The sequence below is a fragment of the Neofelis nebulosa genome, chromosome X (assembly GCF_028018385.1).
Source record: "Neofelis nebulosa isolate mNeoNeb1 chromosome X, mNeoNeb1.pri, whole genome shotgun sequence".
NCBI lineage: Eukaryota > Metazoa > Chordata > Mammalia > Carnivora > Felidae > Neofelis > Neofelis nebulosa.
In genome coordinates, this window is record NC_080800.1 from 106,505,960 (window position 1) to 107,082,675 (window position 576,716).

Below are 576,716 nucleotides of genomic sequence, written 5' to 3' on the forward strand. Positions count from 1 at the left end.
CTTATTGCTTAGTTTTGGGTAGACCAGAGAGGGATATAGTAATCTAAAGTAATGGTCCTGAAAGTGTGATCTCTCAGGTACCAGCAGCATCTGAATCACCTGGGAACTTGTTAGAAATGCAAAAATATGGAGTCTACTCCAGACCTACTCAATTTGAAACTCTGGGGCTGGGGCCCAGAAGTCCATGTTTTCACTAGCCTTCCAGTGGATTCTGGTATACTCTAATGTTTGAGGTCCATCGGTTTAGTAAAACCCATCCCTAACCTGTATTATTCTCTTTGGGATCCAGGTCTTGAACTCATTCTCCACAACTGAAGAATGAGATTGTGTAGGTGCTCTGCCTTTCAATCCCTGCTTCTACTCCAGAATGCTTCCTAAAGCACAGAACAGAATGATACAGACATATTCTAAAATAAATTTCCCAGAGCCCACTACATGCTTTACCCATATCAAACCTTCAGAACTACTTGGGATAATAAACTCAAATTCAAAAGTAAATTGGATCTGTTTGAAGATAAAAGTATAGCTAGAGATCAAGCAGTGTAAATGATTCTGGCAGTAGTATAATAAATTTTGGGAATTTCTTTAGACTTTGAAATAAACTGCCAAACAAATTATTTTACAAATGAGGACCAAAGAAATAGAGTAATCTGTCATACTTCATTCAACTAGACATCACTTTTACAGAAATCTCATCTATCTGCAATAAGGTGGGGAAAAGAAAAATAAGAAAAAACGAAGTTAAGTAAAATAAAAAAACAAGCTTCAAAGAAGCAAAAGTATCTATGATTTAATGTGATTTGGTCTACACATAGGGCAATTTCTCAGACCAATATACAGATAAAGTAAAACCTTGGATTTTGAGTAACTTGTTCTGTGAGTGTTCTGCAAGATGAGCAAACATTTCTAATAAATTTTAACTTACAAATGAGCGATGTCTTGCAATACGAGTAGTATGTGATGCTGAACATCACATGATCACAACTGAGCCAAGGGTTCTCTCTCTCTCTGTCTCTCTCTCTCTCTCTCTCTCTCTCTCACTGTGGGATTGTGGGTGATTGTCTCCCATGCTCAGATGCTCCGAATCAGGCCATGGTGTTTGGGAGAAATCAGTGATTTTTCAGAACATTGGAAGGTGCCCACAAGTGGCACTAGTATAATTTTTGTCACTTCAAAGCGCCTATGGTTTATATACACAATGGAATACTACTTGGAAATGAGAAAGAATGAAATATGGCCTTTTGTAGCAACGTGGATGGAACTGGAGAGTGTTATGCTAAGTGAAATAAGTCAAGTAGCGAAAGACAAATACCATATGTTTTCACTCTTATGTGGATCCTGAGAAACTTAACAGAAAACAATGGGGGAGGGAAAGGGGGAAAAAAGTTACAGAGGGGGAAGGAGACAAACCATAAGAGACTCTTAAAAACTGAGAATAAACTGAGGGTTGATGGGGAGTAGGAGGGAGGGGAGGGTGGGTGATGGGCATTGAGGAGGGCACCTGTTGGGAGGAGCACCGGGTGTTATATGGAAACCAATTTGACAATAAATTTCATATTTAAAAAAAAACACCTATGGACAGTCCTTTGCTTTTCCATATAAGAGTAAGCTTAGGAATGCTTTGCTTCATTCTAGGTCAGGCTGCCTGCAGGTATATACCCTTTCCTCTGCTGTCTTATTGACAGTTACATTAAATACAGTACATGACAAGAGTTTATTAATACTGTACTGTAGTCAACATCCGTGTGAGCATATACAATGGACCCTATGCAGAAAAAGGTTGAAAAGAAAGGTGATAAGGAGATGATTACAGTGGAAGTTAAGAAGGAAATCATCCAGAAGTATGAATGAGGCATGCAAGTGGCCAAAATTACAAGGTTTTATAAGAAGTCTATGTTGACCATTTGTACAATATTAAAGAAGAAAGAAAAAATAAGGCAGCTAGATGCAGCAAAAGGAATCATGAAGACATCAAAGCAATGGCCACGTGTTCTGGAAGATGTACAAAACTTGCTTCTGGTTTGGATAAACAGGAAGCAACTATCTGCTGATAACTGACTGAGAACTTCATCTGCGAGAAGGCAAAGGCCTTGTACACTGACCTTGTAAGTAAACTGCCAGGTATGTCAACAGAAAATGAAGAAGGTTTCAAGGCAAGCAGGGGATGGTTTGACAACTTTAAGGAGAGAAGTGTCATCCATAGTGCTTTGGGGCATGGAGAGGCTGCGAGTTCAGACACTAAGGTAGCTGAGACATTTGCTACCGAGTTCCAGAAGCTCATGGTTTCCAGGTGTTACCTGCCAGAGCAAGTTTTTAATTTTGATGAAACAGGGGTTTTTTTTGGAAAAATATGCCAAAGAGGACCTATGTCACAGAAGAAGAGAGTGCAATCCTCGGTCACAAGTTCATGATAGACCATCTCACCATCTTGTTTTGTGCTAATGGAAGCGCGGGTTTCAAAGTCAAGCCCTTGCTCATGTATCATTCCAAGAATCCACGAGCCTTGAACAAATGCTAAGTACAGACGAGTCAGTTAAATGTTATGTGGTGGTCCAACAGCAAGGCTTGGGTCACTCATATCTTGTTTGTTGAGTGGATCAATGAGGTCTTCAGTCCTGCAGTAAGAAATACCTTTTAGAAAAGAATCTGTCATTCAAAGCCTTGCTGGTTATGGATAATGCTCCTGCTCATCCTCCAGGCTTTGAGGACAACTTACTGGAAGAATGTTGAGTTCATTAAGATCAAGTTCCTTCCTCCCAACACCACTCTAATCCTCCAGCCCATGGATCAGCATGTCATTTCAAACTTTAAAAAATTTTACACCAGGGGCGACTGGGTGGCTCAGTTGGTTGAGAGACCGACTTCGGTTCAGGTCATGATCTCATGGTTTGTGAGTTCGAGCCCCGCGTCGGGCTCTGTGCTGGCAGCTCAGAGCCTGGAGCCTGCTTCTGATTCTGTGTCTCCCTCTCTCTCTGCCCCTCCCTCACTCATGCTCTGTCTCTCTCTGTCTCAGAAATAAATAAACATTAAAAAAAAATTTTAATAAAAAAATAAAAAATTTTACACCAAAGCACTATTTCAGTGAATCTTCAAGGCGACCAAAGAAGCAAAACTTACCCTCCAAGAGTTTTGGAAAAATCATTTCTACATTGTGAACTGCCTCAAGATCATTGATAAAGCCTGGGATGCTGTCACCAAGAGAACCTTCAATTCTGCTTGGAGAAAACTGTGGCCTAATTGCATTCTTGGACATGACTTAGAGGGGCTTGCTCATGAACAGGAGCTGCCAGTTGTTGATGAAATTGTGTCCTTGGGGAAGACCATGGGACTGGAGATAAATGAAGACAACATTCAAGAGCTAGTGGAAGAGCATGGCCAGGAACTGACCACTGACAAACTGATGGATCTGCATCGTGAGCGACAGCAAGAGGTTATGGAGGAGATCTCATCTGCAGAGGAGGAGAAAAAGGTGGAGGAATCCCTCACTTCAGATGAGATTAGGGAGATGTGTAAAATGTGGGAAACAGTGCAAATTTTGTAGAAAAGCACCACCCAAATAAGGCTGTAGCACTGCAAGCAATGAATCTGTTTAACAACAATGCAGTGTCACATTTCTGTTAAATCCTCTAGAGGGGGCAAAAGCCAAGTGTCATTGGATAGGTTCCTTGTTAAAGTTACATTAAAAGAAAAACATTCCATTAAGCCAATAGATAGCAGTGATTCTGTTAGTGATAGTGAAAGTTGTCCTACACAATAACCCTCCTCTCTCTTGTCTCCCTCACACCAGTCATGAAGGTTTTCAAAGATAAATGAAGGTTACTTTATTTTTCTTTATATTTTGTATTTTCTTTATTATTTTGTACTATATTACAGTATTGTGATCTTTGTTATATGATTATTTTTTGGTTGTGGAACAAATCATCTGAGTTTCCATTATTTCTTACGGGGAAATTCTCTTTGATATACAAGTGCTTTGGATTACAAGCATGTTTCTGGGACAAATTATGCTTGCAACCCAAGGTTTTACTGTACCATCTTTAAGACATAGCTTTAATCATCAATCAGTGGGACTATTTGGGCTTTATCCATTGACAGCACTAAGAAATTCACCTGGGGGACAGAGAAGACCAGGGAGGAGGAGTTAAACTCCCCAACACCAGCAACAGAGGACATGCCATGCCTCCAGACACATATACAGTCTTCCCCTATATAAGTCTAAGTCAGATGACCAAAATTTGCCAGTTGGCCTCATGATCAACTTACCAACTGGCCAATGACTTAAATTCCTTGCTTTTTTACCTATTTGGTTTCAGTTTTCATTTTGTCTTCATATAACACCATTTTGAGAAATGTTCAATTTATTTCTGCCTTAGCTCCCTACTGCTACAGCTCTGGAGAATGACAGAGACTGAGGGTATAAGGAGAATGCATTCATAGAATACTCTATTGTATAAAAAGGAGCCTTATGAATATTTTTTCAAGAATATCTTAACATGGTTTCATACACAAGAATTCTTCATATTCAGGAGCATAGTCAAGAATGTATTCAAGGATATATTTAAGAACCCATTTTAAATATACTTAGGGAGATATTGAAGAATATATTTAAGAATTAGTCAGCAGATATAGTCAAAATGTATTAAGTGCACTTAAAATGTATTCAAGAATATATTCTTCATAAATACATTTTTCTTCAAAAATATTCTCTTCATGTGAGTTTTAAAATATATTTAATAAATTATCAAATGATTATATTTTCCTTGTTCATTTAGTCTTCCTATTTGTGATGGAGCATGTTCAAAATGAAAGTGGAACCAAATTATGCATGATATTTGTCTACTTTACTTCTTTGGCACAGTCCAACAATCTTGATTTAAGCAAAGATAGAGTATGTTCATGAGATAACACAAGGCTAAACTTTCCTTACCTCTTGTCAAGAGGAAACCACACAGAACATCACACTACATACACATCACAATATAAACATATTACCTGACAATGTACAGTAGAATTCCATGGCACTATCACTAATATAACAAATCAAACTCTTAATAATAAATGTTACTTGAGAATAATGTTTGCATAATTTTCAAACTAGAAAACATTTTGCTAAAACTATTTTATTCATGTGGCTCCTGGCTGGCTCAATTGGTTAAGTGTCCAATTTCGGCTCAGGTCATGATCTCACAGTCCGTGAGTTTGAGCCCCACATCAGGCTCTGTGCTGACAGCTCAGAGCCTGGAGCCAGCTTCAGATTCTGTGTCTCCCTCTTTCTCTTCCCCTAAACCTCTCATGCTGTGTCTCCATTTCTCAAAAATAAATAAACATAAAAAAGTTTAAAAAAAACTATTTTATGCTATACACGTTTATGACCTGGAGACCATCACTATATCACAGCCCAGTACAAGAGTGAGTTTTCATAATGATGGCAAAGTATTTCAAAAATTAAAATAAAATATAATAATATTAAATCATGTTTAGTATACTTTGTTTACAAAAGTAATAAATATACAACTCAGTGTAAAAATACTTCCAACAAAATGTTTAAAACAATAATCAAAAGCAAAAGTTTTTGCATTTAAAGGAATAAGCATCAATTATTAGGAAATTGCAATTTATGTGTAAAGGAATACTTCGTGTTTCTTCTAGATACTATTGTAAAGATTCTCAATAAAATATTAACAAATCCAACAAGTAAATTTTTAAATATTTTTCCAGCTTTATTGAGATATTATTGATACATAACATGTAAGTTTTTTTTTAATTTTTTTTAAACGTTTATTTATTTTTGAGACAAAGAGAGGCAGAGCATGAACGGGGGAGGGGGCAGAGACAGAGGGAGACACAGAATCAGAAGCAGGCTCCAGGCTCTGAGCCATCAGCCCAGAGCCCGATGCGGGGCTCGAACTCACGGAACACGAGATCGTGACCTGAGCTGAAGTCGGACGCTTAACCGACTGCGCCACTCAGGTGCCCCAACATGTAAGTTTAAGGTATACAACATGATTATATACATATACACATATGTATATATGTATATACATATACATATATACATATGTGTGTATATATATATATATATATATATATATATATATATATACATTGCCAAAATAAGGTGTCCTAACATCTCCATCTTCTCACATAATTACCATTTTTTGGTACCAATAACATTTAAGATCTATTCTCTTAACAATTTTCACATATATAGTACAGCACTATTAATTATAGTCACCATGTTGTACATTACAGAACACATTCATCATATAGCTGGAAATTTGTACCCTTTAACCAACATCTCCCCATTTTCTCCACCCCTCAGTCCCCGGCAGCCACCATTCTACTCTATTTCTATGAGTTTGGCATTTTAGGAATCCATATATAAGTGAGAACATGCATTATTCATCTTTTTCTGACTTATTTCACTTAATATAATGTCCTCAAGCTCCATCCGTTTGTCACATATGGCAGAATGTCCCTCTTTTTCATAGCTGAATAATATTCCGTGTGTATATGTGTGTGTGTGTGTGTGTGTGTGTGTGTGTGTAATATAATATATACATGCCACATTTTCTTTATCCATTCGTCCATTGCTGGACACTTAAGTTGTTTCCATGTCTTACTTATCATAAACAATGCTTCAACAAACATAGGAGTGCAGGTATCTCTCCAAGATAGGGATTTCATTTCCTTCAGATATATATATTCAAAAGTAGAATTTCTGGATCATAATGGTAGTTCTAGCTTTAATTTTTTGAGGAGCTCTCATCGTATTTTCCATAGTGGCTATACCAATTTACATTTCCATCAACAGTGCACAAGGATTTGCTTTTCTCCACAGCCTTGCCAGTATTTGTCTCTTGTCTTTCTGATGGCCATTCTAACAGATATGACATAGTATCTCATTGTGGTTATGATTTGCACTTCACTGATTAATCATTTTAAGTATCTTTTCATGTATCTGTTGGTAATTTGTATGTCTTCTTTAGGAAAAAATGTCTATTCCCATCCTTTGCCCATTTTTTAAAAAGTGTATTTATTCATTTTAAGAGAGACAAAGAGAGAAAGTGGGGGAGGGGCAGAGGGAGAGGGAGAGATTGAAAGGGAAAGAGAATCCCAAGCAGGCTCTGTGCTGCCAGTGTGGAGCCCAACACAGGGCTCAAACTCACAAACCATGAGATCATGACCTGAGACAAAACCAACAGTGAGAGGCTTAACTGACTGAGCCACCCAAGCACTCCTGTCCATTTTTAATTAGTTTTTTTTTTTGCTATTGAGTTGTATATACTTTAGATAGTAGCCATTTATCAGATAGATTGTTTGTAAATATCTCATTCTGTAGGTGGCCTTTTCATTTTGCTAATTGTTGTTTTGCTGTGTAGAAGCCTTTTAGTATTAAGTAGTTTCATTTGTTTATTTTTTAATTTTTTGTAAGATTTTACTTTTTAAGTAATCTCTACATCCAACATGTGTCTCAAACTTACAACCCCAAGATCAAGAGTAACATGCTGTACCAACTAAGCCAGCCAGGTTCCCCTGTTTTCCTTTTGTTGCGTGTACTTTTGATGTCATATCCAAAAAATCATTGCCAAGACCAATGTCAAGGAGCTTTTCCCCTAAATTTTCTTCTAATATTTTTTTAGTTTCAGATTTTATATTTAATTCTTTAATCCATTTCAAGTTAAGTTTTGTGAGTGGTGTAAGATAGAGATCCAATTTCATTCTTTTGCATGGGAATATCCAGTTTTCCCAATACCATTTATTAAAGAGACTATCCTTTCCTTGTTGAATATTCTTGGCTCTCTTGTCAAATACTAGTTGACTATATACGTGTAGGTTTATTTCTGGGGTCTCAATTCTGTTGCGTTAGTCTATGTGTTAGTTTTTATGGCAATAGCATATTTGTTTTGATTACTATAGCTTTATAACAAACTTTGAAATCAGAAACTGTGATTCCTCCAGCTCTGTTTGTCTTCTCAGCATAATTTTGATTATTTAGGGTCTTTTAAATAGATTGAATTAGTTATCATAAGAACTTCCTACAGAGAAAAGCCCAGGTCCAGATAGCTTCACTGGTGAGTTCTACAAAACGTTTTTAAAGGAATTATTAATTTTTTTCCAAAAAAAAGATGGGATGAAAACACTTCTCAACTCATTGTATGAGGTCAGTGTTTCCCAGATATCAAAACCCAGACATCACAAGAAAAGAAAATTACAAATTAATATCCCTATGAACATAGGTGCAAAAATCCTCAAAACAATAATAGCAAATCAAGGCCAGAAGCATATAAAAAGGATTATACAACATGACCAAGAGTGATTTATCTGAGGAATGTGAGGCTGATTCAACATATTATAAGCAATCAATATGATGCATAATATTAGTAGAATGAAGGACAAAAAAACCCATAATCTCAATAAAAGCATAAAAATATTTCATAAATTCCAATAGCTTTCCCCACATACACAAAAATTCTCAACAAACAAGATACAGAAGAAAACTTTCTTAAGATGATAAACAGAATCTCTGATAAACACATTGCTAACATCATACTTAATGGTAAAATACTGAAAGCATTATCTCTAAGATCAGGAACAAGATAAGGATATCAGCTCTTGCCTCTTCTATTCATCATTGTACTGGAGGTACAATGCTAAGCAAGGAAAAAAGGGCATCCATATTGAGAATGAAGAACTAAACTAATCTTTACTTACAAATGACATGCTATTGTATAGAGAAAATCATAAGGAATTCACTAAAAATCCTATTAGAACTAATAAACAATTTCATCAAGGTTTCAAGATACAAGATTAATATAGAAATCAATATATAGAAATGAATATTGTTGTTATACACTACCAATAAAAAATATAAAATAAAGTTAAGAAAATAATTTCATTTACAATGGCATCAAAAAATGCTTAGGGATATAGCTAACAAAATAAGTGAAAGTCTTATATATTGAAATATACAAAGCATTACTGAAGGAAATTACAGAACTAAATAAATGGAAAGATATTCCATCTTTATGGGATACTGTTAAGATGACAATAGTCCCCAAACTGATGATCAACAGTGGCAACATGATACCTAGCAAATCCCAGCTAATTTCTTTTCAGGAACTGACAAGATGATTATAAAATTCATATGGATATGTGATGGATTTCATGTAGCCAAAACAATCTTTAAGAAGAACAAAGTTAGATTCATACTTTCTGGTTTCAAAACATATTACAAAGCTACAGAAATCTAGATAGTGTAGTACTGATGAAAGGATAGACCTATCAATCAATGCGATAGAATAGAAAGTCTAGGAAAAAGCCATGCATTATTGTTGATTCACTTTCAACAGTAGTGCCAAGATAATTCAGTAAGGAAAGAATAGTCTTGAACAAATGGTGCCCGGACAACTGGATATCCACTTACAAAAGTATAAAATGATTTTCCTACCAAACAATGTATACAAATAGCTACTCAAAATGTAACAAATATCTAAATACAAGATCTAAAACTATAAAACTCTTATGAGAAACATAGGACCAAATCATCATGGCCTTAGATGAGGCAAATGTTTCTTAGATATGACACTATAAAAGCACATGAAAACAAATAAAATCAGATAAATTTGATTCCATCAAAATGTGAAACCTTTGTGTTTCAAAGACCATTGTCAAGAAAATGAAAAGACAACCCAAAAAATAAGAAAAAATATTTGCAAATCATATATCTGAGAAAATATTTGCAAAACCTATGTGTTAGCGTGAGCAGTTAGTTAGGTTCTAACAGGATACCTGGAAGGCAGCAAAGAGGAAGCCATGGCCAATGATGAGGAAGTCAGAGGTCTGTTCTGGCAGCACTCTAAAAAAAAACTACAAGAAACTGGATCAAGTCTGACAGGCTCAAGATGGCTGACAAAGTAGGCCAAAGTTTACATTAATCCTTCATTATACATTACCATACAAATCTTCTCCCTAAGGGTGCCATGACAGGAAACCCCTGACCAAATAAGGAAGAAAAAGTACATAACCTACATTCTTGGAAGAGACTGTCTTGCTTCCAAGAAATTTCCACCTCAAGGAATGAATATCCCACCCCTTTGTTAACAACTGTTAGTAAAAGATAGAAACCCAAACCCCAGGGGATGCAGCTCTCCCTTGAACTTGCCCACTCTCACATCTCAAGAGTGTACTCTCACTTTAATAAACTTTCCTGCTTGTACTGATCATTCACTGTGCTGTGTCTTATGGAGAGACCAAGAGCCTCCAGTGACATCTTTTGGGTGAGCTGGGTTGAGGCCTCAGCACCCAATGACTCCCCAGTCCACCCAGCAACAATATGTATCTAGAATATATAAAAGTTTCTTTAAACTTAATACAAAAAGGCAAAAAGAAATTAATGGTTCAATGATCTGAAGAAATTTCTCCAAAGATGATACACAAATGGCCATTAAACACATGAAAAGGATGCTCAGCATCATTGGCCATTAAGTAAGTACAAATCAAAACCACAATGGGTAATATAGAAAAGACAGTAATAAGAGTTGGCAAGAATGTGAAGTAATTGAGACCCATACAGATTGCTGGTTAGAATGTAAAATGGTACTGCCACTTTGGAAAACAGTTTGACATTGCCTCAAAATGTTAAATATAGATTTACCATATGACCCAGCAATTCTACTTCTAGGTATATACTCAAGATAATTGAAAACATATCCATACAGAAACCTGTATATGAATATTCATGGCATCATTGTTCATAATGGCCAAGAAATGGAAACAACCCAAATGACCATCAACTGATGATTGTAAAAACAAAATGTGGTATATCCTTACAATGCACTATTATTTGGCAGTACAAAGGAATGAAATACTGGTATGTGCTACAACATGAATGAACCTTAAAATATGCAAATTTAAAAAAAGCTACTCACAAAAAGAAACATATTGTATGATTCCATTCATAAAATTTTCCACAATAAGAAAATCTATAGAGACAGAAAGTAGATTAGTGGTTGCCTGGAACTGAAAGGAAGGTGAATGGGAGTGACTGCTGATGACATAATTTATTTTTCAGTGACTAAAGGGTTCTGGGTTTAGATAGTGGTGATGGTTGTACAACTCTGTTAATATATTAAAAATTACTGAATACACCTTAAAAGGATGAATTTTAAGGTATGTGAAGTATATGTCATAAAACTATTATTTAACAAACTCTGAGTATCTTCAATTGCCAAAAAGGTATTCAATAAAAGTCTGTGCCATTCCATGACAAAAAAAAAAACCTCTAAGCAATAGAAATAGAAGGGAACTTCCTTAATTCAAAGATTATTCATCAAAAAACGACAGTAACTATCATACTAAATATTAAAATGCCATAGGAGGGGAGGAGCCAAGATGGCAGAACAGCATGGAAGTTTTTTGTGTGTCTCACGTCCATGAAATATAGCCAGACCAACACTAAACCATCCTTCACACCTAGAAAACTGATTGGGAGATTAACACAATAATCTGCACAACCTGAACGACAGAATTCAGCAGGTATATGGCATGGAGAGGTGAACTAGGGGAGCGAGAAGCCACGGCAGGCATGGAGGTGCTTTTGCTGGTGGAGAGAGGATGGAGATGGGGGAGGGGAGAATACAGGGAAAGCACCCCTCCATAAAAGCAGCTGGAGAGAAAGTGAAAAATTGGAAACAGCCGCAGGGACTAAACTAAAGGGAGAAAGGAGAAAGGAGAGGGTTTAAATTCCATTAAGACTAAACAAGGGGAGGGCAAAGGCTGCATCTCGATACCTGGTGGTGCTGGTGGGAAGGGCAAATCCCCAGGAGCAGAGTGGGGTCCAGGAGGTTCTTGGGCCACATGGGGAAAAGTGGTTCCACTGCTGGAAGGACATTTGGTAGAGACTGTTGAAGCCACCTGGTCCCAGCAGACCCCAGAGAACGGCCATTGTTCCACAACCTGGAACAAGGTCATTAAGGATGAAGCCTGGTGCCACATGTGTGTTGTGATTTTCCATAATCCCTGAAAAGCTGCTGCTACACTATCTTGCGAACTTTTTCTGGGGCGGGCTGGCACCTGGCTGCAGTCTCAGGGAACTGGCTGCAGCAGGGTCCAGCAAGCATTCCTAGATGCAGCCGTCACTGGGCCATTGCTCAGTGAGACCCTCCCTCAGAGGGGCAGAATGGGTCAAAGCTGCAGGTAAGGGGCTGGGAAAAACAGCTGCATCTGAGACAAAACTTGGGAGAGAGGTACTGCCTGGGGCTTGGTCACGGACAGTGAAAAAGCAGGGAGTGGGTGAAAGCTGAAGACAGAGGATGGGTGCACAATTGCCAATGGGGTAGAACAGAGTTCTGATACTAGAGACTGGGTAGCTGGGTGACGCCATTTTCACCGCTCCCACACATGTGCATACGCACCTAAGAGCACCACAACACTCCACCCCAGTGGGCTAGCAGCGCCATCTAGTGGAGAACAGAGCCATTACACTGAGCCCCACACAACTGGGCCAACCTCGCTCCTCAAGAACACTAGTCTCACCACCTGCTTAGTTTCTGGACTATGAAGCACGTCATGGTCTGACTTCTAGGGGAAAACGAAATAATTTCAGTCCTATTTCAATCTGTTAGTAGATCCATCTATTCAATTTTCTTTCTTTTTTGTTCTCTTTTTCACTTCCTTTTTCTTTAATACAGAAAGAGAAAACGTTAATTTTTATTTTTAATTTTTATTAAAATGTTTTTCCTTAATTTTTATACTAGATTTTTTACTTTTGTGTAAATTTTTTCAAATTCTATTTTACTTCCATCATTTTATTTTAGTCTACTTCAGTGCATACAATTTTTCAAATTTTCAAATGATTTCCTTTTTTTCTTTTTCTTTTTTCTCTTTTTCATTTCTTTTCTTTTTCTTGAATGGAGAGAGAAAAGCTTCATTTTTATTTTCAATTTATATTAAAAATATTTTTATTAAATTTTTTTACTATATTTTTTATTTTTATGTAAATTTATTCAAATTCTATTTTACTTCCATCATTTTATTTTAGTCTACTACAGTGTATTCACTTTTAAATTTTTTAAACGATTTCCTTTTTTTCTCTTTTTCTTTTTCATTTTTCTTTTTCTTGAATACAGAAATAGAAAAACTTAGTTTTTATTTTTAATTTTAATTAAAAATATTTTTCTTTAATTTTTTTCTACTATATTCTTTACTTTTGTGTAATTTCAAATTCTATTTTACTCACATCATCTCATTTTAGTCTACTTCAGTGTATTGATTTTTTCAAATTCTCAAATCATTTCCTTTCCCCCCCTTGTTTCTCTAATGTGTCAAACGCCTTTCAACACCAAGACGAAAACACACCTAGGATCTAGCATCATTTATTCTGTTTGTGTGTGTGTGTGTGTTTAATTTTTTAATTTTAATATTTTTTATTTTAATTTTTTTAAATTTTCATTTTTCTACCTAATTAATTCCTTTTCTCCCTTCAAAATGACAAAACAAAGGAATTCACCCCAAAAGAAAGAGCACAGAGAAATGACAGCCAGGGATTTAACCAACACAGATACAAGCAAGATGTCTGAATTAGAATTTAGACTCATGATAATAAGAATACCAACTGGAGTCAAAAATAGATTCTAATCCCTTTCTGCAGAGATAAAAGAAGTAAAAACTAGTCAGAATGAAATTAAAAATGCTATAACTGAGCTGCAATCATGGATGGATGCCACGGCGACAAGGATGGATGAGGCAGAACAGAGAATCAGCAATATACAGGACAAACTAATAGAGAATAATGAAGCAGTAAAAAAGAGGGGGATTAAGGCAAAAGAGCACGATTTGAGAATTAGAGAAATCAGTGACTCAATAAAAGGAACAACATCAGAATCATAGGGGTCCCAGAAGAGGAAGAGAGAGAAGAGGGGTAGAAGCGTTATGTGAGCAAATCATAGCAGAAAACTTTCCTAACCTGGGGAAAGACACAGACATCAAAATCCAGGAAGCACAGAGGACCCCCATTAGATTCAACAAAAACCGGCCATCAACAAGGCATATCATAGTGAAATTCACAAAATACTCAGGCAAGGAGAGAATCATGAAAGCAGCAAGGGAAAAAAAGCCCCTAACCTACAAGGGAAGACAGATCATGTTTGCAGCAGACCTATCCACAGAAACTTGTCAGGCCAGAAAAGAGTGGAAGGATATATTCAATGTGCTGAATCAGAAAAATATGCAGCCAAGATTTCTTTATCCATCAAGGCTGTCATTCAAAATAGAAGGAGAGATAAAAAGTTTCCCAGAAAAACAAAAATTAAAGGAGTTTGTGACCACTAAACCAGCCCTGCAAGAAATTTTAAGAGGGACTCTCTGAGGAGAGAAAAGATGAAAAAAAATACCAAAAGCAACAAAGACTAGAAAGGACCAGAGAATACCACCAGAAACTCCAACTCTACAAGAATCATAATGACAATAAATTCGTATCTTTCAGTACTCACTATAAAGGTCAATGGTCTCAATGCTCCAATCAAAAGAGATAGGGTAACAGAATGGATAAGAAAACAGAATCCGTTTATATGCTGTTTACAAGAGACCCACTTTAGACCTAAAGACACCTTCAGGTTGAAAATAAGGGGATGGAGAACTATCTATCATGCTAATGGTCAACAAAAGAAAGCCGGAGTAGCCGTACTTATATCAGACAATCTATACTTTAAAATAAAGACTGTATCAAGAGATGTAAAAGGGAATTATATCATAATCAAGGGGTCTATCCACCAAGAAGACCTAACAATTATAAACATTTATGTGCCAAATGTGGATGCACCCAAATATATAAATCAATCAATCACAAACATAAAGAAACTCACCGATAGTAATACCATAATAGTAGGAGACTTCAACATCCCACTCACAGCAATGGACAGATTATCTAATCAAAAAATCAACAAGTAAACAATGGCTTTAAATGACACACTGGAACAGATGGGCTCAACAGATATATTCAGAACATTTCATCCTAAAGCAGCAGAATATACATTCTTTTCCAGTGCACATGGAACGTTCTCCAGAATAGAGCATATACTGTGACAAAAATCAGCCCTAAGAAGGTACAAAAAGATCAAGATCATACTATGCATATTTTCAGACCACAATGCTATGAAACTCGAAATCAACCACAAGAAAAAATTTGGAAAGGTAACAAATACTTGGAGACTGAAGAACATCCTACTGAAGAATGAATAGGCTAACCAAGAAGTTAAAGAGGAAATTAAAACATATATGGAAGCCAATGAAAATCATAACACTACAACCCAAAACATCTGGGATGCAGCAAAGGCTGTGATAAGAGGAAAGTATATAGCAATCCAGGCCTTCCTAAAGAAGGAAGAAAGATCTCAGATATACACCCTAACCTTATGCCTTAAGGAGCTGGAAAAAGAACAGCAAACAAAACCCAAAAGCAGAAGACAAGAAATAAGAAAGATTAGAGGAGAAATTAATGCTATTGAAACCAAAATAACAGTAGAACAGATCAATGAAGCCAGAAGCTGGTTCTTTGAAACAATTAACAAAATTAATAAACCACTAGCCAGTTTGATCAAAAAAGAAAAAGGAAAGGATCCAAATAAATAAAAAAAAGAATGAAAGAGATCACAACCAACACAGAAGAAATAAAAACAATAATAAGAGAATTTTATGAGCAACTATATGCCAATAAAATGGGTAATTGGGAGGAAATGGACAAATTTCTAGAAACATATACACAAATTCCTAGAAACTGAAACAGGAAGAAATAGCAAATTTGAACAGACCCATAACCAGTAAGGAAATCGAATTAGTAATCAAAAATGTGCCAAAAAAGAAGAGTCCAGGGCCAGATGGCTTTCCATGGGAATTCTACCAAACATTTAAGGAAGAGTTAATACCTATTTTCTTGAAGGTGTTCCAAAAAATAGAAATGGAAGGACAATTTCCAAACACTTTCTATGTAGCCAGCATTACCTTGATTCCAAAATCAGACAGAGACCCCACTAAAAAGGAGAACTACAGGGGCACCTGGGTGGCTCAGTCAGTTGAACATCCGACTTCAGCTCAGGTCATGATGTCATGGTTCATGGGTTCAAGCCCCGCTTCAGGCTCTGTGCTGACAGTTCAAATCACGGAGCCTGCTTCAGATTCTGTGTCTCTCTGCCCCTCCCCCACTCATTCTCTCTCTGTCTCTCTCTCTCTCTCTCTCTCTCTCAAAAATAAATAAATGTAAAAAAATTAAAAAAGTTTTTAAAAAATAAGTAAAAAGGAGAACTATAGACCAATTTCCCTGATGAACATGGATGCAAAAATCCTCAACAAGATATTAGCCAACTGGATCCAACAATACATTTAAAAAGTTATTCACCACGACCAAGTGGGATTTATACCTGGGATGCAGGGCTGGTTCAATATCCACAAAACAATTAACGTGATTCATCACATCAATAAAAGAAAGGACAAGAACCATATGATCCTCTCAATAGATGCAGAGAAAGCATTTGACAAAATACAGCATCCTTTCTTAATAAAAACCCTCCAGAAAGTAGCAATAGAAGGAGCATACCTCAAGATCATAAAAGCCATATATGAGCAACCCAATGCTAATATCATCCTCAATGGGGAAAAACTGAGAGCTTTCCCCCTAAGGTGAGGAACAAGACAGGGATGTCCACTCTCACCACTGTTATTCAACATAGTATCAGAAGTCTTACCCTCAGCAATCAGAGAACACAAAGAAATAAAAGGCATCCAAATCGGCCAGGAGGAGGTCAAACTTTCAGTTTTTGCAGATGACATGATACTCTATATGGAAAAACCAAAAGATTCCACCAAAAAACTGCTAGAACTGATTCATGAATTCAGCAAAGTTGCAGGATATAAAATCAACACACAGAAATCAGTTGTATTCCTATACACCAACAATGAAGCAACAGAAAGAGAAATCAAGGAATCAATCCCATTTACACTTGCACCAAAAACCATAAAATACCTAGGAATAAAATTAACCAAAGAGGTGAAAACTCTATACACTGAAAACTATAGAAAGCTTATGAAAGAAATTGAAGAAGACAAAAAAAAAATGGAAAAAGTTTCCATGATCCTGGATAGGAAGAACAAATATTGTTAAAATGTCAATAATACCCATGGCAATCTACATATTCAATGAAGTCCCTATTAAAATAACACCAGCATTCTTCACAGAGCTAGAACAAATAATCCTAAAATTTGTATGGAAAAAGAAAAGACCCCAAATAGCCAAAGCAATCTTGATAAAGAAAACCAAAGCAGGAGGCATCACAATCCCAGACTTCAAGCTATACTACAAAGCTGTAACCATCAAGACAGTATGGTACTGGCACAAGAACAGACACTCAGATCAATGGAACAGAATAGAGAACCCAGAAATGGACCCACAAATGTATGGCCAACTAATCCTTGACAAAGCAGGAAAGAATATCCATTGGAATAAAGACAGTCTCTTCAGCAAGTGGTACTGGGAAAACTGGCAGAGACATGCAGAAGAATGAACCTGGACCACTTTCTTACACCATACACAAAAATAAACTCAAAATGGATGAAAGACCTAAATGTAAGATAGGAAACCATCAAAATCCTTGAGGAGAAAGCAGGCAAAAACCTCTTATCTTTGCCACAGCAACTTCTTACTCAACACGTCTCCAGAAGCAAGGGAAACAAAAGCAAAAATGAACTACTGGGACCTCATCAAAATAAAAAGCTTCTGCACAGTGAAGGAAACAATCAGCAAAACTAAAAGGCAACCGACAGAAAGGGAGAAGATATTTGCGAATGACATATCAGATAAAGGGATAGTATCCAAAATCTACAAAGAACTTATCAAACTCAACACCCAAAAAAACAAATAATCCAGTGAAGAAATGGGCAAAAGACATGAATAGACACTTCTCCAAAAAAGACATCCAGATGGTCAACCGATACAAGAGAAAATGCTCAATATCACTCATCATCAGGGAAATACAAATCAAAACCACAATGAGATACCACCTCACACCTGTCAGAATGGCTAACATTCACAACTCAGGCAACAACAGATGTTGGCGAGGATGTGGAGAAAGAGGATCTCTTTTGCATCATTGGTGGGAATGCAAGCTGGTTCAGCCACTCTGGAAAACAGTATGGAGGTTCCTCAAAAAACTAAAAATAGAACTACCCTATGACTCAGCAATTGCACTACTAGACATTTATCCAAGGGATATAGGTGTGCTGTTTCAAAGGGACACATGCACCCCAATGTTTATAGCAGCACTATCAACAATAGCCAAAATATGGAAAGAGCCCAAATGTCCATCAATGGATGAATGGAGAATGAAGATGTGGTATATATACAATGGAGTATTACTCAGCAATAAAAAAGAATGAAATCTTGCCATTTGCAGCTACATGAATGGAACTGGAGGGTATTATGCTAAGTGAAATTAATCAGTCAGAGAAAGACAAAAATCATATGACTTCACTCATATGAGGACTTTAAGAGCAAAACAGATGAACACCAGGGAAGGGAAACAAAAATAATATAAAAACAGGGAGGGGGACAAAACACAAGAGACTCATAAATATGGAGAACAAACTGAGGGTTACTGGAGGGGGTGTGGGAGTGGGGATGGACTAAAGGGATAAAGGGCAGTAAGGAATCTACTCCTGAAAACATTGTTGCACTTTATGCTAATTTGGACATAAATTTTTAAAAAATCAAAAATTAAATTAAAAAAAATAAATTAAGAATATCCAAGGTCTTAAAAAATGCTATAGGAATTCCCTTCAAAGATCAGGGCATCCATTAAAGCCCTTATTATTCTAATTGTTCTGAAAGTATTAACTAACACAGTAAGCCAAAGAAAAATATGAGATTGAAATGTCAAAAATTAAATTTAATTTATTGTTTGCAGATGATATACCCATGCAATACAAGAAATATACCCATGTAATACAAGAGACAACTATAGATTTGTAAGAACTAAGTAGGAACTTCATTGTGTTCATCAGATAAAAATGAAATATGCAAAATTCAAAACATTCCTATTTCAAATACAAATATGTAGTAAAAATAAATGAGAAAATGTAATGGCAAAAGGATACCATTCACACACACAGACATACACATATTTTAAATACAGAGTAATAAATTTAACTATAATTATGCAAGATCCATATGTAGAAAGCTTGAAATTTTACCAAAGGACACAAAAGAATACCTACATAATTGAAGAGATATACCTTGTTCCTGGATGGGATGTGAAGCAAGAGAACTTTCATGCTCTACTGGTAGGAGTCTAAATTACTATAACTTCTTTGAAAAACTGACAAGTATGCACTAAATTTTAACATATGCATATCCTTATCACTCAGAAGATCCACTCTTAGATGTATATACAACAGAAACAAAATATATTTACAAGGATGCTCCTAGAACGACAATCCAAATGTCCCTCAACATTAGTATGGATAGAGGAGGAGAGGGAAGATGGCGGCGTAGGAGGACGCTGGGCTCACCGCACGTCCTGCTGATCACTTAGATTCCACCTACACCTGCCTAAAGAACCCAGAAAACCGCCAGAGATTAGCAGAACGGAGTCTCAGGAGCCAAGCGCAGAAGAGAGGCCCACGGAAGAGGGTAGGAAGGGCGGAGAGGCGGTGCGCACTCCACGGACTGGCGGGAGGGAGCCGGGGCAGAGGGGTGGCTCACCAGCCAAGCAGAGCCCCCGAGTCTGGCTGGCAAAAGCGGAGGGGCCTGACGGACTGTGTTCCGACAGCAAGTGCGACTTAGCGTCTGGGAGGTCATAAGTTGACAGCTCTGCTCAGAAAGCGGGAAGGCTGGAGGACAAAGGGAGGGAGAGCTGCTGAGCCCCCGGACGACAGAGCTCAGTTTGGTGGGGAACAAAGGTGCTCGCCAGCGCCATCTCCCCCACCCATCCCCCAGCCAAAATCCCAAAGGGAACCAGTTCCTGCCAGGGAACTTGCTCACTCCACACAAACACCCAACTCTGTGCTTCTGCGGAGCCAAACCTCTGGCAGCGGATCTGACTCCCTCCCACTGCCACAGGGACCCTCCTGAAGTGGATCACCTAAGGAGAAGCGAGCTAAGCCTGCCCCTCCCGCCCCCGTGCACCTTGCCTACCCACCCCAGCTAATACGCCAGATCCCCAGCACCACAAGCCTGGCAGTGTGCAAGTAGCCCAGACGGGCCACGCCACCCCACAGTGAATCCCGCCCCTAGGAGAGGGGAAGAGAAGGCACACACCAGTCTGACTGTGGCCCCAGCAGTGGGCTGGGGGCAGACATCAGGTCGGACTGCGGACCCGCCCACCAACTCCAGTTATACACCACAGCACAGGGGAAGTGCCCTGCAGGTCCTCACCACTCCAGGGACTATCCAAAATGACCAAACGGAAGAATTCCCCTCAGAAGAATCTCCAGGAAATAACAACAGCTAATGAACTGATCAAAAAGGATTTAAGTAATATAACAGAAAGTGAATTTAGAATAATAGTCATAAAATTAATCACTGGGCTTGACAACAGTATAGAGGACAGCAGAGAATCTCTTGCCACAGAGATCAAGGGACTAAGGAACAGTCACGAGGAGCTGAAAAGTGCTTTAAACGAAATGCAAAACAAAATGGAAACAACGACGGCTCGGATTGAAGAGGCAGAGGAGAGAATAGGTGAACTAGAAGATAAAGTTATGGAGAAAGAGGAAGCTGAAAGAAAGAGAGATAAAAAAAAATCCAGGAGTATGAGGGGAAAATTAGAGAACTAAGTGATACACTAAAAAGAAATAATATACGCAAAATTGGTATCCCAGAGGAGGAAGAGAGAGGGAAAGGTGCTGAAGGGGTACTTGAAGAAATTATAGCTGAGAACTTCCCTGACCTGGGGAAGGAAAAAAGCATCGAAATCCAAGAGGCACAGAGAACTCCCTTCAGACGTAACTTGAATCCATCTTCTGCATGACATATCATAGTGAAACTGGCAAAATACAAGGATAAAGAGAAAATTCTGAAAGCAGCAAGGGATAAACGTGCCCTCACATATAAAGGGAGACCTATAAGACTCGTGACTGATCTCTCCTTTGAAACTTGGCAGGCCAGAAAGGATTGGCACGATATCTTCAGCGTGCTAAACAGAAAAAATATGCAGCCGAGAATCCTTTATCCAGCAAGTCTGTCATTTAGAATAGAAGGAGAGATAAAGGTCTTCCCAAACAAACAAAAACTGAAGGAATTTGTCACCACCAAACCAGCCCTACAAGAGATCCTAAGGGGGATCCTGTGAGACAAAATACCAGAGACATCGCTACAAGCATAAAACATACAGACATCACAATGACTCTAAACCCGTATCTTTCTATAATAACACTGAATGTAAATGGATTAAATGCGCCAACCAAAAGACATAGGGTATCGGAATGGATAAAAAAACAAGACCCATCTATTTGCTGTCTACAAGAGACTCATTTTAGACCTCAGGACACCTTTAGATTGAGAGTGAGGGGATGGAGAACTATTTATCATGCTACTGGAAGCCAAAAGAAAGCTGGAGTAGCCATACTTATATCAGACAAACTAGACTTTAAATTAAAGGCTGTACCAAGAGATGAAGAAGGGCATTATATAATAATTACAGGGTCTATCCATCAGGAAGAGCTAACAATTATAAATGTCTATGCGCCGAATACCGGAGGCCCCAAATATATAAAACAATTACTCATAAACATAAGCAACCTTATTGATAAGAATGTGGTAATTGCAGGGGACTTTAACACTCCACTTACAGAAATGGATAGATCATCTAGACACACGGTCAATAAAGAAACAAGGGCCCTGAAGGATACATTGGATCAGATGGACTTGACAGATATATTTAGAACTCTGCATCCCAAAGCAACAGAATATACTTTCTTCTCGAGTGCACATGGAACATTCTCCAAGATAGATCATATACTGGGTCACAAAACAGCCCTTCATAAGTTTACAAGAATTGAAATTATACCATGCATACTTTCAGACCACAATGCCATGAAGCTTGAAATCAACCACAGGAAAAAGTCTGGAAAACCTCCAAAAGCATGGAGGTTAAAGAACACCCTACTAACGAATGAGTGGGTCAACCAGGCAATTAGAGAAGAAATTAAGAAATATATGGAAAGAAACGAAAATGAAAATACAACAATCCAAATGCTTTGGGACGCAGCGAAGGCAGTCCTGAGAGGAAAATACATTGCAATCCAGGCCTATCTCAAGAAACAAGAAAAATCCCAAATACAAACTCTAACAGCACACCTAAAGGACATAGAAGCAGAACAACAAAGGCAGCCTAAACCCAGCAGAAGAAGAGAAATAATAAAGATCAGAGCAGAAATAAACAGTATAGAATCTAAAAAAACTGTAGAGCAGATCAACGAAACCAAGAGTTGGTTTTTTGAAAAAATAAACAAAATTGACAAACCTCTAGCCAGGCTTCTCAAAAAGAAAAGGGAGATGACCCAAATAGATAAAATCATGAATGAAAATGGGATTATTACAACCAATCCCTCAGAGATACAAACAATTATCAGGGAATACTATGAAAAATTATATGCCAACAAATTGGACAACCTGGAAGAAATGGACAAATTCCTAAACACCCACACTCTTCCAAAACTCAATCAGGAGGAAATAGAAAGCTTGAACAGACCCATAACCAGCGAAGAAATTGAATCGGTTATCAAAAGTCTCCCAACAAATAAGAGTCCAGGACCAGATGGCTTCCCAGGGGAGTTCTACCAGACGTTTAAAGCAGAGATAATACCTATCCTTCTCAAGCTATTCCAAGAAATAGAAAGGGAAGGAAAACTTCCAGACTCATTCTATGAAGCCAGTATTCCTTTGATTCCTAAACCAGACAGAGACCCAGTAAAAAAAAGAGAACTACAGGCCAATATCCCTGATGAATATGGATGCAAAAATTCTCAATAAGATACTAGCAAATCGAATTCAACGGCATATAAAAAGAATTACACACCATGATCAAGTGGGGTTCATTCCTGGGCTACAGGGCTGGTTCAACATTCACAAATCAATCAACGTGATACATCACATTAACAAAAAAAAAAAAGATAAGAACCATATGATCCTGTCAATCGATGCAGAAAAGGGTTTTGACAAAATCCAGCACTCTTTCTTAATAAAAACCCTTGAGAAAGTCGGGATAGAAGGAACATACTTAAACATCATAAAAACCATTTATGAAAAGCCCACAGCTAACATGATCCTCAACGGGGAAAAACTGAGAGCTTTTTCCCTGAGATCTGGAACACGACAGGGATGCCCACTCTCACCGCTGTTGTTTAACATAGTGCTGGAAGTTCTAGCATCATCAATCAGACAACAAAAGGAAATCAAAGGCATCCAAATTGGCAAAGATGAACTCAAGCTTTCGCTTTTTGCAGATGACATGATTTTATACATGGAAAACCCGATAGACTCCACCAAAAGTCTGCTAGAACTGATACATGAATTCGGCAAAGTTGCAGGATACAAAATCAATGTACAGAAATCAGTTGCATTCTTATACACTAATAATGAAGCAACAGAAAGACAAATAAAGAAACTGATCCCATTCACAATTGCACCAAGAAGCATAAAATACCTAGGAATACATCTAACCAAAGATGTAAAAGATCTGTATGCTGAAAACTATAGAAAGCTTATGAAGGTAATTGAAGAAGATATGAAGAAATGGAAAGACATTCCCTGCTCATGGATTGGAAGAATAAATATTGTCAAAATGTCAATACTACCCAAAGCTATCTACACATTCAATGCAATCCCAATCAAAATTGCACCAGCATTCTTCTCGAAACTAGAACAAGCAATCCTAAAATTCATATGGAACCACAAAAGGCCCCGAATAGCCAAAGTAATTTTGAAGAAGAAGACCAAAGCAGGAGGCATCACAATCCCAGACTTTAGCCTCTACTACAAAGCTGTCATCATCAAGACAGCATGGTATTGGCACAAAAACAGACACATAGACCAATGGAATAGAATAGAAACCCCAGAACTAGACCCACAAACGTATGGCCAACTCATCTTTGAGAAAGCAGGAAAGAACATCCAATGGAAAAAAGACAGTCTCTTTAACCAATGGTTGCTGGGAGAACTGGACAGCAACATGCAGAAGGTTGAAACTAGACCACTTTCTCACACCATTCACAAAAATAAACTCAAAATGGATAAAGGACCTGAATGTGAGACAGGAAACCATCAAAACCTTAGAGGAGAAAGCAGGAAAAGACCTCTCTGACCTCAGCCATAGCAATCTCTTACTCGACACATCCCCAAAGGCAAGGGAATTAAAAGCAAAAATGAATTACTGGGACCTTATGAAGATAAAAAGCTTCTGCACAGCAAAGGAAACAACCAACAAAACTAAAAGGCAACCAACGGAATGGGAAAAGATATTTGCAATATGACATATCGGACAAAGGGCTAGTATCCAAAATCTATAAAGAGCTCACCAAACTCCACACCCGAAAAACAAATAACCCAGTGAAGAAATGGGCAGAAAACATGAATAGACACTTCTCTAAAGAAGACATCCGGATGGCCAACAGGCACATGAAAAGATGCTCAACGTCGCTCCTTATCAGGGAAATACAAATCAAAACCACACTCAGATATCACCTCACACCAGTCAGAGTGGCCAAAATGAACAAATCAGGAGAGTATAGATGCTGGAGAGGATGTGGAGAAACGGGAACCCTCTTGCACTTTTTGTGGGAATGCAAACTGGTGCAGTCACTCTGGAAAACAGTGTGGAGGTTCCTCAGAAAATTAAAAATAGACCTACCCTATGACCCAGCAATAGCACTGCTAGGAACTTACCCAAGGGATACAGGAGTACTGATGCATAGGGGCACTTGTACCCCAATGTTTATAGCAACACTCTCAACAATAGCCAAATTGTGGAAAGAGCCTAAATGTCCATCAACTGATGAATGGATAAAGAAATTGTGGTTTATATACACAATGGAATACTACGTGGCAATGAGAAAGAATGAAATATGGCCTTTTGTAGCAACGTGGATGGAACTGGAGAGTGTGATGCTAAGTGAAATAAGCCATACAGAGAAAGACAGATACCATATGGTTTCACTCTTATGTGGATCCTGAGAAACGTAACAGAAACCCATGGGGGAGGGGAAGGGAAAAAAAAAAAAAAAGAGGTTAGAGTGGGAGAGAGCCAAAGCATAAGAGACTGTTAAAAACTGAAAACAAACTGAGGGTTGATGGGGGGTGGGAGGGAGGGCAGGGTGGGTGATGGGTATTGAGGAGGGCACCTTTTGGGATGAGCACTGGGTGTTGTATGGAAACCAATTTGACAGTAAATTTCATATATTAAAAAATAAAAAAAAATAAAAAAAAAAGAAAAAAAAATTTTTTTAAATGTTTATTTTTGCAAAATTTTTAATTTTTTTTTTTACTTTTTAAATGGTTATCCATGGTGGATAGAGGGAACACTGTAGAGGGAACGGAGACTGAAATTAGACCTTCAAAAATACACCTTTTTGGGGGGGATTTTTAACTCTGGATTTTTGTAATATCATACATAATTATAAAGTTAAATTAAAATTTAAGAAGTTATAAGTATAAAATGAAATAAAATTGAAAGAAATAACCCTGCATATACAGTTTATGCTATAACAATACATACAAGAACTATTTTTAGTTATTTTAAAATGTAATTTGGCTCCTCATTCCTAGTCTGGCATATTTTAAGGACTGAATTAATTTTTAAAACCCTTAATATGTTTTTAGTAATCTTACTATTGGTGATAGTTTGGTGTCATTAAGGGATAAAGGAAATATGTGCTTTTATTTGTGTTGTTAAGAAGCAGGACTTTGGCATAGACAAAAGGAGATACAGACATAAGATTGATGATGCCAAGTAAAAACCTTCCAGTCCTGGATTCTGATCTAGAAAGATCTTATAAACCCATGATGGATTTTACATTTAAAAAAAATATTTTCTAGTTCTGCTCACTGAAAAAGCCTAGAAACAGTGACCAGCCCAATAGCAATAATATCAATGAGCAGCCTCAGCACTCAGCTTGTCATGTCTAAATACCATTTCCCACTAAAAGGAACCAAGGCTTACAAACTCCCAGTTATAAAATAAATAAGTCACAGGAATAAAAAGTATAGCATAGAGAACACAGTTAATAATATCATAGGGGCACCTGGGTGGCTCAGTTGGTTAAGTGTCCAACTTCAGTTCAGGTCATGATCTCATGGTTCATGAGTTTGAGTCCTGCATTGGGCTCTGTGCTGACAGCTCAGAGCCTGAAGCCTGCTTCAGATTCTGTCTCTCTCTCTCTCTCTATGCCCATCCCCCGCCCATCACTCATGCTCTGTCTCTCTCTGTGTCTCAAAAATAAATATTTTAAAAAAATTTTAAATAATAGTGTAATAACTCTATATAGTGACAGATGATAACTATACTTATTATAGTGAGCATTTCATAATGTATTTAGTTGCCAAGTCACTATATTGTACACCTGAAACAAATATAATATTGTATGTCAATTACACTCCATTTAATTAATTAATTACCAACCATGTTCTAGAAAAAAGAAAGAAAAAGAAACTAAAGCTCCTTGGAGAAATTACAGATTCTATGTCTGAGACAGGAAATTTTCAAATTGAGCCTGGATCATCTTGTCATACCAGATAGCAAGGAGCTACCCAAAACAAATAGGTCATGTCAAAAGACTCAGGAGTTGATGTGAAGTGATGCCTGGGTAGCTCAGTTGGTTAAGTGTCTGGCTTTGGCTCAGGTCATGATCTCATGGTTGGCAAGTTTGAGTTCAAGCCCTACATGGGGCTCTGTGCTGACAGCTCAGAGCCTGGAGTCTGCTTTGGATTCTGTGTCTCCCTCTCTCTCTGCCCCTCCCCCACCTGCGCTCTCTCTCTGTCTCTCTCTCTCCCTCAAAAAAAAATAAATATTTTTTAAAAATTAAAAAAAAGAGTCAATGTGAAGAGGCTCTGACTAGCCAAAGTTTGAACAATTTCATCATCAATAAAAATGAGAACTGCAACAGATTGAAACAAATTTATTAAAAATATGAATTCATAATGATAATAAAACAACTCATTGTTGGTGGATGCTAGCATACCAACTAATTATTTTGAAAACTGGTAAATAAAAGAATGGGGCACCTGGGTGGCTTAGTCAGTTGAGTGTCCAACTTCAGCTCAGGTCATGATCTCACAGTTCATGGGTTCCAGCCCCATGTCAGGCTCTGTGCTGACAGCTTGGAGCCCTGCTTCAGATTCTGTGCCTCATCCTCTCTTTGCCCCTCCCCTGTGCTCTTTCTCTCTCTCTCTCTCTCCCTCAAAAATAAATAAACATTAAAAAAAGAATGAAGAATCTACCTTGCTCTTCTTATAAATATATAACTCTTTGAAACTGAATAGTTGATGAGGGGAAATTGGTCTTTATGGAGGTATTCCAACTAATAAATGAGAAAGGAATATTAGTAGTAATAGGATATCACCATTTCACAACGCTTACAGATGTAGGTGATGAGTGTCAGTGGCTGCTGATATAACAAAAAGAGAAGGACATTATATGCTTCCTGATGGAAATTTGTAACCCCACCTATGGGGTATTCTTGTGAAAAGATCAAACCTGAATTTGATCAAATATCTAACTCTAACTATACATTTATAGGAAACAGAGGACAGATAAATAATTTTAAGAGACACTACTAGCAGGCAGTGAGGAAAATCCAGACTAGGCGACTCTACAGAACAAGTGATCTTGTTTCTTAAATAAAGGAATTATAAATGAGAGAGAATGAGAGAGAGAGACATAAAGATTAAATGAGAGCTAAGAAACATATCAAATAAGTGCAATGTATGGGCCTTCTTTGGATCTTTATTCAAACAAACAGCTGAAAGAAAATTTATAAGAAAATCAAGAAGATTGATACACTGGCTATATTATTTGATGAAAACTGTTAAATTTTTAGATATAATAATGGTACTAAGAATATGATTTTTATAAAGAGCTTATATCTTTTAGAAATATACACTGAAATATTTAAGATGAAATGAGAAGATGTCTTGGACTTGCTTCAAAATAATCCTGGGTAGGAGAGTGGGATTATATAGATGAAACAGAATTGACCATGAACTGATATTTGTTGAACCAGGGTGATGAATTCATGGGAGTTCATTATGTTTTCTATTTTGGTAAATGTTTGAAGTTTTTCATAATGAAAGACATTTTTTAATGGTACAGGGAAAAAAAGTTTATTAAAATTGTCCGATCTCCCCAATTATTCTATAAACCTCAGAGTGCCCAGATACTTAAAGATATAATTAATTACAGTTGTAATAAGTGTTTCTTTTGAAAAATGGAGTTTAATAAGAGCTTATGTCAAGGGGGCTCTTCACTTAGTTATTTATAATATGATTGTTAGTGGATCCATATTTTTCATTTGTTCCATTTCAGTTGGTAATTTTACTTATATCAATTTATTCATTATGGAAAAAATGAGTCAAATGTCTCAATAAAAGGAGACAAACAACAAAGAGAAATAAGTAAAATATATAGTTTATTAGTTTTGCCTTTAAGGGCTGAAGAATAGTTTGTAAGCATCATCTTAAAGGAGCTCTAAGTGATGTCCAATCCCTTTAGATCTCATCTAGAGAGTTATGTTTTGTCTTGGATGCCACATTTTAAGAAAGATATCAACAACCATGGTACAGCTAGAGGAGAATTACCACAACTGTGAGGTGATCTAGAAATCCTGTCAAATCAAAAGACATTGAAGATACTTGGAATGTTTAACCTGGACAAGAAAAATCTTGAGTGTACATGCAAATGGCATTCAAATATATGAAAGGACAGGCAAGCAGTTGGTGGATAGATTTATGTCCCAGGAAAGCTAATAATATATTAAAGTTGCAGAATAGTAGGTTTTGTCTCCACTGTAGAGAACTTTCTAACTATGAGAGATATCTAGCAGTGGACTTTGTGCCCTAGATGATATAAAGATGTCCCCAGAGGTGGGCAAACAGGACAACACAACATCCCAGGTCTCTCCCAGACGTAAGGTTCTGAGTTTAAGCTGTTCAACAAAAGTCTGCATAAAATCAAGTAGGAAGCTTCCTTAGTTTAAAAACAGTTTTCTTTAACCAGACAGGTACATATTTATTCAATAAACACAAATACAGAGGAGATATTTTTGGGTAAAAAATCAATGCTTTTAAAGATAAAACCCATCAATGTTACTTGTGTCAAATGCCTAGAGTAAATTAAGTTTACAACTTCAGCAGGCTGTCATGTGAAAGTGTGGCAGCAACTAACAAATTGAGTTACCATAGTACTATATCACTCACGAAAGTGTTATTGATAGTGACAGAGGGATACTGAATTTAAATTATTCATTTTTATTGATTGAACAGCACATCTTAACTAGGAAAAAAGAAGAAAAGAGCTGAGATGTTAGACTTGAATTTTGCCTTCCATTGAGAATGACCCCAAAAATGAATATGTGTATATAAATTTGGGCCCTGTAAAAAGCATCAATTAACTGAAGTTTCCTCAGGATACCCTTGCACAGCTGACTTCTCTACTAATGCCCACCTGAGTGGGGACCTAAATACCCAGAACTCTGTGCTTCAATTTCCCTTCCTTCTTGCATTCCCACCTTATCCTGTTTCCCTGGCACCTTAGTGGCCTGGTTTCATTCCTTATTTCAAAACCATGTACTGAATACTTTTTCTGTGCTAAACGCCATGCTGGGCATCGGGTATGCACCAATGAGTATGGCTTTCCCTCAAGGAAGACACAGTCCAATAAATGGAAAAAGACACATAAAACAAAACAAAACAGGCTGCAATAAAGTGTTGCCCATTTCTCCCTCACCATTCAAAATTCACTGTCCTCAGCTCTGTCATCCTTATATCTAAGGAGATTCTTACCCTTTGAGGAATTGTGGGTTCCAACTGAGAATTCTATATAAGCTTTGGACTCTCTAGGAAAAAAATTCATAGACTATATATATATAAATATATATATAGTCTATGAATTATATATATATATAAATATGAATATATATATAAACATATATAGTCTATGAATTTTATTTCCTATATATATATAGTCTATGATTTTTTTTTCCTAGAGAGAGAGTCATATATATATATATATGTAATTACTTGGGGGGGTGGAGTTCAGAGATCCTTGGAAGCTTAAATGAGAAGCCCTAGAGTTAAAGCCCCTGCCCTAAGATGTTCATGATCATTAAGCCCTGTTTTCCTAATTCTGGAGCATTTTAATTGTCATGGGGAATTTCTGGAATATAAATTATTGAGGCAAGAGAATTAAGTGACAATGGGAATTTTAGGATTCTTAAAAGGCCAGGAAAAGTGAGGAAACCATTACTCTCCCCACCAAATTACTCCTTGCAGGTGGCCTCAATTCAGAGATGTACTGTGCCTAGATTTTGTTCACTGTTATGAACTGAATGTGTCCCCTCCAAATTCACACATTGAAGTTCTTAATCCCCAGTGTGACTATATTTGGATATGGGGCCTTTAAGGAAGTAGTTAAGGCTAAATGAGGTCTTAAAGCTGGGGCCCTGATCAGACAGGATTAGTGTCCTTATAAGAAGAAATACCAGAGGGCTTGGCTATACTCTCTTCCTGCCCTCTCCCAAACACACACAAGAAAGAGGTCATGTGAGCACACAGCAAGAAGGCTGCCACCTACAAGACAAGAGTCCTTAGAATGAAACTTACCTTGCTGACACCTTGATCTTGGACTTGCCAGAATCCAGAACTGTGAGAAATAAATGTCTGTTGATTAAGCCACCCAGTCTGTGGTAGACTAGAAGACTAATACATTTACCAAAGAAAAATTATTTCATCTAAGTTCTTTGTAGCACTCTCAAGCATCTGTCTGTCACCTCCAAAATCTCCCTTGTTTGATTTTTTAATTAAACAAAGACAGGAGCATTATTCCATCCTCCTCAGAAAAACAACAACACAATTTATACCCATGAATTTTATAGTTGCAGACATGTCTATCTTAATTGATTTGAGGTCTTTTTTAATTAAAACATGTATGGTTGTTGGTAGAGCTTGAAAATTAAGCAGCTACCATTGGGGCCTCATGTAAGGAAATTTCTCTGTAGCAGAGGAGCAAGTAGCCCCAAGTAAACAGCAAATCCCTGGCTTGCTATACCCACTACCTTTTTTTAGCTTAAAGCCTTGCTACTCAAAGTGTGGTCGATGGACTTGGAGTACCAGCATCACCTGGGAGTTTGTAAGAAAGCAGAATCCCTGGCCCATCCCAGACCCACTAAATCAGAATTTGCATTTTAATGAGATACCCAGGTGATTCGTGAGCATTAAAGTTTGAAAAGCACTTTCTTAAAGAACAATTTAACCTTTATTGTAATAGCACTGAGTGGACTCTCAGGTCTATGGGATTTGGACTGTCAGGCAAATGGGTTTAAAGACCCAGGTCCTTCCACTGGGGTAGTCTCAGCATCTACCAGAGTGCCTGGAGCCTAAGAAACTGCAATAAATATTTGTTCATTGATCCATCAAAAAAAGTATTTGTTGAACATCTATGTGTGAGGCACTATGCAAGGCACTGTAGATACATTATTGAGAAAGTCCTCATAGAGCTTATAATCTAGCACAGTGTTTCTCAAAGAGGTGTCAACTTACTATCCCTATCAAAATTATAGGAGTGGGTATATGTTTAAAATAAGCAAATTCCTGGGACCCACCCCACATCAGCTAATCACAATCTGAATGGACATGGCCCCAGCAGTCAGCATTTAACAGGCACCTCAGGTGATTCTTACTCCCACTGATGTCTGAGAACAATTGACTTAATAGATTTTGGAAGATTAATGAATAATTTCATTCATTCAACAATTTATTGAGTCCCTACTATGTACAAGGCACTGTTTTAGATACTAGAGATATAGTAATGAATGAAATCCCCCGTTTTCATGGAGTGCACACTCTAAATGGAGGAGGCAGATAATAAACAAACACATATGTCAATTCATGATAAGTGCTATGAAGAAAACTAAAGCTAGGGCTAGTTAGTGATGGAAGTGCTATTATATACAGGGTGGTCCAGAAAGATCTCTTTGCAAAGGCAATAATTCAGTCAAGACTTTAATGAAGTGAGTGAATGAGCCATGCAGATATCTGGGAAAGAGTTTTCCAGGTAGAAGGAATAATGTGGGTAAAGACCCTGTGGTAGGAGTGTGCCTCATATATTCAAAAATAGAAAATAGACCAGTGAGAAAATTATTGGAGAAGATTCAGAGAGGTAATATAGATATGGGAGTATGGACAAGTCCTGTTGGACTTTGTAGACCATTCTAAGGGTGTTGTTGGCTTTTTACAGTCTGAGAAATAGGGAGCCACTGGAGAGTTTTAAGCAGAGAAGCAAAATGATATGATTTATGTTTTCATAAAATTAACTGTGTTTTATAAAAATTAAATGCTGTGTAGGGGTGCCTGGGTGGCTCAGTTGGTTAAGTGTCCAACGTCGGCTCAGGTCATGATCTCACAGTTTGTGAGTTCGAGCTTTGTGTCAGGCTCTGTGCTCACAGCTCCCCACTCATTATGTCTCTCTCTGTCTTAAAAGTAAATAAAACATTAAAAAAATTTTTTTTCAAATGCTATGTAGAGAACAGAATATAGGAGGTATATTAGGGTAAAGCTAGGCTACTGTCACAAAGAGATTTAATCTATGGTAGCTTAAAGAACAAAGGAATTTGTTTTTCTCTTACTTATCCCTAATGTAAATGGTTCAGGTCCATAGAGCTAGTCTATTGCTCATGGTAATTCATGGGACCTTTCCAAGTTGTTGCTGTGCCATTACCTAGGGCCTTGTCATGGTCTGCAAGCTCAAAGCCAGATTGTCAAGATATCTAAGTTCCAGCAGACAGAAAAACAAAAATGAGCTCATAGAGGAGACAAGCCTAAATGTCAGAAACCCTTGACTCAGAAATAGCACATGTCACTTCTGACATTCTGTTGATGAGAACTTAGTCATATGGCTACTCCAAACTGCAAGCAATATTGGGATATGTAGTCCAGCAGGACAGCTGTGCAGTCAGTTGTACTCCTGAGGATATATAAAGAGAGTTAAATGGGTTTTGATGGACAGCTAGCAGTGTCTACCATAGAGGACAAGGGCAAAAGAAAGGAGATGTTGCAGTCATCCAAAAAAAGATGATTGTGGCCTGGACTAAGATGGTGGCAGTGGAAGTGTGGAGGAGTGGTTGGCTTATAGATATACTACTTTTTAAAGGATTTGCTGATAGACTGAATATGGGTGTGAAAGTCAAAGATGACTCCAAGCATTTTTATCTGAATAACTTGAAGAAAGGAGTTGAATGAATGATCAGATAAAAAATATTCCACCAATAGGGTACCTGGGTGGCTCAGTTGGTTAAACATCTGACTCTGGTTTCAGCTCAGGTTATGATCTCACAGTTTGTGAATTAGAGCCCCGTATGAGGCTCTGTGCTGGTAGTGTGGAGCCTCCTTGGGATTCTCTCATTCTCTCTCATTCTCTCTCTCTCTCTCTCTCTCTCTCTCTGCCCCTGCCCTGTTTGTGCTCTCTCTCTCTCAAAATAAATAAACATTAAGAAAATATTCCACCTGAGCCAAACATTTCTCTCTTCTCCCCATCTTCCCAAACCCATTATATCTTAGTGTGAATAAGATTCAAGTCCTTCTTTGAAAGCCACATTTGAACTTTCAGTTCTACTATTTTCTACATGTGTGATATTAAGTAAATCATTTCATTCTACTAGGTCTTAGTTTCCTTCTCTATAAAATATAAATAATAATAGCACCTCCCTCATCAATTTAGTATGAATATTAAATAAGATAATGTACATAAAGTACATAGCATACTGCAGGACACACAGGAAACACTTTGTAAAAAGCAGCCCAAGACTTGTTACAAGAATTAAATGGGACTATGTAAAACACGTAACAATTCTTGACATGTGGTAAGTACTTAATAAGTGGCAGTTGTTATTATTAAAAAGGTAGAGTTACCAAAGACAAATTTAATGACTTCTCAAATTCTTCCAGAGATGTCACTGAGAAGAGTATGTTCTCTTACCACAGTGCAAAAATTAAGGGGCGCCTGGGTGGCTCAGTCGGTTAAGCGTCCGACTTCAGCTCAGGTCACGATCTCGCGGTCCGTGAGTTCGAGCCCCGCGTCGGGCTCTGGGCTGATGGCTCAGAGCCTGGAGCCTGCTTCCGGTTCTGTGTCTCCCTCTCTCTCTGCCCCTCCCCCGTTCATGCTGTGTCTCTCTCTGTCTCAAAAATAAAATGTTAAAAAAAAATTAAAAAAAAATTAAATAAGCATGCTGTATAGAGTTGTTGGACTGTTAGAAATATTTCTCTTAGACCCTGGCTTGTAAGTATTGGCCATAGTTTCTTCCTATCTCTGGTATACAGGACACTGACATCCTCCATCTACTAGTGTCAGAGAATAATATAAGAATAATATATTAATTAATATAAGAATAATATAAGAATATAAGAATAAGAATAAGAACGAAGTTTGATCTTCATTCAAACCATATGTTGCTGCAGTTTCATTAACTGGTTATAATGTCTGTGCATTCCAGAGGAACAAAGCATCCATCCATTGGAAACTAAATTCAAGCCAGTGTACATGAGTGCCTGCATTTGACAGTATAAAGAGACTTACATAAACCAAACAGAGCAGGGAGAGCTGTGATAGCCACTGGTCTCCTTTTCCTCCTTGGTCCTCAGGATCATTGAATTCAAGAAAGAAATGTATTTCTGATCAGGAAATGAGATTTCTGTTATGATCCATCTATTATAATCTGTATATCTAGGTATCATCCTACACAGTTTGCAAAACACTCATATACATTGATACTTTCAACAATTCTACAAGCTATTACCTCTATTTTACAGAGGAAGAAAAATAAAAGTTAATAGGTAAAATAACTTGCCCCCATCCACATAGCTAGCAAGCAATTTAATTCTTTTATTACAAGGTAGGGAGCTGTTACAACTTGGATTTAATATCTTTATAGTGAAATTCTAAATTTGCATCACCATACTTATGTTTTCCTACAATTGACAAGGTTTCCTAGTATAGGTGCCAACCCATGCTAGAATCTGTGAATCCTGAGCACCCCCTCCTCATCTTAGTGAGACTTACAGCATTTGAGTTTGTTAGCTTATTTGGGGTTTTTTTCCGTGCATTCCTAAAAGCTGAGCTATACCTGAGCAAAATGTTTCAGAAGGCAATGTTTGTTCCATACCAACTGACCAGATTGTCTTCTATGGTATACTTGCCTTCTGTTTGACTTGTATTAGAACTGTGAGTTCATGTCTTCTAAGAAACACTGTGCAAATTACTCTTTTCTTCTGAGTCTCAGTTTCCTCAACTGTAAAATTGAGATAATAGTGGCAATCTACTACACAGGGCTGTTGTAGGAAATGAAGTAATGTCTGTAAAACACCAGGTACATACTAGTCACCCAATAAATGATGATGTTGTGATGGGGTAGTAGTGATTATAAGGGTAGTACTAATTATAATTATAGCTTCCAGATCATTCCCTTGCTACTTCCCATAAAAACATTTATCCCAGTTCTCCTCAAAGCCCTATCTGCTTGCCTAACCTACTAACTCACCTCCTAACCTACTGAGGATAATTCAGTGTGTTACTTCCACTAGATAATATATGTGCATTTTAACAAGATGCTTGAAAAATACTTGTCATACTTTTCCCAAAAAATAACCAAACCAAAAGTGCTGTACCCCAAAGAAAGAGATTCGGGGGCTAGTTTTAGTTTGGCTCTACCCACCTTCTGCAGGCAGACCCTTATTCTATCTGGTATAGATCCAGGCCTGACTGGTTGTGTTTGGCTCCCCATGCAAAAGAAAAAGGGAATAAAGCGTTTTGCTAGGTATTCCAGAAATTGACTTTTAAGCCAAGCTATTTGAAAATGCTATTTTGAAAACAAAACAAACAGAAGAATAAAACCAAACAAGGCTTTGTCATTCCAATCTCCCTAGCTCCCTGCCTCCCTGAGTCCTAAGCCCTCTACCCCCCAACAGAAACACACACACACACACACACACACACACACACACGAAACAAATATATAGAGACCCAGGTAAGTTGTGTAAAAGATCATAATGTTCTGTCACAGTGGGGCCAAGGGTAAATGTTGTGCTGCACTGTAGTCAAAGGCATTTGTTAAGAAATAATGCACGAGAAGGGGAGCACAGATGTTGTCAGAAATGTGAAAAAAATACCTCTGTGCTTCTCAAAATTGATAAACATAAAAAGGCTGAATACAGGACAAAATCAGTCAGAACCTTTTTTTTCTGATAATATTTGATTTGCCATAGTTATTTCTGAACACACTTATGGTGCACAAGAAGTGATAAAATCTTTTAGATGTAAGTTGATCTTTTCCAGAGGAGCAGAATAGCCTGGCTAGGGTATCTGGCTGCTGTGGATTTTTATATTTTAATCCAACATTGATAAAGCTTTTTGTATAAGACAAAGGGCTGTGTCGTATGTTCATCTAAGTGAAATTGACAATACAGAATGCGACCTTATTCCTCAATTTATAATCTCTTTCAGTGGGGGAGGTTTTTATCCTTGGTAAATTTTCAATGAACCCAAAGCTGAAGGCTCTTGGCTATGGGACAGTACAAGTCTTCTAAACAAGAAATGGTTTTATCCAAGATGGAAAATTTCCATGGATCCTGGCTAAAGTCTGCTTTTTAAATCAAAGGTATAAGACAAACAATAGGACAATTAATTCAGAAAACTTTAAGTACAAACCAGGTCAGCCTCACTAGAAGTGGCTGTCTATGTTTATAATTCCCCATTAGCTAGGCATGTGGTATTCAAATTCATTCTCTTGGAGTAAAACACAGAAGTGCTGGTTAAAAGGTACTGCCCCAAAAGAGAAGTATGCATATATTTGTTCATCAAGAAGCAGCCTAATCTTGATAGAGCCACAGTGTTTGAACATTACCAATGGATGTAAGTCTGACAGAGGTCCTGGATTCTGGAGTTTGGGGGTGGAGGAGGTGGAGCAAGTGCTGAAAAGACTTGTGGTATGACATAAAATTACATCATCAGTTAAACAATTTTGCCAAGAGCCAGCTCTTTTGGCCTTCCCCATCTCTAAGCATCTTCTTACTTTACACTACACCCTGAATGACTATGAATGATAACCACTAATTATTACCTTGATAGGGTTTTCATCAGCCTTATCTGATAACTATGAAAAGCAGAGAATACATTTCCTCACTTCTGATGTTGCTTTCCACGACTTCCCCCTCACTTTTTCTCAGGAAGATGGAAGTCATTGAAGTGGTCAGAAAAAGCCTGTTGCATTTGTCCCAGCCCCTTTATCTATTCTTGGTCTTGGGAGTAAGCTATCTACACAGAATGTATGTTCTGTTCTGCCCTTCCATGCAGAAAGTGTTATAGGAACATAAATACGCACAGAGAGGGGAAGGGCAATGTGATGGTCTAGTGCTACCTCTGTGTAAACAAGACTGAGATGCAGTATTAAGAAGCTCACTTATCCACAGATATAAGCTACATTTTTAAATATCAGCTTAATTGGGATTAAATGGGTTATTTTCATTTCCCACCTGCCTTTCTATTTTTTCCTAAGTATCTATTGATTTAGAATTCAAGGTTTTATTCATTGAACTTCCTTCAATCCAAACACCTGATGCATTAGACCAAGACCATAGAGAAGTAGACTAGAATTAGAATTAGCAGACTAGAATAACATGAGAAGGATCTCTGGGTGGAGCCAGGGCACATGGTTATAGGTCTTGGACTTCAGTATATAGACAAGATATTTTGAAGTTGGCAGTTTGTATAGGCTTACATTAGGCCAAGAGTCTAGTTTTTATAATTATGCAATTGGATTTTAAATACACAAGGCCAAAATTAACTACTTAGTGAGAAATTTCTCCAAATTGGATTGACGTTCATAGATCATGGACTCCTGCTATTTGGGTAGACTGGCACCCCTAGCAAAGCTAAAACCAAGATACCTTCCTTCTATTATTTTATCTTCATATAACATTGAGTTTACCACAATACTTAGCAATTCTGAGTACTAGATATGGACAATATAATTTTGTATAGAATAACTTCTTTAGGTATTAGCCAGTGTATTAGCTATCACTGCATAACAAATTACCCCAAAACTTAGTGGCTTAAAACAAAAACATTTATCTCACAACCTCTGTAGGTCAGGAATTAGATATAGCTTAGCTGGATCTTTGATGTTAGGGTCCTTCACAGGCTGCAAAGTATTTTCCAAGGTTGAAATCACCTCAAGGTTTACCTCAAGGGGGAGGATCCACTTCCAAGCTCACTCACATGGCTGTTGTCAGAATTCAGTTCTTCAGACTGTTGGACTAAGGTCCTCATTCCTTGCCACATGGGCCTCTTCCTTGGGCTGCTCACAACATGGCAGCTATCAGTTCACACAAGTGAAAAGAGCCAGAGAGGGAGAAAGTACTAGAAACATGAAGTCACAGTTTTTTGTAACTTAATTATTAAAGTGATACCCCATCACTATGACATATTCTGTTTGTTGGAAGTAAGACACTAGGTCCAGCCCACATACAAGGAAAAGGATTCCAAAAGGGGTGAATTGTAGGAAGTAGGGATCAATGTGAGCCACAAGGTAGCTATCATAGCTTGTTTGTTAATTGAAAATTATGGGGCCAGTGATATGATTATCTTGTAGGTTGTATTAATTCTTTGAACTCTGTGTAACATCAGAGACTTAGCAATGAACTAATACAAACTTTGGGGCCCAGAAGTGACCACACCCATTCCAGTAAGTAATAGCACAGGCTAAAATTGCTGAAGATCAATCCCAATTGGACACAGGTCTCGGGAACCTTTCTAGTTAGGGTTGAGCAGAATGAGGAGATAGGGAGGATACATTCTGGTCCTTAATTTCTTTGAACTTTTACTCATAAGAGCAAGAAAGCTTTATTTTGAACTTTAATTTTTTGGATTTTAAGAAATTTGGACTTACTCTGGACTTCCACTGAAAAGTGCAAGGGAATTTAATATTTGGACTTAAATGTCCCCTTATAATTGTGATAATGGCAGGCTGTACTCAAATGAGTGGCATCTTACTGTTGCACATTATTATTACAGTGTCTTAATGTCATCCTTTGATCACACTGTATATCATCTGATAGATGACTTAAGACCATGTAGCTGGACATCATTTGAAAAGGTTAATAGAATAGAGAATGAATTTTTATCATTGGGCATGGCATGATCTTGATATTAATTTAATTAAATATAGTCTTCAGACACATTTCAGAGCCTTCTGAGTGTACTACCATGTACATTGCCCATCAGCAGCAGACCAGTGATTATTGGGGAAGTAGCTTCATCAAGGTGGGAATAGGACTGTCATAAACTTCTGACCTCCCCACTCTACAGAGATTGCTCAACAGTTAAACTTAGTGAGTTAAGAGAAGAATAAACTGGGTAGTATCAGGGGAGACTCTTCTTCCCACTCCAGATGTTTCTTTCCATATGTTGCGATATACCTATAGGGAGGAGGAGACTGAGAAATAATGTAACTGGTTGTAAAGCCTGGGACAAGGAAATGTGGATGCATAGTTCTGTCCAAACATCTTCTTCTTGGGATATGGCAGACTACAAAGGAGCCGTGATCTGCTCTGTTTTCTGCCGAACAGTGAGAGGGGCCTGGCCCTGTAGAGGGTACTGAAATGGCACAGGCTGTGAGAGAGGGGGTAAGTCTCTCTAACACAGGATCACAGTAATGGAAAGCCCACTTGCTCATAGATCTATATAGGGTGTACTTCACCCTAGACTTTAAGGTGATAATTTAGGTTATCTTTGGATTACTTTTAATTTCTCGTTGTTCAGAACCCAAGTAAAATACTATGATCTTGATTGGCCTCCCACTTGCTCACAAACAGAAGTGGTCTGTCTATGAAGGGAAATTTGCTTCACAAGATGGCATGGGATAGAGAATTCCAATGGAGAATGGGTGGGGATACCCTACACAGACAACATGAAAATCTTGGGAGGCTATCACCCAAAGCAAGGAGTAGGACCCTCAAAGGGGCCTTAACCATTTGGCTGAGGGCCAGCTGAGAATAACAGAACTATTCTCAGAACTTTACTTTGGAACTCAAAAATCCCTTTAAGCCCCACAAATTCTTATTTAAAAAAATTCTCCTGATTCAACAAGGTCTGAAGGCTGAAGCAGAATTGAGCAACTGTGATAAATAGCAATATGATCAGTGGCTTATTTGCTCTCACAAATTCCTATTGCCTCTGGGGATTTTCCTGATGCTGGGGGACATGAATTTGCAAATAACGTCTTTCTCTGGGTCTGGAAGAGTTTCTGTCATTTTCTTCATTTTTGTTGACATTTCCCCAATAATTTATGAGCTTCCCTTGATTTGTGGAAGGATCGATAGCTATGTGTGTCTTTGGGAACTAAGTGACAAAATAATATTAACATGCTCCAGTAAAAAGCACCACATTTCTCTTGTCATGGTCAATATTTGAAGTTGGCAAAACATAGAGGTGACTCATTCTTTGTGCATATCTATGTCTCCTCAGATATTCTGAAGCATGGATTCCTTTCTAAATGCCAAGGGGCATTTAGTTTTTCAAAAGAGCTAAGATACAGCATTAGGGATGTCAAGGAGCTTTCTCAGGAACTGCCATGGAAATAAAAAGTGAAAAGGTAGGCTCCATCTCTTCTCCAACTGTACCCAGGGCATCTTTGTTTTAATCTGTTTTATACATTGAGTTGAAATATTCCATTTAAACACAGAGTCATACAATTTAAAAGAGTTTGAAAATCCAACAGCAAAAATACAAACAACCCAATTAAAAATGGGAAAAGGACTTGAATAGACATTTCCTCAAAGAAGATACACAAATAGCCAATAAACACAGGAAAAGATGCTTATCATCACTAATTATTAGGGAAATTCAAGTGAAGACCACAGTGAGATACTATATCAGGATGGATATAAATAAAAAAGTAGAAAATAACAAGTGTTGGTGAGGATGTGGAGAAATTGGTACCCTTGTGTATTACTGGTAGGAATATAAATGGTGCAACTGCTGTGAAAATGATATGGTTGCTCCTGAAAAGAAATTAAACATAAAATTACTACATAATTCAGCAACTCCACTCCTGGATATATACCCAAAAGAATTAGAATCAGGGGCTCAAACAGATATTTCTACACCCATAGTCATAGCAACATTATTCACAATAGCCAATGATAAATGGATAAACAAAATGTAATATATATCTACAATGGAATATTATCCAGCCTTTAAAAGGAAGGAAATTCTGATACCTGCTACAACAGAGATAAACCTTGAAGACATTATACTAAGTAAAATAAGCCAGACACAAAAGGGCAAATACTGTATGATTTTACTTATATGAGATAACTATACTAGTCAAATTCATAAAGACAAAGTAGAATGGTAGTTTCCAGGGGCTAGTGGGAAAGTGGAATGGGGAAATATTGTTTAGTGGGTATGGAATTTTAGTTTGGGAAGATGGAAAAATTCTTGAAATGGATCATTGGTGATGGTTGCACAACAGTGTGAATGTACTTAATGTCACCAAATGATACACTTCAAATGGTTCAAATAGAAAATTTTATCCAACTTTTAAAAGTTTAAAAAATCACTGTTCTATGACACTTTATCAGTTTGTTGATAATGAGAAGAAATATTTCAAAGTGTATGAGGTAACCTACCCTTCTTCAAATGGTACCAGCATTCCCTTTAGGAGGAAAAAATTTATGGATATTCTATTCTCTAAATATAAACACTGCCTGGCATGAACCAAATACAAACACATTGGGATCTCAGCACAGATTCAAGGATTAAATCCACCCCAGAGGAGAGCTCAGGAAATGGGATACAGAATATGTATGAGTGTAGAGAAAGGCCTAGAGCTTCAAGGGCTGGTTGGTGCCTAGCCACACACACTGGGGGTCAAAATTATTGACCTGTGTTTTCAGTAGCTTCCATAATGGCTTACTAAAGGTATACATCAATAGACAAGGTTCTAAGACCAAGTTAGGGGAGAAGAAAAGTTGAAATTTAGGGAGTAAAGCAGATTCAATTGGATGCAGTTAAATCTAGATGTCAAAGTTGGACTAAAAGACCTAAAAACTGGGGCACACAAAGAAGATAGTCAACACAGAGAGCAAAGAAGGATTGAAATGTAGGCCCAAGTGTAGTGTGGCAAAGTTGGAGTGGTAGGAACAGTAGTCTTGAACCATCATTGACTATCAGGACACAGCACTCCAAACACTATGCCATTAGTGAAGCTTACTTAACCTCTCCCAAAAATTCTGAACCAGGTAAGGTGAGACAGTGACAAGAGAAACTATTCAGAATTTCTTTAAAATACCACCCCTAATGTTGGAGAGAAATACTCAAGGCCCAGAAGACCAGTGGAGAGGAGGGGGAGGTACCATTTCCAAAACAGTCAATTCACATATGGATGATCAAGCATGAAACACAGCACTAAGTTGAGTCATCCATGGGGTTTCAATTGTCATCAAGAACTAGGCATCCACTGGTGTCCACTTTGAAGAAAGTAAGTGCTTACAAGCACACCAGGAATTTCTATGTCAACAATAGCTAAATCATTTTAAAAATCATTTATATATTTTCTTCAAATCTTAGTAACATCCTTGACTTTTCTCTTTCTCTCATACCCCACATCCAATCTGTCAGCAAACCCCCTTCAAAATAAATGCAGAATTTGTCTCCTCTTCATCTCCTCTACCAAGCCACCATTATCTCTTGCCATGTAAACTCCAACAGCTGGTCTCCCTGCCTCCACTTCCCCTTCTTATGATCTGCTCTAAACAAAGTGACCAGAGGGAGCCATTTAAAACGTAAATCAAATCATTTGCAGATGTACAAAAAGGCAGTACAAAGCAGACTAGGAGTGTAAGTCCAGAGCTAGACTGCCATAATTCAAACTCCAGATCCATAACTTCCTAGCTGTATGACCTTACCAAGAAACTTAATCTCTTTGTATAACTGTCTTCCTTACAACAAAGGTAATATTAGTAGCTATATTGTAGATTTGTTTGAAGATTATATGAATTGATACACCCAACACATCTAGCATAGAGCTTGGAACCATAAATATTAGCTATTGTTATGTCACATAACTGCTCAAAACCTTCCAAACGATACCCATCATGCTTAAAATAAAAATCACAAGTCTGTACTATAGCTTAAAAGACCCTATGTGAACCACTAGCCTTTACATACTTCCCTGATTTCACTTTCTATCATTCTTTTCCTTGCTCAACTAATTCTATTCACATTGGACTCCTTGCTGTTACTAGAACACCCTAGACATTTGTAATTTCATTTGTTCATTCAACAAATATTCACAGCGACTACTGTGTAACAGGAACTGCTCTAGGTACTTAAAATACATAATGAACAAAACAGATGAAAATCCATACCCTTTATAAACAAATCTATGCCTTCCCCACTCCCATCTTTGTCTCCTAAATCCTATTTCCCTAGGTAAATCAAACATAAGTGAAAGTTGACCAGGAGAAATGTGGGGCCAGGTAGGGGCAAAAGACAAAAGTGAGAGAGAAGTGGGAGCCTAGTTTCTCACATGAGTGTTAGGTTTCCAAACATTGGTTTATTAAGGAGTCCTGAGACCTCAGGGCCAGTCACCTAATAATATCTCTCAGTCCCAAGCCATACCAATCTGCCCAGTAAGCCGGTCCCGTCCTCCCTGGGCAAGGCCCATGCACATAAAATTAATTGCACTCATGTCCCCACATGAAATATTGAAGGACTTCAAACCGACATTGTAAGAAAATGACTTATTTTGCTAACACAATAAATATGGCATGGTCCAATAGGTCATTGCTTAGGTAGATAGTAAGGAGATTATTTTAAAACATATGACTAAATTGTTGAGACATGGATAGTGGATAGTTTTTATTAATGCATACTGGAGGGAAGAAAATCCACAATTTTTTTAGTTTGTTACTAAACTAATTTCTGAGTTTCAAGACTTCTTTGTATTCTGTGAGGTGAACAAGAACACAAATTATTAAGCCAGTCCAACAGGAGACTAGAACACTCCTGGCCCTGACCCAAGGACCTCTTGCACACGGCACAGACTTCCCACTCAAGCTCCTCTGCACAGTGCTTAGCCAATTAGCAGAGTGATAAGGCAAAGTGAGGACACTTCATGAAGACCCTAGGTTTTCAGGGCCTGTGCATGCTACAGGAGACAGGCTGCAGGAACTAACTACCTGAGGTCTCTGGGTGAAAATAAAAGGTTGGACAGCCAACCCAGCACTGACAAACCTGGTTTTAAAAAGCCCTGATGGTCATATGTCCTAATCATTCCTCTCTCTTTCCTTATTTAGCATTGGGTCTAGCTGGCTACTAGGCCTCATCCCCTACCCTAAGGCAGCAGGGAACAAATCGTTTGTGAGCCAAGGTTGCTGTTTACAGGAATCTGGTAGTAAATCTTTCTTTGAAGCAAAAATGACTGCAAAATTCTTCTGCACATCTGCACTAGGTTTATGGATTTTCTGTTTTCCCACTGTGTATATTTTTAATTCTACAAATACCACATGCGTACATTCTTGTAAAAATGTAATTGGTACACATAAAGTTAAAGGCCCCCTTGACCACTACCTCCCTATTCTATTCCCCTACCTAGAGACAACCACTATGATCAATTTGCTCTATATCACTCAAAGCCTTTTCCTATTCATCTTTGTTCTTGTATATACCTTAATTTACAAAGTTGTTTTGAGGGATTTTTCTTTGAAAGAAATAGTGCCAAACTATTATAGTGTATTTTCTGCTTGCTTTATCTCCTTAACAATATGCCTTAGAGATTTTCCCTGTTAGTAGGTACAGAGTTATCATATTCTTTTTAACTGTTACATAATATTCCATAATAAGGTGGTCCATTGTTTGTTTGTTTGTTTGTTTATTTATTTATTTATTTATTTAATTTCAATATATGAAATTTATTGTCAAATTGGTTTCCATACAACACCCAGTGCTCATCCCAAAAGGTGCCCTCCTCAATACCCATAACCCACCCTCCCCTCCCTCCCACCCCCCATCAACCCTCAGTTTGTTCTCAGTTTTTAAGAGTCTCTTATGCTTTGGCTCTCCCCCACTCTAACCTCTTTTTTTTTTTCCTTCCCCTCCCCCATGGGTTTCTGTTAAGTTTCTCAGGATCCACATAAGAGTGAAAACATATGGTATCTGTCTTTCTCTGTATGGCTTATTTCACTTAGCATCACACTCTCCAGTTCCATCCACGTTGCTACAAAGGGCCATATTTCATTCTTTCTCATTGTCATGTAGTACTCCATTGTGTATATAAACCACAATTTCTTTATCCATTCATCCGTTGATGGACATTTAGGCTCTTTCCACAATTTGGCTATTGTTGAGAGTGCTGCTATAAACATTGGGGTACAAGTGCCCCTATGCATCAGTACTCCTGTATCCCTTGGGTAAGTTCCTAGCAGTGCTATTGCTGGGTCATAGGGTAGGTCTATTTTTAATTTTCTGAGGAACCTCCACACTGCTTTCCAGAGTGACTGCACCAGTTTGCATTCCCACAAAAAGTGCAAGAGGGTTCCCGTTTCTCCACATCCTCGCCAGCATCTATAGTCTCCTGATTTGTTCATTTTGGCCACTCTGACTGGTGTGAGGTGATATCTGAGTGTGGTTTTGATTTGTATTTCCCTGATAAGGAGCGACGTTGAGCATCTTTTCATGTGCCTGTTGGCCATCCGGATGTCTTCTTTAGAGAAGTGTCTATTCATGTTTTCTGCCCATTTCCTCACTGGGTTATTTGTTTTTCGGGCGTGGAGTTTGGTGAGCTCTTTATAGATTTTGGATACTAGCCCTTTGTCCGATATGTCATTTGCAAATATTTTTTCCCATTCCGTTGATTGACTTTTAGTTTTGTTGGTTGTTTCCTTTGCTGTGCAGAAGCTTTTTATCTTCATAAGGTCCCAGTAATTCATTTTTGCTTTTAATTCCCTTGCCTTTGGGGATGTGTCGAGTAAGAGATTGCTACAGCTGAGGTCAGAGAGGTCTTTTCCTGCTTTCTCCTCTAGGGTTTTGATGGTTTCCTGCCTCACATTCAGGTCCTTTATCCATTTTGAGTTTATTTTTGTGAATGGTGTGAGAAAGTGGTCTAGTTTCAACCTTCTGCATGTTGCTGTCCAGTTCTCCCAGCACCATTTGTTAAAGAGACTGTCTTTTTTCCATTGGATGTTCTTTCCTGCTTTGTCAAAGATGAGTTGGCCATACATTTGTGGGTCTAGTTCTGGGGTTTCTATTCTATTCCATTGGTCTATGTGTCTGTTTTTGTGCCAATACCATGCTGTCTTGATGATGACAGCTTTGTAGTAGAGGCTAAAGTCTGGGATTGTGATGCCTCCTGCTTTGGTCTTCTTCTTCAAAATTACTTTGGCTATTCGGGGCCTTTTGTGGTTCCATATGAATTTTAGGATTGCTTGTTCTAGTTTCGAGAAGAATGCTGGTGCAATTTTGATTGGGATTGCATTGAATGTGTAGATAGCTTTGGGTAGTATTGACATTTTGACAATATTTATTCTTCCAATCCATGAGCAGGGAATGTCTTTCCATTTCTTTATATCTTCTTCAATTACCTTCATAAGCTTTCTATAGTTTTCAGCATACAGATCTTGTACATCTTTGGTTAGATTTATTCCTAGGTATTTTATGCTTCTTGGTGCACTTGTGAATGGGATCAGTTTCTTTATTTGTCTTTCTGTTGCTTCAGTGTTAGTGTATAAGAATGCAACTGATTTCTGTACATTGATTTTGTATCCTGCAACTTTGCCGAATTCATGTATCACTTCTAGCAGACTTTTGGTGGAGTCTATCGGGTTTTCCATGTATAAAATCATGTCATCTGCAAAAAGCGAAAGCTTGAGTTCATCTTTGCCAATTTGGATGCCTTTGATTTCCTTTTGTTGTCTTATTGCTGATGCTAGAACTTCCAGCACTATGTTAAACAACAGCGGTGAGAGTGGGCATCCCTGTCGTGTTCCTGATCTCAGGGAAAAAGCTCTCAGTTTTTCCCCATTGAGGATGATGTTAGCTGTGGGCTTTTCATAAATGGCTTTTATGATGTTTAAGTATGTTCCTTCTATCCCGACTTTCTCAAGGGTTTTTATTAAGAAAGGGTGCTGGAGTTTGTCAAAGGCCTTTTCTGCATCAATTGACAGGATCATATGGTTCTTATCTTTTCTTTTATTTATTTATTTATTTATTTTTCAACGTTTTTTATTTATGTTTGGGACAGAGAGAGACAGAGCATGAACGGGGGAGGGGCAGAGAGAGAGGGAGACACAGAATCGGAAACAGGCTCCAGGCTCCAGGCTCCGAGCCATCAGCCCAGAGCCTGACGCGGGGCTCGAACTCACGGACCGCGAGATCGTGACCTGGCTGAAGTCGGATGCTTAACCGACTGCGCCACCCAGGCGCCCCTCTTTTCTTTTATTAATGTGATGTATCACATTGATTGATTTGTGAATGTTGAACCAGCCCTGCAGCCCAGGAATGAATCCCACTTGATCATGGTGAATAATTCTTTTTATATGCTGTTGAATTCGATTTGCTAGTATCTTATTGAAAATTTTTGCATCCATATTCATCAGGGATATTGGCCTGTAGTTCTCTTTTTTTACTGGGTCTCTGTCTGGTTTAGGAATCAAAGTAATACTGGCTTCATAGAATGAGTCTGGAAGTTTTCTTTCCCTTTCTATTTCTTGGAATAGCTTGAGAAGGATAGGTATTATCTCTGCTTTAAACGTCTGGTAGAACTCCCCTGGGAAGCCATCTGGTCCTGGACTCTTATTTGTTGGGAGACTTTTGATAACCGATTCAATTTCTTCGCTGGTTATGGGTCTGTTCAAGCTTTCTATTTCCTCCTGATTGAGTTTTGGAAGAGTGTGGGTGTTTAGGAATTTGTCCATTTCTTCCAGGTTGTCCAATTTGTTGGCATATAATTTTTCATAGTATTCCCTGATAATTGTTTGTATCTCTGAGGGATTGGTTGTAATAATCCCATTTTCATTCATGATTTTATCTATTTGGGTCATCTCCCTTTTCTTTTTGAGAAGCCTGGCTAGAGGTTTGTCAATTTTGTTTATTTTTTCAAAAAACCAACTCTTGGTTTCGTTGATCTGCTCTACAGTTTTTTTAGATTCTATATTGTTTATTTCTGCTCTGATCTTTATTATTTTTCTTCTTCTGCTGGGTTTAGGCTGCCTTTGTTGTTCTGCTTCTATGTCCTTTAGGTGTGCTGTTAGAGTTTGTATTTGGGATTTTTCTTGTTTCTTGAGATAGGCCTGGATTGCGATGTATTTTCCTCTCAGGACTGCCTTCGCTGTGTCCCAAAGCGTTTGGATTGTTGTATTTTCATTTTTGTTTGTTTCCACATATTTCCTAATTTCTTCTCTAATTGCCTGGTTGACCCACTCATTCGTTAGTAGGGTGTTCTTTAACCTCCATGCTTTTGGAGGTTTTCCAGACTTTTTCCTGTGGTTGATTTCAAGCTTCATGGCATTGTGGTCTGAAAGTATGCATGGTATAATTTCAATTCTTGCATACTTATGAAGGGCTGTTTTGTGACCCAGTATATGATCTATCTTGGAGAATGTTCCATGTGCACTCAAGAAGAAAGTATATTCTGTTGCTTTGGGATGCAGAGTTCTAAATATATCTGTCAAGTCCATCTGATCCAATGTGTCATTCAGGGCCCTTGTTTCTTTATTGACCGTGTGTCTAGATGATCTATCCATTTCTGTAAGTGGAGTGTTAAAGTCCCCTGCAATTACCACATTCTTATCAATAAGGTTGCTTATGTGTGTGAGTAATTGTTTTATATATTTGGGGGCTCCTGTATTCGGCGCATAGACATTTATAATTGTTAGCTCTTCCTGATGGATAGACCCTGTAATTATTATATAATGCCCTTCTTCATCTCTTGGTACAGCCTTTAATTTAAAGTCTAGTTTGTCTGATATAAGTATGGCTACTCCAGCTTTCTTTTGGCTTCCAGTAGCATGATAAATAGTTCTCCATCCCCTCACTCTCAATCTAAAGGTGTCCTGAGGTCTAAAATGAGTCTCTTGTAGACAGCAAATAGATGGGTCTTGTTTTTTTATCCATTCCGATACCCTATGTCTTTTGGTTGGCGCATTTAATCCATTTACATTCAGTGTTATTATAGAAAGATACGGGTTTAGAGTCATTGTGATGTCTGTATGTTTTATGCTTGTAGCGATGTCTCTGGTATTTTGTCTCACAGGATCCCCTTAGGATCTCTTGTAGGGCTGGTTGAGTGGTGACAAATTCCTTCAGTTTTTGTTTGTTTGGGGAGACATTTATCTCTCCTTCTATTCTAAATGACAGACTTGCTGGATAAAGGATTCTCAGCTGCATATTTTTTCTCTTCAATACATTGAAGATCTCGTGCCAATCCTTTCTGGCCTGCCAAGTTTCAAAAGAGAGATCGGTCAGTAGTCTTATAGGTCTCCCTTTATAAGTTAGGGCACGTTTATCCCTTGCTGCTTTCAGAATTTTCTCTTTATCCTTGTATTTTGCCAGTTTCACTATGATATGTCATGCAGAAGATCGATTCAAGTTACGTCTGAAGGGAGTTCTCTGTGCCTCTTGGATTTCGATGCCTTTTTCCTTCCCCAGTTCAGGGAAGTTCTCAGCTATAATTTCTTCAAGTACCCCTTCAGCACCTTTCCCTCTCTCTTCCTCCTCTGGGATACAAATTATGTATATATTATTTCTTTTTAGTGTGTCACTTAGTTTTCTAATTTTCCCCTCATACTCCTGGATTTTTTATCTCTATTTTTCTCAGCTTCCTCTTTTTCCATAACTTTATCTTCTAGTTCACCTATTCTCTCCTCTGCCTCTTCAATCCGAGCCGTCGTTGTTTCCATTTTGTTTTGCATTTCCTTTAAAGCGTTTTTTCAGCTCCTCGTGACTGTTCCTGAGTCCCTTGATCTCTGTAGCAAGGGATTCTCTGCTGTCCTGTATACTGTTTTCAAGCCCAGTGATTAATTTTATGACTATTATTCTAAATTCACTTTCTGTTATATTATTTAAATCCTTTTTGATCAGTTCATTAGCTGTTGTTATTTCCTGGAGATTCTTCTGAGGGGAATTCTTCCGTTTGGTCATTTTGGATAGTCCCTGGAGTGGTGAGGACCTGCAGGGCACTTTCCCTGTGCTGTGGTATATAACTGGAGTTGGTGGGCGGACCGCAGTCCGACCTGATGTCTGCCCCCAGCCCACCACTGGGGCCACAGTCAGACTGGTGTGTGCCTTCTCTTCCCCTCTCTTAGGGGCGGGATTCACTGTGGGGTGGCGTGGCCCTTCTGGGCTACTTGCACACTGCCAGGCTTGTGGAGCTGGGGATCTGGCATATTAGCTGGGGTGGGGAGGCAAGGTGCATGGGGGCAGGAGGGGCAGTCTTAGCTCGCTTCTCCTTAGGTGATCCACTTCAGGAGGGGCCCTGTGGCAGTAGGAGGGAGTCAGACCCGCTGCCGGAGGGGTGGCTCCGCAGAAGCACAGAGTTGGGTGTTTGCGCGGAGCAAGCAAGTTCCCTGGCAGAACTGGTTCCCTTTGGGATTTTGGCTGGGGGATGGGCGAGGGAGATGGCGCTGGTGAGCGCCTTTGTTCCCCAGCCAAACTGAGCTCTGTCGTCCTGGGGCTCAGCAAATCTCCCTCCCTTTGTCCTCCAAGCTTCCCACTTTCTGAGCAGAGCTGTTAACTTTTGACCTCCCAGATGCTAAGCAAGTCCCGCTTGCTGTCGGAACACACTTCGTCCGGCCCCTCCACTTTTGCGAGCCAGACTCAGGGTCTCTGCTTGGCCGGCGGGCCGCCCCTCTGCCCTGGCTCCCTCCCGCCAGTCCATGGAGCGCGCACCGCCTCTCCGCCCTTCCTACCCTCTTCCGTGGGCCTCTTGTCTGCACTTGGCTCTGGAGACTCCGTTCTGCTAGTTTCTGGTGGTTTTCTGGGTTAGTTAGGCAGGTGTAGGTGGAATCTAAGTGATCAGCAGGATGCGCAGTGAGCCAGCGTCCTCCTAAGCAGCCATCTTCCCACAAGTCTCACCATTGTTTATTTAATCAGTTACCTTTGAGGCAGCTCCTATGCTTTCTTTATTTGGGCTACTCTTACAATTTCTGAAAGATGTCTGCTATAGTTGGAATGTTTGTGTCCCTCCAAAATTCATATGTTGAAATCCATCTCCCAATGTGGGGCCTATGCAAGGTGATTAGGTCCTGAGGGTAGAGCCTCCGTGAATGGAATTAATGCCCTTGTACAAAAGACACCAGAGAGCTCCCTTGCCTCTTAGACCACATGAAGACACAGTGAGAAGACACCTATCTATAAACTAAGCAGTGGGCCCTCACTAGACACTGAGTCTGCCAGTGCTGGACCTTGGATTTCCCAGCCTCTAGAACTGTGAAAAATAAATATGTTATTTATAAGCCACCCAGTGTATGGTATTCTTTTATAGTAGCCTGGATGGACTAAGACAATGTCCCATTGCAGAAAATAACCTATTTTCTTTTGTCGTGTAACCACTTTAACTTGTTTTATTTTACTTTTCACTTTTCCCCTACTAATTCCCTATTTGGGAGACCGTTGCTTTGCCTTAGACTGAGGGACTATGAAAGAGATTGCTCTTATTTTCCCTTTCACCAGAATGGTAAACTTTTTCTATCCCTGCCATAACAATATGATTTATACACAGCCACTTCTTACTCCATTTCCTGTTTACTCTCCAAAGCCTAAGTCAGTATATTTCCCCTTCCTGAAGTTTCTAAGACAACTTATTTCCAGAAGCAATTACCTAGAACTTCTAAAAAATATACCACCTTCCAGGAATGTTATTCAAAATATTTAGCAACCAAATGAACTAGGCACAGACCAATCTTCCTGGATGCCTGAACAGGGCAAACACTACTAGTCTTGGTGTCATGCTGACACCAAATGGCTGAATGCCAGGCTTTCTTGCAACTCCTTTATGAGATTGTCTCCCAAACCATGTCTCTGCCTCCAAATCACATTTTTGTTCCCCAAACTTCACTCATCCATTCGATACACATTTATCAAGATGCTACAGTATTCCTTGTATTTAGGCATTGTATTAGAGTAGGGTTTCTCAACCCCAGAACTATTAATATTTCAGGCAGTATAGTGGTTGTGGGAGACTATCCTGTGCCTTGTAAGATGTTTGGCAAAATTCCTGGCCTCTATCCACTAGATTACAGGAGCAACTGCCTTCTCCTCAGTCGTGACAACCAAAAATGACTGCAGACATTGCCAAGTGTCCCCTGGGGGTACAAAATCACTCATGGTTGAGAACCATTATATTAGATGTTGAGGATATATAAGACAAAAAGACAAAAATCTCTGTCCTTGGTTAGATCACAGTCTCATTTAACATTTCATTTAATATACTGGTCAGACAGCCTAAAATGTTTCTGTTGTTAGAGTTATGTGACCTAAATATCCAATATTTATTCAAAGGTCTATAGAAGCAACTTTACATTGGCAGCCATGGCCCAAGGTAAAGTAGTAGTTAATGAAAGAAATGGGTCAATGCTTATGAGCTCCATAAATAGAAACTGCAATCACAATTGTACCTTTTTTAAGGCAATAGCTGAGTCCTGAAGCATTGTGGATAAATGCAACTACATTTCCCCACTGACAGAATTTAATAGCCCAGAATCACTTTTTTATCTCCACTTGGTCCTAAATGGATATAGTCTCCTTAAACTTTAGGTATTGATTAAGAACATGTGTATAAAGCAACTAGATCAGTTCTAAGTGCTTGTCGTGGATTATAGCATTCATTCATCACAACAAGCCTATGAGGTAGGTGCTGTTATAATCTCAGTTTTAAAGATGAGGGAATGGAGGTGCAGACAAGTTAAGTAAGTGGCCTAAGGTCATACAACCATTACACAGTAGACCCAGAACCTACATTTTCAACTACTACATGGCACTGCCTCAATAAAGATGAAGAAGAGAAAGAATAATGAGGAAAAGAAAGAGAAAGAGGAATAAAGAATTAAACTTACCCCAGCCTCCTCCCATGGATTTGAATATGGTCCAAGTAGCAAGAGAAGCAGGTTCTGTATTGCAAATGCTCCAGACCACTTTGGAACTTGATTATGACCACCTCAGCATCAGGTGCCACAGATACAAAGTCAAGAAAAATCCCTGGCAGTTCTTAAAGTTGTGTCCTCAGAGGCGATATGAAGTTGACAGGAAATACTTGCCTCGCTCAAGATCAGAGAAGCAAGAGAACAAAGTCCAAATTCTTTGACAATGTCTCACTACACTATTCGCTGCACTATATTCCAAAGAAAAAGAGTTGCTTGCTATGGAAGAGGATACTCAAGGTCAGAAGAGCAGGAGACCCAGACACTAGAATACCAAATAGCCATTAGTGAGTATATCCACCAAAGGAGTCTTCAGATAGAGGCTCTGAATGGTTCACCACTGAAGATAAGCATCTCCACTGTACTTGAATGTTTCTCTTCTTTTTCTTTTTGCCTCCGCAACACAGAATCTTCACTGACTTGATTTTCATTCTTTGCCAAGTCCACCCAAATTCACCATCCTAGGTAAGTTAAAAGACATATATATACAGTCAGTTTTGCTATAACATGATATATGTATTCTTTAAAAATTGCTGCACTATGCAAAATTACACAATAAAAACCACAGGGCTTATGGGGAAAATGGGACTAGAGGAACAACAATAAAAATATCAGCAACATGTTAAAAACCAGGTAAGAAAGGCAGCACAGTTTTGCACATGCTAATGGTTAAGAAATACATAAATACTACAATAAAAATGGCACTTTAACTTGAAAAAACCTAAAGTTTGCTTGTGGATGTGGGCATGGCAGATTATGAGTTATTGTGAAGTGGTGAAAGGAGTGTTATCTGAAATCAGATGAAAAGTTGTAAAACTAAATGTGAATGGTTGTGGTTAGATGTTTGAGGTGTGTGTTTTGTGTATTACCCTACAGCTCAGTTCAGCTGGGTGCTGTTTTCTATATTCACCTGGTGTTTCTTACTGATGGAATCATGCTCAAGCAAACAAAATTCCTGTCATGCTCAGATTGTCCACTGATATATCAATCACATTGGAACAAACAGACATTACAGCAGAACGGACTTACAATTATTTAGCTAGTAAGAAGATGGAAGACAGTGGCAGAATGGAGTATTATCAAGGACAATAAGCATCCAAGTGAAATTCCAAGCTACTTTTCCATGCTACTGTAAAGGCATACACCTACAACTAAAAGAAAATATATTTTTATATTTTCCCTTTTGTTCCAAGATCCTAAGACAAAATACTGCGAGGGATACAGGTCCTATTTATCTCCTAGTGTGAAGGCACTAACCTGGACCTGCTGCCTTCCCCAAAGAGACAGGACAGGTAAGTAGGAGTCTTTGGAGGATTATCGGACTTTTATAGAACCTTCACCTCAACCAGTACTTAACAGACACAACTGAACTAAATAGAGACAGAAACAGCCTCCAGTGTCCATTTTTAATTATTTCCCTTGATTTTGTGCTTTTGCATATCTGATTCCCTCCTCCTAGAATATTTCCCCTTGTAATCGTTTTCAAAATATGTCCACAAATTTTTGATACTTCTCCACTTCAGGATCTGAAGTCTAATTCCTCTCCCCTTGAGTATGACCTGGACTTAATGACTCACTTCTAAAAAATCAAATAAAGAGATGGTATGTCACTTCTGATATTAGCTTATAGAAAAAGACTGTGGGTTCCATCTTGATTTTCTGACCCTCCCCTTGGGATCATTTGCTATGAGGAAAGCCAGCTGCCCTGCTTTAAGTTTCCCTAGAGAGAGGGCCATGTGGCAAGGAAAAAAACAGCCCACAAGAAACTGAGGCCTGCCAACAGTCATGTGAGTAAGCTTGGAAGTAGATTCTGCAATCCCAGCTGGGCCTTGAGATGACTACACCTTGGCTGACAGTTTATTTTATTTATTTTTTTTTTAATTTTTTTTTCAACGTTTTTTATTTATTTTTGGGACAGAGAGAGACAGAGCATGAACGGGGGAGGGGCAGAGAGAGAGGGAGACACAGAATCGGAAACAGGCTCCAGGCTCTGAGCCATCAGCCCAGAGCCTGACGCGGGGCTCAAACTCACGGACCGCGAGATCGTGACCTGGCTGAAGTCGGACGCTTAACCGACTGCGCCACCCAGGCGCCCCATTGGCTGACAGTTTAATTGCAACCTCTTGACAGACTGAGACAGACCCATCCATTTAAGCCACTCCCAGATTCTTGACTCTGAAATACTGTGTGAGATATTAATATTTGTTGTTTTAAACTGCTATGTTTGGGATAACTAATTAATGATAGCTATCTATTAGCAATAGATAACTAATACAACTCTTCCCCACTTGGTTCATTTTCATTTGTTCTTCAAGCAGCAACTGAAGTGTAGCCTAGTCCATGAAATCATCCTGACAACGTTCTGCTACAGAGCCCATTCAGTAATCTTTTTCAAGTCTTACTTATTATATATTTTCAGTCTTTAAACTTCCATCTGGTTAGTGTTTATATTTTTTATTTCTTTGCTGAGGCTTTCTATTTTTCTATTTTTTTCAAGGATTTTTCCCTTGTTAGTGTATTTTTATAATAGCTTTGCTTTAATTTTTCTGATAATTCCAACATCTGTCATCAAGGATGGCATCTGTTGATTGTCTTTTCTCATGTGAGTTAAGACTTTAATTCTTCATTTGCCTAATAATTTTGGATTGTATCCTGGATAATTTAGATGTTGCCTTATCAGGTCTTGGAAATTGTTTAAATCCTATGAAGAATGTTGATACTGATGTTTTTGTTTTAGCAGGCAGTCAACCTGGTTAGGTTCAAGTGAAAGTTCTGATCCAACATCTGTGGGTTGTGGTTCCAAACTTTATTCCATTTTCAAAGCCTTTACAGCACTATCCAGGTATGTTTCACATGTTCACCATTAAGTGAATAGTCTGAGACCTGGGTGGTCTGGATTGCAACCTGTGAAGCCAAGTGTGTGAACCACCATATTAAGGTATCATGAAAAAAATGCATAGACATGGGCAAAATAAGTGAAAAGGGTTAAATGGTACAAACTTCTAGTTATAAAATAAATAAGTCACAGGGATGAAAAGTACAACATAGGAAATACAGTAAAAAATATTGTAATAACTTGCATGGCAACAGATGGTAACTACACTTATTGTGGTGAATAATGAGTAATGTATAAAATTCTAACTATATATTAGTTATAGAATGTACTAATATTAATATATTAGTATTAGTATAATATTTTATATATAGAATTATTGAATCACTATGAATCACTATCACTTGAAACTAATATAACATTGTATGTCAACTATACTTAAATAAAAAACAGAATAAGACATTTGAAACAAACAAGCATATAGACACATCTCACAGCTAACTTACATTTGAGCTCATTGAACATTAAAGCCCTTAAAACTTTTTAATATGAGCTCTGCTAAGCCACATTCCATATTTGGGTAATCAGTTTCTTTGACTTTCCCCATAGTCTTTTGTGCTACATTTTTAAATTTCATCTTGCAGATTCAGCCCATCTACCAGATATGTCAAAATTTGCAGAATCCTAATTCTGGCTTCCATTGTGTATACTATGTCTTTGTAAATCTTATGAGCTTGTTTTTTTATAACTTCAACCAAGTCATGAATAAAAATGTTTAACAGGGCAAGGTTAAGGACAGTACTCTATAGCTTATTACTAGAAATCATCATATTAAGTGTCCAAATCTGTACCCATACCTTTTTGTTATATTACTTCAACAAACTATACTAATTGACATAACTGTATGAATGAGGCCACAGATCTTCATACTTTCCACAAATACATCATGAGAAATCTTGCTAAATGCCTGGATTACAGCCACATATATTGTAGGCTACATTCTCCAGAGCCATCACTCAACTAATTAAATAAGCAAATGAAATTTGTATTATATGACTTCTCAGCAAATCCATGTTGACTCCTACTGATCAGAGCTAACTCTTCTTAGGATTATAAACTATCTTCTAATAGCAATCTCTAGAATTATTGTCTAAGATTGACATAAAGTTTGCCAGCCTGTGTTTCATACAATCAATCCATCATTACTTCCTTTCCAAAACCTACAATTTCACTTGGCCATTTCATGTCTTCCTGAAAATGGGTCCAGCTTCTTCAAGTTTTATTATCTGCAGAAGAATCCAGAAATTAATGTCTATGATTATGTCTGATGTGTGACTTTCACAGAGAGCCCGAGACACTGAAGTAACTAGCCTCTCCTTCAGTCCAACTTTCTGCTGCAAAATTGAGTACTACAGACATTAGAAATCATCAAAACACCCCATTAGGGTACCAAAGAAAGGCACCTTCCCCATCTTAGCTCAATAGTCGTTTCCTTCTTTGTTCATTATATTCACTATCATTGTGTTTCTCCAGTAGGGGTTGCCAAAGTGTGTGTGTTGGCAGGGGCTGATTTCTATGTCATCAACTTTTATCTATGGCTGTACTGTAACTTTGAGAGTTTTGCTGCTTTATCATTCTCTTTGAGCTGGGAGCAAAGAGAGAACCCACATTATTATTTAGTAGAAGCTGCAATTGAAGAGTCTGGGTAGCAAGCAGAATAAGGAGTAGCAGAATATTCCTTTGTTCTCACACAGCTGTTTGCCTTTTACCTCTATATTTTATGTGCTTAGATCTTACCTGTCAAACGCTTTCATGTCTGTCTTCCTCCCTCTCTCATGTTCCCTCTTTCCTTTCCTCCACCTTCTGTTTCTCAAATACATTGCTATATTATGTTCTCATGGCAAGGCTGGGCCTCTCAAGTTGATCTGAATTCATTATTTTTGCCAGTTTTATCCCAATTTGATGGAATTTCTTGATCACACATTGAAAGGCAGCTAAGATGAAAAGAGGCACTCTCATGAGCATAACTGGTCCTAACAGAACTGGTCAACAAGCAAAGTCTTAGATGTCACTGTCCTCAGCTCATGCTACCAGGCATGGGAAATGGAGGGCATATTAGAGGAAATACACACTTTTCCCCTGAATCTCGTCTTGCAGGTCAAGTGCTGACCTAGGAGTTATGCCTCCTTTGATATATTTTCTGCAGTTCTTGGGAAGGAGGCTCTGGTGTAGAAGTATGAGCACTGGCCTTGGTTACCTCAGCTCCATCACTGATTTATGTGGGTCTTGGTATACCCATTCAACTTTTCTAAACCTATTATTTTATCCCTGGGTTGGGATAATAACAATAACACCAACAATAATAACAACAATAATATTGATCCCTATGAGATTGATAGGAGGATTTGAGTGACATGAAAGAATTCTATAAGCTTTGATCTTTATGAACTAAGAAGAGTGGGTTACTGAGTCTCAAGGCCCTCATATGAGCTATGTGTATATAAAATATTATCAATTATAATAATGATAGTTAAAATGTACGAGTGTATCTGACAGCCCCTCTTCTAAGCACTACACACACACACATACACATACACACACGTATGTACATGTGTAACCACATACATAAAAACTAGGGTTCTTCCAGACACCATGCCACCTACCTGTGCCATCTCAGCTCACACAACAGAGGCACCGTGGTGCACAAAAAAAGAGCACAAAGTAAGGCATCAGGAGTTCTGAGCTATAACACTCAATAAACCATGAATTCACTCTGCAGACTTAAGCAAGTCACCCCCACCAGTGATAAACTCGACAATGCCTACAAACCCTTCCTCTTATATGCTAAGACTAATAGTAAAGGGGACATAGCACTAATGGCAATGCAGGAAGAATCCCTGTTTCAATGCCTCATTGTGCATACTGGTGGGGAAGGATTGGTTCTCACACCAATTACCAGGGCTGTCCCAGCCTTTATGTTCAGCCAGTACAGTATGCTGGTGTCTCTCCTGATGAGGATGGAAAGGATGATGAAGATGAGTATCAGTTGTTTTGTGAAGTCTGGAGTCTTAGTGCCTTCAAAGGAATGGCAGGAGATGACCCTGGCCTTGATTCCAACAGAATTCCTCTTGCTAGTTTTATCCAGATTCAAACCCACCTTAATCCTTATCCTATCAAATACCTTATAAAAAGTCTCAAATGCCAGTCTCCAACCCCAGAACCCAAGCAGTCCAAGCACGATCACCAAGAGCTATGGCAACTTCTACTTCTGCTCAACCACTGCTGCAAAAGGCTAACAAGGGAAGGCTACACTTCATCATAACCCTAAGAAGAGTCTCTATCTTTCTCTAAGAAGGCTCCAAAGGATAAATATTTTCTAAGTGGCCACCCAGGTGGTATGAGAAAGCCTCTTACTCAAATTGCTCTCTTCCATAACTTAATGCCTTTATGCATGAAATTCCACTGTATATCATTTCTTTGAGAGAAGCATCTTGTTAATATGCCTATAATATATGAGAAAGGTAACACATTAATCCATTAACACATTAACCTATAGTTTATCAGGTAAATTTGACATACAACAGGTCCCAAAGGGATTGGGATACAAGACAAGGAATTCCTGATAATAATGATTATGAAGAATATAAAGAGATCTCCAGAGATAGAGGACACTCCTTGAATTGCAAGCATGGCCAGGAATCCATGACAGGATGTGGAATATGGGAAAGGGCGGGCATATTAGAGGAAATACACACTTTTCTAATAATAAAAATCTCATTCTCTTTTTTTTTAAATATTTTTATGTTTATTTATTTTTGACAGAGACACAAAGTGTAAGCAGAAGAGGGTCTGAGAGAGGGGGAGATACAGAATCCAAAGCAGGCTCCAGGCTCTGAGCTGCTAGCACAGGGCCCTACACGGGGCTCGAACTCACGAACGTTGAGATCATGACCCGAGCTGAAGTCGGACGCTCAACTGACTGAGCCACCTAGGCACCCCTTCATTTTCTACTTATAAATCTCAGGACTGGTAAATAGAAGGGTAGAGATCCTTGCCAGTTTCAAACAGATAAAGCAAGACGATAACACATGAATTTGACTAAGATAACTGACTTTATCAGGAGATGCAATTGAATCAGTGGAGGATACACAAATTCAAGTCCCTCCCGTTCTCTGAACCTCATTTTCACCATATACAAAATGAGGAGTTTGGATAACCCAAGCCTAAGATCTCATCTAACTCTAACATCCTATAATTAAATTCTCAAGAACTTGCCGGTATACTATTAAAGCAAACAAAAGAGATTCAGGATCCATTGGTACTTGTACTTTGAGACAGATTATTTTTTCAGTCAATATTTATTGAATGCTTAATATATGCCAGGACTATGTTAGGCACTACACAAGGCCCTTCACAGGCATCATCTCATTTAATCTCCCCAATACCTTAGGAGACAAACACTATTATTAGTCCTATAATGAAACTGAGACTCAGAGAGGTTAAATGAATTTTGTAAGATCACACAGTTGGTAAATGATAGAATTCAAACTCAGGATTGTTTGATTCCATATCCTGACACTAGCTACTCTTTAGCAAAATTATGATAGAACACATATCACCATACCCTTAGAATGACCAAGCATAAGCAAAATGCAGAAAATGGCTGTGTGATGCCATGGAAAACATAAGCTTTGGATTCAGACAGATGTGGCTGTAACTTCTGACTCTGTTAATTTGCTTACTCTAAGCTTAAGTTTCCTTATCTTTAAAATGATAATAAAAGGGTTGATATCAGAACCAAATCTCAATGAATAACATAAAAATGTAAAGCACTTGGTACCTGGTAAATAATAAGAGAATTCTTTCCCACTGTAAAGCCTTACCAATTAAGTTTATGAACCAAAGGAAGGATGCAAGCATAATTATACTCTTCCAGGTTCCACAGGTTGTGTGGTTCTAAAATACCACCAAGAATGAGGTAGAAAACCTGCCTTAATTTGCAAAACAACTTAGGGCCCATGCATCTGATAGAAAGCAGCTAGGCTAGGCATCTATTCTTTAGTCTCTAAGCTACATACTCATTCTGCATTTGAGTAACTAGTGGGGATGAACTCTAAGAAGCCAAAAGCAATGTAACACCAAGGGCAGAGTGCCACTGCTTCAGCTCCTCCAAGCTAACTCACTTTGATACCTAAATTTCTGTTGTCAAGGAAATAGGATTCTCTGAGTCCTAGGCAGATTGTGAGTGTAGTTAGGATGATCCTACCCAGGTGGTGGAAAAAAGGTACAGAGAGGAGAGTGAGATTATTGAGCCCAGGCTGTGGCAGGAGCCAGAGGTAGTGAAATAGAGTTACAGTACCCCATATTCCTGAAAACTCCCTTTCCTAAGGCATATAAAGAATAGAACACTGGTGGTGAATACTGCTAGCTCCTAGCTTGCTGAACATACTCAGAGTAAATAACAAGAATCTTTAATCTTTACTGAGTTCCTGAAGCTCAGAACAATGTCATGAGGGAGACTGGGAAGAAATTATAACCTTACTTCACGTATGAGGAATCTAAGACTCAGAGACAATATGTAGGTTACCCTCAGTCCTCAGACATTAAAGGATAGAAATAGTATTCAACCCCAAATATGTTTAGATACCATTGTAGAGTTCATTACATGGGAAGAAAGAGAGTCATGAGGAATGAACCAGCATACAACCCTATAATCTGTGCCTTCTTGTTAGCAGAAGCTATGCAGAGAGACCTATAGGGATGCTGATGCTGCATTTACAAATGGGACCAAGAATAACAAATCCAGTTTAGGGAAGTAGGAACTTTGATGCTTACGCTACAAGTCTCCACTATTCTCTGATGCCCCAAATAAAACTAGCAGAATTTTGCAAAACTAGCAGAGCTGGTGATAAACAGAAGAAAATGTCATTCCTTTGTAAGAACTCTTCTAGGAGGAAAAACAGGCGTGGAAATAGTAAACAGTGAAGAAAGCAGAGATTACAATATACTTAGGCTTTAGAATTTAAATAAAAATCCTATGTTCATTTACATTTCACACGGAAACATAAGATGGTCTCAACCAAATATTTATATGGTCATAAGAGGTCAGTTGCCACAATAATGCTGCATAGCAAACCACCCCTAAACTCAGAAATGTGAAACAACAGACATTTATTTTTACCCACATGTCACTCACCTAGGTTAGGCCTACGTGGGCTTGGCACCAGACTTTGGGATGGATCCAGGTATGCTCCACATATCTCTCATTTTCCCTGGAACAGCGGGATCCGTGGGTCATGTTCACTTCATGGTAATGGCAGAAGGGCAAAAGATAAGTCTAACAACAAAATACATTCTATGCCTCTGCCCTTGTCATGTCTCCTTAGTCACATGACTAAGCACAAAGTCAAGGGGTGATGGATCATACTCCAACCATTACTAGGCCAAAGCAAATCTCAAGGCCAAGCTCAATATTAAAATGGTATGGAAGTCTATACCTCCCACAGAGATTCAGGAGTAAGGTCAAGGGAGTGAACAATAAATGTAACACAGTCAATAAAAGTTTTAGATGTGGGGCAGCATTTATTTAACTTAAAAAGGCAACACAGCATACTGATGAAAAGCTTAGGCTGTGACATTAGGCATACTTGAATTGAAATCCCACTTTTCCACTTAGTATACTAGCTTTTTGCACCCAATCACCATCTTTTATGTGCCAATCTGGGGAATAGGGGAAGAGGAGGCAATCAAAATTAGGAGAATGTTTGTTGTACTTAAGGTATCACCCCAATAAAATCTTAAAATTGCTGTAACCAAGAAGAAAAAAATGTTTATGTATCCAAGGGTTCCAGTTAATTAAGAGGTGCCTGGCTGGCTCAGTTGGTAGAGCATTGCCACTATTTATTTCAGGATCATGAATTCAAGCCTCACATTAGGGGTAGAATTTACTTTTAAAAATGTAGAATCATCCGATATTATTAGGGTGTCTGGCTGATTCAGTCAGTAGAGCATGTGACTCTTGATCTCAGGTTTGTAAGTTCAAGTCCCATGTTGGGTGTAGAGATTTACTTAAAAATAAAATCTTAAAAAAATATTTTTAAAAAGGTCCCAATGAATTAAGTCTTAACTGTTTTATTTTTTACTTTGCTTTGATTTCAAAGAGAACATTAATTATTTCCTGCAACAAACCAAAATTACTCTAGGGGCGCCTGGATGGCTCAGTCAGTTAAGCAATCAACTCTTGGATTTGGCTCAGGTCATGATCTCATGGTTCATGAGCTCAAGCCCTGCATCTGGCTCCATACTAACAGTGTGGAGCCTGCTTGGGATAGACTACTATCCATATTCTAGTCTGGCCACTGGGTGTCACACAGGCAGGAAATATTCAAATAGCACTGCAAAAGTTTGTTTGCTTGTTTGTTTGTTTGTTTGTTTTAAGCAGGCTTTACACCCAGAACAGAGCCCAACATGGGGCTTGAACTCAAGACCATGAGATCAAAACCTGAGCTGAGATCAAGGGTCAGATGTTTAACCAACTGAGCCACCCAGGCACCCCATCACTACAAAAGTTTTAAAAACTAAACTGATATAGGAACTTCAGCCCACAGAAGGAGTGTTGGAAATTGTGGTCTGAACTAAACCAGATTATCTGATTAAAAATGAAAATATCAACATGTTCAACAGTATTTAAGCAAGTCCTAGGGTCTCAAAAATGTAATATTCAAAATGTCCATGATACAATCCAAAATTACTAGACATACAAATGACTACAAAATCTTGACTTACATAGGAAAAGATAATCAAGAGGTCAGTCATGGAATGACACAGATGTTGGGATTATCTGATAAAGTCTTTAATTCAGCTATTATAAAAATGCTCAAGTGAAAATAATGAACACTTTTTAAATTTGTTTAATGTTTATTTAGTTTTGAGAGAGAGAGAGAGAGAGAGAGAGGCAGATCTTGACTGAGGGAGGAGCAGAGAGAGAGAGAAGGAGACACAGAATTGAAAGCAGGCTCCAGGCTCTGAGCCATCAGCACAGAGCAAGACGTGGGGCTTGAACTCATGAACCATGAGATCATGACCTGAGCCAAAGTGAGACATTCAAATGACTGAGCCACACAGGTGTCCCAATAATGAATACTCTTGAAACAAATAGTAAAATCCAACATTATTTGTAAAGAAGAAAAGATGTATAAAAGAATCAAGTGAAAATATTAAAATCAAAAAATAACTTAAGGACTCATTAAATAGTCTCTTAAGTAGACAGGACATAGGAAAGAATCAGTGAATTTGAAATAGAATCAAAAAATATTACCCATGCTGAAATGTAGAAACAAACAAACAAGGTTTAAAAAAAAATGAACAGAGTCTCAGAGAACTGTGGAGCAACAACAAAAAGTTTAACAATAGTGTCCTCAGAGTCTTAAAAGGAGAAGAAAAATAATGTAGTGCTGAAAAAATATTTGAAGAAATAATAGCTGAAAACATCTCAAGCTTAGCAAAAGAAAAAAACCTTACAGATTCAAGAAGCTGAGGGAACCTCAAATTGGATAAACCTAATAAAATGAATGAAATGAAATGAATGTCAAGATCATGCATCATGGTTGAACTTCTAAAAAATAAAGACGAAGAAAAAAATCCTGAAAGCAACCAGAGAGAAATAGGGATGGGGGAGTGTTACAAAGTACTGTAGATTTTTCATTAAAGACCATGAAGGACAAGGAAGTTGCATGTTATTTTTAAAGTGCTGAAAGAAAAGAAATATTATCCCAGAATTCTATGTCCAGTGAAAACATCCTTCAGGAGTGAAAGTAAAATAAAATCATTTTCAAACAAAAGAATCTAAATTCATAAACAGTTTACTTGTTCTTAATTGCAAAAGGAAATTCTTCAGATAGAAAGGAAATAATACCAAGAGAAAACTTGGAACTTCAGGAATAAAGGAGCATAAAAAGAATTGTAAATATCTGAATAAGTATAATAGAAATGAGCAGAAGAAATATTTGTTTTTTTAATGTTTATTTATTTATTTATTTTTTATTTTTTTATATATGAAATTTACTGTCAAATTGGTTTCCATACAACACCCAGTGCTCATCCCAAAAGGTGCCCTCCTCAATACCCATCACCCACCCTGCCCTCCCTCCCACCCCCCATCAACCCTCAGTTTGTTCTCAGTTTTTAACAGTCTCTTATGCTTTGGCTCTCTCCCACTCTAACCTCTTTTTTTTTTTTTCCTTCCCTTCCCCCATGGGTTTCTGTTACGTTTCTCAGGATCCACATAAGAGTGAAAACATATGCTATCTGTCTTTCTCTGTATGGCTTATTTCACTTAGCATCACACTCTCCAGTTCCATCCACGTTGCTACAAAAGGCCATATTTCATTTTTTCTCATTGCCACGTAGTATTCCATTGTGTATGTAAACCACAATTTCTTTATCCATTCATCAGTTGATGGACATTTAGGCTCTTTCCATAATTTGGCTATTGTTGAGAGTGCTGCTATAAACATTGGGGTACAAGTGCCCCTATGCATCAGTACTCCTGTATCCCTTGGGTAAATTCCTAGCAGGGCTATTGCTGGGTCATAGGGTAGGTCTATTTTTAATTTTCTGAGGAACCTCCACACTGCTTTCCAGAGTGGCTGCACCAATTTGCATTCCCACAAACAGTGCAAGAGGGTTCCCGTTTCTCCACATCCTCTCCAGCATCTATAGTCTCCTGATTTGTTCATTTTGGCCACTCTGACTGGCGTGAGGTGATATCTGAGTGTGGTTTTGATTTGTATTTCCCTGATGAGGAGCGACGTTGAACATCTTTTCATGTGCCTGTTGGCCATCCGGATGTCTTCTTTAGAGAAGTGTCTATTCATGTTTTCTGCCCATTTCTTCACTGGGTTATTTGTTTTTCAGGTGTGGAGTTTGATGAGCTCTTTATAGATTTTGGATACTAGCCCTTTGTCCAATATGTCATTTGCAAATATCTTTTCCCATTCTGTTGGTTGCCTTTTAGTTTTGTTGGTTGTTTCCTTTGCTGTGCAGAAGCTTTTTATCTTCATAAGGTCCCAGTAATTCACTTTTGCTTTTAATTCCCTTGCCTTGAGCAGAAGAAATATTTGAAGTAATGACTGATATTTTCCCAAAATGAATGTTTGACCCCAAGCCATAGATACAAGAAGCCCAGAAAATGCCAAATATAACAAATACCATAAAATCTACAACTCAGTGGGAATGCAAGCTGGTGCAGCCACTCTGGAAAACAGTATGGAGGTTCCTCAAAAAATTAAAAATAGAACTACCCTATGACCCAGCAATTGCACTACTATGTGCTTATCCAAGGGATACAGGTGTGCTGTTTTTAAGGGACACATGCACCCCAATATTTATAGCAGCACTATCAACAATAGCCAAAGTATGGAAAGAACCCAAATGTCCATCGATGGATGAATGGATAAAGAAGAAGTGGTATATATATACAATGGAGTAGTACTCGGCAATCAAAAAGGAATGAAATCTTGGCATTTGCAACTACATGGATGGAACCAGAGGGTATTATGCTAAGTGAAATTAGTCAGTCAGAGAAAGACAGATATCATGTGACTTCACTCATATGAGGACTTTAAGAGACAAAACAGATGAACATAAGGGAAGGGAAACAAAAATAATATAAAAACAGGGAGGAGGACAAAACATGAGACTCTTAAATATGGAGAACAAGCAGAGGGTTACTGGACGGGGTGTGGGAGGGGAATGGGCTAAATGGGTAAGGGGCACTAAGGAATCTACTCCTGAAATAATTGTTGCACTATATGCTAACTAATTTGGATGCAAATTAAAAAAAAATTTTTTTAATCTACAACTCAGTGCATCATATTCAAACTGAAGAAAACCTAAAGACTATAGGAAAATTTTGAAGGAAATCAGAGGGGAAAACCCACCTTACTTACAGAAGAACAAGGGTAAGAACTACATTGGACTTCTCAGAAACAATGTAAACTGAAATATTTAAAGTGTTGAAAGAAAGAAAAACACCACCCAGAGTACTATATTCAGCAAAATTATACTTCAAAAGACCTTCAGACAAAAACTGAAGGAATGTGTTCCCAGTAGACCTGCCTTACAAGAAATGTTAAAGTTCTTTAGAGAGGAGGAAAATTATATAGGTCATAAAAAGAAGAGCATCAGAGAAGGAATAAATGAAAGTTAAAAAAAAATCTTTTATCTTGTATTAGTCTTAACTGATCTAACAGATAACTCTTCAAAGTAGTGATAGCAACAATGTATTAGAGAGATTGTAGCATATGGATATGTGAAATAAATGACAGTAAAATAATACGGGACAGGAGGGAGGATTTGGGAATACTGCTATAAAGTATCTGCACTACTCATGAAATGGCACGGTGTTATTTGGAAGTGGACTTAGATAATTTTTAAATGCATATTGGAGACTCTATTAGAATTTCCAAAATAAGAATCATTTATATCTAAGAGAAAATTGAATTATATAAAATGCTCAATTAAAACCAGAGAAGCCAGAAAAATGGGAGAAGATAAAAAAGAAACAGAGCAAATGCAATGAACAAAAGCAGTTGCAGAGCACCTGGGTGGTTCAGCTGGTTAAGCCTCTGACTCTTGATTCAGCTCAGGTCATGGTCTCATATTTTATGAGATAGAGCCCCGCATTGGGTTGTGTACAGCACAGTGCCTGCTTGGGATACTCTCTCTCCTCTCTCTGCCCCTCACCCTCAAAATAAATAAACTTAAAAAAAAATTTAATAAGAAAAGAAAGAAAGCAGTTGCAAATATAGTAGATATTAATGTCATATGATATCAATAATCATTTTAAATTTGAATGGTCTCAATACACCAATTATAATACAGAGACTTTCAAAGTAAATAAAACAATAAGACCCAACTACATGTTGTCTATAAGAAATTCACTTTAAATATAAAGACACAGGTGTATTAAAAGTAAAGGATGGAGAAAGATATACCATGCTAACACTAATCAAAAGAAAGTCGAAGTAGCTATGTTAATTTCAGACATAGCAGACTTCAGAAAAAAATAGAAATTATCAGAGGTGAGAAGATGATACATAATGATAAAGGGGTCAATTCTCCAAGAAGATATAATGATTTTGAAATGTATGCACTTAACAAGAGAACATCAAAATATATTAGGCAAAAACTGATAAAACTGTCAGGAGAAATGGACAAATTGTCTCCTGTATCAATAATTGATAGATCCAGCAAGCAGTAAATTAGTAAGGATATAGTTGACCTGAACAGCATCATCAATTGTGTCTAATTGAAATTATAGAATAATTCAACCAACAACAGCAGAATACGCATGCTTCTCAAGTTGAAATGAACATTCACTAATGTAGACCACATCATATGCCATAAAACACACCTTAACACATTTAAAAGACTAGAAATCATAGAGTATGCTCTCAGACCGCAGTGGAATTGAACTAGAAATCAATAACAGAAAGATAGCTGGAAAAATGCCAAAATAATTGGAGATAAAACAACAGACTTCTTTTGCTTTTGAGAGAGAGAGAAAGAGAAAGAGTGAGTGGGGGCAGGAGAGAGAGAGAGAGAGAGAGAGAGAGAGAGAGAGAGAGAGAGAGAATCCCAAGAAGGCTCTGTGCAGAGCACAGAGCTTGATCCTATCACCCTGGAATCATGACCTGAGCTGAAATCAAGAGTCATTTAACTAACTGAGCCACTCAGGCACCCCACAATAGACTTCTAGATAATATATAGATCAAAGAAGCCTCAAGAAAAAATTTCAAATATTGTGAACTAAATTAATATGAATATACAACTTAGAAAATTTTGTGGAATGAAGCAAGAGCAATGCTAAGAGGAAAATTTGTACCATTAAATGCATATGTTAGAAAAGAAGATGTAAAATCAATACTAAGCTTACATATTAGGAAACTATAGAAAGAAGAGCATATAAGCCTAAAGAAAGCAGAAGAAAATTAATTAAAAATAGAAAGGATAGGGGCGCCTGGGTGGCGCAGTCGGTTAAGCGTCCGACTTCAGCCAGGTCACGATCTCGCGGTCCGTGAGTTTGAGCCCCGCGTCAGGCTTTGGGCTGATGGCTCGGAGCCTGGAGCCTGTTTCCGATTCTGTGTCTCCCTCTCTCTGCCCCTCCCCCGTTCATGTTCTGTCTGTCTCTCTCTGTCCCAAAAATAAATAAAAACCGTTGGGAAAAAAAAAAAAAAAATTAAAAAAAAAAAAATAGAAAGGATATAAATGAAATTAAAAACAGAAATTTAATAAAGAATATCAATGAATCAAAAAAGCTGATTCTTTGAAAAGAGTAATAAAATGATAATCATCTGTCAGGCTAACCAAGAAAAATATAAGAGAGAAGACACAAATTACTCATCAGAAATGAAAAAGTGGAGGGGTGCCTGGGTGGCTCAGTCAGTTAAGTGTCCAACTTCCGCTCAGGTCATGATCTCGTGGTACACGAGTTCAAGCCCCACATTGGGCTCTGTGCTGACAGCTTGGAGCCTGGAGAATGCTTTGGATTTTGTGTCTCCTGCTCTCTCTGCCCCTACCCTGCTCGCTCTCTCTCTCTTTCTCTCTCTCTCTCTCTCAAAAATAAATAAACATTTTAAAAAATTTTTAAAGAAATGAAAAAGAGGACATCACTACTTTTCCCATGGTCATTAAAAGGAAAATAAAGGATATTATGAACAACTCTATGCTTACAAATTTGATAACTTAGATGAAATAGACCCATTCCTTACAAGACACAACTACCAAAAGTCACATAAGGATAAATGATGCTTATTTAAAAATATTAAGTCAAATTAATAATCTTCCAAAAAAGAAAGCACAAGGCCCAGATGTTTTCACAGGTGAATTCTATCAAAATTTAAGGAAGAAATTATAATAATTTTCCACCAGAAAATAGAAGTAGAGTACACTTCCTAATTCTTTCTATGAGGCCAGCATTACCCCAATACCAAAACCAGAAAAAGATAGTACATGAAAGGAAAACTATAGACCAACATCTCTAATGAACATACAGGCAAAAATACTCAACAAAATAATAGCAAATTGAATCCAACAATGTATAAAATAAATTATGCACTGTCAACAATTAGAATTTACTCCAATTATGTTCAAATCCAAAAATCAATTAATGTGATCAACAGAAAAGGAGAAAAGTCATACTCTCATAATCAATAGATCCAAAAAGAAATTGACAAAATCCAAATTTCACTCATGATTTTAAAAAACCCTCAGCAAACTAGGAATACAGGAGGATCCTTTAACCTAGTAAAGAACATGTATCAAAAAAATATTTATGGATAACATCATACTTAATAATGAGAAACTAGGTGTTTTCCCACTAAGACTGAGAACAAGACAAGATTGTCCCTTTTTTCCACTCCTTTTCAACATTACGTTAGAAGATACTGGAAGTCCTAGCTAATGTAATAAGACAATAAAAGAAACAAAAGGTTTACAAATTGGGAAGGAAGAAATAAAACTATCTTCATTCACGGATGACATGATTGCCTATATAGAAAATCTCAAGTAGATAAAATACCTCCTGGAACTAACAAGTGATTATAGCAAGGTTGCTGGCTATGTGGTTAATATGCAAAAGTCAACTGCTTTCCTATATACCAGCACTGACAATTTGGAATTTGAAATAAAAATCACAATGCTATTTACATTACCATACCCCAAAATTAAATCTTCAGTTACAATTCTAACAAAATATGTAATGGGTCTATATGAGGAAAACTACAAAATTCTGATGAAAGATATCAAATATTTATGACATTCCATGTTATGGATAAGGAGACAATATTTTTAAGATGGCAATTCTTCCCAACTTGATCTATAGCTTTAACACAATCCCATTCAAAATCACAGCACGTTATTCTGTGGTTATCAACAAATGGATTTGAGAGTATATATGGAAAAGTAGAAGATCCAGAATAACTAACAATACGAAGGAGAACAAAGTTGGACGACTGACAGTGTTCAATTCCATGACTTACTATAAAGCTACAGTAATTAAGACAGTGTAGTATTGGTGGGAAAAAAAACAGACAGATAGATCAATAGAACAAAATGAAGAACCCAGAAACAGACGCACACAAACATAGTAAACTAATCTTTGACTAAAGAGCAAATGCAATTCAAATGAGAAAAGATAGTCTTTTCAACAAATGGTGATGTAACAATTAGATATTCAAATGCAAAAAAATGAATCTAGACACAGACCTTACATCTTTCACAAAAATTAACTCAACATGGATCTAAGTGTAAAACGAAAACTTATAACAATACTAAAAGATAGAAAAAAATCTAGGTGACCTTGAGTTTGATTATTACTTTTTAGACACAACACCAAAAGCAATGTCTATGAAAAAAATTGATAAGTTTTTATCAAACTTTATTTGAACTTTATTAAAATTAAAAATGTGTTCTTTGCAACAGGCACTATTAAGATAATGAAGAAACAAGCCACAGACTGGGATAAAATATTCACAAAACATATATCTGATAAAGATAGTTATATCCAAAACATACAAAAAAAGAAAACTTTTAAAACTCAACAACAAGAAAATAAACCAGTAAATGGGCAAGAGATCTAAAGAGATATCTCATCAAAAAAGATATACAGGTGGCAAATAAGCACATGAAAAAATTCTCAATATGATAAGTCATAAGGGAATTACAAATTACAACAATGAGATACCACTACACACTAGAATATCTAAAACCCAAAAACCAATGATATTATATGCTGGCAAGGATGCAGAACAAGACGAATGCTCACTCATTGCTAACAGCAATAGAAAATCGTACATCTATTTTGGAGGACAGTTTAACAGTTTCTTACACAATTAAACATACTCTTACCATATGATTGCCAATTGTGCTCCTAGGTATTTACCCAATTGGGTGTAAACTATGTCCAAACACACACACACACACACACACACACACACACACACACACGAAAAAGCACACATATGTCTGTAGCAGCTTTATTCTTTATCACCAAAAAGTGGAAGGAACCAAGATGTCTTTCAATAGGTGAACAGATAAACAAAAAACTTTGTTACGTCCAGACAATGGAATATTACCCAAGCAATGAAAATAAATAAGCTATCAAGCCACACAAAGACATGGAAGAACTTTAAATACATATTGCTAAGTGGAAGAAGCCAGTCTGAAAGGCCACATATTATATAGGATTCCAACTGCATGACATTATGGAAAAGGCAAAACTATAGAGGCAGTAAAAACATCAGTGGCTGCCAGAGGTTTGGGAGTACAGTGATACAAATGGATGGAGCATAAGAAATTTTTATGGTGGTGAAACTATTCTGTATGATACTGTAATGGTGAATACATGACATTATGTATTCGTCAAAACCCATAGTACTATGCAACACAAAGAGCAAACTTTAATGTAAACTATGGACTTTACTTAATAATAATGTATCAATATTGGTTTGTTAATTGTAACAAATGTATCACATTAAAAGAAGATGTTAATAATAGGGGAAACGGTGTTGGAGTAGAGGGTGGTAATATGAGAATGCTCTGTACTATCTGTTCAATTTTTCTGTAAATCTAAAACTGTTCTTTAAAAAGTTTATTAATTACCAGAAATGTTAAAATTTAAAGATGGATTTTGTACTACATAGAGAAATACTAAAAATATTATATACAATAGTAGATTAAAATAGAATACTAAAAATGGGATACCTGGATCACTCAGTCTGTTAAGCGTCTGACTTTGATTCAAGTCATGATCTTATGGTTCATGAGTTTGAGCCCTCCACTGGGCTCTATACTGCCAGTGCGAGCCTTCTTGGGATTCTTTCTGTCTCCCTCTCTCTGCTTCTCCCCGACTTGTGCTTTCTCTCTCTCTCAAAATAAATAAAAATAAAACTTAAAAAAATAAAAATAAAAAGTAGAATACTAAAAATGTTTAACTCAAAATAAGGCAGGATGAGAGAAATAGAGGAATAAAACACAGGAGAAACAGAACACAAATATGGCAGACCTAAATCTAAACATATCAACAATTACATTAAATATAAAAAGTCTAAACATGCCAGTTAAAAAACAGAACAACAATAGACTCTAGGGAAAGAATAGACAACCTGGACCCTGCATCCTAGTCCTCAATATTCACAGTCTAATTGAGAAGTGCAAACCAGAACCAGAGAAAATGATAAATGAACCTCATATTCATGGTGCTCCAACCACATTGAGGACATCTTTCAGTTTTTCAAACACACTAAAATCATTTCTGCTTCAGGGATTCTGTACTTGCTGTTCTCTCTGCCTGGAGCACTATTTGCATGACTGATTCCTCATCTTTTAGGGCCCAGTTTAAATGTCACCTCCTCAGAGAAGCCTTCTGTGGCCAGTCTATGTGAAGTAATTAGCCTGCCTCTCCCCTCTATCCCTTTGTCTTGTTTTTATGCATAGTCTTTATCACTATCTGAAATTATCTTCCTTGTTGGTTTATTTTTTGTCATCTCTTCCACTAGGATGTCAGTTTCATGAAGGCAGGGGATTATGTCTGTTTTGTTCACTGCCATATCCCAGCATGTAGTAGATGTTGATGAATATCTACTGAGCGAGGAAACCGGGAAAATTTAAAACATATTGAAAGTACATATTATATCAGCATAAAATTTAAGCATAGAATGTGGAGCATAAAAATTTGTGAATCAGTTGGGGTGAACTGGGGAAGTCTTCTTTTAAAAGTAAACTTTGTTAAAGGTTTTGAAAATGGGCAGATGTGGATTTGCAGAGATGGGGGATAAGACATTCCAGACCATGGCAATTTCACAGGCATGCAGATTAGAAATGTAAACATGGTTCAACAGCATGGTCTCAATTGGTCTCATATCTAGGCAGGTAGAGTTAAGTTATGCTTTCTTTACCATTCTCCACCCTCAAACCAATTATATTAATTGATTTGTACTGGTACAAAATCTTCTGATAAAGGACATCAACCATATCTCTTCTTGGATTCCTATTGAATGAGAAGAGAACCTAGCTGAAGATATGTTTCTGAAAAGACTGTAGGGCTCCTGGGAAAGAATCCACCAACCAGCAAAAAGATGTCAAGGCACAGAGAGTCAGATTTAGCAACAGGGGCTGAGAATAAGGGGTAAGCAGAGTTTACAGTTATAGGATAGTTGTTGCCTAAATCCATCTCAACCCAACTATTCTGACTGGGCAAATATGTGTTCTGGGGTATTAGGATTGTGAGTAAAAGGCAAATGAGCTGACTAAACTTTTTAACACCTCAGGACCCAAATAACCATGCTATGAGATTCCCCGAAGGGAGCATAATGCAGGAAGGAGAAAGATTTGCCCCTTCTGACTTTGCAGTTGATTGCCTAGGTCTCATTGTTCTATGAGGATTGAGAGCATCGATAGCCAGAATAATCAGCAGGATACAGCAGGCTGGCAAGGCAGTGGCAGCAGCACTGACAGTATGGGGCACAGTATCAGCAGCAGTGATGGTGGTCTGGCTAATTCAGAACTCATGTAAGATAACCCCTGGGGACTCCCATAAATACTTTGGAAGTGTCTTTTTGAGAGGGAGAGGCTTAAAATTACTGTGTGAGTAGATAGGGGCCAGAGCCAGGGTCAGCTGGTTACAGCCATAAATCAGACAGGCTAGCACAATGAAACGTGATACAAAAATAACCTTCACACTAGAATGACTATACATTATTTACTCTCTGACAAGAGCAGTTGTTTTCTCGGTGCCATTAACTGATTTGATGGTATTAAAAACCTAATAATTAAAATGACAAACTCACATGGACAAGTCAATTAAAGTCTGCTTTGGTTAATCAATTTCCTTCTTAATGTATGTTACTGCATTTCTAGAAAACCTGCTTATACTTGGGCATATTTAGTGAACATGTTCATCATCAGTTCCAGGACAGAAATGACACATTTTAAAATAGGAGTCCTAGAACCACATACAAACTCAGGGAAAGGAACTTTAAAAATGAGATAAATAGAAGTCCTAGCCACAGCAATCAGATAGACAGAAAGAAAAGGCATCCAAATAGATTAGGAAGAAGTAAAACTATTTGCAGATGACACAACACTATACATAGAAAACCTGAAAGACTGCTAGAACTGATAAATCCAGTAAAGTTACAGTATATAAAATCAGTGTACAGAAATATGTTGTATTTCTATACACCAACAATGAAGCAGCAGAAAAATTAAGAAAACAATTCCATTTACAACTTCACCAAAAATAATGATACCTAGCAATAAACCTAACCAAAGAGGTGAAAGACCTATACTCTGAAAACTATAAAACACTGATGAAAGAAATTGAAGATGACACAAAGAAATGGAAAGACATTCCATGCTCACGGATTGGAAGAACTTAAAATGTCTATATTACCCAAGGAAATCTACTCAGTTAATACAATCCCTATCAAAATACCAACAGCATTTTTCACAGAACTAGAATAAATAATTCTAAATTTTGTATGGAACTGCAAAAACACCCCAATTAACCAAATCAATCTTGAAAAAGAAAAGCAACACTGGAGGCATCACGATTCCAGACTTCAAGCTGTGATACAAAGCTGTAGTGATCAAGACAGTGGCATAAAAATAGACACATAGATCAATGGAACAGAATAGAAAACACAGAAATAAACCCACAACTATACAGTCAATTAGTCTTCAACAAAGCAGGAAAGAATATCCAATGGAAAAAAGACAGTTTCTAACAAATGATGTTGGGAAATCTTGATAGCAACATGCAAAAGAAAGAACTGGGCCACTTTTCTTACACCATACACAAAAATAAATTCAAAATGGATTAAAGACCTAAATGTGAGACCTGAAGCCATAAAAATCCTAGAAAAGAACACAGGCAGTAACTTCTTTGACATCAGCCATAGCAATTCTTTTCTAGATATGTCTCCTTAGGCAAGGGAAACAAAAGCAAAATAAACTATTGAGATTACATCAAAGTAAAAATCTTCTGCACAGCAAAGGAAACAATCAGCAAAACTAAAAGGCAACCTACTGAATGGGAGAAGATATTTGCAAGTAACATGTCCAATAAAGAATTCATATACAAATTATATAAAGAACTTATAAAACCCAATATCCAAAAAACAAATAATCTAATTAAAAGTGGGCAGAAAACATGAACAGAATTTCTCCAAAGAAGACATCCAGATAGCCAATAGACACATGAAAAGGTGCTCAATATCACTCATCATAAGGGAAATGCAAATCAAAACTACAATGAGTTATCAGGACAACTAAAATCAAAAACACAAGAAACAACAGGTGTTGGTGAGGATGTGGAGAAAAAGAAACGCTCTTTCGCTGTAAGTGGGAATACATCCACTCTGGAAAACAGTATGGAGGTTCCTCAAGAAGTTAAAAATATAATTACCCTACAATCCAGCAATCACACTACTGGGTATTTACCCACACAATACAAAAACACTAATTCAGAAAGATACATGCACCCCTATGTTTATAGCAGCACTATTTACAATATCCAAGATATGGAAGCAGCCCAAGTGTCCATTGATAGAGGAACTGATAAAGAATATGTGGCATGTATATATGATGGAATATTATTCAACTATAAAATGAATGAAATGCTGCCATTTGCAATAGCATAGATGGAGCTAGACAGAATAATGCTAAGTGAAATAAACCAGGCCAAGAAAGGCAAACACCATATGATTTCACTCATATGTGGAACTTCAGAAACAAAACAAATGAGCAAAGTGGTGAAAAAAAGAGACAAATCAAGAAACAGGCTCTTAATTATAGAGAATAAACTGATGGTTATAAGAAGGGAAGGAAGTAGGAGATGGATTAAATAGGTGATGGGGATTAAGGAGTGTGCTTGTGATGAGAACGGGGTGATGTATGGAATTACTGAATCACTACATTAAAAAAAGAATTGGAATGTTTGTCTTAAAATTTTTTTAAGTTTATTTTGAGAGAGAGAATAGGAGAGGGACAGAGAGGAGAAAGAGAGAATCTCAAGCAGGCTTCACACCGTCAGCACAGAGCCCAATGCAAGGCTCATACTCATGAACTGTGAGATCATGAGCTGAGCTCAAATCAAGAGTTGGATGCTGAACTGACTGAGCCACGCAGACGCCTCTAAAATTTTTTTCTTTTAAATGAGATAAATATAAGAACTCAGTTGGAATATCACAAGAAATGTCATCTCATTTGTTGGGTTCTTGGAGATAGGAAAACACTTCCCAAAAAGCTTTTCTACGGAATAATATATTCCACTTTGGGTCAGCTCTTGAAATAATAGGAATAGCCAACTGTTACCTGTTGGTCTTACTATGAGCCAGATACTACTCTAAGTATTTATATGTAAAAACCACACCCAATCCTCCCAAAATTCCTATTAGTCAAGCACTCATTATCCCTGTTTTTCAACTGAGCAAAATAAGGCTCAGGAAGTTTACATAGTGAGTGGCAGAGACAGTTTTCCATCCCACAAAGTCTGATATCAAAGATAAAGTTCTTACCTTTGAATCCTTTCTGAGCATACTTAATACTTATATCCCACCCCTAGTTTCCCAGAGTCCACCAGAGTGGTACTCCATCACAGCCTACCCTTCCGGGCAATCCTCAAACAACATAGAAAATAGGCTAAACAAAAATGTACCTGTTCATGAACTTTTCTGTTCAGTCCACTCTCTCTACAGGCAAGTAAGTATGCTGTTTGACTGGAAACCTATGCTCTTTCACTCTAAGCAAATGGGTTAGTAGCAAAATTATCCTCCCAGAACCAGTTTAAGGTACTTAGTCTGGCTCATAAGACAAAACTGTTCTATTCCACATCTGGATATGATCCCCATGGCTAGCTATTAGTTGGAGACTCATTTTAAGTTGGTTATCCAACATAGAGATGACTCTTACCATGTCATTCATATTCTCTACTATGGTCCAAGGTTCAGTCTTACAGAGAAATAGGCCATAAGGGTAAATAAATCTTGCATATATTTTTTTTTATTTGAGAAAGAGAGAGAGCCAGGGAAGGGGGCAAAGGGAGAGAGAGAGAATCTTATGCAGGCTCCATGCTCAGCACACAACCTGACACTGGGCTTGATCCCATGACCCTGGGATCATTACCTGAGCTGAAATCAAGGGTCAGATACTCAACTGACTGAGCCACCCAGACACCCCTCTCAAAGATAAATTTTAACCAATTTTTCAAACCTGTTTCTTCTATTTCTTCCACTTTGTATCATTTCATATTTCACACCTGATGAACTAACTATTGTTTTTAATTTCTGTTTTTATACAGATAAACCTAATTTACAATTCCCACTCTGCTACTTTCTAGCTCCATGTTAAATCTAGGGCAAGTTACTTAACCTTTCTTTGATTTAATTTTCTCAGCTCTAAAATTGGTACACAGATTTCTTTTCACAAGGGATTTAGTGAGGAGAAAATGCATGTATGTGTGAAAACATTTGGGAAAAAAGATACAAAGTAATATATTATCATTTTGTTTTAAATTTCATAAATTATCAGAAGGACAACTATTTGAAATCAAAAGTGACTATAAAATAATCTTATAAGTCCAAGGAGACAGGATTTTTACAGTTTCCAATTGTCTATCTATGAACCTCTGATGCTCAGTATTAATGATCTGTATAGACTGTCATTTTCTTGGCATTCAAAAATGGCCAGAGCTCAAGCAATCTTTAAGTAAAATCTCTAGTAAATACACAAACAATTTCAGTCCTCATAAATTCCTTTCCTAGTGTCATCCATCATTTTAACCAACACCTAAACATTCAGGTTCTTTAAAACCAACGTCTAAAGCTACATTATAGGCCCAAATTTCCAGAGAGTGGGTTCAAATTTTAATTAAAATAGACCATGGGGAATCATTAATGAGCCAATTAGTTTCTCGTGAACACTTCCAAACATATTATTAGTCTCTCTCTAACCCTCAGGCATTCTGGAATACCAAAGCCCAGACCAGCACAAAGAAGTATGCTTTCAAAAATGGGAAATTCAAAATGAGAAATTATAGAAGGAAATTGAATCCACTACACAAATTTTCAGCAAGAAATTAATATATGCCACATTTGCAAAAAGTATAAAACAACCACTCCCCCAAGTACCCATATTTTAAATTAAACCTTTATTAAATATTGATATCAGTTGAGTCCCCATGAATATTACACATGTCCTGCAATATTGTTATCATACATATTTCATTAACTACATATCCACAGCTTTCTAATAAGATTTCCATTTGGACTTCCTGTCATTGGAGCGTATATTAACATATAGGCACTTGGAGTCCATGAGGAAGGGAAGGAAAAACATAATAACTAAAATGTGCTTTCATTCTCACTGTCAGCAGGAACTGTAGCTTGAGACACATAATTGAAAAGCAATACTGGCTTGAAATACTGCCTTAGACAAGAAAAAATACAGTGGCAGATTCAGAACAGAGAAACAAAAGCATAACATATTGTTTACCACAGATAATTGCAGGCTTTCAATATTTTTTTAATTTATTAGATATCATTTCACCAAATTTCCTGTCTTTATTTGCATGAAATAAAGAACTCTTACATTTGCTTCTGCAAATACTCATTATCTGGTAGAATTTTGAAATCTAGAGCACACAGTAAGAGGTACAAACAGGCAGCCCTCAAGTTACAAACCAATGACTCATGGTGTTCTGTTAATACTTGCTTAATTTCTGACACTTGCATTTCAAGCCATCTCTTCAAATTGAATGAATACTGCATACACTTAAACTTCACCTTTTTTTTCTATACCATTTTTCAGGTCATGATTGTCTTAACTTGACCAAGTAGAGCAGGGCAGGGTCACGGTGAAATGTCAGTGCCAAAATAGATTTGCAAAAGCAAAACCAAGGATAGCCTGGGATCTGTTGGCCTGGAAAACATGGGCAGGCAGCCACAATCTGGACTTTGAGCCAAAGAGAATTGGGAGCAGAGTTAGGATCAAATATAGGGTCATCCCAGCAGGGAATGACAGATCCAAGTGGATGAATGTGAGTTAACATCCTTGGGCAAAACTGAGGCCAAAGCTTTAAAAGGCCTGACAACTAGGGTAGATACAGACAGATACTATGTACAGCATTTCCTTGTTATCAGGCACCTTTTTAAGGCATTGGACCCCAATCCCTTAGATAAGCCTCTATCAGTATGAAGAGCACAAATCTCTGCACATTAAACTACCATAAGACCTAGCATGTGATAAATGCTTAGAAATTATCTAAATAGTGTGATAAAATACAAGTCCATGGTCCTTTGTATCCAATTCCAAAATACAAAGGGCTCTGAAATGGAAAGATATTCATAACTCATTTGGCATCAAAATCTGACATGAACAATTATGAGATTATTTATAGTCTACATCTATCCTTCTTAGAGTGAATATTTACACAATTTGCTGCAGAAATATTACTATGTTTGATTGTGGAGCACTGACCACACTCCACTGAGGATATCATAGAATGTTAGGTACACATATTGGATTACCTCACTAAAATCTGAAGAATTCTGAATTTCAAATCACAATTGGTCCTAAGAATCAGATAAGGGTTGTAGACCTGTATTTTTTTTAATTTTTTTAATATTTATTTATTTTTGAGACAGAGAGAGACAGAGTATGAACGGGGGAGGGTCAGAGAGAGGGGGAGAGAGAATCCGAAGCAGGCTCCAGGCTCTGAGCTGTCAGCACAGAGCCCGACGCGGGGCTCGAACTCACGGACTGTGAGATCATGACCTGAGCCGAAGTCGGACACTTAACTGACTGAGCCACCCAGGCGCCCCTGTAGACCTGTATTAAAAGCAGTTGTCTCTGAGTAGTGGAATCATATACTTTGTTTTTTTTAAGTTTTCTGTATTTTCAATATTTTCTATAGTATATATATTATTTTTATGATTATAAAAGTGTCTTAATAAAACACCTATTCATCCCAGAGATAGCAGGACATCTCTTTACCCATATTTTTAACAGTTAATTCACTACATACACTTAAACAAAACATAGTTTTCTAAACGTTAAGCTATAAATCAGGTTTTTTTTATCAGTAGAAACTTTCTCTCACTTTATTTCAAATGAGGAGTATTGCATGTTTATTTTTCTTCCCCAAACATTATTTTTTTAAGTGAGTAACTTCAGGCAAACATGCTTGTTTAGAGAGAATTTATATACTGAGTAACAATGCTTTTCAAGTTCTTCTGCCAAGGCAGAAGAAAATGAACACTTACTCCTGGGGCCTGAGGCCATAAAGCCCATCTTCTTGGTTCTCCATTGTAACCTAGGTGCTCATCTGAGGTCATGGCAGGAATGAAATGAGTAAAAAATGAATAAGCTAATAACTAAATTTCTTTCTAGAGCATTGTCTAAAAACAATCCTGCTTGTAATACATTAAGGATCAAAGAAGTTCTTCAGGGACACACACACTTTATTTACGTGTCTCTCTAGATGTTAATTACTAATCCTAGAATCAAGAATTCTCTCAGTGGTCAACGTAGGATTTCCCAAATGGCCTAGAAGTTTTAAGCAAAAGTGATGAGGAACATATGGAGAAGGGAATGCCAATGGTTTGAGTTTTTGAACACTTATCTCTCTAGCCAAATCAAGCTTCATAGATTAGAAACCTAAAGTAGACTCTTGGAGCCAGGTGTGGTCTGCCTGGGAGGTGTGTGTGTGTGTGTGTGTGTGTGTGTGTGTGTGTTTTAAATTTTTTAAATGATGCAAATTGGCTGGAAGCCAAAGGTTCAGGGCCTGAAAGAAACAGGCAAAAATTGAAAGTAATTAGTTTCCATGCAAATAAAACAGTACTGAAATAGACATGATTTCTTCCTTCCATTGTCTCTGGAATCCTAGCAGGTCTGTTGAAAATGATGTGGGCTATATCAATCATATTCTTTATTGACGAGGCTAGATTAAGGATTTGACAAGGCTAGATTAAGGATATCTGCAAGTAGGCTTAAGGAGAAGCATCTTCTCCTTAAAGGAAAGGGAACGTTTGTTTTTGCCCATTCTTCTTTAACTGTGAAAGAGGAATCAGATGCATCTTGTGGGCCATAATGTTCAGCAAAGAAGTGTCTTACACTGAAACCTGACAACACACTAAAGCCTTGGACAATATGTTGACAACATAATACTCCATACTCTTGGCAGCACAATACTCTTCTGCTTGAAGGCACTGCTGTTTATGGCAAGGGTCTAGTTTGTAAGTAGGCAGAGCTACTACTGTGAAGTAAGGAGGTATGGGGGAGGTCCTCCTGCCCATTCATTCATTCATTCAATCATTCAAAAAAAATTATTGAGGGGTTATCACTGTCCAGGCTCTCACCTGAGAGATACAAAACTGAGTATAGCAAAAGAAGAACACAGAAAATTACCACTCACTTGTGATTTAATCTGAGAATATAACAGGAACTAAAATGTCCCACCCTACCCCTGCCCCCAACTTCACTTCCAGCTAGAAGATGCCTAAATATCCAATGGTAGTACTTCATCTCATCAGCTAAAGGTTGGGTTCCCTACTTCATGGGCCCTTTGTGCTGCATTGGCCATTTCCCCATCATGTTGTAGAAGTTCTCCATCCTTTTCAAGAGAAGGTTTTGACAAGATGAGATAGAAGAAAGTTGAAAGTGTCTGGGAACCTGTCAGGGAGGGTAGGAGTGTAGGAAAGGCAGGCCCATCAGGGGAAAACAAAAAGAATGAAGTCAGCAGGAATGGCAAAAAAACACCATGAACAAACTGCTAGCTTTAACAATTTTACCAAAGATTAACTTTGCAATAGATACCAGAGCCAGGAAATGGATTAGGGAAGTATGGAACCTCAGCAAAGGAGCAGAAGAGACAGACACATATGTGGAGGAAACTGTGAGCCAAATGCATATGCTCAGGATTCACCTACTTTTCTTTATGGTAACTGTAATTCATACCACTGAGAGATCTAAGTCCTTCCTCCCTGTCCCACTCCTCTACACTCCTGGACAGGTTCCCAGACTCACCAAGATCTCTTTTCTAGCCTGAAGACTACTTGACTGTGTGATTATAAAACAGGAAGGCACATGGGGCCCTTTAATGAAATCAAGCCCACAAACAATGTCTATGAAAGGCTTCCTGCACAGAATTAGGGTAAGACATAAAGTGTCACTTGTCATAAATCTATGCAATTATAGAAGAGATTAACCCACATGTGGAGCTTGATGTTGATGGAACAAACTCTCAATCTCTCCATCTCTCTCTCTCTCTCTCTCTCTCTCTCACACACACACACACACACACACACACACACACACCTCATACATCCTCTACAGTCATTCTCATAAAAATATATCTAAAAACACCAGCATGTCACTGTCCAGACTACATCCTCAAAGCTCTTGCATCCTGAAGCATCTAAAATTTATCTTTGACAAATAATTAGAAAATATTTCCACCAAAGACCAATTCTTTTTAAATCAAAAAACTTCTACATTCCAGCTTTAGTCTGGACTCTGACTCTGGGCACAAACTCAACATCTAATTTTAACTAGCAATATTACAAACACGTAATTAAACAGGTAAGGGGATATCAATGTGAAAGTACAGGTGACATAAGAACAAACACATCCTCAATGATAGAAAAACTCCAGAGCTCCTCTTCTTCCCAGAAGGTCATCTTCACATTACAGAGGATAGTGCAATTTGCTTTCTTCAGTGAAAGGAACACACATGACAGGCCAGTTTCAGAGCATGCCAGTGACTTCAACGAGGGCCTCCTCCAAAGAAGACTCTCATCAAGTTTCCATGCCACTCAGCCCCAGTGAAAAAGCTTAAGGCAAAATCCAACAAGTTCAGTCAGTTTCAACTTCACAAAAGCAGAAAAATACCCAGCTATAATTGCCTTTATGTGATAGTACCTTTAAATATGCTTAGGGTGTCTTTTTTTTTTTTTTACAAGACCTCTCTGTTTTCATCTGATCTGCTCACTGCAATATAACACACACATAAAACAGTGCAACTGTGTTTGTTTTAATAAGGCCATTTTGAGCAGCTGTTTAATGATCCATGGTGTTAAATGAAAACTACAGGTGTTCCTAATGCAAACCTTATGGCCCAGGGCCCCCCTTATTACCGCTTCACAATTAGCAGCCAACTGCTCTTAGACTGCGCAAAGAATTGCTGCCATCATCATTACATTATTTCTTAATTTCATTTCTGCCTAAGTGTCTTCCCCCAAAGGAAAAACCTGCTTGGCATGGGAAAGCATAATAGTGACAAAACTAAAAGGGAAGGAGAACACAAACCATTCCCTGTCCAACCACAGGCCTCAGTTAAGGGGGAAAGAGCCGTCTAAAAGACTCAGACACTTGAGAAATACTCCAGAATGGCTTCATGGACAAACTGAGCAAAGCCTTCTTGAATCTACTGGTATTCATGAGGATCCCACTCTTTCCTCTTCATGATTTTCCAAGATTTATTACTCTGCTAAACCTAATACTAGAAAGCCACATAGCTGCACCCTATCACTCTTGCTTCTGATTTTACACAACTATAATTTTAACCTTACAACTTCAGCTTTCATTGAGGATACATATAATAAGCAATAAAGGAGAAAAGCTTCTGTATCTCATGTGAAATTGCTAATCTATAGCATCATTCATTACATAGCTCAATACCCCAACACAAAGATGCCTGAGACAAATTTAATCAGAGCTCAAGAACAAGTTTATCTTTCAATATCAATGGGTACTCTTTCTTCTATAAAAGTAATAGTTCTCAACTCTGGCTGCACATTAGAGTCATCTAATAGTAAACATTTACATGCCAGCTCCATCCTAGACCAGTTAAATTTGGATTTCTAGAAGCGGGTGCTGGACAGGACTGTTAAGTTGTGCAGCATCAGGGGTCACCATTTACAATGTGCTTGGCCAAGCTCCAGGATTACACTCTGCAGCCAAGATTGAGAACCATTGCCCCAGAAAATGAGAGTTTTATAACTCACTGCCTCTGCCTCTTCATTTTGGTTACTAAGAAGCTCAAAACTAATTGCATTGAATTGCAGTTTTCCTCTGCCAGACTTTTTCAATATAATTTTCCCTCTGAATCCCCTTGTGTTAGTGGTTTTACCAGTACTTTAAGCTACCAAATATTCTTTTTGTAGGTAAAATAAAACAAACAAATAAAGTAAGAATTTGTTGGGAGGAAAAAGTAGATCAACATATGGATCTCTAATAATCACTTCAAACATAAGATGGCCAAAAATGAACTCCTGGTTTTCCTCATACTAGCTTTTCCCTAATTCTTCCCCATTTCAGTAAAGGATGCCCTATTTGCTCGGTTGCTCAAAAGTCATCCTTGACTCTTCTCCTTCTCTTTCATCCCACATCTTGTAAGTATTTTTAGTTATATCTTCAAAATATATGTAAAATCTGGGGCACCTGGGTGGCTCAGTCAATTAAACATCCGACTTTGGCTCAGGTCATGATCTCATGGTTCATGAGTTCGAGCCCCACATCAGGCTCTGTGCTGACGGCTCAGAGCCTGGAGCCTGCTTCGGATTCTGTGTCTCCCTCTCTCTCTCTGCCCCTCTCTCAAAAATAAATGAACAACAAAAATAAATAAAAGATATATATGTAAAATCTCACCATTTCCACTGCTACCAGTTTTTTTGGTTTTGGGTTTTCTTCATTTTTGGGTTTGGGTTTGTGGTTTTGTTTTTGTATTTGGTAGCCTCAAACAATCCCAGAATCTCTGAGACTTTTGAAAATAAATATTTCTTGCTCAAGTTACATGAGGGCTGCAGTTCAACTGAACTCTGCTAGGTTTCAGCGGGATGAACTTAGTTCCATGTGTCTAAGAAGGACCCTGAAGATCCATGCAATTCTCATAGTGGAGAACAGAAGATCATGGGCAGCAGAGCCAAACCACAAGTATACTTGAAGCTCTGCTCTGACAGGATATAGGTTACATCTTCTCAAATTTAATTGGCCAAGTCAAGTCACATGGCCAAGCCCAAAGTTAAAGGAGAAGGAAAATATCTCAGCCTACAGGAAATCATGGCAAGGAAGAAACAAATACTTATGAGCAAATATACAATTACCACAGTCCCCTAATGGCTAAACAGTTTCCACCCTTGGTGCCTTTTTTTTCTCAACACAGCAACCAGAAGATTCTTATTAAAATTCAAAACTGATAATGTGATTCCCTTGCTTAAAACCTTCCAATGGCTTCCCATCTCATTTAGAATCAAATATAAATGATTTGTTTGTTTGTTTAAAATTCCCTTCATGATCTGGCCTCTGCCTACCTCTATGGTCTCCTCTCTTAGTACTCTCCTCTTCACAAAATCTGCACTAGCCACACTGATCCTAAAATATACCTTCCCCCAGGGCTATATCCTCTACCTGGAATGTTCTTCCACTTGGTCTTTGCAGTCTGGCTCCTTCTTTCATTAAAAACTAAGTTTAAGTATTACCTCATCAGAGAATCCATCTCTGAAAACATAATCTAAGGTTGCTCCCCCCAGTCGCTCTATCACATACTCCTATTTTAATTACCTGAATGCCATGTATTACTATCAGAAATTATCTATATTATTTTATTTACATGATAATAGCCCTCCCTACTCAAGTTTAAGCTATTTGAGGGCAGAGGCCTCATCTTCTTCATTCACTGTTTTATCTTACAGCACGTAGAACAGCATCTGAAAAATAATAGGTGCTCAATAAATGCTTGTTGGATAACTCACTCCCCAAGTAATGCTTATACTTGTAAATCTTCAAGTAAGTATAATAATTATGGTGGTTTCTTCAAGCATAGGACAGGGATTGGACTATATAACCTTTCAAGTCTCATCAAATCTTAAGATTCTTTGGTTTTCTAGCCAAGTTCCTACATTTGTACAACAATTTTCCATTTGCAAAGATCTTCACAATCATTACCACTTTGAGTCTCACAAGAAGCCTGTGGGATTTCCAGGGCAAGGTATTAATACAAGTGAAGAAACTGCTTCATACATTGGGTGAGGATAAGGGAGAGGCAAAAACTGAGAACACTGTTACTGACTGACACTTTAGTGCATGGACAGATGTAAACAGTATGATCTAAGCTCTTCAGGTTCCATACCTTCCCCCTCCAATCCCTTTAAGACATTCAGACACTGATATTGGTGTTGTATACCAGCCCCAGCCATCTTTTTTTTCTTCAGCATCCAGATTTCCCTATCCTCTACTCCTCCACTCAGCTGGATCTGGTCAGAGAAATCCATGACAGGACTATGATCTTTTCCCAAAGCAGTTTGTGTTCTCCTCCTTGTGAAAGGAAACAATATCCAGAAGTAAATGAGGTGAGATTCTCTGGCTGGTATAATGCATTGAAATGTGTCCAGACCATGGTGAGGGGTGTGTCTCACCATTCCCCTGTCCACAAGTAAGCAGAGAGAGAAACAGATGGGCCAATTTTGCCATCTTACAAAAAACAGTGTTTTCACAATATGGTCATCAATATGGTATTTGTTGGGGGACTTGATGGCCAAAAAATTGTTTCAGGAAGACAACAATAAACCCGGTTATGGGCAAGTAGCATGGTTTTTGATAGATACTATTCATTAAAGTGTGGACCAACAAATGAGCCAGACTTCTGCAGTATGTAACTGTTCTTGGAACAAACCTTAGGTAGAGACCTAACCTACTGAAGCATGCCCAAATCCTCTACCTCCCATCTGCCAGTGCTTGGAAGTCTTCATGGAGAGCCTTGCCTCTGTTGGTTCTGCTAACAGAGTTGGTGCTTGATTCTGGCCTCTGAAGAACCCTGCCTTACTCCAGGTAAGATCACCCACACTGGCTTTGTCTATTCTTACTTAAGAGGTTAAATTCAGAGAAGAGGGAAACGGTCCTGCTCAGCGAAACAGTAAGATATCAGTGTAATTCAGAAAACATTTTAATCGTAGGTTTGGGGAACCTATGCTTAATTAAAGGTAAAGAGTAATGCAGATGATCACCATATGGCCCTGTTTAGAAAATAGGAAATGCATAATGATGGCAGACTTCAACAATGCTTAACTTAATTCCCAATTTCCTAACCCCAACTACCACCCACCACACCTTAGGTAGATCCCAGTATAGTTTCCTCAGTTCCAAATAAAAACTCTCACTTAAGGTTATCTTAGCAGGGATGATAACCCCTTGACCTTGGCTCAAGTCATGATCTCACAGTTCGTGAGATCAAGCCCCACATCAGGCTCTGTGCTGACAGCACAGATCCTGATTGGAATTGTCTCTCTCTCTCTCTCTCTCTCTCTCTCTCTCTCTCTCTCTCTCATCTCCCTCCCTCTCTCTCTCTCTATCTCTCTCTCTCTCTGCCCCTACCCTACTCATGTTTTCTGTCTCTCTCAAAATAAATAAATAAATCTCTCTCTATCTCTCTCTCTCTGCCCCTACCCTACTCATGTTTTCTGTCTCTCTCAAAATAAATAAATAAACTTTAAAAAAATTAAATAACGCTATCTTAACAAGTATAATATGTTAGGGTAAAGTTATATGACAAGCAAAAAAAAGTAAGACAAGTATAACTAGAACATAAAATTATATATGTATGCAGAGGAATAAAAGTTTGGAAAAATAAAGATCAGGAGTCTGATCATGCCAGATGTTGCATGGAAGGCTGAAGAATGTGGACATTCACTTAATGGTAATTCCTGACTTGGCTGGGGGAAGTTGGTGGGCGATAATGAACACAACAGAGAAGGAGCTACTTGTGAATCCTAGCTTTGACATTACTCACAGGTAAAATAAGCTGTTTAACTATAGGAATTTGAGCAGCACCAACAAGTCCCCATACCTTGTCTATACCCTCCTCTATACCACCACACCCAAAATCCCAATAATAATGTAACAACAACAACGATATTAGTCACTAACCTTTACTAGCCCTTATTATATTCCAGAATCTGTTTAAGCACATCATGTAGATTTTTACTCATTCCTCTAATTCAAGACATTAAAACTTCCTGATAAAATGGATAAGTTTCTAGAAATAAATAATCATTATTAACCACTAATCTCTAAATATTCACTAGATCATCGTATTAATGAAGGGTGATATGCAGAGAAATAACATGATGAAAAAAGATTCTGGAAGATTCATTTGACAGCTGTATAGAGACTCAATTAGGACTAGAAAGACCCTAGAGCCCTGCACATGAGTTAAGAGGCTGTTTTATAGGAAATACTGTTGCCAAATAAAAGATTAAGTTTTAATTGATATATGCTACAAGTTTTATAAATTTAGAAATATATATGTGTGCATATGTATCTATGCATACACATGCATACATACACACATTTTATGTATATACTAGAAAACAAACCCAATCAGATGGGCCCTTTTAGCAGTAAATTCACAGCTGTGGGTACACAAAGGCAGGCCCAGAATTAAGTTTTGGAATTTGCACTAGAAAGCCCAATTGCTCTGCTCAAGAAAACTTGCAATACCTGTATATTCTTCCTGAATTGACAGGAACAAAAAGTAAAGAAAAGGGAAGAAGCCATAAAGAAAGATCAAGGAGGCTAAGCAATGTGGTAGGAGGCTAGAACTTGGGCTAAGGGACTTTGAAGGACAAGAATAGCTGCCACTCCATTTGAAGTCATTTGCATGCCTGTGGTAAAAATCCCTCCATATTACCCAAGCTTCATTAAAATCTGCCACATCCACTTTCCTTGAGTGAGTGGGGTTTTGGAAAATTAAGGAAAGGGGCTATGTTCTGAGTTTGAGTCAACATACTGTAGAACAGAAACTGCACGTACAGCAGACTGAAATAAAACAGACTCAAAGTGGCAAGCGCTCAGAGCTACAAGTGGCTACAATGGCATTCACAGCTGGTGGAGGGCTTTGGACTTTTCACAATCACTGGGATAGAGGTTCCAGCCAATCTTTTTTAGATTCTAAGGATGATAGGAGTGACTCTAGCTGATATCTATATTGCATGTGTATAGGGTTTTCTTAAAATGAAAGGCAAAAGCAACAGGAACTAGGAAGTTTTCCAACACAATTTGGTTGCCATAAGCCTCTGAGCTGAGCTATTTATTTTTCTTTTCCTTTACTTGTGTGTGTGTGTGTGTGTGTGTGTGTGTGTGTTTTCCCCTTTTGCTCAAAGCAGGAAATTGGAGGGAAAAAAAAGGTCCAGTAATTCCAATCCTAGGTAGACCATGCCTGCAATCTGCAATCTCTAAGTAAGCTTTATGAAGAAAACTGATCAAGGTGGAAGAATACTGCAAGCCATATGCCAGTGTCAGGCAGGGAAGTTTGCAGCTGCTCTATCAATTAGAACATTCTAATACCCGGTTATGAAGACTGACACTTCGAAAGTAATTAAGTATTAGATATTTTTAGGTAATTGCTGCTGCAGGAATGTACAACCTGTGCATTTGGGAGATCGAAGACTTGATACTGGCTTCTTCCTTGGAGGCTGCACTATCTTAATTGTCCCTAATCATTTTCAACACCTATGGTGTTTTGTGATTGCCTCAAGCATAGCAATTGGTCAAGTGTGAACCAAGGGAGAACCACCACTTCTTTTTTTGCTAAGTATCATGAAAATCAGCGGGGGCATATTGGAATATTAAACTAAATCACAATGACAGAAATAGCCCATTGACATGCTAGATTCCCATTAAGGGCATACACTCCTACAGTTAATTTCCTATGGCTAGTAGGGGATTCTGGGAGACAATAATCACTCTGTCAAGATGCTGAGATTGTCAGAGATCTCTCTTTCTAGCTGGGGGAAAAAAGGAAAATCTTAGCTGATCATTATTTTAGTTAACACTTTGGCATTGTGTGTCCCTACCATGTGATCAAGCCCTAGGCCACACATTGTGGGTGAGACAGAAGGGGCCTCAATAACAACAACAAAGAATCCACAGCAGCCTTTTTTCATGAAATCATAAAGTTGCAAAGACCTTCTAAAAACTACGATGCCTAAGATTCACCTTTTACCAGAGTTTTTGGTCGGGCAGGGGGAGGTTGGATGCCGATATATTTTATATGTATTTTAGAGCTCCCCAGATGATTCTAATGTCAACCTGGGTGGAGAACCACTTATTCATCCAATGCCTTTATTTTACATGTGTGAGAACTGAGACCCACAAGGTCACACATTTGTGACAAATCTACAGTAGAATCAAGCCTCTGAACTCCCAGTGAGTTCTCTTTCCTCCCTCATGCAATGCTGCTTCTTGTCAAAGGAACCAAGATTGATAGAAAGTAAGGAATTTGCTCAAGGTCACACAGCTTTTAAGTGGCAGAACTGGGACTTGAACTGAGGCAGTCTGATTCCACAGTCTGTGCATTTAGCCATTATGCTGTCTACATCCCAAAACAAAGCCAGTCAACAAGATCAGGTCAAATGATACTGCCACCAGCAGTGCTGGAGGAATGTAGAGAAGGGGCCTGTTCGAACTGAACCTGTTGATCCAGGTAGGATTGGAGAAATTGATTTGCCACATTGGGGAGAATTGTTGTGGGAGTGATGTCAGTGAAGGAGTGAAGGAATGGAGATGGGAATCCAAAAGGTATACATATAAGGGAAACAGGTCATCATTCTTTGAAAATAATTTCAAACTTAAGAGTTGCAAGAATGGTACAGAGAATGCCTGTATACTTTTTACCCAGGTTAATCTCATTTTCTCCCTGCCATATACACAACTTTGAGATGCAGATAGCAGAGTGGCCAAAAGCATAGAATGTATATATACATACATACATGTGTGTGTACATAATTTATTAAATATAATTAATTCATATATCTTATATAGAACTATATATATATATATTCAATATATATGTATTTATTTTCAGAACCATGTGAAGGCAGATGACATACATCAATCCCCTTTGCCCCCTAATACTCCAGTTTTTATCTCTCCTAAGGACAAAGATATTCTCTTAGATAATCACAGTATAGTTGTCAAATTCAGGAAATTTAACATTGTTACAATATTTTTATCTGCTGTCCATCTTCTTATTTTATCAATTGTCCCAATAATGTCCTTTATGGCATTTTGGTTCCTCCAGCATAGGAAGCAACCCAGCATCGTGTTTGCATTTTGTTGTCATATCTCTTTAGTTTCTCTTAATCCCCAACAGTTCCTCAGGCTCTCCTTGTCTTTATGACACTGACATTTTTGAAGAGCAGAGGCCAATTATTTTATAGACTGTTCCACAGTTTTGGTTTGCCTGATGTTTCCTTATGATTACATTCAGGTTTATGCATTCTCAGCCAGAAAACTACATATGCATTGTGTCCTATTCAGAGCATCACATTTGGAGGCTGTCTGTGATCTTGATTTTGATTGTCTGGTCAAGGAATTGTCCAGTTTTTCCACTGTATGGTTACTCTTTCTCGCTTCATAACTACAAAGCAATCTATGAAGAGGCACTTTGAGACTATGCATATATCTAGCTCTTCATCAAACCTCCCCACCAAAGTTAGCATCTGTTGATGATTCTTGCCGAAACCATTCTATACTATAAGGGCAGCAAAATGATGACTTCCTAGCTCTACCACCCCTTCTACATATATCATTGGCATAAGGAGCCCTTTCTCCCCAATTTATTTGTTTTTTATCTATTTATTAATTATAAATAGATGCACACTTTAATGGTTCCTACACCTGGCTCTGGCATTCACAATAGGGGCTGGCTAAAATATTATGGTAGAAGCCTGTGGAGGTTCCAAATATATACGGAAGGGTTTGGACACTTTAAGAGAAAAAGAAGGCATGCACATCTGGTGATAAAAGGAAAAAAAACTAGTAAACCTATAGGAAGTCCTAGTAGTGGGTTAAATTTTATATAACACACATTAAATGCAGTCAGCTATTCATAGTAATAAATCTGAAATCCAAACAAAAGCACTTTGCTATTTGCTTGAAAGCACTGTACCTATTTACATGTAGCATCTCAATTTTCAACCATTAGCCCAGCAATGATTGTTTGAAAAACCTAGTTTTGTAAAAAAAAAAAAAAAAAAAAAAAAAATTCAGCTAAATACATCATGACAGTTAGATTTCTCACAGCTCCAGAAATAGATATATGTTCTTGAGGTGGGTTGGCAGAGAGTGAGGGATTGGACTGCAGGAGGTAGTAATTAATCTGATAAAAATCGCTCAAACTGTGAAAAAATTAATCCTGCTGAGATTTCAAGGTATGTTAGCAGTTCAATTAGGGTTTGTACAAACCATACCAGCAACAGTGAGATACTTTAACAATTAAGAGCTGATGAGGCCCAGGGGAGACTTTATTATCAGTAAATTTAAAAATCAGGAGTGCAAAGTCAAAGAGTGCTTTACAGATCAGTGGATTTAGATTCAGGTTGAAACAAGTCATGTGAGGAATATGCATCAAATTTCTTCACTAAAGCATACAGAGAAGGCCATATCTTTTCCCAAGTGTCTTTATTTTTCCCTCCTATTTTACCCCCTTCCCAAAAGCATACTCAAATGTGAACCTGCTTTGGTCACAGCTAGGTCTGGACAGACCAAGTAAATTTGGGGTAACCTTCTCTCTATGCTCCCCTCACATAAAGAAGCTCCAAAGCAATGATCTTCTTCTATGTTCGGAAACTGAAAATCCCAATTATGGTAAACAAGGCTGATACCAGCTTGTCTCATGCTGTCTTACAAAAGATTTCTGTTCTGTCTCAGAATGGAAACAGTTGTAAGGGAGATAAGGTCTGCATGAGAAAATGTTGGAATGTTTTGGGAGTGTCAGTAGTTCAGGGGTCTAAGAGGACAGTTTTTAAAAAGATCTTTTTCCAGAAAATTCAGAACATAGAGCTGGTGTACAAATATAAAACAACAGGGATTCCTTAGCACTCATTTTATTAGGCTTTGGTTATAAGCCTTTTTGGAAAAGGGACAAATGCTTTTAAGGTAATAAATGTAACTGGTTTACATAAAGGATTCAGGTTCTAAAATCCAGAAGTGAATTCCCTAATTTCAAGCTGTATGAAGGGTTCATTGTTCCATCAAAATGACTCTTTTGCACCAACAAAGGCTGACTTCCTGAGTTCATCCACCATGAGAACCTAAAATAGTTTGTTGCTAACTAAGTACTGAGACAATTTCCTTTTTGGGAGAATTTAAGTTCTGGTTCCTGGAAGCTCCAAAGCACAGGAATACTGGCTGTTGTGCACAAACCACCCACAGGATGCTTTAAACAACTCTTGATATGTTGGAGACATAAGATTCAAATCTGCTATTAAGCTTCTGTAATATCGTTCAATTTCTGAAGTGATTTTGTGATCTTTAGAACGATGGGATTTCTCATAGAGCTCTTTGGCCTTGAAACATACTTATTCACAACATTTGTCATATGCAGAGACATTCAGCTACAGCAGAGTAAATAGGTTTAAAACCGTGCGTTCTGCCTGCCGGAATGCTTTATCATTACGCTTTGGCATCCTCAAATGCAATAAATGTGGAAATTCAGAATTGAAGGGCTTGATTTCCAGTCTCATTGGCCTCTCTCCCTTTGAATTAATGTGGTGCCATTGAGTTCAGCAATAAAGCATCTCATGCTAACAGAGAGAAAATATCAACTTTCTTCCTGTGCATATGTGAATTTGGCAAACTATCAGTAAGAAGGCAATATAAAAGTAAAAATGATTTAGCCATCATGAATATGAGAAGGTGAATTGAATGCATAACTAACACCCTGCAGACTTTGAGGTTCTGGCATACTGGGAGAGGTGAGACATTGAGTTAAACTTTGGAAGAAAACCATTTTTCTAGTGATAAAAGCAAAGCATATTTTGGATGCTTTTCTCTAAGTAATATTACATTTAAATTACCTTATCATCATCATCATCATCATCATCATCAACAACAACAAAGAATTGCTGTTTAAAATTTTCTGTTTCTACACATGCATAGTATAGAGAAGGCATTATACATATTCTCCCATTCCTAACTCCAGTGTCTTGCCTGGGTCCTCTCCTCTCTGTGTGCCACTCCCTATCGCTAAAGCCATTTGCAGAATGAGCCACAAGCTTGGGACCAACATGTTCCTGATCAAGGAGGAAATTGCAAGAACGTCAGTTCAGGGGTTCAGCTGATGGTCTTCCCTGCTCCAACCATGCAGGGCAAAAAATGTTAATTATCCTCAGCTTTCATTTCCCCTTCTTTCAGTTTTAAAGCCACCCAATACAGCTATCACCAGGCTTCCATCTCATCAACTATCTTCTTGTGTTTTTGCATTCTTTCTGCTTCTAAACTCTGCAGTGCTGCTCTCCTCCTCCTCTCCAGGAAAAGTGTGCCCTTGATGGATTTCCTGACTCTGGCTGTCTACCTAAATCACTTCCTGTTGCCTGTACTAGACGTGGAGCTGAATCCATTAGTGAGTCGGGAATCTCCCTGACATACTGGTTTAGTTTCCAGTTCCAGATGTCTCTTACCCTGGCCCATCTTGCTTCCTTCTAACATGTCTAACACTGTTTCACACATTTACCACTTAACCATACCCTGACTTATATGACTAACTATTTACCTCATGTATTCTGGAATAAAGTCAATTCCTAACTTTTGCTCTAATACCACCTTCTGATGGACAGAAAGAAGCATTAATATATAAAAGGTCAGACTGGGTGGCTCAAGAAAGCCTGTATTTCAGGAAAATTAAACTTGCATAAAGTGAATAAAAATGTATGTCTAAAATTCCTACAGGTTATCAAAGGCCAGGGCAAGTGAGGCATTCCCCTTGGATGCAAAATGTAAGAAGGCAGCAAAAGACTCAGAATCAAGATAAATACTTCAATGCAAACTTTTTTTAAATAAAAAATAATGCAAAGACATGATAAACAAAATATCAAAATTTTAAATAAACACAGGATCAGTAAATGGCACTATCCAGCCATATTGGAGCCTAAAAGCAAAAGAAAAAAATCAGCAATATTGATCATTATATGGAATGTCCTCTGCCTTCTAAAGATGAAGATCCCAAACAAAATGGAAGCCTGGGTTGCCATATGAGGATATAAATTGAAGAAGCTCAGAGAAAGTTAAGTTGCTCTCTATAAGAAAGAGGATAGAAGTAAAATAGAATCTAGGAGGATGCAAGAGAGCAGAGTTGCTGAGACAGGAAGAGTAAAGTAAGGAAGAGGGGAAGACCTGGGGAGAGTTAGATAGGAAAGAGACTTTGGGAGAGATACGTTCAATGAAGGAATCAGATTGAATTTCACTCTACGGTGTTCAGTGTAACCAGGTCTTCCATTTCCCCATGAAATATTCAGCAAAATGCACATTGTCCATTAATGGAAGTGGATTTATTTGTGGGATGAATGACAGAGTGATGAATTTTATCTCAGGAAAAGCATAGGGCAAAAGCAGAGGCTAACCAGGGGGAGTCCTTCTTCATCTAATGAATCCTACATCTAATCACTCACCAGGTTCTAGCAATGCTACCTCTTAAATATTTCTTTAATCTATCTACTTCTTTTGATCTATATTGCAATTATCACCTTAGGTCATCATCATCACTTTTCACCTTAACCATTGCACTAACCTTCTAACTCATCAAGGTTTTGCCTCTCTTGCCTTCCAGTTCATTCCCCATGCTGCAGTAACTAAGTTTTCTAAAAACCTCATGTCACTCCCACTGTTCCTAGGATAAATTCTAAATAGTTCAACATGGCTTCAAAGCCCTTCAATAATCTCGCCCTGCTATTAATCTTTTACCATACCCCATTATAACCAATGCACCTGCCACAGTAGACTTCTTCAAGTTATTTGAGTGAATGCACTATGATAAAGTGGAGGAAGATTAAAAAGCATAATGGTAGCACATAGGAAATGAGTTGCAAATTCAAGAGCTATACCTCAAAATTATAACAATTAAAGGAACAGTAGGACAAATGGAAGCTAATCAAGCCTCAGATCTGCTTCATAACTCAAACTATACCCAAGACATTGATTTGGTTAATGGCATATCATTTTTTTTCCTGTTTCATTCTATAGTCCAAGTCTCCAACAGTATGATATTGAAATAGATATTAAGTTTTTTGGCTTTCACTTAATTATAAATGTCCCATATAAAGATGGAACTCTGGTTATTATATCCAAAACACAGAAGAAACATTAGAAAATTTTTAATCAAAATATTATTTACATTTCTTTTGTGAAATATTAATTTCTCTGCTTCAAACAAAATGCATTACTTACATTAAAGTCATTAATGCCCATTAGTAAAGAAAAATAAATTTGAACTTTCCATATCCTTAGACTGACCACAGAGATACATGCTCCACAAATACTGGCATGCTATCCTCTAAAATCAAGGTAAAGGGTCTGTCTAAAGCTAACAAAAGCCTATTCTTCTCAATAGAGGTATAAACTGAGTTTACACATATGGATTTTCTGGTTTTTCTCTTTTCCTTACACTTTTCTTGCTCTTGGACCTGGCAACTGACCTAAATTCTATGTTATGCAGTCCAGTATGGTAGCCACTATAGCTATTTAATTTTAAATTAATTGCTATTAAATAAAATTTAAAACCAAGTTCCTCAGTCACACTTTCCACATTTCAAGTGCTCAATAGCCCTAAGTTGCCAGGGGCTACTATATTGAACAATGCAGATACAGAACATTTCCTTCATTACAGAAAATTCTATTGGACAGAGCTATTCTTATACACCTTCCCTGCCCCTGTACAGGGATCAAATGGAACTTTAATTCCTCAGTTTCCCCATGCCCACATTCTGAAATATTTAGATATCTTTTTAAATCCCTATTATACCTCCGCTTCAAAGTGGAGACTCTGACAGTTTTATTACTACCTTATCAAGTCACTTCATGATTTTTAAGAAATTATTCTAAAATCCCATTTATCCAAACCAGAATTGGTAGCTGTATGAAGTCTACTAATTTAATAGAAACTGACTTCCAGCACATGGTTCTTGGCTTCCTTGCCCCCTAATGTACTCTGTACCCAGCAGCACTCACAGTATATGTCCTTTCCAAGAAAGCTTCCTTCCAGCAGCCACATTCACAGACCCATTTAAAATCATGTTCTGTCATTTGCTTATGTTTTCACAGTCACAGGAAATTACTTCTTTCACTTGACTTTCATTTTTTCTTTCCATTTTTTTAAATAAAAGACTGTCTTATCATGGCAATAAAATATTTGTGCTCTTTGCAGTTGGATAATTGGAGAAGAAACACTGATAGGCATATTGCTATATCAATAATGCACTACCCTTCACAGACAAAGGGCACAGCTACTGACCCACCTCTAGTAAAGCACAGGCCTTGAACTGTGTCTCCAGTGGTGAGAATTGGTTTGCCTTAACCCATCTGACAATGATCATTAGTGTAAGAGTGGTCTGGAGTTAAGGTGCGAACTGTGGCCAGATTGGGGCTCAATCTGTGGCCAGGACCAGGACTCAGCTTTAACTACAGTCAGGAAATGATATTGTGGCCAGAATCAAGGCTCAACTTATATCCGGTGCTGACATCCAGAAAATACATGAAGATTTGGGATTAGTAGTCATGTGTTTTAACCTGTTGACCTAGCAAGGTGCAGATACTGATAGTTTTTGGCAGAAATCTATAACTTTCTCTTCTACTTCAAGGATAGTACATTTTTGAAGTGTGTGCTGTCAATCTTCCATCGCATACCTACAGAACAGACATCATTGATCAGTCATGGCCTTCTTTCCTGCTGTGTTCAGATGAGGCCACAAATGACTTCTTGTAGTGTCCTATGCAGCCATTACTATTCAATCAGAATTGGCCCCATATATAAAATCTATTTATCATCTTTGCTCCAGAGAGGCCCATGAAGCAAGCAGCAGATTACTCCTGGAAAGAAAATTGTTATGATTCAGACCATTTTGGGGGGTCAGAAAAAGGTAAGGAACAATCAACTTATGGGTAAGACCTGAAGCAAATCAAAATATATATACAAGCACACCCATGATTCAAAGGTGAAGAGTTGGCACAGTCTGAGAAGGGATGGGGAAAAGGCAGGAAAGTGTTATTTCCTGACCACCTGCCCTAGTCCTAACTTTGCATACTGTTGGAAGTGACAAGGTTTTGCACCAATTGGATATACTTGCACCTCTTTCTACCTTTTGCTGTGTGAGTCATTGAATAGTTTCAGCTTCTTATTTCTATGAGCAGCCACTGAGGCACCCCCCAAAATAAGATCCAAAAGATTCAACTCATTTTGCCATACCCTAGAAATGATTTTGACCGACTCGGAGACTAATCTAGAGTAGCACCATTCTTTTCTAGTATACCTTTTTGTCACTGGAAAACATCTTCCTGAGTTATCTCTTTTCAGTTTCAGGACTACACATACTTAATAGATTTAATGTCTTTCTAGAGACTTGGTCCACAGTTCCACTAAAAGCTTTAGTTCACCATGCTTGAGAACAAATGGCTGCTATAATTTCAAGTTCTCAAACTTTCTCCAACACCAATTCCAAAGAATCTCAGTGTTGGAAGAATCCTTCAAATTCACCTTGTCTAGCCACCTGTTACTTGAATATGCTTTCCAGCATTTCCAACAAGTTGTCCTTAGGCAATTCTTGGACCATTACATAGCCAGAGCCAGGCTAACCACCATTTCCCAAGGTATTCATTCCACCAACACCTTGCACTGTGCCTTTCCCTATCAGCACAGTTCTCATTTATATATATTTCTTCTTCATATTGCGCCCAAAATCTCTTCTGCTGATTCCTTCTACCAACTGGCCCTGGTTCTGCCTCATGATACCTTACAAAAAAGGAACCTGTTTTTACCTCTGTATGACAGTCTTTCAGATTTCTGAGGACAGTTATCATGACCATCCCTGTGCCTTCTCTTCTTCAAGCTAAGCAGGCTGTATTCCTGTGGCTGTTAGCCATCAAGTCCCTTCACCATCCTAGTCATCCCTTTTTGAACATGCTTCAGCTTATCAATCTCCTCAAATCTCAGAACCGGTTGCTTTAAGTCTGGCTTAACCATATCTGTTAAGGCAAAACTGTTATTTTTCTTTCCCTAGCTATTATACTTCCATTGATGATTTTTAAACTTGTACTCCTTTCCTTTGGAAATCATCTCATACTCTTAACTCACAGAGTTTCCTAATCACTTTTTTCCTCCTTCCCAACATTTCATCCAATCTATCTGTTCTCCTTTTAAAAAACTTCTTGGATATCTCCCTCTCTTCCACTCCCATAACTCCCACCTATTATTTGGGCCTAACCAACTCTTTCCTGGATTATTACAATGGTCACCTAACTGGTCTTCCTATCTCTATTCTTTCTCAAATTCCTGCTCATCCTCTGCCCTACTGCCACTTTGTAATGCATCATTTTGATGGCAGTTTAGTATAGTCATTCAGGCCTTAAACTTTGGAGCTAGACTATTGGGTTCAAATCTCAGCTTTACTGCTTATGAGCTCTGTGAGCTTGGGGAATTCACCTAAACTAAAAGAGCATTATTTCATTCATCTTTCAAATATGGCTAATGATGGTATCTATCTCACAAAGTGGAATAAATGAGATACAACATATAAGTTAGACCCAGGTTTTGTGCACAGTAAATGTTCAGTAAGTATGAGCTATTATTATTATCTACTGTTACCACCCTGCTGATCAAAAATTGCCAGGGTTTCCTGCTGCCAGTTTCAAATAAACTGAAATATCTTTAACTGAACATCTAAAGCTATAATGCCAAACTACTACAAACCAGCTTAATTACTTTGAACAAGTTACCTGTGACTCCACCTATAAAATGAAGGGGGAAGACTAAATTATCTCAATTGACCCTTCAAGGGCAGACATTCTATGATTCAACATTTCTAGTCATTTTTCCCCTCCTATCCAATTGTACTAATTAGTTCTCTTTAAAAAAAAAAAAAACTTGTTCTTTTCAGCATCCATGTCTTTGCTCATGCCATTTCCTCCATTGGAAATGTCACTCTCCACTTGTCCTTTAAGATGTTGTTCAAATGGTATCCCCTCCATGAATCTTTCAATCAGAAGAAATCAGTGTCTCCTCTGAAGCTCCTAGAACTATTAGTTTCCTTTGCTCTGTGATACTGATCACATTCTACCTATGGATATATGTCTTATACCCCCCCACCAGACTATAATACAGATACTACACTTTTTTCAGCTATGTATTCAGCTCACTGTGTCCAGAACTATGCCTCTTACATTGTAGGATATAACAATGCTTATTGAATACATGAATAATGAAGCTTTACTTATATGTGACACAGAATTTTTATCATGTGATAATGTGTGTACATATCTTCAACCAATTCATGTTTCTTTGACATATTTATATATTTATTTAAGTTTATTTATTTTGAGAGAGACATAGAGAGTGAGTGGGGAAGGGGCAGAGGGAGGGAGAGACAGAATCTCAAGCAGACTCTGTGCTGTCAGCAGAGAGCTTGATGTGGGGCTCGAACTCACAAACCATGAGATCATGACCTGAGCCAAGATCAAGAGTTGGATACATAACCAAGTGAGCCACCCAGGCACCCTGACATATATTTTTAAAGAATATTCAGGAAGTCATACAAAAAACAAATAATCTCACTTAAAATGGAGAGAGGACCTGAACAGACATTGTTCCAATGAAGACAGACTGAAAGACACATGAAAAGATGCTCAACATCACTCATCATCAGGGAAATGCAAATGAAAACCACATAAGATATTTCCTGACACTTTTCAGAATGGCTAAAATAAAAAAGACAAGAAATAACAAGTATTGGTGAGGATGTGGAGAAAAAAGGGACCCTCATGCCCTGTTGGTGGGAATGGTCACTGCAGAAAACAGTATGGAAGTTCTTGAAAACATTAAGATTCAAAATATGATCCAACAATTCCAGTACCGGGTATTTACTCAAGGAAAACAAAAACACTAATTCAAAGAGATATTTGCATCCCTGTGTTTACTGCATCATTATTTACAGCAGCCAAGGTATGGAAGCAAGCCAAATGTCTACCAATAGATGAATGGGTAAAGTAAATATGGTATGTATATACAATGGAATATACTCAGCCATAAAAAAGGATGAGATTTTTGCCATTTGTGACAACTGGGATGGACATTGTCATTGGGGTGGACATTGAGATGGACATTAGGGTATTAAACTAAATGAAATAAGTCAGAAAAATACCATATGATTTCAGTTATATGTGTAATCTAAAAAAACAAAACAAAACAAAGAAATAACTGAAAAGCAGAAACAGACTCATAAATACAGAGAACAAACTAATGGTTGCCAAAGAGCAGAGGGGATGGGGAGATTGGGAAAATAGGTGAAGGGGAGTGGAAGATATAGGCTTCCAGTATGGAAATAAAGAAGTCCCAGGGATGAAAGGCACAGCATATGAAATATAGTCAATGATATTGTAATTGCATTATATGGTGACAAATGGTAGCTATACTTGTGGTGAGCATAGCACAATATATAGACTTGCTGAATCACTATGTCATACACCTGAAACTAATTAACATTGTGTGTCAACCATCCTTCAATAAAAAAATATTCAGGAAATCAGCAAATACCCACCATACCCACTCTGAGCACTAGTTGCACATTCCTTATTCCTTTGTAAACTTCTAATTACAGATGATTAGACAAAAGCATTATTTTTTAAAAAAATAATTTGTTCCTTAAAAATGAATGTGTCAGAAAGTTAAAGTCTAAGAACCATAACTGTCAAGTCTAAAAACAGTTAAATTCTAGGAAACTGAATAAGGAGAAAACTTGACCAAATCAATAATGCTGAAAAAAACAAGGAAGACCCATCCTCTCACCTAAGGGAAATAGGTGCTGGAGCCTGCTCAAGAAGGTGGGCTGAATGCTCCAAGAAGTTCTCCTGTAAGAAAACTCTTCAGCTATGATAACATCTTCAAATATCAAAATAGTTGAGATTGTGTCTCTCTCAAACAAAGGGGAAGTGTGATGAGGGTTAGTGCTCAAAGGTTTACTTACATAAAGATCTATCTTACCTGCCAACTTACCTGACACAAACTCTCAGAAATCCTCACCATTACTCATTTTCCCCTATGATGATACTGAAATCCCTGGTTTCTGATTGGAAACTGGAAAAAGGAAGAGTATGAAAGACATCATGGAAGAAACTACTTAAGTCATTTTGTCTAAGGCATGAGATATTGTAGTGCTGAGAATATTAAGGAAACTTCTGTAAGTTCCTGTGTGCAGAAATAACCTTGGCTCCACTCCCTTATTATGAGGGGAAGTCCTCTCAACTTTATGTGGCATATCTTGGAGATGGAATATTTCAGAATTTAGGAGACATTTCTCCCATACTCAATAGTATCCGTACAAAGCCATGATACATTTTGATATTTATCAATCACCTCTCAGTCACTGTCTATCCTTTGAAGCACTTTCATATACATTTTTATTTGTTTCAAATACTGGAAATAATGGCCAGTCACTGTTCTGAGCACTTAACATGAATTATATCATTTAATCCTTACAAAACCCTATGGAGTAAGTGCTATTATCATCCCCATTTTACAAATGTGCAGATCAAGACATGGGGAGGTTAATAATTTGCCCAAAGTCAGACAGCTAGTAAATAATGAAGCCAATATTTACACTCAAATGTGCCTAACATGAATCACCACTGTTTAACAAATATACCATACATATCATAGTATATTTACACTTTGTAACCTGCCTTCTCACTCAATAAATATTATAGAATCTTTCAGTGTCAGTAAATATAACTTTACATTGTCATTTCAAATGCATGTTTATTATTTCATTACAAGGCTGTACCAAAATTTATTTAATCTCTTATTGATACAAATTTTGATTGTACCTGGTTTTTCACAATTTAAATATTATTATGCTAAAAACCTTTTATGTACATACATCTTCATGCACATGTATTACTATTTCCTCAGAATTAATTCTCATAAATTTTGTGCCACTTTCAGGATGTGACAGGGATGACCTACAAACTATCCCAAGGAAAACCCCAAAGGAAAGAGCCAAGCCAATGGCTTTATAGAATTAAGCAAAAATTCAGAAATGAAGATGTATTTCATCAGAGTAGAGAGAAAAAAACAATCAAAATAGCAAATATCAAAGAATAAGAAGAATTTATATAGCAAATCAAGGAGATAAGTAAAGAACATAAAGCTAAAGACAAACTAAAGACAGGACCTATGAACATTTGAGAATTGGTAAGTTAAGAGAGAAGAATATTGTCTGGTGGTGGCCTTAATGGACAAAATGAACAGATTGACAGTGCAAAATGAGAAATTTGGATCATGGAGTTCTTTTCAGAATTATTTCAGGAGCAAAGAGAAGGGAGAGGCCTTGGTCTTATGTTGAGGTGCCAATCAGAGGAGAAAAAGACAGCTGATAGAAGAGCCAACATGATGGCTCCAGAAGTGAGCAGCAGGATCCAGTTGTTGAAAAAGAGTAATGCTCTCAGCCCTGACAGCCTCACTGCTGAGTTCAACACAACATTGGAGGATAGAAGTTTCAGCAAAGCTTTGAAGCTACTGTTTTCGGTGGTACCTAGGAGGAAGGGGAAATGGCCATCAAGGAATCTAGCTGCATAAGGTACTGAAACTGGCAGAATTCATACTTCTCAAAGCCCAGGAACAGCAATAAAGGGATAGGCAATATTTGACTGACAATTATTAGAATTTCTCTGAAATTCATTAAATTTCAAAGGCTGTGAAATGTGTCTGGATCAAAAAAAACCTCGGGGCGCCTGGGTGGCGCAGTCGGTTAAGCGGCCAACTTCAGCTCAGGTCGTGATCTCACGGTCCGTGAGTTCGAGCCCCGCGTCAGGCTCTGGGCTGATGGCTCAGAGCCTGGAGCCTGTTTCCGATTCTGTGTCTCCCTCTCTCTCTCTGACCCTCCCCCGTTCATGTTCTGTCTCTCTCTGTCTCAAAAATAAATAAACGTTAAAAAACAAAACCTTTGGTATATGCTTTTCTTCTCAAACTCTTGCAGAGAAATGAAATGCCAGATGTATTGATGAAATCGAAGAATATAACACATAGCAATGGGTAGGTAAGGGAAGAAGCTGAAATAATAGTGAAGCAAGGAAAGTTTACCTTTATAAGTGGTCTGCCACACCTCTCTTATGGAAACTTATGTCAGGTTTGAAAGAAGCAAAAGTCTAGGGGCACCTGTGTGGCTCAGTCAGTTAAGCATTCTACTTCAGCTCAGGTCATGATCTCATGGTTCGTGGGTTTGAGCCCCGTGTCAAGCTCTGTGCTGACAGCTCAGAGCCTGAGCCTGCTTCAGATTCTGTCTCCCTCTTTCTCTGACCCTCCTCTGCTCACACTCTGTCTCTCTCTTTCAAAAATTAAAAAAATTTTTTTTAAAAAGAAAGCAAAAGTCTAAAGATGAAAGGGGGATGGTTTATATATAACCAGTTAAATATTTTTCAGAAGAAAACATTCTGGTAAGATACACAGAAGGCCAGAGAAGCTAAAATCAGACAAAGTGAAAAGTTATAAATATTTAAGCCAAAGGCAAATATGCTAGTAGCAAAATTCTGTAAGTGGTGAAAATTCTTGGCATCCACTTTGTAGGAAAATAACACAGGAATAACTTGGGAAATCAAAATAAAGATCAGAGGAAAATAAAAGAAATGTGGAGAATTTGTAAGTTATTATCATATAGGCTAAGACTGAGCAAGCAGTTTGGGTGATATAAAGCCATGCTAATGTGAACCACTGAGGTAGGTGTGTGGGACAATAAATCCAACATTCAGAAAGCTCACAATCTAGCACCTGGAAGAAGACAAGGTGGGCTTGATCAAAGTGTGGTTTTTAGAAGAATTAATACAGTGCAGAACAAAATACTTGAATTTAGGCATCAGACAAATCTCAGTTTGCATCTTAGCTCTAAAATTTACTGGTTATATAGCGTTAGACAAGTTATCTCTCTAAGGTTTGGTTTTTTCATTGTAAAATGAGGATAATAATGGTATCAACCACAGAGGGCTATTGTAAGAAATTGATGAGATAATATATATAAAGTTCTTAGAAGGGTTCCTGGCATATAAGAAGTGCTCAATAAATATAGGGATATCAGGGAAAATGTTCAACAAAATTTTATTAGTAATATTTCTTGGTGATAAGATTTGTAGAGTTCTTCCTTCTTTATCTCTTGAATGGACTTTTTTTTTAATTCCAGTAGTTAACATGCAGTGTTATATTAGTTTCAGGTGTACAAAAGAGTGATTCAACAATTCCAGACATCCTCCAGTGCTTCATGACAAGTGCACTCCTTAATCCCCATTGCCTATTTTACCCATCCCCCACCTAACCTTCCCTCTGGTAACCATCAGTTTGTTATCAACAGCTAAGAGTCTGTTTCTTGGTTTCTCTCTCTCTCTGTCTCTCTCTTTCTCTTTTCCCTCTTGCTTGTTTTTGTTTTGTTTCTTAAACTCCATATATGAGTGAAATCATATGGTATTTTTCTTTCTCTGACTGACTCATTTTGTTTACCATAATACTAACTCCATCCATGTCATTGCAAATGGCAAGATTTCATTCTTTTTTTATGGCTAATAAGATTCCATTGTGTATATGTAACACATATTCTTTACCCATTCATCTATTAATGGACATTTTTGTCTCCTTCCATAATTTGGCTATTGTAAATAATGCTGCTATAAATATAGGAGTCCATGTATCCATTTGAATTAGTGCTTTTGTATTTTGGGGTAGATGCTAGATCGGGAGGTAGTTCTATTTTTAACTCTTTGAGGAATGTCCATAGCGTTTTCCACAGTGGCTACACCAGTTTGCATTCCCACCAACAGTGCAAGAAAGTTCCTTTTTTTCCACATCCCACCAGCACTTATTGTTTCTTGTATTGTTGATTTCAGCCATTCTGACAGGTGTGAGGTGATACCTCATTGTAGTTTTGATCTGCATTTCCCTGATGATGAGTGATGTTGGGTGTCTTTTCATTTGAATGGACTTTTACAATAACATCTTATTTTGAAACAGTTTAAGACTCAGAATAAATTGCAAAAATTATTATAGAGTTCCTGTGTACCTTTCACCCAGTCTCTACCGATGTTAATATCTTACATAACCATAGTACAATGTCAAAACCAGGATATTAGCATTGCTACAATACTATTAACTAAGGTACAAACTTTATTTGAAGTTCACCAGTTTTTATAAGCACTCTTTTGACATACAGTTCTATAAAATTTTATCACATGTGTAGATTTGAGTAACCATCACTACGATCAGAACACAGAACTGTTGGTTGTGAATTTTAAAATGACAGTGTGGCATGTTTTCTTTCTTAAAATATATAGCATTATAATTATAAATTATAATCTTTTTCTTATCCTTTAAAAAATTCCTACCAAAACTTACACAATGAAGGAAAAACAAAAATTTATAGCTATAAATACCTACATTAAGAAAAAAGAAAGATCTTAAATAAACAGCCTAACATTACATTTCAAGGAACTAGAAAAAGAAAAAACTAAGCCCAAAATTAGCAGAAGGAAAAAAATAATAAAGATTAAAGCAGAAATAAATGAAATAGAGAATAGAAAAGCAATAGAAAAGATTAACAAAACTAAGAGTTGATTTATTGAAAACATAAAGAAAATTAACAAATCTTTAGCTAGACTACCCAAGAAAAAAGAGAGAGAAATTGTATAGATAAAACCAGAAATGAAACACATTACAACTGATACTACAGAAGCACAAAGAGACTACTATGAATAATTACAAACCAACAAATTGGACAACCTAAGAGAAACAGATAAATTCTTAGAAATATGCAACCTAACAAGACTTAATCATAAAGAAACAGAAATTCTGAACATATCAGTTATGATTAAGAAAATTGAAACAGTAATCTAAAATCTCCCAGCAAAGAAAAGCTCAGAACCAGATGGTCTTATGGGTGAATTCTAACAAACATCTAAAGAAGAATTGACATCAATCATTTTCAAACTCTTTCAAAAAACTGAAGAGGAGGTAACACTCTCAAACACATTGTAGGAGACCAGCAGTTCCCTGATACCAAAGCCAGATAAGGACAGTATGAGAAAAAAAAAAAAAAAAAAAACCTGCCAGCCAACATCCTTGATGAACATACATGCAAAAATTCTCAACAAAATACTAGCAAACCGAATTCAACAGCACATTAAATGGATCATTTGCCATGATCCAGTGGGATTTATCCTTAGGATACAAGGATGATTCAACATATACAAATCAATAAATATGATACATTACATTAAAAGAATGAAAGATACAAATTATATTATTCTCTTAGTAGATACAGAAAAGGCATATGACAAAATTCAGTATCCTTTCATGATAAAAAAAAGTGGGTACTGAAGGAACATACCTCAATACTATGAAGCTATAAATGACAAACCCACAGCTAACATACTCAGTGGTGAAAACATGAAGGTTTTCCTCTAAGATCAGGAACAAAACAAGGGTATCCACTTTCACCATTTCTATTCACCATACCATTGGAAATCCTAGCCAGAGTGATTAGGCAAGAAACAAAAATAAAAGGCATTCAAACTGAAAGGAAAAAGTAAAACTGTCTCTATTTGCAAATGAAACGGTATTATATATAGAAAACCCTAAAGACTATACCAAAATACTTAACACTAATAAATGAATTCCATAAAGTTGCAGGATATAAAATCAACATACAGAAATCAGTTGTGTTTTTATACACTAATAACAAAGTATCAAAAAAGATAAAACAATCCAGGGGCACCTGGCTAGTGTAGTCAGAGGAGCATGTAACTCTTGATCTCAGGGTTGTGGGTTCAAGTCCCACACTGGGCATAGAGATTACCAAGAATAAAATCTTAAAAAAAAAGAAAACAATTCAATTTACAATAACATCAAAAACAATAAAGTACTTTTAGAGCCTAAATGTCCATCAACTGATGAATGGATAAAGAAATTGTGGTTTATATACACAATGGAGTACTACATGGCAATGAGAAAGAACGAAATATGGCCCTTTGTAGCAACGTGGATAGAACTGGAGAGTGTGATGCTAAGTGAAATAAGCCATACAGAGAAAGACAGATACCATATGTTTTCACTCTTATGTGGATCCTGAGAAACGTAACAGAAACCCATGGAGGAGGGGAAGGAAAAAAAAAAAGAGGTTAGAGTGGGAGAGAGCCAAAGCATAAGAGACTGTTAAAAACTGAGAACAAACTGAGGGTTGATGGGGGGTGGGAGGGAGGGGAGGGTGGGTGATGGGTATTGAGGAGGGCACCTTTTGGGATGAGCACTGGGTGTTGTATGGAAACCAATTTGACAATAAATTTCATATATTGAAAAAAAAAAGGAAAGAATGAGACACTGATTTCCAAAGTCATATTTTATATGAATAAAAAAAAAACCAATAAAGTACTTAGAAATAAATGGAACCAAGGAAGGAAAAGATCTCACTGAAAACTACAAGACTTTGATGAAAGAAATTGAAGAAGACAAAAATTAATGGGAATATATCCTGTGTTCATGGATCAGAAGAACGAATATTGTTTAAATGTCCATACTACCCAAAGCCATCTATAGATTCAATGCAATCCCTACCCAAATCATAATGGTGGGGTGCCTGGGTGGCTCAGCCGGTTCAGCATCTGACTCTTGATTTCAGCTCAGGTCATGATCTCATGATCATGGAATCAAGCCCTTCCTCAGGCTCCATACTAAGCTGAGTGTGGAGCCTGCTTGAGATTCTCTCTCTTTCCCTCTTTCTTTGTCCCTGCCCTGTGTGCACATTCTCTCTCTCTCTGAAAATAAACTCTTAAAAATCACAATGGCATTTTTCACAGAAATAAAAAACACAGTCTCAAAATTTATGGAACCACGAAAGTAGCCAAAGCAATCCTGAGAAAGAAAAACAAAGCTGGAGGCATCATACTTCCTGATGTCAAACTATATTACAAAGCTACAGTAATCAACAGTGTGGTACTGGTATAAAAACAAACACATAAACCAATGGAACAAAGTTAAGAGCTCAGAAATAAACCCATATTTATATGGCCAACTAATATTTGATGAGGGAGACAAAATACTCAATGGGGAAAAGATAGTATCTTCAACAAATGGTGTTAAGAAAACTGGGTATTCACCTGCACAAGAATTAAATTGGATCTCTATCTTACAACACTCACAAAAATTAACTTGAAATTGATTAAGGACTTAAACATAAGACCTGAAACCATAAAGCTCCTAGAAGAAAACAGGGGGAAATCTCCCTGGCACAGGTCTTAGAAAATATTTTTTTGGATATGACACCAAAATGACAAGCAATAAAATAAAAAATGAACAAGTGGGACTACATCAAATTCAAAAGCTTCTGCACAGCAAAAGAGAGAGTCAAGATAATAAAAAAGGCAACCTATGGAATGGAACAAAATATCTGCAAACCATATATGTGATAAGAGATTAATTTCCAAAATATATAAGGAACTCCTATAACTCAATAGCAAAAACACAAAACAAAACACAATAAAACCCAAAAACAAATAATTCAAATTTAAAAATGATCAAAGGACCTAGGTAGACATTTTTTCAGAGAAAATATGCAAATAATCAACAGGTATATGAAAAGATGCTCAACATCACTGATTCATCAAGAAAATGCAAATCAAAACTATAAGATATCATCTCATACACGTTAGAGTGGCTGTTATCAAAAAGGAAAGAGATAAGTGCTAACAAGGACATGGAAAAAAAAGGAACCTTTATGCACTGTTGGTCAGAATGTAAGTTGGTACAGCCATAATGGAAAACACTATGGAGGCTCCTCAAAAAATTAAAAATAGAACTACCCTACGATCCAGCAATTCCACTTCTTTTTTAAAAAATTTTTTAAGTTTATTTATTTTGAGAGAAAGAGAGAGAGAGTGAGTGGGTGAGCAGGGGAGGGGCAGAGAGAAAGGGAGAGAAAGAATCCCAAGCAGGCTCCATGCTGTCAGCACAGAGCCTGATGGTGGGGCTCGAACTCACAAATTGTGAAATCCATGACCTCAGCCAAAACCAAGAGTCAGATGCTTTAACTGACTGAGTTACCCAGATGCTCACAATTTCACTTCTGAGTACATAACTGAAGGAAATAAAATCACTACCTTGAAGACATATCTGCACCTCCATGTCTATTGTAGAATTATTTACAATAGCCAAAAGACAGAAATAAACTAAGTGTCCACCAATGAGTGAATGGATTAAGAATATGTGACATATATAAACAATGGAGTATTATTATCCATAAAAAGAGAAATGCTGCCATTTGTAATAACATTGGTAGACCTTGAAGGCCTTATGGTAAGGAAAATAAGTCAGACAGAGAAAGACATATACTGTATGATCTCAGTTACATGTGGAATCTTAAAAAAAAAAAAAACAACTCATAGCAACAGGTGATTGCCAGGGGCTGGGGAGCAGGTGATGGATGGTAGTGGTCAAAAAATACAAACTCCCGGGGTGCCTGGGTGGCTCAGTGGGTTATGCGACCGACTTCAGCTCAGGTCATGATCTCACTGTTGGTGGGTTCGAGCCCCTCGTCGGGCTCTGTGCTGACAGCTCAGAGCCTGGAGCCTGGTTCTGGTTCTGTATCTTTCTCTCTCTCTCTCTGCCCCTCCCCCACTCGCACTCTGTCTCTCTCTGTCTCTTGAAAATAAAATGAATGTTAAAAGCTTTACTTATACCAGGGCACAGTACTGAAACTTCAGAAAAGTCCCAGGATGACATTTGTACAGCAAGCTAAGGGAGTAAACAGTCCATATGGGAAAAAGAGAGCAAAGAACCTTAAAGAAAAGCAAATTTTAGGAAAAGAAATTTTATGGTAGATGAGTTAATATGATGAAATATTTGAGAGAAGAGATAAGGAAAGGTGGGGGGAATATTTGATAGAACAACTTGGAAAAAATTTAAGAATACTATTTACCTTATTATAATAATATAAACACTGATACCAATTTAATGAAAATAAATGGTGACATGACTATATTGAAAAGATGAAGAAAATGAGGAAAAATAGATGAGAAAGCTAAATCCTTATCTACCACTACAAAAAAAACAATAGATATTAAATTTTTAAAAGTCAATAAATAGTAGAGTGAGGATGTTGTCTAGAAACATGGAAGTAAATAATAGAAGAAACACCTAAAAATATTGAAAGTGGTTGCCTCCAAAGAGTCAGATCCAGGAATACATAAGAAAGGGGTAAGGAATTGCAGATTTATGTCATAAATCCCTTAACTTCTTAAATTATGCAAATTAATTACTTTGATTTTAAAAAATAACACAACTTCTGCTTCTTGGAAGATGGAGTACATACATTTTTTTCTTTATTCTCCCCACTAAGCACATCTAAAAACCTTAGAAATTATATATAAAACAAGCATAGGAAGACTATTGAAGGTGGAGAAAAGAAGACATACCAGCTAGGGATCTCAGTTGTAAGTTCCTCCAGTTTTCTTTTTGCTTAATATATCTCAGAGACAAAGAATCTAGCTAGCAACCCAGAAACACCAGTGGGTACAGACAAAAAGAAAGCACAAATTAAAGTCTGCTTTCACTAGTCCAAGGACCAGGAAACTTCTAGACAATTAGCACTATACTCTAGTCGAACACCATAGAAAGCAACTGTAGCCCTGCCTTTACTCATTGTAGCAAAGGCTGAATGGGAAACTTATGCTTCCACTCTTGCATGCATCCACTCTTGCAAATTCATAAGGTGCTGCCCAAAACCTCCACTGGGTGGCACCAGAAAAGGCCATATAAGGAGTTGGAATTTCTTCACTCCTGGGCAATAATGAGGCCCCATTAGTAGAAATCACCTGAGGGAGGGGCTAAGATGGCAGAACAGCATGGAAGTTTTTTTTTTATGTCTCTCTTCCCTGAAATGCAGCCAGATCAACATTAAACCATCTTGCACACCTAGAAAACTGATTTGAGGATTAACACACCAATCTGTACAACCTGAACCACAGATCTTGGCAAGTACATGGTGCGGAGAGGTGAACTGGGGGAGAGAGGAAGCCACAGAGGGCAGGGAGCTATTTTTGCTTGCAGAGAGAGGATGTAGACCAGGGTACAGTACAGGGAAAGCACCCCCACCACCACCACCAAAAGCAGCTGTAGAGAAAGTGGAAAAGTGGAAACAGCCACAGGGACTGAAAACAAGGGGCAGAAAGGAGAAAAGACAGGATTTAAATTCCATTAAGACTCTATAAACAGGGGGAATGCAGACTCTGAAACTCTGCAGCTCGATACCTGGTGGTGCTCTGGAGGGAAGGGCAAATCCCCAGAGGCAGAGAGCAAAGTCCAAGGGGTCCTCGGGCCACATGGGGAGTTGTGGTTCCCCTGCTGGGAGGACACTTGGTAGAGGCTGTGCAGACTCCCCACAGGCAAAGGACCCAGTGGGCCCTGAGAACAATCACATTCACTGGTGCTAGAACATGGATATTAAGGGTAAAGCCTAGTGCCAGATGTGTGTTGTGATTTTCCAGAATCCCTGAAATGCTGCTGCTACAAGATCGAGCGAACTTTTTCTGGGGCAGGCTGGCACCCAGCCACAGTCTCTAGGCATCAACAGCAGCGCAGTCTCTCAAACGTTCCTGGGGGTGGGCCAGTACCTGGCTATTGCTCAGCGGGACCGTCCCCCAGAGGGTCTGAGCAGATCAAAGCCACAGTCCCTCAGAAGGGAGGGGTCGGGAGGAGCCAAGATGGTGAAACAGCATGGAAGGTTTTCTTATGTCTCACGTCCATGAAATACAGCCAGATCAACACTAAACCATCCTGTACACCTAGAAAACTGATTTGAGGATTAACACAACAATCTGCACAACCTGAACCACAGAATTCAGCAGGTTCATGGTGCAGAGAGATGAACTGGAGGAGAGAGAGAAGCCTCAGGGGCAGGGAGCTGTTTTTGTGTGCAGAGAGAGGACAGAGATGTGGCGGGGGGGGGGGGGGGGAGGTGGAGAGAGGAGAATACAGGAAAAGCACCCCCCACCAAAAGTAGTTGGAGAGGAAGTGGAAAAGTGGAAACAGCTGCGGGGACCAAACTAAAAAGGGAGAAAGGAGAAAGGGGAGGGTTTAAATTCCGTTAAGACTCTATAAACAGGGGAGGTGCAGAGTCTGAAATTCTGCAGCTTGATACCTGGCAGTGCTCTGGTGAGAAGGACGAATTCCCAGGAGCAGAGTGAAGTCCAGGGGGCCTCAGGCCACACAAGGAGAGGGGATTCCCCTGCTGGGAGGACATTTGGTAGAGGCTGTGTGCCCCCAACAAAGGCAAAGGCCCCAGTGGACCCTAGAAAACAACAACATTCACTGGTCCTGGAATAAGGTCATTAAGGGTGAAGCCTAGTGCCAGGTGTGTGTTGTGATTTTTCCATAATGCCTGAAACAATGCTGCTACACGATCACATGAACTTTTTCTGGAGCAGGATGGCATCCAACCACAGTCTCTAGGCATTGCAGCAGCACGGTCCCAGAGGCATTCCTGGGTGCAGCCCGCACCTGGCCATTGTTTGGTGAGAACCTCCTGCAGAGGCAAAGCCTCTGCAGTTGCAGAGTGGGGCAATTGCAGAATGGGGCAAAGCCACAGTTGCTCAGAATTAAGGGGTTGGGAAAAGCAGCCACATCTGAGATACAACTCAGGAGGCAGGTGCCACTTGGCAACTTGATGACTTGGTCATGGACAGTGTAAAAGGGGAGTGGATGAAAGCCAGAGACAAAGGATAAAGGTGTGACTGCTGAATGGAGAGAACAGAGTTCAGATACTAGAGACTGGGTAGTTGGGTGATGCCATTTTAACCTCTCCCACACATGCGCATACTCACCTACAAGGGCCATAACAATCCACTCCAGTAAGCTAAGCAGCACCATCTAGAGAAGAACAGAACCATTACACTAAGCCCCGCCAAACCTTGCTCTTAACAAACACCAAAAATCTCTATGCCTGCTTAGTTTATGGACTATAAAGTGATTCATATGTTGACTTCTAGGGGAAAACAGTGTACTTTCAATCGTATCTCAGTCTGTTCATGCTGGTCCATCTATTCAATTTTCTTTTTTTTTTCTTTTTTGTTTCTTTTTGTTATCTTGAATACAGAAAGAGAAAATTTTTTTCAATTTTTATTAAAATACTTTAATTATTTTCTACTATATTTATAACTTTTTTGTAAATTTTCAAATACTACTTACTTCCATAATTTCATTTTATTCTATTTCATTGTATTCATTTTTTCAAATTTTCAAATGTTTTCCTTTTTTTGTTTTTGTTTTGTTTTGTTTTTCCTCCTTTTCTCTAATCTATCAAGCCCCTTTCAACACCCAGACCAAAACACACCTAGGATCTAGCATCATTTATTTGATTTGTGTGTGTGTGTGTGTGTGTGTGTGTGTATTTGTGTGTTGTCTTTAATTTTTTAATTTTAATTTTTAACTCATTGATTCCTTTTCTTCCTTCAAATTAAAAAACAGAAGGAATTCACCCCAAAAGAAAGAGCAGAAAGAAACGACAACCAGGGATTTAACCAACACAGATACAAGCAAGATGTCTGAACCAGAATTTAGAATCACATTAATAAGAATACTAGCTGGGGTCAAAAATTGATTAGAATCCCTTTCTGTGGCGAAAAAAGAAGTAAAAGCTAGTTAGGATGAAATAAAAGTGCTATAACTGAGCTGCAATCTCGAATGGATGCCATGGTGGCAAGGATGGATGAGGCAGAGCAGAGAATCAACAATATAGAGGGCAAACTTATGGGGAATAATGAAGCAGAAAAAAGAAGGAGACTACGGTAAAAGAGCATGAAATAAAAATTAAAGAACTCAGTGACTCATTAAAAAGGAACACCATCAGAATCATAGGGGTCCCAGAAGATGAAAAGAGAGAAAAAGTATTATGTGAGCAAATCATAGCAGAAAACTTTCCTAACATGGAGAAAGACACAGACATCAAAATCCAGAAAGCACAGGGGACTCCCATTCGATTCAACAAAAACCAACCATCAACAAGGCATATCTTAGTCAAATTCACAAAATACTCAGGCAAGGAAAGAATCATGAAAGCAGAAAGGGAAAATCAGTCCTTAACCTACAAGGGAAGACAGATCAGGTTTGCAGCAGACCTATCCACAGAAACTTGTCAGGCCAGAAAGGAGTGGCAGGATATATTCAATGTGCTGAATTGGAAAAATATACAACCAAGAATTCTTTATCCAGCAAGACTCATTCAAATACAAGGGGAGATAAAAAGTTTCCCAGAAAAACAAAAATGAAAGGAGTTTATGAAAACTAAACAGCCCTCCAAGAAATTTTAAGGGGGACTCTCTGAGGGGAGAAAAAGTGAAAAAAAAAAAAAAGAAAACCGAAAAAGACCAAAGGCAACAAAGACTAGAAAGGACCAGAGAACACCAGCAGACACTCCAACTCTACAAGCAACATTATGGCAATAAATTCATGTCTTTCAGTACTCACTCTAAATGTCAATGGTCTAAATGCTCCAATCAAAACACACAGGGTAACCGAATGGATAAGAAAACAAGATCCATCTACATGCTGTTTACAAGAAACTCACTTTAGACCTAAAGACACCTTCAGATTGAAAATAAGGGGATAGAGAACCATCAATCATGCTAATGGTCAACAAAAGAAAGACAGAGTAGCCATATTATGTCAGATAATCTAGATTTTAAAATAAGGACTATAACAACAGATGAAAGGCGTTATATCATAATTAAGGGGTCTATCCACCAAGAAGACCTAACAGTTGTAAACACTTATCCTCCAAATGTGATAGCACCCAAATATATAAATCATTTAATCACAAACATGAAGAAACTTGTTGATAATAATACCAAAATAGTAGGGGGCTTCAACACCCCACTTACAGCAATGGACAGATCGTGTAATCAGAAAATCAACAAGGAAACAATGGCTTTGAGTGACACACTGAACCAGATGGATTTAACAGAAATATTCAGAACATTTCATCCTAAAGCAGCAGAACTCACATTCTTCTCGAGTGCACAGGGAACATTCTCCAGAATGGATTACATACTCGGACACAAATCAGCCCTCAACAACCACAAAATGATTGATACCATACCATGCATATTTTCAGACCACAATGCTATGGAACTTGAAATCAATCACAAGAAAAAATTTGGAAAGATTACAAATACTTGGAGACTAAAGAACATCCTACTAAGGAATGAATGGGCTAACCAAGAAGTTAAAGAGGAAATTAAAAAGTACATGGAAGCCAATGAAAACAATAACACCATGGACCAAAACCTCTAGAATGCAACAAAGGCAGTCATAAGAAGAAAGTATACAGCAATCCAGTCCTTCCTAAAGAAGGAAGAAAGGTCTCAGACACACAACCTAACCTTAGACCTCAAAGAGCTGGAAAAAGAACAGCAAATAAAACCCAAAAACAGCAGAAGGCAGAAAATAATAAAGATTAGAGCAGAAATGACTGTGATCGAAAACAACAACAACAACAACAAAAACCAAAACAGTAAAACACATCAATGAAACCAGAAGCTGGTTCTTTGAAAGAATTAACAAAATTGATAAACCACTAGGTTTGGATCAAAAAGAAAAAGGAATGGACCCAAATAAATAAAATCAAGAATGAAAGAGGAGAGATCACAGCCAACACTGCAGAAATAAAAACAATAATAAGAGAATATTATGAGCAATTATACACCAATAAAATGGGCAATCTGGAAGAAATGGACAAATTCTTAGAAACATATACACTATCAAAACTGAAACAGGAAGAAATAGAAAATTTGAACAGACCCATAACCACTAAAGAAATCAAATTAATAATCAAAAATCTCCCAAAAAACAAGAGTCCAGGACCCGAAGGCTTTCCAAGGCAATTCTACCAAACATTTAAAGAAGAGTTAACACCTATTCTCTTGAAGCTGTTCCAAATAATAGAAATGGAAGGAAAACTCCCAAACTCGTTCCATGAAGCCAGTATTACCTTGATTCCAAAAGTAGACAAAGACCCCACTAAAAAGGAGAACTATAGACCAATTTCCTTGATGAACATGGATGCAAAAATCCTCAATAAAATACCAGCCAACTGGATCCAACTATACATTAAAAAAGTTATTTACCATGACCAAGTGGGATTTATACCTGGAATGCAGGGCTGGTTGAATATTCACATAACAACAAATGTGATGCATAACATCAATAAAAGAAAGGACAAGAACCATATGATCCTCTCAATAGATGCAGAGAAAGCATTTGACAAAATACAGCATCCCTTCTTCATAAATAAACCCAAGAAGGTAAGGATAGAAGGATCATACCTCAAGATCATAAAAGCCATATATGAAAACCCAATGCTAATATCATTCTAAAGTCAGGAACAAGACAGAGATGTCCACTCTCGCCACTGTTATTCAACATAGTATTGGAACTCTTAGTCTCAGCAATCAGACAATGCAAAGGAAAAAAAGGCATCCAAATTGGCCAGGAGGAAGTCAAACTTTCACTCTTTGCAGATGGCAAGATTCCACAAAAAACTGCTAGATCACAGGATATAAAATCGACGCACAGAAATTGGCTGCATTCCTATACACCAATAATGGAGCAATGGAAAGAGAAATCAAGGAATCAATTCAATTTATGATTGCACCAACAACCATATAACACCTAGGAATAAACATAACCAAAAAGGTGAAAAATCTATACACTGAAAACTATAGAAAGCTTATGAAAGATATTGAAGAAGACACAAAAAAGGGGAAAATATTCCATGCTCCTGGATAGGAAGAACCAATATTGTTAAAATGTCAATACTACCCAAAGCAATCTACATATTCAATTCAATACCTATCAAAATAATACCAGTATTCTTCACAGAGCTAGAACAAACAATCCTAAAATTTGTATGGAACCAGAAAAGACCCCAAATAGCAAAAGCAATCTTGAAAAAGAAAAACAAAGCAGGAGGCGTCACAATCCCAGACTTCAATACATATTACAAAGCTTTAATCATCAAGACAGTATGGTACTGGCATGAAAACAGACACTCAGATCAATGGAACAGAATAGAGAACCCAGAAATGGACCCACAAACGTATGGCCAACTAATCTTTGACAAAGCAGGAAAGAACATCCAATGGAATAAAGACAGTCTCTCCAGCAAGTGGTGCTGGGAAAACTGGACAGCAACATGCAAAAAATTGAACCCGGACCACTTTCTTACACCATACACAAAAATAAACTCAAAATGGATGAAAGACCTAAATGTAAGACAGGAAGTCATCAAAATCTTCGAGGAGAAAGCAGGTAAAAACCTCTTTGATCTTGGCCACAGCAACTTCTTACTCAACACGTCTCCAGAGGCAAGGGAAACAAAAGCAAAAATGAACTATTGGGACCTCATCAAAACAAAAAGCTTCTGCACAGCAAAGGAAACAATCAGCAAAACTAAAAGGCAACCGACAGAATGGGAGAAGATATTTGCAAATGACATATCAGAAAAAGGGTTAGTCTCCAAAATCTATAAAGAACTTATCAAACTCAACACCCAAAAAACAAAGAATCCAGTGAAGAAATGGGCAAAAGACATGAATAGACACTTCTCCAAAGAAGACACCCAGATGGCAAATAGACACATGAAAAATTGTTCAACATCACTCATCATTGGAAATACAAATCAAAACCACAATGAGATAACACCTCACACCTGTCAGAATGGTAACATTAACAACTCAGGCAACAACAGATGTTGGCAAGGATGTGGAAAAAAAGGATCTCTTTTGCATGGCTAGGGGGAATGCAAACTGGTGCAGCCACTCTAGAAAACAGTATGGAGGTTTCTCAAAACATTAAAAATAGAACTACCCTACAAGTCATCAATTCCAATACTAGGTATTTATCCAAGGAATATAGGTGTGCGGTTTCAAAGGTGCAAATGCACCCCAATGTATATAGCAGCACTATCAACAATAGCCAAAGTATGGAAACAGCCCAAATGTCCATCGATGGATGAATGGATAAAGAAGATGTGGTATATATATACAATGGAGTATTACTCAGCAATCAAAAAGAATGAAATCTTGCCATTTGCAACTATGTGTATGGAACTGGAGGGTATTATCCTAAGGGAAGTTAGTCAGTTAGAGAAAGACAAATATCATATGACTTCACTCAGATGTGGAATTTAAGATAAAAACAGATGAACATAAGGGAAGGGAAGCAAAAATAATATAAAAACAGGGAGGGGGACAAAACATAAAAGACTCTTAAATATAGAGAACAAACAGAGGGTTGCTGGAGGGGTTGTGGGAAGGGGGATGGCCTAAATGGGTAAGGGGCATTAAGTAATCTACTCCTGATATCATCGTTGTACCATATGTTAACTAACCTGGATGTAATTTAAACAAAAAAATAAATTAATAAATTAATAATTTAAAAAAAAGAAATCACCTGAGAAGCTTGGTCTTCCACACACCCTCAACAGTAACAAGGTGACCTCTGCACTGGGGTGATGTTAGAGAAAGCTAACTGCCCAACATAAATGAAACCCCTATAACTTTTAGTATGAGTGAAAGTCAGATGTGGAGCATTAACAAGGCACTTCCTTCCTTCCCAGCCAGGGAGTCATCAGTGGAGGTCTAGTGAAGAGATGGAAATCCTACCCTTGCCAGGAGTAATGAAGATTTCCCCAACCTTGGGTGTTAATTGACGTTGAATAGGGAATATAGACTTCTACCCCTACCTGGAAATAATGAGGTGACACCCCTCTTACCTGCCAAATCAGTATCAAAAAAGGCCAGCTGAAACAGGCTGAAATAAGATCCAGAGCCTCATAATATTACAGCCAAAATGTTCAAACTTCAACTGAAAATTACTTGTACAAGGAACCATGAAGATATCAAACTGAATGAAAAAAGACAAAATAAATGGTTACCCCAAGATCACACAGATGTTAGAATATCGGTCCAAGATTAACCATCATCATAATCATACTTCAGTGGGCAATAATGAACACAATTGAAGCAAATGATAAAACAGAGAAACTCAGGAACAAATAGAAAGTCTCAACAAAGGAACAGAGGACATAAAGAACAAAATGCAAATTTTAGAACTAAAAAATAAAATCACCAAAATATAAAGCTCAATTGATGGTCCCAACATCAGAATATAGGGGATGGAGGAAAGAATTGGTAACCTAGAAGACAGAGCAATAGAAATTACCCCATCTGAAAAATAGAAAATATAGTGAAAAATAATACACAAAGCTGCATTGACTTATGGGACTATAACAAAAAATCTGTATTTTTCATTGGAGTCCTAGAAGAAGAGTGAGAGGGTAGGTCTGAAAAAAATGCTCAAAGACATAATAGCTGAAAACTTCCCACATGGTTCCCTACAGGTTCAAGAAGCTAAGTGAATCCAAAAATGGTAAATGCAAAAAAATCCACACCAATACATCATAGTCAAACTTCTTAGACTAAAGTCAAAGAAATAATATTGAAATCAGTGAAAGAGTAATGATTACTTATCTACAGGGGGAAAACAATTTGAATAGCAGACTTCTCATCAGAAACCATGAATGCCAAAATAAAGTAGCACAACACCTTTCAAGTGCTGAAACAAAAACTATCACCTTAGAATTCCATATCCAGAAAAAATATCAAGAATGAAGGGGAAATCAAGACATTCCCAGATGCAGAAAAACTAATAGAATTAATCATGATCAGACTTACCTATAAGAATGGCTAAATGAAGTTCTCTAAACAGAAAGAAAATAGTAAAAGAAAGAAACTTGGAACATCATGAAAAGAAAGAACACAGTAACCAAAAGTATGGGTATATACAATAGGTTTTCCTTCTCTTGAGTTTTCTAAAGTATGTTTTATGGTTAATGCAAAAATTATAATATTGTCTGATGTGGTTCTAAACATATGTAGAGAAAATATTTAAAACAATCACATTATAAATAGGGAGGGTAAAAGGACGTAAAGGGAGCTAAAGTTTCTATACTTCATTCAAACTGGTAAAATGATGATACATGTAATAAGTTACATACATGTATATAAAATGTAATACCAAAAGTAATCACTAAAAATTCTATACAGAAAGAATCTAAGGGTGCCTGGGTGGCACAGTCGGTTAAGCATCAGTCTCTTAATTTCAGCTCAGGTCATGATCTCGCAGCTGGTGGGATTGGGCCCCATGTTGGGCTCTGCACTGAAAGTGTGGATCCTGCTTGGGATTCTCTCTCTCCCTCTCTTTCTCTCTCTCTGTCCCTTTCCCACTCACATGCACACACATGTTCTCTCTCTCTCAAAATAAATAAACTTTAAAAAACACTATAGATAAATCAAAATGGAATTCTAAATAATGTTCAAGTAACCCACAGGAAAATAAAATAAGTAAAGCCTATAAATCAAAAACAGAAAACAAAAAATAAAATGGCAGACTTCAACCCTGATATACTGATAATTTACAATGGTCTAAATATACCAGTTAAAAGACAGAGATTAGCAGTGTGAATTTAAAAACATGACCCGACTTTATGTTGTCTACAAGAAACTCACTTAAAATATAATGATATTGACAGGTTGAAAGTAAAAATAGAGAAAATGACATATCAAGCAAAGGAGACTAGGAATAGCCATATTAGTAACACTAGGAATAGCCATATTAATATCACATAAAGTAAACTTCAAAGAAAATTACCAGAGACAGAGATGGGCATTACATAATGATAAAAGGAAAAGTCCACCAGGAATCCTAAATGTGTATGCACCAAACAACAGGGCTGAAAGATCTATAAAGCAAAAACAGATAGAACTGTTCTTAGAATTGGAAAAACAGAACACTTTCTCTATTTAGAAAAATAGACAAATCCACAATTATACTAGGGGGAAATATACAAGTATATGGAATTGAGCAACACAGTCAACCAACAGGATAAATAGAGCACTACACTCAATAACAGTCAACTACACATTCTTTTCAAGTACCCATGAAACATATACCAAGATACATCATATTGCGGGCCATAAAACAAATTTCAACCAATTTAAAAGAATTTAAATCATACCAAGTGTGTTCTCCAACCATAATGGAATCAGACATGAAATCAATAACAGTAAAATAACAGTAAAATCTTCAAACTCTTGGAAACTAAACGCACTCCTAATTAATCCATGAGTTAAAGAGGAAATGTTGGAGGATATCAAAAAGTGCTTCAGAATGAATGAATGAAAATGAAAACAAAACATATTAAAATTTGTTAAGACAGCTAAAGCAGTGCTGAGAGGGAAATTTATAGCACTAAATGTATATATTAGAAAACAGTAATAGTCTCAAATCAATACTCTAAGCTCTCAGCTCAAGAACTTAGAAAACAAAAAGAAAAATGAACCCAAAGCAATCAGTAGGAAAGAAATAATAAAGAGCAGTCAATAAAAGTGAAAATAGAAAAATAATAGAGAAAATCTATGAAATAAACAGATGGTTCTTTTTTCAAGTTTTTATTTCAATTCCAGTTAGTTGACATAAAGTATAATATTAGTTTCAGGTGTACAAAATAGTGATTCAACCCTTCCATTTAACACCTGGTGCTCATCACAATAAGTGCACTTCTTAATCCCCATCACCTATTTAACCCACACCCTCACCCACCTCCCCTCTGATAACCATTAGTTTGTTTTCTATAGCTAAGAGTCTGTTTCTTAGTCTCTCTCTCTCTCTCTCTCTCTCTCTCTCTCTCTCTGCTTTGCTCATTTGTTTTGTTTCCTAAATTCCACATATGAGTGAAATCATATGGTATTTGTCTTTCTCTGAATGACTTATTTCGCTTAGCATAATACTCTCTAGCTCGATCTATGTCGTTGCAAATGGCAAGATTTCATTCTTTCTTATGGCTGAGTAGTATTCCATTGTATGTATGTACCACATCTTCTTTATCCATCATCAGTCGATGGACTCTTGGGCTGATTCCATAATTTGGCTATTGTAGATAATGTTGCTATAAACATTGGGATGCATGTAACTCTTTGAATTAGTATTTTTGTATTCTTTGAGTAAATACCCAATAGTGCTATTGCTGGGCTGTACGGTAGTTATATTTTTAAATTTTTGAGGAACATCCACACTGTTTTCCAGAGTGGCTGCACCAGTTTGCATTCCCACCAACAGTGTAGGAGGGTTCTCCTTTCTCTACATCCTCACCAACACCTGTTTCTTTTTTGTTGATTTTATCCCTTCTGACAAGTGTGAGGTGATAGCTCATTGTAGTTTTGACTTGCATTTCCCTGATGATGAGTGATGTTGAGCATCCTTTCATGTGTCTGTTGACCATTTGGATGTCTGGTTTGGAGAAATGTCTGTTCGTGTCTTCTTCCCATTTTTTAATTGGATCATTCATTTTTGGGGGGTGTTGTGTTTTATAAGTTCTTTATATATTTTGGATATTAAGCCTTTATCAGGTATGTCATTTGCAAATATCTTCTCCCATTCTGTAGATTGCCTTTTAGTTTTGTAGAAACTACAAAACCCATGGAAAGTACAGGTCATGACAGCTGAGTTCCTGATGGTTCTGAGTGACATTATCTCACAGCAGCTGGTGGAGAGGTGAGGTCTGCAGGAACACCAGACTGGCTGGACCCTAACTATGGTCTCTCTGGGCTGTGGTTTTGTGGGCTCTGTAGTAGACGGCTGGTACAGGGGTTTTGACCAGCTTATCCCCAGCACCACCAAGGTAGATGCACTAAAGACGATGCTATTAAATCAGTGGAGCTTTGCCCTATGCTTTCTAGGCTGTTTCTTCCCACTGGTAGGAGCATTCAATGGACTGTCAGTCCAGGACAGATGGGCCAAGCTACAGCAGGACAATCCTGGTGCCCTTATCACCAACTATAATCTCTAGCCTGCTGTGCAGTTAGCCAACTTCCACCTGGTTCACCTTCATTACAGCTTGGCCCTTGTCCAGTGTGTTGCTGTTATCTGGAATGCCTATCTATCCTGAAGACACACCAGCTCTAGGCCTGCCTTACTCCATTGTCTCTACCTTGTGGTGATCCAGCTTGACCTGGATGGTCAGACAACCTCCTCAAAGTGAGCATATCAGTTTTCATGGGGTTCAGTTGCCAGTCAGAACTTAATGGGTTTAGAACCTGACTCCTTTTGAAATCATTAAAACCTTTATAATTGTCTTATACTCAAAACAAAGAGATGATTCTTTAAAAAGATCAATAAAACATTCTAGATCCATCCATGTTGTTGCAAATGTCAAGATTTCATTCTTTTTGATCACTGAGTAATTAGGGCTCAATGTGCTCCTTCAAATCAGCATTTTTGCATCCTTTAACTACCCAGTAGTGCAATTGTTAGGTCATAGGTAGCTCTATTTTTAATTTTTTGACGAACCTCCATACTGTTCTCCAGAATGGCTGCACCAAGTAGTGCAATTGCTGGGTCAAAGAGTAGTTCTATTTTTAATTTTTTGAGGAACCTCCATACTATTCTCCAGAGCAGCTGCACCAGTTTGCATTCCCACCAAGAGTGCAAAAGTGTTCCCCTTTCTCTACATCCTCATTAACAACTTGTTTCCTGAGGATGGAACTAGAATGTATTATGCTAATAGATACATTCAGCTAATAGATAAGTCAGTCAGAGAAAGACAAATATGATTTCACTCATATGTGGAATTTAAGAAACAAAACTGATGAACGAAGGGAAAGGGGAAAAATCAGATAAAAATAGAGAGGGAGACAAACCATAAGAGACTCAAATACAGAGAACAACCTGAGGGTTGCTGGAGGGGAGGTGGGGGGGGGGATGGACTAAATGAGTGATGGGCATTAAGGAGGGCACTTGCTGGGATGACCACTGGGTGTTATATGTAACTGATAAATCATTTATTTATTTATTTATTTATTTATTTATTTATTTATTTTAATATATGAAATTTATTGTCAAATTGGTTTCCATACAACACCCAGTGCTCATCCCAAAAGGTGCCCTCCTCAATACCCATCACCCACCCTCCCCTCCCTCCCACCCCCCATCAACCCTCAGTTTGTTCTCAGTTTTTAACAGTCTCTTATGCTTTGGCTCTCTCCCACTCTAACCTCTTTTTTTTTTTTTCCTTCCCCTCCTCCATGGGCTTCTGTTACATTTCTCAGGATCCACATAAGAGATAAATCACTAATTTATATTCCTGAAACCATTATTACACTATATGTTAAGTAACATGGATTGAATTAAAATTTAAAAATTTAAACAATTAAAGAACCAAGAGAACATATACATATTTATAAGTGTGTTTGTTCACTGTAGTGCCACTTAAAAAAATAAAACATTACCAAAAAAATCCGTGAAATGTTGAACAACTGAAGACTGGTTGAATAAATTGTAGTATATTTATGTGATATAATGTTGGCAGTTATAAATTGTACTTTAGAGAATATCTACTATCATGAGATCAAATGTGAAGCTTCATTTTTACACAACGTGAAATTAAATATGCTGCATAATAGTGCCCAGCACACACGAGAGAGAGACTGTTTACAGTGGATTTCTATGTGTGATACAACTATATGGGATTGTTATTTACCTCTGTATTTTCTTTTATATTATGTTTCTGTTGTCCAAATTTCTTTTTGTTGTTGTTTTTTTAAATGTTTATTTTTGAAAGAGAGAGAAAGAGAGAGAGAGAGGGAGAGCACAAGTGTTGGAGGGGCAGAGAGAGGGAAGCACAGAATCTGAAGCAGACTCCAGGCTCTGAGCTGTCAGTGCAGAGCCCGACGTGGGGCTCGAACCCATGAACTGTGAGATCATGACCTGAGTGGAAGTTGGAAGCTTAACCAACTGAGCCACCACGTGCCCCTTCAAAATTTCTTTAATTAGTTTTTTGGTAAGCAAATTATATATTACTATAATAAATGAATAGCTGTTATATTGGCATATAAAAAACTGAAAAGACTATGGGAACAAGTAGATATAGGTTGTGTTTATTAGTAGAAAATTGCAATATTGCAAAGATGTAACTTCTCTTTAACCTATTTATTAAGAAATTAATCTACAAACCTGAAATAAATAAATAGACCAATAAAGTTGACAAACCTCTAGAAAGACTGACAAAGAAATAAAAAGAAAACACAAATCACCAATATAAGAATGAAACAGGGGATATCACCACAACCCTGTAGACAACAAAATGGTAAGAGAATGGTATGAAAAACTCTATACACACAATTCAACAACTTAGGTAATATGGACTGATTCTTCAAAAAATCCAAACTACCACAACCTCACCCAATATAAAATAGATAATTTGAGTACCACTATAATAAAATTAAATTTAGTAGAATTATACCAAACATTTAAAGAATAAATGCCAATTCCACACAGTATCTTTCAGATAATAGAAGAGGAAGAAACACTTCATAATGCATTTGATAAAACTAGTATTACCCTGATACCAAAACCAGATATATAGTGCAAAAAAAACTGTACATACCAATATTTCTCATGACTACATAAGTAAAAGTCTAACAAAATAATAGAAAAAACAATTCAGCTACACATAAAATTAATTATACACCAAGATCAAGTACAATTTATATGAAGAATGCAAGACTGATATAATATTAGAAAAATTAATCAATGCAATCCCTCATAATATAATAGGCTAAAGAAGAAAAATCACATGATCATATCAATTGATGTAGAAAAAAACCATTTGAAAAAATTCCACACCATCATGATAAAATTCTCAGAAAATAGGAATAGAGAGGAACTTTCTCAACTTGATATAGAGCATCTACATAAAGCCTACAGCTAACATACCTCAATTGTGAAAGCCTGAATGGTCCCCCACTAAGATCAAGAACAAGGCATGGATGTCAATTCTCACTCCCTCTTATTCAACATAGTGTTAGAAGGTCTAGTCAGTACAATAAAGCAAGAAAAGAAAAGGCATACAGATGGAAATGAAGGAAGAAAAGTGTCCCTATTTGAAAATGACATGATTGTCCACATAGAATACCCTAATAAATCTACCCAAAGAACCCTCCAAAACTGAGTTTTTGTCAGTTCAGCAAGGTTGCAAGATATAAGATAATAACATGAGAATCAATTGTATTTCTATATAAACAGCAATGAACACACGGACACTGAAATTAAAAATACTATACCACTTAAAATTGCTTTTAAAATAAATACCTAAGGGTAAATCTAACAAAATACATACAGAACTTACATGCTAGAAACTACATAATGTTGATGAAAGAAGTCAAATACGATCTAAATAAATGGAGACATATGACATGTTCATGGGGTGGAAAATTCAACATACTAAACATCTAAATTCTCCCCAAGTTAATATATAGATTTAATGCAATTCTTATAAACACCCAGCAATATATTTTCACAGATATACACAAGATTATTCTAAAATGTATATGGAAAAGCAAGGGATCTAGGATAGCTAAAACAATTTCACAAAAGAATAAAGTGGGAGGAATCAGCTTACCCAAATTCGAGATTTATTATATAGCCACAGCAATCAAGACTATGTAATATTGACACAGAGACACTTAAATCAATGGAATAAAATAGAGAACCCATAAAAAGACCCATACAAATATGTCCAACTGATTTTTGACAAAGGTATAAAAGCAATTTAATAAAGGGTAGATAAGCTTTTAAACAAATAGTGCTCAAGCAACTGGACATGCATAGTCAAAACATGAACATGCATCTAAATTTCATACCTTAGGGGGGATCCTAGGAAGATGGCGGCGTAGGAGGATGCTGGGCTCACCGAGCGTCCTGCTGATCACTTAGATTCCACCTACACCTGCCTAAATAACCAAGAAAACCGCCAGAAGATTAGCAGAATGGAGTCTCCAGAGCCAAGCGCAGACGAGAGGCCCACGGAAGAAGGTAGGAAGGGTGGCGAGACGGTGTGCACTCCACGGACTGGCGGGAGGGAGCTGGGGCGGAGGGGCGGCCTGCCGGCCAAGCAGAGCCCCCGAGTCTGGCTTGCAAAAGCGGAGGGGCCGGAAGGAATGTGTTCCAACAGCAAGAGGGACTTGACATCTGGAAGGTTATAAGCTAACAGCTCTGCTCGGAGAACGGGAGGGCTGGAGGACAACGGGAGGGACAGTTGTTGAGCCCCGGACAACAGAGCTCAGCTTGGTGGGGAACAAAGGTGCTCGCCAGCGCCATCTCCCTCACCCATCCCCCAGCCAAAATCCCAAAGGGAACCAGTTCCTGCCAGGGAACTTGCTTGCACCGCGCAAACACCCAACACTGTGCTTCTGTGTATCCATCCCTTCGGTGGGTCTGACTCCCTCCCAGTGCCACAGGGACCCCCCACCAAGCAGATATCCAAAGGAAAAGAGAGCTGAGCCTGCCCCTCCCACCCCTGTGCACCTTGCCAGTCCACCCCAGCTAATACACCAGATCCCCAGCACCACAAGCCTGGCAGTGTGCAAGTAGCCCAGACGGGCCACGCCACCCCACAGTGAATCCCGCCCCTAGGAGAGGGGAACAGAAGGCACACACCAGTCTGACTGTGGCCCCAGCGGTGGGCTGGGGCCAGACATCAGGTCTGACTGCGGTCCCGCCCACCAACACAAGTTATTCAAAACAGCACAGGGGAAGTGCCCCGAAGTCCCGCACCACTCCAGGGACTATCCAAAATGACAAAACGGAAGAATTCCCCTCAGAAAAACGTCCAGGAAATAACAACAGCTAACGAACTGATCAAGAATGATTTAAAGAATATAAGAGAAAGTGAATTTAGAGTAATAGTCATAAAATTAATCCCTGGGCTTGAAAACAGTATAAAGGACAGCCGAGAATCTCTTGCTACAGAGATCGGGGGACTAAGGAACAGCCAGGAGGAGCTAAAAAAAATGCTATCAATCAACTGCAAAATAAAATGGAGACAACTACGGCTCGGATTGAAGAGGCAGAGGAGAGAATAGGTGAACTAGAAGATAAAATCATGGAAAAAGAAGAAGCTGAGAAAAAGAGAGATTAAAAAAATCCAGGAGTATAAGGGGAAAATTAGAGAACTAAATGATGCACTAAAGAGAAATAATATACGCATAATTGGTATGGCAGAGGAGGAAGAGAGAGGGAAATGTGCGGAAGGTGTACTTGAAGAAATAATAGCTGAGAACTTCCCGGATCTGGGGAAGGAAAAAGGCATTGAAATCAAAGAGGCACAGAGAACTCCCGTCAGACGTAACTTGAATTGATCTTCTGCATGACATATCATAGTGAAACTGGAAAAATACAAGGATAAAGAGAAAATTCTGAAAGCAGCTAGAGATAAACGTGCTCTAACATATAGAGGGAGACCTATAAGACTCGTGACTGATCTCTCTACTGAAACTTGGCAGGCCAGAAAGGAATGGCAGGAGATCTTCAATGTGATGAACAGAAAACAATAGGCAGCCAAGAATCCTTTATCCAGCAAGTCTGTCATTTAGAATAGAAGGAAAGATAAAGGTCTTCCCAAACAAACAAAAACTGAAGGAATTCATCACCACTAAACCAGCCCTACAAGAGATCCTAAGGGGGATCCTGTGAGACAATGTACCAGAGACATTGCTACAAGCATGAAACCTATGGACATCACAATGACTCTAAACCCATATCTTTCTAGAACACTGAATGTAAAGGGACTAAATGCGCCAACCAAAAGACATAGGGTATCAGAATGGATAAAAAACAAGACCCATCTATTTGCTGTCTACAACAGACTCATTTTAGACCTGAGGACACCTTCAGATTGAGAGTGAGGGGATGGAGAACTATTTTTCATGCCACTGGAAGTCAAAAGAAAGCTGGAGTAGCCATACTTCTATCAGACAAACTAGACTTTAAATTAAAGGCTGTAACAAGAGATGAAGAAGAGCATTATATAATAATTGCAGGGTCTATCCATCAGGAAGAGCTAACAATTATAAATGTCTATGCGCCGAATACAGGAGCCCCCAAATATATAAAACAATTACTCACACACATAAGCAACCTTATTGATAAGAATGTGGTAATTGCAGGGGACTTTAACACTCCACTTACAGAAATGGATAGATCATCTAGACACACGGTCAATAAAGAAACAAGGGCCCTGAATGATACATTGGATCAGATGGACTTGACAGATATATTTCAAACTCTGCATCCCAAAGCAACAGAATATACTTTCTTCTCGAGTGCACATGCAACATTCTCCAAGATAGATCACATACTGCGTCACAAAACAGCCCTTCATAAGTGTACAAGAATTGAGATCATACCATGCATACTTTCAGACCACAATGCTATGAAGCTTGAAATCAAAAACACAGGAAAAAGCCTGGAAAACCTCCAAAAGCATGGAGGTTAAAGAACACCCTACTAAAGAATGAATGGGTCAACCAGACAATTAGAGAAGAAATTAAGAAATATATGGAAACAAATGAAAATTAAAATACAACAATCCAAACACATTGGGATGCAGCGAAGGCAGTCCTGAGAGGAAAATACATTGCAATCCAGGCTTATCTCAAGAACAAGAAAAATCCCAAATACAAAATCTAACAGCACACCTAAAGGAAATAGAAGCAGAACAGCAAAGACACCCCACACCCAGCAGAAGATGAGAAATAATAAAGATCAGAGCAGAAATAAACAATATAGAATCTGAAAAAAAAGCTGTAGAGCAGATCAACAAAACCAAGAGTTCCTTTTTTGAAAAAATAAACAAAATTGACAAACCTCTAGCCAGGCTTCTCAAAAAGAAAAGGGAGATGACCCAAATAGATAAAATCATGAATGAAAATGGAATTATTACAACCAATCCCTCAGAGATACAAGCAATTATCAGGGAATACTATGAAAAATTATATGCCAACAAACTGGACAACCTGGAAGAAATGGACAAATTCCTAAACACGCACATTCTTCCAAAACTCAATCAGGAGGAAATAGAAAGCTTGAACAGACCCATAACCAGCGAAGAAATTGAATCAGTCATCAAAAATCTCCCAACAAATAAGAGTCCAGAACCAGATGGCTTCCCAGGGGAGTTCTACCAGACGTTTAAAGCAGAGATAATACCTATCCTTCTCAAGCTATTCCAAGAAATAGAAAGGGAAGGAAAACTTCCAGACTCATTCTATGAAGCCAGCATTACTTTGATTCCTAAACCAGACAGAGGCCCAGTAAAAAAAGAGAACTACAGGCCAATATCCCTGATGAATATGGATGCAAAAATTCTCAATAAGATACTAGCAAATCGAATTCAACAGCATATAAAAAGAATTCTTCACCATGATCAAGTGGGATTCATTCCTGGACTGCAGGGCTGGTTCAACATTCGCAAATCAATCAATGTGATACATCACATTAATTACAGAAAAGATAAGAACCATATGATCCTGTCAATCGATGCAGGAAAGGCCTTTGACAAAATTCAGCACCCTTTCTTAATAAAAACCCTCGAGAAAGTCGAGATAAAAGGAACATACTTAAACATCATAAAAGCCATTTATGAAAAGCCCACAGCTAACATCATCCTCAATGGGGAAAAACTGAGAGCTTTTTCTCTGAGATCAGGAAAACGACAGGGATGTCCACTCTCACCGCTGTTGTTTAACATAGTGTTGGAAGTTCTAGCATCAGCAATCAGACAACAAAAGGAAATCAAAGGTATCAAAATTGGCAAAGATGAAGTCAAGCTTTCACTTTTTGCAGATGACATGATATTATACATGGAAAATCTGATAGACTCCACAAAAAATCTGCTAGAACTGATACATGAATTTAGCAAAGTTGCAGGATACAAAATCAATGTACAGATATCAGTTGCATTCTTATACACTAACAATGAAGCAACAGAAAGACAAATAAAGAAACTGATCCCATTCACAATTGCACCAAGAAGCATAAAATACCTAGGAATAAATCTAACCAAAGATGTAAAAGATCTGTATGCTGAAAACTATAGAAAGCTTACGAAGGAAATTGAAGAAGATATAAAGAAATGGACAAACTTTCTGTGCTTATGGATTGGAAGAATAAATATTGTCAAAATGTCAATACTACCCAAAGCTATCTACACATTCAATGCAATCCCAATCAAAATTGCACCAGCATTCTTCTCGAAAGTAGAACAAGCAATCCTAAAATTCATATGGAACCACAAAAGGCCCCGAATAGCCAAAGTAATTTTGAAGAAGAAGACCAAAGCAGGAGGCATCACAATCCCAGACTTTAGCCTCTACTGCAAAGCTGTAATCATCAAGAGAGCATGGTATTGGCACAAAAACAGACACATAAACCAATGGAATAGAATAGAGACCCCAGAACTAGACCCACAAATGTATGGCCAACTCATCTTAGACAAAGCAGGAAAGAATAACCAATGGAAAAAAGACAGTCTCTTTAACCAATGGTTGCTGGTTGAACTGGACAGCAACATGCAGAAGGTTGAAACTAGACCACTTTCTCACACCATTCACAAAAATAAACTCAAAATGGATAAAGAACCTGAATGTGAGACAGGAAACCATCAAAACCCTAGAGGAGAAAGCAGGAAAAAAACTCTGACCTCAGCCGTAGCAATTTCTTACTTGACACATCCCCAAAGGCAAGGGAATTAAAAGCAAAAATGAACTACTGGGACCTTATGAAGATAAAAAGCTTCTGCACAGCAAAGGAAACAGCCAACAAAACTAAAAGGCAACCAACGGAATGGAAAAAGATATTTGCAAATGACATATCGGACAAAGGGTTAGTATTCAAAATCTATAAAGAGCTCACCAAACTCCACACCCGAAAAACAAATAATCCAGTGAAGAAATGGGCAGAAAACATGAATAGACACTTCTCTAAAGAAAACATCCAGATGGCCAACAGGCACATGGAAAGATGCTCAACGTCACTCCTCATCAGGGAAATACAAATCAAAACCACACTCAGATATCACCTCATGCCAGTCAGAGTGGCCAAAATGAACAAATCAGGATACTATAGATGCTGGAGAGGATGTGGAGAAACGGGAACCCTCTTGCACTGTTGGTAGGAATGCAAATTGGTGCAGCCACTCTGGGAAATAGTGTGGAAGTTCCTCAGAAAATTAAAAATAGACCTACCCTATGACCCAGCAGTAGCACTGCTAGGAATTTACCCAAGGGATACAGGAGTACTGATGCATAGGGGCACTTGTACCCCAATGTTTATAGCAGCACTCTCAACAATAGCCAAATTATGGAAAGAGCCTAAATGTCCATCAACTGATGAATGGATAAAGAAATTGTGGTTTATATACACAATGGAGTACTACGTGGCAATGAGAAAGAATGAAATATGGCCCTTTGTAGCAACATGGATGGAACTGGAGAATGTGATGCTAAGTGAAATAAGCCATACAGAGAAAGACAGATACCATATGGTTTCACTCTTATGTGGATCCTGAGAAACTTAACAGAAACCCATGGGGGAGGGGAAGGAAAAAAAAAAAGAGGTTAGAGTGGGAGAGAGCCAAAGCATAAGAGACTCTTAAAAACTGAGAACAAACTGAGGGTTGATGGGGGGTGGGAGGGAGGGGAGGGTGGGTTATGGGTATTGAGGAGGGCACCTTTTGGGATGAGCACTGGGTGTTGTATGGAAACCAATTTGACAATAAACTTAATATATTGAAAAAAATAAAAAATAAAAAATAAATTTCATACCTTATAGAAAAATTAACTCAAAACTGGTCAAGCATTTAAATTTAAAATATAGGGCGCCTGGGTGGCGCAGTCGGTTAAGCGTTCGACTTCAGCCAGGTCACGATCTCACGGTCCGTGAGTTCGAGCCCCGCGTCAGGCTCTGGGCTGATGGCTCGGAGCCTGGAGCCTGTTTCCGATTCTGTGTCTCCCTCTCTCTCTGCCCCTCCCCCGTTCATGCTCTGTCTCTCTCTGTCCCAAAAATAAATAAAAAACGTTGAAAAAAAATTTAAATTTAAAATACAAAGCTATCGAACTTTTAGAAAAAAAACATAGGAGAAACGTTTGAGGTGTAGGGCTAAGCAAAGAGTTCTTAGACTTGACAACAAAAGCACAATTCATAAGGAAAAATTGATAAATTGGACTTTATCAAAATTAAAAATATTTGCTTTGAAAAAGACCCTGTTAAGAGCATGAAAAGACTAACTACAGAGTAGGAGAAAATATTTGCAAAATTCAAATCTGACAAAGGACTTTTAGCTGGAACATATTAAGAGCACTTAAAACTCAAAATTTTAAAAATCCTATTAGAAAATAGGGAAAAACATGAACAGCTATTTAACTGAAGAGGATGTACAGATGGCAAATAAGCACCTGAAAAGTTGTTCATCATTAACCAGTAGAGAACTGCAAATTGAAACAATGAGATATTAGTATAAACTTGTCAAAATAACTAATATAAAAAAATGTGACTCCAAATGATGGTGAGGATGCACACTGGATTGCTCCTATGTTGCTCGTGGGAATATAAAATGGTATATACACTGTGGAAAACAGTATGGCCCTTTCTTTAAGTGAAACATGCAATTATCATACAACCCAGAAATTGTATTACTGGGCATTTGTCCCACAGAAATGAAGACTTATGTTAACACAAAAACCTGTACAGAAGCATTTACAGCAGCTTTATTCATAATAAACAAAAACTGGAAATAACCTAGATGTTCTTTAATGGATGAATGACTAAATTGTGATACATCCATACCATGAAATACTACACAGTAATAAAAAGGCTTAACCTATCAATACATGCAACAACCTGGATAAATCTCCATGGAATTATTCTTTGTGAAAAGAAAAAAAAATAGTCTCAAAAGGCTACATACTATATTACTCTATTTATTTAAGAATCTTGAAATGACAAAATTTTAGAATGAGGAACAGATTAGTGGTTACCACAGGTTAAGGAGGGGGTGAGGGTGGAAGGGTAGTGGGGGTAGCTACAAAAAGACAAAACAGGGGTGCTTGGGTGGCTCAGTTGGTTAGGCGTCCAACTTTGGCTCAGGTCATGATGTCATGGTTCGTGAGTTCAAGCCCCGGATCAGGCTCTGTGCTGACAGCTTGGAGCCTGGAACCTGTTTCGGATTCCGGGTCTCCCTCTCTCTCTGCCCCTCCCCCGCGCACATTCTGTGTCTCTCTATCTCAGAAATGAATCAACGTTTAAAATTTTTTTAAAAGAAAAACAAAACAATGGATCCTGTGGTGATGGAAATATTCTGTATCTTGAGTCTATCAATGTCAAAATCCTGTTTTTGATAGTGTACTATAGTTCTGCAAGATGTTACCATTTTAGGAAGCTAGATAAAGGGGACATGGAATCTCCCTGTATTATTTTTCACAACTATCATGTACATTAATTTCAAAATAAAAAGTTTAATTAAAATAATTATTGTTTCTAATTAAGCAAAATATGAAACAGTTATTAACTCCAGGATGAACAAAAAGTTGTATACTGAAAGACATAAGAATCATAGTATGTTACTTGGCTCAGCAGTGAACCATACTTACATAGCTATTCTAAGAAAAATACAGCATACTGATTTGAACAAAGATGATGATTTAATTATATTGAGTGGATATAGGGAAAAGATGATAAGCAGAGGGTAAAGTAAAAGTATTAAATCTCCATATTCCATAAGAAAATGTCAATAGATTCTGTCTAGAATTCATATAACAGGAAATAGCACTAAAAGCATATTATTTATACAAATGGAAAACAACTACCAGAAGGAGTAGTCAGAAGACTTAAGTGTTGGTCTTCTAGCAGGCTGGATGTGAAGGAAGAGAGGGAATGGGCGGGGCCTGTTAACTATTTTATGTTTTACAATTGTGCAATGTGTTGATAAAATTTGGAAAACTTTTCAAGAAAGGGGGAGCACCAACCTCCTCAATAACAAATCCTCTTCTCTAGCCCCAGTTTCCTAGACCTCTCTGCAGTATCTGACATAATTGATTATCAACTCCTTCCCTGACTGGCATTACACTGTATCTCTCCTTGCTCTCCTGGCCTTTCCATCCCCACTGCTCCAATGCTAGTTTCCATTCCCACTGCTCCAGATCCTTATTAAGACTCACCTGAACCAATGCACTGTCCTCCACCCTCCTACCCACCTCCTTGGTGCTGTCAAATAAAATTTTCTTATGAAGCAGTTGTCATCCTGTGAATACTCTACTACAGCAGTTGGCAAGCTAAGGCCCACAGGCTAAATCCAGACTTCCACCTGTTTTGGTAAATAGTCTTTCTGGAACACAGCCATGCCCATTCATTTATCTATTGTCTATGGCTGCTTTGGTACTACAACAACATAGTTGAGTACTTGTGACAGATAGCTTCTGGCCTGAAAAGCCTGAAATATTTGCTGTCTTGTCCTTTACAGAAAAGTCAGTGGATCCCTCTTCCACTACAAGACAATTATAGGTCTCGTTGCTACTCAGAAGTACCTTTGTTTGTTCCTAGACCCCTCTATTACATGAACCACAGTAGTTATTGCAAACCTCCTCCAACATCTTCCGAGCCTACTGTTCTGAGATCTCCTGCATCAGTCACAGAGGAAATATAGGTCATTAAAGAACAACAAAGGTCAACAAGAATGTTTCAACCACAGTCTGCTTCAAGCCCAAGCACAGCTTATATGTATTTGTTCTTGTACATACTTCATTCTGGAACATAAGCTCCATGACAACAGGAAATTTTTTCCTGCTGTTTTAAACTGCTACATCTTTAACACCTATAACAGTGTCTAGTAGAGTACAGAAGCTCCATAAATCTTTGTTAAATGAAATTATCTTCAAATTCAGTAGGGTAGGTGCCACTCTTCTTACCTCAAGGCTAATCCTTCCACCTGTGCTCTGAATCTCCTCTGGTTCCACCTCTCTAGGGACCTCAGATAACTGACAGATCATTTTCTTTCCTCCATATTCAACCTTACCCTGTCCCTTTAGCATACAGTTGCGCTCATGTCTTTCCTGGTATACATGCATGTATAAATAACCAACTATCACCCAACTGCTCACCTCTCATTCACAGCCAAATATCTTGAAATAGTTGTCCATACTCAGTCTCCACTTCTTTTCCTCCATTAAATTCTCAATCCACTACAATCTGGTTTCAGCCCCCACCACACCAATGAAATGATTTCAGTTAAAGTTAGCAAAGTTAGCAATCCCCTCCATGGTGCAAATTCAGTTAATTTTTCTTGCCTGGCTTGCTCTTGCTCTCTCTTTCTCTCTTACTCTCTTCTCCCCTAACCCCAAATATCTATCTATTCCTTATATTTCTCCTCTGGAGTTATGCCCTTGGTTTTATTTATTTTTTTTTTTTTCTGTACTCTACATTCTCTCTGCCAAAACTCTACATTCCCTTTATGGCTAATTGTGATCTCTATCAAAGGTGGAAAACTGGCTGCTTGAAAATTCATATGGCTTTGTAGCTGGGTTTTGTTTAGCTGGCTTACTAGATTATTTTCAACTTGAATGCCCTGGGCAGAGCCTATGTACATCTCCTCCTTTTATCTTTACCCCATATCAGCCCCAGACTGAGTCATCCATTTATGTTACCTGCCTGGATCCTGTAGACATTTGGATTTGCAACTCCTGATACTGTGACTCTAAAAACTATATCTGCAGCTCAAATACATTCCTTCCTGTACTCCAAATAATATATCCAACTTTTTGCTATTTTCTCCATTTGGATATCTGACTGGCCTCTCACACTCAACATAGGTAAAACTTATCTCATGACTTCCCCCTCAAATCTTCTCATCCACCTGTGTTCCCCCTCTGAGTGAATGGCTCTCCCTGACACCCAAGTCCAAGCCTGAACTTCATCCTTGCACTCTATTATGTACCTTAACACTTACGTTTCATTGATTAACAAGTCCTGTCAATTATACCCCTTCAATCTCTCTCAGATGGACGTATGCCCTCTTCTTCCTCCCCACTACTATATTTTTTAAAATGTTTTTGTTCATTTTTAAGAGACAGAGCATGAGCAGGGGAGGAGTAGAGAGAGAGACAGACAGAATCTGAAGCAGTATCCAGGCTCTGAGCTGTCAGCACAGAGCCTGACATGGGACCTGAACTCACAAACCATGAGATCATGACCTGAGCCTATGTGGGACACTCAACCCACTGAGCAACCCAAATGCCCCCGCCCCACTACTATATTTTTAATTCTGAGTTGTGTCATCTTCACCTGGATCACTAAAATAGCTTCTATAAGGCATTCCAGGGTGAGCTCCCTATTGATCCCTCCAGCCTCATCTCTTTAGCATTCAATTCACACCCTAGGTTCAAGCCTAGCACTCCTAGGAATTCTCCAGGCTATCTACACCTTGGGGACTTTGCATATTCTCTCTGCTTATAATGTTCTTCTCATTTTTCTGCTTAGAAACATTCTTCCTATGTCTTCTGTTTCAGGAAAGCCCATACTCTCTTTCATATTTCAACTCAGACATCACCATCTCTAGAATGCCTCTCCTGACCCCTCATATCCTGTCTAGGATAGGTGCCCTCAGCACTTCTCATGCATAGCCTCCTCTAAATTAGTTTCCTGTGGGCAGGGAAGGTATTCATCTCTATACTCCCCATGATTTTTTAAATACCTGGCACACAATAGTCCATCAGTAAGATTTTTTAATTGAATGTTTCCTTGCATAAAATCTACACAACAGCTTTTATAACCCAGCTCCATATCTCCATTTTCATCCATATCTTTCACTATACCTAATGCTCCAATGTAAAGTGTAAAAAATATCACATTATAGGTTTTGACTAGGGAGAAAGTCTGAAAAACCCAATAGTTGCATTCACAAATTTAGATACATTGCCACCCTGACTGTTGAATAAGTAACAAAATTTGTCAACTTCATAACCTGAAGCCCCTGTGCTAGTTTCCCACATCTATCATTGCTCATGGTCTCTTCAATATGTCTTCTTATAATCAGTCTATTTCTCATGCACCAGATTAAATACCATCTTCCTGAAACCTGACCAGCTGTACCTAGCCAGAAATAGAAATGATTGCTTCTTCCCCTGAGCTATTCCACACCTTGTATTCTCTGATAACTATCCAATTTTGCCTTGTTTTGTAGTTTGTGTGCATAACTTTTATCCCCTTCCTGACTATAATCTTCCACAAGGCAGGGATCATGTCTTTTTAACCTTTGAATGCCCTGTGACATCTTGAACTTAGCAGGAACTCAATGCATATTTTAAGTGATATTAAACAAAATCAGATTAGAGGGAGCATTTCACCTAATTACAAATGTATTTGAATATCATCCCCAAATCCAACTGCTTTGTGAATTTGAAAACAATAAAATTTATCTATGGTGATAATTAAGTATTAATTATCATGGTGCTATTTCCCATTTATAAATATTAACATAGGGAAAAGGGGCTTTCAAAGTCACTGAGAGGGATAGACACTTTGGTTTCCATTTCTAAAACCTAAGCTACAGAATCCATTTTTATATGGCCTGCTTGGACAGTGAACTCATCACTTCAGCCTCCTACTGAAACTATATTGGCAACTCAGAGGTATCTCTTCAAACCCTGAATTGGTTCCCTGGAGCCTCCTGAGATAAAGAGCTGTAATTTAATTTGCCATTGCATAACCCAGTCACGGAAAGCATGAAGGAGCTCACATTTTCATTCCCTTCATAGTAGACATTTAATTATATGATAATTACTTACAGCTTACTGCTCAGCTTGTACTTTTATGAAATGTAAATTACACTTCACTCAAAAGTGCAAGATGAGCATTTAAAATACTTCACTAAATAGATTTAAAGAATTTTCTGACATTTTTTCCCAGGCCACAAATTAGAAAGGCGATATACCTTAAAAGGAAACTTTCATTTAGATACCAGGAAAGTTGAGTTCTTAATAAATAGAATACCTCAAAGGGAGAAAAACTTCGAAGTAAAAAAAAAATTGTATATTGGGTTTTGAATAAGCTCAGTGGCTTCAGTGAAGCCAAAGCCTCATCTCTCAGAATAAGTAAACCACTTAATCAACTGTGCTTTACTGGTAGATTCATTAACTGAGTTTTACCAATGAGGCCAAGGAAAAGAAAGTGATAAAATGATACAATTTGAATGACTAATTTGAAAATTAATGTCAAATGTATCTTACTATTCTTCTAGCATTAATTTCTCCTGACTTTAGAATTATGGACTCCTAACAGAGGTCAAATGATTGTGGAAATCATTATTATTTCCATTAAGTATTTAAGTAGAAAACTTAGTCTGAGGAATGCAAAGCCACAGCTGACTCAAAGAAGTCATGAACCATTTTCCTTTAACCTTGAACCTTGAATTTAGAGGCTTTGTCATTGTTTATTGGTAGCTCAAAATTTAAGATTCAGGATTATTCTCCATGATATTTGTCTCTGGCTTCTCATGCAGGGTCTTGACAGAAAAGTTCAAAGGAATTGGAAGATGAACAATAACCAGAAAAGCAGATAGGTAACTTAAATTTTCAAATAGAAAATAAATACATAGACATTTAAGTAAATTATTTCCCATTGTTTGCTCAAGAAATCACTAATAAAGATCAGGTACCACTGGTAACAGTAAAAGACCTTATACTTGTAGAGAACTTTTTAATTTGAAAGCATTTTCACATGAGATAAAAACATGTTAGAGCTGGAGAGAACCTTAAAAATCATCCACTGTAATCCCCTCCTCTCCTTTAATATATTTATTCTTGTTTTATTTATTTTTATAAACTTTTAATTAAAGTATAACATATATATAATAAGGATACATCTTACTTGTACAAATTAATTTTTATGAAGTGAGCATACCTGTATTACCACCACCTATATCAGGACTGAGAACTAGATCAGAATCCTAAAAGCCTCTCTCGTGTCCCTCCTGGTCTACCACTATTCTGATTTCTGTCACCATAGATTAATTTTGCTTGTGTTTGAACTTCATATAAATAGGTTCTCTTTTGCATCTGACTTCTTAATCAGCCTTATCTTTGTGAGATTCATCCAGTTGTTTGATGTAATTTAGTTCACTCTTTTTATTTTATTTTATTTTTTTGCAAGTTAAAATTTTCTTTTTTTTTAAATATATGAACTATATTGTCAAATTGGTTTCCATACAACACCCAGTGCTCATCCCAACAGGTGCCCTCCTCAATACCCATCACCCTCCCTCCCCTCCCTCCAACCCCCCATCAGCCCTCAGTTTGTTCTCAGTTTTTAAGAGTCTCTTATGCTTTGGCTCTCTCCCACTCTAACCTCTTTTTTTTTCCCTTCTCCTCCTCCATGGGTTCCTGTTAAATTTCTCAGGATCCACATAAGAGTATAGTTCACTCTTTTTAATTGCTGTGTGACATTCTATTACTTAAATATACCATACCACAATTTACTTATCTATTCCAATGCTGATGAACATTTGGATTGCTTTCCATTTGGTACTATTACAGATAATGCTGCTATAACCATTTTGTACATATCTTTTGATGTACACATATATGCATTTCTGTTGGTTGTATATATACAGGAACAGATTTATTAGGTCATTGGATACATCTATATTCAACTTGAGTAGATACTGTCAGTTTTCCAAAGTGGTTGTACCAGTTTACATTCCAATCAACAGTGAATAAGAGTTCCAGGAGCTCCCCATCCTTGACAATACTTGGTGGTGTTAGTCTTTTTAATGTTAGCCTTCCTGAGAGTTGAGGTCATTGTGGTCTTAATTTGCATTTCCCTGATGACTAATGATGCTTGTTAATCATTTCAATATCCTGTTTTGTGAAATATCTGTTCAAGTGTTTTTTAGAATAGAAATTCTTTATTACACAAATCCAAAAGGGAGGGCTCAAATTAGCAATATAAAGAATAAAAAAAAAAGAGATATCACTACAGATATTACATATGTTTAAAAAGATAATAAAAAGATAACATAAACAACTCCATGCCAACTTTTCTGGCACAAGTCAATGCATAGTCTATTTTCATCCTATAATCTATTACCACTATATAAGTCTAAAAAAAGAAAGATTAGAAAATGACCACTGAATTGTTACTTCACAACTGTGGAAAGATTTCACTTCATTTATTCACTTACTCCACCTTCTTTTACATATTCTAAACTTGTGATATTATGAAGTAATAAGGATATAACAATAAACAAAAAAGGCTAGTCTCTATTCTTATGGACCTTACAAACCTGTAAGAGAAAGAAATATTAACAATCACCTTAATAACTCATTACCATTATGGTATGTACTACTTAGAAAAGCTATGCCATGCTATGCATGTGTATTATGGGGATGTAATTAGAGCATGGGGCCATGGAAAACTTAACTGAAAGAGTGACATATAAGCTGAGACTTGAAGGATGGTTAGGAGTTTGCTATGTGAAAGGGGGTGGAGGAGCAGGGAGGATTATGAGAAAGGGAAAATTCAGAAAGAACATAAACCCTCTCCCACCCTACCCCTGATGTGCATGCACAGAAGCATACACATGCATGCACACACACACACACACACACACACACACACACAGACTAGCATGCACACATGCACACAGCCTACCCAGGGCAATATGAGCCTTGTGACTTGGAAACCATGGAGATTCAACAGCTTCAGGCCAAAGTTAAGAGAATGCTGTGTTCTAAATCCAAGGCAAAAGGAGGCAAAGAGCTAAACTGATGTCCTAAAATGGAAGTGGCTCTGAGATTTGGTACCTCAGATAAAGAGGTACTTAGAATTTAAAGACAATATCCTTAAAACTGGCAGGGCTACTAAAGTTTTATAGATTCTACAAGTGGAGAGTATAGGCACCCTGTGTCCTGACAGTGCCCAGCAGGTGACAAGACCTCAGAGAAAAATAGCAATGTGGTATACAAAGAAGGCTAGACTCCTGGCCACTCTGGGGCTACCAACCTGGATAAAAACTCCTGTTCCTTGGCTTGGTCCAGAGTCATCAGAGCTGTTAGCCTTGAAGAGACCATACAGTATGTAGACTGAAGACTCCCTATGATTTTCAAGATACCCAGTAACTTAACATGATCCTGGAGGCCTCAATAACAACTGAGATAGAATTTTCTACCAAATTTGAGGAAAGGATGTGGCATCTTAGCAGACTAAATTATGTTTAGAGAATAAAAGAAATACAGTACTTAATTCACTCCATATATTAGAGTAAAGTGCATGCCCACCACAAGTTTTAATACTGGGGAGAAGTAGTGGAGTCTGGAGTCTCAAAGCAATTTGGGCTGAGCTATAGGTGTCTTTCCTAGTCTTCCTCTGGTCATGAGTGGGAAAGGAGCAGTTAAAGGCGTAGAGCCAGTGTGAAAAGATGTCTAGTGAATGAAAGAGGAATGGTTCTGGCCCTTTCAGGGACCCATTCCAATCTCCAGAAAGTCATTCTTTCTATCTTATCTCCATCCCTCCCACAGGAGAAATACATAGAAACTTTGGCTGCCTTACCTTAATCTATTGCTTCCCAGCAGTGAAAGTAGACTTCCCAAGTGGCCATCAAGTTTATAGGGGTAAAAATGTGCTTTATGCTTAACTGGAAAAGATGCCCCTCCTTGAGCTATGTGTCATTAGTAGATCCTAATGTCATTAGGTATAAGAATAAAAATTTGCATGAAATCATTGCAGGGGATTGTTTCTTCCCCATGCTGGTATTGATTTTCCAGCACCGTTAGCTGCTTAATGCTACTGCTTTTAATTGATTACTCTAGAGGAGTCCCTCAATAGCAGGTTTCTTCAATTGAGATGTGAGGACATTCATTGAATGTGATTCGACAAGCCCAATTGACTCTGGAGACCTGCCTATCTATAGCATAATCACAGCAGCCCCACATGGTTTAATAAATAATGTGGCCCTTCCAAATGCAATACTCATGCTACAGCCCAGTTAAAAATATGAAACTTTCCAGTTCTGTTTACCTGCTAAAATCAATGATCAAGTCATACATCTATAACTACACATAAAAGTGGATATTGAGGCTTATTTTAAAACTTCTTGTTTCCATCTCTGTATTTATGAGAAAACTCTAAAATGGCTGAATTCACCTTCCTGCCTTAATAGTTGAGTGACTCTAGCTAGAATCTTCTTTGACTAAGCACAGGTATTGCACTGTTTGATATTTGGAACACTATTGTCACAACTGAGACTAGAGGAGCTGAGAAGTGTTGGAGTGAAAGCATACTGAGGCAAGGACAACTCAGGGAGCACTTAAATACATACTAACTTGCCCAATCCCCTGCAAGAGCTTCTTGTCTTCTGATTCACTTTCCTCCTAAATGTTGGCCCCAAGAAGAAGGCTCTGGTTCATCAAGTCAATCCAGTCAACCAAATACAGAGTATCTTGGTAGGGTTGATATAAATGTCAACTCACAAATACAGATGCTTAAGAATCTTTTCTTTTAACTTTCTCTATTTTGAGTCCCCATATTTCCAAGTAATATAAAATGGTCAATTCAAGCATTCCTCACAATCTCTGGGGTTGTGGCTAAGACAAGCAGAAGGTATTTAGTCTCCAGTTGTCTTCTGCCATCCACCCTGGAATCCACTGAGAGGTACATTTTCATGCATGGCCTTGATCGTATTCAACTTACACTCAGGTCTCAGTCAAAGTTGCACTCAGATCACTGCTGTGCCTCCTCAACCCTCAATTTAAGTTTTCTCAGGTCTCAGGGCACATTGTTGTTATCTAGAAAACACTTGGCTCCTCCCATACCTTACCAGAAAATTATAAGACTGTTCAAGCCCTGTCTCCTGAAATAGAACACATGCAGCCACCTCTACCGCTCTGGTGCCAGGCTGGGTTCAGCAGAACTCTTCAAGGTGTATTGCCTTCCCCTATGTGGGGAGAGGCAAGGCACAGTCTCTTGCTTAGATTTCTCCATCACTCTTTCCCATTTGAGTATTATATTATTTATTCAACTTGGGCCTTGGCCCACAGGGACAGGTTACACCACCTTTCTTAAAGGACTTACCAGAGACTCACTCTTTTGCTCAAATTCTCACTCCTCTCACATCCCGTGGAATTTTCATCTAGTCTGGGGAGAGAAAAACTGGCTCTGTTTGGTCTTATATCATTTTAGATTTATTGTGTATGTCATGAAGTGTACGTTCTAAGTTCTTTATGCTCAAAAGTCTTGATTCCTGAAACTCAAATAGGTTTTTAAAACTCAAAGGCTAAGAATTAACTTTTTTGTTTTCTGATCTCCTACTATATTAACCCTTTTCTTAGGTGATGTCTTTGTTAAATATGGGAAGGGCTAGATATAAGGACACACACACACACTCAAGATAATTTATTAAAACATTATCCAAACATGCTACTAACACTTAAGCCCATAGTAGAAACTAGAGGACACAAAAGAAAGATACAGTCTGTGTGCTAGGGAGAATACAGTTTCATTATGGGGACCATGATTTATATATCTTAGACACGCAAAAAATGCATTGCCACATATAATCCAGGGATAGCTTGAATGCTATAAAGAAGCCAAATAAAAGAGCTATCAATATGATCCATTAGGGTCAGAGACAGTTCCATGGACATGATTGACCTGAAAGGAAGAAGGTAGAGAAGAGGAGGTAATAAATGAATAATTTCATCTCAATAACTTTTCTCCAGGCAAGTGTCATGCCCCTTATATTAGGCCTTTTATGGTGTTTTCACTATCCTCCTGTGGTTTTGATGAAAAGGCCTATATGTCTTTCAAAAACTAATGCACCCTACAGCTCAATTCACTCATTATTCAACACTACTATTAAACATCTACAGTATGCTGAGCCCATAGTTAGGTACCCTTAGGGCTATTTGCATACATGAGTGCAACCTGGATCTCTTACCAAGAGGGAACCATATAATAAGCAATCTAGTGTACAGTGGTTCTCACATTTGAGCATGCATCAGAGTCACCTGGAGGACTTATTAGAACACAGATTGCTAGGCCACATTTCCAAAGTTTCTGATTCAGTAAGTCTATGGTAGTGCCTGAGAATCAGCATTTCTAATGAGTTCCCAAATGATGCTGATGCTGATGGTCTGGCAAAAACAACTAGCATAATTATTAAGAACCCATGGGATTTATAGTCAACTGTCTCTGTGTTTGAATTCTAGCTCTGGCACTTACTAGCTATGGAAACCTGAGTACATTATTTAACTATTTTGACATATGGAAACCTGAGTACATTATTTAACTATTTCAAGCTCAGGGGTTTTTTTCTGTAACACTTGATACAATGAGATTCATCAAGTGTATTTTGAGATCTACAGTATGTCTAGGTAAAGGGGAAATAGCAGTGAACAAATAGCCATAGACTCTCTGGGGGTGACAACTGTTAATCATTATAATTGCTGTTGTGATTAGTACTATAAAGAAGAAGGGCAAGGTGTTATAGAAAACAAGGAAATTTAAATCAGATTGAATGATCAGGGAAGACATTACTGAAGCAGGCTCATACCTAACCAGTAAGTAAGAGGGCCCTTGTTAATTAGTAGGGTAAGTAGGGTAGATCTGCTACTATTTGGAGCTGCTGGATGGGCAAGGATAATATGGTTGATGGTGGTATGTGGGGCTTCTGAGTATAGCTAATAGGGAGTGGTAGGAAGAGAAGCATTGGTTTTAGAAGAGGTGGATGAGGCTGGCAGTAATAGGTGGGGCTAGAGAGTATGGCTAATGAAGAAAGGTGTGGTGGTGGACATGACAGTGGGGAATTGTGGTGGGTGATGAGATTATTGAGGAGGTAAAGCCTAATGGAAGTGGTGCATAGGAACTGGTGAACTTGCTGCTCCTGGTAGGCAAGGTTAGTGTGACTTGTAAGTGATGGTGGGGAGTAGAACCATTATAGAGAATAAGGAGGGACACCTGGGTGGCTCAGTCAGTTGAGCATCCGACTCTTAATTTTCACTCAGGTCATGATCCCAGGGTTGTGGGATCAAGCTCTGCATTGGGCTCCACACTCAGCGTAGATTCTCTATCTCTCCCTCTGCCCCTCTCCCCCATTTGTGTGCTCTCTCTCTCACACTCTCTTAAAAAAAAAGAATAAGGAAAAATTACTTTAGATACATGAATCAGAGAAGGCCTTTTTGATGTAGTGATATTTAAGTTGAGACTGGAAGGATAAAAACAGAGGTAATGTATACTTGAAGCAGAAGGAACTGCATGTGCACCAGCTCTGAGACCGTAGGGAGCTAAAGATCCTATAGAAACCCAGTGCAGCTAGAGTGCCAAGAGTGAAAGTAAAATGGTAGAAGACAAGTTTGAAGAGGTGGGCAGGAGCCAAACCATGCAGAGCCTTATAGAAATCAGTGGAGTCAAGTCTTTATCCTAAGAGCAATTAGAAGCAATAAGATCTTAACATATTCAAAAGCTCCCTCTGGCTACATTGTGAATAACAGACTAGAGACGACCGCCAGTGAGAAGATTGAAATAACCCAGCAATTCAGTACCAAGTCATATTTTTCCACTGACAGAATACAAGTACCTCCACAATCAGAGCCCTTCTATGTCTTTCGTCCCCTGTGATTCCTTGCCTGGACTAAAGTCCTTCCTCTAGTTGGACTAAATTTTCTACAGAAAAATCTGTTTCCCAATCTGAATCTAGATCTGAATCCCACATAATCATACAATACTATATCATACCACAGTCCCTTGATAATTGACCACCAGCTAATCTGGACTCTGCCAATTGTCAAATGCTTGGATGACCATTGTCAACTGCCTCACTTCTGCTTGGCCAATAGCCTGGTTCTTGGGTTAGTTTGTCATTATGGATATTTACCTGCTTTTAGCCCTCTGTAGTCTGATTTGATTCTGAACCTACCCTGATCAAGTACATCATATACTCAAGCCTATGATAACCAAATCATTAAACCCTGGAACTACATCTTTACCCCATCCCATCCCTCCCCTGACCTACTAAGCCCTCCTAAATTCCCAAGTCTTGCCTCTTCCAATCTGGCCTATTCTACCTCCCCCAAGTCCTGGTTCTACCACTAGGTATTACTGAAGTGCTAGAACACCATTCAATAATAAACATAGCCTTGGATTCAGACCACATCAGGTCTTGCTGTCTAAGAATTGGATGTGGGCTATTTGATCTTCTTGGGCCCTTGTGATTATACATCTTCTTGGGCCTTGTGATTATATATATATATACTGAAGTGCTAGAACACCATTCAATAATAAACATAGCCTTGGATTCAGACCACATCAGGTCTTGCTGTCTAAGAATTGGATGTGGGCTATTTGATCTTCTTGGGCCCTTGTGATTATACATCTTAGGCCTGGTAAACAAGTTAGAAGTGCTCCTTTACAACACCTGAACTCCCTTGTCCACTTCCTGGGAAGTCAGCACTCACATTTGAATGGATTTGTCTGAGGCCTCCTGATAGTTTAATAAGTGAATTTGTTATATATCCTAGACTACAGGCATCACTTTGGTGACATCATTATATTCACTCTGAGGCAATAGCCTGGAAAACAAGAAATCTCTCCTTCCTGGGTTGCTGAAAGACCTTAGTAGCTATGTAGATCAGATAGTCTCTCTGACTGTTAGGTTAAGGCCCAACTGATCCTTATATTGAAGCCATCAAATTACAAATGGAGATGGTGGGGGTAGACAAGGGATAGGTGAAGCTACTAATAGCTTCAAAGTTCATCAGTTTTCTGGACCTTTGTTAGAGTTCTCTGGGAGTGAGATCAGAGGTAGGGAAGGCAGGTGACCAAGTGTAATGATTACAGATACAGATGGCAGATTTTGGGATTCAAGATCCTACATGTATAAATCTGCTATTTCTTATTGTAAAGATAAGAATACTTGGTGAGGAGAGGCAAAGTGGGGAAGAGAATTCTCTCTGGGAAAGAGACATTTCACAAGTAATCTGTAAGATCTGATCAAAACCAGCCAGAGGCTGGTAGAAAGTTTATAGGTTAGGGCAAAGAATTCCTAGGAGCAGGAAACTCAAGTCTCTTGGAATGAAAAGAAAATGTGTCTGGCAGGCCTAGCCTAAAGAGCTGAACTTAGAGGACAGCAGGAAAGGGCAGTAGAGGTGGCAGGATGTCAGAATATTAGAAAGAAACAAAAACCAACAGTGGTGAACCAAAGAGCTATCAGTCCCAAAGTCAGACATTTTGTAGATTTGTATAGGAGAGCACAAGAAGTTCTTTCTTTCCTTGAGTTCATCAGGAACTCTATGGAACAGGCCTACAACTAACTAGATTAGTCATAAAGATGATGCTCACCATCCAAGGTGAGTTTTTCACTAGTTGGTCCCAGTACAAAGTGTAATAAATGAAATTTAGTTTTCAGGTTCTCTCTTTCCCCTTTTTGGCAGCCTCTTATCCCAAGTATCACTTGCTACACCCAGCCACACAGATACCACCCATCAAGTCTATCCTCTCACAATCCAAGGCCCAGAAATCCCTGCAGTCTGGGTCCCCTTCCATGCTCTCTGCCAGCCAGGAAGATTAAGGCATAGCAGGCTTAATGTTGCCTAACACGGTTTTTCCTTTGCATTTCAGCAGAAGCTTTTAACAGCTGTGTCTTTCAGTGATATCACCCAAAGCAATAATTCTAATATTGGGAACTTCTGGCTTTCCAGTATATCTTGGAGAATTTGGAGGGCTGGTTTGAGACCACACAAATTTATTCTCCTATGGTTCTGGAGTTCAGAAGTCTAAAATAGGTTTCAATGTCCTAAAGCACAATGTAGACAGGCCTGGTTCCTACTGGAGACCCTGAAAGGAAAATCCATTTATTTGCCTTGGTCATCTTCTAGTAGCTGCCTGTATTCCTTTGGCTTTTGGCCCATTCCTCCATCTTTAAAGTGCATAACTCTAATCTCTGCTTCTGTCATCACATTGCCTTCTCCTCTGCCTCTGTCTCCTCTTGAGTCCCTCTTATTAGGACCCTTGTGATGACATTGGGCCCAGCCAGATAATACAGAATAATCTTCCCATATGAAGATCCTTAACTTAATCATATCTGCAAAGTTCCTTTTGCATATAAGGTAACATATTCCAGGGATTCCAGGGATTAGGACATGGAAATATTTGGGGTACCATTATTCACCCTATCATAGGGAACATTTCAAACTGTACCACAGTAGAGACATTTTCCATATCTACACATTGTTTATGGGTTAGTGATTTTTTAAATGTCAAATAACTCAGTGTTACCTTTACCCAGTGATCATCATCTTCCAAAGGCCTTCTGTGGATTAAAGGAGGTGATTGCAGGGAGGGGGAATGCATATTACAAAAGTTGTGCAATGGGACATTTGGAATTGGCTTCTTACCTGAATAACTCCACTGCCAATTAGGATCAGGCTCTGCCTTGTGTTTTCATTTGAAGCCTCATTTCATGACAATTCATTTCAGTGCTTCTGCTACTTTTCCAATACAATTTGCTCTTGAGCCCAAACGGTGCTCTCAGCCTGGTTGAAGATTGAAGGCCAGTTTTCTTCAACTCTGGCCTTGATCAAGCAAATAGGAAGTAGACATTTGGAAAATTTATCTGGGAAGGGAGGGAAATTAAAACTGAAGGGACTCCAATTGTTCTTCAGAAATGTCTAAATAAATTAGAGCAATGGTGACTCAAAATGACATCCTACTTAGCTTACAAACTCTCACTTGTTCAGCCCTCTGTAGGGCAGGAGATAATCTGAGTCTCTGTGCCCAGGAAAGCAGCACAAGTCTCCGAAGCTGAGGGCAAAGATGTAGTGGTGAGCAAGAAAAGATGCTATCCAGGTCTGTCACTTTCTAAAGTTTGTGTTCTAGGAATAAATGTATATAATAACTACCAGAGATTGTGTGCTTACCACATGATAAAAACTGTTAAGCACACTACATGTGCTTTGCCATTTCTTTAACCTTCATAACAACCATATAAGGTAGTTAATATCACCCCATTTTAAAGGTTAGGAACCCTAGAACACAGAGAGGTTAAGTGACTTGTCTGATTTCAAAGGGTTCGTATAAGGTAGAGGTAAAGTTTGAGGGCAGGTATGTCTGACTCCAAAGCCCATGCTGTTATTCACCATGCTATACTGTTCCACATGGACCTCTGGTTGAGGAATTCTGCACTAAGAGATATGGAAGTTTCTGGTGCCAAATAGGTCATTATATCTGCTCCCTAGAGCTATTGTCCTCAAGGATCTAATTTCCACATTAAGGGAAGCATTGGAGACAATCTCACCAGATTTGCACGAATTGGGTAAGATCCAGGCCAGGCATGTACACCTTTAAAAAACAGTTATATGGTCATATGCTCACCAAGGCCAAAGATAACATGACATACATATTATCATGCAGGGGTAAACCCCCTTCTGGAGAAGAACTATGTTTAACTAGGGTGTTAATTCCAACAAACATCCTATTTGGAATGATCCTCAGTTTTCTCTTTATATGCATTTTTAAAAAGCCCTATATAGTCATACCCTGCACATCTAATGAATTGAAAAAGTTCTAGATCTCACACCCTCCAAGCTAGAGTTTACATGCATCATCTGTTTCAAGCCCCTAGACTGATTCAGACATACTAAGGACTTCAAGGGCCTTGTATCTGAGATTTTTTAAAAAGAAAAAAAAGAAGGCATATAGGCACTTTACTCAGAAGATTTAGAAAATGTTATAATTATTTGGAAGACTGATTATAGGAGCCAGCTAAAGTTGTGCAGGGCCTCAGCTTAATGATAGAGGCAGGACATCATCAAGACTTGCTTATCAGGAGCTACCTGTATGCCTCAAGCCAGCACCCTGCAACTCCATTATATATTGTTTCAACACCTCCAAGTTTGGGTTACACATTCAACAGACCTTTATTAAAGGACCAACTATGCACTATGCTAGACACTAAGGGGGGGGTACAAAGATGTACAAGACACAGTTCTGCACAAGATATTACATCTATCTTGCTATTCAGACTCCCCAACAAGTATAAGAACCATAGAAAAGTACAACAAAACATACAAATTGGTTCGGTGATCAAGTTCACTTAACTCTGGGTCATTTTCTTTTTTGTCCTATTATTTCCTTGTCCCCTTTACTCCACAACTTTTTGTCCCTGATCTCATTCTCTGAAGCTCAGACCACCTTTCCTCTTCTCTCCTCAAGTTATGGCCCATTTTTTGCTCTTCACTATCTTTTTGCTGCTTCATTAAGATTTCCTTCCCAACTTCCTTTGATACCTGATACATTCACCTATTCATAGTCATCACACTACCCTGATCCTATCATATACACCACAATCAACAACAACAAAAACAACACAACCTACAGTTTGAATTATGAGCCCATGTGAATCAAAAAACTGGCAACCACTTGGTGGCAGCATACCCAAATTCAAATAGCAAGAACTGTTTCTGAGAAGAACAGCTTGAATCTACAAAACTAAAGTTAGAATATGCCAGATATGCAAAGCTACAGTTAGAAACAGATAACCATGTCACAGCTATAAAGTAGTATCAGTTGTACTTAGGAAAACTGAACTGAGAGTGTGTTGCAGTCCCAATAGCTGCAAAGAGAGAAAGACAGAGATGTAAATTTTATTATGGGAATAGGGGGTGCATTTTCAGAGCCATAGCTAAAGAAAGAGTCCTAATACTTTAGCACTAATAGCAGAAAGCCTGTTGTGTCTCCATATTCCTTTGGAAAAAAATTGAATTTAGACTAATTGAATAATCCAGACTACTGGAAACAATGATAAGCCAAATGAAAATGTATATACAGACATTTTTCTTTCTGTATAATGGGCCATAATAATAAGATACTTACAATAATACAAGCAGCAATGTGGCTTTGGTGAATGCACTCATAGGGAGTCAAATTCTCCTCTGGGATTTCTATCAAATGTCAAATGAGCTCTCATTGATGCTGAGGTCAGTGGGCTGACATATAAGCCCTCCCAAGACTCTTGAATTCTACACAGAAACTATATTATAGTTTAAGTAGCTAAACCATGATAATTATTAGCAGTCCAGCACAACAAACTTTCCTTGATATCTTTGGAAATGTGGGGCTGAGAATAGCCTTACAATTGGCCTGTTAGTCAAATGGTATCCAATTGATTAAGTAATGTCTATGCCTTGCATCCTAGATGCCTGAAAAACAAACATCTCCCTCTCTCATTAATGCTCTTCTATTTCTAGGGGAGTAAGTCTATAGTTTTCATCCATAACAAGACACCCAAACTGAGAAGTTCATTGGTAAAAACTAGGAAGTATTTTAGCTCAACTGACATGCATGTAGCCAGTGTCAATCAAAAAAACACATATTGAACCCCTACTATGTGCCCATCCCTGTGCCAGCAGCTATAGGGTGGACATAAAAAGTATTGGCATGGTGCCTGATCTCAAGTGCTTACAGTCTGGTTGGGAGATAAGATTAACATATAAAACAATTAGATAAAAGAAATGAGTTTTGAGTTGGATTATTCAGAGGCTAGAGCTATGGCATTAAGAAAAGAAGACAGTGAATGTGGACTGGGGTTGTTGTCAAGAACTGTGAAGGGTCTAAGATTTTACTCTACCTAAAAGTTAACAAGTTAGCCTGCCACAGTCTCATGGATTCTGGTAGAAAATAGGAGATTACTGGATTAGAAATGACAGATAATGTGTTGCTCACAGCAATAGCAGTAACAAGTGTATCAGCATTTTTGCATTGGTTCCAAACTCCCAATTCTCAATGGGTAATGTGAAGAGGGCCAAATGACTCCTGCATGTGAAGTAGGTTGCATTATAGGAGAGGAACCCTGAGCTTAGGGAAATCAAGCTTATAGAATCTTTTACAATGGGCAATAAGCATGTCTGCCCTTTGTTTCAGATGGAGACTCTATCTCTATATTGCAAGGCTTTTCCCTATACAAACATCCTTGAAAAAATAGTCTGGTACAATGGGCAGTCAGTGCCTGCACTCAGTAGTTAGGCAAGTTTGTGGAGTCATAGCTTTGGGAGGGAGTGCAGGTCACAGAATAAATGGCTCATACAAATTCATGTGCATTACAAAGCACATGTCTTAAAGTAAAGAGATTTTCTGAAATGGCTAATAAAATCCTAAAAGTTGAGAGCTGCAAAGGCCTTTGTTCAACATATTCATTTTGCAAACATGGAGACCAAGTCCCAGAGAAGTCAAGTGGTCTAATATCATTGTGATGTACAACCAGCATGTTTCTTAAGTCTGATTAGACAGGTATATTGTGTGCCCACTGAACAATGTGCTACTTTTCATAGTAGGATGATGGCTGAGCACCTCATTACAAATGAAATTATTGCTTGCATCAGGTTTACACTAATGTATTGACATCTACAGCACTCATTAAATGAACCATAAATCCAATACACTGAAGTCGTTTTCTACCAAATCAAGTCAGGCTTCAGTCAAAAGAATTAGCATTGTGATGTACTTAATGCCTGGCATTTGTAGGGGGTCTCTGACTAGATCATTTTGGACAAAGATAAAAACTTGTGGAGTCATGAAATAGTGCTGACTACATAAATCACACTGCAAGCATCCTAATCCAGAGCTAGGAGACTAAGGGCAATAATCAACTTTAATTGACTATCTGGTGAAGCCATCTAAGGATTCACAGTTCTTTGTTTACTAATCTATCTGCACTTCCCTACTTTCTCTGGATTCCTAAGTGCTATAAATAATACTACTTGTTTTGTCTAAGTATATCTTTGGTTCTTCTCAATTTGCATAGCAACAGAACTGTAAGAAAGGGTGAGGGGGGAATATAAGAGCTATCCAGAGTACTAAAACAGAACTCAGAGTATATATAGACCTTCTTGTATTTGTGGGAAATATCGATAAGAATAATAATCTCAGAGTAAGAAAGTTAATTGGACTTAAACATGTTTTCTGGATGGGTTTCATTAAACCTGGCTCAGAAAGTCAGGAGCGAGTATTGAACAAATGAAAAGTATACTTGTGAGTTTCTGATTTTGTTGGCATGCAAATCATGCCAATAGTATGAGAAAATATAGCTCTTTTCATAACCATAAATATACTGGCATATAAAAGCCAAACATAGAGTGAAGTTAAGTGTGACTCTAAGCCCCCAACATCATCCCCCACCTAAGGTTGACTTAAAAGTCATTACCATCTGTAACTGGCTTAAGCAGAATTATCTTGTTCTGGCTTCATAAATTACTTTAACATAAGACTAGTGTTGAGATCAAGGGAGATGATCATCTCAGTTCACTTGGCAATATACACATGAAGTATTTGTATTCATTTCTGGGTGTCATAAGAAACAAGAAACCTTCAAAATTGTAGTGTGTCCAAAGCAACCAATGTAATTATATGACTTGGAGTCATAGCCTTTGAGAACTAGTTGAGGAACCTAAAGATGTTTAGTCAGGAAAAGATTTAGTGGGAAACCATTAGGAGTGTCTTCAAACCTTGGCAGAGTTATTATTTTTAACAAATTATTCAGTCTGGGTGGCTCCAGAGAACAAAAAATGGGACTATTGTCATGGTTGAAAAAGAAAACAGAAATCCAACTCAGTAAAAGAAATAACTCTAAAATAATTGCAGCTGTCTGAAAATGAAATGAGAACCAAGTAGGGCAGGATAAATCTTCTGAACAGAAGAATCTTTTTGCAGTGTTACCCTCCCTTCTATGACTTAGTACACTCACAGTGTCTGGGAGTCAGGACCTTAAAGTGGCATGCTTCCACTAGATACCAGGACCCTCAATCCTCTGGTTGCAAAGCCACTGGCTCTTTGAGCTGGTTAGATTAAGAACAATCCATCTCTGAGCAGAAGAGCTGGGATTTTGCAAATAAAACCATTAGTTTTTTTTTCTTAGAAACTTCATATTATAGGACACTAGAGGGGGAAAAATCAACATCTAAGCTTCCAATCAAGTTCATATTGCAGACCCAGTGAACAAAGGATGCCCACGAAGGTTATAGAAGAAACATTTGTGGACAACTTGAGATGTTACACTGACTGACATTATTATCACATTTAATTTTATATACTCTTTAGTCCCTTTAAAAATAAAATTTCAAGGGACGCCTGGGTGGCTCAGTCGGTTAAGTGTCCAACTTCAGCTCAGGTCATGATCTCATAGTTCATGGGTTCAAGCCCCATGTCCAGCTCTCTGTTGACAGCTCAGAGCCTAGAGCCTGCTTCAGATTCTGTCTCCCCCTCTCTCTCTCTGCCCCTCCCTCACTTGTGTTCTCCCTCTCTCTCTCTCTGTGTGTGTCTCTCTCAAAAATAAATAAATAGACATGTCTTAAAAAATAAAATAAAATTTCAGAGGTGCCTGGGTGGCTTAGTCAGTTAAGCATCTGACTCTTGATTTCAGTTCAGGTCATGACCTTAGAGTCGTAAGATTGAGCCCCCCACATTGGGCTTAGCGTTGAGCATGAAGCCTGCTTAAGAATCTCTCTCTTCCCTGCCCCCCCCCACTGTCTCTCTCTAAAAACAAATAAGTAAAATTTTAATGTTCCTTGTGCCAGGCTGAAAGTGCCAATGGTTTTAGTCTTTGCTTCTTCTAATATCTTCTATCAGCTTACTAGAAAGCCAGGCTGTGTTGTGGCCCAAACTACATCACCAACTATGCTTTACAAGCAAGAGCCTCTGACACATGTAGTATGAATAATTCTCCTTGTAGCTCCTGCCGGGCTATAGACTCTTCTGAATATCTTCCATGTCCTTCATCCAGCTCTCTGGTCCATGCAGTATATTGCATGTCTCCCCTCCACTAAAAAGAGTCCCTTTGCAAGTGTAGTAACTTAAATTCAGGGCCCACATCACAAAGAACCATGAAAGTAGAACTTCTATCTTACTACATTTTCCACCCACTTAAGTATATTGAGGCATACCTTATTTGCTTAGGATCCGTTGCAGAGCGAAGAGAAGAAATTAGGATATGCACATGCCCTCTTCTACTCCTCCTAGTTTTTCTCACGGCGCAGACCTAGAAGGGAAGAACTCTTCCCCTTATACCTGCTGTCTGTTCACACCTGGCTATCGATATGCTAAAAGTGGAAATTTGGGGGATTTAGAAAATCCTCTCTCAACAATGTCTAGCTTTCAAGCTGTATTCCTGGTATGGAATTCTATTATGAGTGTCAAAAGCTGTAAGTTAATGTTTTCTTTCATATTTTACTCTCAATCTTATTTCCTTATCAGTAGGTGGATGTCTTGAGCTAAGAAAAAATCACGTGCCCCAAAATGCAAATAAGAAAAACACATTGATTTTTTTTCAAACTATTTCCTCTATTACAAATATTATCATTTATTCAGTACTATTTATGGTATATGCAATTTATGTATGCTACAACACTATATGAATCATGATTCTTTCAGAAGCATGTGAAAGAAACCCAATTCAAAAGTTTAACCAAAAAAAGAAACAAACAAGACTCATCAATTGGGAAGTTCAAAGGGTAATATGCTTCAGATGAACTGATAGCTCACATACTCTATCCTCTCAACTCTCTTCTAAGTGTTGGGTTCATCCTGCAGACAGACTCTCTCCATGTGCAAGGGAAGATGACTGCCCACATCTCCAGGTTTATATGCACCCAGCTCAGAAATCCAAATATAAAACTGTTTATATCCACCCCAGCACCCAAAAGCCAATCCAGAGAAGGCACATGGCTAGCACTGCTTAGATCTGTTGACCATCTCTAAACCATTGTTATCAACGGATAGGACACTATAAGAGGCCCATCCTATATTATACCATTACCACTATAGCCAGGGTTGGGTTGGGGAACATCATGATTAACAACCCCACTAGGATCACATGGAATGGCTGAAGGAACAGTCCCTCAAAGGACATAGAGGGTTGGATATAACAAAACATCAGATGTTGACCCTCACAAACATCACCTCAATCCTTAAAATTCTTCAATTTATTCTCACTTAATTGAAAAAGCTGAATACCTAACTAATAGAAAGTGATAAACACTCTGTATATTCTGTATATTCCCTGTAGTTTTTATGGGATTCTTAAATAATCTCATGCAGTATTACTGGAATTTATTTTGTTGTCTGGGCACATATCATTATAATAAAAATAAAACAAATATTTGAGGATCAGTGATTTTAAAAAAAAAAGATATAAGCTAAATACATTTCCCAAAGTCACATAGCTGTCTAATACAGCTGGAATTCAATGCCAATCTTGACTGATTCCCAATGCCCTTACCCTTTCCCTTCTATCTTCTATTTTTAGTATCATCCCACCCACCTTGAGTGGTATCCAGGGCCCTCTACTCCCATCTTTTAACCCCAGTCAAAACCAACTCTGAGCAAAGGAGTTAACAAATTCATTCACACTTAGCTGTCTGACACTGACTGAGATTCTGGTATTCCTCCTAGGGAAAATTATAATTTAGTGTGTATCAACTTTAGGAAGCAGAATGGCTTCATAATTAAGGGGATGAATTTAAGATTCAGACAGATCTGAATTTTGGTCTTCCCTCCAACACTTGCTAGGTATGTGATCTTCAGAAAGTTATCACTATGAGCTTCAGGCTAACTCATCTGCAAAGTGGGGATAATAATATGTACCAAACAGTGATGTTGTAAGGATTAACAGAATTTATTCTGTTAAAATTTCCAGCTCAGAACCTGTAAAACAGTTCATGTTAAATAAATATTTCCCCTATTGCAAAGGAATAATTTAAGTTTTATTTTTAAGCCATAAAACGAGAGGAGTTTGGGGAAGGCCAGAGGCCCTTCCTATTCCTCTGAAATCGTATAGAAATGCCTTATATGTATATAGCATTCGCATTTTAATTTTTTTCCACATATATTAGCTATTTTAATCATTTTAACACCCATAAGGGAGACAGAGCAAACCTTGTTAAGTAAGCCTTATTTCACTGATTAGGAAATGCAGGTCTAAGAAGGTTGAATCACTTTGCCAGAACTGAGGTTTTTTGCCCTCTAATCCAGAACTATCTCCTGGTAGAGAAGAACATATTTCTTAGTAGTCATGGTGGGAGAGAAAGCAGTTTCTTTTTTGATTCCCCAGATAGAATTTTTTCTCCTCCTCCTCCTTTCCCCACCACTAGGTTATTTAGTCTGAGGGTTTGTCAGAGAGGCCACGAAAAACTTCCTTTACATATAAAACTCACGTCGGTGTAACAAATAAAAGGGCATCTCCTTTCATAGTTGATAACATAACTTTTTGTTGTTGTTTTAAGTGATATATTTCTCAAAGTTAGAGTTATTCAATCTTAAATGTCACCCCATATGAAATTCATTCCTACCACAAACCTTTGCTTCTGGTGCTTCTCAGCAGGGATACAGTGCCCTCTTGTGAGTCTATGTTTCACTGACTGTCTCTCCCACCAGAAGATCTACCTGAGGAACAGGCCTGTATCTGATTTATCACTGTATTGCCAGCACAGAGCCTAGCCCACAGGGTGAGGAGCTAAGCCAACATTTTTAAAAATTTTTTTTTAATTTTTATTTTATTTTTGAGACAGAGAGAGACAGAGCATGAGTGGGGGAGGGGCAGAGAAAGAGTGAGACACAGAATCCAAAGCAGGCTCCAGGCTCTGAGCTGTCAGCACAGAGCCCAACGTGGGGCTCGAACTCATGACCTGAGCCGAAGTCGGACATTCAACCGACTGAGCCACCCAGGAGCCCCTTTTTGTTTGTTTTGTTTTCTTTTTTCTATTTTGTTTTTGCTAAGCCAACATTTATTAAGTGAGGTGATCATTACACGAGGAGAAAACTGTTTTATTGATTCAACAACAATTACAAGATGGTCCCTACTCTCCAGGAGCTCAGTGTCTACTTGGGAATGTTTTATATCCCCCATTACAAGATGCTGGAGATTAGTGGATGGGTTTTAATCATCTCCATATCCCCATCACCTCACATAATTCTTGGCATACTCAGTGCTTTTTTTTAATTTTTATTTTATTTTTTGGGAGAGAGAGAGAGAGAGACAATGAGCACAAGACCAAGGATGGGCAGAATGAGAGGGAGACAATCTTAAGCAGGCTTGATCTCACAATGGTGAGATCACAACCTGAGCCAAAATCAAGAGTCAGATGCTTAACCAACTGAGCCACCCAGGTGCCCCCCCCACCCAGTGCTTTTTAAACTTGCCCAACTAACTACCCCAATAGTAGAGTAGATACAGTTGCCTGAATGAATATGGGGACTCAGTCTGAAATGTCCTTCCCAAGCAGAATTTTCTTTGAAGTCTTGTTTTCTACCTTACAAACTTAAATCAATATTATATTGTATTCCACAACACAGCCATTTATGTTTTTAAAAATGTTTTAAATTACTTAACACTGAGTAAATGTATGCTCCAGTAAGACACCCATGCAGTGCTAACTCAGATACCCATCCAAGTAGGTAAGATACTCTAGATTCAACTTGTCAGGCCCAGTGGAAGGCTTGATGACAGTTTTCAAGAAGGACTTGGTCTTTCCTGAGGCTAAATAGCACAATTAGGGGTAAGGATGAATTGAACTTGGATTTTGTCTAAAATGATCTTCTAGAATGCCCTCCAATGTCAAGCTCCAATGTATAAGCTTAGGTGGCATCCCAGAAGCAGGAAAATAGCCTTCCTTGGGGAAGGAGGGTCAGGGAGTAGGGATAGTGCAAGAGGGGTTGGCCTGCCTAAAGGCATTTTGTTTTGCATCAGACTTGGAGAACTCCAGTAGTTTTAGCACTGGCCCCATCCAAAAGTGTCTGCTCTGATAACAGTGGGCCTGAGTGTGTCACAGGACCATACCTGAACCAAAGGAAAGGGTACTTAACATATGAGAAAAGAGCAAAAACAACCTAAAAAGAAAAGGGAATGGGATGGCATTACTTGAAATCATTGTTCATTGTCTGGTTGGGATGAATTAGAGAAAAATAAAACAGTTTTCAGGAAGCCAGTACCTATGATTCCCAGGCCAGTTTTGTTCTTGTTGTTGTTGCTCTGTTTTATGGCCCTATACTGAGCCCTGATCCCAGTTTTTCTTCAGTTCCCAAACTAGGCTATAATCAGAGCCCTAACCCCAAAAGTCATATTACAAAGTGAGTGGTTGGCCACAAATGGCCAAACCATTTGTGAGAGATGCTAAAATAAAAAGTGAGAGAAGCAGACCAGCACTTCCCAACTTTAATGTGCATATGAGTTGCTTGGCAATCTTGTTAAAATGCAGATTCTGATTCATTAGGTCTAGAATGGGGCCCAAGATTCTGCATTTCTAACAAACACTCTGGTGATGCCAATGCCTGCTGATCCAAAGAGTACATACTGAGTAGCAAGTGTCTAAATCTAGATCTTTTCCCACTAATGCTCACCTCCTAGGTTCACTCTTTCAAATTTGATAGCCCCTATGTGGGTCCTTGAGGTTTCAGAGTAAATGTGCAGTTTGAATTTACAGCAATCGATTTTTATTCTATGCTATCATTATACATAAATGCTTTTTACTGAGCATTATGCACTACAAATAATCCTGTCTCCCCAGGGATACGAGAAATACATCTAGAGCTAAAGAAATCAGGCTATCGGCAATAAAAACAATAATAATTTGGGCAAAAAATTATCTTCAAGTTACTAATGCTCTGTGACCCAAGACACTAATACCAATCTAACACAAGTATGGGGGAAAAGGAATATGTTATCTGCTATTTTGCAAGTACTCTATTATGAACATTGACAAATATAGCTCAGTTAATACAACAACCAAGGGATGTAAGTGGAAAGACTCTAAGTATGCTGCCTAGCACATAGTAATTGTTCAATAATCAATAAATCTTTAAACCACCAGAGAGATTTCAGACAGGGGCAGAAGAGATACATAATGGGAACCAGAAAAACTTAAAAATACAAAGGAAGACTATCAGAGTTCTCCAGAGGAACAAAACCAATTTCATATATATATATATGAATATATATATTTCATATATGTTTCATATATACATTTCATATATATTTCATATATATACTTAATATATATATAATTTGTAATATATATGTATATATAAATGAAACTTATTTTAAGGAATTGGCTCACATGATTGTGAGGGCTGGCAAGTCCAAAATCTGTAGGGCAGTCTGGAGGACTGGAAACTCAAGCAGGAATGGATGTTGCAGTCTTGAGGCAGAATTTCTTCTTCTCCAGGAAATTTCGATGTTTTCTCTTAAGGTATTCAACTAATTGGATGAGTCCCACACACATTATCCAGCATAATCTCTTTTACTTAAAGTCAACTGATTGTAGATGTCAACTACATCTACCAAATACCTTCACAATAATACTTAGATTAGCATTTAATTAAATAACATTGGGTAATATAGTTCAGCCAAGTTAACACATGAAATTAACCATCACGGAGACCAGTCTAGGTCACCGGCTCTTAGCCTTGGTTACACATTAGAATCAACTGAGGTTTTTTCTATTAAATACTAAAGCCAAGCCGCACTACCAAGAGACTTCATAATTTTTTTATAGCTTCCCAGGTGATTCCAGTGATCAGTGCAATCAGGGTGGAGAACCACTAATTTAGAGACTAACCCTCTTCATTTTACAGATGAAGTAACTAGACCAAAAGAAAAGATTTCCCAGCATCCTTTAATAATCAGGGGCTAGATCTGGGATTCCTAACTCAAAACCCAGTATGTTGCTAACACTTACCTTTTCATCTTCATCCTCTGACTAGGTGAATTTACATGTGAATTCCATAATATAATATCTAGAATTTTGCTTGAAAATAATTTGGTGTTGAGGTGGTGAAGAGTAGGTAGGGTGTTATAAATAAAACAAGAGCAACCATGAGGTGAGGATTGTTAGAGGCAGATAATGGAGGTCTTGTACTACTCCCATTACTTTTGTATTAGTCTGAAATTGTCATTAATACTTTTTTTAAATTGAAAACAAAAAAAGAGGGGCGCCTGGGTGGTTCAGTTGGTTGAGTTTCCAACTTTTGATTCAGCTCAGGTCATGATCCCAGAGTAGTGGGATCAAGCCCTGCATCGTGCTCCACGCTGAGCATGGAGCCTGCTTAAGATTCTTTCTATCTCTCTCTCTTTCTCTCTCCCTATGTCTCTGTCCTCCTGTTCACACTCTCTCTAAAAATAAGAAATAAATTAGATTCTAACTCTAATTCTAAGTCAAAGTATCAATTGTAATTAACTGGCTTCCACTGGACTTGATGAACTTTTTCTTATTTTTCAATCCTATAGCTGGAAGCATATGAGAATAGTCTGTCAGGCATGGTCACTTCCATGAAATGGTAATGAGTACTGGTTCTTGGAATGTAAACTGTCTCTGAAATAATAAATAAACAGACAAAAACAGAACACAACAAATTGTCATGTTACTAACAAATGTAAAATTGTCTGTTAAAGAGCCATACGTGTTGGAAAGCCAACTGCATAAAACAGGTTTGACTTTAGTGAATTGCAAAGCACTGAGCCTGAGGTGCCCAATGTTAAGCATGGAAAGATTATTCTGCTATTGTTGGGTAGATTATTCTACAGATGTCACTTAGGCAAGACTGACAAATAGTGTTGTTCAAATATTCTGTACACTTGCTGATTTTTTGCCTAGTAGTTCTATCCATTATTAAGAGTAGAATATTGAAGTCTCCAAAAATTGTCTACTTAATTGTCTATTTCTGTCAGTTTTTGCTAGATGTATTTTGGAGCTCTGTTAAGTCCATATATGTTTATAATTTTTATATCTTCTTGATGAATTGACCCTTTTATCATTGTCACATGTCCCTCTATCTGTAGTAATATTTGTGTTGTAAATTCTATTTTCTGATATTAGTAAAGCCATCCAAGCTCTTGTGATTTCTGTTTGAATGGCATAACTTTTTCCATTGTTTTACTTTCAACTTATTTGTATCCTTGAATCTAAAGTGTACCTCTTATAGACAGCACATAGTTAGATCTCTTTTTTTTCAATCCAGTTTAAACATTTTTGCCTTTTGGTTGAAATGTTTAATTCATTTACATGTATTATAATTAGATATAGGGTAGGATTCATGTCTGCCATTTTGCTGTTTTCTATATTTCATACTTTTTTTGTTTCTGTTACTCCTTCATTGCCTTCTGTCTTATGTTAATATTTTCTAATATACCATTTTGATTCTTTTAATGATATCTAACTATATTTTTAGTTACTTTATTCGTGGCTGTCCTAGGGTTTACAATATACATCTTGGCATAGCAGAATCTACTTATAGATTTATACTAACTTAATTCCAGTAAAATATAGAAACATTGGTCCAATATAGCTCCCTTCCTTCCCCCCTCTTATGTGCCATTATTGGTGTATGTATTACATTTATATATGTTATAAACACAAAAATACAGTGTATTGATTATTGATTATAAATCTTTGCCTTTTAAAGGACTTAAGAGAATAAAGGAGAAAAAATAGACTTTACAGGTCTTTTATAATAACCTTCATATTTATCATTTCTGGCATTCTTCCTTTCTTCCTATGGATTTGAATTAATGTCTGGTGTTATTTGTTTTCTCCAAGATAGATCTATTCCTTCTCCTCTCGTTTGTGCCATCATATGTGTTGCATCTTTATATGTTATAACCCCAACAATACAATTTTATAATTAGTCTTTTATACAATTATCTTTTAAATCAGTTAGGGGAAAACAGAATATATATATAGATAGATAGATAGATAGATAGATAGATAGATAGATATAGATATATTTATACTTATGTACTTTGTTTCTTTGCATGTATCTGAGTTAACTTTTGGTCTCACTTCTGTTCAGTCTGAAGAATTTCCTTTAATATTTTTTGTAAGACAAATTTTCTAGCAACAGAGTCTTTTGTCCTTGTGTATATGGAAATTTCTTTATTCTGCCTTCATTTTTGAAAGAAATTTTACTGGATATAAAGTTCTTCATTGAAAAATTTTTTTTTCCTTTGAGCACTTTGAAAATGTCATCCTACTACTGTCCTATACTATTTCCTGTGAGAAGTTGGCCATTAATCTTATTTTGGTTGCCTTGTATATGGTGGATAATTTTTCTCTTGCTGTTTTTAACTTTCTTCTCTTTATTTTTGACTTTCAACAGTTTGAATATGATGTGTCTGGCTGTGGCTCTCCCTATTTATCCTATTTGGGATTCACTGATCACCTTTTTATTTCTTCAAATATTTTTCTTCTATTTTTCTCTCTTTCCTTTCCTTCTGGGACACCCATCATATGTATGCTGGTACATTTAATGGTGTCACACAGGTTTCTGGGGCTCTGTTCTTTTTCCATTGCCTTTTTTTCATTCTGTTCTTCAAAGTCTATAATCTTCATTAATCTATCCTCAAAGTGACTTTTTTATTCTACCAGTCCAAACCTGCTGTTGAGACCTTCTAGTTAATTTTTTCATTTTGGTTGTTAGACTTTACAATTCAAGAGTTTTTATTTGGTTCTTCATTATAATTTCCATCCCTTGATTGATATTCTCTATTTGATAAATCATTGTAATCATGTTTTTCTTTAATTTTAAAATATGGTTCCCTTTAAGTCTTTGACCATATTTATAATAGCTGCTTTCAAGTTATCTGTCTACTAAATTTAACATTTGGGCCCCCTCAAAGACAATTGTCTGCTTTTTCCCAATGTATGAGTCATACTCTCTTGTTTCTTCCATGTCTCATAAATTTTTGTTGAAAAAGTCACATTTTTTATTAGGTATTATAGCAACTGTGAATTTGAATACCCCTCAGAGGTGGCTATTGATGTTTTTGTTGGTTTCTTGATATGCCTGGACTAATTCTTTGGAACTTATTTCCCCTGCAACATATGATCTCTGATGTTTCTGCTCAGTGTCTTACTTTTTTTTTTCACTTGCCTTCCTTACAGTTGTTCCTGGCTCAGCATAACTTATTTGGTAGCCAATAACTGGTCAGAGGTTATGCTTAAACACTTTTAACCAGGGGTACCTGTGGCTCAGTTGGTTAGGCACCTGACTCCTGATTTTGGGTCAGGTCATGATCTCATGGTTCATGGGTTAGAGCCCTGAATCAGGCTCTGTACTGACAGTGCAGAGCCTGGTTGGGATTCTCTCTCTTCCTCTCTCTCCTTCCTCTCTCTCTGCACCTCCCCTGCTCACTCGCTCTCTCTCTGTCTCAAAATAAATAAATAAACTTAAAAAATTCAGCTCAAAAGTAGCTCATAAGACAGTATATTCTAAGATTATTTTATATGCTAAAATGTTTATAGTTTTATTATTACTTGTATTTTTATGCTGAAGTAAAAATAACATTCTATATTTATACAATCCCAAGCACCCAAGCCGGCTCCACGGTATAAGCACAGAGTCAGACACAGGGCTTGAACTCACAAATTGTGAAATCATGACCTGAGCCAAAATCAACAGTCAGAAGCTTAAGCAAATGAGTGACCCAGGTGCCCCTATTTAAACACTTAACCAATAAGGGCCATTGTCCATGGATTTGTGTGTGGCTTAGGAAGCACTTTCAAAATTCAAGCAATTTATAAGCCTGCTTTTGCAAGGCCTCACATTTTATCCAGGGATGCATATCTTGCCAAGGGCCCCTCTGGTCTCTCATATGTGGGCACAGTTTTGCATAGTGCACAGCCTTCCAGACCACCAAGTCAGATGGGATTTTAGCAAGAACCCCTTTGGTTGTCTAATTCCTGAATCTTGCTGTTAAATCTCTGGCTAATGTTTTGTTGATTTTCCCCAACCAGTATCATGATTTCCCAGGCTAACCACAATGTCAACCTTCCTAATTATTTGCCAATGATATTGCTATTGTCTTTGACAACACCCCTGGACATGGATTTTTCCACACTATGCTCCAAACAAAGTCAGCTCCCTCTGGCAGCATTCGCTGTCTTTTCTGTCTTCCGAGGTAGAATTTCCCTGCCATGGAGCTGGAGGAGGGTGGCAAGTCCAGGTTAAAACATCACATATTCCCACTGTTCCTACCAAAATTCAATAGATTTTCTTGAATAAATGCTTCTCAATGTATATGCCTTTGGTCAATTTCTAGAGTATTTTCATGATTGTTTAAACAACCTTGTTTAGCCTTTCATTCAAGGAACAAGGATCATGGAGACAGATTAATACAGTTTAATCTTCAAAGAACTGGAGTAAATAGAACTCCATGGAATGCAGACCATATTCCTTAGAGGCCCATGGCATTTGACTGTCTTAACACTATGTTTCTCAAGATGTGATCCCTGGACCAGTAGCATCATACACATGTGTGATGGCTTGTTAAAAATACAGCCTCCTTGCCTCCACCTCATCATATTCCATTGTTTACATACTATAGATTGAGAACTAAAGACCTAAATCATTCAGTACTCAGAAGTCATGTTTTAAAAAGTAAATTTCTTTAAATTTTTTTTTCAACGTTTTTTTAATTATTTTTGGGACAGAGAGAGACAGAGCATGAACGGGGGAGGGGCAGAGAGAGAGGGAGACACAGAATCGGAAACAGGCTCCAGGCTCCGAGCCATCAGCCCAGAGCCTGACGCGGGGCTCGAACTCACGGACCGCGAGATCGTGACCTGGCTGAAGTCGGACGCTTAACCGACTGCGCCACCCAGGCGCCCCTTAAAAAGTAAATTTCTAAGACTGAAAGTAAGTTGCATCAAAATTTGTCATTACTCCTTCATCACAGAAGGTTGTGTCACACTAATCCCTTACTGATCAGGACCCTGTATCTGTTAGCCTTCCTAGTCTTAACAGAAGCCCTGCTGGCCCAGAAGCAACCTCACATGGAATTTTTGAAGAGGTTTTTAAAGAGGCAGATTTTCACATCATATTGCAAGTATTGTTTACCCCTCACAGACCTTAGATTATGGTACAAGAAAAGGGTAGCTGTTATGAGGAGAGCCACACTGCTAGAGAGGGCAGACACAGAGCAATGCAAGAAGGAAGGAGGAGGGGATAAAAAGCTCTTGGATATGGAGTATGCACCTGAGAGCAGTCATGGAAAGGAAGGAGGAGAAGTAAAACCTGAGTATTTGTTTACAAATTCTATTCCAAAATTTAAATAGTAATGGTGTTTTCTCATATGTACAGCCTTTCCCAATTTGCAAAATTCTTTAATTTCCATTTTTTTGTTTCTCCTTCTCGAACATCCTGTGAGTTGGCCAGGGCAAGAGTCCTTAGCCTCAGTCTCTTACACTACTTCACAGTTTTGTTGTCGGTTCTCTCTATATATTTAAGAAGCCAGACTTCATGGGTTTAAATATCTCCTCTGCCACTTACTAGCTGTGTGACCTTGGGCAAGTTACTTAGCTTCTCTGTGCCTCAGTTTCCTTACCTGAAAAAATTATATAATACTAATATCTACTATATAAGATTTCTCTATGAAATAAGTTAATATTTTTAAAGTGCTTGGAAAAGAGCCTGGCACATACTATCCATTATATATGTTTGTTAAACACATATATGTGTTTGTGTTTAAGTTCCCAGCTGGGAAACTTACTAACTGTGTGACATTAGGCCTCAATGTCTTCATCTGGAAAATGGGGGTGACAGTACATGCCCTGCAAAACTGTGGTTAAATTTAATCTCATACTTTCTTGGTGGAAGTGCAAATTGGAGCCAGCCTTTTGGAAAATAATTTGTCTCTATGTATTAAAATATTTATTTTTTAAAATTTAACAACTAAAGTTAAATAAATTTCTATAACTCTAGAAGTAATGCAAAATTTGGTGATGGAGGATTATTTTCCCATAATTAAAGTCATTGTGAAAGAATTTATAATAGCAGAAATATGGAAGCAACAATAAAGGAACTGTAAATTATAGTACATCTACTCGGAATATTTTGCAGGCATTAAAAATTAGGGACGTCTGGGTGGCTCAGTTGGTTAAGCATCCAACTTCAGCTCAGGTCATGATCTCGTGGTTCGTTGAGTTTGAGCCCAGCATTGGGCTCTGTGCTGACAGCTCAGATCCTGGGCCTGCTTCGGATTCTGTGTCTCCCTCTCTCTCTGCCCCTCCCCCACTTCCACTCTGTCTCTGTCTCTCAAAAATGAATAAATGTTAAAAAATTGTTTTTAATTTATAGTAATAAAGGTGTTATTGTAACATGGAAAAACTGCTTATGCTATAACCAGATAGCAAATTATATGTATAATAGGATTATAATTATGTTAGACAATTATATTTCTGTTTTTTAAAAAGTTATCAAAATTATAAGAGTGATTGGCATGACAAAATTAAAGTTTTACTCTATTTTCCAAGCTGTCTATTCTTCTATTTTTAAAATGTATGTTCAAATAACACCAATCCCTGCCCTGTCTACATAACAGACTTAGTGTGGGAATTAAATGAGACTCTGACATGCATGGAAGTGCTTTGTAAACTCTCACATAATGATCTGATGTCAGGTGTTATTATTTCATGGAGAGTTTTATGCAATCTGTACAGACCCACATATGCGCTAAATGGCACTTCCATGAAGTGCTTCCCACATTTTCACATCAGAACACACATAGAAAATGAAAATGGCCCTGTCCCACCTGAGGGTGAGAGGACCAATATCTCTGCACACCGTACGGAAATTTCTGCTCTATTAGCTTTACACTTTCTTTAAAAGAGGCAAAGAAATGTAGAATCCAAAGATCTAACACTTTGTAACCTTCGACACTTCGCTTCTCACTTACTAATGGAGATAGCAATATTCCTTTCCTTCGCAGGCTCAGGAGGCAAAGTGAGACTCCAGTGAGATGATGGATATGAAAGTGCTTTGTATGGAAATACAGAAGATAAGGATAGGTGACAGATGCTGTTATTATTTCACATTTAAACACCAGGAAGGGGCTTCAACACTGGGGAGACTGGAAGCCAATGTGCTTTCAGATGATACACGTATGCTGCTCATTTATTCTGCAAGTGCTTACTGAGTGTTCCCTGCTCGCAAAATACAGTGCTAGGTGTCTAGTCTCCTAAGAAGAAAACTGATTTTTTTCCTCTGGCCATAACAACAAGTAACCCCCAGAGCCAGTTTTAAGCCCATTTCTTTTGTCAGTGACACTGTGTACCAGTAATCATGCTTCTGAAAACCAACCAGTGGTAGCCCCATGCCTATAAAAGCCATTCAACAGCAGATACACTCCAGTAACCATGTTGCCATAGCGAAGATGTCAAGTCCCTAAAATCTTCAGTTTCTGGAGTTCACCAATTCCTGAATTTCACCTTTTCCAAAACCCTACATAAAATAAATCCTCTGCTTTTCTCAGATAATCTACACCTTATAAGTGAATCTCTCCCTTGTTTAAGCAAGCAATAAATTCAGCTTTTGCTTCAGGTATTGTGTAGTAGCCTCCAAGAGTACTAAAAGACAATATATCAATGAGCCAGAGGTGGTTTCTGTATTTGAGTCCTATGTTGTTGACTTCTTCATAGCAGGTTGGGATCTGTTAGCTCAGAAGCCAATAGGTACCAATTTCAAACCTTTGCACATCCAATTGTTTCAAATACTGCCCATATAGGGCAGATTTTTTGCCATTTAGAGCTTATCTGCTTTGCATACCTACACGCCAATGCTGCCCTTTAAAGCTCTCTAACGCAGAGGATCCCCATTATACTGCTGAGCAACATTATGCAGACATGTAAGCTCCTTCTCAACTCCACTCTCCTCTGGAAGTTCATTCCTGTCCTCTCCTCCTTCCTTTCTGGGTAGTGGCCCCTGTATTGTAGACTCTGGAAGGTTTCATCCTGTAAGGGACTTCCCCCCTACACAAACCTCCACCCCCACCCACCATGCAAACCTGTCAAATTGGCACCCAAATAAGTCTTATTGTGTGTTACTGCCACCTTGTGGTCATATATTTTTTCTTTGATCAGCCTATTCTATGCCATCACACTCACTACAGAAAGGAGCCTGGCTTGACCTTCTGCCCTCCAGAAGTTCTCAGATTGATGAGGGAGTTATGACAAATCCATTCAGATCAGTGGCCAGTTGATGGATATAAACTATCAGTGGCCAAATTTGGGAAGAGGGAAGAGGTCACTGTGGGCAGCTTCCTGGAAAATGTGGGAATTGAACTGAATGGTAAGATGATGAGGCAGAGAAAAGGATATAGAAACGAGAAGATGAAATCAAAAGAAAACTCAAACTACTCACCAACAGACTTTTTAAACATCTAAATCTTTTTTAAAGCTCTAGTAGAATTAGGCTCCCTAACACAGGCCAAATAACTGAAAGCTTGTTTCTACTAAGTGGATCTATACCTAAGTAGTGTCTCAAAGGTTTTTCCCCTCTCCAGTGGTCAGTGGAGTTTAAGAACACTGCACATGAAAATGATTGCAAGCTAAGTAAAGGATCACAATGCAGGACAGCTTGATGACCCGCCTGTCCCCAGGTTTAAATAACTCCAGAGAGAAATAACCTTTATAAAAACAGAGGAAAGATTACATCCCACCATGGCTTTCCAAACACAAAAGAAATGTTCATAAATATTCTTTGATTTCTCTGGTAACAGCAGGTGCTCACAGGAAAATAAAACCATCCTTCCCTGCTGTCCCCAGTCTTCCAAAGGCATCCCACTGCCCTGATCAGGTTATCCTCCTTGAAACAAAGTAACTTTTAATAAAGTGGATCGCTGGCAGGGAGAACCTGATATGATCACACACCTGTTATAATAGGATTTAATTCTGCTTCAGATGTGCTAGTTTTAATAAAAAAGGATTGAGCAAATCGAAAATAAATTACATTGAAAGGTCAGGCTTATTGCTTGTACAGGTATGTTAACTCCCTCACTGACACTTTTAGAGACTATATTTATAAGTCCTTTTGATTTGGGAAAGAGAGGTATAAAATATACCTACAATTTCCCCATTATTTGCAGTAGTATTTCATTTTCAAGTGTCAATTCCAAGCACTTAAGTATGGCATTCTTTAACAGGAGTAAATCTAAAAAGTATGAGTTGTTTACAGAATGCTGTTATTCAGTATATTAATAAAACAAGCTTTTCTATCCAGTGGAAAGTTTGAAAAATCCTTCCAGAGCTTACACAACATATAATTCACTTTAGTGCGTGTGGAGCATTTATTAAGAATGTGTTGGCTCCTAATTTGAATAAATATATCCCTCTGACATAGTATCTCTTCTGCCAGAAGGGAAGCCTGCTTGATTTGCTAACTAGGGATAGATGGACCAATGACCCACCCAAGATTATTTTCCTGATATTTCTAATGGGACATTCAAACAGATACAGTGAGTTTGTTTCTTTCCTCAGCTTCAATTTAATAAGTGTTACCATAAACAATTCCAAATGTCCTTCCTTATTCCTAGGTTGATTTCATGATCTATCCAGCAAACATAACAGAATGTTGAAGGGGACTTCTATTATTGTCCTCAAACTGGTGACCAAGGTCCAAAGCTGAGGACAAATAACAACAACAACAATAATAATAATAATAGCAGCAACAATGAGCATTACTATTACTACTATTACTATTATTATTATTAGAGTAACAATAACAGCAACAATGAGCACTTTATAAACCTTAATCCAATTAGTTCTCACAATAACCCTATAATGTAGATACTATTATTACCCCTATTTTAGAGATGAGGAAACTGAGGCAGAGAAAACTTAACTGAGCTGCTCAGTGACCAGTTTGTAACTGCAAGAACCAGGATTTGAACTCAGCACTTTAGCTCTGGGCTTGAAGTATTTTGTAGCCTAGATTATCTCATAGCCTAAAGAGAGCCACCAACAGATGGGACCAGATATTTTCCTCAGGGCTTACCGGACATATTGTCATCTATCCTTTACCACCCTCTACTTCCAGTCTATTCCTCTGAGGCCTGGAGGAAGAGAAAGAGCAACTTATCAGAGTTTTCAGCCTTGTGGAAAAAAAGAAAAGTTATTTCTCTCCCCTCCACCAAAGCCAAGTAAAATAATGGGTGGCCCCCAAGAGACTCTCATAGATTTGGAGAGAATCTGTAAGAATAATGGACTAGAATCTTGCTCTCCAGGAGGGTTCTTAAAGAGCTGTAGATCCTGTGTACTTACCCTCATATCTTTGGGTGGAACAAGGTGAGAATCCTTAAGGGAGTGTGATATAGGTTTTCTAAGGGCAGAGGGTGTTTGTGAATATGGAGGCTGGGTCCTACTCCTCAACCGGAGATTTCTGAAGGCAGGCAACTTGCTGTGATACTCCATCCCAATAGGATGTGAAAGGATTGTAGCGTAATGTAACCTGGAGGAAAATAGAATGATACCCCCCCAACCAGAGATCCTCGATGCCCTTAAAAGTCAAAGAAAAGGACTACAGCAATTCTGTGATTCCAGGTGAAGGAGCATGAAGTAGAAGAGCAGGAGTCTTAGTGCTACCTAGGCAGCTTCAGGGCCAATATTCATGGCAACCCACCCAGCAAAGAGGTTAGGCATGTGGACTTCTGGGAATGACTGTGAGGGACTAGGCTGCTCCTATCTGGGAGAGTTCTTAGTAACAGGATGCTTCAGTGAAGCTAGCCACCACTCCCATGAAAGCCACATATGCCACCCATCTACACAGAGGGTAAACGTAGGAAGAGAAACTACCAGCAAAGGCTAGAAGCAAATGTAGCCAGGGTAAGGCCAGAGGGATATCCCTACCCCTAGCAGACAGCTATACATTAATACCGGAGAAGATAAATTACAAGCAGGAGGGGGAAGAAGAATGGAAGAGAATAATACTACACCCTTGCATCTACTCCTAGGTCTCCAATCCCTTCATCTAAATAGCAACAGGGTTAAGGAGCAATCTTTGAATCACATATGAAATTGGCATTTTTTAACAGACTAAATTTTACAAACTGAAAGGGACCAGAAGACTATGAATAAAAAGAAGAACTCAACAAAGCAAACTTGGAAACAACATTTAGAACATGTGAACACTTTACACGTTAATACCCCCTAGTAAGTTCATATTCCTCAGTGAGCCAGTTACATCAGAATTCCAAATAGTGGGTAGGGGTAGGTGCCTCTTCAGCAGGCTGTAGGAGTGTGGAAATTATTCTTCAGGCCCTTGACTTCAAAGATTCTATGTCTACATAAACATCCTGACCTTCCATGGCTCATTTTCAGCTTGTAATTCCTGGATTTATGACCAACAGGCATTGTCCAGACCACCAGCCTAGGACACAATACAGTCACACACACACACACACACACACACACACACACACACACACAAACACAAACAGTAACAAAACTACCCTTCTCTGGATCAGTTCCCACTTGCAGAATTGGAGGAATGCTACCCCTTTGAAATTCCTCCTTCTTGCCCAAGTTAGCTGTGGTGAAGGATAGAAGAGGAAGGATCCTTGGGGTTTTGGGCAAAGGCTACCTTAGACCTTATTTCCACATGGTTCCTGGAGACCAGGTCCTGGTCATTATCTCTGGGCCCACCACATTGTCACTGTGCAAAGAATCTACTGCTACTTGCTGTCACAGCACTCCACCTCTGTAATTCTGTTAGTGTCATCACCACTACCACAGCAGGACCCTTCCGTATTGGCACTCTTAGTCTCATACAGAAATACCACACCAGGATGTGCTGGTACATTCCAGATACTCCTTGGGAGCCCCCACTACCCCAGACTCTGATATTTGTCCCAAAGGAATATGGTAGCAGCCTATGTGAGTGTCAACCCACCACCATGTCCTTGATAATTCCTCTCTCCACACGTTAGCATTATCCCTAAACCAAGTTGGTGGATCTTAACTCTGTTACCAAGTTGAGCTCCTAATAATATTAGATATGTATTGTGCAAGTGCTTTGTAGTGAAGCACTGTGATAATTGTATTATCACACTTAATTCTCAAAGCTATTAGGCAGTTCCTGATTAGGATTAGTTTTGTGTGGAAAAGTACAAATGAAAAGGAAGTAATAGTGACTTAAACAGCATGGGGCATAGTTTCCTCTTGTGTTCAAGTAGGACTGGTATGATACGCCCCAGATTCTTATTCTGTTGCTCCATCTTGTGTGTTGCTTCTATTCCCATCATCATTTCACAGTCCTGGTTGGTTGCTGGGGTTTTAGCCACGATTGATCCCATCCCATCCAGCACAAAGTAGAAAAGCAGTGGGAAGGGCATGCCCCTTCTTATTAAGGACATTCTTTACAAGTTGCACATAATGCTTATGCTTGCAATTCATTGCCTGATCTTAGTTACATGGTTACACCTAACTGCTAAACTGGTTGGGAAGCATGGCTCTTCTTCTTGACAACTATGTAGTCAGCTGAAGAACTGGGGTTTTGTTGCTCATGAAGAAATGATAATATATTTAGGGGATAATTAGCAATCTCTACCACAGGTAGGTACAAGGCCCCCACATATGATTGTGTATTTTGTGGGTTTAGAAAATCTGAGAGAAAGATGAGAGATGAGATCTAGCCAGTGCCCCCTAGCCAAACAAGTGTTCCCTAGCCCAAGGTTCTATCAGGCCAGAAGGGGTGCCTTTCTGCATTAGGTTGAACCATATGAAATTATCATTTTTATAGACTAAAATAATGGAATACCAGCAATTTCCTATGGTTCAACCTAATAATACAACCTTACCCCTACTCTACCTAATGGGGACAGAGCAGGCCCTTTTATTCCCCAATAGTTAAATGCTAAATATTTAACAACCAGCTCTTTGAGGAAAAAAGCCCTTATTCATACTATTTGTTGATTGCCATGGTGTAAATATTCCTACCATGGCCAATTTCAAATCTTCAAATTGACATTCCTGAACACAGAGCTGGGAAGAGATATGCAAGAGTACACCATTACATAGTATTTCCACACACAAATATAAGTAAATAATCTCAAGAACATATATAAGCAAAATGTAGTAAAACAATTAGGAAGTGATGAGTTTTGTGTATTTGTTTTTAATATAATTTTCATTATAAGTTTGTATAATTTAATTTTTAATAATGGCTCTACTACTTAAAAATTCACTTGCAAAATTTCCTAAAACCTAACAATTGGCTCCTGTGACCCAGAATGAGCTGATTCTTGTACACCTTTGGCTAAAGATCATAGTCCATTTATCCAGTCATTTGACCTGCCCAGCAAACTCCTTGCTTCCTTCTCTAAACTAATAACTAGCTACTCACCTGTCCAGCCCTCCAGATGTGTAATGAGATGAACTGAATATATATATGGATTAGGCTACATCCAGGGATTTCTGTCCATATATCAGCACTTTTTAAACTTCTTCTATTTATCTTTTCAGCCTATACTACCCCTTGGGGTAATAAAATTTATATGTACCCCCCACTGGGTGAAGTCTACATTCATTTCCTTAGTTTATTTATTGTAAAATGATCTCATTAGTCCTCTAGCTTCAGAAAGGGCCCCTACGTGCCCTTTCTAGGATCCAACATAGACAACAGCTCCATTTTCTCTTCCTCCCATCCCCCTACCCTCACTTTTGATAACAAAAATTTCTATACTGTAAGCCATCCTTTCTCTACATAGAGAAAGCCTAATATTTTGTCCTTGTGGTCAAATGTATCCACCCACTCATCCATCCAGAAAGTGTAATCTCATAGTCTCCCTGGCTAGTCTCTCCATCTTCATTATGGTTTACAGATTAAACATTTTAAAGTCCACATAAGGCCCTTCATGAAGTCCATATAAATCCCTTTTCAAGGGCTTCAAATTGTGTCACTCCCTACCTCACATGTGACATTTCAGCAACACTGAAAAGCCTGGAAAGCCTGGAGTGGCTTACCCTCTCCAGGTGTTCCTTGCCTTGTGCTGCTGATTTTCTCTCTCTCTGTCTGAAATGCCCTCTCCTCCTTTCCCTGCCCCACACAAACACATTCACCTGTCAAATGCTTGTTCATCTGACTTCATCTCCTCCATGAAGACTTCCCTGATACCTCAAGACAGAATTCATTAATTTCTCCACTGCACAGCATCTCTACTCTACATAATTCTGCTATTATGTGATAAATAGGGTTGCCAAATTTAGCGAATAAAAATACAGGACACCCAGTTAAATTTGAATTTCAGACGAACAATGAATAATTGTTGTTAGAAGTATGTCCCATGTGATATTTAGAACATATTTATGTTAGAAATTATTTCTTATTTATCTCAAGTTCAAACTTAACTAGGCATCCTGTATTTTACCTAGCAACTCTAATGACACCACACTAGCATTTCTGGCTGCTCATCTATGAGTTCCTCAAGGGCAAGGATTTTGGCTTGTTTACCTATATTTCCTTGGGCACCATGCTGTCCTTAGCATATAGTAAGAGTTCACTAAATGTTTTTGGAACTACATTCAGGTACTATTTTATACCATTTGAACTAGTTTACATATATCATCTTATTGAATCTCACAAAAATCCTGCGAGGTTAGGGGCGCCTGGGTGGCTCAGTCGGTTGAGCAACCGAGTTTGGCTCAGGTCATGATCTCACAGCTCATGAGTTCAAGCCCCGCGTTGGGCTCTGTGCTGACAGCTCAGAGCTTGGAGTCTGCTTCAGATTCTGTGTCTCCCTCTCTCTCTGCCCCTAACCTACTTGCATTCTGTCTCTGTCTCTCTCAAAAATAAATTTTTAAAAGTTTTAAAAAAAATCCTGCAAGGTTAAAAATATACATATATATTATCTTCATTATACCAGCCATGAAACCAGGGGCCAGAGAGAAGTGACTTACCCAAGACCATACAATGTGAACACTACAGAGCCATAACTGAGACCAGATCCTTCTGAGTCCCTAGTTCTTTCCACTAAACCACGTTGCTGTTTTCATCTGTATATGGCCACAGATTTTTTTGCAACTCTGCAATTTTCAGAACTATTTCTAAGCTTTAAATAAATGATCATACTTGCTTTGGTTTTAAATGATATTATGCCTCCATTGGTATAGCAGTGACTTTAATATAGCTTGAGGTGCTTGAAGTTGAGCCTAGTGAATTTTTAATTAGGTATCAATCAAATCGAGGACTGGTTATAAAGCATCATTTTTCCAGTAAAGTCAGCAACATGGTAAATGATTTTATTGGTAAACCATGAACTTTTTTTTACATATTTATTATTATTATGTCAATACAGGCTTCCTCTATCTGCGTATGTATAGCAGTTGACAATATCAGCCACATTATTAGTTTGGTTTCCTCTGCTTGGCTAGCTTTTCAGTTGTGGTAAGTGAAGTCTGCATTCCCTGCCTCAGCACTTTTGAAGAAGTGGCAGTCACAGTAAAACTTACATTAACTTGCACCCAAGTAATGAGCCCTCTATTAATTGAAATTTTCTGCACTTAGCACTTATGAAAAAAAAAACAGAGGAAATTATGTGAATATGGACTGACAAACATTTTTCCCCCAGAAACGTCTGACATTGGTCTATTCAATCCGATTTCCCGTACTACTTATTTCCATCTGGAGTTCTAGATAGTAATGAGTAATTAGCACCTTGGCCTTTATGAAGGACCCAGCTTTCTACGAGGTGTCATGGCGTTCAAAAGAGGGAAAGAAACTAATTTTAATGACTACTATAAACACTTCTGGAAAAATTTTCAAGAAACTGGTGGTTGTGGTTATCTCCTGGGAGGAAAAGTGAATGACTGGGGGACAGGGGTGAGTAGGAGGCTCATTTTGCAACACATTCCCTTGTGTACATTTTGAAATTTTTATCATGTACCTGTATTACCTAATCAAAGAAACTAAACATTGTTTCAAATACCCACCATGTTCTTTGCATGATCTGATAAATTCCCACAGTGACCTTTTAAGATAAGAAATGTTATCTCTGTCTTTATAGAGAGGAAACTGGGGCTCAAAGAATTTAGGTCACTTGCCTCAGCTCATACTGGTTAAGTGAATAAACAAGAATCTGAACAAGGGTCAGCCTTATTCCAAAGCTATGCTAACTATGCTGCTCCTCAAAGAAAATGAAAGCCCAGAATTTGTCCTCAATGATAATTTTATTGTACAAATAAGACATAAAACTCTGAAGAGTTAATTACCACATTTCACGGATTCTAAAAAACACATTTTAAAGGTTCTAAAATTAGGATGTGTCTTCTAATGAGTGGCATGCTGTAGTATATTTGGTGGCATTTTATTTTTCTTAGTGATTCATAAGATAATGGTGTGTTTTTCCACCAATGGCATCTTGGAGTCAGTGAAATATAGTTGTAAAATAATGCCGAAAATCAAAATGTCTAAATGCGCGGCACAATCAGTAAGTGCTATATTTCTGAAAAAAGAGTATCCTCTTCTGTAAGAGTTGCTAGGAAATGCTTTGCACTGATTAGAGCCAAGCCTCAGTGATTGGGAGTGTATCTGTTACCTACTGCCACAATAAACCACCCCAAAACTCAGTAGCTCAAAACAACAATCACTTATTATTGCTCTCAAGTATACAGTGTAACTAGAAAATCTTGATCATCTAGGCTGGATTTGTTCATGTCTACAGTCAACTGAAGTCAGCTAAATGGTCTTGGCTAGGCTCATTCATGTCTAGAGATCAGCTGGCTGATGGCTGATCTAGTTTGGCCTCAGCTTGAGTGAGGGATGGTTTTTCACATACTTCCAGCAGGCTAGCCTAAGCATGTTCCCATGGATGTGGCAAGGGAGCAAGAGCACAGGTGCAGGAGTGAGCAGGAGGAAATGGAAGCTTCTGCTTCCACCATGTTTGTTAACATCCAGTTGGGCAAAGCATAATATGGCTGAGCCTAGAGTCCAGAGATGGGACAGAGCATACTGCCTACAATGGGAGGGATGAAGCATCCCTCCATCAATGCAATCTATCACAAATAGGCTTCAGATATGTAGGTTGAGGAAAGTAGGGCTACGGCTGCTGGCTAAAAGAAACCCTCCGGAAAAAGGGGAATCAGCCAAATACCCTGTATGCATGTGCTTGAGGGGGTTGTTCCATCAACAAAAACAGAACCAGGCTAGGCTATAACTGTGAGTTTATTTAGGGACAATGTTGACAATGACAACACAAAATCATTGTTTGAAATAAGGATAGAGCCAATAATCTCATAAATTAAGCCTCCCTCAACCTCTGTACCCAGAATCTCCTGAGCATCACCCATGGAACCCTAAATCTCTACCAAATACAGCTGGAAAACAACTGCATGGCATCCTTGGCCCCAGCAGCAGACCTAGCTTGTCTTTGTTCAGCTTCCTAGGCAAGCATAATGAATTCAGCTTGGAGTAAGAGCATGCTAACCCTGGAAAAGTCACCTCAGCCATCTTGTGAAGCCAAGGCATTTTCCTCTGACCACGGCACTATTCCTCATGTTCAGCTCCTTCCAAGGCCAGAAAGAGGTCCCTACCCCAGGAAATGAACTTTAGAAAGGACGTGCAAACAACCTCCCCTAGGATTCTAATTTGCACCATAATATGTTTGCAGAGTTCTCTTCTCTGTGATATTGGTGGATAATTAACCACCTTTGAGCTCTGAATCATACTGAGGATATCCACAGCACTGAGAATTTTTCTTTTGAAAACAAAAAGGAAATCAATTTCAGCCAATTCAGTTGTTGCCATTTTATGAAGTTAAGGTGCTCAATGTAAATTAATGTTTTTAATGTATGCCTTTGATCAATAGGTGTAATTATTGATTGGAGTCACCCAAAGCCAAAAGCAAACCAATCATTCCTGACACTGTAGACTTTATACCATGCAGATAAATCCTAAACACAACTGCACAGAGCTCAAGGCTTATGTGACTGTCCAATGTTACAAGTAAACTATTAAAAAAGAACACAAACATGTTCACTCTTTGCTTCCTTTCTTGTGCACACTACTCTGGAGTTTTCACTAATAGGATCCATGGACCAGAATAGGAGCAGCTGTTCCTGACTGGTCGCTTGTCCAGAAAATAGCCATGAGTTCTTTATATTTACTAATTATATTGCTTCTAGGAGGTATAAATTAAGCAGAACAAATGTATCCAGAGCATTCAGACAAAGCTAGCCTGATTTTCTAACTGGAGGATTACTGCAGCTCCTGTTCCCAGTCAAAAGATTATCCCATGAGAGGCGCCTGACTGGCTCAGTTGGTGAAGCATGCAACTCTTGATCTCAGGGTTGTGACTTCAAGCCCCCTGTTGGGTATAGAGATTACTTAAAAATAAAATCTTTACAAATAAAGGCTTACCCTGTGAGCTAGTTTAAAGTCAAGTCTAAAATTCTTACTATTTGTCACTGTCAAGGTACCCAAAGGCCTTTCCCCTCTTAAGACCCAGGATCTATTCTCAGACCCAGATCAGTATCTTATGCTCTCACAAACACTGAGTTAATACTCATTGAACACTTATTTATGTGCTAGGCACTCCGCTAGGCCCTTCACATACATCACCTCACTGAATCTTTACAAAACTCTATGAAACAGGTAGTAGCACCCTAGTCCTGATTCTAAGATTCCATTGATTTTAAGATTCAGTATTAATTTAACAAATCCTATATGGATCACACACACTAACTAGAATATACATATCAAATACAGAAGTGTTAAAATGTTAGAATCAGGAAAAAAGCTAATATCCCCTTTTGCAGATGAGGAACTGAAGCCCAGAGGAGTTAAATAACCAGTCCAAGGTCACAAAGCTAGTAAGTGGTGACTGGGGTTCAAAACCAGATCACTGCATCCAGTGCCTATAGAAGCAGCATGATCTCTTTACTTCCTTTAGCAAAGATCATTTGCCACAGGTGAGTTGCTCCTCCTCTCAACAAATGCCACCTTCCATTCTATTTCATAGAGTTCTGTTTGCCCCTAGAGCCTGGCTGCAAGGGTGACACCAACTACCCAGTTTCTCTTCCTTGCAAAAGACCTCAAACAACCAGAACTAAAGATCATCCCATGAAATAAGTAAAGATAGTATCATCTGGTAGATAAAGGTGCAGGATTGTGAACTTCAAGATGAAAGACCTAATTAATACGTGTTTCAGTCTTTCCATCCAGCACCAAAACCACTGAAATATAGAGGAATCCTTGAAAGATATAAAGCAGGTGGAATAGTATTAAAGAGAAACTACAGCCCGCAATATAATCAGTAAAAATCTGTAGTGGTAGAAGACAGCAGTAAAAAGGATGTTTCATGCCTTCAGGTGGTAGAAATAGGAAGAGCTCAAGGATAACTATCAGATGATTAAGCAAAATCAAATAGGGTAATCGGTTCTGTCATCCCTCCCACTTCCTTCCTTCACAGGCCAGGTAATAGTAAAAATAGCAACAGTGTCTGCCTCCAGGTGGGAGCAGTAAGTATGGGACCTTAAATCAAAGAGACGGCAATGCTTTGAGTGTAAGATTTCAGACAAATTATAGGATACCCAGTCAAATTTGAATTGTAAATAAGCAAGAAAGATTTCAGCGCTATAACTGTGTCCCATATATTGCATGGGACATACTAATACTAAAAAATCATCCAGTATTTGTCTGAACATCAAATTTAACTGAAATTTAAATATAAATTTAAAACTTCTAACATTTAAGGTTTTAACATGCAATATGTGCAACATACTTACACAAAAAAAGTTCACTGCTTATCTGAAATTTAAATTTAACCAGGAATTCTTTTATTTACTAAATCTGGCAACCCTATTCAGGAGGCTAGCAACCCCTAGAAAACACCCACATCCAAAAGAATAGCCACCCATGTACTCTCACCAGCAATATGTCGTATGGTCCCTTAAAACAGTCACAACAACAGTAGCCACTTCCATCTAGTCCCTCAAGCAGACTGCACAGAGGCTAAAACATTTAAGGAAAACTCACACCATTGAATGAAACAACAAACTCAATAAATGAAAGAATTTAAGTTATAGGAAACAAAATTAAAGAGAAATCAGAATGAGACCTTCACATAAATTCAGTTTATTCCCTCAGAGGGACATGGAAGGATATCACATTCATAAAACAAGAATAAATGCTTTTGAATAAGAACTGAAGATTATTTTTTAAATAATCTAATTAGATATCTGAAAAATGAAAATAGAACTATTGAAATAAATAGCTCAATAGATAGACTAAATAGCAGATTACATGAAATAGCAGATTTACAGGAAAGGCAAATAAGTAAGCTGTAAGACTGAACTGAGATGTTACCCAAGAGAACCCAAAGAGTCAAGGTGATAGAAACTGTGAAAATACAAAGACTCAGAGGACAGATCGAGAAGTTTTAATACCAGTCTAAGAGGTGTTTCAAAAGAAGAGAACAGACAAAATAGGAGGCAATATTTGATAAATATTTGAAAAATAATTGCCAAAACTTTCCCATATTGAATTATAATGAGTCTTTGATTGAAAATGACCATCAAGGACCAAGCAGGATAAATTATACACATGCACACACCCTTAGACACATTATAGTGCAATTTCAGAAACCAAGCTTACAGTGCTAAATGCTACCAATGAACAGAAAGAAGAATCAGATTATCAGAAAAGAATGACAATCAATTTGAAATGAGACTTCCATCTGCAACACAGAATGTAAGAAAACAAGGAGCACTTCATATTGCTAATGGAACATCCTTCTAAACCTAGAATTTTATCAATCAAGAAGTAATAAAGTAGGGGTGGCTGGGTGGCTCAGTCAGTCAAGCGTCCAACTTCGGCTCACGTCATGATCTCACAGTTCGTGAATTCAAGCCCTGCATGGGGCTCTGTGCTGACAGCTCAGCCTGGAGCCTGCTTCAGAATCTGTGTCTCCCTCTCTTTGTCCCTCCCCCACTCATTCATTCATTCTCTCTCTCTCTCTCTCTCCCTCCCTCTGAAAAATAAATAAACATTAAAAAAAATTTTAAGTAAGGTAAAATAAAGACATTTTCAGCCCTGGAACGATTCAGAAATTTTACCAACCACAAACTCATACTGAAAGAAGTACTGGTGGATGAATTACACAAAGGAGAAAATTGAATCCAGTAGGAAGTAGTGAGACTTAAACCTAAAACTATCAATAAGAGAATAGGGGATAGAAAGCGGAGGGTAGGGGTGTCTGGGTGTCAGTTAAGTGTCTGACTCTTAATTTTAGCTCAGGTCATGATCTCATGGTTCATAAGATTGAGCCCTGCATCAGGCTCCATACTGACACATGGAGACTGCTTGGGATTCTCTCTTTCCTCCTCTCTCTGCTCCTCCCTGACTCATTCTCTCTCTCCCTCTCTCTCTCTCTCCTCTCTCTCTCTCAAAATAAATAAATAAACTTAAAAAAAAGAAAGTGGGGGGGGCACCTGGATGGCTCAGTCGGTTAAGCGTCTGACTTCCGCTCAGGTCATGATCTCCCAGTTTGTGGGTTCAAGCCCTGCATCGGGCTCTGTGCTGACAGCTCAGAGCCCAGAGCCTGCTTTGGATTCTGTGTCTCCCTCTCTCTCTGTCCCTCCCCCACTCTTACTTTATCTCACTCTGTTTCTCAAAAATAAGTAAATGTAAAAAAATTTTGAAAAAAAGAAAGCAGAGGGTAGTAAAGCTAAGGTTATTATCTTTTCAGGAAGATGAATTAGATACTTACTAATTCTAGTGTTAAAAATATATCTTTATGTGCATGTTAACAATTTAAGGGTGATTAATAAAACATAAAAATAAAATGTATAATTTACCCACATGGAAGAGGGGAGGGGAATAAAAAAGCTCCATCCATTCAACAAAAAGCAGAAGCAGGGCATGTGGCTGGCTTGGTCGGTGGAGCATGTGACTCTTGATCTTGGAGTTGTCAGGTCAAGCCCCATGTTGGGTGGAGACATTACTTAAAAGATCAAATCTTTTTTAAAAAGAAGAAGGAAAAAGTTAACAAGATGGCAGCATGATAGGTTTGTAACAGGAAATAGGAAAGGAATAACTATACCTATAGGTAATCACTGTAAATGTGAAAGAATTAAACTTATCTATTTAAAGACAGTAAAAATGATCCAACTAGATGTTATCAAAAGACACACTTAAAATGACTCTTGTAGATTGAAAATAAAGAACTAGGGAAAGATAATGCCAGACAAATGACAACAAAAATAAAACCAGTGTGGCAATATCAAGAGCAGATGAAATATAAATTCAAAGCAAAAATAATTCATAGATAAAGACAGAAACATCATTTTGATTTAAAAAACACTCCACAAAGAAAACAGTTATGAACTTTTCTACACCTATGTGCAGAGAATCAAAATACAGAAACATAAACTAATAAGTATACAATAACACACCATGCTTTATATAAACCACAATCATAATACAATAATTTAACACATTTCTCTAAGAAACTGAGAGATCAATTAGACAAAAATTAAGGATAAAGAAAATTTTAATAACACAATACATAGAACTTTGCACTAAACAGAGAATATACCTTCTTTTAAACATATACAATTATTTACCAAAAATGATAATTTGTTAGACCATAAGAAGATATCAAATTCCAAAAAACATAATATCTTGTAGGCTATATTCACTGTTCTCAATGCAATAAAATAGGAACCAACTACAAAAAAGAAAATGCTTTAAAATCTTTACACCTGGAAAAATGTAAATTTTTTTATGTTCATTAATTTTTGAGAGAGAGAGAAAGAGTACAAGTGGGGAAGGGGCAGAGAGAGAGACACCCACACAGAATCCCAAGCAGGCTCCAGGCTCTGAGCTGTCAGCACAGAGCCCGTCGCGGGGCTTGAACTCATAGACTGGGAGGTCATGACCTGAGCCAAAGTCAGACACTTAATCGACTGAGCCACCCAGGCACCCAAATACCTGGAAAAATTTAATGAACACAATTCTAAATAACTTTTAAACTAAACTATAAATAAAATTGGAATTATAAACTATTTAAAATAGAACTAATCTCAAAACCTTAGGAATGGGTACTCAACTTCATTAATCATTGTGGAAACAACAGCAATTTAATACCATTCACAATGAAATGGCTAAAATGAAAAAAGACAGAAAAATACCCAGTGTTAGTGAGGACACAGAGCAAATGAAAACCTCATAAACTATTTAGTGTAAATACTTAGGGACACTGGCATGAAACCACTTAAAACATATGTAACCTACAATCCAGCAATTCCACTCATATGTATATACCCAACAGAAATGCATGCATATGCTTACCTAAATATATGTAAAAGAAGGTTCAAAGAAGCATTATTTGTTATTGCTAAAAACAGGAAACAATCCAAATATCCATCAATAATTAAATGGATAAATAAATTGTTGAATATTTACACAATGAAATACTACACAGCAAGGATAATGAATCATTACCTACAACAATATGGATGAATCTTAAAAATACAATGTTAAGTGTAAATGTCCAGACTCAAAGAGTATATACTGTATTGTTACATTCACATAAAGTTCAAAAGCAGGCAACAGTAATCTATACAGCATTATAAATTAGGACAATGTTTACTCCTATAGGTGTGGGTTGGTGATGACTGAAATGCGCACAAGAGGGGGCTTTTGAGATACTGGTCATGTTCAGTTTCCTGACCAGGGTGTATTCAGTTTGTCAAAATTCATTGAGATAAACACTTCTGATTTGTACACTTTGTTATATATATGTTATGCTTCAATAAAAATTGTAAATAAATAACTTAGGGATGTGGCCAAATAGTACTCAAAAATAAATTTAGTCTTAAAATCACATATTAGAAATAAAGATTGAAAATAAATGAACTAAGCTGTCAACTCAAGACAGTAGAAAGAAAACGATAAAATAAGTCTAATGAAGTTAAAATGAAAAAATTATACAGATAAAAATATACACTGATAAATAGAAAATAAAACTCAAAAAACTAAATAAAATACCAAAAATGAGTACTCTCAAAATAATTAATATAAACAAATAAAAATAATATATTTAAAATATATTTATTAAAAATATTTATTTAAAAATATTATTATAGGGGCACCCGGGTGACTCAGTTGGTTAAGCATCTAACTCTTCATCTCAGAGTTGTGAGTTCAAACCCCACATTGGGCCCCACACTGGGCATGAAGCCTACTTAAAAAAATTTTTTTAATTTTTTAAAATACTATTAACAAATAATATAAACAAGAATTTAGCAAATATGATGATTTAAAAAAAGAGACAGCAAAATAAACTATATGAGGAACACAAAAGAAATAAACTGGAGACTTTAACAATTACAGGAGAATGCCATGTACAATTTAATAACAATCAATGTAAAACCTTAAAAAACAGGACAGATTCAAGGAATATACAAATTACCAAAATCAGCCCAAGAATAACAAAGAATGTTGAATAAACCAAAAACTACAGAAGAAATTTTATTAGTAGCCAAAATTTTCTAATCCCCCCCCAAAAAAGTTCCAGTGGTTTTACTGACATATTCTATCAAAGCTTCAAGAAAACTATATTGACATGTAAATGAACAGAAAAAGTTCTGGAAGTATACAACCAAACTGATAATAATGGTTGCTTCCATAAAAAAGAGGTGGAAAAAATGCATAACAAAGAGATGATAAATAATATTTTTATTGAACGTATTCATATATTACATGCATTATTTATAATTTCTTTCAAATTACTCAACAATTCAGGGGGTGCCTGGGTGGCTCAGTCAGTTAAGCATCTGATGTTGGCTCAGCCCATGATCCCCCGGTTTATGAGTTCAAGCCCCGTGTCAGGGTCTGTGTTGACAGCTCAGAGCCTGGAGCCTGCTTTGAATTCTGTGTCTCTGTCTCTTTCTGCCCCCCCCCCTCCTCATGCTCTCTCTCTCTCTCAAAAACAAAATAAACATTTAAAAAAATAAAAAGAAGCATGGACATGCTGACACCTTATTTTCAGATTTATGGCCTCCAGAACTGAGAACTGTCGTTCCAAGCCCCCCAGTTCATTGTACTCTGCTACAACAGCCCTAGGAAGTTAATACAGTCCCCTACTCAAGATAATAGGATAGGGAAGTTTTTAAGTGCAATGGAGGATTTGAGTGAATTAGCTCTCTAATGCTTTGGGTAACAAATTACTCAGAGTTAGGGCACTTCTGAGGAGAGTCAGCTTTAGGTAAAGTTAGGAGCTATGGACAACAGAAGTGATTATAAGGGTGCTGGTGTCCTAGAAGACTCAGAATGTCTATAAAAGCCAAAGTGCTTACGACCATTTCCTTAGTGTTTCCAAAAATACTTTCTCTGAACCTATCTGATGACTTTCTGGTGCCACAAAATGCATAATTTCTCCCTCTTTGGTATTATTTTTTATTTATCTAAATGGAAAATCTCTTGGGAACAGATAGCTTGAGGGGAACCATCAGAGACAGGCAGGCTCTCCCATTTCCAAGCTGTTCAGTCTGGCATCATGAAGCATCTAGTGCTCAACTCACGTGTTGTTTAATCAGAGTGGAGGCTGATTTTTGTCTTTTAAAGGGCAGCGGGCTACCCTGGGTATTAGGTAAGAGCTTTGAAGACAGAGCATCTGGAATGAGTTGGAGCATTCAATCTACCTTTCTATGAAAAGCTGGAGGTAGAGCTCACTTCTTTGTCAGCCATGGTATGATTTCTTCACTATAGACCACAGGCTCAGGAATCCAAGAAGATCTTTCAGCCAACAGCTGTTGTCTAAGATTTGGAACTGAGGCCACAGAGGCCTTTCTAGAAAGCTGCCCTGCAACCCTGCTGACCTGCCTGGCAATTGAAAAGGCAAGATTCTTTCCCCAGGGCTTGAAATTGGCTCCCCCTCTTCATTAAAAATGAAATTCACAGAATTTAGAAGTTCATGAGGTTGAAATGTTCACTTGCTGAATTGGCCTTTAATGGTCTCTCATTTCTCTTCTGTGTCTTCCTGTGTTCTAGCCTCCTGTCAGCATGCCCATAACATATAGAAAATAGCCCCTTGTCAGCAAAATACCTTGAGGTTCATAAATGACAAATAGCTGAAAAGGGAGAGAGCCCGTGCCTTAGTTGGCTATGTTAGTTTAATGTGCCATCTCCTATTTTTTAATTATCTTTTGTTTTTTTAATTTCCCCAGCGAATCTTTGCAAAAGTTAGGTAACCATAATTATAAGTCAAAAGGAAGGCCCTCCCCACAGGGTAACTGGAAAGATTTTCAGCCACAATCATCTTGACCAAATATCTAATCATCATACAAATCATGCCCTTGGCATTTGCAAAGATTTTCCAAGATCTAAAAGTGTATCCCTTTAAGAAGAAATCAAATAACAAATTAAAATGGGGAAATTATAGCCAAGCTTAGCATTGTCATTACATTTTGTTAAGCTTTTTGAAAGGTGGTAGAAGCTTTGATGAATGGTGTGATTCGTTCATTCATGTATTCATTCAGCAGATATTTCTAAAGAACCTACTACATTTTAGGCACCATGCTACACACTGAGGATACATTTGTAGTCAAGATGGACCTCGCCTTCACTGAGCTTATGGGATAATTAAGGAGATACACAATTAAAGCAGCAATTATAATAATGTGTGATACGTTCTGTGAAAGGTTATCCTCTCAAGTTACCATGAGACTACAATGAAGGGACATTTTTCCTGGACTTGGGAGTGGGAGTGGAGTTAGGAAGACTTTCCACTGGTGGTGAAATTTCACCTGAAACCAGAAGGATAAGTTGGTCTGGCAGGATGTGGGCAGATTATAGTTCTAGTCAGTAGAAACCCATAAAACAGTCCAAAACTGTGAGGCTATCATTGTAAAAGAGAAAGAAGTATGGCAAACAAAAATGAAATTGAGCAAGTGGACAGATGCCAGGTCATAAAGGGTTTTCTAAAATGTGTAATAAATTTATACATTTTCCTTAGGCACTGGGAAACCACTGAAGGCTTTTGAGCAGGGAAATGACATCATATTTATGCTTTAAAAGTACACTTCAGTTGTAATGTAGAGAAAGGATTGGCAGATAGGGAAAGAGTAGATGCAGGGAGACAATGGAGTTATTGTAGTAGGTCAACAGAGAAATACAGGTGGCCTGGAGGGGAGTGGTAGTCTGGTGCACTGAAGGAAATGAAGAAGAGTGGAGAGATTCACGAGATATTAAGGACATAAGATGAACAGGACTTGATGATTGAAAAGTAAGAGAGGAGAAAAAAAGTGTTAAGGATGAGTCTTTGGTTTAGGGGATAAGAAACTGGGTGGTTGGTGATGCCATTCACTGAGATAAAGAACACACAGGAGAAGATATGAACTTTAAGGACTGTAGAGAGGGACAGAGGAGTTTAGTTTCAGAAATTTTGAGTTTACAGCACATGTGGTATATCCCTATAGAGATACCTAATCAGTAATTGAGGAGAAGCAGGGGATGGAAGTATAACTTGAGTGTTGCCATCATTTAGATTAGACTTAAAGCCATCAAATAAGATTGCCTAGGCAGAGAATGTAGGACAATAAGTAGAAAGGGCTGATGTTCAAGTCCTAAGAAATCCAACATTTGAAGTCTAAATGTAGGAGAATAAGCACTCAAATGAGATGGAAAAGAAAAGGTCAGGAAGTAAGAGGAAAATCAGAAAAGCTGTATCATAGAAGAATAAGAAAGGAGTGTAGTATGTTGAGTAAAGGGGAGTGGTTAACAATGTAGTATGCTGCTAAGAAGCCAAGCAAGATGTGCACTGAGAAATGTCCACTGGATTTAATGACACGGAGGTCATTTTCTGTCCCTGTATCTCAGTTGTCTCACTCTTAAAATGTAGGAATTGGGTTCATCTTGATCTCACCCAAAAGCAACCAAAGTATTTTTGCTTTTGTATATTTATGTATTGGGATTCTTTATATAAGATTCCATTTGAAGAAAAGAAAACTCCATGGATTAAAAAAAATCTAATGAAAACTATAGGAACTACACACTGGACTAGGAATTCCAGCTCCAGCTTGAATATTAGCAATATTAGCTATTAGCAATATTAGATTTTCCAGCTCTGATATTCTGTAATTCTATCCACTCAAGATACACTCCAATCTACACTTATTTTACTGATATTATCTCCAAATGGTCCCTGATATGGATCTTCAAACCTCTTAGTCAGCCTCTTTATATCGTCAACCCTATGTTAGTTTCTTTGCATCCCTCTCACTCTTCTCTCCATCAAAATCTTTCCAAGTCAAACTTAAGGGTTCAACTTCTTTCAAAAGTCTTCACTGACTCCAAGTCACTCTGACAGTATGTTCCTCTCCCCTTGTTTTAGCAATTATCACACACTCTCTAACTTAATAGTTCTCTCTTTGAGGTATGTTAGTCTTATCACCCCATTGAGACTGTAAACTGCTGTAAAGCAGCATCAATGTATTTGCTTGCCTATCCCCCCACGCCTGACTCAGGCTATATGCTCAGCAAGTACCTAATAAAAACCATTTTTCTCCTAAAACTGGTATGCAGCCAGCCTCTTTAGCTGTTAAGACAGCAAGACCAAGCCCTACACTCTGATGTCTGTGGTATGCTTATTGCAAAAGATTTCCATTCTATGGCATTTTCCATAGTTAATGGGGTAGGGCAGGGAGATGTCAATATTTTAGTTGCAGTAAAGCACACACACACAAAAACAGGCAAATGCCACAACAAAGAAAACAACAGCAGGCAATGTGCTCAGGAATCTGGGAACTTTGTTACAAACCTTCAAACCCCAGCATGGGTCTAGCCTTAAGAATAAATATTTCATGCTAAGAGGCACTCATTTCTAAAGAAGGTCATGTTTGAGGTCATAGCTAGTAGACTATATTGCTTTAATGGAGACAATATGAAAATCACACATTTTCTAAACAAGGGCTATGGGGATGACTTTGCTTTGGCTTGTGATGCATTTACCCTGGAAGGAAAGCAGGTAAACATGGCTGAGACTTTCATTAAGCTATAAAAATTGATGGAGCCAATTATCTCCCTCTGAAAATCAGCCAATATAAGGAGAAGAGAAATGGATTGGAAATAGAAATGAGGCACTGACAGAGGTATGAGTGGCATCTAGGCAGTCTCTGATTTTCATAGTGTCCTACAAGGAACTAGAGGTCCTTCTGAGAGCAAAATTGACTGGTCAGTCAGCTTTTATGGAGCACTTCTTGTTCCTATGAGCCTTTGTGTTACACTGTGTCATGGATAATATTAAAATACAGGGTTCCAGCTCCTTATTCTGGATAGATATCTACAGTGCAGTTGGTGGAGCCAAGACAAAGATATCTGAAATAACAAAAGAACATTCACAAAGTGGTATGAGCTGAAACAAAATGTAAATTAGCTTCAAGTACCCAGGGAAGTGAGGAGTCAGGGAATCACATGATGTGTGTATGTGTGTCTCCATGTGTATGTGTGTCTACTTGTATCTGTTGAAGAGGTGGTGGTGCAATGATCTGGGAAATTGAGCTTTATCCCAAGGAAGTATATGAGCTAGATTGTTGGAGGAAATAGGGAATTCTTTGTAACTATATGAGCAATGGGTACAGAGGCAAAAATAAATAGTGCATGTAAATAAAAGGATAAAAAATATCCAGATTATTTAGACAACCAGGTCTTTGTGAATAAGGTTAGGATTGTAGAGTTGGGCAACCAGGCATGCCAAGATTTGTAGTGGGGGAAAAGTTATAAAGATAAATTAAGACAAGTTAAAGAAGAGCTTCAAAACCCATGGTGAACATAATACTCAATGGTAAAAGACTGAAGGCTTTCCCTCTCAGGTCAGGAACAAGATAAGTATGCTCACTTTCACCAATTCTATTCAACATTGTACTGATGGTTCTAGCCTAGGCAATCAAGCAAGAAAAAGAGAAATAAATCTCATCCGTATTGGAAAGGAAGAAGTACAACTACCTCTATTTGCATAAAATGTGATCTTATATTTAGAAAACACTAAGGAATCCACTAAAAATCTATTATACCTAATAAACATGTTCAGCAAGATTACAGAATACAAGATCAATATACAAAAATCTATTGTATTTCTATACACTTGCAATGAACAATAAAAAATGAAATTAAGAAAACAAGGATATTTACAATTGCATCAAAAAGAATAACATACTTAGGAACAAATTTTAAAAGTGAAAAACTCATATGATGAAAACTACAAAGCATTGTTGAAGGATATTAAAGTTCTAAATAAATTGGAAAACTTCCCATATTCACGGATTGGAAGATTTCATATCATTAAGATGGCAATATTCCCCAAATTAATCTGCAGATTCAACATAATTCCTATCAGAATTCCAGCTGACTTTTGTAGAAATTTACAAGCTGATTATAACTTTAATATGGAATTGCAAAGAACAAAGTAGGAAGACTCACACTTCCTGATTTCAAAACTTTACTAAAAACAACAGTAATTAGAATAGTATGGTAGTGGCACAGGATTGGCATAGATCAGAAGAATAGAATCATGAGTCCAAAATTAAAACCATGTGTCTAGGATCAACTGATTTTTGATAAGGGTGCTAAGACCATTCAGTTGGGAAAAAATTCTTTTCAATAAATGATGCTGGGACAGCAGGATAGTCACATGCAAAAGAATGAAGTTGAACCCACACCTCACGTCTTACACGTCACATCTTACACAAAATTAACTCAAAATGGATCAGACCTAATGTAAGAGCTAAAACTATAAAACTCTTAGGAAACACAGAAGTAAATCTTCATTACCTCAGATTTTACAAAGGATTCTTAGATACGACACTAAAAACATGACCAAAAACAAAAACAGATAATCTGGACTTCAACAAAATTTAAAACATTTGTGCTTCAAAGGGCACCATGAAAGAAAAGTGGAAAAGAGAACAGAATGAGTGCAAATATCTACAAATCATATATTGAATAAAGATATGTATCCAGATTATAAAAAGAACTCTTATGGGGAGGAGACAAATGGTGGAACAGCATGGAAGATTTTTTTGTGTCTCAAATCTATGAAATACAGCCAGATCAACACTAAACCATCCTGCACACCTAGATAACTGATTTGAGGATTAACACAACAATCTGTACAACCTGAACCACAGAACTCAGCAGGTACATGGCGCAGAGAGATAAACTGGGGGAAAAAGAAGCCAAGTAAGGCAGGGAGCTGTTTTAGCATGCGGAGAGAGGATGGAAACGAGGTGGGGGGGGGGGAGGGAGGAGAATACGGGAAAAGCACCCGCCCAAAGCAGCTGGAGAGAAAGTGGAAAAGTGGAAACAGCCACAAGGACTGAAAAGGGAGAAAGGAGAGGGTTTAAATTCCATTAAGACTCTATAAGGGGGAGCACAGAGTCTGAAACTCCACAGCTCGATACCTGGCAGTGCTCTGGTGGGAAGGGCGAATCCCCAGGAGCAGAGTGAAGTCTGGAGGTCTTCAGGCCACATGGGAAGAGGCGGTTCCCCTACTGGGAGGACATCTGGTAGAGGCTGTGTGGCCCCCCCACAGGCAAAGGCCTCAGTGGACCCGGGAGAACAACCACATTCGCTGGTGCTGGAACAAGGTTGTTGGGAGTGAAACCTGGTGCCAGATGCCATGTTGTGATTTGCCATAATCCCTGAAATGCTGCTGCTGCACAATCACGTGAACTTTTTCTGGGGCAGGCTGGCACCCAGCCACAGTCTCTGGGTGTCAGCAGCAGCCCGGTCCTGCGAACGTTCCTGGATGCAGCCGGCACCTGGCCATTGCTTGGTGAGACTCTCCTGCAGAGGGGCAGACTGGGTCAGAGCCACAGTCCCTCAGAAGTAAGGGGTCTGGAAACACAGCCGCATCTGAGATAAAACTCAGGAGGGAGGTACCGCCTGGGGCTTGGCCACGGACAGTGTAAAAGAAGGGAGTGGATGGAAGCCGGAGACAAAGGATAGGTGTGCAATTGCTGGCCAGGGAGAGCACAGAGTTCCAATACTGGAGAATGGATAGCAGGGTGACACCATTTTTGCCCCGCCCATGCATGCGCATACACACCTACAAGTGCCGCAACAATCCCCGCCAGTAAGCTAAGCAGCGCCATCTAGTGGAGAATGAAACAGTTACACTAAGCCCTGCCCAACTGGGTCAAACTGGCTCTTCAGGAACACAGGTCTTTCCACCTGCTTAGTTTATGGACTATAAAGCGCTCCATAGTTTGACTTCTAGGGGAAAACGAAGTAATTTCAGTCGTATTTCAGTCTGTTCGATGGTCCATCTGTTCAATTTTCTTTTTTTCTTTTTTTTTTCTCTTTTTCGTTTCTTTTCTTTTTCTTAAATACAGAAAGAGAAAAAATTTATTTTTATTTTCAATTTTTGTTAAAAATATTTTTCTTTATTTTTTCTACTATATTTTTTACTTTTGTGTAAATTTTTTCAAATTCTATTTTACTTCCATTATTTCATTTTATTCTATTTCAGTGTATTCATTTTTTCAAATTTTCAAACGATTTCCTTTTTTTTTCTTTCCCCTTTTTTCTCTAATGTATCAAGCCCCTTTCAACACCCAGACCAAAACACACCTAGGATCTAGCATCATTTATTTGATTTTGTGTGTGTCTGGGTGTGTTGTTTTTAATTTTTTTTTATTTTAATTTTCTTTAAATTTCTTTACCTCATTAATTCCTTTTCTCCCTTCAAAATGACAAAACGAAGGAATTCACCCCAAAAGAAAGAGCACAAAGAAACAATAGCCAGGGACTTAGTCAACACAGATACAAGCAAGATGTTTGAACCAGAATTTAGAATCATGATAATAAGGATATTAGCTGGAGTCAAAAATAGATTAGAATCCCTTTCTATGGAGATAAAAGAAATAAGAGCTAGTCAGCATGAAATAAAAAATGCTATAACTGAGCTACAATCTTGAATGGCTATCACAGAGGCAAGGATTGATGAGGCAGAGCAGAGAATGAATCAGTGATATAGAGGACAAACTTATGGAGAATAATGAAGCAGAAAAAAAGAGGAAGACTAAAAAGAGCACGATTTGAGAATTAGAGAAATCAGTGACTCATTAAAAAGGAACAACATCAGAATCATAGGGGTCCCAGAAGAGGAAGAGAGAGAAACAGGGGTAGAAGGGTTATGTGAGCAAATCATAGCAGAAAGCTTTCCTAACCTGGGGAAAGACACAGACATCAAAATCCATGAAGCACAGAGGACTCTCATGAGACTCAACAAAAACCAACCATCAACAAGGCATATCATAGTCAAATTCACAAAATACTCAGGCAAGGAGAGAAACATGAAAGCAGAAAGGGAAAAAAAGTCCTTAACCTACAAGGGAAGACATATCAGGTTTGCAGCAGACCTATCCACAGAAACTTGTCAGGCCAGAAAGGAGTGGCATGATATATTCAATGTGCTGAATCAGAAAAATATGCAGCCAAGAATTCTTTATCCAGCAAGGCTGCATTCAAAATAGAAGGAGAGATTAAAAGTTTCCCAGAGAAACAAAAATTAAAGGAGTTCATGACCACTAAAGCAACCATGCAAGAAATTTTAAGGGAAACTCTTTGAGGGGAGAAAAGATGAATGAATGAATGAATGAATAAATAAATAAATAAATAAATAAATAAATAAACAAATAAATGCCAAAAGCAAAAAGACTAGAAAGGACCAGAGAACACCACCGGAAATTCCATCTACAAGCAACATAATGGCAATAAATTCATATCTTTCAGTACTCACTATAAACATCAATGGGCTCAATGATCCAATCAAAAGACATAGGGTAACAGATTGGATAAGAAAACAAGATCCATCTATATGCTGTTTACAAGAGACCCACTTTAGACCTAAAGACACCTTCAGATTGAAAGTAGGGGGATGGAGAACCATCTATCTTCCTAATGGTCAACAAAAGAAAGCCAGAGTAGCCATACTTATATCAGACAATCCAGACTTTAAAATAAAGACTGTAACAAGAGATGAAGAAGACCCCTCATAATTAAGGGGTCTATCCACCAAGAAGACCTAACAGTTATAAACACTTATCCTCCAAATGTAATAGCACCCAAATATATAAATCAATTAATCACAAACATAAAGAAACTCATTGATAACAATACCATAATAGTATGGGACTTCAACACCCCACTTACAACAATGGACAGATCATCTAAACAGAAAATCAACAAGGAAACAATGGCTTTGAATGACACACTGGACCAGATTGACTTAACAGATATATTCACAACACTTCATCCTAAAGCAGCAGAATATACATTCTTCTCCAGTGCACATGGAATGTTCTCCAGAATAGACCACATACTGGGACACAAATCAGCCCTCAACAAGTACAAAAAGATCAAGATCATACCACGCATATTTTCACCACAATGCTATGAAACTCGAAATCAACCACAAGAAAAAAATTGGAAAGGTAACAAATACTTGGAGACTAAAGAACATCCTACTAAAGAATGAATGGGCTAACCAAGAAGTTAAAGAGGAAATTTAAAAGTATATGGAAATCAATGAAAATGATAACAAAACAACCCAAAACCTCTGGGACACAGCAAAGGCAGTCATAAGAGGAACGTATATAGCAGTCCAGGCCTTCCTAAAGAAGGAAAAGAGGTCTCAGATACACAACCTAAACTTACACCTCAAAGAGCTGGAAAAAGAACAGCAAATAAAACCCAAAACCAGCAAAAGACAGGAAATAATAATGATTAGAGCAGAAATTAATGCGAACAAAACAAAAACAAAAACAAAAACAGTAAAACACATCAATGAAACCAGAAACCGGTTCTTTGAAAGAATTAACAAAATTGATAAACCACTAGGTTTGGATCAAAAAGAAAAAGGAATGGACCCAAATAAATAAAATCAAGAATGAAAGAGGAGAGATCACAACCAACACTGCAGAAATAAAAACAATAATAAGAGAATATTATGAGCAATTATACGCCAATAAAGTGGGCAATCTGGAAGAAATGGACAAATTCTTAGAAACATATACACTATCAAAACTGAAACAGGAAGAAATAGAAAATTTGAACAGAGCCATAACCAGTAAAGAAATCAAATTAATAATCAAAAATCTCCCAAAAAACAAGAGTCCAGGGACCGATGGCTTTTCAGGGGAATTCTACCAAACATTTAAGACAGAGTTAACACCTATTCCCTTGAAGCTGTTGCAAAAAATAGAAATGGAGGAAAAACTTCCAAACTCTTTCCATGAAGCCAGCATTACCTTGATTCCAAAAGCAGACAAAGACCCCACTAAAAAGGAGAACTATAGACCAATTTCCCTGATGAACATGGATGCAAAAATCTTCAACAAGATACTAGCCAACTGGATCCAACAATACATTAAGAAAATTATTTACCACGACCAAGTGGGATTTATACCTGGAATGCAGAGTTGGTTCAATATACACAAAACAATCAATGTGATGCATAACTTCAATAAAAGAAAGGACAAGAACCATATGATCCTCTCAATAGGTGCAGAGAAAGCATTTGACAAAATACAGCATCCCTTCTTCATAAATAAACCCAAGAAGGTAGGGATAGAAGGATCATACCTCAAGATCATAAAAGCTATATATGAAAGACCCAACACTAATACCATCATCAGTGGAAAAAAATCTGAGATCTTTCTCCCTAAGGTCAGGAATAAGACAGGGATATCCACTCTCACCACTGTTATTCAACATAGTATTGGAAGTCTTAGCCTCAGAAATCAGAGAACACAGAAATAAAATGCATCCAAATCAGCCAGGAGGAGGCCAAACTTTCAGTCTTCACAGATGACATGATATTCTATATGGAAAACCCAAAAGATTCCACCAAAAAAACTGCTAGAACTGATTAATGAATTCAGCAAAGTTGCAGGATAGAAAATCAAGGCAGAGAAATCGGTTGCATTCCTATACACCAACAATGAAGTAACAGAAAGAGAAATCAAGGAATCGATCCCATTTACAATTGCACAAAAAAACATAAAATACCTAGGAATAAACATAACCAAAGAGGTGAAAAATCTATACACCGAAAACTATAGAAAGCTTATGAAAAATTGAAAAAGATACCAAAAAATGGAAAAAGATTCCATGCTCCTGGGTAGGAAGAACAAATATTGTTAAAATGTCAATACTACCCAAAGCAATCTACATATTCAATTCAATACCTATCAAAATAATACCAGTATTCTTCACAGAGCTAGAACAAACAATCCTAAAATTTGTATGGAATCAGAAAAGACCCCAAATAGCAAAAGCAATCTTGAAAAAGAAAAACAAAGCAGGAGGCGTCACAATCCCAGACTTCAATACATATTACAAAGCTTTAATCATCAAGACAGTATGGTACTGGCACAAGAACAGACACTCAGATCAATGGAACAGAATAGAGAACCCAGAAATGGACCCACAAACATATGGCCAACTAATCTTTGACAAAGCAGGAAAGAACATCCAATGGAATAAAGACAGTCTCTCTAGCAAGTGGTGCTGGGAAAACTGGACAGCAACATGCAAAAAATTGAACCCGGACCACTTTCTTACACCATACACAAAAATAAACTCAAAATGGATGAAAGACCTAAATGTAAGACAGGAAGTCATCAAAATCTTTGAGGAGAAAGTAGGCAAAAACCTCTTTGATCTTGGCCACAGCAACTTCTTACTCAACACGTCTCCAGAGGCAAGGGAAACAAAAGCAAAAATGAACTATTGGGACCTCATCAAAACAAAAAGCTTCTGCACAGCAAAGGAAACAATCAGCAAAACTAAAAGGCAACCGACAGAATGGGAGAAGATATTTGCAAATGACATATCAGAAAAAGGGTTAGTCTCCAAAATCTATAAAGAACTTATCAAACTCAACTTATCAAACCCAAAAAACAAATAATCCAGTGAAGAAATGGGCAAAAGACATGAATAGACACTTCTCCAAAGAAGACATCCAGGTGGCAAATAGAAACATGAAAAACTGTTCAACATCACTCATCATCAGGGAAATACAAATCAAAACCACAATGAGATAACACCTCACACCTGTCAGAATGGTAACATTAACAACTCAGGCAACAACAGATGTTTGCAAGGATGTGGAGAAACAGGATCTCTTTTGCATGGCTAGGGGGAATGCAAACTGGTGCAGCCACTCTAGTAAACAGTATGGAGGTTTCTCAAAACATTAAAAATAGAACTACCCTATGACTCATCATTCCAATACTAGGTATTTATTCAAGGAATATAAGTGTGCTATTTCAAAGGTGCAGACGCACCCCAATGTATATAGCAGCACTATCGATAATAGCCAAAGTATGGAAACAGCCCAAATGTCCATCAATGGATGAATGGATAAAGAAGACGTGGTATATATATATAAATGGAGTATTATTCAGCAATCAAAAAGAATGAAATCTTGCCATTTGCAACTAAGTGGATGGAACTGGAGGGTATTATGCTAAGTGAAATTAGAGAAAGACAAAAATCATATGACTTCACTCATATGAGGACTTTAAGAGACAAAACAGATGAACATAAGGGAAGGGAGGCAAAAATAATATAAAAACAGGGAGGGGGGACAAAACATAAGAGACTCTTAAATATGGAGAACAAACAGACGGTTACTAGAGGGGTTGTGGGAGGGGGAATGGGCTAAATGGGTAAGGAGCATTAAGGAATCTACTCTTGAAATCATTGTTGCACTGTATGCTAACTTGGATATAAATTTTTAAAAAATGAAAGAAAAAAAAGATTTTTAAAAAAGAGCTCTTATAACTCACTAATAAAAAGACATATGTCGGGGCGCCTGGGTGGCTCAGTCAGTTAAGCACCCAACTTCGGCTCCAGTGTTTATCTCATGGTTCATGGGTTCAGGCCCGCGATCGGGCTCTGCTGTCAGCACAGAGCCCACTTCAGATCCTCTGTCCCCCTATCTCTCTGCCCCTCTCCCACTCACACTCTCTCTCTCCCTCCCTCAAAAATAAACATTTAAATAAATGAATAAATAAATAAATAGACGGACAACTCAATTTAAATGGTCCAAAAGACATTTTTCCAAAGAAGATATTAAAAATGGTCAATAAGCACATGAAAAGATATTCAACATCATTAGTCATTAGGAAAACGCAAATTAAAACCACAATGAAATATCATTTCATACCCACTAGTATCATTGGCTCAGTCAAGACAGCATGTGATGCTTTGATCTTGGGGTTATAAATTTGAGCCCCATTTTGGATGTGGAGATTACTTAACAAAAAAACCTTTTTTAAGAAAGATGAATAGTAACAAGGGTTGAGGAGGATGTGGATTAATTGGAACCCTCATACCTTTCTGGTGGAATTGAAAAATTGTACAGCCACTATGGAACACCATCTGGCAATTCCTCATGGTTATAGTAACCATATGAACCAGAAATTCATAATTATATACACAAAAGAAACCAAAACATATGTCCACACAAAAGTTTGCAAATAAATGTTCATAGTAGCATTATCCATGTAGCCCAAAACTGGAAACTCAAATGTCCATCAACTGATAAATGGATAGACAGAATTAGTATATCCATCCAAGAAAATATAAAGCCATAAAAAAGAATGAAGTATTGATATATGTTATAACATGAATAAACCTTGAAAACATTTTTCTAAATGAAAGAACAGTTACATTGGACATACTGTATGATTCTATTTATATAAAATGTCTGAAGAAAGCATTTTATAGATTAGTGATTGCTTAGGGCTGGGGCAGGGAGAGGAGGGAAATAGAGACTGACTACTAATGGATATGGAGCTTCTTTTAGGGGGAATAGAAATTATATTGTGGTGGTGGTTGCACAACCCTGTGAAAAAAGTAACAACCAATGATTGTACGCTTTAAATTTTTTTAATGTTTATTTATTTTTGAGAGAGGGAGAGAGAGAGAGAGCACGTGAGCAGGGGAAGGGCAGAGAGAGGGAGCAGAATCCTAAGCAGGCTTCAGGCTCTGAGCTGTCAGCACAGAGCCTGATGCGGGGCTCAAACCCACGAACTGTGAGATCATACCGAGCCAAAATCAGATGCTTATGCCAACGCTTAATCCAGGTACCCCGAATTGTTCACTTTAAATGGGTGAATCATATGGGATGTGAATTATATATGAATAAAGCTGATATTATGAGTTGAATTGTATCTCCCAAAAAGATATGTTAAAATCCTAACCCTTCATACCCATGAATATGACCTTATTTATAAACTTAATCAAGATTTAATCAAGTTAAGATGAAGCCATTTACATTGCTGTGTAATTCAACCTGACTGGCATCCTTATAAAAAGAAGAAAATTTGAACAAAAATACTCAGGTAGAAGGCCATGTGCAACAGAAGCAGAGATTGGAGTGATGCAGCTGCCAGCCAAGGAACACCAAGGATTGATATCCAGCACCAGAAGCTAAAAAGAAGCAAGGGATGATTCCAGCCAGAATCTTAAAGGGGTCATGGCCCACTGACACCTTGATTTCAGGCTTCTAGCCTCCAGACATGTGAGACAATAAATTTCTGTTGTTTTAAGTCATCCAGTTTGTGGAATTTTGTTATGAAAGCCATAGCAAAATAATACAGCTGTTAAAAACGAATAGAGGCACCTGGGTGGCTCAATCGGTTAAATGCTCAACTCTTGATTTCCACTCAGGTCGTGATCTCATGGGTTCAAGAGATCAAGCCCATGTTGGGCTCTGTGCTGACAGCATGGAGCCTGCTTGGGATTTTCTCTCCCTCTTTCTCTGCCCCTCCCCTGCTCATGCTCTCTATCTCAAAATTAATAAATAAGCATTTATAAATAAATAAATAAATAAATAAATAAATAAATAAATAAAACAACCCGAAGTGTTTCAACTTGTATGAGACATCAAAAATAACTAGGAGTTAAGAGACCTAAATTTTTTTGTCCCAATTCTCTCCTGACTTACTGTATTATATAAGGTAAGTCACTAGCTCTCTCTGAGCCTAAACTTTCCTATTTATAAAATAATGCAGGAATTGGGTTACATAATTATTAAGGCTCCTTCAAAGATGACATTCCCACCATTAATAGAACTAATTTATTTTACAGTTCAGAAAACATTAGCATGGGGCTCAAAATTCAAATAACACCATAAAAAGTAGGAAGATATTTTATAATCAAATGAACTTTTTCCATCTTGAAGCTCTTTTGCTCATCTTGACATCGCACTGGAACTAAAATCACCCCCATTTCTTCTTGGCTCCTATAGGAACATGAAATCATTCCCCAAGCCTTGTAAGGACTATGAGCTAAGACATAACAGTTTCTAAGATATGATACAGTTATGAATTAAACTCCATTTGTTCTTTCTCTTAGACTATAAATGTAGAACATCCTTTCCAGCATTGTATTAATAGAAAACCTATGTGATACCAACAACTAAGCCTCATTTAACCACAGAATGAAAGGTAGCATTGTCCTAGTTCTTGTTCTGCCTTGTATTCAAAAATGTTTTATGTAGTTTGTAAACCACTGGTTTTGATGCACATTAAAGAAATCTCATGCTGACCTCTTCATTATTACAAATGTACAGCATACTTGCACAACACAGGAAGTGTTCAAGATGGCTTCCCCCTCCCTTTTCTATGTTTTAAAGATTTGGAACATAAAAGGTTTTCCTTTATGTTTCATTTCTGTTTTTAACTCTTGTTTTAATCTCTCCTGTGGTCCTTTCTCTTTGCAAGAAAAGTCACTTGACCCTCTTGAACCTGGTAAACTCTCTTGTAGCTCAAGAAATGGAGTATGTCTCAGTTGCTGAATTGTGCTCCTACCATAAAGATGTCTTTTCTTTAACACATAGCCTCACGTGAAGTTTAAATTAACTTCCCAGATCATCACAAACCAGCAGAATTTCTTTTCACAGGCTGAATATTCAGGAAGCAGTTTTTTATTTAGCTTCAAAATAATGAACTCTTCTAAGTGCCAATCATTGGCTTTTTGGCAACACATTATGGTTTCTACTTAATAGCCTGCCTGTTGCACTTAAGATTTTCCAACTTACTATTGCTAATTTGTATCAAAACTTTTTATCCTTTGGTTTTTATAAAATGGCATTTTCAATTTCATGCTACAGTAGTTAGTTTTACATTCATTCAGTCACTCATTCATTCAGCAAGTATTTTTTGAGTACTGTGCAAAGTTAAATAGATTTAATTTCTATAAATTAAACCACATTTCAATACAATACATGAGTAGTTCTTTAGAAGAAATCTAGAGTGGATCCTTCTGTAAAGTAAATAATCATTTGGTAAAGTTATATCTCTAACTTATGTTGCATTGAGTTTACTTGAGGTAAGGACCCTATTAGTTGAACATAGATGAAGCACAAATGTTTGTAAGGGGACAAGAAATGTGGTCTTGAGCCCACACACGACAGAAAACTGGAATTAAGATTCCTATTTAAAATTAGGATCCTTAAAATCTACCCATTCTATGTAAAGGAGACGAGACAATTCTACCCATCATTTCAGGGAAACATCAGGGATACTTATGGGCTGCTAGGGGCTGCAGATTGAAAACAAATCTTCTCTGAGAAGTCAAATCCTAAGTATGTAATGTATTTCTGCATGGGGGTGCCCTCATATACATTATTCACATGGAATATTACAATAAATTAACATAAAACTTGATCCAGAACTGGTAAGAATCCTAAAGTTCTTGTGGAATTGAAGGCAATTATTTAGAAATATCTCCACACCTTAGGTTATGAAACACCCAAGAAAAGACAACCCAGAGTTTAAAACACACACACACACACACACACACACACACACACACACGAGAAAATTAACCACTGTGAAGAAGAATCAGTTGTCACAGTAAACAGCAGGATTAGCATCTCAAGAATTGTACAAAATAAACAGTTGAAGGCTATAAAATAGGCATGTTTAAAACAATATTAAAAATAAAAGAATAGGATTTTTGAAAAAAAATCTGAAGAACAAAAACAACAAGAAATAAAACATAGTTATTGAAATTAAAACTGAAAGAAGTAAAACTTTAGACTAGACACAGCTAAAGAGAGACTTTGTAAATAGTAGAAATTAGCTGAGAAAATTACCAACATGGAAAGATAAAAATAGATGGAAAATGTAAATGATTAAAATACCTAAGGATAGAATAAGCAGAATATAATTAAAGAGGTACTATTATTTCAAAGATCCCATTCAAAATAGATGAAAAATGCATTAAAGAAAAAGTGAAGAAAAAGAATATGGAAAAGGCAGTATTTGAGGAGATAATTTTATAGAACTGTTATTTCATAGAACTGCATATTTTATAGAACTGTTCTCAGATTTCATAGTTCCTCACATTAAAGACATACATTGAGGGACACCTGGATGGCTCAGTCGGTTAAGTGTCCGACTTTGGCTCAGGTCATGATTTCGCAGTCCGTGAGCTCTAGCCCTGTGTCGGGCTCTGTGCTGACAGCTCAGAGCCTGTAGCCTCTTTCAGATTCTGTGTCTCCCTCTCTCTCTGCCCCTCCCCCTGCTCACATTCTGTCTGTCTCTCTCAAAAATAATACACATTAAAAAAATTTTAAAGAAGTGCATTGACTATTATGCAGGATTAGTAAAGACAAGTGCATATCTAGACATAGTATAGTGAAAATACAGAATAGCAAAGGTAAAACTAACCAAAAATATCCTACAAAGGAATGACCATTAGATTGACAACAGAGGCTCAAATAAAATGGAATGATAGTTTCAAAGTGATGAGGAAAATAATATCTGCTACCCTGAAGCTTATGCCTGGCTAAACTATTTTTGAGTGGTAGTAAACAAAAGGCATTTTCAGATAAATAAGATTATAAGCATTTTCCACTCACAACCCCTCACTGAACAATAACTATATGTACTTCAGTAAGGAAAAATAATAATTATTTCAGGAGAAAGTATAGGACACAAGAAACAATGGTGAGAAGAAAAACTGAAAAACATGTTGACAAGTTTTAAAAGTACTGAGTATAAAAACAAGCAATAATAATATTTGGGGATAATAATAAGTTTAATATAATAGGAAATAACATGGAAGGGGGGGGTGGTGGTAAGTATTTGTGTTCTACTGACCTTGAATTATTCAGAAAAATAGATTTAGTGATTAATATTAGACTTTGTTCAATCAGATTTATCTGTACACATATAAGGGATCACATATTCATTTAAATTTTAAAAGAAACTAATAGAAAAGCAGAAACAACATGTATGACTCCCAAATGAGTAGAAGGTAGAAAGAAAAATAAAGAAAACTTAATAATTAAGAAGAATCATCACTGAAAGTTTCTCAAAAAGTTAAACATAGAGGCGCCTGGATAGGTCAGTCAGTTAAGCCTCTGACTTCAGCTCAGGTCATGATGTCATGGTTCGTGGGTTCGAGCCCCACATCAGGCTCTCTGCTGTCAGCTCAGAGCCCACTTCATATCCTGTCTCCCTCTCTCTCTGCCCCTCCTCCACTTGTTCTCTCTCTCTCCCCCGCCTCTCAAAAATAATAATAATAAATAAACTTTCAGGGTGTCTGGGTGGCTCAGTCAGTTAACCAGCCAACTTTGGCTCAGGTCATGATCTCACTGTTCATGAGTTCGAGCCCCACATTGGGCTTCTGCGCGGACAGCTTGGAGCCTGGAGTCTGCTTCGGATTCTGTGTCTCCCTCTCTCTCTGTCCCTTCCCCACTTGTATTCTGTCTCTCTGTCTCTCAAAACTGAATAAAAGTTTAAAAATTTTTTAAATAATAAATAAACTTTAAAAAATTAACCATAAAGTTACCATATGACCCAGGAATTCCACTTCTAGGAATACACTCATTCAGAGAACTGAAAGCATGTCCACATAAAAACTTGTAAATCAGTGTTCACAGCAGCATTATCTACAGTAGCCAAAAAAAACTGAACCAACTCAAATTCCCATCAAAGTGTGGTATATATATATATACCATGGAATATTAGTCTTAAAAAGTAGCGAAGTACTAAAATATGCTACAACATGGATGAAACTTGAAAACACCATGTAAGTCAAAGAAGCAAAACACAAAAGGCCACATATTTTATGATTCCATTTATATGAAATGTCCAGAATAGGTAAATTCATAGAGACAAAAAGTAGGTAAGTAGTTGCCAGGGGTTGTGGGAAGGAAGACTGTAAGTGACTGCTAATATATACAGGATTTCTTTGGGGGATGATGAAAGTGTTCTAAAATAAAATGTAGTGATGATTGTACAACTTTGTGAATATATCAAAAGCCACTGAATTTTATATGTTAAAAGTAGGAATTTTATAGTATGTGAATTATATCTCAATAAATAAGCTATTAAAAAACTAAACAAAAAAGAAAGAAGTTCAAATATATTGGTAGCCACAGTAAATGATGATTGATTAAATTTAGCTACCAAAGTCCCATATGGTTTTAGAGGCAAGTTTAACCAAATTTTCTAAAACAAAATATATTAAAAAAATGTATAATCAAGATTTTATATAAAATATTTCAGGAAAAAAGAAGCTGATCTTTCCAACTTATTTTCTGAGTCTAGAACACATTGGTACCAAAACCAGAAAAGTGCAAAAGGAAGACAAAAATAGGACAATCAGACTTATGGTCATTGATGAAAAATCCTAAATTAAATATTAGCAAACCATTGTATTATAATTTTTAAACATTTATTTATTTTTGAGAGACAGAACATGAGCGGGAGAGGGGAAGAGAGAGAGGGAGACAGAATCTGAAGCAGACTCCAAGCTCTGAGTTGCCAGCACAGAGCCTGACACAGGGCTGGAATCCACGAACCATGAGATCATGACCTGAGCCAAAGCTGGACACTCAATTGACTGAGCCATCCAGGCAACTCTTATAATTTTTAAATTATGACCAAGTGGTATTTATCCCAGCAATGTAAGGTTAATTTAACATTAGAATATCCATGTAATTCACAAAATTAAATGTCCAAAGGAGAAAATTCATCAAGGCTCACTAGATACAAAAAAAGCATTTGATAAAATTCAATATTTATTCAAATGAGTAAAATATAAAACAAATGCTTAGCCAACTTAGAACGAAAAGGAACTTCCTTGGGTACCTGAGTAGCTCAGTCAGTTAAGCATCTGATTTTGGCTCAGGTCATGAACTCACGGCTCCTGTGTTCAAGCCCCATGTTGAGCACTATGCTGATGGCATGGAGCCTGCTTGGGGTTCTCTCTCTCTCCCTTTCTCTCTGTCTCTCTCTCTCTCTCTCTCTCTCTCTCAAAAATAAACATATAAACTTTAAAAAAAAGGAACTTCCTTAACTTGATAAGGATAAACTCTTAACTGCAGGGAACAACTTGATGGTAGGTGGGAGAATGGGTAAAATAGTTGATGTGGATTCAGGAGTTCACTTGTGATGAACACAGGGTGATACATGGAAGTTTATAATTACTATACTGTACACCTGAAAATAATGTAACACTGTATGTTAACTAACTGGAATTAAAATTAAAACTTAAGCAGCACCTGGGTAGCTCAGTTGGTTGAGCGTCTGACTCTTGATTTTGGTGCAGGTCATGATCTTGCAATTCATGAGTTCAAGCCCCTGATCATGCTCTGTGCTGACAGTGTGGAGCCTGCTTGAGATTTTCTGCCTCCCTCTCTCTCTCTCTGTCCCTCCCTTGCTTGGTCTCTCTCTCTCTCTCTCTCTCTCTCTCTCTCTCTCTCTCTCCCCCCCCCCTCTCTCTCTCCAACATAAATAAACAAACATTTAAAACAAATAAATAGATAAATAGGTAAGTCAATCAGTCAGCCATGGAGATGAAAAGTACAGCATAGGGAATATAATCAACTATATTGTAATAACTTTCTATAGTGACAGATGATGATTACACTTATCATGATGAGCATTATGTATAGAACTGTTGAATCAATATATTGTACACCTAAAAAATTTAAAGATACAGCATTTGAAAAATACTTATATGTGGGGCACCTGGGTGGCTCAGTTGGTTGAGCATCTGACTATTGATTTTGGCTCAGGTCATGATCTCATGGTTCATGAGATCAAGCCCCATGTCAGGCTCTGCACTGAGAGCACTAGTCTGCTTGGGATTCTCTGTCTCCTTCTCTCTCTGCCACTCCCCAACTCTCTTTCTCTCAAAATAAATAAACTTAAAAAAATAAAAATACTTATATGAAATGGAAAGAAATGACCGTAACTAGGAGTAAGAAAATCATGAAAGGTAAAAATTTCACAGGTAAAAGCAAACATACAGTAAAGGTAGTAGAATAATCACTTAATACACATAAAATGTTACATATAAACCCAATGATAACCACAAATCAAAAGCCTATAATAGATACACAAATAATAGAGAGAAACGAATCCAAACAGAACATTAAAGAAAGCCATCAAACCACAATGGAAGAGACGAAAAGAAGACAGAACAGAGAAGAACTATAAAAACAACCAGAAAACAATTAACAAAATGGCAATAAGTACATATCAATAAGTATCAATAAGTATCAATAAATACTTCAAATGTAAATTAACTGCTCCAATCAAAAGATATAGGGTGACTGAGTTGACTAAGAAAAAACAAGACCTACCTATATGTTGCCTACAAGAAACTCACTTGAGAACTAAAGATACATACATACTGAAAGTAAAGGGATGGAAGATCATATACAATGCAAATGGAAGGATAAAAAAAAAAAGAAGCTGAGGCAGCAATACTCTTATCAGACAAAATAGGCTTCAAAGTAGGCTGTGGCAAGAGACAAAGAAGGGCACTACATGGTGAGAAAAGGAATCAATCCAACAAGAGGACATAACAATTTTAAATATCTATGCATTCAACATACGTGCACATAAATACACAAATCAAATATTAATAGACATAAAGGGAGAAATTGACAGTAATACAATACTAGGGAACTTTAACATTCCACTTACATCAATTGATACATCACACAGAAAATCAACAAGAAAAAGCTTTGAATGACACATTAGACCAGATGTACCTAACAGAGAACGTTCCACCTAAAAACAACACTACACATTCTTTTTATGTGCACATGGAATATTCTCCAGGATAGGTCACATGTTAGGCCACAAAACAAGTCTCAATAAATTTAGGAAGACTGAAATCATATTAAGCATCTTTTCAACCACAATTGTCCACAAAGGAAATCATTTCCTATAAGGAAATCAACTATAAGGAAAAAAATTGGAAAACACAAACACATGGAGGCTAAACAACATGCTATTGAACAAGTAATGGGTCAACAAAGAATCAAAGAGGAAATTTAAAAATACATACATACAAATGAAAATGAAAATACAATGGTCCCAAATCTTTGGGATGCAGTAAAAGCAGTTCTAAGGAAGAAATTTATAGCAATACAGGTCCACCTCAAGAAACAAGAAAAATCACAAATAAAAACCTAAATTTATACCTAAAGGAATAAGAAAAACAACAAACAAGGCCCAAAGCTAGAAGGAAGGAAATAATAAAAATAGGAGCAAAATAAATGAAATAGAAACTAACAAAGAAAATAGAAAATATTAATGAAATAAGTAGCTTGTTCTTTTTAAAGATAAACAAAATTGATAAACCTTTAGACAGAATCATCAAGAGAAAAAGAGAGAGGACTCAAAATCAGAAATGAAGGAGACAAAACAACCAACACTACAGAAATACAAAGAATTATAAGAGAACATTACGAAAAATTATGTCAACAAATTGGACAACCTAGAAGAAATGGACAAATTTCTGGAAACATATAATCTTCCAAAGTAGCAAAATGAGAAAATAAGAAAACAATTCCACTTACAATTTCATCAAAAAAGGAGAGGAAGATGGCAGCGTAGGAGGACACTGGGCTCACTGCATCCTGCTGACCACTTATATTCCACCCACATCTGCCTAAATAACCCAGAAAACCGCCAGAAGATTAGGAGAACAGACTCTCCAGAGCCAAGCATAGATGAGAGGCCCACAGAAGAGGGTAGGAAGGGCAGAGAGGCGGTGCGCACTACACAGACTGGCAGGAGGGAGCCGGGGCGGTGGAGGGGCAGCCCACCCGGCAAGGCAGAGCCGAGTCTGGCTTGCAAAAGTGGAGGGGCCAGATGGAGTGTGTTCTGACAGCCAGTGGGACTTGTCATCTGGAATGTTATAAGTCAACAGCTCTGCTCTGAAAGTGGGAGGGCTAGAGGACAATGGGAGGGAGAGTTGTTGAGCCCCGGAGGACAGAGCTCAGCTTGGCAAAGTACAAAGGCATTGGGAAGCCACATCTCCCTCGCCCATCCCCTAGCCAAAATCCCAAAGGGAACCAGTTCCCGTCACGGAACTTGCTTGCACTGCACAAACACCCAAGCTGTGCATCTGCAGATCATCCCTCCAACAGGTCTGCCTCCCTCCCAGTGCCACAGGGCCCCTCCTGAAGCAGACCACCGAAGGCAAAGCGAGTTGAGTCTGCCCCTTCCACCCCTGTGCACCTTGTGGCTATACCCCAGCTAATACGCCAGATCGCATCAAAGCAGCACCACAAGCCTGGCAGTGTGCAAGTAGCCCAGACAGGAGCCACACCACTCCACAGTGAGTCCTGCCCCTGGGACAGGGGAAGATAAGGTACACACCAGTCTGACTGTGGCCCCAGCGGTGGGCTGGGGGCAGACATCAGGTCTGACTGCAGCCCCACCCACCAATGCAAGTTACTCCAGACAGCACAGGGGAAGAGCCTGCAATTCCGCGCCACTCCAGGGACTATCCACAGTGACGAAACAGAAGAATTCTCTTCAAAAGAAACTCCAGGAAGTAGCGACAGCTAACGAACTGATCAAAAACGATTTAAGCATATAACAGAAAATGAATTTAAAATAATAGTCATAAAATTAATCGCTGGGCTTGAAAAAAGTATAGAACAGCAGAGAATCTATTACTACAGAGAACAAGGGACTAAGAAACAGTCAGGAGGAGCTAAAAAATGCTATAAATGAGCTACAAAATAAAATGGAGGCAACCACAGCTCGGATTGAAGAAGCAGAGGAGAGAATAGGTGAATTAGAAGATAAAATTATGGAAAAAGAGGAGGCTGAGAAAAAGATAAAAAAAAATCCAGGTGTATGAGCGGAGAATTAGAGAACTGATGTGATAAAATGTAATAACATACTCATAACTGGGATTCCAGAGGAGGAAGAGAGAGAGAAAGGTGCTGAAGGTGTACTTGAAGAAATCATAGCTGAGGACTTCCCTGATCTGGGGAAGGAAAAAGAAACTGAAATCCAAGAGGCACAGAGAACTCCCTTCAGATGTAACTTGAATCAATCTTCTGCAAGACATATCATAGTGAAACTGGCAAAATACAAGGATAAAGAGAAAATTCTGAAAGCAGCTAGGGATAAACATGCTCTAACATATAAATGGAGAGTGATAAGACTAGGGACGGATTTATCTACTGAAACTTGGCAGGCCAGAAAGGAATGGCAGGAAATCTTCAATGTGATGAACAGAAAAAAAAATATGCAGCCGAAAATCCTTTATCCAGCAAGTCTGTCATTTAGAATAGAAGGAGAGACAAAGGTCTTCCCAAACAAACAAAAACTGAAGGAATTCATCGCCACTAAAACAGCCCTACAAGATTTCCTAAGGGGGATCCTGTGAGACAAGGTACCAGAGACATCACTACAAGCATGAAACCTACAGACATCACAATGACTCTAAACCCATATCTTTCTATAATAACACTGAATGTAAATGGACTAAATGCTCCAACCAAAAGACATAGGGTATCAGAATGGAGGAAAAAAAAATACCCATCTATTTGCTGTCTACAACAGACTCATTTTAGACCTGAGGACACCTTCAGATTGAAAGTACGGGGATGGAGAACTATCTATCATGCTACTGGAAGTCAAAAGAAAGTTGGAGTAGCCATACTTATATCAGACAAACTAGACTTTAAATTAAAGGCTGTAACAAGAGATGAAGAAGGGCATTATATAATAATTGCAGGGTCTATCCATCAGGAAGAGCTAACAATTATAAATGTCTATGCGCCAAATACCGGAGCCCCCAAATAAATAAAACAATTACTCCCACACATAAGCAACCTTATTGATAAGATTGTGGTAATTGCAGGGGACTTTAACACTCCACTTACAGAAATGGATAGATCATCTAGACACACGGTCAATAAAGAAACAAGGGCCCTGAATGATACATTGGATCAGATGGACTTGACAGATATATTTAGAACTCTGCATCCCAAAGCAACAGAATATACTTTCTTCTCGAGTGCACATGCAACATTCTCCAAGATAGATCACATACTGTGTCACAAAACAGCCCTTCATAAGTATACAAAAATTGAGATCATACCATGCATACTTTCAGACCACAATGCTATGAAGCTTGAAATCAACCACAGGAAAAAGTCTGGAAAACCTCCAAAAGCATAGAGGTTAAAGAACACCCTACTAAAGAATGAGTGGGTCAACCAGACAATTAGAGAAGAAATTAAGAAATATATGGAAACAAATGAAAATGAAAATACAACAATCCAAACACAGTGGGATGCAGCGAAGGCAGTCCTGAGAGGAAAATACATTGCAATCCAGGCTTATCTCAAGAAACAAGAAAAATCCCAAATACAAAACCTAACAGCACACCTAAAGGAAATAGAAGCAGAACAGCAAAGACACCCCACACCCAGCAGAAGATGAGAAATAATAAAGATCAGAGCAGAAATAAACAATATAGAATCTAAAAAAAACTATAGAGCAGATCAATGAAACTAAGAGTTGGTTTTTTGAAAAAATAAAATTGATAAACCTCTAGAAAAGCTTCTCAAAAAGAAAAGGGAGAGGACCCAAATAGATAAAATCATGAATGAAAATGGAATTATTACAACCAATCCCTCAGAGATACAAGCAATTATCAGGGAATACTATGAAAAATTACATGCCAACAAACTGGACAACCTGGAAGAAATGGACAAATTCCTAAACATCCACACACTCCCAAACCTCAAACAGGAAGAAATAGAAAGCTTGAACAGACCCATAACCAGCGAAGAAATTGAATCAGTTATCAAAAATCTCCCAACAAATAAGAGTCCAGAACCAGATGACTTCTGAGGGGAATTCTACCAGACATTTAAAGCAGAAATAATACCTATCCTTCTCAAGATATTCCAAAAAATAGAAAGGGAAGGAAAACTTCCAGACTCATTCTATGAAGCCAGCATTACTTTGATTCCTAAACCAGACAGAGACCCAGTAAAAAAAGAGAACTACAGGCCAATATCCCCGATGAATATGGATGCAAAAATTCTCAATAAGATACTAGCAAATCGAATTCAACAGCATATAAAAAGAATTCTTCACCATGATCAAGTGGGATTCATTCCTGGGCTGCAGGGCTGGTTCAACATTTGCAAATCAATCAATGTGATACATCACATTGATAAAAAAAAAAAAAAGATAAGAACCATATGATCCTGTCAATCGATGCAGAAAAAGCATTTGACAAAATTCAGCATCCTTTCTTAATAAACACCCTCGAGAAAGTCGAGATAAAAGGAACATACTTAAACATCATAAAAGACATTTATGAAAAGCCCACAGCTGATATCATCCTCAATGGGAAAAAACTGAGAGCTTTCTCCCTGAGATCAGGAACACGACAGGGATGTCTACTCTCACTGCTGTTGTTTAACATAGTGTTGGAAGTTCTAGCATCAGCAATCAGACAACAAAAGGAAATCAAAGCCATCAAAATTGGCAAAGATGAAGTTAAGCTTTCACTTTTTGCAGATGACATGATATTATCCATGGAAAATCCAATAGACTCCACCAAAAGTCTGCTAGAACTGATACATGAATTCAGCAAAGTCTCAGGATACAAAATCAATGTAGAGAAATCAGTTGCATTCTTATACACTAATAATGAAGCAACAGAAAGACAAATAAAGAAACTGATCCCATTCACAATTGCACCAAGAAGCATAAAATACCTAGGAATACATCTAACCAAAGATGTAAAAGATCTGTATGCTGAAAACTATAGAAAGCTTATGAAGGAAATTGAAGAAGATATAAAGAAATGGAAAAACATTCCGTGCTCATGGATTAGAAGCACAAATATTGTTAAAATGTCAATACTACCCAAAGCTATCTACACATTCAATGTAATCCCAATCAAAATTGCACCAGCATTCTCCTCGAAGCTAGAACAAGCAATCCTAAAATTTGTATGGAACCACAAAAGGTCCCGAATAGCCAAAGTAATTTTGAAGAAGACCAGAGCAAGAGGCATCACAATCCCAGGCTTTAGCCTCTACTACAAAGCTGTAATCATCAAGACAGCATGGTATTGGCACAAAAACAGACACATAGACCAATGGAATAGAATAGAAACCCCAGAACTAGACCCACAAAAGTATGGCCAACTAATCTTTGACAAAGCAAGAAATAATATCCAATGGAAAAAAGACAGTCTCTTTAACAAATGGTTGCTGGGAGAACTGGACAGCAACATGCAGAAGGATGAAACTAGACCAATTTCTTACACCATTCACAAAAATAAATTCAAAATGCATAAAAGACCTGAATGTGAGACAGGAAACCATCAAAACCCTAGAGGAGAAAGCAGGAAAAAAACCTCTCTGACCTCAGCCACAGCAATTTCTTAGTTGACACATCCCCAAGGGCAAGGGAATTAAAAGCAAAAATTAACTATTGGGACCTCATGAAGATAAAAACTTCTGCACTGCCAAGGAAACAATCAACAAAACTAAAAGGCAACCAACGGAATGGGAAAAGATATTTGTGAATGACATATCAGACAAAGGGCTAGTATCCAAAATCTATAAAGAGCTCACCAAACTCCACACCTGAAAAACAAATAATACAGCGAAGGAATGGGCAGAAAACATGAATAGACACTTCTCTGAAGAAGACATCCAGATGACCAACAGGCACATGAAAAGATGTTCAACGTCACTCCTCATCAGGGAAATACAAATCAAAACCACATTGAGATATCATCTCATGCCAGTCAGAGTGGCCAAAATGAACAAATCAGGAGACTATAGATGCTGGAGAGGATGTGGAGAAATGGGAACCCTCTTGCACTGTTGGTGGGAATGCAAACTGGTGCAGCTGCTCTGGAAAACAGTGTGGAGGTTCCTCAAAAAATTAAAAATACACCTACCCTATGACCCAGCAGTAGCACTGCTAGGAATTTACCCAAGGGATACAGGAGTCCTGATGCATAGGGGCACTTGTACCCCAATGTTTATAGCAGCACTCTCAACAATAGCCAAATTATGGAAAGAGCCTAAATGTCCATCAACTGACGAATGAATAAAGAAATTGTGATTTATATACACAATGGAACACTACGTGGCAATGAGAAAGAATGAAATATGGCCCTTTGTAGAAACGTGGATGGAACTGGAGAGTGTTATGTTAAATGAAATAAGTCATACAGAGAAAGACAGATACCATATGTTTTCATTCTTCTGTGGATCCTGAGAAACTTAACAGAAGTCCATGGGGGAGGGGAAGAAAAAAAAAAGAGGTTAGAGAGAGAGAGAGCTAAAGCATAAGAGACTCTTAAAAATTGAGAACAAACTGAGGGTTGATGGGGGGTGGGAGGGAGGGGAGGGTGGGTGATGGGTAATGAGGAGGGCACCTTTTGGGATGAGCACTGGGTGTTGTATGGAAACCAATTTGACAATAAATTTCATATTAAAAATAATAAAACAATTGCATCAAAAAATAATAAAATTCCTAGGAATAAATTTAACCAAGGAGGCAAAAGACCTATACTCCAAAAAGCATCAGACATTGTTGAAAGAAATTGAAGACAACACAAATGGAAAGCTATACCATGCTCATGGATTGGAAGAATACTGGTAAAATGTCTATACTACCCAAAGCACACTATAGATTCAATGCAATCCTTATCAAATTACCAATAGCATTTTTCACAAAACTAAAACAAATAATCCTAAAATCCGTATGGAACCACAGAAGACTTCAAATAGCCAAAGCAATCTTGAGAAGGAAGAAAAAAATCTGGTGGTATCCCAATTCCAGATTTCAAGACATACTACAAAGTGTTAGTAATTAAAACAGTATGGTACTGGCACAAAAATATATACATACATCAATGGACAGGATAGAGAGCCCAAAAATAAACCCACACATATATATGGTCAATTAATCTACAACAAAGCAGGCAAAAATACACAATGGTTAAAAGACAGTCTTTTCAATAAAAGACTGTGGAATTTAAGAAATAAAACAAATGTGATATCACAGCCTGTGAAATAGACCCTTATGTCAGGCTCTGTGCTGACAGCATGGCATCTGCTTGGGATTGCCTCTCTCTCCCTCTCTCTCTCTCTCTCTCTCTGCCTCTCCTTGCTCGTGATCTCTTTTGTTCTCTCACAAAATAAATAAACACTAAACAAAGAAATAAAACAAATGAACAAACAAAAAACCCAAAAAAGACTTAAATACAGAGAACAAACTGGTGGTTGCTAGAGGGGAAGTTGGTGGGGAAACGGGCAAAATAGACAAAGAGTACTAAGAGGTACAAATTTCTAGTTATAAAATAAATAAGTCGGGGTGCCTCAGTGGCTCAGTAGGTTAAGCCTCTGACTCTTGATTTAGGCTCAGGTCATGATCTCATGGTTCATGAGTTCAAGCCCTGTGTCTGGCTTCAAACTGACACTGCAGAGCCTGTTGGGATTCTCTCTATCCCTCTCTCTGTGCCCCTCCCTCGCTCAGTCTCTCAAAAATAAATAAATAAACATTTAAAATAAACAAATAAGTCATGGAGATGAGAAGTACAACATAGGAAATATAATCAATATTATTTTAATAACTTTGTATGGTAACAGATGACTATACTTATCATGATGAGCACTGAGTAATGTATAGAACTATTGAATCAATATATTGTACACCTAAAACTAATATAACATTGTATGTCAATTATACTTCAGTAATTAAAAAAGTATTTTCTCCTTAAATAAGTAATAATAATAACTTATATGATGTTCTGTCTGAAAAAATATTTCGAGGCAATAAGTACCTATAAGCATAACATGCAGAATAGTCCATTTTTCCCACTAATAATTTAACACAGTGATTAAAAGTATAGGCTCTGGAGTTTAACCAGCTAACATCTATTGAGGACCTACTAAGTGCCAAATCTATCCATCTTCACAATAATCCTTTGAAGTAAAGTGTCATTTAGCACCATTTTTTAGATGAAGAAAAAACAAGGCCGAGAACTTCAATTATGTACAGCTAGTGAGAACCTGATGGCAAAGCCCAAGTGGCGCTACTCTAGGTGCTCCTAGAAGGAGTCTAATCTACCTAGAGTCATGTTATGAAATTAGCCACAGGGATCTGGTAGAAGGGGAGTGTTGTCTTCAATCCTTGTCAACGCTGTCAGAGCAAAATCTTGTTTTCAGTTCATTCAATGATTTCAGTAATTTTGACACCAAGGAGTCCAGAGAACTCAGACACCTTTGCCAGTTTTTCAGACTATTTAAATGTTCAAACTACCCAAAGGAATTGACAGATTCAACGCAATTTCTATCAAAATCCCAATGACATTTTTTACAGAAATAGAAAAAACAATCCCAAAATTCATATGGAACCACAAAAGACAACAAATAGCCAAAAGAAGTTTGGGAAATAAAAACAATTTTAAATAGCAACCTCAAAGAGACTTAAGATATTGAATCCCTAAAACAAGGACAAAATGCTATGACAAAGGACCAATTAGAGAAAACGTTTGTATAAACTTAAAATGTTATTTCCAAAATAAAATTTAGTGACAAGATTGAGCATAAAGCTGAGGAAATTTCCCAGAAAATAGAATGAAGAGAAAAAGAGGTGGGAAATCTGAGCAAAAAGATAAGAGACATAGAGGATCAACACAAAATTCTAAATTTGATTAACAGGAATTTCAGAAAAGAGAATTGAGAGAGGAGAGTGAAAGAAATGATCAGAACAAATAATACAAGATAATTTTATGAGTTTTGTGAAGAACAGTTTCTATATCAAAGGGGCCTTCTTCAGTGTCAAGTGCAATGAATCAAAAACACTCCACAGCAGGCCACATCATTGCAAAATTCCAGAATGCCAAAAATCAAGAGAAGTTGCTAAATGCTTCCAAAGAGAAAAAACTAGTCATCTACAAAGGTACAAGAACCAGACTGACATTATATTTTTCATCAGCAACATCAGATGCTAGAAGACAACTGAGCCATGCCTCTAAATTCTGACCGAAAAGTACTTTCGAATGAGAATTCTGCATCTACAAAGTTATCAATCAAGTGTAAGAATTAGAATAAAACATGTTCAGACATTCAAAATTCAGTGAGTTTATCTCTCACACATTCTTTCTTAAGAAGTTAGTTGAGAAGCTGTTCCATCAAGAAAAAGTAGTAAGCCAAAAAGAAAAAGAAAAAAGACATTGAGGTCCAAGATCCAGTGGCTCTCTACTCAAGGACTGAAGTGAAGAGACCGCTTTTCTTTAGAACTATGGAGCCAAGTGGAGGGCTCCAGGAATGAGGTATCCACAGAAGACAACAGGCATCAAGAGATCTTATACTATCCTTAAGAGGTGCCTGGGTGGCTCAGTAGGTTAAGTGTCCAACTTTTAATTTTGGCTCAGGTATGATCTCATAGGTCGTGGGATCAAGCTCCATGTCAGACTCTGCACTGACAGCACAGAGTCTGCCTGGGACATCTCTCTCTGCCCCTCTACCCTGTTTGCATGCTCTCTCTCTCTCCCTGTCTCAAAATAAATAAACATTTAAGAAAATAGAGATGTTATACTGTAAAAACAGGAACAACCTAAGGAGATGATAAAAGCAGGAAACACCTGGGAATTAGGAGAGCAACTGAGGTAGCAATAACTTAAGTGATACAATGCCCACAGACTCTTCTTCTGGAAAGAACTACTTAAGGATGTAATACATTCAGGCAAGAAATAAACAAAATAAAATCTTATAAGTAGAGATTTATTGGCTAGTGTTCTTTGGTAAAATTGGCTAGTATTCCAGGCAGTAAATCAATGTAAATATAGAACTAAAATCAAGCAAGACATTGAGGTTACAGGAACTTCCCACATTGTCAATGTGGTAAGTAGCAAAACTACATTCCTCAGCCTGCCCTACAGATAGCAGGTGGCTGGGGCAGGCAATGAAATAAAAATGGCACTTTAGCCTTCTAAAAGAAGCCTTCTTTTTGGGGGCACCTGGCTGGCTCACTCAGTAGAACATGCGACTCTTGATCTCAGGGTCATGAGTTTGAGCCCCACGTTGGGGTTACTTAAAAAAATTAAGACTGTGAAATAAAGTATATCTATATATTTTTAAAGTCTTTTTCACCTTCTTCCCCCTTCTTCCTGCTTCTTGCCTGGAGTATAGACACAAGGACTAGAACACCAGCAGCCATATTATAACCTTGAAAATGAAAATCACACACTAAACATGGTAAAACAGAACACAGGAATATTAGGGAGTTCCTAATAAGTTCATGGAGCCCTGACCATGTCCTGACTTACCTCCAGTCTTCCTGTAGGTGTGAGACTAAACCCATACGTGTTTAAGTCACTAGAGTCAGGTCTCTAGTAACTGGCAAACGCAATTTCTAACCAATTACTAGAACATGAAATAAATGTTACAAACCTTGACTTTGTGATTATTGTTATGTAAAACACAACTTGTAAGGGGAGAGGGAAAAACATAAGTGTGATTTCCTCACCTTTCATAGTAGAGAGTCAATCAATATCATTAAAATTGAAACAAGAAGGAAATAAATAACAACCTCTTGATTTTTTTTCATCAATTTTTCCCTCAATCTTACAGGATCTATTAGAAACTGATATGCCTTGTGGTGAATAAATATTTTTCCAAAGTGTATAGTTTCTCCAGTTTGACCTCATTTTCTTTTTATTCCATTAATTTCTAGTAACAGTACGTTGAGTAATCTTGATAAAAATGTGTAATATGATTCAATTTTTTTAAAAAAATGATTCTGTACATCTATCATCTATCTGTCTGCAGTGGGGTATCTAGAATGCTGTTAACCTCACATTAATGGTGATTGTATCAGGGTGGTGGGGATTGGGGGGTTGTAGCTCTCAACATTTTACTTTGAATGGCTTGAATTTTTTTAATAATGAGGATGTATCAATTTTAGAAGAACAATAAAGTCATTTTGGAATGATACTGGATTCAAAGGTCTCCAAAAGTCTCCAAGCTCTATAAGTCTATGATGTAATATTTTATGAAGCAAATATAGAGCTATAATTCAATGACAAAAGTCTCTACATTTTTAAAAAAAAATTATGCCTCACTGAATCTTCTAGCCTCCTATGATAACTGATCTTTGTCTAGGTCCAAGGCCTATTAGAAATACACTAGATAGGGGTGTCTGAGTAGCTCAGTCGGTTAAGCATCCAACTCTTGATTTCAGCTCAGGTCATGATCTCATGGTTCGTGAGATCAAGCTCTGAATCGCTCTCCGCACTGACAGCACAGAGCCTGCTTGGGATTCTCTCTCTCCCACTCTCTCTGCCCCTCCCCTGCTCATTTATTCTCTCTCTCTCTCTCTCTCTCTCTCTCTCTCTCTCTCTCTCTCTCTCTCCCTCCCTCTCTAAAAAATAAACTTTTTAAAAAAGTGTTTAAAAAACCACTAGATGACCTCAAACAATTAACCTTAGAAGGCAGTATGTTCTCAACTAAAAACAATTTCTTGAATACAAATGAAAATTTTAAAACAGGAAGCAAAGATCTAATCCAAGAACAACAAAGAAACATTACTTACACATAAAGCCACTCTAATATTTAATTGTATGACGGTAACACATAAAGCTGTTCTAATATTTAATTGTATGACGGTAAACTGTCTACTTAGAGAGGTTGTAAATATAACTTACATTGGCATCATTTCTTCAAAACAAGGAATCCAAATATACTATCTGGTAGGAACACCCACTATTCCCCTAATCTCCCAGCTCTTTCATACATCTGTGCCTTTATACACACCCTAATGCCTTCTCCTTCATCTATAATTTGGATAAATGCCATTCACCTGGCAAAATTCAGTCTTTCCTACAACTACAAGCCTATAGCACTTGGCATATACTGTTATAACAGTTTGCAGGGCCACAGTGTATAATTGTATAGTTTGTGCACTGCACAAAGGTACCCAGATGACGGAGTAAGTGGGAGCTGAAATTCATCTTGAGTTCAGCTGCCAAGCCAGGCTGTACCTGTCTAGAAGTCTTTTTTATTAAATTTGCACAAAGGCACCTTATAGGTTCACATTGACTCTTACAATTATTAGGTTGAAATCAAAGTTTACCCATCTATTGTACCCATCAAGGACCCTGCATAAAGTAGTAATTTAATGTTTGCTTAATGGATCCTGAATAAATATAAGATATAAACAGTTCCCTTAATCTCTTAACATCGCAGTGAAAATAAGTGTCAGGCATTTTTCTCTTCTTTTATTTAACTTGAAAAAATATTTTTTTAAGTTCTACAGAAAAAAAAGGAAGGATATAAAACTAAAATTTCATGAGTAGCAACTGTATGTCAGGAGCTTCACATGTATTATTCTCATTTTCTTTTCCCAATAACCCTACCCATTAAGTCTCATTCAGAGTGATAGCCAAAATATTTAACACCCAGTACAACATGGGCATCCATCCATCAGAGTGGACAATGACCCAATCAGAACAGAGCCCAGCTGCAAACAGCTGCTCCACTCATGCTGGTAAGTATCAGTCCTGAGTATATCATAACATCCTATTACAGATGGGCAAATTAATGCTCAGAGAGGTTAGATAATGTGTCGAGCTCACATAGCTAGTAAGTGGAGAAGCTAGGACTAGACCCTGAATGAGTCTGATTCCCGAAACCAGTGCTCCTTCCATGATACCATGATGCTTCTCCCTGGTCTCTAACGCCCAGCAGGAGTGTGGGAAGTTGGGTCTGAGTTTCCTGATGTCTAATCCAATGTCTATTCACTAGACTATTTACTTCTCCAAAAAGGAATAACCATTGTTTACAACTCTAAAGTAATGACCCTCATTCCACAAGTCACACAAAACAAATAGTCACATTGCCTTAGAGTCATGCTTCGTATCTTAATAAATCTGAGTGAGACATTTTTATTACTTTATATATTGAAGGGGTTAGCAAAAGGAGACAATTCTTGAATAATGCTCCTGGCTCACTTTGCATTTTTAAAAGTCTGTATTCTTTAAATTTGAACTACATAATGCAGTTCCTTTCAGTAAATACACTTCAACTACTGAAGAATATACCAAATGTAATTTTGTTCTGTGACAGTTCAGGGCAGTATTTTGTATATTACACAGTTTAGTACCAATTGATGAATTCTAGCTTGTTTTAAGACCTCATATGTTCTATGAACATATGTTCATTTATGGATCTTGTTATTTACTCAATCCTTGGATCAGCCATTGCATAGCACTATGGCCAGACACTATATACATCATGCCAAATCCCTACTGAGAATGAAAACATTCAACAATGTTTGGTTTCCTTTCAGGTTGTTTTCCATTACAGCCTTGTAGGAGATTTTAATAAATTTGTTGCTACTATGAAATCAGTTCTCTGTAAAGGAAAGGGGATTTCCCCCCTTAGGTCAGTTTTACTAGAATATAATACTAACTTAGAGGCAATCAACTCATTCTGATTTGTGACCAAAATGAATTTTCCTGGCATTAAAAGAATAAACCTAAAGAAATATTATCACTTTAAAAATGCTTTTTTAAAGACTTGATTTCTTTTTTACAGAAATAATTGGTGAATGTCTAAAAAACGCAAAATTTATACAAAGACACATTGAAATTGCTTTAGAAGAAATCAACCAAACCACAAAATATGTTATTTACAACTATACTTATACAAGTAAACATAGAAAATATTGTACATATGCCTTCTGTAATATGGGTTTGGAATCCTCTTTCCACATAAGCCACAGGAGTGGTATTCAAAATATTTAACAATCACTATGGCAAAGACATCAGCCAATCAAAATAGAAGCCAACCTTAACCCTGGGGCAGAAGCCTGAGTCCTCACTTATACCACAAATTCACTTTTAGTTGCTAGGTAGTAAGAAGACTTTGGGGTTTCCAGGGAGAGATCAAGTCAGCTGGGGTGAGGGAGGCACTCAAGAGACTCAGGAAGGAACTATTTACCAATCACTAAGAGGTATTCAATATTTTAAATATATATATATATATATATAATAAAAATTTTTATTCATTTCTGAGAGAGAGAAAGAGAGAGCATGAGCGGGGGAGAAGAAGAGAAAGAGGGAGACACAGAATCTGAAGCCGGCTCCAGGCTCTGAGCTGTCAGCACAGAGCCCAACACAGGGCTCAAACTCACAAGCATGAGATCAAGACCTGAGCTGAACCTGGACACTTAACCAACTGAGCCACACAGGTGCCCCTTCAATATTTTAATAACAAGTACAGTGGTACTGGCTATTAGATAATTAACATTAGTATATTATAATGAATATTATATTTTATTAAATATTATTTTAAAAATAACAAGTATGGTAGGTACCATCTGAAAACTAATCCTGCCAGTCAAGATGCTATACTTAAAATGTCCATCAGTGCCTGGCATACCCCAAGCCCTTTGTTTAACCACCCTACCCTTAACCCCTGCTGTCCAGGCAGCCATGTTATATACTATATTACTCAGACATTCACTGGCCACAGCCACCAGGACTGACCATAGCCAATGGGACTCAGTATGGGCTCACAAGCCAAGGGCTGAAATCCAAAGGCCAGCTAGGAACACTTTCTGGCCTAACACAAAAAGATAACCTGACCAACCAATCAGATTCCTAGTCTTAGGATTTGGAGTTAGGAAACACAAAAAAAGTATGCAAGGGGAAGTTAGTCCTTTCCTGGGGGGAAATTAGAATGGAAAAGATGATAACAAAGTTATCACTAAATACACAGAAGAAGGGGTCAACTAGGGTTGAACACAAGTGGCAGCAGTTAATCACAGAAGGGAGTATGGACATCACAATCAGCACATAAAGAAGGATGGCAATCCAGGTGCCAACAGGGACAAACACAGTGAGACCTGAGGGGTTCCCACAGAATAGAAAACCCAGAAATAAACCCACAACTAACTATATGGTCAATTAATCTTCAACAAAGCAGGAAAGAATATCCAATCGGAAAAAGACAGTGTCTTCAACAAATGGAGTTGGGAAAACAGACAACAACATGCAAAAGAAAGAAACTGGACCACTTTCTTATATACATCATACACAAAAATAAGTTCAAAATGGATGAAAGACCTAAATGTGAGACCTGAAGCCATAAAAATCCTAGAAGAGAACACAGGCAATACCTTCTTTGACATCAGTCATATCAACTTTTTTCTAGATAGATCTCCTGAGGCAAGGGAAACAAAAGCAAAAATAAACTATTGGAACTACATCAAGGTAAAAAGCTTCTGCACAGCAAAGGGAATAATCAACAAAACTAAAAGGCAACTAACTGAATGGGAGAAGATATCTGCAAATGACATATCTGGAAAAAGGTTAGTATCCAAAATATATAAAGAACTTATAAAACTCAGCAGCCAAAAAACAATCTAATTAAATGGGCAGAAGACATGAACAGACATTTCTCCAAAGAAGACATCCAAATGGCCAACAGACACATGAAAGGATGCTCAACATCACTCATCATCAGGGAAATGCAAGTCAAAACTACAATGAGCTATCACCTCACACCTGTCAGAAGGGCTAAAATCAACAATACAAGAAACGACAGGTGTTGGTGAGGCTATAGACAAAGGAGAACCTTCCTACACCATTGGTGGGAATGCAAACTGGTGTAGCCACTCTGGAAAACAGTATGGAGGTTCCTCAAAAAGTTAAAAATATAACTACCCTACAGTCCATCAATATCACTATTGGGTATTTATGCAAAGAATACAAAAATACTAATTCAAATGGACACATGCACCCTCATATTTATAACATTATTTACAATAGCGAAGATATGGAAGCAGCCTAAATGTCCATCGATTGATGAATGGATAAAGAATATGTGGTATAGGGGCACCTGGGTGGCTCAGTTGGTTGCACGTCTGACTTTTGATTTTGGCTTAGATCATGATCCCAGGGTCGCAGGATCCAGCCCCACATTAGGCTCAGCGTTGAGCATGGAGCCTGTTTGGGATCCTCTCTCTCCCTCTGCCCCTCTCCCCCACTCATGCTCTCTCTCTCAAATAAAAAAAGAGTATGATACACATACACACACACACACACACACACACACACACAATGGATTATTCAGCCACAAAAAACGAACAAAATCGTGGGATTTGCAATGACACCGATGGAACTAGAGAGTATTATGCTAAGCGAAATAAGTCAGAGAAAAAACAAATACCAATTCATTTCATTCATATGTGGAATTTAAGAAATAAAACAAATGAGCAAAGGGAAAAAAGAGAAAGAGTGAGAAACCAAGAGAAAGGCTCTTAACTACAGAGAACAAACTGATGCTTACCAGACGGTAGGGTGAGGGAGCTGATGGGGATTAAGGGGTGCACTTGTCCTGATGAGCACCAGGTGAGGTATGAAGTGTTGAATCACTATATTGTACACCTGAAACTAATTTAACAGTATATGGTAACTAGAATTAAAATAAAAACCTAAAAAAAAACTTAAAAAGCCAAAAAAAAATTTTAGGGATCCCAGTAACACAACTGACAGATAAACTAGAGAAATTCTCCTGGCTTGAAACTACCAACAAAACCCCACTTCTTTTTTTAATGTTTATTTATTTATTTATTTGTGGGGGGAGGGGCAGAGAGGGAGAGAGAGAATCCCAAGCAGGCTCCACACTGTCAGCATGGAGCCCAACACAGGGTTCCATCCCACAAACCATGAAATCATGACCTGAGCCAAAATCAAGAGTCCAGTGCCTAACCAACTGAGCCACCCAGGCACCCCAAAACCCCACTTCTACATGACCACCAAAGGCCTGATTCAAGCACCCTAGAACAGGGGTTTTTAAGGTGTGATTCCTGGACCAGCAGCATCTACATCACCAGGGAACCTGTTAGAATGGAAATTCCCACTAAAGGCCAAACTCTGGAGGTGGATCTCAGCACTGTTTTGTTTTGTTTTTTTGGTTTTTTTTCTTTTGAGAGAGAGAGAGAATGTGAGAAAGCATGAGTGAGCGAGCATGAGGAGACAGGCAGAGAGAGAGGGAGAGAGGGAATCCCAAGCAGGCTCCTTGCTGTCAGCACAGAACCAATGCCGGGCTCTATTCCACGAACCATGAGATCATGACCTGAGCTGAAATCAAGAGCCGGAAGCTCAACTGACTGAAGCCCCCCAGGCGCCCAGCAGTCGTGTTTAATAAGCCCCCAGGTGATTCCAATCCAAGCTCAGGTTTGAGAAGCAAACCCTCAAAGCTGCCTTGCCCAGCATGCCAGTATTACCTGGAAGTGGACTGCCACTGCCCTTAGAACACGTCAGGGGTAAGTCCTCCCAGAGACAGATTCTCCAGTTGGTCAGATTTGCTGACCAAGGAATTGACTTCTGTGTAATAACGTATGCCTACTGATTCCAGTATATAATTCACCATACTCAAGCAGCTGCAGGATGCAATATATACTCTGAATAAACAACCATAGGTAGGCCCAGGACTTGAAGATTTGAAGATGCCACCTAGAAATTATCAACACTGGGTCCAATAAGCAGCTTTTAATGAGATCTTTCCACATCTAGATAAAACTGGCTTGTCTTCATCCTGCAAGTGGAGGGAGCAGGTGTTTGTGGCTGAGGCCTAATAGGTAGATTGTTTCAGGCAAAAACAACTTTGGTGCGGGATATAGGAGAAAGATTAGTATACATTGGGCAAGAACCAGACTACAGGGAGGTGTCAATCGCTACCTGCTTACAACCTCTGCTGCTCATGCTGCCAAGTTTCATATCACATGACCTTGCCCGGTAGCCACAGGGTGTACGCCTGACCCAGTTGCAGCCAAGTCAGTCAAACCATTTACCTACAATGTGACCTGATGCAGAAGATGATCTATGTCCCTGTGATTCTCCCACTCAAAAAATCTGAGGACTGTAGCAGTTAGAAACGACAGCTAATGCTTACCAAAAATGCCCTGGAGAAGAGAAGGATCTATGAAGGATCATGGCAAGGCAAAGTAACAACAAAAGCAGAATGCATTGAACAGCATGAGGTTCCAAGAAATAAAATCAGTAGTCCATCCATTAAAGCTATAGAGAAGCACAGAGATACTGAGATAGAATGACAATGACAAGGACATTGAGAGACATCATGTGGTCCTAAAGAGAGACCAAAAGTATAACTGCCTGGATTCCTGCTGGCTTACAATACTCACCTTTGCATATTTAGGTATCAGAGTGAGTTACTAGAATGCCTGAGAAGGGGGCCATTTAAATTTGTTTTGGTGTAAGAGCAGGTGAGGGCGATTAGCAAGTTGAGAGAGACAGATGCGCTGTAATGAGAGAGACAAAGAAAACAACAGAGAAATACAGGTCAAAGGAGACAGAGAAAGTCTTACTGATGCAAAGCTTGAAGGGCATTCTGTCAGACAAATGGTCACGGCTACAACCCCTTCTCCCAGAAGTTTAACCTAAAGTCCAGTGAAATGAAGAACAAAGGAATAAATGAATGCACAAATTAATAAATAATAAATACATTTTAAATACATGAAATTAATGACATTTGTCAGGATGGACTGAGGTGACTCTGGTCAAGGCCCTGTGGCAGAATAGAGCAAGGGAGTTTCTGAGATCAAATCACTATGTGAGTAGAAAGAGATGGCACTAGTGAGCCAGCCCTTGCTCACAGCCAGGTAGTCAGAGAGGAACAGGACTGAATCTGAGGTGTACCAAACCCAGCAACCAATTGCACCTCGGTTCTTCTGGTGTCCTTAAGAAAAGTTAATGTTTCTAAAGAGTTCAGGTGTTTGAATTCCAGACCAGTTTTTGCGAGAGCACCTTTGCCCAGGGGTGGTCTGGGTGGGATATCACTAAGGGGCCAGGGAAGTGACTCGAGTGGGGAGTGTTCTGCACTAAACACATCAATTCTGTCATGACGAGTGACAGCACACAGTCCAACACAGCAATGGCAACAGGGGAAATCAAAGGATCAAAACCCTTGCCAACTTCAGTAGCAGTGAAAGTGACATAAAAGCCTGTCCTGAAGCAAACAGGTTAGAAAAGCCAAGGTAGAACTCTCCACCCTCAAAGGGCTTGTCTGAGTTCAGACCCAGTGCCAAGAGAAGAGTAGCAGGACCAAGCCCTGAACCCGGATAAACATACAGGACCTTGGGGGCATTCCCAGACACACAGAACATTTTGCTCTCACTGCCTATTTTGACCCTGCCATCTTAACCCCAGAAACATTTTTGTTCTGTGTTTTGCTCTCTCCTCGACACAGAGTGGAGTCACTCAGGTTAGAAGAATCCAACCTTGGTAGGAGTTTAATGCCTCTACTTCAACTTATAAGAAATTTCTTTGAATGTATAAATAGGGACTTGACATCTTGAAAGCAACTGAGCTCATGAGGAAAGACACTGTATGCTGATCTCCCCAGTTATACAGCTTGCATATGTTGCATTAAGTTCTCGTCTCAGAGTACTCTTGTTTTACCAGTTTATAACAATGATAACCTGAAGCGTGGTGCCTGGGGGCGGAAAAAAAGGCATCTCCTGAAATCCAAAAGCTGGCCTGATGGTCACAGCTAGGTCGTGTTATTCTCCTACTGGACATTAACAATTTCACATATCAACCCAAAAAAATGTTACTCTGAGAACATGAGAGTGTGTGACTAAACAAAGCCACTTCATAATTTTGTCCTAAGCCCAAAGTCAACGTCACTGTGCCCCCAACAAACTACCAAACACTGCTGCTCCCCCTCAGCTAAAATGAGTAATTGCTATTTCTTTACCAATTATAGCTTTTCTATCTCTAACCTGCCCTCTCTATAGATTTTACTGAGAAACCCAGTTATAGAATCATCCCTGATTTCTGACAGCATCCAGTCTAGAAGGAACCCTCATTTCCTTAGACCCTCCCTCAATCACCTAACCAAAGCTCAAATCCTATAAAAGGCTCTTTCTACTATCCTCTCAATGTGAGACCCCGTGGTTCCCCATGGTTTGTATTCTCTCCCCCTACAGCAAATAATAAGCCCAACTTGTCCAACTACGGTGTGTTCCTGGTAGACTTTAGCTGAAGATCATTGGCATGCCCCTAAAATGTATTATTTTAATTGATTCATTTTGTCTTTATTGTTGTGTGTGTGTGTGTGTGTGTGTTTCATTAAATGTTGGAGGACATAAACTTTCAGTATCATATTGATGATTTCTGGGGGTGGTAATAGGGTTTTACATGTTGAGCATACAATAGCTGCAAAGAGGTTAAGGAACAGGTAAATAGCTATATTATATTAGGAGAAACTGCCTAGTTAGGTTCTATTATGGTAAGTAACATTAATTATTAAACCACTTGAGTGCATTTTAATGGAAATTTCGTGCTGTTTTAACAAAATTGGTGTCAATTTGGGGGCTCAGGGATGCGTGACATTTTCTCCCATTTAAAGTAATGGTAATTGCAACTTTGACTTAGGAGGATTTGCATTAAAGGAGATTGCCAGAAACAAATGACAAGAGGAAAGATTATAAGTATGGATGTGCAAGACCACAGATTCATTCTGAAGAATGGGAAAATTCTGGAACATCTGAGGGGAGTTGCTCATAATTTCCTTATGGAATCACCAAGAAATTACTATCAATTTCCAAGTCATAAAAATATAGCAAGTAGAACTAATCAACACAAATAAAATGGTCAATGTCTAAAACTGCACATAGTAAAATTTATTAGAAACAAAAAAACAAAAAATAACATGTCATTTGTAACATTGGAAACATGGTGAAACTGCACATGATAAAATTTGTTATTGACTATAATTTTAAAAATCACACGTTCTTGAAAAATTTAGATTTATAAAATTTGACCCAGGGAAACTATACCTTGATGAAAATAACATCCACAAATATGAAAAATAATTTATTGATAAGTTAAAATGAAACTAATCAATCCCAATGAAAATATGTTCAGAATAAAAATACAAATGGAAAAAGATGGAATTGTTCTACCTTGCAATTTAGAAAACTCATCAAGGATTTTAGTTAGCTTAAGGGAATTTATTTCAAATATTTGCTCAATAAAAAATCATCAATACTGGGGTATTAGTTAGGATACAGTTCCATATACCAATAACAACAAAATTTAAGACAGGGGCTTAAACAGATGAAAAACCATTTCTCTCCCAAGATAAAGAAGTCTAGAAGTGGGGGCACCTCAGGGCTAGAAGGCAGTTCCATGGTCATCAGAGACCCAGGCTCTTCTATCCAGCTACTACATCATCCTTGATGTGCATCCATTTAATTCAAGATGATTGCTTGAACTCCAGCCATCAAGTCCACATTCCAACCAGAAGGAAAGAAGAAAGGATGAAGAAAACTTTTAAAGACACATTCCAGAAGTTGCAATGTCACTTCTGTTTACATCTCACTGGCCAAAACTTAGTACAGGTCCATACCTTGCTACAAAGGAAGCTGGGTAATAATAGTCTTTTAAGCTAAGTGGCAGTGTGGAAAACTGAAAATAAATGTTCTTACTAAGCAAGAAGTAGAAGATGTGTACTGGGATGCAATTAGGAGTGTCTGTCCCTGTTAGCATAATTGTGATATACATGCTTATACTTGGAAACAGGGAGTCCAAATATTCTTGGAGCCAAAATAGATGGGGGATCCAAACTCCTAGATCAAAAATACTACTAGTTCAAAATGGTAGCCAAAAATAAAATATTTTGTACCCCTCACAAATATATCAGGAAGGAAGTCTCTAAGTGATAGACTCTGAACTTTCCACTGAGCTATGCCCATGGGGGCTCAAATGTTATAATTTGGGATACTGCTAGAGGACTGTTATTCACACACTAACTATAAATCGGGACACCTCAACAGAAAGAGCCTGTGCTAGATTCCCCTCCACACTCATCTTGTATCCAGTCCTTTTGCAATGTAACACTGCAGCATCTCCCATCTGGAACTGGAGTCAATTTCTCTACCCCTTGAGTCTGATCTGGCCTTGTAATTTGCTTGAAGTTGTGTGAAATCCAAACCTGGGCCTCAAGAGACCTTGCAAGCTTTCGCTCTTCCTTTTGGAACCCTGCCAAGTTACCATGTGAACAAGCCCAAGCTAACCCACTGGATGATAACAGATACATGGCTGAGGTACCCTCACTGACCAAGCCAACAATCAGTCAACCACCACAACCAGAGTCACCTAACTGACCAGTAGTTGACCAAAGACACATGAGTGAGCTCAGTCAAGACCAAAAGAACTGCCTATCTGAGCCCAACCCAAATTGCCAACCCACAGAATTGCAAGTTAAACAAATGGTTGTGTTGGGGTGCCTGGCTAGCTCAGTCGGTACAGCATGAGACTTCTTGACCTCAGGGTTGTAAGCTTGAGCTCCACATCAGATGTGGAGATTACTTAAAAACATATAAAAAAATAAATGGCTGTTTTAAGCTACCAAATGTTAGAGTGGTTTGTTATGCAATAAAAGCTAACTGATGCAGAACCTAAATAAAACAAAACCAAACCAAGCTTAGTTGTCTTCAAAGCCTGAAGCTGACAATTCTGAATACAATTTCCAAATGTTTCCTTCAGTATATTAAGTCCAAACTCTACAACCTGGGAGACACAATCACTTTTACAGTTCCACAAGGTTTGAGCAGTGTAGCAACTCCAGCACCGACCTAGCACTCTGGAAGATCTCCACATAAGGAAAATTATGGCATGCAAATTATTCACACATAGTTTACATTGCTGTTTTAAAAAAAACCCTACAAAATAAAAACAGATGTTTTAAAAACATGGGCATGCATATTCAAATTTCAGCAGTAGATGTGCATTTATAATAGCGTATGAAAAGCATCACTTTTTCTCCTACTATCATTACTAGGCAACCATTGCCATATCGCAGAAAACTCAAAATGCTGTAACACTGTTGTATAATAAACCATTGTTCACTGATAAACTTAGTCTCACCAATAATCACAAAATATGATAGATAATAAAAAATCCCACAGATGATACGATTCTCAGAAGTTACCAAGTTTGTATTCTATAATGGTACCTCTTGTGACACCTTTTCTATTAGTCAATGTTCCTGCCATGTATGATCATGTAATCAACCACAAGCTGTAGGAACTGACCTGGCTACAGAAGCTGAACACTGAAGCAGTGTATGCATAGTGTCCATACTGGCCCCTAGAGGCGGGGGTGGGTTCAAGGCTCTTCTGTGGTCCTCCCCCTATCCTCCTACACAAGTAGTGGAGGAGTCTGAACTGATGGGTAAGATTCCCAAACACTTCTTGAACCACAATTTCTAAATGGGTAGAGCTGTAGAAATCTAAACAATCCCATATGGATAGCCTCTTTCTGGATTCATTCATTCCCTCTGGAGTTGGTAGTTTTGAGTTTTTTTCTCATTGGAATAGCAAATTCTGAGTTGATTTTGGCCTAAGGGAAATGCTAAACCATTCATCCTGCTTTGGTTCTAAGTTCCAGGCAGCCTCTACCTTAAACCTCCTTATGCTCAAGCCCAACTCAGTAGCATGCTAAACTGGAGTTTGGAACCAATGTCCCAGTTTATAAGATGCTACTTAGCTTTCTTTTACCACTCTTTTATGCACATGTATCCATTGTGGAACACATAGAGGTGGTAAGGCCAAGGCAGAACTAAGTATTCCTGAGTCCCCAGGCCTATTACCATCATAATTCTACCCTTTAATAGATTTATAATAATCTCACCTTCACCCCTAACTAACACTGGCATGATCTCAGCAGACAGAGCAAATATATGCCCCAGAGAACTGACATTTGGAGAGCAAAGTCCCAAGAAAGAGATTGAGTTTCAGTCCTCCAACTTGAAGCAGTGCTTCTGTAGGCCCAGAATATAATCTCCCACGTGTAACAGGCAGGTGTTAGTATTGATGCAAATATTCATTTTAGGAGGTAGGGCAGACTTCAAACTGCAGGAGCAGCAAAGGTCCAGCACATGATCTAAGTCTTCCTAAAATAAGCAGTGTGACATATTTGGCCTACTGGATTGTTAGATCCAAAGAGTCACATGGCCAAGTAGATGGCAGGCCCAAACTCTTAATTCTCTTAATGTTGTTTTAAACTGCATCCAGGGATAAAGAGAGAACAATGGTGGGATGAAATTCTGGGGTGTCATATGCCTTCTCTAAAGTTTTCTGAGTCCCTTGTCCGTCATACGTTCTCATGTTGACTCTGATTTGGGCATTATCTAAATCCTCATCTATGAATTTGTGGAAAAAATATAAAGGGATAGAGTAACAGAAATAACCCTTAGTGATTGGCAAGGCCTAACTGGGAGAAAATACATTCCTTGCAATGGCTTTCCTGATCAGGTATCTTCAGTGAGCACTGACCAAATGTCTAATCATGGTTGTGAACTTCAGAGGCTTCAGAGCATGGATGCAATCACTGCATGTAGAGTTCACTAATAAAAAAGGAATTGAGGGCTTTATTGCACAGGGAAAGTAGACTCTTTGAGGTGGAGAGGAAAATTTAATAAATAAAAAGCAAATCCAAAAGTCAAAAAGACATTAAGTAATGCCTATACCCAGAATGGCTTGGCTTTGAGAACTGGGTTCACCTGGAAATAGTGGAAGGCTATTAGTCAGCAGGTAGAATGATTACAGGATATTTTAAAACTCTTGTCCAGGAGATACTTTGAGCTTTTGTTGTGATGGGAGAAAAGTTAGAGAAGAATTAGGAAATAAAGAAAGAGAATAAAGTTTGACATCTTAGAAGCCAGGATAGATGTATGAAAGAAAAAGATATACCCAGACCTAACTGCAATCCTCCCTCATGAAGGTAAGGGAGTCTGTCTACCTACCTGTACGCAGTACAGCTAACACATATGGAGAAACAATAGTTGGAATACTCTTGGCGATCAGAAGAAAATGGGTAAATTATATTTCATCAATGCTCTCATATAGCCAGTACAAAAACTAAATGGCATTTGGGAGACTTATACTCGATTCTGGGAGAGAACTGAATAAGGTATCTATCAATCCCAACTGATGATGATAATGGTCACACAGCAAATATTCTAGAAAAGATAAGACCTGGTGCAAAGATCTTTACTGTCTTAGATATAACAAATAGGCTTTGGTCTTTACCACCAAATGAGGTATATTAGTTCAAAGCTGTATTCATGATGGGAGGTAGACAACTGCACATACATGGTACTCACCATCAACCTTCCATAGGTAAATGGGGACTCTCAAAAATAGACCACAAAATTTGGTAGTCCTATACGGACAAATACTAATAGCTATCTCATGGGGAAAAGATCAGAAATTAACCAAGCATGTCTCGGCCTGTCAATGGAAATATATAGCTTGAATCTGATTACAGTGGCCTAGATGAAAGTTTCCCTAGTGGGAAAGCAATGTATCAGGAAATGGACAAATCATCAGGTCACAGATGTAAAAGCCTGGTGATACCACAGCACAGTTATATGCCACAGCACAGTGATAAAGGCCTACACTTGGTCCAGTTATCTCGTGAACCACTGCTACAGGCAAGAGGCACCAACCAGCACGGACACCACTTATAGAGACAATAGCCTGGGCACTAGCTTTGGCCTTGCAAAAACTTGGTAACCTTTTAACCTCTGCTGAATAAGAAATCCCAACGCCACAGCTACTGGTTATATGAGAAAGTTTCATTTGTTTATGGAGAGAAATCAGAACCTAGCACTTTGTACCAATGCAGAATATCCTGATCCAAGTACATCATCTGCTAAGTGTCCATAGAGGAGTAGACCTAAGAACAGGTCAATGATATACTATCCAATCAATATTCTCCTTGAACACTCTACACCTTTTAATGAAATAACTAAGGGCTAAGAAGAACTATGTATACAAGGGGAGTGTCTTAATTGGGGTTTCCTCAGAAGCAGACCCTGGGATGATTCTCAGGCAAGTAGTATTACCGACGAGTTGACTCCAGAAAATACCCAGAGAGGAACAAGTGATACAGGGAAAGAAACAAAGTCAATAAAAAGTGTGTCATCAACACAACTACGACTTTGAGTGACTGGAGCTTAATTCTTTGAGTAAACTCCAGGGAACCATATAGAAAAGACCCAACCTGATTCCTTGTTTGCAGAATGTGCAAAGAGGGGAGTGGATAGAAGAACAGGGACCCTGAGAAAGACCTCACTCAAGGGGTGAGAGAGTTTGGGTACTTATACACCAACCCCAATTAGTTTTTGATTAAGAGGCACTCAGAGCTGTTAACTTTCTAGTTCTTCCAGCCTATCATGCAAAGGGTAGAAAAGCCTTCCAAAGCTTCTGATAAAGTCCTCAGACAAAGCCCTTAGACAAAGAGCGGCAGTTAGAAATCAGCTGGAGCACACAGAAATAAGGCTGAGGGATAGGGGACAGAACAGATGGCAATAGCTATATATATTTGAACCACAGGAAAATCTTACCCCTTGTCAATTGGGGAGGGTAGCTTGGACAGACTAAATGAAGGAGACATGGAACAGAATTCTGATAGAAGTTTGAAATTTGATGACAACTAGAGGATTTCAAGAGTTAGTTAAGAATAGCTAGAGAGAAAACAACGTGGACACCAGCACCATCATGGGACTTGAAACTGGCAGGGGAATCTGAAATAGCTGCATTGGCTACTGCACCACAGAGGAGGAACAATAACCTACAGTGGGGACCTTGGCCAGTAATTGGGAAAAAATAGCATTTTATTTTGGTGACAGTAGACAGCTCTACCAGTTGAGCACAGGCTTTTCAAACCAAACACCCACAACTAAGATAGCTGCAATAACTTCTTTTAACTGCAAGGTCTCAGACAATACATCAAATGTGGGCACAGGTTTCATGGGAGAATTGTGAAATGCGACAAGTATCCAGGTTTTCCATATAGCATAACCACTCATAGGCCAGGGAAAAAGGAGCTGTGCAATAAAGAATGAGATACAAATGGCTATTATTACAATGAGAGATTACTGAGCTCACTGCCTTCTTTTGATTCTAAGGAAATTAGTGCCTGAGTATCCAGTGGATCAAGACAGATGCTTTCCAAGTGCCTCTTTGGGAGCCCAAGGATTATTGGTAAACCCATTCACCTCTTGTCTTCTACAGAGGTCTTGAGTGAAGAAAACCACTCAGGGTCCCTGTTCTTCTATCCACTTCCCTCCTTGCACATTCTGCAAACAAGGAATCAGGTTGGGTCAGATTCCCATACAACCGATTGGACCATTTTTGCTGGTGAGCTGGATCATTGTGCATTTATATGATTGTATTCAAGAATACAGCATGCTCTTCTGCTTCCTCTGGCCTCCAAGTAGCTGGTAAACTGATTGTCCTGCTTTATCTCTCCAACAGGGCAGCCAAGCCTAGGGCTACTACCCCATCAGTCTCAGCCCCTTGTTAGAAATGGGATTTCTTTCTTAGAATTTTTGAATTTTGTATCATACCTTAATTTCTCTGTGTAAAACTGACAATAAGAGAGGTTTCAAATAGAGACTTGGGCATTTTGTATCTCCTACATTGTATTATTTGGACTATGCTATCATCTGGGGTTCACTGCATGGGCCTCCTTGGTAGGCTATGTGCAACAACAATGCTGTACATAAAATAAGATGAATATAGTAGGTGGTGATTTTTTCACTGAATATATAGTGTGGCCTTTAAGTTAAAGTCCTGAATAAAACCATTTCACAAGTTTCTGAGGATGACATCAGAGGTATTCAGTGAACATCTTGGAGAGCTGAATTTCACTTCTCTTTGGTCCAAAAAAGTTTCATAAGAGCCATGATATGGATCAGGAAAATGGCCCCATGAAAAGGTTCCAGGAACTTACCTGCAGATTTTCTCCCCTAAAGCAGATAGTCACATACAGCTTAACTATTAACCCCTCTGGGTTAACAGAGAAAGAACAAGCAGAGATTGTTAAATTTCCATGAAAGAAGTTTAAAGATCCTAATTGTACTTGCACGCACCCTGCATCTTAATTCCTAAGAAACGCTGAACTGATTGATCAGAGTCCAGGACCCTCACTGTTTTTCAGTGCACAAAACTTGGGGGTTTCAAAAAAACCCTCTCGGGTATCATTTTCTCTAGCTCAGGTAATACAGCATTTAATCTCACTGGTGTACAAAATTCCAAGATTTTATTTTGGGCTTAAGAGCTCTGGACTGAAGTTTGAAGCAAAAGCACCAGCTATTGAAGAATTACCTTGCTTACCTTTGCCTCCTTTGTGAATCTTACAGAAAGGGTAGTTAAGTGGGACAGATTTGGGGATCTCTAGGTCCCTTGACCTAATATCACCCTAACCTCATAATAGCACCTTCATTTCACCCCAATCTCCAACAGAGTACAAGACTCTAAGCCCTAACAATAGAAACAGTAAAAGGAACCCAATCAGGAGCATGGCAGGAAGAAATATGAAATCTAGACAATGAATGAAGACTTGGAAGAGTCCAGCAGACACTGGTTTGTCCTTCTAGATCTATTCCTATGTTTCAGAATGCCTATGAGAAGGCTGAGGGTGTACAAGATGCTGACTTGCATGCACGGCTACCCAAGTTTTGCTGGTGATATACTAAATAGAGTCTGATAGGAAATGCAAAAGATCTTGGTGGGGGGTGGGAGGGTGGGGAACAACTCTTTAGTGATCCAAGCCTTGTTTGGTAACGAAAATCACTGTCCTGCATTCCCCAACTTTGCTTATTTGCTGTGTGTTTCACACTAGATCCCAATTCATTTTCCCTGTTCCCCTGACAACCTGACCTCGATCCTGATTAATCACAAACCAACAGTTTCATGTGAAAGACACAGGTTGTTTCCTGAGCCAACAGGCCCCGTGGCAGAGGCAGTAATGTTAAACACTCCATTTGTCCCCTACATTTGCCAGCCCTCTTTCAGATACACAGGACCATGTGACTACTTTGGGACATTAAAATATAAGTGGGTGTGACATGTGTCACCTCTGAGCCTACATAATGACAAACCTACATGAGACTCTTCAGCTTCTCTTTCTCCTACAGTAGCAGCCGAAAAGGCCACATGTCCCAGATTGTACTGCCACAATACTAAACACTGGAGCCTCAGTCAGTCTGGAACCTTAAAGTGACTGTGTGGAACAGATCCCCTCCCATTCTCATATCCTTCTGACCTGCGTGGAATTTGTAGTGTGAGCAAGAAATAAACTCTTGGTGTATAAAAACTCTGATACTTTGAGATTGTTTGTTTTCTGAGAATAACTGTAGTCCTATGGATGCCAGCCCCCATTCTTCTACATGCATAGCACTTATTTCGTAACCTTCACTTAGTTGGTACTAACTCCACATGTTATACCCAGACTCCTCTGAACTGGCTCTATGGGACAGAAGATCATGCACAAGTCAGCAAACAAAGCTTTAACTTTCAACCAAATACATAGTAGAGTGAGCAAAACAATTCAATAAACACAACTATGTTTCTACTGCACAAAAAACAGGAAATAATTAAATTTCTTATAGACATTTCTTTATTATATTTTCCCACTTGAATATTTAGAGAATAATTTAAATGTAATGCATACTGACAGCAAGCACAGTATCAAATATTAGTTTTTTTTAATATTTTTCTGTTCTCACCCTTTATTCCTTTAGGAAAAAAATATTTAGATGACCTCAAAAGAAACAATTATTATGCTAATCACAGTATGCAGTAACACATACAAGCCCATACTCAATAGAAAAGAAAGCAACAAAGAAGTGAAAAAGTCTTTCTCCTCAAATCATTTTAATTCATTTTTCCACAGCCATATAAATTTAAAGTATGAAACAACAATAATACAGCTATAGAATCTAGGTTCTCTTTCAAAGCAGCGGCATATAAAACATAGAAAAGCTAAAACCTCAGCACAAGCTTCAAAAGAACAAGGACTGAGAGGATTTTGATGAAGACATGAAATGCACAAAATACAGTACACAAAAATACTAGAATGCATAAAATATAAAGCTACACATTTCAGGTAGAAAGCATTGTAAAATATATAAAATATGCAAGAAATCAAAACCAAAGAGATTTTTCTTAGAGTACCATGAATACACTGGAACTGGCAATTAGCATTTGAAGATGGGAACAAGAAAATAGCAGTTTCCCATTTAAAACTTTATTTCTAGGCTTTAGGATTTCACCTTCTTGACATCCTTCTTTCCAGAGCTCTCAGTAGCTGACTCTGCTTTTCTTTTCTGTGACTAAAATGGAAACAGATTTAATGTTCTGCTCCAATATGCACATTTTTAAATGGCCCAACAATGTTAAATCTAGGATGTAAATGCATCAAAAAAAAATTTTAACATGAATATTCACTTAAATGTTATACTCACAGTTAATGTTCTATATAGCCCAACAAAATATATAACCCAATGTAAAATAACCTTCAAAGACTTTTTTTTAAAAAGACATAAAATACCCATCAAAAATAGTCAGCAAATGTCTACTTACACAGGGTACCATAAATGTACTCTCATGTTAAAGAACTACTTAATACTTAAAGTTTTCTAGGCAAATGCTATTTATTTTTAAAACCTTATGATAGATGTTAAAGCACCATATTTCATATATTCTATGATGCGCATTTCTTTTTCACTTTAGCATCTCTGAAATCAGGATGCATCTTACAATTGATGACAAATGAGTTAGTTGGCAGCAGTTTCACTTAGCAATACAGAAAGTGATGCTGTTTCTTACAATAGGAAGCATCTTAGACTTGATGAAATATGGTAGTTTACTTAACCACACTCAAATACTATGAGCTATTAAAGAATATTTCAAATTGTAGCTATACAAGGCGACCTGACTGGATTAAAACCAAGTCATCTTATTATTCAGCAATTCATTTGTTACCAAGTAGACCAAGTAAAGCTTTGCTGTCTGCTCCAAGTCTCATTTGTACTCATAGTTCCACAAAGATCAGAAAACTTATTTGATCAAATCAGAACTCCAAGTTTCAACCTCAGCCCCATCCCATCCCACCCCACCCCTCTTCTACTCCCCCACGACAACTTGACTCTCCATTCAAAGGATTTTACTTGCATTATACTTCTGCTTAAAGTCATGAGGAATTTTTTAAAATATTGAGCCCTCTTACTAGGGAGTTCCTAACCATATGTTCTACAAACAAATAAGGAATGCGGTTGTAGTGTATTCTTTTTCTGTCAAAAACAAATTAGCACTTCATAAAAACAGTTTTTATAATAGGTATCACGTGGCATTAAACATAATATAGGCATTTTAATTATGTAAAAAAAGTGAGATCTACCTAAAAGTTAGGAAAATGCTGAAAATTTTACCATTGGAGTTTTAGTTGCCCGTTTCTTCTTTTCTGCTCTCTCTCTTTCCTCAATTTCCATATTTTCTTTCTCAATCAATGAAATCAGAGTATTACAGCGTCTCTGGAATTCCTAAACCAAATAATAACAGACTTTTAATTTCTGCAACTCCGGCATAATCTTTAAAAAGTTGTAATTATTTATTGTATCATTTCTGTGGTACAGGATTTCTAAAGTTGATTTACTTCAGAACAATATTCATACAGGATATTAATGGATTCCACCAAAAATATGAGGAGGGGGTAAATGTCATCCAGTGCGGTGAATGGGTAAACCAACTGTGGTCCATCCATTCAATGAAATACTATTCAGCTATAGGAAGGAAAGAACTATTGGTACACAACAACCTGGATGAACCAAAAGTGAATTACATGGAGTGAAAACAGCCAATCTCAAACAATTATTTACCATATTCTATTTACAGTACATTCTTGAAATAACAAAAGTTTAGAAATGGAGAACTTATCAGTGGTGGCCAGGAGGTAGGAAAGGGGGAGAGAATGTGTGTGACTATAAAAAACTAGCATAAAGGAGTCTTGTGGTGCTGATTATACACACCTACAAGTGATGAAACTGCATTGAACCACACACACACACACACACATACACACACACACACACACACACACAAGTGCATGTATAACCAATGAAATCCAAATAAACTCTATGGATTATACTACTACGGATTTTCTGATTTGACATTGTAGTATAGCTATGCAAGATGTTACCATTGGGGAAAACTTGGTGAAGGGTGAATGGGACCTTCCTGTACATTTCTTTATAACTTCCTGTGAATCGTTTCAAAATAAAAAGTCAACAAAAATCACAGAAACAAAAAAGGGGGAAGGTCCTATTGCCAAAATAAGTTTTGGAAGTATTCAGGCTACAGATGTACAACAGATTTCTTTACTACATACAGGGCTTCTCAGTTCCTGATGAGCACTCTCAAGCACTAGGTGGGAGATGTAGGATGCAAGCAGTTCTCAAAGCTATTCAACCAACAGAAATCTCTTCTCACAGGACATCTTGTAGGATCAGAGTCCTGAGGAGCACATCTCAGGAAACACTGCTGTATTTGTTAATGCAGAGAAAACAATAGCTGAAAAGATTTTGCCTTAACCTTGCCACTACCTATATTTCACTGCCAGCAAATCAATGCATCCAAACTATAAATAGTGCTTATAAATGTATGGTGAGCATTAAACATATGATTCATTAATATGGATACTCACATATATTAACCCTGCATACACAGCTGTATTTAAAGGTAAATCATAGACAAATAACATTTTAAAGTACAATTCCTTTTCTGTATTAGCAACAGGGTATGATACATACAACATAGCTAAACACACAAATGAAAATGTAGGTTTACTGGCAATTAACAACCCCCAACAGGGGCGCCTAGGTGGCTCAGTTAAGCGTCTGACTTTGGTTCAGGTCATGATCTCATGGCTCATGAGTTCAAGCCCCTCATCAGACTCTGTGCTGACAGCTTGGAGCCTGGAGCCTGCTTTGGATTCTGTGTCTCCCTCTCTCTCTGCCCCTCCCCTGCTCGCTCACTCGCTCTCTCTCTCAAAAATAAATAAACATTAAAAAATTTTGAAAAAGAACCCCCAACAAAAATATGGTCAAAGTACAAGAATAGAAAACTCATAAAAAATTAAAATGTCCACATATTTACAAAATTTTCACTGAAACTAATGATCAAAACCATTATTACACTATATGTTAACTAACTCGGAGTTAAAGAAAATTAAATAAATAAATAAACTAACGATCAAAGAAATGCAAAGTGAAACAAAGCCATCTTTATCAAATTACCAATGATATGTGCATGCATGTGTATGTGGTGTACATATCCAGTATTGGCAATAAGATGGGGATATGCGAACTTTCATTCACTGATGATGGCATGCCAATGTTAATACCTGTTATGGACTGAATTGTATTCCCTCCAAATTCATACATTGAAACTTAACACCCCCACAATGTGACTACTGTTTGAAGGTAAAGCCTTTAAGGAGTTAATTAAGGTTAAATGAGATTGTAAGGAGGGGGGCCCTAATCTGACAGGACTGGTCATCTTATAAGAAGAGGAAGAAACACCCAGAGATACCTCTCTCTACACTCTTACAGACAAATGGCCATATGAGAACACAGGCAAGAAGACACTATCTATAAGCCAGGCAGAAAGACCTCACCAGAAACAAACCCTGCTGACACTTTGATCTTGGACTTCCAGTCTTCAAAACTGTGAAAAACTTCTGTTTAAGCCACCCCATTTGCGGTATTCTGTTATGGCATCCCAAGCAGACTAATACTCATATACTACGTTCATGGCGCCTGGCTGGCTCAGTCAGTGGAGCACATGACTCTTGATCTCGGGGTTGTGGGTTTGAGCTCCACTGGGTATAGAGATTACTTAAAAGTAAAGTCTTTAAAATAATATATACTACACCTTCCTAGAAGGCAATTTGGGAGTATCAATGAAGCATCTTAAAAATCTCCTACCTTTTGAGCTAACAATTCCATTCGTAGAAACTTAATGTAAGAAAATAAGAGATGTATACAAAAATTTACAAAAGAATATTTGGAGAAGTTATTATTTTTTTAGCATGGAAATACAGAGAACGAAATTTGTGATCATTTAAAAATGGAATACACAGACACATCTTACTATATACATATATACAGAAGAATAGCGGAGAGATTACTAACTACAGCATTACCAGTTAGCAGCAACTATCTCTAAAAGTAGGACCAATGCTCTTATTTTCATGTTTATACTAGTCTGTATTTTCCAAATTTATGCAAGGAATGTGTAACTCTTGGGCAATCTATAACATTTTTAAGAAATGGCAAGTGACTTTTTAATACACTTTTACTTTTCCAAATAAAAGCCAGAAAATGACATACAACATAGGAAATGATACATACAGAAATATTATTGACTATCCAAGCATTTTCTACTCTCTAAAAATTCAAGCCCAAAAGGAGGCAGAAAGCCAAAGGCAGTGTAACCAGAAAAACAAATCCTCTTATTGTTTTTAAAATATTACTATTTAAAAAAATATGTATATTACTATTTATTAAAAATAACCTTAAAGAACACTGGTACATTCACGTTTCTTCTGCATCCTCAATTATACAAGGTTAAATAATTTAGGAAAAATAACATCCTTACTTACCAAAACAATACTGATGTTTTTAATATGCAGACCAAATATTCTCCACACCTTCATTCAATAACACACATACAAACTAAACAGCATGTTATTCAATTTATCTATTATAAAAAGGGCTAAGTTGACCCTGATGAGATTTGATTGTTGGTTTCTAGGGAGACTAGATAGAGTCTTTATGTGAAGCTGATTCTTGAATCATTAAGCTATATCCTCTGGCTGTTATTATTCTCAATAAGTAATAGCAGCCAGTGACTGAAGATGTCTGTAAGATACATGTTCATGGTTCGTATGGGTGATTCAGGGGAACTAATACTTTTGAGACTGTGTCATATGCTGGGAAGGAGAACATCTCCAAATGATTATAAATAGACTGTATAATAAGTTCTCACCTTTACTCCTTTTAACCTGTCACTACTCCAGACACAGAAAAATACCCTCTCTAGAGAACAGCACCAAGGAGTGGGAGAGTATGGATATTACCTTCCTAGCATAGGTAATGTCACTTCCTCTATAGATATCAACCCCATTTTTTATTCACATGCTTAAACACTGCCTAACTAAACAGATGGTATCATAAACAGAACACTAGCTGAAACCAGAAATTACAAGGCAAAAGGCCAGATTACCAATAAAACAGTGAATCACTTTTTGAATAACTAAGTGACTATGAAAAATTTCATGACATCTAAAGCACCTTCATCTTACATAATTTCTCCTTTCACATTCATATTCTCCTAAATTCTTGCACCTCTTTATATTCCTATTTTCCTGGGGTTACAGGGAGTGTTTTGTGTGGTCTCAAAAAGTTTCCACAAACTCTGCAGTCTAATTATCTTTTTCACCATTTCCAAACGCAGGATTAGGAATGAAGTTGGAGGGAGAAAAACAGCACATAAGAGGAAGAGAGAGAATGCAAAAACAACAAAAAACAAAAAAGAATACAAAAATGACAAATGGAAAACTGGTCTGCAGTGTGAATAGTGGTGGCGAAAGGAAAAAAAGTATTGTGTTCATACATGTGTGGGAGATGCTATAGTTTTAAAAAGTTAAACCAAGTTCTTCTCAGAGCTTTGAGTACCCTAATGTAGATTGGAAGTGTCAAGGACGAGATTCAGTATCAGCATTTCCTAAATCTATTTGAACACAGAACCTTTGTTCTACATATCACAGATTTGCATATCCTAGAACAATGTTTGGTAGAAACCAAGGTGGGAGATGCTGTGCAGGTTAAGATAGATGAGGCTAAGTTTGGATCAAAATACAAAGAACCTAGACACTACCAGTGGAGAACTGAAGAATTTTACTTAATTTAGTTGACAAAAAGATTTCATTAATGGATTTCTATGCAGAAGCAGTGATGTACTCAAAGGTGTATTTTGTACTGGGAAATCTTCCCTTGATACAGATTCTCGGTTGTGTGAGTTCATAAAATTACAGACTCTCAAGATTAGAAAACTTTAAAAATCATTCAAGATGATGCTGAATCCTTTCTACTAGGTCCTTGCTAGTTAGTTGTCTGACCCATCTGAATTCTTCCAATGATGGGAATACCAATAGACTACCTCCCAAGGTTTTCTATTCCACCTTTGGACAAATTAAAAATGTTCCATAATGCAATGCTACCTTATATTTCCAACAACTGGTTCTAGGTCTAATTCTTATACTCACAGAGAACAAGCTGATTCCCTCTTCTGTATGACAATCCTTCAAAATATTATAGGCAGTTCCCATGCCTCCATCACAAACACCTCCCGAACACCTCCCAAACACCTCTCTTTCGAGCTAAATAGCCTCTCCCTTTACCTATCCTTCATTTAACCTGATTCATTTAACCTGCATTTACCCACATTCTTTTAACCAGAGCTCAGCACATCTTCTCTGTGAAGAGCCAAACAGTAAATAGTTTCAGCTTTGCAGACCACACAGTCTCTGTCACAACTACTCAGCTCTACCACTGTAGCATGAAAGCAGCTGTAGACAATACATAAATGAATGAGTATGGCTGTGTTCCAATAAAACCTTACTTACAGATACTAAAATTTGAATTTTGTATAATTTTCACATTTCACAAAATAGCTTTTTAATTTTCTTCCAACCATTTGAAAATCTAAAAATAATTCTTGGCTTGCAGGCCAATACAAAAACAGGTTGGTGGGGGGCAGGCTGTAGTCTGCCAACCCGTTTTAAACTATAGTCTTTAGATTTACTTTAAACAAATTGTGGTGCCTTGGTTTTTCCATACCTTCTTAATGGTTTGTGATTCTATTCAATGCAAAGTCACCCATGTTTCAACTTTTGAAATACTTTTCAAAAGTACTATTCAACTTTTGAATACTAGGATATGTATCTGTACTTTATTTAATAAATGATGAAATATTTGCAATAAGCAGTGCTGCCCTTTACTGTGTGGTGAATATCAATCACACCAGGCACCAAGTTCAAATATCCTTTGCCCCAATACTCAGCTTCAAAGCATCAATTCAAAAGGCACAGAAAGCATCAATAGACTTGAAGTGACTTATTGAAAGAGATTAAAGAGGCTCCATGTTACACTTCCTATGTACTAAAATCCTAGACACTAAGCCTGCGTAAGTCTGAATGACAGAAGGTCTGTGCTTGTTATAGTTCAAAGTCAAAAGCAGGTGAATGAACAAGGGAAAAAAAATAAATTGCACTTCACATTTGCGCCTCTAAATTTGTAGGTAGTTCTAAAAAGTCAGAATTTTCTTCTACAATTCTTAGTAAAAGAAAATTGGTATTTTTCTCCTTTGCTCTTTTATTACCTCCCTATATTTTCCTTCTAGAATCAATACCTTTAACTATACATTCTCTGGTATATTTTCCAGGCTGTCACTTTTGAACATTTATCATACTTAAAAATAATGCAACAGCATTCTATATTAGAATCTCAGGGTCCAAGCATATTGGCAGTTAAATGGGAGTTAATATTCTAATAAATATATCATATATGTCTCACACAAGTATCAAAAGTTATGATACTTTTACATAACTGCTGCCATTTAAACATCATTTATAAAATGTTTTTGTCACTTCCTCACAAGATAACACAGAAGTATAAATACATAAAATGGACCCCTGTTAGTGCATTTACTGTATTTCAGATTGCTAGAACAGTTCAGTCTTAAACACTGTATTTGCTAGTAAAGCACATGATATTTATATCAGGCTTTTCAAACTTACAAAAAAATAAAAAATTCAGGTATGAAAGTCAAATAAAGTCTCTCATTAGAAAAAGGTAGACAAAAAGAAAAGAACTCAGAGTCATTCCTACATTACTTTCTATCCAAATCTGATCCAGCTACAGGAGACTATGAGACAGAAGCCAACTAAAGTACAAATGTTCCATGCCCATTTATTCACTGAATGCCTACTTTGTGCAAGGTGCTATGCTGGTCCCTTTAGATATAACCAATGCACTTGAGGGTTAAGAGAGCAGCAGTATAAAAAAAAAGGAATCTAGGGCAGATGGTGATACATTAGCCAAGGGAAGGGGGAAAAAAGGAGGAACAGAGAAAAGACAAAGATAGAAATTTGGTGATAATCAGCCTATATGGTAATTGAGGCAGACATTTGCCCACTTGCACAGAACAGTATTTCTAAAATGTAAATCTGATCACTGTCACTGCCCTATTAAAATCTTTCAATGATTCTTTCCATTTCCTATAGACACGAAGAAGACTTCTGTACAGCAGAGAAGGCCCTTCACAATTTGGCTGCCAACTATCTCTTCTTCTCTGAGTACCTCCCTACTTATCCTAACCTCCTTGCAATTTCTTCATATGCTGTTTCCACAACCCAGAATGTAGTCCCATGGCCATTTCCTAGTTTTCCTAGACTTGGATCCAAGAAGGACTTCTTCTGTGAAGCCATTCCTCTAACCTAACCCCAAAGCAGTTAAGCACTACCTCTCCTGTACATGCCTCTGTATAGACCCTTTTTCAAACTTAAGGCTGAAAAGGGACAATTCAGTCTTTTAAATGCATGAGGAAATATATTCCTATGAGCATAAATATATTTTTTTAATATTTTAATAATTCTACAGTCAAGAAGAATCCATCAGTATATATTACAGTTCACCAACTTTACCAATAGTGTAATTGATATTTTCACATTTCTTTGTAATGCTCCAAAATATCAGTATTAGCTATTATCACACAATTAAGTGCTAATACACAAAATTTAAAAAAAAAAACAAGCAGCACTCTGTAAGAAATTTCCTAGACTATGCTAAATAAGCAACAAACCAAAATGTTATTGCGACTACTGAATTAAGTGGAAAATGTTTTAATTTGATTTTCATTTTTTTAAAGTATCTATAAAGAAAATCCTTCTCTAACTGGACAGATAATTTATAAAATATCCTGTGCTGAACTAGTAACCCAATTATCATTTACTCTCACTGATAAACCTATAAAAAGGGAAGCAAGCTAATAAAAAGCTATAGCAATATTTTCTAGAAAGTATTTTTTCTCCTGCAATTCTAATGAGATGTCAGTGTCTTAATTTTAAATAAGGAACACTTCCATTAATAACAAAGTTGTGATTTGAAAACAAACAGTAATTACGTGAAGCTTTTATTACACTGTATGCAACAGTGTGTGATTCTTTTTCTCAGATGCTATCAGAAAAATTCATTTAACTACCTAAGGCACGGTAATTGTAAACAACTCATTACTAATACTTTGATTCAGCTCCAAGGTACATGGCCACAGGCAATGCACACACAGCTTCCTGAGGTGGCTGTGAGAGGAAAGAAAACAGCTCCTCAGAGGCTAAAAGGTAAGAATGTTTTTTGACTCAAATTAAGAGTCAAAGCAATTCTGTAAAGGATGCAATAAATAGTTATATCAAGAAATGTTCTTTAGCTCAGAGAGTTAAATTCTGCCTTTTCTTCTTGAAGTCCTTAAAAGGACCTAAGCAGGTCTAAGGAATTACTGGTTGAACTTTGGGTATTTTCCACATGTCCTTTCCAGTAAACTGACTAATGTGGAAGATCTTTTGGACCTCTCAGGTTCCTCTCCAATCTCCCAGTCATGTTAGTCTGTCACTAAATGAATGGAGATAATATCCTGAAACTCATTCCCTAAAAGGAATGGCAAAAAAATTAATAAGCTCATGTTAGTAAACAGATTGGCAAGCATTACATAAAAGGTACTATATAAACACAGAGTATTATCATTTCCTCTTATAATCACTTGGTAAAGGTCCTTTTAACTTTGATCATCTGTGAATGTCCTACAACTAAGACCCCATTATAAGATATTTTTCTTCGAAGGAAATGGTAGGGCAATTCACATGCTCTGAGCTTAAAAAACTAAATTGATCATATCCTTCCTACTTGTTTATGTAGTTCAATAGAGACTGATTGCTTACTTAAAGACCACACAAGTTCTCAGAGAAAAAAATCACTATCTTTTTAGCACACAGAAATAGAACTAAAACTCATTTTCTCTTTTGTATAGCCAGCATTTTTAAATGGAGAAAAGCCTCAAAGAAATCTTCATACTTTAGCTGAAGGCTTTAAAAGTGAAGCATATTTAGAAGTGGAGGTTCATGCCTTTAAGCACTTTAAGACTGTTAGTTAAGTCAGGAGCCATGAATTCAGTACTTTGAGATGTCTGAATAAAATATAACTACCAAGGTTCCCACTTTTTTCCTAAGTATTTCACACTATTTATTGGCATCCCTGGGAAAGAAGAGTCACTTTTAAGCAAAACTCTGTTTTTAAAGATAGCTTCTTTGGTAAGCTAAGTTTAAAGTTTAATCATTAATAAGATTTTAATTTGAACACAGTGACACACACACATAATCAAACTACATCCTCTGTGTTTCTAAGATAGGATTTTTCAATGAAACAAATTAATATTGGAAATGAAAACTGCCTCTTTCCAAGGGGAAAGTTCTCTTCCTAGATTGTACATGAGATTCTCACTGTATGAGAGCAATTATTTAAAATAAGGAGGGCATGGGGCGCCTGGGTGGCGCAGTCGGTTAAGCGTCCGACTTCAGCCAGGTCACGATCTCGCGGTCCGTGAGTTCGAGCCCCGCGTCGGGCTCTGGGCTGATGGCTCGGAGCCTGGAGCCTGTTTCCGGTTCTGTGTCTCCCTCTCTCTCTGCCCCTCCCCCGTTCATGCTATGTCTCTCTCTGTCCCAAAAATAAATAAAAAACGTTGAAAAAAAAAAAAATTAAAATAAGGAGGGCAAATGGATCATCTATTAATACATACTCCATTCCTTTAACTCCCTAATAATTGATGTTGTCATGAAATATTCCAAAAACACCTTATAAATATATGCATGTTCTAAAATATATTACTTATACTCTAAATCCAGAAGTATAAGTAAAAATTATCCATTAACTAGGAGGGAAATAAAAAGCAATATGATAGAAAAGTTAAACAAAAAACTCTGGGTTAAAATATTTAAATATAAAATAAACTACTATATGTTCTTAAAGATTCTTTAGAAAACAGAAATTCCACCTTCCAGAATGACAAAGGTATCTTCATTATTAACAAATAAAATAAAGGTTTCACTTCATATTCACCTAATGAGTTAATATTTGCTCTTTGGAAAATATACATAGGAGATTTAAATCTCTTAGTAAAGAAAGAAGTAAATGCTTTGTAGAAAGAAGATGGAGGAAAATGAGGATCTTTACAAGGGAGTTCAGAGCCATCTAGTGGTTGTTAATAATATACTGGTTTTTTTATTTAGAAAATGAAATAAGGATATGTAGTCCTACAGCCATGTTCATGTATTTCAAATAATATAAGGTTTTTCTTGCACTTGTGAATGTTTCATCCTCTGCTTTAGTTTAATGATTCTAGGGACTGAAAACAGCATCAAACTCTCAACATTTTAAAAAATTAGTAACATATTACTGAAATAATACTCAAAATCCAGCAAATGATCTATCACATAAAAGGGCATTTATGATCTAAAACATGATTCACTGACAAATGCAGGTAGGCATTTGTCTTTTACAAGCTGTTGGTGCTTCTCTACATTAGATCATTACACACATGAAACTCCAAATGGCTAAAATTTTTAAACTCATGGCCTTTGAAAGGAGTTCTCTGCTAAACATGGTCATAGATGCACTGAGTTAGAAGACACCTTAAAAGGCCAACTAGCTCACTGCCAAAGCCTTCAGACAGTCAAAGCAGAATCTCTTTCAAAGCTAACAGAAAAGCTATTCTATACCGTTCTTCAATAATCTATTTCAATGATCCAAAGAACCCTGTCAAACAACTCTTTCCTACATCAAACTTCTGGCTTTCATGCTACAAATTAATTCTTACCTTTTTTATTCTTATCTTTTAATTCAATTCTTCCTACTATACCTTATTAACATAAACCTCTTCATATTCTTTTGTGTAAGCAGAGCACTTTAAATTTATGTCTATTGAATGTTATGTTGTGAGACTCAACCTATCCATCATTCCAATTTCTCTAGTTCCTTTTGAATCCTGGCTTGATCCAAAGTATTTGCTAGCTCTCCAGCATTATGTATTTCATAAACTTGATAGATATATTCTAATAGTCCAAGAACACTCTAAATTTATGTTATAGTTTTAAGAAATACTTGATCTTATCTGCCAGAATTAGCGTCTTCAGTGCAGCAACCCAGATTTTTCTTTTTTTTCAGTTCAGCTTGAACTTAAAATATAAAATGAATCAGAGGCACCTGGGTGGCTCAGTCAGTTAAGCATCTGACTTGATTTCAGCTGAGGTCATGATCTCATGGTTTGTGGGTTCGAGCCCCACCTTGGGCTCTGCACCGGCGGTGTAGAGCCTGCTCGGAATTCTGTCTCCCCCTCTCTCTCTGGCCTTCCCAGCCTGCACTCTCTCTCTCTCAATCTCAAAATAAATAAATAACCTTTTAAAAAAAATATGGGGCACCTGGGTGGCTCAGTCGGTTGAGTATCTGACTTCGACTTGGGTCATGATCCTGCGGTTCATGGGTTCGAGCCCCACATCAGGCTCTGTGCTGACAGCTTGGCGCGTGGAGCCTGCTTCAGATTCTGTGTCTCCCTCTCGCTCCACCCCATCCCTCTTGTGCTCTGTCTCTCTCTTTCAAAAATGAATACACATTTAAAATTTTTCACAAAAAAATAAGTAAGTAAGGGGCACCTGTGTGGCTCAGTCAGTTAAGCATCTGACTCTGAGCTCATGTCATGATCTCACTGTTTGTGGCTTCGAGCCCCACATCAGGCTCTGCACAGTCAGTGCAGGATTCTGCCTGGGATTCTGTCTCTCCCTCTCTCTGCCCCTTCCCTGATCGCTCTCTTTCTAAAAATAAATAAATAAACATACATGCATACATACATACATAAATGAATCAAACAAAACATTAAGCATTGCTTTGCACCCTTATTTCCACTTTTGGCCAAGAAAACATTTATGAAAGATAGCAGCTACTTAAAAATGTCCATTATTTGAACTGTTAGTTTCTGGAGCTTTTAATTTTTAGGCTATATAAAGCTACTTTTGTCTTAATTACCTCAGCTGACAAAAGACTGACAATGCTAATATTAAAAATGTGTTGCATTTTAAAAACCATTCAATATCAATTTGAACTCTGTTAAGCAGCATTAAAATTTAACAGGCACACAATTTACATTAGGAAGTAACAAAGTAAATTGCATGAAGCTAAAATATCTTTTCTACTTAATTATTCTCTGTCTCATAATATTCTTTTAAAGACTCACTTAGGCAACAATTCTTTCTCATTGAAAATAAATCCTTAAGTTGCTCACACAGTGTGAAGCACCACCTGCCTAATTACAAATGGGGAAGTGTACCTTTAAAGTGGACAGCTCTGGTGGTCACCATTTTAACCAAGTGATCAAACTTAGCATCACCAAGAGGGGGACAACCTATGTCATCGTGCCCCCTGACGTGATGCAATAAGTACACATCACTTATGTCACATTCTTGCCAAAAATGCTTAACCTAAATCTAAAAATGAGCGAGATAAATGTGGAACATTCTATGAGGTGCCTGGGTGGCTCTGTGGGTTAAGCGTCCGACTTTGGCTCAGGTCATGATCTCACAGTTTGTGGGTTGAGCAACGCATCGGGCTCTGTGCTGACATCTCAGAGCCTGGAGAACCTGCTTCAGATTCTGTATGTCTCTCTCTCTCTCTGCCCCTCCCCTCCTCACACTCTGTCTCAAAAATAAACATTAAAATTTTTTAACAAAAAAAATGTGGGACATTCTAGAAAACAGTAAGTTCAGGTACCTTAAAAAGCCATTTGTCATGAAAAACAAAAAGTTGTAGATTGAAAAAGACTAAAGAGGATCAGCAACAAAATGCAATATGTGAACCTTGCCTAGATCATCAATTTAAGAAAACAGCTATGAAAGACACTTTGAGAGAAACTGGAAAATTTTGTACATGGGACTGTATACCAGATGACATTACTGAATCACTGTTCACATTTTCAGGTAGGATAAAGGTATTATGGTTATGTAAGGAAAAGTTCTTATTTCTAGGAGATAAATGTTTAAGTATTTAGAGGTGGACACTCATGATTTCTTCAACTTACTTCCAAATGGCTCAGAAATATAGAATGTATATTTATGAATATCAGATACAGATACGCATTTCTGAATATAGGTATGTTCCTGTATTTCTGAACACAAAATATAGGCTCTATGTGTACATACAGATTCTATGTATATATGTACAAATGTATATGTGGGTAGGGGGAGAAAGCCAACGTGGCAAAATGTTAACCATTAAAGAATCTAAATGAGGAATATATGACATTTGAAATTTTTCAAGATAAAAAGTTGAAGGAAATAAGAAAAGAATACATACCATGGCAGTTCTAGACTTGATAAACCAGTCAAATCTAAACTGAGGAGCATTCCGTACACACTGTCTTAATTCTTCATACACGTTTTCTCTGTCAAAGCCCATTTTGTGTAACATACAAATCAAGAATCTATCTTCTTCCTCAGTATAGTTCTTTCCTTTGCTGGTTCCATACTGAATACGTAACTGATGAAATGGAGCCTTGTATCTTGCAATCTATAAATTTAAACAAAATAGTGATTTTAACTAAATGTGTAATAAGTCAAAACTAATCACTGTATCAATTAAAACAATCTAATAATAATTTTTAAATTATGAAATAAAGTACTTTGGCATCCAGGGCTTTCTTGATACTGATCCTTCGTTGAATTCTTGCTTCTCCACGTTCAATCTGAGCCATAATTTTCTCAATGTCTTGTAATTCATTGCAACGTTCCCAAAAGACAGCTGAAAAACACAATTATTACTTTTCAATAAATGTACTACCATCTTAAACAAATGAATGCAAGGAACTATAGAATAAAGAATTAACAGGGCATGATGTAGTAAACTTACACTGTTTAAAACTTAAGATTCAGATTCATCTGTATATGTGTATATGTTCAATTATTAAATACCCCTTTTTATTTAAAAGTAAGACCTTGGGGCACCTGCGTAGCTCAGTTAAAGCTTCCGATTTCGGCTCAGGTCATGATCTTGCAAACCAGTCCATTAGTTCAAGCCCCGTGTCGGGCTCTAGGCTGACAGCTCAGAGCCTGGATCCTGCTTTGGCTTACCTCCCTCTCACTGTGCCCCTCACTGGCTCACAGTCTGTGTCTCTCTCTCAAAAATAAACATTAAAAAATTTAAAACACCTCAACAAGAAGGTTTTAGGCTAGTGAATTTCTTTTCATGAAATATTACAGAATTTTTAATTATCAATCTCAAATGACTATAATTTTTAAAGACACTACAGACACTAATTTAAGCTATGATTTCATTCAAACATGATATAAAAGGGACCAAACACATAAAGTGAAACAGGAGAGAGGTAGCCATATAAACTTAGAGAACACAGCTTCCTAGCAAGAAAAAACAAAAACAAAACCCATTATCAACTCAAACTTGTTACGAAGCAGCAATTTATTACCGAAACTTGTTAAATTTATTTATCTTGAGAGAGAGCAAAAGAGAGTGCATGCATGTGAGAGAGAGAGGGAGAGAGAGATTCCCGAGCAGGTTCCGTGCTGTCAGCACAGAGCCCAATGTAGGGCTTGATCTCATGAACCCAGAGATCATGACCTGAGCTGAAACCAAGAGTCGAACTCTTGAGAGCCACCTAAGCGCCACTCTTACCAAAACTCTTATTTCACTTTTGGAACCACTCACTAAACTTACAATATTTCCAACAACCTGTACCCTGTTTTCTAAACTTACCTGAAATAGTCTTTTCTCTTAAAAACAAAACAAAAAAACACAAAGTCACCCAAATTTTATATATGATCTAAATAATCTGGCTGTATTAGGTCACATCTTATGACTTCAGTGGAGGGTATTTTAATGTTTGTTTGTTTATGTTAGAGAGAGAGAGAGAGAGAGAGAGAGAGAGACAGAGAGAGAGAGAGAATATCCCAACCAGGCCATGTGCTGTCAGTGCAGAGCCTGATGCAGGGTTAAATCCCATGACCATGAGATCATGACCTGAGCCAAAATCAAGAGATGGATGCTCAACCGACTGAGCCACCCAGGTGCCCCAGTGAAAGGCCTTTTAATGGCATACTCTACATTCTCAAATTTTTCATTTTTAGAGCCTATCACAAAAGGAATGTCAGTGCTCTCTGATTTTTATTTGCGGGGGGGGGGGGGCTTCAATAACAAACATTTATTTCTCACAGTTATGGAGGCTGAGAAGTCCCAAGATCAAGGTGCTGGAAGATTCCAAGTCCAGTGAGAGCCCACACCCTGGTTCATAGATGACGGTCTTCCCAATGTGTCCTCACATGCTGGAAAGGGCAAGGGAGCTCTCTGGGGTCTCTTTTATAAGGGCACTAATCCCATTCGTGAGTACTCCACCCTTATGACCTAATCACCTCCCAACCCTACCTGCTAATACCATCACACTGAGGGTTAGGATCTCAATATCTAAATTTGAGGGGGAAACATTCAACCTATAGCACACAATCTGAACATTAGTGGGCCATTTTCTTCTTTGCGCTGGACGTTAACCACCCATCTCAGCATCACAAAAGAAACTGTCACTCTCTGGTTTTTATAAGCACCTTTGTTCATTTATTCATCTCTCTTATTCATTCAGCACACAAATGCCTGCTATGTAGGAGATACGAACAGCCAATTATATACACTTCTTTTATTGCAACCAACTACATGAAACCATTCCAATCTCCCCATCCTGTGACATGGCCCCAATTTAACCGTGCTGAGCCAGTCCTGCCACCGGGCTTGGTGTCAAATGTGAGAGAACATCTGATATGGTATCTTTCTGAATCACTTCTTTTCTTGCAATTTCATAAACATTGATGCTATTTTGAAGAAAATTCTACTTTGGAAAATCTCTCCACACAAAATCTCTCTTATATTCTTTTCATTAGAATGAAAATGCTGTTAGAATTTCTCATCTATTTTTACCCTTTCTAAGCCCCCAAATGCTGTAAACTTATGTGATAAAGCTTACAAGTAATAGTAATGCTATACTGGAATCAAGTAAAAGGAAGTTCATAAATTTCGTATTATATGAAGTAAAAGCTCAATATAATCAGCCTCTAAATTCCTTGTTAATCACCAGAAACCCTCTCTGATTTCCAAAAGAAAAAGTGTCTTTTCTCTTATTAAACCTGGATTTCTTCAAGCACTAACAGTACAGATAAATTAAAAGCTGTTCCTAGCTTATATTAATTTTTGGTATATTTATTAGTATCCTCTCCCAGCTATTTTTCATGGCAAAAACACAGAATTTCAACTGTTAAAGCCACGTAGGCTTTGAGGGGTTAGCACAGAAACCAAACCTACTTTGCAATATTGTTTCTAGAAGGGAAAAAAATGCTCTAGATTCTAAACAGCTGATACTCAGACTAAATTTGAAAGTTCAACCTATTTGTAAGTAAGAAAATTCCTGTTCTACATATAGAAAACTTGCTAGAGATAATTACCTATTTTTACTAAGATTTCTTTCAGAAACCTGAGGTTGCATGTGCTGCGACACGGGCATTCATATTAACTCTATATGCTTCAAGACCAAAGACACAGCTAAGTAAGGGAGAGGATTCCAGAACCAATCAAAAGATTTATTGTAGGGGGGATCTGGGTGGCTCAGTAGGTTGAGCATCTGACTTCGACTCAGGTCTTGATCTTGTAGTTTGTGGGTTCGAGCCACATGTTGGGCTCTGTGCTGACAGCTCAGAGCCTGGAGCCTGCTTTGCATTCTCTCTCTCTCTCTCTCTCTCTCTCTCTCTCTCTCTCAAAAATGAATAAACATTAAAAAATTTCTTTTAATTAAAAAAATTTAAAAATTAAAAATAATTCTAGCAGTCTTTTTAGATCTATTCCAGCTTGCCTCAAGTTAATGGAATCCACATGACCTGTCTGGAGCTGATTAGAACTCTAAGGGTGTTTGAGGACCTAAATTCCCTGAGAAGAATCTTCTACTTCAAAGATGTCCTAGAAAGACACAAATTCAATCTTCTGAACCTCAAGTCTCAGATCTGAATTGCCCATAAGAGGATCAAATTCCAGAGATGGGTAAATGGGAAACTCATTTTGTCAATGCTCATTCAACAGCTACCCTTGTTTCGTTAGGACTTTACTTGGCTTGATAAGCTAACTGCTAAAGACAATAGCGGCCTGTTTAGGTAAATCTTACAATCTTATCGTGGAAATACAATTACATTTTATACTGTTACCTACACTTTATGCTTAATAGTTTAAAAGATCTCTGAATAATGATACAATTAAATTGATACTAAAGAATGAATAAGGTTACAATTAAACACTATGTTTAAAGTTATACACAAACCTGAATACTCCATGACCTCTTCAGGTGATTTGCCCTCCACCTCTCGAGCTATATTATCAATGTCATCTCTTCCATACTTCTCATTAGCTTTAATAAACTGGTTAAAATCTCGCTTAGTCCAGTTTGTGAATCCCTGTGAACAAAATATTAAGCATCATCAACAGAGGTTAAATTAGCAAATCCATTTATCCATTTATTATTCTACATGTTTTTTACAATGATACATTAAAAACAGTTTGAAAGACTTAAAATGCTCCTCCTTATAAAATCCCAGGGTATTTTTGGAATCAGAAGTTGAGTGTTATAAAAATAACTGATTTTCTATCATGAAGAGATATACTTCTAAGTACTACAAATGGATTTATACTTCCAAGATATTGTGTAGTTTTTAATTCCGTATTGTATAGATGCCTACATTAAAATACAAATGCACTGATATAAAAATGCTAATATAAAAAAGAAGTCCTTTATATTTCAGTGCTTCAACAGTTTTTTTTCAGATCTGTTCCCATGTAAATTAAGAAAGGAATGTGGTTGCATTAAATCCAAAAAACTTAGAGGGAAAAATAAGAATGCAGAAAATATTTCACACTCTTTATAGCATTCCAAATTACAGGTGACCCTTGGGTTTGTTTTTTTGGTTTTTTGGTTTTTTGATGAATACAGTGCACCACTATAAGTGTATCTTCTCTTCCTTATGATCTACTTAATGACATTTTCTCTTCTCTAGCTTACTTTATTGTAAGAATACAGTATGTAATACATGTAACATGAAAAGTATGTGTTAATCTGCTATTTATGTTAGCAGTAAGGCTTCCAGTAAACAGTAGGCTATTAGTAGATAAGCTTTGGGGGAGTCAAAATTACAGGAAATTTTTCAGCTTCATGGGGGGTCAGCATCCCTAACTCCCACATTGTTCAAGGGCCAACTGTACTGTGAATAAATAATTTCTATTCAAAATTGTATTCATAAAATAGAATCTGTATAAACAGAATATGACTGGTCCCACTCAATTTCCTTATTAAAAGATTGAACAGTTTAATCACTGTTTTAAATCTCTGGTATTATTAGCATGTCTGTGAAATCACAAAACCAAGAATTTGTTTTCTACTCCTTATTTCCCAACCCATAAAAATGTGATATCCCTGGCAGTTCAAAACTCTATCCCTAGCTTTTAGTTGATGAAGATTTCAGGTGACCCCACATTTTGTTTCTTTGCCGTGATTTTTTATTAAGATTAATTATTTAAGGCACCAGAGAAAGATGTTTAAAGATGAATTCAACTACTAGGGAGGAACAAAAAAAAATTGACTTTACTTCTAGTTACAAACTAAAGCAATTTCTCAGTTGAAATGTGTATTCACAATATACTGTACATTCACCATATACTACAAGCCAAGTAGTATTCTAAGACCAGAACTTTACTTTTGTGTTCAGGAAATAAATTGTGCAAATACAACATGAATATTTAAATGTTTTATTTTATTCTGTGGTAAGTCCTAATATTCAGCCAAAGCAATTACACTGTCAAACTAAACTTTATGACTTCCAGGCATTTGGCTGCAAAACTTATGATTATACTTTGCAAAAATTCATTCAGTAAAGTTACACATCATAACAAAGATCTATATAATAAGATAAAAATACAAAACTATCTTTCAATAATTAATGTGGCCAACTTTCCTAGCACTGTGCTTTGCATATTTTTCAAAAGAACTTGTTGAATAAATAAATCTTGCTAGCAACTTTCTATATACTAAGGTGGTACCATCCAGTACATTTGTTTATCTTGCAAGGGTCTTTTACACTGTAACTTTTTTTATCTTCTACAGATTATTTGTGTATTACTTCTACACTCATAAAACTCATTAAACCAACAATGACCAGAAAGCATTAATATTTTGTTCAAATGAAAATGTTCCCTATTTAAAACTATTAGCTTTTAATTATACAATAATCACATTACAGGTTCAGAAATCTCTCATTGTTATATGAAAGTCCTTTCCAAGAAAGGATAAAAAGCATTTTGAGAATTATGAAATTATTGTAATAAAATATTAGTAGAGTACAATTTCAGAGGACAGTTCACAAAAATGAAATAAATTTAAACTTTGAAGAAAATGCTCGTAATTACTGTCTACCAAGCTTCGTATGTGTATTAACTGACTTTAGTATAATTGCTAAAATATGTCTTCTTAGTAATAACTGACACTTATATTTTCATTTATGTATTCTCTATATACTATATACTATATATTTCCAAATGCATGTATTCTACAAATGGGATAAAAAAAGAGGAATATCTGATCCAAATGTATGTTTACAAAATAGCCCTGAGTGTTGCTGATGTGTCTAATCAGCCCATACAATAAAAGGTAAATGTGATCTGTTTTTTTCTTTTTCTACTAGTTAATGAAGAAGCACTTCAGCCACTTAAAATATTTTACTTGTGTGAGAAGTTTTTCTTTTTCTTCAGTCTCTTCTGGTGTAAGAGGTTCAGCTCCATCAATCTTTTTTTGCTCCTCTCTTTGAGCCACAGCTGGATTGGGGATATCAGGATTCCTTGGGACCTATAAATAAAGAGATGAATTTTAATTAAACTGTTGAGAAAAATTAATTAAGGGTATATATACATGTATCAATCTTAGAGTTATTTCAACAGTAAACAATATAAAGCCATACCAGAATGATACGGGATCCTCTCCACGTTCTTACTACAATGCTATTACCAAAATAAAAACCATTTTTAAATGTGCCATGTGGTATTTTAGAGTTACACCCACAGCTAAATGCCACATTATATTCTAGATTTATTTATAACTGTGGAACAAAATACATCCTTGTAATATTGTAATATATGGTGGTAACAATAATACCATCAGGCCAACACTAACATTATACAATAAAATTTCCAGCCCAGAAGAAACAAAAAGTTTGGCAGTACAAAAAGAACTCATACACACCTGGCAATATAGACCAGGGTAGAGAAGTGCAATGCACTCAATGCTCTGATCACTTCAAAATGCAAAAAGAAAGGAATGATTTTACTGCCTGCCAGGGCATGGAAAGGGAGAGCAACTTCACATAAAATGCCAAGACTGGAAGAAGTGACAGGATAATGAAGAACCCAAACTCTACACTCTACATATATACAGAATACATGTAAGAGGGAAAGGGTGGTGGAGTATGCGAACAGCTGTGATGCAATCAGCAGTCAAGAGAAAAAGATAAAGTAGCAGTGACCAACAGAAATTCTAGTGTTCAGGATACAGAGTTACAGATACACTGATAACTAAGAAGAGAGTTCAAGTCCAAAAGAGTGGGGACAGAAGCTCAGCTCTCCAAGGAAGCAAGCAATCAGCCAGGCACCTGTATCTCAAAACTGCAGCCCCTCATGTCCAGTGTGTCACAGTGAACACAACCAGTACAGTTCAGCAATTTGGAGCAGCATTCACTGTATGGATTGACAAACTAAGTCACTCAGCCCAAAGCCTCACACCATTTCTATGTGCATCTGCAGTAACGTAAGTAACATAAGAGGGCAAGTACCTAACATGTGTACTGCATTTTATAGCATTCCATTAAACATGAAAAGAAAAGGGTTGGGGCACCTGGGTGGCTCAGTCAGTTAAACATCCAACTCTGGCTCGGGTCATGATCTTGAGGTCCTGGAGTTCGAGCCCCACATCGGGCTCTCTGCTGTCAGCACACAGCCCATTTCAGATTCTCTGTCCTTCTCCCTCTGTCCCTCCCCCACTCATGCTCTCTCTCTTAAAAATAAATACAAAAAAATTTTTTTAACTAAAAAAAAACGGGTTGACACTAAGCCTTCCACTGTTTGATATGCATACCTATCATAAACAACTCATTCCCTATGGTTTTACTACAATGTAATTATGATACAAATCAGAGTACATTTTTCTAATTGTTGTAGATATTTCATAGAGTTTTGAAACCATAGTGTAACTTGAAAATAAATATTTTTTAATTTATTTTTTATTTTTTTTTCAACGTTTTTTATTTATTTTTTTGGGACAGAGAGAGACAGAGCATGAGCGGGGGAGGGGCAGAGAGAGAGGGAGACACAGAATCGGAAACAGGCTCCAGGCTCCGAGCCATCAGCCCAGAGCCCGACGCGGGGCTCGAACTCACAGACCGCGAGATCGTGACCTGGCTGAAGTCGGACGCTTAACCGACTGCACCACCCAGGCGCCCCTTTAATTTATTTTTTGAGAGAGAGTGAGTGAGCCAGTAAGCGTGAGCCAGGGAGGAGCAGAGAGTGGTGCGGGGGGAGACAGAGGATCAGAGGCAGGTTCTGCGTTGACAACAGTGAACTTGATGCAGGGCTCAAATTCACAAACCATGAGATCATGACTTGAGCCAAAGTCAGACACTCAACAATAATTTTTAATATTTTCATAATAATTTTAAATTATTGTATCCAGTAGTTTTTTAAATGTAAACCCTACTAATTTTAAAAGAATTACTGAAAAAACAGGTTCATTTGCAATCATCAGTACCAGACAATCAAATTAGTAAGTACAGACTAAATGTCTATTGTGTCTGTAGCACCATGACAGGTATTCACTGGAATATAAAATCAGTGGACATGGTCCTTGCCTACAGGAAGCCCCACAACCCAGTTGTGGAATTTTGAACGCTAAGGATTTGGGGAGATGAAGAAGAGGCAAACAATATTCGAGGCTGGAACACTAGGAGCAAAACCAGTAAAAGCAATGCCAGGAAGGATCATACAGGGTTTATGTTGAAAAGGGGTAAGAAACAAGGCCAGGTGGAGAGAGATTTACAAGCCTTTTAAACTACACAGTACACAACAGCAAGCCACTGGAGATTTTTCAATAGGAGACTAAAGTGTCAAAACGTGTTTTCACTTGGAAGCTTTGTGCTGGATGCACTGAAGTGTGGAAACAGCAAGAAAACCAGCTAAACGGCCATAATCTAGAAATGAGGTATGATCACCTGGCCTAAGATGGTTACAAATGTAAATGGAAAAGGTATAAATTAAAAATGAAATGCAGGCCAGTGACAAGCATGACTAAAATAACTTTTATCAAAAAATATATATATAAAATAATTTTTCAATAGCTAAATTCAATTTTTAAATTACAGGCGCACCACCAATTCCATTCCTAACCTATCTATCTATACAAAGGCTTTGCAAAGGGGTGCCTGGGTGGCTCAGTCAGTTGAGTGACTCTTGATTTTGGCTCAAGTCATGATCTCATGGTTCGTGGTTTTGAGCCGCATCAGGCTCCACAGCAGAGCCTGCTTGGGATTCTCTCTCTCTCCCTCTCTCTCTACCCATTCTGCACTCTCAAAATAAATAAATAAACTTAAAAAAAAATACTTTTGCGGGGCGCCTGGGTGGCGCAGTCGGTTAAGCGTCCGACTTCAGCCAGGTCACGATCTCGCGGTCCGTGAGTTTGAGCCCCGCGTCGGGCTCTGGGCTGATGGCTCGGAGCCTGGAGCCTGTTTCCGATTCTGTGTCTCCCTCTCTCTCTGCCCCTCCCCCGTTCATGCTCTGTCTCTCTCTGTCCCAAAAATAAATTTAAAATGTTGAAAAAATTTAAAAAAAAAAAATACTTTTGCAAAAATGTTCACAGCTTTACTCCCAACAGCCAAAAGCCAGAAAACAGCCCAGATGTCCATCAACATGAGAACAGATAAGCAAACTGGTACATCCTTACAATGGGATAGTACTTAGCAGTAAAAAGGAATGAGCCACCAAGAATGGGACATGAATGAATCTCAAAAACATTATGTTAAGAGAAAAACACCTTACACATAACACATGATTACATTAATGTGAAATTCTAGAGTAAATAACTAATCTATGGAGGAAAATACTATCAGAACGGTGGTTGTCTCTGGGGAGTGAGTATAGAGATTGGGAAGAGGCACTTTCTGGGGTGACAGTAATATGCTATATCTCCATAGGGGTTTAGTTCTGCAAATATACATTTGTCAAAATACCATGAATGAAACACTTAAGATTTATACATTTCATTGTATGCTAATTTTACCTTGAAAAAAGTATCAAATAAATATTGAACACTGGCTAATAATATGCATGTTGAAGTGTTTCTGAGTGAAATATACTTAGGTCTGCAACTCTGAAATGCATAAAAAAATAAGTTGGATATCCATTTGCTAGAAGGCTGGAGAAACGGACAAATAGGTGATAAAGCCCATATAGTAAGATATAAATTGAAGAATATATGTAGTGTGTATGTAGATGTTCACTATACAATCATTTCAATATTTTTATATGGTTAAAAATTTTACATAACAAAATGTTTGGAAAAAATTACAGACAGAGCTTTAAAAAGTTTAATAGACCTGGGGTGCCTGGTGGCTCAGTCGGTTAAACATCCAACTTTGGCTCAGGTCATGATCTCACGGTTCATGAGTTCAAAGCCCGCATCGGGCTCTGTGCTGACAGCTCAGAGTGTGGAGCCTGCTTCAGATTCTGTGTCTCCCTCTTTCTCTGCTCCTCCCCTGCTTGCACTCTCTCTCTCAAAAATGAATAAACATTAAAAACATTTTTTTTAAAAAAAGTTTAACAGACCCTTGGTAATATATGAAATTACTGTGACTTTAAGTTTTAATTTTAACTGAGAAAAACTTATTTAATCTTAAGATATTTCTCTATGAAATAGCTTCAAAATATCCATGTCCAAGAAACCATTTTAACAAAGTACATATTTTATAAACATCTAATTTTATGCCAGAAAATGGAAATACAGCTGGAAACATACCTGCACAAAATAAACTGTTCATTCCTATGCAGATATACCCAATACTAAAAATTTCCCACTTGAACTTTAACAAAAGCAAAATCATAATACTATATTACACCATTAGATTTTAGGCTCCTTGGCAGACTACTTTTTCCACATCTACTGCTAATATTTTCAGTGCAGCAAAACTTTAGAAGGACTTCATCTGTATTATGTTTACTATTTTAATTAAAATACCTAACTGCTAAAATTTCTAGAATTAGAAATTACTCAAAATGCCTACATTCCCATATCTCCTCCTACAATATTCATTTTTAAAAGGTATTTATTTTTTCATTTGTCATATTTGAAGCTGGAGAAAGCTGTAGAACATTCTAACATTTATCTTCAATAAAAAATTCGTTAGGGACAGATACAGACATTTGACAAATGGAGAAAGTTCTATAATCTCCGTGAGTTTTGTACATATTTTATAAATATGTTCTTATCAGCATTAAACTTCCTGGAGTGATTTCAAAGTGCTATATAAGAATTAAGTAAACAAATCATAGAGATACCTACACACTACCTGAAATATTCATACTGTATGTCTTACTGATGCCCCTCCCCCCAGTAACACTTAATACAGCCACAATATACTAAAAGTTATCTTTCGAGAGGAAACATCTCCATTATTACTTGGATTTCTAGTCAGACATTAAGGAATGTGCAACTAAGAGCTGTGTTCCATTGAAAAGTGAAAAAAAAATTGGTCACGGTCAGAATGAGTTTTAGGAAGCCCTTCATAGAAATATGGAACAATGAATTAAATGCAGTGGCACACAAAGTCATGTAGTGACCTGAAATCAGCACATGGTACTGTCTTGCCACTGCAAACAGCTGGCTCATGATGGCACATTACCAAAACTCACAGAGATTATAGAATTTTCTCCATTTGTCAAGTGTGTGTATCTGTCACTAAAGAATATTTTATTGAAGATAAATATTAGAATGTTCTACAGCTTTCTCCAGCTTCAAATATGGCACAGGTCTTTCACGCCAGATCTTAGACTCAATGGGACTTACAGATCCTCTGGGGTTTTTTTTAATTCTGCAATTGAAATTTCAATGAAGTCATCTTCTTCCAATAGAAAGATTTCAGGGAACAAGTGATTAAATACACTGAGTAACTCATTTAAGTTGCAAGGGCAGTAAAGTCTCTGGATGTGTCTAACTTGGAATAATGTCAAAGCTAAGACAGCAGGGAGAATTGGCACATGATGCACTGCTATCCAACAAGTGGTTAGGGCAAAACAAACAAAACTTCTCAGGTTCAAATAAAATAAAACGCTTTAATTCCAGATGTTATCATGAGCAATACTGTTGTGACCTTGTTGTGCTGAGTATCAGGGGGAAAAACAAAATAAAATTAAAAATGCAAATAGGCAGGCTCTGGAGAAAAAATGTTCTTTACTAAGTGCTTCAGAAGTACAGAGCCCCCAACTAGACCCACCCAAAATCACTACAGAATAAGACTAGGGGGGCTCAAAATGGATAAAACAGTACCGTGCACCACAATACCCCTAGCTATAAGACAACACCTCTCTCCCCAACAATCCTTTAAGCAGAAAGGGGGCAAGAGTCCTTTTTGAGAACCTAACTATGCTTCGAGAATACCAGGTAGTTTCACTGTAGCAGTTGTGTTCAACTGAGAATAAACCATTGCTCCATTCACTTTGTGGCTCTAGTGAGTTTTCTGTAGCTATAGGGGGAAAAAATGTTAGATACCTCTGAGAAGATATGTATAACAGTTATTAATATCACATGGTCCTGGGAAAAAAAGCTTTTGCAGAGGACTAGCATGCCATGCTCCTCTGCCTATACTCTCAACTCCAACACAACACCCACCCAATTGAAGCACACACCTTAGCTCAGATCTGCATCCCCTGGTAAAGAATGGAAGAGACAAGGTTCAGAAACAGCCAACATCCAGAATGTACTCTTATTTGTGTTATAAATCCTCAGCTAAATAAATATGCATATGGAGGATCAAGGCAAGTCTTAAGATAACACAAACACAATCCACGATGAGGCTGAAGAGAACATACAGCTAGTAGAGTGGTAGGAGACAAATTCTCCTTCCACCATCACCACCATCGCCACCATGCTCCAAGCTGCCATCATCTTCTCTCATCTTTTCACCCTTGAACAGCCGCCTGGCTGGTGTCCCTGGGTAAAGTCATCATTCTCTGTATGTAGCCAGAGTGATCTTTTAAAAAATGTAAATCTGATCATACTCCACATCTTAAAAGTTGTTTAATCTAGGGCAAATTACTCAACCTCTATGTGCCTCAGTTTCCCCATCTGTAAAACAGAAATATAGTCTCAGGGCTGTTAGGAGGATAATGAGCCAATCTTTTTATTTTTAAATTTTTTTAACATTTATTCATTTTTGAGAGACAGAGAGAAACATAGCGTGAGCGGGGGAGGGGCAGAGATAGCGGGAGACACAGAATCTGAAGCAGGCTCCAGGCTCTGAGCTGTCAGCACAGAGCCCGCCACGGGGTGAAACCCACGAACCATGACATTGCCACCTGGGCTTAAGTAGGATGCTTAACTGACTAATCCACCCAGGCATCTCGAGCTTATCTTTTTAAATAACTTAGAACAGAAAGCAACACAAGTAAGGACCAAATAGGTATCTGCTATTAGTATTTCACGACCCGCTCACCCCTCCACCTTAAGAACATCTCAATGGTTTTCCTTTGCTCTAAAGCTAAAGTTCAACGTAATTAATGGGACCTACAATTAATGTTCAGTTAATGACCCACTCCACAACTTCATCTCACCCCCCTCCCTCATCACTCCTTACCAACCCTGGTCTGCTTTCAGTTTCTGAAGGGGCAATCCTCCTTCCTACTGTAACACCTTTGTACCTATGGTTTCCCTGATGAGCTCTTCTCTCCCACACTTTATACTTTGGCTAATTCCTGTGCATCTCTCTGATCTCAACTTAATGACACTGCCTTAGGGACCAACTCCCTGATCTCCCAATCCACATTTGATACCCATATCATGTTCCCTTGCAGCACCCTCTGTAAGCACAGAAAACAGCTAATGCCATTACTCTGTTGTATCAACTTAATATCCATCTACTCCAATGAAACACAAGTTCCATGCACTGAGGGACCTTGTCTGTCTTATTCACTACTTTATCATCAGTGCACGGCATAGGACCTGGCACAGAGGAGTCCTCAATAAATACGAATTAAATGAAAAACAGCCCTCCTTTCACTCATACTCCCTTCTCCTGTTACTTCTCTCTGGGAGGTGAGGAAGAGAAAACAGCAAGGTGCCATAGTGTGGATTCCATGCCATCTTCCCTCTCCTCATTCATCCCTGTCCTCCCTCCTTCCACCTGCCTATTTCTTGTCACCCTCTGCAGCTGTCCCTTCATTCCTCTCTCTACTAAGGTTTCTCTCTCCTCCATCTCCTTCAGTTGGCTACTACCCAAATATGATTGTAAGACCTCACCCCTAACCACAAACCGCCCGTAATGAAAGGCACTGCTTACATTAAAACCAGAGTTGTGGCGAGAATGTGGTGGGCACTGTACTATGACAGGGAAAAGAATTTCAGTATCTCCAAAGGAGCACGAATAGTTATATCCGCAGAGATGATTTTTTTCATTGCTGCTATTTGACTACCACTTGGCTTACCTCCCAAACAACATGTCACACTACTATAAACACAGTCCTTATTTAGGACTGCAAAGAGAAGCAGGGTTATGTCACATGCAGAAATAGCCCAGAATGCCTGAGGGAAAGAGCATAGCATTTCAACAGTGAGAACTCAGGTTTGAGACAAGCACCCTTGGCAACTCTGTTAGCTATGTGAACTTGAACAAGTCTTTTAACCTCGCTGAACTTCGGTCTCCTCATGTCTTATATGGAGGAGATAAAACCAATGTCACAGGACTGTTAGAAATCAGATGAAGTGTGTGATAAAGGATTTCATAACTTATAAAAGGCTCTATACAGATATTTGATTAATAACTGGGTCTAACATTTCAGTTAATTTTCATGTCTCACTGATAACAGTCCATAAAAGTAACAATATAACGATTAACATGTTTATAACTTTAGTGGGATAATATATATTTGTATATTTGTTCACCTCACGAAATATTACTAATCACTTTATTAATTTACTATTTTCATTTTTATTTTGAATCATTCTTAAAATAACATGTTATTATCACTATTTTTGAAATATTGGATAATTCTCCATTAATTTTACAGTTTCTTCTGGCATATTGCCATTTTCACTTTCTTTGAAACTGATTTTACTCCTGGTCTGAATGTTCAACCATGGTACTTTTACTCTTTTACAACTTCCTAAGACAGATTTTATCCAGTCATGTTGATTCAATACATTCAAATTTAATAACATTTCCTAACCAGATTATAATTAACTACTTATATTCACCTTAAGTTTCTTGTTCTTATTTATATATATTGAAATTTAGTACATAAATAGCAAGCAAACCTTTTTTGCTCCATTTCAAATGGTACTGCTCTCACTCTGGACAAACAGTAGAAATACTCTAGAAATTCACTCTACTTTCAAAATATAAATGAACTAAGCATATTATATACATGAAGCTGTTCTAGACACATTACAGCTACTAATCAAAATAATTGGGTATAGTTCCACTTGTGATGAAGGTTCACAAAATAAATTAAAGCATAGCTTCCAATGCATGAAACAGAAAAGCTCATAAAACTACAATAGTGTTAATATTTTTTAAGTTTATTTATTTATTTTTGAGAAAGAGAAAGAGAAGGGAAGGGACAGAGAGAATCCCAAGCAGGCTCTACACCGACAGCACAGAGACCAACATGGGGCTTGAACTCACGAACCATGAGATCATGATCTGAGCCAAAATCCAGAGTTGGACACTTAACTGACTGAGCCACCCAGTCCCTAGTGTTAATATTTTTTATAATTTTGTTTATACTACTGAATTTTATACCTTGGTCATCCCTTTCCATTCACCAGAAAGTGAGTTTCAGCATATAGAAATAACCAGGTATGCTTAATCTCTCAGTGTGAAAGCTTTAGGGTGACAAACATTTCACTCACTAAAAACGGGTTCCTATCTACTTAAAAATTAAGAGTTTTGATTTCCAAGCTATCATTTTTTAAAGTTTTTTTTAAATGTTTATTCATTTATTTTGAGAGAGTGTGTGTGAGTGGGGAGAGGAGCAGAGAGAGTGGGAGAGAAAGAATCCCAAGCAGGCTCCACGCTGTCAGCACAGAGCCAGAAGTGGAGCTCCATCTCATGACCTTGAGATCAAGACCTGAACCAAAATAGACACTTAACCAACTGAGCCACACAGGCACTCATCTAAAAGATCATTTTAAAATGTTAAAATTCATTATAATGTTTATTATTAGCTTTAACACCTACGTGGCAACAAATAACCACCAACAGTGCTTTCATCAACCCAAGAATAATAAATACAAAAGTGTCATTTCTTGATATTATTAAGGAAAATGATTTTAAAAAAACCTCCTGTCATCTATCATATATTCACTTCTAATTAATTGTTCGATTGTTATTTCTACATAGTCTCTGACCAAACACTAGCATTATTAAAATAATGTTATCACTATTTTTGAAATATTGGATAATTCTCCATTAATCCCATTTCAAATTCATCCTATTGATGACTTGATAGTTTGATGCTTTACTTCTAGTTAAACTTGCTCTTTGGTTTTAAAAACACCACTATTTTGAATTACTCTGATGTTCTCTCACATTAAAATGGAATTCTTTCCAGTCTACTTTAACAGATTATATTAGCTTAAAAGATTAGATTATAGGGCTTCCTGGGTGGCTTAGTTAAGCATCTGAGTCTTAATTTTAGCACAGGTCATGATCTCACAGTTTGTGGGATCAAGCCCCACATCAGGCTTCACGCTTGCTGGAGCCTGCTTAAGATTTCCTCTCTCCCTCTCCCTCTACCCTTCCCCCACCTGCATGCACACACTCTCTCCTCAAAAAAATTATACTAATCTGAAAACTGTTAAAAATAATAAATACTTGAAAAATTACCTTATAGCCTATTGTCTTCCTGTAATAAAGAATTTCCTTTTCCAGGAGCTCAAACAAACGTGGTGGGAAAAACTGAAAATCCTGAACATTTGGCTGCTTTGGAGGTCGGGGAGCCTATGGGGGGAAATGCATTACACACATATTTGTTTTCAGTACATGAAGTGAACATACTTATCTTTAACTATTTCTTTAATATATAGAAAAATAAATATAATAAGTCCCTTTATATAAGGCTGGGCATACCAGCTACTTTTCTACATTGTTGTTATATTTTAAAGACTATAATTTCACACTAATATAAATCAATCTAAATCACAGACCATGTTACAGGAGAATTCTGCTGTAGAGCATAACAACAGAGCTCATTCTTTTTTACCTTTGGAACCTTTGGCTCACTGACACGTAAAGCCTCTCTAAAGTAGGCATCCACTGCGTAGTTTGCTTTGCGTTCTCGTTTAGGAGGTTCGATCCATTCCACCATCCCAAGCTATACACAGTAAGAACAAGGAATTTAATTATTCCAAAATGTTTATAAAAAATCAGACACAGCAAAGTTGCACAAGCATGAGAAAACTAAAGCTATTAGGAAGAATCAAACTTGCTTTAGATGTCACAATTATGTATCCCAAGTTCCAAAACCTTGTACCATACAGGCCAAGTTCAGGTTCAAGGATGCTTATCTTTTTCCTTTTTTTTTTTTTGTAAATAAGTTTAATTCTTATTTAAAAAAAAAACCTAGTTCTTCCTTAATAATTGGGAAGAATTTGCACAATCAGATTAGTATTTTATGTTAAAATGAATACACAGTATCTAATACAGATGGAAGACTAACATTGATTCTGGTGACTGTGTCAAGTGTATGAATTAGAAATAGCTGAATGGAGTATGATGAATATCCACACAACAGGCATGTGTCCCTTCTAATCAAGAGTTAAGTAAGGTCTTGGGGCACGTGGGTGGCTCAGTCAGTTGAGCACCCAACTTCAGCTCAGGTCATGATCTCACCAGCTCATGAGTTCAAGCCCCAAGTAGGACTCTGTGCTGACAGCTCAGAGCCTGGAGCCTGCTTCAAATTCTGTCTCCATCTCTCTCTCTCTGCCCCTTCCCCACTCGCACACTCTGTCTCTGTCTCTGTCTCTCTCTCTCAAATGTAAATAAACAATTTTTTTAAAAAGATGTAAAATGAAGTAAGGTCTTAGTAAGACAGCTGTGGGAAAAGTCAGTGGAATCAGAAAGACCTGAATTTGAAACCAGGTTCTGCCACTTTACCAGTTGTAGAACTTGGGGAAGATTAATTTCTCCCTCTATGAAGTGGGAATAGTGATAACCTAACTTTAGGATTAAATGTGACCATGTAAGTGAAGGTATTAAATAAACTGCCAGGAGGTAAATGTAAATTATTATTAAATATCCAAAGTTGGGTGAACAATGGTTAGGTCGCTTTAAAAGACTTTACCCCAATATTAACTAGAAAATACAATTTAAAAGCCAATAGGCAAAACTGACAATCCAAAATTCTGGAGTCTCAAGAGATGGTTTTCCAGTTCAGATATTTTTTTTTGGTTTCAGACTGTCTATCCTAGTGCCTGTACACAAAAGAGGCCATTAATCTATAATTAATACCACTCTATTTGATTCTATCTGAGGGTTGAGTTCCAACCTTGGTATCCTATTTTAAGAATGGATGATAAACCAAGATGACTAAGATGGTCAGAGATCTATAAACTCTCAGTGTCCAGAGAAGAGAAGACTAAAGACAGACATAATGGTGGCATTCACATATGTAAAAGTCTATCAAGTAGAAGAGAACACAGTTCTCTTTTGAGCCATAAGGTTAAAACCAATGGGGAAAGTAAACTGCTACTTGATATAATTTAACAAATATGTCGTAAGTACCTATTTTATTATTTACAAGTCAGTGTCATGGATACAAAGATGAATAAAATAACGTCTTCCATCAAGGAGCTTGTAAGTCAAATAAGAAGTGTTATGAGAAGCAAAAAACATAAAACAGTGAAATGAACTCTCCCAAGAGGAGTATGATCCCCAACATGACCACAGGTAAATAGAGGCTGGATAACTGTCCTACATGCCCTAGATGGGATTTCTTAATTACAAAAAAGGTCGGACTAAATGACCTTTAAGTTATCTTTTAACTCTAAAAGCTTACGAAATAGTATACAGATAGTATACTAAAAGCTTACAGATAGTATAATGTAAGTTTACATAAAGTAAAAATACCCAGTGAAATGAGTTTTGTTTTTTTCCCCTCAACTGAATTAACGTGAGAGGATAGTAACAGAAAAGATGTTTTATTAATAACCAATATGTTATTTGTCTCAATTGGGATGAAAATAAATCAATAATAATTTAAATTAACTTAATCAAAAGTAACGTACTGGCCATTTAACCCAAACTTATATGCAAGTCTAGGTATTCAAATTTGGAATAAGCATTAAGGGTCAATTCCCAAACTTTGAAAAACACCAAATGGTGCTGAATTAGTTTTAGATAAGAGTACATTAATACAAACTAATTCAAGTTGATTTCTTCAGGATCAATGTCAGTCATTATGATTTAATTTACCAGACAGACATGGCTGTAAAGTAATGCAACTGGTTCAACAAATCATATATGAACATCTACCTCATTATATAATTCCCATGATTTATGTACAAACAACATTCTTCTATGTTTTCAATTCTCTTCAAAGGATAATATTAACCTATTTTTTGAACCTATCTAGAAAATATGAAAAGCCAGAAATAAAAGGTAATCTCAAGTCAGAATATTTTTAAAAATCTGATTTGGCCATTCAATTATAAAAACACAAGTCATCATAATTATTACTAAAATTTCTCTATATGTGTACATTATTTTGCTAGAAATGGAAGCACAGGAAAACCTGATGTATTAGAAAGACAAATATTTTACTAAGTCTAATTTTACTCTAAGAATGTAGATATGAAGATCCACTGATATTTAGACTTTTCGCTGTTTAATATTTTTCCACTTTATAAAACACTCTTATTACCATGGAAATAACTGTAAAATTTACAAAATTCATACCACACAATGAGATCTAGAAAACAATTTCTACCTTATGCATGCAAGCCATCACGTTCATCTCATCAGAACAAAACGTAAACAGTCTAAACTAAGATTACAGATAGAACCACCAAATAGATTAAGTGAAGACACTAAAAACTACCAGAAATAATGATAGCAACAGAGCATTAACAGCATACTAGTTGCAATGCAAACTAAAATGGCTCACCTCTCATTCTTCAGTAAAATCAATATCCAAAATAAGCTTTCTTATTTTAACAAAATTCATTTCTGTGAGTTAAAAATATAACAGCCTTATAGAACAATTTCAGCAAACAAAATGATAAAATTATAACTCAGAAAGTGAAATAAATATCCATGAGTCCATGCTGATATAAATAACTGAGTATATATATAAATGGGAAGGGACAGGTCTTCCTTACAGAAAACTCTCCACTAATAAGTGTAGGAGGAATGAAAGGAAAACAAAATTACTATTAGGCAAACACCACAATAATAACTATTGCAGGCAAACTCCAATACATGCTTAAATCAATGGGTATGTTTGAGGAGTATATTCCCCAAGATATTTATCAAGTACAAAGGGAAAATGGTAACTCTACAGTGAAGAAACCCAGAAGACACCACCTCAACTAAGTGATCAAGGTTAACAGTCCCTACAATACAACACAGCAACATCTTATATTCCCTGGTAAGATGTACTGAGGACATAACATCTCTTCCATGGCATTCTTGCCAAAAAATACATAATCCAATCATGAGATAATGTCAGACAAATCCAAAATGAGAGACAAACTACAAAATAACTGACCAATACTCTTCAAAATGGTAAAAACTGGAAAAGACAAAGAAATACTGAGAACACAGATTAAAAGAGCCTAAAAATATCAGCAAAAAAAATGCAATCTGGGTCAACAGAATGAGAAGACAGGCTCAGAATGACAGAAAATATTTGCAAAACATAGCTCATAAATGACTATTATCCAAAATATACAAAAAACTCCTAAAATTCAACAATAAGAAAACAACCTGATTTTAGGTGTTTTTTTTAAGTAGGCTCCACACCAAAGATGGGGCTTGAACTCACAAACCCCAAGAACCAGAGTCACATGCTCTACTGACAGAGACAGTGAGGTGCCCCACAAACAACCTGATTTTAAAAATGGGCAAATGGGGCATCTGGGTAGCTCAGTCGGTTGGGCGTCTGACTTCAGCTCGGGTCATTATTTCACCTTCCGTGAGTTCGAGCCCCACATCTGGCTCTGTGCTGACGGCTCAGAGCCTGGAGCCTGCTTCTGAGTCTGTGTCTCCCTCTCTCTCTGCTCCTCCCCTGCTCATACATTCTCTCTCTCAAAAATAAATAAACATTAAAAATTTAAAAATAAATAAATAAAAATAAAAATGGGCAAAGGATCTGAAAAGATGCCTTGCCAAAGAAGACATACAGATGGAAATAAGCAAATGCAAATAGGCTGAACATCTTCTGTCAGTGAAATACAATGAGAACAATGAGATACTACTACACACCTGTTAGAATGGCCAAAATCCAGAACATTGACAACACCAAATGCTAGTGAGAATGTGGAGCAACAGGAACTCTCATTCACTGCTCATAGGAATGCAAGAAGAGTTGGCAGCTTCTTACAATACTAAACATAAACTTACCATGTACTCTAGCAACCATGCTCCTTGGTAACTACCCAAAGGAGTTAAACTCTCTGTCCATCCAAAAACCTGCACATGGGTTTTTATGAGAGCTTTATTCATAACTGCCAAAACTTGGAAGCAACCAGGGTGTCCTTCAGTAGGTGAATGAATAAATAAATTGTAATACATCCAGACAATGGAGTATTACTCAGCACTAAAAAGAAAAGAGCTATCAAGCCATGAAAAAAACAGAAGCCACCTTAAATGCATACTACTAAGTGAAAGAAGCCAATCTGAAAAGGCTACATACTCTAGGATTCCAACTATATAATATTCTGGAAAATGCAAAACTATGATGACAGTACAAAGATCAGTGGTTGCCAGAGGCTGTAGAGACAGAGAAATGAATAGGTAGTGTACGAAGGACTTTTAGGGCAGTGAAACTATTCTGCATGATACTCTAATGGTGGATACATGTCATCATACATTTATCCATACCCACAGAATGTACAACACCAATAGTGAACTCTAACATAAAAGATGGACTTTGAATGATAATGATGTATCAGTGTCAGTTCAATTTTAACAAATATACCACTCTGATATGGGATACTGGTAGTGCAGTAGGCTATGTTTGTTTGGGGCAGGGAGAATATGGGAACTCTTTCCATTTTCTGCTTGATTTTGCTGTGAATCTAAACTGCTCTTTAAAATAAGGCTTCAGGGGTGGCTGGGTGGCTCAGTCAGGTAAGCGTCCAACTTCGGCTCAGGTCATGATCTCATGGTTCATGGGTTCAAGCCCCACATTCGGCTCTTGGAGCCTGCTTTGGATTCTGTGTCTCCCTCTCTCTCACTGCCCCTCCCCTGCTTATGCTCTGTCTCTGTCTGTCTCCCTTTCTCAAAAATAAATAAACATTAAAATAAATTTTTTTAAATAAAGCTCCATTTTTAAAAATTGCAATGTTGAGACCCTGGATTGTATTTCCTGGAACAGAGAAAGAACATTAGGGAGGAAATGTGTTTTTTTCCTGGACTTGATAATTGTACTATGATCATGTAAATTGTTAACATTAGGGGAAGCTGAGTGAAGGATACATGTGAACTCCATACTATTTTTTGTAATAAAGTCTAAAGTCATTTAAAATTTAAAAAAATTTAGGGGCACCTGGGTAGCTCACTCAGTCAAACATTTAACTTCAGTTCAGGTCATGCTCTCTCTCACAGTTCATAGATTCGAGCCCCACATCAGGCTCTGTGCTGATAGCTCAGAACTTGGAGCCTGCTTTGGATTCTGTGTCTCCCTCTCTCTGCCCCTCCCCTGCTCACACTCTTTCTCTCAAAACTAAATAAATATTTTAAAAATTTTTTTAAGTTAAAAAAATTTTAAAAATTTTAGTTATAGGGGCGCCTGGGTGGCTCAGTCTGTTGAGTGTCCAACTTCAGCTCAGGTCATGGTCTCCCGATTTGTGAGTTCGAGCCCCACATCAGGCTCTGTGCTGACAGCTAAGAGCCTGCAGCCTGCTTCAGATTCCGTGTCTCCTCCTCTCTCTGCCCCTCCCATGCACATGCTCTGTCTCTCTCGGTCTCTAATAAATAAACGTTAAAAAAATTTTTTTTAATTTAGTTATAGCCATAATTTTAAACAAAATAAGTAAAACTCCCACTTCCTCAAAGGACTCTTGTTGTCCATGCAGTGCATTACTGTACCCTCAATTTGACAGGGGAGAAAAATGAGTACCCAAAGTCAATTAGTGACACAGTTGGGATTTCAGCTTCAGAATCCAGGAACTCAACCACAATCCTACACTGCTTCTCAAAAACAAGAGTAGCAGTAGCAACAGCAGCAAATACAATGATGAAGATTATGGTACTAATAATAATCTAGCAGAATATATTAAAAGATAACACTTGCATGAGATCTTCTGATTTACAGCAAATTTTACTCCATAGCAGAGCACTGTAAGAGTTAAGTGCCAGTGGTTATTTTATTTTATTATCATTTTAATTTTATTTATTTTTTAAAGTAATCTCTACACCCAACATGAGGCTTGAACTCACAACCCCAAGACCAAGAGTCGCATACACTTCGGACTGAGCCAGCGAGGCTCCCCTGCCAGTGTTTTTTAAAAATGGTTATGGGGAGAAATGCTAATTTGAGAGTCTAGTGGTTAAGGTAAAAGGTTACCTTCTGTTTTTCTCTATAATCTTCTCCTTCAAACTTGTACAAACTTTGTTCAGTGTCCATTCTAAAATTTCTCAGAGAAGATTCTCCCATTTTCTGCAAGCGTTCATTCATCTCTGCAGTCTAAAGTTCAATACATTGAAATTAGAAAATTATCACTGAACTGCTTATAAAAATCTGTGGACTCTCTTTAGAAGTGAGGTTTTGACATGAAATATCCAATCGGTTAATTTACAAGGTAAGAATACAATGCTAACGTTAAGTGAATATAAATTTAACTTCAAGTATTTTAAATATTTAAATGGTTATTCAAGTATTCTCTATTAGGCTTTCTTTAAAATCTTTTATCACTGAAGATGTAGTCACACTTTGATTTCAGTCTACTCTTACTTATATTTGAAATTATCCATAATTTTTAAAATAAAAGAGATAAATTCAACACAAAACTGTAATAGTCTGAAACAGCTTATTAGACTTTAACAAATGATCCTTTAATATTTCATGAAATGTTCACAAGAGATTTTCATTCAATGCAATTTATCAGTAGATAATTTCTAATACAGTGCAAAAAAATGGGAGTTGTAAAAATGTGGTCCTGATAGATGTGATTAAAAATGAAATTTATTTGGCTTTTAAGTAAATATCAACATCATTTTCAATAAAAATAAGGTATAAGGTCACTCAATTTTAAATTCTACTTCTTAGTTTTTATCGCCAAAAACTAAACTAAAAAACCCTAAACCACCTCTGGATATCAATCTACAAATCCTTAGAGAGAACAGGAGTTATTTTAAACATGCATTTGAAATGATGCAAATACAAGAAGCATACCAAAGTATGTTGATATTAAAGCAATTCATCATGAAAACAAATGCCATTTTAACGAACCTTCTTTTCCCCTCTTTCTAGGAGAGTTGTAATATCTTCATCTGTCAGCTCACTTTCTTTAGAAGCAAAAACATGGGTGGCTCCATGACGTATCATTTGCAACATTTCCTCTTTTGCCAGCTTATTAGACTGTTGGTCAATGAGTCTTCCTAATAATAAAAGTTGTGTATTTTCAATTATATTCCAGAGAAAGCACAGCATCATACATAGTTCTAACCAGACACTACAACATTTAACCATAAGTCAAGCTTTATGAGAAAGAACAATTAATGAACTTTAAAGTTATATTAATGAACAGCCCTACCAATTTTTCTTCTACCATACCTTCTATTTCAATAGAAGTTTTTCTGTAAAACTCTAGTTTTTAAAAAAGGAAGAACTTCTAAGCTATGCCTCACTGACATTTTAATTGCTTCCAAAAATAGTAAACTATCCCATAATTTATTGGGATTTTGAGTGCAAAGCTATTTTGCATCTTTGTACTTCTGAAATTAAATTTCTTTATCTTAAAATGTGAGTCACACTGACAGATGTGACTCTAAAACTCAGAAGAACAGAAATATTTTTTCATGTTCAAACTTCATTTTTCAGATCAAAATTTCTTTCCACCAACAGGCACTCTATAATACCTGCTTAAAATGTTTTAACCTAGACATTTTAACTGCTGCTTAATATCAGAATCTTCAGAAGACATGCCATTGGCATTCACCTAGAAGGTAGTGATGTTCAACTATCTACTCCATATATTACTGAATGCAAGGCTTTAAATTAGAAAGATTTAAATTAGCACTTATTTAAAAAAACTGACCTTTTTCCTCTAAATTTGGAAATTTTTGTCAACTTTAAAAGTAATCTCCTTTAAAGAAAATTGCATGTGTTTTTGCAAAAAAACACCTAATTAAGTTTATATGTTCAAATACCTTGTTGTATAACAATTGAGTCAAGTCTCAGTTTTATCTCTGCTCTTTCTACAATCCTTTCTTCAACAGTGTTGTCAGTGATGAGACGGAACACACGTACTGGCTTCTTCTGACCAATACGATGTGCTCGATCCTAGTAGAAAGAATCCTAATGTAAGACATTGGGCATTCTGGATAAAATATATAGTATAGCCATCATATGCTATAAAATGCTGGATATAAAATTAGTTTCTGAGCTCTCTTTTTAAAGAGCTTTAAAAAGCTCACTTTTTAAAGAAGGATGATGAGGGGTGGTGGTGACTCAGTCGGTTGAGTGTCTGACTCTTGATTTCAGCTCAAGTCATGATCTCACAGTTCATGGGATCAAGCCCCACACTGGGCTCCACACTGATAGCACGGAGCCTGTTTGGGATTCTCTCTCTCTCTCTCCCTCTCTCTCTGCCCTTCCTGTGCTCACTCTCTCTCTCAAAAGCAAATAAGCTTTAAAAAAGGAAGATGATGAATATTAAGAATATCTACAGATCACTGTGACCAAAAAAATCTGCAAATATTATACTATACCATTAATGGAAAACTTCCAGAAAGACAACAGCCAAAGCCCCTGTAAGATGAGGACTAGAGGGAGTTTATTAAATGAATTTAAGCCACTAAATACAAACATCTTCCCCACTAGCAAGAAATTTTGTGAGGGGCAAAGTAATTATCAAGGGTTGCCGTGGTGGCAAAGTTAGCTTTATCTCATCATCATGCAGTTCCTTCTGTTTATGGAGGCAATTCAGGGATGTAAAGGGTCATAAAAATTAATGGTATATTAAAATCCTTACTATATAATGGTCTAGAATTAGTCCTATGATTTATAGTTGGCAAAGGTGACAGATGGCAAGTACTGATTATATAAAAACAGCTAGGGGAGTGTCTTTAAAACACAGAAGCTGCTAGGGGTGCCTGGGTGGTTCAGTTGGTTAAGCATCCGACTTCGGGTCAGGTCATGATCTCATGGTTCATGGGTTCGAGCCCCACATCAGGATCCGTGCTGATAGCTCAGAGCCTCGAGTCTGCTTCAGATTCTGTGTCTCCCTCTCACTCTGCCCCTCCCCCACTCGTGCTCTGTCTCTCTCTCTCTCTCTCTCTCTCTCAAAAGTAAACGTTAAAAATAAAAATGTCCTGATGGTCAATATGTTTCAATTCTCTATTATAAAAAAAAAAGAAGGTGGTGGGTGCACTCCTGAGTTTTGGTCTCAAAAAATATAAATACAAATATATAAATAAATTTTTAAAAAAGGAAGAACTTGGGGCGCCTGGGTGGCTCAGTCAGCTAAGCGTCCGACTTCAGCTCAGGTCACGATCTCACGGCCAGTGAGTTCGAGCCCCGCATCGGGCTCTGTGCTGACAGCTCAGAGCCTGGAGCCTGTTTTGGATTCTGTGTCTCCCTCTCTCTCTGACCCACCCCGTTCATGCTCTAGCTCTGTCTCAAAAATAAATAAACGTTAAAAAAAATTTAATAAAAAAGGAAGAACTTCTAAGCTATGCCTCATTGACATGACTTTAATTGCTTCCAAAGAGAATAAATTATCCCATAATTTATTGGGATTTTGAGTGCATAGCTGTTTTGCATCTTTGTACATCTGAAATTAAATTTCTTTATCTTAAAATGTGAGTCACACTGACAGATGTAGCTCTAATTTAGTAAATGACACCATGATGAAAAGGAAGAGAAATAGCTCCTTGAAAAATTTTTTAAAGGGTAGGATAGTTTAGTTTTGTTTGAGAAAGAGAGAAAGAGTATGTGTGTGCACACATGCAAGCAGGAGAGGGGCAGAGGGAGACAGGGGCAGAGAATCTTAACCAGGTTCCAAGCTCATCACAGAGCCGGATGCTTAACCAAATGAGCCACCCAGGTGCCCCAAAAGGGTAGGATTGTTTCTAATGCTATCCTTAGGTAGCAAACATTTTCCTGGAATATATTCTTTTGTTACCTTTTTACCTCCTCACCTCAAATGTTTTATTACAAAAGGTAAAATCATATCTCTCCCAATTTCAGTGCTAAGGATTTTAATATATTTACATATTAAGCAGAATTAATACTGACAGATTGACTTTTTAACCCTTTTCATTAAGACGTATGTATATGTCCCCTTCAATATTCAGGAGTGGGAAAAAATATTACTGTTTCATGATAAAAGTCAAAATAAACACACAAATACTATCATTGGGTCTGGGGTATATGTGTGTTTGTTTTTGTTTCCTTTTTTTGTTTTGCAACTGGCACAGCATCTTTTGTTTTCCAGGATAATCTATTTCAACATCTTGAAAACCTCCCAAAAAATAGTTACCCTTTTATCATTATTTATGTCTGTGCTGTATATATTAACAATAATATTCTGAGCTAAGATAAATTTCTGGCGTCATTGAAGATTACTAACCATAGCTTGTAGATCAACCTGTGGATTCCAGTCTGAATCATATAGTATAACCACATCAGCACTTGCCAAGTTAATTCCGAGACCCCCAGCTCTGGTACTCAGCATAAAGATGAATTTGCTACTATTAGGAACATTAAAGGCCTCTATTGCTTCCTTTTTTAAATTGACATAGGAGATGAAAGAAAAAGAGAGAAAAAATAACATTTTATTACCACAGTCCTTAAGAAAGAAACATTTTTAACATGCATATACAAAACCCCACTTTATAATATTCTTCCATCTCAAAAATATTAAAGCAAATGCCTATATATTGTACTTTGTGAATTACTGTAGAAAGTATATTACATAAAGTTCCTAATCTTTAGAAGCTTACATCAATAGAGACAAACTCAGAACAACTGCACAAAGTAATAAATCTTTTATTTAAAGTAATAATAGTGAATATGTTTTAATTGACAGCTGAAAAATATCTAGGAAGTAAAATGTCAGCTATCTCAACTTCATTCCCATTACTTTATATAGGATTAATAAGGAAGGTATAGTTTAGAAGATCAGCCAAGAGAGAAAAGGTTCAGGATGCAAATGAGAGCAACGGATAAAGGGGAGGCTAAGTAGATTTATTTCCGTATCATGAAAAGGGGTAAACAGGGAAGTAATGAGGAAATTCAGGATGGTAATCCAGGGATATTTAGTAAAGAGTTTTAACAATTAATGGGATGCTAACATCTGAACTATATAAAGATCTCATACAAATTAATTAGAAAGAAAACACTAAGACCCCAATAGAAAAATGAGCAAAAAGAAAAAACAGACAACTCACAGAAGAACAAATACAAATGGCTAATAAATACAAAAATAATGTTCAATCTCACTAGTAAACAAATAAATGCAAATTAAAACATAATACCATTTTTTGAAGATTAAAAAAATGATAATACTCAATGTTGACGAGGGGGCGGTGAGACGGGCACTCTCATACATTGCTGCAGGGAGTGTAAATTGGTACAACCTTTCTGGAAAGCAATTTGGCAATATGCATCAAGAGTCTTAAAAAGGTTCATACCCTTTGACCCAGTAATTCCACTTCTAGGAATTTATCCTAAGGAAATAATCAGAAATGTGCACAAAGATTTATGTATAAGGACTTTCACTTTAGCATTATTTATAATAGTGAAAAATTGGAGACAACTTAAATGATCAACAATTGGGGAATAGATCATTTATAGTACGTCCACTGGATATATATTATACTTAAATTATTTACAATAAATTTTACTACTGATATAGGAAAGTACAACATAATGCTAAGTAAAATGTTACCAAACTTCATATATAGTATATATAATTTAACAGCAATTACTTATATATGTTATATATACAAAAAGAGATTGGCCAGAAATACTTTTATTTTGCAAATTTCCTTCAACAATCATATATTACTTTCATAATCAGAAAATACAGGAAGTTATATTTTTAATGAATGGAATGGCATGGTCAAAAGTTGCAGCAGAGGTGACACTGCCGCAGTCCATATAGCATGTAGAGGGGGCAGTGTAGAAAGCAGCATGGTGTAGTGAGAGGCAATTTGGTGTAGAGGAAATAGCAAAAACCTGGTGTGAATCATTATCATTCATTACACATGTGTTTCTAAGCAAGCATTTAACCTCTCTGAGACAGTTTCAAGTGGAGAAAATTATACCAGAAAATTATACTTTACTGGAATGCTAGGAGAATTCAGTTGGAACTATACATTGCCTAGCTTCAAGTAGTTGCTTGACAAATGTTATATCCTTTCCCTATGACAGTGAGGAGGCCAATTAAGTAAACGTTATAGGAAATGAGTCAGAGAATGACCAGAGCCTTAGCTAGCTGAATTTACCTGTACCACTGAAGGGCAAATCTGAGAACTACTGAAAAAGAACTGTTTGTTAACAGCTGGCAAATAATGAAAGTAATGAATCAAATATGGTCATTTCCTCCTTACTAGGGAAATAGATGAAATGATTATGTGGGCAGCAGTATAATGGGAAAGGAGGGCATTTCCAAAAAAAAAAAAACAAAACAAACAGCTCTGCTTTGCTGTATCTAAAGTCTAACTACTACAGTTAGTAAACTATTAAAGTAAACTATTCTAGATCAGGGATCAGTGTAAACTTTGAGACACCCATTATTTGCAAATGTTATCAATGGGTAGCAGGTTAACCCTGAATATTAAAAGAGCCTGTGTGTCTGCTATAGGCCCTATCCTATGCTATGAACCAAGCTTCAATAAGTAAGCACACAAGGGACAGTGTTCACTGAAGCTATGGAAGGAAAGAGACATGAACTAAGAGTCTTTGTAGCCTGAGATGGGGCCCTAAAGTTGAGGTAAAAGGCCTGTGTGCAATTTCCTGACAGTGTATCCTGCATGACACAGTTTAAAAACTATACTCACATCTATTATATCCAATGATCCTCACAACATTATCAGAAAAAAAGAAGCCTAGGTATTAACATTACCCTAATAATACAGTTAAAAATACTGAGGCTCAGAGAATTAAACAGCTTGCATATACTACAAAGTGGTGGAGTTGGTGTTAAAATTTAGGTCTTCTGAAACCAAGTTCAATGCATTTTCCACTATACCATGAAATCACAATCTTTGCCCAGAGCAGAATAGACTTAAAAGAGAAGTCAAAGACATAGCCTTGAAGGACCACAGAAAAAAGAAGATAAATTAGCAAAGCCCTCCTCCCCCCAAGAAAGTGCTTTACATTAGACCCATGACATTCAGGAGGGATAATCTAAAGATCTGTTAATAATTCCTTTTGGGAATTCTTACAGGCTGAGAAAGATAATGGGTGCTAGTTAGCCTTCCTCACTAGCTAAGTGACTCATTCCTGTACACCAACCTTTTAGTATTCCAAGATCCAAATGCATGATAAGCACCTATACCTATGCTTATCCACTTTCAGTTTTACAAAATCTAACACTGAGATTATTCCCTTTACAAATTACTGTTTCATGAGTCTTTAGGGTTGCTAATAAACTAGAAAAATCCCAACTGTTAAACTCCAAAATGGCGAGGGTCTACTGTAGGAAGGAAATAAAGAAAAGTAAGATACAGAATCAGAAGTCAAAAAGTAGGATGAGAAACAGTAATCAAAAGGTTAGAGATAGCAGTGGTTAGAGGAGGTAAGAGTATAATGGTACAGTGTCCTTTAGATAAGTAAGGATGTCTTTGATGATCTTGAAAAGGATGATTTGTGAAGAGTCAGTGTAATGGAAGCCAAACTGAAGATCTCAGACAGAGAGAGAGGTGTTAGTGAGAAATTCAATGCACCTAGCTTAAAAAAAAAAAGTCAAAGTTCAAAACTACTGAATGATGAAAAATATGGATTAACTGAACTCTGAATTTTCTTTTCCTCACCTCTCTTTCTTCATGTGGGGTTTGTCCATCCAGTCGACAGTACTCATAACCACGCCACATACAATAATCCTCCAGAATGTCCAGCAAGCGAGTCATCTGGCTAAAAATGAGAACCCTTGAACCTAAAACATTTCCCCCCAAAGAGCAAGTTACTCAATTTGTGTAAAACTAATTTGAAACTTACAAAAATAAAAGTAAACATCACATGTAATAAAAATGCATAGTGCATGAACACTCCACAAAACACACACACGCACACGCACACGCACACAACCTTCAAGGAATGCTATACAGAATTATGCATTGCTGAGTTATGCACTTTTAAGGACTTCAAAACCCTCCACATATACTGAGATTATTTAAAGTCTTCCTTTATTCTGTCCTGAGGATGAGTGATGGTCCACACCACCTTTCACTAGACTATTGCAGTAGTCTCCCAACTAGTCTCCTGTTTCTCATCTGTCATCCTCAGTGGAACCCGCATACTGCTTCCAAGGTTCTCCTTCAAACATAGAAGTCTGATCGTGCCAGCTGACACAGCAAAATCTTCTAGGACAAACCCCTCCTCACCTTCCAAGTGGTCCAAAGTCCTTAAAGCATGCTTAAAAGGCCTTCTATAATCTGGGCCATCCAACTTTCCAGATTCATCAACTACCACTCTACCCAAATACCATAAGCTCTGCATTCCCTATTTTCACACTGCTGTTTCATTGCCCTAGATAATGTTTCCCTTCCTTTTCTCCATGAGTTACTCCTACACATTCTCCAGTGCTTAACTTCAAATGTTGTCTTTGTGAAGATTTCCCCAACTCCCAGTATCTCAACTTACTTATTACTTACTTATTACTTACTTATTACTTACTCCCAGCATCTCAACTTACAAATTGCAACTATTCCTCTTCACTACACTATGAGTTTCTCCAAGGCAAAGACTGTTGTCTTACACATCTTTGTACACCCAGCCCATAGGACAATTCCTAGCAAATAATAAGTACTCAACAATGTTTGCTGAATGAATGGATGATGAGTAAATACGCAAAATATTATTTATACACAAGTCACTAATACAGTCATTTCAAGTGAATGTATAGATTTGTAACTCACCCTGTTCTTTCAGTTTGGCCAAGAGTTTATCAAGAACTACCATTTTACCACTATTGCTGACAATGTGCTCATCAGTGGTATAAGGTGGGCCAGGTTCAGCACCATCAAACAGGTAAGGATGATTACAACACTTTCGAAGCTGCATCAGAATGTTTAAGAGTCGCATCTTGTCCATCTTGCCAGCAGAGTTTAACACATCAATATCTTTCATCAGTATTTTTGTATACCTAAAATTTTAAACTATAATTAATCATTGATTATTAGAAAGGTTTAATGACATCAAGCAATATCCCTTTGGTGATCAGCATTGAGTCCTATTTAAATATAAACAACAGGTCTGACTTTGAGACTAAATCTGATCACTAAAATCAAGAAACTTTTGAACATTTTAACTTGTACGTTGCCCATAAACCTGTTTCCTCCTGCTTTATCCATTGCTACAAATTGCCATTAGCTGATAAGTATTTAGATAACTGTATCTGATAATTAACTATTCAATAACTACAATATTTGCTGAAAGATGGCATCTAACTTTTACTTGTTTGAACTTAAAACTATCACAATTTCTTATACCTATATTCATAAGGCATTTTTTTTCTGATCTATAAATGTTTTTCGTTATCTTTTGTTGACCTTTACCCAGATGAAAACAGACCTATTTATCCACCTGAACAGCAATTAATATTTAATTATAGTAACAGCCAACTTGCACTGAGTGAAAGTGCCAGGTATCATGGGAAGGGCTTTCTATAAATTATCTTGTTAAATCTTCACAACAACTCTGAGGTATGTACTAGAATCACCCCCATTTTATGAATGGAAATTCAGGCAGCTATGAGAAGTGAAACAGCCTACTCAGGACCACAAAAAGGGACAAAGCCGGAGTTTGGTCTTTTGTCTGAATCTAGAGAAATATACTCTTCACCACTACCCTATACTGGTCTCAGTAGTAGAGAAGTCATTATATATTATAAGGGACCTGATTTTATTTATATAAGCAACATTTTGCTTCTTTAAGCAGCATTATGACATAAGCATATCTAATTTGTGATTCCTTGTGACTTCTCTTGTCAATTTCCTGCTTTGCTTGTACTTATGAAACCGATTCAGCTTCTATTTTTGTAATACCCACAATCGCTATTCTCATCCATCTTATTATTACTTATTATGGTTATTACTATTTTCACTGATGCAAAAAGCAAAAATAACAAACAAACGTGCAAGTGACATCAGCCTCTTTAACCCTGACATCAACTCATAAGCTAAGTATCATACCTGTTTTACAGAAGAGAAACTGAGGTTATAGAATTTGCCCAAGCTAAATAGCTACTAAGAGACGAAGCACTGTATTCAAATACAGGTGTATAGACTCAAGGCCGACATGCTTTCCCAAAAGCTAAATAAAATATTCACTAATTTTCTATTAAAATATTTGAACTACTTAACTTGCCATTTAAACATAAAATTTAAGTTTTGATCTAAAGGCATAACTGAACCACTAAAAAGTTAAATTTTAATAAATCCTTATACATAAATAAATGCTAATGGAAACAAAATAGCTCACCATTCTCGCTGCATCTTACTCAGTCCCAAGTAAATCTTTATTTCCTTTTTAGGAGGTAGGCTCTTCTCTACATCAGTTTTTATACGACGTAACAAAAATGGTTTTAAAACCTAAAAAGTGACAGTTTTCATAAAAGTTTATAAAATATCTAATATTATAAACTACATCTTTCATTGACAACACCCTAGTGTGAAATTTACTTCCCAATGCATAATCTGAAAAAAATCTGGCATCTACCAATGCCAGATGCCAATATTCTCAGTAAAAAAGAATCAAGTAATGGCCCATTAGAAAATCACAATGGGGGGTGTCGCCTAGGTGGCTCAGTTGGTCGAGGGCCAGACTTCAGCTCAGGTCATGATCTCACAGTTCTTGGGTTCAAGCCCAGTATTAGGCTCTGTGCTGACAGCTCAGAGCCTAGAGCCTGCTTCAGATTCTGTGTCTCCCTCTCTCTCTGCCCCTCCCCCTCTCCCTGTCCCTCCCCCTCACAAAAATAAATAAACATTTAAAAAATTAAAAAAAAAGAAAATTGGAATAGGGAACCTAAATTAGATATTCATAATTTGATGGCACAAAATACATTAAAAAGACAACAAGATTACTGACTACTGAATAGTCATAAAAGAATCTCTTTTTAAAGTTTATTTATTTATTTTGAGAGAGACAGAAACTGTGAATGTGGGGGAGGGGCAGAGAGAGAGAGAGAGAGAGAGAGAGAGAGAGAATCCCAAGCAGGCTCTGTGCTGTTAGCGCAGAGCCTGACATGGGGCTCAGTCTCACATACCAAGAGATTATGACCTGAGCTGAGATCAAGAGTCAGATGTTTAACTGGGGCACCTGGGTGGCTCAGTCAATTAAGTGTCCAACTTTGGCTCAGGTCATGATCTTACAGTCCATCGGTTCAAGCCCTTCGTTGGGCTCTGCACTGACAGCTCAGAGCGTGGAGCCTGCTTCAGATTCTGTGTCTCCCTCTCTATCTGCCCCTCCTCTGCTCACACTGTCTCTCTCCATCTCTCAAAAGTGAATAAATTTTCTAAAAAAAACTTTTTAATTAAAAATAAGTCAGATGCTTAATTGACTAAGCCACTCAGGTGCCCCAAAAGAATCTTTTTTTTTTTTTTTCAATGTTTTTTATTTATTTTTGGGACAGAGAGACACAGAGCATGAACGGGGGAGGGGCAGAGAGAGAGGGAGACACAGAATTGGAAACAGGCTCCAGGTTCCGAGCTGTCAGCACAGAGCCCGACGCGGGGCTCGAACTCACAGACGCGAGATCGTGACCTGGCTGAAGTCGGCCGCTTAACCGACTGCGCCACCCAGGCGCCCCAAGAATCTTTTTTTTTAAAGCTGTTGTCATACAAGATTTGTTTTTTCATTTGGTATAGGAATAATTTTGATGGTAAGGAATATACATTTTTCCAAAAAAGACATACAGATGGCTAACAGACACATGAAAGATGCTCAACATCACTAATCATCAGGGAAATGCAATGAGATATCACTTTACACCTGTCAGAATGGCTCATATCAAAAATACAAGAAATATCAAGTGCTGGCAAGAATGTGGAGAAAAAGGAACTTCATACACTATTGGTGGGAATATAAATTGGTGTAGCCACTGTGGAAAACAGTATGGAGGTTCCTCAAAAAAATAAAAATAGAAATATCATATGATCCAATAATTCCACTACTGGGTATTTACCCACAGAAAATGAAAACACTAATTTGAAAATGTATATGCACTCCTATAGTTATTGCAACATTATTTACAATAACCAAGATACAGAAGCAACACCAAGATGTCCATCGATAGATGAACAGATAAAGATATATGTATATATGTGCATATATGTGTGTGTACATACACACATGATGGAATGTTACTCAGCCATAAAAAAAAAAGGATGAAATCTTGACATTTGTGACAACATGAATGGACCTAGAAGGTATTATGCTAACTGAAACAGCAAGATTTTTAAATCTTAGAGGAAATCTGAAGTCAGAGTATGGATCAGAGAGTCACCAGAAGTAAGATAAAGATGTAGGCCTCTTCAAAATAGTTAAATATACACATGAAGAGAAAATGGTTCAATGTTAAGATACAGATAAATAGAGAAAAAAGGTGAAATAATCAGTGTATACCTGCAAGACAGATTCTATCACAAGAACATAATAGCACTACCGTCTATAGAGTACCTGCAATGTGCCAGAAATAGCACCATAAACTTTACAAGACTGAGTAATAAATCCTTATAATACATCCTTAATGGGAATGTGATTATTTCAATTTTATTAACTTAACCAAAGTCATTTTGCCAGTAAGTGGTAGAAGCCGAATTCAAACCAACATCAAGCTGATTCTACCATCAGCTCAGTCTCTGATTAGCTGTTGTGAGCCTAGACAAGTTCCTTAACTTTTCTGAGACTATTTATTCATCCATTCATCAAAAAATTATGATATATGCATATGAAAAGCATTTTAAAATTAGGATGATACCTATTTCCAAAGCTGCTGAGAAAATTTGTGGTAGTACTTGTGTAGACCTTAATAACTGTAGATGTTAGTAAACAGCAGATATTATTATTAGAGATCTATGGGAGGTAAAGAAAAGGAAAGAGTAAAAGACAACTTCTGGTTGCTGGTTTGGGCCACTTAAATTTGTCTAAGAGAGGTTCTTAAGAGTTTAAACTGTCTGTGAGACATTTAGTCAGAACGACTCAGAAGGCAGTGGGATATGTAGGAACTCAGCAAGAAATATGGAGAGAGAAACTTGGGAGTTATAAGTAGATGGGTAGTTACTAAAACCACAGGAGTGGATCCCCAGAGAGAGCACATATGAAAAAGAAAGTCAAAGACAAAGCCCTACAAAACATGAAACTTTCAGGGACAGACTGAGAAAGAAAAGCCCATAAAGGAGCCTGATAGGAATGGCCAAAAAGGTAAGAGAAAATCCACTCTGTATCCCAGAAACCAAGTAGGAAATGGTTTCATGCAGGAGTGGTTAGCAGTGCTAAGCAGTACAGAAAAGACAAAATACTGAGCAAAAGGTATACCCTGAATTCAGCAACTGGAAAATGACTGAAGACCTTGCAAGGTAAGTTTCAGTTGTGTGGAATGGATAGAAGCCAGTGGTCAGCAGATTCAAGAGTAAACAGGAGATCAGGTAGTAGACATGGAGAATATAAACTAATTTTTCAAGAAGCTGAGATATCAAGGGAAGAAACCAGAATCACAGCTAGAGACACACAATGTTGAGAGTACCATTTTGTATATTTGTGAGGGTGGGTGGGTATGGGTATGAGTTTGGATTTTAAAATACTTCAGCATGTTTACATGTTAGAAAAAAGAGCCAATATAAAGTAAGAGCCAGAAAATTCAGTCAATAAGAATGATAAATAATGGGGAAAGGTCCATAAGGAAACAGGAAGAGATGAATGAGATCCAAGGTTCATGCTGAAAGACTTAGCCACTGACCAGAGAAAACACCTCTTCCACTCAGAAAGAAGGTAAACACAGAGGCAGATATCCTTGGAAGATGGATATCCTTGAAGGAGTTCCTACCTAATAACTTCTATTTTCTCTGCTGAGAAAGGAGAAGGGCAGGGAGTATCGTGATAGAAGTCTTGGAGAGATTGGGGAAGGTCTGAAATAGTTGTTATAGGAAACTGGAAAGAATGCTATAGGCAGCCATGTTGAAGGATTGCTGACATCATCAAATCCCAGCTTATGTTACGGAACATGAAATCTGGAGTTGTTCCAACGTATACAGTTGTATAACCTTCTTTATCAGTGTTGAGAAGCCCCCAGTATAGAGCAAGTCACTCTTCTAGTAAATGGTAGAAGCAGAATTTAAACCCAGAAGACAGAGACAGTTGTAGTATTCTAGTTTAGGGTTTCCAGGGCAGAAATGACAGATGGACAAGAGAGAAAAAGAGTTTGGGAGTATTGGCAAAAGGGTGATTCAAGAGATAGAAAATGGGCTCAGTTCACTGATACAGAAAAAAGTAACCATAGGGGCGCCTGGTTGGCTCAGTCAGTGGAGCATGCAACTCTTGATCTTGAGGTTGTGAGTTCAAGCCCCATGCTGGATACAGAGATTACTTAAAAATAAAAACTTTTTAAAATTTTTTTTAATTTTTTTAATTAATTTACTTACTTTTAAGAGACAGCACAAGCAGGGGAGGGTCAGAGAGTAGGAGACACAGAATCTCAAGCAGACTCCACACCATCAGCACAGAGCCCGATGCAGAGCTCGAATCCACGAACCGCGAGATCATGACCTAAACCGAAGTCGAACACTTAACTGAGCCACCCAGGTGCCTCACTTTTTTCTTTTTTTAAATAAAGGTTTTGGGGTGCCTGGGTGGCTCAGTCGGTTAAGCGTCTGACTTGGGCTCAGGTCATGATCTCGCAGTTCGTGGGTTCGGGCCCCACACTGGGCTCTTTGCTGTCAGCTCAGAGCCCATTTCAGATCCTCTGTCCCCCTCTCTCTGCACCTCCCCTCACTTCAAAATAAAGATTTTAAAAAACTTTTAATAAAAAAGTAACAACAGAAAAGAGGTAATGGATGGGGAGAAAAACAGGGGTCCAAGGACTAGAGGTCTCTGTATGATAACAAAGTACAGGAGTAACAGGAATGAAGGAGTTAAAAGGACATAAGAAGTTGTTATCAAAGAATGGAAAATTGTTGTCTTTTCTTAAGTTTCTTTATTTATTTTAGAGAGACAACAAGAGCAAGCAAAGGAGGGGCAGAGAGAGAGGGAGAGAGTTCTGCCAGTGCAGAGCCTGATGAGGGCTCAAACGCACGAATCGTGAGATCATGACCTGAGCTGAAATCAAGACTCAGACACTTAACAGACTGAGCTACCCAGGTGCCCCAGAAAACTGGTTTTTAACAAATGTGAGGGAGTCACCTGGCGATGAATAGATGACAGAGAAGAGAATGGGTAGAGGTTGGACCTGCAACATAACTTAAGCTTTAAAGGAAGAGTTCTATACATGATGGTGGAAAAGCAGTGGCTTAGAAGTGGCATGGGTGGGGGGGGGCATCTGGGTGGCTCAGTCTGTTAGGCATCTGACTTCAGCTTAGGTCATGATCTCACAGCTTGTGAGTTTGAGCCCTGTGCTGGGTTCTGTGCTGACAGCTCAGAGCTTGGAGCCTGCTTTGGATTCTGTATTTCCCTCACTCTCTGCCCCTCCCCCACTTGTGCTCTGTGTCTCTCTCAAAAAATGAACAAACATTAAAAATTTTTTTAATTAAAAAAAAAGCAGGGGGCGCCTGAGTGGCTCAGTCGGTTAAGCATCCAACTTTGGCTCAGGTCATGATCTCACGGTCTGTGAGTTCGAGCCCCGCGTCGGGCTCTGTGCTGACAGCCCAGAGCCTGGAACCTGCTTCGAATTCTGTCTCCCTCTCTCTCTACCCCTCCCACACTCATGCTCTTTCAAAAATGAATAAATGTTAAAATTTTTTTTAAATTTTAACAAGAAGTGGCATTGGGGAACTAGAAAAATACTGATGCCATCTTGAGACAGGCTGAGAATATAGTGGAGTTCATTTCCCAAAGAGGCTGTCAGAAAGGTTGGGAGAAGCAGTGAGACTGAGCCAAGGGGTAAACCCAAAAGTTCAAACAGATTCTACGGCCGTTTGTTTTCTGGCTGGGTTATATACATTTAATTACTAAATTTTCTTGTCTATTACTTACTGCATGAAGTCTTTCCACAAGTTTTTGATCACCAAGACAGTTTTTAGTGTCAAACCAAGAATCAAAGTCCTGTGGAGGGGTGGAAATTCTGCAGTAAGCACACAGGTGTTTGTTTGTTTGTTTGTTTTAATAAACTCAATATTCTATAAATTCTTATACAGTGATACAGCAGTAATTCATTTTAAAAGCACTTTCAAAAATATATTAACCATGATGGTCAATATTATTTACTTATGAAAATAGCTAAAATACTGGAGGAGTTAAGAAAATTTGAACTCCATGATACAGGAACTCCGCCAGCAGGGTTTCCTTATAAGACTTTTATGAGGCTTCCCCACACCATAGTAGTATTATATCCAGTTAAAGAGTTAGAGTAGGAGTGAGAATATAAAATTGAAGGCACATAATAATAATAAAACTTTTACACAAACAATAAAAATGAACAAAAGCAAGATAAGGTATACAAACCAATGGATAGCTGAACTTGGTACTTTTTATTATCAATTAATAGCAGTAATGAGGAAAGCTCCAAAAGTCCTTAAATCGTTCAATTCGGTTTGCTGCACTAGCATAACCTTGTGTTAATGATAAAAACAATGTAAATCATACATTTACAAAATATGTTGTTTTTCGAATCACACATTATGAGCTCTTCAGTACTCCCAAATATTAACGACTACAATAATCAAAGATCATTTTAAAGACTCCACCTGCCAACCTAGTATGTAGAAAGCCCTTTCAAAGAAAATTTTGAGCTTGCTGTTATAAAGTCAGCCTATCTCATATCTTAAGTTGTGGTAACAAGGAGATATAGGCAAAGTTTAAAAGGCAGAATAATCTCAAAGAAAAGAAAATCATTTCTCTAAATATCCCCATTTGAAAAATTTGTGCTTAAGAGCTTTTTTTCTGATAACACCAAAACACACAGATAAACAGTTACAAATGAAAAAAGAACTATAAATTTTAATCTATATTCTATGATTGGAAAAGAGATCTGTGAACATAAGAAGACTGTACTTAAAACATAGGACTTAAACTTACATCTGCAGAATTAAAGACATCCGGCAATAAAAAGTTGAGTAATGCCCAGAGTTCATGCAGGTTATTCTGCAAAGGTGTTCCAGTTAGGAGCAAGCGGTTAGTTGACTTGAACTCACGAACAATCTCTGAAAGCTAGAAAAAAATAATAGTTCTGTTAACATTATTTCATTTGTAAGAATGCTCAACATCCGGAGTTCTTTATCCAACCAATGCATTTTTTTAATAAAACTTGAAAATTATCTTTCTATAGAAAAATATCCTAGTTCAGGTGACACTGCCACAGTGAGTCACAACTGAACAAAATATTCTAGGCATTTCTATACTTATAAGAACGCAAATCATAGTCCTACCTGACACCCCTCCCTCACTTTAAAAAACTTATTTGGGGGGCGCCTGGGTGGCGCAGTCGGTTAAGCGTCCGACTTCAGCCAGGTCACGATCTCACGGTCTGTGAGTTCGAGCCCCGCGTCAGGCTCTGGGCTGATGGCTCGGAGCCTGGAGCCTGTTTCCGATTCTGTGTCTCCCTCTCTCTCTGCCCCTCCCCCGTTCATGCTCTGTCTCTCTCTGTCCCAAAAATAAATAAAAAACGTTGAAAAAAAAAATTTAAAAAACTTATTTGGTCTATTTTGGGTCCACAGAAACAGTCAGAACTCCATGGAATCCAGGCTAGTCACTTAACACAATAACATCTTTCTCCCTGCCAATCATGTTCATCCACATACCTAGCCAAGTTCTAACTTGGCCTGGTGACAATTTTTTTTTAAGTAGGCTTCACACCCAGTGCAGAACCCAATGCAGGGCTTGAACTCACAACGCTGAGATCAAGACCTGAGCTGAGATCAAGAGTCAGATGCTCAACCAACTGAGCCACCCAGGTCCCTCAAAGGCCTGGTGGCAATTTCTAAGCACCAGAGTTGAGCCCATTTTCCCTGATATCTTAACTTTCTAAATATAAGACTATAAAAATTAAAGCACAAAGCATAAAAGAACAGTAATCTTATCAATAAAAATGCATATTTTTATAATGTTCTTAAACAATTATTCTCTAACATGCATCCTTTTATAAGGTACTAGTCTCAATTTGAAGTTAGTATGATCTGCCTGGTGGTTTTGCTCCAGTTCTGTTCCTGTTTCTCCCAAAGTAGCCCAGTAATCATAATAATCAATGCTTTTCGTACTGTTGATGGAGTTGAATAACAAGAAATAGTGGTATTTTTCAAAATTTACACCATGCTCTAACTCACACAAATCAGGTAATTCCAGGAAATTATTTTTTCTAATCCTTATGAATACACACGAGGTAGAAGGCTCCTCAATAAAAATCAATGCAAATGCCTCTGGTACACCAAATATTACCAAAATATTAAAATACTGTAGCATAACAGAGTTAAACTGCAACAGGTATAGAAAATGAACACCTTATTTTCTTTACATTAAAAACTGTGTTCAATTTTCATTTGTCTCATATTCAATAATTTAAACTTCAAATTATTTTTAAAATGGATTTTCATTCAGATTCTGTGAATAAAATCACAATCTTCCATCACATTTTTTCTTTTGAATACACAGAAGTAATAAACGGACATGGTTAGTTAAAAGAAAAGTTTAACAATGATATTGAAAACTGGCTTACCTTAGATTTTTCATTCTTTATTCTGTGAGCCTCATCAATGACTAGGTAACGCCAATGAAACTTTTTAAATACAGATTTTTCTTTAATTACCATCTCATAAGAAGTAACACAAACATCCCATTCTCCTGGCATCATTTCATCACGAATAAAAGCAGCCTAATGCAAAATAAAGTTCTTTATATTAGAATACACTGACATGATGATCACAGAATTAAAGCATCAAGAAAATACTAATAATTCTAAGAGCCCTCAGAATCATTTGGTCTCATCCATCTTAAAGATAGGAAAACCATTTGGTGTCATCCATTTTAAAGACAGGAAAACCAAATCCCAAAGACACATTATCTGGGTGGCATACTAATATCAACAAAAGAGAAGCAAAGGCTTCCCTTAACCGAGTACAACATATTCAATGAACTGGAGAAGTTCTTATCACCAGATGATAGATATTAGGCTCTCTTCATACAACAAATGGTCCAAAAAGACAGGAGCAAAGTAAACTGCTTTCTGAAAAGCATGTTCTTACTAAGGTCAAAGCACTACCAACTATTACCAACACAGTTTCAACAAATGAAAAGAACTCAATATACATGAATGATTTCCACCTTTTGATCTCTTTTATGTTCCTTCCATTTCTAACAGGAATGAGTCATATATTTTGTTAAGGGGTCATGAAAGCCCATTAATGCTTTTGTGAATTCCCTGATATTGTTGTAAGACTACAAATATAATCTTATAAAGAGAACTTGCTCTATCTAGTACAGAGGGCTATTTAAGACAGTGAGACTATTTAAAACTATTTTTAAATCTTCTAAATCTTCATAGGCAGTGGCCAACACAGTAGCCAAGTTGACTGAGAGCATTTTTAACTTGTATGAACTGAATTTCAGATGTTATGTATGGGTCAAAATAAAACCATGAAGTTAACAGGGAGCGGCCAAATCTATATTGAGAAGGTTCTGATTAGTACTGTAAATATGAAATTACAGTGCATAAACAAAATTAACTGTTCACTGCAAACTCATTATTTCATAAACTCACAGTTATGCACCAAACACACTGTGGACTCATTCAACAAATATTTACCGAGTGCCCTGATATCTAAAAGGATTGTCTGGACTGAAGTAGAGGACAGAAAAAAGGCCTTTGTAGAGATCCCAGTTGCACTCTGGGAAGTGGTCATATTTAAAAGGTTAATTAAGACATTACAGAATTGGAGGCAAAATAAAGAGAACCAGGATGCCAGACTCCATTTGGTCTTGCAAACACCTTATCTTTGTTTGATTTTTTTGAAACACTCAATTTTGAAACTCCTACAGTTTCATGGAACAAACATATATTTATAATTTATATTAGCTCTGCCTTGAAATTTGTGTAACAGAACACTGAACATCACATAATCCAAAAGCTCTTTTATAGGTGACAAAATGAACGCCCTTCAATTGTCACTCAATGTCACACACGGTCAATAGCAAAGCCAGAACTAAAACCAGATCTCCTGTTTCCAGGTCCAAGATCTTTGATGTCTCTGGAGTGGAAAAGGAAGGAAAAACCATGTTTGGTGGGGCGCCTGGCTGGCTCTGTTGGTAGAATATGCAACTCTTGATCTCAGGCTCATGAGTTCAAGCCCCACATTGGGCGTGAAGCCTACTTAAAAAATAGAAAACAACTAAAAAACCATTTTTGGGATTCACACCTCTATATACTGCAGGACTACATTAGCGTCAAACTGGGTCAGGAGTATTACTAAGAATTTCCCAACTCAATCAAATACCTGTGGTAACCTACATCAAATTTTTTATTAGTAAAACACTGACCTCATAAAATGTTTACAGAAGGCCAGGAAATTATAAAAACACATTGTATCTATCCACGTGGTACCAAGATTCAAATTTGTCTATAAATAATTATCTGGGTGGTGCCTAGGTGGCTCAGTCAGTTAAGCATCTGACTTCGACTCAGGTCATGATCTCACGGCTCGTGGGTTCGAGCCCCGCGTCGGGCTCTGTGCTAACAGCTCAGAGCCTGGAGCCTGCTCCAGATTCTGTGTCTCCCTCTCTCTCTGCCCTTCCCCAACTTGTGCTCTGTCTCTCTATGACTCAAAAATAGATGTTAAAAAAATTTTTTTAATAATTATCTGGACTTTCTCTATACATTCTAACACCAATCTGTAAGTGCTGAATATAGTATATTATTTATGTAATTAATAATTACCATTCCACAAACTCTTTACTCATGGCCCACAGTAAAATAATATTTTAGGTTGCAATCCTTTTTTAAAAATGTTTTTAAGTTTATTTATTTATTTTGAGAGAGAGAGCAAGTGGGATAGGGATAGAGAGGGGGGAGAGAGAGAATCCCAAGTAGGTCCCTTGGCGTCAGTGCAGAGCCTGATGCAGGGCTCGAACTCACAAACTGGGAGATCATGACCTGAGCCAAAATCAAGAATCAGATGACTAACCGAGTGAGCTACCCAGGCACCCAGGTTGCAATCCTTAAAAAATGAGCAATACATATCCCTACCATGTGCGAAACACTCTATTTTCTATTCTATCTCATTTTTTTTTTATTGTTGTCCACACCAACACGAATTTGCAATATTAATGACTGGCAATACGAAAAGCACTGACTTTGAAGACTGGTTTTCAAGATTAAAAAAGTTTTGAAGCCACTAGTAAAATCTCAGCCACTCATGGGGTAGAGATAGGGCAGTCACAAATTAAATACAAGCATTCTTCCTTTAAAACTCCCAGAGAGAGAAAAAAAAAAAAACTCCCTGAAATATTTCATGAAATCCTTGAATTCCATATAATATAAGGGAAAACCACTGACACAGTTTTATTGAGACATATGAAAACACAAGTGCACATATTTCTTTTTCTTTATGATCTTAGAGAAATACTTTCAACCAAAAATCAATACTTCAGAAATACAAAGGTTTTAAGGAATGATATTACATTAAGTAACAGCAGTGATCAGAAAAGGGTTCTAAGTGACTAATTTGCCACTGGGAAATATTAAGCATAAGGAAGAATCAAGCCTGTAATTCTAAATTTATGAGCTCAGTATTTCAATACTTAAATTATTTATAAGCTGAATTTAAATAAATTTAAGTATTTTTTCTGCAAGCAAAATGATAAGAATAAAATTACATAATTCATTATGCTACCATTCTTTTGAGGGTATCTTTTGATAACCTATCTAAGTACGAAAAATAGAATAAATCTTTTCTCTAAACTATGTCCTCTGGAGGCGAAATAAAGGCAAAGTTTAATAATATGCTTTCTAAGCTGATTATTCATTTTTATATTTTTGCATAATTTATTTCTTTTAGATTAATTCTACAGTCCTAAAATCATTGTAGCCTACTAAATTGACAAATGGCTAATTTAAGCAAGAGCCCAGCATTTCCAATATCTAAGAATGTATGCAGGTATGTATTTTTCTATTCAAAGAGCAAAACTGAAAGCTGTGCCTTTGCTTAAATACAAAACACAGGCTCTCTGTATGAATAGAAAAGACCCCATTCATGTGTGCATCTATGCACAACGTGTGTGCATGTATACCAAATCAAAGTTAAAAAATTAAAAATTTAAACATAAAAAATTAAGTCATACAAACGTATATATTTTTGGTGTCAAAATAATACAACTGATGAGTCACTGATAAGATATACTGTCAATGATGATTTCTTTTAATAAAAAGTGATTTAAAATGCAACTCAAGGGGTGCCCGGGTGGCTCAGTCGGTTGAGCTCAGTCGGTCCGACTTCGGCTCAGGTCATGATCTCACAGTCCATGAGTTCGAGCCCCGCGTCGGGCTCTGGGCTGACAGCTCAGAGCCTGGAGCCTGCTTCAGATTCTGTGTCTCCCTCTCTCTCTGCCCCTCCCCGACTCATGCTCTGTCTCTCTCTGTCTCAGAAATAAATAAACATTAAAAAAAATTTTTTTTTAAATAAATAAAAAAATAAATAAAATGCAACTCAAAAAAGCTGACGTTAACGTGCCAGTTAAAAGTAAATGCAGATAAGCATAATAAAAGTGATTGCGTGTTATTAATAGGTAACACATCTACTTCACAGGAGTGTTGGATTAATTAATATATTAAAGGCATTTACAACAGAGCCTAACATAGAGTAAGCACAATGTGTTATTTACTAGCAGCAGTCAACTTAAATGTCTTTTATGGTATTTGTATAAAACTTAACCCCAAAAATGATGTTATTCTTGATTGCCTCTTTAAATCAGTTTCTCACTTACTCTTGCATCCTTGTCTCCGACGAAACAAATAACACGGAGAGATGGGACCCATCGTTTAAATTCATTCATCCAGTTATATAGAGTAGACTTTGGAACTAAAACCATGTGAGGTCCTGGAATGTTTCGGTAATGTTTCAGGTAACCAAGCAAAGCAATCGTTTGTAAAGTCTTACCAAGACCCTGCATTATCGTTACAAAGAAAAAAATCCATAAATGTTTACTTAATGAAACATTTTGTTAGTAATAACAAAGACATTTGCCAACTATCTCACATGGGGAAAAATTTTAAAGACCTTTGTTTTTTTTAAGTGAATAACCATACCAATTCGTACTTACTGTGTGCACAAAAAGAAACCAGGAACTTGCAGGCAGAAAGTTGCTTTGTTGCTCCTCTTAAAGGAGCAAGTAGCATACTTCATAATTTTTTCTAGTGGCAAAATTAGGGAATTTTGTGTGTATGTGTTTCACACTCAAATACCAGCCTGCTTCGATACCAGTCTTTCTTTCCCATTGTCCCCAACATTATTACAGCCAAGGCATGAAATATTCACACTATGCATCTCAAGGGGCTTGTAGCTCTGTACTTGCATCTCACACCCTTGAAGACCTATGGAACCATAAAAGAACAAAACATGAAAGAACTCTGCAGCCAGAAAAGGCCTTAGAGATCACCTAGTCCAGTAGACTTTTTAAAAAACAACCTACTGAACAGGGGAGCCTGGGTGGTTCAGTTAGCTGAGCATCCAGCTCTTGATATCAGCTTAGGTAGTGATCTCATGATAAGGGGATCAAGACCGGCATCCAGGGGCTCCTGGGTGGCTCGGTCGGTTAAGTGTCTGACTTCGGCTCAGGTTGTGATCTCACAGCTCCTGAGTTCGAGCCCCGCGTTGGGCTCTGTGCTGACAGCTCAGAGCCTGGAGCCTGTTTCGGATTCTCTGTCTCCCTCCCTCTCTGCCCCTCCCCTGTTCACGCTCTGTCTCTCTCTGTCTCAAAAATAAATAAACGTTAAAAAAAAAGAATTAAAAAAAAAAAAAAAAAAGACCGGCATCCAGCTCTGCGCAGAGCATGGAGCCTGCTTAGGATTCTCTCTCTCCCTTTCTCTCTCTGCCTCTCCCATGTGTATGCACTCTCTCTCACTCTCTCAAAATAAATAAATAAGTAAACATTTAAAAATAAATAAGTAAAAATAAAAAACATACTGAACACCATGAACCCACCACCTAACCCATGAGGAAGGGAATGATGTCCTATGCTGTGTGGCCTTTTAAAACAGTTTCTGGCTTTATCTCTATGCAAGGTATATATTTTCTTTTATAAACCTAGGCTCAAAACTATTTTTATAGGGTTTATCCTAATATTTCACTTAATGAGATGCATCAAAACCTTAAAATACTCAAAATTCCTTAATCAAGTAATTCCATTTTTAGGAATCCTATGGAAATAATTTGAAAGGTACAGAAAAAGTAAATTACAAGGGTTCTCACAACAGCATTATTATGTACCATATACACATGTATCAACCAATATATACTATATACATCAGTCCAAATGACCAGCAATAAGGGAGGATATTAACAGAATTATGGTAACTCTCCAGGATTATTATACAGTAATTAACAATTATTTTTACAAATATTTGAATTATGCAGAAAATATGTATGAATGTGAAGAAATCAGAATACCAAATTATATGTACAATATGATCTCAACTATGTAAAATAAATACATCCAGAATTAAAATGCTAAAATGAAAGATGCCAAAATGTCAACTGTGGTTATTTCTGGGTAGCATAATTATAATTTACTTTCAATTTTTTTCTTGTTTTTTTTCCAAATTTTCTATACTCCTTAAAGTATCTTTCCCTTTTTTAATAAAAAGTACCTGGTGTCAGCATAAATTCAATATGAAGGATCTTCAGATCCTTCATGTTTAAAGGCTGCAGTCAAGAAGAGCTTGGGGCAAATAATCCTGGTCTTTCTGCTGTCCAATTAACCAAGCTCCTCCCCTCCTGAGCTAATTGTAGTCTCCAACCCAGAATACTAAATATAAGGAGCTACAGACCCTTGATTTTAAATTTTTTTTTAATGTTTATTTATTTTTGAGACAGAGAGAGACAGAGCATGAATGGGGGAGGGTCAGAGAGAGAGGAAGACACAGAATCTGAAGCAGGCTCCAGGCTCTGAGCTGTCAGCACAGAGCCCGATGTGGGGCTCGAACTCACGGACCGTGAGATCATGACCTGAGCCGAAGTCAGACGCTTAACCGACTGAGCCACCCAGGCACCCCGACCCTTGATTTTAAAGGACCTCCTGCCACAAACCTAACAGTTGCTTAGCATCTATGGGATCATTACTACACTACATGTTATAGAGCATAAACAGTCATGTGGCTCTTCTGGAGAAGAGTGATTGCAATAATGGCTCCAGAGTTTCATAAATAGGAATATCACTGGGTCATATAGATCTAGAACTCCCCCCAGTCCTCTCTTAAATCACATTTAATTTATTTTGTCTTAAAATACCAATCTAAGTCTTCATATACTCCCCCAATCTGCTGAATTAGCATCTTCAATGGACTAACTTTTTCTCTTTGGTCATTTTATTTATATGTCCATCACTCTTGAGCTTACTTCCCAGGCCCTACCTGGTATTCTGCTAGGTCAGAACTCAACATTGCTCTTTACTTTTTTTTTTCCATCTATTCACTTTCTCACTGCTCACACATTGAGGCATTTACATTTATTCATTCATGCTTTCATCATTTATTGTCTGGTCTATTCATTCACTCATTTAGTGTTTGGTTTATATACCCCACCTCATTACCAAAAGGATTTCAGGTAGCCTACAAATAAAACATGTTTCAGGTGGCCTACAGTGAAAACATGGAATGTAAATTAATGGTAAAATAGATATAAAGAAGGGCCAGGGAAAGATTAGAAGGTATTGAATAGGAAAAGACACAAAAGACACAATGGGCCAACCATTACATTACACAGGTGCTCCATTTTGGCATTCATTTTGGCTCTGAGCTTCCTGGAAGCCAAAGTATAAATAAAAACAAAAGTACAAGGAGGTTTTTTTAAACCATTTGAGGAAATCACACTAAGAATTATGTAGCCTGTGAAAGTGTAAACAATCCTAGACTTTACAAACGCCTTTTACATTATAACTAAATAAAGCAATTAGCCTCCAGACCTCAGGGGTGCAATATAGCTCAGGCACTTCAAATTTACAAAAAAAAAAAATTGATAACTGAGATCCTGTTTTTAGCTATCATCTCCTTACCATTTCATCTGCCAAGATACCATTGACTCCATTTTCATACAAAGAGATCAACCAGTTCAGCCCTCGAATCTGATAATCTCTCAATGGTCCTCCTTTCACATCTAAAAAAGAAATCAAGATGCCTCATACTTTTATTAATATAATCAAGTAAATTTTTTCTAAAATCAAATTGGGAAAAAAAAACACCAACATGATGAGGTACTTACATGAAGGTGACACCTCAAATCTAACACACACATTAGATGTTTTCCGACTCTCTGAGAGTAGCTCTTCATCTTCTTCTTGTTCCGTGCGCCTATGGCGGTAGCTGAAATGAAAAGAAATACCTTTATGTTCAACACAAATGTTAAAGTGTCAATGAAGTCAGTATACATCGCTAGTATCTTCATGAAAAGAAAATGACTTACTTAAGGTCTTGCTTAGAAGTTGGTAGAACCGGCCTACATTTTTACTGATTTCTAGTGAGAAAAACTTGTTGCCTCCAAAACTTATTTACACTGACAATAACCTTATTTTTTGAACATAGAATTATACTGAATAAGTGAAGAGGGAATGAGAGTATAAGGAGGGAGAAGGGGGGACAGGATGAAGAGAGGGAAAGAGGGAAGAAAGTAGAGAGAGATGCCAACATACTCTCCAGCAGAAATTAAGCTCTGCTTGTCATCTTTCTTTATTCGAGGACGTCCCAATTTCATGTTCAGAGGAGATGTTGGAGATTTCTGTGCTGACGGTTGAATGAAATGTGCAAAAAGTTCTGTTTGCTTTAATAAAAATTCAAATCTCTTTGCTCGGTCTGCTTTCTAATGCACAAAAGAAAAAGTAATGATTTTTATTTGCTCGCAGTTATTTAACAAACACTTACATTGCCCTTACTTTGTACTATGTTCTAAGCACTTTAAACATACTAACTCATTTAATTCTCTTAATAAACCTATGAGGTAGGCACTAATATTATGTCCATTTTACAGATGACAAAACTAAAGTACCGAGAGGGTAACTAACTTGCTCAAGTTCCCACAGTTAATAAGCACCCAAATTTGAAAAATGGCATTTTCAGATACTCTGAATAGAAGCCAAGTGATCTAACAGAAGTAAATGCCCCAATAAGAAGTATCCTGTTGGGGCACCTGAGTGGATCGGTCTGTTAAGTGGTTGTGCATCCAACTTCTCAGGTCATGATCTCATGGCTCTGTGAGTTCAAGCCCCGCATTGGGCTCTGTGCTGATAGCTCAGAGCCTGAAGCCTGCTTCGGATTCTGTGTCTCTGTCTCTCTCTGCCCCTCCCCAATGCACAAGCGTGCACACACATGCTGTCTCTCTCTCTCAAAAATAAGCAAACATTAAAAAAAAAGAAGTACCCTGCTTAAAGAGTAAGGGTCAGAAAGCAAATCCTCTTTCCAAACCATAATGATTTTCTTTTCCTAGTTAACAAAATAAAGCATCATAATATGTAATATATCCTAAATGCAGAAATATGAATTATTGGCTTTGATATACATATACCATAAACTGATCTCTTAAGAATTTATAAGATTTGGGGGAAGAATACCCATACACATATAAGTAAAATAGTTAACATATATTAACTATTAAAAATTTATATGTGGGGCACCTGGGTGGCTTAGTTGGTTAAGTGTCCGACTTTGGCTCAGGTCATGATCTCCCTGTCCCGTGAGTTCGAGCCCCGCGTCGGGCTCTGTGCTGAAAGCTCAGAGCCTGGAGCCTGCTTCGGATTCTGGGTCTCCCTCTCTCTCTGCCTCTCCCTGCTCACACTCTGTGTGTGTGTGTGTGTGTGTGTGTGTCTCAAAAATAAACATTAAAAAAAATTAATTGATATATTCTATAATTTCTCAATAAATTGTAAAAGGTCATGTAACTTGTACCATATTAATGAAATAAAACTTCACTAAAAAATCTTAGAAGATCAAAAGATGTATACATTATTCTAAATGAAGAAAAAATGAAAATGATTTTTTATTTCCCAGTCACTTTCTGACCACAGGGTAGGGAATATTTGATTGCTAATGAAGGATGCATAATTAATAATACCAGAAACTTACAAGAGTTCATTAACATAAACACAAGAATTAGACAAACATTCAGACCAGAAGCTGGAAGGAGGCCAAAACTTTTCCATTTTATGTTATCCTCACTGGAATGTTGTTTTTAGAGTTGTTAAAACATTAACTGTCTATGTTAGATGTGACCTTAAACATTAAGGCATGGAGTATGGCAAAATCACTATGAACAACCAAAAAAATACTTCATTTCTACTTATTTTTATAATATTACTGCAAAAGCAACCCCTCAACAAAAAAATTCAGTTCCAACTACTTGTTAAATTTCTCTTTTGAGTTAACCAAATTCACTGGTTTTGAAAGATCCCAGGGCATAAAAGATTAGTTAAAATGAAAGCTAAGATATGGATTTTAGTAAATAAAAACTAAATAATTTGAAATACACAGCAAAGCAGTAGGTGGCATAATTAAGATTATACTGTTTAAATACGTAACATTTTCATGTACTGGGAAAATGTCCTCTCCTCCAGAGAAAGTGTTACTGTATTACATGTCTCATAATATGTAACATTCATTCAAATATCCAAAGCAAGAACAGAGGGAGAAAAAAATATCAGTCCAGCTCTGTGACTTGATTTCTTTAAGCCATACTGATATTCCCACTGATATTTTCACTTAGTGGATACAATATTTCTAGCATAAAGCATCTTATTATGAGATAAAGAGTGCTGAACAACAGTGAAGAGATGTGGTTTCTGTTCCCAACTATTTCATATAGTTTTTCTGCTCCTTATTTTCTCATCTGAAAACGAGATTCATTTATTCAACAAAAATCTACTATAATGGATTTATTATTAAGTTACTTTCCAATTCTAAAATCTATGATCCTGTATTCATTATATATGAACATGTATCATTTTAATCTTTCACATCTCCTCAATAAAAATCAAGTACAGTGAAACTAATGTTAATATTGGGTGCCAACTACAGTTCAATGACAAAAAATCAACTACATTATTCGTGATCAACCCAGGAATATATTTACCATTTTCTCTTCATATTCTGGGTCCATTTCCTTTTCAGATTTAGAAGCTTTAGCAGCAAGTTTGAGTTGAAATGAAGAAACATTTTTCTAGAATTTCAAAAAAAAAATAAGCCATCAAATTGCAAAGCAAGATCTTAAAAATGGTCGACATTGTCATTTGAAGAAAGTAAAAAGTAATTAAATACTAAATAAATAAATCAACATGGGCCACACATAGACCAATGATGAGAGCATGTCATGAAGCAGGGCTTATGATTAATCCAGTTCTGTGCACCTGGGGTCCAATAAAAAATCTGTATTATAAAAGCTAGAGAAAGAACATTAATTAAAATAAACACCAAAAGGTGAAACAATGAGCCATTTCATCTATTTTTTAATTTCAAACATAAGAAAGTACAGAACCATTGAATAGATTTAAAATCTATAATATGGTAATATTATCATCCACAAACCAAGGAATTCAAGGAAAGTAAATATTAATTCTCAGAAACACATCTTTATGTAATAGAAACGAGCCAAAATTTCAGAAGGAGACTATGGTTTCTGTTCCTGAAAAGACACTTTTTCATTGTTTTCATATTCTAATAAGAACATTTAAACTTTTTAATGTAATACATGTTAATTTCTATTTAAATAATAACACAATACAGTTTTAAACTTTTGATTTATGTTAATTTTTCCCAACTGGAAAGAAAACTATTTTAAACCCTGTTACATAAATATTTTGTAGCAGTTTCTCAAGGTTATCAACTATTAACATCTGATATTTAAAAAGTTGTGATTTAGTGAAAACTAACATAAGTCAGCTTCTTCAAAATATTGAAATTATCTGGGGGTTATTTCATGCACGCTATCCTTTGTAAAGATAAGTTTGTACTTGCAAATATAATTATGTATATAGAATATACCTCCTTCCCTATAAGAAATAGAGAAATAATAAAAACACAAATTTACCGTTTAGTATCAGAGCTGAGAGTATTTCAGTTTTAACACAGATTTTGCCCAAGTCACAAATCAGTTTGTGAAAACTACAGAAATTACGTCCATTTTATCATGGCTTTTGTCAATCAGTTCCTGAAAACTTAGATCATAAATCAAAACCAGAATGTGATGTTAAACATAAAAAAAACATAGCTCCAATAGTTAATGAATATGTCTTCTAACATTTACTGAAATTCCTAGTTTAAGACAATTCAAACTAAGATTATGGAATTTGACCCTGGTCAGTGTTCTACTTTGAAGCACTGATCAGATGTCGTTCAGTTATTCTTAACCCAAATAATAGCCATCTTGATTTAAGCATCGCATACATATATATCGTCTATGTGAGATGTTTTGAATGTAATCCTGGATGGACAAGAATAGAAAACTGCTAAAATCCCCTCAATCCCACTCTTTCAAACTGTCCCATGTACTATAAATCTGATTTTATTTTCAAAGCAACAAGTAACGGAATACTGGGTAACAAAATTCACACCTTTATCATTCCTTGAAAAGCTATATGAAGTCTAGTTTTCAAGTTTCAAAACAGTGAAAATTACTTCACATCATATACACAAGTATATATCTAATAGTGTGGGACAAAGACTTCGCTTATAGAAAAATTAAGGCTTTAATTAGAAAAAAAAAACTTTACTCAATACACTTGCCTACCTTGTGGTAGAATACCATAAAATTTAATTATATGCTAATTAAAATTCCTAATCTTAAGCAATGCTATTAAAAGCTGTGGGTAATTACTTAATTGGCACTATCTTCCACAACAAATTTTAAAATACCTACCTTCTAAACCTTCTCCTTTGCATATGTTTTCAAAAATACACTTCTTGTACAAGAAAACATAAAAGGATATTTTAATGAATTTCCTATGGATTTCATCATCTGGTAGTTTAGATGCCATGAGAATGTGGACAAGGTCATCAAGATGCCCTTAGAGACCATGACCTTTTTCTTGATGTTTTCATTACCAAAAATACCAACTCCAACTTCCAGCGTTAGGTTATCCACTGTCACTTAAACCAAGTTAAGCTCAAGAACCAGAACGTAAACAAAAATACGTTTCTGTAGCTAAATGTCACAAGTCAATCAACCAAATCTCATCTACTTTATGCATCACAAAAATGCTCTTACTCAGAGCCTATTTTCTTTTACTTGATATACAATTCTAGCAAGTTTGATCATCTGACTTGCCATACTACAGAGAATAAAAGCAACAGCAAATGACACAGGAAAGATCACTTAGAAGAAAGCACAATGTCAACAGCAAGAAGGGATGGCAGAAGCCCAGGACTAAAAGAGGAGTTCCACTGCAGTAACATCCCTTTTCCTTACTATTCAGGCATAATTATTTCCCTCTCCCTGCTGCATCACTTGTATTTTTATATTTTGTATTTTTACAGTTGTTTTAAATGATTGTATGGTTTTGTTACATCTATGTCATTTTATCATATGTTCTTTCTGATGAAAGTAGATGAAGTTTTTAAAAAATGATAGCTAACACCTGACAATTGAGGGAGGAGAGTGAAAAGTCATTTAGGAAATCAACACAATACTGGGGGCACTGGCTAACTCAGTCGGTAGAGCATGCGACTCTTAATCTCAGGGTTGTAAATTCAAGCCCTGTGTTGGGCATGGAGCCTAGTTAAAAATTTTTTACGTGGGGCGCCTGGGTGGCGCAGTCGGTTAAGCGTCCGACTTCAGCCAGGTCACGATCTCGCCGTCTGTGGGTTCGAGCCCCGCGTCAGGCTCTGGGCTGATGGCTCAGAGCCTGGAGCCTGTTTCCGATTCTGTGTCTCCCTCTCTCTCTGCCCCTCCCCCGTTCATGCTCTGTCTCTCTCTGTCCCAGAAATAAATAAATAAACGTTGAAAAAAAAATTAAAAAAAAATTTTTTTACAAAATCAACACAATACTGGAAATGTCCGGGAAGTGGTTATTTGAGGGGGAACAGCCTCCTACATCTCAAATGCCTATGTATCACTTCCAGAGTACAGTAACTGATGAACATGAAGGAAAGTTTAATCTACATTTTCAGTCCATCACTTAGGCAGTCAAGGTAGTGAGCAATCTATTTAGATGGAGTGGGGGGAATGCCAAATTACTTTATTTAAAGGAATGAAATGATAAACATGAAAGAACTTAAGTAGATATTTGGTACTCTTTAGATTTTTGAGAAAAAATTAAAAATGAAAGATGTGGTGACTAAAATAATCAACTTAAGGTATTCAGAAAGTTCCTGCCATGCAACACCTCACTTCCCGATGCTGAGCAAATGAGATAGTATTAGGACAACTTCTGATGAGGCTATAGAATTCATTAATATATGTATCAATTCGGTGTTCGTTACATAGGTGTTTTTTTATTGATTCCCAATCTTTCCACAACTCAAAAAATGTACACAATCTGGAAATTCAACAATCTTTACTGCCATACAAAAGAGTTTATCCCTTACATTTGCACAGTCTAGGGAATAAAAGGCACCTAGACTCATTGGTGAATTCCCCAGCATTTGATTTTATATTGATACTTCGTATCTGAACCATCTTGACAATACCATGTTACTGATTCAAGTACCACATAGATCTTAAAATGTGTATGTTTTGTACGGTTTTCACTTACCACTACAATTGTCTTTCTGTTTAGTCAACCTTGTAACAGTAAAATATATCACTTTAAACAAATGCTGGATTTAAAATTACTAATTCACGGCAAAAGGTGTAAATTGCCTTCAAAAGCTTTTCATTTGGTCGCATCGTACCATATAATAATTCAGACAAAGCCAGTTGAGATCTCTAAAGCATAATTTTAATTACCTACCGTTGTTTTAATTGCGAGATGTCTACTCGTAAACGGAAAAAAAAAATCTAACCATAAACGATGCATTCTACAATTTAATTATACATCAACAATCCTTATACCCCATCTTATTTTTTATTCTGAACGTGTTTCATAGTTTCATTTGCATGTCTTGGTCCATATGAAATATGCCTTATGGAGATAATACATATTTTCTGGATTTGGCTTTAATAGGTGTCTGAGTGGTCCCTTTATGTATGTTAGCAGGAGCTCATCCTAGCGACGCTGGGTTAAAGAAAAAGAAAAAGAAAAAGAAAAAGAAAAAGAAAAAGAAAAAGAAAAACCCTGCATGTGTCCAGGAGCCAGCAGCGCCCACTAGGAGAGGGAGGCGGAAGCCTGGAAGGCTTGGGGCCGGATTGGGGGACCATTTGGGTGGCCCTGGAGTGAAACACTATACCGTCGGGGGCGGGGCAGGAGAGGGTGAGGGTGCACACGTTGGAAATTTTCCTAAGCCAGCGTCCACGGTTCCTCAGTTTGGGGTCTGGATTGCGGGGGAGCGGGTAGCACGCGGAGAGCTCATTTTCTCGGGGTGACACCCCCGCTTCAGCAGGCGGGGACCAAACGAACAAGGGATGATTTTTTTGCTGCCACCTAAAAGGCCGACATGGCCATTCAAAAAAAATAAAAGTCTCTCCTATCGTCCCTCCGCCTCCCAACCACCAGCACCTTGAAATTCAAATTAAAAAATTGTAAACCCCAGCAGAACCCCTTTCGCGCGGGTGTGGGATTGAAGGGCCCAGATTTCCCAGGCAGAGGCCGACGGGAAGGGGGGGGAGAGGGAGCGAGCGAGAGGAGAGGGAGAGGCGGAGGCTTTTTCCTGCACAACCCCATCCCCCACCCTGTTACCCCAGTTCCGGGAATGTGGATGGGGCCGGGGGCTGTCGAGGGGCGTCCAAGCCCCCCAAGCCCCGGGATAACGGGCACCCTCCGCCCCGCGCCGCGCCCGCGCCCAGCCCCGCCCCCGCCCTCCAGGCGGCATGGAGGAAAGGGGGAGGGGAGCGAATGCTAGACTGTTCCGCCGCCCCCCACTCCCAGCGCGCCCGCGGCCCCCATCCCCGGTGAGCTCCGCCGGTACCTGTCGGCGCCGAAAGGTCAGGGCTTGGGCCCCTCGGAGGGGCCCGGCTCAGGATTTGTTGACTATACACACACCCCCTTCCTATTTACCTCCTTCTTCTCGCCCTTCTCCGTGGCCACGGTGGCTTCGGTGGCCGCGGCGGCCGCTCCCTCCTCCTTAGAGGTGGATGGCCCCGGCTGCTCGTCCTCTATGACCACGATTGTGGCGGTCGCATCAGCAGCTGCCACGGTGGCTGCCACTGCAGCGGTGTCCGGCTCCATTGCGTTGGAGCGGGAACGAGGAAGGGGACGAGGGCTCCTGGGCGGCGGCAGTGGCTGCACTGGAAAGAGCTAGATGGAGCAGGGGTGGGGAATCACTCCGCTTCCAACCCCTTCGCTCAGCCCCCCCTTCTTTAAATAACCCTCAACCCTGCCCCACTTCCGTCCACCCACCCTACGTCATGGCCTCCCCCCGTCACCCTCCCCCCTTCCTCCACCCCCCCCCCCCCAATGATCGCGAGACTCCCCCTCCCCACCAAGAGCCCGGGCCGGCCCGCACGACCAACTGTTGCCTGAGTGTGGGGCGCGGACTGGGGTTGAGGCGGGAACCCACAAGCCCGCGGCTCCCTAAAAATCTCCCTTCCCACACGCCCCCAACAGTCAGCCTGAGCTCCCCACGCATATGTGTGCAGAAGGAATCCTCTTTCCCTTAAATCTGCTCTTTGTACCTCGGGGCGCTCTCCCCTTCTTGCACAAAGAACTTTTACTCTGCTTGTAACTGCACTGTAAAAGGTCTATTTGCAAAGCAGAGAACCCCTCTGGGGACTGCCCTTTCCCAGGTCCCAAAAGGGGTATTGGTGGTGCTATTCCCACCTTTGGAAATTCTGCAGAAGGAGAAGCATTCCTTGAATCTCTTGATTACAGCTGCAAACATTGTCTTACAAGGCAAAGCGTGACACTTGGGTTTTATGTATATTTGCTCTATTTGCAACTCTGATACTTCTCAGAGGGCCAAAGTGCAGGAGCCCTTCTGTTGCCATCACCGCTGAATTTTAAAACTCGTTGCGTGGGGGACAAGGTCAAGGGCCTCAGAGAACCTGGGGCAAATCATGGTAGAAACCCAATATTAGTAATTGGATTAAATTACCTTGAGTTTTTTGGTATGTGTTCTTTTTGTATCCCCATTATTAAGTAGTAATTAAACACCAATAATAGGCATAATCATGGATATAAAAGCATTTTGTAAAGGGTGGGACAGTAGGCAAATGTCGATTATTAAATATTATTGTTTCTATTTCTCCTCACCATTTATTTTGATCAATGATGGGAAGATTTACATCTTTCTAGATTTTGATCATTACAGACGAAAGATAGCAAAACAGGTGGAAAATAGTATACCAAACAACAATCACAAAATCTACAATTTCCAAAATGAAGCAAATACTTTTCAAAGTGTAAACAAATCATGATTAATTTCCCTCAACACACCTTCCTAAATTACCAACTAAAATTAAATGTGATTTCTATGAATAGCAGGAAAGCACACAATTGCCCCCCAAATATATCCCTTTTTCCTGGGAATAATAGCCTAAATTCCTCTCTGTTTTAAAGTTGTGACTGCTTCATATGCAAAATCCTTGTGACATTTTACCTACTATTGGTCATTTAAACCTTAGTGTAAAGAGGTGTGAGATACTGTCCAGGGACTGGTTTTGCGCAGAGGCACACAGGTTTTTAGAGGCAAAGAGCAAGACAGTGGTGATTGAAGGAGTGTGTCGCTGAGACTGGTAGTGATAGCTTTGCTCTGATTTTACTTTCATTATTTTTATCATTTGCCCTTGTTTCTCATGCTGAAGTATACATGTGTAGTATCCAATGGGTGTGTGTGTGTGTGTGTGTGTGTATACATATATATATATATATATATATATATATATATATATATATATATATATATAGCATATATGACAATGGTTTGTATTTCTGGAACATCAACCTTAATCAAAAAGTGGGATGGAATTAAACCACTTAACTGATCATTTGAAACACTATTTTTTCTGTAAAATATGCAGATGTATTAAGGAATGAACTGCAGTTTGAACTGTCTCCACATAAAAGCTTGAGACTTCCAGTTAGATATCCTACCCCTTCACCACCACCTTTTCAGTCTCCTCAGTCATTAAGACTTGTTTCATAGGGAAGTCCAGGAAGCACTAAAAGACAAGGATGTATGTATCCACTTGACTTGAAAAGGATCCTTCTAGAAAGTGTGATGAAAGATTTCTTTTTCATGAAACTGAAGCTATGGAAGGATATAATTCCCCTTTCCTTGCCTGGGGATTCAAAGAAAAAAGGGTTAGTAAATATTTATTATGTATTGGTGTGTTCCTGCTTACAAAGATACTTTATTCCACTGTATTTCTCATTTCCAATGTATAGTATTTCAGTTACACCTTGGGCTAAATGCACTCTTAGAGGAAATCTGGGAAACTCACATCCGTTTGTAATACCTTTTCTTTCGAAACATGTATTTCAAGTTCCAAAAAAAAATAAGTTAGAAATTCATTTGGGGGTCAGAACATATTTGTGTGTTGGTAATTTTCCATATGTGTATAATGTGATCCTTCCTTTTCAGGATGACGTGGCTGAAAGTGCTACCAAGTAATGAGTTTGGCTGGAAAGGTCAATGCTTGGTCCATAGACCTTGCTTCAGGATTCATGTAAATATTGCCCTTTGGCTTGTGGCAACAGCTGCTATTTACAGAGCATGTGCTATCCTTATTTGCAAATCTGCCTAAAATTCATGATCTGTAGACTTTGCTCAACAAAAGTCATCTCATTTCTGAGCCTACCCAACACCTTGCTCTATCTGTTGCTGCTACTACCTTCTATTTTGTCTTTTCATTTGAAATGGTCTTTAATTGCTGTACTCCAGTGAGGTAGGAGAACAAACCAAACTTTTGTAGAGGATCTTGGGGTCATATTTGGGAGCCTCAAAACCAATCCTAGTCTACTAGACAATACACCCATTTTGGCAGATAGCAAGTATCATAGAAATTATCCAATAGTCATTTTTGTATAGCCAAACAGTATCTGCCAGAATGCATGTCCAGTAGTGGTATTAAATACTTTGATAAAGTTTATGAAGGCAAGGTCAAAGACTTGGTGTTCATTCTCTTATCCTGTATCTGATATTTATCACTGAAACCACAGTGTGACTTAAAACTACATTGTGATCCCACTAATCAACATTCTTTAGAAGTTGGTACAAACGATTCCAGTCACAGTATCTTGCTTACCAACTATAGTAACCTCTCTGTTCTTAGCAGTAAGCTTTCTCACCATTCTCCTTGAAGACATTTATGATATGTCATTTTTGAAAATATGGTTATTTCCTCAGCACTCTGTATATTAAGGAAAAGGTCATCATAATGGCTAGTATACATCAACCATTTCTTGAGCACTCACTATTGTACTAGGTTCCTGACATATGATGTTGCTAATCCTCCTGGTAATGCTATGAAATAAATGTTATTATCCCTATTTTACAGATCGAAAATGGAGACTTAGGGTAATAACTCATCTAAGGTTTCACAGCTAGTGAGTGACAAAAGCCAGATTCAAATCCCAGGCCGTCTGGCTCCAAACTTCATCTTTCCACTTTACCTTTATTAAGTTCTCTGTTCTTCACAGGGCTTCCTCTTCGACAGTTGAAATCATATTGAGAAAATTACTGAAAAATACTTTTGCCATCTATCTCCAAAGTGTTCCCTCTGGATTTCTGAGGAGACATTATCACTCTTAAGGCTCTGGTAGTATGCACGGCCAGATAATTTCTTAGGCTGTACATAAAAGTTGCTGTAAGGTGGAGATTAGAGAATAATTTGGGATTCTTGAACAGCATGTACCCAACGTAATTTCTCAGAACAGTAATGGGACTCAGGACACAGTGCAGAGTGGGGGAAAAGCTAACTGAAACAACTTATATGTGCAAGAGGAAGTGTTTGGCAAAATGTTGTACAAAACATTCGTAAAGGGAATACTATGCAATCATTATGAATGGTTATGGAAGTATGTATCTGGTTGACATGGAAATATAACCCTAATAGGTTGTTTTTTCCATTTTTCAAGTTTTTCATTTTATTCATTTTATCATGTGTATATAAAATATTTGAGTCTCAACAGTCAAAATTATGTTAAAATATATGTTCCTAGAATCTCTACTGCAACACTGCCTTATCTTTTTTTCTGTTCCCATCAAGTAACCACTTGTATTCTTTTTCAGTTTTCTTTCCCATTTTTACACCAAAAAGCTAGCTGGCTATATGATATTCTCCACATAGAGTAGAGATCACTCCATATTAGATTGGTAGTCTTTCTCAGACTTTTTATAACTCCACATTATAGAATCATGTGTCCCCCCCCTCATTTCCTAGGTTGTTTTTTTGTTATTTTATTTTTTTATTTTTGGAAGAGAGAAAGGGAGAAAGAGTGTAAGTGGGGGAGGGGCAGAGAGAGATGGAGACACAGAATCCAAAGCAGGCTTCAGGCTCTGAGCTATCAGCACAGAGCTGGATGCAGGGTTTGAACTTACAGTGAGATCATGACCTGAACTGAAGTCAGATGCCCAACTGACTGAGCCACCCAGGCGCCCCTCCTAGGTCATTTTCAACAGGGCAAGTCAATATGACAAATTCTACCTAATAGGATAAGAGTAGAATAGATATCTCACTTCTAGGCCAATTTTTTAAGAGACAGTCTGTGGCCTTCTTGCTCCCAGTTCCTTTACAGTCATGATCACAGAGGCCCCTAATATATTGTTGAGTGAAAAAAGGCGAGCAACGAAGTAGAATGATCCCATTTTTTAAAAGAAAGAAGGAAAGAAAGAATTAATTAAGTAACTAACTTACATAAATAGATTTCCACAAAGGAAAAGGTCTTGAGGGTTCTACCCCAAATGTTAAAGTAGTTGCAAGAAGGTGGTGGGATTATGAGTGACTTTTTTCTTATTTTGTTTCTCTATTACTTCTGATTTTCCTTGGTGAAGGTGCTTATACTTATATAATGAAAAAATAACATTTTAAAGGATTAATTGCAAAATATTGCTCAAAACTAGACAGGTTGAAATAATCCCTAACAGATGGAGTAGGAGCTAGTAGACAGAATGATTCAAAAAAAGGAAAAGAACACTTTCATACTAAAGAGACAACACAGTTATTTAATGTGTAAAGTAAGAGAAAAAGTATAAATTACTGGGCCGTTTGCAATAATGTTACCTGGTTAAAGAACTATTTTTGACATTATCATTTTAAGTTGTATGTAAAAGGATTTTTCAACTTTTAAAAATTATCACCCAACTCCTAGTTCTAAAAAAAAGATATTGTCAGTTTTTTAAATACTTCCCACCCTGAAATTGTATACAGCAAAGCATGCCCTAAAACCTGTAACACATACTAAGTAGTCTGAATTGGGTTTTCTAAAAACACATGGTGAATATTACCGGAAGGAGAATAGCACAATTATTACCAACCTGGGCTCTAGAGTCAGAAAGACTTGGAGTTCAAATGCTACCAAATTATTTAACCTCCCTACGCCTCAGGTTTGCATCTGCAAAATGGATATAATACCTAACTCAAAACCAACTGCAATTAAAATAACAACTTTTAAAAAACCTAACTCAGAGTTGCTTTACAGAGAATTTAATGCACAAGTATATGTAAAACATTTCGCATTGTCTTGGTACATAATGTGCATTCATTGGATGGTAGTTAACATGAAGGTGATGCATTGAGCTTCAGACTGAGCCAAGGAAAAAGCCAGGACACAAGAAAAGTCAGTCTGGAAGTAAGTCGTGAACTAAAGTGGGAATAAAGCAAAACTGTTGTTTGCCAAGTTAATTTTCTCTCTCCATTATCATTTATTAGGGTCAGCAATTACACTCTCAAAGGTAAGTTCTGAAGAAAAGTAGTAAATGAGGGAAAAGAGGGTCAGGACACTTTCCTACATAGACCGTGACCTCCTTGAGGACAGGGACCATATCTGATTCATCTTTGTTAAAAGGCTGCATGAAATGAGGTGGAAGGAAGCGGGCCCAGAAACTGGCTCCCCAGCTCCATTGTGTCTTCCACCCTCCACATATACCCTTCAGATTTTATTTTTGCCCCTGAGGTTTCTCCCACTTTTCCTCCTAGGTATCTATTTGGCAAGATCTCATATGCATAAAAATACATCTATAGGACACGTTTGAAGGCTCTTTTACAGCTTATCCACTATGGGTAGAACTAAATAGGAAGGACTATGATGGCTCACAAAGAGAATGGATGAGGTCCTTGTCCTGCACCTAGACCAGAGGTCTCAGACTTTAACACATCAGCATCACCTGGAGGGCTTGTTAAAACACAGATGGCTTGCCCCATTCCCAAAGCTTCTGAATCAATAGGTTTGCAGTGTGGCTAGATATTTGCCTTTATAACAAGTTCCCAGGTGATAATGATGCTTCTGGCCCAGGGACCACACCTTAGAACCAATGACCAAGAACAGAGATGAACAAACTTTTTCTGTAAAAGGCCAGATAATAAATATTTCAGACTTTGTGGCCCTTAAGGTCTTTATCACATGACGCTATTGTGGTAGCATGAAAGCAGCCATAGGCAATAGGTAAACCCATGAGTGTAGCTGGGTTCCAATAAAATTTTATTTATTTATGGACACTGAAATTTGAATTTCATATGAGATATTATTCCTCTTCTGATTTTTTGAACAATTAAAAAATATAAAAACCAGTATTAGGTTGAGGGGCATACAAATATTGGCATCAGGCTGTTTTCTGATCCCTGCCTGAAAAAGGTTCATTATCTAATGAAGGTAAAACAAATACAAGTGAAAAAATGAGACATATCAAAGGAGTAAATGTATGAGAAGGTGTTTAACCTCAATAGTCATCAGAGAAATGCAAATTAAAGCCACAACGAGGGCTCAGTTGGTTAAGCGCCTGACTCTTGGTTTCAGCTCAGGTCACAATTGCATGGTTCATGGGTTCGAGCCCTGTGTTGGGCTCTGCACTGACAGCGCAGAACCTCCTTGGGATTCTCTCCCTCCCTCTCTCTCTCTCTGCCCCTCCCCTGCTCTCTCTCTCTCCCTCAAAAAAAAAAAATAACAAACATTAAAGCCACTATGAGATCCTGCTACGCATCCACTAGAAAGGCTAAAATGTTTTAAAGATTAACAGTACCAAGAATTGATCAGGATGAGAAGCAATAGGAACTCTCATATAGTGCAGGTGAGAGTGTAAATTGTACAACCACTTTGGAAACCAGTTTGGCATTATTAACCAGAGCTGAACACTTATATACCCTATTGCGGGTTGTGGTAGAGAAAGAGATATAATGCCACCCAGATTCCCCTTCAAGGAAGGACATTCTGCACAGGTATGGGTAATGCACCAACAGATAGCCTCCAGCTGCCAGCTCCTTGAGGGTCTACATTATCTTCAGAGAGTTGCTTTGCCCAAGGTCACACTCTTCCTAAGGTGAATGAGCAAGGCAGGAGCAATGCAGAACACATGAATGAGCGCTACTTGTTCCAAAGCTCTATACCAAATCAGCTCAAGCTTTGTCAGACTTGTATCACAGTTCATCTTTTTTCTCTGCTTAATCTTACTTCCTTCACCTTTCTTTCACAAATGTTAGTCCCTAATAAACATCTTGTACTCAATACTCCATCTCAGCCTTTACTTCTGGAGAGCCCAACATGCAACACCTTTGACCTGGTAATTCCACCAGGATAATATACCCTAGAAAATAATCATTCATATGTGCACCAAAAGCCATACACAAGAATGTTCATAGCAGGTTTTATTTATAATAGCCAAATTCTTGCAACCATTTAAATGTCCATCAACAGGAGAGTAAATGAATTGTATTCATACAATGGAATACTATACATCAGTGAAAATGACAGCTACATACAGATACATGCATGACATAATATTGAGTGAAATGAGCAAGACATGAAATAGTGCATACTGTTATGTCATTTATATAAATTTCAAAAACAGGCAAAGATATTTATGGCTACATCCGTAAGGGGTAAAACTGTAAAGAAAAGCAACTAAATGATTATCATAGAAGTCAAGACAGTGGCTATGTACAGGGATGATCCTCAAAAATTTAAACAACTGGTAAGACACAAACCTTGACTAATCCAAACAGACAGAAGCTTTTATGCCTCATCAGACTATCCTGGCTCAGTACCAGCCCTGGTTTAATTCTGGGTGGAAGAAGAAGAGGTGGTCAGAAAGAGAGGTATCAGGTTTAGGGGTGTCTTCCAAAATGCTAACAATGTTTGCTTTCTTTTCTTTTTTTTATTAAAGACTTTATTTTTAAGTAATTTCTACACTCAACCTGGAACTTGAACCGTCGGCCCCGAGATCAAGAGGCACCCCAATGATGTTTGATTTCTTAACCTGGCTAGAGGTTACATGGGCATTCACTTTATAATCATTTGTTAAGCTGTACATATATATTTTATGTTCATCAAAAGAAAGAAAAAATAGGCATACTCTGGAAAAATATAAATAAATGTTTTGTAAATGATTTACTTGAAAAAGTATAACAATAAAATGCTGAGGAGGTGGTGGGAGAGTAAAGATAAGAAACATCAGAGCTCATCATGTGCTTATTCGTTCTGTAACAATATGATACAAGATAGGCCTTGAAAAGTTCCAAGAAGTTCTATAAGAGGTACACAGAGACACTGTTGTTCAGAAGAGGGAGCATTCTTTTCCAGCTGAGGGGTGACAGGAGAAGAGCTTCAAGAGGAAGGATCATTTGAGGTGAGCATTGAAGAACAGAGAATATTCCAGCAGGTATAGTTGCAGAGGAGGTTGGGGAAAAGACAACATTAATGAGATGGAAATAGTACCATGTGATCAAGAAATTAAATAGTCAAATTGATTAAAGCAGCATTCCACAACTTGTTTTGATGCTTAACACCATTAGGAAAATTCTAAATCATGCATTATTTTCTGCAAGGGATAATTATATGTTCCACAGATACCTATCAAATAGCTACCGTGCTAGGTGCTAGGTGCTAGGTACACAGCCATAGCAAAAGAGAAAAGGTTCTTGAGCTTACACTGCCTATATTTAGACTTAATTTCTTTCTAGAGGCACCATTCTTCCTGAGAGCAGAAAACAATCTAGCCTTGTCCCCGTAAACTCAGTCAATTCATTGCTCTGTGTGTGTGTGTGTGCGTGTGTGTGTGTGTGTGTGTGTGTATCATTTCATGTTAAACTCAATCAGATTTAGGAGTTACCTCTTCCCTTCTTTACTCTCACATTGATTTGGAACTCTAGAGTTTATGCAAGACTGAAATAGCAGTGGTGGGGAGGAGGTGTCTACTTCTAGGGCTCTTGATATATTCTGCACCATCCTTCCCTAGGATATACAGTCACCCTCATATCGATCCCTACTGCCATTCATTAAGGCAGCTAACTCCCCGTCAGGCCTCTAATGACACAGTCCCTACTGCTACCAAATGCTGCTTCCTCTCATCATGACCACAAGATCCCATCTTCTAAGTTCCCTTTTCCTACTTGCCTTCCTCTTCTCAGTTCTGAGGCTTTTATCCACTAGGGTAGAGTAATGGGGTGAGTAACATAACATATCTTCCCCAGCAAGTATTCTTCCTAAATCTGTCTTACACCCTGGACTGAGGCATAAAACAATAACCTAAAAACCAAGAGAATGTTCTGTCCTTCTTTCATGATACCTGTGTTGGAGGTGAGACCAGTCTTATGTGTCACTGCCTGCCTTGAGAAGGGTCACAGGGTTGAGGATAGAAGGGAGCTTAAGTAATGCTCATAGATCATCCCACTAGATCTATCACAGTGTAGATTTTTTTCAAAGTAGGCTCCATACCCAACATGGGGCTTGAACTCATGACCCTGAGATTAAGAGTTGCATGCTCTACCAATTGAGCCAGCAGGCGCCCCCACAGTGGATTAAATATCACAAATAGACAAAAACAAAGTTGAATTTAGTCATAACCCTATTTTATCTTTTCAGGTTTTTGAAGTATGTACTAGAGAAATCTTTACGTGCCATGTAAGAATTTTGATCAGATAAATGCAACTTATGGGTCTGATGATTATCACCTTGAGAATTTGTAGAATTTTTATCATTTTTACAGTCTGTGTTTCAACATCAGCATCTCTCTAATTCTTTGTGGGTATATATTAACCAGCTTGTGACCATTAAAAAAAATTTAGCACTCTATAAAGGTTAAGACCAAGATGACAAGTTAGCAGTATTCAGCTGAATTATCAATGGAGTACCTGAATCATGAGCACACCAGTCTGATTGCCACTAACCCCTGCATATGTTCAGTTCTTAAGAGAAACGCTGGGTAGAGCATAAGGTTTATAAAGAGTTCAGTTCTTAAGAGAAATGCTGGGTAGAGTCTTGGGAAGTAACTGGGAAGATATGTTCAGCACAGAATCCTTGGGGCCTTAAATGCCAGGCTAACTCTATATTCTTTCAGTTCAGCATCTCCAGAAGGAAAGTAGGCCTGAGCAATGACAGACCTGGCTATGGGATTCTTGAAACAGAAAGGAGAGCCTGACCTAGCAGAAAGAAATAGGGGTGGAGGCAGAAGGAAATGAAGAAATTAGCTAGGGTGGGAATAAAGCAGCAAGTACCAAATTCTAAAAGAAATGAAAAGTACAAATGGAAATCTGTAAATAAAAATGAGCTCTTCTTTATGCCACTTTGTATGGAAAGCCAGATCTATGTTGGATTTGTGTATATGAAAAGTGAAGCTTTTCAACTAGCAGTGATTTAAAAATCAGTGAATCATTTATACCTCTGTTCAGCCTGCCTTTCAGCCTCTGGCTGCTGACTCACCTATGTGAAATCCTCCCCAGCCTCGTCTATGTTAGGCAGGCCTCTTTCTGCCTTTGCAGGCCCTAAGCTCTCTCACTTGTGAAGGCTTCAGCCAGCATCATATTAAACATATTAAAATGCATCCACATCTTGCATTAAATATTTATATTTTTGTTAGAAATTTTTGAAAGGGCTTTTGTAATTCTGCTTTGGAATTATTTGTCTGTGCATAACTAATTTAATTTATAATGGCTGTGATTTCTCCATAATTATTATGCATACTTGGAAATTCTTGAGAAGTGGGAAGATCCAACCCAGAAATTGTTTTTAAAGGCAGTGGATTTTTTAATAAATAGAAAATTGGGGTGCCTGGGTGGCTCAGTTAGTTAAATGTCTGACTCTCAATTTTGGCTCAGGTCAGGATTTCATGGCTCAGGAGATAGAGTCCCTGAAGCCCTGCTTCAGATTCTCTTTCTCCCTCTCTCCACCCCTCCCCCACTCATGCTCATGCTTGCATGCTTGCCTCTCTTTCTCTCAAGATACATAAGTAAACTTTAAAAAAATAAAAAAGAAAATGTAATAATGAACTTGATATGTTATATTTTGTAACCATTTAATTAAATAATTATTTATAAGTTTTCTCATTTTCTTTTAGTATTTTATATTCTTTTCTTAAGATCTCACTTTTTAAATTTTGTCTCTAAAAAGCCTGTAAGTTCTAAGCTCTTACTTACAGTAGTCTTATGTATAAAAGATAGGCACTGACCACCAATTTAATTGTGTGTGTGTGTGTGTGTTGTACGTATATGGTGTGCATGTGTGTTGTCTGTGTATATTTGTGGTGGTGGTGAAGGTGGTGAGACTCATGTTTTCTTAAAGCTAGAGTTTCATTTAATTTTTTTAATGTTTATTTTTGAGAGACAGAGAGAGTGTGAGCAGTGGAGGGGCAGAGAGAGAGGGAGACACAGAATCTGAAGCAGGCTCTAGGCTCTGAGATGTCAGCACGGAGCCTGACACAGGGCTTGAACTCATGAGCCGTGAGTTCATGACCTGAGCCGAAGTTGGATGCTTAACCAACTGAGCCACCCAGGTGCCCCACTAGAGTTTCACTTATTTAACTTTTGTTCCACAGCCATTTAACTCTTTGCATTAAATGTCTCTTGCATCTAAATACAAGTATAGGCTGCAAGACCTTTATTTAGTTAGGCACAATGCCATCTGATGATGATAGGTGAGAATGATCAGAGATATACATTAAGGAATTTACTATAGAACTGACAAAACTTGAGTTATTGGATATGATAGATGAAGGGGAAACACGGTTCACCAATAAATCTGAAGTTTCAAACTTGGGTGACTAAACAATGATATCATTAACAACTGTAGCTAAGTCAGAAGGTGGTTGTGGCTAAAATAATGATCTTAGCCAACTTACAAAAATTACCTAACATATACAGAAGCATCTAAGTAAGCATAGTCCCTGAAGTGATCCTAAAAAAGATACAATAATTTGCTACAGGATCAGAACCAGGGAAGTGATTGCATTCATCAAGCTTGCCTTCATTCTCTCTGCTGGTCTTAGGCTGAGGGGATACATACCTTTACTTAACTTTGACTCCAGAATAAGCTATTTCAATGAATCCCAACTACCACTTTAAACTCCCTCACCCCATGACCTACTGCTTTGCCTGCTATACTAATTCCCAAGCTTAAAGCACCTTCTTGGTATATTTTTACTACTCCTGCTTTTCAAAATCTGCCAAGCATTGCTACAGAAAGTTACCGCCCCTTGCTGATTTGGACCACCATAGAAATTCATGTCATCTTCCTCCAATTGGGCTTTCTCTGTTGACCCTAAACACTTTATTAATTTTTCTGGATTCACTGTCACTCTCCAACTGTGGCTGTTCCCTCCTTCTCCACCTTATTCAAGTTCTCAAACCCTCTGTCTCAACTTCAGTTTCATCAAATTAAATGTGATAATACAGGTAGGGAAGTTACCATAATGCCTGGCACATAGAGGGTTCTAAATAAACACTTACTGTTAATACTGTTAATATTGAACGAACAGCATAATGTGTTTGGTTAAAAAGTTCCAACTCTGGGGTGCCTGCGCGGCTCAGTCAGTTGAGCAGGTGACTCTTGTTCTCAGCTCAGGTCTTGATCTTGAGGTCGTGAGTTCAAGCCCTCTATTGGGCTCTGCACTGGGCATGAGGCCTACTTTTAAAAAAAAGTTCCAACTTCGGAGTCAGACTAACATTAAGTTTGAATCTTGATTCTGACATTTACTAGTTAATGGGAAAGCTGCTAAACTTCTCTGAGTCTCATTTTTCTCACCTTTAAAATGGAAACAATAATATTACTACTTTACAGGGATTTAGTGAGGATTAAATGAAAGTATGTATGTAAATCCATGTGGAGATTGTCACATGAGCATTCAACATTAGCCACCAGGATTATTTTTGGTATTACTATTACAACATCCACTTACTATTTTTTTTTTTGAGAAAGTCATTGTCTCCCCTGTGAGAGACCACAGTTTTTAGTGACCTCACCTCAATATATTTCCATTTTTTCCCAACCTCTTATTTGTTTTATTTTAGAAAGGGAGAGAGAGCACGTGTGAGTGCAAGTGGGGCAGAGGGGCAAAGGGAGAGAGAGAATTCTAAGCAGTCTCCATGACCCCGGGATCATGACATGAGCTGAAATCAAGAGCCGGATGCTCAACCAACTGAGCCATCCTGGCACCCTGGTGTGATGTGAATTTTCAAATTTTGCCAAACCAATGGTTGTGAAATGCTATCTCATTGCTTCAATTTTCAATTTCTCTGAATAGTAATGAAGTGAAACTTCCTTTCTTGTCTTTATTGGCCATTTGGGTTTCTTTGACTATGAATTGCTTATTCATATATTTTGTCAATTTTTCTACCAGGTTTCTTTCTTTTTCTCACTGATTTATAGCAGTTCTTATACATTCTGGACACTAATTCATTCATTACTTTAATCAATATTTTTCTAGTGTATACTTTGTTCCAAGAATGGTTGTAGGTGCTGGGAATGCAGTTATGAACAAAACAGACAAAATCTCTGCCCTCATGGAACTTATAGTCTAGTGGAGGAAGGTAAACAATAAACAAGATCAATAAGTAAAATATAGGATAATGGATAGTGATGAATCCTATGGGGGGAAAAATGAATGTGGAAGATGAATGAAGCTGCATGTTTCAGTAGAAGTGGATAAGGAGATTGTTGAATTGCAATGTTAAATGAAGATGTCTAGGAAGGCCTCACTGAGAATGTGTCATTTGAACAAAGACCCAAAGGAGGTGAGAGGCCAGGCAGAGTAAACAGCAAGTGCAAAGGCCCTGAAGCAATAGTGTGCCTAGAAAGTTCTAGGAATAACAAGGAGCAGTGTGACTAAGCAGAGTGAGTTGCAGAATGTGGTGGGAGAGAAATAGGTAAGAGGATGATAAGTAGAAGTGTAGAACTTCATAGGTTATCCTTCGTCAGTTATACACATCAAAAATATCTTTTCCCAGTATGTGGCTTGTCTTTTAACATGTTTATGTTGTCTTGAAGTACATGCATTTTGAAATTTAATGTAGTTAAATGTATCTATTGATTCCTTTATTGTTTGCACTATCTGGTGTCTTAAAGAGCCATTCTCATTCCCTATTCCCAGCTCATAAAGATATTCTCCTATTTTCTTCGGAAAGCTGTAAAATTTTGCTTTTTCACATTTGGATCTTGAATCAACATGGGATTGAAATTTTCCTCTATGGTATGAGGTAGGGATCTAGTTTTATTATTTTCTATAGTGATGATCAGGAGTCCCAGCATCATTTAGTGAATAATCCACTCTTCTCCCATTGATTTGAAATGCCACATATGTTGCATATCAACTTTCCATATATGTGTGGGTCTGTTTGGGGCTCTGTATTCTGTTCTATGGGTCTGACCAGCTCCACGCCACACTGTTTTAATTACTATAGATTTAAGATCAGTCTTGCTATTTAGTCCACTGTAGATTCTTGAACAAGTAAAAAATACAATTGAAACATTACTCTGAGAAGAATGTTGTTATGATTATCAACAGAGTAAAATGATCAAAGGAGATATCACAAGAGCTAACAAAGTGAATGGTGGTACAGATGGGGAGAAAACAAGGAATCTGAAAGTAACTCCAAAGAAAATATTAATAACCTTTGTTGACGGATTAGATACAGAGAAATTAGGAGAGAGTAAGAAAGCATATGGCTTCGAAGTTTCAAGGCTGAGTGGCAGTGTGAAATGACGAGTTAGTTTTGTCATCCAGTATTGTGTTAATGATGCGGTGTATTAGGCAAGGGGTCTGAGCCAAGGGAAGTGTATTTGGTCGTTGTCTGCTTAGAGATGACCTGGAGGGGGTGCAAAGGAAGAGCAAAGGTCTGAGCTTTGAGGATTTGTCCGACGATTTCGGTGGTGGAAGGAAGAAGAGGAAGGGGAGAACATCTGAGAGGTAGAATTAACCAACACGGCGCGTTCTAACTGTAATAAGGATTTTTTTTACGGATGATGTGGGTCCTATTGGCCCAACACATTTGAGTTTTCCCACAGGTATGGCTGTGTTTTGTTTCTGTGGCAATCTTCAAAATCCACAGAACAATTCTGGTGTCACAGGCAGCATTTAAAACGCACTCCTCCCTGGACCTGGTAGAGACGCCCCCGTCCGTCGGTCTCTCGCTGCAGTTCCGCAGGTTGGCCGCAGGGGGCGAAATCTGCGGCGGCCTGGAAAACTGACGGGGGCGCAAGGCGCCGCTCTCTCTCGGGTCAGGCTCTCGGTTCTCGGCTCGGCTCCCGGCTCCCGGCTCCCGGCTCCCGGCGCCCGGCGCCCGGCGCCCGGTGCCCTGCGCGGAGCTGTTCCTCAAACAGCGCGCAGCCAAGGGCGGTGGGATCCGCCCGCAGTCCGCAGCCCCACTGAGCCCGGAGGCCGCCGGGATGGAGCCGCCGCTCCCGGTCGGAGCCCAGCCCCTTGCCGTATCCACCAGAGGGAAGGGGGAGGGGAGGCCGCGCAGGGCGGGAGGGGCGGGGGTCGGAGGGACTGCGGAACGCGGCAGAGGGGTGGGTGGTCGGTCGGACTCAGAGGCAGAGCTGAGCCGAGGAGGGGGGCCGGCGCGGGAGGCGATGCCTTGGGCACCCAGGAGGGCGGGCAGAGGGGCGGGAGCCTCCCTCCACCCCGCACCGCGCCACCCCTCCCCGGCCGCGCTTCTGGAGGAGACCCTTGACTGTCGCCCACATACTGTTGAGGGTATGGAGATGAAGGGTGCTCTCCGGGAGCCCTGCTTCCTGACGCTAGCCCAAAGGAACGGGCAATATGAGTAAGTAACCACCTGATTCCCACGGAGGAGGGGAGCCTGCCATTACCTTCTAACCCCAAACCGCGACAAGCCGCCCACTCTCCGTCCACTGAGGCAGCGTGGGCAACAGGTTCAGGCCCAGGTGTGAAGTGTGAGTGCTGTAGCCATGGGGCTTTATCCCCAACTCTCAAGCCGCTAGGTCGCTCCTGGCAGTGTGGCTCAGTGGAAGGACTCAACAGGCGGGCGTTGAAGCAGGAAGCCTGGGTTTTTAGTTCCTGCCTCTGCAACTGTCATGTGTTGTGTAATCTTGGGCAAGTCAACAATGATTTCTGGGCCTTGGTGTCCTCATCGGTCAAATGAAAACATTAACTGCCTTACCTTATAGACTTTGAAGTTGCAACTGGTGGAATAATAAATAAATGCAAAAGTGGTTTGCAAAAAGTAAAAGTGTTAATAGAAGAGCTGCATTGTTAACCTTACAGAAGTGCCTTTTCTTTTTTTTTTTTTTTTTTTTTTTATTTATTTTTGGGACAGAGAGAGACAGAGCATGAACGGGGGAGGGGCAGACAGAGAGGGAGACACAGAATCGGAAACAGGCTCCAGGCTCCGAGCCATCAGCCCAGAGCCTGACGCGGGGCTCAAACTCACGGACCGCGAGATCGTGACCTGGCTGAAGTCGGACGCTTAACCGACTGCGCCACCCAGGCGCCCCGAAGTGCCTTTTCTTAACGCATTCAACTGGTTCCTCCTGTCTCCTTACTCCTTTATTTCACTTGCTTGCAGGCATATTCATTAATTCAGTAATGGTTTAGTGTAAGCCAGTAACTGCCTCACTTATTGACTTGACTGTTAGAAAAAGTAATGAAACGTGTAGAAATATAAACAGCATTTGGCAGTGTATCAGTGTGTGTTACTTTCCATTCTGCCTTGCATATATAGGAGCTCAGTAAATACTGTTGACTGATTGAATAAAAGATTATTTTGATAAGCTATCACTATAGCTGCTGATCTCACTCCCTTTCCACTAATGCCTCATCTTAAAAGTATCCACGGTGACCATTACATACATAGCATAGGCCCTATCGCTCTGTGCCCAATTCACCTCCCTTGGTTCTTCTGTTGGTTTCTTGACATCAGAGTTTAAAAATCGGTGATTTTTAAATCCTGCTTTCTCCCAACATTGGATTTGGCCTAAAAACAATTTTTCTCGGTCCCTGCTTTTAGATCTTACAGACTCAGTCTGGGTCTATGCTGTCGAATTTACACAGAAGAAATTCCCACTGACCTAGCCTGCCCTTTTCTTGAGACTCTTGCTGCCACTCTAACTGGACAACAGCAGGGCCTATGAAGTAGTTCTTCCTTAGGTCCTGCTTGGTCAGTTCTGTTGATGTGGTAAATTGATGTTATTTTCCCCAGATTTCATCAAACACTGAAAGACCAGTTGAATAGTAAATTCAACAGAAAAGTGAATTGAAAAGCAGAATACCACTGCCACTTCCAAAGGCTAGAATGGGGTGGAGAGATGTGACCCTTGAATAAATCAGTAAATTTTTTACATCTTGGTTTCCTCTTCTGTGAAAACAATGTTTTGAGGATTAAATAAAATAGCTACATTGTTGAGATGACCACAGCCTCAGATATGGTTCCTTGGTTTGATAGGGTTGGAGCTCTAGTTAGCTAATAGGGGAGTGAGCAGCTGGCCTTGAGATGAATGCCTCATTCTATCTTGCCTCATGTGGTAGAAGAACTGGTAAACTCGGAGTGATAGCTCTGACTATTTGTGTCCTCTCCACAAAGAAATGAAAGTTTTGTGTTCCATATCTGTTTGAGTTAAGGGGGTATAGCAACAACTGAGACTTAATTGGCTTGGTGTGTGCCAGGTACTCTTCTGAGCACTTTCCATGAATTAGTTCATTTAACCCTCATGTCAGGGTTACTGTGAAATTGTGATATTATCACCATCACCCCCATTTTCTAGATACAGAAATTGAGGCACAGAGAGATTAAGTCACTTGTTCATAGTTAAGAAGTAGCATACCCGAGATTTGAACACATGTAACATTTCAGAATGACACCATTTGAGAAGTTTCTTTTGAAATCATTTATTGGAGATACCGAGTATTGTCATAGCATCTATAATCCTCACATTCTTGTCTCATGGGTACCTTCTCTGACTTGGGCTCTTCTCACAACTTTTTTCCTTTGGTCTTTTTATTCTAGAACTTGAAGTCTGTTTTAGTATTTAGTACTGTAGTTCCTGCTGTCAACCTGCTGTCAATAGGAGAAATTTAGTTGAGAGAGTAAAATTACAATTGAAAATAAGGTTTTTTTTCAAGGAGAATGGATTATGATGCAACCTGTTGTTTCATCTTTAACCTTCCTTGAACAAATCAAAGTATTTCCTAGAGTAATGCTGAGTCTGCATTCACAATTTGTTACTCTTTTCTGTTTGACAACACTCAAGTTCTGATTTCCATTGTTTTGTCATACACCTATTATTTTTCATCTTTTTGTTCTGAAAGTAATGATTACATTTAGGAAGAATTTTTTTAAAAAAATTTTAAGTAGGCTCCATGCCCAATATGGAGCTTGAACTCATGACCCTGAGACCAAGAGTCGTATGCTCTACTGACTGAGCCAGGCATGAACTCCAGAAGAATTTTTATACTTATTCTTAACCCTATTCTTGCTACAATTTATTTAGTGACTAACACATGGTAGATATTGTGGAATTGACTTAAATTCCAAGTTGATCTTTGTTTTGTGAGGGATTTTTTGGGGGAAGGTTGCATTTTTAAATTGAAATATAATTGACATATATTAGTTTCAAGTGCACAGCACAATGATTCAATATTTGTATATATTGTGAAATGACCACAGTAAGTCTCCTTAACATCCATCACCATACATAGTTACAGATCTTTTTCTTGTGATGAGAACTTTTGAGATCTACTCTCTTAGCACCTTTCAAATATACAGTACAGTATTATTGATTGTAGTCACCATGCTATACATTATATCCCCATGACTTATTTATTTTATAACTGGAAGTTTGAGCCTTTTGACCCCCTCCATCCATTTCACCTACCCCCCCCACCTCTAACAACCACCTATCCTCTGTATCTATGATTTTGGTTTTTTGGTTTTGTTTTGTTTTTAGATTTTACATATAATTGAGATCATATGATATTTGTCTTTTTCTACCTTATTTCACTTAGAATAATGCCCTCAAGGTCCATCTATGTTGTCCCTTTTGTGAGGGCTTTTAACAGTACAACCTAGTTCAAGCTTTAACTGCTAATATCAAACACTGTCTTTTTAGTCATTTCTTGGAGATTGTATTGGTTTGTGTTCATTTTCCCCAAAGTAAGCTCTTCCTCCTTCACTCTTGCTTTTTATCTAGTTTCTGATCTCCATCTGGGTTTATAGGACTCTGCTTGACTCATGAATTTTGCACATTGAAAGGAGCCTGCCCCATATTCCCTTAGTCACCTTAAAATATGAACCCCTACAGATTAGGCATGCAGAATCAGAGCAGAAAGACAGCATTAATACTTTTATTTCCCCTAGTTCTAGCTGAGCAATTCCTCTCCCCATGTGATCTCCTTTAAAGTTAATACATTTGAAAAAAATTCAAAAAGCTAAAACAAGCCCCTGAAAAGACATCAAACTAGAAATAAAACCCTTCAAAACAATGACATTTTTTAATGTCAGGTTGAACAAATTATATTTGGAAATTTATCTCTGTTTATAGCTTAGTGAAACTGGTTCATTGATTCAACCAATATTTATTGAGCATCTCTTAGGCAGGAGGCAAACTGAATATGATAGCGTCTTTGTTTTCAAGGAGCTCAAATCAATGAAGGAAATAAATATAACTGCAATGAAGGGTGTAAATGCTCTAGTAGAGGGGCAAACAAAGGGGACCAGGGTACTGCTTCTGCTTGGGGGAATTAGGAAAAGCTGCAAAGAGGAGGTGATATTTGAGCTGGGTCTCAGAAAGAATAGAAGAGTGTTCCTGGCAAAAAGAACCACCTGAAGACTGCTTGATTTGGGGAAGCTAGGAGATGTTCAGAATGGTCGTTTTACCAGTAGGTCATACCTTGATCCTGGGGCACTAAGGATAAGCAGTAAATGAAAATTAATATTTCAGGAGTACCTAGGAATTTAGAAGTCTTTCATTTCATACTGGGAGGCCAAATCAGTTATGTTTACCTAGAAAAACCAGCATGAAGTTGGAAACCATAGTAAAAACACAAGGAATATAAGGCACTGGTTGTGATATCTGCTGCCTTGGTCACGGGTTATGTTAACTGATCCGGCTGGCTGGGCACCTCTTCTTACTTCTCTATGAACCTGTATAGTCGTTTGAAGAGATAGAGCCATTCTTTGATAAAAGCCAGAGGAATATAATCTGAAAGTTAATTTATGAAATTTCTAATTCACTTATTCAGCAAACTTGAGTGACTGCTATGTGCCAAGCACTGTGATAGTTGCTAGAAATACTATGGTGAAAATGCAATCATAAGTCTGTCCTCATGGCATTCACACCTAGCTATTCTTTGCTCTAGTATACATACTCTGAAGGTATATGCACTATAATCCTTGCTTTTGAGATTGTAAGCTGTTTTTAGGACATAGACTATTATATATTCTTTATGGCATAGGACAGTGTAGGTATTCAGATATTGATCGTCACTAACATTCTCTTAGATCTCAAGTGATATCTCACTGTCATGATGCTCAGATCCAGGGAATATATGAGATATAGTAAGTAATATGAGATATAGTAAGTCTAATAAATATGGACCAGATTTGTGTAACAACACAGCAGTATATTTTGTTGTTAAATGTTTGGGTTTTTCAGTAGCCATTCGTTGATGCCTTCTTCTGTTTCCTAGGTTAATAATCCAGTTGCGCGAGAAGGAACAGCATGTTCAAGATATCATTCCTATAAATAGCCACTTTAGATGCGTTCAAGGTACTAGCTTTAATTGCCTAGCTAGTTTTACAATGTTTTTCCTTAGTCGTTCTTGCATTGTCTAATACCATACATATTTAAATATGTCGTGCACATAAAATGAAATGTATTAGTCTTTGTATAAAGTGATAACATTACTAAGCTACCATTGAGAACATGGTAAATACTTTGTCTATGAGTGCTGAAGGGCTATACTGAAATATGTATACAGACTCACCTGCTTCCCTGGCTGGGTGTTAGAGATGTATGTAGTCTCTTACGTATGTAGGTAGTCTTTTATGCTTATGGACTTCTATGTGGATTTAAATGACATTCTTGGTTTAACAAACACACTGCTCATTGTAAAGTATCAAGGTCACTGGATTCACACCCATTCAATACTTTCTCCCCACACTGTTTGAAGTTAAAACATTTGGCAACATGCCTTACCAGATTTTAATACCTTACACTCAATTGTGCTGATTCTCAGACCTTGATGTTGGTGAATCATACTCCAAAGAGGACATATTTGGCTTCGTGCCCTCAAATAAATTTGGGGACAGAGAACAGAAAATCTGTTGTTTCATCTGCTACAATGAGACTCAAAATTTGGGAGGTTTGTGTGGGAAGTGTTGCTTCTGTCATCTCACATTGCTGTAGAAGGAAAATTGATTACTAGAGAACAAACGCATTATGTTTCCAGTGGGTTCATTGGCTTTGTCAGAAAGAAACATTCTGTATCAGCTGTAGCTTCTTGAAAAACTTGAATCTTACCTTGCATGGATTCTTTTTTAAACTACACTGAACTTTTTTTATCACAGAAGTAATATGTATACTGTAGAAAGTTTGGAAAGAACAGAAAAGTATACAGAAAATAAGTACATTCCCATCCTTCAGGAACAAACACATAACATTTTCCCTTTTTTTTTTTTTACACATGTAACTTTCAGGGTGGGCAGAACTCACACTATATGTAGTTTTTTGTCTGTTCTGCATGCCATCGTATTATGAGTGCTTTTCCATGCTATAAATAGGTAGAGTACTATTCCATTTTATGAATAGCCTATAATGTAAGTATTCCCGTGTTTGACATTTGAGTTATTTTTTGCTAGTTTAAATAGTAATGTGATGAATATCTCTGTACCTAAATCTTCTTGCACATCTCGTATTAGGATTTATTCCTGTAAGTAGAAATACTAAGTGGGTATGACTTTTTAAGACAACATTGTATTGAGAATTAAAAACAACAGTCTCCACATTGTGTAGAAGAATGAAATAGCCGTTTAGCCTGCCCTGTGTGAGAGTTACATGTTGAACAAGGCACTTGCCTGCCATAGTAAGTTGCTGTGGTCACTTTACTTTTCATGGTGTAGTACCCTTTATTACATACCTAGCCCTTTAAGGAGGAGAAAAACTAAAGAACACAACTTTAGGTTTTCGCATCCTATTAACCCTCTACCTTTTTGTACTACTTCTATAGTCTCTTTAACTCTCTTTCTCTTAGTATTGTTTTTAATAAGAAATATAAGGTAGATTGTTAGGTTGGAATCTAAGAAAATATGTGTGAGCACACATAGTCGTTCCCCATAACAAATCTAGAATGGCTACCTCATTGAGTTTTCACATCCTTTGTTTCCCAGCCTGTGCATCCATTTTGATAAGTCTATAAATACTTGGGTTTCAAGGAATTAAAGTTACTGAAGAACAGTGGAGAACTTAAAGTACTATGTCCTGATTCACTATTGTCTATTGATTCATCATGCTAGTAAGGATATTGAGGCTATTTTTTAATATTAGACTACTTAGTTCCTTACCGTAGCTTCTGTAGTAACTGAATAATGCAGCCAAATATACAATCTGGGCTTCTGAAGGAGCTAGAAAAGGCTGAGGCTACTCCATCTGGCCAAGGTAGATCCAGACTAATCCTAAGGAGTCAGTACCCAGAGTTCAACTAGCCAGGAGGGTCTTACAGGTGCTGTTGGCCAAATCCAGGGAAGTCCCAGAGGAAGAGATGGGTTGCATCTAGACACTGGAGCTAAGGAAAGAAGTTCAGGACAGCCGGGGGAGGGGAGAAAACCGAGCTCTGAACTCCAGAGACTGTGCTTTGCCCTGTTTTATACTTCCTTGTTGGGTGTGGTAGACCCGACCCAGGTATTAAATTGTAGCCTGAAGGTCAAGAACTGAAGGTATTCTCTGATCCTAAATGTGGCAAAGGCTGAAGAAAGGAGATTGCTGGAAGTTTTCAGAGACTAGGTCCAAGTTAAAATAATTCACTTCTGGGCCTTTGGGGTCACTTCCTTGACTTTTTATAAGAATTATCTAGAGACACCTGGCTGGCATAGTTGGTAGAGCATGTGACTCTTGATCTCAGTGTTTTAAATTGAAGCCCCGTGTTGGGTGTAGAGATTACTTAAAAATAAAATCTTAAAAAAAAGAATAAATGACACAGATTATATTAAAGTCAGTATGTTTTGGTTGAGGGGAATTAAACTCCCCTTCACTTGAATTAACATGTTCTTATATTGCCTACTATTGTCATTGCTTGATTTGCTTTGAGTTGTTCCATTCAGTTATTTGTTTAGTTTTCTTTTAGTTGAATTGCTCATAATCTTTAGAACCTAGTACTACCAAAATCCATTTTTAAAAATGCTAAACAAAAAAAACAAAGGATTTGTAAAATGTATTGTAGACCTAGGAGTGGTGATTGAGAGAAGCAGTTATTTACTTAGGCATGTACTTCTTTTAGTTGTAATGAATGGTTTTCCCTTCCCTAATCTTGTTCTTTCTTCTTTTCCCTCAGAAGCAGAAGAAACTCTTTTGATTGATATAGCTTCAAACAGTGAGTATCTTTCTGAGTGGAGTTGATTTTTGTTCAACAAATATTTAATTGAATACCCACTATATTTAAGACACCTTTTTTGGCACATTTTTATTTTACTGTCTTATTCTGTATTCTTCATTTTCTATTTTTTTTAATGTTTATTTATTTTGGGGGGGGGCACACATGAGCCTGAGTGGGAGAGGGGCAGAGAGAGAAAGAGAGAGAGAATATCCCACAAGCAGGCTCTGCTGTGTCAGCACAGAGCCCAACGAGGGGCTCAATCTCACAAAGTGTGACATCTTGACCTGAGCCGAAGTCAAGAGTTGGAAGCTTAACTGACTGAGCCACCCAGGCGCCTCTATTCTTCATTTTCTTAAGGCAGCCATGTGAATTAGCATTGTCCTCCCAAAAACATTTAGGCTAAGCATAAGAAAAAGCAGGTGGCTGGCAAGAATCTTTAACAAGTTGAAAATATGATTTGCTTGTCTAATGCTGAACTTCTTTGAGCCATCAGTATTTTTGCCATCAGTTAAATCATTACTGTGGAATTAAAAATTCCAGAAAGAGCCAGAAAATGTTTAAAGCACATAAGGTTTATGAGTGGTTTTGTTTTTATTTTAACTGCTATTATATTTAAAAAATTTTTCTCACTTTTTAGTTTTGCATATTAAATCATAATTTTTTCCTTTATTCATTTTATCATTTTGGGAGGCTATAGAGTCACTCTCGTACCAGATACCTTGCTTTTCCCAAGCTACCCTTTTTTCCTTAAAATAATTTTGGTCTTTTATTTAACCTCCATCCCCTCAAGGCATCCCTTTATCAGGAAGAACATGATCTCACTGTTTCAGTTCTCTCATTTTTATCTGTTTGAAGCAAATCATCTTGACTTTCTGTGCAAGCTGTTCTCTGTTTATCATCTAATTGTACTGTGTTATGGGGAGGAGACAATGGGCACTTGAATGCTACCTTGACTAGTCTGTGGTTGCTATGGAAAAGAGTTTGTGACCACATAAATGTAAATCAAAGTGGTTGCCTTATCTCCTGGTTGAGTCCTTGGATAGTGGGGCTTAGCCCTTACCTTGGGGCTATGGGTTATACATAACTTTGTTTAGAAACAGTCTCTGTACTTGCCACCATTAATTTGTATTGAACAGTTTAGATAGGCTTTTTCTGGTTTGGGTTTTATTATTCTTTTCATTGGTCATGGATTTTAGAAGTCTTAACGGTTGATTCTGAAAGGCTAAATAAACCCAGCTGCTGACTTCTGCAGGTATCCAAGAGAGCAAATAACTTACTATCTCTGTCTTACTGTGCTTAGAAAGGAGAAGGCAGAAACAACACTAAAAAAGCAAAATTTGAGCAAAGGCATTTCAGCAGTGACTGGCATTGCTGCTGAAATACGATGTTGAAATGTCCTGTTCTTGCTGTAGAAATAGATATTTGATCTAAGGCTGAAAAAGTTAAACTGAGGGGCGCCTGGGTGGCGCAGTCGGTTAAGCGTCCGACTTCAGCCAGGTCACGATCTCGCGGTCCGTGAGTTCGAGCCCCGCGTCAGGCTCTGGGCTGATGGCTCGGAGCCTGGAGCCTGGAGCCTGGAGCCTGTTTCCGATTCTGTGTCTCCCTCTCTCTCTGCCCCTCCCCCGTTCATGCTCTGTCTCTCTCTGTCCCAAAAATAAATAAAAAATGTTAAAAAAAAAAATTAAAAAAAAAAAAAAGTTAAACTGAGCTGTGCTTTTTCTTTCATAAACATTTATGGCATTAGTTGTTTTGGCCTTGCCCTCATAGAAATTAGCCATGTGTTGTTCTGTCCAGAGTTCCAGTTACTGGATCACAGCAAGGTAATAGTTCAGTAACCACTTGAATAAAATCCTTTGTTACGTCTGCCCATTTAGTAATATTTGCAGTGAAATAAGATTTTATCATGATCCTTGGGCTTCATACATAAACCTTTAAAGCACACAGTATGTTGCTTGAGGGAGGCCCTGGGTTTGTTTGTAGTCCTGATTTTAACATAAATATGTGTTTTCCCATTATCTGCATGTTGGTATTAAACATTTTAAAATAATTTTTTCTGATTGTAGAGGAAATAGACGTATCTACATTATAAACAATTTGAAGAATTTAGAAAAGTTTAAAGTACCAAATTAAAATTATGCTTCTGCAACCTAGAGATCAGCACTGTAGTTAATATTGTATCTCCTTCCAGTTTTCTATTTCTACTTTTGTATGACTGGAATCTTTAAACAAAATTTTTTTAATGTTTATTTATTTTTGAGAGAGAGAGAGAGAGAGACAGAGCATGAGCAGGGGGAGGAAGGGAGACACAGAATCCAAAGCAGGCTCCAGGCTCTTAGCTGTCAGCACAGAGCCCAACGTAGGGCTTGAACCCACAGACTGAGATAATGACCTGAGCCAAAGTCGGACGCCCAACCAACTGAGCCACCCAGACGCCCCAATACGATTGGAATCTTTATATGTAGCTTTTATCCTGCATTTTCATTTAATATTATATTGTAACTTTTTTCCATGTCATTTAAAATTATTTAAAAACATGATTTTTAAAGACTAATATTTCGCCATAGGTATGTGCCAAATTTTATTGAATTAACTCCTTTACAAAATTAAGACACTGTCAAGGAACATGGTCTATCATTCTACTTCTTCAGGTCCTCTTTATATTTCTCAGTAACGTTTTGTGTTTTCTTCATATATATCATACATTTGTAGGTTAAGGATTTTATGGTAGATTTTATTTGTTTGAGTGCTGTTGTCAGTGGAATCTTTTTCTAATTGCTTATTTCTATTATATAGAGAAGTTATTGAGTTTTAGATATTTATTTTTTATCTATCCACTTTATAGAAATATATTTTAAATTTTGGGGGTTCTGTTTATTTTGTTTTTTGGTTTGGATAGACAGCTGTGGTCATCTACAAATAATAATTTTGTCTCCTTTTTAGTAGCTACAACTATTAGTTTTGCTTTGTGTCTCATTATACCAATGAGAATTTTAAGACCAATATTAAATAATGATGATAATCCTTGTTTGGCTCCTATTTTCAGTAAGAAAGACTCAGGTGGTGCTTCATTGTTGAGGACATTATTGCCTGTTGATTTGATAGGATTTTTTTTAAAAAACCATATTAAGAAATTCCATTTCAAGTTTGTGTGGTTTTTAAGACCATGAATGTGTATTGAATTTTATTAGATGTCTTTACACTATTTGTAGTGTAAAGGAATATTGTTATTCCTTATTTGTCCCAACGATGGACTGTATTATATTAATTTCCTAATAATAAATCTTCCCTTATTCATTATTCAACAAATGTTTGTTGAGTGCCTTCTGTTTGCCAAGCACTCTTCTAAGTGCTGCAGAATCAGTAGAGAACAACATACATAAGATTGCTGCTCCTGCTTTTGTTCATGCTTCTGTGCTGTTTGGTACTAGTGTCACACAGATACCTATAATCCATCGTATAAAAATATGAATACCTTTTATGTGTCAGGCACTGTGCTGGTCTAAGGATATATCAGAAAGCAATATAGTCATGGTACTTCATTTAATAGTGCAGGAAACAGACTTTAAACTGATAAGGTATAGATACTTACATAATTGCAGTTTTGATCAATGCTATCAAGGAGAAATACAAAGAGTTTATAAAAGGGCTGACTAAATTAGGTGGAATGGTCAGGGAAGGCCTATTTAATAAGTACCATTTAAATTGAGACCAGAGGGGCTAAGTAAGACGGGTAAAAATGGGGGAGAGAAAAGTATGCCAGGTAGAAGGAACCACATGTGTAAAGGTCTCAAATTGGGTAAGTAGCTTGACACCTTTGGAATAAAAGAAGGCCAGGGTGGTTGGAACAAGGCTTAGGCATCAAGTTAGGATGGGGTAAGGCCAGATCCAGTAGTATCTTGTAAGTCATGGTGAGGAATCTGGATTTTTATATTTAAAAAAAATGGGAAGAATATGAAGGATTTTATCCCAGGGTGCCAATCATTTGCATGGAAATCAATTAGGAAGCTGTTTCCAGAGTTTAAGCTAGAGACTATGAGTATGGTGGCAGTATAAATGGAGAGAAGTAGACGGATTTGATAAATGTTTTCAGAGGTTAAATCAGCAGAGGTTGGTTTGGGCATGGGGGTAAGTTAGAGAAGTGTCAGAGATGAATCTTAGGTTACTAGCATGAATGTGGATGATGGTACCATTTGCCAAAATAAGAACATTGTGGGAGGAATGAGTTTTCCTTTGAGGGGGTCATGAGTTCAGTTTTAGCTATATTTAGTTTGAAATTTCTTTGAGACATTTGAGTATAGATTATAAATTGACAGTTGAATGTATGCACCTGAAGCTCAAAAAAAAGGTCTGGGCCACTAGCACATAGATGTATTTGAAACCCTGAGAGATGATATGATTGAAAATAGAGCTGTGCTATCAGATACGTTAGTTTCTAGTTACATGTGCCTATTTAAATTAATTAGAAATAAAATTAGAAGTTCAGTTCCTCAAAGTAGTCACATTTCAATTACTCAGTAGCCACATGTAATTATTGGTTACCATATTGGACAATGCTGATACAGAGTGAGAAAAAGGTTTAGGACTGAACGCTAAGGAATTCTGCTTTTTTAAAGGTTAGATAGAGGAGGAGATACCTCAAAGGGCACTAAAAAATTAGTGATCAAAGAGAGAGGCAAACTAGATGAGGATGGTATCATAGAATCCTTTGGAAAAGAGTATTCAAGGAGTGGTCAACTATTGATTTCTACTGATAGGTCTGATAAGATGACTGAAGAGGATCCATTGGATTTAGCAATTTGGAGGTTCTTGGTGACCTTAACAAAGCTATTTCACAGGGGTGGTGGGAGCCAAAGTCATATTGGAATGGATTAAAGAGAGAAATGGGAGGTAAGTAGTGACTGTGTGTTTCTAATAAAGCTTTACTGTGGAGGGGAATGTAGAGATCGACTGGAGTTGGAGGGAAATACAGGGTCCAGGAAGGTTATTGTTTTTCAAATGGGGAGAATTTAGAACACAATTTGTTTCTTTTAATTTTGTAAAGTTCATTTATTTTATCTTGAGAGAGACAGCACAAGTTGGGGAGGGGCAGAGAGAAAGGAAGAAAGAGAATCCCAAGCAGGCTCCGCAGTGTTGGCACAGAGCCTGACATGGAGCTCAGACTCACGAAACTGTGAGATCATGACCTGAGCCGAAACCAAGAATCAGGTACTTAACAGACTGAGTCACCAAGCGCAATTTAATTTAATGCTAATGGAAAGGAGCCTGTGAAAGGGGGAGATGAAAGATATTGGGGGGAGGTGTCTAGGGAATGATTGTGAGTGTAAAATTCCTGAGAGAACTAGAGGGGTTAAAATTCAAAGAGAAGGTGGTCTTTGATAGGAGGGCTCCTCTTATATCAGAAGGGAAAGGAGAAGATGGGTACAAATACAGGTAGCTTTCCATGTGGTGCCTTCCATTTCCTCTGAAGCATGAGGTGAAGCAATCAGCTTGGAATGAGAGGGTTTGAGAAGAGGGGGATCCACAGATAAATGAGGAGGTGCGAAATAGTTTTTCCAGATAGTAGTGGGAGACTAGTTGACTATTGAAATTTAACATTACTTCCTATCATAGAGGGCCAGATTGAAGTTAGCAATCAATTTGTAATAATTGTGTGTGTGTGTGTGTGTGTTTACTCCCTCTGGAGTAAGGCAGTTAGTTGGATTTCTGAGGGTTGAAAGTTAATCAGGTAGGTGCTGTGGAGGAATAGAGTGGTAAGGCAGTTCTGGGCTTTTGCAACAGAGTTGTTTGTTTTTTTTTTAATGTTTATTTATTTTTGAGACAGAGAGAGACAGAGCATGAACGGGGGAGGGGCAGAGAGAGAGGGAGACACAGAATCGGAAGCAGGCTCCAGTCTCTGAGCCATCAGCCCAGAGCCCTACACGGGGCTCGAACTCACGGACCGCGAGATCGTGACCTGAGCTGAAGTCAGACGCTTAACCGACTGAGCCACCCAAGGCGCCCCTGCAACAGAGTTTAATGATGACATCTGTTTGATAAAATGGGAAGTGAATGTAGGAGTGTGTGAATGGATACTAAGTAGAAGGCTGGAGGTTCCCATTTGAGCAAGTAAGCTGGAAATAGCAGGTCAGAGTTGGGTATTTTAATTAGAGATTTATGAGGTGATAGTGTTTCTATGATGAAAAATTTCAGGGTATAACTGAGGGAGTCCCCATAGGGACTGAGGGAGTAGGTGGCTGAGATGGTGGGGCAAGGTCATTGCATGAGGAAGTTGAAGATGTTTACTGTGTTTTCTGTGTTAATTTGGAAGGGACTCAAATTTAAGCCAAGAGTTTGAGTGGAGAGGAAGTCATATGAGTCAGGTATTGAATCCTGGATTCACAAGTTTTGGGAAGGATGGCACATGATCTCATGGGGGAGGGAAGGGAAGAAGCTGGTATAGCCCAGTGGGTGAACCTCGAAGGACAAAGGATTTGTCCTGAGGGAGGAGAAGAGGGAATGGTCTGGAGTTGGCGTTAGGACAAAAAAGGACACCAGTCTTAAATTCCATAGGGTGTGAGAGACCATAAACAACATCCAGGGATAAGCCACTTTGCAGATGACTCTTTGGTTTTCAATCTGGATGCACATGAATCACTTGGGGAGTATTTTAAAAACTACCAGTGCCTGGGCTTCACCCCCTGACATTCTGCTTTATTGGCCTGGGATGGGATGCAAATGTCTGTTTTCTAAAAATGCCTCTGGTAATTCTAATGCATTTTGTTGAGAGTTAACTGAGAGACATAGGGAATGTTCAGAGGAGAAGTTTGAGGATATAGGAGTGCCTGCTGGTCACAAAGAGGCCAGGGGGTTTTGGAAGGAAGAGTAGTAGAAAGTTGGGTCATGGGATAATTTGTCCTCTTTCCCATACAACATGGTGAGAGAACATCCAGTGTTATTTTGTAAGCAATTTCTGGAATTTTCTGTTAAATGAGTCAGTGTATTTTTTGTGTTTGCTAAAATATATCTTTCAAGGATTGTGGGAGAGAGAGAAAATGTATTATTGTTCAAGTTTTATCAGATAGAGACTGATCTTTTAATTTCTTTTCTACTTTTAATATAAATTATCTGAGAAAGGGAGGACTACTTGTGCCCTGAAGGAGGTTTTCCCTGTATCTTCAAGGCTGCGATAACTGACAGCCTTTATTCATGCCCTTCATTTTTTTCTTCTCCTTACATTAACACCCTCAGTAATTTTCTTATCTGTGGTCTGCTTGGGTGCCTCCTTTCTCATGTTTTTCTCTATTTTTACCTCTTTTCTTCTAATCACTAAATCTGTGAAGATAGAAACTTACAGAAATACAAAGGAAAAAGAGTCAGAGGTTCACAAGTGGATTTCCAACATAAGAAACTAGGATTTTCATTTCATTTTCTCATCTCTTTGTCATTTACAAGTATGAAAGAGTCCAGTTCAATAGTCATTTATTAAATGCCTTCTGTCTGTGAAGTCTGACATTCATTGTCACCAGTAAAGGAACCAACCATCCTGGTTTGCCTGAGACTTTCCCAGTGTTCGCTTTGAAAGTCCTGAGTCCTGAGAAACCCCTCCGTCCCAGACAGTCTGGGAGATCCTCGGAAGTGTTGTGTTGGATAACTTGTATGTGTAGCCCACTTCTTGCTCTCAAGGAGCTTATGGTTTCCAGGAGCATGAGAAAGCAATATATGTAGTAAGTCAGTTAAATAAGAATATAAACAAGTACATAGGTTTCCTGGATCACCATATCCAGACCATTGATATGGATGAGAACTAGGGCATTAGAAAAAGGGAGACAGTATGTTAGACACATAAGAAACTAAAGTCTTAAATAACTTTACTATTAATTATACTGTTTTCCAGTTGGCTGTGCTTGAACCAGGCCACTCCTAGTCATAGGTCATTATATTGCTTTCATATGTTTATTCAAGATATGCATTCTTTACTTGAGGTAATGAGATCTAGATGCTTCTTTTCGGAATAATTCAAACCAATTCCACTACTCTTTTCTTTTTTAATTAGTTTGTAAATTCAATTGTCTAGGTACAATGTGTACCTAGGAGCAAACCATCTTATTTTCTTTATTCCCTTTATGCTTTAGATACTCTTACTATATGATCTGTATTTGAAATGGTAGGAATCCACGGCTGGAAGATGGGAGGAGGGTGGTTGGGGAATTGATCTTTTGTTAGAATTTGGTCCCTACGTTGACAATGGAGACTATGATTTCAATATCACTGTACTGGGCTGCTCATTGACACAGTTCATCAGCCCCTTAGATTTCCCTGTCTGTATTGCACCCCCACCACAACAAATCCCCTGATCCCGTAGATATGTTTCCTACATTAGAAGTCTTAGAATATGTGTGATCTGGACCTTCTCTTGTTAAACTAGTAAGTTGAGAATCTGACCCCAAGAAAGCACATATTCCATAGCTGTATGTGTATGGATTTCACTTCTTTTTAGGTGGCTGCAAAATTCGGATTCAGGGAGACTGGACCAGGGAGCGCCGCTTTGAAATCCCTGATGAGGAACCTTGTTTGAAGTTCCTCTCAGAGGTCCTTGCTGCTCAGGAAGGTAACTCAAGACTCAGCAGTTTTCTTTCTACTTGTTTGAATGGCAGTGACATTCTGGCATGCTGATGCAGAGGCAAGCAGCCGTTAGCAAAGTACCTCACCCCTTGAGTCTTCATAGCTGATTTTTCTTCCTTCAGGAATGAACCAGGGTTAGGCTAGAGAACAGGTGTATTCAGCTATAAGGAAGGACACTGAGCCATTTTCCAGAATCTTCAGTGTCACAGCATGGACAGGTTACTGAAGACAGTAATCCTCCTTCTGTTCCCAGATCATCCCAGAGCTGCCCTCATTCTCTTAGTCTCTTCCTTTGCATGCAAGAATGCTTCTGGTCCCTGCATTTGAGGAGTGCTGAATGAATGGCTTTTGGTTATGGTAAAATTCACTCAGTGAAGGGCTCCCCTGTTTCTGACCATGACTCTTTTTTTTCAACGTTTTTTTTTTTTATTTATTTTTGGGACAGAGAGAGACAGAGCATGAACGGGGGAGGGGCAGAGAGAGAGGGAGACACAGAATCGGAAACAGGCTCCAGGCTCCGAGCCATCAGCCCAGAGCCTGATGCGGGGCTCGAACTCACGGACCGTGAGATCGTGACCTGGCTGAAGTCGGACGCTTAACCGACTGCGCCACCCAGGCGCCCCCTGACCATGACTCTTATCTTTCTAGCTCAGTCACAGCTTCTTGTTCCAGAGCCAAAGGACTCATCTAGCTGGTACCAGAAATTAGACACTAAGGACAAACCTTCTGCTTTTTCAGGTACTGAAAAGATTCTCTTTTGCCTGGTTGGTATGATCATTGCAGAGTCAATAGATTTTATCTGGACAGATAAGATAGTGTGGATTAATGTCAATCTCAGACACCTTCTCCTATGGAGTGGTTTTATTGAGTTCATGCCCACTGACTGATGTTCATTCCTGATCTTTTCTGTGGCATGTTAGCTCCTCAGGAGCCAGCTTAGCAGTGTGGTAAAGATTGGCGTGCTCCAGGGCCAAACTGCTTGGGTTTAAATTCCAATTCTACGACTTGCTAGTTACATATGACCTTGGTCAAATTACTCAACAATGCTGAGTTTCCATTTCTTTTTCTGTAACATGGGAAGATTTTTTTTTTTTTTTTTTTTTTTTTTTTATTTATTTTTGGGACAGAGAGAGACAGAGCATGAACAGGGGAGGTGCAGAGAGAGGGAGACACAGAATCGGAAACAGGCTCCAGGCTCCGAGCCATCAGCCCAGAGCCTGACGCGGGGCTCAAACTCACGGACCGCGAGATCGTGACCTGGCTGAAGTCGGACGCTTAACCGACTGCGCCACCCAGGCGCCCCACATGGGAAGATTTTTAACACTACTGGCCATATGGGGTCTTTGTGATGATTAAAAGAGATAATAATATAATCCCTTACTGTCAACCAGGCATTATGCTAAGTCTTCAATAAATGTTAGCTGTTATTATTCAGGTTCCAAATTAATGTAACTTGCTGTTGTTCTATTTAATATGTCAAGTCCTTCAGGGACAGATGTGTTTCTTCCCCCAGTCTAACTTATCACTATCCTTGTGGTACCTTTCTGCTTGGTAATGCCATTGAGCAAATAGTGATCAAATCAAAACCACTGTGATGAAGGCAAAAAGCTCTGTCTATCCTGGATAATTTGGATGTTATCTTTATTTTCCCCCTTTGATTCTGGGTTCTGTGTATTTCAGGGCTTCTTGGATTTGAGGATAATTTTTCATCTATGAATTTGGACAAGAAAATTAATTCACAAAATCATCCTACAGGGATTCATCGGGAACCCCCACCTCCACCCCCTTCTGTGAATAGAATGTAAGTCCTATGTCAAAACGTATTTCTCATTTAGGAACTTTTATATTTTAGGCAGTTTCACTTTTGAATTTCTCATTTATTTGCTAGGCTTCCACGTGACAAAGAAGCTCCTAATAAGGAACAGCCCAAAGTGACCAACACCATGCGGAAGCTCTTTGTACCAAATACCCAGTCTGGGCAGCGAGAAGGTCTCATCAAACATATCCTGGCAAAGCGAGAGAAAGAATATGTCAATATTCAGAATTTCAGGTTAGTCTCTCTTCTACTTACTGAGGTATGGCATAAAATGTCCTTTTGTTACTTAAGGTATTAGTTTAATTAGCTTAAGAATCAAAGCATAATAAAAAGGAATGGTCAGCCAGTTCAAGCCCCTATCTCTATATTAGTCAGTGACATACATATACAAATATATATATATATATACAAAACTGTAGCAAATGCTACAGTTTCCCTTGGATTTTCTAACTACTAATGATACCGTGTCTACTAATGGTTCTGTCTACTCAGAACCAAATCAAACTCACATGTACTGGAGAATTATCCCTTAGCACATTCCCTAAGCAAATGTGTTTATCTTTCTGGACTGCTGAGTTTTTTCTCACCAATATTAGAAGATTAAAGTCTCCCATTACCACTAGTTTAACTTGCTTACTTTGGTAAGTTAACTAAAGAACATTTCACCCAGTCCTCTTGATTGAGAGGTCTGTCTTGGATTCTTTCTTCTTTTCTCCATGTCATATTTTTCATTTCACCTTTGCTTGTCAATCTCTTCTTCTCTGGACCTAGCATGAGTGGTATGTGATGTGGCGTGGTGTATATCCCAATGTGCAAAGCAGCAACACTTTTCTTTGTTGTTTGTGAACGGCACGTGCCCTTAATAGTCCAAGATTCCAGTCCCATCTGCTATCCCATTAAGCCTCATTTGTTATAATTCAATTATAACTGTATCTCTACGCCAAAATCTATAGTTCCTCATATTCCCCATGATGCTTATTTTTGTATGTAAACAGTTAAGACAGTTATGAGATTTTCCTTCTGCTTTCCCCCTTAGTACTATATCTGCCTCAACAGAATTTCCTACACAGATGTCCTTGTAATCCTTTGGGAAGTGAGTATTCAACTATAGCTCCTTATGGAACAGTTATCCACATCAGATGTATTTACAGCATGAAGATACCTTTTTTCCCCATCTACAAGCTCTCCCTTCAAGTATAAGTTTGGATGGAGTTTAATTGAAAGGAAATGTGGTAGAGCAATTAACTTTATGTTTTTTTAAATAGAGACTTGGTTTCCTTTTGTGGATTCACCTAATATAAAATTTAGAGAATGAGCCCACTGCCTTTGTGTTCTACATGCAAGAGGTTTTTCTTATGTGTGTATAGCAAAACATTTTGAGAAATTATGTTGGCTTATTGTGAATATACCCTTGTATGAAGAGTGATGAGAGAACTTTCATTCCTTCATACTTGACCTTTGTTTTCAAGTAATTTTTCGTATTATGTATTAGATTTTTTGTTGGAACGTGGAACGTGAATGGCCAGTCTCCAGATAGTGAGCTGGAACCTTGGCTGAACTGTGATTCGAATCCTCCTGATATCTACTGCATTGGGTAAAGAACACATCTGGAATTTCCTTTTGGCTATATGTTTGGTATTAGTTTACATGACATTTTGCCCTCCTTTTTCTAACGATTTGCTAAAAACCTACTATAGACTATATGTGAGAATTATCTTGTGGGTCAAATTTGTGAGATAAGAAAGGAATGATACCTGAAATGGTGAAAGGAAACATCTAGTCATCTCAAAATGCAAATAAAACTATATTCTTTTTTTTTGAATCTTTATTTATTTTTGAGAGAGAGAGCACAAGCAGGGGAGGGGCAGAAAGACAGGAAGACACAGAATCTGAAGCAGGCTCCAGGCTCTGAGCTGTCAGCACAGAGCCCGACATGGGGCTCAAACCCACAAACCGTGAGATCATTACCTGAGCCGAAGTCGAGTGCTTAACCGATTGAGCCACCAAATAAAACTATATATATATTTTTTAATGTTTATTTTATTTTTGAGAGAGACAGACAGAATGCGAGTGGGTTAGGGGCAGAGAGAGAGGGAGACACAGAATCCGAAGCAGGCTCCAGGCTCTGAGCTGTCAGCACAGAGCCCGATGTGGGGCTCAAACCCACGAGCTGTGAGATCATGACCTGAGCCGAAGTCAGACGCTCAACCAACTGAGCCACCCAGGTGCCCCTAAAACTATATTCTTAACAGCAACTGAGACTTGAGGTCATTTCCAACAGTGACTATTCCTAGGATATATAAGCAAAGCTCCACTGTTATCCCTTGTGGAGGTTTTTGTTTGTTTATGTTTTGCATAACCTGTGCATATACTTATAAAGAGTCTTTTGAAAACAAAGTTGCTTGTCCTTACTGATCACCTGGGTCAGTGGACCAGTTCTATAAAGTTTCTCTCTTTCCCCATTCCCTTTCCACCTAATGTCTCAAAATAGGATGGGAGGTAGTCAGAGATAATTATGGGATATGTATAGATCTCATGTCTTCGTGTTTTTTTCAGATTCCAAGAGCTGGACTTGAGCACAGAAGCCTTTTTCTACTTTGAATCTGTGAAGGAACAAGAGTGGTCCATGGCTGTAGAGAGGGGTTTGCATTCCAAAGCCAAGTATAAGAAAGTAAGCTGCATTTCATTATTAGTATACAACTAAATAGAACTCACTAGAAGTTATTCTGTTATCTATAACTTGTTCCAAAAGAATGGCTTAATTGAATTCTTCTCTGTGTGTAATACTGGAGTAGGGCAGAATAGTCCTTTACACCTATTTTCTAAAAATAATTTTTTTCCTAAGCTTTCTGACCCTATATTTTCATTGCTTAGGTAGCTTTTAGGAGAAAAAAAAGAATTTTATTCTCAGAATGGTAATTAGCTTATGATAATTACTTACAGAGCAACAGTAAGAGTTTAAGATCAGAATTGTTCACTGACCTGGTCAGAACCAGATACTTTACAGAAAAGCAGTTTGAAGCATGTGGGTGCATAGGGTATGCTGTGGAATCAGGAAGAAGTATTGTGGAATTTAAATGAGTTCTAAACCTTGTAAATCAAAAGTAGAGTTGACTTTAGCAAGGTGGGCTAATTTCTTGGTCTTTGGAAGGCATGTGGTAGAGGCTACCAAAAGAGTTATTTTAATTACATGGTTACCATAGTAACCCCTTTAAAAGGAGTCCTCTGAATATTTTTCATCCACTCCTTCCAACAGTTGATATAGGTAATAAAAATCCTGAAGGTGTTATTCCTCTCACATAGATCCCTGACTAACTCATATTTCAGACATATTTCTAGCTCTAGTTTACAGACTTAAAAAAAGATTCTTATTTTAGAAATTTTAATTTCTTAAGAAATTGGAAATCAGAAACTAGGAAGGAGAGGCAAAAGGAATAAGCTGGGATAGGGGTTTTAGATTTGATTTTTTAATGCTAACTACTCCTGGTAAGTTTAAAAGTGATTAAAATAGATACATAGGTAGGTAAATACATACATACATACATACATACATATGTACATACATACATACATACATACATAGATTTGATTAAAATAATGTATTCTAGAGCTGAGTGTACTTGATGTCCCCCAAAATTTTTATCTCCATCTGGTCAGAGCTGGATTCGTTTCCCCAGAGAAATTTTGTTTCCTTTGTATGGGGTCCACTGGGAAATTAGAGGGTTTGGATTCAGATTTGAACATCATTAATATCTTCTTGGTGGAAAATTAGTTGTGGGATTAGATGTGTGGCAACGAGTATATTAACATGAACCTTTTCTAACTCCCTGGAACTCGTAGGTTCAGCTAGTCCGCCTTGTTGGGATGATGCTCCTCATATTTGCCAGAAAGGACCAGTGGCAATATATCCGTGATGTTGCTACGGAAACAGTTGGAACTGGAATCATGGGGAAAATGGTGAGTTACTTTGGAAATGAGCTTGATTATTATTTATGTCCATGTGAAATTCACCTGCCAGTTCTGTCTTTGTACTAATTGTGAATAATTACTCTTGCTAACAGGGAAACAAAGGTGGGGTAGCTGTGAGATTTGTATTTCACAACACTACCTTTTGCATTGTCAATTCTCACCTGGCTGCCCATGTGGAGGACTTTGAGAGAAGGAACCAAGATTATAAGGACATCTGTGCACGAATGAGTTTTGTGGTCCCAAATCAGACACTCCCACAGCTGAACATCATGAAACATGAGTGAGTGGTTAAATCTCCTTTGGCCTTTGAATAGTGGGGCTGAAATGAGATTAAACTGGTAGGAAACTATGGAACTGTGAAGAGTGAATGAATACTATTTAGGGATTGGAGTTGCAAAGAAGAGCGGGTTTTTGAGGAATTCACTGAGGCAGATTCACTGAGGAGATTCACTGAGACAGAGAAATCAGATTTGCTATTAGAGGTTCTATTAGTGGGCATGTAAAAGTAATGCTGGAGGGGTGTGTCAATTGGAGTCAGTTTTTATTATTTAAAAAAATTTTTTAAGTTTATTTTGAGAGAGAGAGTGAGCATGGGCGGGGGAGGGGCAGAGAGAGAGAGAGAGAGAGAAAGAGAGAGAGAGAGAAAGAAAGAGACACAGTCTCAAACAGGCTCTGCACTGCCAGTGTGGAGCCTGATGTGGAGTTTGAACCCACAAACCGTGAACTCATGACCTGAATGGAAATCATGAGTCAGGTGCTTAACTGACTGAGCCATCAGGCACCCCTTTATTGTTTTTTATTATAAAATAGAAATGTTTATTATGAATGTAATAAAAGATAAAAGTAGAAATCACTTTGCTGTCCCCTAGCCAGTTTCTATCTTCAAAGGAAAGTGTTATTAATAGTTTGGTGTGTATCCTGGAACTGTGCTGTCCAATGTGATAGTTAGTAGCCATAGGTGGCTATTGGACACTTAAAAGTAGCTAGTCCAAACTGAGATGTATCGTAAGCATAAACTATACACTGGATTTTCAGAGACTTAGTAAGAAAAATGTAAAATATCTCCATTTTTCAATATTGATTACATGTCGAAATGATAATTTGGATATATTGAGTTAAATGAAATATATTGTTAAAGTTATATTCATTTGTTTCTTTTCATTTTTAAATGCAGCTACTAAAAAATTTAAAATTACACATCTGACATGCATCTTATTTCCTTTGAATAGTGCTGTTCTAGACCTTTCTCTATATACAAACACATGCACACTCAGTATAGAGAACTGTATTGTCCTATTGTGGGTCTCATTCCAAGCCAGTGTGTATATGTATTATATTAATTTATGCATTATATATATTGTATTATATCTATATTATTTTTTTAATGGCTGTGAATCATTAAGAATTGGGGCACTGGAGATGTAGACAACAATGGATCAACAGGATAATATGAGAAAAGTTTGTGAAGAATGGGACTTAATAAGAATACAAGCAGAAATCAGTTGAGGGATGGACTGGGTAGTACACAATGATTAGTCTTCAAGAAATTAATATGGGTAATTGAAATTCTGAGAGGGTGGTGTGATTTGGAATAAGTGATTTGAGATGGGAATTAGGAAAACAAAAGATAATTTAACATATTAGGATCAGCACAGAGTAGGGTATTTGGGAAAATAGTAGGGAAGAGTAGTGATATTGGCCTGATTCCATAATGTCTCAATAATTAGGATCCTATAGAATTCTTTTTTTTTTAATTTTTTTTATGTTTATTTATTTTTGAGAGAGAGGGAGAGACAGAGCGTGAGCAGGAGAGGGGCAGAGAGAGAGGAAGACACAGAATCCGAAGCAGGCTCCAGGCTCTGAGTGTTCAGCACAGAGCCCGACACGGGGCCCGAACTCACAAACCGCGAGATCATGACCTGAGCTGAAGTCGGACGCTCAGCTGACTGAGCCACCCAGGTGCCCCGAGGATCCTATAGAATTCTGCTTTGTGGTAGTAAAGTCAAGGCCTTGACATTAATGGTCATGAGGTTGTCCTGAAATGCCTTAAATTTATTTCCTCAGGATTCCAGAAATTTCATGTTGCAGTTAAGATTAGCAAAGAGACCCATTCAGGACTAGAGATAGCTCACAGGAGAATCCTTTTTAGTGTGGTAATTTCTGGGTCTTCCCTGTGGGGGGACTCTCAGCTCATCTAGGGGCCTGTGGCAAGCCAGTCTCCTTCCTGCCTGAGACTTGGACTGTTCATCTGGGGCAGGAGTAGGCAAATTGGCTATGGTGCATAGCTGGTCAGACCACGCAGACCTTAGTTAAGAGTCTGCAGAATGTCAGGGCTCAAAGAGGCAGAAAATGTTCAGATTCTCTTCCCCCTGGAAGAGGGGCAGGAAGCCAGACAAAATTTTGGAGCTAGTCCAGCAAATAAACTACATGCTTCTTTTAGGCAGTTAACTCCTTAGCTTCTGAATTCCACACATATACTGTATTTCCCTCTCTTTGTTCTTCATGTATGGAGTGCCTATCTTCCCACCTATTTGGTAATCCCTAGTCCTTCTCAGGTGTTGGTAGTACTTGCCCCCAGAGGATAAGTTACAGCTTAAACTCCTTGTGTCAGGTAGTGATAAATGAATCCTTATCAACAATCTACTAGTTTTCTTCTTTCCATTCTTCTCTGATTGACTTGTTATGGTAATTCTTACTACTTCTGTTCCTGTATTTCTTGATCTTCAGTGTTGTCATCTGGTTGGGAGATTTGAACTATAGGCTTTGCATGCCTGATGCCAATGAAGTGAAGAGTCTTATAAACAAGAATGACCTTCAGAGACTCTTGAAGTTTGACCAGGTAAGTAAATTTTCGTTTTATGGGTATGTTCCTAGATGGCAGATAAAATTGTTCGGTTTATGAGATATATGTGTGGGAGGTGTGTCTTACTCTAGGAATAGATGGAAAGGTCTCATTGTCTTGGGAAAACAGTGTGACTAGCGATGCAGCGAATGCACACAGGTTTGTAGTGCTTTTATTGAGCGCTTGCATAGGAGAATGGGAGATAAAAAGTAAATATAACATTTGTTCATTGTCTTTATCAAGAAGAGATTTTAGAGATTTATATAAAATAAGTTGGATAATGGGTGGGGTTAATTGGAGACCACTTCCGGGAGGAAGTGGGCCTTCAGCTATGTTGATGCGGTTTGGCAGATGGGACAGGGAAAGTTGCTCTATGATTACTTGGCAGTCTTAGCAACAGCATAGAAGTAAAAGAGGGAGGCCCTGTGAGGGGATTGGGAAGAACAGAAGTTTGGGATAAATAGCACAGACTGTGGTCTAATGGGAACTGATTGAGAAGTTGGGCCTGGCTGGCTTATAGATGTTAAAACCTGTGGGAAAAGCATTGATTTAGTAACATTTATATAAAACTTGGTATTCAGGAACCTAGTTTTCTGTAAATTTGCCTTGGAACCTGGCACATGACTTGAATTTTTACTTCAGCTTATGGATACTGGTTGCTAAAAGTGAACACTTCTTATGGAGGGAAGAAAATGTTTCGACTTGATTTTAATGTCTTTAAATCCTTGTGAAAGCCTTTTTGACCTTTAGACATAGTAAAAATGTAGGAGTTTTGCAGTAGAATTTTTTTTATATATATATAGTGAGTCTTTTTGGGCTCTTTCTTCATATTGAGGTTGACTGGCTAATGTCTTTGCATTTCTTCCTCTGTCATGTTTCCAAAGGGGGTACAGTTAGAATAAATTCTGAGTCTTATGTAATTCTGGTAGAGTATTTGAGTGAGGATAACTTTCAAAATGATCCATAACTATTCACTGAATTTGGCTTTTGGAATTATCCATTCAACAATTGTGTGCTTTTTTAAAAAATTAAAATTGCGCTAGATGATTCCTGTCCAACTTCAGAGAAAGATTATTCTTATTTCATTTTTCCATTTTACTCAACCACTATTTTTAAAATTAAAAAAAATTTTTTTTAACATTTATTTATTATTGAGAGACAGAGACAGAGCATGAGCATGGGAGGGTTAGAGAGAGGGGGAGACACAGAATCTGAAGCAGGCTCCAGGCTCTGAGCTGTTAGCACAGAGCCTGATGCAGGGCTGGAACTCCCCAATGACAAGATCATGACCTGAGCCGAAGTCAGACACTTAACTGAGCGACCCAGGTGCCCCACCCAACCACTATTAGCAATAAAAAATTAGTGATTTGCACATAATGAGCATTCTATCTGTGGGTGAGTTTAGATGTCATGGGAATGGCAAGATTTAATTCATAAGGTACAGAAATTTTATTTATGCACTCTGACAGTTGCAAAGGCAATGAAACTTGATAGTTAGAAATCGTTGATCAACCTGATAATCACCTGTATTAAGATGGTGTTACCCTGCTTATGTGATGCTTTTTTCTATCTCTAGCTAAATATTCAGCGCACACAGAAAAAAGCTTTTGCTGACTTCACTGAAGGAGAAATCAAGTTTATCCCCACTTATAAGTATGACTCTAAAACAGACCGATGGGATTCCAGGTAAAGTGACAAGAACCTTGTCACAGAATAGGTTCAGGCCTGGTATTATTTCTGTCCCTACAGATTGGTGAACGGCTAGGAATTTTTAGGTCATGCCAGATGCAGATATAAAGACCTAATGGTTCAGTGCTGTTACAGAAGAGTTTTTAATGCATGTGTACTCACAGGTGAATTTATCTTAAAGTATTACTTTTGTTGAAATTTTATGGGCTGTCTGCAGTGCCTTATTTCTATCATCTCAACAGACTTGCTGAGATTTTTACCTTCCTGACCCCCTCCCATTTCGTTATCTATCGTCCTGTTCTCATTATTTTATCCAAATTGTTTCTCAACTCTTCAACTGTGAACACCAGAAATTGAGTCACAAAAGGCTCTTCCAGCACAATGGTTCTCAGTCCTGATCACACATTAGAATCTATTGGGGGACTTTTAAAAATACTGATGCCTGCAAGCTCACTGCTGTCAGTGCAGAGTTGGCTTCAGATCTTCTGTTCCCTGCCCCCTCTGCCCCTCCCCTGCTCACATGCTCTCTCTCAAAAGTAAATAAAACATTTAAAAAATACTGATGCCTGGGCCTGACCTCTGCAACTGCCAGAGAAAGCTGAGAACCATTGCCCAGGGGGCCCTTTGATTTCCTGATAACTCCCAGTTAAGTACCTCTGTCAGTATGTTCCTGCTATTTGCCTTCTACCTACTGTCTCTTTGTTCCCTATGGCGTACTAGCTGGCTGAGCCCAGAAGATTGAAAGAGAAGGAAAATCTCTGGGCATATTAAACTTCTTTAGACTCAGAGAGCACTAGGATGGGGTGGAGAGGGGTCTGCATTCCTGTGCTCTGAGCGAGCTGGTCAGCAAGTGAAAAGTGACACTCAAAGATCTTGTACACCTCACTTTGTTTCTTCCACTCACCTGACTTGAGAGTCAGTTGAAGAGCTACTGATAAGAACTTATGTGTGTCACCTTGTGGCTTAGGTGTACAAGGTGTTACTTATTTTAATTGAATGATGACTAGGCTTTTTCCCTACCCTTGGTATTCTATGGGCTGTTATATGTTCAGACTTGCATGCTTAGATGTTAGTTCATCTCTATTTGAAGAAGCTAGTCATGAAAGTCCAGGTTGAAAAGGAGAAATCTCTAGTTATTTCCAGAGATCAAGCCCAGTCTAGGAATATAGCATTGGATTTTTAGATTCTTACCAGTTGTCTATCTGTTGTGAAATGTCATTGCAAAATGTCATAGAGCAAAGTATTCTGAGTATAATCCTGACCTTCTGAGGATATTTTAAGAAGATGCTATTATATTTTCCTCTGGGGCAATGTTGTTAAAGATGTAATGCTAATTTGGGGAGCACTGTTTATTCATTCATTACATAACTAATCATTGAGCACCTACTTTGCACAAGACACTGTGCTAGGGGTTGGAGATTCAGTGGCAAACAAGCAGACACAGACCCTTTACAGAGTTTGCAGTATAGTAGGGAATATTATAGTTGGGATCATTAGGGAAGGAGAAGCATTTAACAAGACAGCCTAACCCTGGTCTAAACCAGTGTGGTAGGTATTACATTCTTGTGTGGTATGTTCCCTTCATAATTCCTTTCTTTATTTGCAGTGGGAAATGTCGGGTTCCAGCCTGGTGTGACCGGATTCTTTGGAGAGGAACAAATGTTAATCAGCTTCATTACCGGAGTCATATGGAACTAAAAACCAGTGACCACAAGCCTGTTAGCGCCCTCTTCCATATTGGGGTAAACACTTGTTTGTTCATTTATTTGTTTGTAGGTTAAGTATATATTCTTAGAGCATCATTTAGACTCAAAACAGATCAGTAGTTCAGTGAGCCATAAATGTTACCATAACCAAATAATTATTTGCAACTTTGAGAAATTAGTGCCCCCAACCGTCCTAAATGCTGTCCATATGGTTCTTAATGAGCTTGGCCTTTTAGTGACACAGATGTTTCTCATGCTGCAGAGTGGCTGGGTGGTAACCTTAGCCTCCTAAAGTTGTTATTCATAAAGAAGAGTTAGAAGCTAGGTTTTAAAGAATGAGTAGATAGATAGTAAGGAGGGAAAGGCCTAGGAGAGAGGTTCCAGGTGAAGGGGCTAGGAACAGCAAGAACAAAGGCATAGACTGATCAGCATACAACCAAATCTGTATATTAGCTTAAAGGCATATTGTAAGCTGTACTATTAGTGAAACTTTCCTATTCAGGAGCACATGTTTTAAATTTTTCTTTAACTCTGTTGCATCCTAGGCTGGATTAATGGCCAGTTAATTTTTTTTGTCTCTGTTGTGAGTAGTTTTTGCTTTCACATTGTATTTTCTAGCTGTGTGTATATGTAGGTTATATCTTGGGATCTTGTTGATTTAATTTATTACAGCTAGTACATTAAAAAAATTTTTTTAATCTTTCTTTATTTTTGAGAAAGAGAGAGACAGAGCGCGAGCAGGGGAGGGGCAGAGAGAGAGGAAGACACAGAATCCGAAGCAGGCTCCAGCCTCTGGATTGTCAGCACAGAGCTGGATGCAGGGCTTGAACTCACAGACTGTGAGATCATGACCTGAGCCGAAGTCAGATGCCCAACTGACTGAGCCACCCAGACACCCCATGACAGCTAGTACATTTAGATTATTTCTTGTAGATTTCCCAGACCTACAGTCATGTAATCTGTCAGAATCTATATAGTTCAGTGCTTGATAGGGTGGACTTGATAGACTGCTTAGATTTGCATCCTTGTTCAACTACTTCCTGACCATGTAACCATGAAAATTTATGTAACAGCCCTATGCCTCAGTTTCCTCCACTATAAAATGGGGATAACAGTGGTACTACTTATGGGGATTAATGAGTTAAGATATGCAAAGAGCATAATAGGGTAGATTTCTTTCCTCTGTGTATATGTTGATTCTTTTTGCTTCTGAGATAGATTATCCCCAACATGTCTTATCCTTCTGTCTTAAAGGGGAATTTGGGGGGTATTTCCTTTATTTACAAAGTTACTTCTTGGTCTTAGAATAATCTGAAGTAATTGTGACTTGACTTTTATCCATTTTGAAATTTTAAATAATAATAAATAATAGTTTTTCTCAAATAGTAGCTATGTGTGCTGGGGACTGGGATGGGCAGTTTACACATATCTCATTTACTCCTCACAACAGTACTATGAGTTAAATATTTCTCATTTAACAGATGAGCAAATGGAGAACTAATGAGTTAAAATAACTTCCTTAACAGCATTCAATTGGAAGGAGAGCTAAGATTTTAATCTTGTCTGTTTAACTCCCAAGCCTATGGATGTTCTTTCCACTAACCCCACAATGCATCTATAGTTACAAAGAACTTACAGACTACATAAACCTTTAGATACTATTTCTAGCCCACCTAATTTCTATTTTGTACTTGTGAGCTGCTCTGTTTTCTTCATTTGAATTCTCTTAATTCATTTTTAAAAGGATGTCTTTCCCCAGACACTAACCTTTTTGGTTTAATCAGCTGTGCTTGGCTTTTTTGTTTGTATTTCTTTTCAGAACCTTGGAATATTTGTAATATTCCACACATATTAATCCAGAGCTCCCAGCAGGATAGTTAAAAATTCTCCATACTACCTGTGTATTTTTGTGTATCTTTAATAAATGTCTACCTTTCTAATTTTTAATACTACTTAAATTATGCAGGAAATCAAAAGTGCTTTCTCTTTAAAATTAAAAAAAAAATGTTTTAAGCAAAATTTACAGATAAGGCTGAAGTTCTTCAATCCCTGTTCTACTCCCACCTTTGTCCCAAACCCCCACTTTCCAGCCAGGCCAACTACCATTATGAATTTATATCTTTCTAGACCAGTATAGTCCAATAGGTCTTTCTGTGATGATGGAAATGTTATAGATCTATCCTGTCCAGTACAAAAGCTACTAGCTTCAGGTAGCTATTGATCACTTGAAGTGTGGGTAGTGAGACTGAGAGAGCTGAATTTTCAATTTTATTTAATTTGAAGTAATGTAAATTTAAAAAAACTTAATGTTTATTTTTGAGAGAGAGAGACAGAGTGCAAGCAGGAAAGGGGCAGAGAGAGAAGGAGACACAGAACCAGAAGCAGGCTCCAGGCTGTGAGGTGTCAGCACAGAGCCCCACGCAGGGCTCAGACCCACTAACTGATCATGACCTGAGCCAAAGGCAGCCACTTAACCAACTGAGCAACCCAGACGCCCCTGCAGTAATGTAAATTTAAATATCCATATGTGGCTACTGGCTATAATCTTGAACAACACACTTCTAGACTTTTGCGTATGCTTTTCAGTGTTTACCCATATACAATATTGTTTTGTATATTGGTACATATATCATAAATGGTCTCATACCGTATTTGTTGGTCTGCAGCTTGCTTTTTAAAAAAAAAAATTCAGTGGTGTGTCTTGGAGAGCTACCCATGTTACTACGTAAATATCTAGCTCATTAATCATCTAACTCATTCTTAATTCCTAATTTTGTTGGTAATTTCCTTTTCTAAAGTGGGTGATCAGGTGGTGACATTCTTATGGTGGTTTTCCCCTTCATTATCCTTGATATGCCATTAAGGGGTATGATCATGATAACCCACTGAGAAAAGTTTTGAGTTTATTGAGTTAACCACCCCATATTTTGGTCTCTTGGGCATGCTTGGGCATGATTAGAGGCTTTAAGAAACCACATTATATTTTTACCACCATTGTCATCAATGACTGTTAATAAAGGGACCAAGTGCTCAATGGCCAGTTAATTAACTTCAGAAGACTTGCTGTGGGCTAGCTGAGATATGGTTTTCACCCCTGTACTTGGTAATGGGATCTGTTGCATTGGTTCTCAGACTTTGGTGGACAGAGAAATTGCCTAGAGATCTTTTTAAAAAATGCAGTAGGCCAAGGCATCTGCATTTTTTAAGACCTACCTGAATTAATCCTGTTGCGTACCTGGTATTTTGGAAAGGATCTTACACTAGAGGTCCAGATACAACAATTGGATACAATTGTGGATACAACTGTGGCAGTGAGCAACTTAGCTGATCTTTTTGTATCTTGATATTCTCAAGGATCAGAAGAATAATCCTTGCTTTGGTAGTCTGGCTGGTTATTGTGAAAAGATGACACACATAAAATACTTTATGAAATAAGAAGTTTCAAAATTTTATAAAAATATTAAAAATATATAAAATTTCTCTTAACACTATAGTATGGACCCTGGTGACACTAGCGATTGCTTGGGCCTCAGTTCTCTAAGAGTTATGGTTTAGACATGTAAAAACCTTCCCAGTCGTTGAGATCTTTGGCTCAGCTTTGATGCTTTTATTTTCCATATTTGATTTACAACCTCTGCTACATGCATCAGTCCTTTTTTTTCCCTCAACATGGAATTCGTGAAGTTTTCTTTCTAAAAAGAAGCTGCAACCTCAATAAGTTAAAATGCTATGTTAATTATGTTCATTTTTGGCATTGATTTGTATGAAGTTTAATAGTGAAAAAAACTCAAAGCTATTTCAGGAAGCTGAAAGTGCTGTGTCAGATGGGAAAATTTTTTGATCTATTAGTCAAGATGATTTGTTTGTCATGCTTTTTTTACCCTAATCTAGGGCATTTTGTATTGGCTCTTCTCTAAAATAACCATAGGATCTGTTTAGTAATGTATCTTTATCATTATATAATGATATAACGCACTGACATTATGATTCTTGGCATTGCGCATAGCAGCTAATAGAATTAAATGCTTTAATCATTTTTCTGCTGTTTCAGCGCTTTGTGATCATTGTTAGAAACAGTAGTAGGTATGTTTTGACACTTAATTTGTGCAATGCAGGAAATAATTTTTACCATAATTGTCACATTTCCCCCAACCCCAAATAACTTAACAATGGAGCAAGAAAATATTCTTCCCAAATATTACTGCCAAGCTTTTTATTTATTTATTTATTTATTTATTTATTTATTTATTTATTATTATTTTTTACTGCCAAGCTTTTTAGCACAGAGGTTTAATCTTTTCCTTTTCCAGGAAGTTAACCAATTAACCTTACCTTTACCATAAAGTGTGTAGTGCTGAAATGCTTAGTTTAATTTATATTTGTTTTAGTGATGTTTAAAAAATTGTTAGACTCTTAGACATTCAAGCTGAGAGCACACAGGACTAAAATAAGGATCTGTTTTCTTTGAGGTAAAAGTTGTGGATGGACTGATATTTCAGAAAGTGTTTGAAGATGTTGTTTGCACCACATTTTATTTTAAATGATTGCTGTAACAACGCCTTTTAAATTGTTAGGTAATCTCAAAGGAAGATGAGCTAGGAGCATGTAAGACTGAAAAGAGGGTTTACTTTCTTTCAGGTGAAGGTTGTGGATGAACGGAGGTATCGGAAAGTGTTTGAAGATATTGTACGCATCATGGACAGAATGGAAAATGACTTCCTTCCTTCCTTGGAGCTCAGCAGGAGGGAGGTGAGCAAAAATACATGGCTTCCCCATGCAGTGCCCATCATGGTCAGTGCAGGGGAAAGCATGTTTGTTAGAGAAGGCAACACAACAAAGTGGTGAAAACCATGTGTGTTGAAGTCAAACTGCCTCCATGCTGATTCCAGCACTGTCATTTAGTAGATGTATGACCAGAGGCGCGTGTCTAACTCTCTCAGAGCCACACTTTCCTTTTCTGGTTAAAGGGGTGGTTGTGAGGATTACATGAGTTAATACATATGAAGCTCTTAAAATGGTGCCCAGCACAAAGTAAGCCCTCAGATGTTAGCTTTTCTTACTTAGTATTTCAGAGCTGCTGGTTAATTCATATCTCAGGAACCAGGATTTGGTCATGGGATGAATGTCCTGACCCAAGGTTGGGTTATCCTCTTAGGATCTCAGGAATAATCAGAGTAGTCCAGAGAAGTAGCAGGAGCTGCCTAATTCCTCTTCTGGTGTGAGTAGAATAACAAATGAGAGGACGTGGCATACAGCCAGCTCAGTCAGTGAAGGCGTACAGACAATAGTTGCACACCTGGTCAATAATAATTACCTTATTCTTTATTCATATTCCCTATGGAATAATCCAACTGACTGACTTCCCCTACTAGTGATGCATGTTTGTGTCTGTCTGTTATTCCCCAGTTTGTGTTTGAGAATGTGAAGTTTCGGCAACTACAAAAGGAGAAGTTCCAGATCAGCAACAATGGACAGGTTCCCTGCCATTTTTCTTTCATCCCTAAACTTAATGACAGCCAGTACTGCAAACCATGGCTTCGGGCTGAACCTTTTGAGGGCTACTTGGAGCCAAGTGAGTTGTCCCTTTACCATTGTCTCTGCTTGCAATGCATCCTCTCCCCCTGGCTTCCACCCCCTCCCTCTGTTTAACTTCATGTTTTCTAACCACATGTCTCTTACCTTTACTGTCATTATATTGGGGAGATCTCTTTTGTGTGTCTAGTCTCTCCTTCATCACCTGATGACTTTTTAGAGGACACTTCTTCTATTGGTTTTCATCTCCTTTCACTTTTCCACCATAAGTTTCTGTTACCATGTGTCATTTCTTATATTTCAGATGAGACCGTGGACATTTCCCTTGATGTGTATGTCAGCAAAGACTCTGTGACCATCCTGAACTCAGGGGAAGATAAGATTGAAGATATTCTAGTCCTTCACCTGGATCGAGGCAAAGATTACTTCTTGACCATTAGTGGAAATTACCTCCCAAGTTGCTTTGGTACATCCTTGGAGGCTTTGTGCCGAATGAAAAGACCAATCCGAGAAGTTCCTGTAACCAAACTCATAGACTTGGTAAGAAACATCCTAAGACACAGAACCTCCTCTAGATATAATTTTCACAATACTTAAGTGATGTCCTCATTGTCTCTGGGCTTTCTCTTTTGCTGGGGTTGGGGGAATTGTCAAGTGATAAGAACAAGAATGTCACTTTACTCTAGCACTACTTTCATTAGATTAAGTCTCAAAAAAGAGAGAGTAATCTGTAATTGGCTCTTGTCAGGAATATATAATACTGTGTTCACTGAATTAGATTAAAGACTCCCTTCTTAAAGATCTAATGCTTATTTGTTATGCTCTTCATAATTTAAGTTACTTTTGTATAAATTAGCATGTGTGTGAGGTCCAGTAAGTTGGGGGGGCAGTATTATCCTCATTAAACACATGAGAAAACTGAGGCATGAGACAATAGCTTTCCCAAAGTGGAATAAGTTAGTAACGAATCTGCCCCCCAGACTTTCTCATTCCCAGTTTGGTAATTCCTTACTTGTATCATCGTATCTAATCCCAAACTTGGCTGCATGTTGCAGCCCAGACCTATAAATGAACCTCAGAATCCCTGGGGGTCCTTGAACAAGTACAGATTCTTCCCTCTGTTCACCTCTGGCAATGGAAGGACAGTCTCGGTGTGTAGGGCTTAGGAACCTGCATTTTATCAGCATCCCACATGATTATAATGTACACTGAAGTTTGCTGCATGTTTAATGGGACTCAAGAAAGGGAAGCAGTAGGATTTCCCTTCCCTGACACCAAACTATAATAGCAGTGTTCTTATATAGGAAATGCTTACTACCTTCCATAATGTAAATTGATGTAGTAACAAGTTCATCCTGTTAAGGACTTTTCTTCTAAATAAAAATATTGCTGGATTTGTGTGCAGACCTCTTTGGGCTGTAAAAGCATGCTTTTGGTCTTTTACCAAGAAAAATGAGGTGATGTGGCAGCCATACTTTATCACTACTATTAGTATTCATGTTGATGTTCTTCAGCCTCGCCAGAGCAGTGATGTTATCATCTAGCAAGGAGGGCTAGACCAGCGGGCAGACTGCTGGCCTGTGTGATCTGTTCTGTTGCCATGGAATTGTTTTAGCTATGACTCAGATGGCAGATTAAAACACTTGAGTCCAGTCCCAGCATTCTTTCTTGGAATTATACTTGTTTCCCTAGAGCCCTCATAACTGGGTGTATTACCTCTGTTTGAGAGAGAACCATTTCCTTCAGAAATTTACATCCTTACATTCTCTTATTTTTTTATGATACTTGTTTTTTTCCTTTCACCACCATATTCTGTCTTTCCAGTTTTGTATTTTACTGTTTAGGATATATTCTAAATGAAGTTTCCCCTTTTTTCCCTGCCCCCTTCCTTCCATCCTAAATATCATTTAACAGTTTTCTTTCTCCCAACTTTTAATTATGAAAGTGGCAGATGTACAGAAAAATGGGAAGGACAGTACAATGAACCCTCACATGCCTTACATAAAATAGGCGTGTTTTTTTTTTTTGTTTTTTGTTTTTTTGTTCTTGTTTTTTTTTTTTGCTGTACCATCTGAAATTAAGTAGTGATATGTCACTTCACTGGTGAACACCTTACTCTGCCTCTCTTTTTTGAAAAATTTTTAAAAATGTTTATTTATTTTTGAGAGAGAGAGAGCATGAGCAGGGGAGGGGCAGAGAGCGAGAGAGACACAGAATCCAATGTAGTCTCCAGGCTCTGAGCTGTCAGCGCAAAACCCGATGCGGGGCTTGAACACACGAAACATGAGATCATGACCTGAGCTGAAGTCTAAAATTATCTGTACCCCATTTGTAATATCTTCCCACTGTATTTTGATTTGATTTTGACCTTCTGCAATGCTTTCTTGTATTTGTTCATATTTGTTCCAAGACCAACATGATATTTCACATCCTATCAGATGATGCTATTAATAATGATACCCTTTATCTTCTATTGTATTATTTACTCTAAAATTTTGGTGAAACCAGAAATGAGTTCAGTGCCTATGTTGAGTTTCCTTGTACTGTTTCAGAAAGATTCTTGTGCCATACCCTCTTCCCACCAAATGTGGAATGAAATACTGGCATAAACCCTTTTCATTCTTCTTGCCCTTCTCAATGATAGTGAATTTGCCACTACTAGAATAGTTGGAATTAGCACAAGTGACAGAGGAAAATTTGTTTGTAATTATCTTTATTCTTTTCCAGAATAAAGATAAAATTTTCTAGTTTATTAACTAGCATATAATCATTAATATTTATTCATTACACATTGAAAACAAAGTATTATGGAGTTTATGTGGGTTCCTGAAATTTAGTGGTGATGAAAGTTTACTTATATATAGAATATGACTAAATTATAAATCGAGGTTAATAGGGAATTTGGTTAGAGATACTCTAAACATTAGCTACTTTTACAGGTTAATGGCCAGTGTATTTGGTAAGTCAATATTTTGGAAAGGCATTTGTAATGAGAGTTGTGGAGCTTGTAATTTGTATTAACAATAGATTCCTTTCCTGTGCTGTTTGCTCAAGCCTTATATGTTATAAAAGCTTATTGATTAACCAGCTAATTTCTATAAAAATCTCAGAACCAGCTTATTTTGGCTTTAATGCATATTTGATTCATGTAACATTAACATAACTAGAAACAAGTTCAGCACATAAGAATAAAATTGACTAGAAAAGTGATTTGGGGTTCATCATAGAAGTATTTTGAGTTAAGTCCAAGTATTCAAGAAATATGTATTAACATATTGGGTGATCATGTCTCCCAGGTGTAAGGGACATCATGGGTAAATGCTAGAAGTTAAAAGCAGAGGCACCTAGGTGGCTCAGTCAGTTAAGCATCCAACTCATGATCTCAGCTCAGGTCTTGATCTCAGGGTCATGAGTTCAAGCCCCATGTTGGGCTTCATGCAGGGCATTGAGCCTACTTTAAAAAAAAGGTGAAAGCAAAAAGACCACGTATGAAAAATTATAAGATTTCCCTGGGAAGGGGCACCTGGGTGGCTCAATCAGGTAAACATCCAACTCTTGATTTCAGCCTAGGTCATGATCTCACAGTTGGTGAGGTCAAGCCCTGAGTTAGGCTCTGTGCTGACAGTACAGAGCCTGCTTGGGATTCTCTCTCTCTGCCCTTCCCGCATTTGTGCATGTGTATGCTTGCTCTCTCTCTCTCTTTCTCTCTCAAAATAGATAAATAAACTTAAAAAAAGAGATATCCCCGGGAAGAGTGAAGATTAAAGAAAAGAGTATGTGAGGCTGGTTGGGTAGGTTGGGAGCAGGGAATAGAAAGTCTTGAAGTCAACAGATGAGTTTATGCTGGAGCAGAGGGCATCTACAACTATCACAAGACTTTTATGGGTAGTATGAGGTTGTAAATTGACATATTTGGAGGAACAGCTTGGTCTTGCTTATAGAGTGGGCTAATGGACAGACCAGGTTTGAACTTGCCAGATATGGTTAAAGGTTTTCTTGTAGATACGGAGACAAAAAATGTTGAAGGATGAATGGACAGACTATATTTGCTTGGGGACATGTTTATTAGAACAATATCAAAGTTGAAATAATAAGAATAATGGTTTGGTGATTAGTTCGTCCCCAGTGATCTTTTCACTAGGTGTTTACTTCGTCTTACTGATCAACCACTCATTTCTTATCCTGTTAGGTGTATGGTTTGTGTTTCTCCTTTTTATATTTCATTTTAATTAATCCTTTCTAGAACTTCGATATCTATTTAGTTTTCTGCTTTTTATTTTCTTTTATTTTTTATTGTTAAAGTTTATTTTTGAGAGAATGCATAAGCAAGGGAGGGGTAGAGAGAGGGAGAACGAGAATCCCAAGTAGGGTCTGTGCTGTCAGTGCATAGCACGACGTAGGGCTTGAACTCACGAACCATGAGATGATGAACTGAGCTGAAATCAAGAGTCGGGCACTTAATGGACTGAGCCACCCAGGCACCCATTTGCTATTTATTTTTAAATTTGAATCTGCCTCTAAATGACTCTTTAACATTATCTTAGCTACATTTACTACTGGCAAAATTCCTCTAGGGATGAGTGTTGGAGTGAAGAATGATTTGCAGTGCATTTGTAGCATGCCAATGTTGCTCCACTAGGGAATCTGAATTAGGTTTCCTTTTTAAATGTAATCAATGCAGGGGCACCTAGGTGGCTGTCTGACTTCAGCTCAGGTCGTGATCTTACTGCTCATGAGTTTGAGCCCCACGTCGGTCTCTGTGCTGATAGCTCAGAGCCTGGAGCCTGCTTCGGATTTTGTGTCTCTCTCTCCCTCTCTGCCCCTCCCCCACTCATTCTCATTCTCTCTCTTTCTCTCGATCAAAAATGAATAAACATTAAAACATTTTAAATGTAATCAATGCATAGCCTTTTGTAGAGAGAGGACAGGTCAGTTGAACTAAGTGATTATAAGCAACCTTAGAACTACCTTAGGAGTATGCTGTTTATCAGTGGAGGCTAAGTAGTGTTTCTGTTTGCAGAATGGAGCCTAGTGTTGAAATAAGTTATTTACATCTACTATATGCCTGTAGCCAGAGAGGTAAACTCTCAGTATAAATGTGCTGCCCCACCAATATCTAATCAAAGTCCTTTTGATTCTTCTTTCAGAGTTTTCTCTTTTATCTATTTATTTAAAAAAAATATAGTTTTCCCATAATTAGTTAAAGTGTTTACTCGCTCCTTTTTGATCTACCTTGATAACCTCTTAACAATCCCTTTTGCCTCTATCGCTGCTCATTCATTTTTCCTCTTCAGGGCTGTCAGACTGATCTTTCTATAATACAGCTTTGGGACCTATCACTTCCTTGCTTAAAGGTAGTCCGTGGCCTGCCCATGCCTACTAAATACAATCCAAATTGCTTTACCTGTCATTCAAGTTCACCAAAAGTCTGACTTTAACATTCCTTTTCATACTTATTTCCCACTATTTTTCTCAGCATCCTGCCATGCTGTCTGCAGAACAGATGACCAACTTTTCCCTACACCCACCTTGGGATTTACCTTCTCTGAATCTTTGCTTATTTTTGCCCCTCCCACTTGTAGTGTCCTCACCCCATCTCTACTCTTTAAAATCCTATGAATCTTTTAAGGGCTAGTTAGGTCCCATCTCCATTGTGAAAAGTCCCCTGACAGCCCCAGCCTAAAGCCATCTCCTTCTTTTGAACCCCTTTGCTTGTTTTTCATATTAACCATTTATTGAGAACTCCTCTCTGTGAATTATAACAATATCAGGCTATAAATTCTGGGACTTCTTACCCCAAATCAATTGCATACCCAAATCAGGGACCATATCATTCCCTTCTGTGTAGCCTCCTTTCTCATCCACCCCCCACTACACCCCCCAAAGGCATGCCTTGCACTGCTCAAAGAAAACTGCTTTGAGGGCCTGGTTTGACAGGTTAGTGTATAAAAACTCTGCCTAGGGGCGCCTGGGTGGCGCAGTCGGTTAAGCGTCCGACTTCAGCCACGTCACGATCTCGCGGTCCGTGAGTTCGAGCCCCGCGTCGGGCTCTGGGCTGATGGCTCGGAGCCTGGAGCCTGTTTCCGATTCTGTGTCTCCCTCTCTCTCTGCCCCTCTCCCGTTCATGCTCTGCCTCTCTCTGTCCCAAAAATTAAAAAAAAATTAAAAAAAAAAAAAAAAAAAACAACTCTGCCTAGTTTTACTCATCGTATCATGTGGCATGTATTCATGGGAGGAAAAATAGAGAAGTCTGTTAGGCTAGTTCTACTATTTCTTAATAAGTAGTCCTAAATTTAAAGAAAGGTTGTGCTCCAAAATTGTGTTAAATTAGATGTTTGGCATTCAGAATTTAACTTTTAAATTAAAAAAATAATTACAATACTATTAATATTGCATACTTCATAAGACAATATTACTCTGATTATTTTTAGCTCGATTTATATGTGGTATTTAAAAGTCTAGGTAAACCTACAAGAGCCTGTTTAATCCATAATGTATCTAATAATACTAAAAAGCCTATCCACCATATATATAAAAGTCGTTTGGGGGAAATGTATTTAGCATTCTATTTGGAACATCAGGGAGCACACACTACCCCACCTCCAGCCTCCTGCACGTCTCTCATAGTAAGATCGGGACTCCCCCTTTTACTATCAGACATGAGACGTGTGATTTGTACTCAGGTTCTTGGTGGCCTGTGGCAGCGTTGGCAGGATTCCAGCTGGGAGTTGCTGGGGAGGTGCTGGCATACTGCACCACCAGTGTCCCAACATGCCTGGATTTTAGGCTGTTTCCTTGTCCTACAAAGTAAATATCATTATCCCTGTTTTGGAGATGAAGAAACTGAGGCTTTATAAAGTTTAGTAACTTGCCTAAGGTCTGTACAAAATTAATAGGAGGCAGAACAAAGATTTTACCCAGGACTGTCTACCACTAGTGCCTGTACTCTCTCCACTAACCATGGTGCTTTGTTTCTCACTGTCTTTTTCACAGCCTTGCCCTGCCTCTCTGCCCAGGAAGCAGCTAGATTGTATTTTTTGAGTTGTCTAGGGGACCATAGTGGTAATGACTATAGAGTCAGTCAGACCTGAGTTCTAATCCTGTACCTGCCACTTAATACCTAATAGTATGACCTTGGGCAAATAATTTAACCTGGTAGAGCCTCAGTTTCCCCATCTGTAAAATGGGAATAATATCTACTGTGCAGACTAAATGACATTGTATACAAGTACTTTACAGTTTCCAGTACATGGCCGGTGCTCCCTAAGTGGTGGCAGTAGTTATTGTTGCTCTTGTTATTGGATTATAATAAAAGCACAGAAGACAGAGCCAATTAACCTTCTTCCCTCTCCTTTGCTTCTCTTTTTTCTCTTATATCATACAAGAAATCACAATAGGGATAATTATGGGTCTTCTGGTCCACAAAGGTCTGAAATGAAATAAATTTACATTTCAGAGGGACCTCCATATTTGGGGAGTTTAGGGGCCTTTGAGGAGGGGAGTAGGTACATGGCGAGGGAAAAGAGTGTGGGATACTGCTTAGGGTGAAAGGAATGGCAGGGAGAGGGGAGTAGCCAGTTGTCTCCTTCTGAATGGCCACTGTCAGACTCACAACCAAATTCGTGCATCGAGTGGCGTTAGGATGACTTAGGAAGCCGCATAGTACAGCAGCAGGGCCTGCCTCCAGGCAGCACGTGGAAAGGAGCCATCACTGGGCATTTGGCCAGGTCAGCTGGAAGCTGCCAAAGAACACAAAAGTCTGGAACTGCACATGTATGTTTCTTGAGTGATAATCTCAATAAACCACATGAACATTTAATATGTACAATAGAGAACTTTGCATGTAGAGAGAACATATTCCATTTTCAACAATAATTTATTTGAAAAATTTAAAGCTGTTTAAAGTGTATACATCTAGCAATATAGTGAGTTCTAATAATACTGATCTGTTTCTAATTCTGTAAATTAATTCTGATTTCTGTCTGTCAATGACTTTCTTTTCCTGCTCTGCTCTCAGGAAGAAGACAGCTTCCTAGAAAAGGTAATACAATCCATTGGTGGTTATGTGCTTCCTGTGCTTAATTAACACTTAACTGTGGTCCCTGGAATTTGTCCCTAATCTTTGCCATATCAGAGACCTCTGACTCCATGAGAATCCACCAAAGTCCTGCCAGCTGTTTTTAAGTGTGTCTGAAGTATAGAAAAGATATTTACTGCACTGGTGGTTGTTGAGACCCAGTACATAAAAGCAATAGGAGTCAAGTTTCCAAATTTGTATTTTTAAAATGAGAAGTAACTAAAGAGCTGTCTTGATATATGTGAAAGCTCATGAGGTGGAGCAGGGTACCATTTAGCTGTCCTCCATTTCCAATGATAATAAAAGCAGAAGTGGATTTGTGTTGTATTAAGAGTGATTTGGGGTTGGTGACAGTAGTCATTAATTACCGAAAGAATGCAGTTATATGGTTAAGAAAGAGTGTAGAATAGAATTATAGAGCTGAACAAGACCATGAGGGATCATCTGGTGTAGCTCTCTGTCTTCAGACAGGGTAACTTTCCCCATTCTAATAGATAAGACAACCAAGGCCCAAGGTTGAAAAACTCACTAAAGTCATACTGCTCCTGGTATCAGGGGTGTGGGGCAGAGGGCACTAGAACCGACATCTCCTGAATACTCAGTCAAGGAACCTAGTAAAGGGCTCCTGTAGTGCTTTGCCACTTCTATCTTCAGGCTGGAGGGTGTCTGGCTCCACACAGGGCTATCACATAGAGAAACGTGGGCTTGAAAACCATTCTTAAAGCGGTGTCACACAGCATCTAACACCATCTCCCCATTTGGTGGAGTTTAATGCATTTTGATGGTGGAAATGGTGTACTGTTTTACTGCGTTAATTATTAGCACTAAGGTTTCAAAGTGTGCTTTATTTCCCTTTGAAAATTAAAGTTATCAGGATAATTTGTGGACTTTTGAGAAAGTACTATTTCTTGTGCATGATCTTTCTCTAGACTTCAGAGACACAAGTCTGACATTTCATGTTATCACGCATGAATTTGGAAATGGATAGTGGATGATGTATATAACCTACTGACATTTTATTAACCTTTTTAAACCACTAAGGGTTGAGACAGTTCTGCTTCCTGGCCTTTCCTTGTTAATAGCAGGCCATGTTGTCTTTTCATCTCGGACAGTGCCCTGTGTCGCCTTAATGCCTTAGTACAGGAAAAGCACCAGTTGGATGTCAGATTTTTTAAAAAGTACATGAATCAGTGCTGAATAATTTATATACGGTAAGTTTGGAGGCATCTGCTAAATCTGTACATGTGTTGCATTTGGTTCAGAAAATGAGCAGAGTGCATTATGGACAGTGTTTTGATTCAGATACTATGTGGATACCTGGATTTAATACTTGCAACTAGAAAGAAGTTAGTGGATGAGCCCCTGATAAAGTTCTGGCAGCCACAGGGAACATGAATACCAAGTGATAGACTCCCAGGAAAAGAAAGAAAGAAAGGAGGCAAAATGGATGTGAAGAAAATAGATTTTAAATGGTAACCAACTGTCATGCTCTTTTCTCTTCCTCATTCTCTTAGAAAGGTAAAACAGCTTTAAAACGTCAGCAGTGCTGGTTGAAGAACATAGTGTTAAGCAGAGCCCTCATCTCTGCTCTAGTGTACACAGTCTCTGGAAGTCGTAAAACGCTTTTCTTTCCCATAAAGCAACATGGCTGGGGTTGGGCTAGAATTTACAGAATTTCCTAAAGTTGAAAGTACACAATTTATAACCTCAAGCTGGAGAAGGGGGGAAGATGCAAAGAATTGGTCACCGTTTTCTCCACTAGGATTTTTCTGAAGGCTGCCCTCAAGGACTTAATCTATTTCAAACACCTTTTTGATATAATTTATATTTGACTATATAAACACAAGATAACTGAGTTTATGTCCCCAGCCATTTCCAAGTTCAGGTTTAGTTGTCACTTTTGGGTTTTTCTCTTAGATTCTTTCAGGAGAATCTAACAGAAAGTAGGAAGATAAGTGAAAGGGGTCACAGCCTTGAGAAATCTGAGTTATTAATATAAAGAATAACTTCTGGACTCAAACCTGGAACTTTTCACAGTATTTTTGGCTCTTGGTATGCTGTATTCGGTTTACTATTTTTGGATCTTAAGGGCTATGAGTTTAGTGCCTTAAGATTAGACCTTCTATTGAGGCTGAAATATTCATGAATGTAGGTGTAATGTGGAGAATTGTCTTTAATTTCTGTGGACCAGAGAGCCTCATTTAAATCAGCAATGAAAACTGTAATTTTGTGGTAAGACCTGAAAGAATCAGAAGTTAAAAGTCACCAAAAACCTAAGTAGATGCTGCTCTTCCAAAGTACTGTGTTGACCATTGTAATTTAATGGCCCACAAGTCTCAGGTGGTATGTGCACTCTGCCATGACCGTACTGCTACAGCGCTGGCTCTCCGTGTCACCCTTGAGAGGATTTACCACACACAGTGCATCCAGTGATAAACATAATGAACCCAAACGGAATGCTTAACTGTTAAGCATCTAGAAAACGAGATTCTTTAACTGTGGGAATCCGTATCAAGTGCCTTCTGACCAGGAGTGACCCCAGTGAGAAAAAATGAAAAATCTTAAGAGATGAAGATGAAATTGTACTTACATAAGCAGAATCTGGAGGACCTCAAGTTACATACATGTTTTTATTGAGACCGCATTGATTCTCTTCCTTTTTCATCTATTAGGAGAAATCCCTTCTGCAGATGGTTCCCTTGGATGAAGGTGCCAGTGAAAGACCCCTTCAGGTCCCCAAGGAGATCTGGCTTCTGGTAGATCACTTGTTCAAACATGCCTGCCACCAGGTAAGTGACTATGGGCCTACCCTACAACTTTGGAAGGTGTGCGATACCTCCTGTCGGTATTGTGCTTGTAACTTTTGCAAGCTACCTTCACAGAATAGCACTGTCAGATCGTCTGGGCAGATGGAGGTATCCATATTTACAGATATGACAATAGAAGCATACAAACTAAGTGATTTAGTTAAGACCACAGTGTAAGTGTAATGGTGGAGCCAGGCCCAAACTGAGCATGCCTGTCTCCTGGCTACACACAATTTCCCCTGGACCACTGTGTACCTTGGTCTATAATGCATGTTTCCCATCTCACATAGGCATTGCAGATTTTAAAGTCCAAAGCCCATTTCTATACTTCTAATACTTCAAGCCCATTTCTTGAATTTGATTTTCATTTTTTAATCCTATCTAAAATATTAGCTACCCCCAACCCAACTGCCCAAAAAGAGAAATTTCTTGGGACTAAATTGAAGGAAAACATTTTTTACCTACTGAAGTGTAATAGAACTCAAAAGCAAGGTTTGGTATGGGCATGCCATTTACTGCTGCCCTAGCATTCCCTAAGGTCAGTATTTAACTGTGGTTCAGCTGTTTCGACTCTGCCTTCTACTTGTCAGGAAGCTAGAAGTGGAAACATCTGGTCTCCCACTGTAGCCATCTAGTCCTCTGCCATATCAGGTATAAGCTAAAACCTGTGGAGATCATTTTCTGGTTGGAAGTAAAATTTCACACGGATTATACAGATGATAAAGGGAAAAGATGCCATTGTCACACCTCCATTCCTAATCACGAGTATGCACATTACACTTCCATTTGCATTGTCACTCTCTTGATCCCTGGATGGACTTCAGAACCTTAGGGCTGATTATCTTGCCTTGTTCCATTTATTGTCATGTCTTTGGTAGGAGGATCTGTTCCAAACCCCTGGAATGCAGGAGGAGTTACAGCAGATCATTGATTGTCTGGATACTAGCATTCCCGAGACAATCCGTATCCTTTTTGACAAAGGCTTAGGAAGCTGGATGAATTCTTGACCAAACTTTTCTTCCCTCCTACATTTGATTTTTGTGTTTCCATCTGTACTTTCTCTCTGACTGTCATCTATTATAAGGTAATCATCAAGTCTGCAGTTGTTTTTCAATTCCTTTCAGGAACTTTTGACTTCTCTCTGTATCAGACTCTTACTGAAAGGAATAAAGGGGTAGGTAACAACAACTTTTAATAAACATGGAGCATAAGACCCACAGCACTGGTACTGTTCTGCTTCAGGCTTTTGATCACTCCTGCCACCATGTATGTTGTCACTAGGACATAAAAGAGAATGGGAAACACTGGGGACTAGTTTCAAGGACTGATCGAGTGTGAACATCATTCTGCATGCCACATTCCCCTGACTCTCAAGTTGAGCCAAACCTCCCAAGAGTCTTTGATCAATTCTGTAACAACTCAGCTGCAGCATACCTGGACCAATAAAATATCAAACCCCAGTTAGGATCAATGTGCCCTGAATAATAGGAAGGAAACTGTCCCTGAGGGGGCTGGAGGAAGGAAGCAAATCAGGTCTCTGTGTGGCCTTTTTCCTAGAGCCTCTTTCCCTTGACTTAAGTTGATACAGCTGGCAGTAATCACTCTGTGGCTGAAGCACTGCTCATTTTCCTGGAGGCCCTGCCAGAACCCGTCATCTGTTATGAGCTGTATCAGCGATGCCTTGACTCTGCTCAGGATCCCCAGAACTGTCGACAGGTGAGTTTTACTGCTCTGAGGATGTGCCTGGGGCAGGTTCCCCCGTAGAGAAATCAATCTAGCAAAGCCAGGCGTGTAGCTAGCTATGTGGTAAGATAGGTCTGGATCTGTTATTCATGGCAGGACACCAGCTTTGAGTGTTGGGACTTATTTATTTATGAGTGGGGGAGGGGCAGAGAGAGAGGGAGACACAGAATCGAAGAGGCTCTAGGCTCCGAGCTGTCAGCACAGAGCCCGACACAGGGCTTGAACTCATGAACTGTGAGATCATGACCTGAGCCAAAGTCGGATGCTTAACTGACTGTGCCACCCAGGTGCCCCGAGAGTTAGGACTCTTAAATTTTAGGTTGTATTATTTCCTATTATAGTTGCCACACTTTTCTAGTTGGCCTACTGAGTAGGGTGGATACCTCTACGTTGGCAGAAGATTGTTTATGAAGCTGAGTTCTGGCTGACATTACCAGGAATGGTCGGTGATACTTGTGAGCCTTTCTTCTTTTTGTCTTCTTGGTGTTTTTTTTAAGATTTTATTTTTAAGTAGTCTCTGCAGACAGTGTGGGGCTACACACAACGTGGGGCTGAAACCCACAATCCTGAGATTAAGAGTCACTCTGCCAACTGAGCCAGCCAGGCACCCCCTTCTTGGTGTTTGTTTTTAATCTTGAAATAATTTTGATGCACAGTAGCTGAGAATACTTCTCAATCAGGCTAGTGAGTATTGGGAGGAGCTCCCATCCATGCTAAATGACATTACAGAGAAAACCATTCAGCTTGGCAGATGCCATGGCTGCGTGTCTGAGGAGATGGGAGAAGACCAGATTAATACCAACCTTCTTGTGAGGTGGGGTGTGCGTGTGACTGTGTGCTGACCACGTAGCCTGGTCATTGAGTGTATACCCAGGCCAAACAGGATGACCTTTCTGACTCGGAAGTTATTATTTGCAGGTACTCTGTTAGTCATGAGTGAATAAAGGAAAGTTGTGACAGATGAATGGGGTTCTGTATAGGTTGGATTATAAACTACTTCTTGTGGCAGCTGTAAGCTCTTGTTACTCCCTTCCTTCACCTGTTCTCACTGCCCACCCTTCCCCCCCTTTTTTTAAAAAAAAAACAGGTGATTTCCCAGCTTCCGAGATGCCATAGAAATGTTTTCCATTACTTGATGGCATTCCTTCGAGAACTCTTAAAATTCTCTAAATACAACAATGTCAGCGAAAACATGATCGGTAAGAGTGCTTCATAAGAATGGCAACGTGAGTGGGGGTAGGCTGGTCGGGACAGTCTGTGTATGGTGTACACAGTGTGTTCCTTCCTTCTCGTCCAGGCACATGGCAGTTACTTCCCTCCCATTGCCCTTGTCCCCTGGCCCCCCACTTCCTGTCTCTGAGGCTTTGCTTAGGTTGTGTCTGACAAAGGGTTTTACCTTTCCTTTCTCTCACCCTCTAGCTACTCTCTTCACTAGTCTTCTCCTAAGGCCTCCACCCAACTTCATGGCAAGACAGACTCCAAGTGACCGTCAACGTGCTATCCAGTTCCTTCTGGGGTTTCTTGAGAGCGATGAAGACTAATAAGCCTTTACCTCTTACTACTCTCCAAGGTTCTAGAGGCGGAAGGTCTTGGGCACTAAGTATTTCAGAATGGTTTGAAAAGTCATGCCACAGGAAGGGGCAGTTGCAGAATTTTGAGGCTGCTGGCATGAAAAAGTTGTTTCTAGTGCAAAAGGAAAAGAGTTTCCTAATCCCTCCCTTACCATATCCTGCACAGCAAAATACTTTTAGACTCACATTGCCAAGCCAAAGGTACCATATTTTGGTGTTTTTGTGTTCTCTCTTTATAAGGCAAGAGATCTATATCTACACTCCTTTATCTGGGAAGTGTTTGTTGCCCTCCTGCCAGCTATCATGATTGTCCTTAGCACCCTAGGCCTAGATTCTGAGATGTTCCCATTCTAGGTCTGCAAGCACTATGTGCTGTAGCTCAGACTAGTCTGTAGTCCTTCGTCTAAAGCACTTTTGCCCGGCCCCCTCCCATATCACCTCTTTGCACTCCACTCCACTAGTACTATTATGTCGAAGGAAGTCTGGGTAAAGCTAGTGACTCCTCGGGTGTCCCCAACAGTGAGTTAACTGTCTACATGTGGTTGTGACATGCATTTGTGCATTTCTACTACAGTGGCATCTGTATGTCTCTGTAACATTGTCCTTGTCATGGATCAACACTAGGTGGAACCGTATTCTCTTGTCTCCAACCACATTGAGTAGCAGAACTTTAGGGACTGTCAGAGATGCCATCCCATTGATGTGAGAGAATCACGATCAGAGTGGAAGCACTTTGAGCGTTTCAAGAGTGAGAATATTCATGTTTGACAGGTCCTGCTTTCTACCATCCCTTTTCTGTTTTTATTCAAATTGTACATGAGAACTCATCCTGGTTGTCTGTGGGACCTGTTCCCCACTTACACATCCATCTCCAGAGCAATGCTTGCATCAAAGTCAAAAAGGCAGTCTGCATCTCAGGTGGGCCTCTCCAGCGATACTGCTCCTTCCTTCAGCAAGGCTGTTGTGGATAACCCTTAGAACCCCCTCTCTGGTCTTCTGAAATACCAGGGGGTAGATGTTGCCCCCTCTCCCGTCAAGGCTGGTTCTGGGCTCTATGACCAGCTCCCCATGGTTTGTAGTCACCTTATCCAGTGTTATGTAAAAGAGACTATGCAGTGGGACCAATGAAGCCCCTTTCTCTCCCACCCAAGACAACCCTCTGAGCATTTCATTCACTCAAGCTCTGTGGGGAGCATTGTTGTTGTTTTTGTTGTTTTTTAATTATTCTGTGTTGGTTGGCAAACCAGCCACCAGCCACTAACTGCAAAACTACCTGATGTAGTTGGCTTCTTCCTGGTTTTCTTTCATTAACCACCCTGAGTTAACTCATTCTTGGCTGTTAACATTAAATCCAAGGAGCCTAATGTATAGGCTTTGTGTCTGGTCTTGGGCATTGACTCCTGACTCTTCTAGCACATTGAAGGAGAGAGCCAGGGGAAACACCACTGCTGAATGGTTCTTCAGTTCCCCCCATCTCTTGTAAGTTGAGTTCTGTGGGGAAGAAAAGGTATGTATCCTGTGATATACTGGTTAAAGCCTTTCTTGATAGGGAGTTATGGAACTAGGAGTTAAGTTCTCTGTGCCAAACAGCTGCAGATCTGGTAGGTCGGAGGCTAGGTATTGAACTTAGTTAATAGAAGATTATAGGCAGAATGCTTTTGCCATCTCCACTAGGCCAGAAGGTGATCATAGAGGCAGATTATTGAATCTGGGGCAAGGTCGTTACACAAAGACAGGGAGATGCCTGTCCTGGACACATTGTCTAGTATATTGCCAACCTGGGACCTTTGGGTGATCAAGGATGTGGTTGGTGGGGGGTGTAGGCAGCATCCTGTTTCCTCATAAGACAGGCAGATGCACCAAATTTGTTTAGTGCCTCTACATTTTTCCAGCTCTGGCCCTGGGATGTACACTGCATTAAGGGTTTGAGACAATCTATAGGTAGGGGAGACAGAAATAGAGTAGACGGAAGAAATCTGCCTCCCTACTGTGCCTACTCCAGCACGCCAACCTCTGATTCCTAAGTAACTCTAATGTGCTATTTATTTCATAGCTCCTGAAGTAAGGAGTTCAGATTCAACTGGTAGAGAAGGACTCCACATCTATTGTTTTAGGGAAGAAATGGCTCGAACCTATATGGTGACATTGCATTAGTTTCCCTTTCACTGTTTTCTGATTCTTATTCTGTAATTGTTATATTTCTCAAAAATGTCTTGGTCACTAAGCAAAGCTGCTAGTGGGATTCTGTATTTTGTGTCATCTTTTTTATTATAATTTATTGCAAATGTTTTTCTGAATAAATATATGTTGTGTGAAAAATCAGTGTGATCTTGGTAAACGGGGGCTTATGGTCACTGGATCCTACTTGACTGCGGTCCTCACAGCTACGACTGTACTGTTATTTCCCGTCTTACACAGAAATAGAAGAATGCTCGGTATGTTTGCCCCTGGAAGGGAGAAGAAGCCATGTTATTTTCTGAGGCTAATAAAGTCACAGTGCTTCCAGAGGCCAGCCCAGGATTCTTATTTTAACTCCAGGGATTCAGGCAACAAAATAACACGATTACCAAAAAGGATGTTGATTGTTTATGCATGTAAATATCACACTGGGTCAGATCCATGATCACTCCAGCCCCAGAAATCTGACAAACCCCAACGTACACATTTTGGGAGAACCCAGTTGTCCTTGCCAAAATAGCCTCAGCGGTTTAGACATGTTCCTACAAAGAGCCTGTTTTCACAAAAGTCATTTTGCAACTTTTGAAAACCCATTTTGAAGCTTTATTACCTCTCGGGGGGCATGAAGTCCATAAATTAAGTACTTCTGAGGGAGCTCTACTCTGAACTCTAATACTTTAGGAGGAAACCCCTAATTTGAGCATGCTGCCTTTTATTCCCCTGCCGATCTCCATTATGACTTTGCCCATTCTGGTTCCATTCCCTTTGAGGCTGAAGAGGCCTCAGCTGGAGCTTTCTTAACCAGGGCCCTCTTCCAGTTCCCTTTGACTATGAGCTTGACGCTGATGAATGTGCTGATTCAGTGTTGTCACGAACAGTTTTCTTAGCCCCACCCAAAGCCTTGGCAGAAGAAGATGTTTCCTTTTGAGAGTGATTTCCCCCCAGTGGATGGAGACTGACACCCAGAAGTGTTTACACAGCAGCAGGCGATATGGCCAAGCACACACCTCTTTCCAGAGGTTACAAACTGCATCCCTGGATGCTGTTACAGGAGAACCATTAGGCTCTTTCAGACCACAGGACAAGCTCATGACCTGGCTCTTGGTGTAGCCTAATGATTTAAAGCTAGACACTGCCACAGCGGGATTACTGAGTATTAGGGAGAGAACCTTAGTGGTGATCTAACCCAGTCTCGTTGTTACAATGGGCAAAATCAGGCTCAGAGGGGACAATGAGGGAATCAGGGTTACTTAGATTAGTGACACAGTAATGCATAGTGGGTAAAAAAGAGTTTAAGCTTTGATGTTAGACCTAGTCCTTTTTGTTTCACTTTATTTATTTTGAGAGAGAGCACAAACAGGAGAGGGGCAGAGAGAGGGGGAGAGACAGAATCCCAAGCAGGCTCTACGCTGTCAGTGAGGATCCCGATGGGCTCAAACTCACGAACCATGAGATCATGACCTGAGCTGAAATCAAGAGTCAGATGCTTAACTGACTGTGACTGACTGAGCCACCCAGGCACCCCAGACCTCTTTTTTTTTTCCAACTTTTTATTACAAAATCTTTCAAACATACAGAAAAGTCAAAAGGATACAATGAATACCCTATACCCTTAACTCATCACCTGTTAACATTTTGTCACATTGCTTTATCTCAGAGAGGCCTGATCTTTAATCTAGATTCAGACACTTCCTCGTGTGTGACCCCAGACTGGCTAACCTGTAGTTTCCTGGCCTATAAAATGGAACAGGTGTAGTACTGATCTTTGACGACCTAACTACATCTCCTCACTTCTCTCTTAAAAACCCTTCAGTGACTTCGCAGTCTAATTAGAAGAAAATCCAAACTTTCCATGGCCTACCAGGCCCTGCGTTATTAAATGAGAAAGAAACAAAGTGGCAACCACGGTACCTGGTGCACAGCAGGTGTTGTGTAGATGTCAACTTATGTCCTGCTCCCCTAGCTCTCCACTATATTTCACTGACTCTACCGCACTGCCAAAGGCTTTATGGCTTTCATTTGATGTTAACCTTGTCAACTAGGTATAATCAGACCCCATGCTCAGCCTACTCCGTTGCCCTCCTCCCCCCCACCACCACAGACACACCACGGTGCCACCTTCTATATACGTCTGTATTTAAGCCTTTTGCTGCAGATTTTTTGGGAGTAGGGGTGAGGTGTAAATGAAAGGATGAATAACAAGCTGCGGAGCTGAGGTCACCAGCATATACACCTGGCTGTTGTTGCGCCTCAGGAGCCACACCTGCTGTTCTGCCCTTCCTCCCCATTAGCCTCCTTTTGCTCTTTCCTATGCTGCCGTCCCCTGCCCTGGGTGCCTGGTTCCTAGCCCTTCTTTCTCTTCCTTCTGCTTTGTGGATAAATCCCCCCACCTCTAGTTTGTACCTTTGCTGCTCTTACCTACATTGATTCTTATCCAGTCACTGCTACCTACCTTCTCCCTCATTTCTGTCTTGTGGAAGCTACTCCCATCCCCTAGCTCCTGCATGGAGAAGAGGGGCTTTCCTCTTCCTCCATCACACTTTGAAGCCATGGTTTTGTGCCATTCAATTCCCCATCTTCAATTTAGATGCATGGTTCTCAACCCTGGCTGCTCATTAGAATCATCTAGGGCATGTTTCTCAAAGTGCAGTCCCCAAATGAGTGTCACCTGGAAGCTGGTCTAAATCAGTGGTTCTCAACCCTGGGCACATAACCTAGGGTTTTTACAAAATACTAGTACCTACACCCCACCTTACAATGTTTGAATGCTCACCAGTAACCCTCCCCTGTCCCCACCACTGTGCTCTGACACTGACTACCCCCAATTAGCTAAGCTCTTTTCCACCTCAGGGCCTTTGCACATGCTGTTTTCTCCTACTCAGAAACCACCTCTCTTGTGCACTTTAGGATAGCTCAGTTTCTACCTTTACCATGCCTAACTCAAAGTTACCACCACCCCATACACCTCCATCCCATTCATGGTTTTTTGGGGGATTTTGGTTTTTTGTTTGCTCCCATTCCTGGGCTTCCTGGCATAGCATTGGCTGACTGCTCCTAGGCCTGCCATAGATCATTCATTCCACAGTCCTCCTCTTCATCTCTTACTGACCCTTCTAGACTTGGTGCTTCAGGAACTAAGAGGCAGGAGATTGCTGTGGTTCTTTGCATAGGCTCCAACAGCTACATTGCCTGGTTCAAATCCTAGCTCTGCCACTTCTAGATGTCTGATCTTGGGCAAAAGTTCACTGACCTCTCTGGGCCTCAGTTACCACATCTTAAAATGGAAGTAATAATAGTATCTTCCCTCATAGGATCATCATGAGATGGCATTGGCTAGTGTGTTTCAAGGGCCGGGAGCAGTGCCTCATGCATAAGCACTAAATAATTGGCAACTAGTATAATTCTAAAACCTTCCACTGGCCTCAAGGCCCAGACCTCTCTTCCTTAGCCCTTCAGCTCTCAGCAGGTGGCCACATCCTTTACTTTATGCAAATGTCAAAGCAGTTAGCTGAAGCAGCCATCTCAGAGCCCTGCTCTGCAAATCAAAATGTCTATAGCTCATCCCTCCCCCTTCCCACCTGTCAGAAATAAGTGGTCTTCCTCCTTGCCTAGGCTAACTCTTCCACTGTGCTTTGAGCCCTTCTCTTTCCACCCTGATTGGGCTTGTTCCCATCATTCATCACCACCCACCTCGCGTCTTCAATATTAATCAACCAGTCATTCAATATGTATTTATTGAGGCCTCCTGCATGCCAGGTGCCTCTCAAGGTGCTGAGGCTATAGAAACCACGGTGCTTTCACTAGGAGGGTGGGGCGGGATGGGGAAAGCAGACATAGAAATAGTGCACAAGGTAATTAGTATGACAGATGCTCTGCAGAGAATAAAGGATGATGTGCCAGAGGGCATGGCGAGTGGACTTGGTCAGGGAAGGTTGCTTTGAGGAGGTGATGTCTGCTAAGACCTAAATCTCAGGAAGACAAAAGGTCTCAAATCCTGATTTGAATGACGATTATACAGTATATATGTCCCCCCCCCCTTCCAAAAAAAAAAAAAGCCAGCCATACAATATCTGGCAAAGAACATTCCAGGGGAAGAAAAGAGCAAATCCAAAGGCCTTAAGGCAGCAAAGCAGCTTGCTGTGTTCAGGGGACAGGCAGGGAGAACACAGTGGGGTGGTGATGGGGGTGCTGGACAGGAAGTGGTCAGGGCCTGTGGAGCCTGGAGAAGGAGGCTGCCTTTTATTCTGTGTGTGCAACAGGAAGCCATGAATGGCTTTACTCGGTAATGACATGATTTATGCTCCCTCTGACTTTAATAACAGTGATAGTCACTAACAACTACAGCTATCATTTACCCCAGGTGCTGTACTAATACATTTAACCTCACATTCACCCTTGATAACCTCTTTATAAGTACTACTTTATCCCCCTTTCATAGGTGGATAAAACAGTCTCAGAGACTACTTGGTACTGGGCTAGTGGCAGACCAGAATATGACCCCAGACCATAATTAGTGCTCTTAAATATAGCCACTATCTCCCCAGATGGAGTGTGAATGAAAGTGGGATGTTCCTTGAAATCTCTCTTCAAGCTACATCCCAAAATTTCAAGTCAGCTGGATGACCTTCCAGAAGCTCAAATTAACCTGTCTTTGAGCAGCTTCTCCTGGTATCCTACTCTCTCCCATCAGCCAGGCTTAAAGCTTTGGTTATTTTTGGCCCCTGTCCCACTTCGAATTAGTCACCAACTGCAATTCAACAAATATTTACAGAGCACTTGCTAAGTGTAGGCCACTATGCAAGGTTCTAAAGGAAACCAAAATGAGCAAAACTGGTCATTGTAAGACATACATAATATTTTTCAAGAAGAAGTAGGAAGAAAAGAAGAAAGAAAAAGAAGAGGGAGGGAAAGAGAAAAGAGGGAAGTAAGGAAGAAGAGGGAGAGGAGGGGAGAAAAGGTGTGATGGGATATTCTCGGAAGGGAGTCCAAGGTCAGGTTGTTCATAGTCTTGTCCATCTGGCCCCTCCTTTCCTCTGCGCACTTCCCACATCCCACCAGCAAATGCAAACCCTCATTACTTCTGGCCTGGTGTATCCTGTTTAATCCCTTTCTAACTGATTTTTCAGCTCCCTTTCAGTCTATTCTACACACATCACTGCCAGACTAATCTTCCCAATGCACTACTTTGATGACACTCCCCTAATCAAAACCCCTCATAGTCCCAAGCCTCTGCTTACTGCAGAGTCCCAGTTCTTCAGCCCGGTATTAAAGCTCTCTTTCGTCTCTCCCGCCGACCTCTCTGGCCAAACCTCCCACTCTTGACCTTGTCATGCCCTCGCCTTCCCTAAACTCACATACACTCCACTTTGGCTCAGTCTGTGTAAGTCACTTGGAACTCTTTGGCCACTACCACTCCACCTGTCCAAACCCTATCAAACCCAAATGTCACTGGCTCCAGGAAGCCTTTCCTCACAACTCTTGCTTCCTGTGAACTCTTAGAACCTTCCCCTTGTTCCACTATATTAACACACCACACACAAAAAAGTGTTGTTGCCAACCTGGGACTCCAAGTATCATGAGAGTGGGAACCAAGCTAGGCATATTTTGGATTTTCCCACAATGCCTTGCTGAGAGAAGTGCTCAATGATATTTGGTTAATAAATATTGTTCTTCAGATCACTTGAAGACACAAGTCTGTATACAATAGGTGTTTTTAAAAGGTGAATACATTTAATTATTCATACTGAGCTCTATTAACTTTAGAGGAGTTCACTTGTGGGGGTGTGTGTACTTAGTAAATTATATTAATGTAGTCCAAAAAGTTAATAGCTTTTAGCAGCCATCCAGTACTATTTTCTATTGTTTTTGTGGGCAACAAGATCAGCCTTGCTGAATTTGCTTTTTAAAAGTGGTTCTCAAGGTTCCTCAAAAAATTAAAAATAGAACTACCATATGATCTCCCATCCAAGTACTAACCAGGCCCGACCCTGCTTAGCTTCTGAGATCAGACGAGATTGGGCGCGTTCAGGGTGGTATGGCCATAGACTACCATGTGATCCATCAACTGCACTTCTGGGTATAGATCCAAAAGAATTAAAAACAGGGACTTGAACAGATATTTGCACACACGTTCATAGCAGCATTATTCACAATAACTAAAATGTGGAAGCAGTCCAAGTATCCATTGATGGATGAGCGGAGAAACAAAGTGTGGTATCTGCATGCAGTGAAATATTGTTCAGCCTTAAAAATGAAGGAAATTCTGACACATGTTCTAGCATGGAAGAAGCTTGAGGACATTATGCTAAGTGAAATAAGCCAGTGGCAGAAAGACAAGTACTGTATGACCCCACTTACCTAGCAAATTTATAGACAGAAAGTAGATGGTGACTGCCAGGGTCTGGGGGGAGGGAGAAATAGGAAGTTGTTGTTTAATGGGTTTAGAGTTTCAGTTTTGCAAGATGGAAACATTTTGGGGATCTATTGCACAACAATATGAATATATTTCACACTACTGAATCATACACTTAAAAATGGCTACAGTGGTAATTTTTTTTTATTTTTACCACAATTAAAAAACATTTTTTAAAGTGATTCTCGAAAGGCAGATGTAATCGCATCACCCCTCTGTTTAGAGCAATTTAGTGACTTCCCCAAACCGGGGCCCACAAGGCAGCAGGTCTGAGTGCCACTGACTCCAGCCTCCTCCCACATCCTGCTACTCCCATGGTCTCTGCTTCAGCTATACAGACTTCTTCCTTGACTGCTCTCTGCATCCTCTCACCACAGAGCCAGCTCTTCCCATGCTGTGCTCCCGCCCCCCTCCCCCCACCGCCACAGCATCATCACAGTCTGTACTTACACGGTCATTATTGGGTCAGGCCGTTCTCCCACCAGGTCAGGAACTGCGGAGGCTGAGACCATGTTCTTTTTTTTTCCTTACTGTGCTAACCCCAGGACATAGCCCAACATCTGGCACCCAATAATCTGTGTCATCTATAACTCTAGAGGCACAGGTGAGGGAAAACATGTGTGTCCACCGCTTGTCAAAGGCAAATGAGTGTCACCTCTCTAGAAGTGATATGGTCATAGGTATCAAGAGCCTAGAGACATTCATAGTAGCAGTTCCGCTTCTAGGAAATGTGCCAAGAGGAGCACAAAGGGGCAAGTCCACAGAGGTTCATCTTAGTGTTAGTAGAACGAAAACCTGGCAACAATCTACATAGCCTTCAGAACCAGAAGATGGGTACACATGTTATATATTTTATGGATAAAACATTATGCAGCCTTTACAAGTAATGTTGCTGAGGGATGAGCAGAAAAGCAGGCTGTAAGTAGGTATGTACCAAGTGTTCCTAAATTTTAAAAATCAGTTATAAAGATAATACATAAAGATAAAACATGTGATGTAGAGCATGGTGAATACAGTCAATAATACTGTATTGTTTATTTGAAAGCTGCTAAAAGAGTAGATCTTAAAAGTTCTCCTCACAAGAAAAAATTGTGTAACTCTGTGGTGGTGGATGGTAACTAGACTGTGATCATTTCACAATATACACAAATATTAAATCATTATGTAATACACCTGAAACTAATATCGTGTTATATATCAATTATATCTCAACAAAAAGTAAAATTTACAAAAGATAATACGTAGACACAAAAATAGTGAAAGTCAATGTTCCATTCAGTCAATAGCAGTCAGCCCAGGGTGGTGGCATTGTGGGCTGCAGTGGCTCCAGAATGTCTGTAAAGGAAGGTTTAGAAGCCATTCAAAGGGAGGCTAGTGACTGTCTGGAAACTGCAAGCCGTATTTGCATAGCAAGTGGAGTTTTTCCTTACATTGCGTGTATATTTAGAACGACTTTGGGAGTGCTAATGGAGATTACGGTAAAGCCCCCCAAGCCACCCTCTGTGCCAACCTAAATTATTTTGTTATTTTTATATTTTTCTGCTTCTCTAATGTCTTACAATGAGCGCCCATTACTTTTTATATCAGAAAAAGATTAAAGAAAACATTATTTCATAAAAGAAAGAAACGTCTGTGTGTTGGAATGAACGGGCACAGTGTCCTGCTCAGGCTTGTAGGAGGCTGGAAAGGGCCTCTCGGGCATGGAGCCCAGCCCCACACTGCTCCCTCACATCCCTGGCCTGCTCCGTCCCTAGCATCTGCAAGCTTCTCTTCCCTAACTTCTGGCCCAGCACACCGGCACACCAGCAGGCAACCATGGGGCTCTCCAGCCAGCCTGGCAGCTCCCTGGGGCATGATGTTCTAAGCCATGTCCTGGCACAAAGCACAGTTGGAAGTGCCATCTGGTGACCATGGGCCACTCTACCTTTAATGGTGGCCCTGGCTCCGCGCAAGGATCTTTTTTACTGATTGTAGCTGTGGCCAGTAGGTGGCAGAGGAGCGTGTTCCCAGATGTAAAGCTGGTATTTAAAGCTGCAGTCACTTCTCTGGTTTTCTGATCATTTCTTTCTATTTTGAGGAGTTTCATTGACTATTTTCCTTATAATCTCTCACTTACGGCCTTTGAAGTCAACAACAACAAAAACAATGTTTCAGGACTAGATTGAGATTATGTAATGGCCATGGACATTTCAGCACCATCTCGCTGAAAACAGGCCAAATGAAATATCATTTTCCTCTCTTGCTTCCTTCACCATCACTCAATGCTGCAAGTTATTTAGAAAGTTTCAACAAGGGTGGGGAGGTCATTTTGCTGCAGAAAAATGATGCATTAGATCTTCTCTGGAGACGGGTCAGGAGGGATGGAGGCCTGGAGACAGCTGGAGGAGGGGGAGACACAGATGTGAATGGGAAGGAATAGAATAATTCCTGACCATACAACTGGAGAGGAAGTGGAAAGAAGGGAGACCAAAAGGCTTGTTATAGGTTGAATTGTGCCCCACCCGCCCCCATGAAAATCCATCTGTTAGAGCCCTAACCTCCAGTACCTGTGATTGTGACCTTATTTGGAAATAACATCACTGCAGATGTAATTAGTTAAGTAAAATGAGGTTATTTTGGAGTAGATGGGTCCTAATCCCGTATGACTGGTGTCCTTAGAAAAAGGGGAAATTTGGACATGGACGCACACACAGGGAGAAGGTCATGTGAAGATGAAGGTAGAGATCTGGGTGATGCACATACAAATGGAGGAATGCCAAAGACTTCCAGCAAATGACCAGAAGCCAGGGCAGAGGCTTGGAATAGAGTCTCCCTTGCCACCCTAAGAAGGAACCAACTGTGCCAACCTGGATCTTGAGCTTCTGGCTTCTATAACTATGAGAGAATAAATGCCTTTTGCTTAAGTCTGTGGTACTTTGTCATGGCAGCCCTCTTCGAAAACTAGACTCTTTGGGCCAAGGTTCTAGGAAAAATGAGATGGTGGCAGAAAATGAATGGAATTCCTTTGCTCATCCCCAGGACTATACATGCTGGTATGAGGAGTGATGGCTGATGGAGAGAAGCCTTCCTGTTCTACCAATCTGTCCCCCACAGCCACACTTCTTAAACGAGTTATCTCCACTTGCCACCCCCACTTTCTCACCTCCACTCACCCCTTGACCCTCTCTGGCCCATCCTTCTGATACCACTCCCACCAAGGTCGCCAGCAACCTCCATGTTTCCAAAGCCAAAGGTTGTTTCTTAGCCCTTACCTTCTCCGACCTCTCAGTAGCACTTCACTACTTCTTCTGGAACACTCCCTCCACCAGGCCACCAGGACTCAAACTCCTCCCGGTTTCTCTCCCACTTCACCCACCATTTGGTCTCAGGCTCCATTGTAGGCTCATCTTCCTCCCTGACCCTATTGCTAAATGATAGCATATCCTAGGTCCTAGGCATTGGGCTTGAGCCACTTGTCTTCTTATTCTATATTCTTGCTCCGGAAACCCCACTCACTCTTCTGTCTGCTGTTGCCACCTATGTGCACACGGACCCCAAAACTCTGAAGCGGTGTCCTTCCCCACCATTTTGTACTTCAGACACATTTACGGTGTCATCACACCTCATTCAGCATACACTCTACAGTCAAGTACTTCAGGCAAAAATTGAATATACACAGAAAAAAACCTTAAATACCCCAAAAGAGAAATAATGCTCCCAGGAAGCGTGTCACGCACACACGTGTGCACATGCACACACCATAAAACAACAGCTTTATTTTTTTTTGCATTTTTAAATCCAACTTAGTTAACATATAGTGTAACAATGGTTTCAAGAGTAGAACCCAGTGATTCATCACTTACATATAACACCCAGTGCCCTCCTTGATGCCCATCACCTATTTAGCCCATCCCTGCCACCACCTCCCTCCAGAAACCCTTAGTTTGTTCTCTGTATTTAAGAGTCTCTTATGGTTTGCCTCTCTCTCTGTTTTTATCTGATTTTTCCTTTCCATCCTCTGTGTTCATCTGTTTTGTTTCTTAAATTCCACATATATGTGAAATCATATGATATTTGTCTCTCTCTGACTGACATTTTGCTTAGCATAACACACTCTAGTTCCAGCCACGTTGTTTCAAATGGCAAGATTTCATTCTTTTTGATCACCAAGTAATATTCTCATATACATATATATATATATATATATATATATATATATACACACACACACACACACACACACACACTCACCACATCTTCTGTATCCATTCATCTGTCGATGGACATTGGGGCTCTTTCCATAATTTGGTTATTGTTGATAGAGCAGCTTTATTATTTTTTTTAAAGATTTTATTCTTAAGTAATCTCTCCACCCAACATGGTGCTCAAACTTACAGCAAGATCCAGAGTCACATGCTCTAATGATCAAGCCAGCCAGGCTCCCCACAACAGCAGTTTTAAATACATGACCCGTGTCAGCCCAGAGAGATGATCCTACCGTGACAGGCATGGAAGAACTGAGACTCACTGAAGGAGCGACAGACCCACTTCTTTGTCTTACATTAATTGAAGAGTCCATGCTTACTTGGCCAAAGGGCAGGTGGAATCACTAGAATACTTGCCATCGTCATCTTTTTCTTTGGCAGCATGAGTAGACTTGAATTAAGGTAAATCAAATGCTTGTGTGAAACCACCTGCTGGGTATCTCCACTTGAATGTCCCACAGCCATCTTAAACTCAACATATTCCACAGCAAACTCACTGTACCCCCATAAACCTCCTTCTCTTCCTGTGTTTTCAATAAATGGCAGCACCATCCCACCCTGGCAATCTTCATGTCTCTTCTCTCCTTAGACAGGCAGAGCAAGGGGTGGCCCAGGATTGGCTGGTGGTGTGCTTGGAATCAGCCAGTGAGCTAACACAAATGGCTTGCTGCAGTCAAGGAACTGATACCTATGTGTAATGGCCCTAGTTGAGGTTTGGACTTAATCCAGTGATAGTCTAGGATACCCACAATGCCAGGAGGTCCTGCTCTGTGAGGGTGGGCACAGGACAGTTGAGGGACATAATCCAGATGCCCTGCCCACCTAGACAGCCAGAAAGGCTCCATTTAAGATGTCCATGAAGATTCTCTATGACCCTGTATTTGATTTGGCACTCTCTTGTGTAACTGATGTGTAATTTGCCTCTGGACAGGTCTTGTAAAGTTAGGTCTCAGTTGCTCTCAGAGGTTGACAAACTATGGCCCACCATCTGTTTTTGTAAATAAAGTTTATTGGAACAGAGTCATGCTTATTTCTTAACATGTTGTCTATGGTTGCTTTTGTCTGACAAAAGCAGCATTGAGTGGTTGCAACAGAGACCATATGGCCTGCAAAGTCTAGTATATTTACTATCTGAACATTTACAGAGAAAGTTTGCTGACCCCTGCTCTAGACTGTTGTGGTATTAGCCTTCCATCACTGGAGCCTGGGGCTCCTTAAAGAGCACACACAAACCTGGAGGTTGGCCTTGATAGGAAGTACATGTCATGTAGCATTTAACTTTTAGGAATTTACATATATATGCTCAGAACAAAAAAAAGAGATAAAATGATTTATGCAAGGGATTTCAGTCTGCTACCACTCAACAAGCACATACCTTAAAAGGGCACGAGATACATGGGGACTGTGAATCTGCTGTTCCCTCAGTCGCCGTCCCTACATGCTTTTCCCTGTGTGAGCATCTTACCATACTGGGTGTGATTCTAGTGTGTACTCTTCAACAAGCCATGTTGGGACAACTGGGTAGTCATTCGGAAGAAAATACAACTGGATCCACAGCTCACATCTAAACAAGTCCCACAATCAGGGACTGAGAAACTCCTCCCCTGCCCAAGGAGGCCACTGGCAGGATGGTCAGGTTGGAGACATGAAAGGTGATTGGTGCCTTGTGAGACTCAGAGACTGCAAGGGATTTGGGTTTCATGGAGCTGGTCTGCAGCAGGTGGAGCCCTTGGTTGGACAGAAGGCACTCACGCTGGGCTTCTCAAATGTATATCTCTCAAAGCCAGCCAGGAGGTGGGGCTAAAGCTGATGGTCTAGGATGGAACAGGCCAGTGGCTCACATAAGGTGAAGCCTGAGGAGCATATCTTGATGTCCTAAGCAGACCACAGCCTGTCAGCCCAGGAGGTCAAGCAAACTGTTGTTCATTAGTTACTGAAAGATTGCTGGGGCACTGTACAACTTAATGTCCGTGACAATTTTTCTCCCCCCAACCCAACCTGCCCTGACCTACAGAACCTCCAGAGGTCCTCATTCTGGAAGACTCACTGCCCATGCAAAAGATGAAGGACTTCCTATTTCAAGTCAACAACCAGAGACCCTGATGGGAAGGGAAAGGGAGAAAGTGTGAGGCACTTGGACCTAACTTGTGTCTATATCCTTGCAGGGGCTCAATCTCAGACCCTGAGAAGTATTAATTATAACAAACAGCAAAACACTTTATGTATATTAACTCATGTGGCCTGAATGACCACCCTATGGGGTATTATTATTCCTATTTTGCAGATGACACATGATAAATTATAGATTTCTCCAAAGTCTTAGGCACAGGAAAATAGGGTCCAGGGCTCCCAGAGGCCATGAAAAAGGCTGATGGCTAAAACCTGCTACGAGGAAATGACATTCATCGGGAATGGCTTACCATCTCCAGCCAGATGGTGTGGGAGACATCAGCTGTGGGTCAGTGATCACCTCAGCCTCAGTGACACAGCCTGGGTGTCCCCAGGCCCTCATGGCAAGTTCCTAGAGGGGAAGGGAGGGAGCTGCATTTCCTGAGGCAAAGGCAAAGGTTTATTAGAAAACCTTTTCAATAACTCCAGATCAGCTTTGTGCTACAACCCACAGGGTCATCTGAGGCCTGATGTCTTTCAGATCCCCAGCTTGGGGCATAGAATGTTGGCTCTGGCCACATACTCACAAGCTCTGGTGTGGAGGGGAGAGAGGCTGGGGCACCTGGTAGGTTCTTTCTGACTGGCTATAACCCCAGAGAAGATGGTGGCATGCTGGAGAGTGGCCAGGCCCACTGTTTGTCTGGCAACACGCCCACCATGGGGAACCCGATTGTGAGACCCACTCTGCACTTCCAGTTTTCTAGGCTGGGATGTCCCACAATCAGGTGTGGGAGGGACCGCAAACACAGCTATTTTTAGATAGATACCAGGCTGGTATTGATCAAATATGGAAGGCTGGGAAGTTTGAAGGCTATGAGCAGTTCAACCTGGAGGCCAGCTTCCTGAATCCTGTCAAGAACAGAGACCTCAAGGCCTAGTTGTTCAGTTCTTTGGATGCCATCTTGGGCCACCTCTCTACCAGCAAGTCCACCAAATGGATGTGTTGTTCAGATTCGTAAGAGCTGAGGAGCGTCAACCGCACTCCTGATGGATGGCCACCAGAAGAGGCAGGCTTCCTGTGCCTTGCCAGGGGAGAGATAGGAATGTAAAGCTCTCTCCATGGCCTGCAAACCAGTCTCCCATCTCGCCTCAGCCTGCAGTGTGCTGTGTGACCACTAAGTGGCACCGTTGGGTCACAAGAAGCTCTGAGAAGCCAGGCCACTCTTCTAGCCTCAGCCTTCTGCGGGGTGAGAAAGCCCCTAGGGAAACCTGTGGTGTTCTGGGAATGTTTAGAATTTTCCTCCTTGGCAGGAAGGATCTGTTCTAGTCAGTCATGGAGGCCTGGCCTGGGCATCTCATGCCAGCCATTGGGGAGAGTGGTGCAGAGAGGCAAAGAACGAAGCCTAAAGGGACCCTAGCTTGATTCTAGGCACCAGATCCTGGCCAATTAGCTGGACAAAAGTGCAGAAGCAAGCAGGTGTGAAATCGAAAGGAGCCAGGCAGGAGACCGGCCAGAGGAGGGGAGGACAAGGGTCTGGAGGCTGTCTTGGTTTCTGGGTTGGTAGGTTCTCTGGGATGTGTTAGGAAGGACCTTTGACCTCAAGGTATGTGGTAATTGTGGTGAGGTGCGGTTAGAGGACCCAACACAGAGCAAGCAGCCCAAACAGGATATTGGGTCTTATGTTTGACACCGTTCTTCTTCTCACTTTTTCTCATCCATGTCATCCCCAAGTTCTTTCATTTCTATCTCCTGACCACCCCTTGAATTTTTCCGCTTCTATCCAACTTCACTACGTCTACCCTAGTCCAAGCCTCCAACATATCCTTGATGTCTCTAAGATAAGGTTGCCAGATAAGATATGGAATGCCCAGTTAAACTTGAATTTCAAATACATGAAGAATTAATTTTAGTATATCCCATGCAATATTTGGGATAGACTTATACTAAAATTTGTCTATCTGAAGTGCCAAATTCAGTAGGCATCATGTTTTCTTTTCTTCTGTTTTATTTTGTTTCTACATCTGGCAACCCTCTCAAGAGCCTCCCCAGCCTTATACTTCTACAACCCATTCTCTATAAAGCAGCCAGAATAAACTAAAAAATTCAAATCCAACAATGTCACTACCCTGCTCAAAGCTTTTCAGGGATTACTGATCACCTAGGGATCAAGTCTAAGCCCTCCGTGTAGCACACAAGGCCCTCCAAGCCCTGACCACCAGCCAGCTCTTAACTTTATCTCTCACTGTCCCTCTCAATGTGCACTACAGCCCCAGCATATGAAACATTCTGTTGTCCCTTACATGTGCCCCTATGCCTTCACACATACCTATCTCTGTCAGAAGGCCTTTCCCTCAGCCACCTAAAGAACTCAAGGTCAGGGAGCCAGGGTGGCTCAGTCAATTAAGTATCCGACTCGTGATTTTGGCTCAGGTCATGATCTCATAGTTTGTGAGTTTGAGTCCTGCATCAGGCTCTGCGCTGACAGAGGGGAGCCTGCTTGGGATTCTCTCTCTCTCTCTCTCTCTCTCTCTCTCTCTCTCCTTCCTCCACTTGTGCTCTCTCTCTCTCAAAATAAATAAACATTTAAAAAAACCTCAAAGTCAGTCATCAAACTCAATCAAACTCTTCCCTGCTTCCGCTAAGCCAAGCAGGCCTTCTTTGTGCTACATAATGACCTTTAACAGAACACTTACTTAAATGCTTCAAAATGATCTTTGTGGGTCTATCTGCTCCACTAGACTACAGCACCCTTCAAGGAGGGGAGTTCTCTGTATTATTCATCTTTGTACCTACAGTGTACGGCACAGCACTTGGCCCAGGGTGGGGCACTCAATTCTCGTGTGAGGCACGAATGAATGGTTAGTAAGTGATTCTAAATCTCCTGAAACTTAGAGGGACCTCTGGCAGTGACTGCAGTGACAGAAGTGGACACCAGGGGGCAGAATTACCTCAGTTTTGTTTGGGTTGTTGGCGAATGGTACAGAAAGCTGCCTCCCGGAATCTTGACACTCCCCCCCCCCACACACACACACTCCCCTGTGGGAAAACCTGTCTGTTCTGGGTGCGCCCGGCTCAGTCAAAGTTGGCCACTGTGCTAGCCTCACATCCCTGGATCCTCATCAACCAAGCCCAGAATGTCCTTGTAGACCTGAAAGACTCCGTGAATCACAGGAAACCACTGGGCCTTGGCCCAGGCCCTGTGGCAGCTACAAATAGGACTGGGAGAAGGTGAGGCAGGTGAGGTGCCCAGGGTGCAAAATTTAGGGGGGGGGGGCTCTCATCCACTGCAGGGCCAAGCAAGTTCGGGGACAGCACTGACAGTGAGCACCTCCTGACAATTTGTGCCCTAGGCACCTCACCCGTGCCCTGGCCCCAAGCACAGCATTGAAATCTGAGACCTTGTTCTCCATCCAGCTGCCAGGCCAGCCTAACCTCAGAGGGTCCACAAAGAGGCAGGGGCCACCAGAGCTCTTTGAAGGAAGGTCAGATGGATGGCAGGTATTCAGGGATAGTGTTTCACACTGTGTAACTGGTTCATTGTAGTCTTAACTCAATGGGGTACAGACATACAATGATTTTCTTTTTCTTCACTCACTATCTTCAATTTGAGAGGGGTCTGGAGGCCTCCCCACTTCAGAGTTTCCTGATGTGGAAGAAGCTATTCAGCCACTACTTCTTCCAACCAAGCCCCCTGCCCTCATGCCCATACTTACACACAGATGCTGCCAGCAGTATCCTCAAAGGCCTTTGCTCCCAGGGTCCCCTCACCCAGTGGCCAGTCCTCTTGGGTAGTATAAGGTAAAACAGCTCAAACCTCACTACCTTCTGAAGCATCCACTTGACCTGAGGAAAGTGCCACGAGTCTGCCATGCAAGCAGATGTCCAACCAGGAATGAGAGGCCATTCTACTCTCCTCACAGGTCCCCCAGTCTTGATGGCATTCTCTTGGAACCCCCTAACCTGGCTGGGGGCCTGGGATGGGGGAGAAGTTACAGCACTAGTCCAAAGCTTCCTGATCCCAATGTTGCCCCCCCTTTTCTGCTTGTATAGACAGTGTGGGAGGGGATTTGGAGCAGTGGAGCCCGTTCAGTAGGCTCTTTTTAAAATTTATTTTGAGAGAGAGAGAGAGGGAGAGTCAGAGAAAGGGAGAGAAGGAGAGAGATGATCCCAAGCAGGCTCCACACTCCCAGCATGGAGACTGATGCGGGGCTTGAACTCACAAACCATGAGATCATGGCCTGAGTTGAAGTCAAGAGTCAGACGCTTCACTGAGCCACCCATTTGCCCCTAGTAGGCTCTTGATAAACTCCACAGAAAGTGCTGGCCCCCCATTGTTGGAAGTCCCTTGGCAGTTCTCATGTGACATTTGACCTCAGCTTTAGGCCCTAGTTACCAGTTCTGGAACTACAAAACTCCCATTCACATCTTGTTGAATGTCAACTGCATAAGTCTGTATGCCTCTATTCCAACTCCTAAGGATCAGAAATAAAATGAGGGCCTTCATTGACCTCAGCTATTTTCAATTGGGCAAAAATGAGGCTTAGGACGCCATGGTGCCAGGAGAGGAGGAAGGGATTACCTGGTGGCCAGTTTACAAGTGAGAGGCACCTTGGGATAGCAAAAAGAGCAGCTCATTGTCATTCTTTGGGTGTGTGCCTTGTGCAACTCACGGACCTCTCCAAACCTCTGTTTCGTCATCTGTAAACTGAGGATAACACAGATGTCTCAGGAAGGCAGTAAAGATCAGATGACACCAAGTATGTAGAAGCCCTATAGAAACTGGAAAGTGCTGGCCAAAAGAGAAAGGCTAATTATTAACCAATTGAAAGAAACTGTCTCTATCCTCAAAGAACTTACAGTGATTGAGGAGCAACTCAAAACATATGATAATGGAGGCTGACCTGTCAGGAGCAGAAGAGAGTACCGGTTATAGCAGGATGTCTTAGAATCTGATAGGCTTGGGTTCCAGCTTTGCCACGTATGAGCTGTGGGATCCTGGGTAGGTCACTTCCCCTCTCTGAACCTCAGTTTCCCTGGGTGTAAAGTAGGGATGATAACACCTCCCTTAGAATGTAGGAGGATCAGATAAGATAGCATGCAAAAAATATGAGCTACTGAAAGGCTTAGTGGTGCATAGTGGTATACAATAAATGTTGGCTATAGTTATTATTAAAAGATCAGGAGGCAGGGCACCTGGGTGGCTCAGTTAGTTAAGGGTCTTACTCTTGATCTGGGCTCAGGTCGTAATCTCACAGTTCATGGGATCAAGCCCCGTGTTCGGCTCTGTGCTGACAGTGCAGAGTCTGCTTAGGATTCTCTCCCTTTCTCTCTGCCCCTCCCCTACTTGCTCACTCTCTCTCTAAAAGAAAGAAGGAAGGAAGGAAGGAAGGAAGGAAGGAAGGAAGGAAGGAAGGAAGGAAGGAAGAAAGGAAGAAGGAAGGAAAGAAGGAAGGAAGGAAGGAAGGAAGAAAAAAAATATTGGCAGGCATTACAGTGGGAATGGGGAGTCAGGGAGGATTTCATAGGAGAGATCAGGCTTGAACTTGCGTTTGAAAAAGAAGAATTTGGGAGGTCAGATGGGAGAAGATGCTTGTAGATAAGTCTTGCCAAGCATTTAAACAAAAAGTCAAAGCTCCAAAGTTCACTTTGATTCTCTCTCATAGGTGGTTTACATAGACAGTCATAGAGGTAGCCTGGACTCAGAGAGGTATTGGCAGTGAGAAGCCACAGGGAAACTGGAGTGATGAAATGACCCTCCTGCTTCTGATGAAATTCAAATCCCTTGATGGGCAGAGGAGGGAGAGATAACCTTGGGCCAAACTGTGTAGTCTGCCTCCAGTTTGTGATCCAGAGTGGCCCTGAGCCCCTGGGCCTATCCCTCCACCCCTCTCCTGAGAAATCAGTCCTTAAGAAAGTGCTTCCTCCTTTTTCCCACAAAGATGGTGCCAAAGGCAAAGACGGAAGCACCGGCCCCTCCCAAAGCGAAAGCCAAAGCCAAAGCCAAAGCCAAAGCCAAAGCCAAAGCCAAAGCAAAGGCTTTGAAGACCAAGAAAGCATGCTTAAAGTCGTCCACAGTCATACGCAAAAAAGATCCGCCCATCACCTATCTTTTGATGGCCCAAGACACTGCATCTCTGAAGGCAGCCCAAATATCCTCAAAAGAGTGCCCTCAGGAGAAACCAGCTTGACCACTCTGCCATCATCAAGTTCCCCTGAGTCCCGAGTCAGACATGAAGAAGACAGAAGACAATGCACTTATGTCCATTGTACATGTCAAGGCCAACAAGCACCAGATCAAATAGGCTGTGAAGAAGCTCTATGACATTGACGTGGCCAAGGTCAACACCTTGATCAGGCCGGATGGAGAAAAGAAAGCATGCGTTCTACTGGCTCTGGACTATGATGCTTTGGATGTTGCCAACAAAATTGGGATCATCTCAACTGAGTCCAGTTGGCTAAATCTAAATACAAATTTGTTCACAAGAAGAAAGAAAGAAAGAAAGAAAGAAAGAAAGAAAGAAAGAAAGAAAGAAAAGAAAAGAAAAGAAAAGAAAAGAAAAGAAAAGAAAAGAAAAGAAAAGAAAAGAAAAGAAAAGAAAAGAAAAGAAAAGAAAAGAAAAGAAAAAAAGACAGTGCTGCCTGGTTGTCATAAGTTAAATGAGTGAGTCCTTCCAGGGAACTTGTATGCATTTCACTAGGGCTTTCTGGAGATAATGCCTTATCTCTCAGGTTTCCCAATGTTTAGCAGCTGGAGCTCTTGTTTTCTTATGTGAAACCACAACGGATTCCTTGGGCTGTTTACATCTTCACTGTTGGCTGAAGCCCAGGACCCAGGAAACACAGTCTGCATTTGTCTGAATACCAAGGACTCACTAGTGCTGGTGGCACTCATCTGCTTTTGCCCTTGTTTGGACAAATGTGGTATATATGTCATGTCCTTTTCTCTGCCAGTGTGCATTGGTCAAGATGGGTTAGGTTATGTTGCGGTAACACAGAACCCCTAAAATCTCAGTGGTTTCACACAGGAAAGGCTTCTTTCTTTTTTTAAAAAATATTTATTTATTTATTTATTTATTTACTATAATTTATTGTCAAGTCAGCTAACATACAGTGTATACAGTGTGCTCTTAGCTTCAGGAGTAGCTTCCCATGATTCATCATTTACATACAACACCCAGTGCTTGTCCAAACAAGTGCCCTCCTTAATGCCCATCACCCATTTTCCCCTCCTTCTGCCCCCCATCAACCCTCAGTTTGTTCTCTGTATTTAAGAGTCTCTTATGGTTTGCTCCCTCTCTGTTTGAAACAATTTTTCCCCTTCCCTTCCCCCATGGTCTTCTGTTAAGTTCTCAAATTCCATATATGAGCGAAAACATATGATATCTGTCTTTCTCTGACTGACTTATTTCACTTAGCATAACACCCTCCAGTTCCATCCATATTGTTGCAAATGGCAAGATTTCATTCTTTTACATTGCCAAGTAGTATTCCATTGTATATACATACCACATCTTCTTTATCCATTTGGGCTCTAGGAAAGGCTTATTTCTTGATCACACAACATCTAATGCAGGTCAGATGGCAAATAACTGAGCTATCTGGAACATGTGATCTCTGAGATCTCCATACCAGGGAACATGTGTCTTAGGTTGGGCTGCCATGACAAAATAGCATAGATGCAGTGGCTTAAACAACAGAAATATATTTTCTCATTGTTCTGGAGCCTGGGAAGGCCAAGATCAAGGTGTTAGTCAATTCAGTTCCTGGTGACAATCTCTTCCTGCCTTGTAGACTGCTACCTTCTCACTGTGTCTTCACATGGCAGGGACAGGGAGAAAGAGAGAGAAAGAGATCACTTTCATGACCTCATTTGATCTTAATTACTTCCTTAACACAAATATACCCACACTGGAGGACTGGAGGTTAGGGCCTCAACATATGAATTGGAGGGAGGGGGATGCAATTCAGTCATAGCACATACCAACTCTGAACTACCTCAGCTCAGAAATGGTGCAAATTACTTCTGATGACTCTCCCTTGGTCAGAATTAGTCATGTGGGTCAAACTTAACTATAAGGGAGGCTGGGAAATGAAGGGGTGCAAAAGTATATTTGTTGAGCACGATCTTTGTCTTACACTCTCTTCTGGGCCGAGCTTTGCTGGAAAAGGAAAGTCTTGAAGGTAGAACAACAGATTTGAGATATAAAGGGGAAAAGCACACAGCTGACACTATCTACCAGGTAGGTTCAAAGAGCCAAGACCTGGAACCTGATTCTGAATAGGATCCTTAGAGGTGGGGGTGGGAGGGTAGGAAGCTTATCCCTGTGTTTGGTATATTTTGAGCTTTATTATGTCCTTCCCAGGATGTGAACAAAATGTTTCATTACAGATATATCAATAGATGCTTAGGAAATTCTGGTGAATTGGGCAGGTACCAGGCTTTTGATTCAATTGTTAAAAACTGATATATTGAACATCCCTCCACCAAGGCTTTGCTTCTTCTTCTTCTTTTTTTTTTTTTTTAAGAATCATTTTTCAGGGAGCCCAGGTGGCTCAGTTGGTTTGGCGTCTGACTTTGGCTCAGGTCATGATCTCAAGGTTCGTGGGATCAAGCCCCACATCAGGCTCTTAGCTCTCAACACAGAGCTCGCTTTGGATCCTCTGCCCCTCCCTCGTACTCTCTTTCTCAAAAATAAATAGACATTTTAAAAAATTTTGTTTAAATCATTTCCCACTACATATGAATAAGAAAAAGGCTAAAAAAGTGCTTCCAAGTCAGTCTTTAGAAACCTGCTTTAGTGATTAGATAAGCCTGCTCTGTTAGCTGCTCAACAGCCTTGGTTGATTTCTAATTTGCCAGCGAGTCTGTTCTTTTCAACATATGAACTCTGCTTTCATTTGGTGTCATTTGGAAGGCAGTATAACAAACCCATCACCTCATAGCCCAGCCTCTGTGTGGACTAGTTCAAAGTTTGAATTGGTGAAATCCAAAATAGACAGGCTTTGCTGTTCTGAAATGTCCATAACCATGATCGGGAAATGCATGACTAGGTGCCACATCTTCCCTCTTTTATAATAGAATGTGGATAATTGTGCAATATATATATATATATATACATATATATATATATATATATTTTAAAGTTTTATTTATTTACTTTGAGAGAGAGAGAGAGAGAGAGAGAGAGAGAAAGAGAGAATCCCAAGCAGGTTCCATGCTTAGCATGGTGCCTGATGCGGGGCTCCATCTCACAACTGCAAGATCACGACTTGAGCAGAAATCAAGAGTTGGGCGCTTAACCAACTGAGCTACCCAGGTGCCCCAATGCATTATGTTTTGACAGATTGTTCTAGGGAAAGCTCTCGGTCATCTGGGATTGTTCTTCAATGGCTTCTCTTATGGCTTATGAGGCCCATGCCTGCTTCTCTGGCCTCACCCCTCTACCTAATGACCCAGGCACACTGGCTCCCATTGGGTTCCAAGAGACCCCAAGCCCTTTGTTGCCCTGGGGCTTTTGCACTTGCTGTTTCCTCTGCCTGGAATGTTCTCTCAGATCTTTGCAGTCTGCTTCCTTCCCATCTTTCAGGTCTCTACTCAAATGCCACCACCTCATAGAGGTCTTACTAGCCATTTAGTCATAAAGTCTCTCCTCTTCTTCCCCAGCCACCCACATACACATATACTTTTTATCATCACTCAATTTATTTCTTTGGTAACAGTGGTCATAGTCTCCACCTATCTGTTTCATGTACCTATTTATGAATAACTTGGAAGTGATTTCTGAGGGCTGGGCCTGGAAAATAGGGATTGAGGTCTCTATATCCTTTGTCTTCCCTACAGGAGGGAGGAGTACTGCTGACTCCCGTTTGAGAATATTTGGATCCTAAAGTAGCAGGAGAGTTACCAAAGCCCTGGGCGAAAGTCACATGAGAGTCAGTTGAGCACCTACTGTGTTTAAGTTTAGTACGCACTGTGTTCTAGGGCTCGAGGAAGTCATGGTCCCTGCCTGACTTCATGGAGCTTGCGGTTCTTATGGAAGACACACAAACAAGTAATTACACCAGCCCTACTCCTAATCATTGTCGTCATCATCATCATCATCGTCATTATCATCATCATCATCATCATCCTGATAGCAGTAGTAACAGCTAACACTTATGTTGTGCTTACGTATTTTGTTCTGGACTTGGGGGAGGGGGGATATAGATCCTCTTCTAAAGATACTCACCATCTAGAAGTAATACAAACAATAAGTGACACTTATATAGTGCTTATTATGTATCATTCATTGTACCTTACATCAATTAACTCTCTTAAACTTCACAGTTGCCCTGTGAGACAGGCACCATAATTATTCCCATTTTTACAGACAAAGATACTGAGGCTCAAAGAGGTCAAGTAAGTTGTTCGAGGTCACACAGCCAGTGAGTGTGAAATGAGATATTATTAGTCACTAACCGGGAAATTCCCCTGTTTCTGTTGTGGCTGTTGTTGACCCAGGTTGCTTAGGAAGTGCTACATCAACCCCTCCTGCAGTTTAGATCCTGTCTACTGATTATCGTGGTAAACAAACAATTCTGTAGGAGACCTGTGTGTGCCCAGAGCACTTCTGAATTTTCTCATTGATTTTGTATGCGAATGAATAGCTTTGAACTTCAGTCTCACTGAGGCCCTTCCTCAAGTGACCGTTGCAGTAACTGATCTTGGCAGGGAAGTCATGTTTATAAGAGTTTTTCTTTGTTCTAAGTTAAGATCTCACAGTGGTCGGTTTAATGACTATGTTCCCAAATGGCATGCCATCTCCTCAGGGATGGCCGAGAATGCATGACAATGTAAATATCATCACGTTTAGTGCTCAAAAATAATTGAAATCAGAGAATTCATTCATTCAACAAAGTCTTCTCAAGTTCTATTCTTGGTACTGGGGCCACAAGCAGTGAACTAAACAGCCACCACCACCCCTTCGCCTGTCCCTGCCTTTGTGGTCCACATAATGTGATAGCAAAGAAAATGAATAAAACTGTCATTTGAAGGGCGCCTGGGTGGTTCAGTCAGTTAAGTGTCTGACTCTTGGTTTTGGCTCAGGTCGTGATCTCGTGGCTCCAGCCCTGCATCAAGCTCCATGCTGATGGTGCAGAGCCTGCTTAGAATCCTCTCTCCCTCTCTCTCTGACCCTCCCTTGTTTGCATTCTTTCTGTCTCAAAATAAATGTATAAACTTAAAAAATAAAGTCATTTGATGATAAATGCTACTGGAGAAAAGGAAAACATAGAAGGGGGATATAAAGAGCTAGGGATGGGTGCGATTCTAAAGAGGGTGAATGTGGTAAGCCTTACTGAGAAAGTGACTTGTGAGTAAAGACTTGAAAGATGTGGGAACCATTCCTGTTCCCTGTAGACTAGTCCAGGGCCCTTGTATATGCGAACCAGTGGGTGTTAGCCTGGCTTGCCAATGCCTCAGAGGTGGATCTCTTTTTAAGTCTGTTCACGTGTTCAGCAGTTGTTGGGTGGTGGTTGGCATAAGCAGCTCAGACCAAGGGACCCCCCCTCCCGCATGGTTTGAGAAGTTGTTATGCTGAAATAACCCTGCCCCCGTGCTCCTCCTGCAACTGAAGGGGCAAGTGGACAAACAAGGAGATTCCCCAAAGTCTCAAAGGAGCAACCCCCTTCCCTAGTGTTTTATCAGTACCCTGCTGAGAACCTCAGCTGCTGTCTGTCCTTTTGGCTTTGTCCTTTTAGTGTGAAGGCAGCCCAGGGATGGCTCTCCCTCCCCATCCCCCAAACCCTCAGCAGCCTGTGCTCTGCAGACTCACTTCCCTGCTGAGGGTTATAACATTTGCACCAAAGAGATGTTCTCCAAGCTTGGGGTGTGTGTGTGTGTGTGTGTGTGTGCACATGCATGTGTGCTTTGGAAGGGGGGATGTGTCTCAGGACCTTCACGTTTCATCAATTCATGTCTTTTGCTTCCAGCATAGAACTAATGAGGTCATTGTTGTGAATTCTGGTTTCTTTCATTCATTTGACAGTATAATGTGGAGTTATGAGCCTGACTGAGTCTAGCATCAGATAAACTTGAACCGGAATACTAGACAGCCATATACTTGTTCTGTGACTTCAGACAAGTCATTTTTAACCTCTCTGAGCAGACATTTCCTGATTTGTAAAACAGGGCTACAAAAGCAACACCTTCCTCATAAGATTGTCAAGATAAAATGAGATAATCTTTGTAAGGTGCCTGGCACAGCTGCACACAGGAGGTGTTCTGGACACGGCAGCTGTTATTACTGGTAATTAGTAAGGTGTTGCTGAGTGTGCACTATGTGCCAGGCACCGTGCTAGGCGCAAGAGTGTGTAGGAGGAATTCAGAAATGAGGCCGATAACTTGACTCTGTTCCTCTCCCAGCCCCCGGTCCAGCTGCCTCATGCAGGAGACCTTTCTGGTGCATGTGTGAGCACCTGCTGAGGGTCCCACAGGGTCCAGGCCAGAGAGTGTCACTGGTTTAGTGCACCACCCATGCCCACATCTCCTACACCCACACCAGTGCTAGAGACACAACTGCGTGCTAGTTCAAGGCCACCAGTAGAGCAGGGCATGCATTTCCCAGCTGTGCATAAGACAGCTGGTGGGGTGCCAGTGCTGTGGAGATTGTAATTGGATCACCAGCGTTCTGTTTCCCCTCCTCAGTTTTTTGGCCATTGGCGATGTGTCATCACTTTCTCCCTTTTCTTGGGAACTGGCTTCCCCTCCTTGTCAGAGACTCTGCCTATTATCTTTTGTGTCCTTTTCTTTTCACCACTTGCCCACTCCCTAGTTCCTGTCCTCAGTCACTACTAACCTGAGTGGTCACTGAATCACCCATGTCAATGGGGAGGCTCATTGGATCATATCAGTATGTCTTACTGGTCCACCTGACATGGCTCATTGTTGGCTGCTTTGGGAAAGAGGAGGAGGGAGGAGGTGAGAGATGACAAATACTTGCTCTCTGCCTTGGCTGACAGAGTGTCATCTCATGCAGGAGGGAGGGAAGAAGCCCAAGGGGCATTCCATACATAGCCCAGTGTGAAACTATGAAGCCTGTACTGTATGCCACCAAAGATGAAGGGAAGAGCAGTGAGGGCCACAGCAGAGGCAGGCCTAGGGATTTAAGGCAAGGAGGGTCTGGGATGGGGGGCACAGACTCAATTGTGGCCAGTGCGGTGGGAGGTAATCAGCTGTCTGAGGGCTGGTAACCAGGACTAGCAGGTGGTCAACAGTGTAAGAGATGCTGGTCAGGCCCAGGAGAGTGGCAGAGCACCCAGGTAGGGGCCAGAGGTGGGGACATAAGAGAGGTACCAAGGGACCTCTGGCCAGATGGTTGCACGGGCATGGGGGTAGCCCTTCCTCAGCAACCCTCATTCTGCTCTCTTTTAGCCTTCATTTTCTCATCACTGCCCCTAGTCTCTCTCCCTTGGTTGTCATTGTCCTCCCTTCTTCTGAGTCTTAGTTATTTCATCCATAAAATAACAGTGCTCATATTGGAGGCTTGTGCTTTTTTTTTAAATTTTATTTATTTATTTTGAGAGAGTGTGTGTGCGTGAGCATGAGAGAGAGGGAGAGAGAGAATCCCATCCAGGATCCTCACTGTCAGTGCAGAGCTTGATGCGGGGCTTGATCTCACGAATGGTGAGGTCATGACCTGAGTCAAGATGAAGAGCCACTTGCTCAATTGCCTGAGCCACCCAGGTGCCCCTCTCCTGCTTTCTGTTCTTCTGAAATCTGACAAGATCTGCTTCCTTAGGGCTGTTCTCCCAGGCCTTTGCCCTGTAGACTCCTGTGGCTGTGTCCCCATGGGGAGGAGGCACGAAGGCCTAGGTCTTGGGTTCTCTGTTCCTGCCTGCTGGGAGTTGGGGAATAAGCCTGTTTCACTTTTCACCTGGGCTGGAGACAGGCAAGGATGCCAAGTCTAGAAGTTGCTTTTCTTCAAGAGTCAAATGACTTCCCCTCAGCACCAGTCCCTTTAAGATGAGAGGGAAGCCAAAAGAGGAGATCTTTGATGTTGTTCAATTGAGAAATCCATCAGGTGGGAGCCAGCCCGGAAATGCCGGAGTGAAGGGGTCTCTGGTTGTTGCACTGGTAGAGCCGCTGCCTGGGCTTTGTTTTTTGATAGCAAACGTTCCCTGACATAAACACAGGCAGAGCAGAGAATAACAACATTCAGTCCCCAAACAAACAAAACAGGAATGGGACCTGCCTCTCACAGGCAACGGCTCTCAAGGTAGTGATGTGGCTCAAGGGGCCTTCACTGTGGTATTTCCTGTCTTGAACATGATGGATTTTCCATTCTTTCCCTGAATGAACACCCACCTCAGAGCTTAGAGGCTGGCAGTGGCGCTCCTCAAGGCCCCCTGGAAATGGGCAACACTGTCTCAGCTGTGCCTGGACTCAGAGGGAGCATGCCTCCTTTCTTGAGTCAGGCCTGAGATGAGTGCTTCCACTGAACCCCTCAAAGCTCCCCAAGACCCATTCCTCTCAAGTGCTTGAAGACTTAGCTTGAAAGCACCTTCATTTTCTACTTCATCTTGGACTACTCCCCTTCATACACCAAACGCTCTAGCCATAACAGACTCATCTCTGCTTTCCATGAGGAGGTTGTGTTTTCTTACATCCCTGACTCTCTGTTCATTCTGTTCCTTGGACCACTGGGCCCCCACCATTCTGTGCCTCTGCCCATCCGAGAGGCAGTGGTTATGAGCATGTGGTTATGAGCAGTGGTTATGAGCATGACTCTAAGTTTCATTCTGGGTTCCATCACTTACTTTGTGGCCTTGGGCAAGTCATTTAATCTCTCTGTGCCTCCATTTCTGCAATGTTAAATAAGGGTGGTGATAACACTTACTTCATAGGATTGTGGTTAGCCCTAAATGAGTTACTATTTTTAGTGTACTTGGAAGAGTGGTACATAGGTGGCACTGTATAAAGTGTTAGGAATTGATCTCCAAATCATACTCCCTTTCAAAGTTCAGTTCAAATGCTATCTCCTCCATAAAATCTTCCTGACCTTCCAGATGGAGATGCTCTCTTTCTCCTCTAATTTCCCATAGCCCTTTAGCCGGATCTGTCCTGGGAACCTAACTACTTGGTGTTGTAACAATGTAAGCACAGGTATCAGCTACCTGAGGGCTGGGACCCATTCTGTAACTTCCACAAGGTCTTAACACTCAATAGGTGCTTGGTGAATGATTGAATGGAGCTGAGAAGGATCCAGGGACAATGCAACTCTTCTTCAACCAAGGCTGGCTTCCCCAGGGGAAGGTGAGGGACCCATCATCAGCAAGTCATGTGTATAACTGGCCCCTAGGCCAGCCTGCCATCTGGTGCTGGCCCCTAGGGCAGCCTGCCATCTGGATCCATAGGCACCCCCACCCGGACTGAGACAGTGCAGCTGGCTCATGTGGATCCATCTCTACTCCCTGGTCAGGACTTCCTTGTGAGCATTGGCAAGGCTGGGGCACAGTCAATGGAACAGAGGGAAGGGATGCACCAAGCTGCCTCCATCATGTTGTCCCCTGACAGTAGCCATGAGGCACATTGGACTGGATCTCGGCTGCTCTATGCCCACTCTGATCCTGGGATTCTCTGTCCATAGTAGAGCAAATAAATCCAGAACTTAGAGCCAAATGCCATACATTTCCTTCTCCCAAAATGCAGCTCACTGCTCCTCTTTCCATATGATTGACTCAGTTCCTTCTGACCTTGGGCCTTCAGAGGCTGCCCATTTTCTTTCCTTCCTCGTCAGGGATTATGGACACATCCAGCACCTCCTTGAGTAAGGCCCATATAGATTGAAGCTAGACTTGGGTCCTACAACGGTGCTGAGTTGTTTCCTTGGTATCCCCAAGCACCCTTATATACTTTAAAGTACTCAACGCTCCGACTTCTGTTCTTTGCCTGTCCACCTCTTACTGAAATGACTTCTCTGTGAGCTTCAAGTGACCATAGCTTTTTTATATATTTCACAGCACCTAGCATGGTGGGGGTGGAGGTTGGCCTTGCACGTAGTAGAGGCTTCCTTAATTCTTTTTGGTTTAATTGCTGACTTAAAGGCTTGGAAGAGGGAAATAAAACTACAATCACTCTGATCATATTCTTAACTTCTAAAACTCTGATCATGTTAGTGGATGCATGAATTACCAGACCCCTTCATGACCCTTGAGATCTAAACATTATTATGAGCTGCCCTCCACCCCTGCCATGATTTGTGCAAACCAAGAGCCCTGTCCAAGGTATTCATGAATTTCTTGGAGTAGAGGAATAGGAAAGATTTATATTCTTTTTTTTTTTTTTGTAAGTAGGCTCCACACTGAACATGGGGCTTGAACTCATGACCCTGAGATCAAGAGTCACATATTCTATCGACTGAGCCCTACAGCAACCCCAGAAGATTTATATTCTTGTGGCTTCCTCTGCTGCCCAGGTTTCTGCAGCTTGGGGCATGGTCTCTGCTTTCACTGCATTGACCAAGGCATGAAACCTTGACCCTTCGTCAGTTCCCACCAAGTAAAGGAGAGAAGAATTTACTGAAGGTTTTTGGTGGGTGGAATCCTGGGCAAGAGATCACATCACACACTGATCACAGACTTTCTTCATCTCTTTGGCTCCTTTATCCCTCTTCTCCTCTGCTCCTTACCCTTTCCCTTCAAGGTTTCTGAGGTTGCTACAATTTCATCTCCCACTTCTGAAGCCTTGGTACCTATTAAGTGTGTGAAGATTGGAGGTAGGTATCACTTTCCTCAAGAACCTAAGTCTTTTTGCTGACATAGATAGTTCTTACCCTGTACTTCATACTAAATAATGAAATTTTCTCAACCTCATTACATGAGCAAGATTCTTCCCCTCTCTGGGCCTTGGTTCCATGATCTATAAAATGGACTAAAACCACTAGATCAGTTCTGTCCAATAAAAATACAGTGTAAGCCACATACATAATTATAAACTCTCTAACAGCCACATTAAAAAAAATAAACAGGTGAAATGAGTTCCTTTTTATCCTCTTGGGGAGCAATGGGGGAACCAGTATAAAATTTTTAACAGCATTATTGAGGTGTAAATGACATGATTGCAACTATTTAAGGTGTACAGTTAAAGTTTTGAAATATATATACATCTGTGAAACCATCCCCACAATCAGGAAAGTGTCTTTGTGCCCTTTGTAATTATATGTTTAATAATATATTTTAGTTAAACCAATATATCAAAAATACTGTCATTTATATATGAATTCAACATGAAAATTATTGAGATATTTAGCATTTTTTATATTAAGTTTTCAAGTTCCAATGTGTTTTACACAGACAGCATGTTGTGTTTTGCACTAGCTACATTTCAAGTGCTCCATTGTGACACTAGTGGTCATTGGACAGTGGAGATCTACATGATCTTTCAGCAGCCCTCCCTCTCTCTCTGTCTGAAGGGCGCCCTATGTCTGTATCTCTCCCGTGCATTTCCTGAAGTGTGTCCTCATCTTTGGTCTTCAGGCTCTACAATGCTTCTGTCCCTGAATCATTTCAGCTGGTCTGGTCTAAATGGGCTCCAGCTCTGTGCTGTGTACCTCAGGGGTTGTGAGCAGGCTGCTTCCCAGTGTTCAAGGTGGCTTGAGCCAAGTGTTGCTGCTGTGTGCACAGCCCAGGTGCTGGTCCCTAGGGCAGCCTGCCATCTGGATCCATAGGCGCCACCACCTGGAATGAGACATCCAGAGGAGGGCCACTGGTTGGAACCCCTCTTAAGTAATCAATTCCAGAACAGACTTGGGATGGAGCCATCTGTCAACAACAGAGTTAAGGTAGATCGGTTATGAGGTGCATTATTAATAATAAAGTATGGAACTTCGCAACGAGTGACTTTTTATCATTAACGAGTTTGGATTCAGGATTATTATAACAGTGGGGTTAGAGTTACCCCTGGAACAAGGTCACTTTCACTCGAGCAGAGCTTCTGAAATGGGAGAGACAGGGTGGTGTCATACCTTTGTGCTGGGAATTGCACATGACCCCCAGTCTGTCTTCCCTTTGCGGAGCCCTTGAACAACCATGAAGGATCACTGATAGGTGTGGCCATGATTACTACAAATTTGCGTTTGGGAGGTAGTAGTTACCACAATCTGAGTATGTCAATGGGAGCATGTTTAGAGCGTGTTATGGTGCAAAGAAGGTTGAGAAGTTCTGGAACAGTGTACCGAGGTGGGATAGGTTTCCCAGAATGAGAGGCCTCAATTTGTCTGGGGCCTGGTGCTGTTCACGGAGGCACTTAAGGAAGACATGGAGGCTGGGCAGTGCCCACCCAGGCCGAGCTAGGCAGGCTGCAGTGACAGGGTGGGAGGGCGAGCAATCTTCCAGTCCCAAATGCATTCAGAACCAGCCGCTCTTTTAGCAAAGGAAGTACAAGCTTGAGGTCAGGCAGGGAAAGAGCCACAGACAATCATCTTAAACTAACAAAGCTTTCCTTTAGGCCCAAGGGGCACTCTGTTGTGGCATGGCTGAGCTGCCTGCCTTCCTCAGGGACAGCAAGGGAGACTGGGAGTGGGGGCTGCCTGGGCCCCCCAGCTCCCAACCGGTAGGACAGACATTTGGGGCCGGAGGGAAGCTGCAGCTTTTGCTTTTGCAGCTGCAGCGGCAATGAAGAAAGCGGGAGGGCATCCTGAGGCGGGAAATGCCTATCAGTGTCATCCCCAGCTGCTTCCGGCTTCTTCTTTCAAGGATTCTGCGGCTCCTCTGTATCCCCGCCAACCCCTCTCCCATGCCCCAGGTTCTGGCAGGCAGCTGTGCACCCCTCTCAGGGTCCGCACGTCCCAGGTCCGCTGAGGGACTGTCAGCTCCCCATTGTTCTCTGGACTTCTCCAGCATTCCTTTGGCTCATGAGGGGAAATGCCTGAAGCTTCCCCCCACCTCTTCAGAGATGCTTGACCAAATAGTCACCACCATTCTTGGCTCCTCAAGGGATACTGTTTGAGAGTCTGGTTAGGCTGGCTGCATCACAAGTACACCTGCTGGAGGTCACAGATGGAATCTGAGGGGCTAACTAGGCCTCTGTGGCTTGGGCTCACCCTAAAGGCCCCAGGAGGGCATCTTTCCCCTCTACCTCCTGAGCATACACACACAGTTACTCCACAGTTCACACACACACACATCCCACCACCACCACCACCACCACCACCACCACAACCACCACCACCATACTCCCTATTCCCAATCCTACTCATTTCCACAGAGTTCCACACATGTTCTCATACATATGCCCCCAACCAGTCCATTTTTCCAGGGAAGATATCAGATGTGACAGAATCAGAAACTACATTTGCTATGGGTGTGGACTGAGACTCTTCCAGAAAGCCTTCTTTGATGATAAGCAAAACTTCCTGGATGGAAGCTGCCCCCAAACTCCCCCTCCCACTATGCGTCAGGCTTATAGGCACAGGGAGTACAGTAGAGAACACACCAGATAAAACCCCTGCCCTCCTGGAGTTTACATTCTAGTGTGGGGAGGGGAGAACAATAAATAAACAAGTAAAATGTATAATATGACACATGGTGATAAGTGCCATGGATAAAAAAGTAAAGGCACAAGAGAAAGGAGCAGTGAGTAGGGGAGGGTTTGTAATTTTAAATATGATGGGTAGGGAAGGTTTACAGAGATGATGAACATTTAAGCACATATTGAAAGATGTGAGAGAATAGACCCTGCTGATATTCAGGAGAAAACTATTCTGGGATAAGGAGTAGTGAGTCCAAAAGCCCTGCTGTCATCTGCCCTCAGCTCCTTGCCACATGGAACTCTCTATAGGGCAGCTCACAACATGGCAGCCACCTTTCCCAGTGCAAGCAAGAGCGAGATGCTAAGTGAGTGTGAGAAAGACAGGAGTGAAAGTCTTACAGTCTAGCCTTGGAAATGACAGCACATTTCCATATTCTGGAAATTTGCCACATTCTTTGGTGATATTTTGCCATATTCTGCTTGTGAGAAGCAAGTCACTAGGTCTGGCCACACACTCAGGGAGGGATTAGATGAGGGCGGGGAATACCACGAGGCGGGGATCATGGGGACCATTCCAGAGGCTGCCTACCACAGAAGCCAGAGGGCTTAGGTGGGCACAGGATTAGTGGGATCAAATGTCTGCAGAGATATCAAGGAGGATGAAGGCCAAGGTGGGATGGGGGGTAAAACCAGAGAGCAGGAATAGGAGGATAGGCTACAGACAGAGAAAATAAAGGCAGCTGGCAGACACCATTTATCTCAGAACTTTGCTGGTGTATGTCAGTGGAAGGACAGAGTTCTGAGCACATTTGAAGGCCAAGGGGGAGGCAAGGAGCCAGCAGAGAGGTGAACATTACAGATGGAAGGGGAAAGTGTGGAGCCAGACTCCTAGGAGAAGAGGCAGGGCATCATGTTATCTGCTGCTGAGCGTTTATATAGCACACTGTAGGTTTAAAAGCACTTTTACATATACATTCTGATTTGATCCTCATACCAACCCAGGGAGGTTGTCAGGGAAGATTATAGCATCATCCCCATTTTACAAATATGGAAACAGGTGCAGAGAGGGGAAGTGGCTTTCCCAAGGTCAAATGGCCAGTACGTGTCTGAGTCAGGACTAAAAGTCACATATTCCATCTCTGGGTGTTTCAAGCCCAGTGCTGGCTCCTTACTAGGCTCCAGTACTTTCAGCATGCTCTTCCACAGCTCAAGAACCAACCTTGGCTCCCTTGTGCCTATAAAGCTGGGGAAACTTCCTTCCTCCAAGGGGACTAAATGAGGGACTAGAGTTTCAGTTAAAGCAGGGCAGACTACAGCTGGAAAGGAGTGAGAATTCCTTTACTGTCAAGGGGCTGTAACTCAAATCAGATGGCTTTGGGGTGAAGGGGCAGTGGGGAAACCCCTGCACAGTAGCTGGTGAGATGTAACCAGCATGGTCCATGGGACTCTGATTAGGCCCAATGAGGCAGCGTGTGCAGGAGAGCTGTGAGTCTCCGTAGGCCAAGCAAGGCCCCTCAGGGGAGGAGAAGCTTGCTGTCACTGTGGAAGTGCTGTACCCATGATTTCCTCTCCTAGCCATTCAGGGTCGCTGGCTCTCCAATTAGCTGATGAGCCCAGAGAGTGGCTGCTTTTATCCAGCTTCACCAAGGCCTGTCTTACCCTTTTAGCTGAAGCCCCGCCAGCTTTGGGCAACATTTGGAAACTCACTGGGGAGATGGCAGTCTCCTTCTGGGAATCCCTGTCTCGGGCCACACCCTGTCTGTCACCATGGCCTTAGCCCTTCCCCAGGAGAGCTGGAGCACCTTGAGACTGGGGGCTGTGTCTCTCTCAAAAGGCAGGGAACCCAAGCCCTGCCATTCGTGAGCCCCAGGGCACACACAAATCACCATGAGCTTGGGAAAGGGACCAATGACAATTTGTCATCTGGAACCACCTGATATACAAGGGTTGTCAGAGACCTTCTAGAACCTCATTTTTTTGAAAAGGAAATTAAGGTACAGAATAAGGAGGGATTTGGTCCAAGGTCACAGAGCTACTGAGAGGCCAAAGGGGAGGGCCACAGTTTGAAGGAGACTCGAAGCTAAGGAAGAATGGACTACTAGGCAGCTAAGGCAGGAGTTCTTTTATTTTAAGTTTATTTATTTATTTATTTATTTTATTTTTGGGACAGAGAGAGACAGAGCATGAACGGGGGAGGGGCAGAGAGAGAGGGAGACACAGAATCTGAAACAGGGTCCAGGCTCTGAGCCATCAGCCCAGAGCCCGACGCGGGGCTCGAACTCACGGACCGCGAGATCGTGACCTGGCTGAAGTCGGACGGTTAACCGACTGCGCCACCCAGGCGCCCCTAGTTTATTTATTTATTTTAAGAGAGAAAGAGATCACAAACAGAAGAGGGGCTGAGAGAGCGAGAGAGAGAATCCCAAGCAGGCTCTGCACAGTCAGCATAGATTATGACATGGGGCTCAAACTCACAGACTGAGCCATGAGATCATGACCAGAGCTGAAACCAAGAGCTGGACATTTAACCCACTGAGCTACCCAGGTGCCCCAATTCTTCTAAAGAACTGATCCAAGCAATGCCTGAAAAGTCATGGGAGTGGCATGCAGTAGGTGCTTAACAAATGCATCGTAAATAAATGAAAGTGTTGTTCCTGCAGAGGCGGGGGTGGGAGGCGGGAAAGGACCAGGACACAGTGGTAGAAAACTCTGCTCTGCTCAGGGTCCTGCTGGGTCCACATCAGTGAGGCTGGAATAGCCAGTCTGGGCTTTCTTCCCATGGGTCCCAACTCTGATAAGACACTGGGGTGGTGGCGATGAGAGGGTGTTAGACGGAGGGAAGCCCCACCCTTATTTGGGATGAAGTCTTCCCCCTTACTTTCCCCCTTCAATTTTTATTCAGTGCTTACCTGGTGTCACGCAGTATTAGAAACACATGCACACACACACGCACACACACACAGCACTGACATACGAGATCCCTACGAGGCAGACACCACCAACTTCTCCATTTGACAGATCAAGAAACTGGCTCTGAGAAGCTTGAGTACTTTGCCCATAGTCTCTCCACTAATAAGTGGCCACCTGGTTTTAATGACCGTGCTCCTAACCATTAGACTGCGCTGCTTTTGGCTGAGAAGGGCAGTTTGTAGTGGAGCTGCTGCCCCTGCTAGTCATAGGCCCACTCACTCAAAAGCAGCCCTGTTTGGTGGTGGCATAGCAGTGTGTGTTTTGGGGTTGCCAGAGTCCCACATGCTTCCATACATCCTCTACCTGTCATGGGGCCTGAGGCGCTAGAACGAAAGGCCTATTAAGCCAGTAGCCCCAATGAAGGCTTTGACGTGAGTCTCTCAGACCTCTGCAGGGATAGCAGGGTCCTAATGAGACCACACCAGGATAGGAAAGTTTGGAAAGGAAAGGAGAAGTGGTGGACCCGGCAGCCTGTCGCCATCTCTTTTCCTTTAACACTTGTTAGACACCTACTCTGTGGCTGTGCAGGGGGATGGTACTACTGCAGTGGGCCAAGGGGGCCTGACCCTGCAGTCACCCAGCTCACAGGCTAAGGAAGGGCAGCAACCAGCAAACGGTTACCCTGCAGTGTGACAGGGGCCAGCAAAGGGGCAGTGAGAGGGCCATGGAGGCCCAGAGAGGAACCGAGCCTACATCTCGTCCAAACTAGTCTAGGGTGCCAGGGAAAGTCTCCCCAAAAACTTGACTCTTTCAGTGGAGGTTTTGTTTGATTCTCGCCATGGCAGGGTCTACAGAGAAGACCCAGTGCAGTGAGTGAGTCACAGAGCTGGGACAGTCAGTGAGTCACACAACTGGGACCCAGAATCAGCACTCGGACTCCCTGTCTGGTGCAGCAGAGCACGCGAAGACAAATAAGCTCCCATGAAGGGGGAAGGTTGTGCAATGGAGGAAAGGTGTGAGGTGAGCAGGCTTAGAAAGAAAGCCATCCTACAGTAGATGGAGTCTAAAAGAGGGGAAGGATATCTATGGGGAAGGGTGTGACCTGATAGAGCTCAGTGCCCTGTGAGTCCCAGTGAGGTCCTGGAAAGCCTCTGACCACAGCGTCCACACTTGCGCGGTTCCTGGGGGGCAGCTGAAGGAGGGCCACACCGACCAGGCCCATCGACTGCGGAGGTAGCTCTGTATGCTGCAGCCCCAGACCTTCCACAACATGGATGTGGCCTTCCCAGCACCTTCCCCTGAGTTGACATGGCAACTAGGAATCATTCCTGCCCCCTCCCTCCATCCCAACTCAAGCTGTTTTGCCTGATGTGGCCAGCAGCTGTGTGACTTGTGAAGAAATATCACATGTCTGGCCTTCAAGACTGGGTTTGCCCTTCAGTCATCCCTGATGGGGCAGAGTTAGATGTGGATATTAGTGGCGGGTGAGGCAGGTGGTAAGGGGTCTCTAGTGCTTCGAATGCATCCACTTGTTTCAGCTCAATGTCACCAGAGATAGGTTATGAGTCAGCATTCATCCCAGAATCCCCTGCTGGAGCTCATAAGGAGGCATCCCCACTGAAGAGATGCCCGACTTTTAATAGACCCAAGCTTCAGTTCACCCCCAAAGCTTCCATTTTCCCATCTGCTAAATGAAGGTAATTATGCCTGGCTAAATAGCCTGTTATAAAGAAGAAGTAAGATGACATCTAACACAGAATGCATGTTCTAACAAAATGTCTAGCACATAGTAGGTGCTCAAAAATGTCAATCTGAAGGGTCCATTCTAAACATTTTGCCTGCCCCTACGATAGAACCTTCTCTCCTCTCCAGATCCTTATTATAAGGTCCATGAATAGGTAGGAAGACAGAAGCCCCAGTGGTCTTTGGGAATCGATGAGCCCAAGCTAGAGGTCACTCAGAAATTCATAATTTCCTGGTCTATTGGATGTGGCCCTGCCAGCATTAGAGTCTTGGATTTTAGTGCTCGCTATACTGATGACCAGCTGTGGGGCATTGGTCAAGTCACCTGTCCTCTCTGGTCCCCATCCATACTGTCCTCATCTAGAGTAGTCCCCTGTTCTTATCTAGACTATGAGGGACTGGCCTAGGCCAGAGACTATTCAGATTGTGTTCCACAGAAGGCTAGGTGCCTTGGGGCACACTGTGGTGTGGAGAAGGTAAGACTGAATGGGTGAGGCTGTGGTCTTCCAGATCTTCCTTTGGTGGGATTCATATGTGCCACAGCTTTAAAGGTAGTTTGAAAAATCTGGGCCCATGCTCCTGGCTTCACTAGGGGGAGATGGCCCCTGGCTGCTTCCTCAGCTCCAGAGTGCATGAGCCCTGTGGCCTGGGAGCAGCCATACCAAGAGATGCTCCTGGCCCCAAATGTGACCCAAAGTTCCCATTTTCTTCCATGCCAACCAGCCTGAGCCTTCTTCCTGCACCAGTCCTTCTTCTTGACAGTCCAAACTGACTAAACCCAGGTTGCTTCAGCCAAATACCCTGAAGAGCAGTATGGTGAGTGGGGCTGGGGTAGAGTGGGAGCCTCAGAATGGGAATAAGCACTGGCAAACTCTTTCTCTTGGGAGGGAACAGCAGGACACGGGGCCAGTGGCCTGCCTCCCAGGGTGTTCTTACTGAGTGTGGAGGGTGAGGATCTAATCTGCATTTGGGACAAAGCCTACCCAGTACTTGAGTGTTGTTGTCATGGAGATTCAGAAAGGTGTTATTAGCATCTTTTCAACTCAATGGCCCTGTGTGGTCCAGTCCCTTGCAATCTTAGCAGTAGCGCACCATCACCCTGGCAACCCATTAGCCTAGTGTTGTTACCATGGAAACCTCTGCAAGGTCGATCAGGCTAGAACTTCCTGGAGGAGATGTGTGCTGGGGGATCCACCCATGGCAGCACACACTCCGCAGGACTCCCAGCCAACAATGACCCACTCCATGGACACGGAAGGTAGTTTAGGATGTTTTCTGGAGTGAGCTCAGAGTCAGTGAGACAGGAAAGAATTTGGCACTGACAAGTGGCAGGCCATACCTCATTACCATGGAAATGCTGCTCTTAAGGATCTCAAAGCACAATCCAAAAGTTACTCTTCCAAGAGATTGAGGCTATTAGGAAAGGGGGCTGTGAGTCTGTTCTTCTTTCACTTTTCCATTTATTCATTCAGCATTTATTGACTGCCTATTAATACAATGGGCACTGTGTATGTCCTGGGCTCTAACTATCAGAATACCTGCTCACTCACTCATCTAACTTCCTGCTTCAATCTCCATTTGAGGAGCCGGTATTGACATGCCAAAGGGAATAGGATCAAAGGGTCTGGGTGTGTCCGGGGCGGGGTGGGGGGGGGGCTGGGTACAGGGAGAATATAGTCTTTCTATAGTCTCCTGTTTTTAGCCTACCCCTGCTTGAGTCTTCAGGGAATTGGGATCTTCGTGTGGTCTGGATCACCAAAGGTTTGCAGGGAGATTCAAGCAGCCACAGCTGTGTAATGTCAGAACAGACTACCTTGGGAAGTGATGAATTCTCCATCCCTGGAGGTATGCAAAGGAGGCAAAACAACTGCTCAGTGAAGACTGTAGAAATCATAGAACACAATGATTAAGAACACAGATTCTGGAGCCAGACTTCCAAGCTTCAAATCTTGTCCCAATTGACTAGCTCTGTGACTTTGGGCAATTTACTTAAGCATATTGAGCCTTGATTTTCTTATCTGCAAAATGGGAATGATGAGAATTTCTATCTCATGGGGTTGTTGTGGGCGTTAAATGAGTATAATTTATGTAAAGCACTTTGAATAGTACCTAACATATAATAAGTGCTCAATGAATATTAGCTTGTATGATCTAATGATAGCCCAATGGTGGTTCCTGCCAACACTGGGATTCTATAGGACTGTTGTTTACAAATCTACCTGAACACCCTGGATATATATATTTTACGAAAGGGATTCTAGCAAGAGTGAGACTGCCCCACGGGGGAGCTGGCTGAGGGGAGCGCCTTAGAGCTTTGCATTCACCCCTTGCGTGCTTCCAGCAATAGTTTCCTTTCCAAAATGCTTTAGGTGTCAGTGTCTTAATTGAGCCTCAAGACAGCTCAAGAGGGACAATTATCATCCCCATGTTATAGATAAGGGAGGTGAAGCTCAGAGAGGGAGAGCGAAGCAGCTTTCAAGTGGGGCAGCTTCCCCTCTATCATACCATCTAGCAGTCCCCAGGGCATGTGGGGAGGACAGAAGTTGGAAAGGGCAAGCCATGGGGCAGGCAGAGGAGGAGTCCTGCCCAACTGCAACCTGTGGAAAGCAGCTTCCACTGTTTGAGTTTCTTTAAGGAAGAACTGAGGCCAAAGCCCAGGGAGCAGAAGAAGGTGTTTCCTAGAAATGCTGTGGGTGTGGCTGGTGTGTCTCACCCATGGGCAAAGGACAAGGCTAGGCCTGCTCCTGAGCATTCACTTGAACCTGAACTTGAATCTTCTAGAGCTCCCCTACCTCTGAGCTTATTGAGAAAGCTGGGCCTTTGGGCAAAGTCCAAGGGAGTCATTAGACTCTGATCTGATACTTCTGAACCCAACCTAATGGCTCCAGTATTTGACAGATGGCCAATGGCCTCACCAAGGAATTTTGCCTGCTGAGACTAGTAAGGTGGACTGGTGTTTTCATGCCATTTGGAGGGGTGATGAAGAAGGGCCGTTTTTTTTTTTTTAAATAACTCTTCCTGTCAGGCTTGAGAACAAGAGTAATACCCTAACTCATGGTCTCCTGAAGCTCCAGGCTAAAAAAAAAAAAAAAATATATATATATATATATATATATATATATATAACCTGGGAGTGTGGGAAGTGGACGGGGTGACATTAAAATTCTTTAATGATCAGTGCCAGCTATCAGAATGTTCACAGGCCAGAAGCGCCTAGGAAGGCTGCACTAACACATGGAGGAAAAGAGCAGCCCGAGATTGGGCTTTGGCAGTGGTGGGGTGCTCCTTTAGGCCTCTCCCATGAGCACATGCAGAAATCAGATTTGCTTATTGCCTCCAGAGGCCATGAGATTTTGCCCAGTAGCTGTGAGGGTGTAGGTGTGTACCTGCTAGCAGGGATAGGGAAATGTCCCTTGAGGGGTGCCTGGATGGCTTAGTTAGTTAAGCATCTGACTTCAGCTCAGTTCTGCTGTCAGCGTGAAGCCTGCTTCGGATCCTCTGTCCCACTCTCTCTCTGCCCCTCCCCTGCTTGTGCATGTGCGCTCTCTCTCTCTCTCTCAAAATAAATAAACTTAAAAAAAATGTTCCTTGGGACAGCCCAAGAGGCAGATATCCTCGAACCACCCCATACGGATGCAAACAGGGCCCGGCTTGGACTTAGAGGGCCAGCGGCTGCCTTTTGCAACCACAAGCTGGATAACTTCACCCCTGGTGTCCCCGGGTGTCAGCTCCTCTTCCTTCCTGACCCACATAGCATGCACAAGCACGGTTAGCATGCATGCCGACTAATACAGTACACATCTTGGAGCAAATATACATACCTGCCCCAGTCGGTGTTCACACACACAGCCCACCTACACTCATGACCTGTAGATACACTCTTGTACCCTCACACCCTCTTAAGTCATGGGACATATATTCACACCGACAAAATCATTCACAGACTCAGAATTGTGCAACAGAAGCAGCTACAAGAGTCAGCTTTGAATACCTTTAATCAGCCTCCCCTCCACACACACCTTGGTCTTTGCTCTTCCTTGCACAACTTGCTGAACAGGACAGATGAGCTGACCTGGGAAGCTTCCCTTCCATGGCCTCAGCCAAGGCTTGGCTCAGGCAGGAAAAAGTCCCTGCAGTCTCCAGGATCAGCCAGCAGGGGGCAGCCTCTCACACCGCACTGCGTTTCACCCAAAGACTAAGGGGCCTGGAGGAGAAAAGGCGGCAGAGCAAAAGGAAAGTGGAACGTCTAAGAAGTTTTCAAAGTGCCTCTCCAGCCTGCAGCTGGCCCAGGTGAACCCAGCCACCTGCTCCTGTGGGTGGGAGCCTCCGTCCTTCCCATACGGCCGGTGAAACTGATAGAGCATGGGGCAAGTTGTCAGAAGAGGTACCGGGCAGGCCTGTGCTCTAGCTCTGCCCAGCCAAGAGCCTGGAAGAGAACCAGCCAGCACACAGGAGTTGAATGGAATCTCTCATTCTGCACGTCACGGCCCCTCTCAGGCCCCACACCCTGTCTGTGAAATGGGTTTAAGAATAAATCACACCTGCTCACTCCCTTCTTGGCACTTGGACTCAAGTAGCATGCTCCCTCTGCCAGGAATTCCCTTTCTCCTGCTTAACCTCTACTGACCCTGAGGTCTCAGCTCCTGCTTCTTCTCAAGGAAGCCTCTCTGGACCCTCTCCCCAACTAGACTGCGATAGACTCTGTGGTAAACACCTTGGAGTCCTGTGTTTTGCCCCAGAACCTTTACCACATAGTCACACATTCCTTGTGATTTTTGAATAACATCGGATCTCCCTCACCAGGTTGTAAGGAATATGGCATATAATAGGCACTCAACCATTTGTTGAATGTTCGGAGGTGAATTTCTATCACACTTAGCAGATGACAAAGCACTTTTCAGGGCAAACTGGGCAAACTGGAAAGCAGGCATTTTTCTCCCAGTTCACACAAGCATGGCACTCTTTCGTGTACCAAACATTTTAACTTCAAAAACATTTCTACTTCACTTGAGCCTTACTACAAGCCTGTGAGGAAGCTACGGATTATGATTTGTATTTTAGATACAATAAAACTGAGACCTAGGAGGGTGGAGTGACCTAGGCTTAGTATTTAGAGGAGACAGGATTTTTTTTTCCAGATCCCATGCTGAAAGGCGTAATCATTATATTCCCTGGTCATCACTGTGGGCATTGTCACCTCCATTGGGTTTCAGCCATGCTCAGTCTGGCGAGACAGTGTATGGTTGGCAAATGCACAGGCTTAGGAGGGAGACAAGCCTGGGTTCCCATCCAGACATCACCTGCCATGACTTTCAGGGTAGAGGAGCATCCTGTAAGGTTTCCTGGGGGAGGTCCATTTGGCTGACACTTGAAGGATTGCAAGAATTTGGGGAGGCAGAGCACCAGGGAAGGGAAGTCTGGGTAGACTAGAAGAGTACCAGAAAATGGGGATTGTGTGACTTAGGCTGAGGCCTTCCCAGCTTCTGTTTCCTGAAAGCTGTGTATGAAGCTCACTCTTGCACATCTCCTGCTGAGGCTGAGGGGGCAGCCAGGGGTATAGAGGACACTGTGGCAGTCACAGGCAGCAAGGGCTGTTACATTCTCCCCACATGCCTTTCCCTTGAACCTCCCAGAGGCAAGGCGAGGAGCAGGTCTTCTCCACTGTCGCTCAAGCTCATGAGGGTTAAGGGCAGGCAAAATGGGCTTTTCTTATACTTGAGTTCTGAAAGTGCCAGTACAGGTTGAGGGGAAACTTGCACAAGACATGGGACCTGAAACTTGATGGGCAATTTGGGAGAGGAGATGGGATGGAGAGGACTGTGGAGCTGAGCTAGGAGGTAGTCCAGAGTTGGGTGGGGAAGGAAGGAGATCAGACCGGAACTCCTGGCAAAATCAGTGTCTGCGATCTCTGAGTGATTGGAGGTGAAGGAGCTGAGAGGTGAGCCTTCCCTCATGAGACCCCTCATCCAGCCCTTCTCTACCTCTGTGTGATCCTTGCCCCTGCTTTGTGTATCTTCCTTTTTCTTTCCCCACTGACCACAGTTCTCTGAAGGAGGTGAGAGAACTCCAGGCTCTGAGAAACATTGGGGGCTTTACAGACAGGGGGATGAAGCCTCATAACTATGCACTGGTCACTGGCCCCTGTCCCCACCCTTGCCGGGGAGGGAGCCAGAGACTGACTTTATAGAAAGGTGGGCTTCTTCTGGGAAGGTGGCCTCCCATGGTCCTGCAGAAGCAGCACCTCTGCTGTCTTGGGACCAGGGGCGCTAGAGTGAAGTCCTCCCCTCAGCGACAGGTGAGTGCTGCCCTTGACTGGATGCTTGGCACTTCAGCACTGCCTCTGCCTTCCCTTCAAGTGCCTTCTCTTTCATTTTTACCTACCACAGAAGATCCTCAGATGAACTTAGCCTCTCCATGCCTCACATTCCTCAACTATAAATGGGTTTGTGATAGAGACTGAGTCAGGGCAAGTGATGTGTCAACAGTGCTTGGCCCATAGGAAGTGATCCCTGCACATTTGTGAGCACCATCTAGCTATGTCCCTTAAAGTGGGTCACTTTCCTTTCGGAGTCCCACTTTCTTCATCTGAAATTAAAGGAATTTGAGGGCCTGAATGACCTCCCAGTCACCTGCCAGCTTTGTTATTCTAGGATTCTATATGTCTGAGGTAGGGAGGGCAGGGATTGTTGTGCTATAATAATAGGCGAGGGGGTTGGGGCTCCCCAAAAGATGAACTAACCTGCTGGGGATCACACGACCAGTTACTGGCCAAGATGAGGTTAGGATCCGGAGTGCCAAACCGCTAGTTTCAGGCAACTGGGCTGGCTAGGTTGCAGCCTGCCGATTCCTGAGCACCCAGGGAAGATCAGAAAGCATTTTGTTTGCATAATAACAGAAGCACGAGATGGAGGTTATGGCAGCCTCTGGGACCAAGGGAAGTTTGTGCAGACCCACATAACCCAGGGGTGGACTTCCTGACCGGTCAAGGTTCCCATTTCTTGCCATATGCCCATTTCTTCTCCCAGAGCTCCTCCCTGGATTCCCTCCGGAGGGTGGCCTGAAGCATCCTAACTGTTTGCTGGGACCCCAACAAAGCCTTCTTCACAAGCAGGTGTTTTGCACCCACTCACCCCTTCAGGGAGGCCTGAGCAGGTGATGAGGCAGAGGCCCAGAAAGGGCCAAGGAGAGACTTTGCCAAGCTACCAAGCAAGCCTTGGACAGAAGAAGATTCAGGACTGGAACTCAGGTTTCTGGGCCCCTATCCTTGTGTAGAAAGGAACCCAAGGGCCAGGCGGGTCTCCTAGAGCAAGAGCCTGGCTTTGAAATCCTAGCCCAGGTGCTTCCCAAGCTAATGCTGCTACAGGGGAGAATCCTGAGAGTCTGCTCCATCCCTGGGGAGGCCCTGTGTGCTGTCTGGGACACTGGAAGTTTCCAGTGGCCAAGGCACACTCAGGGTGGAGAAGCAGATCCCTAGCGAGAGTATGGCAGTTAACCCCAGCTGAGGACAGAGCAGGGCTTGAGGCTTGACTGACCAATTAGGGGCTCTGTGAATTTGAGCAAGCAACTTGACCTCCCTGAGCTGGTTTCCTCATCTATAAATTGGGATTATGATGGCTGCCCTGTCTGCTTGTCAGAGTTAAAGTGAGGCTTAGCAGAGATAACATTAGCTCCCACTAGTAAGCTTGTACCATGGGCTAGGCACTGTGACCAACACTTCACTGCATCATCTCATTCGGACTTGACCACGGCGCTGAAAAGTTAGGCAGAGTATCCTGCCCGATTTGGAAACAGGACTCAATGAGATCAAGTCAGTGCCTCTAAGTTCTCACAGATAAGTGAACAGCAGTGCTGGGATTTGAACCCTGATCTGACCCAGGCTTCCCCTACCACTGAAAACCCTTTGTTAGAATGATTATTATCAGATTAGCATGGTACAGAGGCCAGCTCATAATCAGTTTATTAAATTCCCTTAATTCTAGACCTTGCTATAGAATCTAAGTCTTCTCCTCAGGCCCTAGGCAAGGGCCCAAGGGCTGAGTTGACACAGGGCTTGGTAAATTGTGACCTGCCGCCCGTTTTTATAAATAAAGTTTTGTTGAAACACAGCCATTAATTTACATTTTGCCTATGGCTGCTTTTGCAACAGCTGACTGGGGTAGTTGAGACAGAGACGGAATGGCCCGGCAAGGTCAAAAATACTATCTGGCCCTTGTTTTGAAACATTCAAGGAAATGTTCTAGATGGGGTGCTGGCCTTTGGCTGAAGTCCAAGGCAGCAATGAGGGAAGCCCCTTGCTGGGCTCCTTCTGTGAGCACTGGCCAGTTACACCGGGAAAACGGACTTTTCAACGGAGCCCTGGAGATGGGGTTCCTGGGTGGCTCAGTTGGTTGAACGTCTGACTCTTGATTTCGGCTCAGATCATGATCTCACAGTGTCGTGGGTTTGAGCCCCATGTCAGGCTGGGTGCTGATGGCACAGAGCCTGCTTGGGATTCTCTCTCTCCCTCTCTCTCCCTCTCTCTCTGCCCCTCCCCCACTCTCACTGTCTCTGTCTCTCTCAAAAATAAAATAAATAACTTGAAAAAAGAAAAAAAGGAGCCGTGGAGAGGTCTTCCATTTGAGGGTTCCAGAGACATGCTGGCTGAGTCTGCAGCCCCTTCTTAGGGCTGGGAGCAGAAGACAGAAAGTCATCTCTGCCATTCACTTTGGCAGTTAGCTGGCCTAAGCTCACTCTGGTCAGAAAGGAACTTTGGATTGAGAAATTTCAGTTGAATAACCTTTAGGCCTGAAAAATAAAATTATATAAGCACTTCAGAATGGCTGCTTGCGCCAGGCCCGGTAGTTCTCTCCGCAGTGGAGAAGCCCAGCCCCAGCTGCAGCTTGTGGGAGAGTCTGAAATGTTAGGCTTCAGAAGACTGTGGCTCATTTTACTGCACAACTAGGGTCCTCAAAAGCCATGGGTGGTCTGGGTCTGTCTGCCTCCCTAATCTCTGTCATTGCAGAAGCTGCCTAATTTCCAGGTGGATTTGTTGTTTTTCAAGTTCTCTGTCCCCCACCCCCACCCTTCAACCTCTCAGTCTAGGACTTCTGATCCAGAAACATTTAAGTGAACCCCTTTTTCTTTTTTCCTCTGCATTTTCTAAAAACAACCCCCTACTCTGATTCTACTGTGATTATTTGGTCAAGATATCATCAAAGAGGGCAACACATAGGTCTTGTCTTCTTTTGGTTTGATGTCTAATTATCCTCCCAGAAGGCTATCAGCTCACCTTCCCCTCATTCTCTGCCCCTAGGATGCCAGATTTGCAGTCACCCACTAGCATCCAGTTGACTACATATGCCCAGAGGACCCAGGTGCTTGCTCCCCTTCCTGACCCCACCTCCACTGCCCACCATCCTCCTGCCAACTTAACCCAATGCAATTGGGCCTCTGGAGCCAGTGTTAGGAGGACAGTCTCCATTAGCCTTTCTCAGCTCCCTCCAGCCCACACCATGCCATCTATTTCTATTGCACTTACTGAGAATGCCAAACACACTTTGTACTTAAGTCTTCCCTCTAATTAGGGGCACTTACTTCTATAGTCCCATAGGAAGAATTTGCATTTTAGAATCCAAAGTCCAGATTCTAGATTCACTTATTGGCTTCACCTCTCTGAGCCCATTTTTTCATTTCTCATTTGTAAAATGGGGATTGTGGACTATGTCACCCAGTTGTTAAGAGGGTAAAATGAGCTATTTTTAAAAAGAGCTCTGAAAGCTGTTAAAGGGATATACACTTACGGGTCACTATTAAGTTATCCTGCCCTGCCACCACCCCCTTCTCCTTGGCTTCTTGTAAAATTAGAGCTTTGGGGGTGATTAGGGAGCCAACAGACCAATCAGCATAAAGCCAGCCCACCTAAAACCTCTTTGCCTAAAACCAGTTACTCTGATGACCAGTTTGCCTAAAAGTCAAAGTAGTAATTTTGAAAGAAGGCATTTTGTACCAATTTTCCTAAGAGGCACTTCCAACATAATGTCGTTATTTTAAAAGCACTATGTCACAATCTGCAGCATTTTGTCAATGACGAGATTGTTTTGCATGCTTGTGTGTGGCTTTTTTCTATTTTATCTCCTACTGAGCAGTTTTATGGCTTTTTAGCAAGTTTGTCTGCAGACCTTTTTTTAAAATTATGTATTTCTAGCACTTGACAGATTTATCAAATCTGCAGAAAAGCCCATAAGATTTATCAAATGGACCTTTTTTTATCACTCCTGTCTCCCTTTCACTGGGTTTTACTCTGTATTGTGTATGCCTGTGTGAACCTAATGAGTTGATTAACCAAATTAGCATGTACCCGAGCCCCTTTCTGTTCTGCAAGGCATTGGCATTTTGACAACAAGCGTGAAGAAGTGAGACAGATGGGGCAGAACTGTATTGAACTCCTTGCAGTTTATTTTTCAGGCATTCTCATTCATCAAGCAGCTCTATTTTGTGAAACGTAAAATGATACATACAAAGTCATTACCAAATGTACTTATTGCAGGAAACATAACAATTTTCAAGAAAGGCAAACTGGCTAAAAAGTCCCGAAAGTGTTCAAAAGTAGATAAAATTAGAAGACACCCACCAAGGATATAAGACACATTTTAGCAGAAATCCCACCTTTAACCAGAATCTCCTTAAATAAACTGCTTTTTAAAAATCTTTAAATGACACTGAAGAAAAAAAGAAAAGGACATCCAAACAGACGCCAAAACATTTAAAAGTGGACTGAGTGTTATGTGAACCAGTCATTAAGCAAAGAGAGTCCTTTTGTGAATTTGTGGCAAATTGGTTCAAGGCCATTTGACCTGGAATCAATTAGGGATGCAGGCACTTACCTCCGTGCAAGTGTGATAAGTGGGCATGGGGACAACCATGGACCTCAGGGGACAGGAATGCCCCTCCTGAATATGACCTCCAAGAGCAAAGGTGAATTGTCAGCTTTTTAACTCTTTATTATAAAGACATATTTACACAGAACAATCTTTACAAACACAGTGAACATAATTATGGGAAGGGGACAATTTCTTAATGAAAAGGGCCTTAATATTTTTGTATAAATTAGTATAAGAATCATACACAACCATTTTAAATAAGACAGTCCCCCAGCCCCCCACTGCCCTCTTCCACCCTGTGTCTCTGGACCTTCCCCAGCTTTCCCCCTTTCTCCATGGGGCTGGGCAGCTGATGAAGCAGGAGACACAGAGAGGGGGAAGGGAAAGAAGGCCCAATCCCTGGTGGGGGCATCAGTGGCAGAAGAGGCTTTCTGGACACTGGCCAGCCCCCACTCCCAGCCTGAGGGGTGTAGGGGGAAGCAGGTGCCCAGACTGGCTCCTCAGGGTGGGCCTTGAAGCAGCAGCAGCAGTAGCATTAGCAGCAGCGGAGGTAAGGGGGAGAGGCAGTTAGGCAATATTGGGATTACTGTGGGATTCGGGGGGCCCTGACTCCCCCTGTCCCCACACATACATAGGTGGCCATCAGGCTCTTGTCTCCCCTGGGAGGCCTCTGAGAAGGAAGCCTACTCGGACCTATACTTCCTCCCATCTTTCCTTCCTTCCTTCCTTCCTTCCTTCCTTCCTTCCTTCCTTCCTTCCTTCTCTCCTTCCTTCCCTCCCTTCCTTCTTCTCCCCCTTGCCCCTCCCCTAAGGAAAGGCCCCTGGGAAAGAAGGTCCAGTCAACATGAAGGGAAGGCTACTGAGTCCAATTCCTGAAGGCTACCTTTTGGCTTCTGAAAACCAGTGTTGGGGTTGGAACAGTAGCCTCAGTACCTGAGCTGCCCCTATAAGAATACCTGGGGTCTGGAAGTGCTGCAGGAATGGGGGCAGCTGGCAAGTTATGGAACTTTACAGCCCCAGTTGGGAAATGGACTGGCAGGGGCAGGCCAGGGAGGCGGGAGCAGCTCATTCCCCACACCACCACGGGGCAGTTCATAGCTGGCTTGCTTCTCCCTTCCCTGCCACCCCCAGCCCCAACCTTGGGAAAGGCACTTAATGTGTTCTGAAAAGATATCATTAAGAGGGAAGAGGATGTCATCAAATGGGGGCGGGAGACCTGGGTCTTCATTCTGGCTCTGCAGTGACCCTGAATAGGTCACTATCCCTCTCCAGGTCCATTTTTACAGGAGTTTGCATAAGAAGGCGGAGCTAAGTGATCATCAAGGTTCCTTTTGGCGCTGGTATTGTGATTCTTGGCAAAAAACACTCCTGCTTGGCTTTTGCTCCTGGGAGGGTACAGAGCCATCTCCTGAGTGAGAGCTTAAACTAGCTGGCAAGGGAGGGAAGGAGTTGGGGGTGGGGTGGGGGGCAGTGTTAGGAGACACAGAAAAGTGAGAGAGGTAACAAAGTACTTCATGGCCCCTCTCCTTTGCCTCTTCCTTAAGCCAAACATGGGATGAAGGAAAGGCCACAGCAGCTATCCCTCCTCTTCTCCAATGCCTCCCGTCTCCCCTTCACCAGAGAACCAACCCCCATTCCAATGCCCCTCCCCAGGCACCTGTCTGCATCCTGATGCCCCAGCCCCTCTAACCAGAGGCTCCTTGCCTGGTGAAGGGTCCACCTGACTGGAAAGCCTGGGATCTGCTGAAGCCCACTGAAGAAGGGAGTGTTCCCCCCCAGCCCGCAGAGCACGCCTGAGGAAGAATGGGCTGGGTGAAGCTTGGGCTGTTAGATGGGAGGAGGTGGGGACTAGAGGAAGGGGGGTGGGGTAGGAGAAGGCTGGCCTTCCAGTGCTGGGTCTCCAAAATCAGTCTAGGGAAGAGCCAGGAAGAGGGGTTGAATGGATCCATTGGAGAGAAAGGGAATCATCCCAACTAGGGGCAGGATCACGCCATTTGGGGAAGCCGGTGGGTGAGAAGAGCTGGGACCATCAGCAGCGAGGACAGGTGCAAGATGAAAGGCGAATGGATGTGAGGGCTCCAGAGAAGCAGACCAATCTATGGACTGGTGAGAGTTGCAGGGGGTGGGTACTCAGGGACCCGTTCAGTCCTAAAGAGACAAAAATGACCAGAGAGAAGTCACTGACATGTCCTAGGTCAAAAGAACAATCTGGGAAAGGAAAGGAGACAGGCTTCACTCCCCTCTCCCCACAACCCTGAGCCTAAAGCCCCAGGTCTCTGAGTTGGTGCCACCTTGTCCAGGCTACAGGGGTGACACCGCAGGCCAGGTCTCAGGGACAGTCTTAGGCTTTGCTTTCTCTGCTATTGCCTTGGATTTTTCTCTTTCCCAAGGCTCTGGGCAACTCTCTTCCTGTTCTTTGCCTACTGCCCCCAAGGCTCTCTGCTTCCCTCCCCCTGTCTAGTGAACATCCACCCTGCACACCTATAAGCATACCCTGGGGCACCCCTCTCCAGCTCATCAAGGCCCTCCAGGACTTCTAGAACTCTCCAACTGGGCCAGCCTGCCCAAACCCAGGCAGCAGGGTGGAGGGGAGCTGGCACCCTATTCCTAGAGAGTCAGGAGATTGGCCTGAGGTGTAAGGCCTCTCTGGGCCTTGTCTGTAAAAGGAAGGTCTAAGATGGGTATTCTGTAAGCCCCTCTATTATGTGTGGGGCTGGAACTTCTTGGGACAGGTGTCTGCCAGTGATAAGCAGCAGGGCCACCAGGCTGCCAGGCTGTCCCTCCCTGCTCCTTCCACTGCCCACTGACCAGAGGCTCAAGTACCTGCTTCAGAAAGGCATGGGGCCCTTGTGGGAGAGGCGCGGCCGCTGGCGGCGGAATTTCCTCCGACCTCCCTGCCATGGCCCTGGTCCGTTCCTCGACCCTCTGGGCTGCACCAGGTGGCGGACATTGCCTTCCTCCAGCCCATTCCCATCAGAAGGCTGCAGCAGGGGCCCTGCAGGAAGAAGAAAGCCCGTTAGCCAGGAAGGCTGATGCAAATGGACAGGGGGCCATGGGCTCATGGTAGAGGGCAATCTCTTCATGAGATAGTACTCATCAAAGCTTTTCTTTGTTTTTATCTTCTATCTTGGTGAACAATTTGCAATTTTTACACTGCCCTGGCTGCTACTCACATCTTGCGATTTATGGAGCTCACTTTATGTCCTTTGGCAGCTCTCTCATGTTTCTGGCAGGCGCAAACATATTCTTCATTTAGAACATCATTGTGGGGTACAGTTTGGGGCATATGTCTATACTTGGTTAGGGCACAGCAAGCAATAACCCCCCCCTCCATTGTACCCTTGCAATGGATACACTTAAAACATTTCAAACATACAACATTTCAATGACATGACTCCCCCCAGCACCATGTACCCATCACCCAGATTCCACAGTTCTCCAGATGGAGTCACATATGCTTTAGTTATCCCCTTTCTTTGTGAAGCATTCTATAGCAAATCCAGAACATCATGTCACTGTGCTCCTACATCCTTCAATATGCAGGTGACCCACTTTTGAGTACTCAAGATCTCACACCTCACCCCTGGGCATCTCATCAGTGTTTAGGCATCTCACTTGCTCCTTGTGATCTCCCTGTGGGTATGGCTGGGTGGGGGGTTGTCTCTGGCTCTGTGTGCCTTAAGCTGGGTTCCCTTCAGATTATGACCAGATTTAGAGACCAAAATATCTTATATGAATGAATGAGTGAACCACTGAGTGAATGGTCACTTGAAGCAGCAAGTGTGTGCATCAGGAGGGGTGTGGTCTGCTGCAGCTGGTACCCCCCACCAGATGCCCCATCTCCTTTCATCCCCAGATCACACCCCTACCCTGTGTCTGATGTAAACCCCTTCCACTTAAATCCCAGTTGGCTTCTCTTCTGCTCTCTAGGGCTCTGCTCTATATCTGTCCACATCTGGCTTAGAGTAGAAGCCTCCTGATGTCAGGCCAAGCCCTGATGATAGAATCCAAGTGGTGCTGGGTGTCATTAGGCACAGTGAGGGAGAAGGCATGTGGACCGGCTCTCACGAAGGCTGCAGTGCACCCAGGGAAGGCAAGCTTGCACTCCAGAAACAAGCCTGGCCTCTGGAAGCAGGCAGAACAGGGATATGAGAAAGTGCTGGGCAGAAGGCGGACTTGTGGGGAACTTGTGCAATGGCCAGTCCAGGGCTGGCCTGCAGAAATACAGCCTCTGAGGTCAGTGATCACTAATCCCAGTCTCTCTCCTCCCACACCACCGGGTTCGCCCTCAGCTATGTCCCTGCCCCTCAAGCCCCACTTCCATCCATCCAGGAATCCCCACAACTAGCTCACAGTTTCCATAGAACCACCCGTTGGCTGCTAGCCCCCCAGTCATACCCCTGGCGGCTCTTCCTTTCCCTCCTCCTGCCTCCAGCATCCCCATGCTCTGGTTCCTCTGTTGCCTCCTTGGCTCTCATGATTCCTCCTCCCTTTGCACACAATTTCCAGGCATTTATCCTCCTCTTGGGCCAAAAGCAGGCGAGGTTTGTCCTTTGGGCCCTCTCCACCCAGGCTCCTGGGGCCTGCTGCTCTCTCAGACACTCAAGTCCCACTGTGCACATGCACAGTCCCTAGTCCTCTATCGCCTTCCCCAAGAGAGCCACAGGCCCATTAGGACCCCACTGTTTACCAGCCACACTCACTCCTGTGCCTCTGGTTGGGGTGGGTTAATGTGTCAGCTACTCCCCTAATGACAATTAAAATCCATCACCTTATGAGAATTAAAACAAATTATATTCACACTTTGGGGCAGTGGGGCAGGAAGTCACTTCTGTCTGTCATAAAGCCATTTGCAAAAGGGCTGGGCCAGGGAAGGAGAGAGGAGGGAAGAACATTCAGGAAGCACCCCTCCAACCTCAGCTGCTTCAGCTTCTGCCCTGTGTTGTGGGGTCCCCTCAAGGCTCTTCCTGACCACTGAGGTGGGTAAGAATGAGGCTGATAAGGAGTCAGTACCAGAGAAACACTCAGGACAGGAAGGACTGTGGTGAGGGTGTGGCCAGGCACAGGGAAGGACCTGAGGGGTCTTGATAATGTGAGGCTTTGGTTCTTGAGTCCATGTCCTGGACTACTCGGGCTGGGGTGGGGGTGGGGGGACGATGGCACAGGTTATAGCCCCAGCGGTATAGCGGGCATGGAGAAGAGAGGCAAGGTGCCTAGATGGGGAGGGTGTCATCTCCAAGTATTCAGCACCCAGGACTATGCGTGTTGGGCGCAGTAAGGAAGGGGGGATTAGGGGTGAAAGGCCCTAAGTGGGGGGAGGTCAAGAACCAGGATGGGGAACAGGGATGCTGGCTCAGACTCTGGCCAGGGAGACATCTAGACTCCAAGCCTGCAGAGAAGAACTACTTTGAGCCAGACCCCAGAGAGCAGCCACCCAGAAGCCCCTGGCACATTGCATCCCATCAGGTGGGGGGGCTCACTGTCTTCTTTGTAGCAGGAAGTCTGCAGCTCCTCCCACACCCTGATCCCATCACCCACCTGTTTCCTACTTTTGATTCTGAGTCTGGCTCACCCTAAGATAAGCTGACACCTGAAACCCAGGCTTTATCCTGTCCAAAGGGACATTTGAAGGCTGCTGATTTTCATCACTGCAGAGGTCCTGCCTGTACAAAAGAATTCCCCTTTAGAAATGGCAGCCATCCTCAGTGCACTTAAATATTTTCTTCCAACCCATTTGCTACTTAAAGGGAGGCTGGGGCAACCCCCCAAAGAATCTGAAGCCTAGAGGAACTAGAGCCATTGCTCTCTGAAGCACCATCAGAACGGGGCTCCAGCATCTCTGCACTGAGAACTGCGGTCAGGGGTGAACAGGATTTGATTTTCATGTAACCTGAACTCTAACCCTGCCAGTGCACAAAGAAGTGCATATGACTTTTCAGGAACATGCCAGCCTCACCAGGAATGAGGCACCTGTTTTTCCTCTTGCCGTCCAGCCTATCTTATGATTGCTTTAAAAGTCCACACGAGTGCTCTGCTGGCGACCCACTGGCTGTGTTCTCTCCACTGCTCTGTGGTACCACAGGTACCTCCCTGATGAGGCACCCTTCCTTTGTCTGCCCAGCCCTCCACCCCAGTGCCCTGAGCTATCTTCCTGGGCCAGTTTTGCTGCCCTTGGACACATCACACTCTGGCAGCTTGGCCCTTCACGTCACTTGCATTAACCCTTCGCCGGAGAGGCCTGACTCAGGTTACAAGAGTGCTTGGCACTTAGGGCGTGGGGATGGGGTGCAGATGCCCCTTCTCTGAGAGTAGGCTATCCTCACACTATCGCCGTGACTACAGGCTTTGAGTTAGGGCTCAGGAGGAAGAGGGGGAGGAGGGGGAGGGGAGAAGGAGAAAGAGAGGTGCTCAAAGACCAAGGGACACTTGGCCGTGGCCCAGCAGTTCTCAGACTCAGAAGACAAGGTGTATCCCAGGTCAGGAGGCACTGAAGGAGTATGTGTGTGTCTGGTGAGGGGAGGGCGGGGGGACATTCCAAGTCAGGACAGAGTATATTGTAGAAGAAGCAAGGTTTTCAGGCCTGGGACTTTGACTGGAGACTTTGGCTGGGGAGAGCATGCAAGTCTGGGCCAATGGCAAGGTGGTTTTGGGTCCCTGTTTCTGATCCAGGATAGGAAGCAGGAGGAGCCAGGCCATAGGTACCCGGACCCTTGGCTGGTGGCCACCTGCCCGGAAGTGCCCCTCCTTGGCTCCAGGAGATGTCATGGAATGGAAAAGGCACTGAGAACCTTAGAAGTGTCCAGTGCTAGGCTTAAGCAAAATGTGAGGGTACTAAATTTACCCAAACAAGGGCATGAAGACAGATGGCCTAATGAAGAAGGGTGAATTAAAGCAAGAGGTGACAGGGTCTGGGCCAAAACACAGTGTTACTTCCCCCTTGAAACTAGCTGTCCTGTTCCCTTTACCGGCTGGATCCTGAAAGGGTTCTAGTGGTAGTCGGTTGCCCAAGGGTCTCCCCATAGTCTCTTGGGGGAGCACCAAGTATGTAGATCAGAAAGCCCCAGCTTTCTCTGGGACACCCTCTCTGCACCCACTCTTTCTTCCCTGAAGGCACCACCTTGGACTATTTGCCAGTAGTGGTGTCATGCGGGTGTCTTGTCTTGCCAACTGCATTGGATAGCAGGATCCTGGAGGGCAGGTCCATGTGGTGTCCCTCATTCATACCTTTTGCTCTCTGTTTGCCTGCCTGACAGGGATTTCTGAAGAAAAGCCTGGCTCCCTCTTACCAAGGAAGAGGCTGACCCAGCACTTGGGTCCTGGAGAAGAAGACACTGGACAGCTAGCTGAAGACAGGGGGTGACAGAGCCAACCAATTGCACCTTCCTGAGAAGCCAGGCAATGCTCCCAGGGCCAGGGCAGTGCCAAAAGGCAAGAGCAGAGAAAGGAGGCAGCCTACAAAGGGAGAGAGGTAGAGCCCTGCCAGGCCCCTCAGAGGTTCCTGGGCTGCAGGCCATCCTCCTGCTCTGGAGGGTCTGGAAGTAAGTAGGGCCCCATGCCCTTCCTCTAGGAAACCTGCTGCCCTGCCCTCTCCTTCCCTCTGCTCCCACCTTTCTGTGACTCCAGCCCTGGCACTGGCATTAGTCCACCTGGTCTTGGCCTTCCCCTTCTGTGGTGCCAGGCAGGCAGCAGTGACAGCCAGATCACAGGACTGCGGCAGCTGGAGGTGGGAGCTGACCGCCCCAGGAGACACTGACACACAGGGGACAAGCAGCCTGGGCCGGGGCTGCCAGGGCATCTGGGGAAACCAGGTTTGGGGAGGGCAAGGGAGCACCAGCGCCAAGTATGCCAGGTGAGGGGCGGTGTGTGGTGCGGGTGGGGGAGAAAGGACTCTCTGAATGGAGGTGTCAAGTCAGGTCCACGTTTCCTGTTTGGGTGCCTGGAGACACGGGGACTGAGGTGAAGCCTGCCTGGGGCCGAGTAAAGGCCAGAGCCAGGATATCAAACAAGGAGTCCCCGGGGTGTCGGGGTGTCGAGGAGTCTGCGAGGAGTGTCTCTCGTGCGGCAGCAGGAGAACAGACCAGACAGGACCTTGGGGAAAGGGAAGAGAAGAGCTGCCTGGCCGGCCCCGGGGAAGCCTGCCTCCGCTCCCATGCAGGCTGGAAGGAGCGGCAGCTGGGCTCCACGCCGCCGCCCCCGCCGCGCGCTCCTGCCTATGCAACAAGTGTCACGTCTGCATCTTGGCACATCATCCCCAGTGGCCCGCGCCCCAGGACCGGCGGTTGGCCCCTAACCTCCGGGGGCCGGAAAACCTTCCACTTGGGAGGCCAGCCCACCAGGCTCAGTCAGGTCGGTTCCCTCCACTGATTCCCGGGGAGCGAGACGGACGCCCCCCGCCCCACATACACCCTCCACCACGCGGGGTGCAGGCCGCGGGACCCGGGGCGCACGCCAGCGGCCCTGAGCTCTTCGGACTTCGAGGGGTCGCCGGGAGGGGCAAGGCCCCGGGCGGGTGATGCCCCCGAACCAGCCAGGCACCCCCCCACCCCCCCTCCCCCCCCGCGGAGGAAGCGGTCGGCCCGGCCGGCCGACGGGTCCCTGGCCCAAGGCGCCCTGTCAGTCAGCCGGTGGCCCGGCGCGGCCGGCGCGTGGCTGCTCCCGCTGGGCTCGCGCCCGGTCCCGGGAGGAGGAGAGCGCGCGAGCTGGGGGGCGGAGGGGAGGGAGCGCGTCGGCTGCGGTCCCGGAGCCCGGCGAGGGGCTCGCGGGCGAGCGGCAGGGCACGCACTCACCTCCACACGCCGCGGTCAGGGAGAGCCAGAGCAGCAGGAGCGCCTGCACGCACCGCCGCAGATTCATGCTGCTCCTCTGCCGCCGCGCGGCAGCCGGGGGCCAGGGGGCGGGGAGGCCGGGGAGGCCGGGCGGGAGGCGAGGCGAAGCGAGGCGCGAGCCGCGGATCGTGCGTGCGTGCGGGCGCTGAGCTCGCGTGGCTCCCGGACTGCGCCGCGGGCTGGCCGGCTGCCGCGCTCACTCGCCGCCGCCTCTCCGGCAGCTTCCCTCTCCCGCCGCCGGACAGCGCCGCCACACTGGCCTCAGCGGGCGGCTTCGGGGACGGCGGCGAACTCTTTCCAAGAGGCTGGCTGCTCGGCCGCGGCTCCGACTGCCCGTAGCCCAGGCTGCCAGCGAGAACGCTCCCCGCTCACTCCAGGGGCTGCATTTTGTAGCTTGTGGCTTGGCCGCGAGCCCACTTGGTCATGTGGTCATCTGGAGGGCTGGAGGGCTGGAGGGGGGGCAGGAAGAGAGAGAGAGAGAGAGAGAGAGAGAGAGAGCGCAAGCCTCCCGCACCGCCCCGATCCCAGCTCACACTGTGCGGCCTCAGCCAGGGCGCGAGAGGGAACCTCGAGGTGGCCCCACAACAAAGGCGGCACCGCTGCTCCGACAACCCACAACCGCTCCTGGACAATGCCCGCCTGGCCGGGGGCCAGAGGATTTTGGAGACCTGAAGGATTTCAAACACAGGAAGCATTTGGGGCGGTGGAGGGGCACACTTAACCCTTTCTCACCTCGCTTCCTTAACGGCTGTCCAGGAACCAGGGCGCTCCAGGGAGGACCCCCCTGCCTAGGCTGTCCCCACTTACCCCCTCCACCTCTGACCGGCTCCTTCCTGCTGCCACTCCCCAGCCAAGACATCTCCCCTCCTATACACACACACACTGGCCCTCCTTTCTCCTCTGCGTCTTCAGCTGGGTTTGTATTGGGGGTGACTGTCTAGGCTTGTGCCCAAGACTGACAGCAGCTCCTATGGTGTCCCCTCTCTTGTTTCCCATCATCATGAGAGGGGACAGTTTACCCAACTCTGAACAGTCTAGCCTGGATTCATTTTGCACGTACTTGGGATTCCCCTTTGTAAGTGGGTCCTGAAGTTATTTGCCTTCCCAAATTAGTCTGTCAGCTCATACAGGCTAGGAGCTCCGAAGGGAAAGGACTGCCTCTTTCATGGGGCTGGGAAGCCCCTAAGACAGGACCTTGTCTTCTCGTTCTTCTGCATCTCTCCAAGGTCCCTAGTATCAGACTCTGCACATAGGTGGCACTCGACACATGGTAAAGACTAAATAGAAAGGTGTTTCCACATTTCAGCCAGCCAGACAGTTTCTTGAAGTGCAGGTGCAGATTTACACACAAAAAATACATTGGACAGCGTGCGTGCCATAAAAGATGTGAGAGACCACGACCTATTTAAAATATTTTTGAAATGTTAAAACACTATTTCTTGTCTGTCTCCCCCCACTCATACTGTCAACTCCACAAGAAGGGGATCTCTGCTTTGTGCACAGCTGTATCCCAGATCTAGAACACTGACTGGGACCCGGTTGGGGCTCAGTACCTAATTTTGAATATATAAATGAAGTTTTCAAAAACATCCATATTGCGTCAATCAAGGCAGTGGGAAGGGACTAAAAGAGGGTTCCTGTTAATAGTCTATGACCCTATTAGCCACAGTCCAGTAGGAAAAAGGCAGAGCCATGTGAAGCAGAGTGCCTCTCTTCATCTGTACATATGATAGGGAAAGAGAGGATAAATAGGTAGAGAGGGAAAGGATAGGCCCTGAGGTCCCTGGGGGGGACAAACACATATTTTGGAACAATGCTGGGAATGTCTGACTACGGCAAACTCCCTTGGGCTTAAGGTTCCTTTTAAGAATGTAACGGACCCCACCTGCTCCCCCTCAGGTTTCCCTCAGGAGTCTGACAAAAGACCTGACTAAAAATAAGTAGTAGACCATAAAACCTATGACCCACAAGGAACAGTATGACCATAGACCACCCCTCATACAATGGGATTAGAGCCAATCAGGAATGGACAACCCAGCACCTAGAGTTGTCCAGCCAATAAGGGTAGGGCCTGAGAAGGAACAAGGGGGAAGGGTAGGGGAGCTGACCAGAACCTTATAAAGCAAGGACCCTTGCCTATAGTCCACGGGCACTCACTTTTGAATGCCCCCCTCTCTGTAAAGAGAGCTTTCCTACTGTTCTTCCTTTCTAATCTGATATTCTAATAAACTTTTGCCTGAAGCTCATTTTGTGTCCACCTTTTCATTCTTCGAAGCAGCGAGACAACAAATTCCGGGTATTGAGGTAATAAAATCCTGCAACATAAGGCCTAGGCTGCGAGCAGTTGGCGTTAGTAACATGATTTCATTTCTGCTTGTGCTGTCCTCCTGGAAAGAGCCTCCCAATTAGGAGGACAAACACCTGGCCTTGAGTCTGCACCCTTATCTGCTGTAGGGGCTTGCTAACGTTACCTGCTTACTGGATTTCATGAGGATGATCATCTCTATCCTCTCCTCTTCAGGGTTCTTAGGGGATTAAATAAGATAAGGTACCTGAAGGCACTGTGCAAATGAGGAACAAACCCTTGTAGGGTCATTTATAGGAAGCGTGATCCTCCAGCCCCTGATGGATCAAGCCTGTTAAACCCCAAATGAGTGCCCCCATAACTAGGTTAATAGAAGCATTTGTACATTTTTTTATTTTTGAGAGAGCACAAGTGGGGGAGGGGCAGAGAGAGGGGGACAGAGGATCCGAAGCAGGCTCTGCACTGACAGCAACAAGCCAGATGGAGGGCTTGATCTCACAGACTGAGAGATCATGACCTGAGCCAAAGTTGGACACTCAACCAACTCAGCCACCCAGGCGCCCCTAGGAACACCTTTACTAGGGTGTGCATGGGCTATTTGCTGAGTGGTTTGAGCTGCACTTTCCAATACAGTGGATACTAATAATATTTAAAATAAAATGAAAAAGTCATTTCCTCTGTCACATTGGCCTCAATTCAGTTGCTTAGTAGCAACATGTGGCCCATGGCGACCATATTGGACAGCACAGAACAGAAACTTCCAGTCATTGATAAAGTTCTATCACACAGTGCTGGGTTTAAAGCACCTCATTCATTCTTCTTTGTCCTGTAATCCTTTTTCTCACTTTACCTAACTTCAAATACACAAGGGGAAAAAATACAAAAGCAAACCAATAGCATTCAAGGCAAGCAGCGCAAAGTAAATCGAAGGCATGCATTTAAAAGCAAGATTTATTGAGGAGGGCACCTTTTGGGATGAGCACTGGGTGTTGTATGGAAACCAATTTGACAGTAAATTTCATATATTAACAAATAAATAAATAAATTAAAAAAAAAAAATCAAAAAAAAAAAAAAAATAAAAGCAAGATTTAAAGAGTTGAACACATGGGAGAATCATGTTTTAATCTAATCTGTCTCTCCATTTAACCAAGTTCCCTCCATTTTTTCCAGTCCCAGATCCAAGATTTCATCTTCCTCCTTTCTCAGGCTACTCTTGACTACAGAGAATTTGCCCTCTTCATAACAGCTGTGGCTGTATCTTTTATTGGCAGCTACTCCTGCGATGAGTTGGGAGCACTTCTGTGTCTGCATGCTGTGCCTTGTGGGCCTGTGGAAAGGGTCCACCACCAGCATACCCATTCTGGAATTGAGGCCCATAAGGCAAGGAATGCAACATTGATTGCTCACTCTGAAACCCCCAGGGGCTCCCATAGATCTTAATATCATATTCAAATGACCAGTTTTCATATCTGTCTCCACTTACTGACTTTTTAAAAAAATTTTTTAATGTTTTTATTTATTTTTGAGACAGAACATGAGCAGGGGAGGGGCAGAGAGAGAGGGAGACACAGAATCCGAAGCAGGCTCCAGGCTCCTAGCTGTCAGCACAGAGCCCGATGTGGGGCTTGAACCCACAGACCGTGAGATCATGACCTGAGCTGAAGTTGGATGCCTAAGTGACTGAGCCACCCAGGCGTCCCATCCACTCACCGACTTTAAGGTCGCTGGAATGATAATACTGAGGATAGTGCCTAGCACATACTCGGCACCTGGAAACTGCTTGTTGAAGAAATAACTGTTGACCTAACTGTGCTGCCTTTGTTCATTTGTTGAAGAAGATGATACCATTGAGTTAATATCAGCAAATAAATGTTTTTATGTTTATTTTTGAGAGAGAGAGAGAGAGAGAGAGAGAGAGAGAGAGATGGGGGAGGGGCAGAGAGAGAGGGACAAAAGATCCGAAGCAGGCTCTGTGCTGACAGCATAGACCCTGATGTGGGGCTCAAACTCACCAACCGCGAGATCATGACCTGAGCCCAAGTCAGATGCTTAATCGACTGAGCCACCCAGGTGCCCCAGCAAATAAATGTTTTAAAGTGCTTCTTCAGGGGCACAGAGGACGTACACGAAACCACCTCCACCCTGCAGTCCCAAGGCAATAAGCAGCTCTGAAGTGCATTGTTGCATAGGAGTATTGGGTCAGGGTAAGACTCAGTTTCCAATCAAGGTCAGGGACAATCCTGGGGGCAGGGGTAGGACTCAGTGTATTATTGAACACAGACATGAGATAGCTGACCTATGTGAAGCCATTTTGTGTCTTGTTACCCTATCACTGCTGTGCACAAGCTATTCAGCACTGCTAGTGTCCTATGTCACCATCACCAGTTGATGCCCTTCCATTGATTCATCCAGCTCTGTCTTCTGGGTTTGAGTGACCACTGTGGTATACTAGAAAAGACTCAGCTTTGGGGCGCCTTGGTGGCTCAGTCGGTTAAGCGTCCGACTTCGGCTCAGGTCATGATCTCAGGGTCAGTGAGTTCAAGCCCCACATCGGGCTCTGTGCTGACAGCTCAGAGCCTGGAGCCTGCTTCGGATTCTGTGTCTCCCTCTCTCTCTGACCGTCCCCTGTTCATGCTCTGTCTCTCTCTGTCTCAAAAGTAAATAAACATTAAAAAAATTAAAAAAAAAAAAAGAAAAGACTCAGCTTTTAGAATTTCAAATAACTGAATTCAAATTCCCCCTCGTCAGTGTCATTCACTGACTGTGTGACCCTGGGAAAGTGATTTAACCTCTCTGAACCTCCATCTCTTCAGCTGTTAAATGAGGATAGTAATAGTACCTACCGTATTATGGTTGCAAGATTCAATAAGATAATGCATGTAAAGAACTTAGCAGCGTGGTCCCTAGTCCATGGAAGTTACTCATTCGATGTTACTTTTCTCTTCTTCCTGACACGCCCCTCCTGCTTAGGGCTCAGGCCTCTGGCCTCTTGGAACTGATCAAGAAGGAAAGGCTCTGTCTTTGCTCTGCTCCATCCACACCTGTTTTTTTAGTAGCCATCAAAACTGCTCACTGTCTTATTCCCCCAAAGCACCGATCTCTGCTGGAGCCAATCTGCTGAATGCATTTGATCCAGGGAGTTAATGTGTGATACTGGTTTGAGGTTTTGCCTCCTAGGTATGGTATTCATTTTAACGGGGGTCTTTGGGAGACAATGTCCTACCCTAGGGTAATATCAAGCTTCATCCTTTTGAGCAAAGAGACACTTTAGTGACTTTCATTTAGCTGCTCTAAATGGAGCTCACCCTCCTTCAAAGTCAATGCAAAAAGGGATTACCTCTGGCAGTTTATAACCCAACTATTAACCTGCAGGTCTGACTACTGAAACCACAGAGTGCAATCCTGTTGCAGCCTATTCCTCTTTGCCTGTCCCCACAGATGACGACGACGATGATGATGGTGATGATGATGATGCTGATATACTGAAATTTATTGAGCATGTGCCATGTGTCAAGCACTGTTCTGAATGCTTTACATGTATTAATTCATTTAATCCTCACACCTGTGAAGTAGTCCTTTTCCTTAACATCCCCATTTTACAGATGAAGCAACTGAGGCTTATAGACGTTAAGTAGTTTTCCCAGGCCTGCCTAACCTTAAAGCCCTAACTGAAGGCTCTTCCCTCACTAAGCTTTGAGAAGCAAATGCTCACATCTCTAGGCCCATATATCACTTTATTTGCACTTTCTAAAAAAAATTACAAGTAAAAATTTATTGACCTAGAGAAAGAGTAATTGTATATTTAATATTGCTTCTAATTTATCATAGGCATTACTTCCCCAAAATGTTAATCATGGCTGGATTGCAAGAGTATTAGGGAAATGTGGCCCCGTTGTTTATATAAGTATACCACATTATAAATCTACTGGAGATCTGAAGGGATTTGCTTTGTGGAATTTGAAACAAAAGAACAAGCAGCAAAAGCTATTGAGGTAGGTCCAGAACCTTTGGTAAGAAAGTTTTTTTTTCTTTTTTTAATTGTTTTTAACGTTTATTTATTTTTGAGACAGGGAGAGACAGCATGAACGGAGGAGGGTCAGAGAGAGAGGAAGACACAGAATCTGAAGCAGGCTCCAGGCTCTGAGCTGTCAGCACAGAGCCTGATGCGGGGCTCGAACTCGCGGACTGCGAGATCATGACCTGAGCTGAAGTCAGATGCTTAACCGACTGAGCCACCCAGGCGCCCCAATAAAGTTTTTCTTAACCTTCCTGAATTGCACTCTCTTGAAGGTTCACTTTATTTGCACTTTTAACACCGAACTCATACTGTCTTGAATCAACGAAGCAGTGAAACATAATGGTTAAACATCTCGGTTCTGGAGTAAGGCAGCTCTGCCACTTACTAAATAGGTAACTTCAGGCAAATTATTTGTCCTTTCTGAGTCTTAGTTTCCTCATCTGGAAAAAAGGGCTAGTACCTAGCTCCCTGAGTTATCAGAAGGATTAAATAAAGGTATACCTAGAAAATACTTGGTATAGTGCTTGGGTCTCCTAGAAAGGCAAACATTATATAAATGTTACATATTTTCATAGATATTTGTGTGTATGTCTTACCAATACTTTGAGTTAGTAACACTGTCTTATTCATTTTTGTGTTCTCACCACCAGTGCTGGTGTCCAAAGCAGATCTCCATAAATGTCCATTGAATGCAGGAAGGAGCTGTATAGTCATATTAATAATCACTCTGGGTTTATGATATATATCATGTCCTTATTTGGATACTTTTATTTGGGCAAAATCATCACAATTTGTGCAGGGGGTTCCTAGATGGATCAATACCAACAGTTAGCAGAAATAACAAAGAGATGTGAACGTCCCCCACCCCCAATTATGTAGTGGTTGTTTTTACTGGAATAATGTAAAAAGCGCAGTGGGGAGAGGACATCGGGAGAATGATGACCTGGCCAGTAATCAGAGAAATCTCATAACAGAAAGAGGCCCAACTCCCTCATTATGCAGATGGAAAAACTGAGGCCAGGCCACACAAGAATAGTGACTTGCCCAAGGTTACACAGAAAGCTGATGGCTAAGTCAGGATGAAGATCTAGGTTCTAAGTAACTCCCATCTCCTGCTTTTCCCGCCATGCCTTCCCAGTATAGAGCTCTCACTCAGTGGCCAAGTGGTGCCCCAGCTGGCTGTGCAGGTGCTCAGAGCTCTGTAGTTAGGTATAGGATCGTCATTACACAGCCCAGTCCTTCTGGAGCGCCTCATAATAATGTGTCTTTCCAATATCGCTTATCTAATCTGTTCCCTAAGACATAAGCTAAATTAATTAGCAAAGAAATTCAGTAGCAGCAACATTGGTAAAAAATATTTAAGAAGAGTCTCCAAGCTGCCCCTGTCTCTGGAGCTACTTAACGGAACTTGAAAAACAGCCGAAGAGGTTAGCTGCTACTTGATGCCTCACTAACTAGTTCCATGACAAATGATCTTTGCACCAGCAGAACACATGAATTTTCACTGTATCATTACTTAGCATTTGTTTTTTGAATTCTATTGGCCAGCATTGAGCTTTCTTTGTTTTTATTATTGTTTAGAGGCGGGGGGCAGAAAGAGAGGGAGACAGAATCCCAAGCAGGCTTCGTGCTGTCAATGCAGAGCCTGACTCAGGGCTCTATCCTACGAACCATGAGATCATGACCTGAGCCCAAATCAAGAGGCAGATGCCTAACCACTTAACTGACTGAGCCACCCAGTTGCCCCCAGAGTTGAGCTTTCTAACTCATCTGTATCCACCAGAGCAACCAGCACAATGCTTACCATACAGTACATGCTTAAGATATATTCAGTGATTAACTTACTCATTTTAATCAGAGAGCATGATGTTAGTTATGCCAAACCTAGCCTGGAACCTAGTCTATCAGTCAAAGACGTTCGTGACTATTTGGAGAGGGCAAAAAACCCTGGTTGTTGGGACTTGTTGGACTTTGCTGTGGTTTCTTCTTCATCTAGTTGTGTGATTCTCCTTTCACCTTGGCAGCCAGTGCCTCCTAATCATGATCATCGATGGATCCTAATTCTGGCCACAGACAGAGATCTTTTCTCTCACACCTGTCTTTTCCCCAAGCACACAGACTCAAATACTAACCACTACAAGTTGTCACTTTTGCAAAACGTCAAGAAGTAGCCAGGTTGCAGCATAACTGCATGCCTCTATTTAACATCCACAGTATTGATCGCTCTCAGCTCTACTGCACGCGAAATCCTTCTGCAGAGCACCTTTCAGCCACTCCCAAAGGGACTCCAAGGGTCCCAGAAATGCTTATTCCACTCCCATGTTTCTTCCAACTTCTTGGCAAACTACATACATTCTCCGGTTCTCTTATATACTTCAGAGACACCAGAGGTTCGCTCGCAGACACACCTCATTTGACACAGTGATCGTGTTCCTGAAAAATATTATGGCAATGGAATCCAGATAATCAGCCATAGTTCAAATGTCTTCAAAGGGTTCACTGTTTACTAGCAGAATAGGTCCTGAGAGATCCTCCAAGAAGGCGAAGAACTAACTGCCCCTCTGCTCCTGCTGCCGTTCCATCCGCACAGATTTGCCCCCTTTTCCTTGCCTCCAGCTCAATTCCTTCTGATCCTTTGGCCCATCCCAGAGCCACACAGGTCCCTGTTCCTCCTGTTGGTCTTTCAGAGCAGTTACATTTCCTCTGCACATCCTCTATGACGTCTCCCAGGGGCCTCCATCCTTCCTCCCCTCTACAGTCTATAAATACTCTGATCTCCCAGGGGAAGCATGTGGATTCCTTCCTCAGGCAGTAAGGCCCTCATGAGTGGGCCTAGGAGAGCCACTCCCAAATGAGCATTTTATCCCCAAGGCCCAGTGGGCCACTAAACCTTTCTTCCTCTTACTTTGCTGGTTAATCTTATCTAGACTTATATCGGGTGGGATGTTATCCAATCCCAAATCTGGCACCTTTTTGTGCTGAGCCAGAGCAAAGACTGTTGGGGACTAGGTGTGGAGTCTATGCCAGTTTGGTTATGGATGTGGAGCTCTGAACAATGAAGTTAAAGTCAGGAGGATAATCTGGGTCAGTTTTGCTTCATCCCAAATCCAACTTTGTACCCCTAAAGCAATCAGAGTTTGGCACCAACCATCACATGGGTTCTAACCCTAGTCACAGACCGAGATTTTCTTGGTTTCTCTTTTCTTTGCGTTTCATACATTTCCTGAATGCATGAAGAGAGAGTATAATAGTGTACCAACCTTTAAAAAGTAACACTATGGGGGGAAAAAAGGAAGAAAAAGAAAAGCAGCCATTTTACAGAAAAATCCCATGTATTAGTTTCCCAAGACCATTGTAGCAAATTACCAAAAACTTGGTGCCTTAAAACAACAGAAATTTACTCTCTCTCAGTTCTGGAGACCAGAAGTCTAAAATCACAAAGTCCTGGGGTGCCTGGGTGGCTCAGTCAGTTAAGCATCTGACTCTTGGTTTTGGCTCAAGTCATGCTCTCGCCATTGGTGGGTTCAAGCCCCGCATCAGGCTCTGCGCTGACAGTGTGGAGTCTGCTTGGGATTCTGTCTACCTCTCTCTGCACCTCCCCTGCTTCCTTGCTCTCTTTCTCAAAAATAAATAAACATTTAAAAATAAAATAAAATCACAAAGTCTCTGGGGGTGACTCTTTCCTTGCCTCTTTCAGCTTCCAATGTGTCTCCAGGCATCCTTGGATTGGGGCTGCATCATCCTCCCATAACCCTCTCCTCTTCTGTTGCAGTAACCTCCCTCTACCTCACTCTTTAAAGACACTTGTCATTAAATTTAGGGCCCATCTGGATAATCCAGGATGATATCATTTTGAGATCATCAAGTTAGTTACATCTGGAAAGACCTTTTTCCAAATAAGATTACATTCACATGTTCCGGGGTTAAGATGTAGACATATCTTTTGGGGGGCCACTTTTCAACCGACTATGCCCCACTACCTCCATTCACATCCCTGGCATGTGAACAGGTTGAACTTTCTGTCAATTTTACCTCTAAAGTCTGAACACTCATCTAGGTTTCTACTGCCCCAACCTCATTCAATCTTTATCATTTCTCACACATCACTGTCCATCGTAGTGCTATGGTCATGCTGGTCTTGCTCTTCTTGAAAACTTTCTGTGGGCTCTGAGGATCCAGGACCAATTCTTGGCCATGGTCTGCAAGGCCCTGCATAATCTAGTCCCTGTCCCCCTTGCCAGACTCCTCTCTTACCTCTCACCCCCTTTCTGTCTGTAATTCCATGTCCGTTCCTGTCACAATGCCTTCCCAATGTTCTCCCTTCCTCTTAGAAAACTCTCTACCTCACCCTATCATCTCCTGACTGACACCCCTCATCCATCAGCTCAACTCTAAGGTCAACTAACTCTTTCTCAAGAGATGCTTTGGCCTCTAAGCTGTCCCTGTAATGGCATCTCTCATAGTTTGCAACTAGATTTGTGATTTGTGTTGCATCAATGTCTCTCTGCCTCCCTCCCCAACTCAACTAGACTGAGCCCCACAAGGGCAAGGACTGCAGCTGTCTGGTTTCATCATTATGTCTTCAGCATTCAATCAGCGTCTGATGCATAATAGGTGTTCAGTCATTATTTGAATGAATATGTGAATGGATGAATGAGCAAATGAATGGATTAATCTGAACATTTGTGTTCTGATCCCTCAAGTTCCTCTCCTAAAAAATGAGAGAGGGGAGCCTGGGTGGCTCAGTCAGTTGAACATCTGGCTCTTGGTTTTGGCTCAGCTCATGATCTCATGGCTCGTGAGTTCGAGCCCTGCATGGGGCTTTGTGCTCACAGCTCAGAACCTGGAGCCTGCTTCGGATTCTGTGTCTCCCTCTCTCTCTGCCCCTCCCCAGCTTGCACTCTGTCTCTCTCTCTTCAAAAATAAATAAACATTAAAAAAATTTTAACATTTTTTTAAAATGAGAGAAACAGTGTCTATCTCATGGTGTTGAGTAAGAATCAAAATGAAATAATGGAGAAGGGGCTTTATAAACCATGAGATGCCTTACTAATTTAAAGAATCATTATGATGTTGGCAGATGTAAGCAGCTTTTGGGGGGATGGGGAGGTGCACTGCACATGGTGTAGGTGCAGCTGGAGAAATGAAGGTGGAGATGAGGTATGATACTCGATGTCTACATTCCTCTGAATAAGAAGGGTTTCTGTGGCTTTGCTGTGTAGGATAAAATTACAAGAACACTCAATTCTCCTGCTCCAGACTTGAAGCTCATAACTTATCACCCTCTGGGATCAAAAGAAAATGCTACTCTCCTCAGGTGTAAATGTTGCCTGGAGTCACCCTGGGCCTTTAGAGTTTTGATTGTCTTCCTTTAAAGCATTAAAGCATCTGCTCCAGGTGCGGGCTGAGGATAGGGTGACAGCCTCCTGGGCTGGGTCTATCTCCACCAGTGCTTCCCCACAAGGTGATCTATCAGCTGTAGCACATTTAAGGAGCTGCCCAGCTGACAAATGACTTTGAAGCATGCCCCTTGGCTTTTCATTCTTTACCTTCTTGGCTTTCACTACTAATGGGGGGGGGGCTGGGGTGGGTGGAGAGTATCACCCCCTTCCTTCTGCTCCTCTAGCACATGCATCTAAAAGGCATCCCTGGAGGCTTGACATTTCAGGTCTTTAGTTTCTTACATTTGATTTCCCCAGACCCCATCAAATCATAATCTCCTTTCCTGCAGGGAAGGGACACTTCCACCTCTTCCTCCATATCCTCTTAGCTCCTTGCATTTGGGTCAAGAGACCGAAAAAGGCATTTCTCATTTCCATCTTGTCTTCCATTGTTTTCTCCCCTGGGATGTCTATGCATTCAAGGACCTGAGATACCTCACTGGTCTGGAATGTCCACAGCAAGCTGATCCTCTGAATCATAGACTTAAAGAAATTGGAAAAAGCAGAACTCATTAGGCTGTCATTTCCCCTGTTTCCTCCTCTACCCTGGATGTCTTCCCACTGGCTTGCCAGTGCACTTCTGTCATTCCACTGGGCTTTGAGGCTTTGTCTACACCATCCCAGAAAGGTGAAGAACAAAGGCATGTCTCTGAATAATCCACGCAAAATCTCCAGTTTGGTCCCAATGATTTGGACATCCTAGTATGAAGCACTATTTTGATACAAAGCTTCAAGACAATTCCCTCTAATAGGTATAACTGAAGCTGTAAAGGACCTTGCAAAGATCTACTCCTTTTTTGTTTATAGCTTTATTGAGGTATAATGGACATACAGGAACCTGCATACCTTGCATGCCATGTACAAAAAGTGTACAATTTGCTAAGTTTTGACATATACGTACCCCCATGAAACCATCACCACCAAGTTTCCATGATTCCCTATAATTTCCTCTTGCCCCTTTGTAATACATCATTCCATCCACCCTCCAGTGCCCCATCCCCAGGTAACCACTGATGTGCTTTCTGTTACTATCTAGCTTGCATTTTTTAGAATTTTATATAAATGGAATAATACAATATGCACTTTTTTCTTTTTGGCTGGCTTCTTTCACTCACCAAAAGTATTTTGAGATTCATTAATGTTGTTGTATGTATTAATAGTGTCATATGCATCAGTAGGTTGTTTCTAATTTTTGACTATTGCAAAAAATGCTATGAATACTCATGTATGTATGATGACTAATCATGTTTCATGTGCTGGTTGGCCATTTGTATATTTTCTTTGGAGATATGTCTGTTCAGATCCTTTGCCCATTTTTAGTTGAGGTATTTGTCTTTTTATTGTTAAGTTGTAAGAATTCTTTATATATTGTGGAATAGTATGTCTTCAATTCTCTTGGGGATATGCCTGTAAGTATTTACCTGAGTCATATGGTAACTCTATTTTTAACCTTTTGAGGAACAACCAAACTATTTTCCAAATCAGCTGTACCATTTTATAATCCCACCAACAACATATGAAGTTCCTATTTTTCTACTTCACCAATACTTGTTATTGTCTGAATTTTTTTTTAGCCATCTTAGTGATGTGAAGTGATACTGTGGTTTTGATTTGTATTTTCCTAATGACTACCAATATTGAGCATCTTTTTTAAAAAGTATATTTATTTATTTTGAGAGAGACAGACACAGCAGGAAGGGGGGAGGGGCAGAGAGAGAGAGGGAGAGAGAGAATACCAAGCAGGCTCCATGCTGTCAGTATGGAGCAAGACACAGGGCTTAAACCCATGAACCATGAGATCATGACCTGAGCTGAAATCAAGAGTCAGATGCTTAACTGACTAAACCACCCAGGCACCCCAAGGATCTTTTTAAAAAAATGTTTAGGGGCGCTTGGGTGGCTCAGTCAGTTAAGCTTCCTACTTCAGCTCAGGTCATGATCTCGTGGTCTGTGAGTTTGGGCCCCACGTCGGGCTCTGTGTTGACAGCCTGGAGCCTGCTTCAGATTCTGTGTCTCCCTCTGTCTCTGCCTCTCCCCTGCTCACACTCTGTCTCTCTCTCAAAAATAAGTAAAAACATTAAAAAATAAAATTAAAAAAATTAAAAAAATGTTTATTTATTCATTTTGAGTAGGGGGGAGAGGCAGAGAGAGAGAATCCCAAGCAGGCTCCATGCTGTCAGCACACAGCCAGACGCAGGGTTTGGTGTTATGAACTGTGAGATCATGACCTGAGCCAAAATCAAGAGTCAAATGCTTACCCAACTGAGCCACCTAGGTGCCCTTATATTGAGCATCTTTTAATGTGCTTTTAGGCCTTTTATCTTCTTTGCAAAAATATCCATTCAAATCCTTTGTCCATTTAAAAACTGATATATAACTTATATGACATAAAATTCACCATTTTAGGGGCACCTGGCTAGCTCAGTCAGTAGAGCATGCGACTCTTGATCTTGGGACAGTGAGTTCAAGCCCCATATTAGGTGTAGAGCTTTTTTTTTTTTTAAATCACCATTTTAATGTGTACAACTCAGTGGCTGTTAGTATAGTCACTAAGTTGTGCAACCATCACCAGTATCTAATTCTAGAACATTTCCACCACCCCAAAAAGAAACTCCATATCTATAAGCAATCAGTTCCAATTCACCCCTTCTTCTACCCTCTGGCAACCACTAATCCGCTTTATATCTACATGGGTTTGCCTTTTCCATACATTTTATAGAAATGGAATCCTATAATATACAACCTTCCATGAATGGCTTCTTTCACTTAGCATAAAGTTTCAAGTTTGTCCATGTAGCAGCATGTTTCAGTATTTTTTTGTTTTTTATGGTTCAATAATATTCCATTGTATGGATATACTACATTCCTTAATCCATTCATCAGTTGTTGGACATTTGAATTGCTACCACTTTAGAGCTGTTATAAATAAAGCTGCTATAAGCTTTACGTACAAATTTTTGTGTGAATGTGTTTTCAATTCCCCTATGATGTGTATACATAGGAATGGAATTGTTGGATGTTATGATAAATTTATGATCAACTTTGTGAAGAACTGCTAACGTGTTTTTGATAGCAGCTGCACCATTTTACATTCCCATCAGGAATGTGAGAATGTTCTAATCTCTCCACATCCTCCCTCAAACACTTAATGTAGGAGTGTTCTAACCTCTCCACATCCTCCCCCAACACTTATTTTCTATTTCTGTTTTTATTATAACCATTGTAGTAGGTGTGAAGTGGTAACTCATTGTGGTTTTGATTTGCATTTCCCTCATGACTAATCATGTTTCATGTGCTGGTTGGCCATTTGTATATTTTCTTTGGAGAATGTCTGTTCAGAGCCTTTGCCCATTTTTTACTTGAGGTATTTGTCTTTTGATTGTTAAGTTGTAAGCATTCTTTATATATTGTGGGATAGTAGAACCCTTATCAGACATATGATTTGCAAATGTTTTCTTTCATTGTGTGCATTGTCTTTTCACTGTCTTAAGAGTGTCCTTTGATGCACAGAAATTTTTAATTTTGATGAAGTCTAATTTATCTATGTTTTCGTTGGTTACTTTTGCTTTTGGTATCGTACCTAAGAAACAATTGTTTGATACAAGGGCAGAGATTTACACTTATGTTTCCTTCTAAGAACTTTATACTGTTACTTCTTACATTTAGGTCTATGATCTATTTTGAGTTAATTTCATACATGTTGTAAGAAAGGAGAGCAAGTTCATTCTTTTGCATATGGCTGTGCATTTATTCCAGCACCATTTGTTGAAAATACTATTCTTTTTCCCATTGAATTATAAACAGTATTGTTTTAAAATTTCAGTTTCCAATTGTTTGTTCCTAGTATATAGAAATAAAATTGATATACATGTATCAATCATGTATTCTGAAACATTGCTAAAGTTACTTATTGGTTCTCATAGCTTTCTTACAGGTCCCATTAGATTTTCTAAGTAGATGATCATGTCAATTGCAATTAAAGTTGGTTTTACTTCTTCCTTTTCTATCTAGACGCTTTTTGTTTCATTTTATTGACTTTTGCACTGGCTAGAACTTCTAGTAAAATGTTGAATAAGGGTAGACATCCTCATTTTGCTCCTGATCTTAGGGGGAAGGAATTCAGTAATAACATTAAATGTTATGTTACCTATAGGTTTTTCATGATACCATTCATCAAGATGAGGAAGTTTCCTTATTTTTCCAGCTTGCTGAGAGTTTGCCTTAGGAATGGATGCTGGGTTTTGCCAAATCCTTTTTCTGAATTTATTGAAATAAACATATGGTGGTTTTCTGGTTTTTTAAAATTTCTTAATATGGTGAATTACATTGCTTGATTTTCTCATGGTAAATCAACCTTGTCTTGCTGGGATAAACCTCATTCAATCATGGATGTATTCTCCTCTTAATATATTGTTAGATTTTATTTATTAAATTGTTGTATCTATATTTATGAGAGATACTAATCTGTAATTTTCTTGTTATATACTTTTCTGGTTTTGTTATCAGGGTAATGCTGATAACAAACATAGATACAAGTAATGGGGAAATATTCCATCATTCTCAAGGTTCCGGAAGACTTTGTATAGAATTGGTATTACTTCTTTAAATGTTTCACAGAATTCACCAGTGAAGTCATCTGGTCTTGAAGTTATCTTTGTAGTAAGGTGATTAACTATAAATCCAATTTTCTTAATAGAGGGCTATTCACAATGCCTATTTCTTCTTGAGTGAGTTTTTGTATTTTGTGTCTTCAAGAAAACTGTCCATTTCATCTAAGTTGTCGAGTTTATTGTCAGAAAGTTGTTCATGATATTCCCTTAGTATCCTTTTAATATCTGTAGAATCTGTAGTTATACCACTTCTGTCATTCCTCATATTAGTAATTTATGTCTTCTTTCTTCTTTTCCTGATTTTCCCTGGCTAGAGATTTATCAATTTTATTGATCTTCTCCAAGAATCAGCTTTGGGTTTCATTTATTTTCTCTATTGTTTATTTCTTTTGTAGTTCCTTGGTTTCTGCTCTGATCTCTATTATTTCCTTTCTTCTACTTACTTTGGGTTTAATTTGTTCATCTTTCTCTAGCCTCTTACAGTGAAAGCTGAAAATCATTGATTTGAGACCTTTATTCTTTTCTAATATAGGCATTTAGTGGCATCCCACAAATTCTGTTATGTTGTATTTTAATTTTCATACATTTCAAAATATGTTCCAAATTTCCTTTTGATTTTTTTTTTTTTTTTTGCCCCATGGATTATCTAGAAGTGTATAATTTACTTTCCAGGTATTTGGTAAATTTCCACAGATCTTTCTGTTATTGGTTCATGATTTATTTTTTTAATTTATTTAATGTTTGTTTGTTTGTTTGTTTGTTTATTTTAGCGTTTTATTTTATTTTTGAGACAGAGAAAGACAGAGCATGAACGGGGGAGGGTCAGAGAGAGGGAGACACAGAATCTGAAACAGGCTCCAGGCTCTGGGCTGTCAGCACAGAGCCCAACGCGGGGCTTGAACTCACGGACCGCGAGATCATGACCTGAGCCAAAGTCGGCCGCTTAACTGACTGAGCCACCCAGGCGCCCCAATGTTTATTTATTTTTAAGAGAGACACAGAGAGTGAGCAGGGAAGGGGGAGAGAGTAAGGGAAACATTGAATCCAAAGCAGGCTCCAGGCTCTGAGCTGTCAGCACAGAGCCTGATGTGGGGCTCAAACTCATAGACCAAGAGATCATGACCTGAGCTGAAGTCAGGTGCTCAACCGACTGAGCCACCCAGGTGCCCTGGTTCCTGATTTAAATTAATTGTAGTCATAGAATATTCTTTGTGTAACTTGGACTCTTAAAATTTTTGAGACTTGTTTTATGTCCACAGTATGGCCTATCAGTCTTAGTAAATGTGCTTTATGCTCTTGAAAATGTGTGTTCTGCTCCCATTAAGTTGAGTGTTCTATAAATGTCAATTAGGTCACCTTGCTTAATAGTGTTATTCATATCTTCTGTATCCTTGCTGATTTTCTGCCTACTTTTTCTGTCTGTCTTATTGAGGGGTGAGTGTGAACTCTACAACTACAATTGTGGGCTTTTCTGTTTCTGCTTGTGGTTCTGCTTGTGGTTCTGTCAGCTTTTGCTGCATGTATTTTGAAGCTCTATTAAGGGCATGAATATTTAGGATTGTTATATCCTCTTGTTGAATTGAGCCCTTTATCACTATGAAAGAACCTTCTTTTTTTTTTTCATTTTTTTCAACGTTTTTTTAATTTATTTTTGGGACAGAGAGAGACAGAGCATGAACGGGGGAGGGGCAGAGAGAGAGGGAGACACAGAATCGGAAACAGACTCCAGGCTCCGAGCCATCAGCCCAGAGCCTGACGCGGGGCTCGAACTCGCGGACCGCGAGATCGTGACCTGGCCGAAGTCGGACGCTTAACCGACTGCGCCACCCAGGCGCCCCTTTTTTTTCATTTTTTAAATGTTTATTTTTTGAGAGAGAGAGACACACACACAGACAGGGGTGGGTAGGGGAGGGGCAGAGAGAGATGGAAACATAGAATCTGAAGCAGGATCCAGGCTTGGAGCTGTCAGCACAGAGCCCGACATGGGGCTCGAACTCACGAACCTCAAGATCACGACCTGAGCTGAAGTCAGATGCTTAACTGACTGAGCCATACAGATGCCCCAGAACCTTCTTTATCTCTGGTAATGATTTCTGCTTTAAAATATGCTTAATCTCATATAGCAATTCCACATTTCTTTTTATTAGCGTTAACATGGCATATTTTTCCATACTTTTACTTTTTTAATGTATTTTTAACTGTATAGTTAAAATACTTTAATTGTGGGCAGCATATAATATAATTGGTTCTTGTTTTCTTATCCAATGTGACAATCTCTGCCCTTTATTTATGTATTTAAACCATTTACATTTTATTTGATTATGGATATAGTTAGCTTTAAATGTATCATTTTGTTATTTGTTTTCTATTTATCCCATCTGTTCTTTGTTTCCTTTTTTCTTTTTTTCTGTCTTCTTTGAGACTAACTGGATTTTTTTCATTCCATTTTGTCTTATTTTTTGGTTTATCACCTATAACTCTTTGTTTCAGGTTTATAGTAAACATCTTTTTAAAAATTTTTAAAATTTATTTTGATAGAGAGAGAGAGAGAGACAGAATACGAGCAGGGGAGGGTCAGAGAGAAGGAGAGACACAGAATCCAAAGCAGGCTCCAGGCTCTGAGCTGTTAGCACAGAGCCCCACACAGAGCTCGAACCCACAAACCATGAGATCATGACCAGAGCCGAACTGAGACGCTTAACTGACTGAGCCACCCAGCCACCCCTATAGTAAACATCTTTAACTTAATCTTCAACTGATATATACCACGTCACATATACAATAAAGACTTGACCATAGTACATGCCTTTTTCTCCCTTCCCAATCTTTGTGCCATTGTTGTCATAGGTTTTACATTTACATATGTTATAAAACGCACACATGTTTTTTGCTTAAACAGTCTAGTATCAAAGATATTTATATAACTTTTAAAAATCTTCTGGATTTACCCATGTCGTTATGACTTTTAGTGCTCTTCCTTCCTTTGTGTAAATCTGTTTTCATCTTCTTTCCATTTCTTGCAGTGTGGGTTTGCTTATGATGAATTCTTTCAGCTTTTGTATGACTGAAATGTCTTTATCTGGCCTTCCTTTTTGAAAGATATTTTTGCCTAATATAGAATCCCTGGTTGACAGGTTTTTTTCTTTCAGTACTTTCAAACTTTTGCTCCGTAACTTTCTCACTTGCATTGTTTACAATGAGAAATCTTATCTTTGTTTCTCTGTACATAACATGTCTTTTTTTTCTCTAGCTGCTGTTAAAATATTCTCCTTAACACTGGTTTTGAACAATTCGATTATGATGTGCCTTGATGTGGTTTTCTTCAAGTTTCTTGAAGTTGGACCTTTCTGAGCTCCTTGGATGTCTGGGTTTATAGTTTTCATTAAATTTGGAAATTTGGAGGAGGTATCATTTCTTTAAACATTTTTTCTCTTCCCACCTCTCTTTTTCAGGGACTCAAATTATATTTATATTAGGCCACTTGAATTTTTCCTGTAGCTCAATGATGCTCTGTTCATTTCTTTTCATTCTCTTTTCTGATTGTGTTTCATTTTGAGTCATTTCTATTGCTAAGTATTCAAGTTCACTAGCCTTTTTTTCCTGCAATGTCTAACCCGCCATTAATCCCATTGAAAGTATTTTTAACCCCACGTGTTGTAGTTTTCACCTTTATTGGTTTGATTCAGGCATTTAAAAACATCTTCCATTGTCTCCAATTTTGAACTTAGGGATACAGTTACAATAATTGCTTTAGTATCCTTAATTACTAATTCTAACATCTATGTCAATTCTGGTTTGATTTCAATTAATTGATTTATCTACTCCTTATGGGCCATGGTTAACTGCTCTGTCCATGCCAAGTAATTTTTTTTTTGGATGCCAGACATTATGAATTCTACCTTGCTGGGTTCTTTATATGCCTGTATTCCTTTACCAGTGCGATTTTGTTTGTCTGGACACATTCTTGGTCGTTACAACTGAAGAGTGCTATTGGTATCCAATAATTAGAGGCCAGGTATGATAGTAAACATGCTACAATGTTCAGGACAGCCCCCACAACAAAGAATTATCAAGCTCAAAATGTCAGTTGTTCTGAGGTTGAGAAACCCTGCTATAAATATTCTTGAACTTTGTTCTGGGGTTAAGTTTCTTGGAAATTGTTTGATCCCTTTGGGTCCTGCTGTTAAGCTGTGTTAGATGAAACTAGAGTGGTGCTCAGTCTAGGGATAATTATTCCCCAATACAGAGGCAAGACCCTTCTGTGTACTCTACCTAATGTCCCAATTTTAGCTGATTGGGAGCTGGTATTATTCTCAGCCCTATGTGAATTCTGAGCACTGTTCACTCTAGTCATGCAATATGGTTCTCTCCCCAGTATCACAGAGTGTCCTCACAAATGCTCATGAACCTACACAGAGTCTGTTCCATCCCTTTTTCACCCCCAGTGCCCAGCTCACGTCAAGATGTCCTAGAGATACCTCAAAGTCACTCTTTCTGCTCTTACTCCTACCTCCAATCTACTCCTTTTGTATCTCAGGGAACGGTGTCAGTGCCCTAACCTTGAAATCCAAGACTCACCCTCCACTCCTGCCTCATCATCACCCCACCATTTAATCGGTCAATTTGGTTTTGCCAATGTCTCCTGCATTCTGTTCTTACTTTCCACATCCACCTTTTCTGCCTTAGCTTAGGCTATTATCATCATAGGAAGGCTCCAACTTGCACCTCCAGCATTCCCCACTACTCCTCCAATACACACCCCCACCCCGGTACCACAGAAGTCATTACTACTTATCAAGCAGGCCAGGCCCTTTCACAACTCTACGCTTTTGCACATGGTATTCTTTTTGCCCGAGATATAGTTCCTCCCTTCTTTGTCAAGAAAACTCCTCGTCCTTCAAGAGCCAGCTCAAAAGTAACCTCTTCTGTCAAACCCTGCCCTCTGTTCTACTGTGTCCTGTTCACACTTTGTTAGCAAAGCTGATCACATCTGTTTACACTGCTGTCTGTCTCTCCCACTAAATTCCCCCTAGGAATCTAGCAGTCCCTGTAGGTGCTTGCTATGGACAGAGTTGTGTTCCTCCTCCAAATTCCCATGTTGAATCTCTATCCCCCAATGTGACTGTATCTGGAGATAGGGTCTTTAGGAGGTAATTAAGGTTAAATGAGGTCATAAGGGTGGGCCCTAATCCCATAGGACTTGGGTCCTTACAAGAGGAAGAGATGTGTGAGAACACACTGGGAAAGTGGCTGTCTGCAGGCCAGAAAGAGAGGCCCACCAGAATCCGAGGATGCTGGCACCTTGATCTCGGACTTCCAGCCTCCAGACTGTACTAAAATAGATATCTGTTGTTTAAGCCACCCGGACCTTGGTATGTTGTTATGGAAGCCAGGCTGGCTACTACACTGCTTAATACATGGTGAATGCATTTTTGAATGAATGAGAAAGAATAAAATAGAAGAGGGAAGGATGGAATGACTGGGGAGAGAAGATGAAGTAAGAAAGCTAGAGACAACAAGAGAAGAATAAGAAAAATTAAGGAAGCAGGAGAAAGAAGGCAGAGGATGGACACGAGCTCATGAGGGATCCAAATAACCTTTGGAGACCATGTCCGTGCCCAGGAAGCCATTGCCAAGATGGAGGTGGCTGAGTACAGGCCCCAGGGCAGGGGAGGGGCTGAGCATCCAGGCCCAAGATGTTACATAGACTACATGTATTTATACATAACAATATCCCCCTAGAGGGACCAGGTGGTGCTTCTCTCAGAAGCTTGCGTCCTCCAGGAAAGGACCTGGCTCCTGGGGCTTTTGGAGGGAGGCCTAGGGGCTCTTTGGCTGGGCAACAGCTGGGTGCCCTTGCTTCCCCAGTCAAAGGTGGCTGCGGTCCACACGCAGCTGCAGGAGACACCAGGAGAGTGTTTACCCAATGGCCCGAGTGTCCTCAGAGGACTCGGCTTTCAGCTACACAGCAAACAGCTGGCTCCGGACGGGCAGCGTCCTGGGCGCTGCGAACTGGCAGCTCCAGCGATGTTTAAGCCTTGACCATGAAAATGCCTCCGTCAACCCCCGCCCTCCCCCGGCTTGGGGGGCGGGGTGTGTGCTCACTTACGAGCTGGGACCTGACAGGTGGCGTTTTTTCAGGCGCCCGTTCTGAGGCAACACCCCCCACCCCCACCAAAACGAATACAAAGTTTTTTGTCGCCCGGGGCTCGTCGAATTGGTTTCAGATTCGGCCACCCGCTGCAGCAGACAGCGGCTGTCTTTCCAGTAAGAAGACATTTCCTGGCGGGGAAGCCGGACAGACAGGCGGCGGCGGCGGCGCAGGGCAGTGCCAGCCGCCCGGGAAGCGAGGGCCTCCGTCCGCCCTAGGAGGGTAGTGCAGCGCCCGCCTCCCGGGGCCCGCGCCGCGGGATCCGCCCTCCTCGCCGCGCCACCAGCCCCAAGGGCCAGTCTCCGCCGCCCGCCGGGCAGGGGCGAGGGCACCGTGCCGCAGAGCCTGGCCCCTACCCCCGACGCTCCGCCCACCCGGCCCGGCCTGAAAGATCAGGGCTACCGGTCAAAACGGGATCCACAGTTAGAAACCAACCGAATAATAGACTTGGAACACATTTGAACACTTTTTTTTTTTTTTTTTTGCCGGGGTGGGGGGCTTGGAGGGATTTGGGGCGGGGCAGGGTAAGGGACTGGTGGAGAGAGTTGCAGGGAGCCGCTCATTGCGACCGGTCCCCCGGTGCAAGCTCAGTGCTTGCGATGCTAGCAATCGTCGCTAGGCCCAGCCGTTAGTCGGGTGCAGGGACGTGACAGGACCGCGAGGGCTGGTTCTTTATTCTATTGTTCCCGCTCATCAGAAAGGGCTCCCAGCAAACCCATTCTGCTAGTCCCAGCTTTCCCGCTTGCTTGGAGACCTCTGCTTTGCTGTTGCCATTCGGGACAGGGTTTTTTGTCCATGCTAAGACCTTATTTACAGTATCTACACTAGGATGTTGACCCCCCATACTACCAAAACGCTGAGCCAGCCGTTAGGTGGGGACGTGTGGCAGAGTGGAGGAATGGAGATTTGCTCCTACCCAAGCAGCCACACACTTCCCCGGAAGCACCCCGAAGTTCACACTCTGCTGCCTGACTCCTTGGCAGTGCTTTTCAAACATTGTTACTTGGAGGAGCCACTTGGGGTCCTTATTAAAATGCTTCTTCTTCTTCTTCTTCTTCTTCTTCTTCTTTTTTTAGAAAGAGAGCCTAAGGCCCCGGGAGAGGGGCAGAGGGAGAGAGAGGGAGAGAATCCTAAGCATGGAGCCCAACGTAGGGCTCTAGCCCATGACCCTGGGATCATGACCTGAGCGGAAATCAAGGATGGGAAGCTGCAACCCACTGGGCCACTCAGGCGCCACTAAAATGCAGATTCTGATTTAGAAGATCTGGGCAGGGCCTGATGTTCTGTATTCTTCATGGGCTCCCAAGTGATGCTGCTGCTGCCTGTACCACACTTGGAGCCAGACCAAGGGGGTAGATCATTGCTCTTAACTGCAGCTGCGTATTAAAATCACCTGGGGAGCTTGAAACACTTGAACTTCACTAAAAGCGAAAATCTTAAATGTTCTCACTACAAAAAAAAGGTGCCTATGTGAAGTTATGGATAAGTTAACTCAATTGTGTTATCATTTCACAATGTATACCTATATTAAATCATAAACCTTTACAAACATCATGTTGTACAACCTAAATATATACAATTTTTATTTCTCAACAGTACTGTGATAAAGCTGGGGGAAAACTAATTAGGCCAGGCCCCACCCCATGCTCCCCCCCAGATAGTTTGATTTAATTGGTCTAGGGTAAGATTTGGGCTTTTTTTTTCTTAAGTAAGCTTTTCAGGTGATTTTTATGGGCAGCCAGGATTGAGAACCACTCACCCAAGCGGCTGTGAGGAGGGACATAGGCTGTAGCCAGGGACATTGATTTCATACTGGGCCCAACTGTAGCGTTATGACCAAATTAAGAATTCATTTTGTGATCAATAAAACATAATTGGTCTGTATGGTTTCAAATACTTCGTTTTACCTCACATTCAATCATCAAATATTTATTGAGGCATTGTATTGTACTGGGCACTGTGCTAGCTACTAAGGATTCAGCAGTGAATAAGATTGACATGGAGCTGACAGTCTAGTGTTATCATGGACAGTAATCAAATAATCACCAAAATAAATGGAAATGTACAATTGACTGAGTGCTAGGAAGGAAAGAATCTGATTTAATGTGTACATGGGGAGAGTAAGGGCAGGAAAATGACAATTACTTACCTGCAATCTGGAGGATGAATTGTCACTAATAGGTGAAAAGGCTGGAAGGAAGAGAGAATGTTCTAGGCAGAGAGACTGACAGTTGGGCATGTGGCCAGAATGTAGTCAGGGTGGTCATGGGGCAAGATGAAGCATGAAAGGCAGAGAGGTACCTATGAGGTCACAGGTTCCCAGAAAATTAACATCCCCAGGGGACTTTTAAAAATATACCCATGCTTGGGTTCCAACCCTGAGGTTCAGTTTCACTGATCTGGGGTAAGAGCTGTGCACCCAACAGACCCTGGATAGGAGGGGTCAAGGCTGAGCTCTTCCATGAGTATTCACAGGGTAAGCTTCTTCTGTGCTGCAGATTAAAATTCAGATCTTGGTGCTCTGGATACCAACAGCATTAACACAGGTAGAAGAGTTGGCATTTTGTTTTCAAAATGGACATGCCTGCCTTTCATAGTGCCTAGACAGAAGGCCAGCACCCACCTCAAGCTGCTAAACTGCTTAAGAGCAGTGCCAATATGTTCCTTAAAGAAACAGCTGTGGATCAGCTCAAGTGTTTGAACAAGTATGCAGATGAAGTTCCAGAATATTGGGTCTTGGAGTGTGAAAACACATTAGCTTGGACGGCTGGAGGATGTGATGTTTGAGTAGCATGACCTTGGGGCTGGGGCTGGAGCTGAACCAGCATTCTAGCCAGAGAGAATGACAGAGGTGAAGGTAGGAAGGTGGGAGATGTGCAGCGCTCCCAGGGCACAGTGAGCAATCTAGTTTGGCCAGTAGGGGTGTTTGGAAGGAGTTTGAGACCCCACTGCCTGTTCTGATCACACTGGTCCTACCGCTCATTTGACAAACCACTTCATAAACACATCATAGGGTTAGAAGGTGAGACTGTTGGGGAGGGGGGCATTCCATCCAGGAATGACTAGAAAGGGCCTGCTCTGTCAGCCTGAGGCTCAAAGATGCGAATGTGTAGGCTCCCCTTGGAGGAAGTCACCTAGGAGGGCTGGCACCACTTGCAACCAGACTGTGTGTACTATAATGTGGGGCTTGTGGCCTTTTTGTGTGTGCCACAGACCCCTTAGCAGTCTGGTGGAGCCTACCGTCCCTTTTTCAGACTAATGTTTTTAAGTGCATCAAATAAAACATAAAGGATTATGATTGAAATCAATTATGATGAAATACAGCTAACAACATTTTTAAAATTTGTGCCTCATTACTAGCACGTGAAATAAGATCTAGCAGTAAGTCTTACAACAATTTCAAAATAGTCATGAGCATCTTGATATTTTAAGAGTTCAAACTTCGCTCAACTGTGATATGAAAATATGTGTGATTTCTGTTGGGGGTCCTCTGGTGTTCTGGTGCATTTTTGCCTGCATTCATGATTGAAAGAAGTGCTAAAATATAGTTTAACAAAGAGCAGATACAAGGGCGCCTGGGTGGCTCAGTCGGTTAGGCATCTGACTCTTGATTTCTGCTCAGGTCATGATCTCACAGTTCCTGAGATGGTGCTCTGAGTTGGCCTCTGCGGTGACAGCACGGAGCCTGCTTCGGGTTCCCTCTGTCTCTGTCTCTTTCTGCCCCTTCCACGTGCACATTCTCTCTATGAAAACAATAAATAGACTTTTTTTTAAAAAAGAGAGCAGATATAAACATGCAATGTTCCCTGTCCAAGTTCATGAACCCTCTGAATTCCAATCACAGACCCCTTAGAAGGCTAGAGGCCCAGGTTAAGGACCCACAGATACCCATCTATGGGAATGGCCCTTTGCTTCAAGTTGCCTCACTGCAACTCTCATTTTGCAGGGGAAGGGGTGGAGCTGGAGATGTGGTTTCAGAATCAGCCTGCCATCCTGCCGTCTCTCCTCTACACTCTTAGAGCCTATGTCATTTGGTTTTCTCCTGTGGCAGGTGGAGGACTTTTCATCTCCAACAGGGTTCCTCTTTCCACACGTGTCAACTGCACATCTGCTGAGTGCAGGGCTCTGTGCTATGCCCCTCGCCACCAGAATCGGGGGCCACAGAGAGATAGCTATTAGTAATAATACCTACACTTGCCAAACACTTTTTATATGCCAGGTACCTGCTGGCACTTCATTCACTCACTCATTCATTCATTCATTCATTCAATAAAGATTTACTGAGTGCCTGCTCTGTGCCAGGCACTGTTTAGGGGCTGTGGGGATGGCAGGAATAAGACAGCTAAACTCCCAGCTGTCCTGAAGTGTACACTCTAGAGGGAGAGACAAATTGTTATGCAGAGTAAATACGTAAATGACACAGTATGCCAGCTTGCTAGACGTGCTACGCGCTATGGAGAAAAGCAAAGCAGAGAAAGGGGAGAGGGAGTACCTCTTGGGAAAAGTGGGGGCAGTGTCAAACAGGGTGACCATGGAAAGTCTCACTAAGGAGGTGGGCATTTGGGACTAGACCTGAAGGAAGTGAGGGGTGAGCCTTCGCAGGGATTTGGAGGAAGAGCATTCTGGGCAGAGGGAACAGCTTTGCCAAGCCCCTGAGGCTGGAACACAGAGGAGGCCTGTGGGCTGGAGGAGAGGAGCCAGTGGAAGAGTGGTGGGAGAGGAGGGCAGAGGGGAGGTGAGAGGGCTTGAATGGAGCCACACACCCCCACCCCCGGGAGCGCTGCTACAAGACAGTAGCATTATTCCCATTTTCAAATGAGGGAACTATGGCTCAGAAAGCTCAGTGCCTTGAGTAGTGAGGGGCAGAGTGGAAACGTGGAGGCCTCACACCTCCCCCTCGCCTGGCTCCAGGCTCAGAGAAGGGTCAGCATTTTTTTTATTTCCTTCTGCTGCTTTCAGGTTCTTGTTATTTTGTCACTTCCCAAGGACCGAATGCTGCTCTGCGTACCCCGCCTCCTCACTGTAGCCACCAGCTTCCACTTTACTTTGTGAGCACCTGCTATGTGTCAGGTACCTTTTCAGATGCAGAGAAGAAAATGATGAATAAGAAAAGTCAGCGCCTTGTTCCCATGGCGCTTTTTATTCTAGTGGGTGGGTGAGACAGATGAGTAGGAAAATAAAAAAAGAAAATATTTTTTACGAATAAGAGCCATGCAGAGAGAAGAGAGTGACTACTTTATAGAAGCTGACTAGAGAAGGCCTCTCTGAGAAGGTGACATTTAAGTTGAGATCTGGGGGAGAACATTCCAGGCAGAGGGAGGTATTGGGCTAAGGCAAAGGTGGGAAGGAGCTTGGCATGTTAGATGAACAGAAGGCAGAAGGACAGGGAGTGAGGCAGAGCACAGGAAACCAGGTCGGCAGCACAGGGGCCAGCTTGGGCAGGGCCCTGCAGGTCAGGAGCACAGAGAGTCCACTGCAGTGACAGAAGCAGGGGGAAGGACACAGTAGGGTTGATATTTTCAGATCCTGCTGACTTCCCTATAGAGAATGGATAGGTGGGAAAATCAGGGGATGGAGAAAAGGTGAAAAGATTTAGGATATGTTTGGAGATAAAGTCAACCAGACAGGCTGATAGATTGAACATAGGACATGAAAGAAAGCGTGGATTCAAAGATGGCCTCTAACTTTTCGAGCCCCTTTTGGAGCAGCTGTGTGGATGGCGATGCCATTTGCAGAACTGAGGAAGGCTTTGGGGAAGTGGCTTTGGAGGAAGTTGTCAAGAGTTCTATTTTGAACACGTTAGCCTGAGACAGTAATGTCAAATAGGCAGTTGGATTTGGGAATCTGCAGTTCTAGAGAGCAGTCTAAGCTGGAGACAGAGAGTCAGAAATACAGAAACATTGCCACTGTGTATATCCACCTGTGCCCAGCACAGTGCCTGCCATGTGGCAGATGGTCTATTTTGGTTAGTTGGTTGAATGAATGAATGAATGAAGTGTGTTCTTAGAGCTTTGGAATCCGACTTTGGTTCAAATTTATTTGGTTCAAATTTATTTGGTTCAAATAAATCCTGCTTCTGCTACTTACTAGCTTGACCTTGAACATGTTATTAAACCTTCTGGAACCCCAGCTTCCTTAGTTGTAGAATGGAGAGAGCAACAATACCTATTCCACAGCACTTACTGAATAAGCCATGGAAGGTGTTTAGCACAATCCCTGGTGCATAGTGAGCATTCAGTAAGTTGATGGCTGTTATAGTCAAAGCATGATGTAGGGCCCCAAGCGACTGGCTTGAAGGGACATTTCAGAAGGCAGTCCTAGGGGGCGCCTGGGTGGCTCAGTCAGTTGAGCATCCGACTTGATTTTGGCTCAGGTCATGATCTCAAGGTTCATGGGATGGAGCCCCGCCTTGAGCCCCAGGTCGTGCTCTGCCCTTAAGTGCGAGACTGCTTAGGATTCTCTTGCCCTGTCCCTCCCTCCCCTCTCAAAGTAAATAAATAAACATGAAAAAAAAAAAAGAAAGAAGTCCCAGAGAGTGGATCAATGTAGCTGGGCTGTCAGGTGACAGGCAGTAAGCCTGTGTGGTTAGGTGTTGTCCTATTCAGCCAAACTGTCTGGGTTCATAATCCTGGTTGAGCCACTTACTAACTTACTTAAACTCTATGTGCCTTGGGGTTTTAAAAAGTTATTAATATTTAATCTCCAAAATAAGGATAATAATAGACCTACCTCACTGAGCTGTTGTGAAGGATTAGATGAGATAATCCATGGAAATGTTGAGAACAGTGCCTGGCTCATACCAAGGGTTCAATAGGAAGAAGCTATTATCACAGGGACTCGGGAGGGAGGGAGCTGCAAATAGGCTTCAGCTGTGTCCTTGACCTCCCTCCAGAGAAAACCCTAGCTGACAGCAGAGCCCATTTCAAATAGCTCAGCCATCCCAAACTCTCCTCCTATTCTTCCTCGGCCACAGCCCTCCAGTTTTTGCAACTTTGTGAATGACGCGTGAGCCTTTGCCAGTGTTGGTGTGGAAAAGGCCAACTCCTCCACTTGAGGACTGCGGAAACACATCCCCCTTTCACTCCAGGGTAGGTGCCAGCCACAGGCTACAGGCAAAGGGAGTCCAGGTCCCTGAGCTGCCTGAAGTTGTGCAGGAGCAGAGAGAAATAACCAACTGCAACAGTCCCAGAGGGCCCCCGGGCTTCTTTTCTACTTAAATGCTCCCTTTGTTGCTAAGAAGCAAACCTATCCCATCCCCACTGGCACCAGCCTGCCCATTGTTTTCCTAAAAGACCATCCCAAGCCAAGATCTAGGACTACCTCTGCTTTACAGAAATGGCAGCCTGGAGATGCCATTGCAGTGGGAGTATCAAATAACCCAAATTCTCCAAAGCTAAAGGCTCTAGAGCAGATCCTGGGGTCAGGTGTCCTGGGTGGACCCATAAAGGGCCCAAAGGAAGTCACTGGAAGAACTTTGCCTGGCTTTTCCCCTGCACTCACCTACCTGTGGTGATTACTGCTCGAGGCCCTGACATCTGAGCAATGGGCAGAAGGCTAAACTAATCTCAGCTCCATTTGAGCAAAGTGGTGAGCCTCATGGCTTTGTTCCAGAGGGGGGAAAGCATGAAATATCCCACCAGGAAGACAGAACAGAGATTTGATAAATAGCGTGTCCTTCAGGTACGTGGAGGTGGATATGTGTGAGGTACAAAAGGCCAGAAGCACCCTCTCTCCAAACAGGAGGGGCCTGTTTAGTACTTTGCCACTTTCGGCTCTGAACCTGCTCAGTAGACTGCCTGCCTCTGAATTGCCCAACTCTCCCTCTTACTTCCTCCCCTTGTCAGGTATCTTCTCAGGGCCTCTCATCACCTCAGTGCTCACCTTTCACCTGCCTGAGAAAGAGGAAGAAGGTTTCCTCACCCCTGCCTTCAACTACACATGCTTCTCTCTAGAACCTTCTCTCAGCATGTCTTCTGCTCAATTATTCTCCATTTGCTTAAAGATAACATTCTACCTTCTCTGAGGCATATCACCACAGAGGAATTTTTAGAACTAGAAAGGTCTTTCTAAATCATTTCATCCTAATGTCTTGTTTTTACAAATAATGAAATCAGAGAGAAGTTTCTTGCCCAAGGCCACACAGCAAATTATTGACAGGGATAGACCTAGGAACCCATCTCTCCCCACTCCCAAACCAGTGTTCTTTGCACAACAGTACTTTGCTTTCACCAACCTCATTTGTCACCAAGCCAAACCTTGTGACTTAAGACAATAGCACTCATTTTATTATGTCTCATGGTTTCTGCAGGTCAGGAATTGGGGAAGGGCTCAGCTAGGTGGTTCAGGCTCAGCATCCCTCTTAAGGCTGTGGTCAGAGAGTGACTGGAGCTGGAAGAGTAGGGGTGGGGAGGATGGGGCTGGAGCAGCTGGGAACAGCCAGGCATCTCTCTCTCCATGCAGTCTGAGAGTCTCTTCATGTGATCGCTCCATGTGAGTTAGTTTGGGCTTCCTGATAGCATGGTGGCAGTGGAATGAATCACAGAGTGGCTCAACGTTTCAAGAGTGAAAGCTGCATGGGATGCCTGGGTGGCTCAGTTTGTTGAGCATCTGACTCTTGATTTCAGCTCAGGTCATGATCCCAGGGTCGTGGAATTGAGCCCCACATCCAGCTCCATGCTGGGCAAGGAGCCTGCTTGAGCTTCTATCTCCCTCTGCCCCTCCACAGTGTGTGCACACATGCATGTTCTCTCTCTCCCTCTCTCTCTTAAAAAAAAAAAAGTGTTCTGGCAAACAAGGTGGAAGCTGTAAACTTTTATGGCCTAGCCTCCAAAGTCACCTTAGCTTCACTTCTTCCATAATCATGAGCCTACCCACCTTTGATGATAAGGACCACAGCCCCTGTATCTCAATGGGGGCAGTGCCAAAGTCACATTGTGAGCAGTGCCTGATGGAGATGTTTTTGCAGCCGTCTTTAAAAAATATTATATGCCACCCCAATCTTACTTCCCACTTTTCCCTCACATGAACCTTCTGCTTCAGCCAGCATGGTTCTTCAGTCCCTTCAGACAAGCCTTCTGCTGTCTTTTTTTTTTTTTTTTTTTGTAGTTTGGCTACCACCAGGCCCCTGTCCAGGTTGCTCTCCTTTTTTGTCCAGTGTCTTCCTAAACTTTTTAAAATACTTATTTATTTATTTTGAGAGAGAGCATGAGCGATGGACAGAAAGAGAGAGAGAGAGAGAGAGAGAGAGAGAGAGAGAACCCCAAGCAGGCTTGGCACTGTCAGTGCAGAGCCCAACACAGGGCTCAATCTCATGAACTGTCAGATCATGACCTGAGCCAAAATCAAGAGTCAGGCATTTAACCTACTGAGCCACCCACGTGCCCCTCCAGTGTCTTCTTTAAAGTTCCCCAAAGACTCCCTTGAGCATCACAAGTAGCAGTTTTCACCCATCCAAGCCACACAGACACTTGCATGTTTAATAGGCACCTGGTCAGAGCCAGTCTGACCAACAGCTGTGGGTTTCCTCAGCTGGGCCATAAACATCTGGATTCTGTTGGCTGATTCTCAGGTTCACATAGCTTCTGGACATAAAAGGTCAGACAGAGAGGAAATGTAGTACAGTGTCTCTTCGGAAGTCAGCCCAGGAACAAACCAGATTCTGATCACAAGGCTCTGGAAGTCTGAGGGAGGAGGGGAAATAAAATGCATTGGCAAAAGCCTTTGGCTGGGAATCAGGAAATCAGGGTCCCTCCACCAGCTTTCTGGCCAATTTGATGTACACATGACCTGAGGCAAACCCCTCAATCCCTCAGTGGGCCTCAGTTTCCCCGCTTCTGCAACATGAAACCTGGAGTTTGCCCTTTCTACTTTGTGATGAGCAGATAAAACATGGGAAGACCACTTGAGGGCAGAAAATACTTTTAAATGCCAATGATTCTGGTATTTGTTTATTTTATCAACTACTACTTCCTTCTTCATCAGCTTATAGACTCCAGGGAGTGGGTGAGTTGGTGAGTGAATGGTTATGGATATTGGTCAACAGCCTTTCCCTAGACACATATGGTAGGATTTAGGAGGGCAGGGCTTTGCAATATGACAATTCCCCAATCTCTGAATGGCTCATGCTTGGCAGGAGCTGAGGCTGAGCCAAGGGCTCGATTAAGAACTAACAATTTCACCCTGTCTTGCTACAACACCCCACCCCAGCCTATTCACACTCCCATGGAGTGTGCTAGTGCCACGTCTGAAAGAAGGTACACTCTCTTCCCCCCAGTTAGAAAGTTAAGCTACTAATTAGCTGTGTGGCCTTGGGTGAATTCCTTCCCCTTTCTGAGCCTTGTTTCCTTAGAAAACAATGGTCTCATCACCACCCCCGCTGCTGGAGAAGAGTTTGATTATTTCTTGGCTTCATCATATCTATTGTGCAGGGGTGGCATGTGGTCTCTATGGAGCTGGAAAGCATTAAGTCACAGCAGCCTTCATCAAACAATACATGGTTTCCCCAAAATAAAGGGTGCCCCCTAGGCTCCTTCACCTCATGGGACCTAAAAGAGCCAGCTGAGGCTGAGTGTGGGCCCAGGTGTGAGGAAACCAGAGAGGCCATTCTGATCGTGTGATGTGACTTTATCTAAATCAGAGAATCTCAAACCCTTGGAGCCAAAAAGCACTACCAAAATCCTCAAGCAGAACAGTTGTCAGCCTCCAAAATGAACTGTCCCAGATGACAATCAAATGGGGGACCCACTGCCACTTCAAGGTTTGGGGCAATTCTCTGTCAGCTGAAACTTCCTCTCTCTTCCTCCTGTTCTAGAAAGCACACCACTTCTCTCAATTTATGAGAAGTACTTGCACATGTGCACAAAGGCTGGTGGTCACAGCATTGTTTGTAAGAGGGAGAAACTAAAAGCCACCAAAATATCCACCAGCAGGAGATTGGTTAAATAAATTATTGGATAGCCATAGTATGGAATCCTATACAGAGATCTTTTTATTTTTTTTATTTTTTTTAACGTTTATTTATTTTTGAGACAGAGAGAGACAGACCATGAATGGGGGAGGGTCAGAGAGAGAGGGAGACACAGAATCTGAAACAGGCTCCAGGCTCTGAGCTGTCAGCACAGAGCCCGATGTGGGGCCTGAACTCACGGACCGCGAGATCACAGCCTGAGCCGAAGTCAGACGCTCAACCGACTGAGCCACCCAGGCGCCCCTGCAGAGATCTTTTTAAATGCAGCAGGCATAAATGTGTGGATATAGGAAATTACCCATGACATATAGTAAAGTGGAAAAAACAAGCTGTGGAACAATATGTATGATACAATATATATTTATACACAACTATCTATTTCTATAGGTACATTCATATGCATGTAATGTATGTACTGTATATATGTTAGAGTTGGAGATGGAGTATAGAGTTGGAGATATAGAGACACAGAGATTTATTATGAGGAATTGGCTCACATAATTATGGAGGCTGAGAAGTTCCACAATCTGCCATCTGCAAGCTGGAGACCCAGGAGGGCCAGTGGTATAATTCCAGTCTGAGTCCAAAGACCAGAAGACGAGGGTAGCCCACTGATGGTCTAAGTCCAAATATCAGGGCAGGAGAAGACGAATGTCCCAGCTCAAGCAGACAGGCAGAAAGGGAACAAATTGTCCCTTTCTCCACTTTTTGTTTTATTCAGGGTTTCAATGGATTGGATGATACCCACCCACATTAGGAAGGGTGATTTACTTTGCCAAGTCCATCAATTCAAACACCAATCTCATCTGGAAACACCCCCACAGACACACCCAGAAATAATGTTTAATCTGTGCACTCCATGGCCAGGTCAAGTTGACATATAAAATTACCCATCACAGTAGGCAAGTACATGGATAAAAGCTTAGGATACCCAAAACCCTTAACAGTGATTACCTTCAGAAAAGGAACTGGGATGAGAAAGAAAGCTCAAGGAGTTCTTCCAAAAATACCTGAATAGTTTGGATTTTTCCAACATGAATTGATTCATCCATTTATTTGCTAATTAAAATGCAATTTAGGGGCACCTGGCTGGCTCAGTCAGTGGAGCATGCAACTCTTGATCTCGGAATTTTGAGCTAGAGCGCCATGTTGGGTGTGGAGATTACTTAAAAATAAAATCTTTTAAAAAATTCAATTTAACAATAAAGCATATGAAAAGGGACACAAACAGATTAGTGGTTGGTTTACAGGGGGTTGGGGGTGGGGGGTTAGGGATGGCAGGAGGGAGGGATAGGCACAGCTCTGAAGGAGTAGCACCAGGGAGTTCTTTTAGGATGGTGGTTATACAAATCTATACACAAGATAAAATTGCATAGAAGTATACCCACAAACATGCACACACATGAAGGCATGGAAAACCTCATGAAATCTGAATAAAGCGCAGCTACTGATAGTGTACCAATGTCACTGAACTTCACTGGATTTGATATTGTGCTGTAGTTATGTACGATGTTATTATTGGAGACAGCTGTATGAAGGGTACACGGGACCCCTCTGTACTGTTTTTGCAACTTGTGAGTCTATAATTATTTGAAAATAAACAAGAACGAAGAGGCACAGAGATCTTGTTGAATATTTTGAGGTGATGGAAATGTTTCCTGTCTTGAATGTGGTGCTGCTGGTTACATGTTGTATACATTTGTTAAAACTTATTGAGCTGTAACATGTGACAGGATGAATTTTAATGTATGTAAATTATGCCTTAATAAGCTCAATTTTTATTTAAATGTTTATTTATTTATTTTGAGACACGGAGAGAGAGAGAGTGTGTGTGCATGTGCATGTGTGAGCAGGAGGAGGGGCAGGGAGAGAGGGAGAGAGAATCCCAAGCAGGTTCCATGCTATCAGCACAGAGCCCAACACGGGGCTCACTCTCACAAACCATGAGATCATGACCTGAGCTGAAACTAAGAGTCAGACACTTAAGTGACTGAGCCACCCAGGAGCCCCACTAAACCCAATTTTTATAAAAACCTCATACCAGAAGACAAATGGGTGACAGTGATACTGTTGTATCACTTACTAACTTATGAACACAAGGAAATCATTCACAAACTTTTACATTTTGTTGTTAATAAAAACTTACCCTCAACATGCTTCACAATAGCCAGAAATGCCTGTGCTGGGGTCCCCATCAGATGACCAGCCTCCTCCAGTGACGAGGGGCCCCTCAGTGCTGCAGCCGATACCAACTATAATAGAAAGTTCTGTGTAAGGCTACTGATCAGCTGTGTGGTCTTGGGTGGATTACTTCCTCTCTCTAGGCCTTGCTTTCCTTAGAAGCAAATGGACTAGATGACCTCTCAGGTCCCCTCTGGCTCTAACATTTGAGTTGTTAGGCATTGGGATTTGCCTCCTTGTGACTATTGACCTGGTTTTGCCTCCCGGAGGCACCCAGAACTTGGCCCTGTGAGACATTAATAGCCAGCCCATCACACACTAGAGGTTGGCTCCCCTGCCCTGTACATTCATTATCTTCATAGCACATAGGCAGCATTGGGCAGGAACTAAGATCACAGGATCTGCAGTTAGGCAGCCTGGAGTCTGACCTTGGATTCTGCCACTTCCCAGAGCCTCAGCATACTATCTGTATAAAGGGACTAATAGTACCAACTTGAAGGGGAAGGGATATGGGAGTAAATGAGGTAATGTATATAAATCAGGCTGTGTTGCAGGTAGAGTAATGGCCTCCCAAAGATGTCCACATCCTAACCCCCAAAACCTGTGATTGTGTTAGGTTACATGGCAAGGGGGTATTACACTTGCTAATCAGCTGACTTTAAAAAAGGGTGATTAGGAAATTGTCCCAGATAGTGTAGATGGCCTCAATATAATCATGAGGGTCCCTATAAGTCAAAGAGGGAGGCAGGAAAGTCAGATCCAGAATTGATGAGACATGAGAAAGTTTCAATCAGCCAATGCTGCCTTTGAACATGGAAAGGCATCATAGGCCAAGAAATGTGGGCAGCTTCTAGAAGCCAGAATTGGTGAGGAAATGGATTCTCCCTTAGAGCCTCCAGAAGGAACACAGCCTTGCTGACACCTTAGTTTTAGCCCAGTGAGAACTGTTTTGGACTTCTGACCTCCAGAACTGCAAGAGGACACATCTGTGTTGTTTTAAGCCACTAAGTTTGTGGTCTTTTGTTAGAATGGCAATAGGAAACTAACACAGGATGGCCATGACCCCCTCCTGACTGGTATGCCCATACCCACTCTTACCTCGCTCCAATCTGTTCCTTATAATGCAGCCAAAATGATGTTTCCAAGACTCTTATTTAACCAAACCACATCTCTTAATACAACTCTTCTCCATGTTCTTCAAATGTGCCCCAGAACCTTTGAACCTGCTGTCCTGTTTATTTAAAAGGTGCCATGGTCCCCTGGGTAACATTTAGTTACCTTCATAAATTGACTCAGAGATGAAAATGCCATTTCCTCCAGGCAGCCTGAGCTGGTCCCTGGTCTGGGTCAGGTTCTCTGGATAAGTGCCCTCAGAGCACATTACACACCTCTGCAGCACTTGTGGGTTTTAAAATAAATATATTTATTTATCTGCCTTGGGATGTATTGCCTACCTTTGCCCAGTAGACTATAAGCTTCCTAAGGGCAGGATCAGTATCTGTTTTACCTTGCCTAGCCAGTGTCTGGTACATAGGAAGCAGTTCATAAGTGGCGACATTTATCACTGTTTTATTTCTGAATCCTCATTGTTCTGGTCACCCCGAAAATACTCTCTAGTTTTCACTCCTCTTTATTTTTTTACATGTTTATTTATTTTGAGAGAAAGAGAGAGAAAAAGAGAGAGAGAGCACAAGCAGGGGAGCGGCAGAGAGAGAGGGAGAGAGAGAATCCCAAGCAAGGCCCTGCACTGTCAGCACAGAGCCTAACGTGAGGCTCAGTCCCATGAACCCTGAGATCATGACCTGAGCCGAAATCAAGAGTTGAATGCTTAAGTGACTGAGCCACCCAGGCACCCCCACCCCCCGGCTGTCCTCTTGAAAATGTGGTGCCCCTACCTTGACCTAGTCCTCCAGGCGGCAAGAGCATCACAAAGTAGAAGTTGAATATGCTGTCCCTGCTTATTGAGGGTATCCCACTTCTATTAATGCAGCTGAAGTCTGTGTTCCTTTATCACTAACCCATCACACCCTCAGCTTGAGCTGAACCTGGGGCCATGAAGACCACCCATCTGTACATCCCAGTATGTGTTTCCATCAGAACATGTGTAACCAAAATGTTGAGCTTTCCTCTCATCACCATGGGATTCCCTCCTCCAGCTTTGCGGTCCTTGTCCCGACCTGGCTAAATCTTCCTCAATCCCAAGTCAGCCATCCACCATATTAACCAGCCCTCTCAGCCTCGTATCATCTGCACACCTGTACGATGTGGTCCTGTGCCTGCTTCTAAGTCCTGAAAAACAACATGGAACAGGGCAAGGCTATGAACAGGGCCCTGGAAATGCGGCCAGAGGCCCCCTGGGCCTGCCATACATTGCAGGGTATTGAATCAGTAACACACACCGTGCCTAGGTCAAGTCTTGGCTTTACCACTTTTGTGGCTTCGAACCTGAGAATAACAGTATACTCATCTCTTAGGGCCACTGTAATGAGATACCACAAACTTCGTGGCTTGAAACAACAGAAATTTATTCCCTTACAGTTTTGGACGTTAGAAGTCCAAAACCAAGGTGTCTGCAGGGCACAGGCCCCACTGAAGTCTCTATGGAGGATCCTTCCTTGCCTCTTCCAGCTCCTGTTGATTCCTTGGCTTACAGTGGCATAACACCAATCTACACCACATGGTTTTCTCTGTATGTATATCTGTGTGTCCTCTCCTGTTTTTATAAGGCTATCAGTCATTGAATTTAGGGCCCACCCTGCTCCAGTATGACTTTATTTTAACGAATTACATCTGCAAAGACCCTATGTTCAAATAAAGCCACATTCTGAAGTTCTGGGTGGACAGAAATTCTGGGGGAGACACCGCTCAACCTGTTATAGGTAGCAATACTTTCTCACAACCCCTTTGTGAGAACCCGGCAAGATGATAGAGAGCAGGGCTTCTCAAACAGTGAAGTGCACACAAACAACATGGGGATCTTGTTAAAATGCAGATTCAGATTCAGCCAGCCTGGGGTGGGTCTGCATTTCTCACAAGCTCCCAGGTGATACCCTTGCTGCTTCTAAACGCTTTGAATAACAAGGATGTAGCTGTAAGAGAGCGTTTTAAAAACGGGCATCTGTAGGCTTATTCCATTTCTTTTGTAATGACCTTTTCTCACGCTTCGGTTTCCCCCTGCCCCACCTGGCTGTCCAGCAAACTGTAGAAAATAGAAAATAGGTTTTCATTTGGGCTCCCCTCAAAAGCAGACTCAGAGACAAGGACTTGGGTCTAAGTAGTTTATTGGGGAGGTGGTCCTGTGAAGCACACATTTGGAAGTAGGGAAAGAGAAAAGGGAGAGAAGCCAGTGAAGATCAACCTAAGCGTGGTCCCGGGGGCAACTAGGGCTCCATCCTGCTAGGGACTGGTCGAAGCTGTGGAGACACTCTTCAGAACTGGCTTGCTGGATGGCTGGAATGGGGTAAGGGGCCTAGGGCATTTTCCCACTGATTCCTGTTCTCCCAGGTTGCCCTGGGATCGAGTTCCTGTGTCCAGAGGGGCAAGCTCCCCAGGCACTAGAGCAAGCCTTCCCTCCAGTGGGGAAGCTGCAGGCACTGGAGGTAGCACTCAGGGACGTGCTGCAAACAGCTACCTCCTGCAGCTGCAGGTGACCTCAGCTGGGCTGCGGGGGAGAGGGAGGTCACCATCATCTGCTCCAGAAGACTTCCAGGGTTGCATGTCATTTGTGCCTCTACCATTCTATTTTCAGTGCATGAGCTACCCAAGCGAGCTCTCACAATTAAGATTATGACTATCATCCAACCCCAGCGGACACCTTGCCCACAAGGGTGTCTTCATGGGCGAATCTGTCGATGGCCTGCCGAAACCCATGAGTGCCTTGCCTCTCCTCCTGGGTCCTGCTTCTGTGAAGCTAAAACCAGTTACACTGTGTGCATGCGGTAGGGAGCACTTGCCCCTGGGGTAGTGCAATTATGCTTCAGAGTTAGCTTAGGAAGGGAATACTTCCCTACCTTCACTAAATCCAATTGATCCCCACCATTGACATTCAGTGTCAGGTTTCGTGCATACCACAACCCTACAAGCTAATTGCTCTGATTGTCTTCATTTTATAGCCAAGGAAACTGAAGGCCAGAAAAGCTAAGTCACCTGCTCAAGGTCACTCAGTAAGTAGCAGAAGTGGAATCCAAATACAGTATCTCTGATTCACTGCACTCTGTGGATTCCATAGGTGAAGCTAGGTAGTAGGCCCAAATGAGATTTAAATATAAATGCAAAGTACACTTCTATAACAGTCTATAGGATGAGAGCAGTAAGAAGAATCACTTTTATTTGTACACAGCTTCTAGTCTTAGTATAATCCATGGGTCCATTAGGGTGTGACTCTTTATTTTGAAAAATAAGTTATTGCAAGTAACATACATTTATTCCCTTTTATAAGTCTGTGTGTATTTACTTTTCTTTGTATTCACCAAGATAGATGGATTTTTTTAAAGTTTATTTATTTATTTTAAAGGGAGGAGAGGCAGAGAGAGAGAGACAGAGAAAGAGAGAATCCCAAACAGGCTCCACACTGTCAGCGCAGAGCCCAATATGGGGCTGGATCTCACGAACTGTGAGGCCATGATCTGAGCTGAGATCAAGAGTCAGACACTTAACCAACTGAGCCACCCAGGTGCCCCTAGATGAAGTTTTCTTAGATAATTGGTAAATGAATAGAACCAGACTCTAATTAGCAAAAGATACCACAGAGAAATGAAATAAATATCCAATGACTTAACATCAGTTTAAAAAATTTCACCATAGGGGCGCCTCCGTGGCTCAGTTAAGCATCCGACTTTGGCTCAGGTCATGATCTCACAGCTTATGGGTTCCAGTCCCACATTGGGCTCTGTGCTAATAGCACAGATCCTGGAGCCTGCTTTGGATTCTGGGTCTCCCTTTCTCTCCACCCTTCCCCCCACTCACAGTCTGTCTCTCTCTCTCTCAAAATAAATAAACTTAATAATAATTTTTTTGTTTCACCATAGAATTTCCTCAACCAGTGATTTTTCACAGTGCATCAAATATAGGATTCCACTCCCACACACATTTAAGGGACACACTTATTCAGAAAATAAAAGAGCTACACCCTCCTGTATATTTGGGGCCATTGCCCCTCCCTTTCCAGGCTGTGAGCTCCCTGAGAGTGGTGATGGTATCTTCAGTGTATTGATTTCTCTGCACATCACATGGACTGTAGGTATGAACATGGAGAGGTCTTGAACCCCTAAGTTTGGGTAAGTCAGCTCTTGGAAAATGAGCCAATAAGCTGTTGGAGAAGAAAGAAAAGAGAGAATGTGGGGTGGGAAATGTGAGTTTTTCTGCATTTCTTCAACTCTGGCTTATTTCTGTTTTTGCACACTTAATCACTCACTGCAGAGAACGCAGAAAAGAAGAGGCCCCAGTCTCTGCCTTGAAGGAGCTGATGGTCTAATCGGAGAGACAAGTGGAACACACTGGAAAGAATTCATGTAGAAGAGAGCTGAAGAACAGTGTGAGAGCCTGAGGCTCTGCCGGAAAGTGCTGAAGGGGCTCCAGGGAACAGAGAGATAGTAGGGCTGAGAGCAAAGTAGATGGCATGAAAAGAGCACTGGGCTGGGAGTCAGGAGACCTGGATTCCAGCCCAGTTCATTTCCCAGTCCTCTGTGTCATGCTGTGCATCACTTCTCTCTCACAGACCCACCCTCCGCCAACTTACACTGTAGCAGGGAATGTGGGGGCCAGAACTCCTACAGATGGATCTGATACCCCAGGATCAAGGAAGTGCGTTCATTCCCTCACCCAACATCTCCTGAGTGCCGTGCCAGGCACTGGGAGGCCAAAGTCAAAGAACTATGCTGAACTAGCTGCAGGTTCCCAAACCCACCCAGTTACTCTTGCTTTTTGCACATGTGCTTACATTATTCCCTCCCCCAGCATCACCAGTCTCATTTTATCCATCAGGAAAATTATTGACCCTTCAAACACCTGGCCAGGAATCAATTCCTTTGTGAAGACTTTTAGTCCTAGCTGCTCTAACACAATATCATAGGCTGCTTAGCTTAAACAACAAACTTTTTTCCTCATATTTCTGGAGGCTGGACGTCTGAGGTTAGGGCACCCATCATGGGCCAATTCTTGAAGACCCTGTCCCTGCTTTGCAGACGGCCATCTTCTTGTTGCATACTCTCATGGCAGAGAGGAGAGAGAGACAGGAAGCAAGCGCTCTCTTGTCTCTTTTTGGAAGGACACTAATCCCATCATGAGGGCTCCAGTCTCACAACCTCATCACCTCCCAAAGGCCTTGTTACCTAATACCATCGTATGAGGGGTTATGATTTCAAAATATGAATTTAGGGAGAACACAAACCTTTGGTCCATAATGACTTGCCTGAGCTCCCTGTCTACCCTCACACCCCAGCAAGCTTATTTACCTCCCCTATGCACTCCTAGCAACCCATTCTATCAGTGCCCTCTTACCCTGGACTGAAATGGTCTCTGCCTCCTACCTGGCTCTCCAACTCAACTACCTGTCCTCAAGCTCCTTGAGGACAGGAACCAAGACTTAACTTTGTTCCCCGTAGTGCCTTAGGGCTGAGCCTAGAGCAGTAGCTCCTTCGGTAAATGTCAAATCTCACAGAATCAAGTCAAACTGAGAATAGGATCTTCAGCTCCATTAGATAGTCACCCTAATTAGAGGGGGAGCTGGAAAGCATGACCAGTTTGGGGGCTTTGCTGACTGTGACAGACCAAGAGGTTCTGAGAGACATTTTACCAAATGGCATATTAGAGAAGCATTTATACTGGAGACCGATGATCTGATACCACCCTCTTTCTCAGGATCCAGTTGAAAACCTAAACTCCAGAGGGGCCCACTTTCAAAATCAGGACCAGCCATAGTTTGGCATCTGCAAAGCCCGCTGGGTTAAAGATGCCCATTGTCTTAATTCAGGCTGCTACGACAAAAAGACCATAAACTGGGTGGGTTACAAACATTTACTTCCCAGAGTTCTGGAGCTGGGAAGTCCAAGATCAAGTTGCTGACAGTTCAGGCCTTCTCACTGTATCACTGTGGCAGAGAACAGAGGGAGAAAGACAAGAAACAAACTCTTTCCTGTCTCTTCTTTTTTATCCTCCCGTCTCTTCTTGTAAGGGCACTAATCCCATCATGATGGGTCCACCCTCATGACTTAATCCCGCCCGAAGACCCCCATCTCCAAAGATCACCACATTGAGGACTAAGGTTATAACATATGAATTACAGGAGGGACACAACCATGCAGTCTATAGCACCCATCATGTTGCACGCAGGCACTGCCCCCTCTGGAGGTGTGCAATGCAGCAGCTTGGCACCACAAGTGAGCAGAGCGATGAGGCTGACTGGCCCTTGGTGGAGTAGCCTTCAGCTCCTGCTCTCTGTCTCCCTTATACTCAACCCATTCTCTGAGCAGAGGGAAGAGGCAGAGAAAAATAATAATCGAAAAATCATGAAAAATCATGAACAGAATAGACGGCATAGTCTACATGCTTGCAGAGCCTGCAAAATAAATAGAACACTCCAGAACTCAGGGTCCTTTTGGTTAAGGGAGAAGTCTAGGCTAATGAGGGCAACAGTGTGGACCCAGTGTGGACCCAGCCGGTGTGCTTTCCAGTGTTTTTGAGTCACAGGCTTTACTCTTCAGGACCTTGTAAATCAGCACAGGGGACAGCTTGTAACAGCTCATGCCAGCCCAGCCATTTCCACCACTAGAGCAGAAATATGGGCATACAGGGCAACACAGTCACTGTGTTTTGGTCCCACCTTTCTGTACTGTCTTGGAAGTGAGGCAAATGTGACCCTTCCCATCCAGAAGAGCCATGAACACCACAGGTTAACCATCAATATTCCTCTAGGGGGCAGCTTGGGTCAGTTCAGCTGGGATAAGGAGGAAGAACAGAGAAGAGAGCCCAGTGGAGGCCGGGCATGAAAGACCCATTCCCTCCTTCCACTGAGACACCATGATATTGTGGCAAGGGCCAGAAACTGTAGCGGGTATGGGGAGGGGGGTCAGGACCAGCACCCTTCTGCACACAATTACTACCCCATCTTTACAACACAGGAAGGCCTGGGTCTGCATTAAAGCCTGTGATGAGGAAAACAAGCAGATGAGAGAGGGAACAAATATCTGGGATAAGCTTCTAAACCAGTGTCTTTGCAAGTGCCTTGGCTTGTTTATTAGTATGAATTTCCATGCCCACTGCCACCCTGTAGTTCAGGGCTCCAGAGTTGGCCTGTGGATAGGATTCAGGCTTAATCTGAAACAGTCTGGTATGCGGCTGGCAGCCCAGCACAGGCCCCATCTCCAAGGCCAGGCCACAAGGGCCCACATGCTCAGCTTCATTAACACCAAACTCTGAGCAACCAGAGTGACCAACCCCATGCACAGTCTCCAGGAATGTCTTCATTTAAAACTTTGTGAGATGCCAGTAAACAGCACACTAATGAAATCCACAGATGAGCTAAACCTGGACTGTTCAGAATCAGCCAAGACTGAGACTGAGTCTCTAGAGGGACTAAGAGGTTAGAAATATAGTGAGAAAATAACCCAGGGAAATTCTGCCTGGACAGGGGCCAGGTAACCTTATGTACACACTGCCAGATTCTCCCACAGCTACCAGGAGGCAGGAGGGCTGTGGAGAGCAGCAGGACTCAGGGAGACAGAGGGTGGGATGTGGCAGGGGCTTGGGGGAGGTGGCCCCACCCCAGTCATTTGGGGGTCTGTAGAGACAGCCCATGCAGCAGGGAGTAGGCTCCTGTCCATGTGGGCCTAGAAGGATTCCAAGAAGGGCTAGGATGACCAAAGGGTTGCAGGGGGGGAAGAGCTTTAGAGGCACTAGGCAGGGTGTTTTGGGTGAGCCATCCTTGAGATAGTTTTGCATCAAGAATAATAGTTTTGCATTCTGGTGCCCACATGTCCCTTGGGGTGCCCCACAAAAAGCCTATACTTTGGGAAGAACTTACATCAGCAGAAGATGGCAGTGATAAAGCCTCTATAGTCAGGCAGACTCTAGGTGTCCCACTCCTAGCCCTGTTCTGAACTTGTAGACTAGTTATCTAACTTCCTTCAGGTTCAGTTTCCTCATCTGTAAAATGGGATGATATTTGACCTTCCTCATAGGGTGTCCTGAGGATCAAATAAGATAATGCATAAGAAGTGATAAGCACAGGTCTTAGCACACAGGGTCAGCCAAGAAGAGGAAGAGGAAGAGGAAGAGGAAGAAACCAAAGACTGTGCTCCAGAGCCCTCACCATGGTGTCCTTCTATAGTTCTTCCCCTGATAGCCCATCCCTTCTGGGGCTCCAGACCAACCCATTCTCTCCTGAGCTTGAAGAAAACTGCCCCTCCAAACGCTGCTCTCTGCCCAGCCTCAGTTGCTGAAAGAGCTGCCATTTCTACATTCATGACCAATCATGTCAAATCACTTACTTCACTCACAACTCCTGCATTAATGGAGTCCACCAGACCTTTAGCCAGAACTAAAATTTTGAACTTTGAGATTTTTCTTAAAGATTCATAAAACAACTCCTAGTGTGTCATTTGTGAGTAACAGATAATATCTAAATGTCTGGGCTTGTTACCTTTGGTTGATGTGGTCTCTATGGGGACCAAAACTGTGGATCCCATCCCATTGTGGACCACTTTCTTTTATTCTAGCCCTAGCTATGGACTAAGCCCTAACTGAATCCTAACTCTGGCCTCAACCTGAGCTTCCAACTTTAGTCTGCCTGCTTCAGATGGAGTATGAGAAAGGGTCAGGCCAAAGCTATCCCTAGTGTTGGAAAAACAGCCTAAAAACATCTCATATGAATGGCACTGGCTTATTGATTTGTTCTCTCCCATTTACCAACCCTCACTGAACCTGAAGCTGCACAGAATAACCTCCTCCAAAGAATGATAGAGGCTTAGACCATCCCCTCTGGGCACTTGTAGTCCCAAGCTGGTCATGACAATAGCTAGGAGTGCAAAGGCAGTGTATTAATGGATAAGATGTTCTCTCTTGTTGGATCAAGACTCAAGGACCTGGAGGGGTAGGATGCCATTGTGAGGATGATCCTGGGGTGGGAGGGGGTGTTCCCAGGCTGAACTGGGTACAGAAAGTATGTTGCTGCTATCTTGTAGGTCCAAGAAGTCTTTCTCCTTTCTCAGTGCACTCGGGTTATGCCAATCTCCAACAAGGGAGCCAGAGGTGGGTGGGTCCTGCTGGTAGGACCCACTGCCTGAGAACTTGGTCCAGCCCCTGGCACAGAGATGTGGCCTCCATCTGGACTGTCCCTTATCATGAACAATATCAGCATGACACTAGGAAGTATCCTATTGGATCTTTCAGGCCAGCCCCAATTTCTAATATGCAGGCCCTTGTTCACAATATGTGTCCAGAGTTTTGGGTCAGAACTTGTGTTCCCCATAAATAAGAAGCCTAGAAATGAAATGTGGAGCAGCTGGCTACAGCTAGCTCTTGTCACCTCAGTTATTCAGTGTCCCCCTCAATGCCAAAGTCTTCTCCAGCCAGCTATATTCTTGCTCAGAACTTCTTTTAAATTTTTTTTTCAACGTTTTTTATTTTTATTTTTGGGACAGAGAGAAACAGAGCATGAACGGGGGAGGGACAGAGAGAGAGGGAGACACAGAATCGGAAACAGGCTCCAGGCTCCGAGCCATCAGCCCAGAGCCTGACGTGGGGCTCGAACTCACGGACCGCGAGATCGTGACCTGGCTGAAGTCGGAGCTTAACCGACTGCGCCACCCAGGCGCCCCGCTCATAACTTCTTTTAAATGAGTCCTTGTGTCTAGCTACTTCCGAGTAAATCCTCTCTCCCCATCTGCTGCCTAAGGAGCTGTGTCTAACCATCAGGCTGGGAGTTTTCATTGGCAGGGCCTGCCCTTTCCTCCTTTTTGTGCACCCACTGGATACTCTTTGTTGAGTGCTTATTATGTAGTAGACTCTGAGCTAGGATATTGCAGTAAACAAAACAAAGTTCCAGCCCTCATGAACCTGACATTCCAGTGGAAGACAAAGGGGATCACTGGGAGGGGAAACCAGGAGAAGGCACTTGTTCAACCAACACGTATTGGGTACCCACTGTGTCCCAGCTTTTAGACTAGGTCTCAAAGGCATGATAGCAAAGCAGACCTGGTAGTTGGCCAGGAGGAGGCACCAACAAGGTGAGTGTTGTGGCCACTTTTCACAGGAAATGTTTTCTCTCAGGATCCTGGCTGAAAGTGGCTCCACTGGCCCTGTTCAACTACCCACTACCCACCGCCCCATTCCTTCACCCTTTTCCCTATCACAAGCAGCACAGGTCAGCTGAGAGCTCAGAGGGAGCCATTTACACATATATCTACAAGAAACCAGACTTAGTATTTCCTTGAAGGCCAAGGGAAGGAGGAGTTAATTTCCAGGCTCATGTCTGAGCAAAGGGAGTAGAGCAGGGAAAGAAGCAGCAGCAACCTTCCTCTGGGGGTATTGTTAACATCTCTACCACATGCACTGACCACCTGATAGGTGGATGAATCAAAGCCCACAGCCCCTCCCCAGTGGCCCCCACAACCTGCTTGCTCGACACTCCAGCAAGGTGGAGATCTGGGACCCAGGGCCCTACTCTGGAGCTGGAGGAGGCCCAGGCAGATTGTCTGGCCTGGAGTTTGGTTGAAAGAGAAGAAACAATTGCCTTGGGAACAAACCATTGAGGACTGGTCCCGGGCAAGGAGGCAAGGTGGCAAGGTAGAGATCTCAGAGGCCCCAGTGTTGGTGCAGAGGGCACAGTGATTCACTGCTCAGATCGCTGACAGCCTGCCACATGGAGGCAGAATTCACTGCCAGCCCCAGCTGCTATGCTTTTGTACCTATGGTGGTGCTCACACCAAAGCCATGTTTCCCCTGGGCTGCCCCCAGCCAATGGCTCAAGCTGGCAGCAATACCAGTCTCAGCCCATTCCTGTGACATGGGACTCCTCCAACAGGCAAGCCTTGCTGAGGGATTTCCCATCAATATGGCCAAGACTTTCTCAGAACTGAGCTACAGTGTGAGACTCTTCCTACCCAGGCCTCCTTCCTTTCCTTTCTCTTTTCTCAGATGTCAGTCCTGCATGGTGGTAGGAAGGTCTCCCCGCCCACCTCTGCTCCTGCCTCTGTATACTTCACAGGTGATCCCCCCAATAAATCACTAGCACATTTAACCCCATCTTGATGTCTGCCTCTCAGAAGACCCACACTGGCAGAAGGCAAAGATCCTGTGGGTGGGAACAAGAAACCTAATAGATGCATATGCCCCCTGCAGCCCAGAAAGTCCAGTACCTGCTAGCATGAGAGCATTGTTTCCTCAAATCTGGGGAAGGAGGATGAGAATGGGCTCTTCTCTCATGGCCTAGAAGGGGTCCCAGCCACACACAGCTCTGTCCCACTGAGGAGAACGTGCACCAGCTCTCCCTGTCTCAACTCAGAGGCCTCCAGTTTCCTCAAGTAGAAGTCTTGGAAAATTCTCCGCCAACGTGTCAAAATATTTATTCATTTGAACTCAAAGAAATCCAGATGTACCTCACTTGACCCAAGAGCTGTGTCCTTGAGAAGTGGAGAGCAAATTGAATTTGGGAGAATCAGAACCTATTGCTCTCCCTGGTATCTCACCGCTGCATCGGTGCAGGTAGGGGATTGAGCTCGAGCTAGCTCGAATAAAGGCTTTTTTGCTTTTGCATCGGACTCGGCTCCCTGGTGGTCTTTGGGGATCACGAATTCTGGGCATAACACCAACACCAATATCAAGAAGCTTACCCAAAGATCCTTGGGAAGATGGCGGCGTAGGAGGACGCTGGGCTCACCGCGCGTCCTGCTAATCACTTAGATTCCACCTACACCTGCCTAAAGAACCCAGAAAACCGCCAGAGGATTAGCAGAACGGAGTCTCCGGAGCCAAGCGCAGACGAGAGGCCCACGGAAGAGGGTAGGAAGGGCGGCGAGGCGGTGCGCGCTCCACGGACTGGCGGGAGGGAGCCGGGGCGGAGGGGCGGCTCGCCGGCCAAGCAGAGCCCCCGAGTCGGGCTGGCAAAAGCGGAGGGGCCGGACGGACTGTGTTCTGACAGCAAGTGCGACTTAGCGTCTGGGAGGTCATAAGTTAACAGCTCTGCTCAGAAAGCGGGAAGGCTGGAGGACAAAGGGAGGGAGAGCTGCTGAGCCCCCGGACGGCAGAGCTCAGCTTGGCGGGGAACAAAGGCACTCACCAGCGCCATCTCCCCCGCCCATCCCCCAGCCAAAATCCCAAAGAGAACCAGTTCCTGCCAGGGAACTTGCTCGCTCCGCGCAAACACCCAACTCTGTGCTTCTGCGGAGCCAAACCTCCGGCAGCGGATCTGACTCCCTCCTGCTGCCACAGGGCCCCTCCTGAAGTGGATCACCTAAGGAGAAGCGAGCTAAGCCTGCCCCTCCTGCCCCCGTGCACCTTGCCTACCCACCCCAGCTAATACGCCAGCTCCCCAGCACCACAAGCCTGGCAGTGTGCAAGTAGCCCAGACGGGCCACGCCACCCCACAGTGAATCCCGCCCCTAGGAGAGGGGAAGAGAAGGCACTCACCAGTCTGACTGTGGCCCCAGCGGTGGGCTGGGGGCAGACATCAGGTCGGACTGCGGCCCCGCCCACCAACTCCAGTTATACACCACAGCACGGGGGAAGTGCCCTGCAGGTCCTCACCGCTCCAGGGACTGTCCAAAATGACCAAACGGAAGAATTCCCCTCAGAAGAATCTCCAGGAAATAACAACAGCTAATGAACTGATCAAAAAGGATTTAAATAATATAACAGAAAGTGAATTTAGAATAATAGTCATAAAATTAATCGCTGGGCTTGAAAACAGTATACAGGACAGCAGAGAATCTCTTGCTACAGAGATCAAGGGACTAAGGAACAGTCACGAGGAGCTGAAAAACGCTTTAAACGAAATGCAAAACAAAATGGAAACCACCACGGCTCGGATTGAAGAGGCAGAGGAGAGAATAGGTGAACTAGAAGATAAAGTTATGGAGAAAGAGGAAGCTGAAAGAAAGAGAGATAAAAAAATCCAAGAGTATGAGGGGAAAATTAGAGAACTAAGTGATACACTAAAAAGAAATAATATACGCATAATTGGTATCCCAGAGGAGGAAGAGAGAGGGAAAGGTGCTGAAGGGGTACTTGAAGAAATTATAGCTGAGAACTTCCCTGAACTGGGGAAGGAAAAAGGCATTGAAATCCAAGAGGCACAGAGAACTCCCTTCAGACGTAACTTGAATCGATCTTCTGCACGACATATCATAGTGAAACTGGCAAAATACAAGGATAAAGAGAAAATTCTGAAAGCAGCAAGGGATAAACGTGCCCTCACATATAAAGGGAGACCTATAAGACTCGTGACTGATCTCTCCTTTGAAACTTGGCAGGCCAGAAAGGCTTGGCACGATATCTTCAGTGTGCTAAACAGAAAAAATATGCAGCCGAGAATCCTTTATCCAGCAAGTCTGTCATTTAGAATAGAAGGAGAGATAAAGGTCTTCCCAAACAAACAAAAACTGAAGGAATTTGTCACCACGAAACCAGCCCTACAAGAGATCCTAAGGGGGATCCTGTGAGACAAAGTACCAGAGACATCACTACAAGCATAAAACATACAGACATCACAATGACTCTAAACCCGTATCTTTCTATAATAACACTGAATGTAAATGGATTAAATGCGCCAACCAAAAGACATAGGGTATCAGAATGGATAAAAAAACAAGACCCATCTATTTGCTGTCTACAAGAGACTCATTTGAGATCTGAGGACACCTTTAGATTGAGAGTGAGGGGATGGAGAACTATTTATCATGCTACTGGAAGCCAAAAGAAAGCTGGAGTAGCCATACTTATATCAGACAAACTAGACTTTAAATTAAAGGCTGTAACAAGAGATGAAGAAGGGCATTATATAATAATTACAGGGTCTATCCATCAGGAAGAGCTAACAATTATAAATGTCTATGCGCCAAATACCGGAGCCCCCAGATATATAAAACAGTTACTCATAAACATAAGCAACCTTATTGATAAGAATGTGGTCATTGCAGGGGACTTTAACACCCCACTTACAGAAATGGATAGATCATCTAGACACACAGTCAATAAAGAAACAAGGGCCCTGAATGATACATTGGATCAGATGGACTTGACAGATATATTTAGAACTCTGCATCCCAAAGCAACAGAATATACTTTCTTCTCGAGTGCACATGGAACATTCTCCAAGATAGATCATATACTGGGTCACAAAACAGCCCTTCATAAGTTTACAAGAATTGAAATTATACCATGCATACTTTCAGACCACAATGCTATGAAGCTTGAAATCAACCACAGGAAAAAGTCTGGAAAACCTCCAAAAGCATGGAGGTTAAAGAACACCCTACTAACGAATGAGTGGGTCAACCAGGCAATTAGAGAAGAAATTAAAAAATATATGGAAACAAACGAAAATGAAAATACAACAATCCAAACTCTTTGGGACGCAGCGAAGGCAGTCCTGAGAGGAAAATACATTGCAATCCAGGCCTATCTCAAGAAACAAGAAAAATCCCAAACACAAAATCTAACAGCACACCTAAAGGAAATAGAAGCAGAACAGCAAAGGCAGCCTAAACCCAGCAGAAGAAGAGAAATCATAAAGATCAGAGCAGAAATAAACAATATAGAATCTAAAAAAACGGTAGAGCAGATCAACGAAACCAAGAGTTGGTTTTTTGAAAAAATAAACAAAATTGACAAACCTCTAGCCAGGCTTCTCAAAAAGAAAAGGGAGATGACCCAAATAGATAAAATCATGAATGAAAATGGAATTATTACAACCAATCCCTCAGAGATACAAACAATTATCAGGGAATACTATGAAAAATTATATGCCAACAAATTGGACAACCTTGAAGAAATAGACAAATTCCTAAACACCCACACTCTTCCAAAACTCAATCAGAAGGAAATAGAAAGCTTGAACAGACCCATAACCAGTGAAGAAATTGAATCGGTTATCAAAAATCTCCCAACAAATAAGAGTCCAGGACCAGATGGCTTCCCAGGGGAGTTCTACCAGACGTTTAAAGCAGAGATAATACCTATCCTTCTCAAGCTATTCCAAGAAATAGAAAGGGAAGGAAAACTTCCAGACTCATTCTATGAAGCCAGTATTACTTTGATTCCTAAACCAGACAGAGACCCAGTAAAAAAAGAGAACTACAGGCCAATATCCCTGATGAATATGGATGCAAAAATTCTCAATAAGATACTAGCAAATCGAATTCAACAGCATATAAAAAGAATTATTCACCATGATCAAGTGGGATTCATTCCTGGGATGCAGGGCTGGTTCAACATTCGCAAATCGATCAACGTGATACATCACATTAACAAAAAAAGAGAGAAGAACCATATGATCCTGTCAATCGATGCAGAAAAGGCCTTTGACAAAATCCAGCACCCTTTCTTAATAAAAACCCTTGAGAAAGTCGGGATAGAAGGAACATACTTAAAGATCATAAAAGCCATTTATGAAAAGCCCACAGCTAACATCATCCTCAATGGGGAAAAACTGAGAGCTTTTTCCCTGAGATCAGGAACACGACAGGGATGCCCACTCTCACCGCTGTTGTTTAATATAGTGCTGGAAGTTCTAGCATCAGCAATCAGACAACAAAAGGAAATCAAAGGCATCAAAATTGGCAAAGATGAAGTCAAGCTTTCGCTTTTTGCAGATGACATGATATTATACATGGAAAATCCGATAGACTCCACCAAAAGTCTGCTAGAACTGATACATGAATTCAGCAAAGTTGCAGGATACAAAATCAATGTACAGAAATCAGTTGCATTCTTATACACTAACAATGAAGCAACAGAAAGACAAATAAAGAAACTGATCCCATTCACAATTGCACCAAGAAGCATAAAATACCTAGGAATAAATCTAACCAAAGATGTAAAAGATCTGTATGCTGAAAACTATAGAAAGCTTATGCAGGTAATTGAAGAAGATATAAAGAAATGGAAAGATATTCCCTGCTCATGGATTGGAAGAATAAATATTGTCAAAATGTCAATACTACCCAAAGCTATCTACACATTCAATGCAATCCCAATCAAAATTGCACCAGCATTCTTCTTGAAACTAGAACAAGCAATCCTAAAATTCATATGGAACCACAAAAGGCCCCGAATAGCCAAAGTAATTTTGAAGAAGAAGACCAAAGCAGGAGGCATCACAATCCCAGACTTTAGCCTCTACTACAAAGCTGTCATCATCAAGACAGCATGGTATTGGCATAAAAACAGACACATAGACCAATGGAATCGAATAGAAACCCCAGAACTAGACCCACAAACGTATGGCCAACTCATTTTTGACAAAGCAGGAAAGAACATCCAATGGAAAAAAGACAGTCTCTTTAACAAATGGTGCTGGGAGAACTGGACAGCAACATGCAGAAGGTTGAAACTAGACCACTTTCTCACACCATTCACAAAAATAAACTCAAAATGGATAAAGGACCTGAATGTGAGACAGGAAACCATCAAAACCTTAGAGGAGAAAGCAGGAAAAGACCTCTCTGACCTCAGCCGTAGCAATCTCTTACTCGGCACATCCCCAAAGGCAAGGGAATTAAAAGCAAAAGTGAATTACTGGGACCTTATGAAGATAAAAAGCTTCTGCACAGCAAAGGAAACAACCAACAAAACTAAAAGGCAACCAACGGAATGGGAAAAGATATTTGCAAATGTCACATCGGACAAAGGGCTAGTATCCAAAATCTATAAAGAGCTCATCAAACTCCACACCGGAAAAACAAATAACCCAGTGAAGAAATGGGCAGAAAACATGAATAGACACTTCTCTAAAGAAGACATCCGGATGGCCAACAGGCACATGAAAAGATGTTCAACGTCGCTCCTCATCAGGGAAATACAAATCAAAACCACACTCAGATACCACCTCACGCCAGTCAGAGTGGCCAAAATGAAGAAATCAGGAGACTCTAGATGCTGGAGAGGATGTGGAGAGACGGGAACCCTCTTGCACTGTTGGTGGGAATGCAAATTGGTGCAGCCGCTCTGGAAAGCAGTGTGGAGGTTCCTCAGAAAATTAAAAATAGACCTACCCTATGACCCAGCAATAGCACTGCTAGGAATTTATCCAAGGGATACAGGAGTACTGATGCATAGGGGCACTTGTACCCCAATGTTTATAGCAGCACTCTCAACAATAGCCAAATTATGGAAAGAGCCTAAATGTCCATCAACTGATGAATGGATAAAGAAATTGTGGTTTATATACACAATGGAATACTACATGGCAATGAGAAAAAATGAAATATGGCCTTTTGTAGCAACGTGGATGGAACTGGAGAGTGTGATGCTAAGTGAAATAAGCCATACAGAGAAAGACAGATACCATATGGTTTCACTCTTATGTGGATCCTGAGAAACGTAACAGAAACCCATGGGGGAGGGGAAGGGAAAAAAAAAAAAAAGAGGTTAGAGTGGGAGAGAGCCAAAGCATAAGAGACTGTTAAAAACTGAGAACAAACTGAGGGTTGATGGGGGGTGGGAGGGAGGGCAGGGTGGGTGATGGGTATTGAGGAGGGCACCTTTTGGGATGAGCACTGGGTGTTGTATGGAAACCAATTTGACAGTAAATTTCATATATTAAAAATAAATAAATAAATAAATAAATAAATAAATAAATAAAATAAAAAAATAAAAAAAATGGAAAAAAAAATAAAAAAAATAAAATGATTCATTAGTAAAAAAAAAAAAAAAAAAAAAAAAAGAACCTATTGTCCACATCCCAGGAGGCTCACTATTAAAAAAGAACTCTGAAGTACATCAGAGTCAGTCAGCATGCCACATATCTGAGTTGACAGCAAAGTTGACAGGACAGCTGATGAAGAAGAGTCCCCTTTGACCTGCCCCAAAGCATGTTTCCAAGGTGGGTATACTGTAGAGAAGTTGAGCAAACAGTAATTGCAGCAGGTTCCTGGCCTTGGGGAGCTCCCAGCCCACAGGGGAGATAGCATCCAAATGGAGAACGATAGGCCACAAAGGATGAATTTGAATGATATCTGCACGGCGATGCCATTGCTAGTTCACTAGCTCTGAAGCAGAAGTGTATTTAGGCAAGAATAGTCAGGTAGGACGCTGAGGCTGGGCACCTGGGACGGGGCTCCGGGCATCCCCACCACCACTGCACAGACTTGTCCCCTTCCTGTCTCTGTCCATCCCAGTTGCTCCTTAGTCTTCTCACTGGGCTCCCCGGGCCTGGCCACATGGTTGGCTGCCCAAGGAGGCCCTGGCGTGGTTCCGTGCCAGAGTTGGGGGTGAAGATGTGTGGGCTGGCTGGAGTGTGGCCAGTCCCCAGGGCCCAGCTGCAGGGCTGGCAGAGATACAGTGGCAACTGCTGCTGCCTCCAAAATACCAGTTGAGGTTTTCTCCTACTTTGGGGTTTAGAAACAATCTCCAGTTCTATTATGCCATTGTTTTGCCCTAGTTTTCCTTTTCTTTGTAATAATGTTTATGGTTGTGCCTGGAGGTGAGACAGGGAGGGCAGACAAGAGCCAAAAGAACAGTGAAGTCAGCAGAATGTGCCCTGTGGTGAGAGGGCGGCAACTTATCTTCCAGCACCCTGTCCTCCCATCCCTGGGGACCGGGCATCCTCCGCAGGCCCTCCCAGGGCTTACTCTCAAGGATGAGAACCAACAAGGCTCTTCCCCTATCCCATTTCCCGCCCCCCCCATCACAATTCCCCTAGGCAGTGGCCCATTCTCTCAGCATCTAGCTCTCTGCTGGTAAACAAGACCAGTCACTCTGTCCCAAACCACCTTCTCATCTCATTGGACTTCCTCTCCCTGGACGGTCTCACCCATTCCATTGGCACGGTTATTACGTGTATGTCATAAACTCCACATTTATTTCTCCAGTCCCCAGCTCCCCTCTGAATCCCACATCTACATATCCAATTGCCCTCCCCACTTGGGTGGCTCACAGACACCTCAAATTCCACATGCCCACAACTGAATTCACCATCTGCACTCCACCCAGCCACCAAATAAACAACACAACCCTCTAGAAAAGAAAAAAAAATCTTTTCCTGTCCCGGTCTCAGTGAATGGCACTAGCATCCTTCTAGTTGTTCAAGCCAGAAAACAGGAGGTCCTCCCAGACTCTGCCCTTTATTTCACCCACAGCCCACATCCAATCTGTCATCAACTCTCATCAATCCCACCTCCGAACTAGCTCTCAAATGTTTTCACATCTCCTCAGTGCCACTGCCCCTCTTCTAGTTAAGACCACGATCAGCTCACTCAGAGACAACTTAAACTTTAATTTGTTTTTCTGCCTCAATATTTTCCTCCCGTCCATCCAAGAGACCACCAGGTGGCCACCAGCTTTTCCTTAAAATCAAATATGATCATGTCTCTCCCCTGCTTAAAAATCTCTACTGTGACTTCTGAGTCCAATCATGTTGAGGTAAATCGTATCAGACTTTTTCTCCTAACATGGAAAAAAACTAGAAAGCTAAACAAAAGATATGAAGAGATGTTTTTAGACTTTAAACAACAATCAGTGCAGAACTGTGATCCTTGAGAAAAGGGAAACAAATGAAGTCTATCATAGCCTTTGGTTTCTGCCTGAAGGCACTTTCTGGACCAAGGTATGGGGCAGGGAACCCCCAGGAAAGCTTAGTGGTCTCCCAGAGTTAAAGAGAAAGACATGGGATTTGCAGGGCAGAATTCTGGAAAGGAGGGAGCAACACAGAAAGAGTTCCAGAAATCTACATAGGGATCCTCTTAATTGGGTTGCTGAGTACTAAGTTATATACATGTAGGGCAAAACTCCACAAAACAGGCAAGAACTACCAGAAAGCTGTAAGCTGAAGTTCCCAGAACCCAGGGCATTCAGTAGAAGCCCCAAGAAAAGTTGTATCTTAGCAGTAGGGATAAACCAGTCCTAGAATAAATGCTACTCTGGATCTGTTGTAATGAATCTTAAAAACAAGTCTGGAAAGGTTCATGGTGATAAGCAAGTAACTTAATTGCCTTCCAGAACATAGTTAAAGGAAGACTGAAACTCTAGATACTTAAGAATGAAACATTCACATTCACCTAGGATTTAATTTTTTAAAAAAGAAGCAAGAAAATGTGCTCTTCCATAACCAGGGGAGAAAAGTCACTCAAAAGGAACAGCCAGAAATGACAGAGATGATAAAATTAACAAAACAGGACTTTTAAAACAGCTATTATAAATATGCTCAAGGATTTAAAGGAAAACATGAATATAGTGGGGAAAGAAATTAATATATATCTATGTATATATTCACACCAAATAGAATTTTTAGAGGTGAAAAATATAATATTTGAAATAAATAGTTCACAAGATGGGCTTTAACAGCAGATTAGATAAAGCAGAAGAAAAGTTCAATGAGTTAGAAAAAATAGCAACAGGGGTGCCTGGGTGGCTCAGTTGGTTGAGTGTCCAACTTCAGCTCAGGTCATGATCTCAAGGTTCCTGAGTTCAAGCCCTGCGTTGGGCTCTGTGCCAACAGCTCAGAGCCTGGAGCCTGTTTCAGATTCTGTGTCTCCCTCTCTCTGCCTCTCCCCCACTCACACTGTCTCTCTCTCTCTCTCTCTCTCTCTCTCTCTCTCAAAAAGAAATAAACATTAAAAATTTAAGCAAAAATAAAAAATAGCAATAGAAGCTATTTAAAATAACTCATATAGGGAAAAATGGCTGATCCAAAGTTAACAAAATGAATGGGTAAGCAAAGAGTGGTATACCAAGATACTGGAATATTATTTGTCCATAAAAAGGATCAAAGTTCTAATCCATGCTACCACATGGATGAACCTTGGAAACATTATGCTGAGTGAAAGAAGCCAGAAACAGAAGACCAGAATGTACGTGATTCCACTTATGTGAAAATTCTAAAATAGGTGAAGCTATAGAAACAGAAAGTAGATTAACGGTTGCTTAAGAATGGGGCGATAGCTAAAGAGTGTGGGGTTTCTTTGGAGGTGATGAAAATATTCTAAAATTGACTGTGGTAATGGTGTGCATATCTACGACTATACTAAAAGTCATTGAATTGTACTCTTTAAATGGGCAAATTGTATGGGATGTGAATTATATCTCAATAAAACTGTTATTTAAAAAAACATTAACAGTGGCGCCTGGGTGGCTCTGTTAATTAAGTGTCTGACTTCAGCTCAGGTCATGATCTCGCAGTTCGTGGGTTTGAGTCCTACGATGGGCTCTGTGCTGACAGCTCAGAGCCTGGAACCTGCTTCAGATTCTGTGTCTCCTTCTCTCTCTACTCTCACCTCATTCACACTGTCTGTCTCTCTCTCTCTCTCTCAAAAATAAACATTAAAAAAAACATTAACAGAGCCTCAGTGACCTGTGATTCAATATCACATGGTATAACATATGTGTAATTAGAGTTCCAGGAGGAACTGGAGGCAGAAAAAAAATATTTGAGCAAATAATGGCTAAATTTTTAACTATTAACTGTAGATCCAAGAAGCTCAACAAACCTCGAGAATGGTAAAAATGTAGAAAACCAAACCAAGGCACATCATAAGAAAATTGTTCAAAACACAGATATAGAGAAAATGCTAATATACCAGCACTAGAAAAAAGATGCATTATATACAGGGGTGCCAAGCTAAAGATTATCACAGACTTCTCAACTAAAATGTTGCAAACCAAAAGATAATAAATTGACATCTTTAAAGTATTCAAAGACCTACACTACAATAAATATTAACGGAAATTCTTCAAGTTGAAGGAGAATGATCCTGGATGGAAACTCAGATGCACAAAAAGCAATGATGGGTGCCATAAATGATAAACATGTAGATAAATATTAAAAGACTTCCTTTCCATTTTAAAATTTTTCTATAAAAGGTAATTGACTACAAGAGGCACCTGTCTGGCTTAGTCGGTGGAGCATGCGACTCTTGATCTCAGGTTGTGAGTTCAAGTCCCACACTGGGTGTAGAGAGATTCCTTAAAAATAAAATAGGGGTGCCTGGGTGACTCAGTCAGTTAAACTTCCAGCTTCAGCTCAAGTCATGATCTCATGGTTCGTGAGTTTGAGCCCCACATCAGGCTCTCTGCTGCCTGCACAGAGCCCATTTTGGATACTCTGTTCTCCCTCTCTCTCTGCCCCTCCCCTGCTCATACACACACTCTCTCTCAAAAATAAATATTTAAAAATAAATAGATAAATAAATAAGATAAAATCTTTACAAGAAACCCAAAAGGGTAACTGGCTACTGAATCCCACTAATTGTTCAGTTTATTTTTTAATTTTTTTTAATGTTTATTATTTATTTATTTATTTATTTATTTTGAGAAAGAGAGAGAGACAGAGTGTGTGCAGGGGAGGGTCAGAGAGAGAGGGAGACACAGAATCTGAAGCAGGCTCCAGGCTCTGAGCTGTCAGCACAGAGCTGGATGCAGGGCTCAAAGTCACAAACCACGAGATCATGACCTGAGCTGAAGTTAGACACTTAACCGTCTGAGCCACCCAGGGGCCTCAACTAATTGTTCATTTAAAATGGTTAATTTTATGTTCTGTGAATTTCACCTTAATACATTATTTCAAAAAAATATAAGTGACTATATAAAGCAAAAATAATAACAATGTATTTGAGAGTTTATAATATATATAGAAGCAAAATGTATTACAATGCCACAAAGGACCAGAGGGGAGAAATCAAAGTATGCTGTTTTAAGGTTCTTGTACATGAAGTCACATAAGTGTATTTGAAGTAGTTTGTGACATGTTAAAAAGGCTTTTTTTTAAGCCCTGGAGAGGGGTGCCTGAGTAGCTCAGTCAGTTGAGCGTCCGACTCTTGGTTTTGGCTAGGAGGTCATTATCTCATAGTTTGTGGGATCGAGCCCTGCATTGGGCTATACAATGACAGTCTGGAGTCTGCTTGGGATTCTTCTCTCCCTCTCTCTCTCTGCCCCTCCCCTGCTCACACTCTCTGTCTCTCCCTCTCAGTGTCTCACAAAATAAATAAACTTAAAAAAAATAAAACCCTAGAGCAACTGTAAAAAAAAAATACTAGCTATAGCTAAATAGCTAATGCTTGTGATAAAATAGAATATTAAAAGATTTCAATTATTCCTTGACACTTGTCCCTTCAGGAGGTGGAGTTTAATTCACTCCCATTGAGTGTGGGCTGATTTTAGTGACTTGCATATAACAATAGAATTTGAAAAGGGAAAAACCGTAGTTTACAGTGGAGAAATCTGAAAGGCATACCTTGACCAAGTAATCAAGGTTAACATCATCAGTAAGTCATGTTGATGCCACATACCCCCCTGATATGATGGATAACAAGGGCACATACCTCTATGGTATCCTTCCCCAAAATCTATAACCACAGACTAATCAAGAGAAAACACCAGACAAACACTAATTGGGACATTCTACAAAATACCTGACTCATAGTTCCCAAAACTGTACAGGTCATCAAAAACCAGAAAAGTCTGAGAAACTGTCATAGCTAGGAGAAACCTAAGGAGACATGATGACTAATTGAAATGTGGTATCCTGGGTGAGATTCTGAAACAGAAAAAGGCATTAATGAGAAAATCCAAATGAAGTCTATAGTTAGTCATATTATACCAATGTGAATTTCTTAGTTTTGATAAATATGCCATGTTTATGTAAAATGTTAACATTAAAGAAAATTGGATAAAAAGTATATAGGAACACTCTGTACTATCTTTGCAGCTCTTCTGTGAATCCAAAATTATTTCAAAATAGAAAGTTTCTAAAGAAAATACCCAATCCAAAAGAGGGCAGAAAAAGAGAGAAAAGTTAGTGAGGTATAGATGGGAAGAATAGAACACAAATAGAGAAATTGATGACATAAACCCAATTATATCAATAACTACTTTAAATGTAAATGTACTCTAAGCAGTACAGTTAAAAGTCAGAGATTATCCTAATGTATGAAAAACAAAATTGGCTTCATTTTTTTTACTCTCTATGGGAAGCATCTTTTAAGTATAAAGACACAGTTTAAAACAAAGATGATTGATAAAAGTACACCAGGGAAAGAGCCACCTGGTTGGCTCAGTCAGAAGAGCGTATGACTCACGATTTCAGGGTCATGAATTCAAGCCCCACGTTTGGTGTAGAGACTACTAAAAACAAACAAACAAACAAACTTAAAAAAAAAGATATACCAGGGATGGTTACATCAATTTCAAAGTAAGCTTCAAGACACAGAATATTACCAAGAGTAAAGACATTTATAATCATAAAAGGGTCACTTCATCAGGACAATATAACAACCTTAAATGTGTATGTACCTAACAACAAGCTTCACAATACATGAAGCCCAAACTGACAGAACTAAAAGAAGAAATAGACAAAGTCACAATTGTAGTTGAAGAGTTCAACAGTTCTCTCTCAGTAACTGATAAAACAAGTAAACAGAAAATCAATAAGACATAGGAGATTTGAACAGCACTATCAATCAACTTGACCTAATTGACATGAATAGAACATTACACCCAACATCTGCAGAAAACACATTCTTCTCAAGCACACATGGAATATTCACCAAAAGAAACCATATGCTGGGTCATAAAATGAGGCTCAGTAAATTTTAAAGGACTGAAATAATATAGAATATGCTCTCTGACCTTAACAGAATTAAATTAGAAATCAATAACAAAAAGATGTTGGAAAATCCTTAAGTAGTTGGAAATGAAATGACACACTTCTAAAGAATCCACAGGTCAAAGAATACGTCAAAAATGAGTTGGAAAATATTTTTAAATGAGAGAAAACAAAAACAACATATAAACATTTGTGATATGCCTCTAAAACAGTTCTTATGGGGAAGCTTATAGCACTCAATATCTGTATTAGAAGAGAATGGTCTCAGATCAATGACTCAGCTTCCAATTTAAGCAACTAGAAAAAGAAGAGCAAATTAAGCCCAAAGTAAGTAGAAGGAAGGGAATAATAAAGGTTAGAGCAGAAATCAACGAAACAGCAAAACAGAGAGAGAGAGAGTGAGAGAGAGAGAGAGAGAGAGAATCAGTGAAACCAAAATCTGGTGCTTTGAAAAGACCAAACTCATTGAATCGCATGCTTTTAATGGGTGCATTTTATTGTCTGTAAATTATACCCAAAGAATGGACGCTTCACAAAGGATGACAGACAAATGGCCACCAAACACATGAAAAGATGTTGAACATCATTAGTCATTAGTGACATGCAAATTAAAACCATCATGAGATACTAGCACACACCCATAAGAAAAGCTGAAATTTTCGAAAATAACAAAACCAAGGAGATACGAAGCAATAGGCATCAGCAATTGGTATATAAAACGGTACAACCATTGTGGAAATCAGTCTGTAGTTTCTCATAAAATTAAATATAATACAAAGTTTCAGCACAGTAATTTCACTCCTAGGTATTTTTACCCAAGAGAAATTAAAACATATGCCCACAAAAAGCCTTGTACAAAAATATTCAGAGCAGTTGTATTTATAAAAACCTCAAACTAGAAATAGCCCCAGTGTCCAGGAATGGGTGAATAGATAAACAAACTGTGATATATCCATATAATGGACCAATGGTATGTTAATACAATGGTATAGCAAATATACATTATAATTAGTATCAATATGGAACATATACTATGGTATATTAATATAATGGATATTTAACAATAAACAGAAACAAACTACTGATACCTGCTACACCATGGAGAACCTCAAAAGCATTATGCTAATTGAAATAAACCAAACATAAAAGACTAGATACTGTAATATTTCATTTATTTGAAATTCTAGAATAGATAAAACTAACCTCAGAGTGACAGAAAGCAAGACAGTAGTAGTCAAGGGTGGGGAGTGGGAGTAAAATTAATTCCAAAACTCTTCAAGGAAAGTTTTTGCAGTGATGAAAATGGTGTAAATCTTGATTGCATGGGTAATCATACATACTCAACTACTCTTACGGCTTAGAGCCTGGGAAAATGCATTTTACGTGGCCCCTGTCTATAGACACTATTTGAATCATCCAAAACCAGTGTGTCAGTATCATTCTGGTGGCCCAATTTCATGCATCTGTGTCAAAGAAATACTGCATTGCTCCACTGGCCTCACTACCCTCTCAGAGCTAGGTACCAACCAAGAGTCCCATAGGTGAGAATCCTGGAGTTCTTTGGAACACCTGGTGGGCCCCAAGCATGGTGGGGGAGGAGTCTAGAGACTCAAAAATTCCTTGAAGGGGAGAAACATGTTATCATGTCCCTTGTCAACCTGGGACCCATTGTGTACTATGGGCAGCCCACCCTGATGATATTGCTGGCCATGTCTGCTCCCAGGAACTAAAAGGGAACTTTGAAAATGTTAAGGAAAGTGTTGGGGCGCCTGGGTGGCGCAGTCGGTTAAGCGTCCAACTTCAGCCAGGTCACGATCTCGCGGTCCGTGGGTTCGAGCCCCGCGTCAGGCTCTGGGCTGATGGCTCGGCTCGGAGCCTGGAGCCTGTTTCCGATTCTGTGTCTCCCTCTCTCTCTGCCCCTCCCCCGTTCAAGCTATGTCTCTCTCTGTCCCAAAAATAAATAAAAAACGTTGAAAAAAAAAATTTTAAAAAAAAAAGAAAATGTTAAGGAAAGTGTTACAAAGCACAGAACTCCCCCCACTGCCACGGCAAGATGCAAGCCATAGGGCAGGGGCTCCATTTGCCCAGGTCCAAGGTGGTACTGATTACATGAATATATGTTATTTACCAAAACTCATTGAAATGTACACTTACATTTGGGTGCATTTTATTGTATATAAATTATACCTCAGTAAAGCTGAGAATAATTACTAATGGTAAAAAAAAAAAAAACCCTCTATCTCAGATTCTCAGGACCCACTTCAGATAAAATCAGGTGGTTTTTTGTCTGGACACTCTGGGAAACCCTTATCTGTTGGTTCTCATTTGCCTATAGGATCAAATCCAAGTCCTTTAGGCTGACATACAATTGCACTTCCTCAGTCCTGACCTACCCTATCAGCCTTAGCTTCTGATACTCCTTTCCCTGCCCCATGCTCCAGACACTGCACTTCGAACCAATCCCTATTGCTGAACTTCGAACCAATCCCAATCACTCTCCTTTGCAATCTTGTGCCTCTACATACTAGGTTTCCCCTGCTTGAAATGTCCTTCTAGAGCCATGCCATCTCCAGCCCAGGAATTCCCACATATCTTTCAAGGCCATCTGGCATGTCATATTTTTCTGTGTAATTTTTTCCCTAACCCCCAAACAGAGTTGGATGATCCCTCCTCCCCAGTACCCCCATGAGTCTTGGGACACAATTTTTATGACTATGACACTTGTCAACAAGGAACTTTCAGTACCTGTCTTCGGGTTTTCCTATACCAAATTGCAAATTCCTCCAGGGCAGGGACCATACCTTCTTCAACCCAGCACCTAGCACAGTGCGTCTCAAACTGCTGAATAAATGAGTGGATCAGTGAGCCGATGACTATATCTGTTCCCTTTTGTGACTCTTCAATGGGAGGCTTTGCTAGAGAGTGTCTTCACCACAAAGAGTGACCCATAAGCAAGACATTTTATTTTTTTAACTTTTTTAAATGTTTATTTTTGAGAGAGAGAGAGGGAGAACAAGTGAGGGAGGGGCAGATGGAGGGAGAGAGAGAATCCCAAGCAGGATCCAGGCTCTGAGCTGTCAGAGCAGAGCCCGACATGGGGCTCAAACTCACAGACTGTGAGATCATGGCCTGAGCCGAAGTCAGATGCTTAACTGACTGAGCCACCCAGGTGCCTCAAGCCAGAAATTTTAAGAGCTGACCCAGCACAGAAAAGAGGGGTATTTGGCCAAGGGTCCATTTTAACCCCTCAGATGATGTCCCTGATGTATTTCAGCTTGTCCAGGATCTGTATTTGTGAGATGGTCAGGGCTGGGCCTCACTCTGTGGCCAGCACTTGTTAGATACCCACTGTCATCACCATCATTATCACTATCTTTTAGTGGACACTTACTATGTGTCAAGTGTTGACACTTTTTTATATTACCTCATCTAATCTGCACAATAACCCTGGGAGAAAGGTTGAACCAACTGGATTGAACCAATATGAAATTGGCAATATTCAACCTTTCTTAACTTACAAAATGGCATTTTCATAGGGTTCAATCTAATATTACCATTCCCTTTTTGGAGCTGAGGAAACCGAGGTTCAAGGAGGTAAAGTCCCTAGCATACATTTGATCATCTAGTGAGTGGTTGAGCCCAGAGTTGAATGTTCATGCATCTGACTCCAGAGGTCAGGCTATTTCCTTCACACTGCTTGGCTTCCATCAGCTGAGAATTCCTGCTATGTCAGTCCACAGAAGCCAAGAAGTTAGACAGGGGGGACCTGGCTAGGGTTTCAAACACTCTTTTGCAAGGGGGGGATGAGCTGTCTTGCCCTGCAAATGTTAGCCTTTAGGAGTCATGTTTTCTTTTTTTTTTTTTTTCATTGGTTCTGTCCTTTAGAACCCATTTCCTCCACCCATGTGTGCACATGTGTGCCCTCCCTCTCTCTGGCTTGGAAGGGAAGAGCCAAGCCGCTGACTCACACACCACACCACAGTTGCCTTGACTTTGTTCACGTAGGCTCAGCCACTTAAGACTCTTGCCCTAGCTTCAGTGCTGTCAGTCAGCACCCAGAGAAGCCACTGCATTTTCTCCTCCACATGGAGATGACTGGACTAAGTGCTATTGCCCTGGGGAAAAACAGCCCTAAGAGGTTGGTAGCAACCGAAGTCCAAAGTCAAAGGTAACACCCGCATCTTAAAAAAGCATAGGCAGCAGTGGGGAAGTCCTACCAGCTGAGTCTTTGGGCCTTGGACAGAACCAGCAGCAGGTGGTAAAGACCTCAATCCCATGAATATCTCCCCTGCTCACTTACCAATCTCTGTGAGCCACTTGCTTAGACAACAGACTTGGCAGTGTTGGGGGCTGGGAAGAGAGGAGATATGGAACAGGATGCAATGATACCCACCCTCCCCCAAGAAAGGCTCGCAATGATCCCAATTCCTGGTATGATAGCACTGACAAGGCATTGCCTGGGGCACAGCTGGGTAAAGAATGGAGACCATGGCAATGCAAACTTGGGCAGACCCTTAAGCATTAGGTGGGCATGAAGGGTCTGGCTGGGGAATGCAGGAAGAGACTAGGAGTTCAGGCAGACCCCCATTATGTTCTGCCTTGAGATGAATGCTGGTGGTTGGTCGGAGGAGTCAGGCTGGCTGGGAGGTGGTCTGAGGCTACAAATCCGGGCCACAGGACAGAGGAATCCAGAAGGGCTACCTCCAAGAACTTTAGAAACCTCTGGCCTTTCCTGGCACAACTAGAAAGACAAGCAAATTCCTCTCAGGATCTTAATAAAATATAGTTCAAAGGCTTATCCTCCTGTTTCCTCTCTCATGAGGGGGCTCCCTGAGATGCCTCAAAGTATCCAGGGCAGCAGTTAAGAGGCCAGGGTTCTAGTCCCGTCCTTGCTTCCTGGAGCCTTCTCCTTTCTAGGCTTCAGTGTCCCCATCTGTACAGGTGATAAGGTAGGATAGGTAGAGTGAAGTCATAGTTTTCAAACTTTTTCAGTTTGGAGCATTTTCTTTAGACACAATCTTGATGTGGCAGCTCAACATGTAACACACCTGAAAATAGAGCTGCTCAAGCCCCTTCTCCTCCCTAGGGGTTTTGTCAGAATCTTCATGGTACCTCCCATCCCTGGGTTAAAGGGTTTTAAAGATCACCGGGTTAGAGCAGTGGTCCTCAGTCTTGAGCATGCACCAGCATCCCTTGGAGGGCTTGTTAAACCATAGATTGCTGGGCCCCACCCCTGGGGTTTCTGATTTTGTACATATGGGATGGGGCCAAGAATTTGCACTTCTAACAAGTTCCCAGGTGATGTTGATGTTACTTGTCCAGAGACCACACTGTGAGGACCACTGGGCCACATTACATCTACAGACTTTCTATGATTCATGCCAAATCATTGAATATTCACATTAATCCACCACAGATAAATTTTCTATGATATTCAAGCATGGGAGAGCATGCGGCATTGTGCCTGGCACAGAGTGGACACTCAGTCAGAGCTGGTGGGATTTAATTCTAAATGCCCTGCTTATAAGTCTCTTTAGGTGTAAAGCCGTGCTAGTGGCTGCTCAAGGGATTGATGGAGGCATAAGCCTTTCCTCTAATGAATTTACAGTCTGTTGTGGCCACTCTATGCTCTGGGAAATATAAACCCCACTAATTCCACCAAAAGAGGTTATTTCATGTTAAGCATTATCCTTTCTAGACATTCCCTTTTTTCCAGGGGAAACTCCCTGGGAAGAGGGTAGCAGTTTGGTCCCTGACCACTCAGTGTTTCCCATGGGTAGGGAGCACAGCTTTTATCCTGTATGAGCTCTTCCAGGGCAAAGACCTTACCTGTACCATTCTTCCCATCATCCTCCATGGCTCCTAGCCCACTGGCTGGCCCAGAAGGCATTTGATACAAGTTTGCCAAATAGAATAAAGGAAGCACTAGAGCCCAGGCTGGACTCAGCCCATGCAGGCCACCAATTCCCCTATCATTCCTGGCTCAAAGCCCCCATTCCCAGCCTCTGGTCACTGGGGACTTTGGAAGAGAAGAGCATTCAGGAAAGGGACATCTCCAGCCATACTCACTTGGGGTTGCCACCCTGGGGGGTTTTGTGAACTAGCTCCAGAAATGTGTGGGGTCTCCCATTCCCAACATCCTCCTTCTCAGCCTCGATACTTTCTTAAATAAATTGGCACTGACCCTGATGACAGACTTGATCATTTCCTTTTGCTCTGTGATTGTGCTAAGTGACTGCCAAAGGCCCTGTTCCTGAATAGTCAGCACATTCCTCAGGACAGTGAGTGGGAGCCCATCTGCTCCCGTGCTTCCTTTCCTTTATTGTGCTATTTTAGCTTCAATTTCCCATTTGGACAAGAGTATCTTCCAGACGCTGGGGAAGAGGAGAGGGTGGAGAGAAGCGTCACAGTTTTCCTTCATTTTTCATTCATCTTCCTGGTTTCTCTGGAAAGAAATCAACAATAATCATACGATGTGCCCAGCACTACTCTAAGCTCTCTACACGTGTTCATGCACTTAATCCTGATAACACCACTGTGAGGATGGTACAAATATGATCTCCATTTCCCATATGGGGAAACTGAGGCACAGAGCAAAAAAATGACTTGGCCAAGGTTTCACAATATGTTACAGAGCTGAGATTGAACCCAGGCAGGTGTGGCTCTGGAGGCTGAGTGCTTCCCCACTGGCTCTACCACCTTGCAGGACTTGGATTCTTGAGGCTCTAGACCTGGGCCCAGGGATATCTGAGGCCACGCCCTCTTTCCCTCTTCACTGTCTGTCAGCAGGACCTAAGGTCACTTGCATTAAAAATGGAATTCCTTGCGGCGCCTGGGTGGCTTAGTCGGTTAAGCGTCCAACTTTGGCTTAGGTCATGATCTCGTGGTTCATGGGTTTGAGCCCCGTGTCAGGCTCTGTGCTGACAGCTTGGAGCCTGGCATCTGCTTCGGATTCTGCATCTCCCTCTCTCTCTGTTCCTCCCCTGCTCTCACTCTGTCTCTTTCTCTCTCAAAAATAATTAAAGACTAAAAAAAATTTTTTAATGGAATTCCTTGCATAGCTAAAGGTGCTCCCCATCCCTTGCCAAATGACCCACTCATTTAATGTCTGAACTCCCAGATCCTAGGCCAACAGGAGAATGCGGACTCTACCTCAGGGTTAGTTGCATGGGGCTGATATAATAACTCAAAACCACTTTGGGAATTGACTATTCATTGTGTGCTCTTCTTCTTATGCATTGCTTCAGAGTCTCACAGAAACCATAAAGCAGGTTTCAGTGAGGAACTGAGGCTCAGAGATCTCCCAGTAAACCACAGACCTAGCACTTGTGCACTCGTTGCTACGCTAAATGTTAAATAAGTAGGCAGCATTCACTGAATGTCAGGTGGTATCTAAACATTCTCTTGCACTGAACCATTCAATCTTCACAAGAACCCTATCAAGTGAGTACTATTATTATTCCTATATCCCAATTTCAAGGATGAAGAAGCTGAGGCATGGAGAGGTCAAGTAACTTGTCCAAGGTCACACAGTCAGGTAGTCATAGATCTGGGATTTGAACCCAGACTATTGACTTACACTGTTGGATCCCTGATGTATGCTATTAACCACTACACTATGCTACCTCTTGGCATTGAGGCCACCTCAGAGCCCTTGAGGTGCCAGGTTATCATAACCCCCCCCCCACTTCTTCTTCTCCTTTTCTCCATGCTAGTCCAGATGTACTTCCAAATAACTATGACTGGAGGCTCTGGAGTCAGACAATCCAAGGTTCAAATTGCAGCTCTGTAATTCACTAGCCATGTGAACTCTCTTTCTGTGCCTCAGTTTCTTGATCTATAAAGTAGGGATAGTAATGGCAGTGACCTCATAGGGTGGTTGTAAGCACTTAGGTCAAATAGGGTAGATTCCCCCATCACTACCACTGCCTCCTCTTCTCCAAGCCAGCTCCAGCATCCTGCAGGGGGAAATGGTGCTTCACGCCCTTGCACTTATCAGTCTCACCCTCCGTGTCTGTCTCTTCCTGTCCCAAATGAAAGACAGCCTTCAGCTACAGATTCCCTAGGCTTTTCAAAACTTGGTGATTACAATTCCTCCCAGGAGATCAGAGAAATCCATTTCCCTAGCATTCTAAGCAGGAATTCTATTGTCATTTGGTAACTCAAACATGGCCAAGGTGGCCCAGCCCATCTCCTTTCCTCTCCACCCTTAGTATAGGCAAAGAAGAGACACTTTGCTGAAGCATACTGAGTGGCGTGCTATGGCCAGAGTCTCCCAGAAAGAAATTCACAATAAAGAAAGACGCCCATTTCAAATATTTATTTGGAATCTGAGAATTCCTTGCTATACCAGTAACTGCGGAAGCAAGCTTTTCCTTCTTGCCTTCTTTACAGAGGGCCTATAAGTACTGGATAAAGAATACAAATTATCTGGTATCTTTTTCCACCTTCCTCAATGTTTTTGTCCTATAATTCTAGTCTTCTCTAGTTGTCTAGTGCCTTGTGTCTTTAGCTCAGTGGGTAGAGCACAGGGCTACCCAGGAGCAGGCAAGGCAGTCAGTATTAGACAAGAAAGGCCCCTTCACTTAGTTCTTCATTCACAGTCTGAGCCCTAATCCTGGCCTCTGACCATCCTTAATCTCCACAGGTTGAGTGTGCAATTGCAGGATGAGGTAACTCAAACCTAGAGAGGTAAAGCAACTTGGACTGCATCACACAGAAGCAACCCTCCATCCCAGGCATACCCTGACCATGAACCTGCAGCCCATGTTTTTAGCCTCAAAGGAATAGACTACAAGCATCGGGATGTATCAGGGCAAAGGGATCCCTATGATTAAGGTTCCAAACTCAAGGACAGGTGAGTGGACAGCACATTTTTGTCCCTGAGGGAGAACCCACTGTTCCAGTCTTCCTAAAGTGAACTGGGGCTGTTAAAAAGAATTTTTACCCAGGAAGAGTGATTTGAATGATGAAAGAAATCAATAAATTGCTATTGAATGTAGTCCAACCTCACTTACTCAAACTAATGGAGGTAGCCCTTCAAATTAGTGAATCATTTGTATTGTAGGTTACGTGTAAAGAAATGAAGCTTTATTGCTTTGAATAATTCACAGTAACTCCAGGTAGGCTGACAAATTGTAGCCTAATTGAGACTTGCCTTAATGTAAGGAAAAAAAAAAAAAGAATCCCCAGCATCAATCATTTGTATGCAAATGGTGCTTCCAAAGGGAGTGACAAAATTTGCTGCCTAGAGTATGGAAAAACCAGCACATGGAGTCCGTTTATTCAGATGGCTCTTTCTGCCAAGAGTGGGCAAAGTAAGGCCAGGTAGGGCCCAAACTTACTCATGGTGCTCATGAAGTGTCTTCTAATGAGGTTTTACTGTAAAAGGAAACAATCGGAGAGTGACCTTAGAGGTAGCAGGTGCAATCCATCCACTCATGGGATAAAAGATGGTTTGGGAATACTGTCACTTCCTTTCATTTTTTTTTTCCTAAGAAGACGTTACACCAAAAAAAAAGTCACCAAGGCAAGTCTAGTACTTCAGTGCTTTGTCAAAACCCGGAACAAACATTCAGGGAAAAAAAAATCTGAAGGTCAAGGAAGGGAAATAAACAAGAAGAGTAAGTAAAGCATGAATCATCCATTACCACCTGATGGCTCCTTAAAAATAAAAATAAAACCATGGAAGGAAATAGAGTCCATGCCACAGTTTGGCATTTTGCTAGAGGACCTGGCACAGACTCTGTACTCTTTTATTTCACAGAAGGAACTGACCTTTGGCTTCTGCCTTAGATTGCCTTTTCCTCAAGGCCTCTCAGAGTTCAGGGTTAGATGATGCTTGCCCAGCACTGGCACCCACTTCTTTCTTGGACACTGGGAGAGAAGATGGGGAAGTGCATTTTATCTACATGTATTTAATTACTTTCGCCTTGTTTCCCAAAATCTTGGAAGTAGCTTACTACAATAAAATAATGATAAAATAAAAACAGAGAGTCACGACCAAGAGAAATATCAATAGAACTTTTAAAAATCAAGTGTTAAAAAAACAGCAAGGGACGTATAGTGGTGAACTACAAGGAACTAAAAAAACAAAAGCAGTACTGAGATTCAACCCAGCTTGGTCCAATGGACCATCTCCTGAAAGAGCACAGGCTCCCCAGATGGACCTATCTGTAAAAGTGTGATCCTGGGCCAGATATCTAATTTCTCTAAGCCTCAGTTCATCTGAATCATGGGCCTAATAATAGATATTATCTATTCCATGGAGTTTTATGAGGATTCAATGTCTGTAAACCACTGATCCCCACTACCTGGCAGAGGACAAATGCTCAATAAATGGTAGATATGAGAATTGCTATGAAGACAACCTCACATTATGTGATACAAAACATTTACCCATGATGGCATGTTGTTTGATCCTCACACCAACCAGAATTTGGGCCCAGGATTACAGGGAAAGGAGAGCAGAGGAAGGGGGCAGTCCTTACTGGAAAGTTCCATCAGGAGGTGGTATTCTATCTGGATCTTTTGAAAGATAGGTAAGATTTGAGGAGATAGAACTGAAGTACAGATTAGGAAGAAGATGGCAGTTTATAGGAATGGTAAGAAGACCCTCCCTACTAGAGTATAGGGACAGGTAGGGAATAAGGGTAGGGAGGGGAAGATGAGGCAAGATGGGCTTATGGAATTGCTTGACTCTAGCCAGATGGTGAAGGAATTTGGACCCCATTGGACAGGAAATGGAGAGTCATTCAAGGATTTTGAGCAGGTTGAGCAGGGGAAGGATGTGACATGTTGAAAGGGATGTTTTCAAAGGTGGAGTCTGTCTGCTGCTGTCTGCTATGTGCAGGCTGGGGTGGAGGGTTGGGAGGAGGCAGGGACTGGTAAACCAGCTGCAGTGGCCCAAGGAAGAGACAGATGGTGAGAGCTCATGCTAAGGCAATAGGGATGGAGAAAACAGGAGATTCCACTTAGGGGAACCTGAGAGAGAGTGATTTGTAATCTACATGTTTTTCTTCTAGACTCAAAATTCCATGAAGACAGGGACCATGCATACCTTGTTCATCCCTGTGTCCCCCAGGATTTAGCATAGTGTTTAGCACATAGTAGGTGTCAGCAAGTGCAAAATGAATGACTGTATTCATGCATTCCTCCATACAAACACCAAATAAGCATGTTTGCTTGCTCAACAATAAGCAATAGCACAAGGAAAACAAAATAGAAGATGGCCCAAAAAATTTCATTGACTTAACTTTCTTTCACTTTTCCTGGACTTACACTGACAGTCTGCTGTAGGCAGGTAGCCCATAAAAGAGCCAGAGCAGGCTGGGGAAGATGCCACCTAAAGCAGAATTCACACAGGCCTGTATAGGAAGCAAACCAACCAATCCCACAGATGGTTCTCACAATATAGGAACATCACAAAGCAGGTAAATTATGGATGAGAGGAGGTTTTTTTTTAATGGGGTATTTACCTTAAAAAAGAATTAACTGAGAATCCATTTAAAGTGACAAACTGCCTTGCTATTATATTTAATTTGGGACCGGAATTTGACTTACTGAAACTGCATTTCCATGCAAGACAATGTAGAATAATGACAACAGCCCGGATTTGGGAGTCTGGAGACCTAATCCTTGGTCTAAACTAGTAGCAGACTAAGGTGGTTAATAGCACAGGTGCTGGAGTCAGGCTGCCTGGGTTTGCATCCTGGCTGTACCTTGGACAAGTGTCTTAGTTTTTCTGAGCTTCAGTTTCATTATTTGTAAAATGTGATAATACAACATCTGATTCTGCTTCATAAGGTTATTGTGAGGGCTAAGTGGGGTAATGTATGTGATGTGTCCGGCAATACCTGTAAGGTTTCAGTAAGTGTTAACTTTTACTTTGAATCCTAACTTAGGTAAATCATTTCTCTTCCTCTGGGCCTTGGATTCCCCATGAGCCTAAGGCTTTTTTCATTCTTACCTTAGGGACATGTTCCTTACCTATACTACAAATTCTTTATCTAACACACATAAGGGTATCTCCATCTTTGAGAGTCCCTAGTTGATAATTGTGCCCTTAGAAAGACCATTGGGATTCTGAGAAAAGAGAGAAGGCCCAAGCATACACAAGACTAAGATAGATGTGGTTTCTTTAATATACTTTGTAAATATCCCAACTCAGCTATCACCCCTAAAGTCTAGCCCCTTCTGCCCCTCCCAAGCTGCCCTACTTCCTTTATCACCTTCATCCCAGGCCCTAAGGGAGAACAAGCCCAAGAGTACTCCTCTGCTCTGAACAGCTTGCCCAGCCCGCCCTGCATTTAAAATTTTTTTTAACCTTTTTATTTATTTTTGAGACAGAGAGAGACAGAGTATGAACAGGGGAGGGTCAGAGAGAGGGAGACATAGAATCGGAAACAGGCTCCAGGCTCCGAGCTGTCAGCACAGAGCCTGACGCGGGGCTCGAACTCACGGAACGCGAGATCACGACCTGAGCCGAAGTCGGCCGCTTAACCGACTGAGCCACCCAGGTGCCCCCCGCCCTGCATTTAGAATTAGGACCCCAAGTTCTTTAGGTTTCTCTTCCCCACCCCCCACTCCAACCCAGAGAACTACAATCAGAACAACCTCTGCTGCCCTCTGCTGTCTGGCTCCAGATATGCTGGCTCCAGTTAAGTCCGCTTCCAAGCACCTATCAGTTTCTCCAGCCCCTATCTGCCACCCTGACCTTGAGAATAAAATGCAGTGTCTTCAGCAACACCCACACGCTCCCCTAATCAACACAAATACACACAGTCTTCCTTTATGCAGACCCCACATACCCAAGCTACAGCTGGTGTGGGCCATGAGTTTGGAGCTGTTGTCTTCAGCAAAGAAAGTGAGCTACTAGAGCCAGCCATATTCTGAGTCTCCTTCTTAAACATTCCACCATCATTTATTGAGCATTTGCTCTGTGCAGGGCACTATGCTAAGTGTTGCACATGCATTATCTTACCGAATCCTGGCAACAACCTTGCAAGTAGGGGAAATTATTATTATCCCCATTTTACAGATGAACTGAGACTCAGAAAAATGAATGTCTTGCCTAAGGTCTCAAAGCTAGTGTGTGGGAGAGATGTGGTAGTTGTTACAGACCCTATCTGGTTTGTCTGTCTCCATTCTCTTCTTACCAAACTAGCCCCCACACCATGGCCAGTGGTTAAGAGCACAGACTTGGGAGTTAGATCTGGATGGTTCTAGAAGCTCACTTTTTTCAGTGAAGACAACAGCTCCAAATTCATGGACCACACCAGCTGTGACTTGGGTAAGGCAGGTGTGAATAGGAAAGGCTGTGTGTGCATTTGCATTGGTTACAGAAAAATGTAGATATGGAAGACACAATGATCTTTAGATACATTTAGGAGGTGGAGATGACAAAATATGGCGATTGATTGCATGTGAAGGCATGAGAGAAGAAAGGGTCTGAAATAAGTCTCAGGATTCTGGCTCAGACAACTGGGTGGATAAGGATGCCAATCATTGAGATAGGAACATTGGAGATGATTGGATGAGGAATGTGATGGGATGTAGGGGAAATGAAGAGATCCATTTTGGACATGGTGAGTGTGAGATATCCAGGTGGAGGTGGTCAGTGGAAGTTGGTTTTATGAGTCTAGAGCACAGGAAAGAGGTCTGGGCTGGCATCACTTTGTAGATGGGAAATTTTCTAGAGAGAGTGAGATGCAAGAGTAAAGAGATTGCTGAGGCCAGAGAATCAATATTGGAGGGGAAGGTGGAATAAAAGAAGTGTAGGTGGAGGACTAGGGAGCAGCAACCACGGATACAGGAAGGAAACCAGGAAAAACTATCAAGGAAGTCAAAGAAAGGGAAAGTTTCAAGGAAGGAAGAGTTCTACCAGATCAACTACCACAAAGAGGTCAGGGCCCTTAAAACGGTCCTTTAGATTTTGTCATTAGAGGGCTGTTCTGGAAACAGAATCTTGAGGGCTATTGCTGTCTAAAAAGAAAAGTCACCTTAGGGACGCCTGGGTGGCTCAGTCGGTTAAGCATCCAACTTCAGCTCAGGTCATGATCTCACAGTTTGTCAGGTCGAGCCCCACATCAGGCTCTGTGCTGACAGCTCAGAGCCTGGAGCCTGCTTCAGACTCTGTGTCTCCCTCTCTCTCTGCCCCTCCACGGTCACGCTCTGTCTGTCTCTCTCTCTCAAAAATAAAATTAAATAAAATTAACATTAAAATAAATAAATAAACATAATAATAAAATAACATTAAAATAAATAAATAAATAAGTCACCTTAAAACCTAGTAGCTTAAAACAACAAAAATCATTGTATTAGCCTATTATCTCTCATGGTTTCTATGGGTTAGGAATTCTGGGGACTAAGCGGTCTGGCTCAGGATCTCTTGTATAGTCACAATCAGAGTGGCTGGAGCTGAAACTCTGTGGGGAAGAAGGTGGTTGGAGCAGCTGGGAGCTGGCTGAGCATCTCTCTCTCTTCATATGGTCTCAGGGTCTCTCCAAAATGCCTCCTGAATGGGCTACCTTGAGCTTCCCCGTAACCTGGAGGTCTCAGGGTAGGCGGACCACTTACATGGCAGCTGAAGGCTTTGAAAGTGAGGACCTCATGTTTCCATACACCAACAAAAACAATCCACAAAGAACTTAAGAAAACAATTTCATTTATAATAACATGCAAAAGAATAGCTATCAATAAATATCACCAAGGAAGGGAAAGTCTTGTATACTGAAAAGTACAAAACATTGCTTACTGAAATTAAAGAAGGTCTTGGAAAGACATCCTGTGCTCATGGACTGGAAGACGTAATATTGTTAAGATGGCAGTATTCCCCAAAGTGAGCTAAAAATTCAATGCAATCCCTATCAAAATTCCAATGGAGTTATTGTGCAGAAGTGGAAGCTGAGCATCAAATTCATGTGAAATTACAAGTGGTCTTGATGGCCAAAACAATCTTGAAAAAGAAGAATAAAGCTGTAGAACTCACACTTTCTGGTTTCAAAATGTAAGTGTTTTCAAATTATAAAATTATAAAACCCTTAGAAGAAAACATAGAGATAAATCTTCATGACCTTGGATTTGGCAATGAATTCTTAGATATGACACCAAAAGCCAAACAACAAAAGAACAAAATAAATAAATAAATTGGATTTCATCAAAAGTATAAACTTTTGTTCATCAAAGGACATTATCAAGAAAGTGAAAAGATAACCTATAGAATGGGAGAAAATATTTGTAAACCATGTATCTGATAAGGGTCTAGTGCCTAGGATACATAAATAAGTCTCACAAATGAACAACAAACAAACCAACTTAAAAATGGGCAAGGGACTTGAATAGACATTTCTCCAAAGAAGACATACAAATGACCAACAAGTGCATGAAAAGATGCTCAGCATTATTAGTCATTAGGAAAATACAAGTCATAAACATGAGACCACTTCACAACTATTAGTATGGTTATAATTTTTCAAAAGGAAAATAACAAGCGTTGGAAAGGCTGTGGAGAAATTGAAACCCTTGTGCATTGTTGGTGGGGAATGTAAAATGGTGTGTAAAATAGTTTGGTGACTCTTTGAAAAGTCAAATGTAGAATTACCCTGTGACCCAGCAATTCCACTTCTAGGTATATACTCTAGAGAATTGAAAACAGGTGTTAAAACAAAAACTTGTACATGGATGTTCATAGCAGCAGTGTTCACAATGGCCAAAAGGTGGCAACAGTCCAAATTTCCATCAATGCATGAATGAATGAATTCCATCAATGCATGAATGAATGAATAAATTGTGATATATCCATACAATGGCATATTATTCAGCCATAAAAAGAATGAAGTACTGATAATGCTAAAATAGGGATGAATGTTGAAGACATTATGCCAAGAGGCTAGACACAAAAGGTCCCGTCGTGTATCATTCCAGTTATATGAAATGTACAGAGTACATTCTACAGAGACAGAAGGTAGATTAGTAGCTGCCAGGGGCAGGAAGAAGGGGGGGAATGAGTATGGGGTTTCATTTTGGGGGTGATGAAAATGTTTTGGAACGATACAGAGGTGGTGGTTGCACAACATTATGAATGTACTAAATGCCACTGAATTGTTCATTTTAAAATGGCTGGCTTTGGGGTGCCTGGGTGGCTCAGTTGGTTGATCATCTGACTTCAGCTCAGGTCACGATCTCACAGTTTCGTGAGTTTGAGCCTTGCATTGGGCTTGCTGCTGTCAGCGCAGAGCCCACTTCTGATCCTCTGACCCACTCTCTTTCTGCCCCTCCCATGCTCAACCTCTCTCTCTCTTTCAAAAATGAATAAACATTTTAAAAATTAATAAATAAAATGGCTTTATGTTATGTAAATTTTACCTCAGTTTCTTTTTAAAGGAGTGTTTCTGCAAACAAGGCAGGAGCCATACTGACTTTTCTGATCTAGCCTCAGAAACCACATGGTGTCATTTTCACCATATCACAAAAATCCACCCAGCTTCAAAGAGAATAGACATAGTCCCCACGCTCAGTGGGAGAACACCTCAAAGGTCATTGGTGGTTCTAACAAGAGCACCTGTCGTGGAGTCATAGGGGTTAAAACCACACCACAGTGGGCGAGGGTCTGGATGAAAAACTTGACAAGAGGGCATAAAATGCCTGAGTCAATGAAAAGACATGGTATGTTCCAGAATAAAAACAGCCAGTCTTACAAAAATAGACATTCTCTCCAGATTAATCCATACATTTAATGCAATCTCAACTCAAACCATAACAGAATTTTGTAGGGCTTGAGGAGCTGATTTTGAGATCACCTAAAGAAGAAACTATGCAATTATGACAAAGAAGTATTTGAAAAGACAGAGGAAGGGGTGCCTGGGTGGCTCAGTAGGTTTTTGGCTCGGGTGATGATCTCATGGTTGGCGAGTTCGAGTCCCACATGGGGCTCCATGCTGACAGCATGGAGCCTGCTTGGGATTCTCTCTCTCTCTCTCTCTCTCTCTCTCTCTCTCTCCCTCTCCTTTTTCTCTATCCCTCCCCAACTTGTGCATTCTCTCTCTCTCAAAATAAATAAATAAACATTTTAAAAAATGAAAAGGGGGAGAAAGCCTTGCAATACCAGCTCTCAAAACAAAACATAGACTATAGTAACTAAAACAGTGTGATGTTGGCACGAACAGATCAATTGAACACAACAGAGTCCAGTACAGCCCCATGTAAGCATTGCAAATCAATAAGGAAACGTATACTAACCAATAAATGATGTTGGGACAATTAGTTGTCAAATTAGAAAAAGAAAACCATACTACTGTTGGATCTCAACTACACATATCATATCCAAACTCCAGATAAAATAATGACCTAAAACACACATGTACTCACACACACACACACACACACACACACACACACAAATCTAAAACTGTAAGAAAGTTTGTGGGATAATATTTTCTTTTCAAGTAGGTCACAAATCCTAGAAATTATAAAATCATATCTTGATAGATTTTTTTTACTACATAAAAATTAAGTCTTTAAAATGAAAGACAAAGCTAAAAGGGAGAAAATATTTGTGGCGTATAAATATCTGTAATATGGCAAAAATATAATGGAGAAAGATGTAAAATATATAAAGATCTTTTTAAATCAATAAGAAAAAGACAAATAACCCAACAGGAAAATGAGCTAAGGAAAGGAACACGTACTCAGAGATGAAAAAGTAAAAGGCAAATAAAACATATAGAAACATACTCAACCTTCAGTGGCATAGGGTAAATACAAATAAAACAACAAGTGACAAATTTTCACCCATCGAGTTGATTAAAATTTTAAAAATTCATGCTATCCGTGTTGATCAGGTTGTAGAACCAGTTATTTTCATACTCTGTTAGTATGAGTGTGATCTGGTGCAGCTTTTCTTGGATGGCAGTTTGACAGAATATACTGAAATGAAAAATGCACACTTTCCACTTCTAGATGTGGATCCTAGAGAAATCTTCCTATGTGTGCAGAGATTTTCAGTTCACTTGTTTGAAATAATGCAAAGTCAGAAACGACTAGAAGGTCCATAGGTCATGGAATGTCATGGAATGCAGGGAGTTTAGGAGTTTGAGGACCAGGGTAAAAATTTGGAATTGCCTACGAGGGCAGCAGCAAGGGGAACTGAACCAGGACAAGTAAAAAGGATTGCCAAGTAGCAACAAGAGGCCTGCTGATATTTGGCACCATGAATTTGAAGTGACTCCAACCCACAGGGGTGTGATATTTTCTCCTGTGAAGAAGACAGATAGTTCAAATGCCTTGGGGTTCACTCATTCATTCAACAAATATTTACAGGTACCTACTAAGTGCCAGGCAGTGTTCTAGGCTCTGAGACACAGCAGTGAACAAAATAAATAGAGTCCCTACTTTCATGGAGCTTGCATACTACTGAGAGAGATGGACAAAAATAAGCAAACAGATAATAATATATTGCCAGGTAAATGCTCTGAAGGTAAATAAAGGAGAAAGGATAAAGAATGACAGAGGCCCTGTTCAAATAAGAAGATCAGGGGAGGTCTTTCTGCAGAGATAACATTTGAATGAAGGTCTGAATGAAGTAGAGTGAGCCATGTTGATATCTGGAAAAAGAGCATTCCTATTAGTAGGAACAGTGTGTACAAAGGCCCTGGGGTAGGAGTATGCTTTACTTGAACACGGAGATTGGCAGGATGGATGTAGTGGAAGGAAAAAAGTACAGGAGAGCTAAATGTGCTAATAAAAGGGAAGTTGGGGTGATGGGTTATGTTATCTGGACCAAAGACGGAGGGAAGTGAGACTGGGGATGCTGATACATGGAGACAAAGAACATAAGTAAGTGACAGGAAGTTTTGGTGAGGTAAAGAAGCAGGTATAATAGAAGTGAGGGAGAGAGGACTACTGACAGAAGGACAAGAGGATGTGGTCAGAGAATGGGAAGCTGGAGTTCAATATATCAAAGCATGGCAATACCCAGCAATGACAGGGCCCGAAATGTTACTTTTGGTGTGGTCTGGGCAAACTTCCCAGATGAAGTGACACTTGAGGTGAGACTTGAAGGAGAAGGAGTTCACAGGGCAAGAGAGCAAGTAAAGACATTCTAGGTGGAGAAAGAACAGGCAAAGGCCGTGTGGTAAGACAGGACATGATGAATAAGCAAGACAGACAGAAGGGCACTGTGTTTGGAGCAGATGCATTGAGGAGAGAAGCATTAGCTGACAGAGAAGTGAAGGGATCAGGGTACAAAGAAGACAGATGGTTGGGAGAGTGCCCAAGGACCACCAAATAGAGACTTAAGTGGAATTGACTAGAACCTTGGTGAGCCACAATGGTACTGTAGCCACATGTCCTTCAGTAGCACAAGGCCTCTGAAGGGACAGCACAGGTTTCTAACATGACTGACTAAGCTTAGCACTCATCCAGGGCTCAAGGTCTGACTCACTCTGTGCCCACAGAACTAATCTAAGCTAACTGGCTCACAAGGAATTCCAGCAAGGCCCACTGCGTCTTGCTAACAGAGTTCCTGTTCCATAACCACCATCTTATTCCATGAGAAGAAGGAGTCTGCTGCTGGAAAGGAGTTGCCTGCTGAGTCCTCCAATCACAGCAAAGGGAAGTCCCACCCTACTCTGAGGGGATAAACCCCCCTCCTGCTGCCTGGCTGAGAGTGAGGTTCTGGGTCTCATCACAACAAAGACCAGCTTCTATGAAACTGACTCTTGCCTCCACCCTCTATGACCACCCCTATGCGTATAATACACACATACACACACCATGCAGCCCAGGTGGGGCTTGTCTTTGTCAAAACAGGGCATATATGATATAATGGCCACCCAACAGCACCATGGCAGCCTTCTGGGGGCTAGAGAATTGCTTCCATCAAGGGCGTTCCTTCCAGGTTAGGGATGGAAGGCTAGACCACATTGTTGGGATTTATTTAGCATCAACTCACCAAACTTGTATTGAGCCCACTCATTGCTGGACTGTGTCTTGGGTGCTTTGGTACATCCAGTAATTTGTAAAAGCAAGCTCGTGCCCTCAGGGATGGGTGACCTAGAAGGATAGAATCAAGAAAGCAAAGGGTTAACACAAATCTTTTTAAATAGAGGCTCAAACAAAATGTTATGGGAGCCCCCAGTATGGAGGGATGAATTTGAGGGGGAAGTTCAGAGCATGGTGGATGAGGTGACTTTTTAACTAGACTGTGATGAATGGAGAGAATGTGGCCAAGATGGGTGATGAGGCATATCAGGGAGGAAGGAGATGACCACCGAACTGGAGAGATTGAATTCTGTCCTGAGGACTGGGAAGAATGGAGGAACTTCAGATGGGGGCAGCAGTGAGGCCCAATGGAGGGAACAAGGGCTGTGCAGTCCCCCAGGCTCAGGTTTGTGTCCCAGCTCTGCCACTGATCAGCTTGAACCTGGGCAAAGCCACTATTCTTCTCTAGCCTGTCTCCTCTTCTGCAGGTGAGGATCCCACTTGTCTCCGAGCATGGTTGACAGACTTGATGGAATGGTGGGAAGGGGCTATGCCCACATGGCCAAGGGCACCCAGTCTCTCAGCCTCTGAGGTCATATGAGCAATTAGATCTGAACTCTCCTTCCCATCTGCATAACTGCAGGACCTCAGGTCCCTTTTCAACGTTTCATCCTCAGTAGTATCTTGAGACATCCCCAGCAGGGTGTTTGGCCATGCTCAGATCCCCACTTGGGTCTCTGACTTTCCTGCTGCCACGGGGCTGCTCCACGCTCTCTCAAGCTGCTGTTTATGTCATTACCACCAGTCAGATGCTTAACTGACTGAGCCACCCAGGCGCCCCAAGGTAGGTGCATTCTGATGGAAGTTAGGTAGTCATTGTTGCCTAGGGAAGGCAGACCCAGGTCAGAAGGCAGGGTAACAAGCTTGAGGTGGGATCAGGGCACAAAAAAAGAGTCATGGACAGGGAGAACTCTGAAGAACAAATTCTCCAACTTCAGAAATTGGGCTTTAGGCTAGGCCTGGGCCTCAAAGTGAGACAAACAGAGACGGGAGGCCTGTGCAGTTCACAGCAAGACTCCAGTGACTTACGGTTCTTCTAAACTACTTTGATACAAGGACTCTCAGCCATTCACCCTCCCCACCCTGAATCATTTCTTTCTACTTCAGGCCTGTTGCCAACTTGAGTTCAAGTGCCCCAAACTGATGAGTAAAGACATTGCTTTTGAGATAAAGAGATAAACTTAGGGTGAAAGCAGGTGAGGTCATCATTGTCACCAGGGCCAACACAGGCTCCCTGGAGACAGAACCACAGGGCTGAGTACTGTGTGCGGCCTTGGTAGCCTTCAAGACCATCCCTGGGCAGAGTCCAGAAGATGGGGGAGGGATGCCTGCTTGGTTTATTTGCTTCCAGGGTTGACACTTCAGCCCAGCTGATCTTTGCTATAATATTAACTGCCATTTCAGCAGTGTTGGATGCCAGGGGTAAAAAGAACAAGGTACAGATGAGACCAGTTACATATTTGACTTAACACTTACATAGCACTTACTCCTCACAGCAAGCATGCTGAGAGCTCCACAAACATGAACTCATTGCTAAAAATTTAGTCTTGTTATTTCATAGGCAAGGAAACTGTGGGCTCAAAGAAGTGAAGTCACTTGCCTGAGACCACGCGGCTAGTGGGTAACAGAGCTGGGATTGAAACCCTGACAGTCTGGCTCCACTGGTGAAGGCAGGGCTGTTGGTCCTACAAGGCTATTGTGGTTCCTCCTGTGCATGGCTCCATCAAGTCTACCAGCTTGCCCTTCAGGGTGGCTAGTGCAGTTCACAGGGGAGTAAGGGCCTTTCCTGGGACATTTCCCCAGTCCTCTGGCTCCTGGGAATCACATCATCCCCATTCATGGAATGGGGCTGGGGAGCCAGGGATAAGACAGTGGGAGCATCAGCAGTCCCAGAGCCACACAGGGTTCTCACAGTCTTTGTCCTTGGTCTGTCTTCTGAGGCTGTGGGCTCTGCTTTTATTCCTGGAGGTGGAGTTCACTGAACCTCCTTCCTCATTTAAATTCCCTTCCTTCAAGGAGTCCAGCGAAGGCCCCCTTTCCCTCCTCCGAATGGGTCTATTTTATTGTATTTGGATGAAGTATTTGAAAGCCACCTTAAACTTGTTGCAGATGTAATCAGAGTGTAAATACATTAAAAATAAGATCAAAAGGAAATGTGTGGTTTGCCTCTCGGGACCGCCAAGCTAGACAAGTACCTGTCCATTGGGTCTGTTTGTCTCTCACAAGTATTGCTTTTTCTGGCCAAGTGTTCTAGAGGGCATTTTTTGGGAGCTGTTTAGGCACTGTGCAGCCAGCTGCCCTCTGATGCCTTGGGTGTGGACACAAGGCTGGTCTCAGCTTCTCCACTTCCCCTGTAGGGACTCATGCTGGTTAGGAGTGACCTATACTGCAGGGGAACCAAAGCCTTGTTCTAGAAGCTATGGCAGCAAGGACATGTCCAGTTCACTAAATTTGTCTTCTGGGGACCCCCAAACTCCCCTTTTTGAGTCTTTTTCCCTCTTCAGTGGCATCTCCTGGCCCGTCCAAATGCGGTCTTCATTCTCTCTCAGATATGTGGCTCAAACAGCTGAATGGAACCCTGCCATGCCAGACATCCCAAGAGAAAGGCAGTCTTCCTCTCTGCCAGTGACTGGCAGCACTTTTACAGAGTGGGCTCTACTGAGGGGACTCACCCCAGCTGAAGAAAGTAGCTCTCCTGCTGTTACGAACTTCCCCCTTCCCTGAGGGGTGCAGCAGGGCTTCCCAAACACTAGGGAGTGAGGACACTGGCTTTTTCTGAGACAAGCCAGCTCAGAGGAGGAGGAAAGATAAACATTCATCTGGGAGCAAAAGTGGGGCTGTATCCAGAGTCTGGGGTGGGGGAGCTAATGGGAAACAGCTTGCTGGAAGGAGGGGGACAGAATTCGGGAATGACTGAGACGTGCTGCTGAAGTGGGGGGCGGGGAAGAGCAGGCTGATTGAGACCAGCTGCGGCTCCTCTGCCCAGAGATCTTTGGACTCTGCACGGGGCGGGCTTGGAGAGCTGAAGCTTCCCCACCCACCCGGATTCCCGACTCCGGTCTCCGGAGTCCAGTCCGAGTCTGGAGCCCTCAGATACAAAAGACCAGAGGGGGACTCACCATCCACCAGCTGGACGCCTCCTCCCCATCGCCAGCCCCCACCCCCTGGCTGCTCCTGTCCTCGGAAGGCCTGGAGGAAGAGGCCAGGGAAACAGCCCTGCCTTTTCCAGCCCCCCCATCCCTCCATCCACCCAGCACCAGCATCTGGAGACCCCATGGCCCAAGCTCACTGGGGCTGCTGCCCCTGGCTTGTCGTCCTCTGTGGTATGTGCATCCTGGTCCTTCCCTCCCATGCTGGGAGGGCAGATCCAGCTGGAGAGCAGCTCTGGCCTCTCCCCTCTGGGTTCAGAAAGGGTTGGAGTGAGGGCTGGGACGAGGTTATCTCTTTCTCTCTTGGTCCTCCTCGCTGTCATGAGAAAGAAGAACCCCAGAGCCAGTCTTCAGGGCCCTAGAGAGTCAGGTCAAGTCTGGATTGACACCTTTCCATTTCCACCTGTTAAAGAAAAGATGATTCTGGCACTTGTTAAAAGAGTATGGGAGACTTCATTCAAAATTATTGCAATAGGGGAGGAAGATCAGGCTCAACTCTGAATACAGCAAAGATGGCTGAGGACTTAACAGCCAATGAACAGGGTGAGGGGGCAGTGGATGGAAAATTACTAAGAGGAGACATCAAGGGTAGGGGAGTTCTTGCTAAGCCAGCTTCATAGGATTCTTACTGAACGCAGGCCAGGGTGAACAGATATCAAGGGTGAAGGCTGAGGAATTTGATCAGATAGCAAAGGTGATCAGATATTCAATCTCTAAATTGACTTAGCAAGATTCTTATTGAGGACTGGGTGACACAGGCCCACCAAGGACCAGATGGACATGGAAAGCAAAAGTCAAATTCTAGTGAAGAAGAGGCTCTGAAGAGCATAACTAAAGTTTGGTCTTTGTCACTCCCATGGTGCCCTGTTTGTCCTCTTTGGTTACAACTAGATGCCCAGCTCAATGTCCTCCACACCCATTCCACCCCCAGCCTTAGGGAGGCCTCGTTGCCTTTGCTCTCTATCAGCAGGACCCCGCTCATTCAGTTGGCACCCACTTCCTGAGCACCTCCCCAATGTTAGGCCCTGTGTCAGGGAACACAAGCCTGACCTTGGGAGCCACAGCTTTGGCCTTAGAGAACAACAATCTGGGTGTTGAGACAGACATAGTCTGGCTGAGTCTTGCTTCTTATGTTAGCATCCTAGCATCACCATTTTGCCAAATATTCCCTACAGAAATGGGGGTTCATTTTCTTAGATCAACAATATGGGTTGCACCTTCCCCTTGAATTTATGAGACCAACATAGCCATGCAGGACATTTATAGTGTTAGATGCCAGCCACGCTCCTATCTGTAACTCAAGCCGCTCAGAAGGTAAAAGTACAGTGTCTCCCCGCACCCAGGCCCTCATTACCCTCTGGAGAGATCCATCCTAAAAGTGGGGGCTGGAGGGAAGGACTATCAGAGGCCATTGGACTCTCAGGGCTAGACGACCCAGAGCCTGTGAGACTTAGCCCAGTGTCTGGCATTGAGTAGGTACTTAGGAAATGTTTGCTCAGTCAATACTGGGTGACTCCTTGGGTCACACCAAATTTGGGACCCAAATTGGAAACTAAGTCTCCATATACTCTGTCCTTTCTGTGGCACCACCCTTCCTATGGTTTACTTTTTGTACTCAGATGACCCCAGTTCAAATCCCTGCTCTACCCCTGACTCACTGTGGCAAAACTTGGGCAAGTTACCAAACCTATTTGGGCCTGAGCTTCATCATCTATAGAAAATAGACAGTAATATCCACCTCACAAGCTTATTGCAAGTATATAATGAGATACTATAAATTACTGAGCTTGGGATTTTCTCTCTCTCCCTCTGCCCTTCTCCCCCACTCAAGCACTCTCTCTCTCTCTTTCACTGAAAAAAAAAAGATTCTTTCTCTCCCTCTCCCTCTCCCCCCTTCCCATCTCTCTCTCTCTTTCTCTCTCAAAAAAATGAGCCTGAAACGAGAGCCAGATATTTGGGTTGTAAGAAATGGTACAAATAGGCCTTGAATTTAAGTAAACTCAATATAGGGGCACCTGGGTAGCTCAGTCATTGAAACATCTGACTCTTGATACCGGCTCAGGTCATGATCTCGAAGTAGTACAATTGAGCCCCGAGTTAGGCTCTGGACTGAGCACAGACTCTGCTTGGGATTCTCTCTCTTCCTCTTTCTCTCTGCCCCTCCCCCTGCTCATGTGCACAAATGTGCGGGTGCTTTCACTCTCTCTCTCTCTCTCTCAAAATAAATAAACATTTAAAAAAGAATGCTAAGGAAACCCAATATATATATAACTAAATGTATACAAGGGTAAAATGAAGGTGGGTTGATTATTTAACGAGATCCTCTAGAGAATTTCAAAGAAAATTTGATTACAAAATTTTAATTTACATACAACTTTTCTAGTTTGGTAAACCCTGAAAAGTCCCAATTAGATTAGAAGGGGAAAGTTGATTTAATGAGCACTAAACCCCATGCAAAAGTGGCAATCACTTGTCAATGAAACAGGTTTCTTTGATTATGACCCAGGGTGCATTCAATTCAGCCTAATTTCCTATGAAATGTGATTATTTTTATCCTAAGGTAGAGTTGGACAGCATTGCTTGTTCAAAGGATGGAGGCCCAGTGGGGACAGGGAGCAGGATTGGGGAAACATGTCCCTGTGCTCTCTAGGAGCTAACTGGTCTCCAAGTGACCCTGGATTTTTCTCCTGGTTTCTAGCTTTGGGTGCCTGGGGCCACCCAAAATCAGTGGACATGACGGCAGAGGACGTGAGAAACTGTTTAATCAGCCCTCCGGTAAGGCCCCGCCTCAGCCCCGCCCCACAGCTCCCATCTTCTCCCCATCCCCCATTGGCTCAGTTGCTAGCCTTTGCCTCTACCCACCTTTCTCCTGACTTCCGGACTCTGGGGCCACAGTTTCTGATTAATATCCCTTAGGTCGGGCAGCACATTCTCAGGTGTCTGACAGGCACACCCCATCCTTCCCTCCCATCCACTCCCACATCAAGTTATCTACTTCCGTCTGGGTTTGGGCAGCCCCACTAGAGGGAAGGAGGAGGGGCAGCAAGGAGGGTGAGGGGCTTTAGCTAGCCTTGGCTGACGCTGGGCAGAGGCAAGGAGGAGGATGGGAGGAAAGAAAACAAAAATTCTAAAGTTACAGTGCAAAGGGAGGCACAGAAGGGAGGAGGGATGAAGACAGAGCTAGAAAGGACAATGGAAGGGCGAGAGGGAGGCCTAGGGTGTGACTACAGGAGAAGGCATAGCATATTGGAGCTGAAAGGTCTCAGGTTCCTAGCTGAAGACCAGAAGATTCTTTCCACAAGAGTAGGGCAAAAGAGCTTCTTCAGGCAGGGGGAGGCACAGGCAAAAGCTGGTGGCCTGCCAACAGTTCACTAAGCATCAGGGCCAATGGGGTACATCTGCTTGCAATGTCAAGTTTATGAGACCACTAGGGAAGTCAGGTGGGTGGGCAAACCATGTTACTTTTATATTAAAACAGACATGGATATATCATTAAGTAGAAGGCAAACAAAACAAAAAACCCACACTTTTTATTTTATTTTTTAAGTTTATTTATTTCGAGAGTGAGAGAGAGAAAGGAAGCACACACCCATGCAGGGGAGGGACAAAGAGAGAGGGAGAGAGAGAGAATCCCAAGCAGGCTCTGCACTGTCAGCACAGAGCCCGATGCAGGGCTGGATCTCACAAACCTGGGCCGAAATCAAGAGTCAGCTGTTTAGTGGACTAAGCCACCCAGGCGCCCCTACCACACTATTTTAAAGATAAAACAGCTTTTAAAGAAATGGCTTAGAGGGGATCTTTCTGGACAATATCCCAAACTTCTGGGGGTACTCATTCACTCTCCTCTGCCATTTGGGACTAGTAGGTGGAAACTTGAAAAAGTCCCCAAGGTAGGGTTGCCTGGTGAAATACAGGATGCCCAGTTACATCTGAATTTCAAATAATGAATAATGTCTTAGTATAAGTATGCCCCAAATAGTGTGTGGGACATACTTATACTGAAACATTATACGTTTCTTATCTGAATTTCACATGTAACTGGATGGGCATCCTGTATTTTTATTTGCTAAATTTGCAATTCTGCTGCCAAGGTATCCAAAGAAAGACTGTCCTTCTAGCCTGGCCCAGTGCCAGGGCTCAGATCCCTGCACCCATGCCCCCATCTGAGACTCAGATCCCATTATTGTCACAAGGAGTTTCTCTCCAAGTTCTTCAACACCTACATCTCCTCTCAGCCCAGGCATCTTATTCTAGACTCACCCGTAATGTCAGCTGCCACCCCTTTCCTCTGCAGGTTGGTCCAGCCTGGCCACACCCAGTACCTGCCTAAGGCGGGGGGGGGGGGGGCTGGTGACTCCTCTGGATGCTGGGGCTCAAGCATAATTTTCTCTAAGCAATGTGTGTCTCTATGTGTGTCTTGATGTCTTCCTGTCACATGTCAGTACCTTCCAGTTACTGTGGTCAATACCACAGCACAGCTCACAGCCCTCCGCCAGCAGATGCACATCCAGAATCTTTTTGCCTACATCATCCCTGAAACGGATGCCCACATGGTAAGGGACAGCTCATCCCCCACCCGTGCCCTCTGCTATCCTGAGTCAACCACCAATGAGAACAGGGTACAAGCGAGAGGCTGCTAAGGTTCAGAAGATGAAGGCAGAGAAAGGATTCAAAAGGCAAGGGAAGGAAGTACAAGGCTTGGACATGTGAGTTTTAGGGCAGCTGAGAGAGTCTATTCCTTTACATAGGAGAGAAGCCATCACCAAATCTCCTTGCCTCCAGGCAATGAGACTATAAACAAGTTCAGAATCAATTTTGATCAGTTCCTAGATGGCAGATCCAGAATGAATGTCTAGGGCACTCCAGCCCTAGGAGGTTAGAGCGTGGGCTAGGAATCAGACCGGAAGAATTCTAAGTTCCCTTCCAGCCCAGCTTTTTCCATAACCTGATGGATGGAGCATTGGAATGATCCAGAGTCCCGGACTACATGAGTTTGGGTGTAGGCTGGGGGAGGGGAGCAGACAGGAAAGAAGATGGTCTGAACAAGAACTGCTTTTCCCAAAGCAGCACCCCTGCCAACCCATCCCACACTTTCCCCACCACCGGCTCTGCCTCCATCCCATCCACCTTTCGAGCACTAGCCTGTTTGGAAGAGAAGGCATTTTCAGTGTTAATAAGATTGCTTGAACTGGTTTTCCCATCTTGGGTAAGTATCTCAACTTCTCTGAGCCTCAGTTTCCTCTTCTGAAAAATGGAAATAATGAGATCTGTCTCAAAGGATTATGATGACCAAAAGACAATTATGTTTAAAGCCCTCTGAAGAAGTTATTTATGGTGTACTCAGTGTACCATACTAGACAGGGGAGGGTGTGGCGACAGCTAGAGGGGAGAAACCAGAAGAACCAAAAGACATGATCCCAGACAGCACAGAATTTTCATTCTGACCAGGGAGACAAGAACAGGCCAGTTCTGGACTATGGGATTGAGACTCCAAGAGACACAGTTGTCCAAAGGAAGGGAAGATCTTGAGATCTGGGGGAGTGACAGAGGACTTCCCGGAAGAGGTGCCCAGTGTGCCTGGGCTTGTAGGACTTGTTGAATCTGACCAGACAGAAAGAACTGGGATGTGGTTGGGGGCGTTCCATGGGGTCTGACTCCATGAAGAAGGCTAACAATGGTGTTGTTGATTTCCTAGAGTGAGTACATCGGCACACGTGACAAGAGGCGTGCGTGGATGACAGGCTTCACAGGGTCCGCAGGTGACAGCCATTACCCTGCCCTTATTGCTTCTGTTGGTAGACCCAGAGGTAGTCACAGACGCTCTAATATGGCCAGTTCTCAGAAGCCAGAACCCCAAGACCTAATGTTCAGTGGTCTTGTCTCCCCTCTACCTTTCAGAAAAGGGTCGCCAGGGTATACATCTCATAACCCACCAGTCGCACTTCTCATGAGGCAGAAGGCAGGACAGCTGCCACTTCCACATCTAGCCACTAGGGGCCCGCTGATTCCCTTCATACATGGCTCACCTGGAGACAGTTTTACTTAGTGGGTCCTTCTGGAACATCACCTCACATGGCCAAATGAGTCGCAAACAAAAAAGCACTTTATGGGATCCCAGTTTCTGAAGGGGCCCCCCACTCTGATCCTGGCCCCCTGAATGAAATCCACGCTTCCCTTGCTGATCCTTAAACATTCCTCCCCTAAGCTTCAAGCTTCCTTGCCTTACTCATCTTTGCCAAAGATACTGGGTTTGGCTTCTCTGCCTGTCCTCAGCTAAGCCCCTGGCTTAGTGTCCCTATCAGCCACTGAGTCTTGATACTAACTACCACACCATCTTTCCTGAGAGCACCTACATGCAGCATTGACTCTTTTGGAAGGCCAGAAGCAGACACCACTTGTCCCTCCTTAGGTGAGGCTCTCAACACAGAGCAGAGATGCCTGACCCAAGCTGGCTTCCCCTGATGCTCTCCTTAATGTCTCCTGCCTCACTTCCTTGTAATGGAGGAGGGAAGTTCTTTCCGGAGACCCCTTGTGACATTCTCGGAGCCAGTACCATATTGCCCATGCACTAACTAAGGCCACCATCCTCACCTTCACCCTCAACTCCAAATTTCTCTGTTCTGCCTCAGGAACTGCAGTGGTGACCATGGGGAAAGCAGGTCTCTGGACTGACAGTCGCTACTGGACCCAGGCTGAGCGGCAGATGGACTGCAACTGGGAACTACATAAAGAAGGTAAAAAGGTCGCATGGACTTGTCCCCCAAGCTCTGGAATCTAGACTAGGTTCAAGAAAGTACAGGTAAGAGGATGCATGAAAGGCCTCTATGGGAAACTTGGGAAATCTGAAGCCATCCCTCACCTTTGAAGCTGACATCAAGGAGGACAGACCTGGCAGGATTGTCACAGACAGAAGCCTGACTGGAGAGCCTGAGACTGTCCCTGGAGGTGACTTTCCATTCTTTCCTGTCTTCCTCTTAGTTGATACAGCTTCCATAGTCATCTGGCTCCTCACTGAGGTCCCTGCTGGAAAGCGTGTGGGTTTCGACCCCTTTCTCTTCTCCATTGGTATGTTTTTCCCTCATTCCTGCATTTGTCCACAGCAACAAGGGTGACTCAGCCCCTCTGGGATGTAAAGACGCATACCTTCGTAGAAGGAGGAATAGGATGACTCTAAAGACAGAGTGTCTCAAGTTATAGTTGCAGAATATTTTGCAACAAAGATTTACTCATGGACTGTGTAATGTAAATATATTTAAAAGAATGAATGCAGATTTTTTTTTTAAGTCATGAGTACAGAGACCCAACCTAGAAGATCCAGGGAGTCATTAAGATCTAACAGACATAATATATATCTAGCAGACAAATAGGCCAGGATGTTCTAGAACCCAGAACCATCCTCTGTGCTCTGGAGCTGTACCAATTATGGCACTAGAATCACTTGGGAGCACTCTTCTGAAAGGCAGCTTGGAAGGGTCAAAGAAGTTCAGTGAGCTTCTGCGCAAAGAAGCATATTCCCCTCCCCCCAGGATCATAGGTCCCTGAGCTCTGGGACCCCAGCCAGCTGGCCAAGGGTGGGGTCTTCACAAATATGTACCAAAAGGTTCCCCCTTCAGAACTGGCTTCTTTGCCAGCCTTTCCAATGGTGTGAGCATCACCATTCTTTGGACTGTGGCACTGAAGCTCAGTTACGATGGAAAGTACTGAGAAGAGGGCCCCATAGCCATTGGTGCTTAAAAAGATAAACCTAGCCAGTTGGCTGTGGGCAGGGTTGGGGTGGGCCCAGGGCAATTAGGCTTTGAAAGCAGAACAAGGAGGTTGAGAGGACATGCTCCAAGAGAACCAGACTGCTTGGACCTGCTCTGAGCAGCTGGGCTTCAGCAGTGGAGTGGGGGGGCAGAGCAGATAAGGACTAACTGCCTGAGTCACAGTTTTCCCTGAGGTGCTAACAGGCAGGGGACAAGTGACTGCTTCCTGTCTCTGCAGGTTCCTGGGAGAGTTATAACATGGCCCTCATGAACTCTAACATAAAACTGGTGTCCATCACACCCAACCTTGTGGACCAGGCATGGGGGTCAGAGAAGCCTCTGGTTCTGAGCCAGCCCATTTATGTCCTGCAGGAGGCATTCACAGGTGATTCTCTAAGCCCCTTCTCCTTCCCAACTTGAAGCAACACAGGTCCCCACTGCTGCTCCTTTGGGTGAAAATTTTGTCCTAGGAATTACCAGAGCAATGGTTCTTGAACCTTTGTGTGCACCTGAATTGCCTGGGATGATTATTTAAAAAACAGATGTCATCTCAAAGAATCTGAATCAAAAGGTCCTCAGACCATATTTAGAAAACACTGGAATAAATAGTGTTAGGACTTGAAGACAGAGGGAGCAGGAAGGGGATTTGAAGACAGAACAGCAAGTGAGGAAACAAGGGAATCACAGCAAGATGGGGAAAAAAAGAACCCCACCCCTTTGAAGAGAGAAAAAAACATGATATGAGTTGCTTGTGCGGTAGTGGAGACTGGTTTATATTGATTCATTCAAACCTTGACTTCTGGCCCTCCTGTAATAAGATGTCTGGGGTCAGGTGGGCCGGGCTAACAAAGGAAGTATGTAACTAAGTTCAGGGTCAATCCATGATACAACTTAAGGTTCAAGTTTTGGCCGGACCACAAAGGAAAGTTGACTGATCCCCCAAATTCTAACATCAATAGTTTTCATCTTGACCTCATTGATACCATCTAAATACATCATAAAAGAACAGCATGCTCTAGATTTTGTTAAGTAGCAACTAAAATCCTGACCATGACCAGGCTATTGATTATGAATCACTGTCTTGGACACCACCACCCCCTACCTCCCCAGGAATTCTGAACAAGCCAATGGACTTGGATTCCTAGCAATATTGGGCAATCTGAGAGGCCCCTTTCCACACACAGGTCCGTGCACATTTCTTGCTTGAAAAGGAGTCAAAAGAGCAGGAGGAAAATTTCAAAATAGCAAGGATGATGAAACAAGCTAAAACTGCCCAATTTTCTTTATCTGTTCTGGTATAATTTGCAGAATCATTCTGCATCTCACAAAAGCTTTTAAAGAAACTTGCTATCCAGGACTGTACCATCATAAATAATACTCATTCCATTCAGATAAAGAAGAGAGCAGTTATGTCTGGAAGGGGAGGGGATAAAAGGGGGAACCCTTCCAAGGGACTGAGAGAGAGTTCACATGGGTTTTAAAGTCACTTCCCACAAGTGACAGGATGCTGAGGCTTCGTAGGCTGCTCGTCTTCAAGGAAAAACCATCCAGAGCCAGAACTGGGCCTGGCAGCCCAAGAACAGAGTTCTTGAGTCACTAAGCTTACAGAGACAAGAGAGACTTTCTCTCCAGCAACTGATAAGCTTTAAAGGGGGCAAAGGAAAAGAACGGGAAAAGTTAATTATTCCAAGATACCTGTATGCATCAGACAATTTAAAGTTGCCTGCATTTGTTGTCACAAAAATGTATCACATTCATGAACCTGGACAAGATAATTCTAAGGGAAAAGAGCCAGAGTAGGCCCCATAGTGTATGGTTCCATTTGTATGAAATATCCAATATAGCCAAATCCATAGAGGCAGAAATCTGATTAATGTTTTCCAGGAGCTGAGGGGAGAAGAGAATAGGGAATGACTGCCTAATGACTACAGGGTTTTCTTTCAGGATGATAAAAATGTTCTGGAATTAGTTCTGGAATTAGACAGTGGTGGTTGCATAATCTTATGAATGTTCTTAAAGCCACTGAATTGTGCACTTTAAAATGGTTAAAATGATACATTTTTTGGTATGTGTATTTTACCACAATAAAATAAAACAATCATTAAAGAGTGTCATACCCAAAGCTTTGGTTCTTGTTGGATAGTTTTGCCTGTTTGCATAAAGTTTTTTTAAATGGCATTAAGTTGCTTATGTTAATCTCTGAGCCCAGCTAGGACCCTTAATGTTTATGACCTTCTGTCAACAAAATATGAGCTGTGCCTCAGAACAGACCCTTCATGTGCATTACAGAGACTAGGGATAAAAGATGAAAACTAAAGTCCTAGAACCAGAACACAAGCATCCTAGAAAGGACAGCTCTGTGGCACAGAGTTTAAGGACAAGTCTGGGGACTGACAGTGTTAGCAAGATAGTCCAGTGTCCATATAGATTAGGAGGGTGGGCCATGTAGTCAAAAAGACCTGGGTTGAAATCTCTGCTCCACCCCTCCACCCCTTGCTACCTACGAAATCTTAGACAAGTCACTTTACCTCCCTGAAGACTCAACATCCTTATCTGTAAATGGGTCAGATAAGAATTAAAACAATGTTCAAGGACCCGTGTCTTATTAGGCACCAGGTTACTTCAAAGTAGAGGCTCGGTCATGACCCAGCCTTGTCCCTTTGCCCTTCAGCCAAGGCTGCTCTCTTGATCTCTGTTCTGCATGCTTATTTATGGATCAGAAGGTTACACCAGACTTACTATACATCAAGACACCATTCTATGTGCATTACAAATATTAATTCATTTGATGCCCAAAATAACCCTATTGATGTCAATACTGCTATGATAATCCATCCTCATTTTACAAATATGCAAAATAAGACACAGAAGCGTTAAGTGATTTGTCCAAGATCACACAACTAGTAATGGCAGGGCCAGAACTTGAACCCAGTCAGCCCAGAGAGTTCATGTCCTTAATAATTACAGAAGTGAGAGTTTGTTTGAAGACAGTGTTCTATTGCTTTTAAAGAAATGGGAAGGGGTGCCTGGGTGGCTTAGTTGGTTAAACATCTGACTTCACCTCAGGTCATGATCTCACGGTTCGTGAGTTTGAACCCCACATTGAACTCTCTGCTGTCAGTGCAGAGCCTGCTTTGGATCCTCTGTGTCCCTCTCCTTCTACCCCTCTGCTGCGCTGCCACGTGCTCCCTCTCTCTCAAAAATAAATAAATATTACAAAAATTTTTTAAAAAGAAAGAAACAGAAAGCAATTGCCCTGAGGGAGCCCTCTCAGGAACAGAGTGCCAAAGGGAAAGTATGTTGCTTATGCTTTCTTTGGCTCCTTTGCTTCAAGGGAACACCTGGCAGAAGAAAGTATCTGACATCCGCAGCCAGATGCAAAAGCATCCCAAGGCACCAACTGCTGTCCTTCTGTCAGCGCTTGATGAGACGGCCTGTGAGTGTGGACTCATGGATACGGGTGGGCGCCTCGGTCTCCCCAAACCCCAAGCCTCTTGGACCTGCAACCCAGAACTCCTCCCCCAGTCACCCTATCACCACGGGTTCTGAGAGCTCCATGGCCATGGTCTGTGGGAACTAAGAAGGCTAGGGGGCAGGAGATCATGTCTGCTTAATAAGAAAACCAGGAAGCCCAGAGCACGCTGTAGGCAGCCCACAGGCCATCAGAGGAAGGGGCTGAGCACAACAGCAAAGGCTGTCCCATGAAGGGAAAGGGGCCCAGCTAACACCTGCCATCAGCCTGGCCAGCAACCCAAAAGCATTCAGACTCCTAGCTTTCGCACCTGGTGGAGCCCTATTCTGTCCCAGTGTGGCATAGGGCTTCTTACCTGACCCTGGCTCTGGGCTTCAGATATTCTGGGAACCCACTGGAACTGTGCTGGTTGCTGGCGGGGCATCTTCATTTTTCTGGGAGAAAGGGGGGTCCATTGCTCTTATCAGCACCTCAAAGCCCCCCTCCCCACCAAACTGAGAAACTTTCAGAGGCAAATGTTCAGGCACACTGCCGGGACTCTTTGGGGCCCAAAGCAAATGGTGAGGCAAAGGTGTGCAAGTCCTTGCCTTGGGCAGACCAGCCTCAAAGAGACCCCATCAATTCTCTTCCCCAGGGCTCTTCAACCTTCGTGGCAGTGACATCCCTTATAACCCCTTCTTCTACTCCTACACACTGCTCACAGACTCCTCTATCAGGTATGGCTTTTCCTTGGCTTGCTCTCCAGGACTTCCTCCAACTCCCACCCCTTGCTGCTCTACCACTTACACGGCCCTGGTACACGGCCTTCCCAGGAACCTGCTGCCTGCCCCCACAGGATCCTCTAGGAAGCCTGCAGTGGGCTTTTCCTGACCCCTTGACCTCTGTTCCCACCTACTCCAAATATGGTTTGCTTGGTTCTTTGCTGGAGTTCCTCTGACCTCCAGGAAGTGAATCAACCTTAGAGACCCTCAGGACCCTCCTCATCTTCCGTCCCCACCTAGGTTATTTGTAAACAGGAGTTGCTTAAACTCTGAGACCCTGAAGTACCTCAACTCCAGCTGCACGGGCTCCATGTGTGTGCAAGTCGAAGATTACAGCCAAGTCCGTCACAACATCCAGGCCTACGCCTCAGGAAACGTGAAGATCTGGATCGGGACCAGCTATACTACATATGGGCTCTATGAAGTGATACCCACGGTAGGTTTGCCAGGCCCCAGCCTAGGCCAGGCATCGTGCCTGCCCCTGCTCCAGCCCTGATAAGTTTCAACCTAAAGTGGGGCCCACAGCCCCTTGGCCATTCAGGCAGTTGGTCAGTCCCCTTCTAGGCCTTTCCTAGGATGGAAAAAGAGGGAGCAGATGTCTGTCCACAGAGAGCTCAGAGGTTGTCAAGGAGACTAGAGAGGGAACAGCCTAGTAGACCAGAGGCTATGAAGTCACCAAACCTGAGACTGGGTCTTGGTTCTGCCCTGAACTGGCTGTGCAATGACCTTGGACAAGTGACTTAGCCAGTCCGAACCTCTGTTTCCTTACCTGTAAAATAAGAGTCCTGACCTCAGAGGACTTTATCTGAGGAGATTTAGAGGAAATGGTCCATGTAAAGCCCGGTGCCTGGCACACAGCAGGCACTCAATAAATGGTAGCTGTTATGACATGATACATGCAGGAAACTCACATTGCTAGATTAGCCCATTGACCACGTTGCTTGATTAGCCCAGGAAAGCTGGGCTTTCCTGCCAGTACTTTTCAAACCCCACTGTGTCCTGGAGATGGCCCCATACCTCTTCCTCTCTGCCCATGACAGGAGAAACTCATAGAAGACACCTACTCCCCAGTGATGGTGACCAAGGCGGTGAAAAATAGCAAGGAACAGGCCCTCCTCAGGGCCAGCCACGTAAGTCGCAGGAAGACTAGCCTTTTGGAAACTCCTGATTTGATGAATCAGAAAGGAGCCTGAAGAAGTTTAAGGAAACAGAGAAGTAGGCACCTACCTGGGCTTCATCCCCTCATGCCCGACCTGGTACAGTGGTTTAGGGCATGGGCCCTAGAGCTAGAGTGTCTGAATTCAAATCCCAACTCCTCTACCTACCTCTTAGCTGGGTGACTTTGGGCAAGTTGCTTCAGCTCTCTGGGCCTCAGTTACCTCATCTGTAAAATGAGTACCATAACAGTAGTCTACAATATAGGGTTGTTGTGAGGATTAAATAGATAAATATATATGCTATACAATATATAATATGTATAAAATATATAAGTAACTTATAATTAACATACTAATTATAATATACAAGTAATATAAAATATAATATATAATCATATATACATATGTGTACATATATACATTTATATGCATAGACTATGTGTATATATATGAATATAAATATATACTTATATAAATAAATATATGTAAATATAATATAGGAGTATATAAATACATAATTGTATACATATTATATGCATATATAAACATAATTAATAATTATGCAAATGTAATTATATTGAATAATTATATATGTGTGTATATATATATGTGTGTCTTTATATATATATATATATATATATATATATATTGCTTTGATCACTGCCTGGCACATTCCAAGTGTTAAGTAAGTGTTAGCTGACCTGATTTCCTCACCCTGGCAAGAGGATAGCTTGCTCTTTTGGATATTCCTGTTCAAATTAGAAGAAACGCCGCATTTTACAAAACTTTCTTATAGATCATTTTAAACGTATACAAAAGTAGAGAAAACAGCATAATGATCCCCACGCACCACCTCTCTGCTCCAGCCCTCTTCAGCTCCTGGCATTTGGTCTACAACTCCAGGTTCATTGCCTACGCCCCCACCCTCCACTGCTGGCTGGTTTTAAAGCAAATCCCAGCTATCATACAGTGTCTCCTGTTAACACCCTAGTATCTCTAAAAGAAAACACTTAGGAAGTGTCGCTAAAAGATAAGAACTCTTTTTAAAACATAACCACACTGTAATCACATATAAACTTTAAGAATCCCTTAAGATCATCAAATAGTCAGTGAAACCCTCGAGTTTTCAAAGCTCAGCTCCCCAGCAGCCGCCTGATCCCCTTGATCCCAGAGCCCTGGCTGCGATCCTGCGGCAGCCCTCTCCTCTGCTTGCCCGCTGCAGGTGCGGGATGCCGTGGCTGTGATCCGCTACTTGGTGTGGCTGGAGAAGAACGTGCCCAAAGGCACGGTGGATGAGTTCTCGGGGGCAGAGCTGCTCAACAAGTTCCGAGGGTGAAGAACCACTGCTGATATTTTGACCATTTTTTAAGGGTGGGGGTGGGGGCAGGGAGGGGCACCTGGTCTCCTTACTTCAGCGGGAAGACCCTCTTTGTATTTGGGGGACCTCTCTGGAACAAGGAGTAGCAGGTTTTGGCGGCGGGGCGGGGGGGTCGGGCAGCTGGGCAGGGCGGGTTGGATGACAGTGCCTGGAATTGCTGGAAGCGGGACACCTTGAAGGGCCACAACCCATCAGTGCCCCCTGGTGTCTGCTTCAGGCACAGACCCTGTTTCCCTGGGGGAGGCTGGCTCAGGACAGGTAAGGCTCCTGGGCCACTTGAAAGTATCAAGTTGGGGAGTGAAGTTCCCTGAGGGCACGCATGGCCCAGGCCATAAGCATACTGTAGGTTTGAGGTGCAGGATGCTGCTGTGGGGGTGGGGAAGCTTTCAGACACAAGAAACTAGGTTTCTTCACTCTCACTTTACCATAAACTCACTTTGGGACAATGGGCCTTGGTTTCTGCATCTGTAAAATGGGGGAGGAGGGGGGCAAATTGGTGTCTACAACCCCTCCTTCTCTGACCTTGAATGCTCTATAACTGACAGACTGGAGCCTGGGAAGATGGCACCAGGAGGTGGGGCTGGGAGAGCCAAATGGAGTCTGGCTGAGGTAGAGGCAGCCATAACCTTCATTTGCCCTGATTAGATATGCTGGGTCCAGCCTAGACCCTGAGCCCATCCACTGACCATTCCTGCCATGTACTTTCCAGAAAGGAACAGTTCTCCTCTGGACCCAGTTTCGAAACCATCTCTGCTAGTGGCCTGAATGCTGCCTTGGCCCACTACAGGTACAGGAGAAGGAATTTTCTAGGGCCCTGTAGGGACGGGATCCTGGGGTATATGCAGGAGCTGGGGGTGTGAAAGAAGGAATGCTCTGGGGCCCAGGCCCACATTTAAGGTTTGAGACCCTTTAGCACTGTGGAGGCTACGATGGGCAGTGGAGCTCAGTCAGGGATTGGGAGTCTTCTTGGAATTAAAAGGCCTGAGCAGTTTTCCCCACAAAAGGCTGAGACTTTGTGAACACACAGGGCTGAGGGATCTGGAAAGGAGGCGGGGCTGCTGCTGGATGTTTTTCCTTGGCTTCCTGCGAGTTGTTTATATTAGCTAATTCTTAAAGCTCTCGAGTGCATGAGGAGAAAGCCCTGTTCACCCAGCCTGAACCAACTAAGGAGGGCCCAGAGGTGGGCTAACCAGATGTTTGGCTCCATAGAAAACAAACACCTGCAGGCCAGCCTGATAGAATTTGGGGGCCCAAACCCACCAGAATGCCTCAGCCTGGTATGGGCACAGCAGGAAGAGATCAGATGTCCTCCATGGGCCAGCCTGGCCTCTCCCAGAATTCCCTCCCCCAAAGTCTCCCAAGCCCACAGCCGCCTTGGCCCAGCCCCTTCTCCCCTCTAGAGAGTAGCAGGGTAGGAATTCCTTGGCCCTACCAACCCTTGCTCTCTAGCCCCACCCTCGAGGACTCTCCCTTCATATTCCCTGGCTTCTCAGCGGTCACAGAAAGAAAGAGAGCACTAGACTGAGCATCTGGGTCCAGGCCGAGCTCCTCCCCAGCTTTACTGCACAGCCTCCTGCAAGCCTCTTGGCTTCTGTGGGCCTGTTTCTCCCTTATGTAGAAGGAGACGACTGCACTGGTTTGCTCTCTGAGGCTCTCCAGGCTCCTGCATTCTGGGTTCCTTCTTCTCTCTCTTCCCAGGGACCAAGGCCTTGCTTGGTGAGGTATAGGACAAGCAGGTGTGTACTGAGTACATTAGCAGCATCACCTGAGTACTCTTCCAGGGCCCTTTGGGAAATAAGGGGTGAGGGGGTTCCTCTGCTTCCACTCGGGACCTCCACCCTGCCCAGTGTAGGGTTAGGCTACTCCCTTCTCAGTGGCTCTCCCCTTCCTAGTCCGACCAAGGAGCTGCACCGCAAGCTATCCTCAGATGAGATGTACCTGCTGGATTCTGGGGGGCAATACTGGTATGTACTCCCCACCCTGCCCTGCCCGAATATCTCAACACAGACATCCTGGGCTGCCTGAGAGCTGGCCGAAGCTTTCCCTTCCTGGGTGTGGATCCTTTGTATGAAAAAAGAGAGCCCTGGATTGAATGACCCTGAGCATTGTTCCCATGTTCATACTTGGGGATCCTTGCACGATGGGAAACACAGAAGCCAAGTCATTGGGGCTGCCCGTGCAGCACCTCTGGGAGAATCAGAAACATCTCTCCTTGCTCAAGTGAAGTGTTTTTTTTTTTAATTTTTTTAATCTTTATTTATTTTTGAGAGAGAGAGATGGAGTGCAAGCGGGGGAGGAACAGAGAGAGAGGGAGACACAGAATCCAAAGCAGGCTCCAGGCTCTGAGCTGTCAGCACAGAGCCTGACGCGGGGCTTGAACTCATGAACCGTGAGATCATGACCTGAGCCGAAGTTGGATGCTCAACTGACTGAGCCACCCAGGCGCCCCAAGTGAAGTGTTTTTTAAGCCTGCATATTATTACACAGTCTGAACAGCCATGCTTAGCAGCCCTGCCTGGCTGCACAAACACTGTACTCACATTCTCACCTACTCATGCACACACCAGCAGCATGCATCCTCCCTCAGCCCCTTCTCCCCACCCTGCACAGATGCAGTGACCATGTCAGGTTGGGGATGGCGGCCAGATCAGGCCTCCGCAAGCAGCAGGTGAGGAGAGAAGCAACCTCAGAGGGTGCCCAGAGCACAGCTGAAACAGGGCACACCTATCAGCATGGGTATGTCTGTGAATAGATATGTGTGAGTGACCATGTGTAGGGTTATGTAGGAGGGCACTCTCCCCACCCCCCATCCCTGCCACCTCTAAGACTCCACAATCTGTGCATCCACCTGTGTGCTCTCATTGAAATTAGTATATAACCACGGAGTGACTGGTACCCCTTTAGATGTGTTACCTTTGTACAGTACACAATCTGAACACACAGACATGTCAGTCATGCAGAATAGGCTAACTAACCCCAGTTTTTCCTAATTTGTGACCAATCATTCACACAGGAGTTGAGATGAGATGAGTCAGTAGATTTTTCCCTTCTTATCTAGGAAGCAAGTGGATTGTAGAAAAGCTTGGGCAGGGTTGGCGGGGGGCCAGGGGTGGGCAGGAAGGGGTATGCTGAACTGATGGAAGAGCGAGGAGTAGTTTCAGTTTCCCATTCTCTATCCTGTGGCAATGGTGCATGTGCCAGTGACAAAGGCTCTTCGCTTGCTTTTAGTGCAGCTCTGGGAGCTAACCCGAGAGCTCAGCCTAGCAGGCTTCGCTCATCACATTGTGCTCATCATAGTCTGGCGTTGTGCTACTGTGTACTTGAAATGGCCAATGTGCAAAGAGGAAGTGAATTTGACGGGCGTTGCTGGATTGGGGCATGCTCAGAGAGGGTGAGGCCGGGGAACTGGTCACCTCACTTCCTCTTCTCCTCTTCTGAAGAAGTCTGCCACGCCCTGTGACCTGCTCCCAAGGAGGAATCCCCAGGGCCCTGGGATTCTCTCCCCTCCCCCTTCCTAGTGGTGACCACAGGGACCATCTGGGGGAACAGCTGCTGCTGTGGTTGGGAGTCAGACTTTTTGGCTTCTGGCTTCAGTTTCCTGGGACTCTGAGCAAACCCTTGTGTGAGATCCATATTTACAAGGAGAGATCTGTGTAGAGAGTCAATGCTTGCTCGAGGCCTGGCTTCACTGAAGCTCAGAAAGGGGGATGCCTCATGGCCTCAATTGCCTCATCTGGGAAATGAGGATAATGAAGCCCCCTCTGCTACCCTTCCCAGGGAGCTGCAAAAGTGTTCTAGAAATGGTAAATAACTGTGTGAATGTGTAAGAGTATGATGATCTCTCTGAACCTTGGTTTCTCCACCTGTAAAAATGGGACAGTCCCCTTCCTCCTGCCTCCCCGAAAGCCTGGTAGAAAATTTGCTTGTAAAGCTAGGCTGACCCAAGAAACTCAGATTTGTAAAATAGCCAAAATAGGTGGGATGGGGGTGGAGTATGTATGTGGGAGATCAGAAATGTCAGACAACATAGTGATTTTGAACTTCATAGCTTTCAGAGTCCCTTTATGCACAGAAGCTGAAGATGAGAAATTGACAATGGCATCTATGTTCTTCCTTTACCCCTAACCCACCTCACCACCACCCCACTCTTACCACTCAAACCCCAATGGGAAACACACGGGAAGCACATGGCCAAGCTGTGTATGCTGACTGTCCTTCTCCACAGGGATGGAACCACAGACATCACCAGAACGGTCCACTGGGGCACCCCCTCTGCTTTTCAAAAGGTAAGAATTGGACCCAGAATACCCCTACCCACCTTTACCCAACGGACACCCAAGCAATCACTCCAGCAAGAACCCTCCATTTTACGGAGGCTAAAGCTGAGGCCCAGAGAGGTTAAGTAGTTTGCCCAAGGTCACACAGCAAGTTAGTACCAGAAAACCCAGTGCTCCTGGCTACTTCCCCAGAGATATTTCAGGCCACCAACAGGGCCTCAGCTGAAGCTTATCATCATCCCATTTCAGTGACTCAGTGAACAAATATTTATTCAGTGCTGTCTGTGTGCCTAGCCCCGTGCTCCGTAGAAAAGAGGAAAAAAACATTCCAGGCAGAGAGAAATTGCATGAGAAGTCTCAGAGGCGGAGGTGGAAAGGAGCTGAAGGTTTTCAGAAAGCAGTGAGGGCTGGCCCACATGGAGAAGAGGCTCTATGTACACGGAGGGGAGGGTGCTCTAGGTGTCAAGGGAACAGGGGGCCACATTCATGCTTTCAGCAAGTCGACCGTGGCTTGAACGTGGTGCTGGAAATACAGAACAAACAAGAGCTGGCCAGGCCTCAAAGAGCTCAAGTTTAGTGGGTTGAGTCCAATGCCCCGGGCTGTCGTGCGCAAGATGACAAACCTGTGTGCTTGCGTGCCCACGTGCGTGTGCACGTGTGTGATGAGAGGACTTACCACATTGCCACAAGGAGTGAACAGGAGAAGAGGTTGCTGTCAGCCCACCTCCCTCCCTTTATCCGCAAGGTAAACATCCCAAACATCTGGCAAGGCTGACCTGCCAGATTATGAGGCAAACCTGAGGCCTGAAGGAAACTCAGGGATGATCATAATAGTAATAAGGGCGCTGATCTGTATTTGAACATTTACTGTTTGAAGCACCTCATGTGCATAAGTGGGCCTACTCTTCCTAACAGCCTTACGAGCTGGTACTATGATCATTCCATTACAAATGAGGAAATTGAGGGACAGTGTGGTGAAAGTAGCTTGCCCAAGGTCTCAGAGTTTGTGAGTGGCTACGTCAGGACTCTAGCCCAGGGGGTTTGCCTCCCCAACCCCGTACTGTCAGGCCTCAGCCAACCGCCATCTATAAGCGTCCCTGTGGACCAGTTAAAGAGAACCACATGGACCAAGCTCCAGCTTTCAACAGGTCCCCCTCGGAAACTCCCAGGATCCTCCCCTTACTCACCACATTACCTCTCCGTCTCCCCATCAGGAGGCATACACCCGTGTGTTGATCGGAAATATCGATCTGTCCAGACTCGTCTTTCCTGCTAATACATCAGGTGGGTTTTGGAAACCAGGCTGGACCCAGAGCCTCAGGCCCTGATTTCTCTGGACCCAGACTGCCACCCTAGAAGGCTAGTGTGGCAGGGATTATATCACTATCCCATCCATTGTATAGATGAAAAAAATCCAGCCCAGAGAGTGAAAGCAGGTTGCCCAAGGTCACACAGAAGATTACTGGGAGAGCCAAGGCTTGAACCCAGGCCTCCTGACTCCTAATCTAATACTGCAGCTCAGTGGGGTAGGGGAGGCTACTGTGGGCTGTAGCAGTCATGGGAGGACTCCTAGAGGAAGTGGGTGTCTTGATGGATGGGGAGAAATTATAGTAGAGTCATCAGTCTAGGTAACGTAGGTACAATGTAGGATGTGCTGTAAACAATGCATGCTAACCTGCCTCTCAGGAGCCACTCTCCACAGGTACCATCTTGGTAGTTGACTCTGGGACAAGAGAGCAGGAAGGGGCCAAGCAGACAGTTAGGGTCCAGCTGACTGACTGGGGGCTATCTCTCTTCCAGGGCGAATGATGGAGGTGTTTGCCCGCAGAGCCTTATGGGATGTTGGGCTCAATTATGGTCACGGGACAGGCCATGGCATTGGCAACTTCCTTTGTGTGCATGAGTGTAAGTGTCTCTTCGGCACTTCCCTGGGCTCCCCACCCCCACACTTCTTGTGAAGGAGATAGAACATAGGTATGTTCTATGGAACATGAAATGTTCTATGGAAATGACCGAGACCCACAGAGATGCAGTGACCCACCCAGGGTTAACCAGCTGGTGGGAGGTGATGCTCCACAGGGTAAGTGAGAAATCTTGACACCTGGCCATTCCTGCTGCCTGCTTGGCATCTGAGAGGGCCTCAGAGAGAGGAGTGGCAGGTCAAGGCCTAGCGGCTGGCTGGCATAGATGCCAAAGTAATAAAAAACAGAGCCAATGTGGTCTCTGTGCCAGCCCCAGGTAGACAAAGATGTGGTGGACAAGTGCTGCTGGAGAAAACCCAGTTTCCCCAGTTGGTCCCCAGAGCCTGCTAGTTTCTGAGCTGGAGAGTATGAGAGGGTTGATGCTCTGCCTACATCTCCTTTTCCAGGGCCGGTGGGATTCCAGTACAACAACCTCCCCATGGCTAAGGGCATGTTCACCTCCATCGGTATGGCTCTCAAGCTCTTCCACCCCCTCCCCCGCCCAAGACTAGCCCAGGACTATAGTTGAGGGAGTGCCAGCCTTCAGGGAGCATGCCAGGCACAGACCCACTGGGATCCACCACTCCCAGCGCCAAGTGGATTGTCATACCCCAATCCTAAATCCCTTCAGCTCATACCCTCATTTTGCCCTTGGGAGTCAGTTCCTGACTGTACATCCAAACACTGGAGACTCAATCAAAGGTGGGGAAACAGGACAGTAACACACAAGGAGATGGGGGTGCCTCCAGGATCCAAGTGAGCTCTTAAGTCTTCTCTGCTTGGCTACAAGGCCTGGCAGGTTGCCTCTGCGTGGTCAGTGAGCATCTACCCAGTGGTGGGTCTGCCTGAGCCAAGAGACAGCCAGACAGCTGGGCACTCCAGCCACTCCTCAATTTGGACAGGAAACACAGGCTTGGGTCCTCCTCCTGCTTAATACCACAAGCATCTCTGTGTCTCCTAGAACCTGGTTACTATCAGGATGGAGAATTCGGGATCCGTCTTGAAGATGTGGCCCTTGTGGTAGAAGCAAAGACCAAGGTAAAATGCTGCTGAAGCGGCCTAGACCTGTGAACGGCACAGCAGTGACTTTGGGCTGCATGGGGTATAAGGAAGGTCAAAGGAGAAGGGCATTAAATAGGCAGGCATGAATTCATTTGAAGTTTTCCTGGGCTCTAGAAAAATTCCATAACTCAGAGTTTCTCAAACCTGTTTGCACAATAGAATATCCGCATCATCAGAAGAGCTTTTTGTTTTTAATGCCAGTGCCCAGGTCCCACTCTAGACCAAATGAATCTGTGTCCCTGCCCTAAATCATTGGTCCTCAATGCACATAATAATGGCCAGGGGAGTTTGTTCGACATGAAGATTCCCTATAATAGCAGCCAACAGGATAAAATTCTTACGTATAAACTTAAAAAGACTTATATGGAGAAAATCTCTACTGAGGGACATAAAAAAGATTTAAGTAAATGGTGCTCTCTGGAAAGGAGCCTCAGTATTATGGAGATGTCATTTCTCCCTAAATTAATCTATAAATTCAAGACAACCACAATTCCAATGCTAACTGGATGCTTTTGTGACTTCACGAAATGATAGTAAAATTTGTAAAAATAAACGTGCAAAAATAGCTAAGTAGATAGGAAAATTCTGAGAAAGGAGAGCAATAAAGGAAACTAGCCTTTTCAGATATTAGCACAGACTCTGAAGCTACTGTAACTAAAACAGTATGGCACTAAAGATGAGAGAGACAGATGTAACAATGAAACAGAATAGTCAGTCCAGAAATATGTCCTCTAATTTCTACAAACAAAATGAGAATTTAATTTATAATAAAGCTGGCATTTCAAAACAATAAAGACCAGAGACATTTTATAAATGGGCAGGGGGGACAAATGGCTAATTTGGGGGTTTATTAAAGTGAAGAACCTTACTCTTACACCCAAATAAAATTCTGAATTGATCTCAAGATTTAAAGGTAAAACCATAAAAGATCTGGAAGAAAATCTATATAAATTCATTTATAATCCCAGGGTGAAAGTGGGCCTTTCTATGCAAGACCTGGAAGCCGTGAAGGAAATTGATCAATTAAATTTAAAACTGTCTGTATGGAAACAAGACCATAAACAAAGTCAAAAGATGGATGACAAAGCACGTATAGCAAAGAAAGGATGCATTTCCTTCTTTCACCATGAGCTTTTTACAAACCAGTAAGACAAAAATAGGGAAAACGGGGGAAAAAAAAGCAAAGGACATGAAGAGGCAACTCACTAAGATCAACACAAATGCTCCATAAATGTGAAAAGATGCTCAACTTTATTCTTAAAGAAATACAAATCAAAACAACAATAGAATACCATGTTCCACCTGTGTGATTGGCCAAAGTGAGAGATTTTGGTGATACCCAGTACTGTTGAACGTATGAGGAAACGGGCCCTCTCACACTGCTGGAGGAAATACAAACTGATACAATCTTTCTGGAGAACAGCTTCACAATATCTATCAAAACATCTATTTGAAATGCCTATCCCTTTTGTCTCAGCAATACCTCTGCCAAATATGTATCTTCTGGATATAGTCCCAAAAGGTCACCAAACTGTTTTATACATTGATGCTGATTGTAGTACTTGTACTATGGTCATAGTGAAAAAGAATTGGAAACAGATTAAATATCCATCACTGATTACATAAATCATCATCTGCATACTATGGACCCTTACGCAGCCCTCAAAAGAGACTGAGGTAGATATCTTTGTGCTAATATGCAGTGCTCTCCTATGTTCCCTTTTAAGAGGGTGGTGAGCAGGTGCAGAAAAGCAGGTGGGATCCATTTTGTGTGGATTAAAATACATACATACACACATACACACATATAAACCTACGTACTGTATATGTCTTAAATGTTTTCAGGAAGGAAACCAGGCAGGGAGGAGACTTTCAATTTTTATTGTGTATTCTTTTGTAGTTTGAACTTTCTAAGCACAGGCAAGCAAAGGATCTCTGGGAAATGGGAATTATAGACTCTTTATTCTTCTTTATATTTATCTCTATAGGTAGGTCCATTGATAGATACAAAGAGATGTAGGTAGATAGAAATATATAGAGATATAGATTACATGGATAGATATAAAAACCTAATAAGTTATCTTAAAATTACTTAAATGTAGTTTCCCAACCCTGTGCTAGAGATTCTCACTCCAGTGGTCTGGGGAGGTGGGGGTGGACCCTGGAATCTACATATTTAACAAGCCCCCTCAGTGCTATAGATGCACACACTTTGAGAAATACAGACCTAAGTCTAAATTTTAGGAATCCAGATGGAAGGACCAAAGGCGAGGTGTTAAGTGATAGACTGGGGTTTGGGGAGGGTCAAGGAGACTGTAGGATGTTCAGGCCTATCTTGAATCTCAAGCTTGACAAGTGTCAGTTCCCTGTGCCCATGGCTTGAGTGAAGCATTCCCTCCCTCCCTTCAGCCTACCACCTTCTCCTCACTCATTCTCCTGCTTTCCCACCTTCCCTGTGGCATCCCAGTACCCCGGGTCCTACCTGACCTTTGAAGTGGTATCCTTGGTGCCCTATGACCGGAACCTCATTGATGTCAGCCTGCTGTCTCCTGAGCAGGTAAGTGATCCTCAGCACTTTGATCTTTCAGCCCATGAACCACTGACTGATTTCTTCCCAACCCTGGGCCTCTCTTGCCTCTTCTCCCTCTACCCCAAGACCCTCTGCCACTTCCCCTCACCTGGGAGGGTCCACGCTGTTGGCATTTATAAGCACATCCTGAGGCATCCATCCCCTACTCACCAGAGACCCCAAAGCTTCTAGAACTCTTTGGTCAGACCAACCTACCCAACCCCCAGTAGTGAACTCCTGGGGAGTCTCTGCCACCTCAAGTCCTAGCATAAGCCTCAGTCCCTTCTTCTGTAAAATGGGGATAATTATGCTTGCCTTACTTTCATTCCTGAGCCACTCCCATCTGCCACCCACCCCATGAAAGTCACTATGACACTAAACAGCCACTGTGGTGAACTGCCTCTAAAAAGGCCCAGAAAATGCCTGTGGCCTGAGGATGGCTAGGGACCTGTGGGGTACATAAGGGCTGAGGTGGGCAGCTGCAGTACCACAGCAGGGGGCTGGATGGCACCGAGGTCTCACCTTTTGGTGAAAAGATCTCACCTTTTGGCAGCCTGGCCTGGGGAGGTCCTAACCCCTCCTTCCCTTTGCAGCTCCAGTACCTGAACCACTATTACCAGACCATCCGAGAGAAGGTGGGCCCGGAGCTCCAGCAGCGGCAGCTGCTGGAGGAGTTCGAGTGGCTGCAGCAGCACACGGAGCCTCTGTCAGCAAAGGCCCCACACACTGCCCCCTTGGCCTCTCTGTTGGCAGTCTCCTCTCTGGCCATCCTCGGCTGCAGAGTCTAGAGGCTCAGACTCCCTGGCCAACCCTCTAGCTCAGCTCCCCTCACCCTGCACCACCCACGCCCCAAGAGCCCTTGCCAGCCCCTTGCCTGAAAACCACTGCCCTCAGCCTCCTTCTCCAGGACGAAGTTCCACAGACACAGAGCTTCTTGGCCCCGGGCAGGCCCCCTCTGGGCTTGTGTACCTCACCCTGGGCTCCCAACCCTAGCCCTGGGATAAGAGAGCCAGCTAGTCCCTTTCCTCCTGTAAGCCCAGTAGGCCTAACCTATCTACAACTTGGCAGAGCCTCTTGTCACTGCCTCCCCCCGCCCCCAGCAAAAGACCACTATAAGGCAGTACCCTAACCCCTGGGGGGTCCATAGCCCTGGGAGAGCCCTACCCTATTGCCACCCTTTGGATATAGCCAGAGTTGTTCCCGCCCTCACTGGCTCCTGACTTGGTCTTTCCACACCCTTGAAGCTGCCTCTGACCACTCCAACCTATCCCTGGCCCGCCAGTGCCCTCTTGGCGGCAGTGCACAGGCTGAAGGAACCAGGGGGGCCTCCAGGTTCCCTGCTGTGCCTGTAGATAGAGAGTAAAAGAAGGTGGCTGAGTGTTCTGGTTACACACTGCAACCAGGAAAGCTAGCCAGAAAAGGGGCACGTACACCAGCCTGCCCCACATGCGAGCCCATCACTTCTGAACTCTGGGTGGGTTCCGTGCCATTTGACAGGATAGGGAGTTTGACAGGATAGCCATAAGACTTTGGCCACCGGGTAGGAGGGCATGTGGGGAACATTCTGGAATATGACCTTACTCAAAGTTGGGAACAACCTGAGCAGCAGTGCTCAGTCACTATCCCAGACTTCCCAGCACACAGGTAGCCCTTTTCACTTTCCAAAATCCAGCCACGGTGACAATGCTGTTAAATCCCCCAGCATCCTTGGATGGTCTTTAACCTGTGTGGGCTGGTTTAACATGTGTGAGTCTGGTTTCCCCATTTTACAGATAGGAAAACTGAGCTCCAGACAGGTGGGACCTCTCCAAGGGCACACATTGTTTGGCTAGGACATGGTGGGGCCAGAATGCAGTGACAGTCCAGCTGCTTTGCCCCCTCGCACCGTGGAAAATCCCTGAACATACCTCCAAGTTCCCTGAGCCCGCTGTTGGGGGCAGGGCAGAAGGGAGGGAGGCAGAGTTTTCTTTGGTCAGCCCTGCCGTTAGCCACCTGGGCTCACATCCTGCTTGATGCTTAAAACAGCATGGCAACGAAGCCTGCCTCTGGGTTTTGCATTGTGTCTTCTGTGTTGCTGGGGACTGCTGTTACCTGTGGCTTTTGTGGTGGGAGGGGAAGGGGAGGGGGTGAGGTGGGGGGTAGGGACGTGAGGCTCGCAGAAGCTCGGTCGGGGAGCACATGTGTTTGAGAATGTGCATGTGAGCATGCGTGCGGGTACGTGTGTGAACATTCACATATTTGCGTGCATGTCACGCCCAGCCAACCGCCTCCTGTGCTAAAGGTCAGATAGCCTTTAGGAGCAGACGGTAGGGAGCCCCATGCTGTGAGACTTGTCAAATGTAGTCCAGGAAAGTTGGAAGCAGCACCCTTGCTCAGCAGAGCACAGTCAAGGGAAGGAGAGAACCAAGTTTCCAGGGCCGAGTGCTGGGTAAAGGCACCAGGCAGAGTGCCCCCGCCTATGACCACCAGGCCTAGTTTGCTAACTGTGACAGTTGCCACCACTGATGCTTGCATCCAAAGACCCCAAGTCTGAGCCATCCTCACTGAGAGCCTACACCCAACAATGGGCCTCTATTTGCTGAGTCATTTACTCTCTCACCTGGTCACCCCACAAAGACAGCTTACTAATAATAAAATTAAAGTGGTCACTGCCATCGTCATCCTGACCATCATCAATACTACCAGGCACTGAGTGTTTAGTATGTATGAGGCACTGTGCTTCATATGCACTTTAAAAATTGTTTTACTTTATTGTGGTAAGAACAGTAAGCATGAGATCTACCCTCTTAATAAAATTTCAAGTGTACAATACATTATTGCATTTTCCCACTTAATCTCCACAACCTTCAGGAAGGTACTTTTATTATTCCCATTTTTCAAGTGAAGGAAATGAATGAGGCTTATAGAGATGAACCAACTTGCTCAAGGTCACTCCTCAAGGAAATGAAACAAGCAGGATTCAAACCAGTCAGATGACCCCAGAACCCACTCTCTCAGAAAAGGGCAGGTCGTGTGGTGCTCACCATCTTACAGATGAGAAAATTGAGGTTCAGCCAGGATCACACAGCTGGTGAGTTGGAACTGACACCCAACTGTTGTTCTCCACACCATCCTGCTTCCCCAAGGCCTGCCCACCAAGACCTTTCCTTTCGAGCCCAGATACTTGCTTCTGGGGTTCTGGCAGGCCATAGCAGCAGTGGGGGGGGGGGGAGGGGGGGGAGCCAGACCCAGCCCAGGGCTGCTCACATGCTCCCCTTTCCTCCCTTCAGTGCAAGACCCAGGGCTCTGCCTCATCTCTTCCCTTAACTGCCCCTTCCAATACACCATCATGGGGTTGAAAGCCCTGTCCCCAGAAGCATGGCTCTGCCACCCAGGTCCTCCCTCGCTGGGTTCCAGATAGTTGGCACACTGAGCACCCCGCTTGAAGGGCTTCTCTGCATCAGGCAAGGAAACATTCAGAGCCTACACAGCAAGGCTAACACACGCAGGAGCACTTGAGACATCATTAGGAATTGAAGATAAATAAATGCCCCATTGGAAAAGCCCCCTTTCCTAGGAGATGGGATTCTAGGCTTCTAATTCCAGCTGTGCCAGCTGTGTGTCTGTAGGCAAGTCACTCTCTGGTCTTCAGTTATCTCTTCTGTAAACTACCTATAACGCCTTCCACATGAACTTACAGTGACCGCCCATAAGATCCAGATGGGACAACACTCTGAGCCAGGAAGCCAGGCAGACAGCAGATGATAATGCTATTATTATTCACCCAGCATGAGTTCAACTCTTGCCTCACCTTTGGAGGTATGTAAGGAAAAAACTGGGGATCCAGATTTTTTTTTTTAAGTTTTTTACTGTTTTTTATTTATTTATTTATTTATTTATTTATTTATTTTTGAGAGAGACAGAGACAGAATGCAAGTGGGTTAGGGGCAGAGAGAGAGGGAGACACAGAATCGGAAGCAGGCTCCAGGCTCTGAGCTGTCAGCACAGAGCCCAACGCGGGCTCGAACTCACGAGCTGTGAGACCATGACCTGAGCCGAAGTAGGATGCTCAACCGACTGAGCCACGCAGGCGCCCCTGAGGATCCAGATTTTAGATACAACTCGTCGAAACTAGACAGGCTTTTGACCAAGGATCTAATTTGTGTTTTCCCAGCTATGCTTCCTAGCACCTGGGGTTCCTTACAAATGCCAGAAGGACTGCCCCAAAAGGCAGAGCTCCTGCTAAAAGGCACCCGCATGGGCTTCCCACAAAACTGTATTGGAAGTAGTCGCAGGACCACCTTCTGGGTGACCAATCTTGTGCTTAGAAGAGTCCTGGACTCCGCTCTCACCATCTTGAAATTTTTTAAAAAATTTCAACAAGGGGCCCTGCATGTTCACTTTGTACCAGGTCCCACGAATCCCATAGCCAGTGTGGACTAGGAGCTCCATGACTAAAAACAAAACAAAACAAAACACAAACACAAATAAAAAGTGGGTTTCATCCCATTGATGTACAGATGGGGAAATGCAACAGCAGCCCAGATAAAGGAGGGAATTGCCCCGGGTCACACAGCCCAGTGGGGCGAAGTCAGGATTAAATCCCCAGGATCCTGACTCAGCTCTCCTGCTTCTTCTCTTGCATTCAGTGTGTTCTTCCATCACTCCCTACTGCCTCTACGGAGCAAACTGAAGCCCAAGGAGATCTGTTTCAGGTCACACAGTTGTGATAACAGTGGTGATGATAAGACTGAGCTACATTTTTTGATGATTAAATCCTTTTCGGAATAAGTAAGAGCATGGGTGAGATCACAGGTACATACATACATACATACATACATACAATATACACAAAGAGTCTAAGTGGTGCATTTTTTAAATTATAACTAAGCCAGTCCTGTCTCTTGCCGGCCAGCTGTCTCCAGCTCCTCATGAGCTGGGACCACGGAAGGGGTGGAGCTGGCTGCCCTCACCCAGCTAACCCACGTCAGCAGTGAATTTTACCAACTCACTGGGCACTTCCTCAAATCGGTGGTTAGAACTCTTGGTGCCAAAAAATATATAGAAATATGAAAGAATCAATGGCAACCCTTTCCTCCCTGTCCCTCCCTGGCCTCCAAGGCTCTCTGGGCTAGAAGTAGGAGGCGCTCCCTGACCCCGCCCAGCCAGCCCTGGCCCTCGCAGTGGCCCACCTCCTCACTTCCTTGTTTCTTTGTGAAACAGGAACTGAGCAAGCAGCACAAGTAGGGTAGGATGGGTGGTTGAGAAAACCCCAGTGGTCCATGGCGAGGCCATGAAGGTGAGAAGCTGATTTCCCTCCCAGCAGTCCTAAGTAGTTCCAAATTCTCTTGCTTGTCACACCTTCTGTGTTCTAGAATAGCTGGGGCTGAGGGACCCTGCCCTTTGCAAGCTGGAGACATTCAGGATATGAACCGCAGAGTCATGCAGCAGAGATTCAGATGGGGCCCAGATGAGATATGGAAGCAGGTGCCAAGACAAGAGGAGAAACTGCGAGTGGGGCCTGGAGTGAACTTGACATAGCCCCTCCGCAGGCACAGAGCACTTTGAGCTGTGCACTGGACTGACTGCGCTCTCTCTAGACATGTAATCTGGGTAACTCTGCTCTCTCTCTCTCTCTCTCTCTCACACACACACCAGGCAAAGTCCACATTATCACTGTCTTCACAAGAGCTCATTGTCAATGTCACTTGCCCAAGGTCATGCAGCCAGTAAGTGATCTATGGCTATTTGAATCCAGTTCTACCTGACCCCAGTTCTGGGAGGTGTCTCCTGCTCTACCTCTTCCCTAGACAGTCATCCCCTAGACTGCTCAGCGACTTTTGTCCTTGTAACATTGGGACACAATCCTAGGCAGAGCAGCCGGGTCCCTCCCAGTCTCCCATAGAAACGCCCTCAGTGAGTAGTGAGTGTGTTTTTCTCTGAGCGCCAAAGCCCAGCCTCTCCCTCGTGGTAATTGCCACAGCTGCCTGCAGGTGTTCTTTGTTTTTAAACCGGGACCTTATCATCAGTTCAGAGATTCAGAGATGACTTTCCTTCCCATCAGCCCCTGCCGTCAGGGACTCCCCAGTGCTCCTACAGCTGCAGGCTCTATATGTCCTGTCTGTGGGCAAGAGGAATGGATGCTTCCTGCCCACGTTCCATGCCCTCCTCTGCCCTTCTCCTACCTGCGATTTTGCTCTTCTCACCCTCCATGCCTAAGATTACCACCATGAAATCTGCTTATGGGCTGGGCTTTCCAAGGTGGACTTCACCTTGGAAATGCCCAGGTATTTCCAAGCAGCCGTGTGGCGTCTGCTTGAACATTTCTAAACACAGGAAGCTCTACTACTTAACCAGGGCTGAACTAAGTACCATCTACATATCAAAAATGTCTCCCTCGGAAGGAACCCAAACCTTCCATTTGTCTGTTTCCCATCATTTCTGGCCAACCAGAATACATCCTTTCCTCTTCATGACAGCTGTTTGAAGTCAACTTTTTTCCCCACCCCAACCCAAATATTACAGGTGTTGAGCACTCCCCAGGTTGACAGGACTCCGCTACAGATCCTCCTGCACACACACTTAGCCAGCCTTAGCTATCCAGCTTTTATGCCTGGAATCACACCTCCAGATGCCCTCCCTTCCTCTTCACTCCCACCGCCTGCCACAGAGTATTATTTTCCACTGGATGTGTATGTGTGGCTGGGAGAGGTGAGACTAAGAATCATTTTGAAGGTTTATCCAAATATAGATATCCCTCGATAGCCAAACTCTTACTCTCTGAAACAAGGATTTGGAGAGTGAGGGACACTTTCAGACATATCTCAGTCAAATATCACACCCATGATATTCTACCGAATTAGAATCTCTTCAGGAGTGCAGGTGGGGGCTGCTCTATGTGAATGCAGCCTACAGTAACCTCGGTGTCTGGCAGTCCTATTGTCTACTCTCTGAAGGTTCAAGGGGATCTCACTACCTGTGGGACCTCCCACCCCAAAACGTGCACATCCCACAAAATAGCTGCTAAATCAAGGCTTTCCTGCCCCCATGTTTATACTGGTCACATCCTTGCCATAATAATACCAGTTTAAACTGCTGATTTCATGGGGTTGTGTTGGGATGAACTCATTGGGCCAAGAACAAGCACTGGGCAAATGTGAGCTTGCCTCCCCACCTAGGATGTAAGTTCGCAAGTGCAAGGGACTTCGGAAGCTGTTTATTTTGTGTCTCCCCCAAGAGCTTAGCACAAGGTTCTGCACAGAGCTAGCTTGTAGGTCCTGCCAGCCCATTAATTATCAAGTTTGAAGTGGCCTTGTTCTCTGCACTACAGATCTGGATCACTTCTTTAGCTGAGAGCTCTGTGTACCTGGAAAGTAACCTATAAAATGCTAATGTGTTGCCCAGAAGGGAAACCTATTTAAAAAGTGTTTAAAGCCCATTAGCCAGCTGGGGCTTGACCTCAGGGGACTAGGACCCCGGCAGTCTGCCAGTAGCGAAAAGTTGGGGGAAGGCAAGTCCAGATGGAGGGTCCCCGGACTCCCAGAGCAGGGGCTGCCGATCAGGGGAGGCACATCTGAAAAGGAGACAGAAGGGCAGCGCTGACCACACTCGTTCCCTTCTGTCCTGGGGGGTTTGGTCGCCTCTCTGCACTTTGATTCAGGTCCCCACCCCCACTCCCGCCGCCTTTTCCCAGGCCTAGGCAAGGCGGCGGCCCAGCGCCCTGGTTAGCTGGCTGCCTTTAGTCGCTTTGCGGTTAGTGTGTGAGCTCGGCTCGCGGCCGGGGCTGAGCAAACAGGAAGCGGGCACATCCTGCGCGCCGGTTCGGTTCGGGGACGAGCCGTCGCGGTGCGAGCCTGGGAGCTTCTGCGGGGGCTCCAGCTGCGGGCGCCCCCGGTGCCCTGAGCCCCTGCAGCCCTGTGCCCACCCCTCGCCCCGCGGGGCCGCGTCCCCCACCCCTGCCAGGCTCCTTTCCAGGCAGCAGAGCCCGGAAGCGAGTTGGGGTGCGGAATCTGTTCAGGAGTCCGCCTGGCAGGCTGAGGAAAGAGCCAAAGAAGGATGGTTTCAGCCTGGGGGGAAAGGACCGTGTCTTCCCTGAGCTCACCCCGACGGTTGGATGGTCAAAGGGCGTGGGGCAGGCTGGGGGACAAGCGGGGAGGAAGTCAACAAGAACATCTTGGGAACAGGAGAGGGCCAGCCCAGGATTTCACAAGTGCTACAGAATGCAAAGTCTTAAAAAGATGCACACCTTTTACCCCGGGATGCCCCTTCTGGAAATCCATCCAAAGGAAAAAAATTGTGGCTATGAATATTTACCTTAAGGATGTGCAATGAAGAGTGAAAAAAAAGATAAGCCAACCTGAGTGCATCAGCAAGGGTTTGCTGAAATAATCACGGTCCATTCATACAATGGGCTGCTGGGCAGCCATTACAAATGGCATAGTTGAATATTTCCTAGCATGAGAAAGTCTCAATGACACTGTATTCGGTTTAACAAGGAGATACCAACAGAGTTGGGGAAATGTGACTTTTTTTTCTTTTTTGATAATTTAAAAACAGTTTGTTTAGGTATGATTGACCTACAATAAACTGCACATTTTAAAAATGTATGATTTATTTTGACATATGTATACACCCATGAAACCACCACAACCAAGATAGTGAACATATTTATCACCCCAAAAAGGGTCCTTGTGCCCGTTCTGACCTCTCTTTCCACTCCCCACCCCCTCAAACCACAGATCTGCTTTCTGTGCAGTATGATTTTTTTTTGTAAAATACGTATAGAGAGAGACAGAGAGGTAGTTAAATGCTCAAAAATAGAAAGATATTTATTCAAACAGTATGGAAGATAATTATGGAGAGAATTTTTAAATTTCCTCCTTTTTGTGTATCCATGTTTGCTAAATTATATATGATGAATATGAATTGCTTCTGGAATAAGAAAATCATTGAAGTTATTAAAATATCTGCCACAGATAACCCACAAAGTGAACATTGTAAACTTAACTACACACGCATTCAAGAAATGCCTTGAATGGGACATTTGCTAATGGTACGAAGTTGCTTGCGAAATCATGTCTTTTTCGTGGTGATGGCTGTTGTGATGACAAATATATGGGGGTGGTCAAGGAGTTTTGACTCCAGGCATGACTGCTGTGGTGAGGACGGCAGTCAGCATGGTTGTGGCAGTGGGGATGATAGCTGTAGGGAGACGGCTGTAACCATGACTGCAGATAGAGGCAGATGGCTGAGAGTTGTTGACTACATGGGTGGTTGTTCTAGCAAGTGGCTGTGGTAGCATTGGCAATGACTGCAGCAGTGACAGTGGCGGGGATGTCGTGATGGCTGTAAAGGGTGATGACTGTAGGAATAACTGTTGTAGGGGTAAGATGTTGGGGTGACTAGGTGGAATGTCTATAAAGGTGACAGCCGTGAGGCTGATGATTGTAAGCTGATAGCAATGATGAGGACTGTGGGGGTAACGGCTGATGGTGCTGACTGTAGGGGTGATTGCTGTGGTGATGATGGCTGTAAGTGTGCTGATGACGGTGGGGATGACTGGTGGGAATGACATGGTTGTAGGGGTGGTAGTGGTGGTAGCAATGACCTTGGTGATGCAAGGTGACCAGGAGCATTGGCTTAACAGGCAGAGAGACATGGTCCAACTTCTGGCTTCTGGCTTATGGTCAGTGAGATAAGAGGCGTGAGTAGGCCATATAATGTCCAGTTGATTGGCCACCTGCGGGGAGATGGAGCAGGATTGCTGATGATTGACATGAGATGGCAGAGTAGGGACTTTTCTCTGCTTCTTCAACCTAAGAGCCGTCTGCATCGGAATCTCTGGAGACTGAAGCTGGGACTTCCTTCCTCCCTAGGGGCCAGCAGGGGCTGCGATTGCTGTAAGAGCAGGTCACGTGGCGGGGCTTCCTGTATGCTGCCGCCGCCGGGTGTCCATGGCCCGCACCCCCAAGCTGCCACTGCAGCAGTCAGAGTGGCGGCCAGAGGCTCGGTCCATGCTGTACTCCCTGGACGGTGTTAGCGAGGCTGAGCAAGAGGCCTCGGTGTCTCGACACCTAAGATTGCAAGGACGGAGCGTCACCAGGTCAGAGGACCATGTTGCGCCGCAAACCCTCCAACGCCAGCGATAAAGAGCCCACTCAGAAGAGAAAGGTGAGGAGCATCTCTGAGAACCCACTCCTTCCTTCCCTCTGGTCTCTCAACCCATTCCCTCCAGGAATCTTAGAAGTGGGAAGAGCCAAAGGCCATACGTTGTGTCTGTAGGCAAGGGCCAAAGGGCAGTGGGGCAGGGGCCCAAAGGTTACTAGAGTAGCAGAACTACAGAAGAGACTTTCAAAAGCTAGAGAAGCAAGGTTATAGAATAGACTCTTAGAAGTCTGGAATTCTAGGGGCGCCTGGGTGGCGCAGTCGGTTAAGCGTCCGACTTCAGCCAGGTCACGATCTCGCGGTCCGTGAGTTCGAGCCCCGCGTCAGGCTCTGGGCTGATGGCTCGGAGCCTGGAGCCTGTTTCCGATTCTGTGTCTCCCTCTCTCTCTGCCCCTCACCCGTTCATGCTCTGTCTCTCTCTGTCCCAAAAAATAAATTTAAAACGTTGAAAAAAAAAATTAAAAAAAAAAAGAAGTCTGGAATTCTAGAATTCAACTCCACAACGATGGGATAGAGACCTAAAATTAAGGGTTAGAACCCTAGACCAGAATTCAAGAATCACAAAATATAATTCTCGAGTTGAATCCCAAGATTGTACTTAATTCTCTCTCCCCTACACTGGTCCTGCCACTACTTCTGCCCAAGCGTGGCCTCTCAAGAGCTGCTCAAAGGGCCCTGCTGGGCCACCCGGTTAAAAGCCATGATACTCCTGGGGCCCCTACCCTGTGGCCATCGCCTGGACTCTGCCCCCTTGATTCAGTTCTGTTGCAGCTCTCCAGTACCACAAGAGCGGCAGCCAACTAGAGAGTGGGCCCAAGATGATTTCTATACTCAAGAAAAGGGTCTCCAAAGCTGAAGTAGAATGCACAGGGTGTACAGGTTCTTCCCAGGTGGGGAGAAATTATTTGTGAAGACTGAGAAATGAAGCTGGTGAGATGGGAAGGAGGAAAATTTCAGTGGAGGGATTTTAAAGACCAGGAAGAAAAGCAGGTGCTATGGGCAGCTGAAATATTCCTCTTCCTGGAGCGGAGGCCCAATAGAAGATTACTTGAAGACTGCCAGATCTAGATTTCCCTAAGTTGGATTTGAGGATTTCTAGACTTATTCTTTGATTCAATTATAGGATTTTCCCAGGCAACCAGCAAGTACATCCCACACATCCAGCGGGATCCTAGGACCATCACAAAGCAGGCTTGAACCAGGCCCAAGAGGCCCAGGCCTAGCTCCCAAGCTACACTCTGGGGCCTCCAGACCCTCACTCTGCCCTGCTGTTTTCTCCTGGAGCCCAGGTGCCCTACGGGGGAGCCCCTTGTCAGGGGAGCAGCTCCCAAGCGGAGGCCCAGCCAGCTGAAAGGCTGAGCCCTGGGGCACTGGGGTGTGCCTCCTGCCCCATCTCAGGTCCTGGGGTGGCTGCCACTTCCGGCTGTACACTCCCCACTCCAGATGCTCCTCTAAGGTTGCAGCGGAGGTGGGCAGAGGCGGGTAGAGACTCATGAGTCTTCACACAGGCTCTGCCACCACCATCCAAGCCCTGCTTGGCGCTCAGCCCAGCAGGCTTACCATTGGCTGCCACCCCTCAGTGAGCAGGTCCACTTCCCCTTGATCTCTGGTTGATGGGGGTGGGAAGCAGAGACTGCTTTAGACACTGCTGGGCCCCAAACCACAGGGGAGCTGAGCTGGAGGAAAGGGCCTGAGAAAGAGCTGACACTTTGACAGTGGGACCCTGTGTACCCCAGAGGCACACAGAAGCCAAAAGTCCCTGTCTTCTTCCATGACTTTCCTTATCCAGATTCTGTTTGGTGACTCGGCCTCTGGGATTCCCACCACCCCCACCCCAACAGGCTTCTCCCAGGAGAAGCAAGGCCCATGTGGCACTCTGAGGTCCATGTCCTCTAGGGAGGATCATCCAGGCAAATCCCAACCCACCCCTGCCTGAGCCTGGGCCAGCCTCCAGAGCCACTCTCCAAGCCCTGCACTGTGGAAATGCCCTTAGCTTCCAGAAGGTAGGGACAGCATCTTTCCCAGGCCTGGAGGTAGCAGCACTGCTCTAGTGCTATGACCTTGGGCAAGTCCCTTCTTCTCAATGGCTAAGGTTGATGTGATGGAGGGAAAAGCACAAAGACAAATGAGGCTTCTTTCTCCTGCCCCTGCTCCTCATCCCAGGCCTGCCAAAAAAGAATGTGCTGGGCAGGGGGCAAGAAAGTGGGGTTGAAATCCTACAGGTTCTAGGTGTAGGACCTTGGACAGTTCATTGACCTTCTCTGGGCCTTGGTTCCTTCATTTTGGAAAAAGGGGATAGTTCTTGATCTGCGCATCTCAGGAGGTTGTATAGATCGCCTGGAACAATCAGTGTGAGAGTGTTCTGTTATGTGCATGCATGTGCACACAAGAGGGTGCGTGCTGTAGGCATGGGTGGGCATGGGGAACATGCTGCAAAGAAGATAGCCTCAGTCCTAGCCCTGAAGTGGAGGCAACAAGACTTGAAAGCACTAAGAGCCTGCACCAAGGGAGGACTCACATCAGGTGCCAGGTGCTGCACGTTCACCCATATCTTAGCTTGTTTGCTTCGCATGTCAGCCTTGTGACATAAGAGCAGATCTTGTCTTTATGTCTGTTTTATGCCCAAGTCTCAGAGAGGTGAAGTGACTTACCCGAGTGCACACAGACAGGAAGCTGCAGAGCAGGGATCCAAGCCAAGATTTGTCAGTCTCCAGAGTCTTAACCCCTTCTCTTTATACCCTCGTGTCCCCCTACTGATCCCAAAAGCACCAGGAAACTCTGATGAGCATAAAAGACTCAGCCCACCAGTAGGAAAGCACACCTCTACATGACACCCTCACCAGCATACACTTTGTATTTCCAGTGCTTTCTCATTGCCCATAGGCTAACACCCAAGTTCCTTGGCATGGCTGGCAAGGGCCTTCCATGGCCTTTTCTGCTCCACCTCCCACCATACCCACTATACTCAGAATGTTTCTAACTCTCATTCTTGCTTAAACTTTTCCCGGCTCCTCCTGGAGAAATCCTGGCTCCCCTGCATGGAGCAACTTAAATGTGCCTCCTTCTCCATGAAGCCCTCCCAAGCCCTTCCTCCTCCATGCTTCCACCCGCTCTCCTGGAAGCTCCCTCCAAACACTGCCCACAGTTGCCATTACACTCAATCCATTCCTGTACTGGGAGGCAACTCTGTAAGCTCTGAGCACAGCAACACACACAGGCTTCCAGAGTTGCAAACCTGAGTTCAAACTCCTGCTCTTGCTGCTGCCAGTTGTGTGACTCTACCTAGGACACTTCATTTCCCTGAGTCTCAGTTTCCTCAGCTGGGCAATAAGGACATAAGACAGGACCGTGGTGAGGCTGGAGTGAGCTGGTATGCACGAAGTGCTTGGCAGGGTACAGGGTACCTGGGAGGTACTTAAGCCCTTTCTTACTGGACCCCCACATATGCACAGGTCAGTGCCTAGGGCCTAGGGAGTGCTGGGTATATGGCTGGTACAATGAAGGAGCTGAGAGGGTGGTTGCAGAGACACCCAGGGAAAGCCAAGCTTCCTTAAGAAGTAGGGGAAGAAGATGCCAATGGGGAACAGTGTGAGGCTCTGAGGGGCTGAGCAGGGGAGCCTTCCTATAGGGAGCAGCATCTTTGAAACTGGAATTGAAAAGCCTTTCTATGGATGTATAATATTCATTCAAAGAAGTGCATAAATTATAAGTGTTCCACTCAATGAATTTCTATAAGGCAAACATTCCCTCACAGGCAACACCCAAATCAAGAAGCAAAGCACTTTCGTGGTGCCCAGCTGGTTCAGTTGGCAGAGCATGCAACTCTTGATCTCGGGGTCATGAGTTCAAACCCCATATTGGACATAGAGCTTATGTAAAAAAAAAAAAAAAAGCACTTCCAACATTCCAGGAACTTCCTTCATGCCCCTGATTGTCACTACATGCTCTCTTTTCCTAAGGATCACCATTATCCTGACTTCCAACAGCATAGCTTAGTGTTGCCAGGTTTGGAAATTTCTATATGAGGAACCGTATAATGTACTCTAGTGGCTGACCCCTTCTGCTCAACAGTGTATCTGTGAGATTCATCCATATGTTGGGGAGAGCTCATTGCTATGTACTATTCCCTTCCATGACTCTGTTACAATTCCTGTATCCATTCTACAGTTGATGGGCATGTGGGTTGTTTCCAGTTCCATTGGATTGTGAAGGAGGGGAGAAACTATGGGTGACAGAGAAGGGTGGAGTTTTCCAGGTGGGGCACACCCTGGGTGAAAGTACGGAGGGGGTCAGAGGAAAGGCTAAGCACACATGGACATTTGCTGAGGGGTTGCTATGTCAGCGCCTTCTATTCTCACAGTGACCGAGGTAGGTGCTCTTGTCTTCATTTTACCCACGAGGAAATAGAAACCCAGAGAAGTTGAACTCTTTTAGCTTTGCACAGCTGGTCAATGGCAGAATCAAGATGTGATCACTTGTGAGCTGACAGAGACTAAGGATCGGGGAGGTTAAATAACTCACTGAAGGTCACACACTCCCAGAGTTGAACTCACCAACATCTGATGCCAGAAAAGTAGCTCTTTCCAAGAGGCCCACATACTCCTTTTGGACATGGAAAAGGGGCCAACAGTGTATGGTACTACCTCCTGCCCTGGGCAGGACCCCCCAGGAAGGTCTCACCCCTTCACCTGGAAGCCAGGTGGAAATCCAAAGGGGCTCAAGGGTTTCAACCCATACGTGGGTGGGGGATCATTTCAGAGTCACCAAAAGGCTTTCAAATATTTGTGGTTGTCCCTCAGGTTGGAGGTAGGCTGGGCCAAAGTCTACCCTGGCTGGCCCCCACCCCTAGTCACCTGAAGAACATGTTTAGTTTTTTCCCTGTACCTGGGTTGAGGAGTGGCCAGCAGGCCCAAGTCCCAGTACCATCCCCACGGCCATTCTGGATGGTTTTCCTCCCATTTTGAGCTAAAGCTGGGACAGAGGGGCCTTGACATAAGGTCTTGGGGGCCAAAGGCCCCCCTCCCAGCCCCCAACCTGCAGATTAATGACAGGAAAAGGAAAGAACTGCGGCCTGGTGGTGAGTTTACTCTCCCCAACAAAGCCCACTTCCGGCCCCGTGCCTGCCCTCCTGCATGCTTTCCTAGACTTGCCAGCCCCTGGGGCTTCTAGGGCGACTCTCAGCCTCCTGGTCTGCAGACAAGCTAAAGGGCAGTGAAGGGAAGGCCATAATGGTCCCATCGGTCTATAAATAGCAGCACAGCCTGCCCTCCTTGGGCCCAGGCCAGCCTGGTGCCCACCCTCTCTCTGTTCCCTCTTTTCCAGGCAATAAGAGGAGGAAGTTATCCAGGCAGCTGCATCCTAGCCATTCAAGAGAAGGAAATAAACAAAAGGTGGAGGAGAGAAGGGGAAAAAAGGGGGGGAAAAAGAGGAAAGAATAGTGGGTGGGGAACACCAAGGAAGGAGGATGGAGGAGACGCATGGGAACCACAACAGTCACCCCGTGGTCATGCTTTCCCCTCCCCATGCCCACTCGCTCCCCGCTTTTCCATCTCTCCAGTGTAGCACAGAAGAGGCTTTCTGACTGAGGCTGTAGGTGCTTCATTCAGGCAGCCCTCATGGTGGTAGTGTCTGCTTGGCATGACTGCTGACCTAGTTTCTGGTCAGCTAGTTGGCTGCAACCTCTAGGAAGGTGTGGCCCCTGACCCTGATTGCCTATTTGCCTTTGGTCAAGACCCACCAAAAGAACTAAAATCCCCAGGAGTCTTTGCTGTAGTCCCCAGGAGTAGGGGCCAATTGTGTGTGTGTTGGGGTCAAGTGATACCGCCCCTGTCCTGGGGGGGATTGTCACTGGACCCCCCTTTCATAGGAAAGAGGATGTGAAACTTTCAGCTTTGTGTGGGTTTGGGGCTTCGGTTCCTCAAGCCCTTATCTCTGGTGTCTGCAGTATATCCAGCTCTATCTGTCTGGCCATCTGTGAACCCTGGTTCCTGTGTGTATCTCTGGTCTTGACTGTTGATCTTGATTCAGGCTCAGCCTTCACTTCTTGTGTGTAAAGCCTGACTCTTTACCTGCCTGGCCCTGGTTTCTGGCTGCCATCTTGCCATGCTCATGCATATACAGTTAAGAACGCTCATTTCCTGAAAACAACCTCATCAGTGCAAACCACTGGCAGGGTTTAAAAGTCCAAACACTTGAGCCAGCCCATCATGTTAGTGGACTAGTATGCTGAGATGAAGAAAGAAAATGGCTGCTTTTTTTTTTTTCTAAATTAACCCCAATAGTTCATGTCCCAAATCTGTTGGCACCTTCTACTGAGGGTTTCCAGAAAGTATAATGCCAGGCCTAACTGATTCCTGGGGTGCGACTGCCTTGCTCTTCCAAGGACAGATTCATCAGGTTGAAGACATCAATGTATGTGCCACTATCACTGTGACAGGGACACCATGCTTGAACCAGATCCAGGGCAAAGAAGCCACTGTGGTATTGGGGAAGGTTTTCTCTGTTATGTAAATGTGATGCTATGGTCGTGCTGAGGTATGTCTCTAGTAGGAGATATGCTTTTGCCCAGACTCATTTAGTATTTCACTGCAAAATTCTGGAGCCCAAACTTCAGGTACTGCTGGAAATGTGTGCTTTGTCTGAGGCTTGGCTGAGGTCACAGGCTCCTGAAGTCTGGAGCTTGCCCTGGGGCCAGCATTCAAGGCTATTCTTGGCTGAAGAGCAGCAAGCAGCCAGGTACCTCCAAGTACATCTGGATGCTGCACCTCATTAGCCCCAGGTCCTCAGGGCACACGTGGGCACTCCTAGCTCTGGGTTACGTGCGGTGCATGTGTCAGGAGCAGGGGACAGCTCCTCGCTCCTAATTCTGCCAGCCTTTTTCCAGCCACTCATGGCGGCTCCTCTGCCTCTTCTAGCTCTCACTCCAGCGCTCCAGCAGCTTCAAGGATTTTGCCAAATCCAAACCCAGCTCCCCCGTGGTGAGCGAGAAGGAATTTAACCTGGATGATAATGTGAGTTGCTGAGGCTCCTCCTCCGGGGATCTGACTGCAGGCCCCGGGTGGGGGGATGGCAGGGTGGGGGAAGAGGAGATTTTCAGACTGAGGAAAGCCTGCTTAAATACAGAAGGCCCGCCCTCCCACCCACCGAAATTCTGGGCCCCAAGAACTCAGCCGCGTTCTTTTCAATCGCAAATTACAGTGGATCCTAGAACCATACGGGTTTGAATGGTGCAGGTACACTTGCAGGCGGATTTTTTTCAATAAACCCAGGACAGTACTGCAAATGTATTTTCTCCTCCTTGTAATTTTCTTAATACAATTTTCTTTTCGCTAGCTTACTTTATTGTAAAAATACAGTATGTAGTACATATACATACAAAATATGTGTTCATCAGCTGTTTATGTTATGGGTAAGTCTTGTGGTCAACAGTAGGCTATTAGTAGTTAAGTTTTGGGAGAGTCAGATATTATACATGGATTTTCACCCGCAGGCAGCGGGGGTGGGATTTGACGCCCCTAACCCCCACGTTGTTTAAGGGTCAACTGTAATTATCAAATTAACTACAGATTAATAGGGCTGATCAGGTACAGGACTAGGAGGGAAGGGGATGGGGGCCTCTAACTTCCACCCCCTAATCCTCTGCCAGGACCTGAGGGCCTCCTTCTGCCCTCAGATCCTGGACCCAGGATCACCAGTATCCCTGGACCTCCTCCTTTGTTGTCACAGATTCCAGAAGATGACTCAGGTGTCCCTATCCCAGAAGATTCCGGGAAGAGTGGCAAAAAGCTGGGGAAGAAGTGGAGGGCTGTGATTTCCCGAACCATGAACAGGAAGATGGGCAAGATGATGGTGAAGGCCCTGTCAGAAGAGATGGTGAGGCCTGTGGTCCGGGGGAGCAGAGGGGGATGGGGAGGACGGGCACTGCTCTGGCAGGGTGTGAGCATGACCACCTTGACAGCCACTGCTCAGGTGCCATGCCTGAAGGCCTGATTCAGTACCAGAAGGAAGGTCATACGGAGGAGAGCTCACTCAGCCGTGGACCTGGCAGCAAGGCATAGTCCTGAGGGAGCAGGGGTAGGATCTGAGGATGGATGGGAGTCTGGGTATCAGAAACTACTGGGAAAGGCAGCCCTAAGGAGGGGGACCACTAACAGGGAAATGAGACTGCCTGAAGCAAATTCATCCACCTCAACATCTCACTTGGAACCAGCGTCTGGGATTGGGAAGACTTGATTCGAAGAGGGGCCCCTGTGAGGGAAAATAGAGAAGGCTGGCTCCAGCCCAGGGAGAAAGGGTAGGACAGACAGCTGTGGGGCCAGCACATGTCAGGAGCTGAGGTCACACAGTGGGTGTGCTGAGCTCAGGGCTCTTACAGAAGGTGCCCGGCCATGGTGTGCTCTATTCCGCTTGCACTGGCTCATGCCAGCTGGGGCCAGCAACTGGTCAAATTTTCGGGAATTTTGTGAGTCAGACGTGAAACCCAAACACTGCTGAAAATGAGATTATATGAGCTTAGAATTAAATATTACAAATAAGGAGACGACCGTCAATCTTCAGAACTCATAATTTCCCGACTCTTCTACTCTCTCTTACTATTCTCTAAGTTCTTGAGGGTGTTTGCATCTACACTCTCTGTGTGGTGGCATTAGCCTATCTGGTGTGCTGCTCGGTCAGTGACTTCGTACCGGTGCCTTGACGTCGGCTGCTGCGGGGAGGATTCCCGACACAAGAATTGGCAACTGCTATGAATCGGGGCTTTTATTCCTAGGGAGCCGGTTGTGAAAGGGCCACCACCACACTGAGGTGTGGTGAAGTGGAGGAGCTGGAGTCACTCCAACTTGTTGTGGGTTCCTGTGTGGCCTTGGGGACGCTCCTCCCTTCTCCTCTGTAAACTCGGGAGGGTCATCGCACTACCTTTTGGTGTCACCGTGAGGATGAGATGAAATGGCGGGCAGGGCTGGCACATAGGAGCCCAGCGGAAAGCAGCTCCTCTCCAGCACCGTGGTCTGCTGGACTCCACCCTAGCAGCAGCGCTCAGTGCAGGCTCGGGCACCGAAGCCCTTCCCGCGTGGACGTTGGCACTTGAGGCTGACCGAGCACATTCACGTGAATGTGCAGAGTCCAGCAGACCACAGTGCCGGAGAGGCTCCTCATTCCATGAGAGAGGCAGGGCAAGGACTGTCATTCCTACTTCACAGAAGCGGAAACTTGGGCTCAGAGATGCCAGGCAGCCTATAAGCGACAGAGCCCACGCTCGAGCGAGGCCCCACTTCTCCACGGAGCCCAGGCCCGTTTCCTCTGCACCCGGAACTGCCCCATGTGCATCCCAGTCAAGGCCTCTCAGGGCTCCCTGCCTCCCCTCCCCTGCAGGGAGACACTCTGGAGGAGGGCTCAGCCTCCCCGACTTCGCCAGACTGCAGCCTGGACAGCCCCAGCCCTGAGAAGATGGCACTGGCCTTTTCTGAGCAGGAGCAGGAGCTTCCGGCACTTAGCCGCCAGGCATCCACAGGTGAGTAGGGGCCAGAAGGGAACATCTGCTGAGTCTGGAGAAAAGGACTGGGTTAGGGCCATGCAGGTGGCTGTCTGGGAGGGAGGTGAGAGAAAGGAACCTTCACAGTTTACCTGCTGGGAACTTTCCGAGCCCTCTCACGTTAAATTTTCACAACAACCTCATGGTGCCAGTACTATCATCCCCACTGTATTGATGTGAAAACTGAGGCTCAGAAAGGTTTTCACTTGCCCAAGGTGACCCAGTCTTGAGCTCAGGTCTGCCTAGAGAAGCTGCCACTTGCTGTCTCCAGGCCCTGGAGGGGCCCAGGGTCAGAGGAAGAGCCCCATTGCCCTCTTGGACTAGCCCACCCCCACCCTCCCAAGGGGAGGTAGAAGCTACAGCGCCTGGGCCTCTGACATCCCAGGCTGGGGGTGGGGGTAAAGGGTCTCCACCTGGGCTGGGAAGACAGCCTCTTGGACTGCAGCCCTTGGTTTGCTGGGCTCAGGGCACCACTTGGCATGTTCTAGATGTCTATGGGGTTGGACAGCCCCTCCTGGAGGAGGGGCTGCAGACTCTGGGCCGCAGACCCACAGAGCCACTGTCCTCACTCCTCAGGCTAGTTCTAAGTTCTATGCTCTTTCTCTGACTCCACAGACACCTCCCTGCCCCCACCGAAAGCCACTTATAATGCCCTCCATCCCTCCCCTCCCAGAGAGAAAGAGCCTGTCTGAGTTTCCATGTCATGTTATAACCAGACACTGAGTCTTATTAAGTAGAGAAAGTAAAATATTAGTTTAGGTTGTGGTTTCTCAGGTGCAAGGTGGCTTCCAGGAGCACTAGAGTAGGAGTCAGGAGACTCGGAGTCTAATGGCCCCAGTGCTACCAATTGTAAGTTGAGAGACCTTGAGCTGTCAATTGTCCTGTCTGGTCTCAGTTTTCCTCTTCTGTTCATTGGGGTGTTGGCCCAGTTGGTCTCTAGAGGTCCTTCCAAACTGCTCATTATTTAGTCCATGAGCCATTTCTCCTTCTGTGGTCAACCATTTTCATGTCTGTGGTCCCAAAGGTAAAGCTGTGCTCCTGCAGGGTTGTAGAGGAGGTGGGTCAGAATCCCTTCTGCAGTGTGAGACTTGCCGGAGACCAGCATTCTTCCCCAGCATGAATCCTAGGGATTTCTAGCCACAGCCCCTGGAAGGTACCTCCCGGGTACTGCCCCAGCTGTCTTAGGACAAAGGTGACCCTCCTCCCTGCCCCATATCCTGCAGGCAGTGAGCTCTGCAGCCCCAGCCCAGGCTCTGGCAGCTTCGGAGAGGAACCACCTGCCCCACAGTACACAGGGCCCTTCTGTGGCAGGGCACGAGTCCACACCGACTTCACTCCCAGCCCCTATGACCATGACTCGCTGAAACTGCAGGTAAGGTTGGCATGTAGGCCTCTCCTGAGCCGGGAAGGCTGTGCTCATAAAGGAGCCTTCTTTGAGCCAGGGTATGACAAGTGTCCCTGGAGGCCAAGGGAATACCCCTCCCCTCTCCCCTGCTCCACTGTGCTCTCCTGTCCTCCCAACAGAAAGGAGATGTGATCCAGATCATTGAAAAGCCACCTGTGGGCACATGGCTGGGCCTGCTCAATGGCAGGCTGGGATCCTTCAAGTTCATCTATGTGGATGTGCTACCTGAGGAGGCCGCAGGACCTGCCCGCCCCACCCGCCGACAAAGCAAGGGCAAGAGGCCCAAGCCCAAGACTCTGCATGAGCTGCTGGAGCGCATAGGCCTGGAGGTTTGAGCTGGGACCTGCACTCTAAGATCAAGGGAGGCACACTTGGCCCAGAAATGGAGGCTAGGGCATGGTCAGCTATGTGGGAAGGGGGGGATCCTGAGCAGGGGTGGCTTGTAAGTGGCCACACTGGTGGTCTGCCTCTGCCCACAGGAGCACACGTCCACCCTGCTGCTCAATGGGTACCAGACACTGGAGGACTTCAAAGAGCTGCGGGAAACACACCTCAATGAGCTGAACATCATGGACCCACAGCACCGGGCCAAGCTGCTCACAGCCGCTGAGCTGCTGCTGGATTACGACAGTGAGTGGGTTTAGGAGCTGGGTGTGGGGGTGCCTTCAGGTATTCCAGGGAGGGGAGGCCTGCCCTGGCCCTGCCCTCTGAGCACACTCAGCCCCAGGACCCCTCTGCAATGGGAAGGCACTTTCCACACTCCAATTCCAGTCTCAGGCAAAGTTTGGCAACAGAGGGGTCTTAGGGATGATGGGGTCCAACTCCCTTTGGGGTCAAAGGGAGACTTAAGGCCAGAGAAGGTAAGGCATGTACTCAAGGCCTCAAAGCTGGGTAATAACAGAACCAGGAACAAGTGCAGCTTTCCCAGCTGCTAGCTGGGTGCTGAAGAAGTTTGAGCTCCTGGGCTGGGTTGCTGCCTTGGAAACCACTCCCACATGGTTCTAAGCCAGAAAGGGTGAGCAGGGTAGGGATGGTGGTGGGTGCCCAGAGGGAGAGACTGCCTATGGTAGACTTCCCAGAGTCCCTACCCCACACACAAGGGGCCCTGGGACTTTGGAAACCCCTCCCAGCTAAGGCGTAAGCAACCCCATATTCCATCTCCTTCCTTTGCCCCGGCAGCCGGCAGCGAGGAGGCGGAAGAGGGCACCGAGAGCAGCCAGGAGCCAGCGGCAAACACAGTGTCTGAACCCAAGGTGGACATTCCTCGAGACTCTGGCTGCTTCGAGGGCTCAGAGAGCGGGCGTGATGAGACAGAGCTGGCGGGCCCTGAGGAGCAGCTGCAGGGCCTCTCCCTGGCCGGGGCGCCTTGAGGCAGAGGCGGCGGCACAGGCCAAGGCTGGGCCCCAGCAGCAAACACTGGGGATGGGCCCGGCCTCCCACAGAGGCCCAGACCCCAGAGGACTGGTGCCGAGTCCGGCCCTGCTCCCCTAGCGGTGCCCAGGGCTGCGGAGGCCGGCCAAGGCCCTCCCTGTAGGCTTGGCTGGAGTGGATGCGGAGCCACCCAAGGGCATGTCCCACCCACCCAGCCCCCTCCCTCCACCAGCTACTGACAGCACAGAACTTCCAGGCACTGCCTGCTCCCAGTCACAGCAAGTGGGACATTGCGGGGCCATCCTACCCATGTCCCTCACCACCGAGGCCCCCAAACCCTCCTCACCCTCACACCACTTTCCCCTGTCACACTGCTCCTGAAAAGGGGGCCAAGTCAATGTTTCAGGTACGTTTCAAAACCCTAGGGAGGCTGGCCATTTGAAAGGACCCTAACTCATCATGGGTCCATACAGACTTCCCCGAACATGGCTTGAAGAAAGCCACATGGACCTTCCCCACATTCCTTCTCCTTAACTTTTTGAGAGGTCTGGCCACTAAATCGCCATCTGACTTAAACCAAGTGCTTTCCCCAATCAAGGTCTAGGACTGGTGAGGATTAGAGTGGATATCGCTGAGGACCTTGCCAGCTCTGACATTCTGTGACGTTAAAAGTCTGCTCTCCTGTCACCTGTGGCTGAGGACACCAGTGGGGTTTACTGAGGGAGCTGAAGGGACTTTGGGCTCCCAAATGAAACGGCTCCTCCTGCTCATTTGTTCCATACCTCCCCACGTGACTCAAGCCAAGATACAACTTCCCCCAGCTTAAAGCAATATGACCCTCCCTTTCCACTCCTGGCACCATCCAACGACACTTCCCCTGAAGGCCAATGGCAGATAGATCTGACTTCCAAGGACAGAACTGCCCCTCTGAAGCCAGATGCAACTCTGGACTCAGACTCGGCCCCCTGTAAGGGTTCTTAGAAACAAAGAAAGCATGAAGCTTGACACTGGGGAGCCCACTACCCCCAACTCTGCTTTACAAGAGGTTTTGATGTACCGAGTTCTAGAACAGGAGGAAGCTTATCTGTCGGTGGGGGCCTTCCCTTGATGTCAATACCAAGTCTGTGCCCTGAATTCCCAGAGTAAACCTTCCCCAGGGTCCAACTGGCCTGGGGACAGGGCCCACTATGTCTAGGACGGCCTGCTTCGTGAACACACTTCTCGACCTACTATGAAGAATTTTGGTAAAAGCTACCTTGGGGAAAAGGTTTGGGTGTAAATATGAGGGGATGGAGGCGGATAAGTTGGCAGCAATAAACATAGGTAGAACTAATTACAGTCTCCAGTTATCTTGCCTATGGAGAGAGGGTTGGAGGGTCACACCAGTATCCTTTGAAGCTGGACTCAGCAAAATGACCTCCAATGACCTTTCAGGATCATCTGTCCCTTCCCTGAAGATGCTCACTGCCCTTGATCCTGCCAACCTAACACTCCAGTTTGAAGCACTAACTGGCTCTGCCCTCCCTGTTAACCAGCAATCCTCAGAATACAGGATCCCAGAGCCACAGGCCTTGCTGGGGTCTGAGAGTGTGGGTATCTATTTCCCTCTTCCTAGAATGGTTATTGAACAAGAGCCTTGAAGACCTCCACCAGTGAGGAAGGGCCCATGCTAGAGGCTGTCCAGGGTCCAAAAGGGAGAAATTTGGATTCCGCAGGGACTTCCCTCTGAGGCCACCTCTTTTTGGACCCCATCCTGTCCCCACTGAAACTATAGCAACTCCTGGGAGGTGGGACAGAGACAGAAAAACTCCGTTTCTGCCTTCGCAAACTGCACTAGGGATGGCAGACTGCGGTAAGAGCTGCCGCCAGAGTGAACACAAGGCTGCTCTGCTTCCAGGCTTTGTTCTCAGCTGTGCTCACACCACTGCCCTTAGTGGCTGTGGGCCACAGGCAGCTGCAACCATTATCCTCACCAGAGAAACCAGGAGAAGCTCAAACAGCCTCTAAGCTCTAATGGTACCATGTACTTGCTGCCATTTAGTAGGCACCAACTGCGGTACCAGAAACCAAGCACTTGGCCTTTATTCTCTCAGATAATCTCCGAAGTACCCTGCTCCTGCTTCCCCCCCCCCCCCCGCCCAGGTACATGCCATCATCTTCCCACTTTACAGAGGAGGAAACTGAAGCTCAGACAGGTTGAAGAAGTTGAGTAGGGAGTCCGATAACCTTTCAGAAGCCTCCTGCCCTCCAAAGGGCAATCTGACCCTCTGTCATGTGCCTTTGACACCCTTTGACCTGGCCATTCCCCTCCTAGGACTTGATCCACAGAAAGAGCCACACAAGTGCACAGATATATGGACAAAGATGCTCATAGCAGCTTTGTCTGCAAGGGTAAGCAATTGGAAGCAATGCAAATGGGGAATTAGATACGTTATAGTTCGTTCACATAATACTGTGCAGCCATTAATCATGACATGGTAGAAAAATATGTCATAACACAGGGAAAAATCTTTGTGATTTTTTATTGTTTAATTAAAAAATTTTAAATTATACAATAATGTACAAACATTCCTGTTGTAAAAGAAGTCTGTGCTGGATCACGGGGGCGGGGAATGAGTACTAAAACATTATTTATAGGGTGATTCCATTTTTATTTAAGAAAAGGAAAACGTACAAAAGAATAAAGACTAGAAAGATCTGCACCAAATGGTTACCAGTGAGACTAGTGTGGCGGGACTGGGGGAGGGAGGGAGAGAAGTGTTCACTTTGTACATTCTTCTTGTGTTTGGATTTTAAAAGTATCTATTATTTTATGTCTATTTAAAAAGGAACAATATTTTAAGTTTTGAAAAAAAAAAACTAAATAAATAGGCCCCAACCTCTGGCCTCCAATGTGGAGCAGTAGCAAAGTCATTCTCCTGCTGTCTTTTGGCACAGGCTTCTGGAAAGGTGAGGAGTGGGGGATGAATAACGCACAAAGTACTTAAAATCCACACAAACTGAGGGGACCTTATCAGAGTAGATTCCGAAACCTTTTAAAATCCTCGGGTAATACCTATCTATTAGGCCTAAGCTGGGGAAAGGAAAATATCAGAAAAAGCAAAATCAGACTGAGAAAGTGTTTTGAACTCCTCCCCACCCTAGGGAGGGGAGTGTGGAGTGTCTCAGAGCTATCAGGCCCCAGTTTTGTCTACAGGCTGGACACAGGCTGATAGCTATGCAAAGACTCCAATGATCACAAGACTTTGGGATAGGCAGCTGAGGAGGGGCAATGAGGAAATTGTACTCTACAGGCCAGGGCCTGAGGGATAAGAAAGGCAGGGCCAGGTGGGGCTACAGCCCAGGGCCCTAAGTGCCTCCATCAGGCAGGGCTGCCAGAACCTTTTCACCAGCCCATGGACATCTAGAAGATGCTAAGGGCACCCTATCCCAGCAAACCAAAGGCTGCGGTCCAATTGGCTGAGTCTTCTCAGCTAGAACCCTCTATTCCTTTCCCCAGCCTAGTATTTCAGAAGCCTAGGCTCCCCTTGGGAGGGTGGGGGTGGGCTAGTCCAAGAGGGCAAGGAGGCTCTTCCTCTGACCTTGGGCCCCTCCAGGGCCTGGGGACAGCAAGTGGCAGCTCTCTCGGTCAGGTAAAGCCTAGCAGTTAAGAGTCTCGGCCAACCTGAGTTCAAATCTTGGCTTTGTCACTTAGCTGGGTCACCCTGGATAAGTTACTTAACCTCCTCAAGCCTCATTTTCCACATCAATAAGGTGCAATAGTACTAGCCCCATGGCGTTGTTACAAAGATTGAATGAACTATTGTATGTAAAATACTTAGTAGAGTGTCCAACACAAAATCAATGCTTAATGAATGATAATATATATCTGATCCCCCAAATTCACATCACCTTGCTACCTCCATTTCCCTCCATTCAAGGCCCATTTCACCTTGAATCCCTAGTTAGTGTAGTGACCAACAACAAAGGCTTTAGAGTTAAACTGAAGAGTCTACAAATCCTGACTCCACTGCTTACTAATTACATGACTTCAGGTGATTATATACATACATATTTCTTTTCTGTAAAATAAGAATAATAATCTATATTGCAATATATAAACACATCGAGCCAACACATTGCACATGCTAAATGTGCAATGTTATATGTTAATTATATCTCAATAAAAATTATTTAAAAAATAAAAATTGAATTTAAAAAAGAATAATGATCTAATAATACTTACCTCTTTGGGTTGATAGAGAAATAAATGAGATAATGCATATAAAGTTCCTGGCACATAGTAACAATAAATGGTGGCTTTCTGACTTTTTTGTAACCTCCAGGGTACTGAGCTCAAGACTGGGTACAAAAGCCGTGTCAATATGTGTTTGCAGACTAACTGCTATAGCCCACAGACAAACTGATATCCCAGCTCCCAGAGGGTTTTGGGATTCAGGGTAGAGGATGCCAGCTGTGGTGCTAAGAAGCTGGTGATGGAAAGAAAGCCCACCTGAGGAGTGAGGGGAAGCCCTGGATCTGCCCCGTTCACAGTAGGATGATCAGTCCCAAACAACAGACTTACTTTAGGCAACTCCTTTGGACATCCATGGGCTACTAGAAGGAACAGGATAAAGGCTAGATTCAAGAAGAAATAGAGTCCAGCCAGTTCCTCCCCAGTTCAGGTTTTGAAGCAACTTCCCCCTCCCTGGCCCATCAGGGAAGCAGCTGGGGGAATCAGCACATCCCACCTGAATGAATCATCCCCCTTCTCACTCGCTGTCCTTATTTCTTTTTTTTTTTCTTGGAAATATCTTTTATTGTTTGCTCAAATCAGTGTCGAAGCAAGGTCCACACTTGACATTGCATTGCTAATTTTTTTTTCAATATATGAAGCTTATTGTCAAATTGGTTTCCATACAACACCCAGTGCTCATCCCAACAGGTGCCCTCCTCAATACCCATCACCCACCCTCCCCTCCCTCCCACCCCCCATCAACCCTCAGTTTGTTCTCATTTTTTTAAGAGTCTCTTATGCTTTGGCTCTCTCCCACTCTAACCTCCTTTTTTTTTTTTTCCTTCCCCTCCCCCATGGGTTTCTGTTAAGTTTCTCAGGATCCACATAAAAGTGAAAACATATGGTATCTGTCTTTCTCTGTATGGCTGTCCCTATTTCTAACAAGCTTCATTAGACTTCCCCAGGTACGTTGTGATCAGCTCTCCCCAAATGCCGCAATGAAGGCTGTCAACTCCACAAATTCCCTCTCCTACCCGCCAAACCCTACAGCAGTGTGGTTTGACACAGTCCCCAGCCACAGCTTCCAACTCGCAGTCATAGAGACCTCCACACTCAGGTCTTTTGCATAAGTGGAGGCCATGGTGGGGTCATTAGAGACTAAGGGCATTAAAACAAAAGCTAAAAGAGGGTTTTAAAAGGAAAAAAGGACATTGATCACTGTAGTCTCAGTGAGGTCCAACACCTTCCCCCACCCCGAGTCAGGAAATTCATGATGAGGTATGAAGTTTCCCTGGCTGGGGAAAAAGAAAGCCACAATAGAGGCTACCTTGGCTTCTCACACAACATTGGCCACATACTATAGTATTCAGCCAACAACACAATCAAGTGGGAAGGAACTGCCTCCCTTCTAGACTCAGCCAAGACTCCTCCTCCAGGAAGGCCCTAAATAAATGGAATTCTATAGCACTTTATATGTAGGCTTCACATTTTCCTATAACTTCACAGTTACCAAGATAGCATTTGTATACCATTGCCTCTGGGACCTGCCAGGGATAGAGACAGAAAGAGCCCAGGGCAATGGCCCTCACAAAGGGACAGCCAACTTGACTGTGGGAACCAGGCAAAGCAACTTCCTGACTTTCTGTGCTAAAGAAATCCAACCATCAGTTCAACCTAAGTGCAGGGATCTGGAGAAATATTTAAGAGATTTAAGTTTAAAACAAAAATCCACCACCCACCCCCACATCAGCCTGAATATATACAGTCAGCCCTCTGTATGCCTAAAATGGAGACATCATTGGTAAAATTAATCCAAAATGGCAAAAAAAAAAAAAAAATCCTAAAATCATTGCTGGTTCTTAACTCACAAGAGAATGGGGTCAGCAATGCAATTTCTCCTAAAGTCAACCCCACCACACAGTTTTTAACAGGTACTTATTGAATATTAAATAAATAAATGAAAGGCTCATTTCACTCAAGTGACACTGGAGTTATTCAAACTCCTTTGTCTGCGCCTGGCTTATGTGGGAAAGCTCTCTGAACTGGGAGTCAGGACATTTGGGTTCTGGTCTGGGCTCTAGCAGTATATAACCTTAGGTAAGTCACAGTATTTAATTTGGTGAGAGAGCAAGAGCAAATGCAAGCACATTCCTTTCAGCAATGCCATTTAACAGAGCCTGGGTTTTATGACAAATAATCACCCTGTGTCTACTTTGGCACACAACTACAACCCTTTAGCCACACTGGAACAACCAGATAGCTGAAGATGGCCAGTGGCTGGCAGAAAAAGCAGACAGAGGAGCTTGAAGAAAGTGAAGGGGCATGGAATATCAAGGGAGGTAATTCTACACCATGTTCCAGAGTTGTAAAACCACTTCTAAATCAGGGTCCCCTCATTTCCTGGCCTGTGGTGGAGTGTAAGCTCCAAGCTCTCATTTATTAATCAAGTAGAAAACCCCCCAATACCAGAAGAAAAAGAAAGGACTTGGACAGCCAATTCCCAGAATACAATTGGCAAGAAACGTAAGAGAGAGGGGAGGTGCAAAAAATGTTTGACCTTGTTATTAACAAAAGAAATAGAAATGATGTGACACTGAGACACCAGTTTACAACTATCAAATTATCAAATTTTTAAATGAGATGTGCTGAAGCAGGCTCTCTGATACACTGCTCATAGGACTAATGGTGACAGCTTTTCTGTAAAGCAATTTGGCCATATTTATCAAAAGCCTTCAAAAGAGCACTCCCTTTGACTCTAGTGATTCCATTTCTAGGAGTCTAAGGAAATGAATCACAGATATACCCATATTTTAAGAAGTTCATCACAACATTATTTACAATAATGTAAAATGAAACTCCTGAATGGCTGACAATAAGGGAAGGGTTATGTATATGTTATGGAATTATTTTCAAAAATTCCTAATGATATGGAAAATGCTAAGTTTAAAAAAAGCAGGGTACAAAACTCTATTTATAGTTGAATTCCACTTATCTTTTAAAATGTACATGCACACTGGGGTGCCTGGCTGGCTCAGTCGGTAGAGCATGCGACTCTTGATTTCAGGGTTGTGAGTTCGAGCCCCATGTTGGGGGTAGAACTTAAGGTATATATATATATAGACATCTCTATATATATATATCATATATATAGAGAGAGATGTCTGTATCTATATATCATATATATATAGAGATGTCTGTATCTATATATCATATATATAGATATCTATATCTATATATATCTATCTATAGATCTATAGAATCTATAGATCTATAGATATCTATATCTATATACATATATTGGTATATAAGATACATATATATAGAATTTTATGACTAGAAAGAAACACACCAAAACATTAACAGTGATAATTATATCTTTCTTGGTGATGAGTTGATGGATAATTTTTAAAATCTTCTTACTTTCCTATACTTTCCCAATTTTCAACAATGAGCATGTGTTGCTTTTAAAATTAAAAAGCACATTAAGTGTGTGAGGGGAGGAGGATGCTTGTTTATATTCTGAATTTTCCAAATATTTAGAGGTAGAAAGGGACTTTTGAGATAATATAGTGTTTCTCAACCCTATCAGCCCCAATACTCCCTTGGAAGATACAATATTTTGTGATGCACACTTTGCCACTCTGAAATGATGACTTTCATAGTTAATATAACCAGCTTCTACACATAATTTCCAGAATAGCAATATAATACACTAATTACAATATGAAGGAGAAAAACAGGAAATTTGTTTATAAGATAATATGTATTTCAATATGCAAATACCTGGGCAAGACTATACTAAAAGATATGAAGTAGTCAGAGGTTCCACTTATACATGTAGATCCACTGTGAATGCAATTGCTACAAAGAAAGATAAATACAGGTACGTTGTATTGGCAACTTAAAAATCCATGAATGGCATTGTTGTCAGTGACATGATTTTCAAAAGTCACAACTCTTGGTAAAGTTCTGAACCAAATAAAGTACCCTGTTCCCTCAACTTACAGAATTGTTGCATTCCTGGAAATTCAGTGTATATATTAAAACCGTAAAAACATATTTTGTGTTGATTTGTAAAATAATTAGGCCCAGCTAATTGCACTAGGTTTTCCCACCTACATTGATGTCCT

General features: G+C 41.0%; 5 protein-coding genes and 1 pseudogene across 21 annotated transcripts; 4 read left to right on the forward strand and 2 right to left on the reverse strand.

Moving 5' to 3' along the window:
• Positions 1-35,112: 35,112 nt before the first annotated feature.
• SMARCA1 (SWI/SNF related, matrix associated, actin dependent regulator of chromatin, subfamily a, member 1) lies at positions 35,113-314,191 on the reverse strand. 10 transcript variants are annotated; one of them, XR_009257260.1, is made up of 26 exons: positions 313,877-314,191; positions 308,860-308,946; positions 306,431-306,597; positions 306,004-306,104; positions 305,798-305,898; positions 302,513-302,692; positions 298,254-298,409; positions 296,621-296,752; positions 295,580-295,648; positions 289,877-289,986; positions 288,313-288,539; positions 287,209-287,330; positions 284,863-284,898; positions 283,800-283,952; positions 281,377-281,509; positions 280,457-280,605; positions 279,572-279,691; positions 273,047-273,157; positions 272,671-272,784; positions 262,257-262,379; positions 259,809-259,941; positions 256,128-256,246; positions 255,803-256,015; positions 242,726-242,836; positions 53,357-53,901; positions 35,113-41,305 (listed from the first exon to the last, which is right to left on the reverse strand). XR_009257260.1 is itself a non-coding variant. In XM_058714167.1 (25 exons), the coding sequence occupies exons 1-25, from the start codon at positions 314,045-314,047 to the stop codon at positions 196,396-196,398; spliced, it is 3,189 nt and encodes a 1,062-aa protein (XP_058570150.1). In that variant the 5' UTR covers positions 314,048-314,190; the 3' UTR covers positions 188,569-196,395. The 10 variants fall into 10 exon arrangements, 8 of the variants coding, with proteins under 8 accessions (XP_058570150.1, XP_058570154.1, XP_058570149.1 ...); XR_009257261.1 differs by lacking the exon at positions 284,863-284,898; XM_058714167.1 differs by lacking the exons at positions 35,113-41,305; positions 53,357-53,901 and adding an exon at positions 188,569-196,446 and having other exon boundaries at positions 313,877-314,190.
• LOC131502976 (protein Mpv17-like) lies at positions 104,755-125,395 on the forward strand (annotated as a pseudogene).
• Positions 314,192-329,438: 15,247 nt separating the features above from the next.
• OCRL (OCRL inositol polyphosphate-5-phosphatase) lies at positions 329,439-380,645 on the forward strand. 7 transcript variants are annotated; one of them, XM_058714712.1, is made up of 24 exons: positions 329,439-329,665; positions 329,927-330,006; positions 334,887-334,966; positions 337,746-337,784; positions 346,264-346,374; positions 347,037-347,126; positions 348,069-348,189; positions 348,277-348,438; positions 349,697-349,798; positions 350,761-350,875; positions 352,045-352,161; positions 352,266-352,453; positions 354,901-355,012; positions 356,592-356,701; positions 358,311-358,446; positions 363,049-363,159; positions 363,817-363,982; positions 364,247-364,482; positions 371,960-371,983; positions 374,692-374,808; positions 375,705-375,789; positions 376,415-376,542; positions 377,657-377,768; positions 377,989-380,645. In XM_058714712.1, exons 1-24 carry the CDS (start codon positions 329,627-329,629, stop codon positions 378,108-378,110), a joined length of 2,703 nt encoding a protein of 900 aa, XP_058570695.1. In that variant the 5' UTR covers positions 329,439-329,626; the 3' UTR covers positions 378,111-380,645. The 7 variants fall into 7 exon arrangements, with proteins under 7 accessions (XP_058570695.1, XP_058570698.1, XP_058570696.1 ...); XM_058714715.1 differs by lacking the exon at positions 329,927-330,006 and having other exon boundaries at positions 329,634-329,644; XM_058714709.1 differs by lacking the exon at positions 329,439-329,665 and having other exon boundaries at positions 329,733-330,006.
• A 47,011-nt stretch (positions 380,646-427,656) lies between these two features.
• On the reverse strand, positions 427,657-437,365 carry APLN (apelin). Its single transcript, XM_058713121.1, has 3 exons — positions 436,890-437,365; positions 430,927-431,098; positions 427,657-430,251 (listed from the first exon to the last, which is right to left on the reverse strand). The coding sequence occupies exons 1-2, from the start codon at positions 436,954-436,956 to the stop codon at positions 430,932-430,934; spliced, it is 234 nt and encodes a 77-aa protein (XP_058569104.1). The 5' UTR covers positions 436,957-437,365; the 3' UTR covers positions 427,657-430,251; positions 430,927-430,931.
• Positions 437,366-521,425: 84,060 nt separating this feature from the next.
• On the forward strand, positions 521,426-547,959 carry XPNPEP2 (X-prolyl aminopeptidase 2). Its single transcript, XM_058713024.1, has 21 exons — positions 521,426-521,714; positions 524,239-524,315; positions 525,983-526,093; positions 527,236-527,299; positions 528,170-528,274; positions 528,519-528,605; positions 529,524-529,670; positions 532,620-532,721; positions 533,392-533,473; positions 533,759-533,954; positions 534,559-534,648; positions 535,898-536,007; positions 536,763-536,840; positions 537,946-538,017; positions 540,279-540,339; positions 541,545-541,614; positions 542,131-542,235; positions 542,699-542,758; positions 543,253-543,329; positions 545,821-545,910; positions 546,516-547,959. Exons 1-21 carry the CDS (start codon positions 521,666-521,668, stop codon positions 546,708-546,710), a joined length of 2,028 nt encoding a protein of 675 aa, XP_058569007.1. The 5' UTR covers positions 521,426-521,665; the 3' UTR covers positions 546,711-547,959.
• A 7,864-nt stretch (positions 547,960-555,823) lies between these two features.
• Positions 555,824-569,703, forward strand: SASH3 (SAM and SH3 domain containing 3). 2 transcript variants are annotated; one of them, XM_058712416.1, is made up of 8 exons: positions 555,825-556,071; positions 562,980-563,075; positions 563,791-563,937; positions 565,435-565,573; positions 566,818-566,966; positions 567,119-567,328; positions 567,479-567,629; positions 568,179-569,703. In XM_058712416.1, exons 1-8 carry the CDS (start codon positions 556,015-556,017, stop codon positions 568,367-568,369), a joined length of 1,140 nt encoding a protein of 379 aa, XP_058568399.1. In that variant the 5' UTR covers positions 555,825-556,014; the 3' UTR covers positions 568,370-569,703. The 2 variants fall into 2 exon arrangements, with proteins under 2 accessions (XP_058568400.1, XP_058568399.1); XM_058712417.1 differs by lacking the exon at positions 562,980-563,075 and having other exon boundaries at positions 555,824-556,071.
• The last annotated feature ends 7,013 nt before the right edge of the window (positions 569,704-576,716 follow it).

Excerpts from the sequence above, each read along its gene's own strand:
- SMARCA1 (XM_058714166.1), bottom strand. The coding sequence starts at position 314,047 with ATGGAGCCGGACACCGCTGCAGTGGCAGCCACCGTGGCAGCTGCTGAT. Across the intron at positions 298,410-302,512 it reads TCGGAGACAAGGATGCAAGA|GCTGCTTTTATTCGTGATGA; the intron begins GTAAGTGAGAAA and ends ATTTTGCATTAG. Across the intron at positions 289,987-295,579 it reads TTGTGGAAAGACTTCATGCA|GTTTTAAAACCATTTTTGTT; the intron begins GTAAGTAATAGA and ends GTCACTTTTTAG.
- OCRL (XM_058714709.1), top strand. The coding sequence starts at position 329,813 with ATGCCTTGGGCACCCAGGAGGGCGGGCAGAGGGGCGGGAGCCTCCCTC. Across the intron at positions 350,876-352,044 it reads CCAAAGCCAAGTATAAGAAA|GTTCAGCTAGTCCGCCTTGT; the intron begins GTAAGCTGCATT and ends TGGAACTCGTAG. Across the intron at positions 374,809-375,704 it reads TCAAACATGCCTGCCACCAG|GAGGATCTGTTCCAAACCCC; the intron begins GTAAGTGACTAT and ends TGTCTTTGGTAG.
- APLN (XM_058713121.1), bottom strand. The coding sequence starts at position 436,956 with ATGAATCTGCGGCGGTGCGTGCAGGCGCTCCTGCTGCTCTGGCTCTCC. Across the intron at positions 431,099-436,889 it reads CCTGACCGCGGCGTGTGGAG|GGCCCCTGCTGCAGCCTTCT; the intron begins GTGAGTGCGTGC and ends TTCTTCCTGCAG.
- XPNPEP2 (XM_058713024.1), top strand. The coding sequence starts at position 521,666 with ATGGCCCAAGCTCACTGGGGCTGCTGCCCCTGGCTTGTCGTCCTCTGT. Across the intron at positions 540,340-541,544 it reads CCCCCTCTGCTTTTCAAAAG|GAGGCATACACCCGTGTGTT; the intron begins GTAAGAATTGGA and ends TCTCCCCATCAG. Across the intron at positions 542,759-543,252 it reads GGGCATGTTCACCTCCATCG|AACCTGGTTACTATCAGGAT; the intron begins GTATGGCTCTCA and ends TGTGTCTCCTAG.
- SASH3 (XM_058712416.1), top strand. The coding sequence starts at position 556,015 with ATGTTGCGCCGCAAACCCTCCAACGCCAGCGATAAAGAGCCCACTCAG. Across the intron at positions 563,076-563,790 it reads AATTTAACCTGGATGATAAT|ATTCCAGAAGATGACTCAGG; the intron begins GTGAGTTGCTGA and ends TTGTTGTCACAG. Across the intron at positions 565,574-566,817 it reads TAGCCGCCAGGCATCCACAG|GCAGTGAGCTCTGCAGCCCC; the intron begins GTGAGTAGGGGC and ends CATATCCTGCAG.